The 576,716-nt window shown below is 46.7% G+C and overlaps 2 protein-coding genes across 6 annotated transcripts in view; one reads left to right on the top strand and one right to left on the bottom strand.

The window, feature by feature from the left end:
- The window catches only part of ATAD2B (ATPase family AAA domain containing 2B), a 165,942-nt gene extending 73,358 nt beyond the window's left edge, over positions 1-92,584 (top strand). For 3 of the 4 annotated variants that reach the window (XM_082642078.1, XM_082642075.1, XM_082642077.1), the window contains exons 14-28: positions 5,409-5,568; positions 10,128-10,218; positions 16,013-16,324; positions 18,881-19,016; positions 26,914-27,100; positions 38,398-38,583; positions 49,255-49,390; positions 51,440-51,636; positions 55,372-55,531; positions 76,024-76,146; positions 79,026-79,163; positions 82,602-83,285; positions 85,860-85,987; positions 86,297-86,425; positions 89,181-92,584. In XM_082642078.1, the coding sequence (XP_082498204.1) occupies positions 5,409-5,568; positions 10,128-10,218; positions 16,013-16,324; positions 18,881-19,016; positions 26,914-27,100; positions 38,398-38,583; positions 49,255-49,390; positions 51,440-51,636; positions 55,372-55,531; positions 76,024-76,146; positions 79,026-79,163; positions 82,602-83,285; positions 85,860-85,987; positions 86,297-86,425; positions 89,181-89,222 (2,809 nt within the window). In that variant the 3' untranslated portion in view covers positions 89,223-92,584. The remainder of the gene's footprint in view (positions 1-5,408; positions 5,569-10,127; positions 10,219-16,012; positions 16,325-18,880; positions 19,017-26,913; positions 27,101-38,397; positions 38,584-49,254; positions 49,391-51,439; positions 51,637-55,371; positions 55,532-76,023; positions 76,147-79,025; positions 79,164-82,601; positions 83,286-85,859; positions 85,988-86,296; positions 86,426-89,180) is intronic. The other variant, XM_082642076.1, reaches the window with a different exon arrangement.
- A 21,232-nt stretch (positions 92,585-113,816) lies between these two features.
- Positions 113,817-425,711, bottom strand: KLHL29 (kelch like family member 29). Of its 2 annotated transcripts, XM_082642211.1 has the most exons (14): positions 425,410-425,711; positions 341,304-341,411; positions 256,013-256,345; positions 181,549-181,690; positions 178,202-178,714; positions 138,422-138,560; positions 129,200-129,402; positions 127,794-128,053; positions 124,951-125,149; positions 124,626-124,808; positions 124,240-124,420; positions 118,682-118,875; positions 118,174-118,318; positions 113,817-116,122 (listed from the first exon to the last, which is right to left on the bottom strand). In XM_082642211.1, exons 3-14 carry the CDS (start codon positions 256,295-256,297, stop codon positions 115,939-115,941), a joined length of 2,628 nt encoding a protein of 875 aa, XP_082498337.1. In that variant the 5' UTR covers positions 256,298-256,345; positions 341,304-341,411; positions 425,410-425,711; the 3' UTR covers positions 113,817-115,938. The 2 variants fall into 2 exon arrangements, with proteins under 2 accessions (XP_082498337.1, XP_082498338.1); XM_082642212.1 differs by lacking the exon at positions 425,410-425,711 and having other exon boundaries at positions 256,013-256,342; positions 341,304-341,372.
- Positions 425,712-576,716: the final 151,005 nt, after the last annotated feature.

Genomic DNA, 576,716 nt, shown 5'->3' with positions numbered 1-576,716 from the left:
GTATGTCTGTATGTGTACCACAATTTGTTTAATTCCTCTGATAGAGATTTGGTTTGCTTCTATTTTTGGCTGTTATGATAATGCTGCTGTGAACATTTGCATACACATTTTCATGGGACCATATGTTTTCATTTCTGTTGGGTAAATACCTTAGAGAGAAATGGCTGAATCCTATGGTAAATGTTTGTTTAAACTGATACTACTTTCCAAAGTGGTTCACCATTTTGTTTTTAACTGTAATGTATGAGGATTTGGGATGCTTCTCATTCTTCCCAGCATTTCGTATTTTTACTCTCTTTAACTGTTGCTATTCTAATGAGTGTGTAGCAGTGGATTAATTTTCATTTTTCTGATGACTAATAATATTGAGCATCTTTGCATGCACTTATTGCTCATTTACATATTTTCTTTTGTGAAATGTCTGTTATATTATTTTACCCTTTAAAAAAAAAGAAATCATATTGCATGTCTCATTGTAGTGTAAGATTTTTTTTATGTGCTCTTAAAACAAGCCCTTTGTCAGGTCTATGTTTTGAAAAGTTTTCTACTAATCTGGCTTGCCTTTTTTTTTTTTTTTTGTGCGGTACGTGGGCCTCTCACTGTTGTGGCCTCTCCCATTGCGGAGCACAGGCTCCGGATGCGCAGGCTCAGCGGCCATGGCTCATGGGCCCAGCCGCTCCGCGGCATGTGGGATCTTCCCGGACAGGGGCACGAACCCGTGTCCCCTGTATTGGCAGGCGGACTCTCAACCACTGCGCCACCAGGGAAGCCCTTGCCTTTTTCTTAAATATGACTTTTTGAAAATCAAAACGTTTTAGTATTGATGAAGCCCATTATGTAAATTTTTTTGGTATATATTTTTCTGTCTTGAGAATAATTTCCTAAACCAATTTGTCAACAATTCTGTATTTTCTTCTAAAATATTAGTAGTTTTGGCCCTTAAATTTTGGTCAGTGATTCGTTTTAAAGTTAACATTCATATGTCAGCATAAGGTAAGGGTTTGAGTTAATTTTTATAGCTAGTGCAAGGTATGGACTGAAGTTTACTTTTTCCATATTTTTTTTCCAATTGTTCCAGGGCCATTTAATGAAAAGGTTACCTTGTCTCCATTGAATTACTTGGCATCTTTGTCAGAAATTGACCATCAATTTGTCTATTCCTAGACTTGTTAGTTGGTTCCATTGATCTTTAGGTTTATCCTTGTATCATTGACTTGATTACTTGGTAGATTTCTATTGATTTTTATTAGTATAAGTCCCCAACCTTGTTCTTTGTAATTTTTAAAAAAATCTTTTTTAAAGAGCAGTTTTAGGTTTACGGCATAATTGAGAGGAAGGTACAGAGATTATTCCATTTACGCTGTGCCCGCACTGATGCACAGCCTCCCTCATTATCAACATCTTTCATCAGAGAGGGTACATTTATTACAATTGAGGAACCTACATTGACACATCATAATCATACAAAGTCTGTAGTCACTCTGGGTGTTTTGCATTTTATGAGTTTGGACAAATGTATAATAACATGCATATGTCATTATAGTATCATACAGAGTATTTTCATTGTCCTAAAAATCCTCTGTGCTCTACCAACTCATCCCTCCTTTCCCTCCCCACCCCACCCCCTCAGTCCCTGGCACTAATGATTTTTTACTATCTACCCTCGCCCTTTCCGTAATGCTATGTAGTTGTAATCATCCAGCATGTAATCTTTCAGGTTAGCTTCTTTCATTTAGCAATATGCATTTAGCAATATGCATTGTGACTTTTCTTGGCTTATTGTTTGTTTGTTTGTTTCTTCTGTTTGCTTTAGGTTTCTCTTTTTCTCGATGATTCAGATGGAATTTTAGACTTTGATTGAAACTTTTTTCTTTTCTAATATAGGCATTGAAAGCTATAAATTTCTTTTTAAGCACTGCTTTAGCTGCATCCCAGTTTTTGACCTCTTATATAATCAGTGGCCTATAGTTCAAAATCATTTCCAATTCCTCTTGTCATTTCTTCTTTGACACAATGAATATTTAGAAGTGTGTTGTTTAGTGTACAAGTTGTGTTTTTTATCTTATTGTTTCTAATTTAATTTTTTAATTGAGGTATAATTAACATAAAACACTGTATTAGTTTCTCTAATTTAATTTTATTGTGGTCAGAAACGATAACTCTTAAAGTCATTTTAAATTCACTGCAGTTTTCTTTATGTCCCAGGTATTGTCTGTGTTGTGAATTTGTATTCTGCTGTTTGTGGTATAATATTCTCTATATATATCAAGTAAGACAGGGTTATAATAATGTTATGCAGGATCTTTTGTGTTTTTACTGATTTTTTTGTCTAGTTATTTTATGAACATTAGAGAGATGTGGTAAAATTTCCAACTATGATTGTAGAAATTTCTCTTTAATTCTGCCAGTTTCATTTATTTTGAAGTTTTGTTTTGGGTGCAAACACATTTATTATTTTGGAGGTCTTTATTTTGAAGTTGCCTTCTTATTATGAAATGCCCTTCTTTATCTTTGTTAATACTTTTTGTTTTGAAATCTATTTTCATTAGAATCTAATGAAATGATTATCTAATGATTAGATAATGATTAAGCTAATCTAGACCTCTGATGTTTTTTGCTTGGTACATTTTTTTCCCATTAACTTACTACCTACCTTTCAGTGTCTTAATATTTAGAGTATTACTTTTGTGGATAATACATAGTTGGGTCTTGTTTTCCTAACTGAACAATCTCTTCATTTTAATTTGAAAGTTTAATCCATCAACGTTTATGTAATCATTGACACAAATGAATTGGGGAATACCATTTCATGTTTGTTTTCTATTTATGTGTGTTTTCTGCTTGATTTTCTAAAGAGAATATTTGGAGATATTTTAGAAACTCCTTTTTATCTTACTACTGATTTTTTTTTAATTAGTTAATTTATTTTTATTTTTGGCTGCGTTGGGTCTTTGTTGCTGCGTGCAGGCTTTCTCTCGTTAGGGTGAGCGGGGGCTACTCTTCGTTGCGCTGCGCGGGCTTCTCGTTGCGGTGGCTTCTCTTGTTGCGGAGGACGAGCTCTAGGCGTGCAGTCTTCAGTAGTTGCGGCTTGCGGGCTCTAGAGCGCAGGCTCAGTAGTTGTGGTGCATGGGCTTAGCTGCTCCCTGGCATGTGGGATCTTCCCAGACCAGGGATCGAACCTGTGTTCCCTGCATTGGCAGGCAGATTCTTATCCAGTGTACCACCAGGGAAGCCCTACTACTGATTTTTTTTTTTTTTTTGCGGTATGCGGGCCTCTCACTGTTGTGGCCTCTCCTGTTGCGGAGCACAGGCTCCGGACGCACAGGCTCAGCGGCCATGGCTCACGGGCCCAGCCGCTCCGTGGCATGTGGGATCTTCCCGGACCGGGGCGCGAACCCGTGTCCCCTGCATTGGCAGGCGAACTCTCAACCACTGCGCCACCAGGGAAGCCCCCTACTACTGATTTTTTTAAAGCTCTTTTATTGAGGTATAATTGATACAGAATACTATATATACTCATTGATATACTTAAAGAGTACACTTGGTAATTTTAACATGTATTTACTTGTGAAACTGTAACTATCAATACATATAAGGATACATATAAGAGAGGTTCCAAATGGTGGGGAAAAGGGATGCAAAAGTTTAGTCACAAATGTTCACAGCAGTGTTATTCATAATAGCCATAACATGGAAATAACCCAAATGTCCATTAGCTGATGAATGGTTAAATAAAATGTGGTATATCCACATGGTAGAATATCATTCAGCCTCAAAAAGGAATGAAATTCTGACACATGCTACATTATATATGTAACATTGGTGAACCTCACATACTTTATGCTAGTGGAAACAAAACCAGACACAAAAGATCACATATTGTACTGTTTCATTTATGTAAAATGTCCAAAATAGTCAAATTCATAAAATGGTATAAAAGTGTATCAAGTAAATACTAACAGAAAGCTACTGTTGCTATATTAGACAAAAGAGACTGACAGAAAGCATTATTATACATAAAAAGAGGATCAATTTACAATGATAAAATCTTCAATTTATTAAAAGATGTAATAGTTTAAAATTTATAATTCCCTAATTACTACATTTCAAACTGTATAAAACAAAAATTGACAGAACTGCAAAGAGTCAAATTGATAATCATTGTGAGAGATCTCATGTACCTCTCAGTAATTAATAGACAAATGAGAATAAAATAAATTCTCTACAGATTATTTGAACAACTATATTATATTAATCTGATCTTGTGGGCATACTTATCTAAGGCAAATATAGAATGAACACTGTTTTCAAACAAACACAGCATTTATAAAAATTGACCATATATTGTGCCTTAAATCGCAGCTAATTTCTAAAGTTTAGTAATATATAAAATACAAGAAAATGACAAAAAGATAAGCAGAGAATTTTATGTTTTTTTATCAAGAACTATTGTCCTAACTCTAAGTAGTCTATGGTATTAGTAAAATAAAAAATTATAGCTAACTATATATGAACTGCAAACAGAGATATGCAGAAATCAGGAAATTAGAAAGTCACTTCTTTGAAAAAAATAAAATTGACCAACCTGTTGCACAATTGGCCATGATAAAAAAAAGACACTGATAAAGCAATATTTAGGAATACAAAATATGATGTTATTTTAGATTCTGTAAACATTAAAGGTTAAGAGGATGAAGGCCTAAGCTTAAGAGGTAAAAGTATAAAACTTTTAGGAAAAATCCTATGGGAACATCTTCATAACCTGTATGAATGTTCACAGCTTTTTTGGTAATAGCCAAAAACTGGAAACAGTCTAAATGTCCATCAACATGTGAATCAACAAATTGGGATCCATGCATAAAATGGAATATTGCTTAGCAATGAGAAGGAATAAACTATTGTTAAACCAACAATGTGGTGAATTTCAAAATAATCATGCTGAGGGAAAGAATCCAGAAAAAAAAAGTACTTATTGTGTGATCCCATGTATATAAAATTTTAGGTAATGGAAGCTAATCTATAGTGACAGAACTCAGATCAGTGGTTGCCAGGGGATTGGGTCAAAGAAGAGCAGTGGGGAATGGATTTTGAAGGGCATGAGGAGGAGCATGATGGATATTACTTTTTTTCATTGTGGTGATAGTTTCCCATACTTCAAAACTTAGCAGTGTGTATACTTTAAATATATTCAGTGTACTGTATGTCGGTTATATCTGCAGAAGACTCCAACCTGTTGAGAGTGACACGAGAAAGTTAAATGGAACTTAGTTTTACTTGTGAACCTGGATATAAAAATCCATGTTTTTAGTCTTTAAGCCTGATGAAAGGTAGTATAAGCAGCAATCTTTGCAGCTTTTTCTCTCTTCCCTTTTTACAATTTAAGCGTCGGTCTGGAACTTTTGTTACAGCTCTATCGTATCGACCCTCCTCGCTCTTATGGATGGATTAGACAACAGGGGCGAGATTGTTGTTATTGGTGCTACAAACAGACTTGATTCTATAGATCCTGCTCTCAGGAGACCCGGCCGTTTTGACAGGGAATTTCTTTTCAACCTTCCTGATCACAAGGTAAGAGTTCTTGATATATTAAGATTTATTTGTGACTCAATTATGAAATATATGTATATGTATACATATACTTTGAAAGTGGTATTTTATGAGTTGTCGTTTTCAAAATTTTGTGCTTGTTGGATATCTTAGTTACTACTTAAAAAATGCTGGTAATGATTGAATAATTTAATCATTTTGTTAACAGTTATCAGAAGGTTCATGATTTTTAGGAAATAAGGGTATGATTTTGAGGTTATTATAGATGCTTGCTTTTTTCTTTAGCTCTCCACATTGTATTAATTATCTTGTATGACAGGTTATATGTCTCTTGTTCACCAAAGTAGCTTTGTTCCCATAAAAATAACGTTTTTAGAGTAATGGGGGCTTTATGAATAAGAGCCCAATATGCAAATTCTCATAGAAAGAGCTATGACATCTTATTTCATTAAAAGCAGCAAATGCTATTCATTATAGTGTAGTTTTAAAAAGAACATAATAGAAAAAATAAGAACATAATTAAAGCAGGGCAATGTGTAGTCATTGACTATGTAAAATGTTATTTAATATGTTATACAAAGTTCTTTTTTCCTATTTTTACTTGGCAATTTTTTGGTTAGTCTGACCAGTTTAATCATTGACTGTCATCTTCACTGCACATTTATATTTGAGAGGGAGGGACATATTCAGGGAAGATTCTGTATTTGACAATGCTTTGCATGTATTAAACATATCAAGCCTAATTAGAACCTTTATAACACATACCTATATAAATATAACCAAAAGAGAGCAGAGAAGATACTACATATGAATATATTTATACACACACACGCACACTCGAGCACTTGCTGTTATATGGTTTTGATTTTGGATCTCTGTAAAATGCCTTGTTTATGTACATAGATGTGAGAAGCTTAGTGATTAGTACAGTACAGTAGACTATAGGGAAATGAAGGCAATGGCTCTGCTGTATAGAGCAGTCTGTGTAGACCAGTCTCTACCTCAGTTCGACAGTCTGAACAGCCACTGTATCTGTCTCAGTTTTGGATTGACGATCCAACTTATAGGCTTTTTTTTGGCACCAAGTTTATTTAGCTTTGTCAGGATAGGAAACATAGTGTATACAGCATCATTTTTGTTACCCAAGTGAGCTTCTAGGGCTGTACCAGTGCATAGAGGTATGCTTAGTTATAGGAGACAAGACTGAAGTAGTCTACTTCAGCATGGGGAAGCATCAGCTATCTCGTTTGGGACATCTTACAACAGTTCAAGCACATCTTTTAGGCTCTACCAGATGGGGAATGTGCTTATTAGCTCTAAGAGACACAGCCAGTGTTCATTTCAGCACAGGAAAGCCATTACCTTGATTTTCCAATTATCTTCTCTATTGTCCTAGTCATGTAGGCCTCAAAGTCCATATGCCAACCATAGTCCTCACAATTCAGATATAGTCCACACAAATCAGAGATTTAACAGTAAACGAGGTCTAGAACAGTACTGTCCAGTTGAATTTTCTGTGATGATGGAAATGTTCTGTGGCTTACTATATTGTATAAGTATGGATCTGGAACATAGTTTTCCATGTTAATTTTAACTTTCTAAGTTTCAAGAAAACAGTGCTTGAGACCTAAACCTAAGATCATTTTTCTTGGCCTGGGTCTGTGGAAAAAAACTAGACTGGCTGTTCACCTTTTTTTCCTTAGGTAGTATTTAAGGTCATGAGACTAGATGATACAATTCCTCTGTCTTAAGAAGCAGTCAGTAAGATAAGAGGAAAACTAGGAGAGTGGGATTCTGGAAGCCAAGTGAAGAAACTGTATCAATGGGGAAGGTATAATTAACTGTGTCAGATGTTGCTAAATTAAGTCACATGACAGAAGATTGGCGATTTATTTAGCATTATGTAGGTCATTGGTGAAACCTGATGGGAACAATTTCAATTAGTGGTGGGTGCAAAAAACTTGACTTGAATATGGTTAGTTTAAGAGAATAGGAGGGAAGGAATTGGAGACAGTGAATGGAGATAAATTTTTCAAAGTGTTTTGCTGTAATAAGAAGCAAAGGATTGAGGTGAGATGTTGAGCAAATTGGGGACAAGAGAAGGTGTTTTGTTATTTTTAAGATAGGAGAAATATCCAGTAGGGAAGGAAGTTTTGGTGATGAAATTGAGAAAGGAGAATTATCTTCTTGCCTTGATAGGCGAGAAGGGGGATTGGATTTAATATATGAGTGACGAGAATGACTTTATTTTTTATTTTAAATTTATTTATTTATTTATGTGTCTGTGCTGGGTCTTAGTTGCGGCACGTGGGATCTAGTTACCTGACCAGGGATCAAACCTGGGTCCCCTGCCCTGGGAGCGTGGAGTCTTAGACCTGGACCACCAGGGAAGTCCCGAGAATCACTATAGTTAGGAATTTGATAGTTCATCTGTTATAATAGGCAGAAGACAGAATATTGCGGGTACACATGCTGACAGGTGGACAGAGTTGGTATGGGGTATCTTTGGAAGTTTTCTTCTGATTGCTTCAGTTTTCTCAGTGGATTAGGAAGCAAGTTCTGAACGAGAGGCTGAGCATGAAGACAGAGAAGCTATGAAGTAGTCTGCTGGAAGATAGCCTCATGAATAGAATAGAGAAGGGTTAAGGGCAGTCATAAGGCTCCATTTTGGGTCGTTAATTTAAATTGATACCAGTCAGTGTCTAATATTAGCATGCAGTTTGGGAAGTGGAATATCATGACTCTTGCTATTTGAGCAAGTGAAAGTAAAAAGCAAACAACAAAAAAACTAAAAGTAAGTCTTGGTGCCAAATTTTAATAATTTTGTTAACTCTTTATTACCATAAAATAGCACGTACCTTCTTTATGCAGTAATGCTTTATTTCTTTTGTTTACCATCAGCAGCAGTATGATTATTGTTATAAATGTTATATGTATATTCATGAATCCTAGAGAATGAGTGACCTGAGTTTGCTTTTGACTCTTAATAATAGAGGAAGCTACTTTCTATTAGGAGAAACCATATGATTTACTTTTCTGTATGCCATATAGAGTAAATTGTAATGAAACATTTCTTGATTTAAATAATTTCTTCTATTTCTTGTTTTTATGATAAAGAAAGGGGACTCTTTATATAGAAAAAGAGAAAGGCACTTAAATGTCTCAGAGACCTGACAGTAACTTTTGACTTTAGGTAATTAATTTCATTTCCTCTAAATCTTTACTTATTTTGTAAAATGAAGGGATACAGATAGATCTTTTTTGAGATATCTTCCAGCTTAGATTTTTTTTTTTTTTTTTGCCGTGTTTCTGATTCTCTAAGGGTCTTGAATGAGTGGCGCCCCTTCTGCTAATGAAGTCTATATAGATTCTTAATGTCATCTTCTAGACTATATAAGCTCTCAGAATTATATTTTTTGGGGGCCTTGATTTTATATTTTTTTAGTATCTGTTCAGGCATATATTTCAAGTCGAAAGAAAATATTTGTTACATCATTGATTTATTTTTGGTAGCTGAACGCCTAACTTAGAACTTGGAATTGAAGCAATAGCTGTTGATTTCAGATTTTGTCAACTTTTTGAGCAAGGTTTATCTTGACAACTTTCAAGTTCTTTTTGTTTTTGTGCTAGACCCCAAATTCCTCACCAAGGCAATAATATTATCATCTTGGTTATAATTTGCCTTTTCATAGTCTCAAGAAACTCAAGTAGCAGTGTTGAGGAAACAAGTATACTCAATTTTAGAAAGCATTGTCTTTCCCTTGAAAGAAGGCAAATGTGAAAAAAAAATTCTGATGTGACTTTTCAGGTGATTATGGACTCATACTTCAGTGTTTCTTTTTTACTGTGGGAGAAAAAGAAATTTCATTTAATTTGGGACCAAGATGTTAAAATTTTGATTGTGCTATACAGTTAGATTTAAGGTAAAGAATGCTATTTTGAAAGATAAAAATCAAGGTAAAATTGTTTAAACCTTTGTTTTACAGTGAATTCAATTAATATTTATGGAGATTACCTTGTTATATATTAAATGTGAAAGCATTAAGTAACTTAACAAGATGATAATGTTTATTATATTTCTTTACTTACTTGAAAACTTCTTCAACTTAAAACTTTAATGACACTTTATGCATATTAGAACCAAAAGGCCTGTGAAATCTCAATATAAGGTTTGTTTAAAAGTTATGATTATTATAACACATTAAAGTTTTTTTGTTTACATGTTTTCAAGTGGTTAAAATGACATGGAGGAAAGTGAAATTTAGTTTTGAGTTCTAGTCCTATATCAGTCACGTAGTCATATGTGCCGCTAGTCAAGTTCCTTTACCTCTCAGGATGTTAATTATCTTAGTTTGTGAAACAAAGATCTCTGCTACATAGCTCACAGGGTTATTATGGGAATCAGAGTTGATGTGGATGCCAAGCTGTTTATGTTTCTTTTAAAATAAACAGTTGCTTTTCTGGGATATGGTTAGTTGATAAATTTGTTCCATCTAACACATTTTGGGGTTGATGATATTTTATTTATTTGTACTTTTTTCCTTAGGCAAGATTTTATTTATCTGTGCTTTTCTTCTTAGGCAAGAAAACACATTTTACAGATCCATACCAGGGACTGGAATCCAAAATTGTCAGATGCTTTTTTAGGTGAATTGGCTGAAAAATGTGTTGGTGAGTGCTACTGTTTGAATTTTTTGATTGTCATTGTTTGTTCTGATCAGCCTCCCTTTCCCCGTATGTTTGGAATGTGAATGAGTATAGTTGTGTTTTTGTGCAGTAGTTGGCTTTGCCTTTAAATGTAAGCATTTCACTTGAAGTTTGAACACTTCTAAATTAGAATTTTAGCTGCCATTAGGTGTTTTGATTATCAAAGCTCAGTGGTCATATGCCTTTCATTGAGTGCTGGATTTCCAGTATTACTACGGTGTCTCCTTTTAGGAATTGTTCCCTTTCAGAAGTTTTACTAAGAAAAATAAGCTTAAACGAGAGGTGAAGGTCCATGTACAGGGCAGGACTGTAGTCTTTTACTTCACAGATTACATGATGGACTCATCCTCATGCCGGTGGTTTAGAAAGAAGTTGAGTGAGAGGAGTCTTCAAAGAAAATACTTAATGACATCTGCTAGTATTTCCCCAAATGTAAAACTCTTCAACTTAATGTTAAGTTATTCACAAAGTAGAAGATCTCCTACAGAGTGAACAAACACTACTGTCCTAAAAGGATATGGTGAGAGTGTTTTATGTACATACATGATCATACATAGGAGATGGAATTCAGAGGTTTTAGAATTCAGGGTTTTGGCTCTAATTAGGTCTGAAATAAAAATGAATGTGGTATTAAGCAGCTGAATATACACACAGGTATTTTTCCTTCATTCTTTTTCTGTCTTTTGTCTATTTTCCTCTCATTCTCTCAAAAATATAAATTAAAAAATCTCTCCATGAACTTTTTTTAAGCATTATGAAGAAGTCCCCCTAATAAGTCCACTAACAATCAGCAGTCTACTTGGGAAAACTTTAAAGTTACCAAAATCAAAAAGAACAACGTAGTTAAAAAATCATTGTGGTCCACCATCAAATAATTAAAACTTAAATAGAACATTAGTCCATTCAGTTAGCTACATCCGAATTATCCTCTTCATCCACAGGGACCTCCATCTCCGAAGCAGCATACCTCAGCTTTTGAACCACAAAGACCTCGACATCTTCTGGTGAGGAGAAAACGTAAATCTCTCCAGCACTACTCCAGTTTAAGCTTTGCCTGGTATAAGAGAGCATGCGCCAAACCCACTTCATGTAAATTTGGCTTGACCTTTGCAAAGCCTTGTGCTGCTTTATGGGAGAGGGTGGTATTTGGTACAAAATCCAGTCTTTGCCCTTTTTAAAATTTGACCCCTTTTATTTCCTGTTACTTTTATGATATTATTGTGTTAGAGTACAGATCAGAATGGGAAATATTTGTAGATTCATCTGTGAATTTGTCACAGAATGATCCTTAACTGAAATAAGCAGAAGTCTTCAAATAATTTTGGAAATTCCCTAAGAGTAATTTTAAAATTACTTTTTTACCCTATCTACCATCTGAAATATTATATACTCTAATTCTTCATCTTAAATATTAGACTCTCAGTTTCCTTTTTCATTTCGAAAGGCCACGCCTCCTCATTTTACCAAGTTATTTATTTTAGCTTTTAGTCAGTTTCTTAAGTTAAAAAAAATTTAAGACATACTTTTTTATAGGACTAAAAAATTTCTCTTGCCTTTTTTTTTGGGGTGGCATTGCTGGTTTAGAATCTGCTTATATATACTCTATTTTCTTCCTGGAGAGTGACATAAAAATCCTTTATAATTAACTGACTTCTGATTTTGATTATGACGTTTATTTCATTTAAGAAACCAGTTCACTTAAAAAAAAAAGAAAATGCAGGTCTTCAAACAGAAACAGAATAGCAATAAATTTTTAATTCATTATGAGCTTAGCACTTATGTATCCCAAAGATGTTTTAACATGTATGGGTTCAGATGAATGAAATTTATGCCTAACAAAAGAGTATGCAGTCTTAATGAACGACTGCAAAGATAGTTGACCTGTTATTAGAGGTTATGGATTTGGTAACTTTTACCTTGAAATGAATTCCCAAGTACTTGGAGGTTTACATGCATAATAGGTGTGATTTTTAGTAGTCTTCAAATAATTTGGTATCCAGAACATGTGCACAAATAGTAGGAGCTTAAGGTTAATGAAGAACTTCAATCTAATCATATTTCTCTATTCATTTTCACTAAGAGGGCCAAAACAGTGAAAGGGTATCTGTCAATGTGGCATCTTAGCTTGTGGACCTTCATTGTTTGGTATTTTACTTAAAAAGTAACTTCATAAAATTTTATTACCTTTCTCTAGTTTATAACCTCTTTGAATAGCTTGTATTTTCATTCTTTCAGACAAATTTCCATCTTAATAGCAATATTCAGGAATGCATTTTCTTTGGAATCTAGCTATGTGTGTTCATCAGACTATTAGAGTTGTAATGGCAGAACTAGTATAGTTATGGAATTCTTATGGAAGGGATATTGATATTTAACATCAACTTTTAACTCTCAAAAGGCTGTATTTCAGTATTTCTAGAATAGTCATAGCGTCTATTTTTCTAAACCGGGACCCTTTTGAGAGTGAAAAAATACGCTGTTAATTATGACAAGGCAACTGGCCTAAACCAGGACATGTGGTCACCCTTAATATAGCCTATTTAGCCATGGCTATGATGTACCTTTAATTCTGTTTTAGAGTCTAGTAAGGAAAGTGTATTATTAATTCAGTAGTTCTCAATTTTTTGTGTGTATCAGTATCACTTGTAAAGTTTTCTCAAAATACACATTTATGGTATTAAACCACCACTTAGTGATTCTGATTCACTAAGTTTGTTGGGAATCTATTTTTGATTCATTTTCATTGTTTATTCAGATGACTAGTCAAGGTTGACAATCACAGATATAAACTAGTAATTCTCATTCACAAACAAATGTAAAGAAGATAAATCCTGTCATTTATAGTCTGTTGGTTATGATAATCCATGAGAAAATTTACTTCTTTATTTTTTTCAAGGATTAGTTTATAACTAATGATGAAATTCAAACTTTCAAGCAAAAATTAGGATTTTTTTAAAAACAAAAAAGAGATTATAAGCCACACAGCAGTTCTCAAAGGGCATTCTATGACTTAGATTTGTAATTGTGAGCTGACAGCTTGCCAGCACTTAAAAGATTTTAGCGATGGATTGGTGATGATATTAACAAATGTGATTTTTTGATATTGTTAATAAAATGTGTCAATATACAAAACATCTATTTGACTCAGTGAAGAAAGTTTACTTCTTCAAGTGGAATCTATTATTGTTGATAAGCTTTAAAATTATCTTTAATAAATTAAGAAAAAATGAACAATACATTGCTATTTATATTATTATGTCAAACATAAATGTTATGGGCAACATTTATTACATAAAATACCTTTTTGTGGCTTTTTTCTGTTCTGCATTGTTTTTGAATGTTTTCTCTTTTTTAATTTAGGTTTTTGCACTTAAAAATAGGGTCATATAGTATGTTCACTAAGTGTATATGTATATACTTTTTTTTTTTTTTTTTTTTGCGGTACGCGGGCCTCTCACTGTTGTGGCCTCTCTCGTTGCGGAGCACAGGCTCCGGATGCGCAGGCTCAGCGGCCATGGCTCACGTGCCCAGCCGCTCCACGGCATGTGGGATCTTCCCGGACCAGGGCACGAACCCATGTCCCCTGCATCGGCAGGTGGACTCTCAACCACTGCGCCACCAGGGAAGCCCATAAGTGTATATACTTTTAAAGAGGAAAAAAGAAATGTGGTTTATATTTTTTTGAAGACAGTAGTTTATTCTTTACTTCCTCTGAAATGGATTATTTAGTTAACTGTTTATAACTGAGCTGGTGTTCTACAGTTATTTTGTTGAACTAATGTAACAGATATGTATAGAACAGGAAAAGATACTTTTTGTCAGGTTCATTCATTGAGAAATAGAAAATAAAATGAGAGACATGGTAAACTTGGTTATTCTGAAGAATTATTTGGGAGATTGATTGCTGTCATGGGACAGTGTTAATGCTTAATCTGCTTATAGTTTTCTGAATTAAATTCTCATAGGTCATATTAAGTTTTCCCCTACCTCTGAATAAATGTTTATGAATATAGTACTTCATAATTTTCATTGAAATTTTTAGTTACAGTGAGTAAGTTGGTTTAATAATAAAAGAATTTAGATTTCTTAGAAAAAGAAAAGCCTAATAGATATGATTCATCCCCCTCTTTTTTGTAATACATGGTAACCTAATAGTTTTACGTTACCAAACTATAACCTTGGAGTTACTCTTTTCTTTTTTCATTCATTCTTTCACTCAAGAAATATTTTTTGGATATCTACTGAATGCCAGGCCAGGCATCGTTCTTGGTAGTTGAGATACATTTAGCGAACAAAACAAACAAATACCCCTATTCTTACAGAGGTCACATTCTAGTTGGGGAACGCAGACAGTAAACATAATAGGTAAATGATAAGGTGGTAAGTGCTGTGGAAAAAGGAGAGCAGGGTGAGGAGTTTTCTGTTGTGTATAGGGCTTGTTTAACGTGATCATTTGCCTTACTGAGGGATATAGGGATAGAATTTATTATAGATGTGTGAGTCAGTTTGATTTATATGGTTTTGTTCCTTAATGTTCTTTTTCTGCCAGTTAGTCTGGTACTATTTCTTCTCTGCTCATAGTTTTCCTTTGTAATCACCATTTTAATTTCAGTATTTAAGTGTTCTACAAGGTCATTGTGAGATATAAAAAGATAAATAAATCTGATACCACTCTTTGAAGAGCTTAGGGACTAATGTTCTGTAACTAGTTCGGGTGGTTCCCGCTGCTGGCATAACTGATAAAGGTGGCCAAATGCAGGTTTAATTGTCAGTATAAAAAAACACCATGACTAGTTTGAGGTTTTCTTCCCATTTGTGGTAAAGACCTAACAGTTCATATGTTTTTCTATGTATTTGTCGCTCAAATGAATGAAATGATTTCAGAGCACTGGTGGCTTGATCTGTTGTTTAACTACATGATCAGTTAAATATGGGTAATGGATGATACCTCATATCTCTGTAGCCCTTTGAACTAGGTTATCAATCATTTTAAACTAAATATATATATAAAAAGGAAGATAATATAGAAATTTAATGGATTCTCATTCCCTGTAATACCTTTGGAACTATCAGAGATGATCATAACTTTAAAGTATAGTTTTGGGGGTAATAAGATATTAACCTGCTTGTGGGTTGCACTCAGAGTTAGTAGTAGAATAGCTCTGATTTTGAAGTTTCCGCTTATGTATACTACTTTGTACTGCTCCATTATATGTATTTGGAAATTAGTAATATTAGGAAAATTTGTAGAAAACTCTAATGTCATGAGGACTAAACTAATGATTGGAAATATTGATGAAGGATTGATATAAAACTATTTTTTTAAACCTTTCCTGAAGAAAGATATACATTATAATCAGTGGTTTTGGCACAAAATATATGACTTGTTTTCTTTTAATATCATTAGTTCATGTGTTTGTTAATTAAAATATTCAAAACATTTTTAGTCTTAATGAGTAAACAGTTTTATTAGGTGACTTTATTTAATTAATTAATTTATTTATTTTTACAACTTTATTGGAGTATAATTGCTTTACAATGGTGTGTTAGTTTCTGCTTTATAACAAAGTGAATCAGTTATACATCTGTTCCCATATCTATTAGGTGACTTTAAATGGTCATTTTTCATTTTGCTAGTGAAATTGCACATGATTGATTTAGTATTTTATTTTAGATAAAGATGTGCATATTTGCAAAATAGAGTTGATACTTGGAAAAATGGACTTACCTTTGTTATCCTTTTCCTTTTGTGCATTAGGCTATTGCGGAGCTGATATCAAGGCCCTGTGCACTGAAGCTGCCCTGATTGCCCTGCGGAGGCGTTATCCTCAGATCTATGCTAGCAGTCATAAACTGCAGCTAGATGTTTCCTCAATAGTGCTCAACGCCCAAGATTTTTACCACGCAATGCAGAATATTGTGCCTGCTTCCCAGCGCGCTGTCATGTCTTCGGGACATGCACTATCCCCCATCATAAAACCACTGCTGGAAAGAAGCTTCAACAACATCCTGGCAGTCTTGCAAAAAGTGTTTCCTCATGCTGAAATTAGCCAGAGTGACAAGAAAGAAGGTAGTATAAATTACCTTTTCATATTGTTAAAATGAAACAAGTACAGGCATAAGTAAATAAATTCTGAGTTTTCTTATAAGGTTATTTATGTGTTACTCTTTTGTATTTGCCATGAATATAGGAAATGTATCCATTTCATTGGCCACTGTTTATTCTAGGCCTAGCATATTGTCTAGCATACAGTAGTTGCCTAGTCATTGTCCATAAAAAGAATGAATGGATGTTTGTTCTGTTTGTTCACTCTTGGGACATTCTGATTATCTTAATGTAGGAGTGTTGCCATCTTTAGAAAAGTTGGCTATGATAGTATTGGCTTACATTTCTTTTATTATTATAAAGCCCTTACATAAATTGTCATTTATTAATCCTCATAACAATCCTGGGGGTAGGTACTCTTACTCTATCAAAAATGAAGATGTTCACTTATATAGGGTCACTCAGTAAGTTCTAGGTCTTGCTCAAACCCAGGGAGCCTGACTCCAGAGCCCATGCTCTTAACCATGTTGCTATAATGTCCCTCTGGATTCAACTCATCATACTATTGTTATTGGCACAGCACTCTGCAGTGTGCTGCGCTAATGGAGTGTAAATTACTAGTAGGGCAGTAAATTAGAACCTGATGATAGAAGGTCTTGAGTTCTGGCCTCAAGATTGTAGTTTGGATTTGAGATAAAAACAGAAAGCTACTTTTAAAAATGTTACTTATGTACAGGAAAGCTCTAGGTTCCTGTGCTAATCAAAGTAAAAGCCCATGAACTTAGAAGAGACAGTAATTTAAAAAAATTCTCCTAATTTTCTTTGTTTAACATGTAGTCTGCACTGTATAAAAAATTGTCCAATGAATTATGTTAATGGTAAAACTGTTATATATAGTAAAAATCATCGATATTCAATGAATTTTGCTTGTCATACATATATTTTTCAGAAACTTTTTTTTAGGGTAGATTCTCATGAAATATCACATCGATTACTTGATTTCTTAAATTTGTCAAATGAGGAGGAGAACAAATAATACGTATGAGCCAGCTACTCTGCCATGAATTGTACATTTCTTATCTCTGATTTTCAAAACTGAGGATATATATCTTTTCCCAAATTTTTTTAATTTTTAAAAGACTATGTCACCTTTAGAAGGTCATAAAAATCTTACCTTCTCTTCTGAGAGATTGTAACTTCTTTACTTGCATTTGAGAATTTTTTTATGGCATTATTATCTGTGTTTTCTTACCATTTTTTCCCCATAAGTATAAAGTATGCTTTAGTTTCATTATTTTTCTTCACATACCAGTGGAGGAAAGAAACAAAATCTTCTCTGATTATTAATAATTGTTTTTTAGTTATTTAGATATATTATTCTGGATTGTTTTGGTCTTTAATATTTTTCTTAGACAAGTATCCTTTCCTTATATATGAAATTATCAATCACAGGGTCCTCAATTATTTTCTGATTAACTTTTACAATATTAGTTTTGTTAAATACTTGGCTTTAAAAAGCCATTGAAATCTGTGTCTGCCAGCACAATTCAGTATCTCATTTTAGAAAGCATGCCTATTTTTTTTCTTTGTTTTTTTGGGGAAGGGTATGATTTCTGTCAATCTTAATTTCCTCCCATTTCTCCTACACATGTAGCATTGCTTTTTGTTGAATGAATTGACACTTTTGTTAGGTATGTATGAATTATGACTATTAACACTTTAGGTTGTAGTCCAGATAAATTTTTAAGTGTGGCACTTTCAGTTGGAATTTTAGTTCCCGTTAGTCCATCGAACAATAACTTAAGACCCAATGTTACTTGAATGAGTACATTTTTTTTTTTTTTTTTTTTTTTTTTTTTTTGCGGTACGCGGGCCTCTCACTGTTGTGGCCTCTCCCGTTGCGGAGCACAGGCTCCGGACGCACAGGCTCAGCGGCCATGGCTCACAGGCCTAGCCGCTCCGCGACATGTGGGATCTTCCCGGACTGGGGCACGAACCCTTGTCCCCTGAATCGGCAGGCGGACTCAACCACTGCGCCACCAGGGAAGCCCTACATTTTTTAAGATTGTTTTTTTTCCCACTGAATTCCCGAGTCCCTTCTTAACTAAGACTAGATTTTCCTTGAAATATGTGTGTGTGTGCCATGTGAAAAAATAAAGGTCAGTTTGTTCCTTGTTGCTTTTGTAAGAACTGGGCCATACTTCAATTACTCTATTAATTAAACCATCTTATTTATATTAGATGTACTGGTTTTGGTCAAAATTAACTTAGAAATTTTTAGTAAGTAGGTGAGTATTTTATGAGAGTGCCATTTCTTTTCCAGAGTTCTTGTAGTCTCCCAAAATGCATCTCATAACACTTAAGTAGTCTGTAAAGGTGAAAGAACTACATTGGTTCCATTTATAAATTATTCAGAATACTGTAGTTTGTCAATTTCCTTGGACAATCTGTGTTATTTGATGGATATCTTATTAGTTTTTGCCACTTGATTTTTAAACCAGTTTTTCTTAGCTCTGGTAGCACATTAATATTAAAGGACTTTTTAATCCTCATAATCTTTGTGATTTTTTTTTAAAACAGATATAGAAACTCTGATTTTAGATGATAGTGAAGATGAGAATGCTTTATCAATTTTCGAGACCAGTTGTCACTCAGGATCACCAAAGAAACAGTCATCAGCTGCTGCTGTACATAAACCTTACCTTCATTTTACAATGTAAGCAATTTATATCATTGATTTCAATTTATATTGAAATTTCTTTCAATTTAGAGTGATTTTTACTACTTTATAGTTAGAATTACCGTATATTTTTACTTATGGTTGTAACCTGGAAGACTTTGTTTTTCTGTTGTTTGGACAAAATTCTGGAAAACTTTACTGTGTCTATGTTTTTGTGTGGTAATAAATTAGTTTATTGGTCAACTCAAGATATTTTTTCCTGAAATGATTGTGGGATATTTTTTTTTTTTAAGTAGGGTAGAAGGAAGGGTTGCCTTCAGAAAGTAAACCCATGTCCCCAATTTTATTGCTTTTTATTTGAACTAAAGTGGACAGAAATGAAATATTTACCATGATCTAGAATATTTTGATTGTAATAAGTTTCATATGATAATTTAGGACTCTAAGGGTACTAAAGAGGTTTTGAATTAGAAATTGCTCAGTAACTAAACAAATAACTTTCTGATTCTCCAAAACCTCATTAGTTTACACTTTCCTAATTTAGATTTTATGTTTTTTCTATTTACATTTACCTTTGTCTATATTAAAGCAGCTTTTGCTGTGCACTTCAATGGGTAAACAATTTTAGTGTGAATGTAATTTTAAATTAAGAGACTAAATAGTTTTCAAATACTAACAGGGTCATCACTTGCATTTACATAATTATCATGATAGTTAAAGAACCATAATGCTGCAGTCAAGTAGGTCTAATAGGACTTTTATTAGAAGACACTGGATTGTGTATACTTTTTTTTTTTTGCGGTACACGGGCCTCTCACTGTTGTGGCCTCTCCCGTTGCGGAGCACAGGCTCCGGACGCGCAGGCTCAGCAGCCATGGCTCACGGGCCCAGCCGCTCCGCAGCATGTGGGATCTTCCCGGACCGGGGCACGAACCCGTGTCCCCTGAATCGGCAGGCGGACTCTCAACCACTGCGCCACTAGGGAAGCCCTGTGTATACTTTTAAGTAATTTTTCTTTAGAGATATTTTGAACAAATTTAAGTCTTTAATCGAAGTTTTTCCCATGTAGATTTTGGTGAAATGTTAATTTGATTATTTGCATTGATAACCCTTCCTTGTTTTTTAGTTTTTGAAATGAGACTAAATTACTTTAATTTACTCTTTAACAGCAAGCTCTTCTATTAGAAACTTTTTTCTTCACTCCAGAGCCTTTCTTTTATGCCCTCTGGGAAGTTTTCTTAAACTGTTTCAGTAATTTTACAGATCTGTTTATTAATGGCTAAGGGAAAACCAAATAATCATTTTTTTCTGACTTTCACCTGGCTAGCCTGTGTGCCATGTGTGTGCTGTTTGTTTTGACAATTTTAGTTATTTGAATTGAAATACATAGTAGGAGCTAAGAAACTATCAATTTTTAAATTTTACATTAAGAACATTCTGTTACTGATTTAATGTATATCAGTGGTATGGCTTATTTTGGTTGGCTTAGCCTTTCTCAAGGAATTGGTTTAATTTTAACCTCTTTTACATACGCTTTTCTAGTTCATTGCTTTGACTTTGATTTAATAGTGAGACAGCTATATCCTAGAATGTGCTGTTTTTTAAAGATGTTTTGATAAATTACTTTATTTATTCACTCATACTGCCTTTTTTTTTTTTTTTTTTTTTTTACCCTGTGCCAGGCATTGTACTAGGTGCTCAAAGTATGAATAAGATATAACATAGTTCTTACTCTGGAAGAGTTCTTGTTCTTGGGGGTGACAAACATTGTGATATGGCTAAAGTGTTATGAAAGCAGAACTAAGAAGCTTCCACAGGGAAGTCCAGGAATGCTTCACAGAAAAAATGGTGACATTTGCTATCCTTTTGAGTATGAAGGTATAGGAGTTAGCATTTGTTGCTCATTACAAACTAGACATGTGGTAGGTATATAAAACTGGGGCTTCGTATATGTTAATACATATAGGCCTCTCAACAGTCATTAGCATTTGTGGTATCATCATTTTATAGATGAGAAAACTGAGATACAAAGAAGTTAAGTAAATTGCCCATGATCATGCTGCTAGTAGGGGGCAGACTTGGTACTGTTTGTTTCCTGGGATCATATTCTTTCTCTTGTACTGTGTGGTTTCCAAATTGATTTCTGAGCTTAACAGGTAGATAGGGTTTTTTAGGGTAGGTTGGATGATATGATTTTTCACACTTTCCAAGAAGCATTTACTTTAGAACATACGCCTTTAATGAGGACTACACATGTATTTTGTTGTTGTTGATTTGGTTTGGTTTGGCTTTTTTGTTCGAGCAACATGTGTTAGCATGCCAGATTAATACAAAAAAGATTCTGGACAAGTAGAAAGCATGACTTTAATGCTGGTGTCAGTAGCACTAGCTTGGGCATTGATGGTGGGTTTCTTTTTCTGGGAATAGTTCCCGAAAACAGTGTTTCAACCTTTTATTTAGATTTAAGATGAAATAGAAGTCAAGCTATTTAAGGCCTGTCAATCTGGTAGAGAACCCTTATGATGGAAAATAAGTTTTCTTTCTTATTGTATATTACCATAAGGGGATTAGAAACAGAACTTTTTAAGGTTTTCCAAATGAAAACAGCTTTGTTTTTTCTGATTAGAAAGATGATATACTCTGTAGAAAATTCAAGTAAAAAAGAAGAGCATAAAGAAGAAAGTAAAAATTAAAGCCCAAGCACCTGAAGGTAATATGTGTTAACATTTTGGTGACCACACTTCCATATTCTCTCTATCCATATAGACAGACCCATATATTATCTTATATAAATTATATTCTCCTGTAAGGTTGTTAATGTAACTTGCTTTTCCCCCCCCACTATGTTGGGAATGTTATTTCATGTCAGTATATGTTTAATGTCATTCTTTTAAAATAGCTGCATAGTATTTTTTTTGGATGTTTCATAATTTATATAACCTTATTGATAAAAATTGAAATTTCTAGTTTTCCTCATTTATAAGCAGTGCTGTGATAGACATCTTTCTAAGTATACATCTTCATAACATTTTCTGATTCAGACCTTAAGGTAGATTTTAAAAACTGATTGCTGTGTCAAAGTGTATATACATTTCAAAATCTGATAGAGATTGTTAAATTGCCTTCCAGAAAGGTTGTACCAGTTTACATTTCATCACTAATGTATGAGAGGGTTATTTTTTCTATTCCCTTGTCATTTCTGAGCACTGTTCATCTTTTAAAATCTTTGCCAACTAGATAGATGAAAATAATATCTTCTTATTTATTTGAATCGTTTGCACTTTCATATATTCATTCACTCATACAGATATTTTGTCAAAGTGCCCGTCATGTGCCAGATGTTGTCCTAGGTAACTGGAATATGTCAGTGAACCAAATATACTAGGATCCCTGCCCTTATTCAGCTTACATTTTAGATGGAGACAGCCAATAAAACAATCAGTGTGATAGATAAAATGTTAGAAGATAAGTACTATGGGAAAAAATGTAGAGAACACTAAGAAATAAGGGAATCTTTGGGAGTGGGATGAATTGCAGAATATCCCTGGATATACATTTTGGCATATATTTGGCGTACTTGCCAAATTTAATTTCAGAAAATTGTACTTTTTTCCATTCTCACTATTCATGAGAATACCAATTTTCCCATCATCTATTTGCTAATAATGGTATTCTAATATTTATCAATCTAACAGATAAATGATGTTTCTCAGTATTTTCATTTGTTTTCATTATTTTTCATCTTTGTTAGTAACTACCAAATCTTTCTCAATCACTCTTGAGCTTTAAACTTTGTCCAGTTGCCTATCACCCTTTGTTGTGTCACAGATCTTTTGGTATATGCTGACTTGTGTCTTTCCTTCTCTTCCCATGAGTCCTATGAGCTACCATCCATTCAGTTTGTCCCAACTAGAATTGGACATCATTCTCAACTCTTTCCTCTTTCTTCCCTTCTATATCTAGTAAATGACCAAGTCCTATGGATTTTTCTTACTAAGTAAGTCTAATTCCAAGCTCTTCCTTCTACCTCCTCTGACACTGTTCTTGTCTATACTGTTATTAACATCTCATGCCTGGGTTATTATAGCAAACTCCTAACTGGTCATCTTTCCTATTGTTTTGCCTTCTTTCAAAACCGTTTCCTATACTGACATGCTGAGTTACAGTTGTCATCCAAAGACATGTGTATGCTTATGTCACTTCCCCTGCTTAAGCATCTTAATGCTTCCTCATTGTCTTCAGTGTACATTCCAACTTTTAATGTGGTTTACAGAACCCTTCATAGCCCTTCACAGTCTGATTCTCCTTCCCCCTTCCACTCCCTTACCCCAGTATCTTTACCTTTACATTACCCTAAAACCTTAAAAGAAGCTGGCTGTAATGAACTATATCCTCTACCCCAAAGGGCCAAGAGGTTTTTTTTAGCCTCTGGTCCTTTGTACATCCTGTTTTTATTTCTTGAAATTCATCCTTTCTGCCTTCTATCTGTTGGGTTTGTGCTTTCATAACACTTTTTCAGGAAAGCCATTTATGAGTCTCTGATAGCACCCTGTACTTAAAGAGTGCTGCTTATTAATCACACTGAAATATAGTAATTTACTTCCTTTTTCCAATAAATGCACTGAGTTATGAGCTCTATGATAACAGTGGTATTGTTGGATAGCACGGGCCAAGGCATTCAACCTAGGAAGCATTCTAAAATTGTTAAATGAATGAACATTTTTTAAGAAGTTATTTATTTCTATCTTCTTCTTGAATTGTCTACATTCTTTGTATAAGAAGGTATTTTTTGGTAAAATACTGTCATACAAGCTCTTTATGCATTAAAGAACCAATCCCGTTAATGGCAAATTTAATTATTTGTCTCATATGAGTGTTTGCCGTTTGGTTCAGATTGTAATTTTTGAGTAACAAAAGTTCTTAGATTTTTATGAATTAAAAATACATGAATCTTTTGTTTTTCTTTGTTTCTGTGTTAGAATTCATTTTGTTTTGTGAAATGAGGATCTGAATCCTCCCTATTTTTTAATAGATTTATTTATTTAATTAAGTAATTTATTTTTTGGCTGCATTGGGTCTTCGTTGCTCTGCGCAGGCTTTCTCTAGTTGCGGCAAGCAGGGGCTACTCTTCATTTTGGTGCAAGGGCTTCTCATTGTGATGGCTTCTCTTGTTGTGGAGCACAGGCTCTAGGCACGCAGGCTTCAGGAGTTCTGGCATGCAGGCTTCAGTAGTTGTGGCTCTAGAGCGCAGGCTCAGTAGTTGTGGCACACGGGCTTAGTTGCTCCGTGGCATGTGGGATCTTCCCGGACCAAGGATCGAACCCATGTCCCCTGCATTGGCAGGCGGATTCTTAACCACTGCGCCGCCAGGGAAGCCCCCTCCCTATTTTAAAACAATATTTGTGTTATAATTCATCTCTGTTCCATTTATTTTTATGCTTATTATCTTATATAAAATTCTTTCAATTACTATGATTTGTTTCCTGGGCTGCTATTTTCCACTGATCTGTGTTTCTTTTCTTTGGTGTATTCTTCATTCTATTATTCTGTTCTGTAATATGTATCAGTATAAAGTAGGGTGCATCTTAACTTTGTGTTTTAGAACCTGGGCTTTGCAGTTATATGGACACCCAGTTGTATAATCTTATACCTAACCTCTGTTAGCCTTGGGTTCTTTATCTATTTAGTAAGAGGAAACTTATGTATTTCATAGAATTGTTAAGAAAATTAAACAAGAAGTGTGTATGAAGTGCTAGTTACTAAAACAGGTTTAAATGTTCTGAAATTGGAGCTAGCACACTAATCCAAAATTTTCTTGATGTTCTTTTTCTTTAATTAAAAAAATATTTATTTATTTGGCTGCATCGGGTCTTAGTTGAGGCATGCAGGATCTTTAGTTGCGGCATGCGGGATCTTTTAGTTGTGGCATGCAAACTCTTAGTTGCGGCATGTGAGGTCTAGTTCCTGACCAGGGATGGAACCCAGCCCTCCTGCATTGGGAGTGTGGAGTCTTAGCCACTGGACCACCAGGGAAGTCCCCTTGATGTTCTTACTTGATTATTTTTTTCAGATAATGTTGCAAATAAGTTTTAATTCTCCCCCCCCCGCCCCCCCGCTCAAATCTTTTTTGGGATTTTGATTTGCATTTTTAAAATCTATAAAATAAAATACTATAAACCAACCATATGTATATAGTTAACTATAGCTAGGTATAAATGCATAGGAAGAATTGACATCTATATTCAGGCTCATGATGTATTCTATATAGTTTCATACCTCTCTCGTTAAGATTATTTAATATTGTTTATCATTTGTATTTTTGCAGTTGTGAATAGAATCTTCTTTCCTTTTTTATATTGGTTATTGATGGTGTTTAGGAAAATCTTTTGGTTTTTCTATTTCCATCTTCAGTCTTGTTATTTTGCTGGTAGACTATGGCAGTCATTAGTTGATTCTCTTGGATTTTCTAGTGTATAATCATATTCTTTACAAGTAACAGTGTTTGTTCAATTTCTTTCCATTAGTTCCATTTTTAAATTTGCTTTATCTTATTGCATTGCTTAGAATTTCCTGCATTATCTATAGTGATATTAGATAAACTTTTTTCATTTATCTTTTTTTTTTTTTTTTTTTTTTTTTGCGGTACGCGGGGCTCTCTTTCACTGTTGTGGCCTCTTCCGTTGCGGAGCACAGGCTCCAGACGCGCAGGCCCAGCGGCCACGGCTCACGGGCCCAGCCGCTCCGCGGCACGCGGTATCCTCCCAGACCGGGGCACGAACCCGCGTCCCCTGCACCGGCAGGCGAACTCTCAACCACTGCGCCACCAGGGAAGCCCCTCATTTATCTTTTTAATGGTGCTGTAGAATCTTGAAAATACTAATTGAGTTTGTTTTAATATGTTATCCTAAATTTGCCTTCTCTGGTGTAGGGCTTTAGATGTTGTATATTAGGATAAGAACCGTTAGGTTTTTTTGGCCTAGAAACAAAATTGCTGCCACTGAAGGAGTCCTACTTTTTTTTTTTACAGTTTTTTTTAAAAACTGTGGTAAAATGTAAAATAGATAGCTAGTGGGAAGCAGCCGCATAACACAGGGGGAGATCAGCTCGGGGCTTTGTGACCACCTAGAGGGGTGGGATAGGGAGGGTGGGAGGGAGGGAGACGCAAGAGGGAAGAGATATGGGGATATATGTATATGTATAACTGATTCATTTTGTTATAAAGCAGAAATTAACACACCATTGTAAAGCAATTATACTCCAATAAAGATGTTAAAAAAAACTGTGATAAAATATGTATAAAATTTACCATTTTAACCATTAAAAAAAAGAAATCCTACGGTTTTTTTTATTTTTATTTTTTTGCGGTACGCGGGCCTCTCACTGTTGTGGCCTCTCCCGTTGCGGAGCACAGGCTCCGGACGCGCAGGCTCAGCGGCCATGGCTCCACAGACCCAGCCGCTCCGTGGCATGTGGGATCTTCCCTCACCGGGGCATGAACCCTTGTCCCCTGCATCGGCAGGCGGACTCTCAACCACTGCGCCACCAGGGAAGCCCCCTACATTTTGAGTAATCTTTAGATGTACCTCTTTGTTGGAGAATTGGAATTCTTAACATTTGACCTGGGATAACTAAATCATACTTACTGTCTGAAGCATTTTCCAAGTTAATATATGTGGTATGATAGGATGAACTTTCTTTTAGGATGGATTTTTATACTTTTATGTCTTGGTATTAATATGGCCAGAGAGATCAATATTTTAAAACTGTAATTATTGAAAAAATGCTTTGCTGTACTCAAAAAGATGAGAGAGGTAAACAAAAGTTCTATTAATTTGGCATTACATTATTTTATGTAAATATTTTCCTAATATTTTATTTTGGTCTTCAGAGTGTATGGTTTTGAAATCATTATTATGTCTTATGTGTATTGCAGGTCACCATATCATCAGCCAACCTCTTACAGGCCAAGACTATTGCTGTCTGGAGAACGAGGCTCAGGTCAAACTTCTCACCTTGCTCCAGCACTTTTGCACACTCTAGAAAAATTCTCTGTGCACAGACTAGATCTCCCAGCACTTTATTCAGTTAGTGCCAAAACACCTGAAGAATCATGTGCACAGGTAGGTTTGTACTGTATCAAAGTGCTTCCTGCTTTCTTATTGTTTATATCTTAGTAGTGATTATAGATAAAATTTTTTCAAAGAACAGTAATATGAATATTAACTTTTTGTTGGTTATTCATTAACATTCTAATATTAAGGCAGAGGATCCTGTTGATTTTTTAAAGTGAGCTCATTGTTTTTCCCATGATACTTCTTTCTTCTCTGAAATTTTAATAATCCAATTTCTTGTATTAAAGGTTCATTTCATTAAACAGTGTAGAAAGGGAGCTTCTTTTTGCCTTGTCTGACCCTTTTTTCAGGGCCTCTTTAGACTTCTGTCTTTAGATCTCTTTAGACAGCCTTATTGTAGTAAGGGAAATGATACCGACTTTGAGAATGCCAGGGTTTAAAATTAATATAGAAAAGTGATAGCAATTTTAAAATTATATATTTTGTATCAAAAATCAAGTGTGTTTGATATTTGATTTTCAACTACTTTATATTTGCTAGCTTGTGAAGCAAAATTATAGTGGGGCTGTTTATATTTCTTGATGTTTTAATATATAACTGTGAATTTATTATAAGTGTGTCATGTTGGAACTAGGGGCTAAGGGAATAAGTTTTTGAACCAAGAGACCATGTCTTCACCATTCCTGTGTCTCTGACACAGTGCCCAGCTCATAGTAAGTACTCATTAAGTGTTTGAATGTCACTTTCTACTTTGATATTTAGCCTACTTTTAGAGATTAGATGGCTGGAGTAGTAACACTTAAGAGCACTGCACACAGTTTTGTTGTTTTTTCAGTTATAGTTCATAAATATTTAATACATAAACTATCTAATTGAAAACCATTCTGTACCTTGTAGCATGAAATAGATTTTTTTAAACAGTTCATAGTGTCATAGTTTTATTTCTCTTTTATTTACAATTCTTTGGGTATGAACATCCTAGCAGTACTTCACTTCTTCTAAAGCCCTATTTAAAGGTTTTTTTCCCAAAACCCATGGCCTGCCTTAAAAACTATATACCAGTAATTTTCTCCAAGTTTTATACATTTAATTTATCCTGGCTGTGAGTGTTTTCCAATAATGTTGATTTATATGTTTGCTCGTATTTTTCCTTTTTAGTGAGACAAAATTATTGCAGCTTTTATGCAAGTAAGAGAATTACTTGGTACCATTATAAAATAAATCCAGGGGATTTACTAGGAAGATATAAATTAGCAAGGTTGACTTCAGAGGAGAGAGTATCTAAATAGACAGTAGTTGTGGAAGAAGAATTGAGTGTCAAAAAGCACTAAATCCAAATAGTTTCACAGGTGAATTCTCTTAATCTTAAAGGATAAGATTATTTTGATGCCAGTTAAACTTTTCCAAAGCATAGAAAAAGAAGGAAAGATGTGAAATCAAAAAAAAGAGTGATGCTGGGCCTCCCTGGTGGCGCAGTGGTTGAGAGTCCGCCTGCCGATGCAGGGGATACGGGTTCGTGCCCCGGTCTGGGAGGATCCCATGTGCCGCGGAGCGGCTGGGCCCGTGAGCCATGGCTGCTAAGCCTGTGCGTCCGGAGCCTGTGCTCCGCAACGGGAGAGGCCACAACAGTGAGAGGCCCGCGTACAGAAAAAAAAAAAAAAAAAAAAAAAAAAAAAGAGTGATGCTAAACCTTTGAAAGAAATGCAAAGAAAATTGTAATCTAATCTCACTTAGACAGTGGTCATAAAGTAAATATTACAAATGGAATCTAGTAGCACATTGAAAGAGTAATATACCATCACTAAGGCATGCAAAATTGATTCAGTTACATGTGAGATATATAAATATTGGAATGAACACACTGGAGTTGTAAATATTTGCCTATGTTATGATTGTAGTATTAACTGAAAACCTGTTAGGGCCAATAAGAGAATTCTGTAAGGCAGACAATTTCAAAGTTAATGTTATAAAATCAATAGTTTTCTTTTATACAAACAATAACAAGTTAGAAATATGGTTGACCCTTGAACAATGCAGGTTTGAACTGCACGGGTCCACTTATACATGGTTATTCTTCAGCAGAAAATACAGTACTACAAGGTCCATGGTTGGTTGAACCTGTGAATGCAGAGAACCTGCAAATCTAGAGGGCCTGACTGTAAATTATACACAGATTAACCCCTGCCTTGTTCAAGGGTCAACTGTGTAATGGAAGAAGTGGTCCCACTTAAAATAGCAACTAGGGCTTCCCTGGTGGCGCAGTGGTTGAGAGTCCGCCTGCCGATGCAGGGGACGTGGGTTCGTGCCCCAGTCCGGGAAGATCCCCACATGCCGCGGAGCGGCTGGGCCCGTGAGCGATGGCCGCTGAGCCTGCGCTTCCGGATCCTGTGCTCCGCAACGGGAGAGGCCACAACAGTGAGAGGCCCGCGTACTGCAAAAATAAATAAATAAATAAAATAGCAACTAAGTTTACCTAGGAATTAACTTAAGCAATTAATTTGCATGCTGAAAAGTCACTTGAGGACAGTTGAATAAGTGAAAGACACACCTTGTTTTTTTTGTTGTTGTTTTGTTTTGTTTTTGCGGTATGCGGGCCTCTCACTGTTGGGGCCTCTCCCGTTGCGGAGCACAGGCTCCGGACGCGCAGGCTCAGCGGCCATGGCTCACGGGCCCAGCCGCTCCGCGGCATGTGGGATCTTCCCGGACCGGGGCACGAACCCGCGTCACCTGCATCGGCAGGCGGACTCTCAAGCACCGCGCCACCAGGGAAGCCCCCACACCTTGTTTTTAATTACTGTAACTCAGAGTGTAGACTCCAGTCATATTGCACAGCTTAAAATCTCAGCTCCTTGTGTATTGGTTGTGGCCTTGGACAAGTTGCTTAACCTGTTTGAGCCTTAATTTTCTCGTCTATGAAATGAAGTTAATGATACCACATAAGATCACTGTGATTATTAAAACAAGCTCATCCAATAGTCTTGGCCTACAGTCCTCAACAACGACAGCTGCCATCATGTTTATCACTACTGCTGCAGCTCCTTTCACAACTAATGGCTGGTAAGACTCAACATTGGATAGCTATGAGTTCTTTTCTAAATTCATCTATAAATGAAGTACAATTATAATTATAATTATAATCCCTCCAAATTTAAGAGGAAATGTTTAAAAAAGGCTTTTCGTTTCCTCTAGGAAATAAATATGGGCATAGCAAGGAGAATTCTGGAGAAAAAAGTGTAATGAGGAATCCCTACCAGATGTTTACACATGTAATAGAACTGTGGTAATAAAGTATTTGTACCTGTGCAGGGATAGACAAGACAATGGAACAGAAGTGAGAAATCATGCTGAGGCCTGTGTAGAAATAGAATTTAGTATCTGATGATGTTGAGTATATGATAATGATGATGACATTTGATATCATAGAATAGATGGATTATTTAATAAATAGTCTTAGAAAACTGGCTGGCTCTATGAAGGGAATAAGAAAAAACAAAACTGGATTTCGTACCTTTTTCTTTAGCCCCAAAATAAATTCTAGATTGTCAGTGGAACTATAAAAGTGTTAGGATAATTCACAAGGTCAGTATATTACCTTGGACATGAGAAAGTATTTAATTTCAAAGCAATGAACGGAAGCCAGGAAACATAAAGATAAGAACAAATTTGACTTTATAAAATTTTAAATTACACATGACAAGAAACTTTCTTTAAATAAGATTAATAGACATAGCCTGGTAAAAATCTGTATTTGCAACACATGTCAAGGACAAGTTTCCTTACTATACAAAGATATATTAAAATCAGGAAGAAGAAAGAATAACAACCTAATAAAAGAACTGGCAAAATAGGAGCATGACATTTATAGGGAGAAAAAAGTAGCAAAAGCAACCAATAAAAATTTGAAAAGATTCTTTACCTTACTTATAAGTGAAAAAAAAAAAGAAGCATATTAAAGCAGTAAGATGCTATTTTCAAACAACTATCAGGCTTGTAAAAATGAAAAGCTTGATAAACCTAATATTGGAGATATGGGTGCTCATACTTGGTTAGTGGAAATGTAAATTTATTGATTGATTTTGGAGTGTAGTTTGGAACTATCTTTTAAACTTTCAAGTATCTTTTGACCCAGGAATTTTACATTAAAAAACATTTCCTAAGGGAAAAAAAATGTCATGAAGAACCTAGGGGTAAGACAGAAATAAAGACACAGACATACTAGAGAATGGACTTGAGGATATGGGGAGGGGGAAGGGTAAGCTGGGACAAAGTGAGAGAGTGGCATGGACATATATACACTACCAAATGTAAAATAGATAGCTAGTGGGAAGCAGCCGCATAGCATAGGGAGACCAACTTGGGGCTTTGTGACCACCTAGAGGGGTGGGATAGGGAGGGTGGGAGGGAGGGAGACGCAAGAGGGAAGAGATATGGGAACATATGTATATGTATAACTGATTCACTTTGTTATAAAGCAGAAAGTAACACACCATTGTAAAGCAATTATGCTCCAATAAAGATGTAAAAAAAAAAAAGAAAAAAGAAATAAACGCTTGTTGTTCAAAAAAAAATTTCCTAAAGATATATTAGCTATAAGTATTCACTGCTGAATGTACAAGGTTATTCATCAAAGCATTGTGTGTAGAATTACCAAACAAAATAAGACAAAAAGAAACAAACTAAATGTCCTTTTTATGGTGGACTGGCTAAAATATAGTAACAAAGGAATACTAGGAAGTTGTTAACAAGAATGAGGTAGATTTACATAGGCTGATATGGAAAGGTGAAGGAGGTACTAGTGAAAAAGCAAGTTGTAAATCTAAGTATGATCTTCTTCGTGTAAAAAAAAACTTAAAAATATATATTCATTTTTATATATAAGTAGAAATTTTATCCAAGAATACCCCCCCAAAAATGTTAATAATCGTTGTTTTGGCTTGGGGGAAGGAATTTGGAGGATTTGGGGAATGGATAAACTTTGTCATTTTAGTTTACCCTCTGCTCTATGGTTTAGAATTTTTTGTTTCCTTTTACATGTATACTTGACAGTATCAAACAAACTGAAAGATAAAATCACTTTGAAAGAGGAACGTTCTGTCTATAGTTGTTCCTTATGGCTAATGTGTGTGTGTATTCACAAACACAATACTGGCTTAATGTTAGGTAAGGAAATATGAAGCACTGTAGTAAACTATATGTTGATCTTATTGGAATCCTGGGATTTTTTTTTTCCTCTGAATCCTACTTGGCATCATTGGGCTAAATTTGAATTCTGACTGCATGTTCTTTGGTCTCTTTCACGTATCTTGGCTTTTACTACTTTTCTGTCATGTTGGTGAGGATGGTGGAGAGAAATGTCACTTGGTGGTGGAAAGCAACAAAAACCCTCCATTTTATTGTTTTGGTTGTGTTACATTGCATCTAGTATGTCAAGACATCTCATCTTCTCTGCTTTCACCTATGAGCTTCTGGGTTGGAAGTAGGGCTTATTCTTAAGTGACCACCACCTGGATGTCTAATCTAACCAGGCACTGAGACAGAATTTTGTAGTCATGGTAGCTGAAGCTCAGACTTTCTCTGAACACTGACCAGAGACCATGTAAACTGTCACGGCTAATCCCTGATTGTTTGTATTTTAAGTGCATATTTAAAATTATTTATTATAATATAATATAACATAATACTGTCTTTTCTGGAAAATTCTTCAAAAAGAGGCTATTATATAATGAAACTGAGGAATTTTTTCTTAATTTGTAGAGATTGGCAAGCCTGGGTATAAGTAGGTATAAAAGTCCTAGGGAAGAGAGCGCATAAGTCAGGTGCTGAAATGCTGGAAAAATAAAAAACCCCTTCTTTCTATCCTTCTGTTCTGTATTCCCTTTCTTTTCTTCCCTTTTGCTTTACTTCTCTTTGTAGCTAGTCCTTCTATAGGTAGAATCCTCTCTAAATAGATGTGGAATATAAGGGTTTGGTCTGTGGCAAGTTATTCTTCTGTGATTTTCTTTTCCCCTGCCTCTAAAATATGTGATATAAATTAAGTTGGGTATTTAATAGTGTAACATGAACACGAAAGGTAGTTTTAAAGGAAAGAAGTCTTAAATCACCTTTAAAGATGTGTATTTATGTGTGTGATAAGATGGAAAGGGGAGAAGGGCCCTACTTCATATTTCTTTATACCATGGGGACCGTGTTTAAGTCTATGCCATTCTTTAAAACATCCACACACAAGCACATATATGACAAAACTTCTGTTTCTTCTTCTGAATGCCCCAGCTAATATTATGCCCCAGTAATACTATCAGTTGCATGAAAAATGGTAGAGGAGTTAGTGACTGCTGTAGGGTTTTCTCGTTGTTTCTTTCCTACTTTCTTTTTGGTTTAAATGTTTATTTAGTTATTTGACTGCGCCGGGTCTTTAACTGTGGCACGCGGGATCTTTGTTGCTGTGTGTGGGATCTTTTAGTTGTGGCATGCGAACTCTTAAGTTGCGGCATGTGGGATCTAGTTCCCTGACCAGGGGTTGAACCCGGGCCCCCTGCATTGGGAGCGTGGAGTCTTAGCCACTGGACCACCAGGGAAGTCCCTCATTGTTTCTTAAAATTTAATGAGCATGAGAATCTCCTGGGGGTGCTTATTAAAATTTCTGATTCCCTGGCTCCACACCCAGAGATTCTGATTCATGAAATTTGGGATAAGCCCAGAAATCTGCACTTCAAACATGCATCCCAGTTGTTACTATTCTAGGTTTTCAGTAAACCACACTTTGAAATATAGTACTTTAGCTGATCACTGGACAGTAGTTCGAAATTTATAACTGAAACAATTGCCAGAGTTCATAAAGTAGCTCTGTGTGTGTATGTGTGTGAGCATGTGTGTATGTATGTTACTGAGCATTTCATAGTCTTCCAAAGGCTCTGGAAGGAGAATGGAAACTGATGTAGCCTGCAAGATTTTTGGTTGTCCCAGTAAGTTCACAAGTAATTATTGAACCCTACAACAAGGTCAGAGATGTTAGTATCTGTAGTAAAAGACTTACTGTATTAATACTCTTAAAAAAAGAAAAATAACAACAACTATGAGTCCCCTTACTGACATTTTCATATGTATTCTTTTCTCTCTTGTATTAGTTCTACTGCTGATTTAGGAAAAAAGGGATTGATGAGTGTGTTACATTTAATCTTTTCATTAATGCAGAGGTATGATCGAATTGATGAATTTAAATATTAGGTCTGTTCAAAGCTTTGGAGTTTGGGTACTATATGGTGTTACGAGTAATTTCACATGGTCAGTAAGGAATTTTGGGGGGTGAAAATTTTAGTATTTTTTGCTCCCTAGAAAGAAATTGTATCTGGAAATTCTCAGGGGAAATCTCTTTTGGTTATGTGGCATTAAGGAATTAATATACTTACCTATGTGTATACTTTGGATGCTCTTGTGTTTGTGAAAAAGGATTTCTGGGTTTCTCCATAACAGTCTGTGTATACTTTGGATACTCTTGTGTTTGTGCACGTGGGTACACATCTGTGTTTTACCATAGCACATTTTTTTTGGAATTGTAAACAAATTAAATTATCCTGGCCCAAATTGTATCACATTTACTGAAATTATTGACGTTTTTAGCAACGAAAATATCAGGAAAGGAATGTGGGTGTTTTTAATTTTCAAGAAATGTTGATTTGTATTAAATCCATTGTTCAGCAACTCTAGTATAGTTGTGTTTTATAACAGGCTGATTTTATATGCTTGTAAAGAAATTGAGCTTTTTATTTCTTGAATCCTGAATCTTCAGATCCCAGACAGTGCCTTCTTTTCACAGAGATGCTCCGTAAATCTTAGGTCAATAGAACCTAAATGGAGTAAGTGACAAATATAATAAAGTTATCAGTAATGGAGACATATTATTTATTTTAACAGTTTTGATAGCATGGTTTAAGGAATTAAACTTATTTAAATAGTGCTTTTTAGTTTTTATAAAAATTGAGAACAAATTTAGCCCCGAAGATTTTTCTTTTACCTGTGTTTTATAATTTTAGTACTGTAACGTGACCAAGACAAATTCTGGAAATTTATTGATGACAAAAAGTTGTTTTTCTCATATAGCCCCTTTTAGGAAAGTGAAAGCTGTACTGGCTTGGAGGTTTCTGCTTCATGTACCTCTGTATTTAAAATTATTCCAGTTTTCAGTTTTTAATGAAAATGGCTTGTTATGGGCTGTATATTCTTCATTTTTTAAAGATACAGTGAATTTTCACGCACTGAACATTTTAATTTGGCATCTAGCGTACTGATTTGAAATTTAGCTTTTGAGATAAGGACCCTTATAAATATAGGTGCAGTTTATATTGTTAGTGCTTCCTTGCATGGATACTTCTAATTTCAGTGGCCTGATTTTTGCCTTTCATATCATTAATATTCAGAGAAAGTAGTTTTTGATATTTTTTAAATAAAGAAACTTAAAAAAAGTTATATAAGGGACTATGATGTCTGGGACAAGAAGAGGCCAGAAATATATTGCTTAAAGAATCAAAATGAACATTCACATACACTGGTGTACGTTCATTTTATTTGTGCAAGAGTGCTGGTCATGTCAGAGGTATTTTGAAACGGTTGGTTCAGTAATTTGGCCTACTGTCTTTTTTTCTCTATAACAGTTTTTCTGTTTTCTACTACACCTTGCACATCCACCAATCCAAGACACCCTGTAGGTGAGTATTTTTCTAGTTATCAAATGGCATCACTTGTTCCCAAGACAGTTGCCGCTTCACTAAAACTTTATTTTTCTACTATGAGATATCTGGTTAATTGATTTCACAGAGTGTATCTTATTCCATAACTTCAAAAATTACCAGCAAACTGGTGAGGAGCCGATTTTACATTATAGAAAAATCACAATAGGTTTAAACTTTTTTCTGAATTTTTAAGTACTATTCTCAGACTTTATTCTTTTTGAAATTTCATTTCAAAAACAGGAGAATTAGGACAGCTTGGCTATTTAAAGAGAATATGAAAGTTTATTTTAATATTCTGAGATAACATGGGGTAAGGAATTAAAAAAGGAAACTTGTTTTAGTAGTATTTTAAAATTTTTCTGGAAATTAAGGATGTTTTCCCTTTAAAGGCTTCAGAGAAAATTTTGAAAATATTCCCTGGCTATTGGTATTGCATATAGTTAGATTAATTCTCAGTCCATGTAATTATATATTCATGGACCAGAAAGGTAGAGCCTTTTTATTTTTCTATATTTGTCTTAGACTTTTTTCCTGGTTGTTTTTTTTCCCCTCTAGGTTTTCAAATATAATTTCAAAAAGTTACTTATAAAGATACTTTCCTAAAGTCTTTGGAAATAAAAAGATTACTAGAGTATCATTATCATGTTCAGTTTGCTAATTTTGAGAGGTTTGGATGAGAAAAGGAAAGAAATAGAAAAAAAAAACCTTATGTATCTAGTTCAGCCTTGCAGATAAGTTTAAAACACCTACAGTATTGCATTGTTTAACTTCTGGCTCTGTAAAGTTTTTTATTTATTATCACTTAACCTTCTGTTGCTTTGCCCATACTCTGATATTTGCTAGCAGCTAGATGTTCTCAACACATGTAGAAAACCTAACCTACAAATACTAGACTGCAAGGCAGTATTTCACTTTTTAAAAAAGGCATGTTGTCTCATCTCTCCCTGGGCATGTGGTAACTTGCATGGCTGAATTAGGGTAGGTAGTTTTGTGAGGTTTCTCAGTAAGCTGTGTAGTTTGTTAGTCTTTTTCATATAATCACCTTTCTCTCCCTGCTGACTTTCCCTAGTTTTATCAGCAACAGGTGTTGGTCAGTGTCTTCCACATACCATGCCTGATTTGGGTGGCATGTAATAAAAAAAAATTTTTTTTTTTTTGGAATCAAATGCCTCTCTTGCCTTTGTGCTCCTGTGTGGTTCCTTCCTTTTGCCAATATTTATGCTTGTTTTTCTCTTATGAATCTTCTACATGAACTTTGGAAAACAGTAATCCTTGGATTTTCAAGATCCAGGATAAGAGGGTGCGTGTTTGCAGAAAAGGTCAAAATTTGAGAGTCCTGAAGGAGTTGTACTGTACAACTGTTCTGGATTGGTGGATATGCAAATATTAAAGGAAGGGAAGGAGCAAATGTTACTTTTGATGTGAGTGATCATAACATCTACATTTCCGATTTGGGGGAAATTTTATTTGAGTTTCTTTCATCTGGCTTATTATTAAATTGGCAGTACATTTTATTTTACACAGGCGATTTAAAGCTATATAAAATATAGTATTTAAAAAATTCATGCAAGTGGTAGGCTTACTCATTAAAGAAAAACAATCCTTTTGAATTTTAGGAATATTTCTGATAATCCTAATCATTTAAATTATTTGATTCTTATTTCTGTATCTTGTACATTATATAGGTTAATTGAAATGTGTTTAAGAGAAAATAGTAGAGAATTTTAGAAGTAGAGTTCTCAAATTAAATTGAAGAAAGATAGTCATTTTTAACTTTTTCTTACGCTCGTTAAAAGTATTTAAGAGATGTCATAATAATCTGTGAGAATTTGTTGATGGGCTGTTGAGCTGTTGTTGACTTTTATGTAAAGGTCAGTAGTTCTGTTTGACAACTTATTAATAGCCAACCTGGTCTTTACTGGCATGTGTTGGCAGATTGTGACTGAAGCTATGGTTAAGACTCTTTAACACCTGAGGGAACTTTATTTTCTATTTTCTGAAGTGGGAGTATCTCATAGCTTTTAGCTAATTTATTTATTGTTCTTTAGAGATTAAGGATATTTTGTGACTATTTTATAGAAGATTGAATTAAGGTAATGGGAAGTAAACAAGTGGTTCAGCAGGTAGTTCATTAATTTTAAGCTCTAGGGTGGTACATCTTGGTTAAAATATTTATTTAATTCATATGTTGAGTGATTTTAGCCAATGTGCACAAACATGTAAGCTATGTCTCTTTTTCTTCTTTGTGCTTCCTGATAATCACTCTTAAGTGGGTGACATATAGGTACATGCTTATCTCTTTATTTGCAGCATATTTTATAGTGGTGTTTTGCTTTATTTATATGATAGATAGGTGGAACAATTTGATGCCTTTATACTATTAATATATACTGAATAGGAATAATAAAATAACAAAAAAATACTCCTTTTCGTAGGTGGGGTAAGGGTAGATAGAAGCTGTATGTATGGCTTGTGCATCGTATCTTGAACAGCTTAAATACTGGGGCTGAAAGTAATTATAGTAACAGGCCTGACAAATTTAATGTATTTGGGGGTTACTGTGTAGACTTTAGAATAATATCTATTTGAATTTTTAATGCCAGTTCTTTCCTTAATTAGATTTTTCGTGAAGCTCGAAGAACAGTACCTAGTATTGTTTACATGCCTCACATTGGTGATTGGTGGGAAGCTGTCAGTGAAACTGTGAGAGCAACTTTTCTGACTTTGCTACAAGATATACCATCATTTTCACCCATATTTTTATTGTCTACCTCTGAAACCATGTACAGTGAACTGCCTGAAGAGGTAAGAACTCATTAAATATTTATCTTTTCTTATTATATGGTTTTAAAATACTTGACCTTGTAAATTTGACACATTTTAGTTATTATAAAATCAGTACTGTCAAGGTTCATGCCTTGGTTGTACCACTTATTAGCCATGTGACTTAAGTTAGTTAACATTTTAAGTTTCAGTTTCTGTTTTTTGGTATGTATTTTGATATATTTCTCAGTGTTGTGAATTTTGAGATAATTCATGCTTAGACCGGACCTCGACATATATAGTACCTACTGAGAAGATCTTAGCTGTATCATCATCGATGCCATTATAATTATCCTTCTCATTCTTATCATCTGTTAGATTATTTGGTGAGATTTGACCTTTCAGCTCTTTCATTGGTAGCATCACGTTAAGCTGAAGATTATTATGACTGTGCATATTTTTCAAATCTGATATTTAGCGTTTGAATTCACATCCAACTCAATAGTAGAGTATAAGATAAAAATCACAGTTGTTTCAGAAAAAAATTAATAGATCAACTCATGTGAATGAAATTGATTTTTAAGAAATTATTTTAACATTCTGAGCTTACTGTGTTTTGAAATAATCTCCTTTTGAAATGCTTAGAAATATTTTGCCCAGGCAACACAGTTCTTTTTAAAAATTTACATGTTTCAAATGCTATAATATAAATCTTGATTACGTAGAATTTTATGATTCAGATTTTTTTTTCAAGTTCTTTTGTTCTGTTTTAGCTCTTATTATCTATCTTGTTGCTAAACTGGATTTGTACAACTTACTACTCCTGTAAGAAAATTATATTAAATGTAGACTAGTTCATTTTTTGTTATTCAGAATCTGATATTATTTGGAGACCATTAATCAAAATATTTTTTATCACAGGGAGCAATAAAGTTTAGTGGAAAGATGTATGTAGTAAGAGTCAGAAAAACCTTGGTATTGACTTACTTGTCTTTTGATTTTGGATAAATATTTGAACCTAGAGTAGCTTCAGTTTCCTCACCTATAAAACGTGGATAATAACAGACAGGCTTGTTGGTGTGAGACAATATATGTGAGTTTATTTTGGAAGCTACAGAGCTATAATATGTTTGGTATTATATTAGTATTATAAAGTAAGAATGCACTCAAAATTGATTTAGGAGAGTGGACTGAACCTGGACATAACCTAGGAGCCACTTTTAAAAATTAGATCTCACTGTCAACTACTTTTATTATAATTTTATAAAAAATAAAGAAAATTGGGATAATTAAGGGCTCTAGTTAGGAATATATACTTACCTGAAGTTTCCTTATATTGTTTGAAAAATTTGTAAATAAAAGTCTTACTGAACCTGTCTTGATACACAGCAATTTTAATTTTGCCTATTCTTGTTGTCTATTTGCATATGTGATTTTATTGTTGGTTTAGTTTTTTAAAAAACTAACATTACATCTATATATTATCAATGTTGCTATATTGTTATAATTTTTAGTGGATTCAAAAAGCCTACGGGTGAGTAGGCTTTTTTCATTATTTGTTTACCAATAACCTTAATTAATAGCTAAAATATTAAAAATTTACTAGCATTGAATCCTGAAATTTCAGCCCCCCCCCCTTTGTCTTCTGTATTCTTTGCCCTTATTATAGCAAATAGCTACTAAAGCTATCATGGATATTCACATTTGTGGGTGAAGATTATGGGGTTTTTCTTAGACTACTGATTACATAACATTTTATACAAATTGTCCTTAGGAAAGCCTCCTCTACCCCCAAAGCTTTCATTTTAATTTCAGCTTTGCCATTAGTATATTGCTTTGTTTAAGTCACAGACTGAAAAAGTAGTGAATAATACTTAGCACGTACTGATAAATATTTGGTAAATGAATGAAAAATATGGAGAGTTGCAGACTGAGTAACTAGGTTAGCAAGGTGCCAGATCTATGGAAGAAAACATGAAGTAGACAGTGGGTAGCAAAAACCAAGTGATTCTAAAAGAAAGAAATAGCCAGTTACTATAGTGTATTTAAGAAAATACAATGGTAAGTTAAAATAGCAGTGAGATACAGATTTTAACCTATGAAATAGGCCAAAAAAAAAATTGGATAAACTCTCTCCAGGACAGTTCATAATAACAGATTTAAATACATCTATTCATTTTAGCGTAGCAATACCATTTATAGGTAAGTAGTTTTTCATAGATAAAAAAGATACAACACAGACAACACAGGAAGTATCGTAGCCTTTCTTCATGGACAAACACAAAGATACAGCACAGGCAACACAAAAATACAAGAGTATTTATCATAGCCTTTCTTCATCAATTGGAAACTAAATGTCCTAGAGTACGGGATTGATTATAGTGGATTCCTTCCATGAAATACAACGAGACCATTAAAAATATTGATGTAGAAGACATTTAATGTCATGAAAAGATGTTTGACTGTATTGCTAGAAATTGCAGATATTAAATCAATATAGCATTACCTGGGTTTATATAGAAATAATTATATATTAGTGACATAGTCATATATGAAAAACTATGTGTAACTTAATAGAAATGTTAATAGTAATTATCTCTGGGTCTTAAGATTATAGTTATTTTTGTTATCTGTTTTCTAAATCTTCTGTAATAAGTGCTGCTGTTCTCATCAGAAAATGAACTCAGAGATGAAAAGAAAAGGTTCTCTACTCAGTTTTTAAAAACAACACCAAACAAAAAAAATTAGTCATCATGGGACTAATATTAGGGATACAAAAATGTTTTCTTTTTGTGGGACAGAGTGACAATCTCATCTTTTGGAGCCCTTTTAAAATTCTCTTGTAAATGTGTCTTTGTATAGCTCTCTCTTTTTAATCCCAAAGTAAGATAGTGCATCGGGATATTGAGAAAAACATTAGAACTTCTATTCATTTTTATTTTTCATATTATCTTAAAAACGTGTGTATATGTTTCATAATAGAAATAGTAATGTTAGCAGAATAGTACATTTAAGTAAGTATGTATATACTGGAGGGAGTTTTTTTTTAAATTAATTAATTAATTAACTTTTGGCTGCATTGGGTCTTCATTGCTGCACGCCAGCTTTTCTCTAGTTGCAGAGAACGGGGGCTACTCTTCTTTGCGGTGCACGGTCTTCTCATTGCGGTGGCTTCTCTTGTTGTGGAGCATGGGCTGTAGGTGCTTGGGCTTCAATAGTTGTGATGCACAGGCTTAGTTGCTCCGCGGCGTGTGGAATCTTCCTGGAGCAGGGCTCAAACCCGTGTCCCCTGCATTGGCAGGTGGATTCTTAACCACTGCGCTACCAGGGAAGTCCTTTTTTTTTTTTTTTTTTAAGTATCATTTATTGAGTTTGATATGCACAAGTGTCGTCTGGAGGTAGTATTTTCAAATTTTTTTACTGATGAGGTGTTTCATCAAAAAAAAAAACCAACCCATTGGAAATCATTGTTCTAGACCAGCTGTTATCAAAGTGTGATCCAAGGACCCTTGTGGGCCCTACAAGACTTTCAGAGGTTTGTCACATTCCTCTTTTTTGTATTTTGCAACTGTTTATCTTCTTGAATATGGGTTTTTTTCATGTATACCAATCAGAGCAACATTACTGTAACAGATTGAATGCAGAGGCAGAAAATGAGAATCCAGTTGTTTCTTTGCCCCTTGGAGGGAGGAGGTGCTGGGGGGACTACTTTGCATTGCGGTTGCGTGGGCTTCTCGTTGAGGTGGCTTCTCTTGCTTCGGAGCACGGGCTCTAGGCGCGCAAGCTTCAGAAGTTGTGGCTCCTGGGCTCTAGAGCGTAGGGTCAATAGTTGTGGCGCGCGGCCTTAGTTGCTCCCCCGCATGTGGGATCTTCCCTGACCAGGGCTTGAACCCGTGTCCCCTGCACTGGCAGGCGGATTCTTAACCACTGCGCCACCAGGGAAGCCCTTATTACTGTTTTAAATTAACACACAAGAAAGGTCAAAAGGACCTAGAGATTGTCATACTGAGTGAAGTAAGTCAGACAGAGAAAGACAAATCCCCATATGATATCGCTTATATGTTGGATCTTAAAAAATGGTACAAATGAACTTATTTACAAAACAGAAATAGAGTCACAGATGTAGAAAACAAACATGGTTACCAGGGAGGAAAGTGGGGAGGGAAAGGGCGCACACAGTGGAATTGCTTAGTAAATGTTTGTTGCATGAAAAAAGAAACTGTTGAATCATCACAAAGGCTTTAAGTAACTCCTGCCTAGCCTCACGCGTCTTTTTTTTTTTTTTTTTTTTGCAAAATTCTAGTGTAAGTAAATTTACTTCTGTGGACCCTGAAGACCTTTTCTGAGAATAGTTGGAGAATTTTAGTTGCTATATATGAGAATTGCAAGTTATTTCTCTTCAGGAGAATTAGAAAAAAGAGGTTGAGCATAGTAAAGAGACTTTTAAACAAGGAAACAGATAAAAGAAATATTTGCAGGAAGGAAAGCAGACTTTGGAATTGCACTTAAATTTCTGAAGAGATTCACAGTATGTACTTTGGCATTAAATTATGGGCAGGCTCAGAATGGTATAATTCAATATATTAGAAGTGAATTTTAAAGAAGTATCTCCTCAGCTACACTGATGAAAGTAAAGATTACGTACATTATTTTGTCTTCTCAGTATTTCATGTCATTTTGTGTCTCTCAGTTTATGGTAGGACCTGGGAGGTAAAAATTAGTAACTTAAGTAGAAACATCAAGTAGGGACATTGAAAACTCAGATAAATGAGCATGTATACAAGAGAAATATCTTAGTATTAATTTTTTGGTTGTAAAACAATTTTATGATTTCTTAAAATTTAAGAGGAAGGTGATCCTCCCAAGTTTTTTTTTTAATTAAAAAAGGTATAGTAAATGAACATGAATTATTACTATTTTAAGGTATGTTAAATACTAATGTTTATTTTTACTTGATGGATTGTTTACCTGTTTTGTTTTAAGGAAAGCAAACTTTATTTATGAAAACTATTGTAGATTCATTTCTGACCTCATTTTCCACACCTTTTCTCTTTGAGATTTTGAGGGGTTTTTTTTGTTTTTTTGTTTTTGTTTTTTGATTTTGAGTTTTAAACCATGAATTTTGCCCATTACAGAGGTCACATGGACACTACCTCCAAAACTGGGGGCTAACAAGTCTAACATTTTAATAAATGAGGTAAAACAAATATATTTGCTAATGAAAGAATTGCTGCTATTTATGCAACTATGTGCCAGGCACTGTGTAGGTTAATCATATATATTATCTAACATATGTTCTTAAACTGTTCCGTGAGAAAAGTATTACTTTCCCATTTGACAGATGAAGAAACTGAGGCCAACAGGGGTAAAGTAACTCGCCTAGGGTCTTACAGCTAGTGGCAGAGCAAGGATTTGAACCCAGGTTTGTCTGATTCCAAAGGCTATGCACTTATAATGCCCTGTACTCTCTAAAACTACAGAGAGACAGTTTTTGCATATTGTGATGATTAGGCTGATGAGTGGTTAGGGAAATGGAGTTTTGTATTCATCAAGTTAAGATCATTGTTCATTCATCGAAAATGTATTGCCTATTCTGTGCAATGTAATATAATTTATTTAAGAGAGTGTCTGTTTTCTTCACTCTTCCATTCACAGTGTCTAACTGCCTAACACAGTTTCTACACACACACACACACACACACACACAATACTCACACATAGATGCATGTATACACGTACATATTTCTAGTACAGTATCTTCATTGAATGAAATAAAATAGGCGAAAATTCAGATAGCCACTGTTCTCCAAGAATTTAAAGTTTAGAGGGAAGGGAGACCTGGAAAAAACAATATAGTAGGAGAAGTGCTATAATAGTAGAATATATAAAAGCATGATCCATAAAAGAAAAAATTGATATGGTAAACTTTGTCAAAATTAAAACCTTTTATTCTTTAAAAGACACCATCAAGAAAATGAAAAAAAAACAACAAATCACGGACTGGGAGAAAATATTTCAAATATATCAAATCACATATCTGGTAAAACTTATATCCAGAATGTATTAAAACTCTTTCAGCATAATAATAAGACTAAGTCAAATGATTTTCGATAAGTGTGAATACCATTCATCAGGAAAAACATGGTCCTTTCAACAAATGGTGCTGGAAAACTGGATGTTCACATACAAAAGAAATGAAGTTCGACTTTTTTCTTACACAGTATGCAAAAATTAACTCCAAATGGATTGAAGAACTAAACATAAGACCTAAAACTATAGGGACTTCCCTGGTGGCGCAGTGGTTAAGAATCCGCCTGCCAATGCAGGGGACACAGGTTCGAGCCCAGGTCTGGGAAGATCCCACGTGCCACGGCGCAACTAAGCCCACGAGCCACAACTACAGAGCCCGTGTGCCACAACTACTGGAGCCCATGTTCCTAGAGCCCATGCTCCACAACAAGAGAAGCCACCGCAATGAGAAGCCTGCGCACCACAACAAAGAGTAGCCCCCACTCGCTGCAACTGGAGAAAACCCACGCACAGCAACGAAGACCCAGCACAGCCAAAAAGAAATAAATTAATTAATAAAAAAAAAAAGAAGACCTAAAACTATAAAACCCTTAGGAAAAAACATAGGGGAAAAGCTCCATGACATTGGATTCGGCAATGATTTCTTGGATGAGACACCAAAAGTACAGGTAACAGAAAAAATAGATAAATTGGACTTCATCAAAAATAAAACTATTAATAGATTGAAAAGACAATACACTGAAGGGGAGAAAATATTTGCAAATCATATATCTGATAAGGGGTTGATACCCAGAGTGTATAAAGAACTACAACTCAGCAACAGAGAAAACCCCAAACAGCTAGTTCAAAAATGGGCAAAGTACTTAAATAGATTTTCTCCAAAGATGATACTCAAATGGCAATAAAGCACATGAAAAGATGCTGAACATCACTAATCATTATGGAAATACAAATCAAAGCCACAATTAGATACCACTTTATACCCAATAGGATGGCTACTGTCATAAAAACAGAAAATAACAAGTGTTGGTTAGGATGTGAGGGAATTGGATCCCTTCTGCATTGCTGATGGACATATAAAATTGTGCAGCCTCTGTTGAAAATAAATGGTTTGGTGTGGTGATTTCTTAAAGAATTAAACAAAATTACCATATGATCCAGCAATTGTACTTCTGGTTATATACCCAAAAGAAGTGAAAGCAGGGATTCAAACAGATGTTTGTATACCCATGTTCTTAGCAGCATTACTCACAGTAGCCAAAAGGTAGAAAGCAACAGATGAATGGATAAACATAATGTGGCATATACATACAGTGTAACATTATTTAGCTTTAAAAAAGAAGGAAATTTTGACACATTCTACAACAGGAGTAACTACAGCATGGGTAAATCTTAGGACATTATACTAAGTGAAATAAGCCAGTCACAACAGGACAAATATTGTATGATTCCTCTTATACAGGGTTCCTAGAGTAGTCAGATTCGTAGAGATAGAAAGTAGATGGTGGTTGACAGGACCTGGGGAAAGGGAGAGTGTATGGAGTTAATGTTTAATGGGTAGAGTTTCAGTTGGGGAGGATGAAAAAGGTTTGAAGGTAGATAGGTAGTGATGACTGCACAACCATGGGAATACACTTAATGCAACAGGCTGTACAATTTAAAAATGTTAAAATGGCAGATTTTTTTAATGACCATTTTACCACAAATTTAAAAAGAAAACTACAATTTAAAAATGGGCTAAAGAGTTGAATAGGCATTTTGCCAAAAAGTATATATATTCTTAGGGTAATAAACATGAGAAAAGATTCTCAATATCATTAGTCATTCAGGAATGAGATACCACTGCACACCCAACTAGGATAGCTATCATCACAAAGACAGCAGCGCCAAGTGTTGACAAGAATGTAGGAAACTTGAATCCTTGTGTATTGCTGGTGGAATTGTAAGATGGTATAGCCACTCTGGAAAAGTTAGCAGTTCTTAAGGTGTTAGACATAAACTTATGATACGACTCAGCATTTCCACTCCTAGGTAGCTACTCCAGAGAAATATAAACGTACGTTCACACAAAAACTTGTACGCCAGTGTTCCTACTAGTATTATTCATCATGGTGGAAATAACCCAAGTATTTATTAATTGGTGATTGGCAAAACAAAATGTCGTGTATATATACATAGAGTGAAATGTGATTCAGCAGTAAGTGGAGTGAACTACTGATACGTTCTCCAGTGTGGGTGAGCCTCAGTATATTATGCTAAAAGTGAGAGAAACTAGACACAAAAGACTACCAATTCTATGATATGCAATTTCTAGAAGAGACACATTTCTGGACACAGAAACCAAATCATTGGTTGTCAGCTGGGAGTGTAAGTGTGGATGGACTGCAAATGGCCACAAGGGAACTTTTTGGAGGTAATGGAAATATTCTAAAACTGACCTGTGATGGTTGCACAGCTGAATCTAAAAATTATTGAACTTAAAAAAAGTTTAATGAGAGGTAGTAGAAGGTATGTCTAAGTTTATCTGGGAAAGTCAGGGAAAGCATCACCCAGAAAGCACTGGCTTGAGTGGAGAGTTAAAAAAAAAAAAAAAAAAAAAAAACAGTTTAGGAAAGAGTGAATAGCATCTATAAAGACTGTTGTGAACCAGTGTGAAAGAGAACATGATTCGTTCAGGGAATTATGTGAGGTTTGTCTTGTTGCAGTATGAAGTTTGAGGCTGGGAATGTCAGAAGATAGGAGTGAATTTAAAGAAAAACAAGCTGTTGGTAATAATCAGGAAGGCTGATATCAGGGGGATTATTGTAGACTTGCTCTTGGTATGCTTTTACATTTACCAGGTTCAACACAATGTTGAAAAATGATCAGAAGGAGGAATATTAAAAACTGAAATTAAATGTTTTACTACCCTTAAACAGAATCCTGGTACTTCTAGGGTATTGCGTTCTGTTTATTTTTCAAGACCCAGTTAATGTTAGCATTTTCTGCTATATCTTATCTAATGCCTCTTCACCCATGCCCCTTGCAGGGTCTCCTCTGTTTCACTACCTCTGTTATAACACTTCTGGCATGGTATCATAATGCTTTCTTAGGAGACTGAAGAGACTTGACAGCAGGAAGTAAGCCTATTTTCATCAGGTTTTTAACTGCAGTGTTTGGCATGATATTTGACACATGGTGGATGTTCAGTGGTAAATTTGCTTGCCAGAACTTTCAAGGGAAGGCCAGCAAAGTATAGCTCGAAGAATTGGAGGTGTTTTTACATGAAGGTAGTCTTCAAAGAAAATATCGGAAGGTCACAAGGTGAAATTTTATGTAAACTCTTTAAGGATTTGGCTTTGGGTTGATGTAAATAATTTCCCATCTAAATATTGAATTCTGATGGCTCCTTTTCATTGTCTCTTCTCTGTCTTAGGATCTTAGAGTTAGAAAAGACCTTTAGAGCTTATATAATCTAGTCTTCTCTTTTTATTCACTTTGTGACCTCCAGCCAGTTACTTAAACCTTTCCAAGCCTAGGTTTTTTCATCTGTAAAATGAGGGACTCCCTATGTACCTCATTGTTACAAAGATAGATTAAAATAATATTTAAGTAATTCTTCATTTCACAGTCTGCAATTCAGTAAGTGGCTAGACATAACAAATTGAACAGACTATCCAAAGTTTACCAGAAATATGTACCTATATTCGGGCTAGAATCTGATGTTTTAAGTTTTAATCCAGTATTTCCACACTGTCATGGTCGGTACTTCTTTCCATATTAGTGACCTTTTCCCTTCTTTATTTGCAGTTTCCAATTTGATGTGGGCTGGGTAACAAAATCACAAGCTTTATTCATTCAGTATATGCTTATTAAGCATTGCTAGGTACCAGGCATGGTGGTAGGTGTAGGAAAACAGATGAGTTCTGTTCTCAGGGAGTTTAGTATCTTGAAGTAGGAAACAGACCTTCTAGGAAAACATATGAATTTAAAAAAGTGTATCGACAAATGTGGATGTTGTAAAGAAGATTTAAACAGCATATCTTGCAAGGGGGACATCTGGGGTCAGAGTCTTTATAGAGCAGGTGAACAAAGGAGAGGTGGCAATCACTAACTGGAAGGAGTTGAGGGATATGAGCATGACTGGCTTAATTTTGCTTTTTGGGAGTTTTGCATGGAAGGCGGTGTCATTGTGGAGCATTCTTTGGTCAGATCGAAGGTATAGTTTTTCTGCAATGAAATCAGGATTCCAGAGGATACAGTGGAATAGACTTAGTAGGGAAAGAGCCCAGGAAGGGAAGTTAGTGGATAGGAAGCACACAGAAACAGCTTAAGATAAGGCAATGTTGTTAGCATCCTCCCAGCTCTCTATTGTAAATAGGTTGTAGATAATTACTTTTCAGCTCTTATGCAACAGCTCTTTGAGATTGTTGCCATCTGATTATTACAATCAATTATCCTTTTTTATATTATAGTATAACTTATTATACTTGAGCAACTGGATCATTCTTTCATTCTTGTTTATTCCATGAGGTTGAACCTCTCAACAGCATAGCCCAAGAGTAGGTTAACCTTAACCGCACATGAATGTTCAATGAACATTGAAAATGGTACCGAAGTTGAAGAAATTATAATTTGGTATAATATGTAAGCTTTTAATTCTCTAAATATTTAATGTCTTTGTGTGTGTGTGTATGTGTGTAGGTTAAATGTATCTTTAGAATACAGTACGAAGAGGTCTTGTATATTCAAAGGCCTATTGAAGAGGACAGAAGAAAGTTTTTCCAAGAACTGATTCTCAATCAGGCCTCAATGGCTCCACCACGAAGGAAACACACTGGTAAAGTTCCTAAAGCCTTTAGGAAAATGGGTGGGTTGGAGTTAAGAGATACCCTATCTTGGAGTCATCTTTTTTAAAAACCCATTTCTTTGTGGAAATGAAGACAATTTTTCAGGTTTTGTTTAACTTTAGATGAACACATGTGGAAGTGGCCATTGTGTTTACCTGACTTGAGGAGATTGGGAAGTACAGCCTCATTGTTAAAGCTTTACTAATGAGTGACTGTTTATGAAGTAGTCTCCTTATCACTTCAATCCAGATGCTCTGGTAGATTTCACATTCTGAGGCTCAAAAAGTCATAGAAAAAGTCTCTGGTTCTGCTGTGTTTTAGTCACTTTAAGTACTAAGGACTCGAGCTATCAGGTTATGAACAACAGGTGCTGTGCTGATTGCTTTCTGGGCCAGGGTAGTTTTGTTGGGCCAAGAACTGGTTAGAACATTTGCCTTTTCTGGTTTATTTTACTTATTGATTGATTTTTCAAATATTTATTGAGCACCTATTATGTTAGATATATTATGCTAGGCACTGGAAATCTATCATGGCTTTCTTTAAGCATTAGAGTGTTCTTGGATTTAGGCCTAATAGCATTAAGAGGGGCCTCAAAATTAGATTTTCAGTCCCCTGACTTAAGTAAGGACTGCATGCTAAGTCATTCAAAAGAGAGTTTCTTTTCCTAATACGAAAGGTGCAAAAAGATAAGATCCCCTTGCTTAATCTTTCATCCTCTTCTAGAAAATAGCACTCCTGTTTGTTAAAAAAAATTTTAAGCCTCTTTCTTTTTGTTCTGCTTTTTATGTTTCTCGTAGCTGTTCTTATAGGATATTAAATACATTTCCCATCCCTGCCAACTCGTTGCTTTTTCATACTTCTTTGTTTTCCAGTGGTTATATTATCCAATACTTTGTTTTTCAGTGGCTGTATTATCCAATACTTTAATAATTTTATTGTCCTTTAGTGGCTCCTTTTCACATTTTCTCAGTGCTTTTAAGATGAACATCTATCAAATGACTATAGCTGTGGGGTTTTCCCCACAGAAACTTTGGAATATTCAACATGGAAGTTATACCTTCTGATTATTGGTTGTTGCCTTCTGTTAATCTAAATAACAGCATTTAAAATATTTCATTATTAAAATGATTCATTTTAATAAAGTATCTTGCATGTTCCTAGACATATTTTAGTCCCATAGATCTGAATTTTCTATGTAAAGGCTGAACATAATTCTTTTTCTTTTTGAGTTGCTCCTGTGGACTTTCATTTTTCATCTTAGGGGCTATTTAGAAATTGGCGAGAATACTTAGGATTTTAATCCTGAGCTTCAGTGTGATATCAGGAAAATCTTTTAAGGAATTAGAGAGCATTATGGTTAGGCAAGTTAATACTTTACCTTCTAGGAAGATGTTCTGTTTGTTTTACAGTAGATAGTGAATACCATAGATTTTATATATCACACTTAAGCCTGGCTTTTCCATCTTCTTCATGTCTTTGGGATTCTTTTTTTAGTTACTACTTTTTTTTTTTCCCACTCCCTGCAGGTGCCGTTTACTATCCCAGCTGTGTTGTAGTAAGAATATGAGGGTAGGAGACTTGTCTAAAATTAGAAGTCTTTGGGAATGGGAAGGATCAAAGAATTATTCTTTGCCCGTTTAAATTTCATGCATATAAGGCAACCTCATTTTGAGAAACAGTCTTTAAATAAGGTTGACTTCAGCAAATCAGTATACAAGTACTTCACCTGAAGATATTTATGTTGATCCGAAATCTTTTTCTTAAAGTTGTATGTAAATAATATCTCAGAATCAAATTATTTAAAATCATATCATTTGTGCTTTAAAGACGTCCTGTTGTAAGTTATTTTATAAAAGTAAAGCTATTCCCTAATGTACTTTCGGTTTCCATTTAAATTTTTACTTGCTGAATTCACATGGTTCACATGTATTTGGAATTCTCCTTTTCTTAAAAAAACATTTTGAGAGAGTGCCAGAAAAGTAATTGAGGTCCTGACCCTGCCATGTTGGAATCTTAACATTTTCTTCTACTTTCTTTAGGTCTTTGTGCTATGGAAGTTCTTCCACTTGCACTACCTTCTCCACCTCGTCAGTTATCAGAATCAGAAAAAATTCGGATGGAGGACCAGGAGGAAAATACTTTAAGAGAGTTGCGGTTGTTTCTCAGGGATGTAACCAAGAGGCTGGCCACAGATAAACGCTTTAACATCTTCAGCAAACCGGTGGATATTGAAGAGGTCTTGTTTCAGTAGTGTGCAAACAGTGAAGTTGAACTGGCTAAAAGAAAAAAATGTTGACATCTTTTTTTGGAAGGAAAAAAACAAAGGCATGGATGAATATTACCCCTAGCCTGTAAAATTTTAATCCATGTGATAACTACCAATGTCATCAGCAAACATCTGGTGACTTTTGGATGAAATTAATGACAATTTGTATATGTCCTCTTGATTAGTATTGATCTTTGTGATCTCCTACTCTTCAATTTAAGAAGAGGATTAAAAGTTACTTTAGTGAAATGTCCATACTAGACTATTTTTATTCCAGGATAAATCCTGCTTTCCAAAAGAATATTGGTATTAACCAATCAATACCAATTAAAATTGGCATTTCCCAAATTGGGTATACCTTACTGAAAGAGGTAGCTAAGAAACCTAAAATTTGTCTTTCATATTTTGGAAATGTCTGTGACTAAGATGCTGTATGAGGTTATAAGCACAGCCTATTATTTTTCTCTCCAAGAATTTTCTCTGCTCCGAGTGGAAAATTTCTCACTTTCTATGTGTATTGTTTTGTGTCCTTGTGGGAGCATGGTTTGTGATGATGAGAAAAGAAATTTTCCATTTGGAATCTACTATAATACTGTAGAATAAATTTTATTTTGTTTTATCCTGGGATAATATAGTGTGTGGATGCACATAATGCAGTCTTTACTGGCATTCTTCTTATAGTTCAGACTCCATGTTTGAACAGCTTTGGTGTTTTTAGTTTTAATTTTTTTCTTCATCTTTTTTTAAATTTGAATTATGGAGTGATGCAGAGTTTAATGTTGTGTCCTCATTGTGAAATCTGTACTCTTGGATCAGAACAGATTCCTTTGGAATCATTACCTCATCTATGCCTGTGAGCTAGCATTATGTTTTTTCCCCTTGGAAAACCTGAAAATATCTATTCCCCCCATCTCCCCCTTTTGGGAATAAAGGGACTGTGTTTAATTTTATTTGTATATTTATCCACAATACATAGTTTTAGCCATTTGATCCTTTCAGCAACCCCACAAGGTCATTATTATGTTGCAGTTGAAGAAACTGAGGCTTATTGGCAAGTGACACAGCCAACACTCAATGTTTCTTAAAATTCGAAGTCCACATTCTTTATATCACGGCTGTCAATCTTTTTCTAGTGGAAGAACAGGACTTGCCTATTTGCTCTTGCAATTAATACATATTTTATATTCGTGAAGCATATTTTTTCCCTCGTGGTATTTTCAGAAAGTCTTAAAACTATCAGCCCACTTTAAAGATTGTTATAAATGTTTATTTTTATTTCAAATTGGGTATGGGAACTCTGACACTTAATTGATAAGGACTTGCCCCCAAGTCAGCCTCCTATGCTGGGAGTGAACCAGTTTTGCCTTTGTCCAGGAAAGCTTTTTCTGTCTAACCAGAAGAGATTGTCACATTTCAAATGCCATCTGTGATAGATTGAAAGTTTTATAAATGATGGTAAGGCAGTGGAAGGGGATAGAAGATGTTGGTCAGTTAAAACGTTAATTTTAGGGTGATGTTTTTCTTTTTCCTTTTTTTTTTTTTTTTTTTTTTTTTTTTTGCGGTATGCGGGCCTCTCACTGTTGTGGCCTCTCCCGTTGCGGAGCACAGGCTCCGGACGTGCAGCCTCAGCGGCCATGGCTCACGGGCCCAGCCGCTCCGCAGCATGTGGGATCTTCCCGGACCGGGGCACGGACCCATGTCCCCTGCATCGGTAGGCGGACTCCCAACCACTGCGCCACCAGGGAAGCCCTTCCTTTTTTTTTTTTTTTTCCTTAGGTTCATTTTGCTACTGCTTCTTTGTTTACTTTTAAGGCTGAAAACTTAGGGGTCTCTGGGACAGATAGAGGAAACTAAGATAACATTTTGATAACCTAAAACACAAAAACTTGTATTAAAATAATGAATTTGAAATGTCTAAAAACTTTATCAAATTCCAAAGCAAGTTGCAGAGGAAACAAAAGTTTAGAAAATAAGCGTTGAATTTAAATAAGCATAGGTGCTAAAATTTTATGGTCTTTAGTAATATAAATTTTTATAGTGCAAAAGTTTATTAAATGTTTTCCACGTGTACACAATACATGTCAATTGTCAGAGCCAAGGATCCAACTCATACCTTCTGGACTGTTCCTTGTTGAGTATAGCTCCACTATCTCCCCTATAAGGAGATTGGCTGGCTTTTTAGCTCCTAGAGAATGAAAAATAAATTAAAACATGCACACACATCTACCTAAAAATTAAAAAACATATAAATAATATGTATGTGTATATATATGCATATGTTTTTGTATATGCATATATGTGTATTTATTCATATGAATATATATTCAATATGTAAATTTTAAAAAAGGCATCAGTGGACTGCACTGGTGGTCCAGTGGTTAAGGCTCCACGCTCCCAATGCAGGGGGCATGAGTTTGATCCCTGGCTGGGGAAGATCCCACATGCCGAGGCCAAAAAAAAAATCCCAAAAAGCATCAGTGCCATCTGCAATGGAGAAAACTAGCCTTTAGTTTCATAGAACAGAAATTACCCTATTCCCAGAATTTGGTCCCGGACTAATTGGACATTTCTAAGACTGTGTTTATGTCAGACCTAATTACTTGATTTGAGATTTGCATTAAGGAAGACAATACAGTCATACACACCTTGGAGATATTGTGGGTTCAGTTCTAGACCACTGCAGTAAAGTGAATATTGCAATAAAGTGAGTCACACGAATTCTTTGGTTTCCCAGTGTATATAAAGTTATGTGTACACTGTACTGTAGTCTTCTTTAAGTATGCAATGGCATTATGTCTACAAAAAATGTACATACCTTAATTAAAAAATACTTTATTGCTAAAAATGCTAACCATCATCTGACAACACAGGGTTGCCACAAACCTTCAGTTTCCAAAAAAATGCAATATCTGCAAAGCGCAGTAAAGGCAAGTGCAATAAAACAAGGTATACCTGTGGATATATAGGTTGGAAGAGCTTTCTTATTGGTCAAATGATACAAAACATACAATTTATTGGGCAGTCATGACCAATATCTCTATTTTGGGTTATCTCCCAGAAAATCACACTGAGGAAAATGTATTTTTTGCTGGTAGATTTGTTTATATTTAGGGACAAGGCCAGTAAACTTTTTCTAGTCATGAAAGCAATACTTACTTTTGTTATACAGTTGACTCAAAATGTTTGTAATGAATCCAAAGGAGCAGAAAACTCTTTCCATGAAACGATTCATCCTGGAAAACTGAAAAAGATAATTTTTTTGTTTAGAGATTTTAAAGAGATTTACCCGAGAACATCTCTAATAATAAGAAAAAAAAAATGTTTCTTTTTATTTTCCTTAAAAAATTTTTTTCTTGAGGTAACATTTATTGATGCTTGCTGGGTATTTTTACCAATACATTTTCTTCTCAGGTGTGTCCAAAGGATTTAAAAAAAAAAAAAAAGCTGACACAGTTTGTTTCATATTTCAAGATGAGAAACTTTTCAGAGTTGATTTAGATGTGACTTGAAACTGAAGCTTTTCATGGAAAGTATGACATAGTATCTTTAGTGGCATAAATTGTTCTATAATTTTATCCTTATCTATAATTATTTCCTAGATATCTAGATTTAATTTTAAAATAACTGTATGGTTTTGTTTTGTGTTTTTATGAGTAGATTATATGAAATATCAGAAGTAATTTTCATTAAAATATCCTGTTTTAGGTTTCAGATTATCTTGAAGTAATCAAGGAACCAATGGATTTATCAACAGTAATCACTAAAATTGATAAGCATAATTACCTGACTGCTAAGGATTTCCTGAAAGATATTGACCTCATCTGTAGCAATGCTTTAGAGTACAATCCAGATAAGGACCCAGGAGGTAAGGATGCACTGGGCAAGGCTGACTTTGGTGATCAATGAGAAGATAGTTTAAAATTTAAATAAAGCTTGACTATATTTCAGGTAGATAAATTAATCTTAATGACATATTACTGTATTTAGAAACTTCTTGATGAGGAACTAATAATATACTTAAATATTTAATTATTAAATTCATTTGTTAAATTACTAAATAATATATTTAAATTAGAGGATTTTATTCTTTTTTAAAAATTTTATTGATGTATAGTTGATTTACAATGTTGTGTTTAATTTCTGCTGTACAGCAAAATGACTCAGTTATACATATATATATATATATTCTTTTTCGTATTCTTTTCCATTATGGTTTATCACGAGGTGTTGAATGTAGTTCCCTGTGCTATACAGTAGGACCTTGTTGTTTATCCATCCTATATATAATATTTGCTAATTCATTTATTAAATTATTAGATAATATATTTAGATTAGAGGATTTTATTATTCTAAGTATTGTGTTCAGGGTTTAGTTTCTTGATTTACCTTTCACTTTTTATGCTTAGATTCTTATTTTTTTCAGGTAAAATGGAAAACTGAACAGTTGAGAATTTAAGATTTATTTATTTAGTCAACATCACCAGTGCTGATAGACACTGGTAATTTCGAATTTGTGGAAACTTATTGTGGATAAGTTTACTTATCAAAAGACCCCCTTTAGGTAGATAGACGTTATTTGTTCTATAGACTGCATGTATTTTTATATAATTTTATTATTTTACTCTTAATCCCACCCTGTACTCAAATCTGTAGTCCCAACTCTGTTAATGCCCTCCAGGGGAGACCGCCAGGAATAATCTGTAGTTAAACAAGATGAATTTATTGATACATTATAATAAAGGAGAATGTATATCATGGGGAGCCATATAGGATTTGAGCTAGCATTAAGTGATTTTGGGGAGGGTTTAAGGAAGTAGGGCTTTGCAGTGGATTAGATGGTCTTAGGAAGTGGGAATAATTTGGGGACTAGGTATTTTAAGAACCTGGAAGGCAAGAAGAATGGAGCCAGGATAAAGTTGTGATTGGTAAAGAAGGGGCAGTCATTCATCTTACCCAGGATAGGATTATATTTGGTTATTTTTGTGGTTAGGAAAGTGTTCATACTTTTGTCTGTGTTCAGACATGATTATGGAGTGGTCTTGTTTTTAGCTTGATCCATCATGGTCACAGAGTGGTGTTCTGTAAAATGTGTTTATGTTTTTTTTTATTTTTCATTTTTAAAAATTATTTTATTTATTTTGCTGTGTCGCGTCTTAATTGCAGCACACAGGATCTTCGTTGCGTTGTGCAGGCTTCTCTCTAGTTGTGGCACATGGGCTCCAGAGTGTGCGGACTCAGTAGTTGCGGCGCGTGGGATTAGTTGCCCTAAGGCATGTGGGATCTCAGTACCCCGACCAGGGATGGAACCTGTTTCCCCTGCATTGGAAGGCAGATTCTTAACCCCTGGACCACCAGGGAAGTCCCTAAAATTGTTTTTATGTTTCATATGAATACACCAAGGCCTGGCTGATAGTGCCAGGCCCTTTCCCAGCTGGGAGGGGTCATTACTCTTTTTCTCACTCTGTTGAGAATTCTGTTTCTTCAACAGATGATATACAAGTAAGATGCTTTTTATTTTTAAAAAATTAACGCAAACTTCCAGTTATCTAAAGATATTCAGAATACAGTTTCTGCTTTATGTTTGTATTTATGGGCAGTGGTTCTTAACTCAGGCCACCTGTTAGAATGACCTGGATTTCTCATTTCTACATGAAGTTAAGTATTTCTTGTCTTAGTTTAGACCACAGTAAATTGCATACTTTAATTCCAAGTTAAGAGGCAGAATAAACTTTTATATAGCTACTCTTGGTTTCTAACAGTTTTTAACCTTTGTATCAGGACATATATATCTTATTGTTGTTTAGGTTTTTGTTTTTGTTTTTTTTTACTTTTCACTGTATATCATAGAAAAATTTATGAGGATAAAAACGAAGAAAATTAAAGCAACCTATAATCATGTTACCTGGTGTTTTCTCTCTTTCTCTTTCCCTCTCTCCCTCCCTCCCTCTCTCTCTGCCACACACACACATACACAGATATTATATATGAAATACATGTATGAATAATATTTTTACTAAAATGAAAATATAACTTTTGTAAACATTTTCATTCATGTAATGTTTTGTGAAAAGGTTATGAGTTAATGTATTTTTACCACATAATTTTTATCATGTGGATGTAATATAGTAGCTACTACCCTATTGTTGGACATATTAGATTTTTTAGCTTTTTTCTCTATTATAACACTGATGAATATGGCATAAATTTTATGTATATCCTTAATTATTTCCTAAAGATATATTCCTTAGAGTGAAATTTCTGGATCAAAGATTGTATAATAATCTCTTTTAAGGCTTTTAAACTGTGTTGTTAAAACTTTCTCACAATTTAAAAAATCTTCTAGCAGCATCAGGGTCACTTGTTAACCAATATAGCAGTTTTGTGTGACTGAGAGAATCTCCTTTTCAGTGTAGATGGCATCTGCAACAGGGCCACAGTTTGGCTAGTAAAGAATGGGCTGGCTGTCAGTCTCCTTTGATTCCCTTGCTGTGTTCTTGGTGAAGGTACAGTTGCACAAGTGTCTGTATAGTGGCCTTGAGCAGTGTGTGAGAGTACTCGAGTGCCTACACTCCCATCCTGTTAGTGTTTCAAGACATAGAGGTTACTGAAACTGTGCAGTAGGTAAGGAGAGCCTGGGCTTTGGATGTACACCTAGGCTTCAGTCCCAGTTTTATTTCCTAGTTCTTTAACTTGATCAAGTTAAGTCCTCTAAATTTTAGTTCCCTTAACTGCAAATAGGGATAATTATAGTACTTTTGTCACTGGGTAGTTGTAAGGATTAGATGAGAAAATGTATTAGGTTAAACCTTATGAAATTGCCATTTTCATGTGGTTCAACTTGAATATGTTAGGCCCTTAGCATAGTGCCTGAGATGTGAGAAGTATTCCATAAAGATTAGTCATTCATATATTTATTCTTGTTGTCATTATTATTTAAATTATGCTTTAATTTGTTATAAATTGTTTCCTTAGTGGGTACCTACATATTTGCTTTAGAATGACCCTTTGTACTTTGTGCTTATTAGTATATTCCCTGGACCACATTTAAAATTTAATCCTATTTTGGAACAAATCTAGGGACTGATAGTGAAAAATGAATTTGAGCGGTTAGAAAAAGCCAGTAGAAAGGATCAATCCAGATTCTCCCCCCACCCCACCCTGTGTAACTTAATTATAACCACATTGAAATAATATTGCTTTTATGAAAGAAGCAATGATTTCTGGTGCATAATAACCTTTTACTACAGAATGCAGTTGTATAATCAAAGAATATGGCTCTATCTCACAGTTAGAGTTGACATGATACACTTGTAACTTTATTTCTTTAGTGTTTTAGATGCAAAAAGTGTCATATAATTCAAAAGCATGATTTCGGCTCTGTTCAGATTTTTTCATATCTTCAGTCAAGAGCCCTTTTTTTCTTCTTAGCAACAGAACAACTTGTTATGTATTAGGAAAATAACCTCAGGGTCTGTTGTGTAGCAAGTGGAAATTACATGAATGTTGTATTACTTTTACAAGCTCCCAGGAGTATTTGAAAGCTTACAGTGTTCTGTTTTGCAGAACACTTGGCCATTTGGGGAAAAAAACTAGCATGTACATAGAAGACAAAAGCCAGCATTCTGGAAGCTGTACATGTTACCTAAGTGTTTACCCAGATTCTCCCTTGAGGATAAAGTGGACAAAAGTTAAATATGTTAGCCAGAAGAATTTTAGTTTGTAGGTTCTAAATGTGACTAGTATCAGATATTTGATCCTAATTATTATCTTTTAAATATGTGATATATTTTATGTTTAACTGCTCCCCATTCTTTGTCTTGTACCACATGCCCCCTCTAGCCCTCAAGTGCATTCACATACATACCCTCATTTAACTAATTTTGATGAAATTTCAGGCCTAGTCTTGTAGTATTCTCAAAATTTTCTGTTTTGTACCAGTTGTTTAGGAATAAAGCTCACAGATTCACCCCAGCTTTTGGAGCCCTCTATGGGCTATGCTTCAGTCAAACTCATTCATATTTTCTATTAGTATTTGTAAGTATCATGTGCTGTTACTGAGCTGAGTGCTTAGAGTACTGTGACAGTCCTTGCCTCTTGAGATGGAGATATTCAGATCAGTAATACATATTGAATAATTACTGTGTGAAATACATTATGCTATATGTTACAGTATTAATTTGCTAGGACTTCCTTAACAAAATACCACAGACTGTGTGGCTTAAACTACAGAAATTGATTTACCCATAGTTCTGGAGGCTAAAAGTCCAAAATCAAGGTGTTGGCAGATTTGGTTTCTTCTGAAGCCTCTTTGTTTTCGGAGGCTGCCTTCTTGCTGTGTCCTTACGTGGTCTTTTCTTTGTGTCCATGCACCCCTGGTGTCTCTTGTGTGTGTCCAAATTTCCTCTCCTTATAAGTACACAAGTCAGATTAGATTAGGGCCTGCTCTTATGACCTTCTTTTACCTTGATTACTTCTTTAAAGTCTCTACTCCAAATACAGTAACATTCTGAGATATTGGGGGTTATAGTCTCAACATATGAATTTTGGGGAAGAACACAGTTCAGCCCATAACAGTTAATAAATAAGCTGCAGTCCTTCCTATCTAGAAACTCACTGTTTTATAGGAGTGACAAATATCTAACTATTGGTAATTGTAATAGATTATTAAGGTGTAGAGGTAGCATAGAGGTGGCAGTTTTGAATTTTGTCTTGAGGCAGCAGCAGACGATTGTAATGCAGTTTCATAAGTTGTGTATTAGATACATGTGCAGTGTGAGTAGAGCACAGAGGAGAAGACACTGGAGATGAACAAGATTAAAAAGGGCATTCATCTTAGGCTGAGAAAAGTAGTGTACAAAGGTATTAAAAAAAAAGAGAATATGGCTGGAAAGTAGAGTGTCTGTGGAGGAATAGTGAGAAATTCACTCACTTCTCCACTCACTGAATCTCCATTTACTGAGCATCCATTTATGAAATATTTTCTGTGTGTAAATTGTGTTCAGTGCTGGAGATACGCACCTCTGGCCTGAGAGATGCCTAAAGGCTTCTTAGCGGGGAGTCCTGCAGATAAATAAATGTCATACTAAGTTCCCTATCTTCATTTGATCCTGTGTAAGGATTCCAGAGTTAATTCTCTAGATGATAAGGGGCCACTGGGTGGTTTTGAGACAGAAAGTGATTTGATTTGATTTGCATTTAAGAGTATAGTATTATAGGCAGTATCAAAGGTCAAGGGAATGATGAGATGGAGGTTGGAAGACCAATTAAGATTCACTTGTGGGGAATTCCCTGGCAGTCCAGTGGTTAGGACTCAGCGTGTTCACTGCTGGGGCCCAGGTTCAATCCCTGATCAGGGAACTAAGCTCCCACAAGCTGCGTGGCGTGGCCAAAAAAAAAAAAAAAGATTCACTTGCTATGGCAGCATAGATTGAACATAGGGGGCTTAGTGACCAACCAGTTATGTATGACTGACAGAAATCTAGAATGACATCTGAGTTTTTGTGGTCTGGGTGTTAGGAATCTGACAAGTAAACCAATGGAGGAACATGTTTATGGGCAGTATGCTAAGTTTAATTTTGGATGTGTTAATGTAAGTTACCTCTGGTACACCCAGATAAAATGCAGACATTGTATAGTAGTTGTATATGGGGGTTCAGAGATAGAAGTTTGAGTAAGAGACCTGGTTGGAGTCATAAGTGTATAAGGGTGAATGAGATCACATAGTCAGCATACAGAATGAAAAGAGAGGGGAGCCTAGAAGGAACCCTCCTCAAGGGAATATGGGTCCCAATTCTCAATTTAAGTCTCAGTCTCACTGTTGGTACTTCCAGTACGTTTGTTAAATGTGTTGCCTCTGCTGAGAGTGTGTACATTTGTTCGTTCTTTTTTCTTGTTTTCATTCTTTCTTTTTAAATCAATTTTGTTGAGATGTAAGTTGTATACAAGAAAACCTAGTACATCATTTTTAAAACCATGCTTATCTTTTAAAGTCCCACTTATCCTTCAAGGAATATTAAATGCTATGCACATGAAATTTTTTTCTGATTTCCTTCCAGTTACACGTAATCCCTTCGTCTTGGAATCATAACACTATGTAACTTTTCTGAGACACTTATTCCTTTCTTTTTTTCCTGGAGTGATTACTTATTTACATGTCCTTATCCTGTATTTGAGACTCTAAGCTGATTGAGAACAGGATCTGTATAGACATCTTGTATGGAGCATATTCTTAATAAATGTGACCAGTGAGTAAATTTTATGAATTGTCCTCTTCTTAGATACTAACTGAAGTAGTCTCAGAGTACATAGAAATTATAAAATGGAGACATAATAACATAATGCAGATATGAACTAGTAAATACAGTAAAATTTCTTATTTATGAAATGATTTAGGATGAAAAATCATCCCATAAAAAATCAGTTTTAAAAAAATATTATTAATCTTTCTTAATAATTTTGTTGAAAAAAACCCAGCTAATATAGTTCTGTTCACCAAAATACAAAAGAAACATAGACACATTGAAATAATTGTTACCTTCATAAAAGTAATGATTGTATTAATTTTATTAATACCAATTTATTCTAATAGCCATTACTTTTTATTTATTTTTATTTTTTTTCCTTTTTGCGGTACGCGGGCTTCTCATTGTTGTGGCCTCTCCCGTTGCGGAGCACAGACTCCGGACGCGCAGGCTCAGCGGCCATGGCTCACGGGCCTAGCCGCTCCGCGGCATGTGGGATCTTCCTGGTCCGGGGCACGAACCCGTGTGCCCTGCATCAGCAGGCGGACTCTCAACCACTGCGCCACCAGGGAAGCCCCATTACTTTTTATTGAAGGCAAAACTAGGTGGTAATATCTTTATTTTATAGATATAAGGAGATTGGGTCTCAGAGAGGTTATGTAATTTGTGTACAAACCCACAAATATTATATGGCACAACTGAATGGATTGTGATCTGTCTTAACTTCAAAGCGAGTATATATGGGGTTTTTCTGCTACGCTTATGTTACTTTTAAATTTCATGGATTTAGAGAATCTTAAGATTTTAACGTATGAGACAAAATAAAAGAACTGGTGGTAAATATGTAGCTATTATTCATGTATAATTTTAAAGCAAGGAATTTAAGTCTGGTGGCCATGAGAGGGTCTCTGAACAACTACATACAAAATTGTGTACATGTATACTTTTCCACCTTTATCACAAGCTTATAAGATTCAGGATGACTCCCCTACCCCTCAAAAAGATGAAGATCCAAGATATGGACATATCTTTTAATTTTAATCTGTGAGCTTACAGTTCTATGCTATGTATAAACTTAGACACTGTTCTAAGTTAAGAATGATTAAAAAGAATTGTAATGATAGGCATATTTAAAAAGCATTACCTTGTCAGATGCAGATGCTATTCATTTATTTATTTAGGCGGCTCTGTGTGGCTTGTGGGACCTCATTTCCCTGACCAGGGGTTGAACCTGGGCCCTAAACAGTGAAAGTATGGAGTCATAACCACTGGAACGCCAGGGAATTCCCACAGATGCTCTTTATTGTTTATTTATTTTTTTTCAAAAAAACTTCTTGTTATTAATTTTTTTTTTGGCTGTGTCGGGTGTTTGTTGCGGAGCACGGACTTTCTCTAGTTGCGGCGAGCGGGGGCTACTCTTCGTTGCAGTGCACAGGCTTCTCATTGCGGTGGCTTCTCTCTTGTTGTGGAGCATGGGCTCTAGGTGCGTGGGCTTCAGTAGTTGTGGCACGTGGGCTTAGTTGCTCCGTGGCATGTGTGATCTTCCCAGACCAGGATCCAACCCTGTGTCCCCTGCATTGGCAGGCGGATTCTTAACCACTTTGCCACCAGAGAAGTCCCCACAGATGCTCTTTAGAATAAATTCCTTGTCCTTCAGATCAGTGGGAAATTTTTATGGAATTCTTTTCTTAATTAATTAATTCATTTATTCTTCTCCCCCCTTAAATTGGGGATGGAATGTGGGTGGGAAGCATGTGTTTAGAAAAAAACAAAAAGAAAGATCACTGGGTTATTTTAGAGTACAATGTGCTAGATACATGACCTTTATATTTAATTTTACCTCTTTTTTAGCTTTTTTCAAGCTGAAATGGAAAGCCAGTGGCAGAAAGTTGCTTGGGCTACAAATATCAGCTTGAAAGCATAGCTCCTTCTAAGGATATTCATTGTAGTTTTTAGTTTGTAGTGGTTAAAATTTGAAGGAACTTTAAAGTTCCAACAATAGAGCAATAATTTTGAAAAATTAAGGTTCATCTTTCTTTGGATTGTTACATAACCATTAAAATTTGGTTTTCAAAGAATGTTTTAAAATATCAGGAAACTTCTGATTCTGGCCAAGATGGAGTAAAAGGGACTGAATTTCTCCTTCTGCCTGAAACAATGGAGAAAAAAACCTGAACAAAATATTTGAAAAAACAATTTTGAAGACATTGGATATCAGGAAACGATGGAAATGATCTCTGAAGGATGGGAAACTAACAAGTTGAGCACTACAGTGGCCTGGATAGCTTCCAGACTGTGGTACGGGAAGGAAGAAGCCAGGCAGAGCCTGGAAGTCTCCCTGAATTGCTGGGAATGTAAGGAGGCCAAAGTGGATCAAGTTCTCAGGGCAGGGTACCAGGAAGGAGAAAGCTGCACAGAGAGAGCACTCTGGAGATCTGCAGAAGAGCCTCCTCCAGTCTTTAGCTGAATACTGATCAGCACATATGTGTGAGGAAACTACCTGAGGCCGGAGAAAAAGAGGGAATATTCCTTGATGTTTATATAGGGCTAGCAGTAGTGTAGCGAATAGTTAGAGGTGATAAGCCAACAAGGAGAAAAACTGAATCATAAAACTGTACACAATCCAAAAGAAGTGAGAAAAAAGAGGAAAAAGGGAACAGAGAATGTGGGACAAGTAGAAAGTAAATAGCAAGCATATTAATAATCACATAAATTATATTAAAAGCAAATGATCCCCTAAACCAGGGGTCAACAAACTATAGTCAAACTGACTGCCTGGTTTTGTAAATGAAGTTTTTATAGTTGGAACACAGGCATGCCCATTTGTTTACATGTTGTCTAAGGCTGCTTTTATGCTACAGGGGCGGCTTTGAATACTTGCCAGAGACCTTATGGCTTAAGAAGCCTAAGATATTTACTCTCTGGCCTTATACAGAAAAGCTTGCTGATAGCTGGCTTGAACATCACAAATATAGGCAGAGAGTGTATTTTGGATAAAAAAGCAAGACCCAACCATATGCTCCCTACAAGAAACCCACTTGATGAGACTGATACTGTACCTACTGCACTAATGAGGTTCCTTTACAAGAAACCCACTTTCTTGTTTGTTTATTTAAGGTTATTAAAAAAAAACCTTTTTCATTCATTCATTTTCCTCCCATATACTTTTTAAAAACTTGAGGCATAGCTGATTTATAGTATTATACAACTAATGAGTCAAAATTCTTATAGATTATACTCCATTTAAAGTTATATAAAATATTGGCTATATTCCCTTTGCTGTACATTATATCCTGTAGCATACTTGTTTTATACATAGTAGTTTGTACCTCTTAATCCCCTACCCTTACCTTGTCTCTCCCCCTTCCCTCTCTTCACTGGTAACCACTAGTTCTCTATATCTGTGAGTCTGTCTCTGGTTTGTTACATTCATTTGTTTGTTTTATTTTTTAGATTTGACATATAACTGATAACATACAGTATTTGTCTTTCTCTGACTCATTTCACTAAACATAATACCCTACAGGTCTATCCATATTGTCATAAATTGCAAAATTTCATTTTTTTAATGGCTGAGTAGTCCATATATATATATATATATATATTCCATGTGTGTGTGTATGTGTATATATATATGTATGTATATATATATATATCATCTTCCTTATCCATTCATCTGTTGATGGACACTTATGTTGCTTCTGTATCTTGGCTATTGTAAATAATGCTGCTATTAACATTGGGGTGCATATAGCTTTTTGAATTAGTTTTTTTTTTTTTTTTTTACAAGAAACCCACTTTTTTTTTTTTTTTGCAGTACGTGGGCCTCTCACTGTTGTGGCCTCTCCCGTTGCAGAGCACAGGCTCTGGACGTGCAGGCCCAGCGGTCATGGCTCACGGGCCCAGCCGCTCCGTGGCATGTGGGATCCTCCCGGACCGGGGCACGAACCCGTGTCCCCTGCATCAGCAGGCGGACTCTCAACCACTGCGCCACCAGGGAAGCCCCCCACTTTAAATATAAAGCTACAAATAGATTAAAAGCATGAAATACCATAATCATACCAAGTTGGAGTGATTATATAAATATCAAAGTTGATTTCAGGCCAAAGATACCTGGGTTAAAGAAGATTATTTCATAGTTATCAAGTACACATAATAATTCTAAATATTTATTGCTTCTGAAACAGCTTTAAAATTCGTGAAGCAAAAATTGATAGAACTACAAGGAAGAATAGAGAAATTCGTAATTTCTTGGAGACTTAAATATCCCTCTCTTAAAACTAGATAAGGCTAGTACACAGAAAGTCAGTAAAGATATAGAAGACTTGAACGACCCTATCCATCAACTTTATCTAAGTGATATTTATAGAACACTTTTCCCAATGGCAACATATATACACATTATTTTCAAGTGCACTGGAATGTTCACCAAGATAGAACATATTCTGGGCCACAGAATGAGTCTTATTAAATATAAAAGGATTCAAGTCATACAAAGTATGTTCTTTGACCATAGTGGAATTAAATTAGAAATCAATAACAAAAGGTTATTTGGAAAAGATATTTGGAAACTAAATACCACGCTTCTAAATAACTCCATGGATCAAGGAAGAAATCAAAAGAGAAGTTTAAAAATTATTAAAGTGGATAAAATGAAAATATAAAAACTTACAAGGTACAGCTAATGCATTACTTAGGTGGAAATTTATAGCACTAAATACTTAAATTAGAAAAGAAGAAAAGTCTCAAATCACTGACCTGAGCTCCCAACTTGAGAAACTAGGAAACAGAGAGCAAATGAAACCCAAAGTAAGCAAAAGAAAGGAAATAATAAAGATTTGAGCAGATCAATAAAATAGTAAACAGGAAAAAAAATTGAGAAAACCAAGGAAACCCAAAGCTGGTTCTTTTAGAAGATTGGTAATTGATAAATCTCTAGTGGGGCTGGTCAGGATAACGAGAAGTCACAAATTACCATTAACAAGAATGAAGGAGGTAACATTACTACATATTCTGCAGATATTAAGAGAACAGTAAGGGAACATTATGAACACCTTTATGCCAATACATTTGACAACTTCGGTAAATTGGATAAATTTGTTGAAAGACAAAAAAAAAGCTCATGAAAGAAGAAATGTATAATGTGAATAGGTAATTCTTTTTCTATTAAAGAAATTGAACTAACAGTTAAAAACATTCCCATTAAGAAAGCTTCAGGCCTGGATGCCTTCACTGGTTAATTTTACTGAACATTTAGGGAAAAAAATAATACCAGTTCTACACAAACTTTTCCAGAAAATTGAAGTGGAGAGAATTCTTTCCAACCTAGTCTATAAAGTTAACATTACTCTGAAAAAGATATTACAAGGGGAAAAAAGAAAAAAGACCAAATAAACTATAGACCCGTATCCCTCATGAACATAAACAAAATTTTGGCAAGTTACATCCAATATGTTAAAAAGATAATACCTTGTGATTAAGTAGGGTTTATTCCTGCTTGAATATGCAAGGAATGCAAGATAGGTTTAAAATTTGAAAACCAATCGATGTAAGTCACTGTATTAACAGACTAAGAAATGATTATCTCAGTCAGTGCACAAAAACATTTGACAAATCCAGTAGGTATTCCTGAGTACAAAGTGTAAGCAAACGAGGAGTAGAAAGGACCATCCTCAGTCTGATTAAGGATATCTACAAATAGCCTACAGTTCACATCATACTTAATGACAGAAGACTAAATTCTTCCCCTTAAGATCAAGAACATGGCAAAGATGTCCACTTTTACCACTTCTACCCAACATTATACTGAAGCTTCCAGCAAGTGCAGTAAGGTAAGAAAAAGAAATAAGAGGCATCTAGTTTGGGAATGAAGAAGTAAAACTATCTTCATTTGTAGACAACATGATGTCTACATAGAAAATCCTATGGAATTTGCAAAGACACTGTTAGAACTAGCAAGTGTGTTTAGTGAGGTTGCAGGATACAAGATCAATATACAAAACTCAGTTGTATTTATGGAAATACAATACTAGCCCCAAACAATAGCAAATTGAAATTTTAAATTACTATTTACATTAACATGAAAAAACATGAGATGTTGATAAATCTGACAAAAGACAGGCAAGACCTATACATTGAAAACTACAAAGCATTGCTGAGAAAAATTAAAGAGAACCTAAATAGACTGAGAGATATATTGTGTTCATGGATTGGGAGACTCAACGTTGTGAAGATGTCAGTTCTCAAATTGAACCACCTCATTTGGAATTCCAGAAGGCATTTTATAGAAGTGGACAAGGTGATTCTAAAATTCATATGAAAATGGAAAGGATCTAAAATAGTCAAAACAGCTTTGTAAAGTAAAAACAGAGTTGGAGGACTTAAAGTTAGGGTAATCAAGACATAAATTTAGGGTAATCTAGACAGTGTAATATTGGCATAAAGAATGACAAATAGAGGGCTTCCCTGGTGACGCAGTGGTTGAGAGTCCGCCTGCCGATGCAGGGGACACGGGTTCATGCCCTAGTCTGGGAAGATCCCACATGCCGCGGAGCTGCTAGGTCCGTGAGCCATGGCCGCTGAGCCTGCGCGTCCGGAGCTTGTGCTCCGCAACGGGAGAGGCCACAACAGTAAGAGGCCCACGGACCGCAAAAAAAAAAAAAGAATGACAAATAGAGCAATGGACTAATATGGAGTCCTGAAAGGGACCCACACATATAGAGTCAGTGGCATTTTGACAAAGGTATAAAGTCAGTGCAGTGGAGAAAGTAGTCTTTTCAACAAACAGTGCTAGAACAATTGGATATAAGTATGCAAAAAAAAGACCTCTTATCTATATAAAGAATCTCAATGGATAATATACCTTAAATATAAAAGCTATCTTGTATCCAGACTATTAAAAGAATTCTCAGAATTTAATAATAAGGGACTTCCCTGGTGGCACAGTGGTTAAGAATCTGCCTGCCAATGCAGGGTATACGGGTTCGAGCCCTGGTCTGGGAACATCCCACATGCCGTGGAGCAACTAAGCCCAAGCGCCACAACTACTGAGCCTGCACTCCAGAGCCTGCAAGCCACAACTACTGAAGCCTGCACGCCTAGAGCCCATGCTCTGCAACGAGAGAAGCCACCGCAGTGCGAAGCCCGCGCACTGCAATGAAGAGTAGCCCCCGCTTGCTGCAACTAGAGAAAGCTGACGTGAAGCAACGAAGACCAAACGCAGCCAAAAATAAATAAATAAGTTTATTTTAAAAATTTAATAATAAGAAAACAACCCAATTAAAATAATAGGTATAAGATTTGAAGACACTTCACCAAAGATGATATACAGAGGGAAAATAAGAACATGAAGATATACTCAACTTCATTAATCTTTAACAAAATGCAAATCAAAAGCATAATGACATACCACTAAACACCTATAAGAATGTCTAAAATTAAAAAGACTGATCATACCAAGTGTTGACACTTGGAACTGGAATATAGGAATATAAAATGGTACAACTTTGAAAAAGCTTGGCAGTTTTAAGATTGTTAAACATACATACACCCATTGTTGAGCTAGCCATTCCACTCTTAAATATTAACTCAAGGGAAATGAAAGCATATGTCCATATAAAGACTTGTTTATGAATATTTGTGTAACACTGTTTATAATTGCCAAAACCCAGAACCATCCCTAATGTCCCATCAACATGTGAATGGATAAATTGTGTTATATCCAATAGTGGAGTACTACTCAGCAATAAAAAGGAATGGAGTGTTGATGCATACAATGCAATAGGTTTTTTTAAAAAATTAATTTTTTATTGAAGTGTAGTTGCTATACAATATTATATAAAACAATAGGTATTAATGTCAAAATAATTATGGCAAGTAAAAGAATCCAGACAAAAAAAGAATATATACTTTATAACCCATTTATATATGTATTTATAAATATGTTAGAATTATATATACATTAATATATAGAGATATATATGCGATTCAATATATATTATAGTGTACATAATTATAGAAAATATGAAGTAATCTATGGTAACAGTAAACAAACAGATCTGTGGTTCCCTGGGAATGGAGGGTTGTGTAAAGAGTGAAAGGAAGGATGACAGAGGGGCACAAGGAGACTTTTGGTGATGGTGGATATATTCATTATCTTGATATAATGATGATGTTATGGATTTGTACTTATGTCAAAGCATATCACAATGTATACTTCAAATATGTGCAGTTTATTATATGTCTCTTATGCCATAATCTTTTTTCTTTTTTTTAAGGCTTAGGGAAGTACAAAATTTTAAATAATAAATACAGATTACACATTGTGGCTTTTGGTCATAAATTGTCTAGATCTATATTCATTTGCCTACATGATATCTCCACTTGGATTTTTTTTTTGAATTATATTTTACTTATTTTTTTATACAGCAAGTTCTTCTTAGTCATCAATTTAATACACATCAGTGTATACATGTCAATCCCAATCTCCCAATTAATCACACCACCACCCCCACCCGCTGCCGCTTTCCCCGCTTAGTGTCCATACGTTTGTTCTCTACATCTGTGTCTCAATTTCTGTCCTGCAAACTGGTTCATCTGTACCATTTTTCTAGGTTCCACATGTATGCGTTAATATATGATATTTGTTTTTCTCTTTCTGACTTACTTCACTCTGTATGACAGACTCTAGGTCCATCCACGTCTCAACAAATGACCCAGTTTTGTTCCTTTTTATGGCTGAGTAATATTCAATTGTATATATGTACCACATCATCTTTATCCATTCGTCTGTCTATGGGCATTTAAATTGCTTCCATGACCTGGCTATTGTAAATAGTGCTGCAGTGAACATTGGGGTGCATGTGTCTTTTTGAATTATGGTTTTCTCAGGGTATATGCCCAGTAGTGGGATTGCTGGGTCATATGGTAATTATATTTTTTAGTTTTTTAAGGAACCTCCATACTGTTCTCCATAGTGGCTGTATCAATTTACATTCCCACCAACAGTGCAGGAGGGTTCCCATTTCTCCACACCCTCTCCAGCATTTGTTGTTTGTAGATTTTCTGATGATGCCCATTCTGACTGGTGTGAGGTGATACCTCATTGTAGTTTTGATTTGCATTTCTCTAATAATTAGTGATGTTGAGCAGCTTTTCGTGTGCTTGTTGGCCATATGTATGTCTTCTTTGGAGAAATGTCTATTTAGGTATTCTGCCCATTTTTGGATTGGGTTGTTTGTTTTCTTAATATTGAGCTGCATGAGCTGTTTATATATTTTGGAGATTAATCCTTTGTCCGTTGATTCGTTTGCAAATATTTTCTCTCATTCTGAGGGTTGTCTTTTTGTCTTGTTTATGGTTTCCTTTGCTGTGCAAAAGCTTTGAAGTTTCATTAGATCCCATTTGTTTATTTTTGTTTTTATTTCCATTACTCTAGGAGGTGGATCAAAAAAGATCTTGCTGTGATTTATGTCAAAGAGTGTTCTTCCTATGTTTTCCTCTAAGAGTTTTATAGTATCCAGTCTTACATTTAGGTCTCTAATCCATTTTGAGTTTATTTTTGTGTATGGTGTTAGGGAGTGTTCTAATTTCATTCTTTTACATGTAGGGATCCAGTTTTCCCAGCACCACTTATTGAAGAGACTGTGTTTTCTCCATTTTATATCCTTGCCTCCTTTGTCATAGATTAGTTGACCATAGGTGCCTGGGTTTATCTCTGGGCTTTCTATCTTGTTCCTATGATCTATGTTTCTGTTTTTGTGCCAGTACCGTATTGTCTTGATTATTGTAGCTTTGTATATAGTCTGAAGTCAGGGAGTCTGATTCCTCCAGCTCCCTTTTTTCCCCTCAAGATTGCTTGGGCTATTTGGGGTCTTTTGTGTCTCGATACACATTTTAAGATTTTTTGTTCTAGTTCTGTGAAAAATGCCATTGGTAATTTGATCAGGATTGCATTGAATCTGTAGATAGCTTTGGGTAGTATAGTCATTTTCACAACATTGATTCTTCCGGTCCAAGAACATGGTATATCGCTCCATCTGTTTGTATCATCTTTAATTTCCTTCATCAGTGTCTTACAGTTTTCTGCATACAGGTCTTTTGTCTCCCTAGATAGGTTTATTCCTAGGTATTTTATTCGTTTTGTTGCAGTGGTAAATGGGAGTGTTTCCTTAATTTCTCTTTCAGATTTTTCATCATTAGTTTATAGGAATGCAAGAGACTTCTGTGCATTAATTTTGTATCCTGCAACTTTACCAACTTCATTGATTAGCTCTAGTAGTTTTCTGGTGGCATCTTTAGGATTCTCTATCTATGGTTATTTGTCATTTTTCCCTTGCTGCTTTCAATAATTTTTCTTTGTCTTTAATTTTTGCCAATTTGATTACTATGTGTCTTGGCATGTTTCTCCTTGAGTTTATCCTGTATGGGACTCGCTGCGCTTCCTGGACTTGGGTGGCTGTTTCCTTTCCCATGTTAAGGAAGTTTTCGACTATAATATCTTCAAATATTTTCGCTGGTCCTTTCTCTCTCTCTTCTCCTTCTGGGACCCCTATAATGCGAATGTTGTTGCATTTAATGTTGGCGCAGAGGTCTCTTAGGCTGTCTTCATTTCTTTTCATTCTTTTTTCTTTATTCTGTTCTGCAGCGGTGAATTCCACCATTCTGTCTTCCAGGTCACTTATCCGTTCTTCTGCCTCAGTTATTCTGCTGTTGATTCCTTCTAGTGTAATTTTCATTTCAGTTATTGTATTGTTCATCTCTGTTTCTTTGTTCTTTAATTCTTCTAGGTCTTTGTTAAACATTTCTTGCATCTTCTCAATCTTTGCCTCCATTCTTTTTCCGAGGTCCTGGATCATCTTCACTACCATTATTCTGAATTCTTTTTCTGGAAGGTTGCCTATCTCCACTCCATTTAGTAGTTTTTCTGGGGTTTTATCTTGTTCCTTCATCTTGTACATAGCCCTCTGCCTTTTCATCTTGTCTGTCTTTCTGTGAGTGTGGTTTTTGTTCCACAGGCTGCAGGATTATAGTTCTTCTTGCTTCTTCTGTCTGCCCTCTGGTGGATGAGGCTATCTAAGAGGCTTGTGCAAGTTTCCTGATGGGAGGGACTGGTGGTGGGTAGAGCTGACTGTTGCTCTAGTGGGCAGAGCTCAGTAAAACTTTAATCTGCTTGACTGCTGATGGCTGGGACTGGGTTCCCTCCCTGTTGGTTGTTTGGCCTGAGGCGACCCAACACTGGAGCCTACCTGGGCTCTTTGTTGGGGCTAATGGCGGACTCTGGGAGGGCTCACGCCAAGGAGTTCTTCCCAGAACTTCTGCTGCCAGTGTCCTTGTCCCCACGGTGAGCCACAGCCACCCCCTGCCTCTGCAGGAGACCCTACAACACTAGCAGGTAGGTCTGGTTCAGTCTCCCCTGGGGTCACGCTTCCTTCCCCTGGGTCCCGATGCGCACACTACTTTGTGTGTGTGCTCCAAGAGTGGAGTCTCTGTTTCCCCCAGTCCTGTCGAAGTCCTGCAATCAAATCCCGCTGGCCTTCAAAGTCTGATTCTCTAGGAATTCCTCCTCCCGTTGCTGGACCCCGAGTTTGGGAACCTGACATGGGGCTCAGAACCTTCACTCCAGTGGGTGGACTTCTGTGGTATAAGTGTTCTCCAGTCTGTGAGTCACCCACCCAGCAGTTATGGGATTTGATTTTACTGTGATTGCACCCCTCCTACCGTCTCACTGTGGCTTCTCCCTTGTCTTTGGATGTGGGGTATCTTTTTTGGTGAGTTCCAGTGTCTTCCTGTCAATGATTGTCCAGCAGCTAGTTGTGATTCTGGTGTTCTCACAAGAGGGAGTGAGAGCATGTCCTTCCACTCTGCCATCTTGGCTCAGGCTCTCTTAGATATTTTTTAGTCATGTCAAAACTAAACTCTTTAAACTAGCACAAATCTCTAACTTCTTTTCCTACTTCCTTTCTAATTATACTCTAGGATTTTTTTTTTAATTTTTATTTTTGTAAGCAGTACTTCCATCCTCCCATTTTTCATGCAGGAAGCTAGGGAATCTTCCCTGATGCTTATCTCATCCCCTGCTTTACCACCAAGTTGTGTCACTGAGAACACATTTCAAAGCTGTAGTCTTCCTTTCCTTCACTACCACCACCATTACCTGGTTCAGTTCTCTCTTCTCTTTTCACTAAAAAGAGCCTTCCGATTATACTCCCTGGTTTTATGCCTGACCCTCTCAATCCAGTCTCTAGGGAACAGCCAGAGAGATCTTTCAAAGATGAGCATTTAAATCATGTAATTTCTCTGCTTGGACGTTTTCAATGACTTTTCATTGCTCTTGGGATAAGATCTAAAATCCTTTGAATTTGGTCAGATTCCCGTTTGCCTCTTGCTTATTGTGTTGTAATCACATAGGCTACCTTTCAGTTTCTTAAATTTCCAAGTTTTTTTTTTTTTTTTTTTTTTTTTGCGGTTCGCGGGCCTCTCACTGTTGTGGCCTCTCCCATTGCGGAGCACAGGCTCCGGACGTGCAGGCTCAGCAGCCATGGCTCACGGGCCCAGCTGCTCCACAGCATGTGGGATCTTCCTGGACCAGGGCACGAACCCGCGTCCCCTACATTGGCAGGCGGACTCTCAACCACTGCGCCACCAGGGAAGCCCTCCAAGATCTTTTTACTCCAGAACCTTCTCACATGGTATTTTCTGAACCTGCACTGGTTTTTCCCTTTGTCAGTGGCTACCCCAATGCATGCTTTAAGTCTCAGCTTAAATGCCACTAATTCAGAGAAGTCTTTCCTGACTTGCCCATTCAAAATTGGTATCCACACCAGTATCCTGTAGGTTTTCATCATAGCTGTTACAGGTTTTTTGGGGGGTGAGGGAGGGGTAGGAGGAGGTGTTTATATGTGTATATGAGATTATTTGGTAAAATACCTCTTTCCTATACTATTCTGAAAAGCTCCTTGAAAGTGGAGACCTGTCTGTTTTGTTCACTACTGTGTAGCCATCACCTGACTTACTTCCTGGTACAATTGACAATATTTATTGAGTGAAAATTTAGAGAAAATACATTGGAAGGAAATATACCAGTGGGTTGCTTTTTGAGTGCTGCGTGTTTGTTTTTATAAGATTTCTACAGTGAACTATTAGACTTTCTAATAAGAAAAGTTATAAATAAAATACATCTTTATACTTTTTGTCTTTACTAGAGATGAAAAAGCAGATGTTATTTTGTGACTTAGATGCTAGTGCTAAATTCTGTTACAAATTAAGTGACCTTGATATATTAACTTGACTTTTAATATCTTGGAGTTGCACAGCTCTAGGGAGCACTGTTTATGCATATTGTTAGTTAATGAGGACTTCTCTGTTAGTGTAAAGCAGAGACTCTTCTTTTAGTAGCAATTTTAGATATAATTTACCTAGAACAGAGTATGCACTTCTCTCCTAGGTCTACCTGCAATTTATGTCATCTTGCATTCTTATCTTAGAGTGCCTTATTGTATTTGTCTGTTTCTGTCACAATTTTTTAATCAGTCACCCTTAATTTAGCATAGTTTTGACCAGTTCTGTCTCGTGGAGAAAACTATGTAAGGTTTTCTGAAATCTCAGTATCTATCCATGGTAGCTCTGGTGCTGGACATACGGTGAATATCCTGTAAATCTTTTAAAAATTTTTATTGAATGTCATACATTTTTGAAAAATATAAAATAAAGCCATATCTTTGAGGTAATGATTTGTTAAGTAGGCTTAGTACTTTGAAGTTCTAAAAGTATAGTTCTCAGCGGATTGTCAACTTGATTGAGTAGCCTATTATATTTATTTTTTGCTCATCATTTAAATGAGCTTGCTTCTTAGCTAGAAATGCTTTTCAGGTTTTTTAATTAATTATTTTGATAAAGCCTTTTTAAAAAAATTTTTGTTGGCTGAGTTGAGTCTGTGGCTGTGCGTGGGCTTTTTCTAGTTGTGGCGAGCAGGGGGCTGCTCTTCGTTGAGGTGCCCAGGCTTCTCATTGCAGTCACAGTTTTATTTAAATGTTTGTGTTCCTTTTCTTTTTAAGATGCCCTTTGTTCATGTTATTTCACTTATATGTATAATAAATGTATTCCAACTTTTTAACAGATAAAATAATTAGGCACAGGGCTTGTACCCTGAAGGACACTGCGCATGCCATCATTGCAGCTGAATTGGATCCAGAATTTAATAAACTCTGTGAAGAAATTAAGGAAGCAAGAACAAAAAGAGGTAAGTTATAGAAATGAACTTGCTACTGAAGAGTAAGAGGTCATTGAATGTCATTGAATGGTGTTTCTTTACAGTTGCTGGTATTATGAAAATGTATTTTGAGGCCCATCCTTAATTTCTGATACGAAAATGTGTCATGTAAATTCTCAAAGATGTTTTAAAATTTTACTTTCTATAACAGTTTTAGTGCAGATTACAGAAATAAAGTACTTCTTAGTGAAATTTCTTTTGCAGGCATATATCTTTAATTATGGATTTCTGTTCTTAAAGGATTTAGGTAGGCTTTCATATTTGAAGAGGGTTTATTTTCATCAGTTTATATCTAATACCGATACTTAAAAACTTTTTTTAGGAATACTTTTTTTTATAAACCTATTGGAATTTATGTGCAATTTTGTTAGTATAAACACAGAATTAGCAGATGTGTTTTGTTCATTCTATATATAATCCTGTCCTTGAGGAACTCACACTTTAGTAGGAGAGAGTAAGTGTAAAACAAATCGAGTATAGTGTGGCATATGCACTGATTGAAGCATGTTCATAGCACAGAGGAGAGACGTCCTGGTAGGAAACCCAGCATTTTGATCAGAGTTTGGAGAATGAATATAGAAGTGCTGTCTCTAGTGAAGTAGTGGAAGGGAGGCAGTGACGGAGAAGGAGGAGGTATTGTAAGCACAGCACACTACGTATACAGGCGCAGAGACGTGAAATAACGTGGTGTATCGGAAAAACTGCAAACTGTTTGGTATTGCTAAAGATGTACAGAATGGTGGGAAACAGAGCTCGGAAGGTGAGCTGGGTCCAGGACACTGAAGTTGTGAAGACGCTTTTCTTCTGCCTTAGAGAGGCCTTCCCTGGCCACCTAATCTTATTAGGCTCTGGTCACCATAGCACTTGGCATTTTGTTACTGTTGTTGTCTCTCTCCTCCTTATTTAGAATATAAGTGCTGTGAATGTCTTATTCATAGCTCTACTGCAGTCCCTAGAACTATCTCTGGTATACAACAGGCTTTTTATAAATATTTGAATGAATCAATGTCATGCTAAGGAGCTTGGACTTTATCCTGTAGGTCTATGTTTTTTAAAATGTGTTTGTGTTTATTACCCACATCAGCTTAGAACTACTGAATTAGATTCTCTGAGAATAGTAAGGCCGAGAAATCTGCGCTTCAGCAAACTCAAGTGGTTTTTATGTACACTAAAGTTTGAGAACAATTGCCATAGTCAGTAGGATTCATAGAAGTATTTGACACAGTGGAATGGCTTGGTAAATTGCTCTGGCAGCAGGAAAATAGCAAGGTCTCAATGTGGCTGGGTAGGAGGATGAGAGACCAGTTAAAAAGCTGTTGGAGCCAGTTTTGAAAACATTTTTGCAGTTTCTAAAAAGTTAAGCATAATATTTACCATACGACCCAGCGATTCTACTCCTAGGGATCTACCCAAGAGAGGTGAAAACATATGTCCATATAAAGACTTGCACCTGAATGTTCATGGCAGTATTCACAACAATTAAAAACTGGAAACAACCCAAATGTCCGTCAACTGATGAATGGGTAAACAAAACAGGGTATATTGTACAGTGACGTACTGCTCAGCTATAAAAAGGAATAAGATACTGATACATGGTACAGCATGGATGAACTTTATAAATGTTATGCTAAGTGAAAGAAGGCAGTCACAAGAGAACACATATTGCATGATTCCATTTATATGAAATGCTCACAAAAGGCAAGTCTATAGCGACAAAAAGTGGACTAGTGGTTGCCTGGAACAGTTACCTAAATTGGATTGCTGTGGTGATTGCACAGCTCTGTAAATTCACTAAAAATCACTGAATCGTACGCTTAAAATGAGTGATTTTTATGTTGTGTAAATTGTACCTCAATAAAGCTTTTGGTGGGGGGAGGGCTGTTGGAGTAGTCCAGAGTTTTAATTAGTGAAGTGGGAATGAAGGTAGGATTAACATGAGAGAGATGCAGCTGCAGGGGTGGAGGGCATTGTGAAGGAAAGGAAGAGGCAAAATTGGCTGCCATGTTACTGGTTTAATGACGTAAGTAGATGCTAACACCACCAGTAGAGAGAGGGAATGTATAAGGACAGGGTTTTTTGGTGGGAAAAGAGAAAGCAGTTATCTTTAATTCGACCCATCTCTAGGATATCCAGCTGGTGATACTAAGTAGGCAACTGATATGAATCAGAAGCTCAAGAGAGTTTTGGACTACAGGTGTAATTTGGGAATAATTATATAATGCCAGTAGGAGCTGAAGGCATGAATATTTGTGGTGGAAGGTGTAGATTAAAGTGAGAAGAAAAGGGATTCCAGAGACACAGCCCTTAGAGACGTTTAAGGAAGGCAACATGTAAGGATGGCATAGAAGAAAGAAGTCTAGTAAAGAGAATTGAGATGGAATGGTTATTTTTATGAAGGTCAGTGCACGAAAACCAAACTTATGCAGTGTGGTGTGACAGCCAGCTGATGTCAGATGGAAACAGTTCATATGAATGGGGTTCAGTGGCCCAATATATGCTTATACTTTCTAAGATGGCAGAAATCATGACTTTTAGACTATATATAATCTTACTGCCTCACAGTCATAAAAATGTGAAATGTATCCCTCTGCAAAGTACAATGAATAAACACAGGGCCCTTTGGGGATTAAGTGTAAACAAGCATGGCCTGCCATTTTATTTTTATGATTTTATATGATTTTATATCTAGTTTCCCATCTTAAAAGATACTATTTCATCCGAATTACAAACTGTCCAAGTATAATTAATGACTTTAAAATTCAGTTTTGTATTTCAGACTTTTTTTTTAACCTTGTTGGTTTATGTAGCTGGGAATATTTAAATAGGTATCGCTTATCTTCTGCTTGCAGGCTTATCGGTAACAACAGAACAAATAAATCCTCACGGTACTGGAGCTCGAAAGACGGAAACTAGAGTTGAAGAGGCATTTCGGCACAAACAAAGAAATCCAATGGATATCTGGCACAGCTCTGCAAATAAATGTGCATGTGAGTATTTGAGATCATGTTATCCAGTAGTGGGAACAGCTGCGAATGAGGCAGATGTGTTAGGAATTGGGCACATACACCAAAGGGCTGCTAAGAGCTTGTGGGGTAAAATGCTGAATCAGAATACATTTCTTTAACCTTATTTGCTTTTCTCCTATCTCCATTCAGTGCTTGCTGTTGTAATTGAACTAGATTTGAATATCTTCAGTTTTCAACTTTGGTTTTTAGATAGAGATGTGGAGCCAGTAGATTTTTTTTATCCATCCCGCCTCCAACCCCTTGCTGTATGTTATGCAGAATGTTCTTGTTATGGTGGGAAATGGAAACTCCGGCTTAGGAGAGTGACTGAATTGACAGCACGAAGTTGATTTTTCTGAGAAAAATCTGTGTAGCCTTCTTTAACTGGTTTTGTTTAAGTCAGATGTATTTAGAGGGGGATAATTCAGTGTTCTGGGTTCTCCTCACTTTTCCATTCATGGTGATCTGTAAAATTTCTAAAAGACAAATGTTAATAAACACAGCATCTTCCTAACGTAATCTTTATGTTTCAATAAAGATAGCCATCTTTGGAAGATATACGCTGTTCTTCTGATATAAAGGTGGTAATTCTACTCCAACTGTCAGTAAAGATGGCCATAATAAGTTCTTTCACCAGTGGCACTGAATTTGAATGAATGAACCAGACTCAGTTTTTTTAATCTTGTTCTCTTTGTGATAAGTGGCACTCATGTGTGAGTTTGAAGGACTTAATGGTGCATTTAGTTCCATGAAACTGATTAAGCTTTTTATCCTAGTTGTACCTTGGATCGTGACCTGGATTCTGTGACACAGCACTCTAATTTAAACCTTGAAACCCCTACATTCTCTACAACTGATAAAAATATTTACTAACTAAAACACATTGAATATTGGCTTCAAGCAGTTTTAATTTCCTTTAAGTATTAAAATATTATTGTAATCTACAAATGTGAGTCCTGTTTTCTCTTACCAGTAGATGGCATATGTGACTCATCATTTGTCTGTTTTACATTAAATTATTTAAATCATATGTCTAAATCTCCCTTTGGAAGAGTTGCTTTTCTAAGGTCTTAGTTTTGGAAACAAACTCAGAGATGTTATAAAACTTGATTTTAAAGATTGTGCCTCTAAATGGGCTTTTCACACAAAGCACCCTTGTAAAAGGAAGTGGGTATATTAAAGATTAGTCCTGTAAATATATACTACCACATGCCAGGTGCTGTGGGGATAGAGCAGTGACTAAAACAAAAATCCCTATTCTTGTGACACGTATATAACCAATTCCTCTTATTTTACCAAAATCATACTAAGCATTAGAAGTGATTATAAAAGGACGGGGAAAATATCTCTAGTTTGACCTCTCCGCAGATAAGAACATTTTCTTTTTCTTAGCTGGGATGAAAGCATTAGAAATAAGCTTACTTCAGAAGGGCTCCTAACCTTTGCTTAGGGTATGAGTACATTTTAAGGAATTGAGCTGGCTCCTGATCAAGCAGGGTCCAGCCTCTTGCTCTAGTGCTCCATGGCTTAGTGAGGAAGGAAAAAGGGAACCTCTTGTACCTTTGGTTATTGGAGAATAAGCAAGGACACAATGTCAGGAGTGACTTGTCAGGTAGTAAAACCTAACAGTTCTACATTTTAGAGAAAGGGCAAGCTGAATACTTTTCTTACACTTTTAATGTGGACTGGATTAGTTTTTCATGTAAGTAATGGAATGCTTATGAATTCCTATCACTTATAGCCTGTGCTTTTAAAAGTAGACTAATATAGAAATTTCGTCTCCAATTACACTATAACTGTAAATCGTAAAAATAGAAATTAATAGGGGATAAAGGAATGGAGAGATGATGGTAATGATAGTACAGTTTTGAAGGCAAAATAAATTTTGAGCCAAGTGACTAAATAACTTGAATTTTGCAAATGATTTTAGAAACCTTTAGTAGATTTATTCTTAGATGAGAAAGAAGAGTGATAGTTATGACAAAATTTGTCAACACTTGTGAATACCTTGGTGTCTTTACAGAGACTCAGTAAGGATTAAAGATGAAAGGATGGGAAAAGTATGTAAACACACTATATACTGTTGATAGATCACAAGTTCATATTAAGTGCTGGAGTAAAGAAGTGAGGGTTGTCTTAAGACCACATTCCCCTCTATTTGTCTTTCAAAAGCAGTTTTTAAACTGTGTATTAAACAATCTACACTTAGTGCTCTCATATTTGTATTTTCTTTTTAAAATGTCTTTGCCCAGGAAGCTTTCAACATTGACATATTAAAAATATATATTATCTCTTTTAAAATTAAGCCAGATTTGACATTACATTTATAGCCTCGGAAAAAAATTAATTATTTTTACTCTGATGGCTTTCAACAAACTAATATTTAGAATTTGGTGTTTGATACCAGAAGTGATAGGGTCTCTAGCTTAAGTAGTTTGCTTTAATAACTTTGTATTTAAATTTCTTTGTGAAAATGTCCCACATTGCAAAATAAAAGTTAACTTTTTATTTAAGGGACAATGGGATTGACTTGCATAACCAGCTACCTTTGATACATACATGGGAAATTAAAGATTCCTGGGTCCATCATTACCTGGAAGTACCAGCTATCTACTCATAAAAGCTCATGACAGTTTCTAGCATCTAAGAGTATAGTCCCTACAACTTTTGTAGGTCTCCCGTTTCACATAACTGACCAAATATTTATTTTCATTGTTTGTTAATGTTGTTGCTGCCTTGATAGCAGAGGGCTTAATTTTTCTACATATTTTCAAATAACAACTTTGCAAGAAATTGATCCTGATAGGTGAACCATTTGTGGTAGATGTCTAACAGCTGGCTAACCACATTGTCTGTATAACCTTCCTAGGGCTTCTATTTCTTCTGGAAGGAGAGGCAGTAGAGATTGCTTTGTAGGGACACCTGTAACTATTCTCTCTTCATATACTGGATCATACTTTAATTTCCTTTCATGGTTTAGAAGCTTTTGGGTGATCTTGCTGACAAAGCACTCATCTTCCTGGTGGAAGTCCAGGGCTATAGCCCCAAACCTTCCAGGCAGGTTGGTAGTGTGGTCATTCCCTAAATGTGTGTATAGTACGCTTGGCCCCTGGATGTTAGGAATTAGGAACAGCTATAAAGCAGAATCCAGGGCAGTGGTAAAAAGTGAGTGCTGAGTGAACTCATACAGGAAATAAATTTAAATTTCTTTCATTCTTCAGAGTTCATCCCTGACTTCATATCCATTTTACTTGTAGTTTGTGAGGATTAGTCAGCATGGATGTCAAGAGCTAAGTAGTTTTTGTCTGTGTGTTACGCTAGTATGGGTTTACTTTTGTTTGGGTCTTATTTAATAAACATTTGTAAAACAAGCATTGCATTCCAAGTTCTACATATCTTTTTCCCTTCTTTGTAAAATAGTTCGAGTTCGGAGAAAATCAAGGCGGCGATCACAGTGGGGTAAAGGAATTATTAAGAAAAGGAAAGTCAATAATTTAAAAAAAGATGAAGAGGACACCAAATTTGCTGACTATGAGAATCATATGGAGGACAGGAAATTGCTAGAAAATGGAGAGTTTGAGGTAAGCACTGACTGCCATGAAGAAAATGGAGAAGAGACTGGAGACTTATCTATGACCAATGATGAATCATCATGTGACATCATGGACATGGACCAGGGGCGGAGGCTTAACAACGGAGCCGGCACAAAAGAGAACTTTGCATCTACTGAAGAGGAAAGTTCCAATGAGTCTCTACTCGTCAACAGCAGCAGTTCTCTAAATCCAGAACAGACATCTAGGAAAGAATCTTTCCTTAAAGGAAGCTGTCTAAATGGTGAGGCCTCCACTGACAGTTTTGAAGGAATACCACTTCTGGAGTGTCAGAATGGCAAAGCTGAAGTAGTTTCTTTCTGTGGTAGTGGAGACAAATGTAATTCTGAACAAAAGAATCTTCTGGAGGACCAGTCAAAAGAAAAACCAGAAGCTTCAAATGAAAATCATGGAGATGATCCTGAGAAACTAGAGGCAGTGGAATATAGCAATAATGAGAAGTTCGAACCTGGCCCTGATGTGGAGGTTAAAGATGCAGAACTGGATAAAGAAGGTAGAGCTAATGTTTTAAAATTTTTCCTAAAGGTTTTAACTCCAGAGTTAATTAAGTGCATATTTTATCTGGTCCCCAGTAGCAATAGTTGATAAATAATTATACCCCTTTGAGAATCTTTTGCAGTTTTCACCCCTTTCCCTAGAAAAGTGTACACACACATAATAAATTCTGGTGAATGTTTCAGAGGGTTTGTGGTCCAGAATGCATTGCTTACCTGGCTGCTTCCTCTTCTGCCTCCCACCTGATTATCATCCCTGTCATAATGGATTTATGACTAAAAGCTGAGTAGATCCACAAGTGTTAAGAAGATGGATTTCTAACAGAAGGATTATTGGGGTGGGGTGGGGGTGGGGGTGGGTGAGAAGACTTGGATACTGTAGCAGTATGGTATAGTATGGTCATATAAACCCACATTAAATTACCACTCCTGTTCATTATAATCATGTGACTCTGAGCTAGTTGCTTATATTCTCCAACCCTGTGTCTTTTATCTTCTAAATTAAACTTCAGAATGGTGTCACTGCAGGGATTATATGTCATGTATATTAATCGCCTCCCCTGGTACCTGGCACATACTAAGGTATATTCATGCCAGGCAGTCACTGTTAGTTGAATCTGAGGGATGTTTAGTCTAGGAGACTCTTATCTATACGACCAGTGGTGGAAGAAAGCAGCAGAATCCTCACTGTCAAAGTTACTTTATTCTCGCAGAGTCAGAGCACTCTGCCCACTGCTGACTTGCTTTGGAGATATGATTCTTTGAAGAAGCAGCAGAAAGGGGGAGTTGAGGGTTTCTGGCCCCACTTTGTTGTTTATCATTATTCTTTAGCCCATAGTGAGATGGGGTGATTTAGAGATCCACTCTGCTCAGTGTACTGAATTTCCTTCCCGAATAAGCACTCTTCTTATACCAGGTTATCTTGAAATTGTATCATGCTCTCTAAATTGTGTGGAGGGTATAGTGTTAGCCTGGGATTTGGGCTATGTGAGAAAAGTTTTTTAATGCCAGTTTTTTTAGCCCTCCAGTAGAATTAGAGAGTAGGATGGTATTATTCAAAGTCTTAGAATTATTTTAATGGATAAAGAGAGAGGTACGGTTCTTAAATGCTGCCTGTTCAGAATTTTTCTTTTTCTCCAATATTTAATAATAGAAAGCAATTTTAAGAGCATGATTTATCCTGGGCTATCATATAGACAGAACTTTAAAAAATGTGTTGAAGCTAGAGTTACGTAATGAACGGGACAGAGCAGGGAAAAGGGAGAGATTCCTGTTAGGAGGCAGAATGGGTGGGGAGGAGAAGTTCTTTTTAACGCTCGTTCACTATGAGATTTTAGTAAGCTTGCAGAAAAGGTTTAAATGAATATTATGTTCAACTGGTGATCTAAAAGCTTTAAAGATACTTGTTGTGTAAAAGCTTTACCTGAAGCTTTCATTTGTAACTGTCAGGGCAATGTAACCTCGTGTAGTGGTTCCTAATTCAGGTTCTTGGGCCTCTAGAAGTCCATGGATGTGATAATGAGGATCCGTATGGTCTTAACAAAACTCCTAGCATATATTAATTGAACTATAAATAAAGGCTTTCACTCTAAAGGCTTTCTGAAATATAAAATTTCTCTGGTATATCAGGGTATATATTTTTGAAGGCAACATTTTGGTTCATTTATTATTTCTCTATATAGCAGGCACTGAGGAAAAGGAATTGTTTAAAGACTTGCGACTAAGAGAACTAATGCAGGAGGGAGGAGGAAGGGTCTCCTTAGTGGCCCTGAGCATGGGCCACGTCCTGTATAAAGTTCTGAAACAGTCCACGTTTGTCCTTGTGTTCCTCCCCCCTCGGCCTCCTCTAAGAGTGCTCCTGCTTAGGGAGCGTAAGGCTTGATGGTCTACCTGCCCTCCCTACCCATCAGGGTGCCTGGCGCTGTCAAGTTATACTCCACGACCTCACAGTTTCTGTTTTTTCAGTGTGGCTGGTCTCAGCAAGATGTTGGGAGGAAAGTAATTAGATTATACTAATTCACTCTAAGGTAGTAGGAAAGGACACTAGACCTTTTGCATTTTTAATGGGTTTATATTTTTAAGAGAAAATTTTGTGTAACACAGGCAGTATAACAGAGAAAAGTAAGACGTTTCAGGCAATGTTGAAGAAAGTGTTTTTGCATTGGGAGGCAAATATGAGTCAGGTTGTCCTCACTTTGTGTTAGTATCTGCTTTTCTAGGTTGCTTCCTTTCTTCTAGTTCTGAGAGCTCCAAATTTTAAAATGATTATCATACAGAGAATGAAGACAGTTTATAAGTTACTGCTTAGAGCTGAAGATTACTCTTATCTTCCTTTTAGGGGATATGTTTGTTAAGATGATATTCTGGTATGACTTGGCTTTCATAGTTGTGGTCTAGTTCTCTTTAATCTGGGTTGCTTAGTCTTACCCCCCTCAAAAAATCATTTATTATTTAAAGAATTACACCCTTATTCCAAAAGGATTTGTGGTGGGTAAAAGAATGTATAATTGTTTGTCTGATTTTTCTTAACTTTTATTTGCTGCAGTGCTTTTTTTCCCCCCCTCCAATTGTAGGTGCTTCTAAAGTAAAGAAATATCGTAAGTTAATTTTAGAGCAGGCAAAAACAACAAGCCTGGAACTGGTTCCAGAAGAGCCATCTGAGCCTGTGCCACCTCTTATAGTTGATCATGAGAGATTGAAGGTAAGCTTAGCTCTTCCCAGGCAGTTTTAAATGAATGGAAATAAAGCTAGTTTTGATAATCTTTTGCTTTAACCTAGGAATATAGGTACTTTAGGGCTTCTAATGAAAAAGAGTTGTGTGTGTTTTGAGGGGTTTAGAAATACGAGAATGTTCTTGGTAATAAACTAAGCCCTGGAATCTTCTAAACTCAGGTGTCACTATTACACCGTAGCATGTGGTGTCTGTTGCCTAGCATTTGCGTGGAACCGTTTCAGTTTGAACAATGAAATCAAATTTCATTTTATTCCTTTTTCTTTTAATTTTTCTTAGAAATTGCTTGATTTGTTGGTAGATAAAAGCAACAATCTGGCAGTTGATCAACTTGAGAGATTATATTCTCTTCTTAGTCAGTGCATCTACCGTCACCGTAAAGATTATGACAAATCACAACTTGTAGAGGTGAGTGCTTATTAGTTCATCTGTGGAATAAACAAATATGTGCTTTTACTTGTCCCAAAGAAAAGAGGAGAAAAAAAAGGTTATTTTAGTCTAAATCTTTCACCAAGTAACTGAAGAGTGGTTTGAAGATTTAAGATTAGAAGAATCATTAAGAGTTACAAAAATATACTCTTGGTACCATTTTGTCTCAGAACAGAAGTAATCTGGGATTCTTTGTGTATCAAAACACAGAGGTTCATGGTTGGCAAATACACAGATTAGCATGTCACAGTTCTCCCCTCCCTTACTTATCACTGACTTGACGGATTAAGCATATCACTTTGGCCTATTGAATGTGAGCATGGCCTCACAGTCCATGTTACCACTGCTCCCTAGGCAGCCACTACTGGTTAAAAGGAGTTGGCATGGGCCATGAGACTTACTGGCCACCCCATTAATGATTGGAAGAGAGCTTAAAAGTCATCTCATTTAATCAGATCTAGTCCTGTGAAATAACCACATGAAGGAGTGGTTGTTCTTGTGCTTAGACACCTTAGAGGTGAACCATTCGCTTTCTGGACAACTCTGGGCCATAAAGTTTTTTATAAATACGAGCTTTTATCTCTATTCATATAATTTACATGATTAAGTCACACTTCTTTTTGAGGTCATCTGAGCAAATAAAATGTATAAGACAAAAGTCTCTGCTCTCAAGAAGTATTTCTAGTATGTTAAAGATTTATGTGTAAAGGATGTGATTATTTTGCATGTGTAATAAAGAATATAAGCATACCTTGCTTTATTGCACTGTGCAGATATTGCATTCTTTGCAAATTGAAGGTTTGTGGCAACACCGCCATTTTCCAGCAGCATTTGCTCACTTCGTGCTTCTGTGTTAACGTTTTGGTAATTCTTGCAATATTTCAAACATTTTCATTATTGTACTTGTTATGGTGATCTGTGATTAGTGATCTTTTTTTAAAATAAATTTATTTATTTATTTATTTACTTACTTACTTATTTATGGCTGTGTTGGTTCTTTGTTGCTGCACGCGGGCTTTCTGTAGTTGCGGTGAGCGGGGGCTACTCTTCTTTGCGGTGCACGGGCTTCTCATTGCGGTGGCCTCTCTTGTTGCAGAGCACGGGTTCTAGGCGTGCGGGCTTCAGTAATTGTGGCCCGCGGGCTCTAGAGCGCAGGCTCAGTAGTTGTGGCGCACGGGCTTAGTTGCTCTGCGGCATGTGGGATCTTCCCGGACCAGGGCTCGAACCCATGTCCCCTGCATTGACAGGTGGATTCTTAACCACTGTGCCACCAGGGAAGTCCCTGTGATTAGTGATCTTTGATGTTATTGCAAAAAGATTATGACTCGCTGAAGGCCCAGATGGTGGTTAGCATTGTTTAAAGAAATTTTCTAAAGCATTTTTAAAATTAAGGTGTGTACATTGTTCTTTAGACATAATGCATTACACAGTATAGTGTAAACATAACTTTTATATGCGCCGGGAAGCTAAATAATTTGTATGATTTACTTCATTTGCTTTCATCTGGAACGTAACTTCTCCGGGGTATGCCTGTATTGGACTTGAATCAAAGCAAGAGAGCATTTAAAAGTTACTTTGTAATCACATTTTTATGAGTCACATTTTTACGAATCTATACTGACCTTATACAATATATAGATATAACAGAAATAAAAAATCACCCATATCCCACCATCTAGAGGAAACTAATCAGCATTAATCTTTTAGAGTATCTTCCATCCTTTAAAAATGTCTAGATGTACATAATCTGTATAAAAGTGTGAATATATATTTAAAAATTGGGATAGTATTGGATACTGTATTTTATAACAGAACTTTTCTCCTACTCAGTAACATGATGAAACATTTAGCAGAAGTAATTTTGATTGGTCATTTATAAGAACTTTTTGATGAGATGATAATCTGTTAGTATGGCCTGTTAGTTCTGTAGAGAGGTAGGATATAATTTCTTTGGAGGTGTTTAAAGATGGAAGGGAAAACCAAATGTCTTAGATGTATTTGACATTTGCCCATCTGAATGTAATGTGTGGGGGTAGAGTTCTTTTTAAAAATTCTAGAACTTCTTTGTTTACGTGCTTGACATTTGATTAGCGTGAATGGATTGAATACTCTTCAGCAGTTGAAACATCTTGCAGTATGGGTCTTGGAACCCTGTAATCTAGGGGTCTCATTTAGGAGAGAAGGAATCTATAGTAGAATCACCAGTGAGTGGCATTCCTGGTGTGGATGGCATCGACTCTTTCTGGCTTTTTTTTTTTTTTTTAATTTCATCTCTGATTGAAGTGAGTAGCACTGGGAGCAGGGTGCGTTCTACTTTGGGTACAAGTTTTATTATACTGAGTACCTTCATTGTGCTTTGGGAGTCAGTTGAATATAATGAGTCAGGAAGGGTGCAGGCTCTGGAGTGAGGCCACCGGTATTCAAATCCTGACTCTGCTGTGTTTAGCTGGCAGATTACTTATACATGTGAATTTCTTAGTAAAGTATCTGGCACAATAAGTAGTCATTGTTGGCTAGCATCATCCTCAGTAGCCTAAATGTCAACTAGGAGGCATCTGGAAGTGTCTAGGGCAGATAGTCTTACACAGTAGCTCTGGTACTGTTATCAGGAATATATTTAAAGCTTAACTTTGTATCTAAACTTCTTTATCTAGAGAGTTAATTTGAAGTGAACTTTTCTGTAATGCTTTTGTCTTTCCCTTAGTAGATAATGTGTACTTTTCCCCCCTTATAGGAGATGGAAAGAACAGTTCATATGTTCGAGACATTCCTGTGAACCTTCCAAGAAGAGTGGTGTGTCCTCTCCACTCTGCTCCCGCCAGAGCAGTCTTCTGAGCCATTCAACTTCAAGTTGCACCAATTACGGGCGGAGCCCCGGTGTGAAGCGCTCTCTCACTCGTTCTTTCTCTCTGTTGAATTTGGTGCTATCGTCTCAGGTACCTGAAACCAACCAGCCTACAAGAACCAAACAGAACTTCGGAAACATGTTGTATTTTCCACACATAAAAAATACAACCCCACGGATTGGAGATTTTGGTGCTACAGACACTGCTCTCACTTCGGCCCCTCTTTTTGTGCACTCTGTTTTGGAGACCTGTCTTAGGGGGCAGACCAGCAAAACACGAGGAAACTGGATGGGGCAGTTCTAAGTGTGTTGAATTGTTTAAACAGTGGGCAACCTGTACCCCCCCCTCCGCCCCCCCTTTTATCATATTTGTTTTTATTTTTTCTTCTGGGTAATGGACTGAAGCCTGTTTTAAAGTTGGCTATGGTATATTCTGGTGGGAAACTGAAGAAACTGGATAAAATTAGATTAGGCTCTTTAGAACTGCCTTTAATGTGCCTTTTTATTCGAGAAAGATAAGGCTAAACACAAGGATGGGCTTACTTGTAGCAAATGAATTAGAATGTTTTCTTTGGTCACAACCCTGAAAATAAGTTTTGATACTCTGTATCATTAAGAGGCAACCAGTGTTTTGGTATAAAATGCCTATCTGGTTTTCAAAACTCGATCAAGGCAGTGGTTGAGCCACATAATATACTAAAATGGTAAGTTTTCCTGTATGGTCCGTTTCTGTTTAAGAAACATATAATCAACAACAACAACAAAAAATTCACAGCCCATCAAAAAACACACACCCTATTTGGTATGGATGACAATGATGGTCAGAAAATAGAGTGACGTTCTGTTTTCTTCTGTCAATGGCAGTTTAATAGTTGTTCATGTTTGAGTTCCCCGAGAAGAATGATTTTCATGTATAATAAATTGTTACAGTTTTGATTTAAAGCCAGGACTTGCCAAATGGACAGAAAAGAGGAATTTGTCAGAAGCTCCATAAAATTCATTTTCTATATGCATAGTTGCAAGTGAGTTCTGGTATGGTCCTTGAATAACAGTATTAATGTTTAAATCCCTTATCATAAGCTTACCTTCACAACTATTCATTTTGATTGGAACCTGTTTTGGATCTTGTTAAGCGATTTCTGTGACTTGTACTTATCTAAAATTAATTATGGGTACTAGTTTTACAAAAACTTTCTACAAATTCAGAGACACAGTCTAGGCAGTTGCAAAGAGACAAAGGGAGTGCAGTGACATTTTTTATCAGATGATTTTTAAACAAAAAAGTAGAAAATTTTGACAAGTTTTCTTGATATCTTCATTCATTATAGCTGTTAGCTGCAGGTGTGTCTTTACAATATATGCAACACATGTAGTTGGGGTTTTAATTAGAGCAAACGGTCTTGGACTGCTGCAGAGATAATGAGCTACCTCAGCTTTTTGTATTTTAGTTACCAACAGTGTCTACAGAGTTCTGTATTCACTTTGCCACCGTTTACATGCTGAAGCTAAGGTACTTGTCTCCTCGTCTCTGGCTTTGTAGGGTGCTGGATGCCAGCGCAGAAAGCACACTTTGGCCAAGGCTACTGCAGTAATCTGAAGTGCTTCTTTGCATTTACATTAACATTTTATGCCTTCTAATTCTAGTTTAATTTTTAAATAATGCCACTTGTTTTCTTTATACCTAGGAAGTTTTCAAAATATTCAGTTAGTCATATATAATTCAAGATACTACCCATGTAGACACACTGTATTTTAAGGTGGGCAAGTGCGATTAACGAGGAACCAATTTTAAGGGGGAGGTGATTTGAAACCTCTAATTTGATTATTGGGAGGATTTTCATGCTTACTTTAGTATTTATTACCATCATACCAGTTCAAGCTATTTTACAGTCTAATACATTAGCATTTTGTATTTTGATGGAAATTGTTACAGAATTTAAAGATTTGATGAAATAAGATGTAGCAGATTTTTTGTAGCAAGTTTCTGGTAAAAGGGTTTTTTGCAAGTCTCAGGTTCTTGCTGCACTATTTTTCTTTAAATATTTATTCCAGTTACTCTAATTCAGAAGCATTCTGTTCAAGTAACAGCAGCACTTGTGAATGGGAAAAAAAATGCACATGTTCTTAGTAGTTTACTAAATTTGTGCAGGTTAATTAAGATTTTAGCCATCAGTGAGTTTGACAAGGGAAATTTATTTCTGTTTAGCATTAAAATGCTTCCACAAGATCAAGTTTTTAAATTTTAACCTTGATATAGATGGAGAAATAGGAGGCAACCTCAGTATGATAGGAACTGCCACTTTGAACAGTTTAGGTCTTAAAGAGAAAGCCAATCTAATGCCAAGGGGAGAAAAATGAGCTGAAATTGTACCAACTCCTCTGGCCCCTTCCCCCCCCCCACACTCTACCAGTTTTTCTTATTTTACAGATATCTGGTGGTTCTATAGTTTAAAGCAGCTTGTGAAATTATCCAAGTGGACTCAATTTTGTTTACCTTTCTGTAAGTTCTTAATTTTTGCCATATAGCATTGGCAAAAATATGTACAAATTGACCTCTGTTCTTATGTCCTGTTGTGAGCATTATAAATGATAAGCTCCTGTGTAAAACCTTGCTCTCAGATCACTAAAGTATGTGTCACAGCACAGCCCAACAATAGTTAATGCTCAGCTGTGGGGACCATAGGAGCCTTTCGAAGATGATGGAACCGCACTAGGGTTGAAACTGATGGCTGTGGAGTTAATTGTGTTTTTGAGCTTGAATCTCACCTGTGATTAATTATTTTTTTTAATGTCCTTTCATGACTTGATTTTTCTCATATGCCAATGTATTTGTAGGTTTACTGGATTTTATTTTTAGGGAGTGGGGTGGTAGTATCTTCCCATTTTTTGATTAAGTTGGTTCAGCTATGGTGCTATTCAGTAGGTATCTTCAGTGTCAGGTCCCGTAGCTGAAAGCCATTGTTATTATAATTATTATTTGTAATCACATTGTAAGCTTGAATTTGGACTTGTACCTACATCTTTTGTATTTTGTACATTTGGTTATTTAGACTTTGGGAGTCCTCTTTGGTTTCAGTCATGTATGTCTACTTTGCAGATTAAGTACACTTCATCAACTATGGTCTGTTTTGGGTTTGTAGTTTAATTTAGAATTGTGTTAAGTTGATATTTTGCATTTGACTTCATTTTACATTAGTTGGAAATAAATTATTTAATTTTTGAATTCTGGAATTTTGAACATTTACTGTAATTTGTAATATAACTGCTGTGAAATACTTGAATAAAGATGACAAGAAAAACATGTCTTTCTTTAGCTTAATTATGATTACTGTTGGCTGCGGATGCAATGCTACTTTTCTAGCTGAACTCATTATTTTGTAGCTAGGGCGTATTGATGTTTATTAATTAAGCATGCCAAAAATCTTGTTATATGATTCTTCTAGATTTTAGTAGCCCTCAGTATTTTTTATCTAAAAGTTTTTCTGTTGAGAAAGTGTGGCTTTAACTTCAGTTGAATATTGTCTAAAAGTCGTTGTATAGCAGCAAATGGATTACTTCTGAAATTTGTTTTTCTAATTGGAAGACTATGCTACAATAGATGATCAGGTAGTATGGTTCACTTAATCTATAGTGTTTTCTCTTTAATCGGGTAGTTATCAGTGTATTTTGAACAATACATAGAATTTAAATGTGGAGAGAGATTTCATACCAGAATTTTGAGGGGCTTGTTGCTTTAAGTGAATAGAATGTTCTTGGCTTTAGATTGCCCATGTTTCTGCTGTCTGCCATGAGACACCTTTTCATGTCCCAAGATTAGTATACTAATCTTCCTCTATATAAATCTTTAATTTTCTTTTTCCTTTTTTTTCACAGTAAAAAGGAACTGTTTGAATTTGAGTAAGACTTTGTTTTTCTTGGTTTTGCAGATTGTATAATTTTTACTTTTTTTTTTTAATATTCATTCATTTACCTATCTATTTTTGGCTGCATTGGGTCCCAGCAGCAGCACACAGGATCCCTTGTTGAAGCGCACGGGCTTCTCTCTGGTTGTGGTACCTGGGCTCCAGAGCACGTGGGCTCTGTAATTGTGGCATGTGGGCTCAGTAGTTGTGGTGCATGGGCCTAGCTGCCCCGCGGCATGTGGGATCCCAGTTCCCCGACCAGGGATCAAACCCACGTCCCCCACATTGGAAGGCGGACTCTCAACCACTGGACCACCAGAGAAGTCCCTAATTTTTACTTTTGATTGTCTATATCAAAAGACTGGTAATGATAAACCTGGGAATCAGACTTTTTTAAACCTTTATCTGGGGCTTCCCTCGTGGCGCAGTGGTTAAGAATCCGCCTGCCAATGCAGGGGACATGGGTTCGAGCCCTGGTCCGGGAAGATCCCACATGCCGCAGAGCAGCTAAGCCCTTGCACCACAACTACTGAGCCTGTGCTCTAGAGCCCGTGAGCCACAACTACTGAGCCTGCGTGCCACAACTACCAAAGCCCGCGCAACTACAGCCCGTGCTCCGCAACAAGAGAAGCCACCGCAGTGAGAAGCCCATGCAGCACAGCAAAGAGTAGCCCCTGCTCGCTGCAACTAGAGAAAGCCTGTGTGCAGCAACGAAGACCCAACACAGCCAAAAATACATACATACATACATAAATGTGTTAAAAAAATAAAGCTTTATCTGAATGCTTAGAGAGTTTATAACGGCATTTGAGTCTCAGTTAAGTTTTGAGGGCTCCAAGGATGAAGCTGGGTTTATGTATCCAGTTTTAGTTTCCATCGGACTCAAAACTACAGTAAAGTGAGAGACTAATATTTAAGTACCTACTTCAGTTTATCCCTATGCCCAAACACCTGAAAAGTTACCTCTTGGCTATTTTTTAAAATACAAATTGCCTCTCTTACCCGCACAATCGTATGTCTGTTGTGTCCTAGGCACTATGCTAGACATATGTGATACACAAGTGACATATTCTCTATCCTTAAGGAGCTTATAGTCTGCTAGGGGCGGTTGGTACAAATACTAGTAGTAATTATTCAGTGGGTTAAGGGCTGTAATAGAAGGAACACAGTGTTGTTCAGAGTTCTAAGAAGGGAACCAGTTAATTCTGTTTAGGAATGGAGGCAATGAGGGAAGCCTTCTGGGGGAGCTGGCATTTTATTTTCCCTTTGCCTCTACCTGGCTTTTCTATAGTCTAGTCCCACTTTACCAAAACTTTTTCTTAGTTTCTTGTGACCCTTCATATTATATCGTATCACTTTCACCACCTGGAGTATCTTTATCTGTTGAAATGTTGCTCATATTTCAGGAGTGGGCCTAGATTCTACACCAATAAATCTCCTGTACGGTATCATTCATCCTCAGAACTTAGCTGTATTCTATACTGTGTAACATAGTAAATTACTAGTGTTATGTAAATCTTAGTAATTTATTCACGTGGGAAAGGGGATACAAAAGAAGTATTATATTTTATATTCCTTGTAGGAATTTAAAACAATGCTGGACATACAGAAAATGCGTAATTCTTTTTGGTTTAATTGACGTAGAAAGCTGAAACTTACCTAAATCATCCTTTCATAGATTCAACAAATACACAGTAAGTGCCTACTGTATGCCAGGCACTGTTGCAGAAGTTGGAAATAAAGCAGCAAAAACAAACAAAAAGTCCCTGTCTTCGTGGAGCTTAAGTTCTTTTAGATATAATGTGCCATGTTTCTGTTAGGGTTGATAAGGGTTCAGACTATTTTTTTAAGTGTTCTTTCTTTAAGCATTGCATGAAGCATTTTGTTAAAAATTTGCCAAGAACTCTCCTTTTTCCTTTTTGCTTTTCTTATATTTTCCATCTTATGAATAAAACCATGTCCATCAAGTATCCAAATCCTGTCATCCTAAATTTTATCCTCTTTACGGTGCATCTCATTCTAATCATGCAGCATGTTCTGTTGATTTTTTTCTCCCTCTAAACTTGTCAAATATCCATCACCCCTTCTCCATCTTCATTGCAGCTGACTTAGTTTGGGCACTAATCCTTTAGTTTGGACTAGTGTAAAAGTCATCAATTTGAGGGAAAGTAAACATGGGCAAGACATTGTGTCTATCTTCAATGAGATTGTTACAACATATTTATATCACATTTACTAGGTGGCAGGGACTGTTCTGAGTATTTCACAAATAGAGATAGAAACTGTTTAATCCTATGAGAACCTTATGAGGTAAGTTATTATGATCCTCATTGTACAGGCCAGGAAACTGAGACATAAAGTAATTCGCCCAAGGTCACACAGCCAGGATTCAAATGCAGGCAGTCTGGCTGCAGAGTTGATGCTCTGAGTCACTATGCCTGACCTCTTGTATGGGTAGACGGACACACAAACATCATTTCAGTATAACGTGGCGCGTGCTAACAGTTGAGTTCTGCATAAGGTACTGTAGGTGTACAGAGGGGGAGCGTGTAGCCCAACCTCAGAGAAGCCTTCCTGAGAAAGCTGATGCCTGAGCTGAGGCATCGGGCTAGGAAAGGCCTTCCAGGCAGAAGGAGCAAGAGAAGCACAGATTGAGAAGGGAAATAGCATGACAGCTGCAGGGGAAAGTACGAGCAGTTGCGAGTCACCACAGGTCAAAATTTATTTAACAAATTAAGTTGAGCAACTGCCACTTGCCAAGCACAGTTCTTGGCATTAGAGTTACAGCTGAGGACAGGACAGCAAGGTCCTGCTTCTCTTGGAGCTTACAGTTCAGTGGGCAAAGAGTAAACAAGATGTTATCTAGTAGTGGCCAATGCCTGGGTGACAGTATGTCTACTGGCATCACCCTGTAGTAGGAACAGCAAACATCTGCGTGTTACGTACTATTTTAAGAATTAACCATTTAATTATCACAGCAATTATATGAGGTGAGAACTGTCACTGGTTCCGCTAAACAGAAGGGGAAACTGAAATAACGAGTTGGTTAAGCAACTTGCCCGAGGTTACACAGCTAATGAGTGTTAGCTGGGGTTCTGTCTTGTGTCGCTTCAGAGCTTGGATTCTTATCTATCATTAAGGGGAAAGAGAAATTCACTTGCCCTTATTCAAGTTTTTCTCCCCTATGAATAAACATTTCTTAAACTACAAAATACTACAGAGAATAATATAGTGTGCATATATTCCCACCATCCAGAATTAAATGCTAACAGTTTGTCATAATTGATTTTGTTCTTTTTTTAAAGAAAAACAAATTCTGGATAAGGTTCAAGTTCCCTTTCTACTCCTCCCCAGTCCCATTCCTTTACTCTCTTCCCCAGAGGGAGCCACTCTGATGCCTTTAATGAATATCTTTCTTGTCTGTGTTTTTAATTTATTATTTGAGAAGGTAATAGTATGGGTGCTGAAGCCAGACTGAGTTTGAATCCTAAGTATGTCCATTCTTGGCTGTGTGACATTCTGCAAGTTATTTCACCTGTCTGCACATCAGTCTATTTGTAACATGGAGAATATCATGATAGCACTAAGCTCATGATGGTTATTGTGAGGATTATGTATTTGAGTCAACATATGTAAAGCACTTGGAACAGTACCAGGCACATAGTAAATGTTCAATAATTCTGTCATTACTGCTCTGATTATACAAATATTATATTTGTATGTACCCATAAAAATGGTTTCTTTTTTTTTTTTTTTTTTTTTTTGCGGTACGCGGGCCTCTCACCGTCGCGGCCTCTCCCGTTGCGGAGCACAGGCTCCGGACGCGCAGGCTCAGCAGCCATGGCTCACGGGCCCAGCCACTCCGCGGCATGTGGGATCTTCCCGGACCGGGACACGAACCCGCGTCCCCTGCATCGGCAGGCGGACTCTCAACCACTGCACCACCAGGGAAGCCCCAAGGTTTTGTTTTTTTTTTAATGTATGTAAATGGAATTATTTTACATCTTGCTTTAAAATTTATTTTTAAATTGGAAATGCAGATATGTAGTTTAAAGAATAAAGTAGGTCTAGAAGCCTTGTTATACAAACCAGCAATCCCCTGATTTTCCCTCCTCCCCACAGGGAAAGTCTCCCCAGAGCCAATTGTTTTCAGCACCTGAAACTAATTATTTGGTGTGCATCTCTGTATTTCTACATAATATTCTTATATGGGTGCTTTTTTATTTTCCAGTTTTTGCTGTTACCTTTTGATTTCCCACCCTGGAAGGGGACAGTCACACCTGCCACCAACATACACCCACATTTCTTGTTTTCCTATCCTCCCAGCTGGTTATCATTTTCATTAGATCATTATTCAGTATTTACATTATTGTAACTATGTAAAAACTATTGACAGCTGAGCTATTTCGTATATTATTTTCCTTTCCTGTACACTTCTTGGTTAATAAGTCTTTGTTATTATTTGCCTAGTTTCTATGTATTAACCACAACTGGTCTGCAAATCCATCCCCGGTAGTCCAACTCTCTTTTTGGTATCTTCAAACAAATAAGGTATTGCTAGTGTTTCATCTGCTTGAGAAAATGTCTCCTGGAGCATTCTAACCTTTTCCAAATTTGCATTGGCATGTACCAAGGTCTTGCATAGCCATTTTCTTGGGACCTTATTCACTACCACCCTTTGCCTTTCTCTTCTTATTGTCATTTGTATCCTGTGTTGCTGTTGAGAAGTCCAGTGTTATTCTGATCCTTGACTCATTTTCCTGATATTGTTTTCCTTTCCCAAAGCTTTTAGAATCTTCACTCTTTCCCTAATGTTCTGGAATTTCACAGACATGTCTGGGTAGGTGTCTGTGGGCTAGAAATCTATGGGCCTCTCTACTCTGCAAACTCATGTCCTCATGTTCTGAGAAATTTTCCCGAGTTATTTCTTCATAATTTGCTCAGCTTTGTTTTCTTTGTTCTCCATTTCTAGAACTACTGTTACTCAGATATTGGCCTGCCTAGACTGTTCTCTAAATTCTGTAATTTCCTTTTAGGTTTTTATTTCTATATTTAATTTTTTTTTACAGCTATTTTGTTCCCTTGATTTTTTTAAAGTATCATTTTGTTCTTGTTTCATGGATGCAAAATCAGCTCATCTCTCTGAGGATATTAATAACTACTTTTTCTTCCTTAGTTTTTCTTCTACCTGCATAGACTCTTTCCTCCAAGTTGCTTTTCTTCTTTGTTTTAGCCCGTTTAGTATTGCAGCCTTTTTTCAAGTGTTTCGTAATTCTTTGCTATCTGTTCCTATTTAAGAGTGGGAGACTAAAAAGCCACTTTCAGGACATAGGGAAAGTCTCTCCAGATAGAAGTGTAACAGCCTTCTCTGGGAAATACCATTAGCCCAACAGGAAAAAAGCTAAAGATAATAACATTTGGGGTTCCTTTATGAAACCATCTAGCCAGAGCACCTGCCGGAGTTGTATGGATTAGAAATAATAAATACAAAGTTGGATAAATGTAGGCTACTTTAATATTCTCTATTCTTTCAAGAACTGACCCTGAAACTGTGGTTTTGTTGGTTATCCCAACAGAAGTCTCTTAGAAGGAATGCCTTCGTTTTTAGGTTACTTTTACAAATCATTTTGAGATTTTTGAATAATCATTTGTACTCCATTTGTTTGCTCCCATCTTTGCCCTCCTAACCTCATTTTCCTTTCATTAGGCCAGTGTATTAGCTACAAGAAATCAGAGGGAATTAAAGTGTTCTATGGAAGATTTTGCACTGGGGGCTTTTCCCCCCTTCAGGAGCAACAGTTATCTTCAGAGTGAGTGCTAGGAGGTGATGGAGTCAGGCTTTTTCCTTTTCTTTGACTTCTATTAACACCAACTGTTTTCCTGACAGCACCTCTTTTTCCAGAATCAGAAATGATTGGTCTGTGTAGGACCATTTGGGCTAATAGTCCTACCTTTTTTTTTTTTTTTTTTTTGCGGTATGCGGGCCTCTCACTCTTGTGGCCTCTCCCGCTGCAGAGCGCAGGCTCAGCGGCCATGGCTCATGGGACCAGCCGCTCCGCACCATGTGGGATCTTCCCGGACCGGGGCACGAACCCGTGTCCCCTGCATCGGCAGGCGGACTCTCAACCACTGCGCCACCAGGGAAGCCCCTAGTCCTACCATTTGATGAATGGCTAATGTGGCAGCTCTGAAAGGTCACACACTAAAAGTCATGACACCCTGATTTTCTTACTGGAATTTTTATTTCTTTCTGAAATGCCGGCTATCTAGAACTCTTTCGGGTCAGTGTTTTGATTAACAGAAGAAGCCTAGCCTCAGGGAAAGAAGTCCCATATTAGCTAACCCTCTCCTCTTCATCCCTGATGAGTTTCAAGCCAAGAAAGATGAAAGAAGCCTGGACTGGAGAAAAAAAGGTGAGAAAAGCAGAAAAACGTATAGTGTTTTTCTTACATATGTGATGTCTTTTACAAGTTAAACAAAAAGTTATCTTGGCCTTTCCCCAACTAGCCATTTACTGGAGATAAGGAATTTAGGATGTGACGATCCCATCCAGGTATCCATTACAGCAGTGTGTTTAATATCACACAACATTGTGGATTAATCACTAGTGAGTTGCTAACAAAGTTTTGAATTTAATAGGCCAACATTTTTTGGGGTTGTAATGGTTTTGGGAGGTAAGGATCAAAAAGTCAGTTTGGAAGACTGTGAGTAGACTTGTTTAGAATTAAAGCTATATATATGTATATGGAAGTATAGTGGAAGATAAAGTTGTGTGTGTATACTGGAAGATAAAGCTGTGTGTGTTGTTTGGGGTCTTGTTATGGAGGACTAGGCTTAAGATATTTGTACTTTATCATGTGACAATCCTTGAACATTTTTGAACAACACCATGGCATGTTGAAAATGGAACTTTAGAAATATTAATTTGACAGATACATACAAAATAGAAAATTTCTTTCTTCAAGATAGGTTGACTGCCTGTCATATGCCAAGTGAGTGCTAGACACGGGAGTTAAAAAGCTAGGTAAAACAGTCCCTGCCCTTGGAAATAAATATTCAGTAGAAGATGACATAGTAAGAGAAAAAAATGTTTTAAATTAGGTAAGTGCAATGATAATGGTTTAGCTTAGGTGCCATTGGAGCAGAGAGGAAGGGAACTCAACTCACCTAGGAATTCACAGGAGGTTCTTCAGGTGGATATGATATTTTAATAGCATCTCAAAAAGTGAAGGAATATATGCAGTAAAAAACTGGGGGAGAACATTCCAGGAAGAGGGAACAGTATAACAAATGTATAGAGACAGAGGCAAACATGTTAAGTTCAGGCAACTATGGGCACTTCTAGTTTGCTCTTTCCAAAGCAAAGTAAAGAAAAAAATAGTATTAGAGGTTACCAAGGACTTTATATGCCTTTCTTGTATTCCAGGTAAGGGATGCTGCAGGCCTGGACTTGGGAAGTTGAGAAAGGGACAGTTTGCAGCAAATGTAGAGTGATTGTATTTTGGGGATGAGGATAAAAGAGGAGCCTGGAATTGCTCTTAGGTTTCGGCCTGGGTAAGCAGATAGATAAGTAATGCCATTAGCTGAGAATGAACAGGAGAGAATAGCAAATCTGGGGTGAATGCAGTATTGGACATTTTGACATCCAGGTCCAGCAGACATTTAGATAAATACATCTGAAGCTTGGGAGAGTTCAGAGATGGAGACTTTTGGGGTTAGCTGCCATAAGTGTTATTCAAACTGTGAATGTGAATCAGACCACTTAGGTGGTGCTTCAAAGCAGAATGAAAATGGTACATAGAGGAACAAAAATGTATAAACAGCACGAGAGGATGTCTCTTACAAAGGAGACTGATCATACCTTCTCAGAAGCAGCACTACCAAAAGAGTGGTGTCACCAAACTCAAGGAGAAAATGTTATATTTAAAATGGACAACAGTATCAAATGCTCCAGTGGAGACTAATGAAATATATACTAAAACATTGCCAGTAGATATGACAGTTTGGTAATCTTTGTTGTTTTTAGGAAAAAGGGAAGGAGTGAGAGCATAACTAGAGGTACACAGGGTTGAGGAAAGGATTTTGATAAAAGTGAAAAAGTTTGAGCATGTTATACACTGAAGGAATGGAGATGATGGTAGCGGTGGTGGAGGTAGCTAACATTTATTGAAAAGGTGCTGGATTCCGGGTCCTCTTCTGAGGCCTTTACACCTGTTAACTCATTTACTCTTCACATCAACCCTATGAAATAGATACTGTTTTCCTTATTTCACTGATGAGGAGAGTTAATCACAGAGATTGTTACTGATACATGACTGACAGCTAGTAAAGAGCAGAAAGAGAATTTGAACCCTGGGATTCTGACACAATAGCCCAGTTACTTACCATTATCCTGTATTGCCTCAATAGAAAGGTGGAGGTCGAAGATTTGGAAGAGGTGATAATTAAGGGTTCAAGATTTCAGAAAAGATGGGGGGGGACAAAATCAGAAACATAGGTGTCAGTGTTGGTCTTGAATAAGAGTAAGGATTTTTTATTCCTGAAGACCAGAAACTGTGGGTACAGATGGACGTGGTAAGTTTGGGGACTGGATAGGATATTGCGAAGCTTAGGAAATTAATACCTGATGGTGTCAAACTTTTCCTATCAAATATTTATGTATGTATTGAATTTATACCTTTTTATTATAAAACATAACAGATATGGAAAATTGCTTAAAACAAATGTGTAGCTTATACATAAACTGTTATAAGATGTAACCACCACCCAGGTAAAGAAAATAACACTTTGTCAGCCAAGCCAGAAGCTTTCCATATGCTCCATTCCAATTAAAACCCTCTTTTTCTCCCCAAATGTAACCACTATTCTAACATTTATGATAATGATGTTTTTGCCTTCCTTATAGTTTTGTCACCTGTGTGTATTTCTAGACATTTAAGTTTTTCCTGCCTTTTTTTCCTTTCGTCTTTAAAATATCTTAATCTACATTTAAGTTTTTCCTGCCTTTTTTTCCCTTTTGTCTTTAAAATATCTTAGTCTACATATTCCTCCTTCTTCTCTTTTTTCCTTGTCATTAGTTTGTTGAAGAAACCAGTTTTGACCTGTTGAATTTCCCAGAGTCTGGATTTTGCTGATTGAATCCCTTTGGTGAAGCTAACATGTTTGTTTGTCCTCTGTATTTCCCATAAATTGGTGCTTGGATCTAGAGTTGTGCTGTCCGATATGGTAGCCACTAGCCACATGTGGCTATTGGGCGCTTGAAATGTGGCTAGTCCAAACTGAGATATACTATAAGTGTAAAATGCACACCTATTTTAAAGACTAATTTCAAAAATAATATGAAAATATCATTGTTTTTATATTGATTGTATATTTTAATGATAGTACCTTGGATATATTAAGTTAAATTTATTAAAACATAATTTCTATCTAGTTCTTTTTTCTCTTGTAATGTGGTTATTTGAAAACACATGTGTGGGACTTCCCTGGTGGTCCAGTGGTTGGGACTCCACGCTTCCACTGCAGGAGGTGTGGGTTCAATCCCCGGCTGGGGAACTAGGATCCTGCATACCACATGGCGCAGCCAAAACAAACAGCACATGTGGCTTGCACTGTGTTTCTATTGGATAGCACTAATCTAGAGGCCTAATCAGATTCTGGTTTTGTTTTATTATTTTGTGCGAGACTACTTTATAAGTGATGATGAGTGTGTTCTTCTGCTTGGAGGCACATAGTACCTGGTTGTCGTTCTCTTTGTGATGTTAGCAGTAATCGATACTCAATGCCTAGGCACCTTAATTCATCAGAGTTTGCAAATGGTGAGTTCTAATGAAATCACTCCTTACTAATTTATTATTGCCTTGTCTATTAGCCGGTTATTCAGTAGTGCAAATCATATAGGAAAGGTAGGATTAATGTTTGATTCTTTTAAAAAATTTTTTATTTATTTGGTTTCACCGGGTCTTAGTTGAGGCAGGCGGGCTCCTTAGTTGCAGCTCGCTGGCTCCTTAGTTGCGGCAGGTGGGCTCCTTAGTTGTGGCATGTGATTTAGTTGCGGCATGCATGTGGGATCTAAGTTCCCTGACCAGGGATTGAACCCGTGTCCCCTGCATTGGCAGGCGGACTCTCAACCACTGCGCCACGAGGGAAGCCCCCTCTAAATTCTTAATTAAATAAAAAGGTAGTTAGATAAGTTAGCCCATACTACCAAAAAACCTCAAACCTACTAAGTAGAGTTCAAATTCTGTTTATAGTGCTTTTTGTCTTTAGTCTGAGGGCATATAGTCTAAATACTCTGTTCAAAAGTTACTTCGGTTAATCTTCTCTACGCCCATCCTCTCTGGTTGTGTTATTCTTGGAAATATAGTTAGGTTCTTTTGTTTTTTGGTTTGTGTTCAGTTTTAATGTCCCTCTTATTCTTGTTGTTTATGTGTTTTAGTATGTAAAACATTAACATATTTACAAAAATCATGACTGTGCAAAATAATTAGATCCAGAGAAGTATCACTGCTCCTATCCCTTCCACTATGGAAGGTAAACAACCTCATTAGTTTCTCTTTATCTGTCTGCTGTTTCTTTTGCTAAAATAAAGTTACATGTATATTTTCTTATTTTCCCCCTTTATTCTTACACAGAAGGGACTTGTTCTAGATATTCCTTTCCACATTGCTTTTTTAAAAAAACAATAGACTTTTGTGTGTGTGCAGTTTTAGGTTTAGAGAAAAATTAAGTGTAAAGTACAGAGTTCCCTTATATCCCCTTACCTACACACCCCCCCATTTAACCATTATTAACATCTTGTATTACTGGGGTACATTTGTTACAATTTATGAGCAAATATAGATACATTATTATTAACTAAAGCCCATAGTTTACATTAGGGCTCACTCTTTGTATTGTACTTTCTATGAGTTTTGACAGATGTATAACGACATGTATCCATCATTGCAGTATCATTAAGACTAACTTCACTGCCCTAAAAGCCTCTTGTGCTCCACCTGTCCATTCCCTGCTCTCTGCCCAGACAACCACTGATATTTGGAGTGATATGCTTTGAAGATGGAGGAAGGAGCCCTGAGCCAAGGAATGCAGGCAGCCTCCAGAAGCTGAAAAAGGGAAGGAAAAAAGATTTTTTTCTAGAGCTCCAGGAAGGAACACAGATCTGTTGACACCTTAATTTTGGCTCATAAGACCCATTTAGACTTCTGACCTCCAGAACCATAAAATAATAGATTTGTGTTGTCCTAAGCCACTAACCTGTAGTAATTCTTTATAGCAGCAATAGGAAACTAATATAGCTCCCTATATGCACCATGCAGGGGCCGGCTGGACTAGCAGGACGTGGGGGTGGTCTCTGCTATAGTTCAGATCTCACAGCCTTTGCTCCACTGATCCTGGTCAGTTCTATGCATGTGCAACTCAGAATCTCATACAGTCATTTAAAGGGCTTCATTCTCCATTCTCTACTCTTTGTGATCTTCTCCCTCACTGTCAGGTTCCCCAGAGCCCCCTTTTCTGCTTATCTGGATAGAAAGAGAAAAAATATCACTGTCACTGCTGCCACGAGGAGGCTGATTCATTACTGAGGCTTACCTGGGTTTGGGTCTGGAGGATGTAGAGAGACCATTTTTCTTCTGAGATTCTGGCTTCCCTAGTGTAAGCTGGGGGATATAGGTGATAAAAGGCAAACCAGGGAACTCATGTGGGTCATTGTTTGAGTTTTGAATTTCCCATTGAGTTCACATGCTTTGTTTATTTTTCAGAGCCCTTAGCAATTAATTATTTTGTTTTATGTGGACTTGTAAACAGTGGGAGAGAGACAGTGGAGTATGCTTACTCAGTCTTAACCAGAACCAGGAATGTCTTCATTTCTTTGTTACTTTAAAAAAATTTCCTGGGCTTCCCTGGTGGCGCAGTGGGTTGAGAATCTGCCTGCCAATTCAGGGGACACGGGTTCGATCCCTGGTCTGGGAAGATCCCACATGCCGCGGAGCAACTAACCCCATGAGCCACAACTACTGAGCCAGCGCACTAGAGCCCACGAGCCACAACTACTGAAGCCCGTGTGCCTAGAGCCCATGCTCTGCAACAAGAGAAGCACTGCAATGAGAAGCCTGAGCACCGCAACAAAGAGTAGCTTCTGCTCACCACAACTAGAGAAAAGCCCGCATGCAACAACGAAGACCCAACGCACCAAAAATATATAAATTTATTTAAAAAAAATTTCCTGCCTTTTCTTCCCTTTTGTTTGTCTTAAGGCATTATCTATTTTTTTTTTAATTGGCTCATGTTCTTTCTACTTTAGTGTACATTTCTAACATGATTTTTTTTCTTTCTGAGTTACTTCACATCCTTTGTAAGTTTTTCTAATTTTGGTTTACATTGTTCTTTCATTCTTCTATTATTTTTTTGTCCTTTTGCTTGTTTTGAAATAGTAGGTTATAGTTTTCATGTATTTTGTAGGAGGGCCTTTATTGCCTGTAGGGTAGCTTTCTCCTTTTAAAGTTTTTTCTTGTAGTATATTTATGTGGGATTTTCCCTCAATCCACACAAAGGTTCCTCATTTTTTATATGAAATTACTTTCCTTGAACTTTTACAAGGAAGCCTGAATTTTATGGCTCTAGAGCTCTCTCTTCTGTTATTTCTGTGAAATCTGCTTACTTTGTTCCCCTCCCCTATTTTATCTGGATTTCTCTTTTGTCCCTGTGCTGTTCATTTTAGATTCTGTCCCTAGTAGTTTTGTCTTAGTATGGGGCTTGGACCTGAAATGGGGCTTTGGCTGATTCGTTTTGAGAATTTTCGCAAGGCTAGTAGTTCCCACAGAGCACTTACCCTCACCTGAGAACTAGAGGGTGCAAACTCCTCTCAATATCAGGAGCTCTCGTCAGTGCCCCACCCTCACTCCCCGCCTGAGTACCTGGGCGGGTTCTTACTTTCCTTAGATGCCAGTGCCTCTCCTCTGCTTTCGTCCTCACACATGTACCACAGTCTCATAGGTGTCAGCGGCTTGACCCCACTCACTTGGGATTTGGAGCTCTGGAGATTCCTTGTTACTTAGTTTTGTTTTAGAGGCTATCCAGGAGTCTTTGAATGTTTCACCCTCGTTTCTCTGTTTGTTTGTTTATTTATTTTTGGCTGCATTGGGTGTTCGTTGCCGCACGTGGGCTTTCTCTAGTTGCTATGAGCAGGGGCTACTCTTCGTTGCGCGGTCTTCTCATTGCGGTGGCTTCTCTTGCTGCGGAGCACGGGCTCTAGGTGCAGGGGCTTCAGTAGCTGTGGCTCAAAGGCTCTAGAACACAGGCTCAGTTGTTGTGGCTCACGGGCTTAGTTGCTCCGCGGCATGTGGGATCTTCCCGGATCAGGGATCGAACCTGTGTCCCCTGCATTGGCAGGTGGATTCTCAACCACTGCACCACCAGGGAAGCCCCAGTTTCTCTGTTTGTAATGGTCAATTCAGGAAGATTTAAAAAACTGTATTGTCACTTGCCATCCTCCTCCGCATTAGTTTTTTCGATGTAAAGTTGTGCTCTTCTGCTAAGAGTGAGGGGTTCTAAGTAAGAAATTTAAGGGGGAGAAGTGAAGGTTTAGAAGTCACTGATGGAACGAGGAAAGGGAGCTCTCCAGGGACAGATGGGAATAAGTTGAGGGCACAGGTGAGTGTGGGCGCCATGTATTAGTAGTGCTGCCAGCCTTTGTGAATGTGGGTTTTTCCCCCTTGTAGGTGTCACCCCGAATGAAGCCTCAGAGGAGGCTGATAGTTGGATTAGGACTATAATTAGGCTTGTTGGTCCAACTGAAGGACCAGAACGTTAGGGGGATGAGGTAACTTTTGGGAGAGGAATTCCATTCCTGGGTAAGAATGGAAATGAAACCAAAGTGGGGTTACTAAATTGGGAGACAACGGAAAGGATCTAAGGACTGAATGTCTGAAATGAAACTAAAGAGCAAATACAGTGGGGGGAGGAGTCGTGAATGTGTTGGATGGAGACTCTTATCAGAGCACAGAGTTTAAGATTTCTTAGGTTAAAAAAAAAAAAGACTTCTTAGGTAGAACAGGTTTTTTTTTTAAAAAAAGGTCTAGTGTCAGGTGCAGTTTAATATGTTTGATCCATAGTAAGTTATTAAATGCTCTCAAATTTCCAGTTTCTGAACAAATGGTAAATCAGTAAGCATTACTCCAAAATCGTATGTTGTCACAGTAGCTGAAGAGCCATCAGTAAAACCACAGGTTTAAGAAACTTTGGTGCTTTTAATTAAAAAAACACATGAATAGCCTGAGTCATATGTCTATGGCTATCAATGTAGAGTACAGAGCTTTTCTAATGTCTCATTATGGCAAAAAAGCAAAATTAATTTTGATATGAGATAGCATTATTTCTAAACACTGTGTAGAGTTACTTTGCTTATAGCTTAAATTTCCTTGGGAAAGTGTTGGAAATAATAACAAATTTCTATTTTAGCATTTTAATAAGTGCAAAGTATTTTAACAAGCCTTTGCAAACAGAATGTCCTTTTAAAAAGAAATGTGACAATCCACAAGTAACATTATACTTAAAATGTTACTGAAATAAAAGTTATTTGTGGTGGGAAGTCTCAAATTACTTCACATATTTAAAGGAAACATCAGTAAGCTGTCAGTTGTGTAGTTTACCATGGTTTAATAAGGAAATTTCCTTAATAAGATTGTTTTAAATGGAGTTTGTAGCAAAGAAAGGAGTAATTGCCTATCACACTGTAAAAAATCAGTTTCACATCTTTGGAATGTTTTTTTTACACTTAATTTCCACATTGTTTGAACTTAAACATATATCCACAGAAACAAAAAAGCAAAAGATCATCAAAAAGCTCTTTGTTTCTGAGACATGCTCAAGGTTTTATAGCTGGAATTAGATGAAACTTTGTCTCACTATTAACACAAATGTTAATCTAAACAGATATTAGATAGAAAATTTTTATGTTTTAATATGTTTTAATGAGAATATTGGAACTAATGTGAAAGTTTTGAATTTTAAATATTGATGGGACAAATGATGAATGTCTTTGTTCTCATCTGCAGCTGACTTGTTGAGAAGACTGTCATGTTGTTCAAGATTAATAAGATACAAAATGCCCAAGAGTCTTTTCCAGAAATTGTCAGGTCACACTTTTGCAACTATCATTAGATGTGTGGGTTGGATATTTTAGTTGTGTAGAATGGTTATTGTGTGATTATTTCCATTTTTTCAGTGTTTTTACATTGCAGTGTAAGAGATGCTAAAGTCTTTTTGGAACTTAGAAAATTGCAGTGAAACATATTTTGCTGTATTCAGGAAAAGTATTTTGTTCATATCAAAGAATACCGATCTCATTTCTTCTGCTACCATATAAAAATGTATCAATTTTTCTTAGAAATATTTTGACAATTTTAAACCAGAATTTGCTTCAGAATACTTCCCAATATTACCTTTACTTTCTGATATGCTTCTTTCGAAGATGAAAGACAGAATGTATTGACTCCAGAATCCCATGTAACTATTTGAGCTTGTGTCATAATTTAGTAAAGAAAAAAGTTTTCTAGATTTGAGAGGTGGGGGACAATTTGTGGCTAAATAAGCTTGGAAAACCCTGCCTTGTGTATCCACTTCAGTAAAATTGTAATGACTGTTACTGTGTTTGTTTGTTTTTTGTTTAATATTGGAGTATGGCCGATTACAATGTTGTGATAGTTTCAGGTGCACAGCAAAGTGACTCAGCCATACGTATACATGTATCTATTCTCCCCCAGTGGTACTGTGTTCTTGACACAGAAGTTCTGTCATAAAGAAACCTGTTTAACTTTGTTAAACCCAGCATTTCCCAAATTTATTTAATCTCAGACCCTTGTACATGATTGTTTATAGCTGCATTATTAATGGTTAAAATGAGGAAGGAACCCAAATGCTGATCAATTGGTGAATGGTTAAACAAAATGTATCCATTTATATACCCCTTCAATGGAATATTATTTGGCCATAAAAAAGGAATGTAATACTAGTACCTACTACAACATGGGTGAATCTTGAGAACACGATGGTAAGTGAAAGAAGCCAGAAATAAAAGAACACATATCGTGTGATTCAATTTATATGAAACGTCCATAATAGGCAAATCCATAGAAACAGAAAGTAGATTTGTGGTTGCCATGTGCTGGGGGTGGGGGAAATAGAGAGTGATTACTAATGGATACAGGTTTCTCTTTTTTTGGAACAGAGAAAAGTTTATTGCAGGGCCATGCAAGGAGACAGGTGGCTTGTGCCACCAAAACCCTGAACTCCCAGGTTTCTTTCTGAGATGATAAAAATGTTCTGCAATTAAATAGTGGTGATGGTTGCTCAACTCTGTGAATATTCTAAAAACCACTGAATTATATACATTAAAATGGTGCACTTTATCATATGTGAATTATATGTTAATAAAGCTGTTATTTTAAAAACACCTATAAAAAGAAGATATAATAGCAACAACTAAGGAGAAATAAGGGCTAAAAATAGGGCAGTAGTAACAGAGAGGTACCAGAGAATGTAGGGAGTGAACTGAAGAGCTTCAAGGACTTATTTTTACCACCAGGGATGCAAAGTCGACAGGCCTGATGGGTCCGATGTTGCCTAGGTTTGCGCTAGCGGTGGCTAGCTTCTCCGAGAATGACGGAAATCTATACACACGGTAAATAGAAACCCTTTAACAAAAACTATTGTTTCTTTAGTCATCTGTAGATAACAGGGATGGCTAAAGCAGTGCACAAAATTGTGGCCTTGCCTTTATGTTTTTCATAACTCAAAACATTTTTCATGCTGCCAATAGAATCTGGCTGTCACTACTCATCGGGGTGAGGTGCCCTGTGGGGGAAGATAAGAGGACATGACCCCTGCCTGCAGAGAATGTAGTCTTATTGACCTAGTTTGATCCACTCAAAGGCTGTGCTCACCTTTCATGAGGAAAGACACCCAGGTGACTTGCCAAGTGTTTCATAGAGGGCAGCAGAGCACATGGATTATAAATTTGGGAAGATAAACACAGATTTTTGGATTGTCTAATTTTTGCCATCATGTGGAAAAGGCAGACTTCTTGGAGTTGGGGCCTCACTTTAGTCAGCTCTTTGACCTTCTACCTCCGTGGGTGGCAAGGTCATGGTATGCCCTTTGGGACTGAGGATGGTGCAGCCAGTGTTAATGCTGTTCTCCCCTTTCCTTCACTCTCCCTGACCAGGTGTATGGTCAGCAAGAAGGTAAGGAACTCCTTAAGACTTCACAGCAGAAGGAGTTTCAAATGAGGCAGAAAAGATATCTTAGTCAGAGGCCTCTTTCTTTCCCCCAAACCCAAGTTTCCTGTGTAAAGCCAAGCCTTCAATGGAAGAAGCCAGTGTGTTATTGAGACTCTAACCAGATATTTCAAAAATTGCTTCTAAAGAGGACTGTATCTAACACAGAGCTGAATGTCTCTTATATTCACAGAATTCTCTGTTTTCTTAATACAGGTTTCTGAGGTAGCTTGGGGAGGAGGAAGGAGCCTTAGTCTTGGAGCCATAAGAGCTACACAGTTCCAGGCAGCCTTGAAGAGACTGTATGATGTAGCGCAGCCTCTCTGGAGGCCCACTGAGCAGGGTTTTGAATACTGATGTGCCTTAGACGGACTCTGCTTCACGTCTGGAAGCTGTGGTCTCACCTGTGCAGCAGGGATACCATCCTCTGCAGGATTGTGATGAGCATCAAATGTGATAGTGCATGGAGAACACCTGGGGCATAACTATTACTGCACAAATCACTTAACTTTCTTGATATTGTTTCCTCTTAAAGAGCGAAGATGATGCCCTATGCCTTTTAGGGTAGCTGAGAGGATAAAATGGGATAATGTATGCAATTATGTTATATGTTATTGAGGTTTAATTAGAAAAGGACTTCACAAGGATCTTGGTAACCTATTGCAGAGTTTTGCACTAACACATGTATCCTTTTGTTGAGCTAGAATTTTTTCTTCTTTATTATTGTCTTTTTCATCTTTCTTGACCTTCCAAGAACACAGAGAAGTGGTGGTATTCATTGGTTTCATGCAAATCTTCACGCACTGAAAGATATAATCCATTCACCCCTAGCCTTTAGGTTTTAAAAAAAAGTCTTGATTATTACTGGAAATCTATTTTCTTGTTCAAAATTCTTTGTTACATTATTCTGAACCCTTTTAACTTCTCCATTGATTATAGTGTCCAAGATAGGAATTGATCTTTGAGAACTTCTCAGACTAAAATATAGGAGAAAGATTACTTTCTGTCCTTCATTCCCCATTAAAAAAAAAATATATATATATATATATATCTGTTTCTTTATTATAAAAGTAATGTCATCACTTTATATACATTTTGGAGAAGAGAGAAAGAAAATTGCCCACAATTCCATCAGTTCAATTAATAGTAGTTTTATGACTGTACATCTGGTCATTTTAATATACATATTTTACATATCTTTGTGTGTGTATATATATAGCTTATATATCATTATATACATATCTTACATAACCACAATCATATACAAATATGAATCTTCCTTTTCCCCCCCTTCTAATGTTTTCTATATTGCTGCATGTCTTTAGTACCTGTCTAGTAGAATTATGAGGATTCAGTGCTTTAAGTGCTTAGCATGGTGTCTGGCAATAGTTAGTGCCACTGTGGGAGCTAGTTGTTATATGACTTTTTCCATAGTTTGCATTATTTCCTGATGGACGCCCAGAAGTGGATTTACTGGGTCAGGTACTCTTTAGGCTCTTGATACATGGCACCTGCCACATTGCTTTCTGAGACCCATTTCAGTTTACAGAGCCCTTGGTGCTACTCAGGAGTCTCACTGCTCTTCATCAGCGCCCCTCACCCCGCCCTTTATTTTTAGCTTTGAGAAGCTCATTTAGTTAGGTAAAGATGTTACCTAATTATTTAAGTTTCATTATTTAATAATTATCAATGTTGAACTTTTTGTTGTATGTTTCCTCTTTGCAGTGTCTGTTCATGACTTATTTAACAGTTGGAATCCCTTAACAGTTTCTAATTGAATTACATGGCCTTTTTAATAAAGATATTAATCTTTTGTCATATGGACTGCAAATAGTTTTCCTGTTTTTTTCTTATTTTAGCATTGAGTTTTGTTTTTTTTTTTTAAAGTTCTCACACAGACACACACAATGTGATCTGTCTCCTGTTTGTGGCTGTCACAATGAATTTCCTCACCATCCATGCCAGGTCTGATGGTAGTGCCTTGAGTCCAACAAGAGAGACGCTCCCCATGGTTACATGGGTGCCAAATAACAGCGAACACACATGCCTTCTACGGTAAGTACACAGACTCTTCATAGACCCCAGAGAACATATTTCCTTTGATTTAGGCAAATAGAGTAGAGAAAGAAGGAGGTAACAAAACTATTGCTTGGTTTTTTTGTTGTTTTTTTTCCCGATTGAATTTATTTATTTATTTATTTTTGGCGGCGTTGGGTCTTCATTGCTGCGTGCGGGCTTTTCTCTAGTTGCGTCGAGCAGGAGCTACTCTTCGTTGCGGTGCACGGGCCTCTCATTGCCATGGCTTCTCTTTGTTGTGGAACACGGGCTCTAGGCGCGTGGGCTTCAGTAGTTGTGGCACGCAGGCTCAGTAGTTGTGGCTCGCGGAGTCTAGAGCGCAGGCTCAGTAGTTGTGGTGCATGGGCTTAGTTGCCCCGCGGCATGTGGGATCTTCCTGGACCAGGGCTCGAACCCGTGTCCCCTGAATTGGCAGGTGGATTCTTAACCACTGTGCCACCAGGAAGTCCAATTGCTTGGTTTTTATGATTTTAGCTTATAATTCAGCTTATAATTTTAGCTCTTCGTGATTGAAATCTTCTAGACATTCTCCATCCTTTCCTCTAGGACTGGTGTCTTGAAGGTACCAGTGCAGATATTTTTGGCAAGTGTGTGGTCCACTCATCATAAGGCCTCAGCTGAGTTCTCTGAGAACTCCCAGTCCCACCCACCCCAACCTACCTTCTTCCGATTTTTTTCTTGCAAGGAGATACTAGGTCTTGGTGACATTTGGGGATTAAGGGTGTGGGGCTCTTCCCTTGGGTAAAATGCTGGTAAGTCTACCTTCTCCTACTAATCCGTTAAATCTAACGTCCTTCCATGCAAGAGAGGGAGCAATCCCGTCTGGTGTTCTACGCTTTTGCCCTGGGCTTTGCGTGGGTATTCTTAGGAGAGCAAAGCCGGTCTATACAACAGGTTAGAGAACAGCCTCAGGCGGGACTGAAGAAGGCAGGGAGGCCCCCCGACTGGATTCTAGAATGGCAGTCACAACTTGTTCTTCCTGAAGGGAGGGTGTTGCGTCTCTTCTCAGGCTGATGGCGTGGAGTTGCCATGTGGATTTGTTACAGTTCTCCAGGACAGCCTCTGGCACAGGAAGCAGACCAGGGGGAAGCTAAGTTTTTGACGCTTTCAGTTGCACAAGTGTAATAAGAGCACTTAAACTGAAGGGAGACCCTCAGAGTCGATACCAGAGTGTTTGCGAGTCCCTTTCAGCTTTGACCTTTAATTGCCCTTTATTCTTGCCTTTCAGCCCTGTACATTCATTCCCTCGCTGAGGAGTCCTATGCTTTATGATCACCAAGATGTGCATTCAAGTCTGTAACAGAGCCCAGACAGCTGATGGGAGAGGTGGCACAGGCCTGCACTGGGGTTTCTCATCTCGGTGGCAAGGACAGTGGCACACAGAGGCATTACATTGGCTTCCGAGTCTAGATCTATAAATATATTTATTATAACAAGAACTTAACAATAAACATATACTATGTACAATACCGTTACAGAGAACCCTGTTTTATAGCATTCACAGAAATAGCCAGTTTTGCTCCAGTGTGATAACTGAGGAGAGAACAGGATTTCAGTGTCGTCCGTGTTGAGTCTTGCTGACCGCTAGCACCTCCTTTGGAGGTAGACGCCCACCAACGCTGACATCGCCCTGCCCCAGGCAGTTAGACACTTGTGCTCCAGTTCTTGGGTTCACACTTGCACCCTGTTTGACATAAATACTTTAAATGACATACAACGTATGTAGTTTTGTGCTTATTACTTTTTAAAAGAATAAATAATATTAAAAACTGCATAACGAAGCTCGGTATCTTGTCCAAGTGGGAGCCACACTTGTACTGCTAGAAGTTGATGCCCGACGTTGGGACTTTGTGTCATCAAATACTGAAAGATGGAGAGCGTGTCCTGTCCTTTTCTCCTTATGAGTGGCTTTTATGCTGAAATGACGGCAAGTCGACTTACCAGGTATAAAAATGGTAAATGCGTATTTGGTACCAACTTCAGCTAAACAGCACAGCAGTGGCGGCTGCCTCCTTCGTGCCCTGGAATGGAAACTGGTCACCACGTGAGGTTTGAGGGTCTGAGGACTAGAGGGAAGGCCTTTCTCTGTGAGCCACGGGGTGGCCTCCCTCCTGGCTCCCCTTGCTTGGGTTAAGATGCTACTAGAAGAGTGATTCTGCTCTTACCCCTCAGGCCTTGGCTGTCACGGCTCGTCTGAGAAGGCTGTCCCCATCCTGAGAGCTCTTTGTGGCAGGTGCCTTAATATATAGCTATAAATATCAAAAATAGTCTCCTGTGCTTTGTAGACATGTATTCTCCCTCCTTCCCTTCCAACCTGGCCTGGGTCCTCAGCTTTACCTCATGGAGGGAGCTGAACTGGTATCACGAGCCAGAACTGGTTTCCTTCAGGAACAGAGTTGTCTCTCTGTGACAATGCTTCCACGAGGCACGGCTTTTACGGGGCTGTCTGGGAGTTACTTTTTCTAAAAATAAAACGGGGGCATTCACCCCCACCCAGGAGAGATCCTCTATTCTGAACATAGAAAAATTAGAGCAAATGCCCCACTCTGGCACTACCTACAAAGAGCTTTGGGAATTCCCGCGTTATCCCTCTCGTGGCTGCCTCCTTCTCTCGGTACTTAAAAATAGCCTTTTGTTTATCAAGAAAATGCCTTGGAAATCTAAATAATTCATATGGGATAAGAGAAAGCTAGCACAATCACCTTGTCCTTCTCCAGCAAAAACATGGTAGAAAACCCTGTGAAGCGACAGACGGTTCTCCCTAGCTGTCCCCACGGCTGCCGCCGCTCCAGTCACATCGGGCTCCGCAAAGAGCCTGGACTTATCTTCGACCCAGTGGGGACCAGCAGCCTCCTAGGCCTCGGGCCCCATACATAGTATTGTCCCTTGTTTTCCCTCGGCCACTGAAAGCGTAGATTGGTTAAAAAACAAAAGTAGGAATCAAAGTGATAAGGACACTTTGATCTTATTCCAAGAGAGCCTGACGCCTAATATTGTCAGAGGATAACTGATCTATGGTTGGCTGGGGATCAAGCTTGCCCTGCAGGAAGGAGAAAACGGCTTCTCTCTCCCAGTTGAAAAATATGTGAAACTATTGCACCAGGCAGAGTGAGCGCCTCCGTTCAGAGCAAGTGCCTCTGCAGGAGCCCCAAGGCCCAGCTCGCTCGCTCGCTCACGGTTCCTGCTGCTCCGAGGCTACTCCCTCATTTTCCCCAAAGGCGAGGATGATCTCCTACATTCAATGTAGACGGTATTCAAAATGTGTAGCGTAGTGAGTTCCTTGATTGTGTGGGTCGGCCTCTTATTGGTGTTGCTGAAAGTTGATCTTTGTGAGTAGCCTTGGCCTCACCAGACGTGTCTGTCCACAGTCTCGGCGTGGGCTTTCCGCTGACGTCAGCCGCTTTGAATATATTTCTTTATCACGACGCAGCCGTGTCTGAACACGGGGCAGGGCATGTGGGGGAGGAGGGCCCACGTGTTGGTTGCAGGCTCGTAGGCTTCCATGTTGCCCAGGGCAGGCCCCTCACTGCTCACGATGCCTCCAGTTGCATAAATCTTCCCATCGAGTACCACAGCACTGTCGGAGAAAGCGAGGAGAGACTTAGCCACTGGATTTCCACCTGGGACCTGGAGATAGATTCCCGGCACCCTGTCCTGTCGCAGGCTGCCTCTCCCCTTTTGCAAAAGTCATGTGGGGCCATGCTGCTCTTCTTTGCCCTCTGACCTCAGCGGGGATAAGAAAAAACACCTTTCCTCCAGGACCAATCAGGACGTCATGCTATACTACCCTCCAAGCTGTGGGCGACACTGATGCATACTGGGTGTCCCAGGACCTGCCCATCTGACTCAAGTCGGCTGGGAGATGAGCAGCCTCTGTGTACAGGTGCTCGGCTCAGTTCACTGGGTCTCTATGGAGCATCTTTTTGGTGTTGCTGGGACAGAGCCTTCCTACCACTCAAATCCAGCTGGGAACATGACGTGCCGGAATGATAGCAGACAGGGTAATACGGAGCTAAGTTGTAACTGAGCATCAGCCACTCCACTGGGAGTTTCACCCTTGCCCAGGTGCTCAGTCAGAACTTCCTGCTGTGACTCCTTCACACGTGTGACCTGATACTGCCGCCCGCCCGTGGCTGCAAGGGCCCGGTGTGCTCTCTGCAGCGTCACGACGGTGGCCCGGCACCTTCCCTGTGCCACACTCACGGGCTTGGTCAAGCAGTCTCGGGCGGCTCTCTGCTCCTCTGTGCTTACTATCTCACTGCATCCCAGCTACCCCTTTACACGGATGCCAAACCTATGCTTCCAGCCCCGAGTTCTCTCTCATTTCCGCTAATGGCCATTTCTTCTTGGCTGTCCCCTGAAATTGAACAGAAACCCTTCCAAAGTCTCCACCATTTCTGAAAATCTGAGCCTCGACAGAACATGTGTATCTAGACGTCCTCCCAGACACTGAAGCCCCCAGCTGTCTCTCTCGCAGCTCCATGCCATCTGGGCCCCTCACACTTCTCCCCTTGTGGCATATCCTTTCCCTGCTTCTCTTGCAAGACCCAGCTTAAATCTCCCCTCAGGCATCGTCTCTCCGTGCCCACACTCCGGCTGTCTTGATCACTGGACAGTATTCTCAGAGTTGCCCTGCACACAGCCACCATGTGGGATATGTGACATGAAAGTAGGGCTCGAGAACTGTAGCATCTTCATACTAATAGGAACTTAGCACTCATCTAGTCCAAGGGCGTGTTTCATAGGTAGAACTTCCCCAGAGAGGGGAAGTTATTTGCCCAAGGTCACGTAAGATGTCAGTGGTAGACTGTAGCTTTCCTAGCTGTGCCACACAAACAGCAGCCACTCAATAAATGCTTCATGCTCTTGCCACACCGAGGATTCAGTGGTCACCTCTGCACAGATACAAGATGTCTTCAGGAAGGCTCTGTTATGGAAATGCTGCAAATGGGGTCTCTGTGGGTCCCATGTTTTCCCTAGTTCCTCTTAGCCCAGGAAAGGGTGGGGCTAGAAGAGCAGGGCGTGTGTCTCACTGCCCAGGGTGGTTAATTTTTCTGGGCCAGAGCGCCCTGGGAACCAGGCCACACTCCAACCTCTACCTCTCTCTTCCTGGGGGGCTGGTCTGGGTGTGTTTCTGCCCAGTCAGCTGCGGGACTCCAGGGCAGCTGTGCCTTGTGCCTCACTGGGTCCAGCTCCAAAGAGCCGTCAGGATCATGCGTGCCATCAGGGCACTCCCCCAAAAGCCACCTGTCCCGTGTAGGGTATCACACAGCTCTGGCCTGTTGCTGCCTCTCGTCTGTGACCGGGCAGGTGGTCCTGGGGGGAAGTTGACCTCATAGCACCATCCTCACCTCTCACTGAGAGAAGGTGTGGCCTTAAGGACCTGGGCCGGTGTCTGTAGGAAGCCCTTCCTGTGCAGCTTGGAGGCGGGGTCAGCTGGAGCCACAGGGTCAATGCTTTTGGGGCGCTTCACACTCTGCATGAACACCCACACCCGCGGCTGGCGGAGGCTGGTGCTGCTCTGGGCCCAGGCACCGCCTTGGGCATCGGATGGCGGCCAGTCATCATGAACCAACCCGTCAGCTGTCCCTTCCCCCGCCCTCCTCCTCCCTGGCCCAGCCTCCTCACCTGCAGAACTGGCGAGAGTGATTCATGTTGGGACCCGCCTTAATGTTCCCTTTGTCGGGGTCATAGATAGTGGTGGCTCTGGCATAAGCCCCACCCAGGATGAAAACGAAGCCATTGAGGGTGACGGCGGGAGCGTACTTGTTGTCTGCAAGGAGAGCGGAGCAGGCAGGCAGGTCAGGGCCCTCTGCCGGGCCCCCTCCCCTCCTCCATCCCAGCAGGCCCTGCAGGGGACGGGAGCTGCAAAGACCTCCAACATCACTGGTTGGCCCGAGAACAAGGCTGGGGCCAGGAGACACCTGGCATGGACCAGCTTGTCCTTTGTCCAGGTAGTGGGAGCTCCAGCTGCACCTGAGCTGGGGCCTCCCCTCCCCTCCCACCCCCGTGGACTTGGGTGTGCAGAACGCTTGGGCTCAGCCCGCTCTCTGGGTTTGGGAATATTGACACCAACTAAAGCGATGAGGTGGGGCCACTGTCCTGATCCTGGGCCGAGGAGACAGCTGGTTCTCACCAATCATCGGGGACTCGATGAAGCTCCATGTGTTGGTCTGTGGAACGTAAGACTGGAGGACGCCGGCAGCTCGGCCCGCCTCATTCACGCCCCCAAACACGTAGATCTTGCCTCCACACACTGTGGCTGCTGCCGAGTGCACTGCCTTGGGCAGAGGGGCCACCGCCTCCCATTGGTTGGTGATGGTGTCATACCTGTTAGAGAGGAGAAGAGCCAGAATCAGAGATGGGCCTCATGCAGGGCAGGGGCCTCAACAAGACAGCAGACACAGGGAGCCCCCCGACCCACTTCCTGCCCTCGGTGTAGCCCGAGATCACACAGTGGAGGGCACTTGGGATGAATCACTCAAGGCCACCCAGGATCTAGCCAAAACCGGCCCTCTCAGCCTCCCTCTTGAACCTCAGGGGGGCTCTTGTCTGTCTGTGGAAACCTCTCTCAGCTCCCCAGCTTCTGGGCCTCTTCAGCCCTGTCTGTCCAGCTCAGTCCTACTCTTTCATTCAGCAGCCCGGCACTAGGCATCTCCTACATACCCAGCCCATGGGCTGGAAACTGGGGAAATAGTGGCCTGGACCAAGGAAGGAGGTGGGAACAGAAGGAGAGGTAAACTGATGAGGTTTAGCATGAATTGATGTCTCATTTCAGGGAGTCGCTGAGGACGCCTCAGGGTCTCTGGCTTGGGAAACTGGACAGAGGGGACACTACTCATGGGACAGGGAATCGAGGTTGGGAGAGTTTTGGGGAGGAGGATGATTTTGGTTTTATTCATGGGAAGTTTAAAGTATCTGTGGGTAACAAATTGGGGATGTGCAGGGGCAGTTGGTATTTAGGTCTGGATTCAATATTCAGCTTTGGGATCATGGGCACATAGATGGAAACTGAAGACGAGGTAGTTCACAGAGAGCGTGTGGGGTGAGGACGGGCTGAGGACACTGGGGAGATGCCGGCCTGTATGAGGGGAGCTGAGAGGAGTCAAGAGGAGTGGTGATGTGACAAGAGGCAAAGCTGCAGCACGGAGGATGTGACAGGAGGTCAGGAAGTCCCCAACAGGTCACTGGTGGTCATGTCAAGGGCACCATATGTGGAACGGGAGGTGCAGGGCTATTTGTGTATGGAGGAGGGAGCGGGAAGCCAGGCAGTGGAGCTGGCTGGTGGAGACGTCTCTTGGATGAAACTTCGCTGGGGAGACGGACAGAGAAGGTGGGACTTAGAAAGGACTATGGAGCTAAGAGGGGGTTTGCTGATAAATGTTTAACAACCAGCTCTCCAGGGAAGAAAGTTCTGGTGTGTAGCATTTGCTGATTTCTGTAATGTAAATCCTCTCATCATGGCTGATTTCAAGCTACCAATGGGGCATCACTGAATGTGGGGTTGGGAAGAGATGCCCAGTAGTGCCCCTGGATACAGAATCTCCCCCACATACAGATGCAGTGGACACATACAACCTCCAGAACATAGGCAGTAGTAAAATGTAGTAAAACAGTGATGAGTTTTGAGTATGGATTACCTTTGTTTTTAAATAATTTAATTCTAAGTTTATATGACTTAATTTTTAATAATCTCTGTAGCTAACAACTGACTTGAAGAGTTCCTGAAGATTTAACAGTGGGCTCTAATGAACCAGTATGAACCAGCTCCAGCACAGCATGGGTTTTATTTTAATTTGCCGGGGGGAGTTTTAATTGTGTTTACATGCTGATAGCAAGGAGCCCAAGTGGATAAGGAAGGATGAACTATATATGAGAGAGAGGGGAGAGCTGATGATGGGAGGCTCCTGGTAGCTGGATGCAAATTGGATCCAGAGTAGACAGGGAAGTGGTGGCCATTTAGGCATGAGAGAGGAAGGCAAGGATGGCATGAGCATAAGGACATATGCAGGAGTGGTGGCAGGAAAAAGAGAGAGTTCTTGATTGATGGCTCCATTTTCTCTGTGAAGCAGGAGTCAAGTACTGGAGGAGGCTGTGGGGTAAGAGCCTTGAGGAGAGAGGTGAAGATGGGAGACGCACGCTCTTGAGAGTGGGAGAAACGGCTGACAAGGGAAACACAAAAAGTGCCCTGCGCCATGAGGATCCAGTAGAGGTTGGAGGACTTCATATACAGTGGGGCCAATCTACAAGACTGTGGGATTTTCTCCACCAGCAATCAGCCTGCAGAGGGCAGGCGTGGAGATGGCAAAGGGTAGGATTGAACAGGCTTGACCAGATCTCTAGGATCTGTGGTGCAGGACAAAGTGGCAAAGTCAGAAGATGAAGTGATGGAACATGAGTTCCAGGCAGGGCAGGGAAAACGTGAGAACAGACACAGCTGATGGCAAGGGTAGACTTGGCACTAAGCAAATGGGCCACTGAACCGGGATCTTTGAGGTCTTTCTTAGTGGGGCAGCTGTGTTTCTCAGTTGTTCCCTGAGAGCCACCCTCACAAGCATTCACTCTGGATCTTCCATCTACGTCTCACCACACTGTTCACTGCTCTTTTGTGGGTTCTGGACCCAAGGCGGGGCCTCCACCGTGGGCTTGCTGCATCACCACACTTGGGATTCTCCCAGCGCACCTTTCCCGGGAAGCACACGGGGCCCACTTTTCCTCATGAGCCTCCTTGGGGCATGAGTCATTGCATGGTCACAGCTCGGTGACCCAGGAAGATGGTCTCTCCTAGCTGGTGCCCCTGGCTGTGAGACGTCCAGCTCTGTGCTTGCACAGACTCAGGATTTGAGAAGAAGCTCAAGTACCTGAAAGGGGAGCAGGGGCTGATTCAACTAAGCCCCAAACGAATGATACGTGGCTAATAGGCAATGGAATAAGTGCCTTTTTGGACAGTATCAGAAGTTCAGATATCTGTTTTTTAAGCCGATGTGGCAGAGATCCAAAGAGCTGCAGAAGGAGCTGGGAGACAGTGGAAGATTATGTGGCTGTTAGTCTTCAGGTTTTCGGTATAATGGCACATTCTGCCAAACGTGAATTTCTTGTTATTCCAGGTGGCTGATTGCCAAGCCACAAGCCCTCCCGTCAGCTCAATCTGTCAGCTTCCTGCTTGAGAAGGATATGCTAATGACATGCAAATGACCCCGCGGAGTGCTGCGCTCTGCTATCATTTATCCAGTAACCACAGCTACTGCAATATATTGCTATAAAGTATTAGACCCAGTTATTTATATAATGATATAATACAGGTTTGTCTATTATACTGTTGTTTTAAACTATAATTATATAACCTTGCTCTAGTCCTGCAATACAGTAAGGTAATTATAATGCACCATACATCCTATTCACTATCAATATAAGAGCAATTTGTACCATTAATGCTTCCTGGGGAACAAAGTGTCCTCGTGTCTGTCCCCATTCCCCCGACCTTCCTGTCACCCTGAATTCTCATCATTGCCACTGTGTGGCACAGAAATTGACTTGACCAAAGGGGGTCTAGCTATGCTCCTTGGGAAGCAGTGGGCACCTCTTCCATGTAGCCTCCACCCAAGAGTCTTCAGGTCTGTGTCCTGTCCATACAAGGACGGCTGACAGATCCCAGTGGACTAGAGAAGGCCTCAGGGCACTGTGTCCTTGACTGCTCCTCCATCTCCTGGGGTTCCCAGGGTGGTCTTGCTCACTCCGTGCCCCAGCTGATGTTTTGCAGTGGAACAAAGGCCTAGCCAGCTGCTGGGGCAGGCTGGTACAGGCTGATCCTGGGCATTGGCGAACTGCTCCTGGGCCCAACAGGAGTGGAGTTTGTTCCCCTTCTTTGTGCATTTGATCCTTGAACAAATCCCTGTATTTATCAACAAGTTTGCAAAATGAGTAATCAGCATCTTAGGAGATTAAAAATAGCGGACAAGAGCAAGACAGGATGACAGGTCTAGCTCAGTTTACTCCTACATAGAAAATGTCTCGTTTTCGTTTGTTCATAGTGGATCACAAACGAGTGGAACCTGGTGCTTCTGGAAAGCTTGGAGAGTGATGGGTGTGCAGTGGGTCCCACCGAAGGCATCGGCATCAGGGCTGAACCAGGTTCAACAGCAGTATTAATATCTTCATAATCACACGGGGATTCCCCATTATCTTCAAATCAATATGACAATTAAACGTTGTTACTGAGCCCTCTCTGAGCTCCACTTGGGGGAGTTAAAAGCCCACAGTGAAAATCCAGAGCCTGTCTCACTCTGAAACCATCTTTGCCGTAACATTTATCAAGCGTCCAATTAGCCAGCGAGGGAAAAATACAAACTGAGGGGTTTGTGTGGCTCTACAGGCGAGAAGCCGTCACACGGGAAGATGTGCTTTTCATGGCAGCTGATGACGGGGGCCGGGGTGGGGGGGCCAGGGTGCGGGAAGAATGTGGGAAAAGGGCTCCGGTGACCTTAGCCGTGACCCCCTGGGTTGGAATTTGGGGCCAGTTCAGCCTAACTTGTCACTCTCTGCGGCACTAGATTCTCCAAAAGCAGGACTGCCCTGCAGTTTCCCGCATCCTGCTGCTGACTCACAAAGCTGTCTGAGCTCTTTCTGCAGTTTCTCTCCAAGGTGTCCGTTCTCTGCATGATCCATTTCCCCACAGTCTCAAAGGAAAAGACTGTTTCCACCCAGAGAAGCGCCCCCCTCCAGCCTCTTCCCCTCCTGCCTACACATGATCCCTCCACTAGGTGCGGGCAGCTTTAAAGGGCCGAGGTGAGGAAGCCAGCCTGGAGCTTCCAGCAGAGGGCAGGCTTTATACACACGACTTACATTCTCTTCTAGAGAATTCTAGAGGGTTGGCCAGGCCTGTGTGCAGTGACCCTTCTCTGGGTTACATGCAGATTTCCTTGGATGTGTGGGAGGCAGGGAGGAAGGGAGCTCCCTCGTGTGTCACCTCCACTTGGCAGGAATATGAAGGCACAGCCACTGGCGCGGTGCACATTTGGACCATTGGTTCCAGCTTAGTCCCAGCCAGTCACTGGGCTGCTGCTTCCGGTCCCAGTAAGTTCCCTAACTGCCTGGTCAGGGCATCCAAGCCCATCCTGTGTTTTTGCACCATTGGCTCTCATGCCTCCAGCTTGTCAGGACCCCTGAATGGGACAAGAGTGTCCCGTCTCGGTGGCTGGGCAGTTGTTACCCTTCTTGCTTCTACTCCACCATCAGGACTTCCCTGGTGGCGCAGTGGTTAAGAATCTGCCTGCCAATGCAGGGGACCAGGGGTTCGATCCCTGGCCTGAGAAGATCCCACATGCTGCAGAGCAACTAAGCCTGTGCACCACAACTACTGAGCCTGAGCTCTAGAGCCCGTGAGCCACAACTACTGAGACCATGAGCCACAACTACTGAAGCCCCCGTGCCTAGAGCTTGTGCTCCACAGCAAAAGAAGCCACCGCAATGAGAAGCCCGCGCACCGCAACAAAGAGTAGCCCACGCTCGCCTCAACTAGAGAAAGCCCGCGCAGCAACAAAGACCCAACGCAGCCAAAAAAAAAAAAAAAAAAAAAAAAAAAAGTCCAGTCTCCGGTGGGTCTTAACTGGGTGGGGTTTGGGCAGGAGGAGTGATGTGCTTTTAGCTCTCAGCGGATATCAGAGGATGCCCCTGTCGTGACTGTGGTCTCCTTACCTCTCCACGTGGTCCACGTTGCCTGCCACGCCAAGTCCCCCAAGGGTGTAAATCTTCCCATCATAGACAAGGCTATTGTGCCGACAGCGGGGGACCGTCATCCTGGAGACGAGGTTCCAGTTATCGAGCAGGGACATGTAGCACCAGACATCGGCCAGCGTCACCCCTGATTCCATCCCACCTGTGGGCAGTATGGGAGGTCCAGAGAGTGGGCAGGGAGTGAGGAAGGGCCCCAGGCTGGGCAGGCGCAGCCCCGGGGGCAGGAGGAGAGGGCTTCCCCTGCAAAGTAGACACTTGTGGCCTTGGCCTTCCTTAACCCTGGTGTGGGGAGAGGCCCCATGGGGAAGTCTGTGCCCGGTCCCCAGCCCAGCCCCGAGGGGCCTCACCTGAAAGGTAGATGTTGTCCCCGGCACTGACTACGCTGAAGAACTCGCGGTCATAGAAAGGCAGTGAGGCCAGGGGGTACCACTTGTTGTTCTGCGGGTTCCAGCAGGTGACGGCCACCAGCGAGCGCTGGGTCATCCCCACCATCTGACGGCCCCCAACCAAAACGATGACCTCGGCCACACCTGCAGGGACACGGATGGGCACCCTTGGGATAACCTGACATCGTGTCAGCATCTGTGCCTGGCGCCTCCTTGGGGGACCACCCAGAGTTGGGCTGACGGCGTGGCACCTGCCTCTGGGGGCTCGGGGCATATCCCACCGTACCTGCTGAGAGGCGGGGCCGCGTTCGGGGCGTCTGCATCTCCTGGCGGGCGTGTGGCAGCATGTGGTAGCGTTTGGCCTCGTTGACCAGGTCCCGACACGCTTCTGACGACTTGATCAGCTCCTCGTTGTCCACCACATTGAGCAGGTAGCTGGGGTGGATGAAGGGGAGGCGGACCACAGCCAGGAGCTCCGCCGAGTACTGCGGGGTCAAGGGGGCATGGGGTCTCCTTAGGTCATAAGGTGGCGCCACCTCTTGTGAGGCGCATTGAGAAGGAAGCAGGGGGAGGTGTGGGACTGGGCAAAGGGGGTCATTCGAGTGCGCATTTGGCTTGGGAGTGTCGACACTGCTCACCCCAGCCCAGGCAGAGCTGACGGGCGCTCCCGGCAACAAGAGGCGAGGAGGGATGGAAGGGGGAGGTCTGGCGTGCTGTGGCTGACCCTGGGGTGGGCCACCCATCGGTCTCTGGAGCACCTTCTCCCTGCCTCCACCCAGGTCGTGGGCCTCTGCTTCACACCAGGCTGCCGGGGACTGAAATGAGGATCCTGATCCTTGACGAGGTGGGGCAGGAACTCAGGAGGGGGTGGGAGGGCCCAGGAGAGCTGATGGTGATCATCGAGCTTGCGAGTCATAACCATCAGAACCTGTGCCTCCCCATCACCGGCAACCGCCTCACCTGCATTAAAGGCTTTTCATGGACCGATGTGAATATCCCTCTTGTCTGGCAAACTCTTTGCTCATCACTCTATTTTAGTTTCATCCAACAACTAATTGGTGACCACTCTTTGCCGCGCATTGAGTGTACTGTTGGGGGTGCAAAGACCAATAAGACCTGGTCCCTGACCTCCACGTGTACACAGTTTAAGGGTGGGGAGGGGATCCATCACATAAAAGGACTCTTCCCACAGCAAGAGTCTAGTTAGGGGTTGTGGGAGTGCAGGAGAGAAGGCTCCCCAGAGTGGGTGCCATCTGAGCCTGGTGTGGAAGGATTGCCAACTTTTCCAGGCCTAAGGCGGAGCGGGGGTGGGGGGGTGGGGGGAGGGGGAGGGGAGGAGGAGGGATTCAAAGCACACGCAGAGGCGTCAGAGTGTGAAAGAGAGTGTTGCATTTGGGGGATTCTATGGAGTTGGATGCAGAGGGCTTCTGCTGGGCGTTGGGCAGCAGACAGGGAGAAATGAGACTGGAGAGGTCAGCTAGGCACTGGCCTCCGCTGACCTCCTGCCTTGTTTGCCAAGGGCTGTGTAGTGTTTCTTGCAGAGTGGATGGGAGCACTCATGAGGGGTTTTACTTTATTTATTTTTATTTTTTAAAGTTTTATTAAAAAGTTTTTTGGGGGCCGTGCCACGTGGCATGTGGGATCTTAGTTCCTGGACCGGGGATCGAACCCGTGCCCTCTGCAGTGAAAGCGCCGAGTCTTAACTGCTGGACTGCCAGGGAATTCCCTCATGAAGGGTTTTAAACAGAGAAATTACAGGACCAAACATGCTCCTAGGAAGACCACGAGGCTGCAGGGTGGGAATGAATTTGGAAGGAGGAGACTGAAGGCAGGGAAACCTCTCAGGAGACGACTGCAGTCATCCTGGTGAGATCAGGGGCCTTGAATGGGGAGAGAGAGAAGCTGGCTCTCGTAAGAGGAGGTACAAGTGGCAGTGGTGTGTGGCCAAGTGGAGGTGGAAGGTGTGGGAGGACTCTCAACGTCTGCCATGGGTCATGGGCAGAAGTGAAATAAGGAACACAACAAGATGTGCAGGTCTGGGGGTTTATGAATTAGAGGGGCTTGGGGGACACGGGCTGGAGGTGTCCAGTAGACAATCAAAGGCAGGGGTCTGGGCTGGAGACAGATTCGGGCATTGTGGTGGACGGTGGTGGTCATTATTACAGCCACCCAACCTGACTTCCTTCCTCTGAAAATGAATCTTGCCCTGTCCCCGCCTGATCAGTCAGAGGACCGCCTTCTCCTGGGCCCAGTGGCTGCGGCAGAGGTGGAGAGCCATGTCTGCACCCTGTATCCACTAGGGCTGTATCCATCCTGTATCCCTCCCTCCCTCCCTCATGCCTCTTCTTGTTCCACACGCAACAAAGTAGCCCCTGTCACGTGTCACTCAGCTGCCTCAGCTCATTCTGGGCTCCCGTCCTCCCATTTGCTGCTCTCTGGGGGGGACTCTGAGCTCTCCTGGGAGCTACCTGTGTGTCTGCACTAACTGCCAGGGGCTTCTCACACGTTAGAACCAAGGTAATTCCATTCTAAGCAAGGCTGTCGGCCGGAGATCCTGCCGGGCTGTGCTTGATTTCCTGTAACTCAGGGGCCCTCCTGGGGACCCTGCCCTCTTTTCCTTCCGCCCTGGGCTCCGGCTCTGATTTCTTCAGCTGTCTCCCCTGAGGGACTCGCCCTCCCTCCCATCAGGCGAGCAGTGGTTTCCACTTGGTCCGGGTGCTTTCCACCCTCTCAACAGCCAGAGCACAGGTGGGGCTCCTCCTGCTGGGTCCGAGCTCACAGGAGCCCAGGGCACCCTGGCTCAGGCACACACTTCTCTCCCTGCAGGGCCCTGGTGCTGCCCACCTGGCCCTGAGGCCTCTCGGTTGGCTTGGGTCTCCTTCAGGTGTAATGCCAGCCCTAGAGAACCCTCTAGTGCCTGATTTCTCATTTCTCATCCCCCTTCACCTCTCTGCACCCACGGGAGCTGGTCCAGCCTCCCTACCCGGGCCTGCTGGCTCTCAGAGGCTCCCACCGCTGGTCAGACCAAGCAGCCCCGCCTCCTCTAGTTTCCCGGCCCCTTGCTCCAGACACCATCCCTGTACTGTGAGGGAGAAGGTGCAAGCCGGGTGGGGGTGGGGCGGGCCCTACCTGCGCACGGGACACAGGGTCCTTCTTGATCCACTTGATGACGGTCTCGTACACTAGCTCTTCGGCCTTGGTGTTGAGGCTGTCGTTGGCGATGTAGGCGATGAAGTCATCCTTGGAGATGTTTAGGATCTCCTCCTGGGTCGCCACCTCGGGGAAGATCTGCAGCGCAAAGGCCTTGGCCATGTGGTAGAGTTCGCTGCACTGCATGGCCTCGGCCATGGCCAGCACCCCCAGGCAGTTGCTGGCCGTCAGCTGCTTCTCTGGGGGCAAGAGCACAGGACGGGACCACTGACTGCAGGGCCCTGGAAGGGGTCACCACCGCTCCCAGCGCCTGTCACTCCGGATCCCTCTCTGAGCTCATGTCTTTGTGACCTGCCTTCAGCATTCAGCGTCACCACAAGCCCGTCTCCTGTGTTCCTGGGTCTTCAGATCCATTTTCTGGCTTTTTCTCTGCCCTGTCTCATGCTCACTTCCCTGGAGCCTCCCTCTGCTCCTGCAGGTCCCAGCAGAAGGGCCGAGACTGAGGTATGGAGTGTCAGTGCCAGGCTCGGACCTTTTTCAGTACCTGTGAGTGAAAGAGGCCTGGGCTTGGGGGGTCACACTGAGGCTTATGGTGTCTGCCATAATTGTGACAGGCACGTCTGGGGTCACAGCCTTCTACTTTAGAAGCAGCAGTAACTCACTTTATAAGCCCACCCACCACCTCCCATGGATCTCGGCCTCACCCAACCTGACTTCCAGACCTGGGGTCAGTCTGGCCAGAGCTCCTGAGATCCGACTAATGGTTATTCTAGTCTAGACGTGTCTGGGTCCCAGGAGGCCCATCACTTTGGTGGGCCCAACTCAGGAGCTGTGGTTCCTGACTCTTCTAGATGGCTCATTCCCCCGAGGTCACGTCTCAGGCCCCTGGCCATCCCCACCTGGCCTGCTCCCATCCCCACCTCTCTCACTCCACACTCAGGCTGGTTCTGGGGACTCCTGTCTCTGCCCCTCCCTCTCCTGCTCTCACCAAACTGGGCAGCTCCAAACTGTAAAGTGAGTGTGTTCTCTGGGTTGGGTCTAATAGAAGCAACTTTGTTCAGTGTTTAGAGAACAGGGCTGTGAGGCCAGGGCATAGGCTCCCCATGAACAGACCATTCACACGGGCTTCTCAGTCCATTTGTCCTCACAAGGCTGCCCGGGGTCCCGGTGTGGCCTTTCCGGCCCTCAGAGGAGCAATGCAGAGAACGTCTCTGTCCACTGGTGAGCAGAGGCCTTTGTGCACAGTTACCCGAATTATCACCTTAAAACTGCTGTGGAATCCAGCTACACCCTGAGGCGGTCTGGCTGGGCACGCACAGCCCTTCCCTCTCAATCCTTGCTGTTTCTGAACTGTTTGCACATCAGCAATGTTCCCTGCGGCTCACCGAGAAAGGACACGCAGACTTTGCAGAAGGTGTGGAACTGGAACTTGCTGGCTGCCTCTAGCAGGGTCTTGGCGTTGGCCGAGTCGATGACCAGGGAGCCCGTGTAGACAAACTCCAGCAACAGCTCAAGGACGTCAGCCTGCAGGTTGGACAGGACGAGCTCCAGCTTCTCCCGGCCGCACTGGCTGCCGTCTTGCACTGACCTAGGCACAGAGACCAGGGTGTCCTTACCTGCCGCCCTGCGGCCATGGCGCCGCTTCCTCACAGGGCTACGTCTCCCTGCACACCTCGGTCACGCCCTTCATTTTAGGACTCAAGGGACACAGCAATGACACACCTGAACCTAGCGACCTTACACGGGATCTGAAAGAGAAGAGTCTGACCAGAGACGCCCAGAAGAACAGAAAACCCTGCTTATCACTACTCGGCATGTCCATGCAAAAAAAGATGCAAATCAAAAAGCATGAGCTGTGGATGGGGACGAGGACCAGGACTGGCCTCAAAGGGAAACAATACGGTTCGGCTCCACTGCTGGCCCTGGCGTCTCCGCCAAACAAAACGTGGCCAGCCGGGCCGCGGGGCCCGTCTGCCTCCAGTGGGAGAGTCTCCAGCGTGACTGAGGCTCCCAAACCTCTGTGATCACAGCCAATCCCTTGATTGCCCCGAAGACTGAGGGCCCCAAGCCGTCCCGGAACCCCGACTCCAACCCCACCTCTTTCCAAAAACATATTGTTTCCTTTTAGGCATGGAAAGGAAGCCCTTCATGACATTGCTTGGAAACTGAGGACGAGACGAGATAGACGGACAGAATGGTTAGAGCCAGGAGGAGGGGAGGGGGAACAACCAAGGACTTCCGCCACAGACAGCCAGCAGCCATGACCTCGGACCTGGCCCGGGGCGGGGCCTCCTGCCACATGGAACACGGGGTCAGAGGTCAGAGTGGCCTGCGTGTAGAGTGTGCATCGGGCTTGTGAACTGGGGGGAGCAGGGGAGGGACACAGATATATAAATATGTTTATATCTGGTGTCTACAGAAATACAAAACCATTGCAAAGGCTCCTAAGGCCTGGCAGCCGCGCCCTAAAGCTGGACCTGGAAGGAAACAGATAAGATGAAGCAAAAATAACACCAATCGAGAAGTGACCAAGAGAAGAAACACCCAGAGAGTTAAGAGGGAGGCAGGGTTCTCAGAGGCGATCGGCTTGGCACGCGGTCTCGGCCGCTCTGACCTGTCCTGCTTCCCGCACTGAGCCTGGTCCTGCCCGGGGGGCTGGGTTCAGCCACGTGCTGGTAAATGACCTCTGTGTTCCTGGCCCTGCTTCCCCACCCTGTCCTGAGGAGGCCAGGGGCCGAGACTCTTGTGACTGGTCCCTTGGGTGCACCTGCGGCTGGCAGTGGGGGTGTGCAGGTGTCTGGTGAGCAGGCTGGCCCCAGAGAGAGGCCGACTCCCGTGTAAGCAGGGAGTTAGGGGACCTGGGTGCCCCAGCTTTGCCACCGACAGGCGGGCAGCCTTGGTCCCTCTGGCCCTCAGGCTCCTTATCTGCAAAACAGAGGACTGAACTGGATGAGGTCCAAAGTCCCATAGAGTTCACGTGACAGAGGCTGGAAAACACCTTCTGGGAGACTCTGCTCTACATGACAGAACCTGAAACGCCACCGTCTGAGCAACATTCTCTCTGGTTAGGCACTGGCCTCCCACGACCTTTACAATACAAATATGACCTGGCAGGGAACAGGTGAAGCAGTGAGCCTGCATCTAGGCCCCCCTCCCAGGGGTGCCACTCTGCACCTCCACGTAAGATGGCTCATCTGACCAGGGCCCTGAAGGCTTCATTCTGCCTCGAGCCCTGGGCAGGCCCAGAAAGCTGAGCAGAAAGGTACAGGCTAAACAGAGGGTCTGAGCAGAGCCCCTTCTCAAACCCATAGATGTACACAGTGTGTGTGGGTTTTAAAGTGTCTTAACACACCCAGTGTTCCGCTGTCAGGATGGAGTCCCATGCTTGGGTGACTTTGTTAAGTATAAAAATGGTTTATTATGTGATCACTTGAAACCACAGACATTCTCCACACCCCAGGCCTCCGGGGCCATCTGGTCAACCTCTCACTCGACTCTGCCTTCCTTCCTACCTGCCACTCTCTGGCCTCCACACCCTCACCCCCACGCCCTTCCTGCTCTGCAGGGGTCACGCTGGGCCACAGCCAGGGCAGGGCTGATGAGGCCAAAGTAGGGCCGCCCCCCTTCTCCCAAGGCTCGCAGCCACTGCTGCCTCCCCCTCTGGCCAGCCCTCCAGTCTCCCCACGAGTCCTCAGCACAAAATCAGTGAAGCGCTGAGGTGGGACTTTAGGATGTGCACACGCACGTGCACACACACGCACTGAAACGCATGTGACTTGTGACCCTGAGAACCAAGGAACAACCCTGTGAGGAGGGGTGTTGAGTAGATGGAAGGCCAGTGGAGCCCCCGGCCCCGAGTGATAGGTCTGATGGGACCTGCATGGCTGCACTTGTGGGGAGATGTTGTCTTGCCCAGCGTCTGAGCCAGGGAGAGGGTCCTGGGGACAAGGTGATGCTCGCATGGCTAGGAGCCAAGGGGTTGCTTGGGGAGGCTCACGGGATGTCAACCATTGCAGGTGCTGTCCAGGGTTGAAGAGGACCGCTGCTCCTGTGATGCTCAGCTGAGGTTCTGCTCCTCCAGACCCCCCACTTCCCATGGGGGCAACCTGTGGAGAGGAGGGGGCCGCTGGGCAACCTGTGGGGAGTGGCTGGAGGCCCCTGGGGCCAGATGCCAGACACTGTGAGCTGACTGACCATTCCTCTCGGAATGAGGAACTCTTGGGGATGGGATGGAGACTTTGTCACGTGACTGAGTTCAAGATCTGGAGGAAGAGAGGCCCCCGACAGTGAGGCCTTGTGCCCCTCCCCTGCACAGGCATGTTTACGGTCCACAGAGGCATTCTTGTGTGGCCGGACAGCTGTGGGGGCAGAGGGAGGCCAGTGGCCACTCTCCAACCCTGACCATCAGACTGGCTTGGGACGGGACCTCTGTGCTCCTTAGACCTCTTCCCTCTGAGCAAGGACCCCCTGGGAGGTATCGCCCTTGATGGGTGGCCCTGGTCACCAGTGGGGAGTTGTGTCCTACCCAGATAACCATTCTGTCCCTGTGCTGAGCTGGCTTTGGGGGTCTGAGCATCCCATTTCTCTCAGCCCCATGGAGTATCTGGGGAGCTGCTGGGCAATCGGGGTCATGATATGACCTTGGAGAAGGGGGAGCAGGGCAGGATCGGGCAGCCCTAGCCTTATCAGGGTGGGGCTATGGACCTGACAATTGGGGGTCGGAGCATGGGAGTGAGGGTCAGGCTGGAGCTGCCCAGTCCACACAGGGCCCCCAGGTTCTATCAGAAGACTAAAACTTCCTGGGGTCACCTTCTCTCAAGATGGGGTGTGTCTCTAGGGTGTGGGACACAGCCTCTGCTTGGCAGGCCTAAGTCTGTGGATGTGCTGGGAATGCCTTAGCCCCAATATTAGGATGTTTGCGACCCCACCATGAACAATTCACTCACGTGGGATAAGAACTGCCTTCTCCAGAATTCAGGACAGAGTGCCTCATCTACCCCTCGCATACCTCAGTGATCAGATGCTTTCATTTTGCAAGCTGGACCTGGAACTGTTGGGGCAGTGGTGGGTGGGGACAGTCATGGAGCAGGGATGAACGTGGATGGTACGCTGCTCTGCTCAGGAGGGTGACCCCACCCTCCTGACGTGATGCCCACCCTGCCCCAAGGAGAGGGACTCAACCGTGTCATCAGCTCCAGGGCACGAACACAAGCACACACCAGACTCATTGTGTCTGAGGACTTTCCTGGCAATAAGTCTGGCTCATGTCATTCTGTCAGCATTAGAGATGTGTGACTATCTGCTCTTCTAGTCACACTGCTCTATTCTCCCAGAAAAGGGGGCTGACTGCCTCCCACAAATGCCCGGCGTCTCGGGGAAGGAGGGCAAAGGCATATGGCTTGACTACTGCGTTAACGTCTGTTGGGCTCCCCTACATCCCGGGTCTGTGCCATTCAATTAGAGAGATCCTTTTAGCTTCCTCTGGAGAGGGAGCTGGCGTGAGAAGCCCAGAGTCTACACATGGGGCTTGTGAAAATCAACCTGCACAAAATCAGTTTGTCCATCTGTTTTCATTTACTATGAAAAGAGGATATAGTTCAAACACGTCGGTGGCTCCAACAGGCTTAGCGAGATGAGGGTTTCCGCTGGAAGGTAGAATGCCAGGTCTCTGTCCCATCTGGTGGGACCAGGGGGCAGTGCTCCTCTGGGGCTGGACATTTCCTCCCACACTCTCGGCAGGGAGGGCAGTCCCGTCCCCTCTGATGGGGCCTGCAGCCCACCCAGCCAGTGAGGGCAGCCAGTGCCCCTTGTGGCACCAACCATCCCCCAGAGCTCCTTGGCTCCTGGGGGACAAGTGAAGGGACTTCTCCTCCATGAGCCCAAAGAGAAAGTCCAGGGCAGACCTAGGTCCTGCTTGCTGGGGTTGAGAAGTGACTCTTGTGACTTGGGGGCTGCATCCCCAGGACCCCACTAGGTCTAGTCTGCTCAAACCTATCCTCCTTCCTTCCTGAAACCTGGAAGGAGGCTCAGCCCACAGTCTTCTCCTCCACTCAGTCCTCCTGGGGTTCCCCCTCCAGCCGGGATGCAGGTGAGGCCTGGTTGTTACGCAGCACTAGCCTTCACATTATCCAAAGACAGAGCTGCAGCTCCTTTTCCTGCCGAGTTTTCGCCTGATTCACAGGGACTCAGATGGGGCAACAGATGGATGATGGGGCAGCCCAGCTGTCTCAGCCTGGGCTTTGCTTTGAGCTTCCCCATGGCCTCATGCGCTCTTCTCCTGGCCTCCTTGAGCCCCTTCCAGCCCTCACTCCAGGGGACCCGGCCCCTCCTGGGTGTGAGGGAGAGGTCCTGCCACTTAGGTGCCTGTCTCGGGGGGGATTGTGTCTTCTCTTGGGCAGATCCTGTGGCCAGTTTACAAGTGTTTCTAATAGATACACACACGTGCACAAGTACACACACACACTCTGCGTCCCTTTTCCTTGCATATCTGTCTACACTGTCAACACTGAGATTTTATTTCCCTTCCTTACAAACTTTGTGCAAAAACAAAAAGTGCAGTTTTGTTCTTCCCTGGGTTAGCAAATGGATGATGGTAAGAGCATGAGCTTTGGAGTCAGACCTCAGTTCAAATCCCAGATCTACTGTTTACCTACAATTCTCTTGCCTCCAGCCCTTTCCCTGTAGAATGGGGGTACTAATGGCACCTGCCCCTAAGGGTCAGTGGGAGGGTTTGCAGGATGACATTAGACATCTCAGCAAGTCTCCCTGTGGGCTGGGTCTTGCCCTTGTCAGAGGAAGAAGACGAGTTTGAAACTAAATAAGGGAAGACGAAGGGCAAGAAGCTGTTGCAGCCTCAGCAAAAGTATGAGCACAGGTGAAGGAGGAACAGGTGGACACAGTGGATGTCGGCCTGGAGCCTGGAGAATGGGGCTCTGGGCAGGAAGTCTGCACGGCCACGGGGCTGGTGGGGTGGGGGTGCTGATGGGGCGCTGATGGGCCGAAGGGGAATCAGAGGCTGGTCCAGAGGGCACTCTGAGACCCGGCTCTCCCACTCACGGTCCAAGTGTCATCCTTAGGAATTGCAAGTCTGACCATGACACCCCAGGCTTAAAACAGAGCCCCATGACCCGACTCCACCCTCCCACGCCGCCTCATTCCCTCTGTATTCACCTCGTACTTGGAGTTGCAGGGACACCAGGTCACTCCCGCTGCCTTCACCCCCTGCTGTCCTGAGGCCCTGCCCTCACCTGCCTGGCCAATTCCCCTCTGGGTTCAAAATCCAAGCCAGATGCCACCTCTTCCCAGGGACCGTCCCTGAATGCCCCTCCCGCTGTGGAGTCAGGCACTCGGCCTGGGAGCTCCAAACCTCCACTGCTACCCTCATCCTGCTCTCCCAGTCACACTGCTTTTCACTTTCTCCCCCACCAGACCATGGGCTCCCTGAGGGCAGAGACCCACCTCATCCAGTGATTCTCACAAGACCTGTACCTGGGAGGGGCTCCTGCTTGTTTGCTGGGAGAAGAGTAGGGAATGACTGGGCTCCCTACGTCTGGCCTGTGGCTCCAGGTGAGGCCATCCACACTGGGGCTGGGGCTGGGGCTGGGACAGGGTCCTCAATGGGGCCAAAGCGGTGAGTGCATCACCCGCCCCAGGCTAGATGTGGGAGGGAGTCCAGTCGGAGCCTCGAGACCTGGGGGTCCCAGGACGGCAGAGGTTGGGCCCCCCACCCCTGACAGTGCTCACCTAGGCCCTCACGAAGGTAAGGACCAGCGTGTCATGTACCATAGATCGTCCCCACACCCTCTGCCTGTGTTAGTGCAGCTGCCTGAGAGGGTAGACCCTGCCTGGGGCTCGGCGGGCAGGGCCCCATCTCCCCTGCTGGGCCATTTGGGCCACCGCACATTAAGTCTCCAGGGTCACAGGTTTGGAGCTTCCACAGTCTCGAGGAGACTGAAATGACGTGCAACATCAGCTGCTCCCCGATCACTAAGAATGTGAAATTCTTGAGGATTTTACACGGCTGGAATGGAAATCACCTTCCGGAAGAGAGTCTGCTTTCCTCCCCATGGAAGGAATCTGTTTGTAGCTATCGGCAGAGATGGTGACGTGTGCTCATGGTTAGCACGAGAGAAGTAAAATTTAAATTGGCTGCAAATTAAACTTGTGATTTTGAACTGAAGGGGCACCTTGGGGCTCTGCTATGGCCACCTCTCCCGCTGAGTGACCCTCCTGTACGCTGAAGACACAGCCCTGTCTCTGCAGACCTCAGACCTCTCTGGGTTCGGATCCATCCGTCTGGCTGCCTACCAGGTGTCTCTACTTGGGTATCTTCAGGCTGCTAAAACACGACATGCCAAACACTCAATGCATCACCTCCCCCTAGCTCTCCCCTGACCTTGGTCCATGGACCTGCCTGTCTGTGACTTCGCCCTTCTCATGTCCCCGTGCTTGCACTTGGGAAGCCCTGCCCATCTCCTCACTGTCAACCTGGGATGTCAGAGCAGGAAGGAAACCTGGACATCATTTGAACCAACCTCCTCTATTACAGATGAGAAAACCCGAGGCCTGAGGGAGAGGACGTGACTTGCCTGGGGTCATAGGATGAGTGGCAGAGTCAGATGTAGAACCCAGGTCTCCCAGCTCCCAAGAGGCTGCCCTCTCTCCTCCGGCGACTGCCTCTCAGCCCCTGTACCCCTCTTTTCCCGTTAGGGTTACTGAGGCACATCCTGCAGTTCTCCTACCTGAAGGTGGGCACCCCCACTCCACTTACCCTGACGGCCTCCACACCCTCAGACTGAGCCCAGGGCCCTAGCCTGGAGGTCAGGGCCTGTCTGCCCATCCCAACCTAGCTCAACCTACCTCTGAGAAGGCCATCTCCCCATCCCCACTGCTCATGACTCTCTCTGTCCTCAATTTTTTATTCCAGGCAACCCATCCCTGCCTGGAATATTCTAAAACATTCCAGAATATTCCTTGCATTCCAGAACATTCCCCACAACCCATCCTTTGCCTGGAATGCTCTTCCTCCTTCTTTTTGGTCTGTCCAAGAAGCGTTCACTACTTTGGGTTCCCAGCTAGTGGTATCTCTTCTCTGTTGTGTGCAAGGCTTTGGTTTACATGTTAGGTCTCTGAAGCCAGTCAAAGATCTCCTGTGCTCTCTTGCCCACATCTTTCTAGCCCAGGGCCGGGCCATCGCTCAGTACCAGCCAGTCCCTGCATCCTGCCACCTCTGTGCTCTCCAACTGATCTGGATCAGGGACCAAGGCCTAAGATGCCACATCTACAATCCAGTGGCCAGTTGCTGGTCACCGTCGGTTGAGAATTTGCCACGAGTGGCAGCACAAAGCCCTCCCTTGGCCTGAAGAAGCCACTGCCCGTGCCCCTTCACCCCAGAGCTCATGCCCCTGACCCCTGTGCTCGGACAGAGAGAACCCAAGCACTGGGGCTGGGACACCCGAGCTGTCCGTGAGACTGGAAGTCACAAAGAGCCTGCCCGTTCCTGCGTGGCTGGGGCCAGCGTGGCTCGGCGGGGCTCGCACGCCGGGCAGCTCAGCTCTAAGTGAAAGGACACAACAGATTGGAAAGGAGATGCCAGCCAGTGTGCCATCCTGAAACAAAACACAGTCACTCTGGGGTTAGTTGGCAAGTCCAAACACAGCATTGGGAAGCAAGCAGAGGTCCTGTCCTCCCACTCTGAGCACAGTCCCGGCTCAGCGTCTGCCCCGGAGAGGCTGCAAGGCAAAATGAGCAGCGGCATTAATCTGCTGATGGGTGAGAGAAACAGGAGCGTTACCCTGGGCCGGCCCCCTCGGCTGCTCTCCCTCACTAAGGCGCTAGAAGGTGGCCCCTAACGTCTTTGCAAGGGTATGAAGCAGACAAATTAAAAAATCAACATAATGGAAAAAAAAAAAAAAGAGATGCTCATGCACCATTAAGACTCATTCAGGTAGAAATAGGCAGGGCAGAGGGCAGAAGGGGAGGGGGGCGACGGCTGAGAGAGACCGTGTTTAGGACACACCTGGTCTGTGCTCAGATCGCGCTGGTTTGAGGCTCCGAGTACAAGTATCAAGACATGCAGCGTGAATGAGGCTTTAGCTACGAGTCAATTCTCCCCGACTCTGGCTGGGGAAAAGCGACCCCTTGGGTGCCTCGTGCTCCTCGGTGGGGGATGGTCTGGTCGATGTGCTTTCCTGGCATTAAGTTCACTATCGACAGCAGTGACGATGGTGCTGGGGACACATGCTGGCCCAGTGGGGGCAGCGTGCAAGTGGTCCCTTAAAGTGGAGTCTGCAGTCCTCCTAATCTCAGGGAGGGCTTGTGAGCCACTGAGAAAGCAGGATCCTCGCGGGGTGGGGCAGGGTGTTGTCTACTGCTGGCAGAGGCCCCTGGAGACCAGCAAAACTGTGTGGGACGGGCCGGGGAAAGTGGCTGCTCTGAGGCTGTGTGTGAGAGGGCACTGGGGGGGAGGAGGGGAAGGAGGAGAGATGGCTACTGGCTCTGTGACAGGGAGTCACGCTTCAGGAACCTGCAAGAGAGGGGAGGAGAAAAGCGACACAAAAGCGTCCTACAAAGGAACAGACCCGACCACAGCTGGAAGGAAGGCAAACCTTTGAATCAGGTCCTTGAAATACAAGCTGCAGGAAGCTAGAACATTTTGGTGGACTTCAAACTCTCTGCCTTCAACAACAATTTTCAGGTCTGTAAACGCTTTCGCTCTGCGCTGCTGGTTCAATTCCTTCAACATTTCTGCAGAACAGAGAAGACAGACAGGGCCAGGTTCCCATTAAGAGTTTTTTTTTTTTTTTTTTTTTTAATTAAAATTTTTTTTCAAGAAGTAGAGAAATAGGAGAATACTTGACACTGTTTCTTGGCAAGACTGGCTCAACACACTGACAGTCAAAAGAAGTCACAAACATAATGCGTAAACAAGCAGCAACTGGGAGGGGCTACATAACCAAAGGAATAACGACTTTCAAAAGCAAATAAACAAATACAGAAAAACGAAACAAACGAAAAAAAAAAAAACCCCAAAAACCAAACCCAGAAATTGAAAGTCTGGGAGAAAAGATTCCCATACTGACAACCGGAAACAGAGAGAATACATCATCACAAACAACTAAAAACTGTAATTTAACTATGCAACAAGTTCTCCAAATGCCAATGAGTGCTGATGTATTTGATACCAAGTAAAGCATGGCATTGTGATGTAAGATGGGCTGGATATGGTTCAAAGGAATAAAAACCACAAAACCTGCAAAAACAGCATCCCTTATGTTAGACACTCACAGTCATGGCTGGGGCGAGCTTCTTGGGGAGGGACCCCCGAGAAAGGAGGGGTGGAGTGGGGGCCTGACGAGCACTTCCCTTTCGCACTTCCGGGACAGATACAGGGTTGGGGGTGTAGGAGGGGAAGCAAGCAAGGGGCAGGGATAGTCTGCACCTCCTCCCACTTCCTGGGTCATCTCAGGAGCCCCACCCTTCACCTGGGTCTTCAGCACAGAGGAGCCTGGCTTGCAGCCCCAGGAGGCCCCAGGAAGTGACCTCAGGGGACTTCCCACCCTGATGCACACCTACCTTTGCCTGGTGGCTTGGCCACCTGGGGCCAGCACAGAGAATGCCCCAGGTCCATGGGCTCCAAAACTGGGTATGTCAGAAGCTTCTCCCAGACCCACATCAAGGCTCAGAATGGGGAAGGAGGAGAGCCTGACAGCTGCCCTGCTCAGTTTATATAAACTCCTTCACTTGCAAAGTTAAGGCCTTCAGATGAGCAATGCTCCCAACAGCCGCGCCCTGCCGGCCTGTCCCCCCACCCCACGGGCCCATGGACAGAGCCTGCCCTTTGTAGTGCTGGTCGCCGGACATCAGAGGTCCAGATTCTTGGGCCAGAATGACCTAGACTGTTCATCAGGTGAATGGGAGAGGGTGGTCTGCAGAACTGAGCCCCACCCTCTGAGTCCCCCACCAGCACCTCAAGCCCTCCGAGTGGGTGCTTGCTGCACCCTGGCTGGTGTCCCGGAATTACCCTCCAGTGTGCCCTGCTCCAGCCTGACCAGTCATCTCTGTCCTCTTGGGCCAGCATTGGGTGCCTGCCAAGATGCCCTGCTGAGCCCAGCTCCTCCTCTGACACTATGACTGTGGACAAGCCCTGGTACTTCCTGAGCCTCTGTTTCTATGTCTGTAAAATGGGGATGGAGGCTCCCATTCCATTCCCAGCGCTGGGTGAAGATCAGATGCTCAGGCCCGGGGATGGCCAAGGGCTTGTGGGCTTTGAGGTCAGCCAGGCCCTTCTTTAAGAGGACATGCTGGGCTCTAGCTCTGCTGAAGACCAAGGAAGATGGTGGGAAGGGGGCGCCCTGGAGCACACCCCACATGGGGGACTGAGGTGGTCGGGCAATGCTGAATCACTGTCCCCACCAACCCCACATCAGGCTGAGCTGGAGTTGCTGCAGGGCACATGCAGGGGTGTGTGTGTCTTGCGGGGGCATTGGCTGGGGTCTCTAAAGGCTCCCCGTGGAGCCTGGAGCAAGGGAAACCAGCAGGACCCAAAGCACCAGTGGAGGGCGTGGAGGGCACCTGTGGGGTAGATACGGGGGAACAGACTCAAGGGCTGGGGGAGAGACAGAGATGTGATGGGTGGACAGGAGGGGTCAGATCCCAAGAGCCTTGTGAGGGGGCTCGAGCTTAATGCTATGGGCACCAGGGAGTCACCAGGGATTCTGTGCAGGCGGGTGACAAGGGTAGACTCTGGCAGCTATGGCAGAGGCAGGATCGGGGGCAGGAAAGCACCCTGTGGAGAGCTGGGCCTCAGAGCCAGGCCTGAGGGAGAACCTGATCTCTGCCTCCTATCAGTTGTGTGACCTTGGGAAAGTAACCCAGCATCCCCAAAGCCTCAGTTTCCCGCTCTGGTGAAGGTTAAAGGAGCTAGCCCGCGGTAAGCTGTTAGCCGCGGGCCCAGCACATAGTAAACACTCAACGGTGGTAATTTTCATGTTTTTGTTGATGATGGTGATCACTCTGCAATCCAAGTGAGACGTGACAAAGGCCTGAACTACAACGGTGACGGAGGGACAGAGAAAGACAAGTATTTAGGCTGTGGATGCCATGGCCATCCGTCCTGGAGGGACCGTGGCGGGGTTGGGAGGTGTGTGAGGACCATGTCCGGGCTTCTGGGGGGGACATCGGGAAGGGAGGGGGTGATGAGTTGAGTTGTGGGCCTAGGGTTAGGGCCGTGGGATGCCTGGGGAGAGGTGGCAGTGGGGACGTGTAGCACATTGCCGGGGTGGATCCCACACAGGAAGGGCCTGCAGGGTCAGGCTGGGTTAAGGCTGAACTGCTGCGCTCACACATCAGCTCCAAAAAGAGCCACCAACTGAATTCATTCCCAAACCATGAGCCAGATGGATGATGTCATGTTTTTGAGTGAAATCCCTTGGGGGGAAACAGAGTTCTGGGCTGGAATTCCTGATTCTTGTTCCAGCTTTGCCACTAATTGGCTGGGTGACCCTGGGCAACTTGCTCCAGCTTTTGGTGCTCAATTCCCTCAAGCACCCACGGGCACCTGCTCTGGTGGCCCCAGTTGTCAGGCTGCACTGAGTGATGAATGCAGCCCCACATGCCTCCTGAGTTAACCGTGCTCAGGGGACCGGGGTAACACAGCGCCACACAGGACGCCACCCCTTCTGGGCCCAGAGCATTCTGATTGTTTTGGAAGATTTTATTTCAAATGAAGTTTCCAGCAATGATTATATCTGTGGCCCCAGAGCCAGCCTCAACGCCTGCTGCCCTGGGAATTCTGGGCCGGATCTGAGAGGTGGTGCTTGGAGATCCAGGTCATCATAACTGTGGGCTCTTTCTACTCTCATTTTGTGGAAATCTGGATTTAATAGCTCGGCAAGATTACTCAGTTTCAGAAGAATTTTTCAATTTATGAAAGGGCTCACCAGGGGATTCCTTTTCACAGCAGGGCCCCAAGTACATTCAAAGTATTGATCAGCTGGCACGTGCCTACTGTTGCCCCCTGAGTGCCCAGCTGGAGAGCTGGTATTTCGGGACATTACGACCGAGTATCCATGGGAGGAAACCAGTATTGGCTCCGGGCACAAACTGCCCTCCTGCCCACCCCATATTGGCAAGGACAACTCCTTAATGTCTGAGGGGCTTGGAGGCCTGTGGGTTCCTGGGGAAGCCTTTGGACAAGCCACGCCAGTGCCCAGGTTAGATAGTCTGCAAGCCTCAGGGCAGAGCCTGGCAGGGGCTGCGTCTTCAGAGTGGACTCCAGCCGCACGCATCCCAGCACCCTGCAGAATTTGGCTGCCTTGGGCTTGTGAAGGAGGAGAAGTCTTGACCTCAATGTCCCTCCCTATTGGCTGGCATCAGGGAATTGTTTTCTGGTCTTCCCTACTTTCAGTGGGACCCCACACCCTTGCCTTGCCCACCCAAGTGGCTGCCCTGTGCCCTTTGCTTAGCCCCTCCTTGGGGAACTCCCCTGACTCAGACCATCTGGCAGAAAGCTCACACCCACCAGTTTACTAGGCTTCTCACTGACCCCTCCCCACCCAGTCCTGCCTCTTTTACCACGTAGAAATCTCTGCATCGATTCTCCACCAGCGCTGCCATCCCTCACTTGAGTCATTGCAGCCGCCTCTAAGGCCGTCTCCCTGTTTCTGGCCTGTTCCCCTCCAAGCTCTCTCCATACATCAGCCTGACGATCAACCTCTGCTTTTTTTTTTTTTTTTTTTAAATATTTATTTATCTGGCTGCGCCTGGTCTTAGTTGTGGCATGCGGGATCTAGCTCCCTGACCAGGGATCGAACCCGGACCCCCTGCACTGGGAGCGCAGAGTCTTAACCACTGGACCACCAGGGAAGTTCCCATCAGCCCCTGCTTAAATAAACTTTGCAAGGCTGGGTAGTGGGAACAAGGCCCTCTGTGATGCCTCCCCCAACAATGCCCAGCCCCTCCCCTCCCCGGTGGGCCCTTCACTCCCCACTGAAGCCTCACTGCACCCCAGGCACGTCCCCCTCCATCTTTCACTCACCTCTCTGCCCCTCTGCCCAGATCTTTCTTCCTCCCTGCTTCTCCTGGCTAATTACCATTTTATCTTGCAACACCAGTTAAAGTATTATTTTGTCCCAGACCTCTTTGCCTCTTTCCCCTTTTCCTGACAGATCCCCTTGCCCTCCGCCCACCTCGGCGTCCTGTGCTTACTTATTTAGAGCATACTATGTAATTATTTATTTATATGGATGTCTCCTGCACTATTTTCTTTTTCTTTTTATCTTCAACAATTAGTGCAGGTCCTGGAGTATATATATAGTTGGTACGGTAAATTGCAAAAATTCTTTGCAGCCCCTCCCATCATCAAAGTGTGGAGTTATTTGCCCCACCCTTTGGATCTTGACCGGCCCTATGACTTGTTTTGGACCCTAAAACATGGTTGAAAGGACACTGTGAGTCTGAGCCACAGCCTCAAGAAGCTTTTGCTCATTTTCTCGGGACGCCTGGCACCACCACCATATAATCATGCCTGGGCTAGTCTGTTGGAGGATGAGAGACCACGTGGAGCAGAGGTAAGCCCTCACAGATGAGCCGCTTACACCAGCCAGACCCCCACCAATATCAGCTGAGCCTGACCCAGATCAGCTGAGCCCAACCCAAACTGCATAATCTAAATAAGTGGTTGTTGTTTTAAGCCACTAAACCTTAGAACTGTTTGTTACGCTGCAAGAGCTAACTGATATCAAAGGCATGAACAGATGATGAACTCAAGTGCTCAGAGAACTTCCTCTGTGTCATTCTCTCCCTTGCTGGTGCAGTTTGAAGTTAATTCTTTTTGTTGTTATTGTAAAATTACCATCCTAACCATTTTTAAGTTCAGTAGTGTTAAATACGTTTACACTGCTGTGCAATCAATCTCTAGAACTCTTCATCTTGCAAAATTGAAACTCTGTACCCATTAAAGAACAACTTCCCATTCCCCTCTTTCCCCACGACCTGGCAATGACCATTCTACTTTCTGTCTCTCAACTCGACTACCCTAGGTATCTCATATAAGTGGAATCATACAGTATTTGTCTTTTTGTGACTGGCTTATTTCACTTAGCATAATGTCCTCAGGGTTCATCCATGTTGTATCATATGTGAAAATTTCCATCCTTTTAAAAGTTGAATACTATTCCATTGTATGTATTGATCACATTTTGCTTATCCATTCATTTGTCAGTGGGCACCTGGGTTGCTTCCCCCTTTGAGCTCTTGTGAAGAGTGCTGCTATGAGGCTAATTCTTAACCTCACACAGACATCTCTAAACACCCCGTCTCAAACTCCATTATATGTGGTTAGGGTAAACCAGCTCTGTGGATCCAGCAGCAAGTGGCATCAGAGGGAAAGGAGACACTAGGAAGGGTCTGCCCGGGGCTGGATGCTTTGCTTAGAGGAGAATGAGGCCGCAAACAGAACCAACACTGGAGATGAAGTTGCAGCCAAACTTCTGCATATTTTTCACCAAACGACACAAGTTATTTGTAAGAGACTAATGGGCTCGTTCCAGCTGGACCAGAAGGGCTGTCTGAGGTGGTAATAAAGAGGAAGAAATGTCAAATATTAAAAGGCAACGAATTTCAGTGACTTTGCAGCAGAGTCCATTAAATCAGAGCCCCGAGAAAGGTTGTGCGGCCAAATAATTTTTTTTCAGAGCTCAAGTAAGAACCCAGCTAGGTGATAAACGCACCCGACTCCACTGGTATTTATGACACCTATTTGATAAAGGACCCGAAAAAATTATAAACTCAGAGCAGTTGTGAAATATACTGAGAGAGCACAGCGAAGACTCTCATGCACACCCAGAGGATAATTCATTCGGGACCAGGAGCCTGACATGTGTCGACACCGTGGGGACAAATGATGGCTTTACGCAAACAGAGCCTCCTGCTGCTTCTGCCATAGCCGGTCAGGGAGCGGCCAGGCTGCCAAGCCGGATGCTGCCTTTCCTCCTCTTCCCTCTCCCACCCATCAGATATACACACTTCCCCTTTCTCCGCTTCCAAAGAAGTACTGGGCTCAGAATCAGCCTTGAGAGCCAGCTGGGCTCCAGCTTCCTGGTAAGATGGAATAAAGCCCCCCGTGGGCTGCACGCCCAGCCTGAGTCGGAGGGATGGGCCTTCTACTGGGAAGTCACCCAGTCCCAGTCCCACCAACCTGCGGGCAAACCCTCCCAGGAAACGGGGTTCTCTAGAGCAGGGAAGCGTGAAAGACTCAGGCTTCTTGCCTGACTTAGCATTTTAGTAAGGCGACCTTCTGCTTGTCCTGCTGTCCGAATGGAAATTTCTGCCATTTATCTGAAAGGGAACAAAAGCCCTAAGAACAGTTGCCACCTCTCAGCAGCCTGCCTTTTCCATGTCGTCCAATGCTGGGTGACAGACCTATTTCTCAAGCACCAAAGGTCCTTTCTCTTCCTACAGTCCCCGCCCCAGGGCTGCCTACCAGCGGGTGCTCACTAAGCATTTGCTCGGCAGAATGAAGTTTACATTTCAGTTGGAACATTCTTATGCCCTCCAAGATGATATAAAAATCATTAAAAATTTTCCCCTTCAGTTTTTTTGAAACCCACCTAAAGCTAACAGAAACATCCCCCTCTCTTCCTCTGTCTCTTAGAGTCAAGGACTGAGCAGAGGCAGCTGCCAGCCTGCGCATGGGGGCAGCATGACCCAGAGACCTAGATCAAGCCACAGAACCACCATGACTGCCTCACCTACAGGCCCACCCAGGCAAGGAATGCCTGATCCCTCATTCCTAAACTCCTACCCAGTGGCTCCCAGAGCCTTCTAGGACCTGTTTGTAACCTTTGTTTATAGCTTCACTTCTATTCATGTCCCCACACACCCCTCAGCCCTTTCTCTAAGTTCATGCCCTCTATAACCTGTTCCTTCACTTTGGTTGTTTCTCTCTGCCCCTTTGGCCAACTTTCCCCCAACACTTTTTTCTTAGGGTCTCATCCATCCCCTAAGCCTCAGCTTAAATTCCATCCTATAAGAATTCTGACCGAGTTCCTGGATCACAGACCTCTCCTGTGGTCCCACGAGACTTTGTTGGTGTCTCAATTGCAGTAGAGATCCCTGGCTGCCTAATTTCAGAGGAATGTCTGTCTGTCTGTCTCCTTTCTAGGCTGTGATCTCCTGGAGGGCTTTCTTCTCTGCCCCCACCGCCCCCCTCCCCACTGGACACCTGACACCATGTTTTCCACAAAAAGTTCCCTTCTGATTGGAATTCAGGGTGTGTTACAGACCAGATGCAGACATGTTCTGGGTGGTAAGAATAACTTCCCCAAAACATGATCCAAAAGAACCATTTGAAATGTCACACTTGTGTGGAATCAGCCGGAAAGAATGCAAAAATCAAGCCCCTTCTAACTTCAGGAGACACCAGTGTTAATAATAACGATGATGACCCCACCCTTCATATGGCATCTATGGCTGCTAAAGCATGGTTACATTGATTAGATCCTCCTTGGGGAGGGATTTATCTATTCTGTTCAGTGCCAATGGCTTTGAAGAGCCTAAAAAGCCCTCCTGGGAAAGACTGACCACCCCACCAGCTCTGCTGAGCAGAGGTGCAGCCTGGAGCCCTCAAGGCAACTCTTCAGAACAGGGGGCTTCACACGCAGTGGTCAGAGAGAGGTGGTCTTCTCAACTTTCCAGGTTCCCAGCTGCCTGGATGGTAAGACCTGCCCACATGTAAGCCAATAACTGGCCACCTTCACTGACAGCACTTGCTTTGTGACCTTGGGGTAGGAGGCAAAGGGAATGGTATTTTGTTTGGGGAGGGATGGGGGAGGCTGGGGGCAGAGTGTTAGGACCCCAGCACCAGCCTTGAGGAGCCTGGCCAGAGGGTGGTCACTGCAGAAGTGGGGGCAGACCTTTGGCTGAGCAGGAAGGCCACTGGGCAAACCCTGAGGCTATAGTTGGAGGGAAGTGCCTGGTTAGGTCAACACTGGCAGCTGTTAGTCCTTCCTGCCCCAGTAAAGAAGGTTCTGCCTGGCTCCTTCTCCTGCTTTGAGGTTGGAAGCTGAGGGGGTGACGGGAATACTCTGAGCAGGAGAGGGTGAAAATGTCATGGTGGGAGGGGGTCAGAGAGATCTCGGGAAAAGGCCAGGGCTTAGGAAGCTTGGGTGAGAAATGAGGTCAAGACCAGTGTTCAGAGAGCTCTGCAAGGAGCTGAGACTCCAGGGTGACACGCTGGAGGGGGAGGGCTGACATGCAGTGAATTAAGCATCCAGGTGGTTCAGGTCAGGATGCTGAAGGTGGGGTTCACAAGGGCCTGGTGGGAGGCCAAGGCAGATGAGCTGGGAGCAGCCAAGTGGTCAAGGATTTTGGAGGGAAGGTGACCCCCTTTAGGGGCTAGAACTTGGTTAGAACTCCCTCAGGGAGGCGGGTGCCCACAGGGGCCTTGGTCCTCAGGATCAGGGGAGGACGAGACTGGGTCTAGCAGCAGGGACAGAGTTGAAATTGATGTCTGGGGTGGAGGTGAGGAGCACCCCACTCCCTCTGTGCTCTCATAATGCTCTGTGCCTCTGTGAACTGTGTTCTGTCTATAGTATATTTAGAGACACTGTTTCTTCTCCACCAGAGCGTAGATTCTTGGAAGCCGGGGCTGGTTCTTGGCTACAGGGACTAGAGTCAAGAGGCCAGGACAGATAGTTGGGGCCAAGTGAGAGAACCAAGTTCAGCACCTCGGAGAGCTCTAAGTGTCCAGGGGTCAGGGCAGAAAGCAGGGAGGGCTTTAGAGAGGTTAGGGGTGCCCTGGAGGAGGAGACCAAGTCCACAGCTGAATGAGGCTGAGGTGTGGACATCCCCTTTCAGAGGCAGACTCTGGGAACTTCAGATACCTTGTGTCTGTCCCACTCATTTATCCATCAAACGGGTGTTGTCTCCTGTGTGCTGGTCACTGGGTGGGGCCCCAGGGACACACGTGAATGCACATGTTCAGAGACCTGGGGAGCTCACTGTTTAACGGGGGACACACTAAGTCACTGTGATGCCGGGAGAGAAGTTTTAGTGGGGCAAACACCGGGCAGAAGAGCAGCAGGGGAGGGGGCTGGCTCTGCTCCATGGGGGCTTCCACGGGGCTGGCGATGGTTAAGGGAACACTGGAAAGATAAGTAGGAGTGGACCAGGTGGGCTGGAGGGGCAAGGTGTGAACCACACGGATGTACGTGTGTATTTGAGTGAGTAGTGTGTATAAGTATGTGGGCAGGAACGTATGGCATGTGTGAGCACGTGATGTGTGTATGAGCATGCATGTACGCATGCATGTATGTATATAAGCACATGTGTGTACGAATATGTGTGTTTGAGCATGCGGTGTGAGAGACAAGCCCATATCAGGCTGTGAAAGAAACAAACCCTCCCGAGGTCTTTATCCCACAGGAGACTGGGTGCCATGGGTGAATTTGATGAGAGGGAGCGAGAGAGTCAGTTTTGTCTCCTGCACTCCAAAAGGCTGCTCAGAATCAACCGTGAGTGGTCTCACACCCCACACCGGGGCCCACATCCTCACACTGCACCCGCCCCCGTCGCCCCCCGCCTTTTGCACACCATCAGGCATTCCCTTCTTCCCGATGGCCACTCTGTTCTTCCAACCCATTCTGATGCCCTCCTCTGAATTTCCCAGGTACACAGTCAACCAGCTGAAGCACATTTGTCAGGTACCTTCAAGGTGCAGGGCACAGGGCTGCGAGCTGGGGTCGGGGGTGGGAGTTGCAGGGGAGCCGGGTTGTAGATGAGCCAGACCATCCCGTCCCAGGGGAGAGTGAAGCTCAGTGGGGACACAAGGCGCCCATGGTGAGAAGCTGGATGGCAGCCAGCGGGGGTGCTGAAGTCCTCCTGAGGAGGGAGAGATGGGTGGCCTGGGGATGACCAGGAAGAGCAGGGGGTGTCGGGTGATGGCTAGCTATGTCACCATGGAGAGCCAAAGGCACACGAGGAGAGGTATTATTCTTAATTTAGCTCACAGTCTAACACAGGTTTACTGAGGACCTACTATGTGCCAGGCCCTGGACTATGAAGACGAAACCAGTTTCCATCCTCAAGGAGCTCACAGTCTGATGGGGGAGGTAGACGCTGCAGTGAACATAGGTGAGTTTGGTTGCTTGATGTTGGAACCCCTTTTCTACTGGGGAGAACCCCAAGATGCATGGGGAACTGGGCCTTGTCCCTGTGGGAGTGGAGTGGAGTGGGGGCGGCTCCCTGGCAGCTGGCATGTAGCCAGGAGACCTGGGCTCAGCTGGTCTGATGCTCGTGCCCTGGACTTGGAGGTTCCAGGGAGGAGTGCAGGGCCAGCGGCGATGGTGACCATGGTGACTGGCGGAGTCAGTGGCTCGGTGGCACTTGAGCACCGGCGGGGGAGCTGCTGCCAGTGCAGAGTCCCAAGCAGACAGGCCCTGCTGGGGACGGGTCTGTGCTGCCTCCGTTTCTGCCCCAACTCCCAGCCCAACTCCTTAGCCTCAAATAAAGATCTGCTCGGCCGAATTCTGTCAGAGCTGTGGACTGGGGTTGGCGTCCCAGGACCCGAGTGGGACAGACATGCATGCACCCATGTTACACTGTGTTGTATGCAGCGTGATGAATGCCCCTTTAGCAGAGCTGCCGAGGGCGTGGGGGGAGCACAGGGTACAAGTGGGTGAGGGGAAGTCTGTCTGTGCAGAGGCCTGGAGCCCTATGACAGGCTGGATAAGCTGTGCTTAGAACCTATAGACTGTAGGCCTGGGAGGGAAATTTAGAAAAGCCGTCCCAGTTGCCTGGGGCACAGAGGGGTGGGATAGATGACTGGAGGTGGTGAGACCCTGCCCCTAGGGGTTGCTGCTATTGGGCAGGTGAGCGGTGAGGGTGAGGCCTGGTCTAGAGCCTGGAGGATGGTGGAGGGGGCTCTGAGGTCTAGGGGGAAGCAGAACCACAGGGCTTTGAGAGTCCATGTAGGGCTGGGGCCGAGGGGAGGATTTCTGGCCACTGTTCCTGACTTCGGAGCTCTAGGGTCCCCTACCTCCAGTAAGGCCTGGAGCATGGTGTTCAGAAACCAGGGGCTGGTTGCTGCTTCTGTTCCTTCTGCATCGTTGGATGAGCCCCTCAAACAGATGGTCTCCAGGCCTTGCCTCTGGGGCTGCTGGGACAGAGGCCCTCCTGGGTCTCCATCCGTGCTCACCCCTCCTGAGGGCCTGGGCAGGGTCAGGTCTGGGGCAACACATCGCCTCTGATGAGGAGCCATCAGCCTTTGTGCTATCCTGCGCTCTGCTACCACCATGTTACAGCTTTCTGTCTTACCTTTCATTATCTTAGGGGCAAGACATCAGATTTCTGAATACATGTGAGAACCTGTAGCTGGGACCCACCAGAGAATTTGAATAAAGAGGTGTCAGTCCTGCGTGTACCCCCAGAGAGGTATGAACTCAGAGCTCAACTAAGCCGTCGGGGAGCAGACGGCGGCGGCTACCACATCCTCCAGCACAGCCCAGCCTCCAGCAGAGAAGATGTGACTCCAGGGGCTCAGTCTAAAAAATGTGCCACCTGGTTTCTTCACCTGGGGCAAACGTGGAGCGTGCTGCCTACCCTCCATTCCTGGCCAGCAGGCAGCCCAGGGCAGGGGGAGCCCACAGGGGGCCCTGCTTCCCTCCTTCACTGCCCTGGATTCCCAGAGGGGCCTGGGCTCTTTACCTGGACTGGCCACCCTGACGGCCCCATCCTCTTTCACCCAGAGGCCCTGCTGACCTGCCTTCCACCAGGCTCCTGGGAAGCCTGGGTGAGACAGCTGTCTGTGTGGGTGAGCAAAGGGGCTGGGCGGGGGAGAGGCGAGCGAGGGGCCCCAGAGCTTCTGCACCCAACACTGCAGACCCCAGAGGAGGGCGTGCTTTGGAAACAGAAGAGCAACAAGGACCCAGGTGAGGAAATGAAACCTCAAATAAGCGATGTGGAGCCCAACAACCAGACACAGTCCCAAAGCCTAAATTCATGGGCTATATCCCGTGGAACCTTGCTCTGTTGCCAGCTTCCTGAAGGGAGTCCCTCAAAGGCTCCGGCCAGCTGGGCTTTGGGACAGTCAGCCCCCTGCCCGAGGAAGGGGCGGGACGGCACAGAGAGGGGGCGGGACGAGGTGCTGCGGAGGATGGGGGACCAGACAGGAGAGAGAGACAAGGAGCGGGGCACTCCTGGCCCTCCCCCACGGTTCCAGCAAATCAATCAGTCGTTTAAAAGGATTTGTGAGAATTAGTGAACCGGAGCTGGGAGTACAATCAGCTCAGTTACCCAGGTAAAGAAGGAAATGAAACGGAGACCCCAGATGCCAGGGCCTAATGGCAGCTCAGAGCTCTGTGAATCACACCGCAGGAGAAGAGAATTCACAGGCCGAGAGGACTTGGGCTGAGGAGGCAGCGCAGGAGCGTACGTGCGTGTGTGCGTGTGTGCGTGCGTGCGTGTGTGCGTGCGTGCACTTGGCGGGGATGGGGACCCCTCTCTGCCGCACTTGTCCCTCTATATTCCTCTCGGAGGGGGTGTCTCTCCGTGGCCGTCTGCCCCTGGGTCTCCATCCGTGCTCACCCCTCCTGAGGGCCTGGGCAGGGTCAGGTCTGGGGCAACACATCGCCTCCTGGCATTTCAGGGGAGGTGAAAGCCTAGGCGATATTTCAATTTTCCTGCAGCTGATGGTCTTTAATCGCCACCATCATTCTAGGAAAATTAGAAAATTAGCATAAATGAAGAAAGTGGGGCTGTGCCCCCCAGGAGATCAGGGGTCAGCTGCAGGGCCAGAGGGCCAGGTCTGCCTTAGCGTGCCGGGGCCAGCCCCGGAGTCACACCTGAGAGACACCATGGCCACCGGGGAGCAGTCAGCCCCGGCCCTGCCTCGGGCACCCACTCTTGGTGCCCCGTCTACCAGCCAGGTATCCTGCACTCCTGCCTGTCACACTGGCCGTGGAGTCCTGGGTGCACGCAGCCCGTGGACGAGGCACCCCAGGCCTGGTCCCCGGAAAGGTCTCCGGGTGGGCTCTCTTGACAGCCCCTTCGACCCCGCCTCCTGCCTCCAGCTCAGGCTTCTCCCCTGCCAGGCCCTCCCTCTTCGGTATGTGATCTTCGCCTGATGAATTCTGTCTCTGGTTAGACTGTGAGCTCTGGTGCCTTTCATTCCCTGCATCCCCAGAGCCCGGTGCAGCCTCTGGAACCCACAGGACTGGGTCCCGGGGTCGCTCACACATGCTGAGCTCCCGGTGGCGACATACGCAGCCAAGACCCTGATGCAGCAAGACAGTCCTGTCTGGGCACACGTGCAGGCCGTGCTCCTGGACCTTCTGGGTTGACTTCCCTGACACAGGACCTTTCACACTGTTCTCATGATTTCAGCTGAGCTGTTGGCTTTAATGATACCCCTCTCTGCCCGGTCACTTCCCCACAGGTATTTAGCCTGACAGTCTAGTTTTCTTGAGGAGCTGAACCTATTAGACTCTATAATAAAGCCAGAGTACTGTTTTTACAAACTCTCCTTGGAAGTAATTACCCAAGAGAAGCAGTCCTGCGCAGACAGGGCCGGGCCTGTGTCTCGGCTGCAGTCCCGGGTTCTGGTGTACCCCTGCTCCGGGCGGGCTGGACACAGGGGGTGGGCACCCTGGGCACCTGCCACTGTGCTCAGAGGCTGACTGAAGGTGGGCACGAGGGGCGGCTCCACCCCCTGCCTGGCACAAACGCTGAGAAGCCCAGCCTAGCCCGGTCTCCTGCATGGGCTGTGTCCAGCAGGAATCAACCTACAGGAATGGAGTGTGTCTGTGTGCAGGCGGGGAGGAGACCAAGGCGACTCCGCTGTTCCACTTTCTGCCCTCGAGAGCCTTCTTGGCACGAGGTGCAGCTGTGCACTCACAGGGGGGATGACGGCCGTGACGGGTAGTGAATGGCGTGGTAGGGACTTGAACGGGCAGCTCCCAGCTGCTGTTTGGACAGGCGGCTCCCTTCCCTTCATCGGGTCCTCTTCCTCTGCAGGACCCGTCTACCCATCCCACGAGACCAGGTTCAGATGCCGTCTTCTGTCCCACCACACTGGGCTCACTACAGAGCCAAGGTTATTTTCTCATCTCTCAAGCCCTTGGACTGTGGGTGCCCACAGACGGGACCCCAGTGGGGGGACTGGGAGGGGCAGGGAGGGTGTTTGCTGATGGAGTGAATGGCTTTGACCAAAAGGGAAAGAAAGCAGAGTCCTGCGGGATTCGAGGGTTTGAGACTTTGCAGCCTGGCCGCGTGGAGGGCTCCTGACCAGCTGGGTCTCCAGTTCCCAGGAATGACACAGAACCTGATGGAGAATCCTCCTAGGCTCCAGCAGTAGCCTCCCGTTCGGGCCCAGGGATGGGGAAGGTGATGCTGGTCCTGACCTGGGAGTTGTCCTGCCATCTGTGGGCCTGGAGCTTCTACAACTCTCCTGTAGGGATCTGGGCTGGTTCCTTCTTGGGGTGAACGTTGCCTTGGGTGGGTGGAGATGAGGGGGAATCCATGGGGTAGGAGGGTCTGGGTGGGAACCTACAGCCCCGGGCCCAGGGAGAAGCATCCAGGCCCTGGGGCAGGCTGGAAAGAAGGCTCTCCCCAGCACAGCTGACCTGGACTTGGGCAGGTCTGCAAATCAAGCTGTAGAGCTCCCCGAGGCCTTGGGAACGACCGCATGTGTCCTAGCAAAGGTGGATCCAGGGCTGGCTGGAGTGGGCTGGCTGCCCCCAGAAGCTGCTCCCTCAGCTCCCATCTTCTCCCCTCTACCTCCTGGAGGTTTTGAAACCAGCACTTCTCTCCTTCCTCAGGCTCTGCAGGCCAAGGTATGGCTGTGCCTGTCCCCTGTTAGCAAGACCTATGTTGTCTACCCTGAGCAGCTCTCTTAATGGGATACGTCTGCACAGAGAGGAGCTTCCTCTTTCTCTGACAGTTGCTGCAGAGGAGAACGTAATAGATTTTGACCACTGCTCCAAAAAGCTCCCACTGCTAAGAAAAGCTCTCAAAAGCAGAGCCTGGATCTGCCTAGCCTCTCTACCCCAGTGCCTGGCATAGCTTCTGGCTCCGAACAGGTTTCAGGTAAGGTCTGAATAAGTGATTGAGGGAATGAATGAATAGTTGCTGGATCAGACAAGGTGTCACAGAATCGGACGCCCTGAGCTGGGTCTTGAATGGATAGGATTTGAGCCAACAAATCCTGAGTCCTTCCATGGAGGAAGTGTGGCCCCCAGAGTGCACGGCACAAGCAAAGGCACCGAAGCAGCAAAGCCCATGGAGGTACCACGGACTCTACGGAGTCTGGGGCAGCGGGCTGGTGGACGGACAGAGCAATGGCATCAAGCCGGGAGAGCGAGAAGCCGCAGAACCCTGGGAACAACTGCGCCGAGTACGGTAGGCGTTTCCAGATCTCCAGCATCTTTCTTCCCCCAGCAGCACCCACCAGGGAAAGAAAACCCTGCGATCCCCAGCACTTGGCTCTCTCCCAGCCTGGAGAGAGGGCGGAGGGAGGCGAGCAGGGCCACGTGGACACGCTCTCGAGCGCACTCTCTCCCTTGCCAGCACCCACTCCGCAGGCATCTGAGCAGTGACGGACCATCTGCCTGGAAGTCATCTAGAAGAAGAAAGGACCGTGCACGTCAGCCAGAACAGACCCAGGCCCACCCTGGAGCACTCGCTATTCCTAGGGGTGGATCGGAGGCCCAGGTGGTCCAGGGTGACTTGGGTGGCAAGGCCAGAAGGAGCGGGCAGGTCTCCAGGTGCTCTGGTTCTGCATGGTGACACTGCACAGAGATGGTAATGACGATGAAGGGCATGGCGACCTTTCACTAAAAGCCCATGTGTGCTGAGATGGCTCTTCACACACGACGCTGCTCTTAAGTTTCGAGTGTCTTTTACATATGAGGGAGGCGAGGTGAGGTGCCCGGTGTCTCCCACTGGAAGCTGAGGCGGGTTTGATCTGACACGGGCCTGCCCTGCCTAAGGCATCAGTTCTCAACCTTGGCCTGTGCATCGAAGAACTCATCTGGAAGCTTCAAAAAAAATATACGGATGCCTGGGCCCCACCCCCGCAGTGCGTTGCGGGTGATCTAGGCACCAGGATTTTTAAAAAGCTCCCCAGGAAATTTTAATGTGTAGCAAAGTTGAAAACTTCTGGTCTCCTGCCCCAGTGCTGTTGTTTCTGCTTTTTTGTTCTCATTACTGAAATCTCCAGAGCTCAACGAAATTTAGTGAAAAAAATAAAATAAAAATAAGGAACGACAGTTCGAAGAGCCAGGAATTTATGCAAATGAATGCAAATAAACACACACTTCCATACATATGTTTATGCAAATATTCTTGTGGTCCTTGCAAATCACTCACCCGCCTGCAAGCAGCTGTCTGTGATTTTTTGGTGAGAACCCCGGGCAGGGTGCTCCGGTTAGTGACAGGTGGTATCACAACCTCCCAGAGCAGATATCTCTATTAGCAAACTCACCCTAGAAGTCCTCCACGCATAGAGCCCAGCTTTGTGCACCAAAACCCCGTCCCCAACTCGCTCAGGCCTCAGGGCTCACTGAAGGCCACAGACCAGGAGGGCTCAGGAGCAGTTGCCTGGTGGGTACCTCAAGGCCACCAGTGCCGTGGGCAGAGAGAGTGGGGGCCTGATAGCCGCTGGAGGACAGCTCTGATCACCGAGGGCCGGGCCGGTCTAGGTGCACTGTGCCAGTCTAGGTGGGCTGGCCTGTGGCTGGGCACTCCACTCCGCCCTGTCAGTGGGTGCCCCATGTGTGCTGTCTGCCCAACTGGTCCTACAGCTCATTCGCATCAACCCAGTGGGAGACACTGGACTTCAGAAGACAACTTGCCCGGTCAAGATGAGAGACTGGCACCGTTCACCCTCATCCCCTCAACGGACGCTGACTGTGCCTCCAGCACTGGTTTGCAACCGCTTCTCCCAGGCCTTGTCAAACAGTTATGGCCTCTGTAACTTCAGTCTCCCTTGTTTTGCTGCCTCAAGGATGAGCCAGTTCTGCACCCTGCTGGCCTCTGGCTCTGTTCCCTGAGAAGGACTAAGAGCCACTGAAACCTCAGTGCTTCCTTCCTGCAGGCTCAGCACTTGTCAGGGTGTCCTCCCTAAGCTGGGCACACTCCGCCAGTGGCTGCCTGGGGTAGAGCCTCCTTCCTGCAGGCTCAGCACTCATGAGGGTGTCCTCCTTAAGCTGGGCACACTCCGCCAGTGGCTGCCTGGGGTAGAGGGAGTTCCCCAAGACCAGGCCCTGTACTTTGGGGTACCAGCTCAGCCTGCTATGCACAGCCCTGGAAAGGTCACATCCAATTTCTTATTTCTCTCGCTGCTGAATCCAGGGGGTGGAGGCCATAGCCATTTGGGAGGCTTTGGGGAGGCAGAATGTGAGCTCTGTGAGCGTTTTGTTTGTGATGCATGGTAGGCGCTCACTACATTTTTGTTGGCTGAGGGGACACATGAGCCTTTCCCCTACAACACCCATGCCTGACGATCTTCCCAGTTGTCTTTGTGACTTGTGCATGACTTGGGATGGGGGAGGTGTGGCCTGTCCCCATGAGGGTGCTCACCACTGGGAGGGCAGCTGTAGACAGTGCCCCTCATGGACCCAGTGCACAGCCCGGGTCAGGAAAAGCCTCCCGAGTTGAAAGGCCAATTCACCTGAGCACAGTTCTCACTTCGGGTGGTGCTGGTGGTAGGGAGTTGGCAGAGGGGTGTCAATCCTTCCAGGCCGTGATGGAAACCCAGTGACTGGTGTTCCGGTGGGGTGCCAGAAGTCCATTCAGGTATGATTCTGTCTTAACACAGAGCTCTTACGACGACCTCCCCAGCAAGGACAAAAGCCTCTGAGCCTCTGGTGACAACCTACCCACCAAACTCTTATGTGCCCTGGGAGTCCAGTGCAGTGAAGAGAAGTCTGCCAGGCTGTGTTGGGAGACAGAGCTCAGCCTTCCGCTCATCCTCCCTCCACTTGCTGCCCTCAGGGGTCACTCTTAGCTCTTGTTGGTCCAACTATCCAAGAGAAAAAAGAGCTTTCACACTTGGGAAAATCTTTGCTAGAGTACCAGCTGGCTTCAGCTCAGCTCCCAGCCTCTGCGGAGTTGCTGCCTGGGCACCTGAGAGACCCCCCCTACCCCACCCGCCACCCCCATCGGAGAGCACTATCTCCCCACTGCCTGCTTCACTCTTGCTGGCTTGAACTGAGCTTGTAAAGGGCGATTTTATTCTTTAATTATTCCGGGCTAACCCTTCACCTCCTCAGCTTTTCTGGGCTGTTAGGGAGATTCCCTGTGGTTCCAGTCACTCAGTGGCTGTGTGATAAGGGACAAAGGAGATAAAGCCACCTCCTTTGGAGGAAATGGGGGGAGATTAGCCCCGGAGCCTCCATGGCTGGTTGGCTGTGGGCCTGGCCAATGAGACTGGGTCTGTTCCATGGCAGGCTGTTGTCTTGAGGGACCAGCCTTCACCCATACGCTGACCCTAGGGCAGGCCAGCCATGGCTTCCCTCCTCTCTGTTGAAAACTGGCTGGAATGGTCAGAGGTGAAGGGAGGGCAAACAGCATAAATTTCTGTGGACAACCTGATCCACCAAGCTGACAGCCAACTAAACCAAGAATGTCAGGAAGCATCCGTTCCCTTCTCTTGGCTCTCTCAGTACAGATGTGCTGTGGGATCATCTCACTCAGGTCCCAGGGACCCAGCGTGAGTCATCCAGAGTCTAGAGTTAAGACGGTAGAACCGGTCCAGAGCCCAGGACCTAGAGCAAACTGAGAATTTACATCTAGAGCCCAGAGCTTAAAATCTAGAGCTTCAAGCCCCAGCCAGAGCCCAAAGTTTAACACAGAGGCTAGATGATTACCAATTTAAAAACCTGAAGTTCAGACAACTGGACCCAGTTCTGAGAACCCTCCCAGCACCAGTGTGCTAGAAAGCTCCCTTCGCTGTCTCCAGCCCTCTGATTGACACCTGACAGTGTGTGGAGAATTAATTATGGTCAGAGCTTTTCAACATGCAATAAAAAGCCTTTTAAACCATTCCGATGGGAGGTGATTAACTCTATTAAGTGGCATTATGGATCTTCCTATCTGTTGCTTTCATAAACATAGTTGTAGACGGAATGTTTTATTATGGGCATAAAAAATGTCCCACATTACAATGCATAAGCACATATTGATGTTATATTTCTTCACTGTGCTGCACGCCCCAATCCCCAACCATTCCGAAAAGAAACTACAGTTCTTAATAATTTATGCTCCAAGTTTTAACCAGGATTATCAATGGCAGCTTTTGAGCTTTCTCTTTTGGCAACACAATAGATCATAGTAAAAATGCACCGACAAGCGATGTGTCCGTTTGATTTTTTCCACCTGAATCAGCAGCCCAAACTCCAGACACAGCAGTTTAGGGCAAGCAGCACACTGAAGAATTTAAGTCTAAGCATTTAATCTGTTCTTTCCATAAATTTCTGCTGCTTGTGCTTTATAATGATTCTACCAGAGGAAGTTTATTTATATCGCAGATTTTCAGCATCAGCACATTGAGAACACAACGGCGATCGCTCAGTCAATAGCTTACAGCCATGTATAATATCACTCCGGAAATCAAAAGCCCATTTGAAGAAAAGAAGCCTCAGATTAAAGTCACTTGAAGACATCAATAACTTGGAACTCGCTAAAGAGAAGTTATAAATATCCAGCCGGCGCATATGCAAATAGGCGTTTGCAGACGCCCGTCCGCCCCGCGCGCCCGGGAACCTCCCGTGGTCCCTCCCTCCCCGGAGGCACGTGAGGGGGCGGGCCCGTCTACGTCACTGGGGGCGGGCTCTCCCCTCTCCCCTCTCCCCTCTCCCCTCTCCCCTCTCCCCTCTCCCCTCTCCCCTCTCCCCTCTCCCCTCTCCTCCCCTCTCCCCTCTCCCCTCTCCCCTCTCCCGGAGGCCGCGCGCCCAAGTCCGGGCGCGGGCACCTGCACCCCAGTCAGAGCGACCGGCTAGGTCTGGGTGTTGTGCTGGGCTTCACGGCCGGCGAGGAGTAGGAACCCAACCTTAAAACCCAAAGCTAGCGCCTTTCTGGTTGTTTACCACGTGTCAGATACTGGGTCTGGAGGCACTTTACATCTGCCGCCCTCAGCCATCTTACTGATTCCTTAAGTCATATATACCCAACGGCCACCCCGCCCCCATCGGCTTCATCTTGTTGAGGGGAGGGGAGGAAGCACCCGCGCTTTGAAAAGCCCCCTGCGTGCATGCTTCCTGCTACCCCGCTGAGATGCACGGATTACATGATCGCTTTTTATTCTCCCAGCAACTCTATGGCTGAAGGTCCCCATTTCACAGATGAGAAAAAGGGGGTTCAGAGAGAGTCCCTGGCCACTGAGTGGCAGAAGCAAGATTTGAATCAAACTCTGCTTAATTCGAAGCCCCGCATTTATAATTTTAAGTTGCTATAGTTCATTGTTTCCTGCTTGCCCTAGCTGCCTTTCTCAGGGCAGGGCAAGGGCAGGGCAGGGCCTGCCCAGGGGCCTAGAGAGATTTAGGGTCATTTGGGAAGGTGAGGCTCAGGGTCCAAGGAGCACCATAAACGGTCATGCTGTAGACAAAGGAGGGGGATGTGGGCGATGGAGGCTGGGTAGAGCTGGCTGGGGAGGCAAGCTGGAGGGCTGGCTGGTGGGCCTACTGGGCAAGATCCTTGCGAGGGGCCCTGGGGCGGGATGGGAAGGGCCAAGGCGAAGCCCAGGCCTTGGATCTGGAATCAGCTGGGGGCCTGGGCTCTGGACTTGAGGTGGTGAGGGGACCTCAGACCTTCAGGAAGGGAAGGAAGGCAGAATGGACCCATTGGGAGGGGCCGGGACCCCAGGTGGTGCTGGTGAACTCAATGGCCACAGACCAGAGGCTGCACTACCCCCAGGTAACCCTAGAAATGGCCAAGGCCTACATGGCCAAAGCCCCTGAGAGCACAACCACCCCTCAGGAGAAAGAGGAGCTCTGCTCATTGCCCAGGAGCGTGACGTGGTCCTGCACAAGGCAAGGCTCCCTCAGAGAGTGAGTTACCTATGGGCAGTGGGCCATAATAAGATAATAAGGTTAAACCCTGCAAAAGTGGACAAGAGAAAATGTGACAAAGGGCAGAGCATTTGAATTAAGTTCTATAAAATCATAGAAGGTGACTGAAAAAGGACAACTTTCTTCAGGATGACTTCTGCCTTAAAGACACCCTAACTCTGGAGCCACCTCGCTGCCTTCACTCAAGCTGTCCCGTCCCCCCGGATCCCCACCCTGTCCACAGCACTGCGGTAAGGTTTATGCTTCAAAACTGGGAGCGTAATCGATCACTTTCAGCTACACTCATTCATTCTTTCACTCATTCTATTCACTTGTACGTTCAACAAATATTTATTGAGCACCTACCATGTTCCAGGCACTGGGGCTACAGCAATGAATGAAACAGACCCAAAGCCCTTCCCCCACGGAACACAGATCCTAGAGGATCTTTGCTGACCTCTCTGTCCCTCCTTCTCCAGGGCTGGTGTGGGTCAGCGGGCTCTTGAGAGCTGGGCAGCACAGCCAGGCCGACAGGCATCCTCACTCATGTATCTGGCTGCAGTTGGTCCCAGAGCTCCCAGCAAATGGCTTTTCTGAGCCTCAAGCTGCACTGACTCATCATCTCTCTGCCCTTCTTCCTAGCCTGCTGGGGAGGTTGTTTCTTTGGAGATCCTTCCAGGCCAAAGGTCAGTGTGTGTGTGGGGTCTCTACTCCCAGATGGGGAAGACCACATCCTTCCAGATAAATGACCTAGTCCTGGGATGGGGATTATACACCCATGTTCCCCTCTCCCCCTGCTCAAGTGCCAGGAGGACTCCAAGCCCAGCCACAACTAGAACCTGGCAGGGTGGAGGACTGACCCTCTGATGAACGCAGTCGGAGGCCTTGCACACGTGTGCAGGTGCGTCCGTACAGGTGAAGCCTTCTCAGGAGAGTCTCCTGGATGTATAGAACATTCAGAGCTTGGGCTTCTCTCCTTCCTATTGACTGACCAGGGCAGAGGCTGGCTGGATGCCCCTGATCAACCGCCAACTCTCATTCCAGCCCTAATACTACCTGCCCCCAGGGGAGGAGCTGGATTCCCAGGGGGCTGGAGCCTCAAGGGTTGAGGGCTGGGGGACAGTAACCCGAGATCCTCTCCCCTTTTTGGCTGCAGGAACCAGCTCTTGTTGGGACGGAATGCTCCACTTTCCTGGAATCCTCTGCCCTTCTGGGAACTCTTGGGCAGGCACATACATGCTCTGTTTCCTATAGTTCCTCAGGAGGGCCCTCTGATTTCTGTTTAGCAGCCACAGGGGTTCTGGGGATGGTTGCCTGGAAACCCTGCTGAGACCACACCTGACTTTCCCCAAGGAGGATAAGCTGCCTCAGCTCGGGTGGAGGCCCTGGCATGAATCTGAAGAGACAGGGCCAGTGCCGGCTGCGGCAGCAGGCGGCAGGAGCTGGGGCTGACCAGAGCCACACCTGGGGTGGCTGGAGGGGGCAGTAGCCTCCAGTGATGGGTGAGGGAGCTAAGTGAGAAGTGAGGACCACCGAAGGGTTTTGACTAGGGCAGGGCCTGCTCAGACGGGCACTTTAGAGATGCTCTAACTGTGGAGTCGAGGGTGGCAGTGAGGGGGCAGGCCTGGGGCCGGGGGGAGAGGAGGAGGCCGCATGGCCACCCAGGGAGCCCTGAGGGACGGGCGACAGAGCAGAGCGGGGGCGGTAAACCGACCACACTGAGGCTCACAGGGTGGGCAGGAGGGCCTGGATGACGGACAGGGTGTGGAGGGTCGGGTGGGCTGAGGTTGAAAGGCCCTGGTGAAGAACGGCCGACAGGCCTGACGTCCTCCTGGAGGTTTGGGGCTCCTCAGCCCTGAGCACAGCTTGGGCCCACATCTGGGCACCTCCTTGGGTCTGGCTGCATGGCAACCTGCCTCAGCTACTGTAGGGTCTGCGTGTTCCTGAACCTCTGAGACTCTGCATCCAGCTCCTCATCTCTCACACGGGGAGGCAGAGATTCAGTGCGGGGGTGGGGGGAGGACGGGGGAGACTGGACTAGGCTGGACTATGCTGGAAGCCAGGCCCCTTCTGTGTTGTTCCAGAAAACACACACTTGCCGGGCATCCTCGTGGCCAGATCCAGAATTAGGTGCCGAGGATATAACAGTGCATATGGGGCAAAGGGCAAGGCTCTGGGGCCAGACAGTCTGGGTTTCCATCCCAGCTCTGTCCCTGAGCAGTTGGGTAAACATGGGGAAATTACTTCATGTTTCTAAGCCCAGCTTTCCTCATCTGTAAATAAGTCATAACAGCACCCACTTCAGAGGCTGCTGTAAGAATTAAATGCGTCAACAGGAGTAATATGCCCAGAAGTGCACCTTCTAAGGGTGACGGGAGGTAATACCCTCTGTAAGTTCCTAACAGGCTGCTCACGTTGCACACGGCACACCTCCAGGGGGTGCCATTCACCTAGCATCGTCATAGATGTCTTTAGTTATTGTGACAGTTTTCTGGTAGGTGGCAGGCAAGGGTCTTGAGAAAAGGGTATCTTTAAAAATTTCACATAAAGTTGCTAAATCTAAAGTCACTCACAGTCGAGTGGGGAAGACAGACATGAAAATAGACCATCAAGATGCGCGCTGGTGAGCCGGGCAAGTGAAGTGTGCGCGTGCCGGGGTTAACTGAGGAGAGGGTCTGGTGGTCCTGAGCTCCTCTGTTTCTGGCTGAGGCTGGTGCCTCAGAGTTCTGACTTGAAGGCTCGGGTGTTGTAGGAACCCCAGCCTCATGGGAGGCCTGAGGCTGAGGACAGCCTCGCTCCCAGGTCCTCCGACCGTCCTGTCCAGAATTTACTGCCACAGGTGAGGCCACGAGGCTGAGGCTTCAGCTCTGAGAGGCCCAACTCCCTATCCTCGGCCTCAGATTGTAAATGTTCCTCTCCGTCCGCCTTCAGTTCTGATGTGGGAAAGCCAGGCCAACACAAAATAAATAACCAGAGACCTCTGCACACCAGGCTCCCTTGGCTCCGCGGTGATTCCTGACTAGCTCATAATTCACCTCCTACATCCCACAGCAAGGCTGGCCCACAGCTCCTGAGGTGGGCCTCCCACCTGGCCCACCTCCCCTGCTGTCAGCCCAGGCAAAACCAAGTCCCTAGCCTCTATCTGTAGAGAGGACATGTGGCCTGGGCTGAGGACACCCCCCCCCTTTGCTGCCGCCCCTCTAATCAGCCATCAGTGGAGGTCAGACCCTGTCACCCCCAGACTTAGCAACTTGTGCTGATGGAGCATCTTCCCTGGTGACCAGGGGTGAGGGGTGATTTCTGAAAGGGAGGGGCCTTCCTCACAGACCCTTGAAGCTGAGGCTGGGGTTTGGCTCCGGTGGCACAGGCTGTCGAGCCCTGGAAGACCGAGACCCTTACCCCCGTGCTGGCCTTTGTCGGGGAGTGTGGGACCCTTGACGGGAGTGAGCAGGGTAGGGGAGGAAGGGTGAGGGGAGGAGAGGCCAAGTGTGAAGGCCAGAGGAAGGGAGATCTGTGGGCCCTGGTTCCAATGGTGGTGCCACCTCTACAAACCTCCACAGGCTCCTCCTGGCCTTTACCTCAGAGGTCTGATGATCCCTGAGGGCTTTTGTCCGGCAGCTGAGAGGCCAGGGAAGAAAATGCATCTTCAGCCTCTTGGCTTCTGCACCTGCCAGAGCCTGGAAACCTCCAGAAGCAGGACACCCAGGTGACCAAGCAGCTCAGGTGAGCTGATCCGGCCAGTGTGGAGCCCGTCCCCACCTCAGTGCTCCAGGGGAGCCTGGGCTCTGGGGAAAAGGAGATGCCAGCCAGGCCTGCAGCTGTGTCCTCGAGACCCCACAGAGTCCCCAGCTCGCTCCCAGAGAGGGCCAGTGCATTTTTCCGGCTCTGCTGAACTCCTTCAAAGATATCAGCACATGGTTAATCTTCCTTCTGTTCAGAAATGCAGGGTAATTTGCTCAAGTGGGGATTTCTGCATATTTATACTAATGTCTGTGTTTAAAGCTTATGAGACAGAGAATTGCTGAGAGATGTCCATTAGCAATATATACAGACTGCAATTATTTCTTTATGGTGTGTGGTTTGACTGCAGAATATTTTATTTCAATGGAAGTAGCAGGCTTTGCCTACTGTGTTTTCTTATGTGCCCAAAGAAATCAGTAAGAACAAAAAAGAAAAGAAAAGAGGCAAGAATAAAAGGAGTGTGACCTTTTAGGATTCTGGGAGGCTTGAATATGCTATTCCAGGAACTGCCTGCGTCCTTGGAATCTAAATGCGTGCACCCAAGTGCGGGGAATTCAGTGCATTTAAGAACGTGCATGAGAACCTTCCCCAGGATGGAGGCAAAGCTCTCAATTCATTCACCCTGGATGAGCCGGGGGCGGTGGGGGGTGGTGGTGGGAGGCGCCCTGTCAGAGACAAGCAGGAAGGGAACAAGGGGTGTCCTCAAAGGACCCCACTTCTGACCTCCAGCTCCTTTCCTCCATGTCCACCTCATGGACAGAAGCTAAGAAGGAAAGCAGGTTTTGATTTGAAACAAAATAAGCCTCAAGCTGGAGGTTCACAGACCAAGGCTTTCTGGAATCTGCTTGGAATCTGGTAGAAACCAGCTTTTTCCTGGGGTGGGGAGGAGGGAGGAAGGAGCAGGACTGTTCAGAACCAATGAGCTGAAATTTCCAGCATGTAGGCCAGGAGGGAAGAGCCTTGTTGGGGAGTTTCGGTTAGTGGGGGCCCAGCCGGGGAGAGTGTGGCCGGGAGGCCGGGGAACCCCTCCTCTGCAGCAGCCCCACCTGGTGCTCACCCAGCTCCACTGCAGCGCCCACCCGGCCTCTCCTGTGACTTTTCCATGTCGGTGCCCAAGAGCTTAAGGCAGACAAGCGCCCAGCAGGCCTCATAGACAGATCGGACCCCCGTGTGCCCTGCAAGAACGCCTCAATTACCAGCCACTGGGAGGGAATCATTGAGCCTAAGGTGGTTCCCAAGATGCAGAAACGGATGCTGTCCTAAAGGGCTTTTTGGATAAGAAAGGCTGGACAAGCCAGGGTGGATGGATGCAGACGGATGATTTCTGGTTCTGTGCAGCAGCAAACCGGTGTTGGCTTTTTCTTGCCTCCTCCTGGGGCCCCAGGGCCTCTCGGCCCTCCTCTTCTGCCCTCACACCTCTCTGTCCTCCCAGCCGGCCCTCGGCACAGCCGGAGCATCTGGGCAGCACCAGCGGGGCCGCTGGCCGCCTCCTTCCCGTGGCGCCCTCCATCTCCTGGCCTCCCCAAAGCCAGCTTTTATCTGCCGCCTCGACTTACCCTCGGTGGGGAGGCACCATTCTTTTCTGGCCTCAAAATAGTTCCCTGAAGTCAGTGTTGACTTCTCACTGCCTTCTTGCATAGAAATCTTTTCCAAGAGGCGCCGGGGTCCAGAAGAGGGACAGATGGTCCCTTTCTTTTTATAACACGGCCAGTCTTTTGAAGTGAAGAGCTATAAACACAAGTTTTGCCTTCAGCAGATGTTCTGTGGGCACAACAAGTATCACTTTGTACTCTTCAGCAACTGTGAGCGGTGTTAGCTGGGGAGGCGACTGAAATTGGGCAGAGCATCGGTATGTATTCAGGGGCCCAGGGGCCATGGAGTGACGGGCCCCATTCGGTCTGAGCCAGAACTTGTCTTTCTGCTCAGCCAGTTACAGGTCTGTACTTCCTGGAAATGGTGTCTGCTCACCTTCCCTGAGCCCAAGGACCACCCAGCCCAAGACCCACCTGTGCAGTGGCTGTTTTTAAAGGGGTGGCCCTCTACCTGTGCTCTGTGCAGCTCTCCACACTAATCCTAAGGCTGGGTCTAAAGGGTTTAAACGCTGTGGGCCAGGGCGGATGCTCTTCAAGAGATCCACGGTTCAGTTTGATCACTTTCTCCCTTGAGCCATTTACCATACGTTGTCCAGTCCCGGTGGCTGTATTGGGGTGATTCAGGCAAGAATGGTCGGTCAGACCTATCTGTTGAGCTCCCAAGGAGGTGAAGGCTGTGCTAGATGTCGGTGGGAAGCCAATTCCCAGAGCTCTACCCTGGTGGCTCCCTCGTCCACTGGTGACTGACATATGAGGTGTCAGTAACCACTTCTAAATGGATGTGCTGCTATTTGGTGGACTTCAAAAATGTCGTTCATTTAAAAGGGCATAAGCTCAATTAATAGACCTCATTAACTTCAAGGATGTATCATCTTTGCACGGAATTGTCTCTTTCATAGGATGACGGGCTCCATTAACTTTATTGCGCTGGTTATACTTTGTATAACGTGTGGGAGATGTAGCGACAGGAAGGGATCTGCTTGACTCTCAAGCTCCAGCGGCTTCTGTGGTGGCCAGTGAATGTCTTCGGCTTCCTGAAAGGGCCCGATAATTAACTTTGGGAATTAGGTCCAGCCATCCAGTCACCCATCCATCCACACGACACTTTTGGGGATGAGGAACGAACCCAAGAATCATCAATTTATACTGAGAAATATCAGATGCATGACTCTCGGGGACATAAGACAGCCACTGTGGGAGTTGCCCATCCTTAACCCAAACATGCCTAGTGACAATATAGGCTGCAACCGGAGGCTTCAAGCTGTGGTGTGGTGGAAAGGGGTGGGCATCAGAGGCACGCAGTTCTGATATGACTCCCTTCCCATTCTACCACTTATACTTGGGCCTTGATTATATACCCAGGCCTTGATTTTCCACCTATGAATTTGCCTCACAGGACAGCTGCAAGGATTACATAAATACAGAGTGAATAGATGATGAAAATGAAACATCCACTCCCCACTCTGTGCCCCTCTGCAAGGCTGCATCTACCAGCGTTGCCCAGCAGCCCCCCTGGAATGGCAGAGACCACGCAGCAGCGCCAGCCTTACAGCCCGGGTTGGTGTCATTACTGCAAACACCCAGGGGGAGGCCACAAGCCTACTCATTCCCTGCCTTCTGGGACGAATGACATTAAGTTAGGAATGCTGGAGTCACTGCCCACACCAAAAAACCTTGCCTCATAAATAACTGTTGGTTAGTCTAAGAAGGTAATGAATGTCTCTGTATAGAAGAAAGACCGAAAATATAGGAATTATTTTTGGATCAATGAGAATTTCTGAAAGCTGCCTGTTCAAATGGCCAGATGGTCTAAGAGCCTTCAGAATCACCACATGGCAGTCCCTAAACTTAGGGACCTGTGAGGTCCTTGGCAACAGGTTCTGGGGTTTGAGCAAGAGTAAGGCATCCTGGGCATGTGAACTGGGCCACTGTTTTGGTTCTCGAAGGTGCTCTGGACTCTAATGGACAAGTGTGGCTGACTGCTAAAGGCGTTCATGCTTCTAGGAAGGAGCTGGGCTCTTTAAATGGGCCTCAACTTACTGAAATAACCACAGTGTATCAGCAGTTTTGAAAGCCCCCAAGCTAAAAAACAACAAAAACCACCTAATATTTGTAGAGACCTGGAGGGTGGGACTCTGCTCAGGGGAGCACTAAGCAGGCATTTCCAGGACAAGCCCCCAGCCATGGGGGTGATGGGGTGAGGGCCCGGAGCCCGAGTTACAGAGCTTCCCCCTGTCATGCTTCTCTCTCCTTGCTGGACAGCATCTCCTCCCCGTCACTCCCAGGGCCAACATGGACCTTGCCCCTGTGGTGCCATTATGACGTGGCCCCCCTTTAAGTGTGTGGGTGTCTTGTTCCTCCTCTTCCTCCCATTCAGGCCTGGTGGAGCTGCCCGTGAGCACAGCATTCCTGTGGCCCGTGCCGCTTTGATCACAGTGGCCTGGCAGTGTGTGTCCCCTGGGCAGGGCCTGGAGAGGCATGGTGATCAGGCCAAGTGCAGCCAAGGCAGACACTGGGCCTGTCTCTATGTGGTGTTCAGTCTGCAGGGAGAGAGAAGCTTCTAGGAAGAAGAACTCCTAGCAGCAGATGATCCTAGGGGATGGGGGAGGTTTCACAGGGAATTTGCTAGAGGCAGTTTTTTGCGATACCTCAGTGACACCTCTGAACCTCAGTTTCCCCACTTGTAACATGAGGGGGGCAGGTCTCTAAATGAGCTTTAAGGTAATGGCCTACTCTGAAATTCACTATCGTGGTGGAGGAGGGAGGGGAGGGGTGGAAGGGAGGGTATGGAGTTGTTGGGAGAGCACAGCTGGGAGGTGGGGCTGCGGTGGGCTGGGCTGAGATACATCTAACACCTAGGCACCAAAGGAAATAAGTTTGAAAACTCGGTGGAAAGGTTAGCTTGCGGCTGTGGCCAAGACTGGGGGCAAAAGGGTGCAGGAATAAAGGGGTGTTCAGAGGAATGACCAACAATCCCGAGCCTGGTGAGAAAGAGGAGGGACGAGACCCCAAAAGACCAGTGGAGTGGACAGTGGGACTTTGGTGAGATTTTTTTCTTTTCTCTTAATTTGGAAGTTGGAGTGTGTGTGTGTGCCTGTGTGTGTATGAGTGTGTGTTTTATACAAATAAGTCATGATCATTACAGAAATGTTAGACTATCTGCAGTGTGATGCTCAGGACCAAGGGGGTGACTGTCCCCTGTCGCCTGGTGTCCCTTTAAGAGGCCCTTTGACAAGCTGGAGCATGACCAGGGAGGACCCCAGCATGGTAAAGGACTGAAGGACCCATAGGATGAACTGCTGAGGTCACTGGAGATATTTGTAGAAAAGGAAATTCTGCCACCATCACAAATCTGAAGGGCTGTCATGTAGAACAGGGGCCAGCTTTGCTCTGAGGGCCCCAGAGGGTAGGACCATGGAAATTACAGGAAGACAGCTCTTGATCATTTAACAGAATAAACTATCTAGCTGTGGGTGGCCGCTGCTTAGTCCCCAGTGGTGGAGGGCAGATTCCTGCTTCCACTAGATGGCTCTGAGATCCCTCCCAGCATGGAGGTTCTATGGAATTAAAAAGTTAACCCCAAATGTGGATGATTCTAATAATGGAAAATAGAGACAGTGCTCACTTAACAGGGAATAGGTGAGCAGCTTGAAGTTAAACTGGTAAAAATGATGATAGTAAGCTTATGAAAAGGTTCAGATAACTATAAACCATAGAAAATATCCATAGTTACATTGTAACTATCTAGTAACTGTGCTGTGGTAAGGGGCTACCCTTTCCATTTGCCAACAAGACTGACACATAGCCTGTTACAGACTGAATTGTGTCCCCCACACCCAAATTGCTATGTTGAAGGCCTAATCCCCAATGTGACTGTATTTAGAGATAAGGCCTTTAAGGAGGTAATGAAGGTTAAATGAGGGCACAGGGATGGGACTCATCCATTACAACCTTATAAGAAGAGATTCCAGGAGCCCACGCACACAGGAAAGGCCACATGCATACACAGTGAGAAGATGGCCATCTACAAGCCGAGGAGAGAGGCCTCACCGGAAACTAACCTGCTGGCACCCTGACCTTGGACTTTCAGCCTTCAGAACTGTGAGAAAATTAATTTCTGTTGTTTAAGCCAGCCAGTCTGCAGTATTCGGTTATGGCAGCCTGAGCTGAGTAATATATAGCCCATGAAATTGGTCCTGCAAAAGGTGGTAAAAAACTAATATGTATTTGCCTGGGACATGTGTAGACCTGGGTCTGAGACACTGAGCCAATGCAACATTGAGAGGTCTCTCGGGAGAAGGGAGGAAAAGGCATTGAGAGGCCAGTGGGCAAAACCAGACAGTTCACAGAGCTGTGCTTGGTCATCCAAAAGGCTGCAGGGAGACCTAGAAAGTGAAGAAGAACATTTTCTTGGTGCTGCACCGAAAACGCTTGGGCTTCCCTCTAAGATGTATATCTTTAAAGAGAGGTACACTGAGAAAACAGGCAATGACAACAATTTCAATCGATGGCAACTTTTTGGCCATTGTTTTCGTCAAGCAATTTACACAATGCTGTGTGTTCCTTACCTACTGTGCTTGTATTATTTTTACCTTTTACATTTTTAGAATAGTAAGTGTGCTCCTGAATGGAACGCAGTTTCAACCGAATGGTCTGAGTCAGGTTTGGGCCACGGTGTCCTGGTTTGGTGTCCTGTTACCTCCCCATCCCTCAGGGACAGGAGCAGATGTGTCACACATGCCCAGCTCTCCTCCTCTCCAAACTCATCCCCAGCCTCGAAAACTGAAAAGCCCTAGGGGTCAGCCCAACGGGACATGACTTTCCTAGCAAGACGGCACATGCTGGCTGTTTGAATAGTGATCAGGCAACAGGAAACTTGCCATTTATGTCTGTTATGATAGGAGAGAGAAAGGTTTATACCAAGACTTCCTGGACCCTGGGTGTGCACCGATTCCCCAGTTGGGGGTTAATGGCCCCCAAGCGCTTCCTTCCCAGATGAAAGCCCCTGAAGACCAAGGGGTCTTCACCTTGTAAGACCAGAATGGCCTTGGGGACTGAGGAAATGGACTCTCGCCCAAGATCCCGGATCCTTACAGCGCCATCACTGACGGGGGTGTGGGGGGGGCTAAAGAGAACAGCCAGGCAGCCCAAGGAAAGCCCAGGCTGTCTGGACTTTATATGTCAAGGGTTCAGAGAATGGACTTCGCAGGCATAAATCAGTATAAACCACAAGCTCAACCTGTCTCCGATCAGGATGAGCCCCGAGAACCATTTGAATAGAAGCGTGTGCGTGTAACTCTATGGTAGAGAAGTCACGAGTCTGGGTCCCTGGCACTTATCTCAAACATCCTTCCTAAGGTCTTGCATTTGCAGCACTACCTGCCTCCTGCCTGTCTCCTCCGCATCATTCTAACTGCCTCTAGGGGCCCGGTCCACACTGGCCTCTCTTTTCCAGCCCCTTAGCTCTTATTACTGCTCCCTGCCCAACGGCCCCCTCCAGTGGAGTTCGGGCTCCTCCAGGGAGACCTCCATCCCTCCCAGCGCTCGGCGTGGTGTCTGGAACACTGCGGGCGTCACCACAGGGCCTCACCTTCAGTAGGAGCTGAGATCTGTACGGGGCATGCAGCTGGCACCCTGCCTCACACCTTTTGCCTGGAGAAGCCAAGTGTGGACTCTGCACACAGTAGGTGCCTAATACTACACATCAGTTGCTCAATAAATGCCTGGTGGTGCAGCACGGAGGGCGGTAACATGGCTCAAGCCTGTCAGTGGCTTCTGACTGTCAGTGGTCTAGAACTTCGTGGTCATCCCTGCTGGTGTCTGCTTGGGCCACCACTCCTGAGAGAACACAGGGCTTGGGACCAGGGCTGCTGGCTTCCTGCTGTGGGTCAGCACCATTTCCTGAAACCTCTGGAAAGGAAATGTTCCCTCCCTTTGCTCCCATTTGAAGAGCCCCCTCATTGCAGTCAGCATCTGGACTCCTCTGGCCCTGCCTGTCAGACAGTTAGGGCCGGAGTGGGATTTCTGACCTGGAAGTTGCTCAGCGGAGATTTGGGGCTGAAAGCCCCTGTGCCCCGCCCAGCTCAGTGGGGAGAGGGGACAGGGAGCCTCTCTCTGCCTGAGCCCTGTTGAGCAGTGGGGTCCGGAGAGGGACATACACAGGCTGGGGCTCACGGGCCACTTCCTGCTCCAGGCATGACACGATCTCTGGGTGGTCTAGCCGCTTTGCTGCATCTTTCCGCTTGCCTGGTTCATTCATTGTCAAATGATCTGTTAACAAAACCGTTAAGCCCTGGATAACCCTCCAATTAATGATGAACAAACCCCTCGAGGACAGAGCCCTGTGAAGGGAAGGAGAGCCTTCCAAGGCAGGCTGGGGGCAGGGACCATCCACGCGAGGAAGGAAGACCTCGTGTAGATGGACTTTCAAATTCCATAGGCTCCGGGACACCTATTTCCTCGGGGAGAGTGTGTGTGTTGGCTTAGGGGCTGGAAAGGGGAAAGTTAGGGTGATGGTGGAACTGAGGGTTTGGTTCCAGATCTGTGTTGAGTGTTACGTCAGCCAGATCTGGGAGATTATTTTGAACAATGTTGCTTTAAAAATAACAGAGATCCTGAGCCACAGGGGCTTCAGACAGTATTCACCACCCCCCAAACCCCAGGATCCAGGATTCTTTAGAATTTACAATAATGGTAGTAATAACAATAGCTAACATTATGGTGAGCACACTATGTGCCAGGCACTGTGTTAAGACTTTACATACATTATTAAATCCTTAAAGCACATCTAAGAAGATGGCACTATTATTATCTCTATGTATGGATAACTTAGAGGCTTAGCGATACCAGGTTTCTAGCCAAGTTCATTGGGTTAGTGGGTAGTGGAGTTTCAATTCTACCCAAGCAGTCTGGTGCAGAACCTGGGCTCCTGGCCCCTTTTCCATGCTTCCAGCCACATGCTCCTAACCCCCTCTTCACCTGCAGCCTTGGTTGGTTGGTCTGCATGAGTGACCTAATTCTATTTGTCCCATCTATGGATATGGCCATGGAGGAGGACCCCTGCAATATCCTTGGCACCCCAATATCAAGCTGAATGTCAAAGGATGCTGAGAGCCCCTGTGGGTAGTTAGGAGGAGCCCTCCCCAGACAAATAGCTCCTGGAATTAGGAGGAAGTTCCCAGCAATGGGCTGGTTCCTTCTGGCTGTGATGGTGATGGTGGAGGATTGTAAAATGTTGTGATGAGAGAAGGCAATTTTCTTTTGTACAAAGTGGACCTCCGGGAACTAGGTATTTCGAACATCATGAGGTTAATGCAATCTCCTAAGACTCTGGAAGGCAAACTGGTTTTTGGCTTTTTCACATTACCCTGGGCCCCTAAAGGGCCATGGACACTGAAAGATGGTTCTGGTACCAGGAATGCAAATAATCATAGCAAATACTTTTATAGTAATTACAAAGTACTAGGCATTCTTCTAAGGGCTTTATGTCCAATAACTCGCTTAATCCTCACAACAGTAAGAAGCAGATTCTATTGTTATCCCCTTGATATAGATGAGGAAACTGAAGCAGAGTTTTAGATCCCATATGCTCAGGGGTAAGTATTTTGGTGGAGGTGCTTGGCTACAGGAGGAACTTTGAAATAGATGGACTTCTGTTCCCAGAAGCATGGGACAGGTACTGGGGGGTGACCATGAAGCTGCAGAATGAAGTCTCACACGGACTTTTCTATATGCCCGGACCCTCAAGTACTAACCTGCTTTCACCACACAAAGGGAGGAGGTGGCCGGAGAGAAGTCACGGAACCTCGCTGGATAATTCCCAGCCCAGTGCCCTGTGCCTTCATTCCCAAACTCTTCTTGAGCATCCTTTAGTGCCAGGCACTGGCTTGGATACTGGGGGTGGAATGGAATGGAGTCTGTGCCTGCCCGCAACCCAGGGGCTCGCAGTCTAGTTGGGAGAATGGGCCAGGCAAACTGTATTGCAGGCGCTCAGCCAAGGCCCAGAACACAGCTGGACAGGAGAGAACCCAGGCTGTGGAGTGGCTACAGAGCAGCCTGCAAGCAGGAGGGTAAGAGCTGAAGTGGGGTGGCAGGCAGGAGCCGGATCCTGAAGCACCATGTCAAGGGCTGGGCTCTGTCCTGAGAGCAGTGGGGCTGTTGGAGTCATTCACCAGGGAGTGACCGGACCAAATCTGTGTTTTGGAAAGATCACTCTGGCTGCATCATGGACTCTGGATGGGAGGGGTTGTACTATAGGTCTGGTGATGCAGGCCTGGAGTGATGGCGGCCTGAAAGGAGGCGTGGGGTGGGGATGGAAAGGAGAGGACAATCCAGGGAGGCAGAAGCAAAGGTGTTTCCAGACTCACTGCATACGGGCATGAGGACAACCACAGGCTTTGACTCTGGACTCCTGCCTGGATTCATGGTGTCATTTCTGAGACAGAGACACAGGGAGAGCTCTGTGGCAAGATGATTTCAGTCTGGACATTTTGTGTCTCTGGGCGAACTAGGTGTGGGCAAACAGCGTTATCATGCATCCCCAGCTTCTTCCAGAATGTTTATTGAGGGAGCAGTGTGCCCTGGCATGTCAGAGCTGGTGCAGGGAGAGGTGAGATCTGTGCTGGGTGCCAGGGCTGGTGGGGAGCAGTCCTGAATCCCCCAGCCAGGAAGGTGACTCATCCCACTCCCTTTTAGGGATGGGGACAAGGCCTTCGCATTAAGCAGCTTGACCAGTGGCTGCCAGCCCTGTGAACAAACTTGGGCTTCTTCCATCTCCTCTGCACTGGGGAGGGGCCCCTGCTTTCTGCCCCTCCACCAGCTTCTCTCTCTGCTGAACTCCCCGGACCTGGGGCTTGTGTTGGCAGGAATAACTGCTTTGATGTCAAGTGGGTATAGTGCCATGTATGGTCAAGCCCACGATCTCATTCAATGCTCCTCTATGCCCGATGATGGTGGTACTGTCATCATATTTTCAAGATGATGAAAGGAAGGCTCAGAGAGGTCAGAAGACTTGCCCCAGTCACACAGCTGTTCACTCTGTCTCAAAGTATCTTTACCAGATCCTGTCTTTACCACTTGTGGAGGCCAGGGCAGCTGCTGTCCAAGCAGAAGGTGGCATGAGGACAGACAGAGTTCCGCAGGGTGGAGGTCCAGGGGCAAGGGTGGGATAGGAGGAAATGCAAAACCCACTGGGAGGGGCTACACACACCCCACCGCATGACTCCCCAGCCCTGAGAATCCTCGTGGTCCCTCACCCTGGGCCTGTGAAATCTAAAGTCAAAAGAGACAAGCCTCTTCACTTCTGGTCAACTTGGACTTTGCTTTTCGGTCCTGAAGCAAGAGGGAGCAGGTGCATCCTGGCTTCTCTCTCCCTGACATGCAGGTGAAAATATAATAGCCTTTCTGCAGCTCACCACTAGGCCTAGTGTCTGGGGCTTGAGAGGGTCTCTGGCCACCCTCCTGGCCACCAAAAATCCTTTGTGGAAGAAGGTAGGGGCTAGAAAGAATGACATCAACAGCCTGCACCTCTGCTGTGACACACACAGCTGGGCTCATGTGGTACCAGTGCAGTGACACTGGACTTCGACGGCTCACGAGGTCTGACACTGGCCACCAGCTCCGCCCGTGGATTAGCTCAGGGGTTCCAACGCAACAAGACCAACGGCTCAGGTATTTTGTAACAGGATTCAAGCGGAACTAAATCTTTGTTCCCCTCTTATTACTTTGTACACATAAAATCTATTTTAATCAGCTTTTAACATATAATCTAAAAAAAAAAGAAAGGAAATCCTACAGATTCCTCCCACACCCCCAAACTGTTCTTAGAGAAAGAAAGGTTTATCTTGTAAGTTTCTTAAGAAAAATCTGTATGTGCTCATTGTATTGAAATAACACTCATTACAGCGAGCTGCATGCAAGCCGGCTTCTCTAGTCAAAGGTGAGAGACAATTGCTTGACCTATTGCAAATCAAAAAGCATTTCCACACCACCTTTATTTTTCAACTGGTTAAGTTTTAAATGAAAGCCCCAGCGCCCTTTCTTGGTAAGGCAGACTAACAGAGCCCCAACTGAAATTTCAGCTCAGTCAATGGGAAGATAATTACAAGAAACAAAATGTGAAGTTTAAAATCAGGGCACTAATGAAGTCTAAAAATACCAGGGGCCCATCCTTCTGGCTGGCAAGACCTTTTCTTCATGGAGGGGATCTCTTCATAATTACTCAGCCCCGCGAGAGGCCAGGTTGTCATGTCAAACAATAGTACGAAAAATCACGGGACTTTAATGAGCTAGATCTCAAGGAGTTCTATGGTGGATCTTATTATAATGCTGGGCAAGCTTTCAAACAGAGAACAGGGGAAAAGGAAAGTTCTTTTTTTTTTTAAGTAGAGCTCTGACTAGTGTTGATGCTCTCACGCAGGGCCTCCTGGTTCCCATCGGAGCCAGCTGCCCGTCATTTAGGAGTGTGAAATCAATTGGGCTTCGGAGATGTAAAATCCCTAGGGGCAAAATTAAAAGTGACCCAAATCCAAACCCACGTGGTCTTGTCAGGAAGATGAGTCTCACATAGCAAGTTTCAAAGGTTTGGTTTCAAAATTCAGGTTTCTTATTTAAAAAAATATGCAGTTGTTTGACATTAGATCTGACAGACAAATTATAGCTTTAGCAATAAAGGCTTTTAAGATTAGAAATGAAAGGAGAAATTACCTAAAAAAAAAAAAAAGAAAAAGAAAAAACCCACCCAGGCTTGAGTTGAGAGGCATTTGTGTGTGCATGCTTCATTGTCTTTCTTCACCGCAAATATAAGGGGATAAATCAGCTGATGAGGGCCATAAGTAGAGAAGCAAGTTCAATGTAATTTCGGGGGAAACAACCAGCTCACCGGAAACCTATGAAAATCAGCATGATGGATGGGTCACTGGGTCACCGGCTGGAGCTGGGGGAATCTAGCTAGGTCACCGGAAGGCGGGGCTGTGAACACTTTCTAGGTCCACACCATCCCTGGCCCTCACCTGGTGCTGAATATACACCATAGGGGCTGGAAGAGCACACCCCACCAGGGGCCCCCTCTTTACACCCCTCCTGTGTGTGTGGGCTCAGGCCCGCGATAGAGGATGGTTCATGCCGTCTGATGATGTTACAGGTGCGGCTCTGTAAGGGCCTGCAGGCCCAGCGCCAACAGGGGCGCAGCAGGGACCTGCCTCTACCACCTATATCTTCTTGATCTTAGGGACCCAGATGCTTAACAGCGATCAGATGTGCCGACGCCTGGCAGCTTCCAGGAGGTGGATGCCAGCTCTGTGCTAAGCCCTAAACCAGGGAGCAGCCCCGGCTGGGCCAGTTACCTTTTTACACAGAACAACTCCTTTTCCTAGGTGCATGCCTGACATTGGCAAGTAAGCAAGACCTTTGCTCAGTCCTAGGAGGCCCCCTGGGATGGGATGGGGAGAGGGAGGCCCACCCAGTGCCTCAGGCTTTGGCACAGCCTTAGGAGCAGGCGGGACACCTAGTGCCCAGTGTGTCAGAGTTGGTGGCATATAAACTGGGAGTGAGTTTTTGTTTAAAGGGAGAGGGAGCCTAGCCAAAACAATTCAAACAAACAAAAAAAATCAATTCAGTCAATTAAAAAAAAAAAGATCTTAAAGCAAGAGTTTACCAAAATATAGATGTAATTTTCTATAATTTTGTCATTTAAAACTAGTGTTGATTTCCAAAACAAAGGCAGTCAGGGGCACAACCAGATTGGAAATTAAACCCAACAGAGATCTAGACATGGCTTTGGTGGCATTGGGACGCTTGACAAGGCCTGGAAGTTGCTTGAAGGGATAAAGGTAGAGATCAGGCTGGATGAGCATGGCTGGTTGGAGTCCATGCTCTGCTAAGACTCTGCTTTGCAGGTGTCCCCACCCCCCAACTCTGCCATCTCAAGTGGTTGTAAGTAGGGAGGCTGAGAAGTCACGCCCGAGATCCACACCTCCTAGACCATCCTCCCCTTTCAAAGGAGGCCTGGATGCCCAGCAGGGCAGACCACCTGTTAAGTATCCTCTTGCCCGCACCCAGATCCAGGGCTCGCTGGCCCCCCTCTCCAGTCAGCAGGAGGAGAGGCCCAGCTGACTGGACCTGGAGGGGATAGACAAGCCTGGGGCAGATAAGCCCCACCAGCCTCAGCTGCGGCCCCCAGCCCTCCCACTCCCTTCCTCATTCCAGCTGGCCAGGTCCCTTAGACAGTCGTCAGGAGTGAGGCTGGTTTGCTGACGCCCTTTGCACTGACCCTCCGGCCGGCGCCCAAACTAAAACCACATCCTGGTGTCCTCCCTCCCCTGGCTCTGTTCTCGAATATCTGCCTTGGAGCTCCCCTGAATGACAACTGCCCTGGGCTCGGCGAAGAGGGGTTAAATGAAGGCCAAGGCTGGAGGTGCTCTTTCTTGGGGCCTCATAGAGCCACCCATGGGACCTCACAGAGCCAACATTCAGCTGGCTCAGGATGGTCTGGGCGTGGCTCCTGGGCCTCAACTCATGCCCCTGAGCTGCTCTCACCCGACGGCACGGCAGTAGATGTTTTCCGGAGTGGGGACGGGGAACACAGACAGTTCATGTTCTGACTGTCCTCGTGAGTGGAAATGGAGAAGGCCCCCAAAGGGACTGTTCTAAGGGAGCCCTAAGAGGACCCGAGGATGCCTGTCCATTCTGCACATGGCCTGGCCTTGGGTCAGAGGGGGAGGACGGCCCAGGGCTCGGGCTGAAGGCGGAAGGCCCTGGACTTTGCAGGCTCTTCCCTCCCCTCCGCTCCCTACGCACTCACGTTTCCCCGCCTTCCTTGTCCTGCCCTCCACCTTCCCCTCCGCCTCCTTGGTCTGAGGCCAGGCTGCCCTTGGCAGGGAGCCTGGATGAAACCAGTGAGAGACTGCTGGACAGCACGGAAGCCAGGAACCAGACTCCTGTCTGCACCGTGGCAGTGACCATACAGGGAAGCACAGGTGCGGGCACGCAGGAGCGTGTGGGCAGCAGGACTTACCTTTGGGGTGCCCGGGGTCGGTGAACTCATACTTCCCCACGCCAATGGTCCGTAGCATCTGCAGCCCGTGGGCCGAGTCTGACGTGGGGGGCCCATTGGTGGTAGGGGCACCGCTGGGGAGAGTGGCAGACGGCTGGGCCGGCGGTGGTGGAGGCAGCAGGGGCCCTGCCATGTGGCCATTGCCCACAGTGGTGGGTCCTGGGCGGGCCACCTGCCCGACGCCGGGCAGCGTGGAAACAGCCAGGGGCTGCGGGCTGGCATACAGGGCCTGGGCGGGCATGTTGACCACCACACTGCTCAGTGGCTGAGAGGGCGGCTGTGGGAGTGAGTAGTGGCCTGGCATCAGCGGGAGCTGGGGCCCCACGTGGGGAGGCAGTGAAGGGGTCACCCCAATGACCGGCGCCTGGACGTTCACAGCTGGGCTGAAGGTGGGAGGCTGGGCCACTCCGTAGGAGTGTGCGATCAGGGCAGACTGGCTCCCGGCGGCCACTGTGGTCACCCACGGCCCTGTGCCTGCAAGGGAGATGGAAGAAATGTCACCCGCCAGTTACATCTTCACTCAACAAACACCGACTGCCCCCGGCCCTGGGCTGAGTGCCGGCGTCACAGAGGTGAACAAGAGGCCTGTGTCCGGGAGCTCACGGACTAAGAATCCGTGGTTACAGTGGCACAAAATAAGTGCTTTAGGAGTAGATAAACATGGCTGTGGGGTCTCAGAGTGGGGAGCATAACCTGCCAGGGAGAGGCTGAGAAGCAGCAAAATACAGAGGAGAAAGTGGAGACCTTCCAAGAGACCTGGTTTCACATCTGGCTCTGCCACTTACTACCTAAGAGCCTTAGGCAGGTCGCTTATCATCTTTGAGACTCATTCTTTCTATCTGTCAAATGGAACTAGCAACACCCACCTCATAGGTCTCCCGGGAAGAACTGAATGATGAAGATGTATTTGACAAAAACTCCCCAAATTAGCAGAATGTCTGGCATGCGTTACATGTTCCATAGATGTGGGTGTTTTTCCTTCCTTTCTGGAGGAGCGCTGTCTGAGAAAGGTGGGGAGAAATCTGGATTGTGAAGATAGTACGTGTTTGCTGGGCAAAAGGAGAGGGCCAAAGCCTGGAGCCCTGCAAAGGTTCTGTGGGGCAGGAAGGGAGAGCCAGGGGTGGGGGCAGTGGGGGGCTGCGGGCCGGAGCTTCTCTCACGGCCTTGCTGGGGGCCAGGGTTTGTCCTAAGCAACCTCTGCATGGCCAGCCCTGGGGGAGACAAGAGAAGTCCATATTGGCTGAACAAAGGGGTCAGTCACACCTCCTGAGACCCCAGTTTAAGATGCAAAGCCAGCTGTGCCCAGATCAGGCAGAGCATGGCCCTCTGAGCTCAGCTGACATGGAGGTGACCCAAGTGGGCTTGTGAGTGAAGCTGGAAGATACTGTGACCGGGAAGGTCAATCTGGGTCACCTCTGATGAATAAGTCTGGGTCTAGGACTCTGTCTTCTGAAGGCCACCTTGGTTGTCATGATGCCTGGAGCGGGGGCAGAGTCTGAGGAAGGAGAGTGGGAACCAAGGGGTACTCAGGGCCACCAGCTCCAGAGGCTAGAAGGTGGGGCCTGGAGCTCTCTCACAGAAGTACAATTTCGAGGCAGGGCAGGAGCCAAGATGGTGGGGTGACTCCCTAACCACCGGTGGGTACTGTCTGTGAGGAGTTGGTGGACAGCCAGGCTTGGCTTGGCATTTTAGTCCCGGGTGTGCCCTCACTAGCTGAGGGACCTTAGGGCAAAGCCTTCCCCGAGTAGTTTCCTCATCTGCAGTGGGACAATAATGCCAACTTCGTAGTGTTGCTGTGAGCAGTGAGATGACACACAGAACAAGGCACATAATAAACGTGCCACAGATAGTTTTGGTTTCGATTATGAGAGAGGCTGGAGAAAACTAGAAGCCTACAAATGTCCGTGAAGCAGTGCCAGCAAAATTATAGAACTGGCTGCTAAGGGGGATTGTCCCCAAGCCTGAAGAATAGGAGGTGGCATCAGTGTGAGCTAGCCTGGTGTCTTAAGCACAAGGCATGCCACCTGAAGCTCAGTCCTCTGCAGGATTGGCCAGGGAGCCTGGAAAAATGCATTAGAACTTCAGAGTACAGCTGGCGAGCTCTCAGAGAGCTCTGAGGTGAACATAGAGAGAGGTAGGGCCACAGAGGTGATTGATTCGTGAGCCAGGGAATGGCCCAGAGGATGCTGGAGACATAAAGGGAGGTCTCTAGTGATACACTCACCATTTTTTATCAATGATTTGGATGACAATATGGAAGACATATGACCAAGTCTGCAGGAGACATCATATTGGGAAGGTTGGGTAAAGGTCAGTAATAAAAGCAGGCACCTAAAAGATGCTGAGTCATACAGGAAGATATTGACAAGGTCTTGCCCTTGGGTCCCCACACCCAGCTGCTTAAGCCAGATTGTGAGGAGATGGACAGGGGTCAGAGTAGCCACCTTGACAGTCTTGGGGTCTTACTGTTGAGACAGCATGCGATGTGGCTACCAGCAGAGCAGAAGTGATGGGAGGCTGCATTGATCAAGGTAGAAGGGCTGAATGAAGGAGGTGCTACAGACCACTCGTGGGTTGTTTGTTTTGGGTTCTGGGCACTGAAGGATGCAGGAAGAGGAACAATTCCCAAGAAGGTAAAGGGACTGGAAGCCACGGGCTTGAGGGTATGGCTGAAGTCTTGGGGTGTTCGTCCTGCAGAAGACTTGGAGAGGGGATGAGCAGGGGTCTTCAGTTATCTGTAGGGCTGTGGTGTGGATGGCCAAGCCCACGTGTTCTATGTATCCCAAGGGGAGGTCTGGGATCCAAAGGAGATAGCAGGGAGGGTTTTTGTTATGGTCAGAGCCGTGTAAGAAGGCCTCCGGTGCTGTAGAAGGTGGTAAACCCCCAGTCCCCGGGGCGGGGGAGCTTCTCAGTTCTTATGTAACTGTTGGCAAGGCAAGACCTCACTGGAACGGGTGATTTTGGAAATTTATGAATCAGAGTACTGAGGTTTAGGAATGACTAACTATTCAAAATAACTCGAAGCAGATTCAGAGTCACTCCTATGATGTCACTCTCACTCCCTGTCCTTCCCACTATTTTCTTGAGAAAGGGGTAGAGACACAGCTACTGCCCAGGGAATGATACACAGTCATGCCCCACTGCCCCACCCCCGTCCCCCTGCCCCCAGTGCAGCCTGAGTTCTGGGCTGCTGCAGGCCGTGGGTCAGGACCTGCTGAGCAGCTGGGGCACCCAAGAGGTCTCAGACGCTTCTCCCCCTCCCCTCCAGCTCCCAGTGTAGGTGGCTGTGTCTGCCCTGTAGTACACACCTGGATTGTCGCTCTCCCTCATCTGTTTGGAGGGCGGCTCATCAGTGTCCCAAGGCGTGGACTGATTGATGGGCGTCTGCCCCCACCGGATGCTGGTCGTGAGTCCCTGGGACTGATTGTCTGCTTTGGAGATGCCGGGGGCCTGGGGAGAAGCAGAGCAGGAGGGTGAGCACAGCCTGGCCACGGTCCTGCCCTGGCGCCCATCCCCCACAGTGCTCCTGCTGCCTGAGCCACGGGGCCAGAGGCAGAGACCTGGCCCTGCACCCAGTACCACGGGAGAATTGCAGGGCGTTTTGGTGCAGCAGCAGCAGCCGTGGCCTCGGCTAGAATCCTGCCTCCAGGGACACCCAACCTAACCCGGTGCCTCCTCCACCACCCACTCTCCCTGAGCCATCAAAATGGAACGAGCACTCTGTGCTATGAGAAATGACACCCCCCTAGTCCTTGGGTCATTAATAAGCTGCAACAATATGCGCAGGCATGTGCTGAGCACCAACTGTATACTCAGCCCAGGCCCAATACCACCATGTGCCCAGCCCTTTGACATGTGAGACGACGGCTCTCCAAAGCATTACTGTCGGGCCCCATCCTGCTTCCACACCAGCCGCTGAGGCCCCAGACTTCCCACTCCACAGAGGAGGCGTGGGAGGGGGTGGACTGGGGCCCCTGGGAGGACAGCGCAGGTCCTGCTGCGGGGCTGGAAGGCAGGGAGCATCTTCACTGGGACCTTCGGCTCCTCCCTGCAGGAAGCAGGCAGGCTCTCTGCTCCAGGATCTCACTTGCTCATTTAGATATTCAATGAGAAAACAAACCTCAGGGCGAAAACAAACATTAGGACAGCACTGGTCTCCCTGAGCTACCACCTTACCATGGAATATTATATAGGCAATAAAAATCATGTTTACTGGGCTTCCCTGGTGGCACAGTGGTTAAGAATCCGCCTGCCAATGCAGGGGACACGGGTTCGAGCCCTGGTCTGGGAAGATCCCACATCACGCGGAGCAACTAAGCCCGTGCGCCACAACTACTGATCCTGTGTGCCTAGAGCCCATGCTCCGCAACAAGGGAAGCCACCGCAGTGAGAAGCCCGCGTACCGCAAAGAAGAGTAACCCCCGCTCACCGCAACTAGAGAAAAACCTGTGCGCAGCAACGAAGACCCAACGCAGCCAAAAGTAAAATAAATAAATTAATTTAAAAAATGTCTTTGGAGATTAAGACTTGTTTAAAGAAAAAAATCATGTTTACTAGAAATTCCTAATGAGGTGGCAAAATGCTTACGCTATAATGTTAAATGAGAAAAGCAGGACATAAAATGACATGCATATAAACTTATCATGTAAAATAATATGTGTAGAAAGGAAAAATCCCAAAATATTAGCAGGGATGTCATTCTTGGGTGAAGGGATTAAGGGAAACTTTTATTCTTTTTGTCTATACTTCTCTGTATTTGCCAAATTTTCTACTGTGGCCATTACCATTATTTATAACTTTATAATATTTATAATAAGCAAAAAAAAAAAAAAAAAATCCCCAAAACACATTGGAGGGCCTGGTACTGGGATAACTGGGATGTGAGGGGGTGAGAGTCTCAAGAGAGATGGTTCCAGGAGCAGTGACCACAGCTTGCAGGAGTGTAGCCAGAGCCCAACCAGGTTTGGGGACAGTCACAGAAGGGCAAAGGAGCCTCCAGGGTCATCTGCAGGCCTCTCTCAGGTGAGGCCACAGTGCTCTTGCCTCCTGTTGGAAGCTAAGTCAGTGACCCAGCTGGTGGGGGGCAGCGCCCCTTTCTGGGCATCTCTGAGCAGCAGGATTCTCCTTACCGGGCTGGCTGGAGAGTACTGGCAGGCGGGAGGGGGTATGGACTTACTGGGGCTTTGATGCCTTACGCAGATGACAAACAGTGCCTGCATCAGGGCCTGCTGGGAGAAGCAGGAGCACATCCTATTAGGACCATAAGCTGTGCTGAGCTAATTGCATTAGGCTGTACTTTATCTCCGGCCTGCATTTCAGACGCTTCGCTTCTGTGAACAGCGCAGGAAACAAAGGAAAAGAGTCAATCTCCTGAGGAAAGAACAATTCTGCGGACAAGCTTCCTTATCAGAGGCCTCTGCCCTGCTTCCGTCTGTGGGACAGATGAGACAGGGTAGGCGGGGAGGCTGGGGATTTAGCCACACTCACCAACAGTCTTAGGGAACTTAGGAAACAAAAGCGTGGCTTGTACAGCGTTCTCTAAATAGACAGCTTTCCAGGGTGCCCTGCCTGCAGCCCCCTCTGTATTCCCAGGCCCTTGGGGAGCTGGTGGGTCAGAGGTGCAGAGGTCGCTTTTCCCACAATAAGAGGCATCCGGGGGAAAGAAGCCAGTGTGATGTCCCATTCGGGGCCCTGTTTTGGGGTGAAGTTTGAATGGGGAGACCCTGGCCTCCTTATCCCTTCTGCTAGTAGGGGGTGCTGCAGCCCCCTCTCTGCAGCCTGGAATTCCCGGAGGCCTCCCAGGCCAGAGGCAGGTTTGGTTTTCTGGGTCCTCCTGCAGTTGCCCTTTGTCCTGGCTGAATCAGCACCCAGGCCTGGTAACCTGACAGGGTGGGGAAGGGCTCCGTGAACTTGGAGGCCCTGGGCCTGGTCCTTAGAGCCGCCGCTGCCACCAGAAGGGGTGGTCTGGGTCTCCTGCTTGAGAGCAGGTAATTAGACTCTAAAACTTCAGGCGTTTGGGGTTTTGCCCTAAAATTGGAGGAGTTTCTGAACTTGAAAAACTACACGCTTTTCCTCAGGCCCTTGATTCTAAAACACTCCTGCCAGCTCGCTCACTTGCGCCTTTGCTGGTCAGGGGGTTTGCTCTTCAGTAAACTGGGCCCCTGCTCTGTGGCCGGCCCTGCCCAAACTGGGCCCCCTGGGCTGGGGACGGGCAGTCACTGAGACTCAGCCCCGCCCTCGAGGGGCTTCTCCCAGCTATGAGTCACACGCCAGAAGGAAGCTGGGGGTGCAGGGGGCCCAGGGGGTACTGGGGCGGGCCCAGGGCTCCGGGGTGATTGAGCTGTGGCTACAACAGGCCTGCTGTCTGCCTGTGTCTTTCATGACTATGACAAGCGAGTTCTTATGTACAAGAAAGAGGTTCTGCTGTGAGAAGGAAAACAGCCTATTTTTTTTTTTCATTAGGAAAGATAAATAAGGACTCATTCTATTTGGCACTAGCAACTTCTGAAGCTATGAGCAACTTGCAGTTCAGGACTTTTTATTCATTGTATTGAAAAAAAGAAATGAACATTCCTTCCTTCACTCCCTCCAGAAAAAACATGGACACGGGTTGTGTGCTTCGCCGAGGCGCCTGGACGCCCAGGTGGTGAGGAATGTTGCAGCTGGTGATGTGAGTCAGCTCGGCCTGACCAGAGCCCTGTTCTGCAAATGGGTTCCAGGCCCAAGGTAAACTCGAGGTTCCCAGGTTCTGGAGGCTTCTAGGGGACCGTGTGTGGGTTTACGCCTCCAGTTGGTTTTTTTAGTTTTTTTTTTTTTTGCAGTATGCGGGCCTCTCACTGCTGTGGCCTCTCCCGTTGCGGAGCACAGGCTCCGGATGTGCAGGCTCAGCGGCCATGGCTCACAGGCCCAGCCGCTCTGCGACATGTGGGATCTTCCCGGACCGGGGCACGAACCCGCGTCCCCTGCATCGGCAGATGGACTCTCAACCACTACGCCACCAGGGAAGCCCATGCCTCCAGCTTTGAACTTGGCTCCTACTAAACCTTTCCACCTTGGTTCAGGGTCCCCAGAGGTCCACAATTCCACCAAAGGCTCTCCAGGCCACCCACCCCAGCCCAAATGCTAGGCCTCCCCGAGTTTCAGGGGGCTGCCAACTCAAGAATGTACAGACACCAACCAGGAGAACAGCCTGGGCCGGCGGGGAGGAGGGCAGGGCTGAGGGAGCCTCCCCTCGCCCCCTCCCACTGCCATCACAGAGGACATCACTGAAGCCACAAAGACATCTGGCCTTTCCCCAGTGTTCTGGCCTTGCTTCTGCTCCAGTGACATGATGGCCCTCGGCACAGAGAGGCAGCCGAAGAGAGCCCTCCTCCTGCCCGGCACCTCCAAGCAGCCCTATCTGCCCATCATCGGCCCAAGCAGGCTTCTCTCTGCTTCCCTTTAATGAGATGCTAATGGGATGCATCATTAACGCAGCAGCTTTTAAACCCCAAGCTCTTGTAAATTTTCAAAGGTCACATTTTTATGGCGGCTGACAGCATCCTGCTTCTTTCAACGGCTGAAGAACACTAAGGACCCCGATCCTTTATAGATGAAGCTCTCTGTGAGGGGCGCCATGGGCTGAAGCGCCTGCTGGCTGGGGGGCTGGGAAGCTCCACCTGTGACAAGCCCCCTGAGGCCCCTGGGTTGTGCTCTATCAGCGTGGGGAGAGCCAGTTACACGTCGCCTACAGAGCGGCACTGGGGACCCTGCTCCACTTAGGAGTTGGCATGCGGGTCCGCAGGTGGTGCACGGTGCAAAGATGCCTGTGCACCCATGAAGCTGTGACAGCCCGGAAGGGCTGCTTTTGCTAATTTGTCCATCCACAGGGAGCCCTTTTTTCTACTTTGCACAAGGGTGCCATATAGGCCAGCAGCATCCCAGGTGGTCAGGGAAATTCGAAAGATGAGGGGATGGGACTCCCCGGGGCCTTGCCATGCCTCGCTTGTTCTCACCCCTTGCCCTGCACGCATGAGGACCACAGCCTCGGAACACTGCCTTTCAGGGTCGGTACTGACCTCTACTGGTGGGTGGGCTCCATGATGGCAGGGACCCGCACGGCAGGACCTGACCCAGCTCCTGCCGGCCTGGTGTAGGTGCCCAGGGAAGGCGAGGTCTCCGAGTTACAGTGTTGGCCAACAGTAGGAGTGTCCATCACTGTTGGTTCACGAGTGCATGAATGCATGGCCTACACTTCAGGAGAGGGCATGATGGGAGTAACAGAACAGAGATGTGGAATCGCTTAGTGCACCTGGGAAGCCTGATACAATGTGTTCCTCTCACTGGGGAGATGACGTTTCCAGACCGTGGAGGCCTCGTGTGCTGGGACCCCCAACACCATTGCCCTGAATGCTGCTGGAGGCTGCCTGGAGACCTAATGCCCCAATCTGCTGACCCCTCGCCCAGTGCCCGAGCATAGTCGGAGATGTGGGATGCTGAGGTTGACTCCTGCCTCGATGGGGCTGGTGGAAAAACCAGAACTCAGCTTCTTCCACTGTTCACCTAAGGACGTCAGAAGGGAGTGAATCAATGGAGGCTGGAAGTTAGGGAGAGCTGACATTGGACCACAAAAGCTGGGCAGGGTTCAACAAGGCAGATGATTCTGGCCAAGGTCGCCACCAAAGGGCCCCACAGCAGCTGGTGCATTTGCAGCCTAGATACAGTGGACAGAGCCAGGCTCCAGGGTCCACTTCTGGGGCTCGCGGGGGCCTCCTCTCGGGGGAGTGACAGATGACAGTGCCAGCATCCAAGTCCTTCTCCTGCCCATGAACCTGCCTCCACAGATTGGAACCTGCAAGTCTTGACACTCTTGTCACTCACGTGGTGTGACAGTGTTAGCAGGGACTGCCATCTGCTGAGCATTCCTGAGTACAGCTGCCCTTTCCCTCACCGCAGTGAGCCCCTTCTCCCAAGGGAGCCCAGAGTCCCCCAGCCCTCACCTCGCTTTAATCGATCAGACAATACTCCCATGCTCACTCTGGGCCAGAAGTACCCCTGGACACCAAGGCACACCCCAGCCCGGTGGGGGGTTGGGAAATGGCCTGTGATGAAAAGAGAAGCAGCAGGGAGGACAGTAGTGGGAAGCCTGGAGCTGACTACACTCTGAGCTTCACCTGCAGCCTGATTTTTTATCTCGCCGCTTCCCGTGATTCCCACCTAATTTGGGAAAGACAAGCTTTGGTGAGATATCTCCACAACCCCTGGCTCTGGATTCTGAGAGCCCCTTCTGCCGAGGGACTGCTGATATGGCCTGAGCCCTGCAGTGGACCTCTGGCAATGTTTTTCCTGACTGCCTGGCACCTTTTGAACACCCCCATCTTGCCCCCATCTTGAGGTGGAAGCCAGAACACGTACTCTGCCAGCTTCCCTTGTGGCTGGAGCACAGGCGTGTGCCCGCCCGCTCAGACACACAGGGGTGAGGTTTCGGTCTGGGGGTCGGGCAGTGTGAGGAAGCCAGCACAGCTCCGAGTCCACGCTCTGCAGAGGCTGGTAGCAGAGGCACACGGATTTGGGAGCACGAGGATGATGCTGGCTCTGGTGTCCTGGGCCCAGCATCCGTGGTGAACGCTCTCATCTCCTTTTTCTTCTTACTCTGAAGCATTCTCAGGGCTCCTCTTGCAGGTTCCCACAGGGCTCCTAGCAGACATGAAAGCTCAGGCATGTCTGACCACCAAACCCTGGGTTGCCCTGGGAATCAGCTCCTGGAGGCTGCCAACTCCAGGACTGAGCATAACTGGGCAGCCTGCTCCCTGAAAAGAGTGGATGTTTCACTTCCTTTTCAGCATCCCTCTTCCTACAAGGCACTTAGGGGCTTCATGGTGCTCAGGTCCAACTGTGGGGACTGACAGAGGCCAGTTTTTGGTAAACTTATTCAGACTGGGGTGTTGGGAACCTCCCAGGGGCCCTCACACTACAAAGGTGAAAGCCCAGGAAAGCATTTCTTACTTAAAGGAATGGTGTTGTAATGGTGGAAATTCAGGATGGGGGTAAGGGAGAGATATTTTGGTGTCTGAGGTTTTTAGATTACAGCTCCGAGATTTATACATAGATGTCTGGCTTTCTAGGACTTGCAGGTTATCCATGAGAGCATGGCTTCCAAGATCACACAGGTAGAGCATTGACCACCTCTATGGCAGGGGCCCTCTGACTTGTGTGAGTGCACATAAGAAGATTCCGGGGGGCAGGGTGTTAAGAATTCAGGCTTCAGGACCCCACCTTCAGAGCTTCTGATTCAGTAGGTCTGGACGGGGACCCCAAAATGTGGCTCCTTAACAGGCCTACCAGGTGATGCAGTCTATGGACCTCACTCTGGTGGGGGTAAGGACAGTCTTGACATTCAAGTTCTCAGACCCCTGTGCCCCAGTGTGGGGAACCTAGGGGCTGAGGCTGCTGGGCAGGTCCTGATCGGGACAGACTGTTTGGTCCTGCTCATGTGGCTCATGGGAGCCAGACAGGTGACACCGTCTTCTTGGACTCCTGTTCCCAGCGTAGGTTCTAGGGGTCAGAAAAATGTGTTGACAGACACCAAAGCTGTAAGTCTGTGACCTCTGGGAAGAGCAAATGACATTTATGGGTCTCTCAGGTCTCATTTCATGATTGCTACCGAACTACAAACAAGAAAATAATCGCAGTTAAATCCCCACTTGGGGCTGGAGGAGGCTCTCCTGAGCCCCTCCTGCCCTCATTAAACAGGCTGCCCACTCTGGACCCCTGAACCCAGGCCGCGCCCCCAGCACTCCCTTCGGAGCAGCGCCATAATGCGCTCTAGAGCCCGATGAAATTTCTAATAATACTAACCAATGATGTGTTAAATTGAGACACTTCTGGCTCGCATTCTGGAAACTGCACGATGGTTTAAACGACCAGTGCTTACCTTTCTCTTTCAATTTGCTGCTAAATTACTGCTTTCGGAGCAACTTACAGAAAAGTAATTCTTTATTTAAATTTTAATTTCAAACTTGTCATTTTAAATATATATTCAGATTCCAATCATATTATGGAATATGATGATGTCTCCGGAGGGCAAGTGTTCCTGTCAGGAGCTGGGTGGGGGCAGAGGATGTGATGGGAGGAGGGGTAAGGGAGCAGAGAAAGCAGGTCTCCACTCCAGGGGGCAGTGTGGCGAGCGACACCATGTGCTAGGGTGGGAGACAGCACTGCAGAGGCCAGTGGTCAGCCTCTAACCTGGCCCTGCGATCCCAGGCAAATACTTTAAGTTGAAACCACCAAGCACTTCCTGTGCCCTCTTTCTCTTACTGAATCACCATGAGGACCCAACAAACCCCAGCCATAAATGGATTCAGGCACAGGTGAGGTGGGGCTGCCCAGCTTGCCCCCATCCTTATGGCTCACGTTTATTGAGTGCCCTCTACATGCCAGGCATGGGCAGGATGTGATTTCTTTCCCTGAGGAAATCTGTGTTCTCACCTTCATTTTACAGGAGAGAGTAAGAAGGCCCAGAGAACTTCAATGACAGCTAGAGCCTGCCAGGCTTGGGGTGCTAACCGAGGCCTGTTCTATCCTAAGACCCTCAGAAATGCTCTGTGATGGCTGGAATGTTCCCAGGCCACCCCTGCTGGGGTTGGCAACTCCATAAATGCGCATAGTCCTATCAAGCCCGTGCCCACACTACCCTTTTGGGGTTGTGTAACCCCTTTTGGGGTTACACTTAGAATCCCTGGTCACAGGAGTACCAGCCATGGCTTCTCCTTCTCCCATCGTGTCCAGCCCAAGTGGGCCTCCTGCTCTGACCCCGACAGCACGCTGGGGTTGGGGAGCCAGATCCACTGGTCCTTCCATCATCTCTCCCACTCCCTCAGACCCCCAGACTCTAACCCACCACTGATATGTCCCACCAACCCCTGCCAGTGAGGTCTTGGCTGTCTCCAATGGGGCCAGTTCTTCAGTCTCAGACCAGGGCAGCACAGACTGACGTCTCCACCCTTCTCCAAAGCCAGCAATGCACTCCCACCCTTCACGTCCCCTCTCTCCCCCTCTGATCAGCCCCTTCCCCTTGGCTTTCCATCACAGGAGCTGAAAAATCCTTGTTCGACCACTTTACCTGTCATTCCAGCATCCACCTACCTTCCCTGTCCCCCCTCCACCTTTTGTGGTCACCCCCTCCATGGGATTCAGGACACCTGGTACCCACTCCTGTTACCCCTCAGCTTTCACTGTTTAACTCTTCCCACCCCTGCTCTTCAGTGAAATCACCCCCCTTAAATGGACAGTCATCTCCTATTGCCAAGCCCAGTAGCATTTCCCCAGGCTCTGATCCCTGACGCCAGCTTCCTCCTCCTTCCTACTCGAAACTCTTCCCTTCAGTTTCGGTACCAATGCTTTTTCTGGTTGTTGTGTTGTTCACTGGCCTCTTCTCTTGCTGGTTCTCCAGCATGGATGTGTTCCAGGGCTCACGCCAGTGTCGCTCTGGCTCTGGCCCCTGCTCTTAGGTCCATCTGGGCCCTATCTTCTTTCATAATTATTTTTCTGATATGAAACATCTGTGTGGTAGCCATCATCTCTGGTAGAACCCAGCTTCCTATAGTATTCTGGAAGTATGTTTGCTATTCCCCGTTCCAACCTCAAAGTCTATACCTTGGAAACATTTTTGCGGAAAGATCAGCTCAGATGGCCTCCCTTGCAAATGTAAGGCAACTGCGGCCGGGGCTGGTTTTTGCGCCGTGCTCCCTCGCGTGCCCTGTCCAGGCCCCCCAGCCCCTTCCCCCAGACCCCCTCCCAGTGACGGGCCTCACGGACAAAAGAAATGATAAATCTGGTGGAACCTTACAACTCAAAGCTTTCAACTTTCCTCTAACCATGTTGAACGGAAAACTTCTTAGTCCATTTCCAAGTAACTTTTCATCCATTACAAAACCCCACGAAATTTTCAAAGGGGCTTTGAAATAAGATCACCTAGAAAAAAAAAGCCCATCACAAACGAAAGTCTTTGAAAAGAAAGAGGCCTTCCCTGAGCTTCAGCTCTCCTCTGATATCAGTTTCCCTTTCATTCTGCTGAAAGGTGCAGGGCAGGCCTGGCCCTCAGCAGACGCCTGTGATGTGAGGAAGCCAGTGGCCCAGACGGATGGGTGGGCACGGGGACGAGAGTGAGGGACACCTGTTCGCAGCGCTGGGCCAGGCCTTTCGTCGCCCCCTTCAATTGGCCCTCACGCCCCCCTCCGACAGCTGTGTTCCTTGGAACCTGCCCGGTCTGCTCAGAGGCCCAGCTGGCCTGCTTGTTCCCGCTCAGCTCCACACCGGTGAGAGCGCAGCCCCCCAGCCGGAACACAGCGACCCATCTTCATTCTTGTCGCCAGAGTGGGCGGGAAGGTAGGTGAGGCAGGGGCGGCCCTGCTCTGATCTGTGATGGACGTTTCCCAGATGCTGGCCCTGCAGGCGACGACTCTGGGGCCACCCCTCGACCTCCCAGCCTCAGAGCCTGTGACCCGCTCGTCCTCCCCGGGGGTTGGCTCCAGAATCACAGGCGCACATCACACAGCAGCCACGTCAGGAGCCTCTGTTATCTTCAGATCTGAAATCCTCAGTGAGTCTGGCGAGGAAAAGTCCTCTGCACAGGGCAGCTGAGCTGAGAGCGGGTGCGGGGACACGCGCGGGTCTGTTGCTGACCCGGCCTGGCCCTCAGACGCCTGTACTCTGAGCGCCCGATATTAATTTGGGACCAGGCCTTCCTGGAGTTGGCTCTGAACCACCCAAGACGAGGGAAGCAGCGGGCTCTCAAGAACGGCTTGGCCAGGGGCTAGCCTGGCCCCTCTGCACCCCAAGGCCCTCCCAGCCCCTCCCCAGAGAGCATTCTCGGACAAACTGTGCTTTCCTTATATGGAGGACCCACTGGAGCCAGAAAGGACCCCAAGAATGAGCACTAGCTGACTGTCTGCGGCTCCTCTGGGGTCCTTTCTTCAACAAACACCTGACACTCCTATTCAAATCTGCCGTCCACCTTTTGAGTCGTGGGTCTGGATGGAGTACTCCTTGTTTGTCGTTACAGACAAAGGCTCGCTGGCGAGAGGGGACAGTTCTGACTTCTGAGCCCTCTGCCTTGTGACTCTCTGGGCAGAAGTCGACTGAGAGCTCGACTCTCACGCCTGGTAAGACGGTCCTGACACAGGCATCTTCGGCGACCTCGTTAGAAGCCTAATAAGAGAGAGGATTGTGGCAGGGCCACCCCGAGGCCAGGCAGGACAAAGAAACAAACAACATAGCACCGATGTCGCCACAAGGCGGCTCCTCAGACGGGGTGGCGCAGCTGAAGGAGCTGTTTTACTGCCAGGTCTTCAAGACTTATGGAAGCAAGTCAGTGCCCGAGTGTGCGTCTCAGCACTGGAGCCTGGATTCCAAGGCAGTATAGGGCTGGGAGCCCGGTGGGTTGACCAGCTCTGTAGTGGAATCTTCCAGAATGCTTGAAGAGGCACTCAGTGGACATCTTCCCGCTGCCTGGTGCTTTCTCTTTGCTATCTCCTGCCCAGGCTCTCTGTGAGAGCGGTGCATGACCAGGCAGTGTCCTGAGGGAGGGGTGTGCCCTCTGGCCGTGGTCCAGCTCAGCTGCGGTAGTTCAGGACTGAGGCCATTCAAGTGATTTTTTTTTTTTTTAAGGGAAATGGCATCATTCAGTTCTACTCCATTGTTTCAGGCTTCAGAAAGCTTGCCGGGGCACACAGATTCTACCTAAACTCTTTGGAGGTCCAGGTGCGAAAGGGAAAGTGGTGAAATCCTTAAGAGGTGGTGGAAGGGCGGGAGAGACAGGGAAGCAGCCCCTCTTGGCGTAGACAGACAGCTAGGCTTCTCCAGGGGGGTGACGTGGGAGGAGGAGTGGGCTTCTGGGTGACCAGAGCAGGGTAACGCTCTGGCCCTGCCCTGCAAGAGGATGCGGCAGGCAGTGTACCAACCCCTGGGGCCACTGGGTTGGACCCACCATGGAGACGGCCTGAGAGGCTTTCTGCCTGCGGCTGCTTGCTGTGGATCCCGGGTCACGGAGAGGGTCCCAGACAAACCCCATCCACTGGCACCCCTTCCCCAGCAGACTACCTGGGCCAATGCTCCCTTCCTTTCACCTCCTTGCAGGGCTGCCTGGATACCACAACTCCATCCATGTGGTGCTGGGGCCCATTGACTCAGATGCACCATTCATTCACTCATTCATTCACCCACACTTACTGAGAAGCTATCGTGTGGTTGAGACAACAATAGATAGCCTCTGGCTTCGGAGAGTGCACAGGCTATAGGAGAAATCATAATTATAACAGCTAATATCTGTCAACCCTTTAGATGTGCCAGTTTACAACACTCAAGTCCCAAGAGTTCTCTGAGTCCCAGAAGAGTGTGTCCACCTCCATTCTTCACTGTATTAGCTTGGGTCGCCGTAACGAAATACCATAGATTGGGTGACACAACAACAGAAATTCTCACAGTTCTGGAGGCTGGAAGTCCGAGGTCAGGGTGCCAGCATGACAAGGTTCTGCTGAGGGCTCTGTTCCTGGCTTGTAGCCGGCCACCTTCTTGCTCTGTTCTCACATGGCACAGAGAAAGTTCTAGCCTCTTCCTGTTCTTATAAGGACAATAGTCTCATTATGGGGGCCCCCATCCTCATGATTTCATCTAAACCAAATAATCTCCCAAAGGCCCCATCTTTTTTTTTTTTTTTTTTGACGTATGTGGGCCTCTCACCGTTGTGGGTTCTCCCATTGCGGAGCACAGGCTCCGGACGCGCAGGCCCAGCGGCCATGGCTCACAGGCCCAGCCGCTCCGCGGCATGTGGGATCTTCCCAGACCAGGGCACGAACCCGTGTCCCCTGCATCGGCAGGCGAACTCTCAACCACCGCGCCACCAGGGAAGCCCAAAGGCCCCATCTTTAAAGACCACTTCAGTGGGGGTCAGGAACTCAACCCTATGAATTCGGGGAGAACACAGTTCAGTCCCTTGTACCCACATAGCATGCATGCTGTGGATGCTGAGAAAATGCTTGCCTAGTTGAGTTGAGCTCTATCTGCCTGTTGCTTCTCTGCCCGACTCTGTCCATCAGACTCCAGGGGTGTTTAATGGAGGGCCACCCACAGGCCTGACCAGCGTTCCCTTGGTCCTCCCACCAGCCTGAGCTCTAATTTTCCGGTGGTTTGCTTTCTCCTCTCACAACATAATCTCCCTGATCTCTGGTCTTTCCCGAATGCTGTTGAAAGCCTTGTTGTATTTATCTCCGGAGAATCCGCCATGCCCCTATGCAATTTTCCATTGTCATGGTTCATTTTAATTTCCTGTAAGGCTGTTGGCCACTCTCGTGTTCAGAAATAGCTTGTTCCACTTAATAAAAGTGCTTAAATACGCAGACATGAGACGATTCCTTTGCTCGCCCCTAAACATCACAGTAAGTGGAGTGAGATGCATGCCCTGCCTCGTGCAGTGAGGCTGAGCCCAGGCCAGGTGGCTTCCCAGGAAGAAGGAGCTCGGAATCAAAGGTACAAGGGCAGAAGCAGGATCCCAAAACTTCTCGTGGAAACCCAGCCAGCCTGGGTGGCCACCCCCGGAATCGTCCAGCTGACGGCACAGGGTTTCCTGAACTGCCTCCCATCTCCATAATGATCAGAGCTCTGGCCCCGCAGGTGGGAGGTCTGGGTTCGAGGCTGGCACCACCTCGAACTTGCCTTGTGACCTGGCACAAGTCAATTTACGTCTCAGAGCCCCTACCTCTTCATCTAGAAAACTGGCCTGGTAATCCTCCTTCCAAAGACTGATTTCAGTGAGGAGTAGAAATCCCCCATTTCCAGGGCTTATCACAGAACCTGGGGCAAAGCAGGGGGCTCAGCAATGGCAGCTATTATTGCTATTGGGGGAACCCAAGAATGCAAGAAGGATGCCGTGCTCAAGGCATCTGTCTTCCACATCCATTTTCTCTGGGTTGCTGGAGCCAGAGAATCCCCCCAGGCTATGGATTATCGAGAAAGGACAAAGGAGAGGAAAGCAGGCTGGATTGTGAGTCACATGCCACATCTACCGAAGCCTAGCCATTTGGCCATAAGACCAAAGCCAGGGTATTACAGGCTCTGGAGGCAGCTGGTCTGACTTGCAGGTCAAGGTCTCAGAGCTGTGCTGGGCTTGTAGACCCAGATAGCCAGGGGCAGGGTCCCAGGACACCTTTCTTTGGCTTAAATAACAGCAATGAGGAACCAAGTGTCTAGGGTGACTGGTGCATGAGAACAGGAAGGGAGAGGCACAGGCACTGACTTAAAATCCCCGATAGAACGGCAGCTGGATGTTCACGTGGGTGCACAAGTGTGCACACACACGCACTTGCCTACCTACACACACGCCTTCCACATTCCCCCACAGACACCGCCCCCCCCCGCCCCGCCCGCCAAACCCCAGCCTGCTTGGGCAGCCGGGAGACTCCAGCCCTCCACAGGGCAGGTGATGCTGGCAGACACCCCCGGCCTGCCCCACGGAATCATTTTTCTCCGCCGGCTCTGAAGCACAGAGTCCCCCATGGCCACTTTGAGCTTCCCTCCCAGACACTTTTTCCTAAATCAGTTTCCAATCTGACTCATTTCAGTTTTAAAACAAGAAAACATCAACAAACACGAGGAAGGGAAACAGATGGTAACAATTACAGGAGGGAGAAAACAGCCCGTTCCCTCTACGAGGGGCAGGCAAACAGATTGGTCTCAGACAGTGCATCATCCCCAGGCCATAGCTGGGTAAACCTGGGCGCAGGGCTCCAGGGCCCATCCCCACTGCAGGGCACAGGCCAGAACTGCAGGGGCCGCAAAGGCCTCCAGGCACCACTGGGCGGGCCCACCGGAACCTGGCAACAGCTAGTTCTCCAGGGAGGGAGGGATAGACGTTCCAGCACATTCCAGGCAGCCTCACTACCTCTGACGCCCTGTCTGAGGCCTGACGTCTGTGTGGGATGGCTTTCTCCCCTGTACACTGGGCCCGCTGGGACAGCAGAAGCCTGTCTTACCTTCCAGACTGTGAGCTCCTCAGGGAAGCCTGGGGTTTCTCACGGTTGGGGGTAGTTAGAGCTGGGTGGGCTCATTCAAATGCAAGTCCAGCCTCTTACAAGTGAGGTGAGCTGGGGGCAAAGCTAATGGGCCTCTCCATGCACTCCTTTCCTCACCCTTAACACTGAGGTGAGTCTAAACCTACACCATAGGATTACGAATTAATAAGTGCAAAGGACTTAGACCCATGCCTAGCACACAAGGGCGCTGTGTGTGGGTGCTGTCTTGTTGGTATCACCCATGTGGACAGCCGGCTTCTTGTCTGGCACTCAGATTGCATTGGAAAGGCCTGCAGGGCTGAGGGATGAGGAGGCGGGCCTGAAGTTGGGTCCTGAAAGATGGGGGCTTTCCAGGCAGGGGAAGCCAACACTGCAGTTAGGGCTGAGAGGATCAGCCCACATTGGAGTGGGGTTTCCAAGGGTCTGGGAGCAGACGGCTAGGTCCAGGGTCCTGAGCTGGAGTTCGCCTTCCTCCCTCTTCTGGGACCAGCATTTGTCCATCCTTTATGGTTCGAGTAGGACAAGGACTCTGCCCTCCGGCAGATCAGACTGGCAGAGAGACAGGCAAGGAAATGGGTCCAACCTGGAGAGATCAAGTGCTGTGACAGAGAGGGGCACCTACCCCAGCCGTGTGTGTCCAGGAAAGCTGCCTGGAGGAGGGGGCTGAGTCCTGAGCCAGAGGCGGAGGGGCGTGTTGGGGGTGAAAACAGGGGGTGATGTGCTATTCTGGGCACAGGGGACACGATGCTTTTGGAGTCAGAACATAAGGTCGTCCAGAGTTGGGAGTTCGGATCCCTGTTCTTTCATTTCCGAAGTCCCCCAGGCAAGGATGGAATGTTTCTGAGCCTCAGGTTCTCCACCTGCACAAGGAGAATGATATAGTCCCCTCCTTCCCAGGCCTGAGGAGGGGTCTGTGTAAGGATGTACAGCGGAAGTGCCCGGTTGGCTCCTGGCACGGTGCGGTGCTCACCGCAAGGGGCCGCTGTTTTGGCCTCATTTGCACACACAAATTTGCACGCGGGATAAACACTCCCTAGCGCAGCAGTAACTGCACTCGTCACGCGCGGCTGTGCACTGAATGTGTGAATCCCCCCAGAGTTCAGATCCTAACCCCCATGTGACAGCATTAGGAGGCGGGCCTTTGGGAGGAGATTGGGTCATGGAGGTGGAGCCCTCGTGAGAGGGACCAGCACCCTTAGAGGACGATGAGAGCGCCTGCTCCCTCCCCTGCTCTCCGCTGTGTGAGGACACATGGGGCAGTCGGACTCCTGAAGAGGGTCCTCACCAGACCCTGATGGTGTAGGCATCCTGATCTCAGCCTTCCAGCCTCCAGAACTGTGAGAAATAAATGTCTGTTGTTTATAAGGCACCCAGGTTATAGTATTTCGTGACGGCAGCCTGAGCTAAGACACACGTGAACCGCCCACAGTTCACACACAAGGGTACAAAGAGACAGCAGCTGGCACGCACTGATGCCCCGAATCTCCCCCTTTGTCCCGACACGTGCTCCCACCTCCCCCAGCCTGCTGGACTCTGCTGAGCCTCTAGCCCTTGGGGATGTACGGTGGCCGCCCCTATGCCAGGGCCCTGGATACCAAGAGCTGCATTTAACCATCACAGAGTGACATCATTCTGGGCTCATTCTGTTAGGCAGAAGGAGGCTGTGGAAGTTTCAGGATGAAGGGAAGGAGGGCAGGACTTTACCCCTTTCCCGTCCCCTCCCGGGGCCTGTCACTCACAAACGTGCATCAGGCAGCTTGTCTGGTGAGCACTCCCCAGGTGCACGGAGGCAACTTTCTGCTGCACACGTTTTTGGCGGCGCCTTCTGTTTTTTTTTTTTTTTTTTTTTTTTTTTTTGTGGTACGCGGGCCTCTCACTGTTGTGGCCTCTCCGTTGCGAAGCACAGGCTCCGGACGTGCAGGCTCAGCAGCCATGGCCCACGGGCCCAGCAGCTCCGCGGCATGTGGGATCTTCCCGGACCGGGGCACGAACCCGTGTCCCCTGAATCGGCAGGCGGACTCTCAACCACTGCGCCACCAGGGAAGCCCGCGCCTTCTGTTTTAAGATGTATGAATGCTCCCCTTGTTGTCCTGGGGGCTCAGCATTTTCACATTCTCTCCAGGCTGCCCATTTCCCAGCCTGGAGGAGTCGTTCCCGGCAGCACCGGGGCCCAGCAGGCTCCTCTCCTCCCAGATGCTCCAGACACGCACGGCCTTTCCCAAGCTTCCCCAGGAGGGCAGCAGCCAGGGAGTCGGGAGGCCTGGGGTCTGGGTAGCCTGGCCTAGACCCTTCTCCCCTCTGGGTCTCACTGGAAAAATGGGCAGTTGGCAATCAGCAGCGTCTGAGCCTGGAGGCCTCTTCCATGCTCTCCCCTGGGCCGCCTCACTCAGGTGGGCTGAGGGGGCGCCTGGGGCTCTGGGTTGCAGAGCCAGTGCCTCAGCCACTGCTGCTCCTGCTGGGAGAGGCCTGAGACCACCGACCCGACTGCTTTGTAGGACCAGCTTCCTTCACAGGCAAATGCTGGTTCTTCCCCTCCAGGGGACTGGGACTTGGAGCACTCTGGTCCCTCCTCCAAGGCTGTCCCTGCAGTGGACAGGCTGAGCACCACTTAAGACAACATCCCAGTAGCTCCCTGAACGCGGATGCCATGATCAGGACCAGGCTTGCCCATGGGGTGGTTCTCATGCATGGCATACATTGACCTCTAGGTCCATCTCGGTGGGCTTGGCCTTCTCTCTTTAACTGTTGGTGTTTCTTGGGGTTCTTTAACGTTCTTCTCATTATCACCTGGTTGCCAAATCTTTGCCACCTTTAAATTCCACATCCCACATATTCAAATGCCTCCTGCACACCTCCACTGTGTGTTCCACCTGTACCTCCAACGCAGTGCGTCCCCTTGGATTCCCATCTCTGCTTCCCCAGCCCAGACCTGCCGTCTCTGCTGTGTGCTCGGTCCCAGAGCTGGTTCCCCTATGCACTGTGGTCAAGGCAGGAACAGGGACTCAGCTTTCACAGCCCGGTCCCTGTCCCTACACTCTCCACCCACCAGCAGCTTTGCCGAAGCTCGCCTCAATATTTCTGTAGCAGCCCTGTCCCCCTGCCCCCCGCTTCCGCCTTCCACCTGGCCTTCCGGTCACTGTGGGGTCTGCCCTACCCTGATCCTTGTGTTGCGGGTATTTTTCTAAAATGTAAATATGACCACATCCCCCCTCCCTCTAAAACCCTGAAGTCTTGAAGTCTAAGGGGTCAAGTCCAAACTCCCCGATGTAGTTCCCAAAGCCCCCCTGGTGTCCTGGGTGCCATCTCTCGCCACGCGTACCCTGGCACTTTGCTGCTTCCTGTCTCCATGCCTTGGCTCAAACCCTCCCCTCTGTGTGTCCAGTGGGCTCCCCGTCATCAAGCCTCACTCCATCTCACCCTTGAAGACTCAGCTTGGGCATCCTCTCCTTGGAGAAGCCTCCCCTGAACAGCCTCCTTCCCCAGCCAGGCCACATGCATCACCTGGGGTCTTCTAACACCCTCTCTACCCCTCCCCGTCACGGGCATGGAGCCCCCATGTGCTCCTGGATTGTAATTCCTATTTGCTTATCTGTTCCCCAATAGACCATGAATTCTTGGAAGTCAAGACTCTGCCTGATCGCTAGGATAGGGTCCAGCACATAGTAGGTCCTCAGTAAAGATTTGAGGGGTGAATGAAGGCTTAATGAGGAAGCTTCCCCATGATGTTCGAGAGGGTGGGGTGGAGAGGGTCTGCATTTATGCAGTTGCTGGCTTCACCAAGGCCCCAGAAATGCCTCCATCTGTCTCTTCCTGGTATGATTCCAGGGCACAGTGAGTTTCGAGTCCTTCCTAATCAAGCTGTCAAGAGGGAGTCCTGACACCAGGCAGTGATTTTTTGCCGAAGGGGAGGCAGCTTCCCCTCTGCATCCTGCGTCCCGGCAGTCACTTCCTATTTGTAGATCATAATCTCTTCTGTCATCACGGACCATGGCCCACTTCTGGGCCCCTGGGACCAAGTTTTCTAAAACCAGTGTTAGGATTCTTGTCATAGGGATGCTTGGATTTCAAGAAGAGCCACAGCCAAGGCCTGCAGGAGTGGACCCATTTCCCAGATCCATTTCTCCCACGCCCCAGTCACGGTGAGGCCCCAGACCCCTCTTAGTGCACCCACTACCCTCAAAATATCCCACTGGCCCAGGCCGGGACCAGGCACTTACACTGCAAGAGGAGTGAGCCCCAGCTCTCAGCTCAGCCCTGGAGATGTCCCTAGGTGAGACATAGTAGACTCAGAGCCTCACCTGTGGTGAGGACAATCACAGACCCGTTATTTTAAAGCATGCCATTCACACCTTCCTTTCCCTTCTAGCAGGGGTGAGCAGAGCGGCAGTCACTGAGTCCAGGGGGCCAAGGACCAGGGGCTCTGGTTGGAACTGGCCTCCTGCAATAGAGAGGCCAAGGAGCTGCAGCTGCTGTAGGTGTGTCTGAACAGCCTCAGGTCTGGTCCAGGGCCAGTGAGGTCAGAGCAGAGACCTGCGAGCACATGGGGTGTGGCCGAGCTACTGCATGTATGTGGCTGTGCAGTGCCCTTCTCTGCCCACTAAGCCATGTGCCTGGGGCAAAGGGTCGTGTCTGCCTGGAAGGGTGTCTGGGATGGTTAATTTTATGTGTCAACTTGGTTGGGCCATGGTGCCCAGATATGTGGTCATACATTATTCTGGATGTTCCTGTGAGGGTGTTTTTAGACGAGATTAACATTTATCATTTTTTCATAGAGTGTCAAGGAAGTAACTAACATGGTATAGTTCATGAGGTAGCAAGTAAATTCTTAACACAGTTGGCCCAGGGTTTCATTTGGTAAGTCTATGTCCTGACCTTACGGCTATGAAATTCCAAGTTTGTGCTTGAATAGACGACTAGAAGAATAAGAATGAAATGACCAACAGTATGTACCATTTAAACTTTTATTAATAAAGCAGAAAACTAAACTAACATCCCCCCCCAAAAAAATCATTTAAATCAGCAGACTTTGAGTAAGCAGATCGTCCCTCTCTAATGTAGGTGGGCCTCTTCCAATCAGCTGAAGGAACAAAAGACAGCCCTCCCTGAACAAAAGGGAATTCTGCCAGCAGACAGCCTTTGGACTTGAACTGCAGCATCGACTTTTCCCTGGGTCTCCAGCCTGATGGCCTTCCCTGCAGATTTTGGACTTTCAGCCTCCATAATCTCATGAGCCAGTTCCTTAACATAAATATTCACTATATATATACACAGCCTATTGGTTTCTCTAAGAACTCTGACTAGTAAAGCACCTTTATTGAAATTGCATAAAGGCGCCACAAGGTCTGTGCGAGGGAGATCTGCCATTGGTACAGGGAATTCACTGCATCTCCAGTGAAGGCCTGGCCACGCCCTGGCCTGAAGGGTCCTCCTGGTGGGAGGGCCCCCTGTGATGTTCTTACAGGGAAGAATCACTGCTGCATCCCAGGCTGTGACTTTCCAAGGCAGGTAGCCCAGCAGGCCCCCCTAAGCTTTCAAAAAATGCAAACCTGGCCATGCCACTCCTGCTTCAAAATCCTCAGGGCCCTTCCACTGTCCTCAGGTCAGAGTTTGAGCCGGCTATGCTGCTGACGAATCCTTCCAGGACCAGGCCCCAGTCTGGTCTCCAGCCTCATGCTTCACCACGCTCCTCACACACTCTTGCATCCTCTCTCTTGGTCCCCAGTCTTTCTCTTTCTTGTCTCTCTGGCTTTGCATTTACAGTCCTCCCTGGAGTTCTCTGCCACCACCTCTTTGTTCGCCTAAGTGGAACTCAAACTTCAGCACAGGCATTACCTCCTCCAGGAAGCCTTCCCTGACCACTCCGTGTGCCAGACTGTCTCTTCCTCCAATGAGCTGTGATGGGGCTCAGGACTGTTGACCTTGGGATTCATCACAGAGTATTGCCTGCTTCCTCCTCCAGGTCGTGAGTTCCTTGAGGGCCTGGGCTGGGACATAGCTGGCATAATAAATGTTTGTTGAATGAATGAATGAGGGTACAAATGAAATAGTTACTTCATAGGGCTGCTCTTGGATTTTTCCCAGTTAGAACATTTCAGTGGATCACTCAGACTTATTTTTGCACCATTTTCGTGGACGGGATGATGTTATTTGCTGAGACTCCAAATCTTGTGGGTATTAATATAACTAGTGAGAAATGCTGATGATCTAAATAGGAAAATGATAACAAAATTTCATTGAGCACTAACTTTATTAAGTACAGAACCAAATTCTTTACTTCATAATCTAATCTATTCCTCATAACCAGGTTCACAGGTGAGCCTCAGAGAGGTTACTTAACTTGCTCAAAGTTACACAGCTAACAAAGTAGAGTTGAGACGTGAAGCTGGGTCTGATTAGAAAACCTGTGTGCTATAAAGCCTGGCAGTATTTTCATTCTTGGTAATAGTGCCTGGGTGGGCAGTAGAATCTGGACCATCTGGGGCCCCCACCCCATATGGACCCCATAAACGAACCCCCAGGCCACAGTGGACCATAGGGTGTGGGTGCCAGGTGATACCCAGTCTCTCAGGCAGGACGCTTAGTTCCTCTCAGTTTCCAGTCCAGGGTCTGAGCCCTGTGGCCTCTCCCTGCCCCTCCCACCAGCCCCAGGGCCCTGTTACCTGGGCAAAAACAGAGGCTGTGCAGGTAGAAAAGAGTCAGGACCTCTCTGTGGCCGAGGGCCACCTGGGGAGATGCAGTTAGAGAGAGGACAGCTGCCTGAGGGTGCTAGAGGGTTTTCAGTTTTCCTACCAAAGCAGTTCTGAGGAGGTGGGAGGGACTCTTCCATGGACCTGGGTCTCAATCACAGTAAAAGGGTGTCAAGAGCATGTGGATAATGTGAGCTTTTATTTCCCAGAGTTTAGGAGGACGGTACCCACCCCTGGGAGGCCAGGCGGGCTGGGAGTGGGGGACGTGGAGCTGGGCTTGGGTATCAGGCCAACTCTGCTTGAATCCTTTGCTCTTCCAAGGGGCATTTTGGGTGGGAGGAGCCGGGAGGCGCCAGGTGACACAGGCAGGTGAGGCCATTTCCCTCCCCCTCGTGTTGCTTTCTCCTCATTTCTATTCATGGCCTCTGATATTCTCAGCAGAGAGGTGTGGCCAGAGAGCTTTCTGGGGCCACTGGCCACATACTGAACACTTTGGGGATTCAATGACCCTTTTCTCTCATACTGGACACAACTGATATGGTCAGGTTATGAATTCAGGAAAGATTGTAATATTTCAGTCCCTGCTTTATTAATGCCATGTGTATTAGTCAATCAACGTTGTCCAGAGAAACAGAGCCAATAGGAGATGGATTAATTAATAGGGACATACATGTGGTTTTGGAGGCCTAGAAGTCCCGAGATCTGCAGTTGGCAAGCTGGAGACCCAGGGGAACCAATGCTATAAGTTCTGGTCCAAAAGCTGGCAGGCTCGAGGCCTAAGAAGAGCTGATGTTTCAGTTTGAGTCTGGAGGCAGGAAAAAAAACCTATGTCCCAGCTCAAGTGGTCAGTCAGGGGGAGTTCCCTCTTATTTGTGGGAGGGTCAGCCTTTCTGTTCTGTTCGGACATTCAACTCATTAGATGAGGCCCACTCACATTAGGGAGGGTCATCTGCTTTACTCACGCCACTGATTCAAATGTTAATCTTACCCAGAAATAGCCTCACAGACACAGCTAGAATAACAGTTGGCTAAATATCTTGCCCCCCAATCCCTCCCTGGCCAAGTCAAGCTGACACATAAAATTTACCCTTTACTACAACTTCCACAGTGATATCACTTCTTGTTGCAATTTTTATATGAATCTGTCCTCTGGGCTGGGAGAGTCCAGGCAGCAAAAAAAAAAAAAAAAAAAAAAAAAGCCAAAACAATAAGAATGCGGAGCAGGGCTTGAGAATTCCTTCCATGATTACGGAACTTTTCCTCCGGCTCTCCCTTCCCAGTAAATACTGCCCATTCCCAGGAGAGGCAGGGTCTGTCTGCCTCTTCTCCATCCCCCTGCAAATAAAAGGAATAATGCCACTTCCCAGCCACATCTACTCCCACATCTCAGCATATGCCCCACCTTGCTCGCTTCCGAACTGTTCGAACTATAACGGGCAGTGTCTTTTGTGCTTCCAGCACCCTTGGTACGTCTCCCCGCCCAGCCTTCCCGAGCTGCTGCTTTATGCATTACCCACGACATCAAAAATGTTCCACTGGTGGTTTCAAGATTCCTAAAAAATAGATTCAAAACATCTTTAATACTCTCTGAAGAAGCAATATGTCACAGAAAAAGCTGTAACCTTTAGTTCTGCTGATATTAGCCAGACTGAAGGCTGATTAGAAGGTAACTGTTGCCTCTTCTTATTCTGCATGGCTGCTGCTAGGGTGCATTGTCGCCCGTTCCCCCACCATTTGAGCTCCCAAGAAAGGAAGCTGCTGAATATCCAAGTGTTTGCCTAATGCCCTTTTATATAACCTGAAAAAGAGTCACAGGACTTGAAGGTGATATTTTCCGAGAAACAGCCTTCCCCTATTAACACAACATGCCTGAAAATAAGACTGACCCAGCGCAAAAACAAGTCCTGCATGGAATGTATTTTCCCTCCTTTTTTTCCCATTACAGAGCCACGAGCATGGAGCTGCGGCTGAGCCTTGCCAAGGCCAGCTGGGCCCAGGGAAAGCTAAATGAATTGATACATATGCGAGCTTCACGATGACCAAAATCCAGCAAGGAACTCCCTTACCCCGAGAGCACGAGGGGCAGGCGTGGGGTGGACGTGAGGCCCACGGAGGCCTCCCTGCCGGGTAACTCCCAAGAGGGTCTGTGGCAGGTGCCACTGCCTTGCCTGAGAAGGGTGCAGCCGGGAAATCAGAGACTTGGATTTGCCCGCTTATTTACTTTCGTTTCTTTCTGAAGGTTAATGTTATGGGCAATCAACGCGGGCGGAGGGGAGGAGACGGAAGGCAGAAACATGGAAACCCTTCAGACCAGTGAAAGGTTTCGTTTACCTTTGGTAAATAAAAGTGTGCTCCTATTTTCACAAGGATATTTCTGTTTCACCAGCTTAGGATTCAAACTGGGCTGGGCAAACATACTGTGATATGGTCACAGCCCTAACCCAGAGAGGAAGCTCTGAAATGGGAGGCAGAAACCAAATGTAGGGGATCCCCCTGTGGTGCTCTCTTAGCTTTGGGAGTCCTGACAGCTTCTGGCCACGGAAGATCTGGTGTGGTCTCTGGCCACCTGCCTTCGTCTGAGCGGGGCTCCATCATGAGGGACAGTGAGGACAGTGCCAGAGCATCCCATACTTGGGGCAAACCCCAGACCCAGCTCTCATGCGCGCCGTGTCCTGGACAGGTCACCAGGCTTCTCCAAACCTGTTTCCTGATCTGTAAAAAGGGGATGGTATCAACCTTTCAATTCATGGGGTGGGTGAGAATGATAGGTGGCCAAACCCACAGCCCGGGGCCTGGCATGGATTCAGCCCCTCCAAAATGATAGCTTTTATTCTTCTCATTATTCCAGAAAATGTCTTTGTGAATTGTTTGCTTGGTGATTGAAACTACGTCTCTTTTTAATAAAATCTTGATTGAAAAACGGCCCGGAGGCACCTCTATTTTCTTTATTTAGCGGAACAGGGAGTGTGGGGAGAACAAAGTTCAGATACTTGGCAAATCTCTCACTCTGGCGCTCATTGCCACGTCTTGTTTCTCCTCCTTTCATCTTTCCTTCTTTCTCCCAATTTAAGAAAGATTAGTTTAGGTAAAATGAGAGTGGTGAGGCTCCACCAAACTCCATAGCCTTCCTGACACAGAATTAAAGAAGATGATGAAGCCAGGCTGGGTGTGAGCTTTCTGCAGGGCTCCATAGAGGAAGACAAGCTGGGTCAGAAAAGAAAGGCTCCACAGGGCTGCCTGGGGAGGAGGGTCAGTGGGGGAGCCTGGTGGGACGGCAGGGTGGGAGGTGTAACCTCCGGATGTGCTACCAGCGGGGAGGTGTGGACAGGAGCACAGAGGTCCACTCTCCCTACTGGGACCCACAAGCCCATCGAGGTCATTCTCATGAGCCCCGAGGGGACTGACCTTGGGATCCCTCATGAGGAAGAATCAAGGTCACCAGTCCTGGCAGACCAGAGGCCACAGTGAAGCGGTTCCCAAATAGAAGCAGAGGCGGGTCCTGCGGTACCCGGAGCAGGGGCGGGAATGTTTGTTGACAGGGGACAGAAATGACCTTGTGCTGAACCAGGGGGATGGTGACGTCACTCTGCTGAAGGCCAGTGCAGCTGAACCAGACTGACTCGGCCACTTCATTTAAACACAAAACCCTCAGTGCCAGCTGCGTCCATGCAGTGACCCCAAAAGCATGTAATCATCCGGCTGTAAATGAGAGCATGCCGGTGCCCGTGGGTGTGAAGCCACCAAGACTGGAATAATGGGTTTTCTCCCAGGAGGAGCCGGAGCTGGGGTGGGGGCCACGCAAGGTGCAGCATCAGCAACATTCCTTCCCACCACGCCTGCTGCAGTTGTGCAGATGCACTCAGGCTGCCCGGGCACTCAGCCCACACCCGCCCACCGATAGATGAAGCTTGGTCCCACAGAGCCTGGGACCTCCTCCCTCGAACGACGCCCCTTTCAGCAAGGTAGCTCTCAGAGCAGAACACAGTAGACTGAGGCCCCTGAGCACATGGGCTCCCGGCCTTGGGGCACGAGTGTGACCTTCCCGGAAAGCTCTCAATGGCTCTGAAATCAAAGGCAGGGGTGGGGAAAGGGGTAGGTATCAGGATGCTGAAAACATACCAGCTGCAAGCATGAAGCATCACGAAAAAATACTTGGACTTTTTTGCTAATTTTATTAAGGCATAATAGGATTTCAAACCATGCTCAACTTTTGTGCAAAGCCCAAGGATATGGGAAGAGCCAGGACTGATGCTCTGGTGGCCACCTGGACCCACAGTGGTTTCCAAAGCACCGGAGAACCCTCTCAGCAGTTGTAACTCTGCTCTGGGGTGTGGTGAAGGGACCATGCCCTGGGGGTCAGAAGACCCGGGCAGCTTCCCCCAGGGACCTCGACTGATTATGTTTTCAGAGCCTTGGTCTTTCCAACTATAAAATGGGATAATAATACCAGCCTCATTCAGTCATTCATTTGCCAAATATTTAACTCCTGCCTCAGGCCAGCATTGTTCTAGGTACCTGGGAGACACAAATGGAAAACAAAAAAAACCTGACAAGGACCCCATTCCCACCCTCATGGGTCTAGAGACAAAAATAAAGCAAGATGATTAAATACACAATACTTTACCAGGTAGTGATGAGTGTTCTTAAGAAAAATGAAGCAGGGTAGAACTTCAGAGTAATGAATGCTGTGTTGGGTTAGCTCAGTTTTGCTCCATCCAGGTCCACCCCCACTTCTCTGCCTTGCTGTGTGTTGGGGAGGATGACCTCTGAGGAGTGCATCCCTGGGCTGCCTTGCCCTCTGGCTCCCAGGTGGGTTTGGCTGGTGGAAGTATCCGCAGGAGATGGGAGGGCAGGGAGAGGTCGGGGTATTTACTCTGGCTCACTCCTTTGGGCTGAGGTTGGTGGTGGCTACATTCTTCTACTAAAGGCCACAGCTCCGGGCATGGCCCCCTCCTACAGTTATGCTCCCCTCTGTGTTCTGATACCACACTCTCCTTCCTAGCCTCTTCAGGCCTAAGGACGGTACCAGCTTCCTGCTGTGCTCACACCGGGGATGCTTCACCGTCCCTAACCTGAAGCACACCTCTGTAAGCAGCCCTTCATTAAGCAGTCTCCAACTGCCCTCTTGGAGTGTGCCATCTGTTTCTTGTCCAGAGCCTGCCAGCACAGGTGTGACTTCAGATAGATTGGTCAGGGGAGGACTTCCTGATGAAAGGCCATTTGGGCTGAGCACTGGGCCTTCATCTGCAGACCCCTGGACTCAGGGCAGTGTTCAAGTGGGTGCACCCTCAGCGTGTGAGAAGGTCAGGAAAGAACCCCGGGAGGCTGAGGCACAATGAGCAAGACGGAGGGGTGGGAGGTGAGGGTGGAGGAGCAGGCAGGGGTCAAATCTATAATCGAGGGGAGGAGTCTGGGTTTTTCTTCCGAGTGAGGTAGGGAACCATTGGAAGCTTTGGAGCAGGGTAATGACGTGATCAGATTTATGTTTTAAAAGAATCTCCCCGAGCCCTCCTACACTGTTGATAGAAATGTAAATTGGTGCAGCCACTATGGAGAACAGTATGAAGGTACCTCAAAAAACTAAAAATAGAGTTGTCATATGATCTGGCAATCCCACTCCTGGCCATATATCCGGACAAATCTATAATTCAAAAAGATACATGCACCCCTATGTTCATAGCAGCACTATTTACAATAGCCAAGACATGGAAGCAACCTAAATGTCCATCAATAGATGAATGAATAAAGAAGATGTGGTACGTATATACAATGGAATACTACTTAGCCATAAAAAAGAATGAAATACACTACCATGTGTACAATAGATAGCTAGTGGGAGGGAACCTCCAGTATAGCACAGGGAGCTCAACTCAGTGCTCTGTGATGACCTAGATGGGTGGGATGGGGGTGGGTGGGTGGGAGGGAGGTAAAAGAGGGAGGAGATATATGTATACATATAGCTGATTCACTTTGTTGCACAGCAGAAACTGACACAACATTGTAAAGCAATTATACTTCAAACAAACAAACAAAAGAATGAAATAATACCATTTACATGGATGGACCTAAAGATTACCATACTAAGTGAAGTAAGTCAGAAAGAGGAACGACAAATACCATATGATATCACTTATATGTGGCATCCAGAATATGACACAAATGAACTTATCTACAAAACAGAAACAGACTCACAGACACAGAGAACAGACTTGCAGTTGCCAAGGGGGAGGAGGGTACAGGAGGGATGGTTTGGGAGTTTGGGATTAGCAGATGCAAACTATGATATATAGAATGGATAAACAACAAGGTCCTACTGTATAGCCCAGGGTACTATATTCAATATCCTGTAATAAGCCATAATGGAAAAGAACTAAAAGAAAGAATCTCCCTGGCTGTTACGTGGAGAACTGACTGTGGGTGGGAAGAGTGGAATCAGGAAGACCACTTAGGAGGCAATACCAGCAGCCCAGCTAGAAAGAAGGTGGACAAGGTGGTGCAGGGAAGGCGTGGGATGCAGTTGGATTTGGGATCGCTACTGAAAGTAGAACCAAACAGATTTCCTGGGCTGCGGGGCTTGACCAAGACTCTGTGCTTTCTGACTTGAGTGACAGGGATGGAGGGCTCTTGTGGTGCACAGACTGGGGAGTGTCAGTGATCACACTGTGAACTGTAGAAGGCTTGCCAGTGCTCAGGGGCTAGAACCTCATCCAACCTCAGACTCCTGAGCAGGGCTCTTCTCTTCTTCCTTGAGGGGAAGACTTGCCTTGGGAGATGGGAACAAAGGCCACCCGAGAGCCTCAGCCTGGTTAGAAAGATGAGACTCGCATGCAGCAAGCGCAGAGGTCAGTAGGAGACCTTGAGTGACATGCGAGAAACTGAACAGGGTGGACCACATGTCCCTGAGGGTTGGAGCCTGCAGAGGAGGCCCAGTGGGGAGGGGAAATCTGAACTGGGCCTGGGAGGCTGGATGGGGAAGGAAGAGAGAGCTTCTCCTCTGCCTTCCTTGGACTGGAGGCTGGGGCTGGACACTGGTCCCCTTGGCGTGACCAGGATGATGGCAAGACTTGCAGAGGAGGATGGTGGGGTTCCTGAGTCTGCCCTGGAAAGGGCTACAGGACTGCCACCGGCAGCAATGGGAAGTGCCTGAGGGAAGTGGTGAGGGTCCTCGCTTGTCCTCTGGGCCCAGAAATACGGACAGGGTGGGAGGAAGAGCGGGGACCCCTGGAGGTGGCTGCTCTGGAAGCTGGGTCACCAGCAGAGCCTGGTTCCAATTCAATCGGAGGGTCAAGTGAGCATCTGTGCAAAGATTGAGTTTACAAAGGAGCAAAATTTCATAAGAGTTTTCCCATCTGTCAAATGATATAATAACACCTACCCCCGCCCCCCACCCCCCAGCCCTCCCGCCAAGCCTTGCTAGGATGAGATAAAGCAGCAATCCCAACCTTTTTGGCACCAGGGACTGGTTTTGTGGAAGACTATTTTTCCACAGACGGCGCGGGGGGGGATGTTTCAGGCGGTAATGCGAGCGACGGGGAGCGATGGGGAGCGGCCAGTGAAGCTTCTGTCGCTTGCCCACTGTTCATCTCCTGCTGTGTGGCCCAGTCCCCAACAGGCCTCCGTGCCCCGGGGGTTGGGGACCCCTGAGATAAAGTACCTGAGAAGGCCCGGCGCATTGCAGATCTCCAGTGCATGTTCCAGACACTGGGTTTAGTGCCTTCCCTGAAAAGATGGCTGACAAGACGCAGAGGAAGGCTGAGCTGTGAAAGGGGGTCAAGATCCAGAGACCAAGGGAGACTGGAGGGGCTAAGCAGACACAGACAGGAAGAAGTAACTTGAGGCCTTGAATGGAATTTTGGAAGACGTTGGCTCCATGGTGTTGATGGAGCCAGCTGGCCAGGCTCTGTAAGGAGCAGCAGCCCCTGATTCCTGTCAGTCCGGGGCCGGCCCCATGCTCCCCTGTGGGGACAGTACAGCCCACGTCTTCTCCCCTCTCCCAGTTCCCTCTGCTCCTGTCCTGCGGGGCCCGGGCTGCTTCCCGGCCAGGCAGCATGTGCATCCTCAGGCCCCGAGCCTCTTCTTCCCTCCGGTGTTTGAGTCACGCTCTTATGTCCTTCTGGTCTCTGTTCAAACGCCACTTCAGTGAGGTCTTTCCTGACCCCATTATTTAAAATGGCACGCCCAACATTCCATACTTATTCTTCTCCGTGGCGCTTATACATATTGTCTGTGCTTCAAAAGAATGTGTATTCCCTAGTTTCTGTGCATGATATTCTATACCTGTCCGTTAAGACATGCTTACTAGTTGCATCCTCAAATTTTCTATACCCTCACTTTTGTTTTGTTCAGAGAATGTGTTTAGAGAATGTATTAAAAATCTCTCACTGTGGTTGTGGATTTTTCTATTTTTTTCCTTGTATTTCTATCAATTTTTGCCTCATACACTTTGAGGCTATATTCTTATGTGCATGCAATTATTGTACCTTCCTGGTGAACAGAGGTTTGTTTTTTAAAAAAAAATAATTATGAGATGTCCTTTAACTCTATTCTTAACTCTAAATGCACTGCTTTTTGTCTAAAAGTCTAATTAGTTTGATATTGATGTAGCTACACTTGCTTTTCACATGGAATCTTTTTTTCCCGTCTTTTTACTTTTAATCTTTCTATATCTTTTATCCTTGAATGTGTTTTTTATAAACGGCATAGAGTCAATTTTCAAAAATCAGTTTGAAAATCTTTTTCTTTTGGTTGAAACATATATATTTGATGAACTTACTGATGTATTTAGGTATAAATTTATCACTTTATGAAATGCTTTCTATTGGTCTCACTTGTCCTACATTCCCCTTTCTTTTTTTCCTTTGCTTTCTTTCAGATTAAATATTTTGCATTGTTTCATTGTAATATCCATAGATGTTACTACCTGTATCCTTCACTTATTGACGTCTAAAGTTGATATTTATACTCTTTTCCTTGTCAATTCAAGGGCCTTAAAATAGTTTAACTCCATTTACCATCCCCTCTCCCTTCCCTATGCCATTTTTGCATCTATTTTTTTCTTTCTCTGTGTTAAGCTCCATATGAGAGTATTTTTATTATTTTATAAGCTAATATCCATTTAGACATACACTTTTACATTTTTTTTTATTGCTTTTCATTCCTTCCTGAAATGCCAACCTTTCATCTTGAATTAATTTCCTTCTGTCTGAAGAATATACTTAAGTATTTCCTTTAGTGTGGGTTTTCTGGTGTTGAATTATCTCAGCTTTGGTTTGTCTGCACATTAAAAAAATCTCATTTTTGGGGCTTCCCTGGTGGCGCAGTGGTTGAGAATCTGCCTGCCAATGCAGGGGATGTGGGTTCGAGCCCTGGTCTGGGAGGATCCCACATGCCGTGGAGCAACTGGGCCTGTGGGCCACAACTACCGAGCCTGCGCGTCTGGAGCCTGTGCTCCACAACAAGAGAGGCCGCGACAGTGAGAGGCCCACGCACCGCGATGAAGAGTGGCCCCAGCTTGCCACAACTAGAGAAAGCCCTCCCACAGAAACGAAGACCCAACACAGCCAAAAATAAATAAATAAAAATTTTTTAAAATCTCATTTTTGTTCTTGAAGGGTATTGTCACTGGGTATAAAATTCTAAGCTGACAGTTTCTTTCAGCACTTAAAGGATATTTCCATTGTCTTCTGACTTCCAAAATTATGTGTTTAATTTTTGTACCTTTGAAAGTAATCTTTTTCCCCTGCTTTTTGGATTTGTCTTTGTCATTAGTTTTCAGCAGTTTTAACATGAATGCCTCAGTGTGAACTTTTTATTTATCCTGCTTGGAGTTTGTAGTGCTTCTTGAATCTGTGACTTGATGTCTTTTGAAAGTTTAGGGATGTTCTCTGCCATTATCTCTTGAAATACTGCTTCTGACCCATTTTCTCTGAACTTTCTTTGGAATTCCAATCATACATATCTTAGACATTTTCACTGAAACTTCAATGTCCTTACCTTATTACTTTTTGGGGGGTATTTTTTTCTCTTGTCTCTCTCTACTTAATGCTGGTTATCTTTTCTAACCAATCTTTCAGTTCATATTCCTTCCTTTGGTTGCATCTGTTAAACTCACTATTGAGTCCTTAATTTTGGGTATTATGCATATATGTACATTTGGTTCTTTTAAAAAATACAGTTTCTCATTCTCTGCTGAAAACTCCAATTTTGTCTTTTAACATCTTGATCATGATAAGGTATAATTATTTTAAAGTTTGTGTCTGTTTCTGTAAACTCTAATATAACTGGAGCCCCTGTGGGTCTCAGTTTCTATTTTTTCTTGTTTCTACTGATGTTTGTTCATATTGTCTTCTTGTGTCTCCTTGTCCAGGGGATGAGGGCTCTCCACTGCTTCTGGCACCAAGTGAGCCCCGAGGGACTATCTGATGTATTTGTCACACCAACATTCATCTGCTTACCCCATCCTCCCTACCTGAGTAACATACCTCCCACTGCCAAGTCACTGACTATAGTAGTAGGGACCATGGACTCTGAAATCAAACCGGGGTCTGGATTCAAGTCCAAACAGGAGTCTGGTTCACAGTTGCCACTCAGATTAGTGGTGTGCACAATCTTGGGCCAATTATTTATCTTCTTTGTGTTTCAGTTTCTTCACCTATAAAATGGTGATAATAAACTCTGCTTCACAGGTTTTGTTTAAAGCTTATATCAAATAAACATGTAAAGCACTTACTATAGGGTCTGATGAATAGTAAGAACTAATTAAATACTTATCATTGTTATTTTTATCAGCTGTCCCCACTGTTATTACCGATATCCAGGCCACCATCATCATGAATTTCTGCATCTGGTGGTCCTGCTTCCTGTCTCATCACCCCACAGTGCAGCCAGCATGAACATTCTGAAGTGCACACCTGATCACTATTCTGATAAACCCTTCCGTGGCTCCCCACTGCCCTCAGGATATGGTCCAAACTGACCTCTCCGACTCAGGTCTGATTGCCACCCCTGTCCAAAATTCAGTCCTCTGAGTTACCAAGCTCTTTTTTTTTTTTTTTTAGTCATTGGGGCTCTCCAGGGAGCTCTCTCTTCTCCAGGGGCCAACTTTCCCCTGGATATCTCCAACTCATTCCATAGGTCTCAGTTTAGACAAAATACCCACAGGGAAAGCTCCCCCATAGCGTGAAGTACCTACAACTGGCCATTGCCAGCCATACCACACTTAACTGTAATAGACACACACCTGTCTGTAGCCACCCCAGACCACAAGAGTGGGGGCTATTCCAGTTACCATTGCATTCCCAGCATCCAGCACTCTTCCTGGCATACACTTAATACATATTTGCCAGATGAATGAGTGACTAACTGATCACCATCAAGGGAACCGGTTAACAGAATCACAGACAAAATAGAACCCTGTGACCAACCTCAACTCCCAGCTGAAAAATCCAGCTCTCACACAAACCTCCTTGTAATTATTCTATTCCTGTTCTTAGTGCAAGGCTTGCTAAAAGCCCATAGATATGTTGTTTCCTAATTGCTTATCTGCCCCTTAATCACATAGTAGTTTTATTATTATTATCATTATCGTTATTATTACTGGTGACAAATAAAACAGAGCATAAAAGAACTTCCAGAAAAAAACAATGGCGTGATTTAGAATTTTTAATTAATATGAGTTGAGGTTTGTATTGAGTGCTCTGTGTGAGAATGGATAATCCTCAGTACCTCCCCCAACGGGTTTGGTATCTCAATGCTCCATATGGTAATTTACATGCTGAGGGGCCCACGTCACTTAGAAAACCATCAGTTCTCCAGTTATCTTGTTCCTATCAGCATCGCTTTCTCAAATGAATGCATTTCAATTAAAGGAAGGATTTACCAGAGGACATGTGAGGTGTGTATTTTGTGAATTATAGCTCTAACTTTGAATAAACACAAAACAACAAACATATTCTGAGCTCCTATGATATCCCAGGGATTGAAGATAAGACAAAGAGAAAGAAGGCTGGGCTCTACCTCCAAGGAGACTGCAGTCTTGTCGGGGAAGAAGGATGTATACAGAACCAAAACATTCAATGTGATTCGGGGCAATAGCGGAGCAATCATCACAGGGTGTATGGGAGCTCCTGGTACAGACAATAAGCTATAGATATGTTCAGGAGAAAACGAAATAAAAGACTAAGACTTCACTTACGCATATACTGCCATTTTCATGTTTCCAGACACAGTTTTACTCCCTTCTGTATGTGGTAACACCTTCCAAATTATTTCTGGGCATTGCCTTTTTCTCTCTCATCAGACCAGGAACAGAAATGGATATTACTATCTGTGGACACCAAAAGGTGACATTTTTGGCCAGTTACTGATAAGCTCTAGGCTGGAGCCTCACTGCCCCTCCCTCCCCATCCTGGGTCAGTTCAAGGGCCCTGAGAAAGAGGGGTGTGTGAGAATCTAAACTGACTAAATGATAAACTGGAGAATGGCAGTTCACGTTACGACAGAGCCTTGCTCATCGAAGAAACAAAGTTAAGAAAGAAGTATCAAGTCTATATATATTCAGATATAATTCTATTTCAGATATTCAATTAAAAACCACATTCCCTGGGCCTCCCTGGTGGCGCAGTGGTTGAGAGTCCGCCTGCCGATGCAGGGGATACGGGTTCGTGCCCCGGTCTGGGAGGATCCCATGTGCCGCGGAGCGGCTGGGCCCGTGGGCCATGGCCGCTGGGCCTGCGCATCCGGAGCCTGTGCTCCGCGGCGGGAGAGGCCACAACAGTGAGAGGCCCGCGTACCGCAAAAAGAAAAAAAAAAAAAAAAAAAAAAAAAAAACCACATTCCCGGGCTTCCCTGGTGGCGCAGTGGTTGAGAGTGCTTTCCTAAAACCTCACTTTCTCTCTGGGGGCAGGGATCACTGTCCTGACTTATGACCTCACCCCAGATTGCCCACTACCAAGCGGGGCACAGAGGGCCACTCACTCCACAGTCAGTGTCTCATCTGCCAATTGGCAAGAGTTGTGATGTTGTTTCCTGAGAAGTCAGGGGGTCAGTGAGCTGCAGAATCGCTGGCTAATGCAAGTTGGCCTGGGATGGCAGACCCTCCCGTGTCCTGATGTCTCTGAGCCAATGGGGTGCCGTCCCCAGGGCCCAGGTTCACATAGCACCTGAGATCCAGCCTTACACCCCTCCAGGAATCTCCTCTGGAGAGAGGACCTGAGTTTACACCAACATTTTCTCTTAGAACAGTTGCCTGGCGCTGTCCCTTGGCTGGGAGGGACAGTCACTTGCTTATATGCCATGGCCACGGCTTTCCTGACCTCCTAGTGGCCTCCCAAAGGTGCTCCACTGACCTCACCCAGGACCCTGGGCAGGTGGGGTGGACATACGGACTCAGGGTCAGCCTTGGGACTGACCAGGACAGAATATCTCCAGAAGGCCTCTGCGCGGCTTCTGTAGCCAGCACTGTTACTAAGAAAAGCCCAGGGAGAGAGGGTAACACAACACGCAGGCCTGGGACAGACCTGAGGTGGGAGGAGGGGCGGATGACTCAGGGGACGCTCCGGAAGGCACAGGGATGGCGTCATGTCTAACCGACCAGCATGCTATCCCTTTGCTTGTTAGGGTGAGGAGGCCCTGCGCTCTGGTTGTCTCCAAATCCTGCAGAAACCAGGCATGCTCCAGAGGGGCCCTAGAGAGTAGACATCCTGTGCTTGTCAAAGGTGCTGAGGACCAGAGACACACCCGGGACCCCTTGCTGCTGTCCCCTGCCCCTGGGTGAGTGGGTTTCTCCAGGGCTGTGATTGTCATGGCCACTGGACTCTGCTCTGCCCCCCCCCAACCCCGTCTCAGCCTGGCCATTTGTGCTCCTCTGAATCCAGAGCCCCACGGGCTTCCTTCTCTGGTAACACTGAAGCAGCAGCTCTTAACTGAGCCCCACGTGTGCCTGATGCCGGGGAGGCTAGGTTGTGTATCTGGCGTGGCCCATGAGAAGTTGGGACATAAACAAATGACACGCTAGGATATAGGGTAGAAATCCCTGAAGACAACATAAAAAAGTCATCAGGCAAGACCAGTTTGGGCAGTGCAGTGGGCTAGCCTGAGAACCTAAAAGGCAAAAATGCACTATGTAGTGGGGAGGCTGTTATGGACTGAATGTTTGTGTCCCTCCCTTAATTCATATGTTGAAATCCTAACCCCCAATGTGATGGTATTAGGAGGTGGGGAGTTTGGGAGATAATTAGGTCCTGAGGGGAAACCCTCATGAATAGGGTTAATGCCCTCATAAAAGAGACCCCAGGGAGCCCTCTTCCTGCCATGTGAAGATACAACAAGAAGTTGGCAGTCTGTAAGCTGGAAGACAGCCCTCGTCAGAACCCCACCAAGCTGGCATCCTGATCTTGGACTTTCAGTTCCCAGAACTATGAGAAATAAACTTCTCTCGTTTATAAGCCACCCAGGCTATGGTGTATTTGTTATAGCAACTAGAACTGAGTAAGACAGAGGTGCAGTCTTGTTTTTCACTGGGCATCTCGGAGCTAAGGGTACATCCTCTCCCACTCCAGTGGTTTTGCCTAAAGGAATTTGCTCTTACTCCAGGGCTGTAGAAGCTGGAAGGAAACCACAATGAAAAAGGGAACTGATAGCTCTCACAGAGCCTGGCTCGGTCCTGAATTCCCACCCTGAGGATTGAGGTGGTCCCTAAAGGGTCTGCCCTTTTCTGAGGGCATCATTCACAAGCACAGCATGGTTTAATAAGATCCCAGACCTGCCAGTGCTTTCCTGTGGCAAACCACTGAGAGCGGAGTCCTGAAAATATATGCCTGTTCCAGTGTGGAATTCTGCTTCCTTAGAGCCACAGAAATTACTTCACCTCATTTAACTTCCATTAGCAAATTATTAATCTAAATTCACACACCTAGAGTGAAATCACTGAACTCAAACATTTTACTCTCAAGGACGCTTTCCTCCCAACCAAAGCCCATTTAAAACGTATGTGAATTTTAGCAGCCCAGCAAATCTTGCTTCCCCTCTTGCTGAGCCTCTCAATAGCTCTTGCAGGCATTTATAAGTCCTTCTCCCCTTTTGAATGATGCTTTTTGTCTAGTTTTCGAGCATGTGAATATTTATGGGTTGGTACAGTACAGTGGAGTGGTCAGGAGCCCGGACTTGTGGGTCAGACAGATCCAGATTTAAATTCCAAACAGTTTGAACATTAGCTAACTGCAGATTAACTTCCCTAAGCCTCAGTTTTATTATCTGTAAAATGGGAACAATGGTAGTTATGTCATAGGGTTGTTTGAGACTTCAATGAGATGATGCAGAGTGTTCAGTGCAGCGTCAGATACACTGCAGGCAAGCAGTGATGATGGCTATCATTGTGGCTGTTGTTATTCTTAGCTAAACACAGGTGGACAGCGCCAAAGGTGGCCTCTTCTGTTCTCTGACTCAGGGACAAGAACTTGATCAGTGGCCCAGAGCAGACTCTGGCAGGGAGGGTTCTGTGTGAGCCAGGTCTTTTCCCATCTCCCAGCCTGACGGATCCCACTTCTTCCTTGAGCTCCATTCTTTCTGACTGGAATCTCCCATCCAGAGAACATTCCATTTAAGAAGGTCTCATCCAGGAGTCAGTGGAGGCAATGCAATCAAAGGGGCAAAACTGTAAAAGCTGAGCTGGTGGAGGAACAATGCTCCCTGCACAGGAAGGCCTGGGAGCCCTGCCAGGTAAGCGTGGATGTCCGCTTGGGATCCTGGGACAAAGATACTCATTAGACAAGAGATCGGAGCCACAAACACCCAGTGCCCAGGTTGGAAGACCAAGGTCTTTCCGCCTCGGTAGTGGGTCTTTAAGCTTCTAACCCTTTCACTCGTTCTCCACTCCATGTTTTAACAATAATGCTATTTAATATGGGCCAGTGTGAATAACTTTATCCTTCCCTTAGATCTATGCCTATAAAAGGATGCTGTGTTGTCCAGAGTGCCCATAATTCATTATGCTGAATTCCCTTCCATCTGGAGACACATACAGTTGTTGAAAAGCTGTCACTATAACCTATTGTCACTGCAACCTTTTATGAACCAGCCTACATTTTTATGTCAAAAATTTATCTTAATGGCCTCACAGCTCTTACCTCCAATTATTTCGGTGTCACCAACCTCCAGCCTGGGCTGTGTTCCCGCTAATATGTGGGAACTAATTTCCTCTTTGCTCCTACCCTGGTCCCACACTGGAAACCTTGTGGATAATGTGGCATAGCCCCTCAAGTGGCATATATATATGTTCACTGCAGAATGTGAGGGAGGGCCAGGACCTTTGGGGGACACCTTAAGGAAGGCAGTGGAAGGCTGTGGCTGAACCCAGAGGAGCTCTATGTAACCAACATGCAGAAGGAAGCACAGAGGAAGGACCTGGCACCAGTGGCGCCTTGCAAAGAGGCTGGGCTCATTTTTCTCCTTTGTTTTAAAATTACAAACAGTAATACACACATTCTCTGTTCACACAACAGAAAATGCTAGAGGAAAAAAAATCATGGGTACTATTAAGGGTGAGTACCAGTAGCCTCATTTAGAATGCTTCTTGTTCTTACTTTTCCAAAAGACATATGTGTATATGTACATGTATACATGTGTAGATATATGAATATTTCTATATGTAAATATATATTTTCTATATTAAATGTATATAAGATATTATATATGTTATATAAATTAAAATATTTACAGCTACTTCACTACTGTAGGAGTCAATGATAATTGAAAAGGTAGCTAAAGAAACCAACATTTCCTTCCCTGTCTTCTAATGATTTCTGATGGGAAAAGCCCTGGCTTCCTCATTCGGAGAGCTCCTTAACATTTTCTACAACTACCTGTGGCATATTCAGGGGTACTGTCCCCACTTAATAGGTGAGGAAATAGGGACCAAGACACACTAAGAGATTTAGGTGAGGCGGGGGGCACACCTGGGCCTCGAACCCAGGGCTTGAAGCTCAGCCAGTGTCCTCACCACCAGCTTCAGACGATTCTGCACAATGCTCCTTTCTCCTCACTCTTGTCTGACATCAAGAAACTGAAACATTCTCTCCTTCTCTTGCCCCTGCCTGACCCAGTGTAGCTGCTTAAGTCATAAACGCTTCTTCAGTAGGAAAGAATGCTGGGATAGGAATGTGGGGCTTCCTGTGACCCTTCCCCGGGCAAGCTGGCCTGAGCGCTGGCAGCTCCTAAAGGGCTGCACTCCAGGCCTGGCTCTCCCATGCCCACCCCTCTCCCCCAGCCTTCTCAGTCTGAAGAAGGTCACCCCTGGGATCTGGCAGGCACAAGCCCTGCAGTTCTGTATTCTCAAGCCTAATTTCAATATGGCCATTTTGAGCTATCAGTCTCCCCGTGGCCCTGCTGGAAGGAGGACAGCCCAGGGACCCAGCATGATGAAGACTCCCCATCACAGGCAAAGCGCACTGCAGCCCAGGCCTCTGCCAAAGCCTCCCCCTGGGCCACCGTGGGGTTGTAGGCAGGCACTCTGGGAATTTTCTCTGTTGCAGACCCTGCTGTGCTTGTGAGTTTTTGATCTGCCCTTGGAGAGGGGTGATCAGTTCTTTCTGTGACTGTGTAGTGATAGTTCCCACACACCATCCGTGGTTGCAGGGGGAGCTGGCATCAGGGAACGTGGGTGCAACCAGGACTGGGCTGTGTGTGCCCGTGCGCAGCCCACGCGCGAGTGTGCACGTATGTATGCAAACAGTACGATGAACGCCACCAGAATTTTCATTTTTGCTTGAGGCAAACACAGGGATGTTAAACTCTTACACACTGTCTTGGAGTCAGGTGAGCCTGAGTTCAAAATCTTGGAAGTTTACTTACTTTGCAAATAACCTTGGCAAAGGAGATTCCCACACCTCAGTTTCTTCATCTTAAAGTGGGGATGATAATACCTGCCTTACAGGATATGATGCAAAACATGTGCAAGGCACTTACTGATGCCTGGCAGGCAGTAAAATTCAATAAATGCCAACCACCATCACCATTGTTTTTATTACCAAACTCCCATGCCCTCAGCCTGGTTATTATTGTCCTCGTGATGTGACGCCATGTCCCCCACACCCTGCAGAGCTGCCCAGCTGCCTTTCTGACACCTCCAAGTCCTGTAGAACCAAGTGTTCCCCATATTGGAAAGGAGCCTTACTCCTGGCACCAGGCCCAGAGGAAGACAGGGCCCATCCCTTGACACCCAGGGGAGGAGAAACCCTCCCAGCACGAGGGCCCAGGGCTCTGGGGCAGGGTGGGGAAAGGACCTAGAGGATACACCTCCATGGAAGCCCCCGTCTCTTTTCTTTAGACGAACCTGCCAGGGCTCCCCATGTCCTGCCCTGGATTGGTGACGTGTCAGGGCCAGAGAAGGCCTTACAGATGCTGGTTTTAGAGATGGGTGAAGGGGCTTACAGCAAGTCTGTAGCACAGCCTGGAGGAGGTCCAGGGCTTTGAATCTCAATTCTAGGACTGTTTCCCTCCTTCAGATCAAGCCCAACTCTCATCCAGGCATTTGTGGCTCCTTCCCCCTTTCCCTTATGCAGCCTCCTTCTCCCGTCCTCTGCAGGGTAGTGTCTGCTCCTGCCAGGCTGGTTTCTTCTGAGCCATCCTGCTGCCCCTTGGCCTGTCCATCCCAGTGTCTGCCACCCAAACACATCGGGCCCAGCCTCCTTCAGGACGGCCGCCGTGTCTGCTGCAGCCAGGAGCCTAAATACAAGTGGCCCTTATCTTGTTCCCTGACCGCCTCTTTGCCTAGCTCTCCCTGTGCAGCCAGAATGAGGGCAAGTGCTGAGCTGAGCTGAGCTGAGCTGAGCAGACCAAGCAATACCCCCCTGAGGCCGTGTGACCTCAGGCAGTCTCCTCAGTCTCCATGCTTCAATCTCCTCCTTTATAAAATAGGGGAAATGCTAAACAAACGCCTAATTGCACACTTTTAAAAAGGAAGACTGCCTCCAACTGTCTTTTTAATGTGCGGGCCTGGATTTCAGGGGAAGCCCATCTAACAAAAACGGACTCCACACCCTCGCCCCAGTATAATGCAGCAAGCAATCCGGCTCTGAAAGCTATTTTATTTCCCTTTTCAGAGGGAAGAGCCTTCGCCATTAGCTCTATTTGATTCTAAATGCAGCCCTGAGACTTTCTGAGTCCCCAGGCACCTATCTGGCTGGTACCAATCCAGAAGTACCACTTACGTTAGTGCCATGAGTAAGAGGGAAGAAAATCTGAAAAATGGGTAAAGGGTGCACCGGGCATTTCCTATTTATTTATGTCCTCCTGGGTCTGAGACGGAGGAAAGAATTTCACCATTCTGGGTAAGAGATGGCTTTGTCCTGGTATCGAAGTCTTCCTATGTCCCTCGTTTAGAGGGAGATGCTCACAGGGGAGGGATTAAAGATGAGCTAAGGAGGTATATTCCTGCTCCGGCAGGGGACTTCCCCCAGCACACTGAATCCCCGCCAACGCAATCTCATCTTCTGTTATGGAGAAGGATCACTCATTGTGAGCTCTATTTTCTGCTTAAACGTAGGCCACGTTGTGTGCAAGGACAGTGTGGCATGGCCCCTGATTAATCACGCCGCGCGTAGCAGTGACTCTGTTCCGGGCTGACATGAATGCGGTTACTAAGTGGGCTCCTTCCTCTCCCCGGGGACATAGCCACCAGGGCACAAAGACCTCTGCCTGGAGACTGAGTCTCGCAGGGGCTGCTTTGTAGCTGGAGCCTGGATGAGAACTCAAGAAACCCCCTGCAGAATGAAGCTGGCGTCATTTAAATTTAATATGTTTTTAACCTGCTAATAACCCTAAGGGATGGGGATGCAGCTGGCTGGCTGGGTCAGAGCAGAGGGCACTGACCGCCCAGGGAGGGCACCAGGGTGGGAGGCGACTGCCCTGCCCTGCTCCGGCTGGTGGGCGAGGGCTTCTTACTGCATGTAGCACAGCTCAAACCACCAAAGGGCGCAGCTTCTCCATGGCAACCCCAAACAACCTATTCATTCCAGAGGCTATGCTGGCAGCAAAAGTGGACCTGGTGCCATGGCATGGTGTCCTTGTGACAGATAATGTGAAAATCGTTCCTGATTGACCATCGGCTGCCTTCTGGGAAGGCTTCCGAGAATGAAGCCAGCCGAGGGACAGCCAGAGACGGCCTTGGAGAGGCAAGGGAGAGTGATTTACACACAAGGCACCATGGCTTATGGATGGGAGATGCTTTTCGCATTGGGGAACTCATCATTTACTGACTCGGCCGCCTCCCTGAAAGAGAGAGGGTCAAGGTGGAAAGAAGAGGTGGCGGGGATGGGAGAGACCCTGGGGAGGGGCTTCCACAAGATTCAGCGACTCTAGGGTATCCAGAGGGATAATCCTGGCTGTGTGTTGGGGACACGGCCTCTAGGCAAGACTGGGGGCCTCTGCCCCCTAGACAATCAGGATGCTTCTCCCGCTCTGCTAGGAGGCACACATTCACTCCCGCGGCCCGGCCAGCGGCCACTGTCCCCCACCCATCCTGCCTGCTTCTTCCTTCTCTGTGTCCCTGCTCCCACCCATGCTGGCCACAGCCTCCGTCTGCCTCTGCCAGGGCCTGGGTCCTGATGCCTGTCCTTGTAGGAGGGAGGGAGAGGGGCTCAGCCTTGGGTCAGACACATGCGGATCTGAACCTGTGGCCTGGATTTGAGTGGCTGCGGGTAAGTTAGCTAATGTGAAGGCACCTCAGTTTTATTATCTGTATAGTAGACATATAACGCTGGCCTGGGAAGGGTTTTGTGGGGCCCTAATGGGTAAAACATGTAAACGCAAGTGACACCGTGTGAGAGAAGGGGTTCATTTCCCCTCCCCCAATTCCTCCCTCTCCACGCCCCACTGCCGTCTTCCCTCCCAGGCTGGTGGCAGCGGGTCCCTCTTTCTGGGCACCTGCACAAGATGACCAAACTTGGGAAAAGTGATCACCAAAGGAGACGCTGCCGAGAAAGTCCATCCGGATGTTCCGAATGTTCTGTCTCTGTTGTGGTAAACGATGACTTTAATTTACAAAGCAGACGAATACTAAATCTTCATGAAATTAAAAACTATATTATTTATGTGAGCGGAAACTGTTCTGTAGCTAGCAGCGATCCGGCTTTGTAGGAGGAACACTAAAATAATTAAAACCACTCGTGCTTCAGTAATAAATAATGATAATAAATAAATGTCCTGACCTTAAGCGAAAATATAAAATTAAAACCCATTTGGTATGTAAATTCATTCAGGATGCTAGCGAGTCTCCCAGCCTAAGACGGTGTGGGATGGAAGAAGCGTTCACTACATGAATTTTGAAAGGAAAATCAAAGAACAACAGAGTTGTGTGTGTATCGACTCATTATTCTCCTTTAATTCCATCTAATGCTGTGTGGAGCCTTGAGGCTGGGACATTAATTTCCTGCTTTTTCTGTTTCACCAATTCCTCATGGAGACCAGGAGAAAGAATTTCAATCCTCAAGGCTGAACTCAGGGGAGGCCAGAAAATTGCAGGAGGGGTGGAAAACTGAATCTCGGAAAGGCAATTTTTAACGTGTTTACAGAAAGGCGATGAAAAGGGTCAGCACAGAATGGCACCGGGGCTGCCTGGGGGTGCATGCCCGAGTGTTTGGGGCACACATCTTCCGGGGGGGAATGAAACGCCCCTGTTCCTGGGTTCAGGTGGGAAGCATTGCAAGGCCTGGAGAAGCTGGGCAGGAAGACTGTGGACAGCCTCTGACTTAGGAAAATGCCGATCAGTTCCAGATTGTGCACCTACCCCCCTTGACAGCCCAGCGCCTGGCTTTACCATGAAACTGCTGCTCCATCCATGAAGCCTGCGGCTCCCTGGGCTCCCAAATAAGGCCAGCCCAGGAAACTGCAGGGCAACGTGCCAGGCAGAAACTTTCAACCACTGCTGTATAACAAACCTAGAGACACCCTTTGCATTTTTGTCCCACCTCCAAGGCCTGTCACACCCAGCCTCTCATTTTAGGCTCCTAACTACCCAGTGAGGTAGGCAGCACAGGGATGGTTATTCAGAGTGACAGGCAGGGAAGGCGAGGCATAAAAGCTCGCAGGAAGTGGCAACAGGGAAAGGGGCAGAACCCTGCTCCAGGCTGGGGTTCTTGTGTAGCTGGGGACCTCTCAGTGGGGAGGGAGGAGATGGAAAGGAAGGCTCACTGGACCTGCCTGGTAAACAGGACTCTGGTCCTGACTCCACACCCCCTGAGGGGTCACTGCTGCCCCAAAGGAGTGGCGGAGAGGCCGTCCCATGGGACAGAGGGACCCGCACAGCCTGCTATCCAAGGGGACCCAGAATCACCAGCATCCTGCGAGATGGGGCCTCAGAGGGAGTGAAAGCCCTGTGGAACTATTCAGAGCAGACAGCCCTGTTCACTCTTCTGATACGACACACAGTTCCTGGTGGAAAAGGAGGGGAAAATCCAACCCAAGTCCTTCAGTGTCTGAATGGCTCCAAACCATCCAGGCTTTATAAACAAAACACTGGGATAGGGGCTTCCCTGGTGGCGCAGTGGTTGAGAATCTGCCTGCCAATGCAGGGGACACGGGTTCGAGCCCTGGTCTGGGAAGATCCCACATGCCGCGGAGCAACTAGGCCCATGAGCCACAATTACTGAGCCTGCGCGTCTGGAGCCTGTGCTCTGCAACAGGAGAGGTCGCGATAGTGAGAGGCCCGCGCACCGCGATGAAGAGTGGCCCCCGCTTGCCACAACTAGAGAACGCCCTCGCACAGAAACAAAGACCCAACACAGCCATAAATAAATAAATAAAATTAAAAACAAAACAAAAAACCCCACTGGGATAAATGACAGATTTACTCTACTTTTTTTTTTTTTTTTTTTTTTTGCGGTACGTGGGCCTCTCACTGTTGTGGCCTCTCCCGTTGCGGAGCACAGGCTCCGGACGCACAGGCTCAGCGGCCATGGCTCACGGGCCCAGCCGCTCCGCGGCACGTGGGATCCTCCCGGACCGGGGCACGAACCCGTGTCCCCTGCATTGGCGGGCGGACTCTCAATCACTGCGCCACCAGGGAAGCCCTTTCTCTACTTTTGAATCTCATTAGAAATCACCGAACTGTCAACAAGCCACCAGACCAGGTACCCTGATAACTGAGAGGCTCTCCATCCCTGCCAAGTACACCTGGGGGCCTGGGGGAGACCCTCCCTCCCACGGGACATGTGTGGCCCACTCCAATTCAACCAGGGCATTCAAGATCCCCTCCAGATCCTGCTTGCTAACTTCTGTGTGACTCCATGATGGACACAAAGACAAAGAAAGCCACAGCACTTGAGCAGAGAAGGTCCCTGAGAGAAGCAGTGGGGTAGCGGGGAAAATAGCCTTTTAAAAATCTTACAAAAACCAAATGGTGAAAATTTCCTTAAAAAAAGCTTCCTGGTCAGGTATGAAGTTCTGGACCAGTGTGCCAGCAGGGCAGGGCCGCTGGCTTACTTGCAGAAAGTCAGGGAGGCTCCCACACAAAGCCCTTTGGGGGCCAGAAGATGGTCCCTTTCTCCCCAAAGATTCGTGCAGAATCTTGTGTTCTTGGCTGTCCCCGAGAAACAGCAAGGTCACCTCGAGCCCTCTGTTCTTCCTTCTTTTCTGGGCAGATAAGCTACATCCCTGGCATGTCCACTCTGGAAAGGGGATTGATTATTCCTGCTAAAATGTCTATTTTAGCAAAGCAAAGGCTGACCTTAGGGCACACCTGGGCTGCAGCCAGCCTGGCAGGGCCCTGAACAGATCTCCGTGCTCCTTAAGAGGGGGCCCTGTCGCCATGTGGAACCTGAGCCGCTTCCTGGGGGGCTTACCTACCAGCCCCTGCCCTGCTCCCCCAGGTCAGAACGTGCCTGTGCACCTGCCCTATAGCACCCATGATAGCTCCCGGGGGGCTGAGTTCAGAGACACTGGGCTCAGCTTCCAGGACTTCTGGGTCTTTGGGTCAAAGTGACCTGGAGCTTCGGGTGGGCAGCATGGGGCTCAGTGTGGGAATCAATTCTCTGGGACTAAAGGACCCCACCCCTCCATTCCTGCTCCCCTCTGTCCCTAGATCTGCCATCAGGCAGCCTAATGCCCCGGGCTCCTAACACCCTCCCGAGCTCCTGGCCGTGTCTCTTTGCGAAGCCATGGCTGCCACATGCCAGGTGGGACTACTGTCCCTGATGAGGATGGGACCCTCTCCCCAGGGGCCACTCTAACGCCTCTCCTTCCGCAGCAGTGAGTGAGCACCAGCTGCCTCAAGAGGTGCTCAAGAAAAGCCCACTCACCAGCCCAACGGTTCCTGCACACCTGCAGTGTGCCCAGCCCAGTGGGCCCAGGACAGCTCTGAGGCTAGAGTGGCCAGGTGCTGAAAGAGGAAGTTGGGGGACAGTCAAGGGTCCTCATTTCTCCATCTGACCCTTACTAAGGACCTCTGTGTGTCAGACTCAGGAGAGAGAGAGGAGGGGAAGGTCAGTCCCACTTTCAGGGGTGGCAGAGGTTGGCCAGGAAGACTCAGGGCAGGAACGATAGGGCCAGGTTTTGGGAGATGAGGGAACGCTCCCCAGGTGGGAGGGGTGATGGGGGCGCTTCAGGAAGAGGAAGGCGTGAGGGCAAAGGCTGGGATGAACCTGCACTGAGAACCCGCCGCTCCCCTCGCAGGTGGCCACCCAGCAGGTGGGGTGGAGGGTGCGGATCGGCAGCTGGGGCTGGAGCCCAACGAGGAGGCAGTTTTACCCTGGGAGAGGGTGAGGGTGAGGGGACATGCTGGGGGGCAGGGGTGGGATGCTGGGAGGCCATTTGGAGGCCTGTGACCCAGGGGAGTCTGGGTTAGGGGCTTGACTGGCACCATGGCCTTGGGGATGGAGAGGAGGGGACGGATGACAGGGATAATTTAACAAGGAGGTTGATGGTGATTAGTCATGGGTTGTCGGGGGAAGGGTGAGGAAGGAGTCAGGGATGATACTGGGCTGGACATGGGGGTGTGAGTCCGGAAGCCCAGCTGGGGGCTGAGAGCTGGAGGGCTGCAGGAAGTGAGGCTGAGGTGTCCACGGGCACCCGAGGCTTGGTCCAGAAAGCAGCTGGCTGTATGGACAGCGAACCCAGAGAGAGGGCTGGCCTGGAGATGGGAGGGCATGCGGGGCCTTCGGAGCTGTGTCCTGGCTCTGATCTAGTCCTGTCAGTCCCCTCCCTCACGAGGTGGCCAGAGGGGTCCGGTCCAAATGCCCCGCGGGTGGCGGTCTCTCACATGTTCCCTGCACAGGCCAGGTGCACCTCCACTTTTTCATCCCTCTCGGCCCACCCTCCCGCCGTGGCTCCCCGCCCACCTTCTTCAGGTCTTTGCTCAAAGGTCACCTAAACAGGATTTTAAAATGGCAGCATACCTCCCTCTCCACCCTGGCACTCTCTGACTTATTTCTCTGTTTTATTTCTCTGGAGCACTTTTCACCATCTGACATTTACTTATTCATTTGATGATCTGTCTCCATCCATTAGCATGTAAGCTCCATGAAGGCAGGGATGTTTGTTTTGATTAGGCACACAATAGGTGCTAAATAAATATTTGTTTATTAGTGAGTGAATGAATAAGTTAGTCTCCACTGGGTGGCCTCACTCCCAACACCACTGAATCAAGGATGCTTTGATTTGCCGCTAACTCAGGGCACCCTCCTAGCCTAGCTCCGGGTCTGGGAATTGAAGGCGTCAGGTCCTAGAAGGGCTACTTGGGACCCTCTTTCTAGGCAGCCTGGACTTCGGATGCTGCCCTGCAGTGTAGGGATGGAAAGTGGCCTCCCTGTGGGTGGTGATCTTAGCACGCTCTTGGCCACCCTTGGGCCTCACATAAGTCTGGAGAGGAATGCTGAGCTTGGGCAGGATGCCTGGAGTTGGATGGAATTTATTGCTCCAAAGGCTCCCTGAGTTTTAAGATCTTGAACATCAACCCACATATTTTGGCGGTGGCAGATGCAAAAAATAAAACCCCAAACCTACAGGAAACAATCTGGGGAGAGCTGGAGGGGGAGCGTGAAATGGACAAAACATATGGGCCAAAGCCTGAACAGAGAAGGCAGAAGAGCCAGCCCAGCCTAGGGCCTTTGAGAAAATTTAGAACGCTGCTTGGGAAGGCAGAAAACTCCGGAAGGTGATCTTCCTTCAAGACTGCATCCTTCACTGGTACCAAGGAAGGTAAATTATAAGAGGAATCAAACAGAAAAGGTGACAAGAGGCAGGAGGGGCCTGGGGGCCAGGAGGCCCAGCCATACAGTCAGCTCTGCCATAGATGCTGTGCCACCTTGGTCAAGTCCCTCCCCTCCCCAGGCCTCTATTTTTGTTTGTAAAGTGAGAGGTTTGAACACTGGGCCTTCTGGCTCTGCTAGCTGCTCCATTTCTTGGTATTCTAGCAGCCTCCTTCAAAACAGCCAGCTGGGCTATTCCAGAATGCCAGCTGTGTTCCCTTGCAAGTTATCACAATATAGCAGGACCCAGAATGGAAGTCCACAGTTGTTCAGTGCCCAGCTTGTGCAGCTGTACATGGCAGCCTCATCTGTCCTGAACCGCCGACACTAGCACCCATTTTAAAGTGTGTCAAGCCCCAATATTTGGGAAGGCTCCTCTGAGAACTTCTCTGGGAAATGAGAGTACTGGATTTGGCTTCTGGGCTGTGTAGCATACAGATGACTGCTGGGCTGGCCCTGCTTTCCTGAAGTCAAATTTTCCTCTGAAGCAAAAAAAAAAAGCTCGTTTCCCTGTAGGTCTCAAATGTGCCTTCTGTCTGCTGACCCTTGAGCTGTGTCCAGGCGGGGTTTTAGGAGTTCCTCACTGGACTCCTGCACCAAGGCTGCTCAGAACTGGGTTCCCGCTTCAAGTGAACTGGGTCGCCACTGCCACGTTCCCCATCTCTGTCTGCAGTAGCACAGAGTGGAGCCGAGCTGAGGGCGGTGGGTGGGTGGGATTCCAGAGTCACCCCGCAAGGCCCACAGCTCCAGGGCTGCCCCACTGGCACAGGGCCTCACCTCTGCCACGCCACGCCCAGGCTGCCCTGTTAATAGCCCAGCTGCAAGCGTGCTGCCTCCTGAGTTTCCATCTCACTTGTACTAGGTCTGGCTGTCCCAGTGGAGACGGCTTCCTTGCAAAACAAACAGCAGAATCAATATTCCCTTCACTAGCGGGGGTGTAGGGTCTTCAGATGGCAGGTCGGACCCTCTCTCCATTCCTGCTGCTTGGGTCCAAAGAGAGGAGCACACAGGCCGCCCACCAGGCCCTTTTCTGCCTCAATTCAGCGATTTGATTACATTCAATTAACAGACATTTATGGAGCACCTTCAACGTGTCAAACCCACTGGGTGTGAGGGCGATAAGGATGAATGAGAGGGCCCTGGGCCAGGAGGAGCACGCATGTCGCAGGAGACAGACCCCTGCACGGAGGGTTAGGGTGGGTGCGTAAGTGGGGAGGACGGTTCGAGGCCGGGAGGACCAGCGTCTGAACTCATCCATCCTGGGGCACAGTCGGTGCCAGACGCGAGGCGAACTGGACCCGGCAGGCCTCCCAGCGTGCACGGGCTGAGCGTGCAGAGGCTGACTCCTCGGCCCTTGTTGAGGCAGCTCCCCAGACCTCACCAGGCCTCATGGGGAGCTCTGGGTGAGGCAGATCCTCCCGGGGATGGAGGGGCTCCATTCCTCTCTGCATCCTCCAGTCCACCAGCCGCGACAGCCAGGAATAACCTCGGCTTCCACCCTCTGTGCAGAGAAAGTCCTGGGAAAGCTTGTTAAAAGGGCACATCTAGGCTCCAGCCCCAGGGATTCAGCATCAATAAACTTTGGTTGATGGGCTTCCCTGGTGGCGCAGTGGTTGAGAGTCCGCCTGCCGATGAGGGGGATGCGGGTTCGTGCCCCGGTCTGGGAGGATCCCACATGCCGCGGAGCGGCTGGGCCTGTGGGTTATGGCCGCTGGGCCTGCGCGTCCGGAGCCTGTGCTCCACAACGGGAGAGACCACAACAGTGAGAGGCCCACATACCGCAAAAACAACAACAACAACAACTTTGGTTGAGGGAGGGGTGGTGTCTGGGAATCTGCCTGATAATCGCACCTCAGGGACTGGCCGTGGGCTCCGTGAGCGGGGGCCAGGGGGTTCTCTCCCGCTTAGCCCCTGCCACCCCCTCCCCCTCCCCCACTCCAACACACACCGCCTGGGGTCAGTCAGCATGTGATGAATGAAATGTTGTAGGATGATCCTCCCAGGGTGACAGGGGGTACAGAGCTGACCCCAGGCCTCCTGACCTCTAGGGCTCATTTCTCCACACCACTAATCTGCACGTCCAGCCCTGGCTCCGGGAAAACTTCCCTCGTGTTCTACCTGGGGGACCTTTCCCAGCTCTGCCCTTACAGTCCTCAACCTCAGTGGAGCCTGCGTGTGGGAGTATGTGTATGAGTGTGGACCATGTGTGTGTTTTATCAGAATCCTGGGTCCAAGAAGCATCCAGATTCCACATGCTGCAAAGATTTGAACACAACCCACCCTCCTTCCCTCACTTGTTGTTCCTCGGGTATCTGATGGGAACGGGGAGGGTGGGTGATGGGAACAATGGCCCCCAGACCTACAGTCAGCCATGCTCTCCCTTGAGGGTTCTTTGATGTCTGTGTGTTGTTTAACCTGCTGGCCAGCTGGCCTGTCCTGACCCCCAGCTGGGCTCCACTCTGGGCAGGGTCCAAGTCGGACACATCCCCGAGGTGCCCAGTGCAGAGCCCCACTGAGGACTGGGCTCTGGCTGGCACCTCGAGGGCCCTCAGCAAACATCTCTGCTGACTGGTCACCAGGCGTCAGGCTGCCCCACGCCGGCGGGCGCTGAGCATGGTGACTGGTCTCACAGACAGTGTGCGCTTGGCATGGATGCAGGGGGGAGCCTCGTGGGCGGAGGCCTGTCAGGAATTTGGGAGTCGGAGTGTTCCTGCATTTCAGGGGCGTGGAGACACTCGGCATACATGGTATCATTTTGTTCACAAGTGGGGGTCTGTGTGACCACTAGCAAAGGACAGAGGCCGTTGCTCCATCTCTCTGAAAAACAGCTCCATGACGACAGCCTCTATCACCAGAGAACCCCAGCAGGACTGGTCACGAGTATCACCCAGAGGTACCACTGTCACTGTGTGCAGGAAGAAACCACCTAGACGGGGAGCCAGACCCGCCTGTGGCAGAAGCACGTGTCTCCAGGGCCCAGGTGGAGAGGCAAGTGTGGGTGGGGAGCACCCCGTGGCGCCCCGGCCTGGCAGCTGGCGGGAGGCGGGTGGTTGAAGCTGGTGAGCGGTGCTGAGACCCCATGTCTCTGCCTCCTTGGTCTGCTCCCCGGCGGGCGGGTGTGCTTTCCCACTTGGCGAAGGCAGAGGCCCGGGCCTCCTGTGGCCTCTTACCAACTCAGCCTCCCTCCCAAGACCCACTTGGCATCCCGCTCTGTGCCAGGCTAGGCGGAGGGGAGGCCAGAAGGAGGGGCAGGCCCGGCCACCGGGTCCCCACAGAGGGGACAGGACAAGCCGGAAGTGCGTGGTGGGGACTAGGACATCCAGCACCACCTGAGGTCTCTGGGGAGAGTGACCGGAGGTGGGGGGGTGCCCAGGTGGGGTTGGAGGACGGGGGAGGGCTGGGACGAGGGGCTTTGCAGAAACAAACCACCACAGAAGGACAGGCTGGAAGACACCAGAAGAATGTTACAACGGCGCCAACACATGGGCTGTTCCTTCTCTAGCCCCTACATTTTCGGGTAAGAAAAACGAAACCACTTTCCCTGCCCTCGTGTCTGGATTCAGTGTGGCGTCAGAATGAGAAAGACCACTCGGACTTTAGACCCGGGACACAGAACCGCTCAGCAGGCATGTTTCAGGATAATAAAGGCGACGAGTGGAGAAGTGGTGCTTCCTTCCCCCAAAGCTCCGATTAAACGCTGGAATATGGGTGACACGTACGTGGAGGAGGACCCGGCACAGTCAGAATTCTGCCAGCAAACATTCTAAAATATTCATGAAACACAGGACCAGGCCTGACTGTTAACACTGCAATGGTTCCCTCCAATGGAGTGACAAATGGGCGCCAAGCACTGTCATCTGTTCCTCTGATCTTTCCAGGTCCCACCAGAGAGCGGAGGGGGAACTCGGCGGCGGCCCGGGGAGGCTGCAGAGGAGGGGGCCGGAGCCGTGCTCTCCTGGTGGCTTACTTTTCCATGTAAGAGGGTGAGAGAACAGCACATTTCTTTGGACTCGGAGGCAAAATAATAGATCCTCCAAGTCTTACTCCATCAGAAGTGATTAGTGGGGGGCCCTGGGGATTCCACTACACCACAGTAACCTCCTTTGTGAAAGGAGCATTGTTATACACACAAATCTCAGCGCACGGCACAGGCAAAAAGCAAAATGTCTAAAAAAAGTAATTGGTCTTCGAAAGAAAATAAGGAAAAAAAGAATAAAATGAACTCCTGGCTTCCTTGGTTAAGAGCTTCTTCAGAGCTTCGAGACACGCTGAGCAGGAACCACAGTGCAAAACTGCCGCAATTTAACAGGGCATCTAATTAAAAGGAGTGACATGAAAGGCCTTTTCTTCCTACTCTGGGTTTTGCTTCTTTCTGTGCAGGGTTCAAAAGTCTGACAAGTGGAGGACAAAGAGTTATGTCCCCAAACAATAAAAAGCAGCATATCGGCTACCGAATTACTGGTTTTTATATCCTTCTGTCTAACAAATGTTGCCGAGGCTTACTATGTGCTAGCTGCTATGCCAGGCGCCGAGGTCACAGAGAGCAGCTAGACGCTGACGGCGCCCGGGGGCGCAGGAGAGAGTTTAGACCACTGAATGCGCTCCGGGGTGTGCTAAGGCAGTGCAGCACGCGGCCTCCGGGAGGGGAGGGGCACCCAGGCACAAGGCCCTTCTCCCCCCACCGTGTCGGCAGGGTGGACATTCTGTGAGGCCGTCCTACTACCTTATCCTTACTTTAAAAAAGTAGTGCGTTCAGGGAGCGGGGGGATGGGGAGTGGCTGCGGAATGGGCCTGGGTTTCCTTCAGGGGTGATGCAAATGTTCCGGAGCTGGATACTTACGATGGCTGCAAAACCTCGTGACTGTATTGAATGCTGCTGAATTGTGTGCGCTTGAAAATGGTGGATTTTATGTTGATGTATATTTGAGCACAATTTTTGAAAAGTAACGTTTTCTGAGGTCAAATTCAATTTAAGCTCTGTTTACAACTTCAAGGGTGACTGGGCAATCCGTGAGATGGGGCAGGGCGGGGTGTGGGCACCCTAGACAACTTGCATCCTGCACAGTCCTGGCTCCCGGCTGGGCTTAAACATCCGAGACGGGAGGACCCATCAGGCCACATCACAGCCGCCCTCCGAAAGGCCACCGAGAAACTGCTCCCAACAGCATATTCTCCCGGAGCTTTGCCAGGTCTAACTGTAATCTCTCTCCTGTGGAGAGAGATTGTCAGACTTTTGAACCCTGCACAGAAAGAAGCAAAGCCCAGGGTAGGAAGACAAGGCCCTTCATGTCACTCCTTTTAATTAGATGCCCTGTTAAATTGCAGCAGTTTTGCACTGTGGTTCCTGCTCAGCGTGTCTAGAAGCTCTTAACCAAGGAAGACAAGTAAAGTGCGACTTGTCCTCCTGAGAAGAGTCGGTCAGTGCTTAGAAGTCCCCTTCTGGGAGGGTGGCTGGTCGCTTGGGCACAGCCTCTTTCCTGTCACCCCTCGCTGCCTCCCGACTCTGCCCTCCTGTCTCCAGTTAGGAGTGGTCCCCTCCTCTCGGTGAAGGCATTCACCGAGCCATAGGTCTGGGAGGCCACCAGGGGTGTGGGTGGTGCCAGGTGCGGGGGGGGAGAGAGGGAAGATGTGGAAATGCAGCTTCCTCAGGTTGGACAGAGACCCCAAACCAGATCCTTCCCTTGGATTTGAACTAACCACTCAGCATTAAACTTGTCACCTGTCTCCCCTCTTCTTGTGACTGTGCAAATATCTCTTTCACCTTCGTGCAGCCGGCAGTCCATCTGTTAACATGCTGGCCAGACCGGAGCCTGGTGGCATACAACTGACCCAGAAGTAGGTATAATCCTCTCTTCTAAATGTGCTTAATACCACTGATAATCCTGTCACATAAGTCTCCCGGTGAGCAGTGAGCTGCAGCCATCGCCAGAGTCCAAGAATCTTTCAGTAACGGATTCCATCTCCTGGAATCTATCTCCTTTTTTATACCGATTTCAGCTGCCATGTTGCTGAGAGCTTGGGAGAAACGTCCTGATCTTTTTTTTTTTTTTTTTTTTTTTTTGCGGTCCGCGGGCCTCTCACTGTTGTGGCCTCTCCCCTTGCGGAGCACAGGCTCTGGACACGCAGGCTCAGCAGCCATGGCTCACGGGCACAGCCGCTCCGCGGCCTGTGGGATCTTCCCGGACCGGGGCACGAACCCGTGTCCCCTGCATTGGCAGGCGGACTCTCAACCACTGCGCCACCAGGGAAGCCCAAAACGTCCTGATCTTTAACAGCCCCGTTTTTTGGAGCAGTCTCTGGCAGACGAGGCGAACGGAGCCCATCCATTCATTTGTTTGGCCTTCCTGAGGAACCCTGCCGTCCCTCTGCGCATCTGTGCCCACTGACGGCCATTTCCTACAGTGGGGTCTGGCACCACCGTCTACATCTTCCACTTAATCTCTTTGTTAGAGGCCAAGTATAACTTCCCACACCAAGTGGTATTGCCCTTGACTTTCTCTGTCCCCCACGGTCATCCCCCAGCCTCCGTGCCTCCAGCACTGCCCGTTTGGAATTGCAGTGTCACCAAAGGCTTGGAGGGACGTGATTAGCTGAAATGGTTCAGATGTTCCTCCGAAGAAATTAAACCTGAGTCCGTTAAATCACTTCCCAGACATAAGGTACCAGTGTGAACACCACAGGGCAGAGCCACTGCTTCCCAAACGTAGATTCTCTACTCCCAGAGTTCCTGCCACCCTAACCTCCAGAGGGCAAAGCTCTGCTTCCAGTCCCCGAGGGGTTGAAGAATAAATATCCTTGGAGCAGCCGTGACGCCTGCCCCACTACGGGCTTTGGGCTGCCAGCAACAGCTGGGTTGTAATCTAATTTTATACCCAGATTCATGGGAACAGCTGGAGAAAAGACACAGAACACGCCCGCTAGGCTGATGATCTGGGGATCTCTTGCCTTCTGAAACAGGCCCATAAGCCACAGCTTGCATTTGGGTCTAAGCAGGTAAATGGGTTTGGAGAGGTCTTCTGCCCAAGGAGGTCCCACCTTGGATTATCTGGATTATAGCACCTTCTTGTAGTTTTGTAAAATGATCTGCTAGAAATAACAGGGTCCAAGTGCCACCTTTGAAGATGAGGAGCGGCCGAGACCATGGCTCCGGCAAATTCTTCTCCTTTCAATTACAATGAGATAAAGAGGAGCAGAGATGGCAGCAAAGAGAATTTTCTTCTGAACTAAAGTTGGTAACAAGAGGGGAGCGGTTAGTGCTTGGAGCTTTTATTTGACTTGTGTAGTTTTTTGATTTAAAGAATTTCCTTGATGGCTCTTTGAGCTTGATCTTGCAGAGGAATAACCAGCAGAGCCTGTCCATTCCCATTTTCTTACTCCAGCTAAACAAGAGACCCGACGCAGGCTCACTTTACATGGAGGCCACAGTGAAAGTCTCGCCCCGCACTCACACATCCGTACCTATTTTGTAGACACCAACACACGTCAATGTGCCCCGTTGCCTGCAGATTCCGAGGGGACGCTGCCCTAGGTTGTGAGGGGGAGGAGGACCCGAGCAGCTCACTTTAATTGCCCTTTGAAAGTTTTCCAAATTGGGGCCCATATGTTACAGACAGCAGGCGGGTGGTAAGTAGAAAGCTTATCGAAACATTTTTTGACATCGAGGAGAAAGGTGTGATGGTGTTTCATTTCAGCTTGGCGGAGAGGAGGTCAGTAGGCCATCCTGCTCCGGGATTAAACTCTGAGCATCAAGGGCAAACTTCGCAAAGAACCCAGCCCCCCGCTCAGGTGGGCTTTCTTTAAGGAGATCTGGGGAAGAGGGACTTGCATGCAGTGTAGTAGTTTCCTAGGGCAGCCGCAACAAATTGCCACAAGCTGAGTGGTTTAAATGACAGAAATGCATTCTTTCTCAGTTCTGGAGGCCGGAAGTCTAAAATCACGGGTTTGGCAGGCCACTCTCTTTCTGAAGGCTCTAAGGGAGAATGCTTTTTCATCTCTTCCAGCTTCTGCTGGCCGCGGGCATTCCTTGGTTTGTAGCAGCATCACTCCAGTCTCCGCCTGTCTTCACACGGTCATCCCCTCCGAGTGTCAAAGCTCCCTTTCCTTTCTCTCAAAATGATACTCATTGCTAAATTTAGAGCCCACCCCGATCCAGGATGACCTTGTCTTGAGAACTTTACCTTAACTACATCTATAAAGACTCTATTTCCAAATACCCCACATTCGGAGGTTCTGGGTGGACATACAATTTGGGGGGCTACTATTCAACCCACTTCACAGACAGGGCCCTGAAATTAAAGTCCTGTCTTTCTAACTCTGCTTTCTCATTGATTCAAATGCTGTACAGATGAGATGGGTCTTTTTCGGAGGAGGCCTGTTCTTAACATATAGCTCAAATCCCTACCTGGTGGGGCTGGGAAATCTCAGCCGGTTCACAAGTGAGCATAGCACAGGTTTGGGGCACCAAGCCCAGATCCCCCAGCTGTGTTCTCAGCTCACAAAACAGATGGCTGACTGGCGTCCCGAGAAGCTCCCTGTGGGGCAGGCCCAGCTCAGGCAGCCGGTGAAAGCCACTGCCGGTCCCCAGGAAGCCCCCAAGTCACCACCCTGAGATGGAGGCACCATGGGGCCTTCTCACCCTCCGCTCTCCACCACCGCTCCTGGCTCAGGGCTGGTGCTTAGAAATGTTAAATAACAACAGTAATAATAACACATCTGAGTGTGACGCTTTAACAGCCAATCTCTCACTTTCCTACTTTATTCCTGAGATTTTAAGAACCGCGCCCTTCCTGGGTGCATCGCAAAACATCAGGGTGCATTTATATTAAAAAATGAAACTAATTAAAATGTTTGAAAAACGTAAACCACGCCACCATAAAACAGCAGCAGCCCTATTTTTCCAGTCAAAAAAGATTTTTCTTCCTCGTTTTGTGGCCCGCCCCGGTGAGCAGACTGCAGGAGATGGGAGCCTGGAGGCGGTGGTGCTACTTCTGAGTGAGGCCTCTGGTTCCCTGACTCTGGCTGGGCGTCTGAGGGAAGCAAGGCCGGGGCAGCGGCCAGAGGGCTGGACTCGGACAGGAGGGGCTGTGGGACAAGCTACCCTTTAGGTCATGAGAACTCAATCCACTTAATGAGTGCTTGTGTCTTGGGAGGGTTTTTCAAAGGCGAACACCAGTGCTTCAACACACGGTAATGCTGTCGGCCCCTCAGCGCTGAGCTAGGCAGGGGTGGCTGCAGGGGGACGCTGATGGGCTGTCACTGCCTGTGACTGGCATGTCCTTCACCACAAACGGGATGCCCCGACGGGAGGGACACTGCCTTCACAAAAGTCCATACCAAACGGTTGGGCCACAGCACCATCTCAGTAAACAAAGTGGGCACATTTGCTGAATGACTGCAGGAGGGAGAATTCCAGCAATGTCCCCCATGTGGGAAGGCAGGCAGGCCGGATGCTGGGGGCCAGGAGAGGACCAAGCACAGACACTAAAAGGCCAGAGTTTCACTCACGCTGCCCCACGAGGCAAGAGGTGTCTGGTTCCCTCTGAAGAACATGGGAGAAACCAGCAAGACGTCAGTGTTTAAATGCTCACACTTTGTATTTTCTCAGATGAGAGTCCATTTCTCTAAACATTTTAGCCCCCAGGAATTTCTCTGTAAAACTAAACTCGTATCTTACACACTGTTACTACCACCTCCAGCATTTCCTGAGCAGTTCCTGTTTGCCCAGTGATGGGCAAGATTTTTTTTTACCTGGAATTTCCCAAATTCATACACAACTCCTGTAAGGTAGTATTGTTGCTGTCCCCACTTTACAGATGAGGAAAATGAGGCTATAGATTGGTTAAGCAACTTACCCATGATATGAGCCCAAGGCTGCCTATCTTTAAGTTTAAGGCTTGTGCTCTTTCCAGTTTGTGTTTTTCCTCACTTGGTCCTACAGGCCCACATGCTTGCCTTGGCCGAGCTCACCTGCATCAGAGTTGGGGCTTGTAGCTGATGCTGGGTTGAAATGTGGGACACGAGACAGGTGGAGGTGCAGACGTGAGAGACGGGGCTTGGTGAGGTGAGTGGAGGTAGGGTCACCAAGGGCCTTAAGCCACTTTATCTTCAGGGCCAGTTTGGGGTAACTACACTCTTATTTGTTTATTTATTTACGCTGTGCCTCGTGGCTCGCGGGATCTTAGTTCCCCAAACAGGGCCCGGCCCGGGGAAGTGAAAGCACTGGGTCCTAACCACTGGACTGCCAGGGAATTCCTGGTAATTGCACTTTTAAAAGCAGAGGTGTGACAAGATCAGATGTGCAGTGGTGGCACAAATGGATGAGAGGGAGTGGGCAGACTGGAGGCAGGTACGTGGGCAGGGAGGCTGTCTCTGCTCCCCAGGTGAGATCTGATGTGGCCTGGACTACGGCAGGGGAAGTGGAAACTGAGGGAAATGAGTGGACTTGAGAAGCATCTGAAGGCGGGCCTGATGGGCAGTGATGGGGAAGCTGAGGAGAGGTGATGGGGATGGGGATGGAGACGTGATGGGATGGAGATGGCAGGGGAGAGTCCCAGTAGCTTACACAGCTGCGGAAGTGGTGGACTTGGCCCTGAGCCAGGAGTTCCAGAGGTAGGAACCAGTTTGAGGCTGAGGAGGTGGGGTTTAATTCTGGGCATTTTATATTTAAGGCTCCTGGCAGATATCTAAGGGCAGACATCCAGGGAAAAGGACTGAGAGTCAGAGGCATGAGCTTTGAAGTAAGAAAGGTCTGAGTTCAAATCCCATTTCTAGCACTTACGAGCAAGTTGCCCAGGCTCTGAAACTCCATCTCCTCGTGTGTAAAATGGGGATAATGGTGGGCCCACATGGAGTTGTTGTAAGAACGGAGGCAAAACATGTCAAGCTCTTGGCATGGTGCCTGGACCTCCATAAATGGTTTAAAAAACAAAAGAACAATCACCACCACAACAAAAACGCAACTGTCACCACAACCACCCACAAACAGAGAGTGGGTTGGAGCCCAGGACCGTTCAGGGCACAGGGTTCTGGATTTGAGATCATCAAATGCAGGAGACGATTTTTCATTTCATGGAAGCACAGTAATTGCTTTGTAAAATGCCCTGCTTTGGGACCCCTTGAATCAGTGAGGAGCTAGTGTATTTCAAAACGCATTGATTTATTTGTAGCTGTTGACTACAATCATGGAGATGCCACGTGAAGAACTAGAGGCAGTCATGGCACTTCTCTGAAATGAGAATCTATGACCGTGGAAAGGTGGAACACGATTTTCAAAAGTGCACAACTATTTTTTTTGTAAAACGAGCGAATTTCCACGACTACACCTTCTTCAAACAATTCAAGTTAATAATTCAACACCTATTTACTGAGCACACAGCAGGCCAGTGTGAGGTGTTAGCAATGCAAAACCTAAGAAGACAGGATCTTTTCTCTCAAGGACCCGCATTCTAGAGGGAGAGAAACAGAGAAGGGAGGCCACACAATGAAGATCATGGTCATAATAACAGATCACGCCTACAGGGTGTGTAATAGACACCAGACACTTGCATTACTAATTCATCTAAACTCCTCCACAACCCAATGAAGTAGATTGTATTATTATCCCTTTCAATAGAAGGGGAAACCAGGCTCTGAGAGGGTAAGTAACTTGCTAAAAGTCACACAGCTAGAAAGCAGAAGAGTCGGGATTCGAACTCAGGCAGTTTGAAACTGGAGTCTGGGCTGCTTATCCCGTCACTGTGCTGGCACAGAGGTGTGTCAAGTACTTCTGTATCCGGTGTGCTTATACATCGGGCGTCCCGACTAGGATTGATTCATGTGGTTGGCTAACCAACTGACCATTTCACGCTCCATGTGAAAAACCTTCTGGCCCTGACTGCCTCTTTCATTGCACATCCACCTCCTCTCTCTAGTCGCCCCCAGGCACTCCATCCAACAGACGTCAAAGTTGAAATCCTGAAACAACACCACTAATGATAAAGGGGTGTCGCTCATTTACCAGTGACCAGCTGCTTCAGAACTGCCCACAAACTTAGCAGTGGTCACAGGAGAATTTCTTCAGCCCCCAGAGTCCCTATATGGGGCAGGGTCAGCTATGGAGGGGCTTCTGAACAAAGCCAGAGACACGGGATGAATGTCTACCAGCTCTGCCCAGCTCTGCACTTGGGGCAAGTGCTCGGGGCTTCCTCCCCTACTCTCCTTTCAGGTTTTTCTTGGGGGCAGCCACTCCACTGCTCCAAGCCAAGTTCTTGGTTTTGATAGCAAATGATCGAACCTGGCATTAGCCAGGAAGCCCCATTTATCTCTCACAGGGCCATGTGGAGACACCAGGGGTGGCACAGCCAGCAGGTGATGGATCTTTCGGGATGGCAGAGCAGGACTGAGAGGCCCACGGGAGATGGGTGTTGCTGGCCAGGGCTTACTCCACCAGGGCTGAAGTGACCGATGCTTGACTGGCTGCCTGACCCTGGATGTATGGGTGTTCAGATCTCTGCCACTAAGACAGCCAGAGGCGGGCATGAGATGGGGTAGGAAGGCTGCTGCTGACTCAGTGATGCCACCAGAGCCCACCTGGGCCCCGGCTGCCAAGCCAGAGTTCCAGGGACTGGAGGAAAGGGACAGAGAATATCTAGACTCTGGAAGATTTTGCTAGAAAAACCCAGTGTCTAGTGTTGGATGTGGCAGTTATGGATTTCTGCTGGGAGGAAGAGTCTTTTCAGAAGTGTAATTCTCCTTTCGTGGTGCCTTCAGACCAGCCACATGCAAACTTTCCCCATAGCTGTGTGAGCTGTCAGATTAAGGCGGCCCCATCAGCCTGGGGAGGGAACGGCTGGGATCTCAAAAATGGATAAACCCAAATTCTGAGCACTAGTTTCTTCCTCAATTATTTACAAGGAACGCGATGTGGTGGAATGGAATCTAATTCATAACGCCTCATTAATGCCTTTGTAACACAATATTCACAGTATTCCCTTCTAATCTCAGCAGATAACAAGTTGCTACTATCGAATTCCTGTTAATATGAATTATGGGTACAATATATTTTGCCCAATATACTCTCCTCAGCCTAATATTGTGAGCGAATAAAAAATCACGCCCTCAGCATGTTCCTGACTCATGAGGCGATGGCAGCGGGGCGTCTGTCTGCTCGTGGCTGCAGTGGAGGTGCCCATGCGGAGCGGTCGGCGGGCCAGGCCCCAGCGCTCGGCCGGGCGCTCGAGGCTCCCCGACCCCTCTCCTCCCTTTCCAGGATCACAGTCGCCATCGGAACCGGGCTGTCCCCGCCCCACGACAGGCCTGGTCTCCTCATCACGGCAGCATCACGAGGAGGCGGGAAGCTGGACGGCGGCGGGCTTGCAGTGTAAGCCTGAACGCTGCCCACCTTGCTGAGTTATATAATGAGGATGATCACAGCCCCCGCCTTGTACGTCGCTGTGGGGATGCAGTGGGTTAACGTGGGCGAATACACTTAGAACCCTGGCCGGCCCATAGAGAGCGCTCAATAAACATCAGCGACCCCAAGGACATGTCTACGGCCCTGGCTGGCCAGCATTCCTGAGTTGCTTCCTAGGATGGCCTCTGAGTGTACGAGGGAAGGTGCACGCTTGTGCCAGGGAGGTCCGTGTGTCTAGCGTGGAGAGCACCCTCGCTGCCGGCGAGATTTATAACCGCTGCTGAACACAGCACAGCGGAGCCTTCACCTGCAGCCCCAGGTCTTCGGGTGCTGGAGAAAATGACCACAAATACACCCTCCATGGCTCCAGCATCCCCCAGGGCCTTCCTTCTCCAGGGCCTGGCCTTTCTGCTGTGCTTGGCAGTCACCTGCTGCAGCTGGGGGCCCGGCATCTTCCCAAGGCAGCAAGGCTGCCGTGTGAGGCAGGACAGGGCTCCTCCGTGACACCAGCCCCGCCATCACCCAGGCCGCCCTCCCGCCCTTTCCTCAGGGGTTCTTCCCTACATTTTAATCAAGCCCATGTCGGTCTGTTTTAAGTGCTGCCATCATTTGATTGGTCTCCATTCTAGCCACCATGATTGGCAGTCCCATTTCTCTTAATAAAGGAAGTTCCATGATGAGTCAGCTCTGCCTGGATTTACACAGATATTTCCTCTCTCTCTTTTGACCGCGGGGCATTTATTTATTTTTACTTTTTTTCACTGTGGTCCAGTATATATGACATCAAATTGGCCATTTTCGCCATTTTTTTTTTTTTTTTTTTTTTTTTTTGCGGTACGCGGGCCTCTCACCGTTGCGGCCTCTCCCGTCGCGGAGCACAGGCTCCGGACGCGCAGGCTCAGCGGCCATGGCTCACGGGCCCAGCCGCTCCGCGGCATGTGGGATCCTCCCGGACCGGGGCACGAACCCGTGTCCCCTGCATCGGCAGGCGGACTCTCAACCACTGCGCCACCAGGGAAGCCCTCGCCATTTTTAAGTATACAATTCAGTGGCATTCATGACATTCAAAATGCTGTGCAACCGTCCCAACTAATCCAATACTTTTTCGTGACCCCAAACAGAAACTGTAGCCATTAAACAATAACCCTCCATCCTCCACTCAGCCCCTGGTAACTTCCAATCTACTTTCTGTCTCTGTGAATTAGAGCATTTATGTTTATAAAGCACTTTTGCTTTGCTATTTCATGTGGACCTCACAACAGTCCAGTGAAGTGGGCCCTGTTGTGTCCAGCTTATAGGTAAGGAAGCTGAGTCTTGGAGAGCTTAAGTGTCCGGCCTTGAATGCCATCTCCCGACCCCAGCCTGGGGTTTTTTCCCCCCATTCTCGGGAGAAATGCCTCCCAGAAAGAGGACAGTAACAAACAGTTACCTTTTCCTGCTTCTTTCTGTTCCTCAAAGCAGTGCTGAGCTTACAGGGAAGGCAGCCACAAGTCATGGTTGCTTCAATCCTGCCTGATATTAAGGGTCAGCCCATGATTCTGTGGCATCTCCAGTGCTTAGCCTAGGTTTAAATCCAGGGGAACGCTTGAGAGAGCCACAAGACAGAGCGCCCCCTTGAGTGCAGGTATTGCTCCAAGCCCATCCAGCAATACCTGAGGGCAGTTGTGATGATCTAGACTGGCCTTCTGGGATGGAACAAGCCAAAGCAGTCTGAACGTAGCCACAAACGTGGACACCAGCCACGCACTGTGTTGTGGACCAAAACAAGAAACCCTGAGAAAGAGAGAGAAGTTGTGGCCTTGTGGCTCAGTGGTCCCCCAAGATCCTGCATCTGAGCAGTGTCTACACCTCCCACATGGCCGGGCTGTTAAGAGAAGGAGGTCGGGCCGTCACATCTGGGAGGTGTGGGGCTGGACGACGGAATCCTACACTTGCTTTGGGCCTGATACTTGTAGTTGTTTCAAACGCCTATGAGCTCAGCTGCTTCACTGGGGAGCCCGTACTGTCTCTTTAGAAGATGCCGCTAACACCTGGGGAAGATGTTAATGGGAAGATGTTCAGCCAGTCGCTCGTTCAACAGATTTCACTGAGGACTGTCTGGGTGGGGCCTGTCCGAGCTAGATGCCTGGATTCTGGAGCTGAACTGCCCCGGGGTGAGTCCCAGCCCTGCTGAGTGATTGTGGGTAAGTCACCTGGTCTTTCTCATTCTAAGCGGTGGTTGTCATAACGACCTCAGAGGGCTATGATGAGGATTTAAAAAGTTAATGTTGGGCTTCCCTGGTGGCACAGTGGTTGAGAGTCCGCCTGCCGATGCAGGGGACACGGGTTCGTGCCCCGGTCCGGGAAGATCCCATATGCCGCGGAGCGGCTGGGCCCGTGAGCCATGGGCGCTGAGCCTGCACGTCCAGAGCCTGTGCTCCGCAACGGGAGAGGCCACAACAGTGAAAGGCCCGCATACCGCAAAAAAAAGTTAATGTTGAGCAGTGCCTTGAACAAAGTAATGACTACACAAGCGCCTTAAATGAAATAAACAAATGAGAAGCCTACAGAGAATTACAGGCAAATGGGAGAAAAATCCCAAGGAGATACTAATAGTTGAGAGATAATGTTGTGATCCCATGACTCCAGATGTTTTGGGAGAGATGGGAAGAGGCTCAGGACCTAGGGCAAAGGTCTCGATGTGGAAAATCTGTGCTGCCAGTGTGGCTTTGGTAGCTGCACACAGGTCCCGAGAGTGAGCCCATGAGGGCTTCAATCTGGCTCACATGCAGGCTCCATCTTCATCCTCATCATAGGCATCCACAGAAATTACTCTTTTTTGAAGACTCATCGACCACGTAGATAGGTGTAGGTAAAGATGACGTCAAAGGCATTCATCCTCCCTACCCCAACAGTAGGTGCTAAATACATGAATAAATATTCATATGCATAAATTCATTCATTCTGTCCTCAAACACTTACTGAGAAACTTTATATGCTTGGTATCACATGTGCCTTATTGTTATGGAGTTCACACCCTCGAAGGAGACATATTAATAAATGGATAAGTACCATATATTATAGTTATTTACAGGGACATAAAGAAAAGTGTCATGGGGGCTTCCCTGGTGGCGCAGTGGTTGAGAGTCCGCCTGCCGATGCAGGGGACACGGGTTCGTGCCCCGGTCTGGGAGGATCCCACATGCCGCGGAGCGGCTGGGCCCGTGAGCCATGGCCGCTGAGCCTGCGCATCCGGAGTCTGTGCTCCGCAACGGGAGAGGCCACAACAGTGAGAGGCCCGTGCACCGCGAAACAAAAAAAAAAAAAAAAAAAAGAAATGTGTCATGGGAGAAAAAGAAATAATAGCATTTTGAGGTGTTAACATTTAGGGTGTCGGTTGTAGGATGAGCAGGAATATTTCTGGGCAGGCAAGAGAGGGAATGAAAATTCTGGTAAGAGGAAGTAGCAAGTGCAGAGGTCCTGGGGTATGAGAGCACCTCTCATGTTTGGGGATTGTGGCTGAAGTGGGTGATAGGGGTGAAGCCCTCAAATGACCCGTGGCTCAGGCACTCCAGTGTGTTGGTGGATTTCCCTTGGACAGAAACATGGTCCCGTGAAGTGTGAGGGTCATAAGCTACGCCCTGGAGTTGGCATTCAGGGAAACAATAGAGAGCAGAATCCTTGTACACAGCAGTGAGCTGAAATAAACGAATAATAGGTAGACGGTGCTCACAAAGGCTGCTGCAGCCATTTTTAGCAAGTCAGTGTGCCAGGTGAGGTCTGGGAGATGGAAGAAGGCATCCAGCTTGGGAGCTGTCTATGCAGTGGAGGCAGTTTTAAAAATCATTTCTTTAAATACAACCAGTAAATGCATTATCTCAGGTAACAGAAGCCCAGAGGAAGGTAGGGGTGTAGCATTAGGGCTCTAGTTCCATATTTCTGGAATTCTCTTGTTTTTTCTATTCCTTGTGTGTTGGCTTCATCCTGAGGCTTGTAGCATGATGATTATAGCAGTTCAAGGCATCATGTCCAGACATGACAGTGTCCAGAGGAAGAAGGATTTCTTCTTTCTTGTGACTCTTCCTTAGAAGCAAGAAAACCTTTCCCAAAGTCCCCAGATAGGATTATCCTCATGTTCCACTGGCCAGAATTGAGGACCCTTCCTAAACCAATGATGGGGAAGGGGAAGGGGATTATCATGCCTGTTTTTTTTTTTTTTACATCTTTATTGGAGTATAATTGCTTTACAATGGTGTGTTAGTTTCTGCTTTATAACAAAGTGAATCAGTTATACATATACATATATCCCCATATCTCCTCCCTCTTGCGTCTTCCTCCCACCCTCCCTATCCCACCCCTCTAGGTGGTCACAGAGCACCGAGCTGATCTCCCTGTGCTATGTGGCTGCTTCCCAGGAGCTATCTATTTTACATTTGGTAGTGTATATATGTCCATGCCACTCTCTCACTTCGTACCAGCTTACCCTTCACCCTCCCTGTGTCCTCAAGTCCATTCTCTACATCTCCACGCCTGGGTTTGAATAATCATAATCCCAGTGGGGACTAGGGCTCACTTCCCCTAAGCTTGGGAGGTGATGGACACCTGAACAGAACTGAGGCTGGGTAGACAGCCAGCAACGCCCAGGACAGACCTCGAAGGTTGCTTTGTCAAGCCTGGAGTGGTTCTCCAGCTTCTGCATGCCCCCAGTGAGGGCTACCTGACTCACTTGCAGGCTTGGCCATTCTACTTCCCTATTCCTACCTCCTATCCCCTAGCCTGATGGCTTTAGGGCCACTTCTCACTTGGTGAAGGAATTCTTTAAGGAGTAGGTCAAGAGTCTGTATCATATTCAATGCCAGTCTGGCGCCGAGTTGAGCAGGGCAAGAAGCTCTATACTTGCTGGCATCCCAGGGAGGGGCCATGGGGAAACTCTTGTGACCTTCCAGGAGCAAGAGAGGACAGCAAGCTTGATTGCCCGGGCCTCCGGAGCAGGTCTGGCAAGAAAAGGCTCATGTGGTGACAGAAGAGTGTTTTTCTTAAGGGACCATGGCAGGCATCAGCCGGCAGTTTAAGTCAAGAGAGGGACGTGCTGAATACTGGCCTTCTGTGATCGGAGTGGGCACCTTGCTTCTTTCCCAGCTCCCAGGACTCCTGTCATGGTGCCAGAGGGTCCAAAGTATTCACCCATCTTCTCCATGAAGCATAAGGAGAGGAGAGACTGGGAAGGCAGGACCCCTACCCTGACCAAAAGGAAGGGCATGTGGAAGCCGTCTCTGAATGCATATTGAGGCTCTGCTGAGTTCTCACGGCTATTTATTTGCCAGAGGAAAATGAGGTTTCCTGCCTACGGGTTCTAAAGATGCAGATTCCCAATGCAAATGAATACGCCTGGACCAGTGGACATGGCAGCAGAGCTGCACAGAGAGTTCTCCTAAGCCTTCATTTTAGGGCAGCGAATGCGGTGTTGAAACATCGATAATCTGCTACTTTCCAACAGTGTAGCTCTGCAGGGACTCCACCAGGACTCTTCTCAGTGGCATGATGTTTTGGGAGGACTAAAGCCAGTGTGGCCGCCTGTGTCATGACAGTGAATAAAACAGGGATAGGGTCTGTCTGGGTTTGGAGGAAATTCTCTCTGAAATGAAACTAAATCTGTAGATGCTGATGGTGAACAAATGATACCGAGGGGCATTCAACTCTCCTTTTTATGTTTGTTTCCCTGAGTTATTTTTAGTATTACAGACAGTTTCCAGTTAAAAATGGGTTGGGCTCTGAAAGTTCATTTGTAATTTGGCTGTTTAGATTTTGGAACATACTTTCCCTATAAAAAAACAATGCTATAAACAGTGATGAGATTCCCAGGCTAGTTCTCCAAAGCCTATTTAACCCATAATGTAGCTGAAATACTGTCCTTCTGCAATGAAAAAAAAATTGTTTAATTGCAACATGAGTAATTAAATGAAACAGGGAAAACCATTAAAACTGAATAAGTAGATTTATGTTCATCTTGAATGATGCTGTTTGCAGAAAACCTAATTTAATTTAAGAAGAGGTCTTTCCAAGGGCTTTTTGGGGAATGGCACGGGATTTATCCTCTTAAGGAGAAAGAGCCAGGACTCTGTCTGATCTGCAGCTACTGAATATTTGCATCCTATAACTGGCTCCCTTTCTTGATTTTAGGCTCATCAGAAATTCTTCCGGTCTAAATTTCTTTTCTTGTGTGGATTCTCACAGGGAGAGTGTCACTGTGCAAAGTCCATGAAAGTGGTCTCCTTGGTGTGGATTTTTGATTCTGAATCAGTAGGTTAGCATCTGTCCTTGTGAATGTCCCGGGAACAGCAGTGTCCCAGTCCCACCAACTCTGGGGCAGTGACGGGATCAAGCGTTGGAGCCTTTAGGACTAAGGTCCAAGTCCTGGCTAGTATCCTACAAGGTTCCCTGGGGGCCAGCTGCACTGCCTTCTCCCCGGCAACACAATCCTCGCCAGGTGTCTCCTTTCAGACCTCCCTAGGCAGCTCTTGGTGTGGATGGCATGTGTGTCATCCAGGTGTGTATAAGTCACAACTGTCCCCTGTTGAATCTGTCTACCAGGCCATGTAGATTGATTGACTGATCAGATTGATCTTATTCCTTCTGTTTGAGGCACGCGAGCTTTGGCCGGAAGCTAGAGGGTGAATAACTGTGTTTAAACAAGTGTGCTGGCATCACTGGGGGGCATATGGCAAAAATGAATATGGAAGCACTTGTGCATATGGAAGCACAAGAGCTTCCCATCCTTGCATGCCTGCCCCTTTGCACCGTGGTGTAGCACCTTCTAGCCAGAGGCAGGGTTTTTTGTTTTGCCCACTCCTTGAATCTGGCTTGGGCATGTGACTGCTTTGGCCAATAGGATTTTAGCAAATGTGCCTCAAGCAGAGGCTAGAAAGGCACTTGTGCACCAAGCCTTGCCCTCTTGCTGCTCCCGGAGGCCTGAGACCCTCATGTGAACACGCCTGCGACAGCTGTGTGGAGGATGACAGCCCACACAAAGAACAGAGACATCTTGGCTGACAGTCCACTAAGCACAGATGTGTGAGTGAGGCCATCCTAGATCATCCACCAGCCACTAGCCACAGTTCAACTGACCACAGACAAAGGAGAGAGCCCAGCAGGGATCAGCCGAGCCCGCCCAGCCCAGAACTGGCAACCAGCCCACAGAACTGGGATGGTTTTAAGCCACTAAATTTTGGGGTGCTTGTTATGCAGCAAAAGCTAACTTATATACCCTACTGGCTCCAGTCAAGCACATCTTTTCACAACCTTCCTTTGGAATTCACAGCTACCTTTCATCCAGACTATGGCTCATCCCTTACAAACATGGGAATTTATATAATCTTCTCCCCTCTTTTTGCCCCCTTAATCAGAAATCCAAGAAATCAAGCCACTCAGGTTTACCCTCCCCAAACTGTAGGCTTTGACATGGATGCTTGGTCAATCATGACATTTTTCAATTTTGCATATACTTTGTGACCAATGGATGGGTTTTAAGTCAATGAAGATACAACCCAAACTGTGGCTGCCACTTAGAGTGCAGGTCAAACCCATTAGCTGGGGCTTCCCTGGTGGCGCAGCGGTTGAGAGTCCACCTGCTGATGCAGGGGACACGGGTTCGTGCCCCAGTCCGGGAAGATCCCACATGCTGTGGAGTGGCTGGGCCCGTGAGCCATGGGCGCTGAGCCTGCGCGTCCGGAGCCTGTGCTCCACAATGGGAGAGGCCACAACAGTGAGAGGCCCGCGTACCGCAAAAAAAAAAAAAAAAACCCATTAGCTGGGTACGAACATGCACAAGTTGTCTTATGATGCATTATCAGTGCCTGATAATGTATCACACGGGAGATCACAAATTCTCATTCATGGGGCAAGAAAGAGCCTTCTAGAGAGAAGCACGCACAGTCTGGAAATGCGCTACAAAAGGGACTTGAGTGATTTTCCCAACTGAGCCCACTCAGTAGCCTTTGGTTTTCAATGTGAATACAAGAGGAAAGAGAGGTCTGCTTCTCACTTTGTGCAAAAGCTGCCTTTATCCATTCTTGGACCCCCCAGAATCACAGGAAAGGGGGGACCCCACTGCATGGGGCCTTGTGGTCATTCACATGATTCTCCATAGAAACCCCAGATCATCTCCCCCAAGAGGAACAATTCTCCAAAGAATTTAGGATGCACGAGGAAGATGTTGTCTCCAGGGTCGTTGCTATGATGACAGACATTCCCCTTGAAAGCCCCAAATGCCCATAAATGTCAAAAATCTGGGTGTTTGGTGCTCTGAGGATGGAGCCTGCAGATTCCATGGCCCCTTTCGGTTTTCCCTGGGCCTGTGACACGGGCTAAGTTTCTCTCTTCCCGGCTCAGATTTATTGTCTTCCCGGCCCAGATTTATTTTCAAGGGCTTAGCTTCGGGGAACGATGGGAATGTTTCAGCTCCCATCAGGGAATGAGTGCTCCTGACCACAAGGAGAAAAAGCCCCCAATACATTTCACAGACATCAGCGAGGATTCTGCAAAGTCCATTCTTTCGAGAACAAAATTGCATTTTATGAAGCCGTCCCTTTTCTGTTTCATCTGTCAAGCAGGTTTGCTGAGAATAATTTAAATTTCATGCAGCAGCAACTGCAGGGCAGCGGTGCTTCCTTTCCATCCCATAAACAGGCCTGGCTGCCGAATCTCATTTCTGCTTCTCAGCAGCACCCTCCCCCTGGAGCCATGACTGCCTGGAGCCCAGAGTGCCGGGGTCAGGGGTAGGGGTGGGAACATCCAATGAGCTTCCCTTTAGCCTACTGGCTCCACCCAACAGGTGGACTGGTCTCCCCCAAATGTATGGATATTTGTTCGGACCCAGTCTCTGATTTACCTTTTTAAAATTAACTTTTATTGAGTGTTGAACAAGTGAGGTACTGTTCTATGCTTTTCTACACATATTAATGTAACCGATCCTCACAACATTTCCATGAGAAACATACTATTATCATTCCCATCTTATAGACAAAGAAACTGAGGTTTAGAGACTTACTCAGCTCCTACATGGCAGAGGTAAGATTCAAACCCAGTTCTGTTTGACTCAAGGGCTTGAAGCTCTCACCAGCTGTGCCATGTTGAATCGACATAATCTTTGGCCTAAATTTTTCTGCGTATAACACAAGATGTATATATATATATATATATATATATATATATATATGTATATATATACCCATTTTCTTGCCAAAATTTAGCGTTTGCTGCCAGCTAGGTGGCTGAGAGGATGGGAAAAGTTACTATAACAATGCTGCAGTATTGGTTACCATGGTGAATGCACTATGCCAGGCAGCCTGGGGTGGGGAAAGGAGCCAGTCCAGGCTGGTTCTTTCTCACTCTCTGGGTGACCTCTGCAAGTCTTTCTTTCTCCAGGTCTCAGCCTTCTTTTTTTTTTTTTTTTTCTTTTTTTAAACATTAGGTTCTGTTTTCTTTCTTTTTAAAAATTAGTTAATTAATTAATTAATTAGTTTTATTTTTGGCTGTGTTGGGTCTTCATTGCTGCATGCGGGCTTTCTCTAGTTGCGGCGAGTGGGGGCTACTCTTCGTTGCGGTGCGTGGACTTCTCATTGCGGTGGCTTCTCTTGTTGTGGAGCACGGGCTCTAGGCGCATGGGCTTCAGTAGTTGTGGTACGTGGGCTCAGGAGTTGTGGCTCACGGGCTCTAGAGCACAGACTCAGTAGTTGTGGCGCATGGGCTTAGTTGCCCCGCAGCACGTAGGAATCTTCCTGGACCAGGGCTCAAACCCGTGTCCCCTGCCTTGGCAGGCGGATTCTTAACCACTGTGCCACCAGGGAAGACCCAAATCTTACTCTTCTGATCTACAGAATAGAGGGGCTGGGTGGCACGGTTATTCTACTCCTCCTGGGCTCTGGGAATTTGTGTCCTAGAGGATCAAGAGCTGATCTAGGCCTCAGGGAAGCAGTTTATTGGTCTGAGCAATGACAGAGTGTGTGTGGTGTGTGTGTGTATGTGTGTGGGTGCATCTGGCCAGGCCCTCCTCATGGCTCATTAGCCCAGGAGTCTGTGCTCGTCCAATTGGCCTTTTGGCCTTTCATCTAAAACATGCAAGATATCCTCAGGCCCCGGAAAAAGGAAGAAGCCAAAAGATCAACTCAGGCCTGAAGGCAGCAGTGACAGAAAGCCTTGTCATCACTTGCCTCACTAGCTGCTGGGAGCAGAGCCAGCCCCCCGCCCTGGAGACGCCCGCAGCCCCCAGAGCATGTGACACTCAGCCTGCTCCACGCCCAGCCTACTGGGGATGCTAAGGCCTGACAGTGTTGACACTTGTTACCTTGTTGCGGACCTTTCCCTGAGTCCTCACGGGTGGCTCAGGCTCACATGGGACACTAGACTCTTCAATGGGGAAGCCAGGCCAGTACATTCAAGCAGCCTTTACTACACGCGGGGCAGCAGGAACACACAAAAGGGAACACACAGCCCTGCTCCTGGCTTCCATGCAGCTCGCTGTCTCCCCCAGTCTTCCACCAGAGGGGGGCCTTGGCCCTGTGTAGATACTGGGCTTTCTAGGAGGAAAGGGCCCAAGGCTGACAAAGGCTTTAACACACCTCCCCTCCGTCATCTATCACCAGGTGGTGCTGACTCAGTTTCAGTTTGAGGCCCACTAGATGCCCTCTTCCCTCCAGCCCATCTTGCTGCCGTGTCACCTTGGTCATGTCACGAGGTCAGCTTGAGGCCTAACCACTCACAAACCCAATTCCTCTCCCTGCCTGCTTGGGGCCTAGCTCCTGTTTCTTATCTGAAGACTTACGTTTTCCTCTTGGTGAGGCCAGCAATGATCACCTTTCCTTACAGGGACATGGCCTTGTCCCATAGGCCTCCTCTGGGTGACTGTGACAATGGTGACGACGATAGCACCTCTGTAGGACTTACTGTTTGCCGGGCTTGGCTCTGTTCTGAGCACTTTACATGAGTTTTAACTCACACAATCCTCACATCAGCTCTGACGGCTGGTACTACCACCTACTCCCGTGTTACACAAGTGAGGCCCAGAGAGGTTCAGTAAGTCATCCAGGGTCACTCAGCAAGCACGAGATAGAATGGCATTCAAATCTAGGCAGTCTGGCTCCAAAGTCTGTCCTTATCCACTCCATGAAGCTGCCTCTGTCCACAACCTCAATGGGAGTGACATTCTCAAGTCATTTGTCCAGGCCACAGATTCATTATATTCTGGCCCGTAAGCTCCCTGAGGAGCCTGCCCTTGGCTGCTCAAAAGACGCAACTTGTTGACCAGGGAAACCGCAGATACCTCCGTCTGGCCGGCCTGTTGCTTGATGTGGTCCTCGTGTAGGGTTAGACAAATAGGCTGGGGACAGGCATCTGGGGGGGTCGGCAGCTAGGCCAGAAGGGAAGAAAGACACCACGGCCCAAGGTCAACCACGGTGCCCTGGATGGAAGACACTGCTGCCTGCGGCCCTCCCAGCCCCCACACACCCAGTTCTCCTGAGCACCCCGAAGAATCCAGGGCGCAATCAGGCACCTCTGCTTGACGGGACAAGCCCCTGCAGGTGTGAAACTGGGCTGGAGGTGGCTATGGGGGCAGGTGTGCTGAGGAGCTGGCTGTCCTCACAGGCATGAACTTTCAGCCCCTGTCCCCTCCCAGCCGCTCAGCTCAGTCCTTGCCCAGCTGTTGTTTTCTGTCTGACGCTGGGTTCCTTTCCTCCCATGTGCTGTGGTTTGGAGCCCAGCCAGTTAGAGAGGATGACTATTGAGCTGCTTGGGAGCAAAGCAGGAGCTGCGTGGGCAGGGCGGGGGCCCTCGCCGAGAGGCCTCGCCACTTCCCTCGCTTGGCGGGGCCCAAACCCCTGAGGCACAGCCTGACGCCGTCCCTAAAAAGGCCTCCATCCTTGAGAGGGCAGAAACCATCAAGTGGGCTCCCAGGTCCAGCTCCTCTCTCTCCACCTGGAGCCCCCAGCAGTCAGCTCAGAGGCTGCCATCCTCCAGATGGCCAACAGCTGGCCTAGCTGAGCGGCTGCCAGATGTGGCCAGCGGGGCAGCCGGCCGGGTCCACTGGACAGAGGTCAACGCCTCGGAGCAGTGCTGGGGGCTGGCGCCTGGGAAGGAGTGTGTTTGGCTGGTCGGGGGTATCAGGCCCAAATCACCCTCCATCTCCTCTCCCCTTCCCTCCCCACCTCAGTGGGGCGGCGTTTCCATAACAGGAAAATAAAATCAATGAGGCACTGCAGAGGATGTCAGCGCACTCCGAGCTGGCCTCCAATAGCTCCATTGTCTCGGCCTCCGCCGGGAGCACTCGCAGTTATTAATGGGAAGCGGGGCTGAAAGGGAGTTTTGAAAATCGCCAAGACAAAGGCGCGGCACACCTGGAGCACGACTTTCCAATACCACGGCCGCCTCACAATGGCTGGGGCCGGGGCTCCCCGACCTTTAACTTCTCCCGCAACTTTTATGAAAGCAGAAAAGACAAGACTAGACAAACACACACACACACACACACACACGCACGCTGGCCCTGAGATGCTGAGATCGCCCCTAGGAGGCGGCTCTGAATGGCTGGCAGAGGCAAAGTGGCCTGCAGAGCCCCTGCCGGCCCAGGAGACAGGACGGCAATGAAAGGGCTTCCTGCCACCGCCTGGGTCCCCTTGTCCCTTCAGGGGCTCTGAGCGGCGTGAGGGGGCCCAGCTCATCCGGAAGCTAAGCAGGAGCCTTGGCGACATTTTCATTTTGATATCGCGGTTGGTAAAACAGACTGCTTTCTGCTGTCATTCCCCGGGCTGTAGCCGCCTCCAGAAGAGGGGGAATGACCTGGAACTAACACCCCTGAGGCCTGGGTCCCCGAGGAGGGTCCACCTTGGACCTGCTCCCACAGACTCGGTGCGCCTCCATATACTCAACTGCAAGGCGGGTGACAAAGGTACTGATGTCATGGGGTTGTCTGAGGCTTGGAGGAGACAGTGATGTGAGTGTTCTCAGTACTAACACTGGTTAATAAGTAGCAGATTTATGACCATTTGGAACCGACTGCTGCTCAGGATCTTCTTCCAAACCCAAGTAACCGGTGCCCCAGGGGGCTTGCCTGGTTTACAGGCACCTAGTTAGGAAACCTGTATTGCCAACTGGGAGTTTCATGGTCATTTCACTGGTTAAATACCCTTCATCAACATGGCAGAGGACAACGCGGGGCCTCAGCCGCCTGCTCGTCTTCCCATGTTAGTCACAGAGAGAGGCTTCATGGAAAATAAAACCACGCGCACTTTAACTTAAATAGGTGCCCGGCGCAGCTCCAGGGCTGCCCACACTCTGGAGCAGGCAGCGTCCAGGGAACGGGCTGCGGAGCTGTCCCAGGGCTGTGGGGGAAGCAGGCCCCTCTGCCCGGCTGCTGCTCACAGCGGACGCCAGGCAGGTCTTACCTTGGTGGTGACGGCAGAGGCAGAGCTGGCCACGAGGCTGGGGGTGGCCTCGCTGCTGCCGGTGGTGCGGGGCGCGGGGGCCGTGGCGGGCGTGGGCAGCCGGGAGGGCACCCCGGGTAGCGGCAGGAGGCCGGGCCGGGCGCTGAGGCTGCTGGCTGTGCCGCCACCGGCCCCGGTGGCGGGACTGCAGATGCTGGTGGTCCCATGCGTCCCGTTGGCGCTCCACTCGCGGCGATCCCAGCCCACCCGGTAATCTCTTTCGAAGCGGCTATGGTGCCGGGACATCTCGGTGGGCCGCGGCTGCTCCTCACGTGGAAACAGAGGCCGGACCTGCTGGCACAGAGTGGAGAGGAGGGAGATTTAGACCAACGGCAGCCCTGCCAGGACCCGAGGAGGACAGCACTGGCTTTCAGCATCCATTAAGCGCCTTCTCTATGCGCAAAGAAAGGGCTCTCAAGCGTTAGCTCATTCCATATTCACAGCAAGCCCACAAAGCATGGATCATTAGCCCCATCACAGACGAGGAATAAATGACTTGTCCGGGATCACATGGCGAAAGTATAGTCAACGAGATTTGAACCCAGTCACAGTTTAAAGTAATCCTTTCTGGTCTGGAGCATCACGTTGCCCTGGACGATGCATATCTGCACCTTCTAATGATGGCTTGGGATTTTATCCCTCCATCCCCACTGGGAAAACAAGATCCCGTGGAGGCCCCAGGCTGCGTTTTCCTCAACCCTATGATGGGGTGAGAGTCTACAGTCTACAGTCTACGTCTGTAGACTCACTTTGTGGTGAACAAGGCCCTTGACATAGATCTCATTTGATCCTTGGAGTGGCCTGTGACGTGGCAGGGTCGTCCCCACTTTATGCACCAGGCAACTCATTCAGAATAAGTGATTCCCTCGAGGTCAGAAAACTAGATGAGAAAGTGGCCGGGATCTCCAGCCTCCAGACCGTGGCTCAGTATACGACTCAAGTCTGAGAAGGTGTTAAGCCTCCGGGACTTGAGAGTTTTCTTTCATAACCTACAAACCCATTGCTGGCACCAGAGACCCCCGTGCTCCCCGGCCTCTGTCAACCAGACCATCTCCCACACAACTTTCCCGAATATCCGAACATTAGGCCCTCAGTGTTGTCATGGAGACCTAGACACACCAGATACTCCGAGGGCCTCCTGCATCATCGGGGATCATATTTTGCTCAGCACGACAGTGACGTGCCTGGCTCCCTGCCAGCCACCCTCAGTCAGGAAGGATGTAAACATACAGGAGAGGCTGTCTCAGTCGGAGAGGCCTCAGCGAGGCAGAGGGGAGAACATAGGCAGTGCCGGGGCACCGATGAGGGTGAGTGTGGGGTCTGCCTGCACATCACATCCCCAGCCCTGCCCCGGCTCAAGCACAAGGGATGTGGTCATCTATGACTCTTTTCCTCTCTCCACCCACTTCCTGTCTGGGGTGTGAGCTCCTGGAGGTCAGGGACAGGACAGCTCCTGCATCACTTTTCTATCGCACCAGTCCAGCTCAGCCTGGGGACTCCGGAATTGTTGGCTAGTAAACTGACCAGTTTATTTTTAAAATTTGTGTTAAGCCTGATCCTAGTCTGGTCTTGGCACGTCCAGAACTAGTGGCCAACTTCTAGTGCCACAGAGCCAGAGCCAGGGTCAGCCCAACCCAGGTTGTGGCTGGCGGGGCCCTGGCAGCCACTGTCCCTTCCCTCGGCACTGTCCCCTCTTGCTGGGCACATGACCCCGAGGCCTGGGCTCAGCCTGCAGGCCTACCTGAAGCAGAGCTGACCGTAACCTCTTAAGCTGGATGGTGGGTTCACTGTTTATTTCATCACTATGCTTCACGGCTTACACAATGCCACAAAAATTGTTTTTTCATCTATTCAATATTAATATCATAAAAATAAAAATAAATATACCTTTGATCACCCTCACAAACTTTTCCAAGCCAGGTTCTCGGGAGAGATGTCTACACTTGGCTCTGGTCACCTTCCCTCCTCCAGGTCACACTGCAACCTGCTCCCATGTGGCTCTCGCTCTGGCCACTCCTTGGGGGTTGTTCTCATCGAGGTCAAGAAGGACCTGCTCGTTCCATTCAATGGGACATTGGTGGCCGTGTCTTCCTTGAACCCCCCTCCACTTGGAGTGGTTGATGTCCTTCTGGAAAGCTCCTCTCTGCGGTTTCTGTGACATCGTGCTCTCTCACTTTTTCTCCTTTCTCTGCTACTCCTTCTCGGTCTGCATTGCAGGCTCCTCTTTCTCAGCGCTTCCTGCAGGGCCCCTACTCCCTCCCCTTTGCTCACCCATCACGCTCTCCCTGGATGACCCCATTCAGCTCTCACCTCTTTACTGACGACTCCCAAGGCCACGTTTCCAGCTCCCTCCCTCTCCTTGCACCACACCCACCATCCTACTGCCTGAAGGTACCTAAACCTTGTAGTCCCTAAATAAACTCATTGTTCTTTGCCCAAACGCGCATTCTCAGGAATTCCCTCTCTCTGAGAAAGCCGTGTCCCCATGTCCATCCCCATATTTCACAGCGGGGTCTTTGCGTCTGTTGCTCTAGTTGTTTTTCAGATCTGCCCCCCTCCATCTGCACATCCATCCCAAATCGTGTCTCCCACACGGATTATCCCATCGGTCCTCTGCCCCCAGCTGCACCCTTCTTGTCCATCCTCCACCAACTGCCCTTATGGCTTTTTTTTTTTAACATCTTTATTGGAGTATAATTGCTTTACAATGGTGTGTTAGTTTCTGCTTTATAACAAAGTGAATCAGTTATACATATACATATATCCCCATGTCTCCTCCCTCTTGTGTCTCTCTCCCACCCTCCCTATCCCACCCCTCTAGGTGGTCACAAAGCACTGAGCTGATCTCCCTGTGCCATGCGGCTACTTCCCACTAGCTATCTGTTTTACATTTGGTAGTGTATATATGTCCATGCCACTCTCTCACTTCGTCCCAGCTTACCCTTGCCCTTATGGCTTTTTAAAGCACAGGTCTGGTCACCATCCTCTCCTCTCCTGCTTTAAACCCTATCCTTCAGAATACAGTCCAGACTCCTCAGGGTGGCCCAGAGGACACTTGAGCATCTGGGTTGCCTCACTTTTCTAGCATCACTGTTCACTCTTCCCACCCCAGAGGCGATGCCCGGCCATACCAAACGCTGTAGCTTCTGAGGGCATCGCACCCTCTCTCACCTCGGGGACAAGTCCCCCCGGCTCCTCTGCCAGAACTGGCTTCCCCCTCCCCCTGGCTAAGTCCTGTGTGTCAGTTATGACCCAACTCAGGCACTGACTCTTCTCAGAGGTTGCACTGACCTTCACCCCCGCCCCAGGTCAAGTGAGAGGCACTCCTTTGTCTCCCTGAACATCTGTACCCACCATCATCCCAGCATCCATGGATGGCTGTTGTACGTTTACTACCTTGAGAGTAAACTCCAGGCTTATTGTCTCTGTAATCTTAGCACCTAGCAGACTCTGGCATAGAAGGGTGTTCACGAAATGTTTGCTGAATGAACAAACACGTGTTTATTCCTTCTTAATTGCTCAATGTTTCAGGAAGGGACAAACACATTTGTGTAAAGGGAGAACCTCAGACACAAACATCTTGAGTCTTCCAGCTGGAAATTCTGTGTAGGCACTGGAGTTAGGAAATGTCCTACCTTTCTAGGAAATCAGAACTGGAGTCTCTAAGGACAGCTCTGAAAGGAGAATCTACATGTCCAGGGTCAGCTGGACCACAGAGCTTAGACTCTGGTCTCCTGAGATTCACCTGCCTAGGCAGGGCTCTGGTTAATTACCAGTCCCCCCAGGGGCGCCTGCTTCCCTAGGCTGGATCCTAAGTGGGGCAGAGATGATGCTCAAAGTTCAAAACACTGTGTCCTCTTTCTGCTCACCCAGAAGACCCGTCCAGCTTCCCTTGTAGTTGGGTTGGGATCATGCATCTGAATTCAGGCAGACAGAATAAGTGGGGAGGGGCCCTTTAAAAACATCCTGTATGATCCTGTGGTTCTCTCTCCTTGCCGTGGCAACCTCAGAGGCCACACTTCCCAGCTGGTGCAGCGATCTGACGGGAGAGGGTTGTTCCCTCAGCGCTGGACTTGGAATGATTGGGACATAAATCTTTATCGTGTTAAGGCACTGAGATTGGCAGTTTGTTACCTAAAAGTCTAGTCTAGCCTGGTTGATACACGAAATCAGCCCCTACATTCCTACAAAACAACACAACCTCACATATTGTCAAGGAACCATCTCCTTCCAGCTGGTGAGGATGGAGATGAGGAGGGCTGGCATTCAGGTGGCCAGCAACCCTGCGCCCCTGAGACGCGCCCACAGGTGGCAGAGTGTGCTTGGGATCAGGTCAAAGGGGCCCCCTTGGCTCCAAGGACACCACTGATGCCGATCGTACCTCTCAGCTCGCTGCCTTGGGCTGGGCCGCCTGCTGGACCCCATGGTGGTTCCCTCTTCCTCACAGCCCTGGTGTGAGGCAGGAAAGCTGGCCCAGCAGCTGCACCTCCGGGGATCCCCACCCCGCTGCTCAGCTCTTCAAGTCTCCTGAAAACGCCAGAGAGGAGATGGAAACTCAGGCAGCTGGAGGCCACACAATCTGGTCTCAGCCTCATTAAGTGTATCCAAAATAAAGGTCGACTATTTGCATGGCAGGTTTGGGTTCAACTTCATCCCTCAGTTTAATTTCCCCTTTCAAATGGTACGAAAGGAGAGTGCTGCCTGGTGTACCCTGGTGAGACGGCAGAGTGCCAGCACCAGAGGTGGCCGTGTCAGTACTTCCTGCTGGGCTGTGGGGAGAGAGGCATCAGGAAGTGCTCCCTGGGGTGGGAGGAGGCCCCCAGCACACGAGGCATCTCAGACGAGACTGGTCAAGCAATTACAGACAAAACATGTAGAAATGCTTCCTTGTCATGGCGTGTACCTGGTAGGCGGCCTACGAACTGGCAGAGCCTGGCTCGGGGCCCGGCACTGAGAGAGGAGGGTGTCTGGCTGCAGCCATTCCCGAGCGTGTGGGGCTGTTTACCAGGAACCAGGGCTCACACCTGGGTGGGGTTAGTGTGTGGCCCGCACCTCTTCAATTCCATGCACATGTGTGAAGAAAGAGCTCTAGGGTCTAGAAAATCCTATATTCGTGGGTGGAGGCAGGTCAGGCCGAGGTCCAGGGTACAGATGTTTCGGGGCAGGTCCTGGGTTAAATCTGAAAAGTCGCCCAGAGGTGGGAGTTTTGCGTGTGAGACTTGGCTCTGGCCTCTGGGATCCTGAGTGGCAAAACTGTTTCTCCACCACGAGTGCTGTCCTTTGCACCGTCCCAGGGATGCTGGGCTGACAGAGAGGAGGGGACACCCCTAGGGCGGGGGAACCCCATTTTTCCTTGCCTGAAGCCACAAGTCTCCCAGTCCCTAAAATGCACGCACCTCCACCATCTCACTTGGTGGTCCCCTGTGCAGACACGTGGGTTTCCACTTTTCAGAGCCCGACCCGGATCCAGAGAGGCTGAGCCTGGGCCCAGTGCACCACTCGGGAAGCCGGTCCCAGCCCCTGGTTCCCAGTCCCTTCCCTCTGTACACACCTCTCCTCCCCCCAGGGAGAGGGAGGGGAGAAGAGGCCCTGCCTACAGAAGCACAGCAAATGGGAAGAGTGGGATGAACGCCACCCTGGGATGCTCCTGATGGGCTGCTGTGAATGCACAACCAATGTTCCTGCACCACCCGTCCCCCACCCCCCGCCCTGCCCCCGTCTCCCCGTTCAGAGCCTCAACACACATGGGCACGCCCTGAGCCTAAGGACAGAGTCCCCCCAGCACCCCAGAAATGCAGCAGGGCCACACTAACCAGCTCCAGGGAGAATCACGGCCGTCAAGCCCAACTACCTCAAAGCTGAGATGATCCCTTGGAAGCGTTACAGAGGCCACCCTGGTGTGCCCAGTAGCACCTCCGTGCCCCGTGAGGAAGGCCTTCTTTGTCCAGCGCTCCTCTCCAGGAGAGAGTGGAGGGTCTGTTCTGGCCGCCTCCAATCCTGGGGGATGAGGTGCCAGCTCCCGTGACGGCTCACCTGCTCACCAGAAAGGGTGTGTGCTCCCCCGGGAGGGGCCTTGCCCTGGGACCTCCACACACAAGCTTCACCCTTGGGCTTTCCTTCCATCCGGAGTGAATGGAAGTTGGAAGCCGGCTTCCCTGCCTACTGGGCACTGGGGACAATTCCTCAGTGTGGCCAGTACCACTAGAGCACCAGGTGTGTAGGGACACAGGAGGGACCACCCGGTCCCCAGGCTCTTTCGATTCCCTTGGAGGAGTCGGCCGGGTTGCTAACTGGGATGAAAACCCAATGACAAAACTGCCCCAGCCCCTGACTTCCAGCTCTTACTCCAAACCTCCGCCCACTGCCTGTCCCTGGAACCCTTATCTCCCTGCCTCTCTCCTTCTCTGTGCTCCTGATGCCCAGATAGAAAGCATGTCCGGGGCCTCCACTGTGCACCCATCCTCCCTTGTCTTAGTTTTGCTGCAGCTGCTGAAAAGGAGTAATTCCACCTGTCTGGAATTTGATCCAAATTTTAGGTGTTGTTTATTTTATTTTTACATTTTCTATGCTGTGGTTAGGTTACCTCTATAATGATAGAAAAGTTAATGTCTCTACTTCGGAGCTGTACAAGAAATAGTCTGGTACTATGGAGCCAACCGTATGCGTCCTTCCCCGCTGGGAAATACGGGCTCCACCCCAGTCGGTGCCCGGTTTAAGGTCCAGTTCAGACTCTGGAAAACATGCATAGAGCTGAACGCTTCCATGCTCCATGCTCCTGTCCGACCCCGAGAGCTGGGCAGGCCCCTTGGTGTCCGGCGCCTCTCTGGCCCTGTGCACAGGCTGGCCATCGAGATGTTGCGTTCCGAGGCCTCTCTGCAAAGGGGTCCACACTCCTCGTTCTGTTCGGGGAAGCCATACCTAACTATCTGCCTGAGTCCAAGTGCTGGGCCTGGCCCCTCTGGTCTGCCAGCTCAGCCCTCAGTGACCACTCCAGGACTCAACCCGGGACCCCTGGGCAGTGGAAAGAGAGCCGGGTAGAGAGTCAAGAGGGTTAAGTTTGACCCCCCAGCACCACCCCTTACTAGCCCCAGGAACTCGGGGATGCTGCAGGTTATTCATCTGGAAAGCGGGGATGGACAGCGCTACCTGCCCCCAGGGCCTCTGTGAGGACCAGACTGTAAATCCTGTGGGCCCTCTGCACACGGGGAAAAGCCCTGTCACTGGGTAATGAGCAGGTCTGAGTTACAGGGCAGAAAAGGATAGGCCTGCAACTCCAAGGCCAACAGCAGCCTGGCAAGTTTCTGGGATGAGGACAAAGGAGGCTGTGAACTACGAAGCTGTGTGGGTCTGTGTCTCACAGACTCCCCGAGACCCCCTGTGCTGGCGGGGTGGCCAGGACCTTGCGGGGTGCTCCGTCACCCGGGGCCACTGGGAGACAACACACTGGGGTGGAAGGCAGGTCATCCTCAGCTGAACATCTGTGACCTAGGGGATCTCCTACTGCAAACCCTACAGCCTGCTTTGATGGATGGGCTTCTACCTGAAGCTCAGGGGTGCCATGATGGACCCAAGTCCAGGGCCCGAGGATGGCCTGGAGGAGGGCAACCAGCGGACACCAGGCTCAGCCCTATTGCCTGGGCTGTATCTCTGTAATTCAGTCTCATGTACACTTGCTGGATACCAGGTCAGCATCCTGCCCCACAGACTTGCCTCAACATGAATAATGCATGAATAAATAATTAAGTACTGTGACTGTCACAGTCCTTTCCTTTGTATTGTCCATGTGGGGCTGGGGCCCAGGGGCCACTGGCCGGGAGCCCATGACACTCCTGAGGCCCCGTGCTCGAGGACCAGCATGCTGTGCATCCCTGAACTCGCTGCAGGACGCGCTCCGCGCCCTCACTATTGACATGCCCCGTGTGCACACGCTGTGCCAGGGATCACAGGTGACCAATGACCCTTCCCTCCTTCCTATCATTAAGGCACGCGGAGGAGTGGGCGCTGGCTGTAAGGACCTGAAGGCGTGATTAATCCACAGGCCAGTGAGGAGCCCACACTGCCTCCAGACAGGGGGCTGAGGGATGAGCCACGGCTCGTCCGGCCCCGTAGGAAAACGTGTGATTGCCTCATCTGGGGGAGACACACCGCCCAGTTGGCTGGAACAGTCGGTGTCCATCTTTCTTATTTTCGTTTCCCTCTCTGCATCTTTTAGCCTTTCTTCTGGAGCAAGATAATCAACAGCAGCCAGAACACCGTCTTGGCAAATGCAATACAAAGGAATTCTACAGGTGCTTCTGGAGAAGCCGGCTTGGCCCTGACTTGGCACAGATGTCAGCAGGAGCTGGGGGCACCCCTCGGAAATGCCTCCCAGCTTCCTGGGGCTGCCTCGGCTCCCACCGACCCCCGTCCCCACCGAGACCCCACTGACTTAGACGACTTGATTCTGGCTGAGGCTCGGGGGTGGGCCTGCTCCAGCCCCTCCTGCAGGAGGTGTCCTCTGACCAGCCCTCTCTTCTCTGAGCTCCAGCCAACGACCCAGCGATGGGCTGGCACGTTCCACCACCCAAGTGAATGTCACTCCTCAAGGGTGTGCTCCCTAAAGACAGGACCCCCCTCTGTTTTCTCCATGGAGCTGACCGGGCACAGTCTGGGCACCCGGGCACGGGACACAGGAAATGCTCCCAGATCAAAGTGGCAAGCCTCTTCCAGCTCGGAACACACTCTGAGGCAAGAGAGGCGCCCAGGGTGAAAAAAGCAAGGAGGCCACCCTCTCAGGTCTGGCCCTGAAAGCGCGGCCTCCTTACAGATTTCCTCATCTGTCTTATCCAGTCCAGTTCCCGCTCCTGGGGGGAGGTATTCCTCAGCGGGCAGCAGGTGTTCAGCACCTCCAAGTGGATATAAAATGTTCAGGTAGTGGGGGCCACGTGTAGGTGCCAGACTGGACCCAGGGCCCTGTTTCAAATCCTTTGGACCAGCTCAGAAGCCAAGGAAGCTCTGGAACAGTCACAGGCTGACACCAGCCTCTTCCTGTTCTCAGCCAGAGGAGTGACCTAGGTGTGGTTTTATTGTTAGCGCCTCTCCTTAAATACCAAGGCCCCAGTGAACTGAGCACAGCCATTGCTGTCATATTTCACCCCTGCTCTGAAAGGGCCTTTCCCTTCCACCTGCTTTGGGCATCCAGGAGGGACTACTGTCCTCCTGTGAATACCACCCGCCCCCGCCCCCCGCCCAGCCGTCACTGGTCACTCACTCAGCAGGGTAAGTGTGAAGGTTTCCCAGTCCAGGTGCCAGGCTGCGGTAGCTCATCCCAGCCCCGCTGCTTAGCTGCTGGCAGTTTCCGCCAAGACCTGCTGCAGCACCAGGGTCTGGACCCAACCAAGCAGCTTCTACCAGGCCCGCCAGCCTGGGGGGAGAAGGGAGTCAGGGATGTGATAGCCCAGATTAGAAACCAGGGCAGTGACACCTGACCTCCGATTCTCTTCCTCAGGGGGCATCAATCTCTGTTACAGAGGGCTTGAGGGTGTCATCTTTACCTTTAAAGGAAGACAGGGAACCTGCTTCCTCCACCACCAGCTAAACCTGCGTGTATTTCCTAGGTCTTGGCTCATCCAAAGCTTTGGGGGGGACACAAGCCAGCAGACCCCAGACCAGTGAATGGACTGGCTCAGGGGAGGGCAGTGAGGGAGCCCCTGCATTAAAGGTCCCATGGTGGTCACGGCAACAACAGCATGACCTTGTAGGGCCACAGTGCTTACCCTTCACAAGGGTCTTCAAAAGTACCACATCATTTCCTTCTCACAACATCCCAATGCTGTAGGCAGGGATGTGTTGACACTGGCTTTTATAAGTCGGGGAGATGAAGAGGAGAGGATGAAGACGAGATAGTGGCCTAAGCACCCCCTGACCAAGTGCAGTCTGTGGATCTGCAGCATTGGCACACCTGGGGGCTTGTTAGACTGCAGAATCCCAGGCCCAGCCTCAGCACTCCTGAGCTGAAATCTGCGGTTTTCACAAGATCCCCCGGGAGGACCTGAATGCAGGTAGAGCCTGAGACACACCAGCCTAAGATCCGTGCATGAGCAGGGCCAGAGTTGGCCCTAGGACCCCGGCACTCTGACGCTCCTACAGTGCTCGCCCCTGCACTGTGGTCCTCGGAAGGCCCCGGCGGGCAGAGGTATTTTGGAGAAAATCCACATTCCATAATTGCAGGGCTTAATACATGACCTAAAAAAGACAAATGTCTCAAAATGCTTTTCTGATGATAGGTTTCCAGAAAAATGCCACCAATTCCTTTTCTGGGCCCAATTTCTAACGCAAAAAGCAATCTCCCTGCCTCGGAAAGGTGGTATCCAGTGCCTGTGTCAGAGGAACAATATTAAAAGCCCAAGCCTCCCACTGCTGTCCCTTTCCGTGTGCACCTTTACTTTGAGACGCTCTGGCTGTGGGTTTTGACGCAGTAATTTCTTTTTTTCAGAAACGCACACAGGATTCAGAGCCTTTTCTCGGGGGACTAACTGACTAGGCATTTGTGCTGTTGCTACTGGTATAAATCATTATAATGGTGATAATGAAAAATAAAAAAGATATTGGAAATGACAGTTGGCAGCATAATATCAGCATAAACTGAGGGAAGAAGGGAGTTGTGTCGTAAACATCAGGATCGATGAGGCAGCTCTGGCGGGCGGGTATGGTTCGATGGCACAGAGGACAATTATCCAGAGTTACCATGACGAGGAACCATCTTTGCTCCTTCTGACTCCCTGTTCTCGGTGGCTTCACAGAGAAGGGAAACACTAGAGCCTGGAGCCTGCTTTCCCACGGTCCTGCAAACACACGGTTGCAGAACTGGGAGCTAGACTTTGCAGTTACTTCCCCTCTCCAAGCAGGCCTCCTGCCGTCTCACAGGCTGCCTCTGGCACGCCTGATTATTCCAAATCTTGCAGAATCGACTAATTCAACAAGATGCCTCTTCACAGCAAATGCTGTTCATCAGTGACCCAAGCTGATGGATGAATCCTACTCGGTGCCTGGAGCCAGACCTAGCAGCAAGAGTTGCGAAAAAGAAAGACGAATACTCGCTCTCTATTTGGCTGCCAGAAATGCTCTTGCAATTTGCTCTCTTCTAGACAAGGGTCTATTCAAAAGTCTATTTGGAAACATTAGGGAACGGCCGTCACATGGCTGGCAGATCATACTGCCTGTGACAGGATATTATCTTCCTTGGGAGAGACTCAACGGCTTTTTTAATTTCACTGAGTAAGTAGTGTCTGGGCTGATGGCCGCAGAATTGCCCCAAGGGCTGGGGACATTAAAATCCCTGTCCGGAGTGAATGCAGAACCAACAGCCACTTCAGCAGCGAGATTTGTGGCACCTTCACCAGCGCTGGCGTGAGCACGCTGCTCCCTCTTCTCATCTCTGGGGGCTCCTGCTTGCCCAGAACCCCTTCCTGGGAAATTAAGAGGTAGCCTGGGTTTCCCTGGTGGCACAGTGGTTGAGAGTCCGCCTGCCGATGCAGGGGACACGGGTTCGTGCCCCGGTCCGGGAGGATCCCACATGCCGCGGAGCGGCTGGGCCCGTGAGCCATGGCCACTGAGCCTGCGCGTCCGGAGCCTGTGCTCCGCAGCAGGAGAAGGCACAGCAGTGAGAGGCCCGCGTACCGCAAAAAAAAAAAAAAAAAAAGAGGTAGCCTGCTTCCTTTTCTGGGGCTCCACTTTCACGAGTCAGGACTCTGCCCCCTTTTCCCTCCCAAGCAACCCCTTAGGCATATGCTCTTGATTAATACACGTTCTTCCCTTTCCTTGTCAAGTCGTATCCAATTTACTGACCACCTCTTGCCTTCATTATGCCTGGCTCTGTGCAAGATCCTGAAAGCAGGCAAGGAGGCGGCAAGGTTCTGGCTTTCGTGGAAAGTAGCACTGTCAAGAGGAAAGCACACAGTAAGGATACAGAAAAGCATGAGCACCCGTGGGCTCAGGGGAGGGAGTGGTTGGTCTGGGCTGGAGCCCAGGGTAGCTCAGCTTCCTGGAGCTTCATTCATTTCAGAGAACAGACTGTATTTGAGCTAGGACAGTGTGAGGGTGAGCATGTGGGAGAGGAAATAAATGCCAAGGATGGAAGTCTCAGCTTTGCCCGCCATGCATCCGGCCCACTGAGCTCATCCCAGACGTGGGCTATAACACCCTCTCCCAGAGAGAGAGGTCCCTAAAAAGGCTTTGCTTCTGCTTTGGGAGCTGAGGGCCCACACTGCTCACTGGGGCTTCCTCCATGATCAACAGGGGAGGGGAGGAGTGTTTTGGGCCCCTTGGGAGAGGCTTTTGTCCCCTGGTTCTGGCTGCTGACACTTTGCTTTGGCCACTCTCCTGCTCACCTCTCTCAAGGGCCTGGCTTATCTCAGACCTCAGAGCCTCCTCTACCTTCGTTTTGGGAGCTGCTGCCCTATCTTGTTGTACTTGCTTCAGCTTTTCACTGTCTTTATTCTATGTCTGTATTTTTAATTAAATTAAATTAAAAACAAACAAACAAAAAACCCCAAACAACTACCCAGACCAGAGGGCAGCCTGTTTCGAGGTCGTGTGTTTCACCACCACCCAAGCATGCAAACGAGGCAGCCTCTGTTGACAAGTTCACATCTCCAGTGCAGAGCTGGCTGTTTGAACAGCTTGTGTGCAGTAATTGAGACATAGATTTTTGTTGCTTTTCTGTTTATTTTTAGATTAACCAAGCAGGGACACTTGGCTTCTAGGCTGCCACTTACACCCTGTCGGGCACCCTGGGACCGCTGGCCCCATGCCCACCAGCTGCAAGGACCACCATATTCCCTCTGGGTTCCCCCTGCCCTGGGTTTGTTCTGCTTCTAACTCTGTGTTTGACCTTCACCGTGACCCTCAGGGCTCACGGCAGGGAAGCTGATGAATGCAGGCTGACCGCTGGCTGTTCCCTAACCCCCAAGTCCCTGAAGACTGTATCCCCACAATGCTGGACTCTCACAGCCACTCTGTGGTCAGACACTCCCTTGGACAACAGTGTTACCCGAGGCACAGAGCATTAGGGCAGAGATGGAACTGGGATCCAGACCTGCCATTCCCAGGGCAAGGGGGCTCCAACGAAGGAAAGGCCACAGGGCTCAGAGAAGATTCTCCCAGGGTTAGTTTTCTATTTGGGCCACTTAATTTATGTTTGCATTCACCTGGATAAGTGAGTTAGGCTACGATGATAAATAGCCAATCTCAGTAGCTTAACTACAATTGTGTGCTTTTCACTCATGCTACCCGCTCACCACTGGTCACCTGGGGTCATCCTTCTTTAGGACCCAGGCTGAGAGAGCGCCCCTCACCTGGGCTCTGCTGGCCATGGTGGCAGAGGAAAAGAGGGTTTGGGGAATCCCACACACTGGCTCTTAAAGCTGTCCCTTGAAAGGGACATGCGTCCTTCCTGCTCTCATGTCATTGGCCAAAGCAAGCCACGTGGCCATGTCTAACTTCAAGCAGGTGGAGGAGTGCAACCCTACCATCTGCCTAGAAGAAGAAACAGTTATGGGGAAAAGACAGAGATGAAAGTGTGTGTGTGTGTGTATGTGTGTGTGTATAGAGTGCCCAGCCTGGGCTAAGTTCTCCTCCTCTGAACCCTACAGCATCCCTGAATCCCTCTATCTCACCAGGAGCCACATTTGCTTGACACGCTACGATTTTTTTTTTTTTTTTTTTTTGCGGCACACGGGCCTCTCACTGTTGTGGCCTCTCCCGTTGCGGAGCACAGGCTCCGGATGCGCAGGCTTAGTGGCCATGGTTCACGGGCCCAGCCGCTCCGCGGCATGTGGGATCTTCCCGGACCGGGGCACGAACCTGTGTCCCCTGCATTGGCAGGAGGATTCTCAACCACAGCGCCACCAGGGAAGCCCGACACGCTACGATTTTTGTCTTCTCATCCCACAAGGCTGGCAGCTCCCTGAGCGCAGAGCCTGCCTCCTCATCTCACTGCCCCAGTGCCCCCCACCCACGCTGGGCATAATGGAGGGGCTCACTGATGTTTACTGGGCTGAACTGTCCCCAGGGCTGCAGCATGAGCAAAAAGGCCAAGACATGTACAAGGGTCCTGAGACCACTTTCTTCTCCCAGTGGTGTATCTCCACCTCTGCATGGCTTGAGGCCTTATTCTGTGCCACCTCTTCCCAGAAGCCTTCCTGGACCATTCAGGCAGCAGGGATAGCTGCTCCAGGTCTCCCCCCCGCCCATCCCTGCACTCAACACTGTTCTTCTTACAGATCCTGTGAAATGATAATCGTGTAACGGGCTTATTAAACAGGTTGAACTCAGCGGGATATCATTAGCAAACAGATTTCTTTTTCTCCTACTACTTCCCTTCAAATCTACCCTGTTGGACCCAAACTGCTTTTTTTGGGGGGTCACTTTTGGGTGCTCCTTCTATTGTTATTACTGCTGCTGCTGGTACTTCTACTACTGAGAGCTGGTGCTTACTGAGCATCTACTGTGTGCCTGGCATTGTACTGAGGGCTGTCCACGCATCAGTCCTTTTAGTCCTCAGAACAAACCTATGAGGGGGGTACTTATAATGTTTAACTGAAGCACGGAGAGGTTCAAGTAGCCTGTGTGGTCACACACCTAGTCATTGGCAAGGTCAGCTCTAAAAACAACCTCATCCTCAGCTTCTCCTTAGCTAAGTCCAATCTTTAATCGGAACTTTGATCTCATAGCCAGTTCAAAGTTTCTCCCCTTGGCCCAGCCCCCAATGACCCAGGCTCAGCATCCTGTAATGGGGGTGGGGTGGGTGGGATGTGACACTCTCCGGGTGCTGCCTCTTTGTCACTCACTAACTGCTGCTTCTGGCTTCCCCAGAGTGCCCAGGAGGGAGGCTGAGAGGACAAAGGCAAGGTGTGACCAGAGCACTACAAGCCTGCGGAGATGGCCTCTGGGTGGTGGAGACCCAGTGGGCACTGTTGTGAGTTCTTTTGCCAGAGCTGCCCAGATAGTCTGGCTGTGTTCAGTGTGCTCCCTGAAGGGCTCTGACAGCTCACTCCCTGCTGGGCTGTCCTCCTGGGTGGGCTCTCCCAAGACGGCTCAAATCTGACTCCCTTGTGCATTGTCCACTCTGGAAACATGACCGGGACGTTACCTTGCCCGGCCACCTCTGGTCTTGCAGAGTCAGGCACAGTGCGGGTGTCTGGTTACATCCTCCCAAACGCTCCAGTCTCAGGGCGGCACCAGGTCCCGCGGAGGAAAGGCTTGGGTTGATGGCTGGTGGGGGGGGTACATCCCCAGGAGGGGAGGGAAAAACCTCAGCACCCCTCCCTAGGATAACGCTCTTCTCAGGAAGGATATTCCCTGTAGTCATCACAAGGTTTTTTAAATTTGGGGGCTGGGGGAGGTTAGGGGGGGTCCTGGGGCTACCTAGCTCCCCCCCATTTTTTTTTTTTTTTTGCGGTACACGGGCCTCTCACTGTTGTGGCCTCTCCCGTTGCGGAGCACAGGCTCTGGACGCGCAGGCTCAGCCGCCATGGCTGACGGGCCCAGCCGCTCAGCGGCACGTGGGATCTTCCCGGACCGGGGCACGAACCCGTGTCCCCTGCATCAGCAGGCGGACTCTCAACCACTGCACCACCAGGGAAGCCCCCTAGCTCCCCTTTTAACGTGGGGTTCCTGAGCACATTTCATGCTCAACCTTGTGCCTCATCTGAGACTCCAGGACAACAGGAATGGTCACATCAAACATCCTGCAATAGCTGATTCAGTCCTCCTCCAGCTCAGTTCTGGTCTCCAAAAGGAAGCCTTCCTGATGATGCCAGGTTACTCTGCTGCTTTACCCTTTGGCCCCGCTCTCTGCCAGCCCTTGTTCTGCAGGGTCCCATGTGCCTGGTCACATACTAAGCTCTGAAAACACTCAGCATCGGGCACTCCCCATCGGCTGCCTGGCTGGAAACCCTACTTACACCCATCCTACTTTACCCTCAGTCACATTTGTGCAGACGCCGGCTCTACGGGGGCTCAGTCCCAGGGTCTACTGAGGGCAAAGGAGTGGGCATCCTGAGGACAAGTGGGGATGACAGGGTCTGGGCCACTGAATGGGTGCTGCAGAGCTTAGCTGTCTGTGGGCCAGATCTCAGCTGCAGAGGCCCCTGGAGAGGGAGTGAGATGACCATCTGTTCCCGGCTCCGCCCAGCCCAGTCTGCAGGCACAAGCAGTCCATTAACAGAGGGCTGGCCTGTAGTGGCACCCAGAGCAGGGCTGATACCCCACTGTCTGGGGTTCAACAAAGAATGCTGCAGAGGTCTGGGCTTGGATGGGGAGGAAGTGGGGGGAGTCCCTGCCTGAGGCTGGGGGGACTCTGGTGTCAGATACCAGCCTGGCACCACCAGCATGGACTTCTGCGGCCAGAATAAAAGCAGCTCAGTATAGCTCAAGCCAGAGAAAACGACTGACCTGGCATGCACTCCCTGGCTGTCCAGAAAATGACCTGTCCCCAGCAGCAGCGTGCTCACCCCACAGCCTCCAGGGCTGCCCACCCACGGGAAGTACCTGGTGACTCTCACCGTGAAGCAGAGACACAGGTGCCAACACCCCCTGTGCCTGCATGGGCATCACTTTCTACACCCCTGAGCCCTTGCTGGCATCGGCCTCCTGATCAGGGGACCCCCTCTGTTGTGCTGACCCTTCCTCACCCGGCTGCAAGGAGACAGCGGAGAGGAGAGGCAAGGAGCATTTATCGAGCACCTGCAGCATGCCTTCACTCTGCAAGCCCCTTAAGTGAGTCCTAGCCCTGCGTCTGTTTTATAGAGGGGGAACCATCGCCGAGATTAGGTGGCTTGTTCAGGGCCACAAACGGAGGACGTGGTGGTGCCACGAAGAGAGCTCTTGTATTTGTGCTCTTTCCACACCCCCTCTGGGCCTCACTTCTGGACTCAAGCTCCCTGCCAGCCTGGCCCTGCAGATCCTTTGCCTCCAACTCACAATGCTTCTTATATGTCCACCCGCCTTGATTGATGGCTTTGAGTTAGCTCCTGACCCCACCACTTCTCCCCATCTCCATCCTGGCCACCCTGGTCTGAGCCGCCATCGTCTCTCACCTGGGTTTCTGCCAGAGCCTCTTAGCTCAGCTGCCTCCTTCATCTCCTACCCTCACTCAGCGTATTCTCCACACAGCAGCCTGAGTGATCCTGATAAAGCCTGAGTCAGACCATCTTTTTCTCCTGCTCAAGTCCCTGTAATCGCCTGCATCTCACCCTGAGAAAAAGCCAAACCCTTACAAGGTCTGTGAAGCCTGGGGCCCACTTCCCTCTCTTACTTTATCTCCCCCACCCCAACTACCGACAGCTCTGCTCTAGCACACTGGCCTCCTTGCTGCTCTTCCAGCACCTTAGGCCCCTCCTACCCCAGGATCTTTGCACATGCTACTCCTCCTCCACCTGCCCCCACTGCCCCACTCTTCCCGTTAGCCCCAGGGCTAGGGATCTGCTTTCCTTTAGGTCTCTTCTTAAATGTTACCTTCTCGGTGAGACTTTCTCTAACCAACTTATTTTAAAATGCCAAGTTCTTTTCCTGTTTCATTTTTTGGTAGCTCTTATTGCCTTCTTTTAGACTACATAATTTACTTAGATTTCTCTGTCTCCTTCACAATGGAATGTAAGTTCTATAAAGGCAGTGCTTACAGATATTGATTCATTTAATCCACATAACAATCAGCTATTACGATGGCCATCTCCCTTTTCCAGATGAGGAAGCGGGGGCACAGACAGGCCAAGCACTTTGCCCAAGGTCACCCAGCTAGAAAGTGGCACAGCCAGGATTCAAACCCAGGCAGTGTGGCTCTCAGCCACCATGCCCTCCGACCACCAGTTCTATTCACTGCTGGATCATGGCTCAGACAGTGCCTGGCCCCTTGCAGGCACTCAGTAAAGAATGAATGAATGAGTGAATGCTGCAATTCCATGTCAGCGTGGCTCCCATAGGCAGAGAAATCCCAGATGGGGGACTTCCGTTGTCCCCTCTTATGCTTCCCCACCCACCAGGCCGCCCACACCTGTTGGTGGGCTATGTCAGTCAAGGTCAGTGAAGAAATGAATCTGCCCTGATCTTAAAGTGGGAACCACTTCTGCCTGTGGCCGCCGGGAAGGGACAGGTCAGGCTGGTGTTGGACAAATCCTCTTCCTTAGAACTGTGGTCAAGACCCATATATCCCACTCCTCTCCCCTGTCCAGTGCCCTCCACAGGGTCCTGGAGAGCTTGCTGGGGTCACATCATGAGTGCGGGGTAGGTAGACTGGATGGGCTCCTGGCCCCAAGCATCTTCTCATAATGCACCGGCTCCAGGAGCCCTGAGAGGGAACAGCCAGTGCTCCCTTGGGGGCAGGCACATCCAAGAAGCAATTCCTTCGAGGAAAATTACTCAGGCAGCCATTTATTAAAACACAACTGCTCCTTTCGGCAGTGAAATACCAAATAGCTTTGAAGCTCCAGCCGTCCCCGAAACCGATGAAGCAGGCTTCTAGGCACTATCTGACTTTTAATCTGCCTGCTCTTTCCCCATCTGGAAGGTCTAATGAAATGTTACACTGCGAGGAAACAAGGAAATAAGCAGCTTCAGAGGTGAGGGACATGTACTTAATTTCTTGCCTTGGTCTGCCATTTGCATAAACCTCAAGTGAATAACTGGTAGAGGAAAGAGAAGAAAAATAACAATATCTCCACATCTCCGGGGCCAGGCCCTGTGCTGGGAGAGCCACAGCATCTTACATTTAACCCTCACGGGCAACCCGGGGAGGAACGTCTTATTGTTGTCTCTCTGGAAGAGGCCACTGGTACTCCCCATGTCTGTGTCCCCCTCTTTCTTGGGGTCCACAGTGGGACAACACACCCCAGTCCCGCATGATTCTAGCTGGGGCCGTGGGAGTGATTTGGGTCCCCCACAGCCCTACGTGGTTGTGAGCAGGGCTGCCTCCTTCTCCCTCTCATCCCCTGTCCTTGGCAGGGCAGGACGAGGACCAGGTGTCAGAGACACACCGTGGAAGGAGCCTTGGTTCCTGTCAGGGTCACGGAGCAGAGCTCCTTCCTGGAGGCCCAGCCCCACTGTGGCCAAGAGAGAAAGAAGCTTCTACTGAATAACGCCACTACGATTTTGGGGTTGTTTATTTCGGCAATCAGCCTGCCCGAGTGCAATCTTAACTCCACAGGTGAGGAAACAGAGGCTCAGAGAGTTGAAAGTGACTTTCCCGAGGTCCCCAAGAGCCTGGATCCAGCCAAGCAGGAGCTATAAACTAGGAGCATTAAATAGACCTGGTTGCTCCCCCAGGTGTCCCCAGTGAGAGCCCCAGGCAGCTACTCTGAGCCCATCTTCCAAGTTCAACTCCCAGTTCCGAGGCTGAATCCCTGAGGATCCAGGCAGGAGACTGTCCCTGTGGGATGGTCCCTACCCTGCCTCACCCTGGGGAGAGAAGGCAGGAAGGAAAGAGGCCATACCCTGGCTTCCTGAGGACTCTCTTCTTCCAAATGCCTGGGCAGCCCTGTGCACAGCACATGCTTTGTAGGAAAGGTCAACTCCAGAAAGCAAGACTCAGCAAATCTTCGAATAGCCAAACCCTGAGAGCGGGCCGCCCCATCAGAGCGCAAGTGCCTCATGGAAACAGAAGGAGATCAGGTTGGCGGGGGGGGGGGGCACCTCCCCTGCAGACCTGGTTACAGCCGTTGGGCCCTGCCGTCTGCAGCAGCGTCTCTGGGTGTGCACGCCTCCAGGTGGGTGGCTCTATTGAGGCTGAAATACTTCCTCTAGAAGCCTAGCGAATTTTTGTTCCTTAATGAACACGTGCACAGAAAAAGATGCGATTGAAGGATGGAAAAAGAACGAACAAACCAGGGAAGAAATATGACCGTTGACTTCAGAGAGGCTATTTTAAACCAGAGATTAAAGGGATGGAAATTAAAACAGAGCAAAACAAAACACTGCTCGGCCCTGGTTGCCTGACTGAGCCATTTAGGCTTCTTAGTGCTGCTTCCCAAGGCCACCAGCATGGCGACATTGTTGACAACACATGGCCCACACCCCAACCACTCCCAGGAGTGCTAATTACTTCCCAGGATTAATTCTTCAGTTTACTAGACAGTGCCTGCAGCCGTGCCAGAAACAAGGGCTTCTGGATGGAAGACACACCTACTGTTTCCCGGGAGCTGGACTTTGGGCCAAAACCCACACATCCTTTTGCACAAGAAGAAGGCACCAGCTCTGCTGCTGTCTGCCGGGAGTATCCATTATGTGGATTTTTTTGGCTTGGACTTTCTTAAAAAAACTTGTTGTATAGGAAAACCTCTTTTTCCCAGGTAGGGGAAAATTCAGTTCTTCCCTACTGTGGGTCTTTATCCTGTGGGTCTCCTGTTCTTTTACATAGAACACTTATTTCTGACACTTCCGGTCACCAAATGTGTGGGGATTTCCCCCCCACCTAACAAGCAAGTCTCCAACAGCAGCCAGGTGTCCTACAATTCAACTCACTTCTGACACTATCTACCTGGAGACAGCCTCAGTTCCCACAGGTCAAGGGCTCCATCCTACAAGACTGACCTCCCACCCCCAGTTCAGATGCCAATTGCAAGTCCAGGTTGTCACCTGTGCTTCTGACTGACCAACAATGGATGGAGTTTCCCATGACCTCCTCCTCGGGTTTGATCAATTTTTTAGAGCAGCCCACAGAACTCAGGGAAACACTCACTTACGCTCACCACTTTATTAAAGGATATGATAAAGGCTATAGATGAACAGCCAGATGCAGAGACACACAGGGCGAGGTCTGCGAGGGTCTGGAGGGCAGGAGCTTCTATCCCCATGGAGCTGGGGTGCATCCTCCTCCCGGTGTGGGTGTGTTCACCCACCTGGAAGCTCCCCAAATCCTGTATTATTGGGATTTTATGGAAGCTTCATCATGTAAGCATGGCCAATTATTAAGTCCATCTTCAGCTTTTCTCCCTTCTCAAGAGAATGAAGGGTGGGGCTAAAAGTTCCAAGCTTCTAATCATGGCTTGGTCTTTCCAGTGACCAGCCTTCATCCAGGGGCCATCTGGGAGCCCACCCAGAGTTGCCCCTCTAGAACAAAAGACACTCCTATCACCCAGGAAATTACACGGGTTTCAGGAGCCCTGTGTCAGGAACAGAGGTCAACGACCAGTATTAGAACAAGAGATGTTCCTGGTGTTCTTATCTCTTGGGAAATTACAAGGGTTTCAGGAGCCCTGTGTCAGAAATTGGGGGCAGAGACCAATATATATTTTATATTATCTCACACATGTTTTCAATTGTGAGGGGCTTGCCTAAGGATGGTGAATGCATAGTGTCTTCGACCAGGAACCCTGGGAGAGTTGCTGCCTCAGACAGCGGAATAACACTGCATGACTGGCCAGCTCCTGTCTTACTGTCCCTCTAAAACAAAAGACGCACAGAGCCGCTGCCAGACACGCAGCCCACTAGTCAGCCCTGGTCGGCACTCAGTACTCTGCCAGGGCTGTGAGGGGTGCAGAGATGCTCTCAAGAAGCCCCCCGTCTGGCAGGGCTGGACCAATCCTCAAGGGGATCTTAGACCAGCAGACAGGAAGCGGTGCTTCTGCTGGGCATGAGTGTGAGTCCCTTGAGTTCTGGGACCTGGTTCTCTCCTCGTGCCTCCTCCACAGTGTTAGCTAAGCATGTGTGTATCCATCCTTCCATCCATTCAGTCATTCCTGCACTCACCCACCCACCCATCCACCCCTTGATTTCTTTACCTATCCATGAATGTATCAACTCTTTGTTGAGCATCTGTTTAGATGCTTCTCCAGGCATCAGGAAGATGACTGTCAAATGGAGACCGTGAGAAAGGTTCTGAGCAGAATTGAGTAGTGAAATCTGTTGTTGTCTGATATCCAGTCCTTGTCTTCATGTGGTAATAGAAGATTTTCCATGTGGAGCCCATTAAATATGGCTTGGGTGTTCTGACCCACCATTGGGGTCAGCACGTGACCAGGCCAGGCAAATCAGTGTATTCTATCCTCCTGGCCATAATTGCTGATTCAGGGTCCATGGCCCATACAGACCCAGATATTTTAGATCTGTTATGTGAACTCAGAAATCAAGGGTCTCTCTTCCCTTGGGATCATGAACAGTACGGACATTGTGAGCTGGAACAGCTCCTGGCCATCTTCCCCGGGCGTGGGGAGGAAGCAATGCGCACAGAAGAGAATGAGCCAGCCACACAGAGAAGCAGAGATTAGAGCCTGAAAAGAGTTCTGATATTACATGAACTCCTGGGTGTAGCTATGACGGGAGCTGTTGCTGAAATTTTCAGTTACAAGAGCATTCCCTTTTTTGTTTAAATTAGTTTGAGTTGTGTGCCTGTCTGCTGCGGTCAAAGGAGTTCTAATGTATTCTTAAACATTCTCAGAAGGACTAGGCACTGTGCTGCTTAAGACGAGGTTTGGGATGTAAGGAAATTTCTTTGTGACTCTTTGGGAGGATTCAGAGAGAAGGAGAGGGAAGGAAAGATGCTAAAAATGAAAGAACGGTGTGGACCAGCACCGTCCAACAGAATTTTCTGCAACGATGGAAATATTCTGCAATCTGTGTTATCCAATATGGTAGCCACTAGCCACATGTGGCTACTGAGTACTCAAAAATTGGCTAATATGATTGAGGAACTGAATTTTAAATTTTATTTAACTTTAATTTAAATAGTGCATCTGGCTAGTGGCTACTGTATTGAATAGTGCGGGTGTGGACAGAGGCCTCTGAGGAGAAAGCGTGAGGAAGAGGAAGCACCTCTGAAGGACTGGGGGAAGATATGAGGGGGACAGATTGGAGGTGGAAAACCGGAAACAGGGATGCAAATGGCCCAGGGGGGGATAGATGAGGGTCTGAGCTGCCGCAGAGGAGACAGGGAGGAGCCAGAAGTGAGAAGTTACAAAGGGGGAAGACGCCAAAGCCAACTCCCAGGACTGGGGTGATGGCGAGAGCATTCATTGACATGAGGAATGCAGAAGAGGATGGAGGTTTGCCAGGGAAGGTGAGGATTTGGGTTTGGGGTGTGTGGACTCTAAGGTGGGAGGACATCAGGCTGAAGGTCGTTTAATCCGAAGTTGGAGGCTGGAGACACAAGCTTTTGGAGTCATTAGGGCTTAGGGAGTAATTGGTCAGATTGTAGAAAGATTAAACATCTAGCAAGGCTAGAATTGTGGAGAATACGCCCATTAAGAGGTCAGAAAAAGAGAGAAAAAGGAAAAGAGATCTGGGACGTAACCAGAAGGAGGTAGAATAAGGGTGATGTAGCACCATCCACATTCACCAGGATTATCAGTGAAAAGTCTTATTTTTCTTACATGCAGACATAGTTTTGAGCTAAATGAAATCGAGTCCTTTAAATCCTGAATAAGAGCAACATATTTTAGCCATTGTAAAGACAAAATATTCTGAAATACACTGTATACTTCCCAATATGCTGAACAGAATTGAACGTAACAGGGACACTGGGCTGTTAAACCGCATCATGCTTAGGACTGAAGGACCCTCGTAGGACCCAGTGTCCCCACACTCACTGGTCCAGACTGTGGTGTTTCCTAACTGTTCATGTCGAATTCCAGAGTTTTGCAGCTGCTTCATCTCTGATTAGCTTCTAGCAAACATTCCTTGCTTCTGTTATCTTTCCAACCCCTCTTCCTTAGTCCTGCCAGATTGGGAATTTGCAACATTTGCTTTGAATTTTGAATCTAGGTAATCAATCTTATAGTCAATTTGTGTTTTTTAAAGAATAGTTCTCAATTAAACCCCAATGGGTGGATGATGAAAAAAAAGAGTAAGATTTGGGTACACAAACTTGGTGATCTCTACTTGTTTTGTTAGCCTTTCAGAGCTGCTTTCTGGCCTTTTCTCAATCTAGGCTCTGGGTAGGTTTCCAGATAAGAGAGAATTGGTGGAAAAAGCCGAGGCCCTGACAAACTCCACTGAGAACCTCTTATTCTGATGGAGATCCACGGCACACACTGTCACATCATCCATAAATGTGGAGGACAGACACTACACAGGAGAGTTAGTCAAGCTGCAGCCCAGGCAACTCACAAAGTGATATATCTCGCAAAGTGTCCCTGCTCACGACCAGAGACCATCTTTCACGCTTTACTCACACAAAGCCACAGGCACACACCTCCCAGTGTCTGGAATGTACTTTTTAGGCGTGATTCCAGCTTCCTACAGGCCAGAGAGCACCAGGGATCTGGGAGCAAGGAGCTAACAAAAGGTGACACACAACCTACTTGTTGGGGGTCTAGGCCAAAAGCTTTTAGATTTTGTGGTAAAAAATAATAAATCAGGGCTTCCCTGGTGGCGCAATGGTTGAGAGTCCGCCTGCCGATGCAGGGGACATGGGTTCGTGCCCCGGTCTAGGAAGATCCCACATGCCGCGGAGCGGCTGGGCCCGTGAGCCATGGCCGCTGAGCCTGTGTGTCCGGAGCCTGTGCTCCGCGACCGGAGAGGCCACAACAGTGAGAGGCCCGTGTACTAAAAAAAAAAAAAAAAAAAAAAAAAATAATAATAATAATAATAAATCAGAACAGGAATGGAGCCAAGCAGGTATGATGGAGAATTAGGAATTCCAGCTCTGCACCCAAACCACTGGCCTCCCTGCCAGTGAAGCTGGCCGCAAGCATCTTTGTTTCCCCCAGTGTGTTCCTAGGGCCAGCAGTGCCCGCATCACTTGAGAACGTGTTAGAAATGCAGAATCCTCACCCCAGCCTACGGAATCAGAATCTGCATTTTAACAAATCCTCAGGAGTGCTGGGTGCACACTGAGAGTGCTGCCTTCCCCAGCTCAGAATACATTTAGGTGATCAAAGAACTGTATTAGGGGGCTTCCCTGGTGGCGCAGTGGTTGAGAGTCCACCTGCCGATGCAGGGGACGTGGGTTCGTGCTCCAGTCCAGGAAGATCCCACATGCCGTGGAGTGGCTGGGCCCGTGAGCCGTGGCCGCTGAGCCTGCGCGTCTGGAGCCTGTGCTCCGCAACAGGAGAGGCCACGGCAGTGAGAAGCCCGCGTACCGCAAAAAAAAAAAAAAAAAAAAAGAACTGTATTAGGAATCAGGGGAAACCTGGGTCCTAGCCTCAGTTCTGCCACTTATTGGTGGTGTGAATTTGCATAAGCCCTTTCTCCTTGCTGGCCTCTGTTTTCCCAAATGCTAACTGGGGTCCAGCCCAATGGGCTCAGCCTTGCACCTGTTTTCTAACTGGCAAAGTGAGGTCTGTAGGTACCCGTGGGGCCAACAGAGCCACTGTGCTTTACAGACAAGAGCAGCCTTCGTCCCCACGGATAATTCTCATGGGATATCAGAAGTGTTTCTTACTGTCATGAAGCCTATGGCATAAATCCTGACATCTTCTGGACACGTTCTGAAGCTTCCAGCAGCCCAAAATACCAAACCAAAGTAGCACCATTAGAATTCAGCCCTGGGGACGTCCCCGGTGGTTCAGTGGTTAAGACTCTGCACTTCCAATGCAGGGGGCACGGGTTGGATACCTGGTCGGGGAACTGAGATCCCGCATGCCATGTGGAGCAGCCAAGAAAAAAAAAAAAAGAATTCGGCCCTTCCCCCCTCATCAGGAGTGTATGAAGGTGCTGGGCTGGCCTGAGGTCTTCCTCTCCAGCTCCCGTTCAACATGCAGCTTCTTGGAGGCAGCCAAGCCCTAAAATGCCTAGAATCCCAGCCAAGAGGCGATGGACCATCCCTTCGCAAATACCCAGATGGGGCGTCCTGCTTCCCTTAGTCCCTGTAGTTCTGTACTCTGTGCTCTAAATTCTGCCAACAAATGAATCCTGGTATATTTTATAGTTAAAACAATTCTGCGTTCCAAGCACTAATGCAGCTGACATAATACTGGTCATGAGTGCTTAAACAGACGCCTCCTCTTGATCTGCTATAGGGGTGTGTGTGTGTGTGTGTGTGTGCGCGTGCGTGCATGCGTGTGTGTGTTCAATTGTGTTACATCTAAAGCATCATGGAGTCCATGTTTCTGCCCACGGCAGGAATCTAGAGCTCAAAGCCAACTGAGAAGTTACTCTTTCTTCCTAAAGGACTTGAAACGCCCTTCTCTTCAGAGGCATGACGGAGGGGACAAAGAGGGGAAAGCAGACCCCTCCCCCCAAGTCCACAGAGTGTCCGGTGAGGCTGCCGGCTGCCCATGGGTCCAGGTGCCCATGGACGGCACCCACAGGGAACTCGGAACACATGCAGAAGCAGATTGCAGGAAGGTGATCACTGGAGGGGGCTGGTGTGAAGTGGGAGCAACACACACTCATCCAGGCTCTGCAGAGAACAGGAACTTAACAGACGAAAGGGGATGCTAGGCAGGTTCAGAACAGTCCTTTCCACCATCCCTGGTGTATGTGCATGTGTGCGCGTGCGTGTGTGTGTGTGTATGTGGAGTGTTTTGGTTCCCACTAAATCAGGCAGGAGGAGAGACTCAAAGTTTGTCTCAATGTCGCTGTCCTTGTTTACCACGTGTGGTATGTATTTATTCATATCCATCTGAGGGTAGACAGTATATGGTTTCTCTCCACCGAATGGGCTCAGGCAATTTTTTTGGGGGGGCGGGGCTCAGGCATTTTTTTTTTTTGCTGTACGCGGGCCTCTCACTGTTGTGGCCTCTCCCGTTGCGGAGCACAGGCTCCGGACGCACAGGCTCAGCGGCCATGGCTCACGGGCCCAGCCGCTCCGCGGCATATGGGATCCTCCCAGACCGGGGCACGAACCCGTATCCCCTGCATCGGCAGGCGGACTCTCAACCACTGCGCCACCAGGGAGGCCCTAGGCATTTTTGATGGATCCTCCCTTTGTTCCCTTCAAGGCCTGAACACAACATACTCTTATGGAGAGAGATCAGGACTCAACATTCCGGGCTTGTTTGGCAAACAGAAAGGTCAGCAGCCCTTGCCGAACGCTGCTGTGCCCAGACGGTCTCTCCTCTAAGCACGCAAATTGTTAGCACTGAGTTTGAGGTGGTGATGGGTGCAGCGTTACGACATTCAAGGGACAAATCCAATCTGGTCCCCCAGGCAGAGGTGGGACAGTCAGCCTCCTTAAGTCCTCAGCCATGTGGCTGTTTGAGGGCCCAGCTCCCTGCTGTGACAAGTGCTGTGTGTCACTCCGCATTACAGACCAAGAACGAACCCATCCTGACAGCCAGGCTCCTTGCACAGAGTGTGCTCTAATTTCTGCAGCTTGGGGTCCCCGGGTCTTGAGGACCAGGTCACCCCAATTATAATGCTTGGAGTTTCTGGAGTGATGGAGGAAAATTCACCCTCAGCTGTCAGGTTGAGGCCAAGCATTGCTTGAGAGAGTCAACAAGAGGAAATCAAGTTAATCCAGTGGTGTGAGTGCGTCTGTCTCGACAAAAAGGACCCCAGCATTCAGGAAGGATGCTTGTTACTCTGAAAGGGTGTGCACTTGGATTTTAAGAAAGGGGTAGGCATCAGATGGCCTCTGTTTTCTTCTGCTTTGTAGAAACCCAATCCTTAGCCAAGCATCACCTCTGGAATATGAGATGTCAAAATTTATGGGGGTCAGAAGGCAGGCATAGGCCTTGGATTGTTGCTGTTCTTTTTCTTAAAAGATTTTTTTTTTGATTGTACCGGATATAAAAGTGATCATTTTTAAAAACATTTTACTTTTATTTATTTAGGCTGCGCTGGGTCTTAGTTGTGGCACGCGGGGTCTTTTAGTTGCAGCGTGCAGACTTAGTTGCGACATGCACACGGGATCAAGTTCCCCGACCAGGGACGGAACCCGGCTCCCCTGCATTGGGAGCGTGGAGACTTACCCACTGGACCACCAGGGAAGTCCCTAAAACTGACCATTTTAAGCATATATCTCCATGGCATTAAGTACATTCACAATGTTGTATAGCCATCACCACTGTCCATCTCCAGAACTTTTTCACCTACTCCAGCTAAAACTCTGTACCCATTAAACTCTTAACTCCCCATTCTCCACTCTCTCCAGCCTCTAATAACTTCCTGTCTCTATGAATTTAGCTACTCTAGGTCCTTCCTATAAGTGGAATCCTGCAATATTTGTCCTCTGGGGTCTGGTTTATTTCATTTAGCATAATGCCTTCAACGTTCATCTACATTGCAGCATATACCCATGGATGTAGTAGTTCCTGCCCTTTAGAGGCTGAATACTATTCCTCTGTGTGTATGCACCACATTTTGTTTATCCATTCATCCATCCGTGGACACTTAGGTTGCTTTCACCTTTTGGCTATTGTGAACAACACAGCTACAAAACATGGGTGCAAATATCCGTTGGAGGGGCCTTCAGCGTTTACAATAATGTTAACTCCTCTCCCATCTGATGAGAGGTGGACTCTAGCTCAGGGTTGAGCGAGGCTGCAAAGCTGAGAGCTAGCGCTTGGCTGTTCTTTAGCGGCAGGCTCGGGGTGAGGTCCAGGGGGGAGGGTGGGGAGGTACCCCTGCACCGAGGCTGAGCTCAGGACTGAAAGGATTACAATCCCACAGACGCAGAAGCTGCTCTGTCCCTCTGTTCCTTTCCTCCCAGAGCAATCCTGGGACATCCTAGCTTTAGCCACACGCCTCAATGCCACCTCATCCACAGTGGGACGGGAAAACACAAAGACCAGAACAGGGCCCTCCACTTGGCCTGTCTGGCTGGGTTGCATTTTTTAAAAAACTAACTAATTTGATGGAGGTAAAATTTCCATGAAGTAACTGCTCAGATGTTAAGTGTACAGTTTGAGAAGCTCTGACAAATGTATGCATCCTCACAATCACCAGCCCAATCAAGATACAGACTGTTCCATCAGCCCAGAAAGTTCCTTTGTGCCAAACTGCAAGTTAGCAGCTTCTTGTAGAGCCAAATTGCTGCAGCATCAAAAGGGTTAGGGGACTTAGAAGAAGCCTGTGGGGGGGGGGGTTCTAGGCTGTGAAACCCCAGGTGTCCACGGCTCTGTGTCACCACAAAAAGCACTTTCTTTTCCTTTCTAATTTTGCAGTTCAGAGCTACCCACAGTAGTCTGGCAAGGGATATTTTGAACCATTGGAGCCCAAAGTAGACTGTGGGACCTCAGTGTGACTCAACAATTCAAAACCCATTCACTCCACAAGCATGTCCTGAGCACCCGCTCTTTGCCCTGCCTGGGTTGAGTGCGACCGTGGCAGGCCAGGGGTAGGAATGGCCCCAACGAGCAGGAGGGGAGACACTGAGCAGAATGGAAAGAATGATATCCGGGCGGGAATACACGTTTGCATCTTGGGATGCCACAAAGGCATCCGGTATTCTGGCTGAGGCCAACGAGGAAGGCTTTTTGGAATCAGGGGCACGCAGGCTAGCCTTTTCAAGGATGCACAGCTTTTGAACAAAAGGCAAGAAAGAGAAGAAGATTCCAGCCTGGGAAGATATTACGTGTCAACAAGGGCACTGACACATAAGAACTATCATGTACGATGTAATTTATTATTCTGTACTAAGCATGGGGCTCAGTGTTTCACATTCATGATTTTGCTTAACAAAAATGAAAGAATAATGATGAAGGGTACCTTACGAGGAAAGTTCTATCAGGTGCAGTGTGGCTGAGTGGCTGCCCAGGTTCACAAAGCATTGCACCTGGATTCCACCCCAGGTCTGGATGTTTCCAAAGCCTTTGTTGTTCTGCTCTTTACGGTTACACGAAATACACGAAAACCGAAGCACCGCCTGCCGCACGCACAGAGGGGAAACAGGAAAGGAACCAGTGTTGCTTTGAAGGGCTTTCCAAAGACTGGGGACTTGGGTGGCTCCTCACTTGGTTCGAATTTCAATTGACATGGTGGCAGCAATATTACAGTCACAACGAGGGCTCTGTAAACTCTGCATTATGCACACATATATCTCTGGGTTTTTTAATGCCATAGGAAAATCTCATTTACTTAAAACAGTGGGGGCTAATTAGCAATATTATTTTTTCCTAAGAGCAGTCTTATTTATACACAATGGCCCAAAGCAGGCTCACAAAGGTTGCAAGCACAGCTGGCCTGTAACTAGCACTGGCTGTCCAGGAACGGGCCTTCTAGAGCGTGTGATGGCAGGAGGAAACTCTGTTCTCTTCAGTACTGTGGATGCCCCCGTTCTTGTTATACTGTTAGTCCCTGGGGTGGGGGGAGGTGGTCCTCAAAGTATTACAAACATCATTTCTCTTCCCTTTACCCTGAATGCCCCACCCCATCTGGAGCTGCCATGGGGGGAGTTTTCCGGGAGCTCCCGGGTCTTCCTGGCTTTTCTCCGTGGGCTAGGTCAAGGCTCCCGAGAGGCCGCACAGAAGCTGCGGCCACAACCTGGAGCTCTTTGCTTTGTATCCGAAGCTGAGCTCCCAGGAGAGGCTCATGAATTCTCTGACACCAAATGCTGCCAGCCCTGAGTCCTGCTGGGCAGGAGCTGCAAGTCTCCTCAGCGCCCAAGCCCAGCGTACCCTCCCAGTGGGTGTGACGGCAGCCTCGGAGGGTGGGGGAGGCTCAGGCTGCTGAAGTGCATCTCATTTCTCAACTGTTTAGAAGGATGCTCCCAGAAACGCACGGTCCCTGGATGCACAGCCCGCATTAAACCCGCAGCCCCGGGGGCAGCCAGGTCATGAGGCACAGCTTACTTGTGCACACGCAGATCTTCGTGTACGTGCACACACACACACTCAACCTACACACGTACACACATGGTTTCTTCACCGCCTCTGGACAGCCAGGGCTGCCATATGTGCACACCACGCCCCATCCTCCCCAAGTATCTCCAGACCACTTTACGTGCATGGAGGGACCAAGAACCACCGTCAAAAGGAGGAGCCCCCGGCTGGCAGAAAGCCTCTTGAGCTCCCCAAAGACCAGGTCACGCTGCCCCCCGTCCTCCTCTTTGAGCTTGGGGTCTCTGAGTTGCAGAGACAGGGAGGGAGCTCTCCCCTGGGTCCCTGGGGCTCCTCCCTGCTGGCCAAGCTCCTGCTCTCTGCCACGTGCACACACAGCTGCAGGGCTGCATCCTTTCTCCACGAAAGTCCATCTCTCTCCAGTCGGTAGCCTGCAGCCAGGCCAGTACCCGCCTTCTCCCCGAACGCTCCTGGATTTGCAGAGGCCCGCAGCGGCCAATGAACAACCTCCCTGCCCTGCCCCTTTCCCTGGTGCAGAGGGTGGGGTGGGTGACCCTGGGGACACATCCCCTCCTGCCTGACACACATTCTGATCCCCAAACCACAGGTCTCCTCCCCGAGGCTGTACCACAGCTTGTAAGCTCATCACTCTCATGGCTCAGTCTTGGAAGAAGTGTTTGAGCCTCGAAAGCAAGCACAGTTTAGGTTTTGACATAAGAGCCAGCCAAAGTCTAACCTGGGCCGTGTGGATCCCGTGACGGTCTACTCGAAGGGGCCTCGCTCTTGACCCAGGAGCAGGAAGCCGGGCACGGGGCAGAGGGTGTGTGGCCCCCTCCACACGCTTCACCAGCTCCCACCAGCCTCCATCCTGCTGCAAGCGAAGCACATTGCCAGCGAGAGTATTTTTTCTCCTTGCCAGTGAGCTGTTGCTGTCTGTGTATTCCAAGAGGAGGCCATTACAGGGAGTTAATAGAGTTTTAAAAATTTGTTTCTAAATTTTATAATGCAATTCATCAAATTCAGCAACGGAGCACAGCATTCATGTTTAGACCAGGCAGCATATGTCAAACTGGCCCCAGCCTTCCCCTACCCTCCCTCCCAACCCCAAAATGAGGAAAGGCTTAACCCTTTAGGGTAACTGCCAGGCATGGCCCCAAATGGCGTGGGAAGAAAGGCGGCAGAGTGGGTTCTAGTCTGTGAGGGTCATTCTGGAATTGGCCTATGGAAAGGCTAGGGACTTACTTGAGGTGCTCTGGGCACCTTTCATGGTCAAGCGTGCTCGAGGCTGCCCGCGGCCTTGGTCGCCTGGCTGAGGTGGCCAACTGGGGTCACCGTGACTTGCTTCTTTCAGACACGCGTCTGTTACAGGGCCAGGTGTCAGTGAGAATGGGGCAACACTCAGGGCACGGACATGGAAAGCAAACGGTGAAGTCTGCTGGTGAAGACAAATGGGAGCTCATTTCTGCTATTTTTCACCCTGAAGGGTTTCCTTTAGGGATGTGTTCGGCTGAACTTAGGATCATTATTGTAACTAGGGACCTGTTGCTGCTGAATTGGAACTAAGTGAGATTTAAGGGACCACGGTTTTGCGAAGAACATATTGGATATCAGGACTTGCAGCAGATCTGTATCATGAACGGCAGTCAGTCTTGTCTTTTTTTTTTTTTTTTGCGGTACACAGGCCTCTCACTGTTGTGGCCTCTCCCGTTGCGGAGCACAGGCTCCGGATGCACAGGCTCAGCGGCCATGGCTCACGGGCCCAGCCGCTCCACGGCATGTGGGATCCTCCTGGACTGGGGCACGAACCCGCGTCCCCTGCAGCGGCAGGCGGACTCTCAACCACTGCGCCACCAGGGAAGCCCAGTCTTGTCTTTTCTTAAGCGTTAATAAGTTACTTCGGTCCTAGGGAAAATTCCAGAATAGACGTTGCCAGCAAGTGAAATCCTGTTGGTCCCAGAGCCGACTGCAATAAAACAGCTGCCTCCTGCGGTCCCGACAGCAGGACCTTCAGCTTGTGGAGGCCACAAAGTCCCACAAGGGAGTGGAGGGTCCCCTTGCCCAGCACAGCCTGGCGGTGGGTGGGAGGTGGGGGCATAACTGTCAGAGCACAGCACAGGCCTGGTCCTGGCGCTGGTTGGCTTCTGAAACCTGCCTGTTCTCAGTTAACAGAACTCACAGGGTGGCTATACCCTGGTCCCAGCTCTCTGGGCACAGGTCAGCAGTGGCCACCAGGTGGCAACAACTTGCGGTCACTACTGATTGGTGACCCTGCCTGTGCTGGTGCCAAGGACGAGGCTTCAGGCGGCTTCCGCTGAGTCCCAGAAACCATCCTCCTCCACCTCTCTGAGCATCCAGGTACCAACCTGAGCTTTGTACCTCTTGAAAGGAACAGACTGCAAGTAGAAAGCTAACCCTTCTTGGAAGCCACACCCAAACATCCTATACTTACTTCTCAACTCTTGGGTGACTTTCGCCCAATATTTTGTGCCCTTCCAGCTGGAGCCTCCGCGTTCCCATTCTACATAGCTTCAGACATCCTGCTTCTGATTTCACACGAATCGAGATGCCAAGGTGGGGCGGTGCCAGAACCCTGCATGGCCTTGGCTCTCCTGAGCAGATTCGGAAGCAGATGCTGAGGACTGGGCACAGATGGGATACGGGACTGGGGTGGAGCTGGGCTTGGCAGCCGGCGGGGGCAGGAGGTGGGCTGGGATGGGGGAAGAGCATCTTGAGGTGAGGGAAATCTTTTTGCATTCAAGGGCCTGACGGCTTCCAACTTGCTACTTATTGCATTGACAAATATTCCACACGATTGGAGAACTATTTTCCCAAACAAAATGCTGGTATTCATTGGGAGGCGCGGGTTGTGCAGTGTGAACAATTCACTTTCGTTAAGTACCATATGGCCGCTGGTAGGAAAACGCTAACATGTTTCAACAGTACAGCTGGGGTAGGGTTCCTTTATTCACCGTGCAGATGGCTCTAATTGACATCTCTCCTAAAACAGGTCTCCAGCATTTCTGCAGGATCATTAGAGTAATTAGTTATTAAATACCATCACCACTTTTAGAGAGAGGGTCTGATCCCTGGCAACATTCCACCGTGATGGAACTGACAGGTCCCGGCGGAGGACCAGCCATGGGAGGGCCAATGGGAAGGGCAGGAAGGGTATGTTAGCTCCTCCTCCTCAGTGGCAAGGCCAGGGAAGGACAAAGACGTCGTTAATGCCGCAACAGCCCCTGGAGACAATTCGGGCAACCAAAGAGTTCTGGACCAGTGTTCTAGAGCCAGGCTCATCTCTTCTTTAGCTTGTGACCATACAGCGTCAATCACTCAGCCTCAGTTTGTTCTTCCCTTAAGTGGGGCACTGCACTAGGGATCACACCGGGTCTGGGGGAAAGAGAGGGGTCCCAGGAATGCATGTGCACCTAGGAGTTGTTCCAAAGAGTAAATACATGTATCCAGAGGGCAATACGGATGGAGGAAATAGCCTTCACTCTGAGCTCTTTCCCCATTGATTGAGGGTTAACAGTATGACATTATTAGTTTAATTTCACAGTCTAATCAGTTTCCTGCATTACTGATCAAAGGACTTGGAGCGATTGTAGTTTTGTAAAACTCTCGGCTAAGGGAATAAGGCTAGGAGGCTCTTAAGCTCAGGAACCATGAGAGGGAGTGCTGGCCTCGGCACACAGTTCACCTAAGAGGGACCATTCAATCCACAGGTAAACTGTCCTCTCACTACTGAACCACGTGGAGGATCAGAGTGTCCAGACTCCACACAGGCTGCTACCCAGCATCAGGAATGGAGAGCAGCCTCGGAAAAAGCCCTTCTCCCAGGCAATGCTGGAGCCCAAATCCACCCCGAATGCCATTCTGAGCCCCCAGCCAGCCTGGGGCTTCATTGTTAAACACCCTCCGTCAGCAGGGCCCCATCTGTGTGATGGAATTTTTTTATTTTTTTGTCACTTTTTCAAATCAGAATAGAAACAATTTTTAGTCTATAATTATCATTTCTTTTCTCAACAGACAAATGTTTCCTTTTAAATTGTAGGGCAGAAAAAGCAAAGAACAATATTTTAAACCGAAAAGAAAGACTAAAATTAATTTCCTCTTTACAGAAAAATAAAATACAACAGCTCTAAGAAGCCAGGTTTTTCTCTTCCCAAAAGAGCAAAGAAAGCAACAGTGTATTCCCTGCCAGCACTAATGCCCATTTTTAAGAGGCAAGTCCTCGAGGGACGGTGGTGATGGGGTCTGCAGACCTGTCTCTGGGGTCAGGCCTTGGATCTGATCTCCTGGGGGAGGCTGGACTCCTCCTGACATCTGAGCTCACTTGGGATGAACCATCTGAAGCCCCCTAGTTCAGGGAGCCAGCTCGAGATGGAGGATCCCAGGAGTCAGGGTCAAGGCTTGGGGTCTACCAGTTGGCCCTCAGTTTCCTCATCTCTGAAATGGGATTTTACATTTTACATTTACATCTTACAAGCTTGTTGGAAGGATCCTTTGGGCCAAGTGCTTTGTGACTCTGAAGCATTGAACAAATCCTGCTGCATTCACCATGTAGTGAAGAGTAACCAGAATCACTGTTAAGAAAGCAAGCCCCGCTCAGATGCTTTCTCTGCCGGCGAGCTCCTCTGCCCACCTGGAAAAGCCAGTGCCCCCCATCCCGGCTCTCACGCTTGGCCAGCATGTAGTAGGAGAGCTACGGGCAGGTGTGCGTTTACTGAGTGCACCCTCAGTGCCAGGTTCGGACGGAGGAGAAGCAGGCTGCGTTTCAGATGCTGAAAGCAGTTCAGTGTGGCCGGGACAGAGCCTGCTCAGGCAAGGCAGTGTGAGTTTCCTCCAGCTGAGGAGGGTCAAAGTTTGCCTAGACCACGCTAAGGAGTTTGGTCCTCAGAATCGGCCAACAGATGGTGAAGACGGCTCAACCCTCTGGGCCCAGGGCCACTCCCATGCCCACCCTCCAGCCTCCTCAGCAGGGAAGGAGGCACGACCCACGTCCACAGATACTCTCTCCCAGTTCAGTGTGGTCACGGCTGACCCCACTCTCACTCCCCAGCGTAAACCCCTTCAGGGGCTCGCCATCACCCAGGGCTGTGCTGGTGAAGGTTTAACAGCCGTCTGTGATGGCGATGAGGGATAAGACAAACAAACCAAACCAGCTAGACCCTGACTCCTAGCGTTTGCCAGTCTCTGTTGTATACACATTCCCACTTCGATTTCAAGCTACCAACAGAGTGTCAACGAGGACCGAGCCGGGACGAGCTGTCAACGCTGGGCTCTTAGGAGCCACCAAGCCAGCCCCAGCTTACCGCAGCCTCGGGACTTGCGAACGGGGTGTGGAGGGCGGGGCCGCAAAGATGCTGCCCCAAGGATGCTGCTGCTGCTGCTGCTCTGTGACCGGGAAGACGCCACGTCATCCTGGCAGCAGGGATCGAAGCTAGCCAGCACCCTGCCACACTCCCCTGCCCCTCCCCGCTCTGACCCCCGGCGGCTTTGACCCCTCAGAAAACATCCAGACGCCTCACCTGGTATCCAAGGCTTTTCACGCCGGGCACCACCTCGTGGGCTTTCCAGGCTCTTGTCCTGTCCCTGTAGAGCCCCCTGCTCCAGCCTCACTGTCTCCTCGAGGTTCCCATCACAACTTGGATGAGCCTGCCCACAAGTTTTCCTCTGCTTGGCACACCTGCCCTCCTGTATTCCCTGATCAAACCTCGCCCATCCTTCAAGGCTGAGCTCTTCTTCTGAACGCCCCCAGCTCCCTGCATCTGTTGGCAATGAACCCCAGGGTGCACACAGCGAGCCCCTGCCTGACAGCACGCACTGTACGGCTGCTCAGTGGATCCACGCTCCTCATGATGGGCTCCCGAGTCAAAGTTCTTCCTGACCTGACTTTACTTTCGGACCTTTGAAAACTCCCTCTCAAGGAAGCAGAGGAGGCCAAGCATTAGTGCCCAGTGTCCATGCTTCCAGCGACAAAACGACTATGGGCCCAAAGACTCACTTGCCGTGGCCGGGCGAGGCGGGAGAGATGACTGGGTTGATCGGGAAGGAGCTTGGTGGCTGCCCTGGCCACAGTGAGACTCTCATGGCAGAATAGGCAGGGCCTGTGGCAGAGACACAGGATCCCTATAATGACCCCAAACAGGTGGAAAAAGCAACTGGGTGTCCTGCACACCTGATAGCTTTCTAAAAATAGCCGGTGGGCCCTGGCTCTGCAGGCTCGCCTCTGGGTAGGGGCAGGGTCTGGAGCTGGTGGCTATTTGATCACTAAGTTTCAGAGGAGAGAGGCAGGTCCTGGCTGGTTCTGTACCTTACCGTCCCCGGCCAGGCTGAAGCTGAGCCTCAGCCAGACACGCAAGCTCGGGACTGGGGTCCTGGGCCTGGCCCATCACCTCCCCCTCAGTTCTGCCCCACTGCCTGGGGGAAGGAACTGTTTCTTGTCTGAGGATCATGTGGAAGAGGAAGGGAGACAGGCCGGAGCAGATGCCAGCAGGCTCTGGGCACTATTTCTTCTTGGCCAAGTGACCCGGGTACAGAGAGATTCTCCTCAAACCAAGGCACTGACAGCATCGCACAGAAATGTCATGGTCCGAAGCCATGTGGCGTAGGAGGAAGCAAGAACAGAAGAAAGGAATTCTCCAGGCCGAGCCCCAGAGGTCTCCTCTGCCCTTCTGTGGGGTCAGGCTCAGGGACAAGCAGTGGGCAGTGGAACAAAGGGAGAGCCCTTTTCTTTGGGGCACAGGCCTTTGGCAGCTCCCGTGACCCCGTCTCCTCTGGTCCTCTCCTCCCTCCTCCGTGTCTAGACGGAATACTTAGCTCCTGGCAACCTGACGTCGTGCATTTGGCCTCCGGTCCCCAAGGCCAGCCCTGTGGCTGCACCCGGGCGCTCCGCTGGCTCAGGGAAACCTTTTAAAAACAAATCTCACAAAAGCATCTAAAAAAGAGTGGATACATGTATATGTATAACTGATTCACTTTGCTGTGCAGCAGAAACTAACACAACATTGTAAATCAACTATACTCCAATGAAAATTAATTGAAAAAATCCCACCCATTAAAAGTAACTGTATTCTTGGGGGCCCGAATGTCAGCACACTTTGGAGATCACCACGTCACCCAGCTGAGCACCAATCTGAGAAGGTTTAAGTAAAAAATTATAGGGAGTAAAATGACTTCCAGGTAAGATCTCTAGCGAATATACATTGTGTCCCCCCCGGCCCCTCCCACACTTGGAATATGCCGTTTCTAATTCTTTTGCTGAGAGGCAAGGAAACTGGGAGGCTTGCATCTTCCTGGAACATTTTCATTCCGAGGGTACTCCTCTCCTTGTGAAGTCCTTCAGATACTCTTGACTCTTAAGCACGGTTTTCTTACTGGGTCTTGGGAGGGACACACGGCATTGCTTATTCTGAAAAAGCTGGCAAGGCCAGCAGAGGAATGGAACACACAGAACCAGAGAGACTCCCGACACTGCCCGGCCCCCAGCCCCTGTCCCAGCTGAAGACCGCAAACGCCGGGCGGGCACACGTTTCCCCTCACTCTCCAGGCCGAGATCATGTTGCTGAAATGTGATGCTTGGCCCTCTGACCTGCCAGCTGCGCGGCCACCCTGGCACTAGGGCCCCGTGAGCTCCCACCTGTGAGCCGCGAATGTCTATCACCGTGACTCGGCAGCTGCGGCCCCGCTGTGCCCCGCGGCACCTCTTATGCATCTAGGGCGGTGCAGCCTCTCCTGCTTCCTCGGCCCCTCTGAGCACCAGCTTCTGCAGGGAGCCCAGGCGGACCTGGCTGGCACCTGTGCCACTGTGGTGTCATCTGCCCTCCCAGCTGGCCTGGGGCTCAGTGGAGTGGAAAGAGATGCAGATGAGGAGCTGGGCACTTGGTTTGGGGGGGCGCTGCCGCTCCCTCGCATGGCACACGGGATGGGGAGCAGGTCACAAGCTACCTCCCCTCTCTGGCATGTGCTTCCTTCCCTGTTAAATGCGAAGACTCAGGGCAACTCCACCTACCTCACGGAAGTGTCACCGGGAAGAAAAGAAATGCCAGCTGGGGAAGGACTTTGGAAGAGTGCTAGTAAAAAAGTTCACTATCATTCCAGAGTAGGGCTGAAGGTGTCCAGGCAAACTCCCAGGCAAGCCTTCCTCTGTGAATCGTCTCTTCACAAGATGAGTACTGACTTCAAGGTTCCTGTTCCCTCTTTGCTAATAGGAATTGCAGAATCGTTGCCAAGTCCAAGTCGTACAAACAGCAAATAATCACTTGGATGAGAAGCCTGTTGAAACGGGTCTTTGCTGGGGAAGAGGTCGGCTGGCAGCTTGGCCCATAAATCAGGGCTCCCTGCTCAGCTCCTTGGCTCTCGCAAGGAGATGGACTCAGCTACACTCTGATGTTTCACAGCTCTCACTATGTACCCTGCACACAGTAGGGATTTTGACAATGTTCGTTGAACTGATGACTGCAGAGGCAGCCGGAAGTGTGAGAGGGCAAAGCCCTGTCCACTCAAATTGGAGACCCACTCCATCACGCGAGGCAAGGGGACAAATCCTAGTCAGACAGGATCTGAGGCTGTAACGGGCAGGGCAGTTCATTCTGCAGCCTTCACTGAGAGGGATTTCGGGGGGCAGGGGGGCTGAGGGAGGTTGGCATGAACATACTTACTGTATTATGTTGCAGCAGTGATAAGACTAAAAGTTCAGGATTTTCTTAATGAGACTCCTGTATTCACTGGTTTTCCTTATCAGCCCTGGCAAGAACCACAGTTTAGCATTTACGTCCTCTGCTTTAGAATGGAAGAAGGATCATAGGGGGATTCGGAAACTCACTCTGGAGAATAACTATATGCATCCTTTTTGCTCTCCCAGTGGAATGCGGGTTCTCTGGCCCCCGCCCTGCCCCAGATGCGCTGTGCTGTTACCCACCCGATCCAGGCGGCAAGCTTTTCCACTTTGGAGTTTGCTGAATGGAACGCAAATTGGGGCTGCGGAGGGAACCAGTGGAAGTTAGAATGCCAGGCAGCTCGAAGTGCCTCTGCCCTCCCTCTCCTGCCCCAGGCTTGGGAAGCCATCCCCGTTCCCCGCCAAGTGTCCGTAACCACCCCCGAGGGGCAGGTGCACAGGTTCTAACACTCTGCAGAGACATTTCTAACACGTGCCATGGGATCAGCTCTTTGAGGGCTGCAATCAGGGCAACAGCAAAGTCAAGGCCGTACCACAAGTCCTCACACCGATGTGGCACTTGCTGCCTCTGTGGGGTGGTGCAGGCACAGCAGCACACCCATTTCACAGATGTGCAGCCTGGTCCTTAGAGATGGTAGATGCCTTGGCACCACCTAGAGAGAGCTAACACTGGAGTCAGGAATAGAAGCGGGGTGTCCGGACTTAGGGCTGGGGTTAGAGGAGACCAAACCCCCTTCCCAGGGCCTGAGCCTCGGTTCCTCCTCTTGTACCCCAGGACCTTGGATCCCCTGGGGGCAACCAGCCCACTCTGTAGGGAAACCTGAAAGGCTTGCCTCACCTTTCCATCCCACCCACTTGGATGACTATCCAACCCTGCAAAAAAGCTTTTTTTTTTTTTTTTTCTGATCAGATTTCAAAAAGGTGAAAGTTCTCCAGTCTGCCCAGAAATCAGGAAGAGCCATCCTTCCTTTATTCTAAACATAGCCACAAGTCAAGAAGCAGTTGGAGCCTTAGAACAAGCAAACCAGATGGCATCGTACTGCAGAAGCTCCTTGTTCATGGGCAAGTCCCAGCATCCTTGTTTGTAGCCTATGAATGCTTCCTTTGCACATAATTCTAACAAGCAGATCCACATCAGGTGAGCGGGTGTTATTGCCTCAGGCAAGACAAGGACCAGAGCAAGTTTAAAGGCTGAGAATGAGAGGAGCGGCAGAAAGACTGTGGTGAGCAGGGGCACAACCTCACAAGCGCAGCAGCCTTGAGTCATTTAGTTCAGGGACAAACCTCCTAACTGCCTCCACGGGCCCGGACCCTGAAGCATCATGGCATCACTGCGTAATAAACAATACTCTTAAGGCAGCAGGCTTTGGAATCCAGCAGAGCCTTGTGTCCTGGCTCTGACATTTATCATCTGCGTGTCCTTGAGCACTTGGCTCAAACTCTTGGAGCCTCTGCTTCCTCCTAGGCAATGGGGACACAGGGAGCTCCCACTCTCAGCTGCGGGGAGGCGGCTACTGTCAGCTGCTTAGGGGACAGTGCCTGGGGCACGCGGAGAATGTGCCCTGACATCCAACATGCTGCAGGAGAGGGGGGCGTGTGAGCCATCCCTTCGGAAGGATTTACCCAAGATTAAGATTAAGGTTAAGATAAAAGAAAGTGAGGGCTTTCCTAGGGGTAAAAGTGGCAGGGAGAAGACCCAGAGGAGAGCGGGAGGGAGCGTGGGTGGGCATGAAGGCAGGCCCTGCCCCCGCTGCAACCGCCCCATCACCTACAGAACACCTAGGGGCGCCAGGCCCTGGATAAGGTGCTTGACCGGTTACTTGATTCCATCCTCCCAGCTGGGCTGTACCTCTTACAAAACTCCATTTTACAGACGAAGGATCTTACACAGAAGTGAGGACACGTTCCTGGGGTTACATAGCTTGTCAGTGGGGTTCAAATACAGGTTTATCTGAGTCCAAAGCCAGTTTCTTTCTCAAGCCCTACACGGCACAGGGAGGAAGCATGGGCTTCGCAGAAAGTCCACGGGGGGAGGCATTTGCAAGCACCAGGGAAGAGGTGGAGGGAGAGAGGGGCAACCGCTGGGCCTGAGCCGACTGCCCAGCTGGCCCCGATGCCAGCAAACGGGCCACAAGGGCAGGCAGCACGGACAGCTTCAGTGCACCAGGGAGAAGGCCTGACCCTGAAACCCCCCGAGAAGTCTGAGTGTCAGTCCTGCCTGAGGGGAAGCAAGTCCACCTGGAAACTTCCAACACACCAACCTCTCACCTCCAAGGCTGCCCTATAAGAGCCCCTTCCCTTCCTCCTGCAGGTAGGGCCAGCCAGGAGGCCTTGGGACCACAGCCTTCTCCAGGGGTCCCTCTGGATTGCCAAAAGGAGGGTCCTCTGGGGGAGCCCCCTGCATCAGCCACCTCCCCCACTACCCCCCATACACACCCCCGCCCCAGGCTCCTTGCCCCAGATGGCCGGCAGGGAACAGGACAGAGGACACAGGAACCCTCCGTCATAAACCTTCCTAATTCTCATCACCTGATTTGTGCATCCAGAAAAGAAACATACCTACAAAGAAAATGCTGGCGTGAGGGAGAGGGGTCTTTGTAAAATGCGGGCAGTAATCAGACTTTGTATCCAGAGAGAAACGACAATTGTGAAAACCCTGTGTGCGGCCTGAACTCTGGTTTATGATAATGTAACATTTCCAGCAATAATATTCGGGGAAGAAAGAGAGATGAAAATGAACTGAACTTTATTTGGGGATCTCATTACTGTGGGTATGGTTCCTTTCACTAAAATACAGTAATGTCTATAATGAGGATTCGTGTTGTCCTAAGGAAAAAATGTGTGAAAAAGTGACCTTCAAGCATGGGAAAACGTTTATATGCTGTAATACAGAAGCTTGTTTCCCCTTAAAGAGTGGGGGTATGTAAATAGCTCCCTGAAAGAAAAGACTTGTGTAATTAATCACCAGCATCTACCCTTTCCAGGGCATTCTGGCGGTCTCAAGGTCTCCGGACCGGACCGGGAAATAGGAGTCAGGGTAGTGGCCTGGCCTTGACCTCCAGCAAGGGGTGGGGGGTATGCCAGTGAGTGCACTCCTTGGATTCCAGCACAAGCAAACAGGCGTGCTTTGTCCTCTCTCTTCCTATCCCCCACATCCAAGGCTTTGTTTTGGTTTTAAGTATTCAATGAATCAGAGAAGGGCAGACTGAAAGGGTCCCGCAGCCTCTTCTCCCTCTAGCCCTCCCATTGCACAGATTAGGAAACTGAGGTCTTGGGAGGCACAGGCATTTGCCCTGGATCCCAGGAAACTGCAGAGGACAAGCTTGAGAAAATTACCACAGTGGACATCCCTACCCAGTACCCCATTTCCAGGGGGATTTGGCCCTGCCTGGGCTGGCATGTGTTTGACCAAGGGCTTCACTCTCCCCTGGAGTGGCCGCTGATCCTCTTCAATGAGATGCAGAGGCCTTCAGCTCTATCCTGCTCTTCCTGTGTCTCCCTTACCTGGCTACTGTCCCAGGTGGGTGATACTGAGAGGTGGATTATGCTGACACCCCCTCTGCTCAGCCCTCAGGCTGGGTGACACCCTGGTCCTGTCATGGGGCTGGCCTGGTGCTGAGCAGCTGTCCAGAGGCCATGGTACATTGGCCATCAGGGAGTTAACAGAAACCACAGAAGGCATATTCTGGGGCTAAGCTAGCAGGTGGGAATGCCCTGGGTTGCGGGGGAAGGAGAAGAGGCGGGGATGGTGGGGGAGAGCGGTCAGGTGTCAGGGGCCCTGGGGATCTCAAAGACTGAGGAGGTGAGAGCAGGAGCTGGCTGCAAAAAGTGTGCTGGATGGAGGGCTGGAGTGGATGGACCAGGCCTGACAGCAGAGGAGAAGCAGGACACAAGGTCTGCTGACCCGGGGGAAGAGGCACACCCCCCAAGCCTTCCCCGTCCTACCCCCACCCCCGGCCTGGCGACTGCAGCTCCTCCCATAACCTCTGAGCACAGGCGGCTATGGAGCCTCTAAACAACCCTGGGCCCTGAAAGTGCATCCAGGGCACTGTGTACAGGACCTCTGAGATGAGCTCCCTGTCCACACGCTGCCTGGTGGCAGTGTCCCTCGCTAGGCTCACAGACCAGGCCTTTCCCTGCGCCCAGGAGTCACTCATTAAAAGAAAACATTGCTCTGGGAGCTCAACGGGGATGGGGCACTTTGACTGCCTCCTGACCTGCCCTTAGAGTTTCAGCTCCACACACCATCCAGAGTCAGTCTCTAGGGGGACTGTCACTGGATTCATGATCTGGGGGCAGAAGAAGGGAGGGGAACAGCTGTGGGTGGGTGGGCCAGAGCTGGGAGTGACTGTGGAGGGCAGGCTGTGCCCAGGGCCCAGAACCAAAGATATGGCTTGGGTGGGCAGCTCTGGCTGGGAGTGACAGCTGGTCGGGGGCTAGGAGGTGTCCCAGGCTCTGGCTCAGGCCAGAGGGTGCCAAGGTGTGGGACACAGCACTCCAGGAGGGCTGCACTGGGGGCTGGGTTTGGGGGAGCCCACTCTGGGATGGAGCCGACGCAGAGGCAGTGGAATCCCATTAGGAGAGAAACGGAAACCAGGAGAGTCCAATATCCACTCTATGTCTGCATGTGGAAAAGAAGTGAGAAGAACTTGGAAAGGCTGATAATTTCACATTTTATATATATTGAGTTTTTAAAAAAATTTCTGCCAATCTGCTCATACTGCTAAGTTTAAAGAAAAAAGAAGTCTGCAGATGGCAGGCCCCTGGGCCAGAGGAGAGAGACTAAGTAAGAAAGGGTCCTACTCATGCTGGCCCTTGAACACAGGGGCACGGGAAGCACAGCCAGCTCACTGTGCATGCCTCTTCCCTGCGGGCCTTGTAGCCTCAGCTCCACGAGGCAGCTGAGACGGGACAGGCAGAGGCACAGCGGTCACCAGCCCGCCCCAGCTCACTCTGCCTCTGGTTCCCTAAGCCTTAACGTCCACTCTCCTAAGAGTCATAGGTTTGGATGCCCATGGGTCAGGAGGACCTGGTTCCAGCCCAGACCTCGGGGGTATTGGGGTTCTGTACCTTAATTCCTCCTCAGACTCCCCAGGGCCCAGCCCAGGCCCAGACCAGGGTCCCCGTGAATTTGGTGATTGGCCAGCTGGCCTCAGGGTCCACTTCTCAGGCCCTGGCTTGTAAGCAGTTCAGATTCCAAAAAGTCTGTTGGGGAGTCAGCTGTTCGCAACTCAGATTGTATCAGTACTTCCCTGCAGAGTCAAAGCCATCAATGGTCATGGGCCCATCTGTCTCCATCAAAGAGGCCAATATCATAATCCAGCTTGCTGAGCAGTGGCATCAGAACCTAAATCTGTCCCTGGGGGGTGTGCAGGGTGGGTGGGAGGAGGATCCACTTTGTTTCTTGGTGCTGGCAGTGAGTTTGGCCAACTTAGCATTCGTGTGTGTGTGTGTGTTTAAGTGAACTAAGGGGAGACTTGTTGAAATCAACAAATCTGGAACCTGTGACACTTGATAAATGCGATTGCCGGGCTGCACACAGGGTGCCGTGTGAACAGCTGCTCCCATTTGGCTGCTCCCACAGCCCCAGAAGCGAGTGTCTCCCGGAAGTGGGGCCCTGCCTTGGCTTCTCTTCCCACTTCCTCTATGGCTCTGCTGGCCAGGGCAGGAGGGATCCATATGTTACCCTGAAGCTCGGGTCCTGGAGCCTCAGAGTTATGCTAAGTGAAATAAGTCAGACAGAGAAAGACAAATACTTTATGCTATCACCTATATGTGGAATCTAAAGAATGCAACGAACTAGTGAATATAACAAAAAAGAAGCAGACTCATAGATACAGAGAACAAACTAATGGTTACCAGTGGGGAATGAGGAGGGGGCGGGGCGATCAAGGGGTAGAGGATTGAGAAGTACAAACTATTAGGTCTAAAGTCAGCTACAAGAGTACATTGTACAACATGGGGGATATAGCCAACATTTTATAAGCACTATGAATGGAGTATAACCATTAAAAACTGTGAATCACTATGTTGTACACCTGTAACTTGTATAATATCGTACAGCAGCTATACTTCATTAATAATAAAAATATTATTAATTAAAATCATTAAGGGTGATGGGGGTCCCTGCTGTCCAGCTCCGTGTTTATTAAGGCCAGGGCTTGGGCAATCAGAGCAGAGCTCATAGCCTGAGAATTGCAACTGATCACTTACCTCTTCAAGAAAGCATGCTTGACTAGTCGCATCCTTTGTGGGGCATAAATATCAGTCCCTATGTGAGGCCAGGCCTCTTCCGAGCTGGCTCGCTGCTGGAGCCTCCCTGAGGGATACCTGCTCTGTGCTCAGATACTGCTGGGGCTGGAACTCCTCAGCCTGAGTCCTTGTCCACAGTGAGTGCTCAGGTCCTCAGCGGGACAGGCTGGACTGGCGCCTGACCCACGGGCTGTGTGCAAGGACCTGGTCCCCGACTGTGAAGGGGTGTGGATTTTTGGGAGAGCCGTCTATGAACTTGCTGCAGCATGTAGTCGTGTACTGTCAGGGCTTAAATGAGCTCTCTGCCCTCCACGTGTTCTTTGAGCTTTAGTGCAAGTTCCATGTAGAACCACGTTTATGGAACCCCCTTCTATGCGCTGGGCGCTGGGGATGTTAAGACAGACAACAGTGTTTCTGCGGTTGTAAGAGTTATCACAGGGGAAAACACCCCAAGGCCCACAGGTATGGCTGGAAAAGGCTTCCTAGAGGAGATGGTGCCTGAGCCATCTCCGAAGGGGAGAAACCAGGTGAGGAATGGGAGGTGGACGTTTTAGGCAGAGAAAACTGCCTTAGCAATGAGAACAGAGGCAGGAAGCTGCATGGTGTGTTGAGAACTGAGAGGGGCTTGAGGAGCAGAACAGGTGACGGGAAGGGAGGAGGTGAGGCAGGGGGCAGAGACCAAGGCACAGCCCCAAACACCAACCACGTCCTACAGTGCTGGGGGACTGATGGGGGCTCTCGTTGAGAACAGCTAAGGGCCCACCCGAGGGCCGTGATAGTCCGTATGGGGAAGAGGGACAATGTGGAGAAACAGTCAGGGGGCGATTGTGGTAACTGCTTTGGCAATGGACTGGCTGTTGAGTTCATTCATGAGAGCCCTCTGGGTGCTGAGCTAGCGCTGGGGTGGAAGGGAGGAGAGGGGTCTGGGATGAACCCCAGTTTTCAGGTTTGAAAGCCTGGAGGCTGGTGGTGAAATTCTACTGCGATTGAGAATACTGGAGGAGGAATGAGTTCAGGGAAGACTTTGATGGAAGCGGAGGAACGTGAAGGCTGGGCGGGTTCTACCCGGGTGCGGTGAGCAGGATGGAGCCTTCCAGGTGGGGGAGCCAACAGATCAAACGCAGTGCGGACAGATGGAGCGTGGTCCACTTCAACAAGGAAGAAACTTGACCCTCTTCCCAGATGTCTGAGTTCTGAGGGAGAGAGCATCCCCACCGCACCCCAGACACGGCCTCTCTTCCCAACAGCACCTCAAAGAAATCAAGCGACATCAGCGATTCACAGATCCGCTGCGTATCTTGTGTGTCAAGATCCGGGCTCCGTGACCAAGTAGATTCTTTTCCAATTTTGCAGACAGAGGCACCAAGAAGTCCGCCAGCGTCTGTCTTTGGACCCCCGCTGTCGGCCCTCACTGATGAAGCTGAGTGGGCACTTGTCAGGATGGGCGAGACTGAGTGAAGAAACCTGCAGGGACGTCTGAGGCAATTTCCAGAGGAAACCATCTGCCCAGCTTCCTGCAGGGCTGCGGCCGCCTGCCCACCCCCTGCTCCACTCCCGGGGCCACGTGAGAGCTCTCTGATCCAGGGCACCATAGCTTCGAGGCCCCCTGCTGCTTGTCCCCCTCCACTCAGGTCTCTGAAGGAGCCTGGAGGCTTCCAGGAACGGGAAAAGTGGGAAGCTCGGTGCACCCACAGCTCCTCAGGTGAAAAACAGGTGATTGCATTTCACGCTCCTCCGAGGCTCCCCAAACCCACTCCTTAGCAGCATAATTACAGATGTTTCCCTCCTTACAAACCCTTCCTACGCACTGCATAAAGGAATACAATATCTGGCTGTCCAAATTACAAGAGACCATAATGCACAAAAGCAATAAACACAGGTTCTAACAGCAATCAGATACCACTTATCGTAAACAATGGTTTTTGTGATTTATTGCATTTGAAGCAGGTTCAGTATCACTCCTTAGAAGATTTGGTTATTCTTGTTTTCAAGCAGAGTTGCCGGCAGCCAGCTGATGTCAGAAAAAATTGCTCAAGCGCAGCAGATTTTTAAAATAGGGCCAGTGTGGTGTTAAAATAATAATAATAGAAGAATTGGGGTGGCTGTAGGCTGATGCAAAAGTTTGAAGACAGGGCCATTTGGGCTTTGCAGGCTCCCTCGCCAAAGCCCATGCATCCTCAGTGGGTCCTGCCTTCTTACTTCCTGGGGCCCAGCACTTCTGATTCCTCCCGCTGTACTGTCCCCTGAGAGACGTGAGAGGGAGGAGGAGACTAGTAACCAGAGTGGGACAAAGGACAGTCTGGATGGACACTTCAAGCTGTTCAACTTCCCTGCTCAGGCCTCAGTTAGCGCTGGTGGTCGGATATTGGGAGAGCGCAGGAAAGTCAAGTTCCAGCAGCGCAGCTGAGGCAAGAGGTCTGCAGTGATGATCCCAAAGGACACTGGCCCGATGCTGGCAGGAGTGGTCCTTCCTCTCCTGGACACTGTCCTGTTTGCTCTGCAGGGAGGGGGCTGTGGACACTGTCAGGGACGGAGGCCAGCAGCAGGGGACGAGCTAAGAAAGCAAGGAGGATGCCCAGACTGCAGCAGGAGTTTTCCACCTGGCTTCGGAGACATCTTAGCATTCTGTGTGGGATTTTCAGGGGCTCCAGAAGGAGGGCACCCCACTTTAACCAGGGAGCTCTGCTTTTATGGGTCATCTCTAGTGCATTTCCAAAAGATTGTTTGCACACAAAAAAACTGGATTAGAGAATTAATCCACACATAGGAGTTAGTGAGTCCTGACACTTTGACCTTTTCCCCTTCTCCTCGAATTCAACATTTCACCATGATTTTAAAGTACAGGCATGGGGAAGGACTCGCTCCAGACAGTGTCACAGGGAGCCCCTTGCAGAAGTATTGTGCTCGCAGTCGGGAGTGGCGGCGTTGCCCTCTGCCCTCATGGGCACCGTCACAGGTGGAGCCCGCTAAGGGTGAGTCACAGAGGACTGCAGTGGGCCACCTTGGCCACATCACAGCCCCGTGCATGGGGACTGGGTTCTAGGGGAACCCGGGGCAGAGTAAATAGTGTGCATCAGGGCCACTGCCTCACAGGAAGCAGAGCCCCCAGTGCATGAACAGAACAGTCCTCTGAACAGGCTGCTCGTTCCCAGAATCTTCAGGAACTGGAAGATTAACCAACACACAGCTACTTTGGGACTGAAGGCGTACGTGCACGCATGTGTATACACACACGTGCACACACGGCCCATGGCCCTGCCCCTTGTAGGATAGCCAAGACCTGCACAAATGGCTGAGGCTTCTTTTCAGTCTGGGGTGGGGGCGAAGCTCTCTTGCCTCAGCTTGGAGCAGAGAGCAGAGAAATCACTGAGCTATAGAGATCATGATAAGGAAATGGATTTGTTAGTGACTAGCCAGTCCCTAGAGAACAACCATGATATCTTGTTTGAAGTAAATCTCAGAACATCGCTGGTCCAGGTGGAAAAAAATATATTGATCGCTAACGTTTATTGCATACTTATATTCCAGGCGCTCTTCAAAACTCCTTTCATAATTAAGCTACTTAATGCTCACCACACAACTGTGCCAGAGGTATTATTATTCTCCCTGTCATGCAGATGAGGAACCCGAGGCACAGAGAAGGAGGGTGACCTGCCAGGTGACCCATCCAGTAAGTGTGAACACTGTTCCAGGCCCACAGGAGTCACTGTGCTTCCTGTCATTTCCAGGCCTGACATATTTCTTTCCATGTGGTCTCCTGTCACGTGTTCGCTGGCCGGGATAAGTATACATACAGGAAGATAGGTGGGATGAATGTCACTTAAAGCAATGATATTAACACCCGCCCGCTGGAGTCAGAAGCACCAAGCCATCCCGTCTGTTGTTCACCGGCTGAGTGACGCCACCACCCACAAACCTCCATCCAGAGAGAGGAAGCCATCCCAGCCACAAACCACACAGAACGCCCCAAACCTTGAAGTCAGCAGCCCTCTGCTGAGCACTGATGTGTCAGGCACAGCTATCACAATCCAAGACAGCAAACAGGAATTCCAGAAAAAAACCCAAATTTGCTTTTTGATAAAGCCAAAAGTGAGACACAGCTCAAAATCTCGAGGGGCTTGAGAAGGCACCTCTCACCAGCCCCATGCCTGCCTGGCCTTGGGATTCAACCACAGCACCTCTCCCAGAAGACAGGAGTCACCCTTCCCCTGCAGCTGCTCTCATCACTGTCATACCAGACACTCACTAAGCTCTGCTCTCCAGGGCCAGATGCCACCCAGCTCACGCCACTTTCTCCGAGAGGGTATGACTGTCCTCCCCGCCGTCCAGAAAAGCCCGGCATTATCACCTGAAAGGCCTGGCTGGTGACAGACCGGGGCCGTGTGGGCAGACCCTCGGCAAGGTGATGTGTCTGCTTGTACAGGCCTCTGTCTGGGAGATGGGAAGACTGGCAGCATAGCCTGTGGAAGCTCTGCTCATGGGGACAGCTCACTGTCATCCCCCGTCACCATGCCTGGGGTGGCCCCAGACAGCAGCCCATATAAAGCTCAGGTGCTAACAGCCGGGGCTGAGCTAAGGGAGGGGCTCCTGGGACACCAGCCCCAGGAACTACAGTAAACTCTGTGCGCCAGACGAGGGGGTGGTCTGCACCCAAACCCCAGCAGACACGGTGGACACCAGTCATGCTTCTTGGTAAAAACTCCTCCTCCTTCTGGACATCTTGTGTGTTTCTCAATTCATCCTTTGCCACGATGACTAGAAATAAGCCTTTCTGCAGGCAAGATTTAAACGAGCTCTCCTCTCATGGGGCACATGGCCTCACACTGAATAAAGGGTCTTTAGAATGAGCTCAGATCCACCCTCTTCTCATTTCCTTCTCTCCTTGATCCTGTTTTCTCCCTGGGGTAGGGGGTATGCAGCCCGTGTGATGAACACAGCTGGGACTATAATCTTGGGGAGGAATGGAATGAAAATCATTTTTGGAATATAAATCAAATAGGATTTCAGTTGAAGTTATTTAAAAGAAATTAATTGACTTGTACTCGCCACAATACGCTGATAAGAGTTCATTGCCAGGCCCATCAGGAGTAATGAAAAAACAGTTAATAAAATTCAGCTGTCAAAAAGCAGCCTGCGCTGGGCTTTCCAGGGACGGCCCACAGGCCCCGGGTCGCAGTGGGTGGAGCCTACCGGTTTGCCGGGGCCAAGCGCAGGCTTTGCTGTATTTTCCTCTCGTGTGGGATAATTCGAGTTTTAATACTATAAGATTCTCAGGGCTGAGACATTTTCCCCAAGCTGCTTTGTATTTCTATACATCCCTGTGCATATTCTAAATCACAACCCAAGGAAGGATGTGGGCTAGATAATATTTTTTGCATTCAGTCATTCATTTTCTTTTTTCCATTTGCAAGGCCTTCTAAAGAGCTATTTCTCCTTCCCCTTATTGACTATACATGACCTTAAGAAGGAGGGAGAGGCAATGTTTAATTAAAGACAACTTCGGCTCCTCTCTGCCACCCTCTCCCAAAACCATGGACGAGAATAAGTTATGAACTTAAAAAAAAAAAAACCACACGCACGCCAAGATGAAGAAAGGTGAAATCTCCACACTGCAGCTCAGTGTGAGACCTTGGACTTGGTGGCCGGCCCATCGCCCCACACTGCACTTCCCTGCCCACGTGGGTGTGATTTGCCATTCTCATCAAAGACATGAGTCCTTGCAATGCAGCGGCAGAAACTGCCTGTGTCCCCAGGACTCCACAAACCACAGTCATCCCGGACACCCAGAGCAGCTCCTTCTTGCCCTGGGCTCCTCTCTCAATTATTTTCATTGTATTTTATAGTGGTTACCACAGGCCAAGCGCCATTCTAGACATGTCCCAAACAGCGATTCCTTTAATCCTCATGGAAGCCCTACAAGGAGGTGCTTTCCGCGCACTGAATTGGGTTCCCCTCAAATTCATGAGTTGAAGCCCTAACCCCCAATGTGATATGTTTGGAGGTGGGGCCTTTGGTAGGTGATTATGTTTAGATGCGGTCATGAGGTTAGAGACTCATGGAGTGAGCCGATGGCATTAGTGTCCTTATAAGAGACACCAGACAGCCATGTGAGGCTGCCATGTGAGGACAAAGTGAAAAGGCTGCCATCTTTGAGCCAAGAAGAGAGATCTCGTCATGCTGGCACCTTGATCTTGGACTTCCAGCCTCCAGAACTGTGAGAAAATCAATTGTTCTTGCTTAACCATTCAGTCTATGGTATTTTGTTATGGAAGCCTGAGCTAACACAGGAGGTACCATTTTTATCATCCTTATTTTATTTTATTTTATTTTTATTTATTTATTTTTTTTGCAGTATGCGGGCCTCTCACTGTTGTGGCCTCTCCCGTTGTGGAGCACAGGCTCCGGACGCGCGGGCTCAGCGGCCATGGCTCACGGGCCCAGCCGCTCCGCGGCGTGTGGGATCTTCCCGGACCGGGGCACGAACCCACTTCCCCTGCATCGGCAGGCGGACTCTCAACCACTGCGCCACCAGGGAAGCCCCCTATTTTATAGATAAAGGAACAAAGGCACAGAGACCTTAAGTAATTTGCCCAAGGTCACACAGTAAGTGACAGAGCCAGCCCTGGAACCAGCAGTCTAGCTGGTGTCTCTGCTTCTACCACTACATGGAAGCTGCCTTTTGCTGTGCTAGGCTGCGATTTATGTTAAATGGTCCCACAAAAAAGTCATTGTCACTGGGAACTGGCTTGCAGAGTTGCTTGTATTAAACCACGGGCCACGGGAGCCCAGGGTGGGAATCCCAAATGTGGTCAGGCTCGAGGAATCTGCTCAGAACAGACCCATGAGCACCTTATCAAGGCTGTGGGTTTTTATCTGCAAAATGGAGAGGCCTGCAGCAGGGATGCTGTGGCAGACTGTAATCTCATGCCCTTCTAGAACCTGGAGGCTCCTCCATCACGAACCTACCCCACTCCCTCCTCTGGAGTCCAGGCGGACTTGTGATTCCCTTGTAACCGACAGAATGGAGCAGAAGTGACAGGGCAAGCCTTCTGAGGCTAAGTCATCAAGGGATATACCCCTTTCCCCCAGCCCCGACCTTCCATGTAAGAAATCCACCCTCCTGGGCCACCACACTGTGAGAGGAGAGGTCATACACAGACGCTCCGGAGGACAGCCCCAGCAGAGGCCCATGGGCAGCCAGCCTCCACACTAGCCACGTGAAAGAAGATGTCTCTGGATGATTCCAGGGCCCGCAGTGGAGTCGCCCAGCCTGTGAGTGTTCCCAGCCAAGGTCACACTCTCCCTGCCATGCCCTGTCTGAAGTCCTGACCCACAGACTCTGTGAGCATGACAAAACACTTGTTTACACCTCGAGGTCTGGGGGTGGTTACACAGCAACAGTGGCCCGAACAGATGCCAGGTCACACCGCCTCTCTGCTTCCTGCCATTCCCCGCTCCCACCCCATGCTCAGCATCAGGCCACAGGGGCTCAGTCCAGACCCCTGCTGGGGAGCTGAGAGTAGGGGCCTGACAGACCAGTGGACAGATGGACAGACAGCACCACAGGAGCATACCTGCTGCTCTGGGTGGATTTTCAAAGGCCAAGCCTGCGAGAGGTGGCTTCTCAGAGCTGCTCACAGCGATGCGCAGTTTGGGTCCTCAGTCTGGGCTTTTCGAATTAAGAGATGGGCGAAGTCACATGCAGAGCAAATGCTGAAAACTTAGGCTTAAAAATGCAACCTCTTCCCAGAGGCTCCACAAAGTCAGAAAGCTGAGTCCCTGGTGATATCAGATCCCCAAAGTGAGCTGTTCCTGTGGCTGTCCTTAAAGGGTGGGGAACAGGAAAGGAAGGACGCATGTCCTGCCGTCACACTGCTCCGGACCCGGGCCGGCACCGAGCCCAGTCACGGTGGAGGTAAGGAACCTGCCATCCCATTATCCGGCAGGTCAGAGCATACAAACAGGCCTCTGAAAGACACACTTCTCCCTCACGGGTTATTTCTTCCTCACGGTAAGCATTCTGCAAGCCTTGGCTATTTCCCTGCCCCTTAGGTTGTAGGATTCTGACATCTGTGGTGCTCACAGGCCTGGATCCTGAACCAAGAAGTCTGGGACCACGTGCACGGGAGCGCTTGTGTGTGCAGACAGCTGGCCCTCCTGTGCAGCCACGCCCAGAAAGGTCACCTTCACAACTTGGCTCAGAACCCCAGGGTTGGCCCCATGCTGGCTCCAGTCATGGCTTGTATAAAAAGAATCTAAAGGATTTGAGTGTGGAAGCTTCTCTGACATAAACTCAGCAACCTCCCTTCCCTGAACCCCGATCTGGGGCTCCCATGCGGCTCTTGAAGAGAGAGACTCTGGCCCCTCCCCGCAGGTGTGGGAGGTACAGTACACATCGGGGCCAGAGGCAGAGAGTGGGCCTCGAGGGAGCTCTGCCTCCGGCTCGCCTGCCCCTGAGGGTCCTTTGAAGAGTCGATGCTCAGGTCTGAGCTCTGGGTGCGATGATGGCATCCGCTCTTTGGCTGAACCCAGGAAAGGAGTTGCTGGTGGTTCCTGAAGGAGATGCAGATGCTGGGGGGGCCAGATGGTCCAGTGAAGTGATACTCTGTGTCTTGCTTCCCTGTTGCTCTCCCATGGCCCTTGGTGAAGCCCCTTTACATGTTCTAGTACGATCGCAGTGGCCACAGAGAAGGGAATGGCCCCGAACACCCACACTCAGGCCAGGGTGGCATAAAGGGAGCAGGTAGCTGGAGTCCTTGTCCGACAAGGGGGTGGAGCAAACAACATTGATCAGAGCCGCCTGCAGGACAGGTGACTCAGGGGATGAGGGTGGGGCTGAAGGACCCTGTCGTGCCCCTCCCGCCGGGACAATCTCCAGCATCACATTGGAGGGTCTGCGGGTCATTTTACTAAGAGAGGCAGCACTGTGACAAAGGCACCCAGGGGGATGCGGCTACACTGAATGTGCGGCCGGAAGGTCAGGACGTGTGCCTTCCCAGTCCTTCCAGCGCACGAGGAGAAGCAGCTCCGTCTTCTAACGAACGACCTGTTAACAAAGGCAGCTGCCCAGCCTGTTGGAAAATGAAGCACCAGAGGCAGGAGAAGACTGCAAATCATGCTCACCTGGAATACGTCTGGACAATGCCCGCCACTCCCAGGGAAATCTGCCTGTTTTCTCATCATTGTCTCGAAAGAGGAGATGAAAGGATGGCGGGGATTCACCGCGCACAGGGCTCCCACGGCTTTAGAGGGCAGGGCCAGGCTGAGTCATGATGCCGTTCCTCCTAACTGAGCCGGCCCCGTGGTCGCCGCCTGGCTGGGCTGCACGAGGAGGGGAAGCCGACCTAATTAGCTTGGCCGGGAGCTGCCTGGCCTAGGCGGTGACAGACGGAACGTCCTCATCAGAGATCCCAGGCTGAGAGGCTGTTCCCAAACTGGGTCAGGAGTCCTTGGCTGCCCATCCTCCAGGGAAAGGCTGGGAGGTGCTCGTCATGCAGATCCAGCAGCAAATACCAGCCCCAGCGCCCTGACCTCTCTTCCGGCGCGTGCACTCACAAGTCTACAGCCGTCTAGCGGGGCGTGTGTGCCACCCTTGAAAAGGCTCCTTCCCCGTCACCCAAGGTGCCTGTTCTCTGGATCTGTCTGTAGGAGGTTCTTGGGGGTGTTGGGTGGAAATTCCTTTCTGGACGATGAGGCCCAGGGTAACAAACCCAAGCTGGGGTTTTGAGAGCCTGTTTGGGGTGCAGGGTGAGACAGGACAGGCAGGGTGGCACCAAAGCCAGCGTCTGCCATCTTGAGAGTCACCCAGACAACCCGACTGAACGTCCTCAGGAAGAGTCAGAGGGACGAGGCAGTGTGGACAAGGACGGCCAGGAGGGTGGGCTCTGGACGGAGGGGAGGCTCCACTCCGGGCCTCACGCTTCTCCTCATCCACCCAGGAGGGAGCATCCCCCGCACACAGCATGCACCCACGTGTGGGGAAAGCATTCACTGGGGCGGGGGGACCCTCAGGGACTGACCTGCCAGGACGAGGCTGGTGTCCTGATACCCTGAATCCTGGCTCTGAACTCCAGTTCTCCCCTCGGTGCCTGGGACTCAGTGTCTCCACTTGCAAACAATGGTGAACGGCACTTACACCTTGAAGGGTGAGAACTGTTCAAGTGTAGTGTATAAAGGCCAGCGGGCCAGAAGACTAAGCATTCTAGCCGAGGGGAGGAGCTCCATTAAGGGTGTTTGTTCCCTGTGGGAAGATTAAAGGCAGAAGGGCCTTCAGGAAATGACTGCCTCTGGGGGGCAGGTTGGCAGATCAAAGCCACCCTGTGCCCCTGGAGGTTTGAGTTAGCCACCTGGGTGGAGACAAGGTCACCGAGACCATCAGGGAAGCTGGGGTTTGGGGGGAGGGATGGGGGCGCACCCACTGGCCAGGGCTTCAGGCCACAGGCCGGGACCCTCAGGGACACTGCTGCCCAGCTGGCCCAAGGGTACGTGTTGCCCCAAGGGCAGGCCTCCCCCAGGGAGCGCCAGAACTACAGGCTGAATCCCAGCCCAGCCTGCACTAGAACCAGATGAAATTCAGAGTCCAGCCCCTTACGACCCAACTAAGGCCTGTCCCTCCTCTAGTTCCAGCTGCAACAGGAGCTGTGACCCCCTTTCAAGGAAGTCCCTGAGCCAGGCTCAGGGAAAGCTGGGCCTCTGCCCCCAGACCTCTCCTCCCCGGCCCCGGCCCCCAGATGGAAACCCTAGGAACTTCCCTGGGGCTCCAGAGGGCATGGCTAGCCAAGCTCGCCTTTGCTGCCCACTGGAACACAGAGCTGAGTCCCTGCCTGTGGCCACAGGCTTTTCACAGCTGGGGCTGGAGAGGACTGAAGCAGCCCCTGCTCCTCATGGATGGTGGAGGCTCCTACAAAACAAAGTGAAGGGGCTTTGTGGCCACGGGCCTCCGAAGCCCCTTCGGCTGCCTTCATTGTGGATAACTAAGGCTGCACCATTTGAGCATGGCTGGCGGAGCTGCTGGGTGCTGGTGATGATGCACAGAGTTTGCACAAACCATAGCCATCGGTGGGACAGCACTAACTTCTATAACGTCCTCTGTATTTTCTGGGCTGAGTCTCTAGAACCTGCTAAATATTCACCAGTCTAATTGGCAGTGATCATGGCAAATATGTAAGTTACCGGTGATATCAAAGAAGTTACAGAGCCACAGAGCGTCAGGCTGGAAGTGACCTTTTAGTCCAACCCTCACTCGAATGGGGCAGCTGAGGCACAGGCCAGAAAATGATTTGTCAACAGTCAGAGTGACAACAGAGGCAGAGTGAGGACCAGGCTAGAGCCCCTGTATCCCAGTCCAGGGCTGTGCCCTGCGTTCCCCCTCAAGGGAGCACCGCCAGTTCTGCTCCACCTTCACCTGCTGCACTCCCATGCATCTTAATTATTCACATCTTTAATTCTCATGCCTTGGGGTAATTTTGCAAAGGGCACGACTGAGACATTCAAACAAAGCACATACGTTCGTTCTCAGGTTAGTTTTCCTGATTTAAATCCTTATGATTAAAGAGGAAAATACAATTATAGGTAAGAGAAGAAAAAAAAAAAGAAAAATAATTTTTCTAAGCTTGGTCACCCCCAAAACACCTGAATCCTGATGGGGTTTTAATAATCAAACCAAAGAGGTCCAGCGCAGAGGGCTGCAGGGGAGAGACCTGACCTCGAAGGGGCATGAACCACGCCGCAGCCTGGCTATTTGTTCACTTTTGTCTTGCAAGCCGGCATTCTGGCTACTTCTATCTAGAAGTGTCCACGGTGCCTAGCAGAGTCTGATGATGACTCACCAGAAGAGCAAGGGTGGGGGGTGGTTGGGAACCCAGCACAGTCCCCATAAGAATGTGGAATAGGGGCTTCCCTGGTGGCGCAGTGGTTGAGAGTCTGCCTGCCAATGCAGGGGACACGGGCTCGAGCCCTGGTCTGGGAAGATCCCACATGCCGCGGAGCAACTAGCCCCGTGAGCCACAATTACTGAGCCTGCGCGTCTGGAGCCTGTGCTCCGCAACAAGAGAGGCCATGATGGTGAGAGGCCCACGCACCGCAATGAGGAGTGGCCCCCACTTGCCTCAACTAGAGAAAGCCCTCGCACAGAAATGAAGACCCAACACAGCCATAAATAAGTTAAAAAAAAGAATGTGGAGTGGCCATCAGCATCATGGGAATAAGACTCACGTTGCATCTGGGAATTCCCTGGCGGTCCAGTGGTTAGGACTCTGAGCTTTCAACTGCCAAGGGCGCGGGTTCAATTCCTGGTCGGGGAACTAAGATCCCGCATGCCACATGGCGGGGCCAAAAAAAAAAAAAAAAGACACACACTACATCTAAAGAGGCAGCGAAGTGGCCAGAATGGTGGCCTGACCACCTGAGGCTAGTGACAAGAGCCGGAAAGGCTGAACACAGATGGGGAACCCACCTGGCAGACAGGTGGGTTTGCAGGAATTTTATTTCGTGAGGGTCAGAGGGAGGAAGGGGCACAGAAGCCAGAGCCACCTCTAGCCTCTGCCAGGTCCCATGGGAGTCACCCCCTGCTCAGGAGCCAGAGAGTCTGGGGCCAAAAAAAAAAAAAAAAAAAAAAGGAGTGGTGGGCGTGGGGGAAGCTACTGAAATACCCGACTCCTTCCCCAAAGAGCCGCCCACCAGCGAGCCTCCCAGCTACACAGCAATGTCTCAGGAACACACTGTTCTCTTTGTTGGGGCAGAAATCTGCTCGCTGCTGATTATGCAGCCCGATGAGTAGGCCCCTCCCTCTCTCCGTCTAATCTGGAGTCGTCCTGCTCAGCAGGCACAATTGCATGCAAGCGATCCCAGAAAAAGCACAGAATGAATTTTCTTGCCATCCGCATTGTTCTGCAGGTATTGCGAATGTCTGAGATTCCAGGTATGGAGTCGTGCAGAGACAACCTCTGCAACCAGGGGCACTGCAACCTCTGAAGAATGTCTCCCTGGGCTGGTTACGGTAGGGCACACCGTGTGCCCAGGAGCCAGCAACTGACATTCCTCCGAGAAAGGAGCCCTTTTCAGTTTCAAAATGCAAGTGATGTTTTAAATTGAAACATCAGATGAAAATACTTGGGAAAAACAAACCCTTCAGTGGCTGCTTCTGGAGTAGGGAGGTTGACTGGGAAGGGGCACAAAGAACTTTCTGATGGAAGTGTGCCTTTGGTTGATGAGGATGTGGGTTACTTGGACGTCTGCATGTGTCAGTCAGTGCATAGCCGATTGAACTGTACACCCAAGATCTAGGCATTTCCTTGTTTAGAGTTACACTAAACCATTATTTAGAGAGGAACTTCGGGCCGGGGTGATAGTGGTAAGGAACTCCAGATCAATGAGTTTTCCAGATAAAAATGGTAACAGTTTAAAAATCAAAAATATTTTTAGCTTTGCAATTTTGAAAGAAAAGGAACATGCTGCAAAGTTCTAAAACTTAGAAATCAAAGAACACCAAGTTATTTAGACTCTTGCTGACACAAGCGCTTCAACCTGAGCACCAGCGATCGGGCTGAAGGAAAATGGAACGCAGGGTGTGACCCCAAAGCTTTCTCTGTCCACTCCGCAGTGCCGTCTCCACGGCATCTTAAATCCACCTCCCGTGCCTGTGACCTCTTTCCCCGCCACCAGCAGTTGCTACAGTGCCTCTCAATTAGGTTCAGTTCAACTTGTAACAGCCCCTAGCCCTCCCTGGAGAAGCTCACGGTCTAGCAGAGAATGGACCCAAGATCCCAACCTGCACCAGAAGGGAAGCTGGCTACGCGTCCACGCTGGGCAGAGCTGGAGATTTTGAACTTAACTCTGGTCCGTCAGCCACTCTGAGTCTCAGAGCTGTGCCTGCATCTCGCATCGCTGAGATGACCCAGTTTATCACAACACTGACACCCCCAAACTACTGCAGGAAGCAATTTCAGCTAATCAAGGCGCTCATCAGCTCTCCAGACTGGGCCACTCCTTTTCCAGACAGCACACACAGGCCGGGAGGCGCTCCGCGGCGGACAAGCAGATGCTGTTTCCACTTTTGTTCCCGTTAAACAGTAGCACAATCATGATTTATAAAAATATTCAAATCTTGAAAAGCATGTCAAAGTGCAACCTCGTCAACTGCACTCGAAAAAGTGACTCACTCATTCCATGCGCATGATTTGAAATCTGATTTTTTAAACTAGCCTCAAAGAGATGTGGAAATGGGGAAAGTAATCAGGTTTTAAAACTCTTTTCTAGGAAATAGTTAATTATGTTCCCAAGCTCAAAATACATTAGTTATTCTATAAACCTAGAAATCAACTTCCAAAGCTCCAAACAGGTTTCTAAATCGGAGGAAATGTGTTCAAAGTGGCTTCAGAGTCACAGTTGAGTAGGCATCACATAAAAATCATGTCACCGCTGTCAGAATCCTGTCTGTTTCTACACCTTTCTGCTCTGGGAGGAGATGGGGAAGGTCAGGGGGCATTTCTAGGTAGTAAGGGCAGAGTTTTTCCCTAACACTGGTCCCGATTGCTTGAGTCACAAACCAGGATCTAATAAAAGGACACCTGGTGGTTTGTAAATTCAAAGGTTTAAACATAGCAAGTATATACCCAAAGAATTGCAAATTATAATAATACAATTTTCTCTGTGGCTTCCCATTTACCTATTTCTTCTCCCACCACCACATCTTTGTGCCAGCTGTTGAAGACCCCCTGCACTCTTTCCAGACATCTGAAGTCCGCTACTCATTTCAAGCCTCAGCTTCAGTTTCTCCTGGACTCCCTGTTTTCTGCACACGGGTGTCCGGCATGACCACACCACCCTGTGTCCTTCTGAACACTGTCTGAACATCTTGCTCCTTTCCACCCCGAACTGTGCTGGAAAGAGTCTCTGCTTTAGGGCAGAGACGATCTCACTCACTGTTCCCTTGCTGGGGGACAGCACAGGGCCTGCCATACAGTCGGCATCAATACATATTTGTGGGTTAAAGGAGAGTCCTGTATAAATTAATTACTCTCACAATACTAAACCCAAAGCAAATGCACTTCAACTATGGAGGCTTCTACCCTAGGAAGTAATCATCTGTTCCCACCCTTCTCAGCCAGTGGACAAAGCTCTATTTCTAGCAATGGAGCCTCAAAGAGTAAGGTTTTAGAATCCTAAGCGGTCCAGGGAGAAAAGATGTGTCATAAACACAATGAGATTGCTGAGCTATTTCCCTCGCCCCTCCATTATTTCCTGAGACCACACCAGGGATCTGGAAAATTCTGGATCTCCAAGTCCTGTTCCACTCAACCCCCTCCTCCCCCAAAACTTGTTTCCTCTGGGGGTGGGGGTGGGTAAGCACAGACCAGGGGCTGGCTCCACGTCCCCCAGATCTGACTTGCTCCAGCTGTCCCCTTTCTCCTCAGCATCCTTGTCCAACTCTGGGAAGTGAGATTGCTGAAATCAGGTGGGGATTCTGATGCCTCCATCAGTTACCCCAGGGCCAGGGCACTTCACCAGATCATCGAAAATCCAGCTGCTGCTTGGGCCTGACAATCGTGGAGCAAGAAAATAAATATCTATCCAGGCATTCCTAACTTACACCCAAAGAAGGCAGGCACTTTCAGTGGAATGTTGATCAAATTGCTCCCATCTGCCCATTTTCTGTATGCGGTGGCAGCCAGCCCCTTGATTCCCTCTCCAATCTCCCCCCAGAAAAGTGAGAGATGTGGGCAACTCTAACGGGTCCCCACCACCCTGGGCAGGAGGGAATGCCCAGCAGTCAGAAATCAAATGGTAAGTGGGAACCTGCGTACAACTTCAGTGAATTTGCTGAAAATCCAAAAATAATGAAGCCTTGCAAACCCATTTCCTTTGACAGAAGAAACTTCATGCAGCAAGAAAGAAAGGGCTTTGGGAAAACCTATAGGATCTTCTCCTGTGCCTAATACAATTTGAACCACGAAAGGAAACCTCAGCCACAGGGACCTCTGTTAAGTGTTCAGCCCGTTCAGGTTTTCAGGGTAATTTCTCTCTGACAGCTGTTTGCTCTGCCACTTTGAGGCACAGAAAGGGACAAAATCAAAGATCTTCTGGAGTCTTGGGAGGCATGGGGCAGCCTCACTCAGGCTCTGCCTTGGGTCTTCTAGGGTCGTGTTGCTGATACTGTGGCCGCTAGTCAATGTGGTTATTTCAATTAAAATTAATTTTATTTGAATAGATTAAACAATTCAGTCCCCCAGTCACATGAACCACATTCTAAATACTCAACAGTACTAGATAGCACAGTATAGACTATCTCTATGACTGCAGAAGATTCTGGGCAGTGGGCAGTACTGTTCCAGGGAGTCCCTGCCCCGATCTTTCTGAATTTCCTAATGCAGGCGCCAAGCAAGACAACAGTGGCATGGCTGGGTGGTGGCTACAGCAGGATCAAGTTCACTTCTAGTCTGCTCGCTCCCTTTCCCTCCAGCCCCTCCTGACCCTGCCCAGAGGGGCTTCTCCCCACTCAGAGGCCTGTAGCTCCCGGCTTTGCAGAGCACGCTGAGGCCCCAGGCAGCAGTCTCCTGCCTGGCTGGGCATTTGCTCCGATTTGCCGTATCCACCTGGATGTCAAAGCACCTCACTGGCACTCCAGCCCCCGGCCCACTTGGCCAAGCGAGGGACGGAAGAACAGAGTCTACGTGGGGGTCTCAGAGAAAGGAGACTGACTACAGCCTCTCAAACCCCAGACTTCCAGACTGTCAGGGGGATCCTTGCCTGCTTTCCAGATGATGACTTTTACGTTAAAACAAACAACAACAGCAACAAACACTATCATGCCCAGCATTTGAGTTTGAGAACTCACGGGATCTTGCTTTCACGGCCAGTGTATAAAATCCTAGGATCCTGGCCTGAAATCCGGAGTCAACCATTCCCACAGTCCATCTTTGTGCCCCTGGACATTCTCTGCTCAGTGCTCACGTCACTCAGGATTCTTTTTCAGAATGGCATCCACATGGCTGGCTTCCCTTGACTTCAGTGCTGAGGAAACGGCCCCTGGCCCGCACACCTCTGACCGCAGTCAAGCTCAGGTCACCCGCACATGCGCACCAGCCTCAGCCCAGCCTTCTCTCTCCACCCAGCTGGCATTTCGCTCTTCTCCATAGACCTCAAGACTGTATTGTTTTAGGATCCAGCGGAAGATGCTCGGGGCTAACACACCTTCCCCGACTCCTCCGGCCGTCCGCTTCCCTTCTCTGAGATGCCTACAGTACCTTCCCGCCTGGCCCTATCTCTCCGGGCAGAGGTGAGTTCTGGTCTCTTTCTGCCACCTCTGCTCATCCTGGCTGAGTCATTGCTGCACCGTCCCCGACACAGGCCTGTGTAACTAACATGTTTTTGGGGCGGTTAGGATCGGGGGAGCATGTGCACATGTGCACTGCCTGAGGTGCTGAGCACGGCTCTACCCTAGGAAACAATCGGAAGGAGTAATAGAGAGAAAAGAGGAAGGAGAGAGATGTAAATGGACAGCAGCCGCCGGAGAGGCAAAACCATGGAGAGATTGCCAGGGAGGAAAAAAAGAGAGATTTACTTTAATCCTGTTTTCAAAGTAAATTGTAGCTGCCAAGAAAAAAACCAACCTGCCCCAAATATGTGAGGACCGGAGGGAGTCAGTAATTTCATACCAAGAGAAACAGCAAGGCCGGGTGGAGGTGGCTGTGATTGGACATTAAGTCATTCTCAGAGGGCTCAGGGTTTTGTTTTGTTTTGTTTTGTTTCCTACCCTATGGAAAACTCGTGGTTCTTAGACAGTGGCAGAACAAATAGAACCGTGACTTATGTTTCTCAATTTACAGAGCTGATTTCATGGGCTTTCTACAGGAATATGATATTTCTGACCATCGCAATTCTTCTTGACGCTGGAGTGTTTGGAGGGCAGATGTCCCATATGCCACGCTCTTTGATTTGTTTCTAGGGCCTTCCAGGTATGTGAGAAACTCTCATAGGAATGCAAATTGATGGCGACTACGGATGCAGAAGTCTGAGCTCCTGAGTCTGCCTGCTGTAAATAACCTTCCCCCTGCACGGCCATGGAAGCCATCAGAAGAAAGGGAGATGCCAGAGAAATCAGCAGAGGAGAGCGAGCTCCTGCCTTGTCACCCTCCTTGGATTCCACAGGACAGTGGAACCTCTGGCCACTCCTGCTGGGCTGGAAGCCACTGAGTTCTTGCTTCCTGGCCAGGTCCCCGCTGAAGGATGGAGCTGCTGCTGTCACAAACTGGGGGACCCCTGGGGAGAGGTCCTTGCCCTCTGGATGGTGACAAGGCAGTGGTGGGAGGAGAGGGGTGTTCTCCTTGCAGACACCTTTCCAAATTTAAGGGGTGTTGGAAAGCACTGTGGAGAAAGCAGGTCATGTCAGTGGTCTGGTACTATCCTAGCTCTTGAGTTCAGACGTGGGATCATGTGTGTTCATTGTACTGTCAGGTCACAAAAGTTATCGAAATGTTGCATGTACTATTTTGAATCTATCTTATCACATCAAAAATCGTATGTGGTACTCAGGGATGTCCAATATCTCTGGATGCAAAGTGAAATCTCTAAGACAAGCCTGGCTCTGAGAATGGCTGCTATCAAACCATCTTTGCAGGTAAGCAAAGCCCTCTCTGGGACCGAGAGTGGCCCTCACTGGCCCTCTGAGACCTGGCAGTGCCACCCAGGCTGTGTGAAGGACACAGGCGGCCACGCAGAAAGGTAACGCACCTGAGGTCAGGTGACCGGCTGCAGCTTGGGCTGGGGGAGGAGTGGGGGCCAGCCGATGCAGCAGCGGCTCCAGGATTCGGTTTATAAGTAAAAACAAGCAGTGGAGGAAGAACAGCTGGTATTGAGTCTGGCGCTAGGATTAGTCTGCAACGCTAATCACCAGAAGTGGAAAAAATTAGGAGGTCCTGCCTGCCAAGGAGGTTTTCAAACACACGCATGTGCTGCAGTTGCGGTGGGATTAGATTCTCCCAGCGCCAGAGAGCCCGGTGCCCGCAGCCAGGACCAGAGCCCGTTCCTGGGCACCACACCCCAGAGCCTGGCTCTGAAAGGACTCGAGAAGGTCCGGTCCCCTCTCTGGGGCTGTGAGTACAGAAGGGATACTTTGGAGAAGTCCAGCCCTCTAAGCTCCTCTGTGATGCCCTGGAGAGAGGCTGGGACCAATGGGCAGTGAGAGAGATGGAATGTCCCTGATCCCAGTGGATGCAGCAGAGTTGACCATTATACTAGCTGCCACTGAGAAGATTATGAGCATCCTACAGGCTGAAGTGGGGTGATGTTCAGGACATACACAAAAACCAGGGGAAAACCCGGACACCTGAAATTGCTTCAAACACCTGTGGAGCAATATTATCATGTGCCCTGGGCCAGGGGGTGCAATGATCTGGACGCAACTCACCAACAAGCATGGTAAGGGGGTAGGGGGAGGGACAATATAGGGGCAGGGCGTTAAGAGGTACAAACTCTTAGGTATACAATAAGCTACAAGGATATATTGTACAACATGGGGAATATGGCCAATGTTTTATAATAACTATAAATGGAGTGTAACCTTTAAAACTTGTGAACCACTATATTGTACACCTCGCTTATATAATATTATTGTATATCAACAACAACAAAAAAGCATTGTGAGGGGGTGACTGGGGGGCACCCTGTGACCTCCTACCACCTCTTCCACTGCCCTCAGGGCTCCCTACCACCCCCTAGAATGCCACTACAGGAAGGCTTCCAGTAGCCCCTCACATCTTGGTACAGTTTCCTTTAAAAATGGGCTTTCCTTCAAACAGAGAACTGAGGCAGCACTAAAGTGCCAGGTACTTGGGGCTGGGGGTGAGAAGAGAAGAAGAGATTAGCCCAGCAAGATGCAACAAAGACTTCGAAACTGCCATGGACTGAATTGTGTCCCTCCCAAATCCATATGTTAAAGCCCTAACCTCCAATGTGACTGTATTTGGAAATAGAAGTTTTATGGAATTAAAGTTAAATGAGGTCCTGATGCATTAAGATTAGTGTCCTTACAAGAAGAGACACCAGAGGAGGCTTAAGTTCTCTACCCCCACCTCTCTCTGCCATGTGAGGACACAGCAAAATGGTGGCCATCTGCAAGCCAGGAGGAGAGCCCTCACCAGACCCTATGATGGCACTCTGATCTTGGACATCCAGCCTCCAGAACGGTGAGACACAAAGTTTCTGTTGTTTAAGGCACTCAGTCTTTGGTATTTTGTTGTGGCAGCCAGAGCTAATACAGAAACTAAATTCATGCAAAGCAAGGCCCATATGAGATGCAGGAGAGACACCCTGATGGCAATGAGTAGTGGACACAGGACCAAAAGTGAAAGAGAAAAGTAGGCGACAGGTCACTAGAATCCACCCTGGACTAGATGGGAACTGAGGGAGTCTTTAGTGGTCTTCAACCTCAGGGTCATGATGAGGGGTCACTCACACCATCTCCAGCCCAGTATGAGGGGTCACTCACACCATTGCCAGCCCAGGATCAGGAGTCACTCCTACTATATGGCTGGCCCAGGGTGAGGGGTCACTCACACCAGTGCCAGGCCCTTAGGCTGAAACAAACCCTGTTCTCAGAACTCTCTGGAGAAGACTCAGTAGCCTTCCGCCCCTCCAGTCCTGTATCTTGGAAGTGTGCCCTGTGACAAAGCACGTGTCTTTGTAGCAGCGTGGATTGGTTTTGTTTCAATTTGGACTGCGCAGAGCTGAAAAAGATGCTCAGGCCAGTGGTGTGCCTGTTCCTGAGAAACTTCTTGTTACGATAACAGGAAAGCATTTCTGGAGAAGCTGCCGGTACAGCTTCTCCCCGATATCCTTCCCACGTCCCCCAGCAACCCCAAACCCTCACTTTGGTGTTGCTATTTGTTTCTACAAAATGTGGAGCTTTTCAAAAGACATTCAATTTTCTTTGTTGCTATTCAGTTGCCATAGTCAATTAAAATCTATCAATGCCCCGGAATAAATTTGTGCTAGGTGAAGAAAGAGCCTCAGTGCAATCTCCCGACATGATCTCTATTACCTTATGTTACTTTAATAGCTAGAGTAATAGTTTGTTATTAATGGAATTAAGCAATTTAGTTCAAGCTTCCCAGAGGTCTTATAAGACAACTATTATAATTTGTATTCTCAGATTTTCCATTGAGTAGATGCCATGTGTTTTACATTACTGGCTAATGTTTCGAGAGATAGCAGTAGTATATTTAATATCTGGCTTTGTTTAATGATTCTAAGCCTCTTTCAACGTAGGTAAGTGCTGCTGGAATTCTGAACAGTTTAAAAGTCTACATTGTACAGATAATTATCTCAAATATTATTCAGCCCCATTTCAATTTGTACTTTGACTTTGTCACCCATCCATCCTAAAGATTTGAGCCAAATGTGTTTTTGCATCTTTCGCACTGAAAACAGTCTCCTGTCCCTATGGAGAAAACCAGGAAACGAGCTTCTAGTGAGCACACGTCTCAGACACACACGTACATGCAAACACACATACACATACGGTACTCACACCAGTTTAGCATATTTATTCATATAAATGTGAATATGCTCATATTTAATCAAAGATTAAAAAAAATTTTGATGGTTGCAAAACCTGTTTTTAGAAGGAATAAATGTATTCACTGCATTATGAAACAGCTTGAGAAAACAAGATCTTACAATGTACACCATCTCTGTGTTTAAATAGTTTCATTTCTATTCATGAGTTCCCTGATTAGATACATGGAAAATATCCTCAGGAGAATATGAATAATTCTGACAAATTAATAGCCGATTTTTTTTTTAAAGAATGAAAATAGGTGTAAGCACCTCATCTTCATTAGATAAAGCTGCTATCCGGGGTGCGCGAAAATCGTGGCCCGCCTGGCCGCGGCACAAATCCCTGGCAAACAGCAAGCAATGAAAGAAAAGGCGAGGGGCCTCCAGGGAACTGAGTAGAAAAGGGCAGCGCTAGTTGCAAGAACAGGTTGGGGCAAACACCCAGCTGGCCAGGAGTGTGGAGTGTTCCACTTTATGTCATTCCTGTGAGGTAGGCAGGGCAGAGGTGACACAGCCATGGGATTTTAGAGCAGGAAAAGACCTCAGAAATTGTCCAGACTCATCCAACTGCCCGTTACAGGAATACCTCGGAGATTTTTCGGGTTTGGTTCCATACCACCGCAATAAAGTGAATATCTCAATAAAGCGAGTCACACAGGTTTTCTGGTTTCCCAGTGCATATAAGAATTATGTTTACGCTATACTGTAGCCTAGTAAGTGTGCAATAGCAGTACGTCTAAAAAACCAGCTGTATACCTTAATTCCAAAATGCTTTACTGCTAAAAAATGCTATCATCTGAGCCTTCAGGGGGTCGTAATCTTTTTGCAAGTCATGTCAAAGATCACGGATGACAGATCACCATAACAAATATAATAATCACGACAAAGTTTGAAATATTGAGAGAATGACCAAAATGTGACTCAGAGACACGAAGTGAGCAGTGCTGTTGGAAAAATGGTGCCGATAGACTTGCTCGACGCAGGGCTGCCACAAGCCTTCAGTTTGTAAAAAATATAGTATCTGTGAAGCTCCATAAAGCAAAGCGCAATAACATGAGGTCTGCCTGAACACCTTAGACTATTTCCATTGTTGCAGGAGATGGAGGGAGGAAAGTGATCCACCCAAGACAACACAACCATCACGCAGAGAGGCAGGACCTGAATTCTGGCTTTTGGGCTCAGAGTCCAGGGCTTTTTCTGCTAGGCTGTGTGGAAATTAAGTCATACCCATCAGACACTTGATGCCTGCATGGTGCTGGAGCCCGTGGTGGGCAGTGAGGGCACCGTGGTGAGTGAACGTAGCTCCTGTCTTCCAGGAGCTGACAGCCCCAAGTGGGAGACGAGGGAAGAGTGAACACACTGCGAGGACGCAGCCAATGCTGAGGAAGGGGTGCTGCTGTATGCGAGAAAGACTGGCCCACATCTCGGCTCTCTCGCTTCCTCGCCCTTGACCTTGACCACGTTACCTAATGTGTTTGAGCCTCAACAGACTCATCTGTGAAAATGGCAATAATAATAATACCTGCTTGACAGGATTACTGCAAGGCACTCAAAAGTAGACATTCTAGGACCAAAGAGAACACACCCACACCAGCTCATGTGAAAGGGAGGACTCCTGCAAGACCGTGGTGAGGTTTCAGAGGGAGCCAGCAGGTGGGCAGAAACAGGAAGAGCTTCAGGGACCAGCCACGATGAGCTCCATCTCTTGTTCAAGGTTCTGCTTCTCCTAGGCCATCATCTTCCTTTTCCTTTCCTTCCCTATCACTGCCTTTGAGACTGAACCTTGATAGGCACAGAGCTCCAGAATAATTGCTCTTGTGTTGCATCTGTATTACCATTCAGCTGAAGTGCCCAGCCCCAAATGGAACTCTCTCTGGTTCTCTGGAGAGAGATCCTATTGGTCTAGTGAATTTTTAAAAGTCAGGAGCCATCAGCCCTACGTTGCGGGCCAGCCGATGGAAGGGCACCCTTGAAATCAGGACTCTGCCCCTCATCCAGTAAACTAGAGGGGTGGGGTTGCATGACCTGCTATCAGCAGCAGGGGTTGTGGGTGGGTGCAGATGTTTCCAGAAGCTGGAGTGGGCAAGGCAGGCAGCCCCAAACTTGTCTGATACAGAAGGCCCTCAAAGGTTCGTTTCTTTTCCTGCACTCAAAGTACAAACAACATGATAAAGAGAGAATGGCTGGTTCTGCCTTGGGAGGAGGCCTAGGTGGGCAAGTCCAGACAGGGTGACGGGAATGGCATTCCAGGTAGAGGAAAAGGCATGGAAAAGGCACCGTGGTATAAAGTACAGAGTGTGATCATGGGTCGTGCTGTCAGCACGGGGATGGGGATGTTCCAAAGGCAGATGTCTGGACCTTATCCTACCTGGACGGGGGGAACTGGCAGTGTGGTTTGCACCCTGGAGGATCATTCTGGAGGCCAGTGTGCAGAAACCGGAAGGGGGCAAAGAGGGGGAGGGGGAGAAATGAGGCGGGAGACCACGGTGGTCCTGCAGGTTACAAGTGGTGAGCACCTGCTGAACCAAGTCAAGAGCAGCAGGGATGGAGGAGAGGGATGGGTGGGGAGAGGTTAGGAGACAGAGCTTAGCTCCAGGGCTTGGGGATGGGGAGTGATGGAGGAGAGGGCTGGGGGCACGCCCACACTTCTGACTTGGGGACGGGGTAGATGGCGTGGCCATTCCCAGAGGAGTGGGCTGGAAAAAAGATGACGAGTTCTGTGAGGTCTTGTGGCACCTGGGGATCATCCTGGGGAGAGCAGGGGGACATGTTATACAGACCCTGGGGATGGGTCTGGGAGATACTGGTGTATAGTTGAGGGACAGGAGATCAATAGCACCTAGAAGGCTGGAGGACAGTGATAAGGGCTTCACACTGCTTGGATGGGGAAGAGAGAGGCAGAGTGAGAGGGTCAGGAGTGGAGCTGAAGGCCCAGCTGGGTGGGACGCTGGCATGAGTGGGAGCCGCCAGCCCTGTGATGTCATCGACATCCCCCATCGCCTTCAATCACCGGCCCTTCCGAAGAAGAGCCCTGGTCCACGTAGGGCCCTGCCACCACTTTCCCAGAGGACCTGGGCCTCACCTCCACCTTCTCCTGAGCAGGAGTAAAGAGTCACTGGAGAAACTCCTTCTGAAACCCCAAGCCCACATGTCCCTGCGCTGAAGGTCTTGAGCTCTGGGCCAAGAACAGCAGCGCTAGAGGCTGCGGTGGTCCACACACCCACCCACTTGCAGAAGGGTGGGAGCTCTTAGGGGGTTCAGGGAGAGAGAGGGGCTTTTCTGGCCCATCAGAGGGTCCTCGGTCCTATTAGGAGCAGTGAACTTTGCAGAGTATCAGGGAGAGCTGCTGGTCTCCCCCACAGCCTCCTGACAAAAAAGGGCAGTGATCTTCACCTTAGAATCGAATGTGAAGGAAGGCGGGGAAGGGCGCAGCCTGGCTTCCTAGACCGGCACAGCTGGTAACTGGACTGGGCCCAGGATGCCTTCGCCACCCTCCAGAGGCCCCTGTAACCCAGCTGCTGGCATGGGGGGTTTTGGCCGAGAGCCCATCCATTTAACCAGCCCTCGGGGTGGGTGATGCATTAATATTGAACGACTACCACTCTGTTTACTTTTACGAGCCCTAAGTTCCCATAAATCCAAGTCAGAATCAATCTTCTTCTATGGAAGATATTAATGGCAATTCCATTATTTAAATCCAATCAATGCTTTTTTTTTTTTGGTCCCTTTGTACTGAGGCAGAGTAGTCTGGAGGGGGCTTTTGACCGGCCAATGGGAAAAAAAACAAAAGTCAAATGGCCTTGCTCACATCTCAGAACTGCCGTTAGATAACTGCTTAGGAAAAAAGGATTCAGTTTCCCTCCATTTATCCGACAGAATCGGAAGGTTTTAATTCCACTGGCCTAGGAAAAATAAAAATTCTTCTCTCGCATTCACTGCATCCTGCCTGAGTGCTGTCAGGGACACTCAGCATCACTGCTTTTTTTACTTTTTTTTGCGGTACGCGGGCCTCTCACTGTTGTGGCCTCTCCCGTTGCGGAGCACAGGCTCCGGACGCGCAGGCTCAGCGGCCATGGCTCACGGGCCCAGCCGCTCCGCGGCATGTGGGATCTTCCCGGACCGGGGCACGAACCCATGTCCCCTGCATCGGCAGGCGGACTCTCAACCACTGCGCCACCAGGGAAGCCCGTCACTGCTTTTTAAACTCAGAACTTAGCTGCAATCTACTGCTTTCCAATCAAATTTAATTTTTTTTTTTTTAACTATGAACCCATCTCTTCTAGGAACTGTCTTCAATGGACTACAAAATAGCTAAAAGAAGTGGGGGTTATTTGTTCCCAGAAGTAAAAAGGCACAAAAACGAGACAGAAACCTAGAGGTCTAGGAGATCACAAGGCCAACAGACCCCCCTCCAGGATGCTCTTGCCCATGGGGGCTTCTCCCACCTGTATGCTCACTGAAAAGTGGAGGACCGTGTGAGGGTGTGGAACTCCAGCCTCACCACCAGCAGAGGCAGGCTGGAAAAAAATCTGCTTAATATAGAACTGTAACTAAGATTAACATAAATAATATAATAATACAAATATAACTAAGAGGACGATGTTTTCAAACCCAAACCAGGGACCTGGACGGGAGGAGAACCCTCCTGGTATCCGCCTGAAGGCCTGTCCTCTTCTTCCTGGCTAACTCCCTCCCTCCTCTGGGATTTAACGTGGGTGGGTGTCACCTCCTTCTGGAGGCTCCCCCAGCTCCCTGGCCAGATTCCATCCTTGCACTTTTCACCGCGTGGTGCTGATCCATTCGCTCGCCCACCTCTCCCCTGGTTCACTCAGCAGCCTCAGGGGCCACGTCAGTGTTGTGCCCGAAGCAGGGGCTCTGCCCCCGCCAGGCCCTCTGCCTCCAGGGATGGAGCCTCGTCTCATGCCTCAGTGTGCAAGCTGTCCTCTCAGAGGCTCCTCTCGGGAGGGATTCAGCAGTGCAGGCTTCTGAGAACGCTTCCTTGTGGCAGGAGGTAGGACTTCTGGCTCACCCTGCTTTAGGAGGCAGCTGGGGACTAGCTGTTCCCCATTTCCATTCAAAACAAAACAAAGGAAAATGCGCTTAAATTGCAGCAAGGGAGATTTAGGTCAGATAGAAGAAAAGCCTGTAGGAGCCACCTCAGTGGGGACTGTGGGAGCTGATGGAATTTCCTGCCCCGGAGACCTGAGGCAGAGGCTCTAGTGTCAGGGCTGAGCCATCCCCAGGGCTCGCTGGAGGAGGAGAAGGACGGGGCAGGCCTAGCAGGTCCCCCTCCACGTGTGTCACTTAGCAGCCCCACAGCACGCCCTCACTGAGAACACAAGGACAAATTACATGGGAGCACACACGTAATAGAGCATCGTTTCTTGGGGGCTGTCGGAGGTTGTACTTGCTATCTGTCAGAGCCCACGGAGATGCCATGCTCTCCGCCTCCCCCTCCCTAAATGACAGTTTTGTTTTCTGTCAATCCGTCCACAAGGGCACGGGGCGCGGGAAGTCTCGTCCTGATGGGCTGGAGGAGCCAGCCTGGATGAAGGAGCTGCTGGGGCCCCCGTGGAGCTGCGCAGCAGGTCTCAGCTTGGAGCTGCCCGCGGGAGAGGAAGTACCAGCCGCACAGAACAAGGCCCTGAACAACAGGGGATGCGCCCCTCCTTTCGGGATAAGCAAGAGGCAGATGTCTCACATTAGTCACCGGGATCCCCAGGTAATTCCCAGTAGGAGGCCAAGGTCAGGGGCACGGCCAAGCCTGGAGGCAAATCTGTGACCCACCTGTGACAAACGTTTGAGACCTCCTAGGGGTGTTTTCATGGAGACAGCATGCCCTGCACACTTGTTTGTCTCCCTCCTGCTTTTGATTTGCATTGTCTCACAGTCTCCTTTTAAGTCACCTTCAATCCTTTCTGAACTCAGTGAGGTGAAAACAGGCAGAACCGAAAGCTTCCTGCTTTTCTCTGGCTGGGCCCTGGGCAGCCAGCTCCCACCCCATCAGGCCTCCCGGGAGAGAGGGTTGCAGACCCCCTTCCCTACCCATAGGTGCCAGGCCAGAGCCGTTGATTCTGGCGACCCCACAGTGGGGAATTGCAGCCAGTCTGCCAAGAGCCCTCCAAGGCCCGTGAGAGAGGCTCGGTCAGTTCATAGCACCTGTGTGCTGACACGGGACTGGGGCAAAGAGGGGACTGACAGGGTGGTCTGTCAGAGCATCACTGTGCCCGGGACGGCGGCTGTGCCACCCTTGTCTGCCCTCCTTGGCTTGTGAGACTCGGCCCCATGCTGAACAACATGCTGAGATCATCAGCCAAAGGCAGGTGATGCCCAAGGGTGATCTTCCCCCACTTCTGGATGTAAAGTTGTACAGGAAGGGGCCTGGGGATGTAGGTCAGTGTGGGAGCCTGACCGGCAGGACAGGAGCAGTGTCTCCTCAGGGAAGTCTTCTCCAAGGAGATGGGAAGTTTCCGCCTGATGCAAGCTGTTCTGGAACGCAGCAAGGGACCACTTCTCCTGGCCTTTGTGTCCTCCAGTCCTGACCACCCTGCTGTCCACAGTAGGAGAGGTGAGAAGGCTACAAGGGGCCTCTCCCAGGGCTGGTTACCACAGTTATTGAGAAATGAGCATGCATGGGACCGCTGTGGCTTCCCACACTACACGGCCTGGCCCAGAGGTCTGTGCAACATTCCAGATGTGTGACATGTCCAGGGCCCAGCATCCAGCAACTCTACCCTGTTCCTCACAGCTCCCAACTCAGGGTGGCTCTGGTGGCCTGAGAAGTGTAACCAAGACCGTTCATGACTGCAGGCCCTGGGGACGCTGGTTGTGGGGGTGCTGATGTGTCCTTGTGTGCCCTGACCCAGGAGAAGCCAAGAATGGGCAGTGGGAGAGATTGCACCTCTTTTTCTTTGGGGTCTCTCCCTGACTGGGGGCCCCTGGGCAGGACTTTGAAGTAGTCCTGCAAATGTAGGGTGAGCAGCTGGCCTTGCTGGTAGGGCGACAGTATGGGCAGGAGAGGAACAGCTCTTGGCAGGGCTCACCCACTCCTAAAGACCAGTCCATACAGCCAGGTTCACACCATCTGGGCACAGAGCTCCTCCCCCAGGATGGGGAAGCATGGCCCGAAGGCTGTGTTCCTGATAAGGAGAAGTGTACCAGGCCAGTGAGAAGATGGGAAGTTCAGATGGAAGACATGCCCTCCTACTCCCTCCCCCGGTGGCTTTGGTTTGGCCTCTAAACACCACTCATGAGTCTAATTATACACTAACTAGTCAGCCAGCCAGTGAGGCTGGGGTCTGCAGTCTCTATGAAACACCTCCTGGGCCCCCCGCTTGGTGAGGGAGACCAGCAGGGGAACACAGGCTTCCAGGGCTCCCAGTTTAGCTGGGAGGGCACAGGTCACACGGACATCAAGGCCAGACAAGGGATGAGAGGTTAAAACTCACAGTAGGAGGGGGTGGGACAGGCGGGCTCAGAGCCAGAGCTGATCTGAGTCCCAGACTGCTCGTGCTCTGACCCTGGGTAAGTTATTTAGCTTCTGGGAACCTCCGTTTACTTCTCTGTAAAGGGGGACAATAATAGTACTCATGTCCGTCCATAGGGTTGTTGGGAGGATTCCAGGAGAAAGTACATGGAAACCATCCAGCACAGCCCTTGGCCCTTGGTCAGCACTCAATACTTGTCCTTGTTATTCCAGAGACTAAACCCTGCTGAACCAGGGGAGGGGGTGGGGAGGGAGGGCTTCAGAAAGGCCAGGCCCGAGTCCGGCTCATCAGCAGGACACCGGAGGCGGGGAGGGAGCTGCGTCACCACGGCTGCACGTGCCTCTGCCAAGCCTCATTCTAAATGGATTATTGTTTATTGGCGGCTTATCCCATCTCTGGGGTTATGAATTATTTACCAGATGATGACCTCAAAACTGTTAATGACAGATGCCCCAAGGACAAGCTGACGTACCTTCTGAAGCCACAGTGCTAATTGTGGAGTCCCCGAAGCCCCCATGTGGCCACATCCAGAGTGTCACTCCTAGGGACATTGCCTGACTGGCCCCTGGGTATCAATCATGAATCCAACCCCCTCATGACGCAGACAAAGAAACTGAGATCCAGAGAGGAGCAGGGACATGCCTCCCGGTCCCAAAGCCGGCCAGTGGCAGCCCTCGATGGGGCAGGCCTCAGTGCTCTGAGGGTCATTTGTCTGCTGTTCGGGTTTAGGCTGCTGGGGCAGCTGTGGGCTGAGCAGGAGTTCAAGTCCTCTGTGATGGGTGCTGGGAGATCCCCCACCAGATGCGAGGAGGAGGGGCCCCAGGACCCTCTGCCGTTGTCCCTGGAGAATCAGTTTGCAGCCCAGCGGCTGTTTGGGATCCCTGTGGTCTGAGGAGGGCCACCTCCCTGGGAGCAGAGGTCCCCTGCTGACTGGATGTATTCAGCAAGCAAAGGCCACAGGGTGACCGGCGTGGGGCGGAAGTAGGGGGCGGGCATTTGGTCCTGAAGAAAGTATGAATTAAGTCGGCTGGGGTCCCAGCCCTTAGGATAATAACCGCAAACCCTCGTATTAAGCTATGTTTTGTGCACTCTTCTAGGTGTTGTATTATATGAACTATTTAATCCTTTCAACCGCCCCACGAGGCAGGTATATCTATAATCTCTATTTTGCAGGTGAAGAAACTGAGGCACGAGGAGTTTCAGTAACGTGTCAGAAGTCACTCAGCTGGTGTGGGCGGGGCTGGGATGAGGACCCAGGCGGTCTTGTTCCATCATCTGTGCCCTTGACCCCTACACTACACTGCTTACTACACGTTCCCCAAATGAATGAATGAACAAATGAATGAATGCTGTGAGGTCCCTTTGAATATGGTACCTCTTTTCCAAAGTGTTTTAAATGTTAAATTGAGCATACTGAGACCCTGGGTTCCAGCAGGGGCTGGGAGCCTGTCTTCCTCTGGGACTGGGGACTGAGCTTGGAACAGCAGAAAGGAGAGCTCTGGCCTGGGGTGCTGGTGCCCCAGGGGCCGTGGCCTTGGAAGGGCTGGGTCGGTGCATTGCCCTCACTGCCCTGAGGTGGGCAGCTGTGAGCTGCTCTCATGGGCGTGGCAGGACCCTGAGTCCACGCAGGTGAGACAGGTTAAATGAGATGCTTCTGAGCGAGGCACCCATGCCACTCACTCCTTCCATAACTGTGCCAGAGCCTTCTTTGTGTCAGGCTGTGGGGAGGGACCCAGTGACCAAGACACTGTCCCTGCCCTCAGGGGACTCCCAGCTGTCTCCCAAGGCAGACAAGAAAACAGCCAGGTGCCCGGTGAGAGGGTTCTGTGACACAAGGGAAGCAGGGGGCTGAGGGACCCAGGAGCACCGCCACAGGCCGTGTGAGGTGACCTCCTATGATCGGTTCCTATACAGTGTTGTATGTGCTCAGCTCTGAGCTCACAGTGGTCCGGGGATGAGCCTTGAGCACACTGGACAGTGAAAGGACTGCACTTGACCCCCAAAGAACCAAATGGGTGCCGGGGAGAGTAATAGTATCAGGAAATCAGAGAAGAGAGACAATTCCCAGCGTGGGTGGCCTGGGAGCACTTTGCCAGGAGATGGGCAGGGACGGGAGAGGCACCCCTGGGAGATGCAGGCTTCGCAGGACAGGTGCTCAGAGGCTCGATGCACACAAGCAGGGGCAGTTAGGAGCACAGGGTCTGTCTGGAGGGGAGCAGAGGCCGTGTGTGAGTGCGAGGGGCATGCATGGGGGCCGGGGTGGAGGTCAGGGGAGGTGAGTTTGGCTAGCTGGTACGGGGTCAGATTTACTCCGCCCGATTCACAGAGCCAGTGGTGCAGCTCTGTGCTCACGTGTGCAAGACGCAGAGCACTGACTGCATGTTAGAAAAAGCCCCGAACTGGTGCTAAAGAAGCAATCGCACTGTGTCTTCGGGGCTGGAGAAGCAGGATGCCTCCTGTACGTGCTAATGGGAGGGCGAGGCTGTCTGGCTGGCTGCTGGGGGCTGCCTCGTGCACATCCGTGAGCACGGCACTGATCTGAGAAGGGACCCTGGATAGAGCCTCTCCGTGTCCGGACTCTCACTTCCCACTTTCGGCACCTGCCTGTGTACCTGGAGGAGGGGGGTAGGTTAATTGTCACCTCCTGTGCTGTTACCAGGTCACTTTGTAAAAGCAGAAATATATATGCTTTTAATGATTTTCTGTTGCTGTTGCTACCTCACAAACCAGATGCTTTTATCTAAATGAGTTGCTACAAATCAAAAGAAGGGCCCGTGAGGGTTGCTAGGCTGCATCTGTCTTACACAGGGAAGCTCTAGCTCTGTGAATGAGAATTAAGTCTCCCCCATCCTTTTAGCATCCAGTTCTCTTACAAGTAAGAGTGAGAACATGCACCGGCAGCTGTAATGAATGTGCCTCCGAGTGGCCTGGATGAGAGGATGCAGTGAGTGAGTGGTCTCCAGCCTGCAATGGTAATTCCATTCGCTGTTCAACTTGGTGTAGGTGGGGGATGCCTGGGCCTGGCTGACTGTGGTCTTTGGGCCTCTTGGGTCACTGTGGGTGGGAGGAAGGAAGGAAGATGTGATTCTTCCAGTTTTTTTCCTGGGTGGGGGTGGGACTACACTGAGGCCCAGAGGATGCTCATTCAATGCTGGGCTTGACACATAGTAGGTGCTCAACTAATGTTTGTGGAAGGCAGGCAGATGCAGACTGACACTCGCTCAGAGGTCTTAGGCTTCAATCTAAGGAGTAGCAGTTGATGTGGAGGCAGGAGGGGCTCTGGATTAGGAACCAGGAGACAAGGACTCTAGTTCCCACTCTGCTTTGATTGGCTGTGTGACCCTGGGCAAGACACTGGCCCTCTCTGGGCCTCAGCTTGTTTTGCTCAGTATAATCAATGGCAACAATAATCCTTCTCTATCTACCTCCTAGGGTCTCCCTTATGACCAAGTAGATGAAGTTATGTGAAAACACTTTGCAAACTGAAAGCACTGGGTCATGGGAAGAGGTAAAGTAAGTCCTACGGTCTTAGTCTTGGACGTTCTAACAAAGTGAGGCTGGGGCAGTGTCTGCCCTGAGCACGAGGCTGCCAAAGAGTCTCTGGGGCTCAGGGAGTCTATGGGGAGCTTGGCTCTGAGACTGCTCTCTGGCCAGTGCTCCGTGAGCCTTCAGCTCTGCTTCCATTATCTGCGAGCGTGGCTTCTGGAGGCTTAGCATGGCACTCAATGCCCATCACAGCCGAGACCCAATTACCTTTTCAGCCACATCTCCCAACTCTTAGGTCTCCCTTAGCACTTATGCTCTGGGCTCTCCTGTCCCTTTATACCTTCAGGCCTTTGCGCAGCTGTTTCTATTGCCTGAAACACTGCCTACGTGCGTGTGTGCACTGACACACACACACACACACACACACACACATTTCCAGCTTGAAGTTACCTCTTCTTGGAAGCCTGTGGTTTTGATCAAACTAGTTGCTGAATACTCTCATGGCCTCAAATGTGTGCTCTGGGTCAGGGATTTTGTCTCATATGGTCACTGCTGTACCCCCAGTACCCGGAATACAGCCTGGCATAGAGCAGGTGCTTAAGAAATATTTGTTGACTGAATGAGTTCTTCCATAGCACATTGTATAAATTCCTATTGTTGTATTGATCACATCTTATTGTCAGAATGTATTTACTTGCTGGTCTCCCCACTGGACTGCCAGCTCCTTGAGGACAGGCTTTTGTCTGACCTCTCTGGATCCTGGACCTAGAACAATATACAGTGTGGCTGCCAGTAAGTGCTTCAGTGAATGAATGGATGAAGGAATGAGTTTTACCGTGTGCTGGGTATTCTTCTTACAGCCCCAATGCTTCTGGCTCTATCTGTCATGTTGCAAGAGAGAGAGAGAATTTATGATTAGCAGACAAAAGCTGAAAAGCTCTGAATGACCTGTGAGTATATGAAACTATCAATAAGAGCCAGCAGCTCACAAATTCAGGAGCATCCATACACAGTCACTGGACAGATGTGTGCATGGTGCTCTCCCAGGGCAGGACTCTGGCAGGGCCACTACCAGCCTATTCAGCATTTTTGTGCAAGTTAGAAAGAGGTGCCCCTCTCTCTGAGCCCTCATAGGCACAGCAAAGCTTGCAGAGCACAGGCTGGGTGTCAACTCCCAGGTGCCCTCGGGCCAGGTGCCCTCCTGTAGGGCACAAACCCACAACTGTTCCCATCAGCCCTGGTGTCTGGGGCAGGTGCAAAGTAAGGAAGGAGACAGGTCACTTGGAAATCAAACTTGGCCACAAAAATAAACTCTGAGGTTTGCAGATAAGCTATTTCTAGCCCAGGTGCCAAACAAGGTTTTGCAGCTAGAGTGAAGTGCTGTGTGCGCCCCGCCCCCATTAGCCAAGGGGAAGCACCCTCCCTGTGCATATGCTGCTTCCAACAACTCGACTCCAGAAATGGGGGATCCACCCCTGGGGCATCGCCTACCTTTGGCTGATGATCTCAGCATGTTGTTCAGCATGGGGCCGAGTCTCACAGGCCAAGGAGGGCAGGCAAGGGTGGCACAGCCGCCGTCCCGGGCACAGTGATGCTCTGACAGACCACCCTGTCGGTCCCCTCTTTGCTCCAGTCCCGTGTCAGCACACAGGTGCTGTGAACTGACCGAGCCTCTCTCACGGGCCTTGGAGGGCTCTTGGCAGACTGGCTGCAATTCCCCACTGTGGGGTCGCCAGAATCAACGGCTCTGGCCTGGCACCTATGGGTAGGGAAGGGGGTCTGCAACCCTCTCTCCCGGGAGGCCTGATGGGGTGGGAGCTGGCTGCCCAGGGCCCAGCCAGAGAAAAGCAGGAAGCTTTCGGTTCTGCCTGTTTTCACCTCACTGAGTTCAGAAAGGATTGAAGGTGACTTAAAAGGAGACTGTGAGACAATGCAAATCAAAAGCAGGAGGGAGACAAACAAGTGTGCAGGGCATGCTGTCTCCATGAAAACACCCCTAGGAGGTCTCAAACGTTTGTCACAGGTGGATCACAGATTTGCCTCCAGGCTTGGCCGTGCCCCTGACCTTGGCCTCCTACTGGGAATTACCTGGGGAGTGTCACAGAAATACTAATGCCTGGGTCCCAGCCATAAAGATTTTGATCTAACTGATCTGGTGTGTAGCCTGGATATCAGAATTTTAAAAATTTCCCTAGGTGATCTTAATATGCAGCCAGGGTTGAGAGCTACTGTTTAGACTTAGAAGAGGCAAACAAGGAGCTGATCTGTTACGACATGATCCAACATGAGATACTGTGATGATGGCTTGGGAGGAGATGCCTATGCTGAAATCAGAGGCACTGATTTCAGGTCCCAGCAAAGGAGTCACAGTGACAGGATGGACATTAACTGCCACAAAATCCTAAATGTGACCATATCTACATGCTCCATAGGAAAATAAGATCTTCTAACAGCCCGTAGGGTTCATGTAAAATCATTTTGGGGTGGGGTGAGATGAACAGGGTTGACAGAGTGCTATTGCCATGGTACCCAGCTTTCAGAAGCCTTGACCCAGGGGGTAGATTTTAGAATAGCTGAAAGAGTAGATAAATTACATATCATACAGCAATTTTGTTTTGCCAAATCTCCATAACCTCCATCCCAAATCCTCAGGGCTTAGAACCCAGGAATTTGGTAACACCTTTGAGTTGAGAGTATTGGTTAAAGCTTTAAGATACAGAGATGCCCATCCTCATGAGAACAATGCAATTAGAAGGTCTGGGGTAAGAACCCAGGCATCTGTATTTTTTAAATCTCTCCAGGTGACTGCAGTGTTCTCTGAGGCCTGAGCACTGCTGGCCCAGGTAATGTCATTTTACCTCTGAACCTGTCTACCTTCTCCTGGGAGCTAGGAAGGTCAGTGGGTGGGTGGTTATTCTACATTTAAAGCAGAGGAGATGGAGGCTCAGAAAGCTGTATGGGGCTTGCCTGGCATTAGTGGTGGATTTGGGATGAGAGCCCAGTGGCCCGTCTCTCAGTCCAGCGTCCCTTTTACCACACTGCCTGTGAGGTCATCTGTCCTGCAGTCCTGTGACCTCTGAACTGAATAAGATCATCTGATCTCATGATGGGGAGATAAAAGAATGGTCCCAGGGCTTCCCTGGTGGCGCAGTGGTTGAGAGTCCACCTGCCGATGCAGGGGACACGGGTTCGTGCCCTGGTCCGGGAAGATCCCACATGCCGCAAAGCGGCTGGGCCCGTGAGCCATGGCCGCTAAGCCTGCGCGTCCGGAGCCTGTGCTCTGCAACGGGAGAGGCCACAACAGTGAGAGGCCCCCGTACCGAAGAAAAAAAAAAAAAAAAAGAATGGTCCCTGTCCTCCAGAAGCTCATGGTCCAGGAAAGAGGATGAGAGGCTCAAGACAAAGGAGACAGAGGTTCACAGCCTAGGGAGAGGCGAGGGTTGAGGTATCCCTAAAGGCTTCAGAGCAATGAGGTGGCTTCTTTTGGCCAGGTCAAGTCTGAGATGCAATCAGACCGGTGGGTAATGGATTCTCAGAACTATGGAGAAGTGGTCAGGACCTTAGGACAGAGGTGCTTCCTGAGGATCAAGCCCTGCGGACCGCTGAGGCAGAGGAAGCAGAGGCATTGCTGAGAGACAGTAAAGCTGAGGGAAACCCGGTAGCACAAACACCTTCATTTACAGGCAGAAGCAGGAAGAGGGGCTGGAGCGGCCAGAAAGACAGAGAGATGCAGCCCACCCAAGCCGAGGGTGGGAGGCTCCATGTCTACATGAAACTAGTACGGAGGTCTTTTGCTGATCCTGAGGAGGACAGGGTTGGCTGGAGGTCTTGAGGACAGTGGGGAAGGCAGGGAACAGCTGCGAGGACCGGAAAGGGAATGGACCAGTGATGCGTGAAGGATGCCTGGGCAGCACTGAGGGTTTGGCTAAGGCTCTGCTGAAGGATCTGTGCCCAAGCCCCCTGGCGTGATTACATGGCCCCCTCAGACATCGGAGGGCCCAGAGGCCCAGGGAAGGTAGGGGCTGCGGAAGTTACCAGGGCGGGCCAGGACAGGCAGCAAGAACCAAGGACAAGTGGGTGACAGCTTGGATGTGCTGGCGAAAGCGGCACTAAAATGCCAGCCCACAGGGCCATCCTCAGGGTGGAAGCCAAAGGGGGATCAGAAAGAGAAGGAAGGAGGAGGGGCCGGGGGTCCAAGGAAGCAAGGCTGTGAAGAGCGAGGGAGTGCAGAAAGGCGCAGGATGTGTGTGGTCAGCAAGGGCACCTTTGGGATGGCTTTGCCGGGTGAAGCTGCTGTGAGTGCAGAAGTCCAGGGCACAGCACAAGGTGTCCTCTAATGGCACAGCTCCAGGTCCCATTAGTTCTGGAGACATTTGTAACGTCCTCCCAGGATGCAGGGCACCCAGGGGGACTAGGGGCCTGGAGAGGCAGCACTGAGACAGTCCCAGGATGAAGGCTTGGGGATGCTGCACAGGGGCATCCCCCGCACCCATGGGGCTCGGCACTGGCCCTTCATCACCTCTGAGCCTAGGTGCCTGTTAATGCCATTCTTGGCTCAGTCTTCAGTTCTGCACGAACCAGGTCCTCAGCTTACCCCTTAACTCTTCAGCCCCACCCTGGCCACGGTCGCACACTGCAGTGCCGGCATCAGATTTCCCTCCTGCTGGCTGGTCCTGGTACCATGCTCTTGGTTACACAGAGGATGCTCATCAAGCCACGGACAAGCAGAGAGCAGCCCTCCATGCTCTGCATCTGAGCAGATCCCGCTTTGTAGCAGGATTCATGGAGCCCAGTGACCTGGCCCAATTTCCACAGGAAAGTGATAGCTCTTCCACTGGTTACCAGGGGTCAAAGCAGGCCGTGGAAGCTTCCTATCTTCTTGGGAATCTGTGGGAGTCCTGCACGTGAGGGAAGCATATAACCCAGCTCCAGGCCATATGCTATGGTGGTGCTCCCAGGAAAGGCTGTGGGTGTGTGTGCGGTGAGTATTTATTGAAAGCCTTGGCAGGCACTGGGTGGGGTGGTGGAAGGGAGCACGGAGAGAATCAATGATTATCCTCCAGGGACTGGCCAGGAGGTAGGGAAGACCGCCATGAGTTCACAGTGAGAAGACCAGTCTGGTGGGCACAGAGATTTAAGGCCCACAAGGGGTGTATCCTATCAGATATGCCTGGTGAGATAACCTTCAAGTCCCTCCCGATCCTAAAATACATGCTTCTCAAAGGTTGGGATGAACAAGAGCCATGTGTCACCCTGCATCAGAGGCAGGGAATAGAAGACCCCAAAATAAAGGCCATTAGACCCATTGCCCTGGGTCTCTCTACCCACTTCACCTCAGCCACACTCACACTCACACTCTAAAACTTGAAGGCGTATTCTTGGAAAGCTGACTTCTGTGAAGAGCATCTCCTGAATCTTTTCTCGGACACTTAACTCCACCTTTGCCCCCTCCAAGAGCTGAGAATTCCACGGTCACCAAATCCAAGCTTAACTGTCTAGTTTTCCAACTCCCCTCCTCTGGCCCGACAATCACAGAAGCAAAGCATTCCCTAGTGTCCAGGACGAGTAGCCGGACAGCTGGCCAGCCAGTCAGTGATGTCCTTAGGAGCATGCCAACAGCCTAACAACTCTCAAGGTCAGGAGCCCATCTGTCCCCACTGGCCGCCCCTACTGACTGCTGGGTGGCAGCAGGCTGGATGCGCATGGATGTTTCTTCTATTTCGGTAGCTGATTCAGGCCCAGCCTGGAGCCTCCTCATGCCTCCTGCTGACAACCCAGTCTGCCTGCAACTCAGGATCCCTTCCCTTTGTGCGAGGGCTCTGGGAGTGCAGCGCATCCCCAACTCCATTGTCTCTGAGTCCAAAGAGAAAGCTCTCTGACCAGCAGACAATCAGGACATGGCAGGAACCTTGTTGGTCAGCTGCTGAGACCCCTGCTGTGGAAGGAAGCTGGAGTCCAGGCTACAGGCTGGCCCCAGGCAGAGCCCCTGAGGCTCCTGGTCAGAGGGCACCAGGGCATAGGCCTGCTGAGAACGCAGCATCTGAGCTCGCCCAGCACCAGCCCTAGGAGTGATGTAGAGGTGGCTTTGGCCCATGGACTTCTAAAGGCTCAAGTGCCATCAAGACATGCTAGCCTGGGCCAGCTCAGCTTCAAGTGTCCTGAATCCCAGGGCCTACACCTCCAACTCCCACCTTCATTCCAGGCCCAGCTCTCTGATTTGTTTCATCACACTCTGCCCTCACAGGGTTAGGCCATGTTCCCCCCACCTCTCCTGGCTGCCTGGTCTTCCTGATCTAGGTTCCTGAATCAGAATTTTAAGGCTGACCTCTATAAATTTAATCCAAGGAAATAATCAAATGACTATGCAAAGACATATATGCAAAAATGTTTGTTATAGTACTGTCTGTAAGAGTGAAATATTAAAAATACACTAGATCTCCATTATTAAGGCACTGGTTAAGTAAACTGTGTGGCTTATTATAACCATACAATATGAAGCCTTTAAAAATGCTACAGAATTGTATTTACTGACATAAAAAGGTACCTGCAACATATTGTGAAGTCAAAATAATGGATTACCAACTAGTACATACAGTGTGACCTCATCTGTGTTGTGCATGTGTGCGTGTACACTTTATGTATATGCTTAGGAAAATAGCCTGGAAAAGGACACTAAAATGGTTATTTCTCAGGATTATAATTATAAGTAATTTATATAATTTTAGGTGCTATCTTTTAAAATATTTTTACATTGAACAAATAATATATTATTATTTGTTTTAATATTAATAATATCAATAATATTTTAATGATATTTAATAATACTATTATAATAACAAGAAAAGTTAAATTACAAAAGAAGAATTGCCGTTTTTAAGGAGCTAAGTAGTCACCTAGCTGCTGGCCACCCCCAGATCCAACCTCCTGGAGGACCAGAGTCCCAAGTGAATGAATAAGAGTGACAGCCATGCTCGTGTGTTGATTCCAGAAGGGTGGGGCCCAGGTGGCTTAGCTTGGCTCTGGTTACCAGTTAATCCCATGTCTATGGTAAAAATCTCACTGACCAAAAGGGTGAGAGGACCAGCTACATTTACCTTACTTCCCCGAGGAAATCAGTGGTAGAGAAGATGACTTTCTGATTTCCAGGCGAGCTGACCTACCTTGCACCGTCCGTCTCTGGCAAGCTCAGGATTCGTCCCCAGGATGCAAAATCCTCGATGGCCACCAACACTTAGCACAGCGTGAGCATCACCAGGAGGCCAGGCCGTCTAAAAAGAGACAGAAGAGTGGGGGTGGGGTGGGGAAAAGGTATCATCTTTTGCAAAAAGATCTCTTTGGAATTCCAGCATCTTAGATGGTCCCCAACTTAAGTGGAAGCTTGTCCCTATCTTGGATTTCCTGGTGTGGATGATCTCACACAGGCCATGCCCAAACTCTGCCCCGGCACACCAAGATAAGGGGATTCGAGTGGGCAGCAGAGAACCCCAAGGGGCAGACGCTAGATCTCACCCCTCCATCCCCCAAACACAGAAAACCCTAATCCCCATGGTAGATCCATGAACACTCAATAAGAGAGAGAATAATGGCATTCCCTTCCATCTAATCCAAACCAAGAAATTCCAGAGATGGGGAAAAATAAGAAATGTAAGTCTTCTTTCATGCTGAAAAGAGCACAGGACACAAACTCTAGAACTACAAAAGCACATCACTACTTTTAGATAATGGACAAGAAGACCTTGAGGAGGCAAAGGATGGGTTCCCTGGAGAGAAGGTTTTTAAAAAAATATATGGATTTACTACCTCGTAGAGAGAGGCTATAGGATATGGGGAGGCAGGGCTATCCCTAGTTCCCTCTTTCAAATATAATATACGTGAAAGCCATCTTCACGACAGGAAATGGCATCCTCCACTGCAAAAAACGCATGACTGTCATTACCTGGGAATCGGTATCTCTTTCTAAACTGAATATATCATTACCAATTGATTTTCCCTTTTCCTCTTAGCACTCCAGAGTCCCGGATAGCAGGGAGAAATCTTTAATGTGATATGAAGGATGTGGACAGGTAAATAAGTTATTGTAAACTAATTCCATCTTATGACGAGCTTCTCTCTGACGATGCAACGGGTCTTTCTCGGAGCCTCTCAACTCAAGCTTTTTCAGCTGCTGCTGACAGACACACACGGGCCATATCAAATAGCCATTTTAAAGCTGAAGGTGGCAAAAATATTATTTTTCCCAAGGATAGCGTGTTCCCTTTACGATTAAGAAATAACCTCAGTGGGGAAGCAAAGTAAGCCAAGGTCACCATTTAATTTTGATACCAAAGTCGTGAGTACATTTCCTCTACCAAGCTTATGTGAAGCAGACAGTTAAATCGATCTTTTTGGCCACAAAATATTGACAGTACTGGTGATAATAAACGATCGATGTATTTCTGGGAAAGAGCCTCGGCAGATATGTGTCGGTGAATAGAGAGGTCTAGGGGACAGTGGTCAGTCCTTTTTTAGATTCTTGAGGATCTCATTCATTTAATTACCCATTCATTCATTCAATACATATTAAGGGCATCCCCCTTGTGTGTCAGGCAGTGTCTAGGCTCTGGGAATACAAGTGAACAAAACAGGAAGAAAAATTCCTGCCCTCATAGAGCTCATCTTCTAGTGGATGGAAACACAGAACAAACAATAACCTTAAGAAATAAGTACACATTGTACAATATATTAGAAGGTTGTCGGGACTATTTATCAGAGAAGCAGCAGAGCAGAAGATGACTGTGGGAGATTGTGGTGCAGTTTAGAGGGGGGGGGTCAGGGTACTAAGCCTCACAAGAGGATGGCATTCGAGCACACTGGAAGGTGATACGGGCCTGGGCTGTGCAGGTGTCCGGGGAGAGCATTCAGGGCAGAGGGAAGAGCCAGTGCAAATGCCCCGGGGGGAGCGTGATTGCTGTGTTCCTGGATCCGCAGCTGTGGCTGGACACGGGAGACAATAGGACACTAAGCTGGAGAGGTGAGAATTCAGTTAGCATTGGGGCCTTGCAGGCCACTGTAAAGGCTACTAACTAATTGAGAGCCCAAGACCCTGGCCAGCAAGCCTTAGAAAGAGCTCTCCCTCTCTGAGACAGACCTCTTGGTTGCCAATGTCAGGTTAATCCACTTCCCTTTTCTGCAACCCAGATGGCTCGGCTCTCTGGGTTGTGCCAGACGAATACAGCACAGTCCAGACAGGAGGGGGGTGGGGAGTGCAGGGGGGCAGCCACCAGCGCTGTCTAAAGTGTTCTGATGACAATGGCCTCGTCCTTCCTCCTCTGTGGTCTCCACAGGCCACTTCTAGAGGAGATAGCTGAAACAAAGTTCCGAACAAAAATAACCCACATGCAAAGCTGAGTTCTCTGGTCCTGTTCCCTAATGTGCTTATGCAAAGATCCTAATGTGAGCTGACGTGTGAGACATCACAGGCTGTGCTGGGCATCTTCTGTTCGCTCCTCCAGGTCGGCTTTCCATCCGGTTCTGTGTCCTGAGAGGCTCACCCGGCCGGCAGAGAGGGTGTCACTCCAGCTCTGAGACCCTGCAACTTCCAGTTACGTTCAGTCAATGCAGACACCAGCAGGAGACCAGGGATTGGGGTGGGGCTGGGTGTTTATTCCCAATTTCCTGCCTCCTTGCTTGTCTTCATGGGATGGCTGTGACTCTCTACTGAAGGTCGCGGCTCTGGTTGGTGTTGGGTTCCATACAGTTAGTTCTCTCTCTGCCACCTTTGTGAACAGTCCTTTCAGTTAACTCTCTTCAAATTACACATTTGAATGTGTCTGTTTCCTGTCAAGACCCTAATGAATACATTCTCAGAGATGGTTAGAAGCAGGACTTTGGAATCAGACATCCGAATTAGAATTCTAACATGGCCCTTAGTTTTGTGACATCGGCTAAATTATTTAATTTCTATGAACTCTTGTTTCCCATTATTAATGTATCAGAGAAACTGGTACATAATTATCATCCTCAGCAAAAGCATCAGCATCAGCATCTCACTACTGCCATCATCCACTCATAGTCCCAGGGCAAGTCACACCTCCTTCACGACATCTCTGCCCACCTCAACCAGATGCTCCTTCCTTGAGGGGTTTCTAGCTGTTCTTAGCTCATATTTGCTATTAGTTTATGCCTCAGTAATTTCATCTCTTTCCTCTTCTTGCTCTGCTTTCTCCCACCCAACCTCTACTCCTTGTATTCAAATCCTGAGCATCCTGAGAACAGACATTATCTTAATATTTGAATCTCTGGCCCATAACACCCATCACATGGGGGTGTACAGAGACCCTTCATTCAGTACCTTTTCTTCTTGGGAGGCCTATAAGCTACATCCATCAACCGAAACACATTCTGCTCTAATGAGATGCATGGTATTTTAAGTGATTTTAAAATAAATGACTAGAAACTGATTTCTAGTAATAATTTCATTCCCATGATAACACTGTAAAACCTTAAGTTTCCAAAGATCATGGCCTGGGAAAATGAATCTCAGGAAAGAATCCGAGAAATCACAGGGAGGTAGGTGTGGTTTTCCAACGCCAGGGGAGATGAAGGTACTGGAGCTGACCTTTGACATCTCTGGTCAAACTGACCCTTTCTCTTCCACTAATCTCATCATCAAAGGGCAGCTTCCAGGCTTAAGGAAAATAAAATTTAAAAAGCCAAAGGCTGAGGGACTTTTTTTACTTTAGTTTAAAAAATACCATAGGTAGTAAGTCAATGCCTGTGAAATTGGTCTTAAGTCCTTCACCTTCTCAAGGCCTTTAAGAGATGCTAATTGAATTTGACACAGCATAAAGGCCCATATGAAAGCAGGACACATGAATAGGCTGTTTGGGTTACATAACTGCCTAAATGCTGGGAGATCCTCAGAATTAAACTCAAAGAAATTTTTGAGATCCATTCTAACTTAGATTTACAAATAAAGATGGTTCCTGACATGAACCAAATTGATAGCCAAGAGAATAATAAACAAGGGCCCCAGGATTTTTTTTACTTCCCTATAAAAGATATCAATTTTTTGGAGAGAAACTGCCTTAAGAGAGGAAAAACCAATTAGGGAGTCTCCCGTTTGATGCAGGATCAGAGAGCAGCCCTGCCTGGGTCTCGACCATGTTACCCAATTATGATTCCAGCACCCGGGTAGCTCACTACCCCTCAGCCAACTAGGAAACAAGGATTCTGTCTTCCTTGGAAGGAAGAAAAAAAGCAAAGGAACTGGAGGCTGTAAACTATAGCAAGGAAACCCGCTCCCACAGCCACCCTCCTGCCAGCCCAGGTGCAGGACTCTCTGGCACCCCTGGCACAGGCTTGGATGTCTGCTCTGAACGTATCCTGCAAGGGGAACTCTCATTCACATTCTCCTTCTTTTAAGAAGAGAGAAAACCAGGCCATCCATTAATAACATCAACCATGGGTTCACCAAAGCTTGCAGGCATGTTGCCAACCCCGAAATAAACACTGTCTCTGAGGTTTATCCATCAGGTTCTCGACAGTTCACGGACCAAGGGGTCCAGAAGGCACTGCTTTTAAAAGGGGAGAATTAAGATGCAAAGACGGAGCACAAGCTGGTTACGAGAGCCCACCCAGCACAACGCTCAGGCTTCTTCCTTCCATTAAGGAGCCAGAATTGGCCACTGATGAGATCCATTACATATTCTCCACGATAGGGATGCACCACCTGGCAAGCTTTTCTTTTTTTTTTTTTTTGCTGTACGTGGGCCTCTTACTGTTGTGGCCTCTCCCGTCACGGAGCACAGGCTCTGGACGTGCAGGCTCAGCGGCCATGGTTCACGGGCCCAGCCGCTCCACAGCATGTGGGATCTTCCAGGACTGGGGCACGAACCCATGTCCCCTGCATTAGCAGGCAGACTCTCAACCACTGCACCACCAGGGAAGCCCTGGCAAGCTTTTCTATGGGCATGTGTTCTTCAAAGAAAGATAGGATCTTCAGAGGCCATGACTCCTGACTGAGGGAATAATAATAATATTTTCATAACGTCTGATGTTGACAAAGCCTAGTCGTTCACAGTTTCTCATTTACCTTTCTAACAAGCTTGTGAATACTTTACAATGAGTATTCCCATTTTATAGACGAGGAAACTGAGGCTCATGGACAATAAGATTTACCTAAAGTCACATAGCAAGTGAAAGTGGGAGGGAGCTGGAAGTGGAGCTCTGGATTTGTGCCTCCATCCCACGTCTCTGCTCTGGATTTCGGCCCCCTCGTTCCTGGGATCCCAATCAGCGAGGAGCTTAGCACTGTTCTGTGTTTTCTCTGCAGTCACCACCCTGGGCTGAATAAAAGCACGGGTGTCGGTGGACGTCCGCATTCCAGTGAGGTCCTGGTGAGTCCAAACTAACCCTACAACCCGACTGGCTGTCCTCCCCACCACCACTGCCCACTTCTCGGCAGCTCGCAGATGCCCCGGAGGTGGTCAGGTTCCCAAGTGACCCCCTGACCCTGAGCAGAGCCTCTCACAGCAGAGAAGCCCAGATGGCCCCAGCCCCTACTGCAGACCTCTGTCGGCAGGGCCGCAGCTCACCCAGGTTCTCTTTTTTTTTTTTTTTGCGATACACGGGCCTCTCACTGTTGTGGCCTCTCCCATTGCGGAGCACAGGCTCCGGACGCGCAGGCTCAGCGCCCATGTCTCACGGGCCCAGCCACTCTGCGGCATGTGGGATCTTCCCCGACTGGGGCACGAGCCCGTGTCCCCTGCATCGGCAGGCGGACTCTCAACCACTGCGCCACCAGGGAAGCCCCACCCAGGTTCTTCGTTCCTGTTAACTCGGTGTTTCCCAACACCGTTTTCATCATCACCCCCCACCCCAAGAGAAAAATTACGTGAAATTCTTTCCAGCGAGAGAAATTCAATTCTAAGGAGTAGGGTTCTGATGGGTAGGGTGGAGCTTTGGTGGGTCAAAACCACGGCACTGAGGTTTTCTTGCAGCTTCCCTGCTCCACCAATCCATGTCCCCCCCGCCTGCCTGAGACTGCGTGCCTTCGGGACCGACCTTCCTCCACAGCTGCTACTGCCGGACCCTCATCTCGGGGCCCACGGCACTGCTCGGAGCAGTTCTCCCCAGTCTCTGCTATGGCTGCCTGGGGCGAGGCCTCCCCATCTCTCACCTGGCTCACAGCCCTGCTACTGCTAAGGGGCGGTGCTCAGCCCCAGAATGGGTCAAGTCACTCCTTGGCCAGAGTCCCTCTATGGCAGGGGCCCCAAGAACCCCGGCCAGTCTGGACTCTTCCCAGTGCCCTGCCATGTCCAGCCTCCTGCCCCGGACAGCCCCAGCTCTCCTGCACTTCTGTGATCAGACACACACCTGCTCTTGCTTCCTGGACCTCCTCCCGCTGCCTTCACCCCTTCTCCTCCTGAAAACTCCTCTCCAGAAGTTTTTCTGCACTCTCCGGAGTACAGACACTCCTGGGCGAATCCCTGGAGAATATCAAGATAAGAACACAGTGTCACCAAAGAAGGCTTCACAATGGCCCATCTCCTGGTTCCGCTCGGCTGGCCTGGGCGAGGAGAATGGGGAGAGAAGCACGACGGGGTGCCTGTGGCCTGACTGGATCCTAAGTTTTGCCACGACAGGGCTCTGCCAGAAACCTAGGCTGAAAGGTTTCAGAAAAAAAAGGTTGCAAATCAGTTCCCCCAACACAAACTCTTTTCTTTCTTTCTTTTCTTTTCTTTCTTTTTTTTTTTTTTTTTTTTTTGCGGTACGCGGGCCTCTCACTGTTGTGGCCTCTCCCGTTGCGGAGCACAGGCTCCGGACGCGCAGGCTCAGTGGCCATGGCTCACCGACGGGCCCAGCCGCTCCGCGGCATGTGGGATCTTCCCGGACCGGGGCATGAACCCGTGTCCCCTGCATCGGCAGGCGGACTCTCAACCACTGCGCCACCAGGGAAGCCTACAAACTCTTTTCTTGTTGCAAGGCAGACCCACTTCAATTAAACTAGGAATCCACCAACTCAGCCCCACCACTCAGAGCCCCCCACAAATTTACAGAGGCTTTCCCGTCACTGGATCCAGGACTGGGAAGACCTTGCATTTCCTGAGGGCTGCAGGCTGGAGAGAGGGACAGAGGCTCCAGCAAATCTGTTACACCCACTCGCCCACGGCGGCAGGAAGATGTGGGCAGGGCGTGCAGCACCTGGCACGTAGTAGATGCTCAGTAAGGCTCTGCCGAAGGAAGGAAACCACCTCCAAGACTCAACTCACTTTCTACAATTTTGCCTCGAACATTTGGACATTCACACCACAGCTGCATGATTGGAATACAAACCAGTTAAAAAAAAAAAAATCAGACACTGCTTCCAGATTTCGCTCTTATAAACAGGCCTGCATCCTCCCTTTAAATTGTAATAATTCCTTCCCAGATGTTGCTTCTCCTTCAGACCCGTAAATTTAAGCTTTTAATGATGATGCTGCACATTTGCCTGGTGCCACGGGCTCTTTGGAGTGTTTCTGCATCTTCTTTCCCTCATTAGACGGCCACGCGGACCCCAGGAGAGGCAGGACAGGGGCCGGCATCCCTATTTCACCGACAGGAAGGCCAGCTGTTGACGCTGCGGAGCTGGATTGCTGTGGGTACGGGGGTCGCTCTCCTTCCTGGTGCCGAGAGCCACGGTACCTTCCTCTCCAGTGCCGTCCAGGTGGCCATGTGGGTGGGGTATCTGTGGAGTCTCCACCCCCAAGACCATGCTGCCCACTTAAAACTCTGACTCAGATGTGAACAAGTCTCTTCCCTTGGTTGTCCCTGCACTCCTGGGGCCAGGCTATAACATTTGGACAAGACTTATCTAGGGTCTTGGGGAGTAAAACAGAACAATACGCCAGGAGGGGTGAGAGCAGTGGAAGGAGGAAGTAGAACGTGGCCTGATAAGCTGGCGAGCCAGCTGGTCTCCAGTAGGTTCCATCCTGGCTCCATGGGGCAACCCCCATCTTAGCATTGAGCACACTGGAATTCACAGCCAGGCAAGAGCCCACCTCAAGTCTGGACCCACAAGTAGAGCCCAGAGAGACTAGGACTTCCCTCTTCCCTCCCCCCTTCCCCATTCCAATTTCTTCTCTGAGGCTGTCCCTTTCCTGGTGACAGACCCTGGGGCTGTTTGCCTTGATTCTTAAGGGGAGCCTTTGACCTGTGTCCCAGGCACTCAGTTAGCTACCACATCGGTCCTCTGTGGGGCCCACAGCTGTACATGTCAGGGGGTGGGAGACAGCCGTGGGGACAGGAAAGACAACTACCAAACAAGATCATGGATCCAGCGTCTGCTCACTGTCAGGGTCTGGACCGAGCCAGGTCCGGCTGATACCTCAGCTGCCAGGGCTCAGGGTTGCTCGGCATCCCATGCCCCTGTGGTCCTTGGCCTCTTGACAGCTTTAGAGAGAAGTGAGGGGGAAAATGCGGCTTCACAGAGTAAAACAAGGTGGGCTTTTAGACTCGGTGGGTTTTTGGTCTCGCCAGGGAGTTGCAGAGAGGTTTGGGAACCCCTCCTCCCAAGTCTGAACCTTGCAGCCTCGCTCCATGGCACAATCAGAGCTTCACCTTGGATTTTCATCTTAGTCCCTGACACACCTGGGTGGTGGTCAAGAGCATGGAAGATTGATAATCCTAGAGACCTGGGTCTAAATCTCTAAGTTTAATGGCAGACCCTCCATGCCGCTCCCACCCCTGCCTCAGTCTCCTCCTCTGTACAATGGGGATGGTATTTCTGAACATCCATGTTTGTTCTGAGAGTTAAATGTTTGGGTGTAAGAAAGGCACTTGACATAGCCCATGGCACATACTAACTGGTGGCTGTGACATTATTATTATAGCCTGCCACCTGAAGCACAGAATAGGTATCCCTGAAGTACCTACGGTGCCATGGGGAAGGTGGGGGCCTTCTTTCCCACCGCCTCTCCACAGAAGTGAGCACGCAGAGGACAAATGAATGGGGAGGGATCTTCCTTGGAGGCTAGTTGACCAATGGGCTGACCGTGTGTGTAGTTGTCCTGGGTCTATCCGACACTGGTCAGTTACCACTTCCTGCCCCCTGCAGCTAATCTCCCTGAATTTCCCTCAAGAGGACACTTTCAGCCTTTAACAGCCCCTCCCTTCCTCCTCCCCAGCAACTGCTAAACTCCAGGCCTGAGGGCAGATGCTTTCATGGCTTCTACCTCTCTCCTCTGAATCCAAGCCATAGGGCCAGCGACTGAAAACCCCTTCCCAGCCCCAAGTGGGTCTGAGAGGCATTACTTCCTCACCCAGTAGAAAACTATTTTATTTGAATAGATCTGAGGCTGTTTCTCAGAGAGAAAAAAAAATTGTGAAAGAAAAGTCTTTGGAGATTACAGTACTTTTTACCCAGATACGATGAGTTATCCATTTAAAAATAAACCACAGACAGGCAAGTTTCTCCATACCCAGGCAGAAAGCAGTCATTACCAGGAATTTCTGTAATGTAAGTTCTCTGCTTTTCTTGGCCAATATAGAAACAGCCTAGGAACTGAAAATAGAATTAGAAGCTAATTCTGTTTTCCTGGTCTCTACCAAAGTATGCAGGCAAGTGGCTTGATCACACCAGAGCTTCACGTTCCATCTGAAAAAACATGGAACCACGGGCTCACCAACCTCACGGCAATTCTGCAAACTAACCCAGCACCCAAGGAGTCCGGCCAGAGCCCACAGCAGTCAATACGAATGCACCAAATCACTGGGCCACAGTCTGGCATGGCTTGATGTCCAGATACGGGCAGGAAACCAAAGGCAAGACCAGTGAGTGACAAGCTCAAGGTCACACAGCTGATTAGCAGGAGAGCTGGGACCACAAAGCCGGCTTCCAAACACTCTGGCCGCTGCCCTTTCCCACCCACTCATCTCTCTCCTGAAGATTCCAGGAAAGTCCCCTAGAAAGGTTAAGCAACTTACCCCAACCCAGTTTTCCTTCCTGCAGAAAGTCCCCCTGTCTTCTCTCTCCTTTCCAGTGAGCAGTAAATCATATATTCCCTGCTGCATTACTTTTCAAGCTCGATGTTTCTAAATCCAAAGACATCTATAAATAATACATACTCATTTATATGTACATTTAAAAGATTAAAAAAAAAAGCCATAACAAAGATACCTGTAGATTCTCCTGAATACTAATGGGCTACTTAAAACACAGTGGAAGCAAATGGCTAATGAACACAGGTACCCTCATACATGAACTTCCCTCCACTCCACCTCGGGCCCATACCCAGCGGGGGAGCCTCTGTTCTGAACCCACTCATTCACTGCTTCTCTCCCACGGTCACATTTAGCCATCTGCTGCTTCTTTTATATGTGGGACTGTGTAGTTTTTTTTTTTCCTCTTCAGTTTTATATGAAACATTTAGCAATGAAGTAGCAAATAAAAATACTACATATCATCTAGAATTCATATAAAATTGTGGTTGGCTTTAACGCATCTAAAGGTTGATAAAAAGAAACACATAGATGTTTCTTAATGGCTTGTTTATATTTTATTACATACGATACACATCTCACTCCATTGAGAAAATTTAGAACTTGATGTGGTTCTCTCTGTCACAAGCAGGCATGGCAAAGATTACCACATCTAGAGACCATTTCTCCCTTGGAACACATGGTACTCGCCTTGCAATTACCCCAGCAGACAGAAATGGCTCAAATAATCCTATAGCGCTCACATAAATCTTTGGAAGGAGGGGTTTTTCCCCCCCAGTGTTGTCTGGCTACCCCATCCTCCACCCTGCAGGGCATCTCTGCTCTTCACTCCAGACTGAGGATGTGGCTGGAGCACCATCATCTCTCAGACAGACATTCAGGTCAGCTAGGAGCTGGCAAAGTTGGTGTCGACTCCATCACACGCCCACGTGCAGAAACAGGGGAGGTTGCAAGGCTGTAGACAGCGAGGGCTACGTTAACTATGCTGGTGGAGCTGAAGGTGGTCAGAGGAAGCAGAGCTCCTGGGTGCAGGAAGCTCCATGCCAGGCCCTAATCTAGGTCCTGGAGGATGAGCACATCTGAAAGATCAACCTGAAGACATTCAGAAGGACAGGCATCTTAGTGTGAGTTCCCCTCCGAAGTGGCCCCTGAAACACTGATTTGGATGTAAGTGGGGTTTTTTGTTTGTTTGTTTGTTTTTTAAAGAGTAGACCCAAGGAAGCACCATGAGGAAGCAGGGATGTGAGAAAGGAGACAGAGAAAAGTCAGTCGAGGAAGCATTAACCAGTGGGTTCCCGCTTGGGCAACTGGGGGCTTATTCCTACTGGGGATGCTCTGAGAGGCTGGGTAGAGCATATCTTAAAGTTGTCCCACCAAGAGATGAGGAAGGCAGCTGGGGTATTTATTCATGACCTCCCACCTCTCACTGGCTGACAAGTGCTTTGGCGTATCAATCCCCCCAGCACTTCCAGCCTGCCCCATGAATGGGCTGGGCACTCCCACACAGAGAAAGGCAGGAAGCAAGAACTGTCAGCAGGCGATCGATCCCCAGGCTGGGGAATGGGCGTGGCATCAACAACCTCTGAGAGCGCAGGTAAGCTGGAGGGCTCATCAGCTGCCGTGTACTTCCGGGGACTGTAGCCTCAGCACCTGTTCAGGTGCCTTGGTCTCTGGGAGCCTCCCCTTCTGAGTGAGAGGGAGACACACACTGGTTGCCACAGCAGAGGACCTTGAGGTTGCTCATCCCCACAGCCCATGCTGTGTCAAATGTGTTCGTAATGGGATCATCTGCTATCTGTCAGCCATGGAGCAACCACGTATGAAAAAGAACATCGGGGAGCAAATCAAGTGATCTGTCTGCAAGCAGCCTGTTTAGATGAGGAAGGGTTGCCATGGACAAATCTATTAAAATTATACATAAATTTCTAAGAGCGCATAGATTCATGCTCTGATACTAATTATGGGCATTTAAAATACAACCCGGATTAAATCATCTTGTCTCACTTGAATGGGGTAAAAATAATCAAGAGAAGAGGGAGAAATAAATTATACCCATCACCTTCCTGACCAAAAAAGAGTTCAGAGTTTTCGTTTGTCAGGATGATGATGCCTTAAAACTCTAAGACTTCTGTGTGCTGCCAGGTTAAAGGACAGAGGGATCCGAAGAGGCCTCTGGGTGCTCTCCAAATCGGAAGGGAGAGCGGGGGTTGGGGGGGAGCCAGGTGTACCTCTGTTGGGAAGCAGAACCCACCCAGACAAGGACTGAGGCAAGTGGTTTATCTGGAGAGTGATGCCAGAAAGCTCAGGCAGGTGAGTGGGGAGGCGAGACCGGTAAGTGAAGGAGACCGACAGAGATTGCCCTAAATACGCAGGTCTCCACTGTGTGCACCTGGGCCAATGTCCCTGGGGACCTCTGGGGGGCAGAGAGGGACATGTCTCAGTGTTGTCCCACCTGAGACGTGAGGAAGCTGGAGTATCTGCCGCCAATTCCCATTTCTCATCGGCTGAGAGCTCCTGTCAGTGAACTAACTCGTAGGCACTTCAGGTCTGACCCTAGAGGCCAGCAAAGGCTCAGGGGTTCCCGGCTGGGGAGGACTCCGGGAAAATGAGCCTCCAACATGTGCAAACATACTGTGCTGGAAACTCATAACCTCTGATTACTTGGATGGAATTCAATTTGCCACTTTCAAAAGTCTAACAAAAACAGACCCCCCCACCCCCATGTAATCATTGAATAATATTATAATCATTCTGCATGGAAATTGCATTCTTTCCCTGATGTAAGCATAGGCTTTGAACCTCTCAGGGCTTCACCCACTACATTATTTTTCAGAGTATGAAGTAGCAGGTTCCAATTATCGGAAAAAAATGTGGAACAGTCACAGCACAATACATAGTATAATCCAGACAGAATACACATTCTCCAGGACAGGCACCTTGATTAGCGCCTGTGACTGTTAAACACATTTCAGGCAATACAGTGATAATGGACATTAATAGTAGCAATAGTGCCGAGGTGCCAGAATATAATGATTTCTGATTATATTACCATTTCCTTTTGCGGAGCACAGTGCATATTTCCAAACGACTCTATGCTCATTAAACTACACAAAAGCCCAGTGACAGGTCGGCAGAAAGGTGGCCAGAAGGGGCTCGCAGTTATGTACTGGTGTTTGGGAAGTGGGGAGAGATGGCGGCCAGAGTTCTTGGTGGGGCAGCAGACCCAGCACCTTTTTCTGTGATCTGGATCCATCAGACATGCCTGCCTACGTTGACAGACATCAACTACTGAACAGCCAGCAAAGAAATGCTCCTACGTGCAATGTCATAAGCTGATGGGTGTTAAAGGAGAATCTGATCAATTATAATTTTTTGTCTATGCCCAAATATATGACCATCTTTCCCCTGCATCTCCTGTTATCCCTCAGAAAAAAGGGTGTTCCATAATGGAAAAGAATATACAAAAGAATGTATATATATGTACAGTCACTTTGCTGTACAGCAGAAATTAATACAACATTGTAAATCAACTACACTACAATAAAAAGGGTGTTGCCTTAAATTCAATATATCCAATATCCAATTTGATGGATTCTAGGTCAATAAAAAGTCTCGCCTTGTAGTGCACTCTCCCACCTGATTTAGTTAACACAGATGCAGTAATTACTCTTGGGATTATGACTTCATTATTTCAGTGTCTGGATGTCATTGTAAACAAGACTTTTAAAAGTCACTTTAAAAAGAAACCCAGCAATGGTTAATTGCTGCAAGAGATCATGAAGAGCCACCTATAAGGCAAGTGAAAAACAAAACAAAACATAACTGCCTCAATGTATGGGAACTGGGACCTGTGGCTTGGGATACAATTTTAAAGGAAGACATAATCCATGGATTCAAAAAGTGCTGTCTCTGCTGTCTCTTGAAAACGCGGATGGAAGTGAGGCTCACAGCTCTGGAAAACTGTCAGAGGACTCAGAAAGCTGCTCTAGGGATAAAAAAATACACTGGGAACAAAACACACTCTGCAGTTGAAACTGCACCTGACAGGTTTGGATAGAGACGCATGAAGTATAAGTGGGAGAAAGCACTATTTAAAAATTGACAGTTTAGATATCTTGTAATTTTAAAGATGTGTAACTAAAGTAATTAATTACATTTTTTTTTTTTTTTTTTTTTGCGGTACGCGGGCCTCTCACTGTTGTGGCCTCTCCCGTTGCGGAGCACAGGCTCCGGACGCGCAGGCTCAGCGGCCATGGCTCACGGGCCCAGCCGCTCCGCGGCATGTGGGATCTTCCCGGACCGGGGCACGAACCCGTGTCCCCTGCATCGGCAGGCGGACTCTCAACCACTGCCCTGGCAAAGGCTAAATTTAGTCTACAAATCAAACCCACTTAGGGACACGAGAAGGTCTTTAGTGCAACAGTCCCTTCAGGGGGCGGATGGGAAAACTGAAGCCTGGAGAATTTTCTGACCTATCACAGAATCCTTAAAGGAAGAAGTAAAATGAGAAGAAAACCTGAAAATAAGAACGTGACTTTTAAAAAACTGCACTGGAGTTGATTGACAATATTGTCTTAGTTTCAGGTGTACAGCAAAGTGATTCAGTTATATATATACATATATTTCAGATTTTTCATTATAGGTTATTACAAGATATTGAATATACTTCCCTGTGCTCTACAGTAACTCTTCGTTGCTCATCTGTTTTATATATAATAGTGTGTATCTGTTAATTCCATACGCCTAATTTATCCCTCTTCCTCCTCCCCTTTGCTACAGTAACAGTTTGCTTTCTATGTCTCTGAGTCTGTTTCTGTTTTGTAAATAGCATTTTTTTATTTGTAGTGATTTTTAGATTCCACATATAAGTGATACTACATAACATTTGTCTTTCTCTGTCTGACTTACTTTACTCCGTATGATACTCTTAGGTATGAAAATCTCTAGGGCCATCCATGTTGCTGCAAATGGCAATATTTCATTCTCTTTAATGGCTGAGTAGTATTCCATTTTATATATATATATATATATATATATATATATATATATATATATATATATATATATATATATATGCCACATCTTCTTTATCCATTCATCTGTCAATGGACACTTAGGTTGCTTCCGTGTCTTGGCTATTGTAAATAGTGCTGCTATGAACATTGGGGTGCACGTATCTTTTCGAATTAGAGTTTTTGTCTTTTCCAGATATGTGTCCAGGAGTGGGACTGCTGGATCATATGGTAGCTCTATTTTTGGTTTTTAAGGAACCTCCATACTGTTTCCTGTAGTGACTGCACACATTTACATTCCCACCACCAGTGCAAGAGGAGAACATGGCTTCTTGCACGGACACCCCACGTGACAGCAGCTGGGCCTAGGCTCTGCATCTCTCAGGTGGGAACACTTTGGGGCTGTGAACTCCCTGGTCATAAGCCAACCTCAAAGAATCCCCTGGTAGCGGGTTATTTGCTGCACTGACACCTGCCTTCTGTTCTGGAGGGTATTCTTTCTGGATCCCAGACCAGTTGGCATTTCCTCTGCCCTGCCAGAATGTTGCCACTGCTTTAAAAGAATGAAGTCACATTTATTTAAAAGCATATGTAAATATGAAAACGCACCTCCAGTCTTCTCTCTAAATGGGAGGGGCCCTGCTAACATGTGCCAGGCGGGAGTCCTCTGGTCCCACCTCTGTCCACACCCTTGACCTCCCTGAGCAGCAAAATCCTCTCCTCCCCTCTATCTGGGGTGCAGTCCCTTCCACCTGCAAGCCCAGCCTCCAGCTCTTTCTGTCTGTCAGTCATGGGCCAGGGGTTGTCACACTTGACCATCCCTCCTAATTGGAGGAGGAGCCACTGTAATTAAAACCCAGGAAAGCAGGATCTGTGCTGGCTAATGATATAGCTTTGGGCCCTGAGACCTACTTTAAATTTTATTAGTCATGCAAATCCACCTACCCCCCACACCCAGCAAAAATAGAGGCGAAAAGGTGCATTTGATAGTGAGGTGGGGTGTCCTGATAGGGGAGTTCCATGAGGTTACTGGGGTCCACTTAATAGTCTCAGGCAGCAAAGAGTGAATTTGATTTCCCAGAAGCATGTGTTTCTCTTTCCATGGGGGCATTTCAGCTACAAAGTCTCTGAAAAATTAAGAGCTACATGAGAACTCCTAATCAGGAAGAATTAAACTGGCTACCTTAAGGCCACACTTTTCAAAGCTGCAGGCATGGAATTTTTGGAGCAGCTGCAGGGAGGGCTGGAACATATGAATTATGAACTGACACCCTGTGGACTCTGCAGTCTGGTTCCAGAGCCCAAACCCAACTTGGGAGACCGGAAGAACCACAGGCTATCTCACGCTTGTGCACGAGCCCAGGGTCAGTCAAGGGCTGGCTCTCGCATTCACAAGCTTCTTGACCCCTCTGCCTCAGTCTCCTAAGCTGTATAATGGGAAGAAGACCACTTCCGCATAGGGCTGCCAGGAGATTAAATGAGGTAATTCAAGAAAGTACTCAGGGGCCTCCCTGGTGGCGCAGTGGTTGAGAGTCCGCCTGCCGATGCAGGGGATGCGGGTTCGTGCCCCGGTCTGGGAGGATCCCATATGCCGCGGAGCGGCTGGGCCCGTGAGCCATGGCCGCTGGGCCTGCGCGTCCGGAGCCTGTGCTCCGCAACGGGAGAGGCCACAACAGTGAGAGGCCCGCATACCGCAAAAAGAAAAAAAAAAAAAAAAAAAAAAAAAAAAAAAAGAAAGTACTCAGAAACCTATTGATACACAGTAGGTTCTTAATAAATGTTAACGGTTATTGTTTGCTCTTGTCTGCCACCAGAATGATCTTCCTAAGACACAAATCTGGTTTCCTCTCATTGGAAACCCTTGAGTGGCTTCCCACTGAATAGACAAAATCCAAAATACTTTATATCAGTGGCCTCAGCCCTACTCTAGCGACTTCAGCCTTACTGGCCATGGGGCCCCCACCCTGCACTATTGGAAGTTTCTGAGTGGGCATCTTGCCCCCTCATTTCTGTCCCTCATCTCCTGCCTGGCCAGCTCCACAGTGGTGCCTAAGTGGTCAACCTCAGAACTCCTGCAGTTACCATTTACTGAGGCACTTTTCACTCTATTCACGTTTTGGGGGGCTGCCCTGTGCTCTGCAGGATGTTTAGCAGCATCCCTGGCCTCCACCTACTAGATGCCAGTAGCATCCCTAGTTTCCCCCTCACACCCCCTGCCCCCAAGTTATGACAACAAAATATATCTCCAGACATTGCCTGGTGTCCCCCAGGAAAAGGAAGGGGATAAAATTATCCCTGGTTGATAAGCATTGCACTAAACTATAAGTCCCTTGAACACACAGGCTATAACTTATTCATTTCTCTATCAGTGGGACCTAGTCCAGTACTTGACAAACAGTAAGTGCTCAGTAAATGCCCGTTGAAAAGGAAAGAAGGAAGTAAAATGAATTCAATGCTCGTAACAGTAAATATCTCTGCCAAGGATGAGATAAACATGTTGGATCAAATAATGAATAAATGAATGAGATGGATACAAGTTTGGTAAGTGACTATATACACAGAAGACATGTTGAACAAATAAGTCGTTCTCATCATTTAACATCTTATAGAAAAATTTCAGTTCCCCCCACTCCCATCCCCTTCCGGCTTCCCCTCTACCTGTCCTACTCAGCTCCTCTGCATCCCAGCAGAACTTCTTCATGGGTTGCCTGGGTCTCCTGTCTACTAACTCACCTCCCATTCCTTCCTCAGCTCACTCCTCAGCCCGTCACTCCACCTCAAGTTCTCTTGCTAAGGTCACCAACGATATACTTGTGGGTAAATCCCATGGAAGGTTTCCATTCTTCATCCTGTTTGCCATCCCAGAAGCCTTCCACACTGATGATTGTTCCTTGAAAGCAGGGATGATAATCATGATATAAACAACTGGCATGGCACGGGCACCAACCAATCACAGGGGATGCACTGATCAGTCAGAATGGTCGCTGGGCATCATCAGTCAGTCCCACTGTGCTGTGTGTACAAGCTGAACATGAGCCTTGCTTAAACACCTCCTTCCCAATCTCGTACTTTTTCCCCTACTCCCTTGGTTGCTATCTCAGTCTATTTTGCAGGAACACTCCTCTCTCTCTGGCTATTAAATATCAGAGTTCCTTGAGGATTTTCTCTAACATCTCTTCCCTTTGCTTTACTCTCTTCTCTTGCCCCAACTTGTCTAATCCATGCTCAGGGCGTCGATTACCCTCCATATGCTGATGATTCCCTAAAACATATGATCTCCAGCCCCTACCTTTCCTCTGAGCTCCAGATCTGTACATCTCACCTGCTTATCCAACATCTCTAATTTGATGTCTCAATGGCAACTCAACGTGCCAGGCCCCTTCCTCTGACCCAAACAAAACAAAACATGAGGGACTTCCCCAGTGCTCTGGTCTCAGCAGACAGACAGCACCGTTAACCATCTGACTGTACAAATCTGACACCTAGGAGCCTCTCCCTCCATCCCCACACCATCAACACCCCTTCTGAAATCTTTATCTTCATCTACTTCTCTTTACCCCCATTGCCACTTCTCTCTCTTGCAACGGTCCTTTCACTGGGTTCCCCTGAATCTTCACTTGCTTTTCTCCGATCTGTTCTCATGTTGCAGCCAAAGAGGTTTTTCTCAAAATGCAAACCTGATCCTGTTCCTCCCCCGCTTTAAGCACCCCCCACCCAGGGCTGTGCATGGACTGATTACTACTTCCCATCCTGCCTCATCTTACCCCTCCTCTCTGCCCTCTTCTACACTCCTCCACACTGGCCTTTTTTCAGTTTCCAGAATGTTCCATACTCCTGTCACAGGGCCTTTCCACGCACTGTTTCCTCTCTCTCTTCACCTGGTTAATGCTGATTCAGAGCCCAACTCAGGCATCAACTCTTGAGGGAAGCCTGACTTGACCTGAGACTACATCACACCCCCATTTCTAGAGCTATGAGAGCTTCTCTCTCCTTCAAGCACCCGTGTTCTAATTATAATTTATGTTTGCGATTATATGATTAATTCCTGTCTTCCTGGCCTAGAGTGTAAGCTCCATACAGACAGAGACCATGTCTACTTTTGTTTAACTCTGTGTTTCCAGTCCGGGGGCGGGGCAGCTAACTGTGGCCTCTGGGCCAATCTAGCCCAATGCCTGTCAATAAAGTTGTACTGGAAAAAAGCTACACCCATGGGCTTATGTATTGCTTACGGTTGCTTTGGCCTTACAAGAGTTGGGTAGCTGCAACAGAGACAACGTGGCCCTCAAAGCCTAAAATATTTACTCTACAGAAAAAGTCTGCCATCCCCTGCTCTAGGCTGGAGCACTAGGGCCTAGCAGAAAGCAGACATTCAATACAAATTCACCAAATGAACAGTAAACAGGCAAGGAATAAATAAGTTCCTAAAAGATGCCTTGTTATCTGCTGAGGGACTGAAATAAGCCCTCTCTAGGGCAATGCTGGCCACTGCAGGCCTGCATTAGAGTAATGAGGGCAATTATTAATGAGCTGACCCGCCCCCTCTTTTCCCCGGGGTGGGGATCCTTGAATTTTCTTTGGATTCCCAGCCGACTGGTCACCACAGGCAAGGAGGGGGCCATTCATCTGACTATGGGGCCCTTGTTTCCGGTGCTTCAGAGACAGGGGTACTCTTACTGGCTACCCCATGCCTGCTGGATCCTGTCAAAATCCTGTGACAGCCCTAAAGGAAGAAGAGGGAATTTCCGAGCCACCCTACTTCAGGGACACTGGGGGGATTCCATGGGTCCAAAGAAGTCTCAACCACACAGTGGGGGTCCTGGGCGGGGAAGGAGCCCAGAACACAGCAAAACCCCTAAACGGAACGAGTAACCCCTGGCTGTCCCTCCCTCCTGTTTGCTAAACCTGCGGGAGCCTGCAGCTCAGTGCAGCCACCACCCAGAGTAAAAGATCGCCTTCACTACCTCAGCCCCCAAAGACCTCGCCATTCCTTGTTCAGAGCTCATTCTGAGTTCAGCCTTTTGTCAAACATCGTCCTATAATGGTCGCTGTATCCCTTTCTCTCTACCCTGCACTATGGCAGAGCAGGGCCTGCTTTACCCTCCTCCTGCCTCTGTCACCACCCCTGCCAGCTCCAACCCCCGGATCAGGAAGCACAAAGCACACAGGTGGGTCTCAGCAAACACCTGGGAAAGGCCAACAGGCCTTGGAACACGCTGGATCCCAGCTGCACTGCCCCCCACACCTGAGATGCTGATGGTCACCACTCAGCTCCCTTCCGCCCAGGCCCGCTTCTTCCGTGGCGAGTGTGACCTGCAGTGACCTTGCCTCCTGCCTCCCTGCGTCCAGTGCTGGCTAAGTTGGGCCCTGTTAGCACATTTCAAACCAGCCTGGGTACATCCAGCGGCCAGCCCTGGAGGTTCCTGGACTACCATGCAGGCTTCTTCTGGAGCTGCCATCCTGGTGGGGGAAGACTCCAGAATTCTAATACTCATAAATAAGTTGTAGAAAATTCCCAAAGCAGTGATAAAGCTGCATCCAGGCTGAAGCGTTAAATGTGGCAGGAACAGAAAACGCAACGTGAACATTACATCCAAGCACAAATAGCCAGAAACCCGCAGAGCTGGCGTGGGAGAATGTTTCCGGCTCTTCCCTCGTGGGTGCTAGACGCAGGCACCACGTGGCTTTACTAGAGAAAGAGTTTCAGATTTACTGTTCAGATGTTTTGTTAAGATCCGTGGAAAAGAGAAGGAACACTCCTGCACAAAGCCCCAGTCACTGCTCCAAGGATTCTAGAACGCCCTCCTGCCTGCATCTTCCCACTGCATCTTCCTGGGTCCCTGGCACAGCCCTAGGAGCACTGGGCCACCAGGGGGACCCTGCTGGGGGTCCCGCAGAGGCGGCTTCCACTCAGCCCTGCCCCTGCCCCTGCCCCATTGCGTCAGGAGCCTGGGGTCTCCTCTGCCTTGGCTTTTCCACTTACAAAAATGGAGGGGATGCTGGCTCTTGTCATCACACTGGAATCTGCTCAGAAGTGAAATCCTTTGAAATAGGCTTGGTGGCTGTCTCAGTCAGCTATGGCTGCCATGACAAAATACCACAGATGGGGTGGCTTAAACAGCAGAAATTAGTTTTCTCACAGTTCTGGAGGCTGGAAGTCCAAGGTCAAGGTGCAGCAGCTCTGGTTTCTCCTGAGGCCTATCGTCCTGGCTTGCAGATGGCAGCCTTCTCGCTGTGTCCTCACGCAGTCTCTCTTCTGTGTGTGCACACATCCCTGGTGTGTCTCTATGAGTCTAAAGTTCCTCTTTTTCTAAGGACACCAGTCAGATTGGATTAGGGTCCATCCATATGACTCCCTTAACTTTAATTGCATCTTTAAATGTCCTATCTTCAAATACAGTCACATTCGGAGGTCCTGAGGGTTAGGGCTTTGACATATCAATTTTGGGGAGACATAATTCAGTGTATAACAGGGGCTAACAAATGATCCAAAGAGCATGCTTGGCCATGTCACAGTAGAATTAAGGGAAGCAGGAGACCATCCCTCCACGGACGCTTCACCCAATGACGCACCCAATGGCAAACTTGTCTGCCCTCAGAGGAAGTTCTTGAGCAGAAAGATGAATACAATTCATAACCAAAGCTATCTTACATTCACTGGATTTCTATTTATTTATTTGGTTTTAATAAAAACCTTCCCTGAAAACAGATAGGCAAATCAGTGATGATGAAAATGATGATAGTAACAGTAGACCAACCAACAACTAATCAAACTAAGCAAAGCTACAAACACTTTTAAGTTAAAATAGGTTAAGTTGACAAGCCTTGTTTTCGACCTGAACTGTAACTCTGAATTACACGGCACTTATAAAATATATATTTAGTTAATTCTTTTACAGACTGTTGTAAAACGGTCATGAAAGGCCAGACTTCACAGAAGTGGTCTAACTTTAGGAGTGAAACAAAACGCTGTTGCTGATTATTTAAGGGACTAAAGGCAACAACTTTACCGAAAGGAGCAGACCTGAGAAGCGTCTGTTCTGGAGGCATCAAAGGTCTTAAGAAATTCACAGTACGTTTACCTCCAGACACTACAAACTGATTGCACATGGGGTGTGGGCTTGAGAAAGAAAACAGGGCTTCCCTGGTGGCGCAGTGGTTGAGAATCCGCCTGCCGGTGCAGGGGACACGGGTTCGGGCCCTGGTCCGGGAAGATCTCACGTGCTGCGGAGCAACTAGGCCCGTGAGCCACAACTACTGAGCCTGCGCGTCTGGAGCCTGTGCTCCGCAACAAGAGAGACCGCGATAGCGAGAGGCCCGCGCACCGCGATGAAGAGTGGCCCCCGCTTGCCACAACTGGAGAAAGCCCTCGCACAGAAACGAAGACCCAACACAGCCAAAAATAAATAAATTAATTAATTAATAAGAAAAAAATAAATGAGCCCCCACCTTCTGCTTCTATAAGTTGTCAAACTCAGCATAAAACCCTTAGTTCTTTTTAAGTGCCAGGCTTTGTGGAATGTGATACCAAGAGGCAGGCAGCCTGGCTGTTTCTTCCACCCCCTATACCTGGCAGTTGGCATAGTGTCTGGTGGGCAGCAGGCACCAAGAAACAGTGGTCGTATGGAATTAAAAAAGCACACTCGTTGTGGAAGAGATCTGGGAAAGAGGGAGGATTGTAGAAAAATGCAAGAATAGAGGGACAGCAAAAATCAGAGACACTGAGCAGAGCATCCTAACAATCATAAGAGACAGTGCAAATGAAATAAGTAAATAATTATTCAGTTGTCTGATATGATTAGAAAAGGGAACAGAAAAAGCGGAATAAATAACTGCTTTAAAATGTATAATCTGCATCTTTTCAAAAATAAGCCCAGGATTTTGTAAAGAATGTTTATCAAAGTTATACAAAACATCAAGACTGTACATTTTACAGACCAATTGAAAATCTGGGGGTTTAAATAAAATCCATCCCACTAAGCATAAAAATAGTTATTTTTAAAACAATTACTATATGAAATAAAGAATAAACACACTAGGTTACTCTTTTACAAAGCTCACTGTACACTATAATCCAGTGAGTCTCCACCGCTATGTGAATGGGAGGGGAGGGGAGGAGGAGGGAGAGTCTGATACATGAGACCGCAGTCAGAGCATAAAGGGCCTGGCCGTGCAGTTAAGGATTTTGTACTTTCTCCTCCGGCAAGGGGGAGCCAACAGAGGTTTTAAAAGAATTGGCTCCATCAAATTTGTATTTTCAAAAGGTGACTCACCGGTTAAAAGCCCCTAATGAAAAGAGTAGCCATCAGCTGAAACAAATACAAAACAATTAGGCACTGAACAGGCCCTTCAAAGCAGACATGTTCTCCTAATTTGCTATCTTCATTGGCCAGTACATGGCAAGTGGGCCTTTGGTCCCATGTTTAGGGTTCACTGCCCTGGTTTCAAGTGCTGTAAAATCCCCGTGACATACATCTTCTCCCCAAATGTCATTCTAAGACATCTTCCTTCTTAAAGAGTAAATGCAGGTCAAGTAAAGAGTACAGGAGTTTGCCCATTGTAAGAGCGAGCCTGAATTTTCTTTGACAAAAAAAAAAAACCCCAAATACCAAGTCCCTCTTATTTTATGATCTTCTTTTTCTAAACATTCATATAAGCTGACCTTTTCAAGGCATCGCCTGGAACTGAAAACATGCTGGTAATAAATCACGTTTCTCTGGCTTAAACGAAGCAGTGTCTTTGTCATGAGTCAGGAGTGGTTTCCATTCCTCGAGATGCTCAGAGAACTGGGCTGTCAGGACGCGGCAGGGCCTCTGGTTCCAGGGGAAATGCCCCCACCACTCTCGGTGAGGATGTGCGTGAGAGAGAGAGAGAGAGAGAGAGAGAGTGTGTGTGTGTGCGTGCGTGTGTGTGTGTGTGTGTGTGTGTGTGTGAAAGGCACTACTTCTGAATTTCCCATCTTCAAATCCTCCAAAGTGGGCTTCCCTGGTGGCGCAGTGGTTGAGAGTCCGCCTGCCGATGCAGGGGACACGGGTTCGTGCCCCGGTCCGGGAAGATCCCACATGCCACGGAGCAGCTGGGACCGTGAGCCATGGCCGCTGAGCCTGCGCGTCCGGAGCCTGTGCTCCACAATGGGAGAGGCCACAACAGTGAGAGGCCCGAGTATCGCAAAAAAAAAAAAAAAAAAAAGTCCTCCAAAGTGTTTTCCTGGGAACTGTTAGTAGAGAGTAACCAGGGGTCATGGACACCTTTGGCAGCCTGGTGAAAAGCCTGTGGACCCCTTTTCAGAATAATGCTTTTGAATACATAAAATAAAGCACATAGGATGATAAAAGAAACCAGTTACACTTAAGTATAGTTATCAAAATATTAAAAAACAAAATGTTCATGTAGTAAATGCCCTTCTTTATTAATGCATTAAATAATGAAGTCTAGCATCATCTTTAAAACTACCGTAATTTCAAAGTAGTGACGAATATAAATGATATTTTGAGGCATGTGTAATAAGGAGGAATATATTAATATCTGTGATTCTTACAGGTGACAAAACCACATACTACTGTGGTTTGTCGCCTACATCCGTGAATCGAGGGAGTGCCAGCTTTCACTGGGAAAATAAAGCCACATATTCCCCCTATTTACACTCACAGACGTCCTGCACTAGACCAAGTGTGGAAAACAGTTGGCCCACAAACGTGCCCCACAATGCTCTAAGGTGGGGACGCTACTTCCCAGCCCAATTTAATCTAGAGCATCTCTCTCTTTTTTTTTTTTAAAGATGATGTTGGGGGTAGGAGTTTATTAATTAATTAATTTATTTTTGCTGTGTTGGGTCTTCGTTTCTGTGCGAGGGCTTTCTCTAGTTGTGGCAAGCGGAGGCCACTCTTCATCGCAGTGCGCGGGCCTCTCACTATCGCGGCCTCTCTCGTTGCGGAGCACAGACTCCAGACGCGCAGGCTCAGTAGTTGTGGCTCACGGGCCTAGTTGCTCCGCGGCATGTGGGATCCTCCCAGACCAGGGCTCGAACCCATGTCCCCTGCATTAGCAGGCAGATTCTCAACCACTGCACCACCAGGGAAGCCCTAGAGCATCTCTTGACCTTTGTGGGGATGCTAACGCTTGAACTCTGTGGGACTGTTGTGCAGATTTAATAAGTTCCTTCCCTTATTTTTGAATGTTAAGAAAGAAGCAACCAATGCGAGAGATTAGGAGTGAGTGCACCCAAGGCCTGGACCTATACCCCCTGGAGACTTGGGCCCCTGCGACACGCTCCTGACCTCAAAAGGATGCTTATGAGACCCTGGTGGGAAAACGGGGCCACATGCTTTGCCCACCATGAAGGATGGTTCAAAACAGAAAGAAGAAAGACTGAACTTTGAAAATGATGTTGTTATTCTGTGTTTTCAGATGTGGCCAGTACGGCAGGAGTCCTGGTTCCACTGCTACTAGCTGTGGGACATTTGAGGTTGTGTTTCTTTTCTGTGCCCCCATTTCCTTATTGGCAAATGAGCATCTCTTCTTCATAGAGTTTTGTAAAGGTGAGATGAAATAATGCTACGATGTTTAGAGCAGGGCCTGGCACACAGTAGGTACTCAGTAAATGCTAGCCACTATATTATTTACTACAGCTCCATCTCAGGCCATGACGATGCCTTGGTTACGACACCAAATGCTTTCTCCTTCATCCTCTGAGTGTCTGAAATAAAGCAAAGGCCTAGAATAGAGCGTGGGTTCTTTTCCCAGAGTTCTCACATGGCAGGGAGGAAACTTTTATTTTCAATAGTATTTCTGAAAAGTCTCAATATGGGAGATGCCGTATAAGCAAACAAAATCCTCAAGCTTCAGAGAAATCCTGCCTCTCAGCCCTACGTTGGCCACTGCTGCATTTTCCTGTCATCTTATACAGCACAGGTGGTTCTGGGGGCAAAAGACACTGCTGGATAGACATGAGGGCTAAGCCATGGGGGTGGGCAAGTGTTTGCAAGACAATTTCCAGAGACACCGGATGGTCACGTCAACAAGAGAACGTTATGCGCATAGATAAGAAACATTTAAAAACTTTTACTTTTACTTATTTTATTTTACGAAACACAGACTCCTATAAAAGGAGACAACACAGTTCTTGTTCTTTAGAAGTTTACAGGCTCTCAGGGGAGACATGGAAAAGACATAAAAACTCACAAAGAAACCACAGGCCCAGTGTAAATGGGGTGGTGACACAGAAATGCTGCTCTAGCATCCTGGGGTGGGGGAATCTGTTTTCTCAGAGTCTCCTCAACAGAGTTCACTTGGTCTCATAAAATTCTACCCACCTGGAGATGGAAAGACGAATACTCCAGAAGGAAGTCACTAAGGATCTCAGGCTTGAGGCATAGATTTCCCTTTATTTTACCCTGTGATCTTTCTAAGGGTGTTTGTGTCATTTTATGGCTAATAACACTAACATTAACGTATTACTGCACACGGGCAAGTAGGAGCAAAGGCAGAGCGGCCCCTTTCAACCAGGGCTGTGATTATACTTATCCTCTTTCAACTGCAGAGTAGAAATACTGAGGATACAAAGAGGAGACCCTCCAGGTGACATTCCCAGAACTATTTTGAACCTCAGAGCCTGAAGAGGGGCCACCAGACTGCCTTGGGAAGAGGTGGTGGTGTGCAGGAGGCTCAACACATGGGTGAAGACTTGCAAGGCACACACAGGGTTACCCGGTCCCTGGGACACAGGTGCAGCCCCTGTGGGGAGAGCTGTGCAGACTGCAGTAGATGTTTGCTGAGGGAATGCAAACAGAGAGGCAAGCCCCCCAAACAGAGCTAGAAAGGTCTTCAGGGACAATCAGGACAAGAAAGATGGTAAAAACTCACATTTCCTGAAGCTTGTGTCCCAGGCACAGCTCAAAGCTTTTATGTGCGTTAACACTGGAGCACTCTGCATATTAAGATGGGGAAACCGAAGCTCAGAGAGGTCAAGCCATTTGCCTAAACCCACACAGCCTGAGGGCTGTGGAGTCAGGATTCAAACCTACTCATCTGCCTTCAAAGGCAAAACTTGAAAAAATTTACCTTGTTTAAACTAAGTGAAAGAATCCAGTGACAAAACACTACATATTATATGACTCCATTCATTTGATATGACCAGAATAAGGAAATCTATAGAGACAGAAACTAGATTCGTGGTTGCCAGGGGTTGGGGGAAGGGCGGGGGAACGGGGAATGACTGCTAATGGGTGTGGGTTTCTCTCTGAGGTGATGGTTGCACCTATCTGTGAATATATACTAAAAAACATTGAATTATACACCTTAAATGGGTGAATTGCACGGGATGTGAGTTATATCTCAATAAAGCTGTTAATTTTTTTTTTTACTTAGTTAAAATTAATTTTTTGAGAAGCAAACCAAGGAATATACAACTCTGCTTTCAACTGGGGGCCTGGGGAGACAACTAAGGGAAATGGATCCAGATGAAAAACTGGAAGGAATGCCTGTTTTCCTTAGAGTCTTCCAATATCAGAGCTGCTCCCTGACCCTCAGGTCCGGGCCTGGGGCAGCCCCTCCTGCTCTGCAGGGAAAGGGGGACCGAAGGGTCCGGCTGCACAGGGACCTCAGTCTCTGCTGTGTCCTCACAGAACAGCCACCGGGCAGCATTGTCAGGCTATTAAATATGGATTAAGAAAACGTAAGATCTGCCTGCCGAAATCTAAGCCACGGAAAAACAACCCTGACCCTTCACATGATCCTGCTGCGCGGCAGAGTGGCCAGCGTGACCTGGGAAATCTTGGGAGAGATGTGCGTCTCACTGAGAAGCCAGATGAAAGCCGAGGAAAAGGCCGGCGCTTGGTTCATGATTACCTCGCTCGTGTTCTCCCCACTTGTGTTCTGAATCGCAGAATTGTTTTCCCTGGTACTTGTCACATTGAGGACATGAGCCTTTTAATTGGCGAGCGAGCAGACATGTCGCTTTAGATGTCAAGAGGCCGTTTTTGTTGAGCAGCGGCTTGGTTAAGCGGAGGCCCTGAGTTAAGGGCTGTGTCTCCGAGTCAGCCGGTCAGTCTGGCCTGAGCACAGAACCGAACGAGCCAAAAGGACAGGCAATTTAGTTTATGCAGGACATTGCCGGACAACCCCTGGGGGCTGAATTCTGGATTAGATTGGAGGCTGTGGGCTTCCAGAAGGCTTGGCCCTCCATGCCTCCCCTGGAAAGCCTATAAGCAGTGCTTTCTATGGCACCAGGTACATGGGCTTGTCTGAGAGGTTAAATATTGTGCCTAAGGTTGATAGCCCCAACTGATGGCCTCCCTGAATCCATACCCTTTGCCCTGGAACTCTGTAGTACCCTTTCTGCCATGACCCTGAGCATGGCCATGGGACTTAGTTTGGAAAAGTACACGTGCATTTCCACTTTCTCACTTCTCAAGAACTGCTATAAGAACATGCTGGAAGATGAGAGACCACCCTACTCAGCTAGAGATCTGTCAGCTAAACCCAAGTCTGAGGGAGGCCAGCCAGGATAACAGAGCCACCTCGGTGACCTACAGCTGACCCCAGAGATATGAAGGAACCTGGCTAAGACCAGAAGAACCAGTTATCCTACAGACTAGATAAGCAACGCTAGATATTGATTGTCTTCAGTCACTGAGATTTTGGGTGGCTTGTTGCATAGCACTGTTGGGTCAATAGGTAACTGATTCACCCAGCCAGTACAGGACAGACAGAGATAGCCCAGGGAAGATCATCAATCTCAGCCCCCCCACATTCAGGGTCCAGTGCTAGAGGCCCCCTTTGAGCCATACAGACACATGGACCAGTTGTAGACCAGCAGAAGGAAGAGAGCACAGAGAAGACATGTCATGGTGGGCCAGCCAGGCCAGGCATGAGCTCATGGAGAGGCAGTGGAATTTACAGAGCTTACACTCTGGAGCCAGACAGTTTGGCTTCAAATCCTGGTTGTACCACCTCCTACGCCATCTTTGAGAAGTTAGTTAATGCATGAAACCATAGATTGGCTCAACCAACATCCATTCAAGCTTCCTCCTGTACTTCAAAGTCAAGAAAGCTAAAATGGCCTACTCCCTTGCACCTCCAGGGATCGAGATGTGTTTTAGGTTCTACCAAGCAGATGTGCTTGTATATGATCTGAGAGGCCAAGGAAATGAGGTGGGGGCCATATGGCCATAGATTCTGCTGTTCTCCTGCCAAACAGGGGTGAGGAGACCAGTCACTGTCTTTGTGGGTGTGTTGGAAAGCAGAATACCCACGGAGCAGATACAACTCTGAAGCCAGTGGTCTCGGTGAACCCTCCTGGTCCCCGGCTGGCAGTGAAGGTGGGTGTTTCTGAGGTCCATAGTTCCCCTAGTGGGGTCCTGATTCCCAACCTTCCCACCTGTGGAAGCAGCAGCCCTGGTGGTCCAGTCTGCACTGAGTTGGCAATCATTCCTAGAGGCTGAGCCTAGATCCTGTCCTCCTAATGATTTTGGAAACTCCCAATCCCCTCTGGTAATCTCTACTTAAATAGCCAGAGAGGTTCTGTTTTCTGCCTTCTGAACTGCAATAGATACATTTAATCTCTCTGGGCCTCAGTTTCCTCATCTGTAAAGGGATAGGGATGTTTTATGCCTCAAAGAGTTGTCACAAGGATTTGGCTAGATAATCCATATTAGGCAATTAGAACAGTGCCTGGCATATGGAAAAGCATTTAGTATACGTGCTGCTGAAGCGAGCACGAAAAGCATTTAAAATATTAATATCATTAGATTTCTAGAAACTTGCTGGTATCAGGGCACCCAGCAATGACAAATTATGGGGACTGTGAGACATCCAGTTACATTCTGATTTGAGGACATTTTTCTAGACTTCATGCATGTCTTGTGGATCTTCCAGGGATGAGGAAGCTCTTAGTATACTGATTGGGTTTGGATATTTTCAAAGTCTTGGGTATCATACACTTTCACTCTTCCTGGCGTGGGTCAATTGTCTCCATGAATTACCTTGTCAGTCACATGGAGTGAAATTACAGGCATCTCCAGCCTCTGGTTTTATACAGGTCACAAACCCTTATCCCAAATCCTTGGGACCAGATCTGCTTTGGAATTCAGAATATGAATGCCACATATCTTGGTACTTCCAGGAGGTTTTGGAATAGCACCCAGAATCAGACATATTAATATTCTATAGTAAAAGGTACGGATATTTACATTTACTGGGATAAATAAGGACTCTAAGGGGCCTCATGTCAGTTTAGGCCAGGTTTTGCTGTCAAATGATTTCTTGCTTCCAGAGCTTTTCCTATTTCAGATTTTCAGATAAGGGAAAATGGGTCTTCGCATAAGGAATAATGACATGACAGTGGCCTAAGTACTGAGACTGAGGGGCACGTGGCCAGCCACAAAGGGTCAGCTGGGTCTGAGCCAAGGCAGTCATCAGTGTTCAGCAGCCACGACAGGCTGATGTGCGACTTTTTATATTTGCAAGGATGCTTGACTGAATGCAACAAATGCAGGCACCTCCCAAGCAATGACTCCAGCAAAGCTTTTCAAACATTTAAAAGAACAGGAAGACAAGACACCAAAGGAAGACACGTCTGGAGGGGCAGAGGGCAGTGTCATCCCTTTGGGAAGATGATGAGTGTAGGAGAACACAGGAGGAAGTTGCATGCTTTGACCTAGCAGTTTCCAGTGTTCAGAAACCACTTCGGTGGCAGCTTAATTCTGAGATTTATTTTACCTATAGCTCTGGGCCTCCCCACAGAGCCGTCTTGGGACCACGGCTCCCCTCTCACTGTGTCCTCTGCAGAGCCTGCACCGTGACTGCAGCCATCTTTCTCAGCACCACTGAAGGGCAAGGTCATGTTCTACCCACAGGACCGATGGCACAGGACACTGTGATAAATAAGATAAAACCAGAAGGGAGAGAATGGTATAGTGAATACTCAACAATATCCTTGAATTTCACAGGGTTTTTTTTCTGAGCGCGTCCCTCAATATAGGACCAAGATGAGTCGCTAAAGGGTTGTTCACCAAAAGCAATTTCAGAGGGAGTCCTCACTCTGGGATTCTGAGAAACCTGAGAGAAAGGTGAATGAATTTATGAAGCAGGAAAGCAAGGTCGATTTCATCACCTAAGGTACAAGCAGAGCCCAGGGCTGGGGAGACTGGAGCAAGGGAATTTAAAGGGAGTGAGGCAGCTGAGACTTGCTAGCTGTGGTGTGGTCTCCACACAGGTTCAAAGGGCTGCTGGACCAAAGGAGGAGGATCAGGAAGTGAGGGAGATAGAGACCACATGGTAACAAATGCCATTAGAAAGGTCTGCGTTTGGTCCACCAGGCAATGCAGCTCTCACTCCAGTGCAGACCCACGATGGCAAAGGTGAGTCAGGGTGCAGATGTGTTCAATAAAGTCAAACACGAATGCCTCAAGCTGACTTTAGTCACTAAAAACACTTGTCTGAACCTGTATCAGCCTTTAAAATCCTTCTGCATTTATTCCTCTCCGATCTAAACTGGTAAGATTTAAAGGATGAAAGCTGCTTGACCTGGAAGCAAAGGTGTTTTTCTGCATTAGGTAAACCTGTCAAAGAGAAGTTCCTTTGAAAAGTACAGTAAATCTAGCCTGAAATCAAGGATGGTGCATTGTTTACATATTTCGGCAGCGCAAAACCATCCCTCTTGTGATTCCCTTCCTTCCCTTTGCCTTCGAAAATATATCTCTCTGCTTCAAAACAGTTTGCAAAAATGCATTAAAAAAATATACAGGTAAAATAATGTCAGGAAACCAGGATAAGTACAGGGGAAATAAGATAAAACCAGAAGGGAGAGAATGGTATAGTGAATGCTCAACAATACCCTTGAGTTTCACAGGGTTTTTTTTATTAGCACATCCCTCAATACAGGACCACGACCAGTCGCTAAAGGGTTGTTCACCAAAAGCAATTCCACAGGGACTTCCCTGATGGCACAGTGGTTGAGGATCTGCCTGCCAATGCAGGGGACACGGGTTCGATCTCTGGTCTGGGAAGATCCTACATGCTGCGGAGCAACTAAGCCCGTGCGCCACAACTACTGAGCCTGCGCTCTAGAGCCCACGAACTACGACTACTGAGCCCACGTGCTGCAACTACTGAAGTCCACGTGCTCTGCGGCCCATGTGCTGCAACTCCTGAGCCCACGCGTTGCAACTACTGAAGCCCGCACGCCTAGAGCCCGTGCTCCGCAACAAGAGAAGCCACTGCCATGAGAACCCCGCGCACCACAATGAAGAGTAGCCCCCGCTCACTGCAACTAGAGAAAGCCTGCGCGCAGCAATGAAGACCCAATGCAGCCAAAAATAAAAGAAAAAAAAAAAGAGCAATTCCACAGGGAGTCGACATAGTATAGACTGGTACACGGTACCTAAGTGTCCAGCATGACCAGGGAAGAGCTCTCAGAGCATCCACCCCTGAGGATTAGATGCACTGGCTGTTCCCTAGACTCTCTCTGTAAGTACTGTTGCCCTTAGCAAAGCTGTTGGTACAATTTGGATTGCTGAGAGTCTGCTGTGATGTTTATCAGCTACACAGACCACAGCTACTCCATGCTGAGATTAAGTGGTTAGTCAGGAGCTTTCATCCTCTGGGGTTGGGCTGACCCTGGACAATGGAAGGACGTGACAGAGACACACCGTCTCTCCACCCAGAGGTGGGTCAAGGTGATCTTCACGAACCTCAGGTCTGACAGATCCATGAACAGAATAGAAAACTGGCAAGTAGACCCAAGTATGTGTGGAAATTTGGTATATGATGAAGGTGGCGTCTCAAACCTTTGGGGGAAAGATACATGGCCTTTTGGAAAAACCTAAATTTGAATCCATATCTCGTACTATTCATCGGAATAAACTCTAAATGGATTAAATGATCTAAACGGACAATGGAATTACACGTGAACTAAAAGAAGACATGGGTGAATTCCTCAATAACCTGGGAGAGGAAAAGCCTTTCTAATTTATGACTCAAAATCCAGAGGTAATGCAAGATTGATACATCTGTCTACATAAAAATAAGACAAATGCATGGCAAAATACAATAAGCAGAGTCAAATGACAAAACTCAGAAAGGAAAACACTTGCAAATTTTATCAGAGACAAAGGTCTAATCTCTCTAATATTAAAAAAAAAAAGCTCTGAAAATTGAGAATAAAAAGACCAAACGTCTGACAGAAAAACAAAGGATGTGTACAGTTTACAGAGAGAAAGGGAAATGGCCCTTAGACCTGAAAAAATGCTCAACCTTACTCATAGTAAGATAAATATAAATGAAAACTAAACTGGAATTCCATCTCTTACTCATCATATTGGCAAAAATCCAAAAGTGTGACAAACATTTTGTGGTTAAGGCTGTGGAGACCCAGGCCTTCTCACATATCACTGGGGTAGTGCAAAATGGTCCAACCCCCAGAGAGCAGAATTTAGTGATACCTGGCGAAACTGCATGCGATTATATCTTTTGACCCATTAATCCCACTTGAAGATGTACCTTCTCCTGTGTGAGAAAGCACATGCTAGAAATTACTTATTACGGCATTGCTGGTAAAAGAAAAGATCAGAAACAACCCAACAGCCCGTGGGTAGGGACTGGCTGAATCCACTGAGACGAGGAGGCGCATCACACACAGGGAGAAGGAGGACGGCCCCAGTGGGCTGAGGCGGCGTGGCTTCCAGGTGGTACGAAAAGTGGACAAGACAAGGTGAGGGAGAGCACACTGTGTTACTGGTGTCTACGAAAGAAGGGGAAGTGAGAGTGAATACCAAAAAGACAAGCCAGAAGCTAACAAAAGGGTTCCCTATGTCAGGGGATGTGATGGAAAAGACAGGTGTGGAATCAAGATTTCTGTGAGGTTACCTTATTACACAGTTTTGACTTTTAAACCATGTAAATGTTTTACATTTTCCCAAAAAATTTTAATTTAAGAGGATTAATTTAATTTAAACCTTATAATCCAAATGTCAACAAATGATGCTGTTTATCGAATTGATAACATAATCACACAAAGAATGACCTTGCAACACAGTACTCTGACGTGCTTTCATAATAGGATCTATTCTAAGGTCTAAACAAATATAAAGAGAAACGTCACTCAGCAGTTTTATTGTTAGTAATGATATTGGTCTTACAAGATGAAAACTATTTCACGTGTGTATGTGTATTAGGTACAAAAAAGTAAATATGTTAATGTATAGGATTCAAAAGTTCAGTTTGAGGAGATACAAATATAAATAAAACTAAGAAGAAAAAAAGGCTTGAGTGTTAAATTTGAGTTGAAAATATCAATTTGAACCACACAGCTTGTTAAATAAACATATTTCCTGGCTCTATGCACTAAATGGACTTAGAATGAGCATCCCTAGGGCCTAAGATGGTGGTTTTAAATTCTGCACTAAAAAGAACCAGGGTTCCTCAGGAAAATGGCTGATTCTAGGTCTGGAACAGTGAAAATACAAGGTCTGTCTGGGACATATTGTGCCTAAAATCACAGGGAGGGGCTCATTTCAGCTAATAAATGTAGAAAGAATGATAGAATTAGAAAAAAATCACCATTCTACACCTGAAATAACTGGCTTGGGTAAGGGTCCTTGAGGGATGCAAAAGCCATTAAGCAAAAAGTTACTGGAAACAGTATATTTTCCCAGTGCCAAAATATCTCCCTAAAGATTACCTGCAATTACAGAGGGAAAAACTTACCTCTGCAACGATGTGATCTGATGGTCACCACTTTTAACCCAGTGATTAAACGTTAACTTTACCAATAGGGGTTGCCTGACATTATGTGCCTCTAGGTGTGAGGCCCATGTGGAAGGACACAGCATCATCTATGAAGTTTTCTTGACAAAAGAATCAACAAACCTAAATCCAGTCAAGCCTTGAAACCCAATTTCCAATTTACAGGAAATACAGTGCCTAGAGGAACAAGTCAGACACCACTGGGAGGAAATAACTGGGCAACACTAGGATGTGGGACGTTCCCAACACAACTAGCCTGGTCTCTTCAATAAGTCAATGTCCTGAAAGGAGGAAAAAGGTGTGGGGTGTTTTAGAGTGAGAGATTAGAGATGTCCACATCTCTAATGTATTAGAGATACATAAATGATATGTATGAAAGGATTTTTAAAAAGCTATAAAAGACATACGTTTTGGCCATTGGGGAAATTTGAACATAGACCAAATGTTGGGTAATAGTGGGGAATTATTAATTTTCTTAGCTGTTGATAATAGCCACGTGGTAATGTAGGAGAATGTCCCTATAGTTAGGACACATATGCTAAAGTATTTAGGGATGCAGGGTTGTGATGTCTGAAACTTTCAAATGATTCCACAAAAAACCCCCACCTCTCTCCCTATGTATGTATGTGTGTATATATGTATGTATGTATCTATCAATCTATCAACTATCAATCTATCTATAGATAGATAAGTATGCACACACACATAAATTGAGCAAATATGGCAGAATATTAACAATGATTGAATCTACGTGGTAGGTATCCAGAAATTCATTGTACTAGTCTTTTAACTTTTCTCTATGTTTAAATTTTTCATAATAAAAATTGGGGAAAGGAAAAAGAATATTAGATTAATTCCAACACAAGGTCCTAAAGTGCTGTCCCATTCAGCATGGCAGTAATAATTTTAGCTTGAAATAACTATACAACATAGATAACTAAATGCTCATCTTGACCAAGGAAAATTATGACAAGGCACCATAAAATATTTAACTTTGAGCAAGATAACTTCCTGATGAAAACCCCAGGATATTCTGGTTTGTAAAATTCATCCTGATTTGAAGGGTAAGCTGTTACCTTGGTGAACCCCCAATGAACCAAGGCTCCCAAATTCACTCTGTGTACATCCCTCCCACACTGACTCTGGGCTTCGCCATGTGTATTAGTTACCTATTGCAGTTGTAACAAATTGCCACAAACTTAGTGGCTTAAAAAAACACAAATTTATTACCTTATGGTTCTGGAAGTCAGAAGTCTGAAATGAGTCTCACTGGGCTAAAATCAAGGTCTAAGCAGGGGCTTCTGGAGGCTCTAGGTAGGAATCCATTTCCTTGCCTTTCCAGCTTTGAGAGGCTGCCTGCATTCCTTTGCTCGTGGCCACTTCCTCCATCTTCAAAGCCGACCTCTGTGTTACTCCAAACTCTGCTTCTGTCCTCACATCTTTCTCTCTGACACTAACTCTCCTGCCTCCCTCTTTCATCTACAAGGCCCTTGTGATTAGATTGGGATACCCATATAATCCAGGATAAACTCTCCATCTCAAGATCCCTAACTTTTAATCATATCTGCAAAACCCCATTGCTATGTAAAAGATAACATATTCACAACTTTGGGGGACTAGGATGTGAACATCTTGGGGAGGGATGGTTATGTTGCCTGCCATACCATGTAACTGGTTTTAGCCAATGAGATATGAGCAAGCATGACAGAAGCAGAAGTTTGCTATGTCCTTGCACTGTGGGGTTGTCCTCTGGGAACTTTTACTTTTAAGATACTTCCTCTCAGAACCCAACCACCATGTTATGAAAAACCCATGCTAGCCACATGGGGAGACCACAACTGAGGCTCTGGCTAACAGCCCCAGTTGAGCTCCCATCCATCAGCCAGCTCCATGAGCCATCTTGGAAACACACCTTCCAGCCTCGGTCCAGGCATCCTAGCTGCCATCATTAAGAGCAGAGATGAACTGTCCTGGCTGAGGCCTGCTGAACTGCAGGATCCTGGGCAAATAAATGACTGTTGTTCTTTTAAGCTAAGTTTTGGGGTGGATTTTTGCCCAGCAATATACTGAATATAAACTGAGACAGGATGTTTGCTATAAGCCAGTGAAATACTGGAGACCATATAGCAAAAGTGTTGACTTTGGGTTTAGAATAATTATTCAGCAGCCATCTTCATGATAATAATTAGCAGAGCCTGTCCTTTATTAGGTCCTTTCTGGATCTGTGAAAACAAAACTGTGTCACCCACATAAACGATGGCACCTTTCATCCTAGTCTCTCTAGTAAAAGGGATGCCTCCAACTCATCCAGAAGTGGGATTAAATCATTAAGGACCACATTAAAATGAAGGAGGGCCAGAATGCTGCAGGATTTTTGCAATTGCAACCTGATGTATCAAGAAAACATCCTTAGTCTCATGGCATTAAATGAGATTCTGAGATAAACTGCTGCTCCCAGATGAACTAGACTAGGATGATTGTTGATGTCACCCAAATCTGTTGTTTCACAAGCTGGTTTCCATAGACTTGGCCTACTTACTACACCTTGCCCACACATTCTGCTGAACTAGGGCTTTCAATCAAGCTGGAGACCCAGCTAAACCACAGTGCGGGGGATTGATTTTTCAGAGTCTTGATCTTGTGATGAGATTTTGCTACACCAGGTGGAAACCGGTTACTGTCCAGATTGTGGGAATTTGTGTTTGCAGTTTTATTCCTCTTGGAAAATATGTTTAAAATCATTCATCCTCTGTCCTCTTCCTTCTAGTCTACAATGTTCCTAGCAACTGCAAGAGAATAAACACACCCAGCTTCTCGTCAGAGAGATGGTACCCAAGTCTAAGGCATATTTTTAATTGATAGCGCTGGGCATGAAAACGTTGACCTAGCAAGACATGGGCTTCAGTGGTGGCCCCCCACAGCAAAGAGCACAAATCATTCTCATTTGCTCCATGGCTGCGGAAGCCTGGCTGCATCTCCACAGCATTTTCAAGTCTACACGTAATGAACTTGACCGGAGACGCTGAAAATCGTCAAGGCTCCTCTCCCTGCTTCCCAGAGCTGAATGCACACCTGTGGCTTGTCTCGCTAACGACAAGAGCCACCCAGCAGATCCGCACCTGTGACTCACCTGCTTTTCTCTGTGCAGCACTCGGTGCCCTAGATCCACAGACAATGAGGAAAGGCAGAGAGATTCTGCTCTGGGAGCACAGGCGTCCACAGGGCCGCCGGCAATCGCCAAAAAAGTAACACCACATAGAAGGGAGTAGGAACTGGCTCTGCAGTGTGGCTTTGGAACGCCAGCCTACCAGAGACTGAAAGGTAAACTCCTTTGACAACGGAAAAATAGACAGAAGTCTATCTACCTCCCTTAAATCCACTGGTGTTTACTGAGTACGGACAACATGCTCAGCGCAGTGCCAGGCACTGAGGGTCACACCAAAGGACTACAAAAACGTCCCCAGGTACTTGGCTCACCCTCTGCAGTAAAGCTATGGAGGTGGAAGGAACTGGAAGGAACCAGCCAGTTAACAAGAGAAACAGCCATCAAAATGGCCACATATTTTATTTTAGGAAGAGTTGTAGATTTGAAAAGCTTGGGGCAGATTAGAAATAGGAGCACGGGAGTGCTAAAAGCTCTACAACTGAGAAATGACAGCTGGAAGCAAAGAAGGGAAGAAAGAATGGGGAGGAGGTAATAGATTTTTTTTTTCTTTTTAAGAGGAGACCCCCAGATCTAGCTAAGGACAACAGCCTGGGGCCATTCAGTGCAGGGGCAAAGGGTCCCAAACACCTCAACAGGCCTTGAGGCTTGTGACAATGAGGACAGTTACAACTACTCATAGCAACTGTCCCATCAAACTGTGGTTAAGTTATGTTCTACTTCTTTGCTGAAGAAGGCAGAGGGTGATGTTCAGTGGTCACTGTTTAGAGAGCCTCCTTCCAAAAAGAGTTAACGTAAGTCTGGGCGCTTAAATGAAGAAACTTAGTGGAGTAGAAAGTTGATTTACATGTGGCAACAGCTCATTTCCCAAACTTGGGAGTTGAGCTGACTTCTCCTTGACCTTGTCACCCAAGCTGATTCCCAAGGCCTGACGATTCTGTGCCAAGGCCATTAGGACTGTCCTGGTCAGGACTGTCCTATCCACCTGGGCGGTGTGGCTCCCAGTGGCCTGGAGCTTCTTTCGGATCCAGCCTAGCTTCAGCCTCCACTTGACAGACCCATTTTTCTGGTGATGCCATTAGTCACGTGCACAGAAGGAGACAGACCTCAGGACGGCCTGCAGGAGCACTCAGAATATGACCAGCCTACCTCCCAAGGCCTCACTTTGTGCCCTCGACCTGCACCATGCATTTTCATGTCTACGCCTTTGGTCCTGCGGTTCCCGCACCTCAGAACGCACCTCACCGTTCCGCCAAAGCTGCTGACACGCCTCATTCCAAAGGCCACACTCAAAGGCTGCCCCCTTTTAGGGTGGGTCCCCACTGAATGAATCATTCCCTCCTTACCCCTCCATCACACCCAGTTTCCCCCTCACACTAGCCTCCAGTACCTCGCACTACGGGGTGATGTTTCCATTAGCTCTGTGACATCTTATTTATGGCAACACCTCAGCCAGCCCCAGCCCGGCCCTTGTCCCCACTTCCCAGATCCTCCCTCAGGCAGGTGGGAAGACAGCCCATGTCCACGGACACTCACTCCTCCCACCCTCTCTCCAGGCCTTGAAAGGCACAGCCCACCCAGACCATATGATGGTGGGATGCTTGTGTTCTGCTCACAGCTGGACCCACAGCCAATGGGCCGCGAGGAAGATGAGGATTTAATCACGGTAATGGCTCAGTGCAGCCAGTCTCGCCCCATTAAGGACAACCATTTCCAGAATGTCAAAATCCAGCCCCCTGCAAAGCCACTTCATCTGTCCCACATATTTGTTCTTTTGTGAAGATGTGTATAAAACCCCAGTAACTGGTTCACCAGAAATAGCCTGGGGGAAGGAATCTTAAGCTCTTCCGTTTCTTTCTTTCTTCCTTCCTTTCTAAAAGGCCCGAGCCTGAAATCAGGAGAACATCAGTCCACTCTGGAACTGTAATTTATTGACTGCTTGGTTTTAATTAGGATTGCATTCTTGACTGGTACCTTCACCTGATGAGGGGTTTGGGCAAGGCCTTTCTCTCCCACAGAGAAAACAAAACCATGGTTCTGCACTTTGTCAAAGCACAGAGTTCCTGACTTTGGACCATGCCCCACGGGCCTGGCTTTTTAAAAAGACCACATGCTCGCATGCACCCCACTATACACGCACCCTCAAAGAAGAAGAAAACTTACTGCACTTTAAAGGTAACTTTTTTTATCTTTTAAAAAGATATAATCACTGCTCTGTAAAATCTGACTGGCAATCTGTTCGCCTTTGTGATGTGCCTCCTATAGGACCCTTCTCCTCCCGGTTACTGCAGGGGATGTAGTTTCTTCCCAGTCCCACATCCCACAGGTGCCAGGACACCTGAACAGCACTGCATGGCGACACGTGAGCCTGTGGCCCCCCACCTAACCCCACACTCCTCCTGGGGACAGTCAGGCAGCAAAGTCTTAGAAAAACAGGATCTGGGCAGCATCCTAACAGGTCTCTGGCCTCCATAATTTAGGTGTCCTGGTAACTCTGTAAAGAGATTTCAGTACATACTTTGTAGGCTTTCTAACCCTTCTGGTGGAAACAGACTCAGGCCCGGCACAGATGTCCATCCTGCAGCGGGAAGGCAAATGCTGGTGGGCCTGAGGGTGCTCTGAACCCCACAGAGGGAGCTGGCCAGTTCAGGAGGCCTTCCCTTGGCATCGTCTAGACAGCTCAGGGCACTGACTCTGGAAATCAAAGGGGAGGCTGCACCAGGCTCCTTATGGATGAATCAAGAAGTCTCCTTTGATTCCTCTCTTTCCCTGCTCCTCCCTCCAGGCCCCATCATCATGTCCTGTAGGTTCCAGCTCCAAAATAAATCTCAAATCCTTTCCTGTCTCTCCATGCCCCTGCCACTGCCCTGTCACACTGTTCCCAGAAGGAAATCTACATACTGACTGCAGCCTTTGGGTCCCAAGCGCTCCGGCCCCGCCAACTTCTCCGGCGTCTTCTTAGACCAGTTGTCCCCTGTTCCCTCTGCTCTGCCGCCGTCCCCCTCATCAGCCCCTGAAGCCCCTCCTGCCTCAGCCCCTGTTCATCTTACTCAGACCTGGCTTCTTCTCTTGCAGGTCTTGGCTCAAACACACCTCGTCACAGAGGTCCCCGCTGACCTGCCAGGTCCACACCAGCTCCCACATCTGCTCCCCCTCCATCTCTCCATCACATCACACTGTTGGTTTCGTAGAGCACTTCTCACAATCTGCAGTGATTTGGGGAATTTACTTTTTTTAAAATGAACCACGTCCCTTTTCTAGAAGTGCTAGGGTAGGGATCTTGTGTACCACTGCAGTCCTCGCATGTGACACAATGCTGGCATATACCAGGAGCTTGGTAAATATCTGTTGGAATGAATGAATAAATAAGCTTCACTGTTTAAAAAATACCCAGTGAATTAACTGGAGGTAACTGGGCAATACACAAAGATGTGCATGATGTTCATAGGCAAAGTCGGAAAATAAATAGCCAACAAAAGAGGGTTGTGGGGCTTCCCTGGTGGCGCAGTGGTTGAGAGTCCGCCTGCCGATGCAGGGGACACGGGTTCGTGCCCCGGTCCGGGAAGATCCCACATGCCGCGGAGCGACTGGGTCCGTGAGCCATGGCCACTGAGCCTGCGCGTCCGGAGCCTGTGCTCCGCAACGGGAGAGGCCACAACAGTGAGAGGCCCGCGTACCACAAAAAAAATAAATAAATAAAAATAAAAATAAAAAAGTAAATAAATAAATAATACCCAGTGAATTAACTGGAGGTAACTGGGCAGTACACAAAGGTGTGCGTGATGTTCATAGGGCAAAGTCGGAAAATTAATAGCCAGCAAAAGAGGGTTGTGTAAATCAATGTTTTGGCATTATTAATTACTGAATGCTATTTAACAAGGCTGAATTAGATCTTCAAGCACTGACATGTACAGGTGCCCAAGAAACTCTAAGTGAAGAAAGCACGTAATACTATACATAAGCATGATTTTATTTATGGTAAAAAAAAAGCCCTATAACGCCAAATAGCATGTTTGTAGGTACATAAAAATCTTAAATGACAGCATGAAGAAAGAGAAAGGAAGGATAATCTGGAACTGATACCCGCAGTTTTATATGTGGTTATCTTTGAGGTGGCTGGTATTATGAGGTATTTTCATTCATTTCTTTTTGGTTCATATTTTCTGATTTTTAAGTACTGAGCATATATATTGCTTCTGTAATAAGAAAAACATAAGGGCAAATTTGAAATGAAGAATAGTCTTCCACCATCCCTATTCACGGCAGCCACTGAGGAGCAGCTGCAGGTAGAGGGGCCGAGGGAGCAGGGCCAGCCGAGGGCCTGTCACACAGTCTCCCGAGAGGAGAAGGTGGAGGGGGGGCTGCAGGGAATAATTATCCTTGCCCCATTTTGAGCCTGCTTCAGAGAAAATACACTTGCTACATAATAAAAACATAAGCCTCTAGGCATATTTCCTTCCCACAGAGAAAGACCAGCTGTGGCTTCCTTCCACGTTATTCACTCCATCCTGAGCTCTGCACACAGGTCACAGTTGTAGATGAAGGGCCCATCTGCAAACTCGGGGCACCCGTAAACTCAGCTCTAGCCCCTGGGGAATCAGAAGAGCCGAGGCTGCCTGGGCTCCAGGGGACCCCTTGTACATTTCTGCAATAGGATCCAGGATCCGACGCCTTCTCCAGTGACTACCCACACGGGTGCTAGAGGGCCCTTGGGTGAGATGGTGGCAGTGTCTCCAGGGGCCGCCCCCAGGCTGCTTGGCAGGGTGTGGGGATAGCTGCCATACCCCATCTATCTCAAGTCTGTGTGCTTTGGTGAAGGGATATCTGGGATGTCATTTTTTTTTTTTTTTTTCCGGTACGTGGGCCTCTCACTGTTGTGGCCTCTCCCGTTGCGGAGCACAGGCTCCGGACGCGCAGGCTCAGCGGCCATGGCTCACGGGCCCAGCCGCTCCGCGGCACGTGGGATCTTCCCGGACCGGGGCACGAACCCGTGTCCCCTGCATCGGCAGGTGGACTCTCAACCACTGCGCCACCAGGGAAGCCCCTGGGATGTCATTTTAAACAGTGAATGTAAATCAACTAGAAGGTCAAAAAACAAATCTATAGTTGTCATGAATTAATTCCAAATGGAGTTGATAGGGACAAGTGTGTTAAAAGGCTCTATGTGGCCTGGGACAAGTCTCTTCACCTCTGAGCCTCCGTCTCATCATCTATACAGTGAGGGGGCTGGACCAAGTGTCCACCCAGGGCCTTCCAGGGCTGCCAGTCTGTGCTCCGGTAGCCGAGGATCAACCTCCAGAAGAGACAGAATTCATTCCTAGGTTCTAAAAGAGGCCATCAACCACAGTAACACCCATGTTACTGTGCTCAGCAAGGAAGAGATCCCAAAGGGCTGGTGCAGGCAGGGTGGGCTTCCTGGTGGAGATAAAAGCTGAATGGTGCCTTAAAGAATGGGACAGATTTAGGTAACTGGAAACAGTATTGGGACTGATGTAATGATCCAAGGTACTGTCACTTTTGGACCAGATGGAGGACCCAGAGAGCCCTTCTCAGGGAGGGATAAAACTGTGGTGGTTTTCCCGGGCTCTCAGCTGAAGACATAGTTTGTGAATGCCAGGGCATCAAATAATCAATAGATTTCTTTCAAAGAACATGCACCATACCATGTAGCTGTTAAAACTGATGTCTATGAAGCCAAAGAGCAACATAGGGCAATGCTTTCAGAATGAGTAGGGGAATCAGGACGCAGAAATAGGTCTGCACAGGGAAGCTGTACTGACCAGCATAGTGGTTCTCAAAGTGTGGTTCCTAGGCCAGCAGCGTCAGCATCACCTGGGTGTTTTTTACAAATGCAGAATCTCAGGCCCACACCTACTGAATCAGAAACCCTGGAGGTGGGCCCAGCAACCTGGTGATTTTTAAACAGGCAACACTGGAGAACCACTGTGCTAGAGGAAGGAGGGGAGGTTCTAGGGTCACAAGGCAGGGGTTCAAATCCCAGCCTAGCAGCTAAATATCCTCAGCAACCCACTCAACCTCCAGTCAGTTTTCTCTGCTATAAAATGGGACCCATTAACACCTAATCCAGCCGGAGTGTTGCAAAGATTCAAGTAGTTAATATATGTAAAGTGCCTAGTTCAGTGCCATGTGTGAAAAAAATGTCAAATACACGTTTGAAAAATCACTAGAAGGAAACTTACAAAATGATAGTGGCAGCTGCTGGAGAAGTAGTGTTAGAGGTGATTTCCCTTCCCTGCATCTCCAGTTTCTAAACTTTTGGTGGGGCAGTTATATTAGTTATAAAGCAGGAGAGAAACATTTATACAGTGCGGTGAGAACCCACAATGGGAGCGCTGCTCTACCCTTTGGGGCTGAATGGCGGTTTACATGGCAATTAGCACAGGGCAGCTTCTCCCAGGATGTGTGGCTGCCCAGCCCCACTGCCAGCAACCACGGTTCCCTGGGCTGCACAGAAGGGACTCACGTGGAGAGGACAGACCTTGAGCTCACTGGTGACGGATCAGGATCCAGCTGAGCACGTATGCACATGTGTGTGTCTGTGTGTACATGTGTCCAAGGGCAGGCTTGTGTTGGTGAGAAGCAAACATTCACAATCAGAACTCAGAGGTGCTCATTCCTTCCAAGCCCCCTCCTTGTGCACGTGGGGAAGCTGAGGCCCAGAGAGGAGAAGGCATTTGCCCAGCCAAGGTTACACCCTGAGTTAGCAGGAGTCAGGAAGACAGCCCAGAGCCCAGCCTCACTCCAGCCTGGGCTGAGAGAGGGAGCCCAGAACTTTCCAGGGATTGTCTAGAGAGGTGCCTTAAAGAGAAACAGTGAGGCATTCGGAAAGCGAATACAAGAAGTATTTGGAGGCCCTGCTGGTTCTGCTGGGGGAGCTAAAGCCCTCAGATCACTCCTTCCATCTTGTGAAATCTTGTGAAATTTCAGGGTGTGCTGAGCTGTCATTAGGCTCCCAGGCACGAGAGGAGGGTCCTTCCTCACAACTCAGCCCTACTCTCCTGTTTGACTCGTTTTCAGCCGCTTACACTGAGGATTGATCCCAAGCCAGTCCAGGGAACATAACATGATACGTGTGAGGGGCGTGGGGGGCAGGATGGGATGCCCTTCTTGACCCCCAGATAATATAACCCAGATGCACCCTGGCAATGGTGGCTGCACACAGAGGGTGTGTAGTCATTGTTGTTATGGGCAGGTAAGAGACGAGACACGGACACCCACATAACATGAGACAGCTTAAAGTGGTTACAGAACACAAGGAAGGAGGGATGCAAGTTAGGTAAAACTAGTAAAATCCTATGACCATGTCAGACCCTAAGCATCTCAAAAACATTTCTAGGGGAACGTGCGCCTCAAACCCCCAAACCCCACATGCAGGGGACAGGGAGACACGGCAATGTGTCCCAGAGCCGCTGCTACCCTCCACTTCTGCCCACGCAGAGTCCTAGAGGCTGCCCAGGGTGGCACTGCAAGGCTTCCTGCAGACACAGCCCCAAACTGTTCCCTCTGCATGGCTTGTCGTGGGTGAGGTCATGAGGCAGGTGCTTTGTCATTAATCCAGCCTGCAGCGCTCCGTCTGGGTGTGACATATTTCAACACCAATCAAGAGACAAGCTTGCGAGCATGCTGATGGCACATCAGGGCTCCAAACGGGGACACAGTCTGGTACGCTTGTTAATGGCATTCTCTATTAAACTGGAGCCACCCAGGTATAAAATAGCTGCCCAGGTAGGAATCTCCATGAGCACAGGAAGATGGGCAGACAGCTGATGGGCTCCCAGCACCGTTTTACTTAACCACAACATGCCAGAATATTCCTTCCGAACAGCTTTCTGTGTTTAAAAATATGTCACAGAACTGACATCAAGGACCTCGCTCATGAACCAACAGGATTTTACATTTTTATCTTTAAATATTTCCCAGTTGGTGAATTACCCAAATTTGTCAATAACAGAACCGCAAATGACTATGTTTAGCCAATTGAGTGTGACACCAAAATGCCTGACCGCATGAGCCACCTCTCCTCAAAGCCACTGTAACGTGACTGTATGCAGGCGCGGAACGTCTGCAATTTTGCTGTGATGGTGGAACGCCGCGGCTGAAGGTTGCAAACTCACAGACATGCGTGTGGACACGCAGAACCTGCCACCCTCTGCGCCTCATGCAGAACTCAAAGTTACTGGTAATACCTAGAATGTTTAAAAATGTTATTTCCACCAATATCAACTTTTCATCAGGACACATCATTCAGAGCATGACTTCCTATTGTGATAGACTTTGCTGGTAACTCAGGTTAAAGAAGTCATTCAGTAAAGAGTGATTTCTGGCAGATTAATTCATTTCCTGTGATAACGGCCATATTGTGAAGTTCATCTCCATTTTGGTGTAAACACAGAACGCTGTAAAAATATTCAGCCTAGGATCAACTGGATGTGCTGTCCTTAGAAGAGGCTCTTGCACGATTTTCCTGCTGTGTAATTAGCTGGCGCTTTCTTGTCAAATTTCAGGGGACCCTGAGCTCCGATGAGGTCCTCGGGAAAGAGAGAAGGGATTTCCAGAGGTGCCTCTGGTGGTGGTCAACCGGTCCGTGAAAAGCCAGTCAAGAGGCCTGGGTATCATTAAGTAAATCACAGAATGTCTCAAGTCCGTATCACTCTGCAAAAGAGTGACAGTACTTTTCTGTAGAACAGAAAAAGGCCTTGGACAGAAACGTTCTTTCTGAACGACACATGTGGTCCTTTTACAGGTGAAATTCCACCACCCCTCCTGCGTGCCTCACCCCCATGCCAAACCACACAGCCCCCACTAGAACGTAGAAGCTTCCAGAAGAGCTGTCAGCTGTAACTGGGCCCAGCTGCTCAAAGAGATCTTGGCACAAAGAGCTGGCAACCCCGCCCTCTGCTGCCTGGTCATCGCTCCAAGCGCTGCATTTGGTTCTCGGGCCGCGCCTTCCATGGGATGTGGACAAACTGCAGCCCATTTAGAGATGCGTGACCGAGATGTTAAGAGGATGTGAAACGTCTGTGTGAAGAGCAGGGGAAGAAGACATTATTGCTGCTTTGGCGTTTTTCTGCGGCCACGGGGAGGGTGTGGTCACCATCTGCACCTGTCCTGCAGCAGGCAGGCCAGGTGTGCTCTGGGTGACCCCAAGGGGCAGAAGGAACTGGAGGCAGAGGGAAAGAGCTAGTGGAGCAGGGCCTTCCCTCCGACGGGCTGTGCCTGGAGGGATGCACAGCCATGGGGGCAGCGCGCTCCTGACCCTGGAGGGGACCAGCGGCAGCCGGGAACTCACTTGGCAGGGGAGCCCTTGGGGAGCTCATGAGTCAATGATTCTATAAATAATAGTACCTGGGATTGATACATTTGAAGATGGGCTATGGCAGGTCAACCAACTGGAATAGATACAAATAAATGTTCCCGCAGGATGGGTCACAAAATACCCACAGAGCCCCGAACACAGTAGATGGTTTCTGCTGTTGCCTGAGGTAATCCTCTGCCCTGAACATATGCTTTCTCCCCAGCCGGTGCTGCCTCCCCGAGATCAAGCTGTCCTCCCGCACGAGAGCCTTTCCCCGTGACCCTGAAGCCATCTCCCAGGGCGTGGCAAGGGCCCCATCATCCTGTGATCAGTACCTTTCAAATAACATGTACTTTTTTTTTTTTTTTTTTTTTTTTTTGCGGTACGCGGGCTTCTCACTGTTGTGGCCTCTCCTGTTGCAGAGCACAGGCTCCGGACGCACAGGCTCAGCGGCCATGGCTCACGGGCCCAGCCTCTCCGCGGCATGTGGGATCTTCCCGGACCAGGGCACGAACCCATGTCCCCTGCATCGGCAGGCAAACTCTCAACCACTGCGCCACCAGGGAAGCCCTAACATGTACTTTTGAACTAGACCACTTTTGAAGATTCCCTGGAAGAATGCACACAAGGGATCCTCTTGGGCCATCAGGAGGCTGTGTGCAAGCCTCCTCCCATCTCTGGGCCTCCCTGTGGCCCCCATACAGAAAGAGAACTGGCCTGGGTGACCAATGTCCTGTGGTCCTTCCAGCTCTCACAAATGGTGCAGAGGAAGAAATCCTGCCTCCCTGCTATCCTCCTGCCAAGCCACCCCGACAGCCAGTTCTTGGAAATGATGTCACCTGCACCCTGTCCACCCAGTCTAATCTAAGGCAGGCCGGCAAAGCAGCTTAGCTGGAGATTAGCCTCCAGATGCACCTTCCGGGGCTGCTGTCTGGGGAGACACACACTTCATCCGTGGCTGCAGGAACAGGGTTGGGTCCTGCTGCCCACCTGGGGTTTTGATCTTTGAAGGATGTACTTTTCACTGTGACTCAGTTTCAGGAAACAAGAGGTAAAGGTAACACTGATAAGTGCCCTCCACTCTGACTAGCTTTTGGCATTTGCTGTGGGGACGGTCTCTGGAGGGTGAGAGTGAGAGGGGGTATGTGCCAGAGCCCAAGCAGAAGCTGCACACTGTTCCAGGCGGGCCCGCCTCTCCCTATCCTCACCACCACCGCTCGCCTCTCTTCCCTCTTCCTGCTTGCTACTGGGAGTTCCTGGGTTTTGTGTCTTTAGATTGGCATTTCTAATCCCATTTTTGACTAATGAACTCTATTCACAGTAATCTATAATTTCACAAACCCCCTACAATTAGAAAAAATCACTTTATCATTTTTGCATGGCTTACAGTAAAAAAAGATTTTTAGTTAAATATTTTATAGAGTATATTATTCAAAGATTATATTAAATGAGCATTAAAAGACAATTTTTAACAACGTTCATTATATTTAAGGACACGTTTCAACATTTAACAAGTTATGCACAACATTTCATTTCTTTTAAATTAGTTGTGCAAGGAAGACTGATTTGTTGACAAATAAAACAACAACATTTTGGTTCTGAGACCAACATACATTTAAAACATAACTGAAACTTAATTATATGCATCAGCTTCAAAAATAGATAAAAACTGTATTTTGTGACCTGATCTTTAGAATTCTCACATTTTGAGCTTAAGAAAAATCAACATTATTTTTGTAATGTTCACATGTTATCTAAATAAGATAAAGCAGGATTCAGAGAGAGATTTATAAGTTCTTCAAAATAACACATTGCTGGTAATATTTTTTCCAGTCAATAAAAAGACAAGCTAGGGCTTCCCTGGTGGCACAGTGGTTGAGAGTCCGTCTGCTGATGCAGGGGACACGGGTTCGTGCCCCGGTCTGGGAAGATCCCACATGCCGCAGAGCGGCTGGGCCCGTGAGCCATGGCCGCTGAGCCTGCACGTCCGGAGCCTGTGCTCCACAACGGGAGAGGCCGCAGCAGTGAGAGGCCCACGTACCGCAAAAAAAAAAAAAAAAGACAAGCTGATTAAATTTTCTCTAAATTTTCTGTAGACCCTACCCCATCCTTTTTTTGTCACCTCATTTGAGATACCAAAGACATTTAGAAGACCTATATAAGAACTTGGATCAGATGATCACCACTTACGAATCTGGAAGAAATGACTGAGGCAAATTTGCAGAACTATCATTCTGAGGCTCCTCATTAACTCGGGGTGGTTTAATATAAATGTTCTTTATGTTTTCTGTCTTTGTCACTTTTTATAGCCATACTTTGTCTGTATATGAAACCATATATGACAAATAATAAATACAATTTAAAAGTATATAGCAGTCAACTTGATCCAAAGCGATAAAGCTTTTGGTTACTAAGAAATGAGCACAATTGTCCGATCTTTGCTAGCCATGCATTCTTCCATGATACACACATAGGCACACACGCATGTACACACATACATGAGCACGCTCAGAGGTCCCCAAAGTTCCATTTCAGGGAAAATTACATAAGTAGTCACAGATTTAAAAAATATATGATTTGAAACAAATGCATTTACCACTTTTAGCAACAGTAAGCCCCAAGCACTTGTTCTAGGAGTATTGGTTCTACCCATCCTCAGTTAGAGAAGGAGAAGGGGTGGTGCTTTTATCACGAGAAAAGCAGTGGGAGTGACAAAGACTGTCCTTCAGGGAGCTCTGCATGGAGGGGACAGCAAGTCGGGGCCGTGGGGGTGAAGGTGGACGGCTGGGAAGGAGGTAAGTGAGGAGAGAGGGCTGAGTCAGGAAAGGCACTAGGCGTGGTGAGTGAGAGAGGAGAGTCTGAGCAGTGGTCTTTTTGGGAAACTTCCAGGAGGTCAGAGGCTCCAAATAGGATTTGGAGAACGCACCTTGGGGATGTGACACGTGGCATCCCACACAGCCCTTTTGAGGAAATCTGTAACAAAGCTCTGCCTTATTCTTCAGGGAGAAAGATGCTCTGTTGTTCTTTCATACACATCACTGCTGGAGCCATGGTGGGACATAGCTATGCTTGGGCTACCTTCCTGGGACACTCCAGGATGGAAAAGGAGCTCAGAGGGAGTCCCTGAGCACAAGCCACAGCCCAGGAGAATGAGAAGCTCCAACAGCCCTGCTAGTGAAGATCTCGATGACATTCCCGAGACCCCCCTCCTCCCACTGAGGCTAGGCCTCTCCTGATGGACCCCACCACCAGCCACAGACCCGCCAAGCCAAAGGAGAATCAAACACTCCAGAAATCACCAAGGGAAACACAAGGGAAACATGAGTCCAGAGTTCTTCTTTAGGTTGTTGGGGAATTTCAGAGGCAAAAGCATTGACTCTGCATCTGCTTGAGAAATTCTCAAAGAGGTTTGAATGCAAGGGCCAACAGACCCCTGGAGAGCCCCAAGGAGGGCAGAAGGAGCCCCTTTTGTGAAGGAAAGCGACCCCGGACTCGAGTAGCTGTACACAGGGGGGTCCATCGGTGAGGTGACCACGTAGGGGCAATACCACCTGGGCAGCAGGCCCCAGAAGAGGTCCACCCTCTGCAGCCCACACGGCAGTTTAGGAGGCTCACACGGGCTTTTTAAACATTCGCAGAGAGAAGAGAAACAAGCAGCAGGTGGGTGAAAACCACTTCCCAGGACGTAAGCAGCTTCTCTGGGGACCACCTGTGGACTCAGCCAAAGCCACTAGCTCAGTCGGGGCCGGTGGCTCCAGGCCGAGGCAGTGATGGAGCCCAGCCCTGCCCAGCCCTCTGCAGCCAGCCCGAGGTCCCGACTCTGGACGATGCCAGAAGAGTGTGTCGGTATTACCCGCAGAAGGGCCCCTCATGACCCCCAAACACACCTCCAAGGGACGTTCTCACCGGCCTCTTGCACATCTTTCCATCAGCAGGACTAACCCAGCCCAGGGTGCAGCTTTCTCACATCCTCTCCAGGTCCCCGCCTGCCCCTCGGTACAGGCACCACCGGCCAGGCACTGGGAAGGGTGATGCTCATCAGAGGTCTGTGCTCGCTCCCAGGTGAGCCTGCAGGACCACTGGGAACCCGGCTCCTGTGGCCCCTGGCTGCTGGCCTGGACTCCGGCAGGGGCTCCGGGTCTCAGAGGCCAGCCCCCGGGTTCTGAGAGGCGAATCTGCCAGACCCATTCATAGGCTGCTTCTGTTGAATGACTCGAGTTTTTCATTTTCTAAGAAACAGGGACAAAAACGGCTTGTTGGCATTTTACCGACAGAGGTGTGGGCGAGTGACTGGATCCCTCACAGGCTTGGCGCTGGACGGGAAATCGGAGGCTCCGAGACGGAGCCCAGAGTCACCTGTCAGGACCTAAGGCAGCGCCCCTGCCTGCTGACTGCCTACCTGTGTGTGCACGCGCACACACTCTCACACCCAGACACACACACTCACACATGCAGATGCACTCACATACAGACACACACACTCATACATACATACACACTTACACACACAGACACACTCACATACAGACACACATAGTCCTACACACAGAGACACACACTCACATATACAGACACACGCACTCACACAGAGACAGAGACACACACACAGACACACACACACTCACACATGCACACATACTCACACACTCATCTAAAACTTTCTTCCTAACATTCAGGACAAGCAGAAGGGACTTTGCACCAGAAATCCTGTGTTTCCTCCCTCAAGGAGAAGACATCTAGGCAGAGGACAAAGGAGAGGCAGAGACTGCCAGGAACCTGACCTCCATTCAGCCCCATTCCACAGGTGAGCCCTAAGGGTGCCCTGTCCCGCCCTCTGGGAGCCGACCTGACCGTTTAACCTGGGGGGGAGCAGACACACCATGGGCGATGGACAAACCAGAGATCATCACAAGACAGGCTCCAAGCACTGTCTAGTGTTGTTTAAGGGAAAACAAGGGCTCAGGGGCTCAGAGACGCTGGATCAGGATGGAAAGAACATGGGATGGGAGTCATGGGGTGGAGTCGAGCCTTGGCTGCACCACTGAGCGAATCATAGGACCTTTCTGGGCCTCAGTTTCCCTTCTGTGAAGAGCGAATACAGCTCCCAGAAGGCTGTTGTGAGGACTGAGCTGAGGGAGAAAACATGGCTGAAAGCACTGGGATGGGGCCTGGCCCCCACCTCCACGCGGGCTCTGTCAAGTGGAGAAGAGAAGGAGGGACCCAAAGGGGCCTCTTGCAGGGCCTGCGGTCTATGCTGGGATGTGAAGGTTCAGTAGGGTTTAGGTGGTAGGATGGGTTCTGTACACGCCCTCATGCACCCAGGGTGCTCTTATGACACTTTCTTGCCCAGAGCCCAGCTGAGGGATGTGGCCTCAGCAGGGCCACTCCTGGCAGGACGGTGGACACAGATGGGACTAGAGATGGGCCCTTGACCCAAAGGCAGTCACAGTCTGTCCAGCCGGCGCTCTGCGGAGATGCCCTGGCACGAAGAGCTCTGCCCAGTGGGGCAGCGCCAACTCGCTGAGCCTGCTGGACTCAGTTCCTTTGGAATTCGCACCAGAAAACCCACACGATGCATCAGCTGATCGCAGGAAGGAAAAGAAGAAAGACAGGAAAGGAAAGGCTGGGCCCGAGCAGGCAGCAGTCGCTCTGGGGACAGAGCCCAAGATGAAGATGTGTGGACACCCACGCTGGGAGGAGGACACAGTGGGATGATCCGGCCCTTGGAGCCAGTGGTCTTCAGCCCCCGTGGGGTTCTGACGCCCTTCAGGGAGCCTCCGACCCTTGGAGCCGGAGGGGTGAGAGGCAGCAATAACACGGTCAGTTTGCGGGCAGCAAAGAAAGCGAGGAGACTGGGGGTGGAGGGGCAACCAAAATGCCAGGGGAGTTCCAGCTGGGGACAGCTTTGATAGCTGAGGAGGTGGTATTTGTGTGCTAGAGTGTGGGGAGTCCATGAGGGTCAAGGGGCAGGGTGGGCCGGGGGGCACGGTCAGAGCTGAGGGGGCTCCTCGAGGTCGGCTGGCCCAGGGTGTCCCAGTGGTGGGCCACTGAGACTGGCCCAGTGGAGGCGATGGCTACCATGTGCTGTCATACGGGGCCTCGTCCCTGGCGGGTCACCACTAGTGGCCTGGATCTCTTGTTCCGCCCACGTTCCATGGGTGAACAAACGGGGAAGTGCTGATCTAGCCTCTGTGATGTGTTATGTGTGAGGCCCCTGAGGCTCAGAGAGGAGAAGGCAGCTGTGGGGAGTCACCCAGGCACTGGCAGAGCCGGCTGGGACAGGAGCCCAGTCATGGGATAATAGACTGGCCCCAAGTCCTTTCCACGGAGCCACCGCAACCCTGCTCGAAGGTACCACCTCGGGCACTGAGTGGAAACCGGATTCCTCATTAAGGCCACTGGTGTCCCAAAGACTAATTCCGCTCATCATTTTCAAGGGAAAGGGCAATTAAAAATCTATTCTGAACAGAACAAAGACATATTTTTAGGATGAAACTGAGACGATGTCCTGAAAATAACATAAACCATCGGAGTCCAGAGTGATTAAAAGGAAATAAATTAGCTGTCCTGCTCTAAGGAGTCCCTGCCATGGGCCGTTTCCTGGAGCCGCAGGAAGGATGGCCCGGGGGCTGCCTGGGACACTGCCAACCTCTTCACAGTCATGCCCAGAGCTGGCACAGGAAGCGAGGGTCAGGGGAGGGGGAGGTCACCCTGCCATAGTCACACGGTCACACTGGTGGTAAAGATCCAGCCACAGCCCAGGCCAGGGTCCCCCAGAAAGTGTGGGTGAGCAGACCACCCAGCAGATCATGCTGTGGCCGTCCCCACCCCAACAAGGACTCATCAGGCCAAAGGGAGCACCTAGAAGGACAGGGCTCTTCACCCAGCCTCCACCTTCACTGACTCCAGACACAGCAAAAGTGATGGAAGAGAAATCGAGAAGAAAAAGAGTGACACAGTTCTGAGTTGGTTCCAGGGTAGAGTCAGTATCTGCAGGGTTCAAAATTTCAAGCCACAAAACTGACTTTATGGAATCTCTTCTTTTTGCATGAATAATACTGGCCTGGGACTCTAGAAGCCTGGTTTCTTCCAACTCTACCCATTTAAATTTAGTCAGTAGGACAATTTACTAGTAGTAGTCTACAACCCTAGACTCTAAAAAATACGATGGGGGATGTGACAGGGCAGGAGGCAAAGGCAGAAATGCCTTATTAGGAGAAAAGAAAGCCCATTCATGACACATCTATTCCGTTACACTGAAAAGTACCATCAGGCACCTTCAGTTACCACGTTACAACAAGCCAGACTTCACATGGGTGCTAAGGGACGATCAAAAGGGGATAAATATTTATTAAAGGCATATTATGCATCCAGCACAGTGTGTTATTCTTCCTCTTTTGATCCTCACGACAACCCTGAAGGGGAAGGTATGGTTATCCCAGTTCACAGCTGGAATAGCAGAGATGCAGAGGGTGAAGTTGCTAACAAAATTAGTGAGTGACAATGAAGGTGTCCCTGATGTGACTGTAGCCGCCAAAGTCCAGCTTTGCCTGCCACCCCACACTGCTTACTGTTTAGCACAGGCTGAAGTCTAATCAACAAAGAAAGTTCCTGTGTCAGCAACAGTCCGTGGAGGAGAAAGTGAACATTAACAAATGCCTGATTACTGTAAACTAGCTCAGAAATGCCAGGGCACTAAATCATGTTGAAGGCTAATATTTCCAAACCACAGCACTTCATCTGCTTCCTGCCTTGTCCCCCTACAGGTCACAGTTTGGCTGGAAGGCGCAGGAGGGAGACAGGATCTGCCCTCACACCCAACAGGGGAGTGCCAGCCTCAGGACACGTCCTCCCAAGAGGGTTCCTAAAAGAGCCTGTGCCCACACCATCCCATAGAGGGTGGACAGCCAAGGAGACCCAGGGGGAAGAGATTTGGGGGTGGGGCTGGGGAGAGAGGCTGGGTCCCTTTCAGAAGGTGCCTGTGGGATGTCTAGGGGAGATGATCCTCAGCGAGCTGGTTTTATGGACCTTACGGTCAGCCGTGGGGTCTGTGCTGAAGATGTGGATTTGGGAACCACTGTCTTAGGCAGTTTAGAACATGACTCCAGGAGAATATGTAGAGTGAGGAAAAGAACAAAGATGGAGCCCGGGAGGGTGGGAAGTGAACCTGGCAGGGAGGGTCACTGTGTGCACGGCTGGCAACGTACAGAGACACTGGTGACTCCTGAGAGGTCACAGTGGATGAAACAGCAGCTTCTCCATATTCAGTAAATGCACGGACAGTGGCTGTCTGTGGCATTACTGATGGAGAGTTGGGAATATCCCAAAGGACAGGATGCCATGAACCTCATAGGCAGCAGAGGACTGCGGTCCCTCAGCCCAGGGCTGCAACACTATGGAGCATCTCTTACATTTGCAGGAATAGAGCCTGGACTTCATTCTGGGCTCTGCCACCAACTCACTGGCCAGGTGACCTTGGTCAGTCATTTGCGTTTTGCCAAATGAGGAAACGGAGTTTATGCAGCTGTTGAGGACAACACAACCTGTCCTGTCCATCCGACAAGGGCTAGAGAAGGAGAGGGAGGGACAAAGAGGAAGAAAATGCTCACAGCCCCAAGATACCAAATCCCTGAGTCAGGTGGGGCTTGGGTTGCTCTGGCTGTGTTGCCAGTAGCGGAGCTCTGGGGGGTTAGGGCTTCTGAACCTGGGCTCCATCAGTGTCTGGAACACAGCTTCCTTCCAGCCTACAAGTGTTAGCAGAGAAGAAATAAATGAGGCTACCCAGGGGGTAGGCATGTCCCCAGGCATCTGGTACTGTGACGGTGTACCTCCTACCGGCACGTGCACAGATCCTCAGGTGTCCTGGATTATTTTGGATCTGCCTCTGGAAAGCTGTTCTGGTCAATTTCAACCCAACAGGATTACCAATTCCTTTCTGGCTGCCAATTATGTACTTTTCCATATTTTCTTATTCACTGCTTGCTACAACTCTCAGACGTGAGGATTATGACCTTTGTTGTACATATAAGAAAACGAGGCCTGAGAAATCTGACACCACTCACACGAGCCCTGGGATTTGGACCCAGGCTGTCTGGCACCCAAGTGTGTCATCTAAACCCGTGGTTCCCAGTCTTTTGGGTTTCATGGACTACTAAGCTTCCCAAACATTTGGGGACAAATAATAGGCTGTCAACTTCACATTTTGCCAATTAACAACGTTTTAAATAGCAAACAAACGAATCGCCTTCACCTCACAAAAGAACGAACATTTTTACCAAGTACACGCACAGGCAGACGGGCATGTACACTCCAGGAGGGAAGAGACACAGGAGAGACTCCCGTCATTCTGTGTGGCTCTCAGCTCCTGAACCCCTTCTGAAGGAGACAAAACCCACCTTCCACGGAAGACGCTGAAAATGGCAAACACACCAACCTCTCTTTGTCCACTAGTCACACTCATCGACATCCACTTTTAATCAGAAGCCAGTGAGGCACAGAAGTGGCAATGGTGCAGAATCACTGCGGTAGCAGCACCCACCATTTGGAGCTGGCCGTGTTGGTGGCATAAGCTGGAGGTCTGACCCAGCAGGGCAGCTGTGGGATCCTCACTGGGTCAGACCTGGGCACGGCTGGTTGTCATTCCTGGCTGTGTGGCCTCTGAACCTGCTTCCCCACCCTCCTGGAGACTCTGGGCCTCCTAATATCCTTTTAATAAATCCCTTTTCTTCTTCAATTAGCCAGAATTGGCTTCTGTTGCTTGCTACTTAGACTTTTTTTTTTGAAATTAAGAATTTTATTCAGGACATTTTTGAAATATTGTTTTCAAAGTTTTAATTAAAAATACCACAAAGGGCTTCCCTGGTGGCACAGTGGTTGAGAGTCCGCCTGCCGATGCAGGGGACGCGGGTTCGTGCCCTGGTCTGGGAAGATCCCACGTGCGCGGAGCGGCTGGGCCCGTGAGCCATGGCCACTGAGCCTGCGCGTCCAGAGCCTGTGCTCCGCAACAGTGAGAGGCCCGCGTACCGCAAAAACAAACAAACAAACAAACAAACACAAAAACAACTAGTCACATACAAGATGTCAAAGAGCATATTGCCTATGTTTTCTTCTAGGAGTTTTATGGTTTCATGTCTCACATTTAAGTCTTTAATACTTTAAAAAAAGGGTTTTTTTATTGAACTATAGTTGATTTACAAAGTTGTATTAGTTTCAGGTGTACAGGAAAGTGATTCAGTTATATATATATATATATATTTTTTTTTCCTTCTCAGACTCTCTTCCCTTATAGGTCATTACAAAATATTGAGTATAGTTCCTGTGCTATACAGTAGGTCCTTGTTGGTTACCCACTTTATATATAGCAGTGTATATATGTTAATCTCAACTTCCTAATTTATCCCTCTACTTAGACTCTTGACTGATAGAACACAATCTTAGAATAAAGGACAGCACTTTAAATGGAAAGCACTGAGCTCCATTAAAGGCTCACTATAGTGTCTGTGTTCTTCTCGTTCTATGGCAGACCAGTCTGTGATGGGCACGGGGGGACCTGTAGACAGGAGTTTCGGACTGCACTATTCTGCCAGCCCACCCTTCCTCAAAGGGTTAGACACGAGAACCAGGAGCCCCATAAAGGTCACTCCCTCGCTGAAGCATCACCAGTGTGTCCCCACTGCCCATAGGTAAAGGTTAAAACTGATCTCTCCAGCCAGCCCCATCTCCCTACCTCCTGCTTTCCCTCCAGAGATCCTTCAGCTGAGATGGTTCCCACCCAGCCTGCCCCACGTCTCATCTCTATTCACACTGCTATCCACTCCCGCCCCTTGTTTTCTGCTTTTAAAAGTTCTGCTCAGCTTTCCAGCCCTCCTGCAGCCCAGCTTCCCAGCCCTTGGAGATCTCTCCTCCTCCCACAGTCTTACAGTCTTAGCGTTTCTGTTAATTTCTTGCTTTTTAAAAATTTTCTTTCAAAGAGAGGGCTGGGATGTTGCTTTCTCCCACAGCGTCCCCTCCAGAGCCGCCCACCCTCCAGCTAAGCCTCCCTGCACCCTCCAGGCGGGGAGCTCACCGGCAACTTTGCTCGCGCCTTTGGGATCCACTTTGTCGTCTCTCTCTTGGTGAGACGGAGAACAGCTCATCTTCGCGCTCCTCAGGAGCACCCTTCAAAGACAATTAAGTCCCTCCTCAGCCTCTTTCTTCTGAAATGAAATTATCCCTAATCCTTTACCCTGTCTTCAAGAGCCCTGTTTTCCGGTGCTTTCATGGAGTGGACTCCATCTGACGAACACCACAGCTGGGAGGGCTGAGGAGCTCAGAGGTGGGGTTTGCAGGCATCTAGGAGAGCAGCAGCCTCTTTTCGGATCATTCAAAAAGTGAAATCACCTGGCTGTTTACAGCCTTGGTTCCTTATCTCTTTGGCCGATGCCATCTCACCCCACAGCAGGGCACCCACTCCTCACCTGGAATGCATGAGGAAGGGTGGGAAACCATACAAAGGGAGGGAGGGTAGCTAGGACAAACCCAGGGCCTCGAATGCCAAGTTCAGAGCACTGGATTTCGGTGGAGAGCAGCGGACAATTTAAATAGGGAACTAACGGGAAAATTAGCAAGCATCTAGGGATGAGCATGTACATGCCCATGAATCTGTGCCTTTCCCTGGTAGGTCAATGGTTTCCTTCAAGGTGGGGACCAGGTTATTCTCAATTCTGCCTCCTGCAGTGGTATAAACTCAGTTTGGGCATTGGAAAGGGGCTGGCTTATTTTGGGGGGGAGGGAGGTGGATCTTAATAAGTGAGTGGGTAATTACATGAAATCCAATTAGCAACCTCTCCCCAGTAATGGCAGTCCTGGCTCCGTGGAGTGGAAAGACAATATTGCAACAACCATGTCCATGAGTCTGGGGTGATCGGCCCTTGGCCACAGAGGAAAAGATCACACAGCATGTGGGCACTGCTAGGACAGAAGCAGTAGGCTAGGTGCCACCCAAGTGCCTTCCCTGGCCACGTCCCATGGTTGGCTTCTGCATGGAGATGGCCTCTATGGCCAACTCAGGGGGAATGTGATTCTGCAGATGAATAATTTTTACTCACAAATGATCCCTAACACAGGGTTGAGGAGTTGCCTTGATCTGTTTAGGAGCAAAAGCCTTATAACTCAGCCACACCCTCCAAGTTCATCAGACCCAACACCTGGCAGTTCAGCCACTTCATTACCTGCATCCTGGGTCTCACCTTTCCCCAAATGAAACTGAGAACTGCAGGCATTTTCTTGAAGGCAAACAAGAAAATTGCCCAAAGAACCAAGTAATCTTCAAATGTCAAAAACATCCAGTGCATGAATCACACTTAAGTAAGAGCAAAGTCATTTGGCAAAGTGACAAGCAGTGGTTTACAGCATTAAAGGTGACTTGGAAACGAACAGTCAGAGGCAGAGGGAGAAGGATGTCTGGGCCAGCCCGAACCAGCCATCTCCCCCGACAGGCCCAATACCTGCCCATTTTCCCATTTGTGAAAGGGCACTCGAGCTCTGAGTTTCTGGAGGAGGAGACAAGTCATCCTTGGAGCGTCATGTGGACCCCAGACAGCCTCCAAGACCTGGTAGAAGAGTTCTGCAGCATTGCTTTTGACTCCTGAGCAGAAGAGACCTGGGCAGGTGCTCATGCAGTGGCCCGAGGCTGGTACCCACCACTTTCTCCCTCTACCAAGTGCAGGATGATAATCTTCTGAAAGAAGCTGTGAAATCCTTTCATTCAGTCCCAGCTGCTCAAAAGAGCTTCAGAAATACTTCTAGTCCACAATCATCTCCACTTCCTCTCATTCTCACAGTGTTGTCCCCAGTTCTAGGGGTTGCAGGCCCTCTCTCCCTCAAGACGACGGTCTTCAGGTCCTACAGCCTTTCCCCAGCCTCGGAGGGCAATTCGGATTCAGTGCGCGCAGCTGCATTTCTATGTGCCGGTCAAACTTTGAGTCTGCAGTCCACGGCCTGTGATGCTGACCCCATCTGCCTTATCTCCAAAAAGCTTCTGGACTCCTCACCTTCCTCTGCCCCCTGGTGCTCACAACCAACTGGGCTGGGTGTTTAATAAAGGGCAGATGAGAGCCTGGCCCAGGAATCATAAACACTGCCTGGGACCTAAGTCAGAGCAATGGCAGGGATTCGTTTCTATTCCTTCTGTGAAATTCCTCGACTGTTGACCAGCTCTGAGCAGACCCATGTGTGAGCATCATTTTCCCCAACATTGTTTGCTTACTTCTAGTCTCTTTGTCACATTTTGGTAATTCTTGCAATATTTCAAAGTTTTTTCTTATTATATTTGTTATGGTGAGCTGTGATCACTGATCTTTGATGTTACTATTATAATTGTTTTGGCATTTTTTAACAATCAAGTACTTTGTAATGAAGGTATGTACATTTTTTTTAGACATAATGCTATTGCACACTTAATAGACTACAGTATAGTGTGACATAGCTCTTACATGCACTGGAAAACCAAAGAATTCGTGTTGATTCGCTTTATTGCAGTTTCTCTTTATTGCGATGGTCTGAATTGAACCCACAGTATCTCTGATGATGCCTGGAGTAGGTGTTTCATAAATATTTATTGAACGTACGACTGCATAAGTGATCTTAAATTGAAACAAACAATGTTCTTCTTGGCTCATGTAACAAAATGATCGGGCAAGGTACTTTAAGGCTCATCATTCAGAAACAAGGGACTTCGGGGAGGAAAGGAAGGCTCAGGACAAAAAAGGGAGGGGGCAGGAGAGACCCTGGTTCTATCTTGTTACTCAGAGATTCACCCTGAAGGGCGGGACCTATGAGCCTGGAAGGCAAGCAAGTTCACAGATTGCCGAGATGTGTTTTCTCTGTGTTTATGGCCTTTTTATTAAATCCAGTGTTGACTCAGGCACATGGTGGAGGATACACAGGAAATCTCCTCCATAACTGGGAAAGCACCGTCTCTAGAAGCCAGCACATGGTAGTAGCAGGGGGGCCCAAGTGGCCTAGGTCTGGCTGGCTGGCTTGTCCCTTAGGTCTAAGATTCTTCTTCCTGAATCTAATTCGGATGGTGCCTCCAAATGTACGTCTCTGGTCCCGATCTCTCCTCTGAGCAAGAGCCAGACCCACATGTTTAACTGCTACCACTGCCATGTCTCACGAGGCCCCACACCTGGCCCTAAAAAAACCTCAATCTTCTCCAACACACCTGACCCCCTCCCAGTGTTCCCAACCATCAATACGACCACCATCCATCTGTTCCTCAGACCAGAAATTTTGGTGTCACCCTAGAGACAACCCTCTCCTTTATTCCCCCACATCCCACCCACCACCGAGGCCTCCCACCTCCACCTTTTAAGTGTCTCAAACTCATTTACCTCTGCCCAACTGCACCATCACCTAAGCCCCAGCTGCTGTCATCAATTCTCACCTGGACTCTGGCAACCATCCCCTAACCGAACCCCATATTCTTCCTCAACACTCTTCAGCAGGTTCCCGCATGGCAGCCAGGGCCATCGTTTAAAAAATGCCATTCCCGGGACTTCCCTGGTGGTCCTGTGGTTAAGACTCCGTGCTTCCAATGCAGGGGGTGTGTGTTTGATCCCTGATTGGGGAACTAAGATCCCACATGCTGCATGGCACAGCCAAAAACAAACAAACAAACAAACAAATAATAGTTCCCACCTCTTAAAGACACAGGTATGTCAAGTGTTGTAGGCTGTAAAGTGTTTACCACAGTGCCTGGCATAAGGAAACACCCAATAAATGCAGATATATATATTTAAAAAAAGACAAATATTTATTAACAAAATGCCATTCCCTTGCTTAAGAACCATCGAAGTCAGGCAGTATTCTTGCAATAAAGACAAAGATCCCATATAGGGCCAACAAGATGCAGCCTGCTCTCTCCCTACCTAATTCTCTGGGTTCTTCCTGGACCATACTTGCTCTTGCTTTCTCAGCTCCAGCCTCTCTGGCTTTCCCTCTTCCTGAAAAGTGTCATATTCTCTCCTCTACTGGTTACAGTCCCTCTGTCTCCTCTGCCTGCAATGCATCATCCCCTCCCCAGCTTGACCGCCCTTTAAATCCTGAGGTCGACCATTCCTTTACATCTCAGCTCAGTCATCACCAGCTCCCTGAACCCAACATGCAGCGAGGCTCCAGGTAACAGCCCAGTATGCCTTCTGTCTGAACTCCCTGGTAAATGTCTGTCTCCCCCACTAGACTAGAAGCTCTTTGAGGGAAAGACTCAGGCACATTTCTGCTCACCGTTGAGTTCCAACGCCAGGCACAAAGGCTGGCACACAGAAGGCACGCAGATATTTGCTGAAGCACGAATAATGGGTCTGGGTTTTACTGAGGGAAGATGCATTGCCTTACAGTGTGGCTTCATAGGAGATAGTTACAACATAGAGGACTTGGGGATGGCAACATATTCCTTCAGAGGGAGATTTTCAAGTGGGAGAAAAACAACCTTCTCGAACTGGCATAAAAATCAAAGAGTAAAAGAAGAGTTGTCCAATGGAGGAAACGCACACCATCCGTACATTCACAAGCTGTCTGTGCGGGGATGTGGGGAGATTCCGCCCACACCCCCAGCCATATGCTAGGGAGAAGCCGGGGAGGAGAAACCTTTTCCTTCCCCACAACCGATAGAAAGCCTTAATTTGGAGAAGACAACAATGTAATGAGAGTTCTGCAGACCTGCCGAGAATCAAGTGCCTAGACACTACAGTTGTATCTCTGGCCAGACTTCCTTTTTTTGCTCACTTGGAGGGGTTGTCTGTGTGCTGTGAATGGAGATCTTGAGTGTCCTTCAGGGCTCAACAATGGGACAAGTAGTGTCTGACTGTTTCTTCTTCTTATTTTTTTTTGCGGTACGCGGGCCTCTCACCGCTGTGGCCTCTCCCATTGCGGAGCACAGGCTCCGGACGCGCAGGCTCAGCAGCCATGGCTCACGGGCCCAGCCGCTCCGCGGCATGTGGGATCTTCCCAGACCGGGGCACGAACCCGTGTCCCCTGCATCGGCAGGCGGACTCTCAACCACTGCGCCACCAGGGAAGCCCTCTGACTGTTTCTTTACACTCCAGTTTGTCTGGCTGTGAGTGTACATCTGGGTGAAATTAAACCTAACATCAGTAACAGCAGACTCTACCCAATTGGTCTGAGACGTAGGCCCAAGGCTAACTCCTGCAATGTTCTTTATGACAGGTCCCTCCCACCCCCTCCACGAGGCAGGGCTGTGAACCCCAGACTCCTAGCTGAACATTGAGCCCTTCAGCACGTCAGAGTCACTACAGCTGCCCATCCTTCAGGAGAGGCCTACAAGCATTGCATGCTGAGATGGTACGCACCAAATAAATTCTATTATGGACTCAGGCTTAGTGTCAGAAAGAAATTTTATAGAAATGGTAGATAGGACACAACGAGATGCCATTTTCCTCCAAATTAATACAGATTCTTAAATATGATAATATAAGCTCTTCCAGATACTACTGGTTGTAGATACAATCTTTTGGTAAAATGATCAGCATGTTTGGAAAGCCTTACAAAAGTCCATTAAAAAGCTCAATAACCTGGCAAGATACAAAATAAATACATAAAAATTAACGGCTTTCTCAGTAATAAATAACTCAGAAAAATACAGAGAGATCTCACTCTATCTGTATGTAGCATCTAAGAATGAAATTTCTAAGAACAGTGCAGAGCTCATATGAAAAACACCACAAATATTTACAGAGAGATATGAGAGTAAACTTAAATAAACAGAATACGAGAGAGTAAATGGAATAGCATGTTTTTGAATGAGCAGACTCAATATTGTGGTCAGGATGTCAATTCTTTATAAATCAATTTATAGACATCATCTAATTCATATGATATCATGTAAAAAAAGTCAACAAGAGATTTTTTTAGCATGTTAAAAGTGATTCTAAAGTTCACCTGGGCTATTAGATGTATTGGAGATAGTAGCTAAAAATATTTTGGAAAATAATAACAATGTAGTTGATTTGTATACCAGATTTCAAAACACAATATAAAAGCATCTGTAATTATAATAGTGTGGTATAGCACTAGGTCAGAGAGAGAATGGAACAGAATAAAGAACCTGGAAACATGCCCTAGCTAAAATAAGGACTGAGTATTTAAGAGAAGTAGCATTTCAAACTGGGAGAAAAGAAAGATCATTCAATAAACAGAACTGGAAGGATTACATAACCAGTAAGAAAAAAGTTAAATTCCTACCTTACATCTTACAACAAAACGAGATAACTTAGAACAGGATAAAAATTTGAATCTATAAAATGAAATCATGACACAGGTAGAAGAAAATGTAAATGAACAGATACCTAAAGCCAGGTTAGGAAAGGATTTTCCAGGCATAAAAAACCGAGAGGAAACATCAAAGTGAAAGAGGCTGACAACAAACAAATGGAAGGGTTCTATACAATCAAGAAACCATAAATGGATTTAAAAGACAAATGACAAACTGGGAAAAATATTTCTAACATGACACCAAAAGGTTAATGTTCTCTGATGCATAAAGAGCTCTTATAAATCAATAAGAAAAGATGAATATGAATAGAAGAATAGGCAAAGGACAGGAATGTCAATAAACACAGAAACAAATGCTCTAGCCCACAGGTAATCAAGGGTGTGCAAACTGAGACCATGAAGAGACTGAGATAGTTTTAAAAACTGTAATAGGTAAGCGTTGGGTAAAATAGGTGTTCATGTGCTATTTATGGAAGAGTTAATAGGCGATGTGGAGGTACAGATCAATGTCTTCTGTATGTTCCTACCTCTGATCTGGTAACACCTCTTCTAGGAATTAATTTTAAGGAAATAATCCAAAATGTCTGCAGATATTTATATTCAACACCACCTGATTTCAATGTTATTAATAATAGCAAATCATTCTCTAAATATCCAACAATTAGAAGTTAGATAAAATATGGCACATTCATATAATGGAATATAATGAACTGCAGCCTTTTAAGATGTTTTTGAATGTATAAAGACAATGGAAAATCAATACAAGGTTAAGACAGAAAAAGTAGGAGATAAAATGATATATATTATAGTACAATCCCAATTCTACTCAAAGTGACAAAAAATGGATTCTGAAATGTTAACTGTTTATATCTCTTGGTGATGAGATTAGGCATGGTTTTTCTTTTTGCTAAAATTTTCCATAAAGAACATTATTCTTATAATTAGAAAGTTATATAATTTTAAAAGATCAAAGCTTAAGCTTGGTAATTCTATTTCTAGAACTCTATCCAAAACATTCTCTCCTGTAAATCTCACAACCGCCCCATAATGCTGGTACTAGTATTTCCACGTGACATGTGAGAGACAGAGGCCTGGGTGAATAACGTGATGAGCCTGATGTTAGCCTCGGTCTTGTCAGATCTGTCTGACACCAAAATTATGAAACAAAATGATACACAAGAGGGTTATAATAGGAGAAAAAATGTATACCTGCTGGGTGGAATGTCTGAGTAAACCAGTTTGCAGGCATGACGAAATACCATGTAGGCATTAAGAATTGATGTTTAGGAATCACTTTTAATGATGTGGGAGACTGTTCTAAAGTTTAAAAAAGCAAGATCCAAAATTTCATTTGCAACATGGCCCCATCTATTGTAAAAATGCAAAACAAAAGGAAGACTAGAAGAAAATATGATAAAATATGAAGAAAAGCCATCTGTAGACAATAGGGTTTTAGAGGTTAATACCTACTTCATTTTGCCCTAAAATACTACACAATGGGTGTTACTTTTATTACCAAAAATGTTCCACATTAACTAAAAAAAAATGAACATGCCACCCATTATGATCCTCTTCCTCATACCTATCTATACTTTAAGGCCCAGTTGAAGGCTCACCTCCCCCACGAAGCCCTCCTTGATTTGCCCAGCCCATTCTGCTCTGACCCTTCAAAATATGTCTTTAAAGTTGAGTTTTGACTCCTGGCTTCAGGAACTGTCACATGGATCTCTAAGGGCATCATAGCTCTTGTGCTGAATTCTCTACCAAGTATCCTAGAATCCCTGGGGTAGGAAGCACACCACCACCTTCTGCTTTTGTGTCTTAGGTGTGGCTGTGAGCGGGGCAGGCTTGTGGAACTGATGTCAACAGAGCTGCCATTACTGTACCTTCTGTAGCTTGGGCCTGTCTGGGGACAGGGGAGATGATTACCATGAGCAGGACTAGTCCATGGAAAATGAGAAAACTCAAGAGTATGTAGTGAATTTTCTAAAACACTAAGTTCATTCAACTCTTCCATATTCTGGGATTATATCCTTCCTACCCTTTGGTGTTAAAACATTCAGTTGTTCTTTGAAATGATGGGGTGGAGTAGACGGTAATTTAAAAATGTTATTTAACAAACTAATAACTGGCAACTTCATGTTGCTTCCCCTATTTTCATCATGTTTCATGGTCCGTAAAATACTAAACATTGCAACTAACTTTTCGGAAGAAGGGAGTTTAAAGAATTTATTACATTTGTAATCTAAATAGTACTGGTGCCCATTGAACAAAACTAGAATATTATTTGTTACCATTCAGAGAAGTATTCTTAACTATCCAGTCCCATATAGCTACCCCTTTCCTTTTCCCAATTATTGTCCCTCATAGCATTTAAAATTACCTAGATTATATTCCAGTATTTGTTTTCTCTTTTAATGCTAAGTCTCCCTATGGAGAATGTATGTTCCACGAAGACAAGGTCTGAGCTTGGCTCATTGTTGACACACATAGTAGGTGCTCAATTAGTATTTGTTAAACAAATAAAGGAAGGACCTAGGAGCAGGAAAGGGTAGAGGACTTTGGTCGGAGTCTTAAAATACTAGAAAATCAAATTTAGTACTAAAGTCATTGATGGGTTACATACCTGTTCGGGACCTAATTATAGCTGGGTACTAGCTATACTATAGCATGTGGTATCTTGTATCTGGAGAAAACTCTTGTAAAGGCTTCCTTTAGTGCCCAGTCGTTCTGGGAATAAGACAGCAAAAACAGAGTAAACCCCCTGAGCAGAATTCCTGGCCGGTAGCACTGGCAGGACATACTCAGTGGGAACATACATACAACTCAACTGCAAGCAGCTCTCCATCTCCAGTTGCTGATTAACACTCTCCTTCCCCAAGACCTCTCAGCTTCTCTTTAAAACAAATCGTTTTTTACAGTAGTTGATGAGAAAATGCCCTCTTGTGGGCGTGACAGTGGACCTCCTCGATAGTGTCAAAGATTTCTGAAAACGTGGTTATTGAAGAGAACTCCTTCATTAAGGATTTTTTAAAAAATTTCAAACATCAACCCTTTGTTAAAGTGAACATGCATTTTCTAAAAGGCCATTAAACACTGGATTCACTTCTGCATGTCTACCTCAGCAATGCAAGTTCTGATCATCTTGAACAGCTTCGTCACAAAGATAATTATTCTCCTTTCTAAACTTCTGTATGATCTGCTAATGACTGGGTGGCTTTTTTTTTTTTTTTTTTTTTTAATCATCGCCCAGAATCTGCCTCCTTTCTGCTCCCAGGAAACCATCACCTGAGATTGACAGGCAGCAATTGAAAATAATAAAATTATGTAAGAGTAGCTTGTAATCACCAGCATTTCACAAGCAGCAAAATGCATTTCGCTCTGGCTGAGGAAAAGAAAGTTTCTTCCTCATTTAAAATCTGTATCAGAGGTAAAGCCTTCTATTAAAACACAATTCTTGGTACACTTAGAGCCTCTGGCAGACTGCCAAAGAGACGATCATGGAACTATTGCTGCAGAGAAGCAGGCCGTCAAAGGCCTGGAGGAGCATCCTGAGAAAGGGGCAGAGTCTCCAGAATTCTTGGAGGGTTCTGCTCAGTCGCCCTCACCCCTCTGGCCAGGCTTCTCTGCCAGTGGAAACACATGCATGCACACACATACACACACACACACACACCCCTTTCTAGAGGGGTATGGGGTAGGTAAACATTCAGAAAATCCTTCCCTGTCTTTTGCTCTACACTTACTTACACACACACACACACACACACACACACACACACACACATTTTGGGTTTCTTCTTTCCTTTCTCACTCCTTTTTGTCCTATGTAACTGACATCATCATTATTATTAAATTATAAACCCTGTGGCTCAGGATCTGGTTAATTGCAACCTTTTTGCTGGATGTAATTTACAGGGACAAGCGACCACTTGGGGGCACAGTTATTTGAGAAGGCTGGCACTCAGCTAGCATGCAGCAAGGCAGGCTTTTCAGGTTTGGCATCTGCTTTAGCTTGGTTGTCTCTGAGAGACCCCCAGTCTTGGATCCTGCTGGAGCCCCAGGATGGAACAGAACCCTGAGAGAATTGTTCATTTAAGGTGAGTCTGAGATTCACTGTGAAGAATATTATATATGGGATTATATGAAATTATTTTGTTCCTTCCTCCCTTTAAAAAACTGGTTGTTTAAAAATCTCTTCCACATTGTGGCCTGTCCTTTTCGTGTTTTCATCAGTGTTTGTGTGGGCGTGTACACAAACACAGTGCTCACTATGAAGGTGGCAGGTGGCGAAAATTAACCTTATTAGTATAGTTAAATTTCTTTCCCCTGTTAAATGTTTTTATTCTTTTCCATTATGAAAAATATGCTGATTTTTTTTTAAAAAACCTATTTTTTAAATAGACAAATTTTAAGTAGAATTTTAAAAGGAGAATAATGACTACTGTTAACATTACGGCACATTTTCAGTCTTTCGTTCTATGCTCTTTTTTTTTTTTTTTTACATACTTGACGTCATAGTATATATATAATATGTCCCTGATTTCTTTTCATTAAGCAAGTTTCCTTTTAAAAAACGATTCTCATGATAAACTCATGATAAAGTCACTCTAAAAATTTTGCTCTCAATGCCCAAAGAAGTGTTTTGTATTTTTCCTTGTAGTCTCCTGATCAGGAGAAAGGCAAGGAATGCTCTTCAGGCCACCTCTTTGCCAACCCCACCCCAGTACCCAAACATGTACTCTGAGGACAGATTTTCCCCTGAGACAAACCGGGCTGTGTCAGTGCATCACTGGGCAGAGGGGAGACACAAACCCGGGTCGGGGGAGAAGACAGTGGAGGGGGGGTGCGCACGGGCAACACCCGGGAGCCATTCCAGGCTGCGCTTTCACCAGTGACCCCAAGCCCCGAGGCCTCCAGATGAGCACATGGGTTAGTGTCCTGGGAAGATTCGTGTGTGGTGCGCAGGAAAAATGGAGCAAAGATCATCTTTCGTGGCTCAGATTTGAATGCACAGTCATTTCACATCCTGGTGAAGGGATCCCTTATCTAGTCACACATTTTAGGAAATCATCCCTGCTTGCATGTGACAATAACCAAGGCAGAGAGAGAAAATTCCCTGGGGTTTGCACTCTTTCACCCAGCACGGCTTGAAACAGCACAGGATTCACAGGAGAGGATGCCTCACCCAGACCCGCCGCTCCCACCCCTCCTTGCACACTCGGGATGCTGTTTCCATGCTCTAGGATTTGGGGTTCCAGTCCCAGCTCTGCCTCTCACTGGCACGTCTTAGATGGCATTCCCCTGCTCTGGGGCTCACTTGATCAAACTGTGACACGTGCCCAGCACTGGCCTAGGCTCTTAGAGGAAAATCAACAAAGGAATATAAACGCAAGGTGAGGCAATCAATCCTCCAGAAGCACACGGTCCGCTGGGGACCCCTAAGAAGCGTTTACCTGGAGGACCTGGGTCACAGGCTCATCCCAGAGGAAGCCATGAAGGATGGTCAGGATCTGAACTGGGCAGAGAGATGGACAAGCCTTCTAGAGATGGAAGAGGGGAGGGGGGAGCCAAGGGTGGCCTCAGCCTGGCCAGAGTGGCTCCTCGGCCAGCTGACAGTCCCTCTGTCCCCAGTGTACCTTCCTCCTCTCCAGCCACATCAGGGGCTCAGTTCCCTGTGCCCACGGGTGGGCGGGGACGACTCATCAGGCCCTGGCTTGCTGAGACGGGCTCCATGCCCCATTCCCCTGTCCCAGGAGCATCAGCACCACGGGCTCTGGCCAGGGAGCCGACCACACAGTCGCGGGGCTCACAGGACTCCCAGCTGTGCCACCAACACTTCTCAGAGGTGAATTCAGAGCAATGCATCCTTTAGAAATCACAGTGCAAACCCAAGCTGGCCTTCCCAGCTTACCTCTCACAGGGGAGAGTAGAGTTGTTAGCTGTATTGAGCTTGTGAGCTGGTGGACTGGGACAGGGGTCCGGGGTGTTCAAAAGGAGGCACCCGGATGGAGGGAGGGCGACCATCACCAGCACACCTGCCCTGGGAGGTTCCCCCCCTCAAATGCCCTGCTCCAGGGGGCTTCCCAGCGACCACCACACCCTCCTCGGCCCGTGTTCCACAGCTCTCCACTGGAGGCAACAGTTCCAGTTAGCACCCCGCACTCTCCAAGTCATGCGATGAGGCATGGCCCAGGAATGTGGACACAGGGGAGACAAGGGAACTCAGCTTTCACGCAGATGTACTTTGTGTGCATTCCTGGAAGGCAAGAATGACCTGCCCGTCCCCCCCAACCTTACAGTCCTGTTACGGGCAGTACGTAGGGCAGCAAAGCTATTATTAGTGTCATTATATGAGGTGGCTATGTTCCAAGAGATGAGGTAACTTGCCTAGGATTTCGCCATTTCTAGGTGGCCCTGCTAGGATACTGAGGCCTGACCTCCCTAGCAGCGAAGGCCATGGCTCGTGAGCACAAGGCCTCACTGCTACTTCAGGAGCTGAGATGCTCCCCAGAAATGTGGAAATGGGGGACACGGATCTCAGAGTCAGACTGCAGACTCACTGGAGAATGGGTCACAACAGAGAGGGCAAGGTCACTGTAAGGACAGCTCTTGCAAGAATAGCTCCTGCGCTGCAGTCTCAGACTAAAGGCATTCACTCGGCTGCAGAAAGAACGTGTCAACCAGCTCTGAGGCTGCAAACCAGAGAGGAAGGGGCCGAGCTGGGGAGTGGTCACCCTAGTCCCTACCCCCTACCCCTACCCCCTGGGATCCGGTCAGGTGGCCGCCTGAGCTGGGGAGGTGCAGTCACTGCTCAAGGACACTGACCTTTAAGACCATCCGTCAACTTCCTGTCCCCAGGGCAGAGTCACCAAGCAGCCTCCCGATAAGAGACTCAGCTTCCTGTGTGATGCACCTTCAAGGGAGAAATCTGTCCAGTAGCAACACGAGCATCTGGTCCAGCGGGTGCCGTACTTTTAGTGTCAATCACCCAAATGCCAGGACCTGGAGACTGTTCAACTCCGGGTAAGCTGCCAGTCTCGTAGGAAACCCCCCTGCACTGAGAGCTTATATTACAACGCCAATCTGTGGGGACACTCCCAGGTGGCCAGCTAACCTCCTCACTCGCTGCCAACACTCCCCAAACACTGCAACACTCAGTGTCCACCCACAGGAGAGTGGACACACCGACTCCGGTACACACCACGGAACACTACTTAGCAATAAAGAACGAACTACTGGGGTAAGTGTCAAGATGGATAAGTGGCGCCCGAGGTAGGCTAGTGAAGCCAGAGGGCACCAGAGTACACACCACATGCTTCGGTTCATACAAAGTCACACAGCAGGCAAAGCGCATCTCTGATGACAGACATCAGAAAATGGTCAGGAGAAGAAGAATTGCTTGGAGGGGGCATGTGGGAACTTGCTGGGGTGACGAAAAGGTTTTACATCTTGTTTTGGATGGTGGCTACACAGGTATATACAGTTATCGAAACTCAGTGAACTGAACACTTTAGATCTGTGGATTTTATCGTATTGCTTCATTATACCTCAAATAAAACACATACATACATACAATGCCCAGCGAAGGGCAAGGTACACAGCAGGTGCTCAAATTGATGAACTGTTGAAGTAAATGCCTTTTTTCCCCCTAAGCAAATTGTTTAAAGAATTTATTAGGAGAGCCAGTTTGGAATATGTTTAAAAGTCTTTTTTTTTTATTGTGGTAAAAATATATAACATAAACTTTACCATTTAAACCAGTTAAGTGTACAGTTCAGCAGCATTAAATATAGTCACACTGCTGTGCAAACATTACCACCATCCATTTCCAGAACTTCTTCAGCTTCCCAAATTAAAATCGTACCCACTAAACAACAGTGGGTTGTTTAGTGGGTATGGTTTTAATTCCCCTCTCCCCCAGCCCTTGGCAACCACCATTCTATGTTCTGTCTCTATGAATTTGACAACTCTCGGTGCCTCACAGATGTGGAATCATACAATATTTGTCTTTTTATGACTGGCTTATTTCACTTGGCATAATGCCTTCAAGGTTCACCCATGTTGTAGCATGTGTCAGAATTTCCTTCCTCTTTGTAAGGCTGAGTAATATCCCATCGTATGACTGTATCACATTTTACATATCCATTCACGCATTGATGAACACGTGGGTTGCTTCCACCTTTTGGCTATTGTAAATACTGCTGCTATGAACATGGGTGTGTAAATATCTATTTGAGTCCTTGCTTTCACTTCTTTTGGGTATATACCCAGAAGCAGAATTACAGGATTGTACGATAATTGTATATTTAATTTTTTGAGGAATCTCGATACTGTTTTCCTTAGTGATCACACCATTTTATATTGCTATGAGCAGCACATAAGGGCTCCACTTTCTCCACATCCTCACCAACACTCTTTTTTTTTTTTTGCGGTACGCGGGCCTGTCACTGTTGTGGCCTCTCCCATTGCGGAGCACAGGCTCCGGACGCGCAGGCTCAGTGGCCATGGCTCACGGGCCTAGCTGCTCCGCGGCATGTGGGATCTTCCCGGACCGGGGCACGACCCCGTGTACCCTGCATCGGCACGTGGACTCTCAACCACTGCGCCACCAGGGAAGCTCCCTCACCAACACTTTTTATTTTCTATTTTAAAAAAATAATAGTCATCCTAATGGGTGTGAAATGATATCTCATCATGGTTTTGATTTGCATTTTCCTAATCATTAGTGGTGTTGAGCATCTTTTCATGTGCTTGTCGATGATTGGTATATCTTCTTTGGAGACATGTCCGCTCAAGTCCTTTGCCCATTTTTCACATCGAGCTGTTTGTTTGTTTGTTGTTGAGTTGAAAGTAAATGTTTTATTCGTAACTTTGTGCAGGACTGAGAACCCAGTCTCGCCCTTCCCACCGTCACATGCTCAGTCCCTAGATGTCAATCTCATGTCCCCGTCTCTACCCCCAGTGGTCCCTTGGTCGCACAGAGCACAGGAGCCAAGATTCAGACAGGCAACTGCCTGACCCTTTTCCTAGGACCAAGGAGATTATACCTGGCCTTGGTGTCTAGTCCAGATATCAAAAAAATGTTTCTGAAGACCAGACGTCCTGAGAGGCATACCTGGAATAAAAACAGCTGACAGTTACAGCTCTTGGATTGTGACTTCATAGTTCAGTGAGTACCCACCCCAGCCCTGTGACCTCCCCAGAAGTCCTCACCAACAAAGAGGGCTTTTTGTGCTTTCTGCAGAATCTGGGAGAGAAGTTTTAAATTCCTAGGTGGGAACCTGAGCAGGGTGGTGGCTCTGGAATGCCCTTTTCACTCGGGGATGTGAGGGAGAGAGCATGGGAGAGGCAGGGGCTGTCACCACAGCCCATCTGGAAATGCAGGGCTGGAGCCCTTGCCACAGGATAATGGTTTGTGTGGCTTTATCTTAGCCCGAGCTGCTTTCCTATTAGTCTCCCCACTGCTGCCTGTGACCTTCCCCTCACGTCCCAGTACCCAATCACTGGTGTCTTCCAGGTCACACAACCCACATCCCCTCCCTCCAGGAAGCCCCGTGGGCTTCTACACTGTCAGACCTCTCCCCCAGGGGTGCCAGGGCAGACCCTGTTGGAGACCTGGGGCCAGTGAAAAAAAAAGTCCCTTCAGTTACAAGAGAGGTGGTGAGTTCATGAGGAGGAAATAAGTGACTTCCGTGAAGCATGGTTTCCATGAAAATCATTCTTCTCCTTGGGGGCAAAGGAGGAAATTTTAGATCTTAGTGCCATTTAATTGTGGAAAAAGGCAGTTTTCCCACAGGGCATGAAGCAACCCAGGTACTCCTCTTTTTTTTTTTTTTTTTTTTTTTTCCCCTGTAATGTGTTGCCATAGATCAGTAGATTGAGAAGCTTCAGAGCTGCTACTTGGCACACCTAGGTTTCAGCAAGAAAAAGGTTCCTTTCACAGTTTGAATATTATTCAAGTTTCGATGATTAAAGCTGGTTGGAACAGCATGAAACGAATAGATTACAGCACTCCACTTACAGCAGGCTCTTCGCTAGCAAGATCAGCCAGACACACTTGCTGCACGCAGCCTCCGGGTCTCACTAATCCGGCTTCTGAATGCGGCACTGACACTTCCCAAATTCGGTGGCCCTGGCTTTCGGTTTGGAAAGCCAGAATCAGAGTATGGTCATCTTATAGGTCTTCAGATCAACCAAACAAGCTAGTTCCGTGGCAAAATAGCCTACCCCAAACAAATAAGCTAATTCAATGGCAGAAATAACCTACGCATGGCTCAAGAAGTCAAAACAGTGCAGACTTGCAACAAAATGGCCTCATACGAATGTGGGTATGAGGTTCCTGAGCTAAGACCCTGAAGCTCTCACTCAGCATCAGGGAAGCGACTGGGGATGCACATACACACAGAGCAGACGCCCCTCTTCACAGCCCACCCAACATGGTAATCATTTTCTGGACAGAACGGATCAGGCAGCTCCCCCTGCTGCAGTGAGCGCTGATGGACTGGCCAAAATCCAGTCTGCTTGTTGTCCCAAAGGTGGCAACGTTGGCCTCACTGATGAGGGGTTCTAGATCAGAGCTTTAGAAAATCGCTGCACGTGCTTTGGCAAGACAACTGCATCTAGGCTCCCACGCTGCCCTCTACCCCTATCTGTGGTCAAAGACCAGGTCTGGGGGTTTTATTTGTAGCTCCAATCTGTTAAGAACCGAAATGTGGTCTTAGCATGCACGACTGGACCACAGCTCACACCACACACTGCTCTCTCGGCAACGCACGTGGGAGTGTGACGTGGCCCCAGACTGGTCCACACCTTCAACGAGAGAAGCCCAAGGATCATGCTCTTGGCTGTCAAGGCAGTGCCAAATGCAACAGAAGTTTGTAAATGCTTACTCCCGTTTTATCTTGTCTCAGACTGGTAACTGATTTGCGGTCTGGCAGCATGAGGACCAGGGCTAGAGTAGCATCATTTTCTACTGGCCTGGATAGCCTGGCCAGCAGCAGTGCCCCACCTAGGTGCCCGGGTGGAACTGCGTGGATGCCCGTGGTAGCATTCAGGGTCAGGTTCTTCCCCCGTGGTCTGTCTTTCCGAACTTCACAGGAAACTGCTGGACTAGATCCTCATTGATCTTCTTCCACCTGCTCTCCACATGCCAGGGGCTTCTGAGTTGGCTGGGGGCTCATGGTCGGGGCCACATCTCAGGGCATCTGAACAGTGAGCACCCAACATGTGTAAAGTCCAAGGCCAAAAGACAAAGCTGGTCCTTGCCTTCAAGGAGGTCGTGATTCCCAAAATGAGTCCAGAAATAACCACTTGTTCACATGATTTGGAGTAGAAACCAACCCACCCATACACGTAGACAGCAGTTACAATATGCCTGGTGTTGTTCTAAGCACTGTAAACGGGAAGCCATTTAATCCTTGAATATTTGATTCTCATCCATGTAAGTCAGGGCACCCTAAGAAGCCTTCTGACCACATGGATAAGTAGTCAGTTAGACCTAAGCCTTCAAGATAAACTCAGAATCGAACTTTTGTTCAGTTTACAAATGATGATGGCAGTGAGTTTAAGTGTGAAGGAATTTGAAATCATATTGACGGGTCTCACTTTCAGGTTTATTTCAAGGCTTAAAATAAAATTAGCTGGACCTCAACTTATTATGTCAACTGTGGTAATCAGTGAGCAATGTGGCTAAGTGTGTATATATTGTTATTTAAATAAGCAATTTATATTCTGTATGAAGAGGAATACTGGCTCTCTCCCTTCTTTAGAGGCTGACAGTCGTCTGGAGGCCAGGCTTGTGCATTCCTTTAACCTACCCAGCCACCCGTGTTTGTTGATCTGACCTCAGGCAAATGCTCTGTCTCTCTAGAACTCATCTGCAAAATAGGAATATTGCCACCCACATCACAAGGTGAGCAACAAAAGAGATGCCGCCTGAAAGGAACCGTTCTCTCATTGTACCTGCTCAGTAAACAGTTACTGAGTCTATACTCGTTTAGAAGCTCCAGGAGATGAATATATCATTAAAGTTCCTAAGGAGGCTAAGTTCAGCTGCAGTTTTGATCCGAAAGCAAATGCTTAAAGTTGGAAATTTGAAAAGAGAAGATAAAAGAGAAAGGTAAGATTTTGTTTTGTTTTTTAAAATGCACGTTTCACCTTTCCCCACTACTTCTCAATGTTGCTAAATATCCAAAAGGAAAACAGGGATGATCTGGCAACTGTTAGGTCTCTAATTTGGCCTAAGTTTTTGCTTTTCACAAGACAGACAGTCCTCTTGTCTGTTCATGCTTCATCGGCCCCACCACTGGCCCTGCTTCTAAGAGCTTTGCAGGGATGCCTGAAGAAACAGAAAGCCTCCTGCCTGATTTTACCTTGAGGGGAGAAACAAGCTCGGGAGTAAGGAAGCAGGAGGTGGTGGGGCGGAGCCTCACCCTCACCCAGCATCATTTCCTGTGGGATCGCTCAGTTACAAGTTCAATCAAAGGCACTGTAGCCATGCCTTTCTCCCAGTGCATCTCAAACTGGAGAAGTCATTCCTTGCCTGAGTGAGGGTTAGAAGAGTTAAAACAGGGAGCAAACACATCCTGTGGTGTCCGCCCCAGGTTCTGTTCACATCCTCTCATCCATCTCCAAAACCAACCAACCAACCCGCCCCCCCCCACAAAGAATTCAAATAGGACAGAAATTGGAAGATAAAGTGTTATTGCCCTTTCATAGTGGTCTCTATGATTGCAAGGTGTTTTATTTTCCCTTAAAACAATGCTTTTGTTTTGAAATGCCACAAATTAAAATATCTAACTGGGGACACACCTCACGAGGAAGTGTAATATGAAGGACGGACTAGGACGGACTTTGCGTCGACTCTTACAAGCGCCAAGTAGATTCGAGTTATCACTGGAACGAAGAAGCTCCAAGAAAATTAGTCTTCAAGTCTCAAGTCATAAATCCTAAAAGATTCCATTTAGATTAGTTAGAATTCATCAACAAGCATATTTAATAGATGTATGCCCAAATATAGCATCTAAAATTCCACACAATGAAAAACCATGAAGATACAGCTACACAGCTAACTGAGTGAAAAGGAACTCCAAAAAGTAGCCTTTGATGTCTATTACCTGACACATTCTCTGGGCATAAATTTATCCAGGCAAATAGTTTTACTATCAAGTTTTGTGCCAAGCACTGTGTTAGGCACTGGGATTCAAAAGTGAACACACCCAGATCAGTCTTCAGCGGTCCAGGATGTATCCTTAATCCTCTCTACATCGTTTCTACTCCTTACTTCGCTATTTAGTTATTACACTGGCTCAACATGGAAACAGCTGCCATTCAAACATCTAAAAGTTTTTCTCCTTAGCGTTCCAGGAGATAGAGGAAATGGAAGCAGGTAAGCAAATCCCAAAGTACTGTGAATGTTGGACCTGGTCAATATTCTTATTAAAGTTCACGTTCCCTCTAGTAGAATTATTTTACTTAAAATGTTAATTAGCACAGACAACGCAGTACCTGATGCATAGCGGGCAGCGTGTGGTGGTGCAAATGCATCGAGACCCAGTCTGGAGTCTCACACCCGCCCCACCATACACACCGAAAAGACAAGACAGACTGGTAGTTGACGGATGTGGGTTCAAACCCAGATGTACAATTCATGGCCTTGGGCCAGTTGATTACGTTTCTGAGCCTCATCTTCACTTGCAAAATGTGGATAATCCCTACCTCTCAGCGTTGATACGAGGATTAGAGGTAATGTATGTAAAGCACTAAAATATAGTGGTCAGCCATAACTGGAAGCTATTATTATTATATTATTGGGGCTTGATACAGGTCTGGTGATTGAATAATAGATTAGCTGACCTCTAAAATCCACATCAACTCTAAAATTATGACACTAACAATGGAATTAAAAGTTCATATATCAAATCCACTCAAGGATATTTTTAACTATTGTAATTGTGATGCAAATCTCGTTTCAGGATAAGACCTGCTAACTCACAGAATACAATGTATTTATATACACCCTGGCATATTACGAAAACATGTATGATCAAATTTAACAGGATAGGTGTCTATGCTTTCTGAGATCTCCAGGGGTTGCTGCTGCCTTTTCTATCACAACTACTTGACCGAAGTTCTCCTTTCTAGAGCACTTCTCTAGGCCAAACAGACACTGTGATGCAGGTTTTACCAGAGTTATCTTGGCCACGATTATTCCTTCCATTTTCATAAAAGAAAATGGAGGCATACTGAGATTAAGGATCTTTCCAAGGTCACACAGCTAGTAGGCACCAGGCACTGGCCTTCAACTCTGACACTAAGCCCATGCCTTTACCCACTGTGCCATATCGCTGCGACTCAGGCAAGCCCTAAAAGCAAAACATGAGAGATTGGAGAGACTTGTGAGGAAATGTACCCACAGAAAAGAACAAATGTCAGTCACATCTACTGCATTCTTCCTCTGACTGTATGCTGTTGACTACATGTTCACCATGTCTCTTAAACAGAGGATCAGTGTAACATATCCATGTAAAAAGTGGGAGAATCCAGCAATCCCTCTTCTGGGTATATATGGAAAAGAACTGAAAGCTAGATCTTGAAGAGATATCTGCACACCCATGTTCATAGGCATGCACTGTAAGATTTCCCCTTACATGAGATATCTAAAGTAGTCAAATATATAGAAACAGAAAGTAGAATGGTGGTTGCCAGGGAATGGGGAAGGGGGAAATGGGCAGCTGCTGCTTAATCGGCATAGAGTTTCAGTTTTGCATGATGAGAAAGTTCTGGATATCCACTGCACGTCAATATAAATATCAGCACTCCTGAACTGTACACTTAAAAATGGTAAAGATGAGGGCTGCCCTCGTGGCGCAGTGGTTGAGAGTCCGCCTGCCGATGCAGGGGGACACGGGTTCGTGCCCTGGTCCGGGAGGATCCCACATGCCGCGGAGTGGCTGGGCCCGTGAGCCATGGCCACTGAGCCTGCGTGTCCGGAGTCTGTGCTCCGCAATGGGAAAGGCCACAGCAGTGAGAGGCCCGCGTACCGCCAAAAGAAAAAGATGGTAAAGATGATACATTTTATGTTATGTGTTTCTTTTTACCACAATTTAAAAAAATAAAGTGGCAGAATACATATTTGTATATATGTGTGTATATATACATATTTTATATATAATGTATTTGTATATATGTATGTGTATATATATATAACACACACATATATCCTTAAAAGAGTCAATGATTTAAAAATTTCAAAACTCTAGAAAATAATTACAAAAAATTGACACCTGTGGGGCCAATGACAGCCATCAAATGTTTGGGGAGCTGACCTCTTGGCCCAAACCAGATCACTTGCACAATGCTCAACCATCCCTGTTCTAGTTTCTGAATCATCACCACCTGCTGCAGAGTCAAGAGTCCGAACCATGTGAATTTCATGCAGATATCCTCTCTCATGGGAAATGAGAAGTCTTCCCTTTCCCTCCCTAAAGGTAGAGATGGCCCAAGACAATAAAGTTTATTTCACAAATAATTGTGTTGCTACTTCCAATGATCAACCTACCTCATCTTTTTTTTTTTTTTTTTGCAGTTTCAATTTCCCTGTTTTCAAGTGATTTCCTTAAAGAAAGCAGAGACTACCTTTCTGACCTAGGACTTCAGGAAAGTAAGCGGGTAGCTGTTGTAGGAAGAACCAGAGTTTGCTTTCAGAGTGATCTTGATCTCAGCAGGCAGGTAAAAAATTCTGACACACTTTTCCTTCTTAACCAAAATTATTCAGGCTGTTTTTTTTTTTAGCATGTTAGGAGATGAATCCCGATTTCCTGAGTAATAACAAACGACCATCCTCTGCATAAACTACATTCTTCCAGTTTCTAAACATTTGGGTTTACATGTGATTTATCTGTCTGCAAAGAGATTTCTTTTCTATCTTTCTTTCTTTCTTTCATTTTTTTGCCGCGCCGCTTGCGGGACCTTAATTCCCCCACCAGGGATTGAACCCCGGGCCCCGGCAGTGAGAACACTGAGTCCTAACCACTGGACCACCAGGGAATTCCCTGCAAAGAGATCTCTTATTCTCCAGTCATCCTACATGGTTTCTGCTTTGGTTTAGCCTCACCCACCACAACCAAAGGCTGGATTTCTTATTCATGGTGTTTATTCCTCCCCCTACCCCCAAGTAAGTATTTAGCTGACCGATTACAGAATCACAAGATTGGTTATAATTCCGTTTCTCCATCTGACTTTGAACTTAAGTGCTCCAATTATTTTGCCTGATCCTAATAAGTCAGTAGCGTGCTAATGCTTGCCTTGATATTTCTGAAATATACAGGGTGTGATTAGCATAGGACTGCATCATTAGAAAGCAAAGTTGAAAGCGGGTGAGCAAAATCATCACTCGCATTTAAGCAAAGCTTCCTGTTCAGTGAACTTACAATGTTACAATGATCCTAGAGACACTATATGCTGTGACTAAACGTATATCGTATTCAGAAAAAGCCTCAGATGCTCCACAACCTTCTGTCTTTGGCTACTACTGGATGAGAAAAGATCCTAGGAGGACAGGCTTGTTCCAGCACACAAAGTCCAGAAGTCTGTTTAAGCCAGATATAGCAGAAGACATAAAGAATCCTTGAACCATAACAGGGTAGGAGGGGAAAAAAGGAAGGAAGGAAGGAAAGAAGGAAAGAAGGAAGGAGGGAAGGAAGGGAGAGAGGGAAACCTTTAGTCAATTCTGCTGGGTTGGATTGACATCTCCAGGCCATAAAGTGAGAAAGCTTTAGGGTAAGCCTGCTGGAAGAAAAAAGAAAAACAAACAAAAAACCCCCGTGCACACACACATATCAAATGAGATGCTAAAAAACTACATTAGCATCGGTGGTGTTATTTGAGTCGATTAAAAAAATTTAACCCTTTTATATCTGTGTGCAACCAGGAATAGTGTAAACTTTTGGGACCTAGCAGATAGAGAAAAAAAAGAAAACGCTTTAAACTGGGAATGATTTGCAGCCAAATCAACTGATAAATGAAAGAAAAAAGATGGTACAACTGAAATTGATGCCAAAGATTTATAAGGTTGACTAAGTAAACAAAAATGGAACAGATCACCATGGAAATGCATGAATATTGAAATAGGCAAGATCTGAATACACTAATGATATGCCTCACTTAGACTGACAGGTGTCGATAACAACTGTGACAATCCACACCAACATCCACACTTCTAACATGTTTATTCCTAGAAAACACGGGCTGGATTTAAAGGTTCCTTTTCTTTTAGAAAATAAATTTTCTATTCTTAAAGGGACTAACTCAAGTCTCATCTACTTGAAAAACAAAAAAGGTTTTATCCATTTGCTTTTTGGATATGAAGAGCTGCAGTTAGCAGAAGTCATTCTCTTGGGCTCTACTAGTCTTTGTTCCAATAAACCTCTCACAAAACTGAATTCTCAGTCTTGTTTATCTCCCGCATTGAGTACTTGAAGTATGACCACCACTCATTAGAAGCATAATTAAAAAGACACAACCTAGATTCCTCGCTTCCGTCACATACACATGAAAACCAGTAACCCTTAATCTATTTGTTACCATGACTACCATAGGATATTTTATTTCAGTACAACTCTAGGTATTTCGTTTGGATTGTTGCTTGCAAATGAAAGTTGGAGACCTATAAATTTCTGTTAACTGTGCTAGAAATGGAGAGACTGAACAGAATAAAATGTTTTTCTCAATCATGGACAAATACGGTTTATAAGATGCTTGTGCAGAAAAGTTATTAAAATTGGTTAAATACATCAGCCCATAAACCAATTTAAATGCCATTAAATTCATATAGAGTTTAAGGGCACATGTGCTAGTAATTCCCTGATTTATAGCAGGATGATAAATCAAGTGCAGTCAGAACAACGTACCGGACGGAGACTATATTCACCAGTGGCACACAGCTCCATGCTAGTATAAATGCCTAGAATATGTGACTACTCAAATACATGCATGCCAACCAGCCTTTAAAGTATTCACCTGTGAATTATCCGACGTTTTGGCCAAGAGTCGGGATGAACAATCGATAAAGTTGTTCATCATGCCCTCCCCCCACAAAAAAGAGTGAAAAAGTAGCTCTGCACTCTCCATTGTAATTTTTAAAAACATCACGAATGAGGTGGGCTAATTAAATCTGCTGTCATTCATCCTAAACCGAAATAATTCCTTAAATCTGCCCTCCCAGGGCTGAGTTGGAGATAAGACCGCATGGCAAGAAAAGGAACTCTGTAGTGAGTAGACAGATGACTTTAAAGCGACTGAAATTAGGGTAAATACAGCTGTAACCAGGACAGATCTGTCACTGCAAGAGCAGTCCGAATCCCAGCATATCTCGACTGGTGAGAGGCTGGAGCCTGCAGCAGTGGAGCCTGACTTTCCCTGAGCTGACGAAGTGGAAGTTTCGCGGGCAGTAGCAGATCGGCGTCCTCAGCGGTCCTGTCCCTCCAGCGCCGAGGTCTCGTCTAATGCTGCATAAATACCTGCGTCCACGATTCGCCCCGGGCGCGCCGCGGCGCAAGCACCGTAGGGAGGAGAGCGTTTGCAGAGCGGCAGGGATGGCAAAGGCGGCGGCTCCCTAGGGACCCGCGGGGGGACCCACCAACTGACCGTGTCTACCATTGGGTTCCAGAGCTCAGGAACGACAACTGGCTTCTCAGCTAGCGGACCCAGGCATCCGAGACTCGCGCTTTGGCCCCATCACCGTTGGCTGCAGGCAGGCAGCGCGTCTCCGCCTTCCCCAGCCAACGCAGACCCGACCTGCCCGGGATCTGCCTCGGACCTATCCGGGCTCTCGACTCTGCTCTCCCGGGCGAGCTCTCCCCTCCCTCGGGGCCCAGAGCCCGCACTGCCAAGCGTCCGCACCCGCGCCGCGACCGCATAACCCTCGCGCTCTCGGCTCGCTCCAGGCCACAGAGACCCGGACGTGAGCCCTCTGCCACCTGGCACCTCCCGCGGCAGTCGGGGCGCGCGTCCACACTCCCACATTACACATCTCCCCGTCCACACTATCCCGCACATAAACAACCCCTCCCCACCCAACACCCATCCTAGCCGCTTCACCAGCCCCGTAAGCTCTCCTTTCCGCGCCCCCCCGAAACACGCCGGCACCCACAAGGTGTTAGGGGAAGGCGGGTCACAACTAGGTCTGTACGGGCTTTTCTCCCTGTGGTTTTCACGCTCCTCTACCTCGAAAGTTACTTGGGATTGAGTGAAGAGACCAGGTCCCCAAATGCGGGTCTGAGGACGGGAGGGGTCAGAAACCCCAACCTGGCTTCTTGCTGCACAGAGGCGCGCACCTCCCCAAAGGCCGGACGCGTGGCCGCCCCCAGGGTCCAGCCCTCCGGTGCCCCTTCCTGGCCCCCAGCCCGGCTCGGGCCCTGGGCCACTCAGGGGAGGTGGCTTGGAGAGGGACGCATGCTGTCGGGCCCAGCCGAGGAGCTGCCTCGGCTGGGGGGGTCACACTCGCTTCCAGCGCCCCCTACCACAGCGACATTGGCCTCGGGCAGCCCCTGTGCATACACACCCGGGGGCAGGAAGTTTCCCCCCCCCCGCCTTTTTTCCCCCCTGGAGCAGCGCAGGCGCAAGGGCTCCTGCAGCCTTGCGAGTCCAGACGCGGGAGGCTCCTGCCGCCGCCGCCACCGCGGGAGCCGAGCCCGGCGTTCCGGGTACTCGGGCCCCGCTCCCAAGCCCGGCCCGGCCCCACGCAGCCTCCAGGACCCTGGGGGCCCGGCGCCGCATCCTTGGCGCCCTAGCCTGGCTCTTACCTCCGGCCGCGCGGCTCTGGCCCCGGTCCGACGCGCAGAGAGCCTGGGGTCGCGAGTGGGCGCAGGAGGGCTGATGGATAGGGGACGGCGCCTGCGGGTAGCTGTAGCTGGGGCCGCTCGGGTCCTGGCCGGAAGAAACGGATCCAGGTCCACCTCCTCGCGTTCCTGCTCTCCGCCTTCTCCCCCTTTTCCTTCTCCTCCTCCTCCGCCGCCGCCTCCCGGCAGCCCAGGAAGGATGCCCGAGAGAGGGAAGTCAGTCCTTCTGCCTGTCAGCCTGTGCGGCTACGCGCGGCGCGGCGCGGCTCTCACCGAGGCGGCGGCGGCGGCGGCGGCTCCGGCAGCATCGCCCCCCCCACTCTCCCCGCAGCCGCGGCGGCCGCGGGGCTAGGGTTGGCTCCGGGCTCGGGGCTCGGGCTTCGGGCGGGGGCTGCACTCAGGCGCGGCGGCCGCCGGGACTGCGGGCGGGCCCTGCGGAGCCGGGGCCGGGGCTGGAGCTGCAGCTAGATCCGCGGCGGCGGGGACGGCGGCGGCGCGGGGGCTGGCACGGCCGCGGCGCGGGGACCATGCTCCCTTCTGGCTCGCTCCGCTCCGGGTACCGTCTGCTTTAGCTGCGAGGGAGGCGGGCTGCGGCGTGCAGCCAGGGGCGGGCGGAGCCAATCACGGGCGCCCGAGTGGGCGGGGGCGGAGGGTGGGGGAGGCGGGGCGCCCCCGGCCGGGCACCCAGCGCTGCTCCCGGGGCCCGAGGGATACCCAGCAGCCGCGCGCCGGGCCCGGGCGGAGTGCTCGCGGGTGTGTCCGTCCGTCCGTTCGCCTCCCCCGCCCTCCTGCGGTGGTTCCCGGCTCGGCCCGCTCGGCGGCCGCGCCCGGCAGATGCACGGCGCGTGGCCCCGGCTCCTGGGCCCCGGCCTCCCGGCCCCGCCCGCCCAGGGTTGGCTGACGGGACCGAGGCGAGCTCCCCGTCCTCTCTCAACACCTGAGGAAACTGGCGGAAAAGTTTGAGAACGAAAAGTCCAATCGTCTTTCAGCTTCCGCCCTCCCTATGACACTCCAGCCACGGTAAGGAGCAGGAATTGTCCAAATCTCTGAAGAACCACGGCCAGCCCTGTAAATCCTGGCCACCGACCCTCGACTCTCCTCGGTGTACACGGACTTTCCTGTCTACACTGACCCTCTTGAATCCACAGGACCTCTCTTGTTTAGACAGCCCCTACTCAGGCCACCCCAGCCTTCTATGTCTACACTGACTCCCACCCTGTCTACACTGACTTTCTTAGTTCCATCACTTCCGCGTCTCCACACGCTGTCTACACAGACCCTAACTTCAACCTTGATAGGAAAGGTTTGGCTGGAGGCCCGTGGCAGCCCCAGTGCGGGCTTTCCATTGTGCCAGAACATTTCATTTCAGCACCAGTCTTCCCTTCTTTGGTAGATCTAGATGTGGCTTTTATTCCCTGCCCTCTCCCTCCTCCCCTACCTCCCCCTCATTTGGTTTTGAATTTCAGAGGAAATATATCTTTTTCCCCCATCCCCCATCTCTGGGCTTCAACAAGCCTCCCCCCCTACCCACCCCTCCTCTCCGGCGAAGCCGCTGAGGCCCGAGGCCTGGGTAGAAATTGGGGAGGTGGGTGTGGAAAGGTAGGGAGCTGCTTGCTATTTGGCTTGAACTGGGCGGAGCCAGCCCGGGGCGGGCTCTGCCAGGCTCCGCCCCCCATCTGCCAGGGCAAGGGGAGGGTTCGTTGGTAAATCTCTTTCAGCTTACTCCTGTGATATCTGAATCCAGGCCTCTTCTCTCCTTGGCTGTAAACTCGGTGCAAGGATTGTGCCTTCTTTAATATCTTGTGGGAAGCAGAGTACAGTGTGGCGGCTGATAAATAATAAATAATAATCATCTCCTGAGAGTAGCAGGAGGACCATCAGTGAAAGGGAATGAGAACACCAGGGAAAGGGCCCATTGGTATTAGAGTAACTGCATTTTCTGAAAAAAGAAAAAAAATCGAATGACGTTTTGGTGTGTGAAGGCTGGCGGTGGGGAGAGGACTGAGTAAAGCACTGCAGCGAGGAATCCCCCCTTGATGGTGGCGTCAGCCAGGAGAAGTGGTGTGTCTTTAAGCGAGGGTGCTCGAGGGTGCCTTGAAGGGGGAACAACAACCTGAAGAGGAACGCGAGATGTGGTTTGAATGCCACGGTCTGAACGTGGTATATGAAAAGTGATTGAAGGGTAATGTAGATGGGAGAAAGGAGAAAGAAGGATTACTTGGGGTTTTACAAAAGGACTCAGGTAACACCTCAAGCACTGAATGGAAAGAGAACAGAGGCACAGGTGAGTCAATGTTCATTCATGTTGTAGGAAGCTGTCCTCTGAAATGATCTGCATGGGTCCCCCAACTGTGAGCTTGTGGGATCCACCAGGCTACATTCTGGAGCAGTGGCACACAGGACAGGTGTAGACATTATGGAAATGTGGCTAAGGTTTGCAGGGTTAAGGGATAGGTTAAAATCTGGCAATCTGAGGCACTCATAATGTCTGACGTGATTTTGAATGATCCTCAAATGAAAGCAGGAAATACGCACTCCAGGAATCCTTCCTCAGCTACATCTCTAGGTGAAGGTGTAAGGATTCTCCCAGTTTCCCTGCTGGCATCATCAGGGAAGAGAGATTGTGCTGAATCTGCATCCACCCGGGTGATAACAGGGGCTCTGTTCTAGAGTGCTGCAACACCTTGCCTTCAGGGTTGGATCTTGATAACGGCTCACCGGGGGGTGCCAGCCTGTCAGGAGAATGAGAAAAGCTGTGTGAAGTAGAAGCACAGTGGGCTAGTCTACCCCTCCTCACCCCACCCTTCTTTCTTCCCTAGAGCCTGAATGCAAATAAGGATTTCCAGAGTCTGAAGCTGAGATCTCCCTCTGCAGTGGGGCTCCGCCCAGCTAGGAACTTTTGGGTTTGGACTTAGGAAGGGTCGGCTCTGGTCTAGACATGAACTCCATTTCATCTCAAGTGTCGTTGTTCATGTCAGCTGCTCCTGTTTCCCCAGGCTCTTGGTGACATACAGTGGATCTGCTCTGTGTTGTGTAAGAGATCTCTCTGTGTAGACCTTGCCCGTAGCTGGGATCTGTCCTGGGTTATTCACTGCCCTGCTTTGTGGTATTTGGCATAAGCCCCATGGTTAGCATGGATCTCTTTCTGTGGTAAATGCGGTTTGTTTGGTGTTACACGTGAGAGCTTCTTCAGCCCCGGTCAAAGATTTCTCCATGAAGCACAGGATCAAGCTCTGTAGAATGAGCTTCAAAAGCCAGCCCTCCCTGTCCTGACGAAGATGCCCCAAGTTGGGCTCTGAGATCAGGACTAATGTGTCTGCTCCAAGAAGATGGGTTGTGAAGGAGTGGACTTGTGAGGCCCAGGGAGGTAGACTGGAATGCTGTAGAACATGCATTTCCCACTCAGAGCATAGACCATTATTTGCGCAGTCCATCAGACAAGGACTTTGTGCTGGAAAGGCTACTGCCGTCACCTGGAGAGGCACCAGAGGAAGCCACAGCATTACTGTCTGGGAGTGCCCACTGTGGCTGAGACGGACTTCCCTCCCTGTTTGTATTTATAATAGTAATCACAACAAAACGATCATTTACTCAGTGGCTGCAATGTGCCAACCATTGTACCAGGTATTCTACCCACAATACCTGGTCAATGATCACAGCAACCTGTGGAATTAGTGTTAGCAGCCCCAAGCGCTGAGTCATAGAGAGGGTAGGTGATCTCCTGAAATCACACAGCCAGTAAATGGCAGAGCTGGTATTTGAGTCTGGTTGGTTGGTTCCAAAGCCTTTGTCCTCTTCACCATCCTCAACACACAAATGCAGTTTCTTTTGTCATTAACCCAGTGCTTTTCCCTTGGAGAAGACACAGTGGATGCTGATTTTGCCTCTATCAGCAGCCAGTCCTGGAGTCAGGACTGGAAATCAGTCTTAGGACACAGAGGGCTGATGTAGAAGAGGGAAAAGCATCTCTTTGTTTACTGAATGCACAGGTCACTTGGAAGAGTGGACGCCTCATCAGAAACCCTCAGGTCTGAGAGGACATCTGTTTCCAGGAGCGAAGTGGGTATAAATAGAGCAGGAGCCAGCCTCTCTGCTGGTCTGGTTTCGTGTTTGCTGTTTTGTTTTTCTAACATTCTGCTCCAAAAACCACCCCCATTTGGCATCAAAAAAACATGAATAAATCCTACATAAGTCACTGTCCCTCCAGTGTCTAATCAATCCATAAAAATCTATTTAGCACCTACTGTGTGTCCTGCATTTCAACCCCATGGTGTTGATTAAAGCAGGAAGTAAGAAGTCACAGCTGCTGTATTTTCACTGTGGCCACCTGCTCTGTGGATGTGTGGCAAAGACACATGCTAATCATGCAATCAGCCATTTGCAGAGGACCTCCTGCACGCTCAGGCTTGTGCTGGGTGCTCTCAGGAGTATAGGGAAGGTACAAGGTGCGCTTCTCGCTCTGCTCATTTTTACCCTGCCTGTTCCCCAAAAGGGGCTGAGGCATCCAAATACGATACAGGATTTTCCCCCTCCCCCTTATCTGTGGTTTCAGTTACTTGTGGTCAACCCCGGTTTGAAAATATTAAATGGAAAATTCTAGAAAGAAACAATTCATAGGTTTTCAATTGCATGCCATTCTGAGTAGTGTCATGAAATCTCATGCCATGCTGCCTGCGATGTGAATCATGCCTCTGTCCAGCGTATCCATGCTTTGTACGCTACCTGCCCGTTGGTATAGGAGAAAAGTCAGTGCTTATAGGGTTTGGTACTGTTTGCCGTTTCATGCATCCACTGGGGCTCTTGGGATGGATTCCCTGCAGATAAGGTGGGACTACTGTACTTGGTTCTTGTTCTTGACAGAGGCTAAGGTAACAACAGTTGTTATCAAGAAGCAGAACTGAGTGCTCAGATGTGGGGAAAAGACTCCAAGTGTTGTGGGATGCAGGGGATGAGCTGTAAGAGCGGGGCTGGTCAGGATGGGTGGGTGGGTGTCAGACTGGACCTGAGGAATGAGGAGGTTTTTCCTGGGGGGGCAGAGGGAGCCCAGAGCAGCCAGAGTGGAAGGCAGGGGCCAGGAGGGTAGAGGAGTAGGATTCCTGGACTGGGGGACTCATCCCAGTGTGAGAGTTTCTGAAACACTGCTTGCTGGTAATAGTCATTTCCTTTGGGTGAAAATGAAAATGTGGTTTCCTTCTTTGCCCCGATCAGTGAACTATTAGATTCTAAGATTCAGAGTGAAACCGGTGGTGTCTTTTTTGGCATTTTCAATGGCAGGAATGCAGCAGCCTGTTTTAGTACCAGTTGTTTGCAGGTGGCAGGAGTGCTAATTAGAGCCACTAGCAAATTTCCTGGATGGTTCTGACTCCCAAACCGAAAGGAAACCCGCTCGGGCGACTTAAGAGAGCAGTTTCTACTCTCCCCATCGAAAAAGTGATGCTTCAAACACGGTGGTCAAAGGAATGGGTTTCATAGTTGCTCAATACATATTTATTGGGTGTTGACTTGTTCACAGTGACCAAAATTCCACTTTACTTTTTCGACGTTTAAGAAGGGCCTAATGTTTCTCTATTAGAGAGTGTAAAAAGAAGACCCAGATGACTGGGAGGATAGTTGAAAGGAACATTTTATTTGAGTGTTAGAGGAGTCTTTCGATCATTGAAACAGGTTTTCACTAAAGGGAAAACTCAGGAGACTTTTGAAAGAAGACTGAATCCTCATAGTTCTTTGCATATGTATTTTTTAAGCTGTTTTTAACAGTAAAGAGGTTCCGGCCTGCTGGTTCCCTGTTTGACTCCAGAATCCACTGGTGCCAATGTCTTTTATCTCTCTCGGAGATTTCAGTAGAACTTGGGGCCAGGACCATGTCATTAGTGTGGTCATTTTGGAGCCCTGAATTGGGCCAGAAGCAGAACAATGACCATCCAGGGCAGGCGACTGCCCTGCTCTGTCTCTAGGACAGAGACCCTTGTGCTCTCTGCTCTCTGTCTGGACTCAGGCTGCCCGAGAGAGTGTCACAGTCCCCACAGGCTGTTGGGGGGAACACAGCGGGAGGCAGAGGGACCACCCTGCAGAGCCTTTGGCCACAAATCTCATCTTAACCAGCTGTTTCATGAGCACGGCCAAGTCCAGGACACTGTCTCAGGACTTATTGTTTATTTCCGTATCCCCAAAGCTAGAGGCTGCCTGTCTTGTTCATAAGCAAAAGGCAGCCTGTCCTCCAGGGAGCAAGTTCACTATTCTCCCCAAAGACGGGGGTGTTGGGAATCAAGCTGCAGACACTCTTGGAGTCTGAGATAAATCGCGGTTTGCAGGGTGAAGTATCTAATGGTTTCAGCGATTGGGGGTCTTTTGGAATACGTGTCTCCGTATTTTATCTTCATGTTTACCCCTACTCGAATTCGTGAAGCTGCGTACACTTTATGTGCAGTGTGTCTGGAAGGAGGAATTTGTGAGGACATGCCCGATGGAAACATGACTGTCAACGCGTTGGCCCCGGAGGCTCTGTCCCCAAGAAATCAGAGGTGACAAGGAAGAGAAAAGCAATAGGGCCTGAACTCAGGGTACTTTCTGAATATTTACTAAGGGTCGTAAAAATAGCCTAAGTCGGGGCTTCCCTGGTGGCGCAGTGGTTGGGAGTCCGCCTGCCGATGGAGGGGACGCGGGTTCGTGCCGCGGAGCGGCTGGGCCCGTGGGCCGTAGCCGCTGAGCCTGCACGTCCGGAGCCTGTGCTCCGCCGGCGGGAGGGGCCCCAGTGGTGAGAGACCCGCGTATTGCAAAAAAAAAAAAAAAAAAAAAAGCCTAAGTCTGTGATAAAAATCACCATCTGGTCCAGGTGAATCTTGATATATGAAAATTCAAAATGATAAAACAGAAGGATTTGCTAGTTTACATTACAAAAGGATGCATGAGCTGCCCATAAGTGAAGCTTTCCCCTTTGATATTTAATGTGTGGCTGATTTAGTAGACATTTCGTTCATATACAACTGGTCAGAAACACATTAATTTATTTTTATTTATTTAAGGCTTGTGACCTACCTACTTTCAAGACGTCTTGAGCAATTTACAGGTTAAAACATGGGGCAAAAGGAGACATTTGGGAATGAAATAGAACAGATAGAACCCAAAGGGAGGACATGGGGTTAGAGGCATTAGGCACACAAGATGAATGGGTTCTATGATTAGGATCTCTAAGGGGAAAAGGGGCAAATGCACCAGGTTACCTGATTGTATAAAGAAAGGCGCATTTGTATCAGGTCGTAAAAGATGTCTTGAATAGAAAGCGTTTTAAAAAATCAGAGACTGCTGTAAATGGAAGAATGTAGTATTATTGAGATAAAAGTTTTCTCCTTTAGACTTTGGAGACAAATGCTAATCATGGAAAAGTGTAACACTACAGATCTTTGTGGTAACTTTTTTTTACTACTTCTAAACCTTTGAAAAATATTTACCAGATGATTTCATTTAAAAAAACATTTCAATTCTTTATAGGTTTACTTTTTGCCAATTCAGGAAAAGCGTTGCAAATTGGACATATTTCATTTAGGCGGTTGTGAATTTTCCTAGAAAGCAACAGGTAGGTATCTTCTAGCTTAATGCTAAACCCTTGATAATTTCAGTGTAGCTTCAGATCAGTTTCAAAATTAGCCAGAGAGTTTTGGCTAATGTAAAATTTCATTAGAAATAACCAGAACTTAGCATTAGAATAGCAGGTTTAGAAAAACCTAGGACTTGGAAAGAGAGCAATATTTGGAATCTGAGATGGTTATATACCAATCTGCAGATAAATCCTATTAATGAACTTAAGATTTTAAAAGGGTTGCAGATATCAACTCATCATTATAATCAGGGCTGTTTTTCCTGGGAGTCAAGATTGACATGTGGCAGTAGATGTGTATGTATTGTTCAAAAGCAACAGAGATGTTAGTTGGGGTGACAGTATATAAAATAATGATGTACCGATGATGAATATATCAATAATAGCTGATATTAGTTTAGCACTATGTGCCAGACACTGTTCTGAGCCTTTAATTTTCTTTACATTTTTTTTCTTATATTCCTTACAACAAAGGAGGTGGGAATTGATGAATCCTGAGTCTAAAAATTTTAATGCAGACACACAGAGAGAGGGGCAGATGTTCTTTCATCAGTAGGGAGTGTGATACAATCCATTGGCTAGAGTGGGGATGTGGCTGGCTCATTCTGGACGCACGTCTCAAAATCAGAATGGAAGTCTGATGTCGTGTTGTGCCTTTTCACTACGTAAGCGTATACCAGGTGCCTCACACTGGTAAGCTCTGGGCATCCCCAGCCTTTGGTCATACCATTCATGCCACTGAAATCTGACCTAAAGGACACTGGAAGTTAAGATTAGAATAAGAGAGAAGCCCCCAATTGTATTAGTAATTTCCCCAAACCTTAGTAGCTTATGCAACATTTATTATCTCACCCTGTGCCTGAGGGTTAGGAATCCAGGAACAGTGTTTCTGGGTGGCTCTGGCTCAGGATTTCCCATGAGGCTGTAGTCAGATGTCAGCTGGGGCTACAGTTATCTCAAGATTCCACTGGGACTGGAGGATTTGCTTCCAAGCTCACTTACATGGCTGCGGGCTCGAGGCCTCAGTTCTTTGCCATGTGGGTCTCTCTACAGGGCTGCCTCAAGACATGGTAGCTGGCTTCTCCCTGAGCAGCAAGTGATCTGAGAGAGAGAGGCCAAGACAGAAGCTGTAATGTCTTTTATAACTTAATCTTGGACAAACAACATAGACCAACAGAGGTTTAACGTGAGAAGGGACACAAAGCTGTGGATACTGGGAGGTGGGCTCCTTGGGAGCCATCTTGGAGGCTGACTTCTACAACAGTTGTCTTAGATTCCATGGGTTCAGGGAGGGAAAGAGTGGGCATGGTAGGAGGTGTTCACGGGGTTTCAGGTTTTCAGGCTTCTGAAGGTCCCCAAGAGATCAGGAGACATTACACGAGATTCCGAAAGGGAAGATGGCTCAAGAACTCTTGTTGATAGAATTCTTAATGTGTAGTTGCCAATGCTCTTGAAGAGAAATAGTCAGGTGGGAATGGGTGTTGATGAAACCAGAGTGACCGTGGGAAAGTTCACCTTTGAGTGCAGCTGGAAAAAGGACAGAAAGGGCATAGATGTCGTCGAGTTACACACACCTAATGAGATACAATTAATGAAGGCAGCAAAATGGTCAGGATTACAAAACAGCTTTTCTTATTTGACATGAGCAGAAAATCAAGAAAGGATCTGGTTGGTGATTGTGGTAAGATGTCTAATACTGCGGGTTTCTGTGGCGCAAACACTTACTGAGTGCCACTGTGCTTCATACGATTAGAGCAGGGTGGAGAGTGCCGACAGGGCTCGAAAAGAAAGAGGAGGCCATCTCACATGGGGCCTCGGAGACTCTACACTGAGGATTAATGGGGCAGTGTGCTCAAAGCGGGGTCCTACATCAGGATCACATGGGAGGCTGATTCCTAAGCCTAACCCTACATCCACACCGGCAGACAGTTCACCATAACCATGTTCTCTTCTTCCTGAGCTAGACTACATCTCCCAGCGCCCTTTGCAGTTGGACTACATCTCCCAGCGCCCTTTGCAGTTAGACTGTATTGCCTAGTCTCCTTTTTAGTTAGGTGCGCTCATGTCAATGACATATGAATAGAAGTGATATGTGCCATTGCCAGACCTGACCCATTAAAATCTGCCCTGCATGCTTTCCATGCTCTTTTCCCTGTCTCCATGTTGATGCAGGCAAACATAGGAATCTTAGAAGCCACATGTTAAAGACGGCAGGGCAACAAAACCCAGGAAGCTCTGGGTCTCTGAATGATTGTTTGGAGAGGGCCAACCACTGATCTGGAACACCCATTTTGGGGCTTCAAGAAAACAAGAAATAAAATTCTATTGTGTTTGAGCTGTTTCATTATTTTGGGTTTGTTTGTTTTCGCAGCTAGTGTTACCCTAACTAATACAGCAATCGAGAGGGGAATTCTCTGGAGGATTTGCATTTTTAACAAGCACCTTAGAGGAGTTTGAGAATCCCTGTTGGAGGCGAAGGGAAGCCAGCCACTCATGGGTTTAGAGTAGACCAAGTAACGTGATGCTATTTGCCTTTTAGAATGGCAGCAAAAAAACGGGATTTTACCTCCTTTTTCTTTGCCGAGGAGAACAATCTACTGACTAAAAAGAAAAAGAAAACTGTGGTAAGAGAAAATTGAAGTTCAAGATGAGTAAGGAGATTGTAACAAGCACCAACCTGCTGTAAATGAGCTCAAGTCTCTTGGCCAGGATAAATTACACCCCAGGGAGTAGGGAGACCTCACCACCGGAGCTGTAGAGCCTCTGCTGATAATCTTTAAGGAACACGGAGAGTGGGAAAGAAAATGGAACGCTAGAGATGGGAAAATATAGCTTTTATTAGTAAAGAGGAGAAAAGATTATGTAGACGTCAGAAGTGGGGATATTCTGTTCACCCTCATTAAGTTGATTATTTAAGGCTGATTTGTGAGCATATGAAAAATGGAGAATTCTCTAAAATCCTGTGTGGCTTCTTTAAGAGCAAGCCACAACCAGGAAACTGTATTCCCAGTTTTGTGATAGGCTTTCTAGATTATTATGTCAGGGAATTGTGTTAGCTATGGTAGACGCAAAGCATACCTCAGACTGGTATTTGTCAAGGAATCTCATGATAAATTTGTGTGTAAGATAATTTCAACTGCAGACTAGTATTTGGGTAATACATAGCCAAAGATGCTAATCACTATCAGTGTGAAAGTACATTTCTAGTGAAAGGCCACAGCCATGGTTCCATCTGATGTTTTTATTAGTGATGCAGACGTAAATGACTTAGTTAATCCTGAAATTTTGAGATGATGTGTAGGGAATACATTGGTTGGCATAATAAGGCCCGAAGAATAGGCTCAAATATTAAGCTAAATGTAATGATATGAGATGAAACAGACAAATGATAGGATTGAGCATGTGGGTCCAAACAGTCCCCTGCACAAGTCCAGGGCTAAGAGGCAGCAGCTGCAGTTTGAGAGGCACCAAAGATGTTGTGCAGCTGCCCAAAGCCCTGTACGGACTCAGAGGGTAGCTGTGAAGCCTGTGGGGTTAGCTGAGACCTGTATGCAGTTATCTGAAGGGGTCTCAGGAGCAGAGGGACCCAGGCAGACTTCAAAGGCCAGATGGGAAGATTTCAGGTCCACATGAGCATGAACCCTCTCCAGCCATCTCACAGCTGCCCCAAACAACAGGCTGCTCAGAGATAGGAGCATCTGTCAATGGACATGACCAAGTGGAGAGAGAAAATCCCTTGTTGGGACTTCAAGGAAGGGATGAGGGCATCCCTTGGGTGTTTGGCCACAAAGAAACCATTGGAGTCCCTTCAAATATTAGTAGCTACTATTACTGGCTACCATTTAGTGATAACATGTGCCAGGCACAGTGCTAAAGTAGGCTCCAAAATCCTGTACCAGTTTTTTTTGTTGTTGTTTTGTTGTTGTCTTTTGTTTCTTTTGCTGCTTTAACAAATAACTACAAAATTCATGGCATAAATCAATACAAACGTATTATCATACAGTTCCAGGGGTCAGAAGTCCAAAATCAAGGTGTCTGTAAGGCTCTGTTCCTTCTGGTAGCTCTAGGGGAATGTCCTTTCCTTGCCTTTTCCAGCTTCAAGAGGCTGCCTGCATTCCTTGGCTTTTGGCCCCTTCCTCTGTCTTCAAGGTTAGCAATGTAGCATCTTAAATCTGTCTGTCTTCTCTCTTTCTCTCTGCTTCTGTTATCATATCTGCTCCAACCCTGATCCTGTTACTTCCCTCTCAGAAGGGCTCTTTTGATTATATTGGGTTTGCCCATCTAGATTCATCTCCCCATCTCAAGGTACTTAGTTTAATCACATCTGCAAAGTTCCTTTTGCCATATAAGATACCATATTCACAGGTTTTGGGGACTAGGATGATGACATTTTGGGGAGGGTTGTTACTCTGTCTACTACAAGCCATTTATATATTATCTCATTTAATTTGATCCTTCACTGTCTTGAAGAGTTGGACATTATTTCCACTTAACAAATGGAGAATTGGAGCTGTGGAACAGTTAAGTAACACACTATACCTCCATGAAAACAGGGAGGCTGGGATTCAAGCTGGGTTCTGACTCTAAGAGCTGGGGATCTCACCACTTTGACACTATACTGCGCATGTTTTTATTATTCTCAGAGCCCTTAATTCTCAGCACTAATAATTGCTTTTCTTTAATGGTGTTAAAATAGTGGTGTCATTATTGCAGCTTATTTTTCTGAAATGTTACATAAGTCAGACATTTCTGTCTACCTATGAAATTTAAGTGGCCTCCCCTGCTATATCTCCTTAGCACCTTTAGCGCACAGCTTTTGCCCCTCCTGGATTTTGTCACCTTGGGCCTTCTCAGAAACAGGAGTTTGGAACAGTGTTATTTTCTGAATTCAGATCTGACAGTCTTTGTAGACTAAAGGCTATACAGCTGTAAAAGTTTGTTTTTAACCCAAAGTAACAGAGTTGTCAGGTAGAGTGTAAAAAGATCCCAGAAATGCAGGCTAAAACCATAGTGATTCAGTGAGGCAACAGGAGCAGAATGATGACAATGGCATTTAGGCCCCAGGGCAGATATAAAAGTGGTGGCATCTGGTTGGAGCCCACTTCCCCTGAAACTAGAGCTCAGGCCCTGCTGAGGTGGGCAGTGGAGGAGTCTCCTGTCCCTCTGGGCTGGAACATTTCTTCCAGCATCTGCAAAGCTGAGGGAGAAAGCCAGTGCCTCATTTTACGGATGGGGACCCTGAGGCTTAGAGCTGTGCTCAAGGTCACATGACCAACTCATGGTGGAGACTGGGTCCAAAGTCAAGGGCCCTGGGTTCTAGTCCTGGCTCTGCCACTCACTGCTGCTCTGGGACGATGGGCATGCCAATGAACATGCATGTCTTTTCTCTGGTCACCCTTCCAGCGTGCTGCACCTTGACCATTTGGAACCACAGTGTGTCAGCCTTGCCCACAATCCATCTGCTGCCAGTTCTCATTGTGTTTAGCTGTTCAGGGCTGGGCTCTGGGTCAAAACTGAGCTGGATGTGGGTTGAGCACAGCTTGGCTGGAGAGAGGCCTGAGGCACATGTTGGGGGGATGATCACTGATGACACCAGGCTGTATTTGCCAGCAAGAGATTCCAGAGGGTGCAGGAAGCGGGGGGGGGGATAGAGGCTGTGATCTGACTGTGACGTTGAGCAGTGGCTGGATGGTGGGAGAGGAGGGGAAGGGCCTTGGGTCCACTGGGTTCAGGTCCTGTTCACTTGTTGGGATGTTGTGTGGGATCCAGCTCACCCTCCTGGCAGGTGTTTTCTAGATGGTTCACATGGCATGCCATGGCATGCAAATGCCATGGCAGCTTTCATCAAGCCTATGTTATAAGGTTGGTATTGATTGAGTACCTGAGAGTTTAGAAGGGAAGGAAGCATTTTGAACACTTTGTTTATGCCAGGTACTCAGCTAAAAAGATAGGAACTGCCCTTACTAAGCACCTATTTTGTGCTAGGCACTGGGGTTTTCACTGACTCTGGGTACAAGGAAAATACAACGTAATTCCTGCCCTTGGAGAGGTCAGAGTCCACATGTCTGTGGATACTAACCTTTACTAGACAACATAAGGACTAAACAAGGTGGTAATTAATGAAGATAAAAGGAAGTAGCAGGAGCAGCGAGTGAGGAAGTGCTGGGTTTGGGAGCACCCGGGGTCTGTTTTCCTGCCGGAACTCTGGTGTTAAGGCATGAGAGGTGCTGCTTTTAGAACGTTTCCTAATAGTGGGCTTGATGTCTTAAAAATAACATTCCACTGCTAACTTGTGTCCATTGTTCAGTTTGTGGTGCTAGGACTCTTGGATCTTCTTTTCCCCATGCTTGCATCTCACTTTTGTGTAGTTGCCACCTTTCCCTGGAACACTCCCCTCTCAACACTCAACATTTCTGTGATAAGATTGGGGAAACAGAGAAAATTATTTTTTAAATGTTCAATTGATTTTATTTTTTCCCTTTTTCCCCCAAAACAGCTTTATTGAGTTATAATTCACAGACCGAAACATTTACCCATGTTAACTGTGCAATTTTAGTAAATTTACAGAGATGTGCAAGCATCACCACAACCAATTTTAGAACATTTCTCTCACCAGAGGGAATAATTTAAGGGCACAATACAAGAAATATGGGTTAATTCATAGTACTTGAACATGCATTTCTGAAATTATTGTATGTAAAATCTGTCAGCAAATTTTGCGTTACTTCACAGTATACTTTTGCAAAAAAAGCAAAATGAAGTGGAAGGAAGAATCCCTGTGCTTTAAATCTTAAGAAACCATTATCCATTTTGCAGATCACTTCATTAATAAGCAGATTATTATAAAAGTAATTATTTTAGAGATGGCAGCTGCCGTTAGCTAATACTATATTGTTGTCTACTGGGACTTATACAAAGTCTTTTTAATTTGCTCTTCAAAAATCACTTATACCCACACAACCACTTCAGTCAACGAAATAAATCTAGGTATGGGCAGACCTTAGTTACCATGGCAAAAACGGCTTTACCTTTTTAATTTGTTTCCAGTTGAATTTTCTTTCTTCTCCAGAACTCCCTGATTTGTGGAAGGACTCGTCTAGGGAATCCCACCCCTTTGCAATAGTGGCCACTCTCTGGCAACAAAGGCACCATTCAGTATCCAGCCCTTCAAGGGTGAAGAGTGTGCTGAATAATGGATGCTCCAATGGTTTCCCTTGTAAATCCCCATTTGGGAACAGCCAATAGAAAGTTCAGAAGGTGTTGCTGGCTCCTCTGTTAGGTACGCCATTGCTTATGTGGGCTGGTCCCTCTGATAGGGCTTATTGGTGGAATCAAAGCCCCTTCCTTCTCATCTCACATTCCATCCTCCTCATGCTGTAGATCCATCAGATACAGAGAACTGTTAATTCCCAAGCAGAAGGGGAATCATTTTTCCCCAAAAAAGTATAGGAAAAGCATGATCCTAGGTTGGAAGCCCGTAAAATGCTCTCAAGTTGTATTTGTAAGAGTATAAAGGGGTTAAATATTGTATTGTTGTCTACTATTTATGAGAAAGAGACAGATGCCCAGGAACAAACTTGCATCAGAGACTTATCTAGTATTTATTTGTAAGTTAAAAAAATTAAGTTAGCATACATCCAGTGAAGTGCACAATCTCAAGAATCCTGATAAATTTTTATATAGCGAGCATACTCTGACCAGGGTAAAGAACATTGCCCACACTTCCAAGGCCTCCTGGTACACCCATCCCAGTCATTGCCTCCACAAAGTAATCAACATCTGTCTTTGATGCCACATGAATTGAATCACACAGTATGGATTTTTTTGTATATGACTTTTTTCACACAACATTAGTGTCTGTGAAATTCATCCACATTGTTGCCTGTAGCAGGAGTTCAGCTTTTACATTGTTGTATATAGTATTCCATTGTATGACTACCATGATATGGTCATCTTTCCTACTATTGATGGACACTTGGGTAGCTTCTAGTTTTTAACTGTTTGGAATAGTGTCTTTTTTTAAAAAATAAATTTATTTATTTATTTTTGGCTGTGTTGGGTCTTTGTTTCTGTGCAAGGGCTTTCTCTAGTTGCGGCAAGCGGGGGCCACTCTTCATCGCGGTGCGCAGGCCTTTCACTGTCGTGGCCTCTCTTGTTGTGGGGCACAGGCTCCAGACGCGCAGGCTCAGTAGTTGTGGCTCACGGGCCTAGTTGCTCCGCGGCATGTGGGATATTCCCGGATCAGGGCTTGAAACCGCATCCTCTGCACTGGCAGGCAGACTCTCAACCACTGCGCCACCAGGGAAGCCCAGGAATAGTGTCTTTATAAACATTCCTTACACATCTTTCTGTGCACATAGGTAGGCATTTCTATTGGAGTAGAATTGCCAGATCATGGGAATGCAGTGTTCAGCTTTAGTAGATAGGATAATTAAGACTTTCTAATTCTTCCTGTGTCAATATTTTCAGCTTGTGGTTTTTAAAAAAAGAATTATTAATCTAATTAATCTAAATTGTCAAATTTATTGTCATAACATCTTCTCATTGCCTATTTGATGTTTGTATGAATTCTAGTGATGGCACATTTTTTTAAAAAAGAAAATCACTGAGATTAGTAGTTTGTTCCTTCTTTTTTTCTTGAGCAATCTCTATAGGGATTTGTAAATTTTATTAGTCTTTTCAAAGAACCAGTTTTTGGCTTAGTTGTTATTTCTCTATTCTATTTTATTTTTTCTTATATTTTTATTATTTATTTCCTTTGCCTTAAATATGATGTTCTTTTCTAACTCCTTGAGATAGTCATTAGATCACTGATTTTCTGTTATTCTTTTTTTTTTTTTACTAAAATATACATTTAAGGCTATACATTTTCCCCTTAAGTCTAGTTTAAGCTCTGTGCTACAAGTTTTTAACATGTTGGCTTTTCATTATTATTCAGTTGAGAATATTTTCTGATTCCCATGCAGATTTCTAAGTTCTGATTCGTTTTTTGAATCACAGTTTATTTAGAAGCGTTACTTAGTAATTTTCAAACATTTGAGGATTTTTAAAGTATTTCATATTGATTTCTAGGATTTTTCAGCTCTAGTAAGAGGACATAGTCTGTTTAATTTCAACCCCTTGCACTTTATTGAAATCTGCCGTGTGACTCAGAATACCGTTTATTTTGTCAAATGTCCCCGGAACGCTTGAATATATCGTTAATACTGCTGCTGTTGGGTTCAGTGGTCCGTATATGCCAACAAGGTCAATTTTGTTTATCATGTTGTTCAGATCTTCTTTATCTTTACTGATTTATTTTCTGATTGCTCTATTAGTGGCTGAAAGATGTATTTGAAATATTCAACTATAATACTGGATTTATTTGTTTTTCCTTCTAGTTCTGTCAGTTTTTGCTTTGCATATTTTAGGTCTTAGTTTTGGGGGTGTACAAGTTTCAGATTATTAAATATTCCTGCTGAATTGAATTTTTGCCATTGTGAGATGTTCCACTTTATCTCTGGGAATACTTCTTGCCTTAAGTCTTGCTTTGTTTGATATCAGTATGGCTAAGCCAATATTTTTTTGGTTAGTGTCTTCAGGGCACATTGTTTTATACTCTTTTATGTTTTATACCCTTTATGTGTCTGTCTGTTGTAAGCAACATATAATTGGGTCTTGTATTGTTTTTCCAGTCTGACAATGTTTTAATTTTGATTGGATTATCGAGTCAGCTTACATTTAACAAATTTCTGATTTTTTGGTGATAATTCTATCATCATATTATTTGTTTTATATTAGATCTACCTGATTTTTGTTCTCTTTTCCTCTTCTTCTTTATTTTAATAAAGTGCTTTTTGTTATTGTTTCCTCCCTCTATTAGATTTTAGCTATAAATTCTTTTATTATTTGTTTAGTGTTACCCTAAGGCAGGAGTTGGCATCCTTTTTCTGTAAAAGGTCAGATAGTAAATATTTTAGGTGTTGAGGGACACTTACAGTCTCTGACTCCCCTCTCCCACCTCCTCCCCCTTCCCCTCTTCTTCCTGCTTTTCCTCCTCCCCCCCCTTCTTTTCTTTCTTCTTCAACTATTCTTTAAGAATGCAAAACCATTCTTAGCTCCTAAGCTGTACAGAATGGGCTATGGAACAGATCTGGACATGGGAGATAGTTTGCCAAGCTCTGTTAGAGATTTACCATATGCCTTTACGGAATCTACTTTTTAATAATTTTACTTATTTGTGGACAATAAATGGACCTTACAACATTTTAATTCCATTTACCCAACTTTCTTCTTCCTTTTATGCTATTTCAATCATGTATTTTACTTCTGCATGCATTTGAAATCCCAGAAGACATCATTTTCACTGTTTTAAATAGCCAGTACTCATTTTGATTTGCTCTTAAATTTACCATTTCTGGTGCCCTCTATTGCATTCTGCATTACTATTCTTCCAACTGGGATCATTTTGTCTGAAAAACTTCCTTTAGTATTTCTTTTAGAGTGTGTATCTGTTGACAATACATTTTCTTAATTTTTATTTGCGTGACATTTTTGTCTTAATTTTAAAGGATATTTCTACTGGATAGACTAAGAGTTTTAAACTAACAGTTTTCCCTCTTCTCTCAGCATTTTAGCTTTGTCATTCTACTGTCTTCTGGCTTCTATTGTTTGCGTTGAGTAGGTCTTATTGTTGCTCCTAACGTATCCTTTTTCCTCCTCTGGCTATTTTACGATTTTTCTTTTTGTGTTTTGCTTTTTGAAGCTGTACTATGATGTGCCTTTGTGTCGGTTTCTTTGTTTTTATGTGTTTGATTTTGTTAGAGCTCCTTGAATGGATATATTGATGTCATTCTTGGTCTTTAGTTCTTCAGATACTGAGTCTTCCCCATTTCCTCTCTTGCCCTCCTCTGAGATTCAAATTCCACAGTGATTATTTTCACTGTGTTTCTTATGCTCTTTTCTCTCTTTGTGTAATTATGTACGTATGTGTGTGTTTAGTCTTTTTTTTTCCTGCTTCAATTTGGTTATTTTCTAATTTACTAATTCTCTTTTCTTCTGTGTCTAATCTGCTCTTAAACCTATCTATCACCTATTTATTGAATCCTTAATTTTTGTTATCATATTTTTCAATTCTAGAATTTCTATTTGTTTCTTTTAAAATAGATTGCAGTTTTCTATCTTTTCATGTATTTGTTTGAACATATTAATACTAGGTTGATAAAGTCTTTGATAATTACAGTATCTTTGATAATTATAGTATCTTGTATCTTTCTAAAGTCTTTAGCTTTTTTTAACTTGGCTTTATTTCCTGTCTCATGGAATGCTGGATAATTTTTGATTAAATACTGGATATTGTAAATGGAAATTTGTCAAGGCTCTGGATGATGTTACCTTCCCTTAGAGAGGATATTTTTTCCCTAGCAGGCAGTTAAAGAGTGGGCAAATCACCTTGATCCTGTCAGAAATTGAGATATTTTAAGGCTGGATTTTGGGCTTTGTGAGGGCTAGTCTCTGTCTGGCTTGTCTTTTCTCTTGGTGTATAATCCTTTAGCTGTCTCAACGAAAATCTAGGTTACTTACCAAAACCTCTCCTCCTTGGTGGGCCCCAAATGTCAGTATTTTTTCTTTCTAACACTTTGAGATTGCTGAAACTCTGATGGGTTTCCCAGCCTTTTAGAAGCTGTTTACTGCTTAGTTTCTTGCCTATCACATGGAAAGCTTACGAATGAGAAAATTCCTTGAGAGGAATTCAAATGTGGAGTGCCTGGCTTATTTCTATATGGGACCTTTCTCCAGGATAAGGGTTCCCTATGTTCTGGCTTCCTTGGTAGCTTTGAATTCCAACTTTTGTCTTCTCAGACCAGCAAGGCTGCTGTGGTTCTAGACTTATATTTCTTCTCTGTCTTGATGATGCCCTTTGAGCACTGGCAAATGCCCTGAAGGGAAAACATGAGGGACATTTAGGGTTTACTCACTGCATTTCCCTTTTCTCCAGAATCTTGGCCCCTAAAGTCCTGGCTGCTTTTGTTACTCTCCTATGACTCCAAACAGCTGTTTTCTGCAGTATATTTAGCTTTTATAGTTGCTCTCAGCAGGATGGTTAACCTGATACAAGCTACTCTGTCAAAAACAGAAGCCAACATCTCCAGATATTTATTTTTAAAAGTGGTTTCCAGCACATGTCCTGAGGCCATTGCACATTTAACTCTATCTCCTGCATTACTTTGAGGCATCCCCAACTGAGGGCTGGCAAGGTCTTTTGGCATCTTCAACATCACTGATAATAAATTATTAAGTTCTGTTTAATATAATTTATAATTACTATTTATTAAGTATTTTGAAATTGAGATTAATGTGCTAAGCATGATCATTCTCAATCAGATCACTCAGTTTACCATAATGCTGATTCTCTATATAAATAAATAAAGTTTTCCATCTTTACTTTATAACCACCCTCTTCCCACCCCTCTGGGAACCCTGACCTAAGCTGATGTTCTGAGTCTCTGAGTCTGCTGTTACGTTGCCATATGACCATGGCCAAGCCTCTTTCAACCACGGCCCTCAGCTTCTTCATTTGGAATACAAGGTAGGCGTGGGGAGTGGGATGGGACCAGGCAAGCTCACAGGGTCCTTCGGCTCTGATGGTCAGTCTGTCTTCTATGCCTTGGTTTGGGGAATCCTTGGTGGAACAATTAGACACTCAGACAGCTCTGAGAGATGGATCATCCCTTGGACCACAGAACTTACTCCCTTAGCCAGTCTCATAACTGTGAGGCCAGTTCTCTCTGGGACACGGGGGCTGAATGGACTGGGCTGGGGCTATGTTCCTGGATGGGCAGGCGCCCTGGGCAGTGGGCCTCCCAGTGGGCATTCCAGTATGAATGACAGAATGAGAGACAAATCTTACGCTGCACCCTGGCCCCCCAGCGCTGCATCATTCAACCATCTCAGACAGGAATTTCAGATCTACAGGTGGTTTCCTCTCAAGCTTGTTCAAAATGTCCCCCTCCTGTTTTTTCTGAATATGCAGTATTGTAAGAAATGTCTGAAAAAGACTGACCCCTCCTTTGCCTAGTAATAGTTTAAAAATCTTCACTTTTTTTTTTTTTTTTTTTTTTGCGGTGCGTGGGCCTCTCACTGCTATGGCCTCTCCCGTTGCGGAGCACAGGCTCCGGATGCGCAGGCTCAGCGACCATGGCTCACGGGCCCAGCCGCTCCGCGGCATGTGGGATCTTCCCGGACCGGGGCACGAACCCGTGTCCCCTGCATCAGCAGGCGGGCTCTCAACCACTGCGCCACCAGGGAAGCCCAAGAATCTTCACTTTGGAATCAGTCCCTGAGCTGTACCTGAGCCTGTTTCCTCCCTTCCCCTGCTCAGCTCATGGGACAGTGATGCTGGCTGCTCCTCCAGGCTCCCCTGTGAGCAGGCTTCTGGCTGGGTCTGGCCAATGGCCCTGGAGGAGAACTGAGGGCAAGAAGAAGGGAGAAGCTGGCATATTTCTCTCCTTTTCTCTTTGCCTGGGGTTGATTAAGTCCTTGGCGGAAGCTGCAGGTTCCATGGCCCCAGCTCCTCATGGATGGGCTCACTGTGGTTTTCAGCAGCTCCCAGCTCAGTAACTCTGTGGCTTTTCTTTATCCCTCCAGCTGAAGAGTGGCCGTAGTTTCCACTGCATTCATCTCTAGAGTCCTTTACCATTCACTGTTGTCTTCTCAGCCTCTTTTCTCACGTGGAATACCAATACGTGTTATTACATCCCCTGTGTGTGAATACTAGGAGGGCTGGCGGCTTTCCTGTTTAGATCCCAAGTAACTGAGTTGCTAAAAACTGTACCTCAAGCATCTTTTTCTTTCATGTGTATCTAATTTAAGTGCCACCGAAACACATTCGCCTCCATTTCCTTGATCACCTCCTAAGATAGACAGAATTCATTCATTCACGTCTTCAATAAATATTTAGTGAGACACTACTCAGTACCCTAACCTAGGACTGTGCTCAGGGACACAGTGGTGAACAAAACGGGCAATGTCTCTGGCCTTGCAGCGTTCACAGCTTTGTAGGCAAGATAACCTGAAATCCTTAGAACAGAGTGTGTTGAGAATGAGACCTTATTGTAATGTGCAGACTTAGGAGGTGGACAGAATTGGGCTCAGACCTCAACTCTAGGCTCTATGATGCGGGCAAGGGACTCCCTACGCCTCAGTTTCCTCCTCTTTAAAGGAGCACTCAGTTATTCGGTTCACAGCCACTTTACATGTTCAGTGAGGATGCTGTGCTAATAACTTCATAGGATTGTTTGTGATTAAATGAGTTGCTATTAGAGAAAGAGACAGGCACCCAGGAAACAAACATCAAAGGTTTATTTTTAAAAGCAGCTTCTGGGGAGCACACATTCAGCACTGGTGAGAGTCAGGTCAGAAAGGTGAGGTGAGGATAGAAATGCGATGAGAAGGGGTGAAGTCCGGAACTTGGATGGAGACAGTTGCTGGGAGGAGCACCGAGTCACAAGGTTGGAATTTTGTCCTTGGCGATTTCTGTTGGCAGCCAATGCAGAGCCGCACTGGTCTGCGTACAAGTAGAAGTAGGTCCCTTCTTTCCTCTCTGCTTGGCCAAGATGTCACTGCCTCCGGGAGGGGCTCACTGACTTCTAGTCCAGGCTGGGTCTCCCTGGGCTTTTACTGTCATTGTTGTGATCACGAGCATCATCATCATCTTCTTCTTCGTCACCATCATATCACCCCTAATGCTTGTTGAATGGAATACCCGTCGTGTTCCAGACATTGTGCTATGGCTTCTCGTGGCAGAGTCTTGGTCAATTCCAGTGGTTATTTTCCTCATCATTAAGACTGAAACTTGTTATTTTTGTTATTTCTCCTCATCATTAAGACTGAAACTTCCAGTGGTTTCTAGAGGGGGAAAGAGAGGGGTGTGTGTGTGTGTGTGTGTGTGTGTGTGTGTGTGTGTGTAAATCTGCATGTGCCACAATAATTTAAATTTGAGGCAGGACATTTCAAATCATCAAAGATTCAAAATTAAGCTATGCTGAATATGATTTCAAAATTAATTGTGTTGCAAGCTTTTGAAAGTTTAGATGCCACATAAGTTAGAGGTGCACAGGTGTTGGCGGTAGTCAGAGTTCAAAGGGCCTGGATTTTTTACTTGTTCTTTGTTCTCATCCTCTAGGCTGCACGTGGCAAGTCTCACGGTGGGTCCCTGCAGCTCTGGACCCATTTTCCTGCTGCCTTCTTGGCTCCCCTGTTTGACCTTGGTCTCAGTCCTCCTTGTGGCTCTATCATCTCTTTAGATTCAGATTTAAATGAATCACTTACTTACATTTTACTCACAATTTTTAGTCATTCTACAAACAACATTCTCATAGCATTAAATAATTGCAAAACCTAATAAAAACCAGTCTTAACCTCTGGCATCTCATTAAGAATAGGGCCGCTCCTTTTGCTAAATTGTTGATGATTATTTTGTCTGGTTCTGTTTTGTTTGTGCTGCCCAAGAGAGCAGAGGCATAGATGGGGTCACAGAATGTGGGTTCACACACTCAAAAATTTTTTAACCCCACTTTCCTAAATTTACAGATGAAGAAACTGAAGTCCAAAGAAGGGAGGGGACTTTTCCAAAGTCACACATGAAACTGTGGCCCCTAAGAACCAGAACTCATGCCTCCTGCCTCTTAGTCTAGCACCACCCCTGCAAGATCTGGGCTTTGGGCTCAGGCATTAGTTTATGGATTTTGACGAGCGTATCATCAGTTGAGCAGATCACTAGCTCATCAGGCGAGCATTCCTTCACCCAGCAAGCCTGCAGCCTCAGGATGGACACTGTTGGGTTTGAGAGATGCAGAGTAAACAGGCCCTGCCCTCTGGAAAACTGACGGGCCTCCAGGGATGAGGTTTACATGTAAATGATGAGATGCAGTCTCCTTAAGTGCTTGCTGTGGTCATGCTGCTCACCCATCTTTTTCACATCAGCCCGAGGGGGGCACCTCTTCCAGTTCTGTTCAGTACAGGCAGGTGTTGACGAAGCCTTCCCACGGCCCCGGCACTGAGACAGCCATGAACTCTCGTCCACTATAACGAACAACCTCTCCATCAAAAGGACTCATTTGGTAGGACTGGGAAGTTCACAAGCCGAAGAGAGACAAGGGAAGAAGGCTTAGGCGGGAAGCATTTTATGATTTATGAACGCACAAATGCTGGCATCTCTCTCTCTCTCGAAAAGAAAAAAAAATCCACCTCTAATATTAATAATTATGCCAGCTTTTGTACAGCACTTTGCAGTTGACGACGTGCTTTTGAATCCATTAGCTCATCTTGGTGTGTCTGTGGGAGACGGGAAAGTGGGAGAGCACCGAGGGCTGGCGTCTTTGGGGAATTAGCAGCCTTTGTTTCCCTAGGAGTCTAGCCCGGCAGGTGGGTGGGCACTATCACAGTGGGTGGGTGGGTGGGTGGGTGCTGCAGTTATATTCTTTTTTGTTGTTGTTTTGTTTTGTTTTTTGTTTGTTTTTGTTTTTGTTTTGCGGTACACGGGCCTCTCACTGTTGTGGCCTCTCCCGTTGCAGAGCACAGGCTCCAGATGCGCAGGCTCAGCAGCCATGGCTCACGGGCCCAGCCGCTCTGCGGCATGTGGGATCCTCCCGGACCGGGGCACGAACCCATGTCCCCTGCATCGGCAGGTGGACTCTCAACCACTGCGCCACCAGGGAAGCCCGCTGCCGTTATTCTTGCTCTGAGTGCCCAATCTAGGATGACCCCCTGAGTTGCTATTTCCCCAGGGAAACTTTAGTAAGTCTCTCTGGACCATAAGCGGGAGTCGGTCCGAGTTGTCCTGCCTGGAGCTTCGTTCCTCCTTGAGCTGAATGCTTGGCTCATGCTGGACATCCTTCCCGGCCCTTGCAGGCCACTCTGAGAAAAGCTGGGCTCTGTCCTTGTGTTTGTAGCTGTGGATAGAGTCCTCCTTCAACACAGCTGGACCCCCACTGGGACAAAGTTGCTGCCCCTGATTGGACTTTGCCAAATACCACAGCCCTGAGATTCCTGCTGCCTCGTGTGTCCATGCGTGACAGGCCCTTTAGACGCTGAAGGTGGTGAAGGGGCTGAAATGTAACTGGCACGTATTAATGTGTGCAGGAAAAGGTAGCTTAAAATTTTTTTTTCCGGGGGCTTCCCTGGTGGCACAGTGGTTGAGAATCCGCCTGCCAATGCAGGGGACACGGATTCGAGCCCTGGTCTGGGAAGATCCCACATGCCGCGGAGCAACTGGGCCCGTGAGCCACAACTACTGAGCCTGCGCGTCTGGAGCCTGTGCTCCGCAACAAGAGGCCGCGATAGTGAGAGGCCTGCGCACCGCGATGAAGAGTGGCCCCCGCTCGCCGCAACTAGAGAAAGCCCTCGCACAGACACGAAGACCCGGCACAGCAAAAATAAATAAATTAATTAATAAACTCCTACCCCCAACATCTAAAAAAAAAAAAATTTGTTTTTCCGGAACTAGTTTCAGCTTGCTTTCTTGCTGATGGCAGGAAAGACAGCAATAATAAACACACAAATATCACCACCACCACCACCAAAAGCAGTCTTTAACCTTGACAAGGAAGGTAGCGTTATCTCTTCCAGTTGAAAGAGTGCCCCTCCCCCTGCCCCAGTAAATAAATCAGTTAAAATACATGTTCTCCTTCAGGTCTGTGACTCCCCTCAAGCGGGCTCCTTTTCCCTTCCTCCTCCTGCCAACTTTTCGAGGAGGACGCCTGCGTTCAGGACGTCTTCATGTCTCCTGCTCTGATGGACTTGCCTGGTCCATGCACAGTCCTCCGGCTGACTTGCTTGCCCACTTGTCCTTGGGGTGGCCTCTGGCCTCACCAGCTCCACCACTGAAGCATCCACTGGTGGGGGCGGGGGCTCATGGTCTGTGTTTTCGGCGCAGGCAGAGAGTGGCAGTCGACTCTGGGGGTTGGTGGGAGGGAGCTTCTCGGGTCCTGATGCAACACTCCTAGGACAGCAGGAGACGAGGAAGGGATGCCACCTTGGGCCAGCTGGACCACTCCTCAGGCGCTTCTAATTTCCCACCCTGTACTGTGGTTGCCTAAGAGTTGGTTTTTCTGCAGACACTCTGATTTCCTGAGACGTGCCCTGGGAAGTCAGAAGTAAGCTGCGCATGCTGGGATTTCCCTGCAAACCTGTCTGGCAGCCCTACCAATTTCTCTTCTGCCTCCAGAGATTTCAACAGTTAGAGGGAGCCAGTGATCTCTTCCCTGTACTTTTCGTCTCTCTGTGGGCTCCTCCACCAGCAATGAAGGATGTTCTACTTCACTTTTCGGGTCATTGGGAGCATCTTTATGTCGCACCCTGCCTCTCTGCTCCATGACCTTCTTTGAAGCTTTTTTCCACCTTCACTGGGCAACAAACTGTATTGTCTAGCCTGGAAGAAGGGATGCAGGGAAAACAAAAGAACCTGGACCCGTGAAATTACACTGGGAGTCATTTCCAAAAACATCACAGCACGTTTTAACATCAATATTGCCGTGGATTGCCGAGCCCCTTGGACCTTGTAATTCAGTCACCTACTTTGGATCAAGTCCCTACTGCCCAGCCCTGCCCGGCCAGGCCCTTTCCTCTCTTCATGCGGCCTCGGTGTGAGCGACCCGCAGGTACTTTCCCACCCTCATCTTTTCTTATGGGCCCAGCCTACTTAAGACAGAATTATTTGCCAAAAATTGGGCTGGTAAGTACTCTGAATCGAATTTTGGCAAGTGGATAAGGTTTACTGTCTTGATTTCTGTGTCTCTCTTTACATGCACTCAAACCAGGAATCCAGAAGGTTCACCCTTCAGATATGTTTTTAAATAAAATAATATAACACGTTTTTGTTAATTCGGGGACTAACCTTTCACTAAACAGTTAGAGCCAGAGGTGGTCTTCACCCTGCAATTTGTGTACCGCTTGTGATCTTTTAAAATAAAGATGAGCAGTGGGCAGTAAATGCCACGGCTTCATGAGAATCAGTTAACCTGGGGACCTGGAGCGGGGAGAGGGGTGCTTGTGCTTTATTTTGGGGTAGAACTGCATAATTTGTTAACCTGCTCTCTCTTTCTCCCCACGTATCTCTATGGTTGAAAGCTTGGCAAAGGAGGGCAAGGGCAAAGGGCGTTCTGATAAATTGCATTACAGTGTTTAGCCAGTTTGTCTATGTGTTTGCAGTGAATGTGGAGTCAGGACAGAGTTCAGTGGACCTGTTGCAGGGTTTCAGGTGGGCTCATGGGAGGCAGATGTACCTCCACAGCTCAGGTCAGGTGAAATCTTGCCTGAAGACAGAGCCTTTACTCCTGTCGGCTCTTGCTGGTGCTCAGCCATTGCCCTGCCTGCTGGGTCCCCACCCTTGCCCTCTGCATCCTACCTACGCTGGTCTCCCTGCTGTCCCCCAACCACATCCTCCCTTCCAGCTTTGGAGCTGTGCTTGGACCCTTTCCCTGCACACCCTCTGTCCTCTGAATCCTCTGGGACCCTCCCAGCTTGAGGTCTCCTCCCCTCTGTGCTTGCCTGCCCTGCCCCTGCACGGTGCTGTCTCCCCAGGAACTCCTGCAGGGTTGAGTTCTGCCTTATTTAGCCTTTGGTGCACGCAGACGGGCTTTGCTGTGAACTTTGCATGTGCTGTTGTCTTTGGTTGTCCTGAGACTAGGGCTGGGTTTTCCTCTCCTCTGTTCTGGCATCGTTCACCTTGGGTCTTGGCCCATCGTCACGATTGATAACTGATGACTGGGTGATTGAGGACATCTTTCTTTTCCTCCTGATGCTGGTTCATTTATATCTGAATCACGTTATCATTCAGAAATGATTGGACAAAGCTACATCTGAGCAAATCCATGCTAACTCCTCCTTCCCTAACTTAGACTGTGTCTGCCGCCCACGCTCCCCCCACGGCTGGAGCCCTGGGGCCGGCAGAAGAGTCTGAGTCACCCTCCATTCATAAACAGCAAAAGTTGGAGTTGTCTTTGCCTCTGGAATGGGATTCTTGAGAAGCCTTTTATTTTCACCCAGGTTTTCCTATAAAATCATGAAAACGATGTGTTTGTGTCTCAGAAATACAGAAATACACCAGCGTTTCTCAATGGGCCCAGCGCATATTTTTGATTCAAGGCTGATTTTTCAGAAAAATAAAACTTGGGAATTTTTCTGTAGATTTTTACTGGACAAAACAACGTCTCTCCTATCAGCAGAGTGTTGATGATGATGGTGAAGATGATGAGTGTGCGTGGGCGGGGGTGGTATATGGATGGTCAGAACTGTCTGGGCTTCTCCCCTCCCCTTTGTACCTGAGTGTGGACACACAGAGTCTCCGTTTCTTGTTTTAAGTCCTCGGAGCATCATCCCAGTCTTGTTGCTCGTCAGGAATGGCTGTGCTGTAACATTCCTGCTGCAGCAGTGACCAATTGACGTGCAATCTAACTGCTTGATAGGAGCCTGTTTTCCCATTTTGGGGGCGAGCCACTTGCTGTCCTGAGTCTGGCCGGCTGCCCCAGTCTCCTTTGTTCTCACGTGGTCAGGGGGATAGGCGCGGTTTGCGTATCTGCACACACGCCATCAAACCTGTGATTGACTGCAAGAAAAGTTGCTCAAACTTTTATCTACATGGGACCAAATGGCCAGAATCATCTGTGAGTTTTTTTCCCCCTCTGAACTGACAGAATTGACTTATTGTTTTGGCACCTGGGAGGCAGATATAGAGAAAAGCTTCAAAAGCTTCAGAGATCTCCCCAGGTGATCTCATCCATACCCATGCCTTGAAATGCCACCTCTACTCTGACAGTCCCTAATTTGCATCTCTAGAAAAGCGGCCTAAAGCTCCAGGCTCCTATCCAGTTGACAGCTTGACCTCTCCAGGTGGGAGTTACACAAGCATCTTAAACCAACTGTGTCTCTAACAGAGCTCTTGATATTTCTCCTAACCTGTTTCTTCTCCACTCTTTTCCACCTCAGTAGATGGCACTATCCTTTACCTAGTTCCACAAACCAAAACCTAGGAGCCACCTGTGATGTATCCCTCTTCTTTTTTTTTTTTTGCAGTACGTGGGCCTCTCACTGTTGTGGCCTCTCCCATTGCGGAGCACAGGCTCCGGACGCGCAGGCTCAGCGGCCATGGCTCACGGGCCCAGCCACTCCGTGGCATGTGGGATCTTCCCAAACCGGGGCACGAACCCGTGTCCCCTGCATCGGCAGGCGGGCTCTCAACCACTGCACCACCAGGGAAGCCCCCAAACCCTGTCTTTAGGGAGGACTCTCCTGACCACTCCTGGGAGTATGTTCTCCACGCACTTTGATATTCTCCATCACTACTCCCTCTTAGTTTTATTCCCAGCACTTTGGCTTTGGGGATTACTTAGTTGTCTACTTGTTTAGTGTCTGGTTTCCTCTCTGGGCCGTGAGTTCTGGGAGGGCAGTGCTGTATCTATCTTGTTTACCTGGACTCATAGTATTTGACTTGTAACAAACATTGGTTGAAGAAACACTGAAGACCTGCAGGATAGGGCTAGTAATACAGCTCAGGCACTACCCCACTGGGTTAAAAGAGATCACGGGTATGAAAGTGCTGGGCAAACCAGTTAGTGGTATTGGGGGTGTCAGTAATTAACTGGTACATGGTGTGCAAGCATGGAGCGGGGCGGAATAAGGCTCCATGCTTGATGGAGAACCAAAGAGCAGCTCTGCTCTCCGAATTCTAGGAGAAGAGTGAATGAGGGAGCTGTTTCCGATCCAACAGTGATACCAGTGCGACAGTAATATAATGTACATTTCCTTATACTTCCCTTTTTGCCTTGGCTGTTAAGAAGCTTACAGGTAAATTGAGACTCAATTGTTATGCAAGAATTCGCTCAAAATTTTCTGTCAGAAACAGATAATGTTTTGTGAAAGTCCCTAGCACCCAGTCTGAGACATGGAAGAAGTTCAAAATTAAACAGTAATATGCGAATAGTCTTGGATTTGATCGTAGCTTTGCCATTTTTAGGGTAAACTACCTCATATCCTCTTCGGAGGCAGGGGGAACATCAAACGGTTTTGGTTTTTATTACTAGAAAAATAATATTATTCGTAAGAGCCCAACGTGGAAACAACCCAACTGTCCATCAACTGATAAATGGATACACAACATGTATATATCCATACCATGGACTCTTATTAGGCAATTAAAAGACATGAAGTTCTGACACATGCTACAACATTGATGGTCCTTGAGAGCACTGTGCTACCTGAAAGAAGCCAGTCACTAAAGACCACAAATTGTATGATTCCATTTACATGAAATGTCCAGAATGGGCAGATCCATGGAAACAGAAAGTAGACTGTGGTTGCCTAGGGCTGGGGGATTGGGAGGGGATGAGGAGTGACTGTGAATGGGTGTGGAGTTTCTATTTGGGGTCATGAAAATGGTGGTGGTGATGGATGTACAGCTCTTTGAATAGAGCAAAAATCATTGAATTGCCCTTTTAAGTGGGTGAATTGTATGGTATGTGAATTATACTTCAATAAAGCTACTAACATTGATTAATTAAATTAGAGTAAGAGCACCCCTGGCTCCCTGATGATGTCATGACTGGACAGGCCGATCAGAGTGGGTGTGACTCAAAAGCCAGCTTTGATTGGACACGAATAATAGGTCCTCCATCTCTCTCTCCCTTCTCTCTTCATCCCTTCCTCACTTAAGTCTTTTCTCAGCATTCTTCTGGAGACCCCCACCCAGCGATAAAGTAGACAGGGCCTTCCTCAAGGAGCAGAGCAGGGTGGAGAGGAGGTGTGGGAAGGCTGAGCACAGTCAAGACTGAACGTAACTTCCTCGGCACAGATAGAGTCTCCTGTGGATTCTGGCAAAACAGATCGTCTTTGTGTAGAGGAACATCTTTTGTCACAGCAAATGCTGTTCTCTTTCTTCATTCTTACATGAATTCAACAGACAGTTACTGTGCGTGGTGCTGAGGATACAGAGATGAATAAGAGAGTGCGTCCCCAAGGGGTGGGTGGGGCACGTGACCCAACTGTGGTAGCTCAGCGGGGTAGAGGCTGGGAGGGGGCTCCTGGCGCTGGCGGGGTAGGGGTGGGGCAGGTGGGCCTGCGAAGCTTCTTGCGCCGTCAGCGCTGCTTGGCTTGGCAAAGCAGCCCAGAGACCTTGTAGAGGTCTCAGTTTGGGGCAGGCCACGCAGCTTTCCTGGCCCGTTCCCGGCCTCACCGAGGCAGAGGGCAGGTTGGCGGCCTCACCCCGGGTCAGGGGATCTGCTGCGAACTCCTGGCTGGGAGCGGCTCGAGGCCGGAGGGGCTCCTCCGCTGGGGCACGGACCTTCCTCTGGCCCAGGTGAGGCGGCCCTGCTCCTCAGAGCTGACCGGTTCACCGCTTGCACTCGGGAGACAGGGCAGGAGCGCGGTCCCCAGGGAGTGTATGCACGCGGGAAGGCTCGCCGGCAGACGCGAGGCGCTGTGCGGGAGGTTCGCCGCTAGAGGGAGCGCCGCGTCGTTCTCCGTCACCCGCGCTGGCTCCCGGCGGAAGCCAGGCTGGGCGGCAGCCAGGGCTGGGGCGGGGGGTGGGGGTGGGGGTGGGGGGGCGGTTCCTGGGAAACTCATTCTTTGGCCCTTTCCCATTTAAAGATTTCTCAGGAGCAGCTGGGCTCAACCATCCTTAGTGTTGTTTGTCAGGAATTTGCAGACCCCTTGAGTCCCGGATGCGGCCACAAGCCTCTTGCAAACCCTGGGGCGGCTGCAGCAGGGATTCTGGTAGCTCACAGAAGCTCTCCTTTGCTCCCCGCACCCGAGGACCTGGGAGAAGGCCTCTGTTTGTCCCCCGTGGGCAGTTTGGACTGGCCCTCAGAGCTGCAAAGGGCGGGCCCCTGGGTTCTGGGCAGTGCCTCAGCTCCATGCCACCTGGAAAAAAGTTTAATGCTTCAAAGGAGGGGGAGATGGGGAGCAGGGCTTAGGAAGAAGTGAGGCCGGGTTGGTAGGACAAGTAGCTGGTAGGAAGACCTGGGGACATGGTAAGCTGTCTCCCGATGTCTCAGACGTGGAGCAGTGGAGCCGATGGGCACGGTGGGGAGGGTCAGAGGGGCAGCACCCAAATTTCGCAGGAATGGCTCAGCTGCGGCTTTTTTGGCATGGCCCTTAAGTCAAGAGCAGCAGAAGTTTACTTGTGGATGCCCCTAATTCCTGCCCTGAGGGGCACCCATAGGTTCAGGTCAGGCTGGCCTCCTGTGGTGACAGCTGATGGCTGCCATCTTTGAAGGCAGGGCTGGGACAGGCCGGGGAGTGCAGGGAATAAGCCCTGGTCCTTGGGCACCACCATCATGGCCACTAAGATCTTGGGCCACATCCTCGACCTCTTCTGACCCAGGTCCTGCTGATGGTGCAGGAGGCTTAGGGTCGTTTTCTCCCTCCAGCGTTGACTCCTGGATCTGGTAGACAGACCATCCTTTGCAGCCCCTGGATACAGGCAGCAGGGGTACGAACTGGGGACCGATGTGCTGCAGGAAGCCAGGGCACCATCTGCAGTGGGAGCAGGTCATAGCTGGCTTGCTGAGGCTCCTGTCACTGCCGTGGTTAATGCTGGTGATTACCATGGTTACCCGAGGCTGGAAGCTCTGACAGGCAAAGGCAGAGCAGGAGAAGGATGTCCTCTCCCTGCTCGGAGCCACATGATTGCCTCTGCCTCCCAGGCAGTATTCTCCTGGCAAATATAAGAGCCTGGACCAGGGAAGTCATTCCACCGCTGTTCGGCCGATCCATGCATCATTGATCACCAAACATCAGGGGCCTTTGGGGAGCCCTGTCCTGAGCACATTCAGTGTGAGGGAAGCAGAGGGAGTGTCTGGACCCTGCCCTCGATCTGCTCAGTCTTGGGAGGACAGAGAAAGAGGAAGAAATGGTTTTTGGGTCCCCTGAGAGCTCAGAGTCAGAGGAGGGAAGCAGTTAGAGGAATAGGTGGAGAATTCAGCATAGACTCTTGAGGATACAGCCATGACCTTCTGGGCCTGTGCTTCCAGTGCCAGTTTGAGGCTGTGACTGCACCCTCTCCAAATAGGGCCCTGGCCGGGGAGTCAGGACACCTGCTTTGCCAGTGGTTATGAGCTCCAGCTTCTGCTGGGTCCTGGTTTCTCCATCTGCAAAATGGGGTTAATGATTACTAATCCCCCACCTACTTCAAGTCTGTGGGGAGGAGTTTTTAAATGAATAATTTTGTGCATTGAAATGAGCCAACAGATTTCAAGTCTTTGGAGAAAAGGCCTTATTTATTATTATCATCAACTCACTGAGCAGAAATTCCATTTGTCTCCTTTGCCCCCTCTCCAGTGCTGCATGAACTGAGAGCCATATTACCTCGGTGAGATGACAGGGCTCTGCACAGCCACCCAACTCTTAGCCCTGGGGATTCCTGGGGGACTGGGGAGGCCGGTTAGGGCTTCCTCTGAGCTCTGAGGGGATTCCAGGGCCAAGAGCAGAGCACGAACTTCATGTCCAAACACTACAGCAGAAGTCTGAAGCTTCTCCACCAGGATGCCTAGCCTGGGGTGTGAGAGCTGGGAAAGGAGGAGGCCTGCTCTGAAACTCTTTTTCTTTGGTTCATTATCATTACATGTTGACTTGCAAAATGAGAAAAGAGAGATAAGCAAGAAGAAAGAGAGAGAATGAAGAAAGAAAAGTAAATCACTTAGATTAGTTAAATTCTGATACTCAATTCTGGTAAAGTGTCTAACACAGAAGGTCCCCATAAATATCCAAGGGAATGAATGAACTCAGAAGACTGTGATCTGTCTGATAAATACCTGCTAAAGTTTTAAAAATATAAAGATTGTATTTTTAAAGAAAAAAACCTGATGTGAATTTAGGTTCACTGCTAAATTGCGAGGAAGGTATGGAGGCTTCCCACATACTCCCTGCCCTGCACCTGCACAGCCTCCGCCATAATCACCAGAGGGGGGCATTCGTTACAGCTGATGAACCTACATTGACGCATCATTATCACCCAAAGCCCATGGCTCACATTAGGGTTCACTCTTGGTGTTGTGCATTCTGTGGATTTGGAAACACGTATAATGACATGCACCCCCTCTTACAGTATCATACAGAGTTTCACTGCCCTAAAAATCCCCTGTGTTCTGTCAGACCTTTTTCACCTCTGTTTATATGCACATATAAATATTCTTCCCCTTATAGTAATAAATAATATATTTTTAAAGATAGGATTATACGGTACATATTGATTTAAAACCTGTTTTCTCTCTGAAAAATGTAATGAGGATAAGAAGTTTGAAACACCTCCTTCTCAATAATTTGGGTTTGACCCTTGAAGTCTTTGTGTTATTCAGACAAGACCAGGAGGCTGAAGTAAGGAAGAAGGATACAACGGGACAAAGGACAGAGTACCCCTGAGGCTGGGTGGGAGAGGAAGCAGAGAAAAGCAGGGGCGCTCTCTTTATCTCTGTCCCCCCCGCAAAAGCTGTGCCCGCCTCCAGGTGTGGGTCTCAGTCATTACTTCCTTTTCCAGAGCTCCTGGCTCCTTGGGGGAGGTCACTCACTGCAAACAAGATGCATTCTGGGGAAGATACATCTGTATCTATAGATATCTATATACCTGTATGTATCTAAATATCTCTATTTCTGTCTCTATTTTTTGGGGGGGGTCAGGTGAGCCTTGCCTGGCCTTCCTTGGCTCCTAGCAAATCAGCAGGTGTCTCCTGCATATCTAAGAGCCTTCCTGCACATGGGCTCAGGAGAGAGTCCCAGGTAACTCTAAGCCTCTACTTGTCCACAGAATCTCCTCTGCCTGTTTCATCTACGCTGACAGTGTCTCCTTTATCCCCCCGGGTCAGATTCTTCTGTGTCCTTGCCCACTCAGCTGTGCTCGAAGGGCCCCCTACTTCCTCACTAGTCCTCTGGTCTCTTCCCATCCTATCTGCATGGTCCAGACCCGTGCCGTGACCCACGGGGATGGCTGGTGGAGAAGGTGGAAGCAGTGCTACCCCACTGGGCAGAGCTCCAGCCCACCAAGCAGGGGTCACACAGACATGTTGGTGAGTCTGGCAGAAGCAGCGCACAGAGACCTCTTCCTCCCGGTCAGACAAGACTCCAGGGGTTTCTGGCTGATTGCAGGCAGGCTCCAGCTCATCTGGTTAGGACAGTGCTTTGCATTTCTGTTTCCCAAGGGTGCAGTTTTATACCCCGGTTGCTTATCACCCAGGATCTGTCCCTCAACATTGGGCTGGGTGCTTAGGAAGATGAACCATTTGTTCTAAAAATCATGGTTGCTGAAGGCTCTGCTTTTAAAGTTCTTCTGTCAGATTTTTATACTTTTTCTATCTCAGTTGATGTGCACGAGGGCTCTGCTGTTCACCCATTAGAGTCACATTTCCTCCTGGTCTAGCCTGTGCTGGTGGCACAGAGCTGCAAGGAAAATCTGGCTGTTGGCTGACAGGCTGGACCAAGGGGCCTAAATTTACAAAGAGAAACTCATTTGGGACAGACATCAAGTTCTCCGGCTGGGCCTTCTCTCCACAAAGGACTGCACGGATGCATGTGCATGGATGCACGTGCACGGATGCACACAGATGCACACACTCGGATGTACACACTTGGATGCAAACACTCGGAATGCCAGGGATGCTGCTCAAGATCCACGTCATGTCATGCCCTTTGCTGCTTAAAGCACATCAGTGTCTTCCTCCTGTGCTCAGAATAAACTCTGCTCCCTTCACGGCCACCCAGACCTGCTGACACTCTGCCTGCTCTTTGTGCCCCCTTCGCCACTCACCAGGCCTGGCCACCTGGACTACCTTCACATCTCCATCCTTCATCCTGCAGGGCCGCATCCTGCCCAGTCGGCTTCCAGGGCTCCTCCCTGCCCTATTCCTGTCGGCCTTCTCCCCGGGCTTCAGGATTCACCTCTTTGGAGGGGCCTTCCCTGGCCACCATATCTCATACAGCTTTCCCTTTTCCCTCCTCCCATGATCTATTCTTTATCTTCATAGTATGTATTTCCATTTTCTTAGTTTTTGGTCTCTTTACTTATTTCTTATCTGTCTCTCCAAGTAGCCTCCACGAGAGCCAGAACTACATACATCAGCCTTGTTGACCACAGTATCCCCAGCACCTCGCAGGATGCAGGCTGTATCCTAAGCACTCCATAATTGGTTGACTGATGAATGGTTTAGCAACACATGTAAGACTGTTTTGACTTGAGATGACTTTAAGCTCAACCTGAGGAAGACATATGAGTGGTTCCTGTCTGGTGGATGCTGGCTCAGAATGGGGGAGAGGATCGCCTTGCTCTGCTTATACAAATGTTGTGGTTCTGGAGCTCTGGTTCCCAACATGAGAAGTGCATTCACACATAGCACGTGCCTGGAGGAAACTGTGACTCAAAACCATGGGCTTTGGGCTTCCCTGGTGGCGCAGTGGTTGAGAGTCCGCCTGCCGATGCAGGGGACACGGGTTCGTGCCCCGGTGCGGGAAGATCCCACATGCCACGGAGCGGCTGGGCCCGTGAGCCATGGCCGCTGAGCCTGCGCGTCTGGAGCCTGTGCTCCGCAACGGGAGAGGCCACAACAGTGAGAGGCCCGCGTACCACAAAAAACAAACAAACAAACAAAAAACCATGGGCTTTGAGGGAAAGACACCCAGGGCCTTTCACGTGGAGAAGAGAAGGCTTAGGGGATACCTAAGAGCTGGCCACTGACATCTGAGGCATTGCTATACTGGAGAAGGAGACTCATTTTGTGTGCTTGGAGTGGGTTGCCTTGAAGAAAGTGATCTCCCTGTCCGTGGAGCTGTTACTAGAAACTTCTTGTGAAGATGTAGGGCTAGATGGCATTTAAAGTTGCTTTCAGTCCCAGATCCAAAAATGTCTTTGTTGAACTGCTGCAAACAGCCAGGGGCAGGTAGGAAGAGCAGGCAATTCCTATTTTGCAGGACTGTTGCCTCCCTGAAAAGCAGTTCTCTCTGACCTTGTAAGTCTCTCTCTCTCTCTCTCTCTCTCTCTCTCTCTCTCTCTCTGTGTGTGTGTGTGTGTGTGTGTGTGGTAGAGAGGATTGTTGTTGAACAAATATTCACTCAATATCCCCTCTCTCTTCCTCCTCAGGATGGTGTATGCTTATTTGCCTCACTCACTTCCAGCATGGCCATGTAAGCAGTGCACAGAAGTGGGGGTGTGCCCAGGCCTCAAATGTTTGGGCTTGTCCTCTGGTGCTCCTGCCTTCACCATGAGATGTGTATACCCTGTGTGAGTCACAGTTCCACGATGGAGAGATACATGGAGCAGACCTAACCCAAGCCTAGCTGAGTTCAGCCAACCTGCAGACCCAAGAGTGAAAAGAAAGAAATGTCTCTTGTAAGCCACTGAGATTTGGGGATTATTTGTTACACAGCAGTATCACAGCCAAGCCTAACGAGTGTTCATGTTTTTTTTTAATTGCATGGAACTGCTCCAGTACTCAAGTCTGAGATGCTCACTCTGATGCATATCATCAAGGAATTGAGGTTTAGTGAGCAGTTTTATCCCCCTCCAGACTCCTTTCCATGACCTTTTCCTGGAGTGTGCATCTCCTACATTTATAGGACAATTAACCACATGGAAGAATTTTGCCTCCTCCGCAACAAGCCATTCCACGGGTGCTCAGACCTGCCTGTCCCTGACAAGGGCTGTTCTTGTCGTGGGCAGACCTCACCTTCTTGGGGACAATGATGAGGCTGGATCTCAGAGAGACGGAGGAGCCTCTGAAGCTGCAGCAGCCGGAGCAGAACACACAGCTGCAGAGCCCTCTGGAAAGAACAAAGAAGAGAAGTGGACGTCGCAGACCCGAACCAGGATGTTCTCTGTGATGTCAGGTAAGCTGTGTCTCTCCCTCCAACCTACGCAGCACAGACACGCTGGAAAGTGGCTTTTCAAATGCCTTTGACTCTTATCTCTCTTACATCACCCTCTGAAATGAAATCTCAAACACTTTCGTGGGGTTTGATGTGGAGAACAGTAAGCAGATAGAGGTTCAGGCAGAAACAGAACAGGAGTCAAAAGCCCTGGAGAAAAGCATGAATGGGCTTGGAGAGGACCTATAAAATAGCAGAGACATTTATACGGGTCTCCCCTACCTCAGAACAAAACAATTATGAGATAAGAGAGGCATGGATGGGAGGAAATTTTTTCATTTTTCACGTTGCAGGCTAGAGAGATCCAATAGCCTGTTTATGAAGAACAATAAAGAAGATACATGAACTCAGTAAAGAGGTTGTTACAGATATATCGGGTTGCTTTGAAAGGCCAGGGTTTTCTCCCCCCTTTTGGATAAAACTGTCAGCTAAGTATTAAAAGATTTTTTTGCTTTTGCTTTTTTTTTTTTCCAAAAAGCAATAACTGGCACCAGCAGTTTGTTACAATTGGCAGAAAGAATTATCACTTTTATTTAGGATTTGGAAATGCAATCAAAGAGGGGCAGGTTGGAACGTGAATTAAATGAAGCTTAAACAAGCAAAAAGAAAACTCTCTGCTGGTCTTTTAAACAAACAAACACAAAAATTACAGCTCCTTGTTGTTAATTTGAAGCTATAAAATTTTTGATGCTCACACTTGATAAAATGGTGCCAAAGCAGAATGGTTGCTACTTTTTTTTTTTTTTTTTTTTCTGCGGTACGCGGGCCTCTCACTGCTGTGGCCTCTCCCGTAGAGGAGCACAGGCTCTGGACGTGCAGGCTCAGCAGCCATGGCTCACAGGCCCAGCCGCTCCGCAGCATGTGGGATCCTCCCGGACCGGGGCACGAACCCGTGTCCCCTGCATCGGCAGGTGGACTCTCAACCACTGCACCATCAGGGAAGCCCTGGTTGCTACTTTTGTGTGTGTGTTAAGTCCTGAATGTTCTGATCGTTTTTAAAAGTAAAAAACCCGGGCCTCCCTGGTGGCGCAGTGGTTGAGAGTCCGCCTGCCGATGCAGGGGATACGGGTTCGTGCCCCGGTCTGGGAGGATCCCATATGCCGCGGAGCGGCTGGGCCCGTGAGCCATGGCCGCTGAGCCTGCGCGTCCGGAGCCTGTGCTCCGCAGCGGGAGAGGCCACAGCAGTGAGAGGCCCGCGTACCGCAAAAAAAAAAAAAAAAAAAAAAAGTAAAAAACCCATTGTTTCTGGAAACTGGTGGGATCTGACTAGCTTATTGCCTGGGAAGTCACAGTGAAGATTCATTCTGTTGGCTTTGGAGGAAATTATTCTTCCTAGGACAATTTAAATAGACAAGAAAGCTAGGAGGATTGGTTCTGTTTAGCTGCCTGTTTTCACATTTGTTGTGTTTTGTGATTCCTGAATACCAAATTGCCCCCTGAAGTTATGAAAACATTTCTACCCATGACTTGCCCTCTATTGTGATTTCAATTTTGTGTGACTCATCCTCATACAGAAAGTCTTCATGTTCTCTGGTAACCTGCCTTATCTAGCTCACAGCTCTAAGAATCAGAATAGATGCAAAAAAAAAGATAAAAGAGATGTCACAAAATATTTGCTCTACATCTCAAGCATTTTACCTCCAGGTCTGTGGATTCCTTCAAGGTTATTAAATTCCAGCTAGAGTAGCACTCTTGTTTTTCAAACTCAGATTGAATTAGAAGTGAGGTGAGGTCCTTCTGTGGGCAAGGGCAGTGACCGTCAGCAGTGACAGCAGACAGTCTGGTAATAAGAGCCAGAAAAACTACAAAACAGATGCAAAAATCAAAGAACTCAGCAGTCTGGTTCTACTTAGTAAAGGGGTAAATACTTGCCCAAGTGTGATGTTTAATTTTATGTGTCAACTTGATGGGTCGTGGGATGCCTAGATATTTGGTCAAACACTAATCTGGGTGTGTTCTGGGTGTGTGAGGGTGTTTTGGATGAGATTAACATTTGAGCTGATAGACTGAGTAAAGCAGATCGCCCTCCCCAATGTGGGTGGGTCTCATCCAATCCGATGAAGGCCTGAATAGAACAAAAAGGCTGACCCTCCTGTGACGAAGAAGGAATGCTTTTCTTCCTGATTGTCTTTGAACTGGGACATTGGCCTTCACCTGCCTTTGGACTCAGACTCAGACTGGAACTTACACCATTGGCTCTTCTGGTTCTCAGGCCTTTGAACTTGGAGTGGAACTTTACCATTCACTCCCCTGGGTCTCCAGCTTGTAAATTTGCAGCTCTCAGGACTTCTCAGCCTCCATAATGTCATTAAGCAATTCCTTATAACCTCTTTCTCCATCTATTTATCTATCTATCTATCTATCTATCTATCTATCTATCTATCTATCTCATCCTATTGGTTCTGTTTTTCTGGAGAACCCAGACTAACAGATCAAGCCTTACTTTGGTCTTGGGGCTGCACGTGATGGACTGACGGTGCTCACCTCTGTCATGAAGGGAAGGTACAAGGCTTCTCCTCTTGTCACTTGGGTCTTGGATCAGCTGTCCCCTCCCCTGGACTCTGCCCAGCACTGACAGCTGTGTCTGTTCTGTCTGCTCAGGGCTGTGCCTAACTGGCTGTTTCAGACTTTGAGCACCACTTTTTAGCTTCTAGAATGTGGGCTCTGAGGGACCACAAGTGGCTGGTTCTTTGCTGTCTCCTTGTACCTGCACACAGGGACTTATCATAGATAAACCCTTGTTGGATGAACGAATGTTCTCTATATCCCTTCACAATGGCATTGAGTAGAAATAGTTGAGGAGTTTTTTCAATAGTGAGAATTTTCTAAGAAGTGTTGATGTCCAGAGGGAAAACTCTCGGGTTTGTAAACACCCCTTCCTCCCCGCTCCCCCCATTAGTGTGAAATGGTGCACTTGGGCATGTTCAGTTGTAGTGAAAGATGTGGTTCAAGGGAACAATGCCCGTTGGATCTTATTTCCTCAATGAAACAATGCTACAATAAGGGGTACATTCCTTATTCGTGACTTTTTATAGAAACCCCAAAGTAGATGTTGGCTCGGAATCAGAGCTGCAGTTGAGTCCTGCTTCTTCCGGCGGATGCTTTGTAACTGTGGGCAAGTCCCTTAACCTCTATAGGTCTCAATTTCTTCATCTGCTAAGTAGGAAAAAATACCCACTTCACAGGGCAGTTGTGAGGATTAAACTCAGTAATGTATGTAAAGTACCTTGTGTATTACCTGGCACGTAATACGTGCTCAATACATTTTAATTCCCTTTCTCCCTTCTCCTTTCTCCCATTCAGTCAAGGATTATGATAGATGTGTTTCCCGCACAGTGTAAAGCTTTTTAAAGTGCATATAAATCAATTAAATAGGCCAATGCAATAATTGAACATATAACATTTGCATAAGAGATCCTGGGGAGAGGGACAGATTAGGGGCTTGTGGAAACCTCGAGGAGCTCCCAGGAGGGGGCTGTTCAGATGGGGGATCCGGTACTGTGGCATGTGCACCCTCTGCTCTAACGTCCGTGAGAAGGTGCTGGTGGTGTCCTGTGCTGTGACTTACTTGTGCTTCAGAAGAGTGACCCTGAGGGATCCTGGCTGCTGGGTGGGCCCCCATAGGTAAAGGTAAAATGATCTCAGGAGTCACTGGAATGGCCATCTGACCTGCCTTCTGAATGCAAGGTCTGTGAATTAATCTTCTCAATGAGGGCAGAAGATAAGCCAGGGGACCCAGTTCTAAATTTCTCACCACTTGACTGTTGTGAAGAGAAAGGCACATGTGCAGGCCCCCTTACCCCTCTGGCTGCTTCAGGGCGTGAACCTGGAGGGTAGGACCCTCCAGGCTGTATTTGGAGAACCCCGGGGCCACCGTTATCGCGGGGTGGAATGCCGTGTGCCACAGACAGAGTGGAAGGAGATTGGGAGCTGTAACAGGTGCTCATTCAGTGGCCAGGGAATGGCCTCGAATGTGATTCAGATTCTAGGCAATCTTAAAAAAACTCTAGAGCATCTTTTTCCCTGGAGGAGGGCAGGGCGAATTCTGTTTGCTCACGCACGCTTCCTTGCCTCTCTGTACCTTAGCGGACCCATGTTTTAAAGTGGAATTATAGAGGAATAGAGGGGGAATAGTGGAATAGAGGAGGCGCTGGACGAGCCAACCATAGCGTGAGGTTGTCTCTGCCATCCCTCAAGATCAGGTGCGAGGACTTTCTCTTCCTGAAGCATCCCTGCCCGCTCTATCCTGTGCTCTCCCCAGGGACGAGGTGGGAGCTGTCTTGGGAGGGTAGGAGTCTATCTCTCTGCAGTTTGTGAGTGTTGGGAGATAATTCTCTGGGGGTTTCTTGCATTCCTGCAAGTCTTGTGAGCAGAGGCACTGACGGCCTTTGTTCTAGATTCTGTCTTTGGGGATGTTTGTATAGCACGCAGCCTTGAAAGAAGCAGACAGTGTCTCCCTCCGGGGTGAGGAACAGATGGCAGGTATTTTTACTCACCAGTAAAGACAATATCTCCCTCAGGCAGGTTTATGCCCATTTTAAAAGGTTCAGGTTTCCTAAGCTTGTATTCCGTCAGCTGTGGAGCAAACCCACTGTTGTGTGCAGCATCCTTCTAGGCCCCTCCACGTTGTCCCCATGGGTGGACCAGAGGCACCAATGCAGACGCAATGCTCGTGCTACCTGCTGGACTGTGAGGAATAAAGAACTTTGTTTCTGATCCCAGAGTCTCATGTTTTCTACCCACATCTGTAAAACTGTGGCTAACTTGTGAGCTTGCAAGAGGATCCAATCTGGGACCTTCCACAGCTCTTGGTAGTGAACTCCTCACAGAAGGAGACTCGTTTGTTAAAAAAAAAAAAAAAAAAAAAAAAGGAGGCTAGTGACTGTCCAGGGCTGGGGGCAAGGCTGGATCCGCTCACAGGAGGCCAGTATCATGCCTGGTAACCACCTGGGCAGCAACTTTCTCTCAGTGAACTCTGTCTCTCTGCCACTTTGTCTCCTGGCCTCCCCTGTACCTCCTCCTGTTAGGATTTTCTGCCATCTGTGGGCCTTGTGAGATGACCGGGGGTTTTATCGCCCACCCCTCCCCACCCTTTACCTGGGAATGGATCTCTGGGCCCCAACAAGCCCTGCTGTCCTCTGCTCTCCAAGGAGCAGTTCCTGTCAAGGTTTCTGGACCTAACTCCCTCTCCCCTCCCAGTCTGTCGCTTCCCTTTTTTCTCTCATGCATGTGTGGCCTGGTGCTTCTTCTCTTCCTTCTAATCCAGTCCTTGATGGCCCACTTGCTGGCATGCCTGACTACACCTTTTTTTTTTTTTTTTTTTTTTTTTTTTGGCGGTACGCGGGCCTTTCACTGTTGTGGCCTCTCCCGTTGCGGAGCACAGGCTCCGGACGCTCAGGCTCAGTGGCCATGGCTCACGGGCCCAGCCGCTCCGCGGCATGTGGGATCCTCCCGGACCGGGGCACGAACCCGTGTCCCCTGCATCGGCAGGTGGACTCTCAACCACTGCGCCACCAGGGAAGCCCCTGACTACATCTCTTGTTTAGTAATTTCCCACCCTTGGGGAGAGAAGAATGTTCCAGGGCTGCCAGCCCTCCCTGGGCTCTTCCCAGCCTGCCTCAGTTGCAGTAACATGCTTTACTGGCCTTATAGTGCCCACCAGGCCTGTGCATCCCCTGACCCAGCTCTTCCTTTCCACCAGCCAGTACCTATCACTGTGCCCGGCATCCCTCTGGGATGCAGATGAACAAATAAATGGGACCAGATCCAAAGCATCTGCAGCAGGCAGCTGGCACCGTCCCTCACTATTTCTTCTCTATTTGTACTCACGTCTTTATTCTTCTATGTCGTGCGATAGTACCTTTGTTAATCTGCCCTCCTGTTGAAAAACACTGTTCCTATCATCGTGATCAAGCCAAAAACCAAGTAGCCTTGACTGAGGATGCCTGGCCATGGATCTGGTTATGGTGCTTCTGGCGAGAGCTGGGAGCTCACCTCTCAGGGAAGCGGGGAGGAACAGCAAGGGGACAGGCCCCCGCGGTGACACAGTGAGCGAAGGAGAGGGAGGCTTGAGCCAGGCCCACTGAGCCCTCAGCACTTGTCATTTGTGGGTAGCAGACTGGAAATCCTAGAATTTAGGGTGTCAAGACTTGAAGTGGCCTCGCGTGGATCTCCTCACACCCCTTCAGTGTCTGGAAAGATATTTTGAGGTCCTCCCCTTCCCTGGGCCCTTCTTTGGTCCGTCCAAACGGCAGACGATTGCATTTGCTCATATTTTTTTTCCCCACAAAGAGGCATGCATTTCACCCATTTTAGGTGATAAAAGATTCTCCCTCTCTAAGGATGAATGCAACGGATTAAGGAATGTGAAGAATTTTGGAGGCTTTCAGCCTAGATGATCCTTGGGCCCCTCTTAAGTATTCATCCATCCATCCTTCATTCATTCATTTGACTCAGTGAATATCGCTTAATGAATCTCTATTCTGTGCTGGACTCTGTGCCTGGCCTTGTGGTGAGCACTGTAAACAAAAGCAAACAGAAGAGACATGTCCTCGCTCTCAGGGAACTTGCAAGCTAATAAGGGAGACAAATAAGCCATAAATGCAAACTGTTATCATGCTTTGCAGGAAAAGCGCAGGGCGCCCTGAGAGTGAATCATAGAAGGGCTCTCTTAAATTGGGTGGCCAGTGACAGCCTGGCTGTGGAAGTGACGTTCTTGTAGAGCTCTAGAGAGTGAGTAGAATTAGCTGGGTGATGAGAGGGGGAAAAAGCATTCTGGGCAGAATATAGCGTGCTGGGCACTATAGTGCAGGGATACCGTCAGAGGAGCATAGTGAGTGGAGGAGAGAAAGCAAAAAACGAAAACGTCACATCAACTAACCAAACAGACAGGAGGACCTGAGAAGTGATCTGGGTCTTCCTGTGTGATAGATGTACTGCGTTTCTTGCCCCCTACTTGGCCCCAAGCAGTGGCTCCCCTGGGGGGAGGCCAAGGAGGGCATCAGGGCTGTGAGACTGGACGATGAGAAATCACAGATCGTTTGCCAGGCCCTCAATGACTATGGAGTTCTCATCCCGTCTTACCTATAGTACACGTCTTACCTCTTACCTGTAGTATAGTTTTTGCAAATGCTTTGCCACGGTGGACTCCCCGGACTCAGTTGCTCCTGGCTGAGTGTTCGACTGAGATGCGCCCACCATGGAATCGAGTCTGAATCCTAGCTGCAGAGTTCAGAGGCCAGGACACCTATGACAGAGGGCAGAGGCACCTGTCATGAATATCAGTGGCCATGGCGTGTGATACATGGCAGCTCTCTGTGCCACGGTTGGGAGAAGCTCATCTAACGTTTTTTAACATCTTCCCAATTGAATGCATGGTCTGTGGGTGCCACGAGAATGCTCATCTGTCAGTTTTGACAATATAACAAGAGTGTACAGTATTTATGCTAAAAATAGTCTCTACAAAAGACGAGGCTCCTATGGCAGCACCGATGAAGTCTTATGCTTCTGGCAGACCCCCTCCCTCAGAGGTGATTGACAAAGTAATTTCTGTTGTGCTTTACTAGACCAGAGCACAACATCCACACCAGCAGCCTTTGCAGCCCAATGGCACCAGTCAGGCCTTGTCTCAAAGCCTCCTACACGGGGTGGTCCGCTGACATATCCTGTCTCAGTAGAACATTTTGGGGCTGGTAGAGTCCAGAAACAATGGTGGCTCTTGGGTACTTGAGTCCGCTTTTCTACTCCCTCCATCAGGACCATGGTCATAATAGCTGCCATTTATTGAGGGCCTACTCTGTGCCAGCCCAATGCTGAGTACTTTACTTGAATGATCTCGTGGTTTTCGCATCAAGCCTAAGCTGTGGGTACTAGTAACATCAGAGGAAACTGATGCTTTTCCAGGACTCAGAGGGGAACTAGTCACTCCTGCATGCATCTCGGGGAAAGGGGCAGGGAGGTCTGATTCTGTGAACTGTGGGCTAGATGCTGATTTTTTTTTCATGGTGTCAAATTGAGGAGCAACAGAAGGTGGAGAGGATGTTCTCTAGTGGGAGAGGGACAAACTGAAGAGTTCCAGGTGGTTGTTGCATGTTTTCTGAAAGGCTGTTGAAGGCACCTGCTTTTAAATTTGGCTGCATCACCCCCAAATCTATGCTGTGTGTTTCTGTGTGATGCACAAAGTGGAACAGAGAAGCTGTGGTTTCAGTTTATGTGAGATGAGACCAGCTCAGGCAAGTTGCCTTGGCCCTGAAACTGCAAAGAGTGTAGAGTAGCACACATTAGGTGCTTACTGGTTTGTGGAATTAATTTGAGTCACTGCTTAGGGATGCACCCCTGCCCCTGCACGTGTTTCTGAGGACAGCGTGGCATTCCCATGGTCTCGGTCATGGCATGGCCTTCACAATCTCGCATGGGATGCTTTTAAATGGGTGTTTGTGGCCCAGGATCAGCAGGCACAGGGGAATAGATTCTGTCTTCAGAAGGGACCTGCCTGATTTACTCTGAGGCTGTGGTCACAGATCAGAAGCTAGGAGTTTGAGGCTGGCCTACATTGGCTAAATATTCACTGGTTCTCCAAGCATCTGCAGCTCAGAGTCTCAAGGGAACTGCAGTATCTTTTTTTTTTTTTTTTTTTGCGGTACGCGGGCCTCTCACTGTTGTGGCCTCTCCCGTTGCGGAGCATAGGCTCTGGACGCGCAGGCTCAGCGGCCATGGCTCACAGTAACAGCCGCTCCGTGGCATGTGGGATCCTCCCGGACCGGGGCACGAACCTGTGTCCCCTGCATTGGCAGGCGGACTCTCAACCACTGCACCACCAGGGAAGCCCCTGCAGTATCTTTTTAATGGTGTTCTTGGACAAAAAGAGTAGAAGAGGGGCCTTGTTGCTGGCGGTGGGAAAGTCCAGTTTTCATTTTCCCCCTTCTCCACGCGTGAGCTCGTTTGAGAGAGGAGGAGGGCCAGGCTGGCTTCCTGCAGAGGCCACATCTCCTGCCTTCACCCTACATTTGACTGCTGGCCACAGGTCGCGGCCTGATTGGAACTGACTTTCCCCCAGGCGCTCGGCGCAGGCCTATTAGACTGACAGTCTGTAGTGTATAGGGAGAGGCCCCGAGTCAGCGCTGCTCCCAGGTAAACCTCTCTGTCCCTCGTGGGCTGAATCACAGATGCCCCCTGACACCTGCATGTGCCTGGGTCTGTGCCAGGCTGAGTGGGGGCCTCTTGGAGGGCAGGCCTGAGGCAGAGTACTGCCCAGGATGACCTGGGAATCCAGAGAGGAAGCCTGTCTGGTTCTCGCCAGACCCCAGGGCAAGGTGGAGATGGGCAGGAGGTCAGATGATCTGTACTTGCATCCTGGCCCTGCTGTCAACCAGCTGTTTGGTCCTGAACAAGTCTTTCTGGGCCTCAGTGTCCCCATCTGTAAAACGACAGGATTGAACTCTTAACATTTCTAAGAGTCCTTCTCTCTTTAATATTCTGGTTCCTTCTTATCCCTCAGCCCCTCTTCTGCCCCTGCTCTCGGACCCAGAATGGAATTGATCATCGCATAGACTCTTGTTACTCAAAGCAGCAGCATCATTTGCTGCTGTTAGACGTGCAGGATCTCCGCCCCACCCCAGGCCTACTGAAGCAGAATCTGCATTTTAACAAGACCTCCAGGTGATTTGGATCCACAGTAAAGTTTGCAAAGCCCTGGCATAGACCATTCTCCTCAGGTGTGAGGCTCCAGGCTCCCACAGCCCCTCCAGACCCCGTGGCCATTATTAGCCTTTTAGTGATACACCTGCTCTTGCTGAGGCCTGCAGGGGAGAGTGCCAGGGCTGAGGGTTGACTCCCTCAGTGAGTGTCTTTGCTGAGAATGGCTCACATAGAACCATCCCCCCTTCTTTGGACCCTCACCCTCAGTTATTTGCAGGAAGACTTACAAAATTTCAAATCGAACAATTTAAAAAATCCCTTAGACTATGCCTGAAGAAAGGTAGCTCAACATTTTCCTTATAAACAGACACATATACTCGGAGAGAGAGAGAGAGAGAGAGAGAGAGAGAGAGAGAGAAGTAAGTAGGAAAGCCTTTAAAAAAGAGATTGCCTATATCATGGGTTCTTAACTAGGGTCTTTAGGGTCTGTGGTTGGAGCTTCCGGTGGAGGTTCTGAGCCCCTGAATTAATATATGGAATATGTGTTCATGTGCATTTTCCTGGTGAGAGAGAGGGTCTGTGCTTTTCCAGATTCTCAAATGAGTCTATGACCTAAAAAAGTCAAAGAACCCTTGGTCTCGGTCCAAGTCTGTTTCCTGGGATTTATTGAACGCCTCGCTGTTTGGAGACAAATCAGGGACTAACTGAAGGGTTCTTTATGAAAACAACTTCAGGGCTGCCTGTTAGGCATGACTTGTTTCCCTCTCTCTGCTCTTCTGAATTTCTCTTTGTTCTTCCTATTATCTCTATCAAGGGCTATTTTCAGGGCTGATTGGAAACGGAGAGTGGGTCTGGTGGCACAGCGACAGGAGAGCATGTTTGCCGGAAAAAGCATGGGCTCTAGTTGAGAGCAAAGGCAATTAGCCCTCAGAATTGGACCATATTCCTTCCTTTCCTTTCCTTTTTTTTTTTTCTTTTTTTAAACAAGTGAAACCAGTGAAGCCATTTCTAGAAAATGGCCAAGAGCAGATTCAGAGCTGCAGTTTCCTTGCCTCTGCCCAGATGGATGTTCTGGAACAGGCGCCGTGTCACCGTGCTCTGGACTGAATGGGCTGTTCTGGTCTCGGGCTGATTCTCTATTCATCCTCCGAGGGCTTTGCTGTACCATGGGTGGGGGGCACCTTGGGGGTAAGTCTGTCCCCTGAGGCCAGCCCCACTGGGTAGAAGTGGGTCTGCCACTCTCAACACTGTTTGCCCCCAGCCCCCTGCACCTTTAACCCATGTAGCTGCAGGAATACCACTTGTGACATGGACGCTGCAGCCAGAAGCATTTCCAAGGACCCCCAGCCTGGCTCTTGCTTCCAGTTTCTGATCCCGTGGTGACCTGACCCCTTGTTTCTGGATGCAGATAGCTGGCTCCTGGCTCTTAAAGGCGGAAATTGAGTTTTCTCTCTTTGTGCCATGACTCTATTGAGAATGTGGCACTCATTTCTCCCTACCTTTCCCACCTTTTCAAATCTTCCTGGCCACTTCTAATCACTGGTCCTCTTAACCCAACCCCATTGCCTTGCTAGACCTTGCCCATTGCAAGGGGAGATTTGACCAACACAGGGTCTTTGCTTAGCCAATCAGTTTTCACTTACTACCCTCAGACACACCTGTGATCCCTACCTCTGCATCTTGGCTGACACATTTACCACCTTCCTGACCTTCCTCTTAAATTCTAGTCCTTCCAAATCCTACTTCCCTAACAGTTATAGCATCTCCCATCTGGAATGTATTTATCTAATCTTCTTTGAGGCCGAGATTCTTCTTTTACATACCAGGGGACCCTGCAGCCTATGAACCTCTCATGGATGGGCCAGGGGCTCATTTACTCAGCCTATCCCATCACTGGGCTAGTAGCAATGTCTTTATGTTGAGGTGAGCTCTGCCTTGGGGTCTTCTCTCCACTGGCATGTGTCCTCTGGGATTGCACGGTGGATAGAAGCACAGGCTTTTAGGAGTCAATAGAGTGGAGTTTAAATTTCATCTCTCTCATTTACTGGCTGTGTGACCTCAGGAAAATCACTTAACCTCTCTAAGCATGAGTTTTCTTGTTGCCAACCAGGGTGAATAATACCTATTTCAGTAAGTTGTTGTGAAGATTAAAGATTTTTGAGGCACAGCGGTGGGCGTGCGTTCCGAGAATAGCAGCTCTTGTTGTAATTTTACTTTCTGCCTCCCTTAAACAGTCTCATTTGGCCTTAAATTGCTCTTATTTCATCTCATTTTTCAGGTGTGTGTCTGGTTGACTCAACTAGATGGAGCTCTTGGAGGGCAGGGAGATGTCTTCATCTCCATCCCCAGCCCACTGTGCTCAGCAGGGCTGGGGTGCCCTGTGGACTCATCAGTGGGTGGTTGATTGAGTCAAAGCAATAAGAAAACACCTGCTCCATACGTATTTGCATTAAAGAAAATGTGCAGGTAGTTCCAATTCAACCTCGATTAACCAAGCTTGGTGGATTTGCACCAAATGGGACAGTGATTATTCCCCAGACGGCCTCTTCTTTCCCCACATGGGCCTGAAAAAGCAGAAAAGTAGGGCTCAGTCCCCTGAAGGAGGTGGGGGACACTCCCAGTGCTGTTCTGAAGAGCGTTGCATTCAAAACTGTGGCCTTCATCCACGAGTAAGCCTGGCAGCGGGTGATGGCACTGCCAGTCTGCAATCCAGGGGAGGACTTGGGGATGCAGCAGCTCCCTCCCTGGAATGGGATGGGAGGTACGGGGAGCTTGTCGAGGTAATGCTGGGGGCGGGGTCAGTGGGGAGCATTGCTCACAGCAGCATCTCTGGGCCACAGGGGGTCTCATAGGAAGCAGGTTCAGCGAGCCGAGGGCCTACTGATCAATTCCAGTGGTTAGAGGTGCCTGCCTCCAGCTCCTTTACAGGGTACCATTCTCACCGTGGAACATCTCGAAGGTGACTTCCTGGGCTGTCGAGACACACAGAAAACCAAACTCCAGGGGGAAGCTGCCTGGACCACCCCACTTGTTTTTCTCCAGGCCCCAGGGTGGCTCTAATGCTGGTGATGCCTGATGCCTGTGAGATCCACTGGCACTGGGGTTTAGTAGTGTCTGTCCCCCTGGGAATGAGCTCCCTGCGAGAGGGGAGGCTGTGGTGTTACTGCCGCATGATCAAGGCAGACTGTGGGGAAGAAGAAAGTGTGGAGATGAAGGACTGACTGCTTTGACGAAGCGCGAATCTCTCATAGTTTGCGCCGCCCCTTGCAGTGAGTAGGTTTGTATACAACGAAAACACTTTTAGTTATTTATTTATTTATCTATCGCAAAGGAACTTGGATCAGGGGAACATTAAAGGTGGGGAAGCGAAATGCAGAAAGCAGAGCTCACAGCAAGGCACGACTTTGAGCCAGCAGTGCTCACAAACCAAGGAGGAAAGGGACTCATTAGAAGGTGGTTCTCCCCAGGTTCCTGGATGTGAACCTCCCCTCCTTCTCCCACAGGACTGCCTAGGGGAAGCAGAACTCCAGTGGGGCTACAGTTCTGGGGCTCCCGCCGAATTCATCGGCCTCACGTGTTAATGTGCCTGCCTGGGAAGGGGTCACTCCCCTTCCCAGTGACACTTCAGCCTGGCCTTGGTGGTAGGAGGCTCAGCTCACCACGTAAAGGAGCATCAGCCAAGACTAGAACCCCAGCCAGTTTCTCTCCCTGTAGCCTGGGGTCTCGTTTCAACCCCAGCAGCTCATCTCGTGTCAAAGGAAGCTTATTAAGGTGGAACGTGCAGGAGAAGCCCTCCTCAGAGTGGGCCTGAAGTAACGCGAGTTCGTCCATAAGGACTCCAAGGAGATCAGGTATTGCAAGAGCTCATGCTAAACAGACCAGCACGGGGAAAGACCTGGAGGAAAGCATCCCTGGAGTCTTTCTGAGGAGGAGAGGGCAGGAATGATGACAGGCTTTGGCAGGGGATCCGCCATTTTCTTTCCTTATCCACCGCCAAGTAGAGAACACTCCAAGGAGCTTGCACGGAATAAGCTAGGATGCTAGAAGGAGGGTCTCTGGGTCTCTGAGTTGCTGCTTGAGAAGAGCCACCCACAGAGCAGTGCTGTATGAGGGGGTCCTGAGAAACGAATGTTTACCGTGTGAAGCCACTGGGATTTGGGGGGTGTTTGTGACAATAGGTAGCGTATCCTGCCTGATACAATGGCTAACTGCTTCTGACTTGGCATTAGCCCAGCCTGGGGACAGGATTTATTCAGTCAACAAACATTTTACAGCTGTGGGCTAAGCAGGCAGTGGGGGCAGCCTGACGAGCCTAAGCAGACAGGGACAGAGAGGATTTCAGAGTAAAAGGACAGGGGTGAAGCCCATCAAGCTGACTTAGCACACACCTGGCCCAGGTTCCAGGGAAGAGACATTGACCTTGCTTTGTTCAGCTCTGGGTCTGTACCTGTCAGCTCTGGTGGTAGGGGTGGGTGGTGTGATTAGTCTGGCCAACAGACTTGAGACTTTATACAGTGTCCTTGGAAGATGTCACATCTCACACCCAGCAGGTCACCCTGGCACCTGGGGCCTGGATCACTTGGAAAGCCACTGGAGAGAAATGAGTGAGGCTTCCCCACGTTTTCATGATAAATACAGTTCTTTCACCTCGTGGCTTTTACATGGGCAAAGAGAAGTGTGGATAAGGAGAGAAATGACCTTATACCCTCGGTGTGCTTGGTGGGAAGTGGTGAGGACAGGCAAGGGGAGTGCTCGCAGTGGTCGACCCTATGCCCCTCTGGAGGTAGTGCTGGCAGCAGGCCTGGGAGGCGCTGGCACATCTCCTCTTGAGCCGTCCACCGGCTTCTCCCAGGGCCACCCGGCCATTGCAGCACATGCATCTTTAATTTTTTCAATTAACAACAATTAGAACAAATGGAGCGGAGTTTTAATTATTCATAATTCATTTAGGAATAAAATCTCTGTAAAGTAAAGGAAAGGAAGGGTCATATTACCTGTTCTTAAAAAAAAAAAAAAAAGAGCAGTGAAAGAGGAGGGAAAATCTACTCATATTGACCTGTGTTTTCTCAAGCTTTCCCTTTGGTCTGTGCAAAGGGACAAGAGACAAGAGAGATAAACGGGAGAAAAGCACCTTCTGTGCTGGCAGGTCAGAGGGCTGCCTTTTACCCCCGCTCTGGCCTGGTCACTGGTGCACTGTGTGACCTACAGCCTATCACTGTCCCTTCCTGTGTCCACCTGACCTGTCCTTGCCAAAAGGACTGAGATGAGTAGGGCCACTGGTGCAGTCAGTTTAGATCCTACATATTGACAAGTATCGACAAAGTACCTGCACGGTGTGCACACGCCGTGGATTCCAGTGGGACACCAACAGGACCCCTGCCCACCAAGAGCTTACAGAAAGCCCTCCATAAACATGTGCCTCTGTACAAACATATGTATCTATACATATGCATGGATGCACACGCACCCACATCCAGAATAGTTATGGAATCCTAGGTTGGGAAGGGAAACCAGGACATCTTTGGGGTCTAAATTTTCCAGTCTAAGCGTTTGGGTTCAGAGAAGCATGGCCAGAGCACATACATCAGTCAGAAAAGGCTGCTCCTGAAGTCAGCCTTGAAAGATAGGGCTTAATAAAGGCAGGAAAAAAGGGAGGACATTACAGGTGAGGGATGTGCAAGGGCAAAAGTGCAGAGGTGGGTGGGAATGAGACTGGTCCCAGAGGGCAGAACATCAGTCCATAAAGGGGGTGTGGCTCCACGTTGGGACCTGGGTTCTGATTCCTCCCCTCAGCCTATCCTGCCACTGCTCAGGTTCAGACCAACATCATCTTTTGCCTGGTCTCCTTGATTCCATCATCATCCAAGCATCTCTTTGAAGCATCTATTCTGGGGCAACTCTTTTGCTTAACTCTTTAATGACTCCCCATAATCTCCAGAGTTGAGTCTAAGCATTTGCATAGGGTCAACCAGACTTTCTGTATATCAGCCGTTCGTCCTCCTGCCTGTCATTACTACAGTCACCAGCCGAGCTGAACTCTCCAGACCCAAATCTCCTATTCTTGTACCATTACACATGCTGCTTCCTCTGCTCGGAGGTACCTCCTCCTCATCTCTGTTTGCCGGAAGATCTCACCCATTCTGGAAGACTCATGTTAATGCCCTTTGTCTGTAAGGACTTTTTTTTCTTCCTCTGTGTATTCAATATCCTATATGAATTTGATGCTTGGTAAAGGCTTGCTCACTTGAACTAATTTGAGATTGGCTTAAGAAGGGTGACGAGTGTAGGTAGAGGGTAGCATGAGATTAGGTTGGATTAGGAGGATGACACAATACATCAGGGTTCTTCGTTATATGGGACAGAGCCCCAGATCAATTGCATAAGTCAAAGAGGGGATATAATGGTGCCTGTGATGAACTCACAGAATAGCCGGGGGTTGAGGCAGCCTCGGAACTCTCTCCTCCTTACCCTCTTCTTTCTTCCCTGCTTCTTCTGTGTGAGAGTTTTATTTTCTCAAGCTAGCTGTTCCCCTGAGGTGGAACCAAGGATACAGGTAACTCCAGCTTAGATCCTTATAACCTCACAAGCAGAGAGAAGAGATTTTCTCCACCGAATCTACTTAGAAAAACTTCTCAGAGAAGGCCTCTGACTGGCCCAGCTTGAGGCACATGCCATGCCTGCATCAGTTATGTGGCTGGGATATGGGAAGCTATGACTGCTCAGCTTGGGTCATCTGGCCACCCCTGTCATGAGAGGGAGAAGGTTGTTTTGCCGGAAGAAGACTTTTTGGGTGGTGTAAAGTTTCCTATGGCTGCTGTAACAAATTACTATATAGACACCTGGTGCTTAAAACAACAGAAATTTATTCTCTCACAAGTCTGGTGCCTAAAAGTCTGAAATCAGATCACAGGCATGAAATCAAGGTGTTGACCAAGCCTTGCTCCCTCCAGAGGCTCTATGAGAGAATCGGTTCCTTGCCTCTTCCAGCTTCTGGTGGCTACCAGCATTCCTTGGCTTGTGGCTGCATCACTCTAAAGCCAGCATCTTTAAATCTCTCTCTGCTCCACCTCACATCACCTTTTCCTTTGTGCATGTCAAATCACATCCTCTTATAAGGACACTTGTGATGGCATTTAGGGCCCACCTGGATAGTCCAGGATAATTTCCCCATCTCAAGATTCTCAGCTTAATCACATCTACAAAGACCATTTTTCTATATAAGGTAACACATGCTCCAGGGACTAGGGCCTGATATCTTTTGGGTCATTATTCAGCCCACTATAGTCTGCTGGCTGGGCCCTAAATATTCATATCCATTCCTCATGTGAAATACAGTCACCTCATCCCAGGATCCCCAAAGTCTCAACCCTTTATAGCATCAACTCAAGTCCTAAATCTCATTTAAGTATCATCAGCTCAAAAGTCCCAAGTCTTATGATCTAAATCAGGTATGGCTGATACTCTGGATATGATACATCCTGGGGCAAAATTCTCTATCTGTGGACTTGTGAAATTAGGAGACCAGCTAGCTACTGCCAAGATACAATGGTGAGACAGGGAGGAGATAATAGTTATAGGCATTCTCATTCCAAAAGGGGAGTATATGGAAGGAAGAAAGGAGTCACCGGGGCAAAGCAATTTGAAAATCCAGCAGGGTACATTCCATTAGGTTTCAAGACCACAAATTATAATTTGTGGCTCAACGCTCAGTCCTCAGGGTCCACAGCTCCACACTCTGGACTGTGGCTCTGACCTTGGAGTCATTCTTCCTTTTTCTTTTTTTTTTTTTTTTTTGCGGTACGCGGGCCTCTCACTGTTGTGGCCTCTCCCGCTGCGGAGCACAGGCTCCGGACGCACAGGCTCAGCGGCCATGGCTCACGGGACCAGCCACTCCGCGGCATGTGGGATCTTCCCGGACTGGGGCATGAACCTGTGTCCCCTGTATCGGCAGGCAGACTCTCAACCACTGCGCCACTAGGGAAGCCCCATTCTTCCTTTTTCTTGAAGGGTAACATGTGTTTGCAGCTGTGTGGTTTTATTAGCCTGCTTCCTGCCTGTAAAGTTGGGGGGGGGGAGTGTGTCTGACAGTCTTCCTTTATTTCATCTTGTTCCTATGCCTTTCAGTGCAATCTGGCAGTATTTCTAAGGGTAAGCCATTCTCAAAAACCTTATGAGTCTCCTGTGTATGTCATCACATCATTAAACAAGGGAGTCCTCCACAAAGCTTTCCTAGATAATCCTACCTCTATTCCTGGCTTTGGCTGAGATGGTTAAGGGGATCCATGAATCATATGCCTAATCTCTTCAGTACTAGAAAAAGAAAATTGTCCAGTTATATCCTGAGCCTTTTCTCCAGAGCAGATGGGAACCTAGGAAGACCAAAACAACAACAACGACAACAAAACTGATATAGGCTAGATTGTGGGGCCCTTGAACGCCATGATACACGGTGATGTTTCATGTATAGAAATATCCATACTGTCAGAAGCACCTCAGTTCACCCAGATTATGTAACAGGGCAGCATCCATCAGGATGAGGCAGGTGCGTTTCCCCCAAACACTGTTTCTCCCAAAGGCAGCTCTGTGGAGCGCAGGAATTAAGATTTATTAAGCACTTATGTATCAGGCACTGGGCCATCTGCGTTACTGACAATGTCTTCCCTAGTCCTCACAACAATCCCACCAGGGTTTGTGATTTAGGGAGGTTAGTATAAATCAGGTTTCAAGTCAGTGTTTCTATCAGACCACACCTGCCTCCAGAGGAAGGCAGGGAGAGGGCTGTCCATGGGTTGGTGATGGGCAATCAAGGAGGCCTTTGAAAATTACCTGGGGCCTGCAAAGGACCACGTCCTTACTGTGGATCTTAGTTAGTTTCTGACCAGTGTGTCCAGGTCTGGTTTGACTGGTGGGTAGGGGAGATGGTAGAAGGGGCAGTAGAGATTGAAAAGGTAGCTGAGGACAGAGAAATGCCTTGGAACCAAAGCCAAAGGAGCTGTCCTCAGTGATGGAGGGAGCTGTGGTGACACTGGTCACACACTCAAGGAAGCTCCAGCAAATCTACCCGACACATATTACAGCCACAACCAGTGACCAGTGAAACCAGATGGAGCCAGGGCAAAGTCAGGGACCCCACAGCCCCATTGCCACAGGTGACCGATCCTGTGAGAGGACACCTACCATCCTTCCCATCTCCCCTCCCGACTTGTGTTTCCAGACAAGAGGTGAGAGGAGGGGAGAGAGAGGCTGTACTCTCTCTTCTCACAGTTCTGTAGCCTGTCTTCTCTGGGTTTAAATCAGACGTACCCTGAGGGCTGGACCAGACTTCCAATAACTGAGAGTGACCGGAGAGCAGTGGGATCCACTCAAGATGTCGTTAAATGACAGGGAAGGGTTATGACAGAGCATGATTGAAGGCAGCGATGGAAAAAATAAAGCACTTTTGTGATTATACATCACCGAGTTGAGACGGCTCAATAAACCGTGTACGGTCTGGCTGAAATGCCGCAGCACAGCCATACCAGTTGTTCACGGAGGGCATCTGTTCTCACCAGTTGGCGTTGGACTGGTCAGATATTCTGGATATCACCCACATAATCAGGTGGAATCACAATGGTAGGAAACATTCACCAAGACAGTTACAATCAGAGTGACTACAGGTATAATCAAACAATCCTAATTCTAGGAACAGACAATAATTATGCACAGACGTAGCTTGGAGCCTGGGAAGTCACAGGAAGGATCACAGATACGGTCAGTCCTGGACAGTCCTGGCTCAGAGGCACAGGCACAGTCCAGAGCACGGCTCGGGGCTTGGCCAGTTGTGCCCAGACAGGTCCCACAGTCACGGAAGAACTGCAGGAAGAACAGAGCCTCAGATGCAGACACCCACGGGTGCCGTCTCAGACACAGAAACCAAACTGCCCTCGACTTTCCCTGCCTGATGCTGTTGGGAGATGATATTTCAGAGGAATGAGTGTTTTTATATTCTGGGGAATAACAAAGGAAACCCAGCGCTTTCAGGTTTGCCTCTTGTTCCTGGCTCCCTGGCTTCATCCGATCCACGGGAGGCCGTCACGTTTACTCCAGCAGGTACGGAGGCATGGATATTTCAGAGACAAGTGGTCATGGACGGTAGGCGCTCTACAGAGGGGCAGGGGCGCAGGTGAGACGTGGGGGAGGAGTTCTGTCTGTGGGTATCAGCGCTGTCGGCGCTCATGCGTGTGTGAGCAGGTTCCTGGTGAGTGGGTGATGGAGAGCTCTCAGACAGAAAGCCACTGTGCTCAAGTGGCTTCTCGAAGGAGGCCCTGTCCCTGGCTTTGCTCTTTCTGCGAACAGTGTCCTCAAGTGATATCAGAGCTCACTCAAACCACACGTTTGTCAACAGCGTATGTGGAGGAGTCGTCTCATTGAAGATATTAATAGAGATGAATTGAGCAGAATGTAATGAGAAAGATCTAGACGTGGTGACCAGACAGAGAATATAAGCATGCTTAGCACAGCAAATAATATCATATTGAGCTATTACTAATTTGTAATTCCTTCTTACTTAGATAATAACCTCTGCTCTGGTACAGTTAAGATTCTTCACTTCTGTCTTTTGCTGTCTCCAATCAGCTCTGGATTTTAGAGTTCTGACCTGGAGAAATTCTCTGTTCCTACTTCTGCACTTGCTCAGAGGTCTTTAATGGACTGAATCTTTGTTATTACATTGCTGAGGAGCTGTGCATCCCTTGAGTCCCCTCCACATGGGGTTGCGATCTGCCTTGTTCAGAACTGGACAACGGCTTCTTTGCCTGTTGGCTTGATATTGCCACACTTCACACCTGAAGGCTCTGTGTTCACCAGATAAATGTCTACACATGAATAAGCTATTGATGGAAGTTCAAGCTTACAAAATATTCCTCCTTTGGCAGACAGGGTCATTGTAGCAATTGTTGTGTACACCACTGAATGTCTTCACTAGCAGCCAACACTCAGAGGTTTCCAGTTCAGCCATTCCACTTCCAATATCATCTGGGCTGCACATCCACTGGGGTTTATCTGTGGATCTCTGGCCCCAACTTCTCAGAACCTCTATTACATACTCTTAGGTCATGGCCATGACTTGCAGTGAAATCTAGGGAAATGTATGGAAACTTCTGATTTTCTGGTACATTGGTCAGCTCCTTGATTTCCTAGGGATCCCACAAGGACACTTTTCTCTCTCCAAACTGGTTCTGTAAGTCTAAACTGTGCTCTTTGAACCCAGAGTTCCTCTAGGGAACCAGAGAAACGTTTATCCAGGACAGATGTTTTTGCATGATTCTGAATGCCCGTGAACTGGTAAATGCCCTTGGGGTTGAGGGTTGCCCCTGAAGGTGTGCCTGGGCATTTAAGGTTCTACTGAGAGAGAAGAAAGCCTTTGTTTATGGCCGAGCTCACCAAAGTCTCACCACTATTACCTGTGAACCATGTCTGTGCATTGATGACATGACTGAGAGATACACCTTGGATAAAAAAACCCAGGAACTACAAAACTTGAATGGAACACCTGGGTTACCTTGTCCGTCTTTGGCATCCCCCCCTCCCTCCTCTTGCATCTGGCACAGAACTAGGCAAGGTAGGCAAGGGAGAAGCTTAGTGGTACTTGGAGATCCTGCTTTTCTCTCTGATCATCTCTTATGATGATCTCAATCTCTTTCTCCTCTTGGTTTCCAAGGTGCTCCCTTGAGAAGTGCCCCAGACTATGCAATATTATTTATTATATTGATCACTGGTAACATCCCCCAAAGGCTCAATGTAGAGGGAAGTGACTGGTCCTAATGGCCCAATTAGGTTGATTATCTTCTGGCTCCAGATGTAATGTTTGTGCTGCAGACTCTGCAGCAAAGAAAAGGAGCCTGGCGTGGGGGAGGAGCCAGGATGGGGCATCCAGAGGCCAGAGTGTGGTTCTAGCTCTGCCCCCAGCTCTCTGTGTGACCTTGGGTAGAATTTTCCTCTTCCTTGGTCTCCTCATTCTAAAAACAATAAAGAACATTTATTGAGTCACGGGGCAGTGGGCTAAATGCATTATATGAATCATCTCATTGAAATCTCCCAACAAACCTATGAAGTACATACTATTATCAGACCAAGGTGAGGAAAGTGAGGCTCAGAAAGATTATGTGACTTGACTGACTTCATACCACTGGGAAACCATGGGATGTGTTTGAACTTGAGATGTACGAGTTTAGAGCCAATCCTCTGAAGCCCCCACTCTCCACTCCTCAGCCATCCTGAAGAGACCTGCTCACCTGGTAAGAGAGGTCGCACTTGTTGCAAATCTTCATGCTGTTCCAGCAACTTCTGCCCTCTGCATCAGGTTCGCGAACACGACAGAGGTCCAGCCCATTGGGTTGAGAGTCCACCTAGCCCTTAGAATGTGTTGCTGAATTCAGAATCTGTTGACATTTCTGTTATACTTGTATTTATAGCCCTTTAATGAATATAATATTTATATGTATAAACATTTTTTTATCAGTACTATTTGGTGAGACTAGTCTCCCCCCATCATGCCTCTTGCTTTTCTACCTTTTGTGCTCCTGCCTGCCAGGTGGGTGCTGCCACCTTGGACCAGCCCCCAGAGAGCCTCGCTGGAGCTGAAAGTTGATCCTGTTTGCAGTGGTGACCACTTGACATAAGGAAATGGGTGTTTATGGAGCATCCCTGGAGGCGGTGTGGAAGAAGTTTGGAATAGGGAGGGTGAACATGGGAAGAAGGTGGGAGATGTATTTGAGATTCATTTTGGAGGTAGAATCTCAAAGATTTAATTTTAATTTAATTTTATTTTGTTTCCTCTGGTAGTTTTATGTATTCTATTTTTATTTTTTATTTTTTTTGCATTTTTTATACAAGTTTAAAAGGTTACTTTCTGTTTACAGTTATTACAAAATATTGGCTCTATTCCCTGTGTTGTACAATACATCCTTGAGCCTATGCTACACCGAGTAGTTTGTACCTCCCACTTCCCCACCCTTATACCACCCATCCCCCCCGCCACTGGTAACCACTAGTTTAGAACCTCAGAGGTTTTAGCCAGAAACTTAGTTGCTCTCAGATGCTCAGCTCCGTGCGGGACCCTGCTTATTGAGGGTTCACTTGACTTTGGATTCTGGGTGCCTACATTTCCATCCTGGCCCCCTCTTTCCTTCTCTCCCACCCCATTTGTTGGCTTGAACACCAATCCAGGTGCATCAGAAGCCCAATTCAGGTGCATCAGCTCTGGGACTGTGTTTGTGTTGGAATTTCTGGCACGCTTCATGTTTGCCCTTGCACTTTATCCTGCTATAATATTATCGCCTCTTGAATTCAGCACGCACATTTATCCCAATAAGGGTGGCCTCTCAAACTGTAAGAGAATCCTGAGAGCCCCTGGCGACTGGTGACGGCTGTGACAGTCCCAGATCTGGAGCCCAGGGCTGTGTGGGGGAGAGGGCGGGTGCTTTTTCCCGGTCCTGGAGCCTGGGGGGTCGGACCAAGGGCTGCCAGGTGCGTTCTAATGATTGTTTTCGCTGAAGAATTTTGGACTCAGTGCTATACAATTTTCATCCTTTTTGTAAAATGGATGATAATTTGAGTCTGTCTTGACTGCCGGTTTTGCATTGCTAATATTGGTGGGAGGAGGATTTTTGCCCAAGTTCTCTTAAAATATGAGAATTTCAGTCCAAAATATGTGAATTTTTAATTGCAATCCTGGCAGCCCTGGGTGGGTTTTGTGTGCAGCATCTGTTCCTTCCTCCGTGCTCCTCCTGTAGTCTCTGCCTCACATCCCTTTTCCTTTCAAGCTTTTCCTGGGCTGGGGCTGCCCCCCGGCCCCCCTACGCACGCCCACCCTCAGCAGCCCTGACCCAGCTCTGCCTCCTGCCTGGGGCGGAATCAGCAGCCCAGCGTTACCACTGTTTCCATTACAAATGCTATTTTCCAGGGGCTCTTAACCAAGTTACACATATTTGCTTGGGCTTGGAACCTGGCGTCCTGGGCTGGGTCTCGGCCCTTGCACAGTCTTGTGGTTCTGTGTGAAATCTCATTACTGTCATTTCAGCTATTTTTCCTGGTTGAGAAGCTAGGCCGCGGATGCATTCAGGTACCATTTATTTGTCATGTTTGCATTGCAGGGGCAGCAACTGTTAAAGAAACACCCTCTTCTCTGATCCTGCCCACCCCACTAGTGATCAAACACAAAATGTGCTGGTGGCGTCAGGATGCCTGAAAACGTATGGTTTTCCCAAGCTCCTTAGCTTTACACAGCGACGTGGTCTGACATTTAAAATTAATCTACGTGGTAAAGTTATTAACGTTTGACTGTTGGCCCTGGAATATCCACAGTGACCTCTTCTCCCACACTGGTGTTTGTTTGATAAGGATTCCCAGGCTGTGTCAGAGCTGAGAGGAACACAGTCATACTTGCTGTTTATTATTTCGGATACTGGGGGCTCACCTTGGGACATCGCCAAGCGCTCTGCTCAGATTTCTCTAGGCAGTAGCTGGGGGCGCCAGGAGCCAGCTATCGCAAATGCCAGATAGGCTTCTTCTGCCCAGAGAGACAACGAAGACCCAGAGAGAGGCCAGCTGGAGTTTTAATAGCTGCTGGGGGACCATTGTTCTGGGGTTCGAGTGAACAAACAGAGTCCCATGGTCGTGGGGCGTGAGTTCACACCCACACATTTCTGTGTCCAGGTGGATGTGCTACTGCACATTGTGGCTACTGTCTGACTACCAGCTGGCCAATATCTACCCACAGCGATGAGAGGAAAGACTGGTCCATCTGGCTGTGCCTGTCCACAGCATGGCTTCATGTACACACGTGTTAGCTTCTGGGTGACTTCTTATTGATGGAGTCATAAGACAGACTTAGGGAGCATGTTCACTGACTTTTCTGGCAGAAAAGATAGTCCAGTCAGGACAGGCATTCCAGAAGGTGGAACAGCATGAATAAAGACATGGTGGTAAAAAAAGAGTAGGGGAAATAAATGGCGGGGAAGTGATTTAGTGAGTTCCAGGGTATCTCTATGGGAGCAATTACAAGATGAGGGTGGAGAGTTTTGCAAGAACTGGTTCGCTGAGAACCTGAATACCAGTCTAAGAGGGTAGAGTCTTTGGGGCATTCTGAGTAAGCAGAGGTCATGGTCACAAATGCACTCACTGAGGGTTAATGTGACAGTGGATTGGAGGATGGATGGATGGGGCACTGGAGCCAGCTATGTCCAGGTGACATTCCTGCCTTAAGCTTTCTCCTTCCTTAGTCTCAGAGCTCCTCCACCTGCTGTTTTTCCGGCTTGTCCTTCTTCACCTGCTTAGCCTTATAGACTAGTGTTGTCTCTGATTCTGCCCTCGCATTAACAGCGTTCTTACGCTGCACACCCTCCCTGGCGACCTCACCCGCTCTCACAGCCACAGCGACCATCCATGTGCTGTTGACATGCAGCATCCCATCTCCTGCCCACACTTTGCTCTGTGCACCAGTTCTTGGTACCCAACTGTGCATCTACCTGGCCCACCCCCTTGTGGAGCCTCACTGACAGGGATGCAGGATCCACATCTATGAGCCACCCTGGAGGGTTCAGTATTTTTCTTTTTGACAAACCTACTCTGGTTTTAGAAGATGCCCCATCTTTTCTCCTCCTGTGATGTATCCAGCATGCATGAATTTCCCCCCTTTTTTTTCCTTTTTTTTTGCGTTACACGGGCCTCTCACTGTTGTGGCCTCTCCTGTTGCGGAGCACAGGCTCCGGACACGCAGGCTCAGCGGCCACGGCTCACGGGCCCAGCCGCTCCGTGGCATGTGGGATCCTCCCGGACCGGGGCACAAACCCGTGTCCCCTGCATCGGCAGGCGGACTCTCAACCACTGTGCCACCAGGGAAGCCCTCCCCCTTTTTTGTGGATCCTTAGACTTGATAGCATCTCTTGCATTTCTACCACCATCCCTCTGTTCATACTCTTTATACCTCCCTTGCATGCCATCCTTCCCTTTTATCTCTGCTTTTGCAGAGACATCTTTTTGAGACATTCTCTTTGAGCCTTTGCTTCCAGGGGCTGGGCGGTGTGCATTCAGAGGGAGGCATCCCAGAGGAAGGCAGGGGTGGCATGTGATCCAGCCCTGTCACACTAGCCCCCCTTCCAAGGTCCTTTCTGGGAGCAGAATTTGCAAAGTGCTAGGTGTTGTATTTTGAAGACGGCAACCCCCTTACAGCAGAATCAATGTGAGGCTCCTGAAGATCAGGAGCTGAGTCTTTGTCATCTTAAGTGAGCCCAGAGCCTGAGCATGATCCTCTCTCAGAGCAGACCCAATAATAAATACGTCTTATTTTCTTCCCATCTTTCCTTCCCCCTCTCCTTCTCCCACTACAGCACACAGATTTATTGTGGGATGAATATAATTTACCAGTTTCAAAATGAAGGTTCAGGGAGAAATGGAAGTCTCTGCACTTTTGCAGTTAATGACTGTGTGCACGTGTGTTGGTGTGTGTGTGTGTGTGTGTGTGTGTGTGTGTGTGTGTCCATCTGTGTGTATGTGAAGGAGGGAGAGTAGAAAAGAGGAGCTTTAGGGGTGAGTTTAATGGCCGGGTGGGAGGAGGGAAGCCCGCCCTCCTGCCCTGGACCACAGCAGTCTTCACCATCCAGTTTGTCTCCATCTTTTATACACGTTCCAGCCCTTGGCCCGGGTCTGCGTTTCTGGTCTGTGATCCTAATTCAGCTGTGGTGTTGCCGTTAGGAGGGAGGTGGCTTTGGGAGGGAGCAGGCATTTCCTCTCCCCCTTTCCCCCAAGTCTTTCTTTATTTACAAATGTGTTTTGCTTCTGTTCAGTGACAGGCTATAAGCATTCTCCAGGCGAGGAGGAGTGATTTCCTTGACCCTCCTCCCTCCCTCAGTATCGAGCTATGTAAATGGCAAGGCCCACCCCACTTAAAAAAAATTCGTATATGAGAAAACATTCCTATCCATTTTCATGCTGCTCTGGAAATTGTTCAATCAAAATAGCTTTTAGGCTTTAATACTTAAGGCTTAAAATTCCCCTTATAGGGCTGTGACTGAAGAGTGAAAAATCCCCTTTTATATGAAGATAAAATTATTCAAGTTATTATATAAAATATATAACACTCAAGATATAGATTTATTTATGTACCTACACAGAAACACACAAAAAGGCAGCGAGATCCAAAGTCTACATTTTGTCAGCCATCAGTGGGCTCCACGAGGTATTCTAGCATGTGACTAGGAGAAAGCCTCAGTTTCCATTTTAGACCCTCTCATCAATCTGGTGATGGGTTTAATTTTGAAGTTGCCTTTCAAAATGTGAGCTAGTTTTTATACCGTGCTTGTTTATTTATTTAGGTGGTTATGGCGGTCTGGGGAGTATGGGAAGCCTTGTGAATCCATGCATTTCATAGCCTGACATGGGGATGTGTTGATTAGTTATTTAATATGACTACAGTTCTTTCCCAAGGGAAAAAAAATGCACAAACACAACAAGTAATTGCTATTAATCTTAATTATTATAATAACCTTCCTATAAACAATAACTCTCTGGCTACCCTGTCATGTGTTTATTTCATTACTGACAAGAGAGATCTTTAAACTTTCATGATAAATTAATACTTTTACCATTAGCTTCAGTATGCTGGCCATGGGGAAGAAAAATATTGCTCAGTTTACAAAGCTGTTGAAAAAGTTTTTCTGCTCCAGCTCTTATATTCTAGATTTCTCGTCTTAATACAATGCTTGTTTTTTTATTTCCTTTCTCCAGTCCTCTTCCCAATTTTGATTTTCTCTGTTTAAATGACTTTTGTTTCCTCCTTGCCCAGAATGAATGCATGTGTCTGTTTTGTAACGATGTTTACAAGAATCCTCAAAGGATTTAGTGATTGGTCTCAATGATACAAGTACCTGTATTGTTGATAGATTTTTTTTTCTGCCTCAGGCCACAGTAGATCATGCTTAGCCTTGTCTAAAATAACTAGGCGGATGTGTTTATCTAGCATCTCCAGATTTATTGTCAGCAAACGGAGAGGTTAAGATGCTTGCCCTGAGATACCCTGTGAATGAGTTATAGAAACAGGACCAGAATGTACCTATAAGTGGGTTGCTGAATGCTGGATCCCAAAATATCACCATGACAACCTGTAGGTAAGCAAAGTGGAGTTTATTGCCTACCATGGTAAGAGAGCCTCAGCTTGACAGAGTCTAGTGGCATCTCACTGGGGCACGAGCAAAGGTGGAGTATTTACTGAGAATTTTAAGTCTGGTTTAAGGTGGACCTTTCAATGCAGAGACTTGGTGAGAAGCAGGTAAGAATCATGATTTTATAGTTTAGGATTGGTGAACACAACAGGCGAGGAGTTTGAGAGACGGGTTCAAAGGGTCTTGGGGGATAAATGGCCATTTGATGCTTTCTATTCAAGAGTTGAGTGTTTCAGAAAGTTCCTGGTTTGAACAACTTTTACCTGCCTGAGCAAGATTCCCCTAGAAAAGTGAAGTCATGTTAATGTGGACAGAATCATGTGGATCGTTTGATTCTTAGCATGTGTGTATTTAGTTATTTATGCATTAGTTTTTATTCATCTTTAGATGTTTGTAGATTTTGTACTTGCATCACCATAGGCTACAGTCTGTTTCATATTAGCTGTCAGCATAACAGTGAACCGCCCTCCGCCACCTGCAAGATACCAGACACTCTGAAATAGAAACAGAAATTTCAGCCCCTCTTGACCCTGAGCCATAAAGTCAAATTTGACTTTTGCAGAAATACTTCTCTGTGTGTATGAAAGCTAGAGTTACCCTAGCTGAAATTACTCCTTGAGACCCTGTCTCTCTGGACTTGGAAAAACTCACTAGGGATTCTTGGGCTGAAGCATTTTGTGCTTGGGTATTTCTAACCTTTGAACCAGCGGTCCTCAACCAGTGTGCCCTGGTACCCTAGAAAGGGACTTGTGAACCATTCTAGGCGAGTAGCCAGAATTTTGAGCAGTGCATAAAATGAACTTCTGTAACCACCCACTCTGGTGGGGCTCGAAATGGAATGTTGAGCTGAACGAGATGGGTGACACAGTATAGAGATGATAGAATATATCGCAAGAATGGTAGCATCACAACACATCTGAGCCACAGAGCAATCACATCTTCACTGCCAAATGCAAGTACTTTGCCTCCTTTTACATGTAAAAGAGCAAGTAAATCGATCCACTTAGGCAGTGACACAGTGCTGAAGTGAGTAGAGTGACAATTTGCACAGACTGTAGTCCCTTCAAGTGCACTGACAAAAATACTAACATTTGAAAGTGTGCCATAAACAGAGAAATTAGAGAACACTGCTTCAGATAGTCTGCTAATATATTAGTTAGGGTAACTCTACCTCTTGACATATACTGTCAAAATTTCAAAGGCTTAACACAGTAAAGGTTTATTAACACAATAAAGGTTTATTTCCTCCCTCATGTAACAGTCTACTTTGGATGCTCCTGGTTGGCAGGTGATGTTTCCCCAAATGGTGCTTCAGAGATCCAGATAATTTCCATCTTTAGGCTCTACCACTGCCTAAGACCGCAAAGTCTTCTGCTTCCAGCTGTCAGAAAGGGAAAGAAGAGTGGAGATGAAAACCCCCCAGCTTGAAAGTGATATACATTTCTTCCATGCACATTCTTTTGGGAAGGGTGGGGACACATCTAAATGCAAGGGAGGAGCTGGGAAATGCAGCCCCTGGCCTGACAGCAGCCTCTCAGCGACAGCTCCACACAATGGAAGAGGCAGTATCAGTTGGTAGACAGCTAGTCATCACTGCCACAGTCTGTCCCTGGATAACAAAAGCCTGTGCACACCCTAATTCTCACACTTCAACTGTCCTCACTGCTCCCCAAAGTTAAATTCATGCATCCAGCTCAAATTCCTGGAATTTAAACCATCAGGTGTGGATATGACTCATTATAACCTAGTAACTGATGAACCAAAGACATGCGATCCGCCCCCTCCTTCTACCTACCCGTGTGCATGGTGGAGCAGCACAATAACCTCTCCCATCCACAAGAGAGAGGAATGGAAGACTCAGCAGACACTGGTCCATCGTGAGAACTCCTGCCCAGCTGTGGGGAGGTCCCTTTATGAGCCCTGATTCTGTTTGCGTGAAGGAACTCTTGTTCGCTCTTCCCATGGTTGCCGGCTCCATTCTCTGGAAGGTATTTCCTTGTCCACCATCCTGTATCTGAACACATCTGAAGTGGGCGAGTGTCCCCTCCTTGCTTGCTTCTTCCTGGTGCAAGATGAAGGGGCTTGAGGATTATTTAATAAACACAGGCTTTTTATAAAAGTCCAGGATTATAGTTTCTTTGGCAATACAATTTTGTCAAAAACTTAACAGGCTTCTGATCAACCTGCTTTTTACAGTTGCAGGTGTCCATAACTTCACCCAAAGTTCTTTCCTAGATATAATTATGAAGCCAGCCTTATTTTTGCTCTTCATCCATCTCTCTCTCAGCATGATGGCAGCTATCTTGAGACCATCTCAATCAATAGGCTTGGGTGGGAATCCTTAATCTACTCTTTGCTACAGGATTGAGTCTTCCTTTTAACCAAGAAATCTTAATGGACTTAGTTGCCTAAAGAATTTTTCAGTCTTATCTCTTACTGTTTGGGGGTGTAGCAGGTGGGCCCTATTATCTGGATTCTCTCTATTCCCTTTCATTTTCTGCTTGCAAACCAGCCGATATTCCTCTTGAGTGCATATCTTTTTGTTATGCCTTATAAAATGCAGGGAGGAGCAACCAACACACAGTAACATTCTGGCTCTTTCCAACCATTTCCTCTGAGCCATACTCAGTAGGCACTTGGTCTGCATCCCAAGTAATGATAGGTGACAGTTTTGAATGTTTTGCCATTGCATATCGTGGGTCCCCGACTTTCCAGCCTCTGATCTACAGCTTTACCATCTGCTGCCCCACCACTAAGGGAATGACACATACTTTATATTTTTTGTTTTGCGGCATGCCACTTGTTCTGCTGTCTGACTCTGTGCCAGCTGAGTTGGCTTTTTCCATGACCACTCCTGATCACTCTGGACCACACTTGTCTCTCCCTCCCATGGTTCCTCTGTCTGAACACAAGTTTCTGGGCTCCCTGTGATCTTTCAAATGCTCTTGGCATTTTGTGATGAGTTTCATTTGGTTATTAGCCACAAATTGCAGGTATTTTTTCAATTGATTTTTGCTGCTTACAAAGTGTGTTGTTAATTAACACAATAGCCAAGCTATTGCATTCTGAAAATGAGGGTGGACAAAGACCCTGAATGTGAGCAGTTCATGACTGCCCAGTTCCGACTGGTTGAATTTCCATGGAGGTTGATTGATTTTAACATCAGTCAGGGAAACACATTCATAAGAGGACAGGTTGCAGCAGCCATTCTTATGGTGAAATCAAGGGGTGCACATTTTCTGTGTCATGTAGTACACAATAGCATTAATTTTTTTCTAGGTAAATAATTGAGCATTTCCACTTCAACAGCTAAAATGCCACTGAACATAAAACATTTATATTCTATGGTTGTAGTGGACCACCTTTTGGTAAATTGCATTTAATTAAGGTGTACGGCATGATGTTTTGATATCCATATACATTGTGAAATGATTAGCACAATCAAGCTTATTTTAATACACCCATCACCTCACATAGTTACACTTTTTGTGTGTATGTGGTGAGAAGACTTCAGATCTATTCTCTTAGCAAATGTCAAATGTACAATACGGTATTATTAAAATAGTTACCAGGCTGTACATTAGCTCCCAAAACTTACTCTTCTTATAACTGAAAGTTTGTACCCTTTGCCCAAATTTTTCCTTTTTCCCACTGCACAGCCTCTGGCAACCAGGGCTCTACTTTGCTTCTATGAGTTCAACTTTCAGTGTTTATAGTTAGGCCAGGAGGGTGTTTAGTAAAGTCTAGCTTTATGGTACAACTTCATATGCTGTTGGAGTCCTACTTGGTTTAACCAGCCAATGTCCAGAGTTCGCTGAGAATTTTTGTTGGTGACTAGAGTTATGGAAAGATGGGAAGGTTTGTATTGGTCCGCATAGGCTATACTATGCTGTGGTGATGACCAACCCTCAACTCTAAATGACTTGACCTGAAAAAAGGTATATTTTTCTCTCGTGTCACTGTCTAATGTGGGTTGAGAGGCTCTTCTGGGAGCTCTGCCTCAATTAATGACTAAGGCATCCAGACTTCTTCCATCTTGTCATGCTGCCATTTTCAATCCATGGCCTGCATGGCTGCTGTGGAAGGGGAAGAGAGAGTATGGGCAATTGTTTGGGAGTTTTATGGCCAAGACTGAAAATCTAATATACAATTTCTGCCCACAATCCACATCGCCTGGCCCTGATGTAATTACAAGGAAGTCTGGGAAATGTAGTCTACCCATGGATCTAGGAAGGAGAACTGAGAGTGGTGAACATGTAGCCAGTTTCTGCTTTGGAATCATAATGGTGTCCCTCTAAATGTGATGTGGGGAGAGGGGACGAGGAGGAGGGAACAGAAAGGGGGCAGAGTGGTGTCGAAAGTGGAGTCCACTGGCTGTGGGAGTAATTAGATGTTGAGTGTGATGAAGTATGAGGAAGTGTTTGTGCTGAGCTCCTGGGAGGAAGGGAGAGGACCGCTTTTGCCTGGAGTGGAAAGGAGACCAAAAAGTCGCCAATGTATACAAACCCTCACTCACGTCTCTCTCCTCTGACCCCACCTGTATTTTTTTCACATTGTGAGACATTGGCCTTTCATGCACTGACATCATTTTAAGCCTGCAAAGTGGTGGTCTCAAGGCCATAAGAACGTAGAGATAGGTTCTAACGGCTTGCTGGGCTTGTTTTGCCTGCAGCATGTGTAGGGTTCAGATTTTCCGCTTCCTTTGGGTAAATTAGTACCCCTGTGCAATATTCAAACTCCATTTCAGTTTTCAGAAGGTTCAGTAAAGATGTCAGGTCATCTTTGCTGAGCTTAAGTTTTCTCATATAATTGAGCTATTGAACCAGCATTCACTGATCAAATCCTCCTATGACTGAGAATGAAAAAACGTTTTCTTCTTGACACTATGAATTAATGGTCAATAAAATACATCTTTGTTTATTTTCCAAAGTGAGTGCCTTGTTGCTGCCTGCATAGATCACTCTGCAATGAAAATGGAGCTATTTGGTCATTACTTGGTAAATTTGAGTCTTCCTGGTAGCTAAAAGGATATTTGGCCAATAAGCACATGAAGAGATGCTCCATGTGGTTAATCATCAGGGAACTGCAAATCAAAACCGTAGTGAGATATCATGTCAGACACATTAGGACAGCTATTATAAAAACAACAAGTATTGACGAGCCTGTGGAGAAATTGGTACCCTTGTGCACTGCTGGTGGGAACATAAATGGTATGGAAAATGGTATGGAAATTCCTCAAAAAACTTAAAAATAGAATTACCATATAATCCAGCAATTCTACTTCTGGATATATACCCAAAAAGTTGAAAACAGGTATTTGTACACCCATGTTCATGGTAGTATTATTCACAATAGCTAAAATGTGGAAACAACCCAAGTGTCCATTGAAGATGAATTGATAAACAAAATGTGGCACATACATATGATGGACTATTATTCAGCCTTAAGAAAGAGGGATAGTCTGGCACATGGTTCACCATGGATGAGCCTTGAAGGCATCATGCTAAGCGAAATGAGCCAATCACAAAATAAAAAATACGGTATGATTCCGCAAATGTGAGGTACCTAGGGTTGTCAGATTAATAGAGACAGAAAGTAGAACAGTGGTTGCCAGGGACTGGGGGAGGGGGAAGTGGGGAGTCAGTGTTAATTGGGTACAGGGTTTCAGTTTGATAAGATGAAAAATACTCTGGAGATATAGATGGAGTAGATGGTGATGATTCCATAGCAATGTGAATATACTTAATGTCATTGAACATTAAAATACTCAAAAATAGTCCAAAGTGTACATGTTGTGTTCTATGTACTTTACCACAATTAAAAAATATTTGTACTTATTTTCCATCATCTAACACTTGTGGAGCCAGAGAGGTGGGTCCTGGGTGACGGAGACACCGAGTGAAGATATAGTGCAGCTGTAATCCTTTTTCGGTTGGCACCCACATGTCAAGCTACCTATCTGTAAACAGGGCTCAGCTCTCTTCCGCCTCTATCTGTAGCCATAGATGTGGGCCGACGGAGAAGTGCCAGTGCAATAGCAGTGGATGATAGGATTTGAGACATCTGCTCATGCAGCTTACTTGTGCCCTCTGGCTCTGGTTTTGCCCTGTCCAAATGTACCACTTTGATCTTATTATGGATTGCTGCTGGGCCCACCTGACCTTATGATGGGTCTGACAGAACCAGTCTATGGTGGGTGGCTCTGCTCACATAGTCTTCTGATGCCTCAGGATCAGATTCTATCCCTGCCAGGGCCCAGTATCCCGCCAGAAGCTACTTTTTGAGTGATGTGTAGTTCTCTGGAGCAGATGGTGTGGCCTTGCTCCAGAACTCCAGGGCGCTATGCTGGGATTCCCCTGCTGGACTGTGCTGTAGACATCCCATGGTGTCTTTTCTCTCCACTCTTAACAATCAAGATATATGAAGGTACATGTCAGAACAAAGAGGTAAAAGATATGGGAGTGTTGTCACTTGAGATCAGGACTGGTAGATGAGCGGAGATGCAGAAGGAGATTTCTGTTCTCCCTTTTAAGTGTTAGTTCGATGTGAGTTTTATTTAGACCACGTGCCTGTATTATTTTGATACAAACAAATAAATATTATGATCACTTTTTCCCTGATCTAGACATTCATTTATTCATGCATTCAGGCCAGCCTTTATTCATTTGTTCAGTCATTCAATAAATATTTCTTCAGCTCCTTCCTCCTCTGGGGTAGAAATTGGGCTGGGGCTGGGGAATGGGGGTGGGGGGAGGCAAAGGATCATTGTCTCTTGACTTCATGTAGTTTGAGGCTTAATTGAAGAAGACACAACCCAGGATGCTCAGTGCTATAACAGCACGAGAATGGAGCAAGCAGCTCTGGGGAATTTTCTCTTGGAACCTTCTAGAAGAGTACCCTCACACCCAGCCTTTGTTCAGGCCAACTTAAATATGTAAATCCTACGGTTGGAGGGTCTAGGTGTCTTCCTGGGTCGGTGTCCTGGGAATGTGAGCTGGCAGAACTGAGCTGGGAGTGACTCTGGGGCACTGTCTGGACCTGTCTTCAGATCAGAAGGTTGCGATCTCCTGCTCGCTGTCTGAGCCAGGTATGGGAAAAAGGCCCAGGTAGAAGAGAAACAAGAGGGTGAGAGAGAAGGAAGGGGTGTACTGAGAGGGAGAATGGGAGGGAGACAGATGTCACTGAATAGAGGCCACCACCGAGAGGGAAAAAGGGACTTTTGTTGAGACATTGTTTTCACATACCGTTGAAGTGGTTCCTTTGTTTTTATTTTCTGTCTCGATGGAAATTTTGTTATTTTTACACTGTCACAGAACAAATGGAACTGTGACTTAGAGATCACTATGTATATAGCTGTTTTGATGTGTTTTTGACAGTTCTAACACATTTTCGACAGGCAGTATTTTTTCTCCCCTGGGATATCGGGAGTGGGGGACAGGCTCCCCGGATGTTCTACTTTTGCTCAGGGCTGTGCCCTGGTGTGAAGGCCCCTTGCTGGGGTTTGCAGAAACTTCTGAGAAGCCGGCCCCAGACCTTGGGGAACCCCAAGAGCAAGGACCGGGCTCCTAGGAAAGGGCGAGGCGTGGAGTGAGTTGGAAGCAGTGATGGGTTGGGTAGCATCAGCCTCTCAGTTGAAATCCAAGTCTGACTCTGCAAAGTCACAGTAGTCATGGAAGGAGAGGGAATTAGTGAACTGAGTGGGAGGCGGCAGTGGCAGGGAGCTCGGGGGCCCAGCGCTCTCTGAAGAGCAGTGCGTTGAGGCTGGAACCTCGGCTGTCTGCACAGAGGCGTCCTGAGTATCCTTGGGCCTGGCTTCCCTTGTTTCCTATTGGGATGAACAAGTGTGAGTCCTGGAGCAAGGGTGAGTAGAGGAGGGGGCGATTCTCAGGCAGAAAAGCTTGCCTGTTGAGTGAATGAGTGTGTGAGTGAAGGGGCCGAAGTCAGGCACCAGCCCTCCTCTAGAGAAAAGATTGTCCAATTTGATCTCCACTGGTTTTACATCTCATAGTCTGCGTTCTAAATCCTTCAAGCAGCCTCCTGACCTGTGAGTTGGCCTTTGAAGCCTTGAGATATCTCTCTAAATGCCAGGATCAAATTGGTTTTCCAAGGCGCCTGGAAGGAGAGTCCATCATCAATTGTTGCCAGAAGTGTTCAACCCAGAGGAAACCCAAGCCTGGACCAGTCCATCCTATGAGGTCTTTAGGAGGGATGGGAGGGGGTGGGTGAGAAATGGCTTCCAGGTCTAAAGACTCATTTCTATTGTCCATGATATGAAGTTAATTTTAGTCATCTGTCCTTATGGTCTGGCTCTTATACAGTGGCCATGCTTTGACTTGTGCAAATCATGTTACCCACTGCAAGTGGTTTCGTGGGATTGCTTTACATCCACATAAGACATATACTAGACACCTGTGAAATACCAAGCACTGTGCTTAGGGTTCTACAGGGTTTACACAAGACAGTCAGTTCAGGACATGGGCTAAGACCCCTTCTTCTCCCAAGAGGAGGCATGGAGGGGTCGTTGAGTGTCTAGCTCTAGAGCCAGACGACTTGGCTTCAAGTCCTGGCTCTGACTCTTGCTGGCCATGTGTCCCTGGGAGAGTTACTTACGTCCTCCGTGCCTTGTTTTCCTCAGCGCAAAGAGTCATTTCCCTACCATATGGGGCTTTAATTTTTAAAACTTTTAATTGAAATATAACATACACACAGAAAACTGCACAAATATAAGTGTACAGCAGATTGAATTTTCACAGAGTGAACACACCCATACAACAAGCACCGAGTTCAGGAAACTGAATGTCACCCACACCTCAGAAACCTCCCTCATGCTTCCTCAGAGCAGGAGAGGATACATCTGTCCCCGTCCCAAGGATAACCATCAACCTGACCTCTAACTCCGTAAGTTGGTTAGTTGTGCCTGTTTGTGAACTTTGAGTAGATTGAATCACACAATAGGTGGTCTTTTGTGTTGTTTCCTTTTCCCAATATGTTTGTGAGACTCCTCCATATTATTGTATGTCATTGTACTTATTCACCCCCATTTAATTTGGGGGAGATCTGGTACAGCAGTACTGCGATCGTACATGTCTTTGGTGCACGTAGGCACACACTTCTGTACCTAGGAATGGAATGGCTGGACCATGAGGTGACTGTATATTCAGCATTGGTAGATCCTACTGAGCAGCTTTCCACAGCGGTTGTACAACCTGAAGTGATGGGGATTTTCAGTTGCCCCACGTCCATATCAACACTGGCGATTTTCACGGTAGCTCTGGTGGGTGCGCAGTGGTGCTGCACTGGGGGTACAGTGTGCACATCGCAGTGGGTCTGTTTGAATAATTAGATACATCGTCGATGTAGGTAAGGCCCTTTGCGCCTGCGCAGAGTGAGCACGGGTCATCACGCACCCAGCTTATTAGGTGTTTTGAGGTCAGGGATGTCCCTGAGGAGTCACGGTACCCATTTCCTGATTCCCCCTTCCAGCACGAGCTGCGGTGTCTGGAGCTTGAGGCTGTCAGTGATCACAGCTGGGATTCTCAGAATTGAGTGATTGAGGAGTCTGAGATCCCCAGTGACTGAGTGATGAGCTAGGCGCTTTACTTTCCAGAGTCTCTTAATGACTGGTGCCCCCGGGAGGGATTTCTTTCCTGACTCCCCACCTGGGCAGGGGAGTGTCGGAGCGGGTGTAAGTTAGGATTTCAAGTTTTTTCCTACCAGGAAGCTCCAAGCTTGAGTCAGCATGAAGCACTGGATGTTGAGGTTTATGTCATCAACATCCTGCAACCTAAAGGTGTCCCCTGCCACACAGAGACCAGGGTTGAGAAAGGGCAGGGAGAGGACACTGGGTGTCTTTGGATAAGGTCACCCCTGGGAACTGAAATGGCAGCCTGTTTCCCTGGAGTCCTTCTTCCTCAGATTTTATAGATATCCTTCATCCCTGCATGCAACTGGTGGCCAAGGCTGGTCTCTATTACCTTCTAATTCCTTACATCCATTCTCATAGCCTCTGCCTTGGATCAGGCCAAGATGGCCTTGTGCTTGGACTCTTGGGACAGCCTCCAGCTGCTTCCAGAGAGCTCTTTCCAAGAGAACCCGACTGTATCAGTCTGCTGGGGCTGCCATAACAGAGTACCACAGATTGGGGGGCTTGACCAACAGAAATTTATTTTCTCACAGTTCTGGAGCCTGGGAGTCCACGATCAAGGTGTTGGCAGGGCGAGTTTCTTCTAAGGCCTCTAGTCTTGGCTTGCAGATGGCTGCCTCCTTTCTGTGTCCTCACGTGGTCCTCCTCCTGTGCCTGTCTGTGTCCTAATCTCCTCTTCTTATCGCGACATCAGTCCTATTGGATGTTGGCCCACTCATAAGACTTCACTTTACCCTAATCACCTCTTTAAAGGTCTTATTTCCAAATACAGTCACATTCTGAGGTCCTAGTGGTTAGGACTTCAACATACAAATTTTAGGGGCAGAGGACGCAGTTCAGCCCAAAACACAGACCATGTGACACATGCAGGTTACACCTCCGCAGACATGGTTTTAATTTGGCTCTCTTGCCTTTGCTCATGCTGTTCTCCCAGCTTTAGTTTCTCCCCTTAATCTCCTCTTCTCCAAAGCCTCCAGCTCAGTCCTCACCTCCACCAGGAAGCTTTCCATCCTCGCAGACCGCTCTCCTAGCACGCTTGCCATCTCGTCCACTCGACTGAATGCTGAATCCCAAGTTCCTCCTGTTCTCTGTTGTTTCACAGGGTGTGATACGTCTCCTGCACTTGACTATGTGCTCCTTGAGGATGAAACTCATGACTTTCATTCACCTTTGCATCTGTTTCGTGCCAGGCATGCAGCTGATGATAAGTAATGTTGTCGATTGATTAAAAACTGCCTTCCATAAGCCCTGTGAGGGGCTCCTGACATGCCAAACAAAATGCTTCTTCGGCAGGGATGGTCGAGGTGCTGTCATAGGGAACAGCTTCCGGAGCCTGTGGCAAAGGCGCTTCCCCTTTAAGAGGCAATGACACAGGAACCCGGGAAAGGTTTAAACACGAGTCTGAAATTATTTGCTCAGCTTTGATTTTTATTTTACAAGATGCTGGGACAGTGCTGGGAGCTATTTGCAGAAGGGGTGCATAAGAGAGATGAAGAGAGACTGGGAGTGGATTTACCTAGATGTTGCCTCATAGAAAAATATGTATGCACTGGGCAGGGTCTTTGATTCTGAGGCATGAGGAACTCCAGGTTCTGCCCTGGGCTCACTTGAGGGAGATTTGATTTCTGGTTTCTGCGTTCTTATCCCTCGGCCGGGGATGCACTGAGCTAAGCCACTGTTGAGAATGCCCCCTCCGAGGAGGCAAAGGAAGATCAGCTATTTATAGGCTGAAGTCAGACGTGACCCACCTTTTCAGCCTGTAATTTACAGCATATGATGAGAAAATGAACTTCTATTGCCGCAAGAATGTGAAAGGACAGGAGACTGATTTTTCAGCAGCTCAGGGTTTGGCTTATATACTTATGAAAAGTCTGTGAAAATGGCCACTTTGCTTTGCCAGAAGTCTCTTTTCCTGGTCCACAGTCATTGATACAAAGGGTGCCCCTATCCTGTCTCTCTCAGGGACTGCTGGCAGATTCACAGCTGTGTGGGTGGTGGAGGGAGGGATGTTCTCTACCAGGGACGGGGGAAAAAGAGGGACAGGAAGAAATAAGCAGGTGTGTGGCGTCTTATGATTTATAACAGTGCTCTGGTATTTCAAAGCAGTACGTGCAACATCCAAGAAGTGACCTCACTGGGGGTTGGCTTAGATTGGTCTCTTGACCGTGATCTTGGCTATTGTTTGGGCAAGAGCTCCTGGCCTGAGTCAGAGCCCTTGAGGAAGCTCAGAGATTGATGATAACTTTCCATCCCTCAACGGACTGTATTTCTAGAGCCTTCTAGAGAACATGCAAAATTCAGTGTGTGCTCAACCAAGTAATAAACTTTTATCAAATGTCTATTAGAGGCTAGGCACTGAGCTAGGCGTAGAAGTGAACAGGACACACGTGGTCCCTGCTCTGAATTTAGAGGGAGTCTTCCAGGCCTTCCAGGCCTTCCAGCCTCCATCCACTACCACGCCCTGGCATTCACCAGGGTGCTCACCAAGGAAGCCTGTGGGCTGTACCCGCATCCATGCTGTCTCCTGCACTTAACCCTTGCCTCCTAAACTTGCATTACTGACATAAACCCATGGTGCGAAATAAGGTTGTCAGGGAGACTGTGTGGAATGGAATGAGAAGAGATGAGGAGAGAACCTTGGGAAAACCAGCAGATGAAGTCAACACATAAAGGAAACAGTGAATGAGCAGGAAGAGGAACAAGAATCTAGCATCAGGGAAGGGTATTTATCAGACAGTTTCAAGGAGAGTGTAACCAACAGTTTTAAAAGCAGAACCGTAAGGATTTGGTAATTGGGAGGTCCTAGGTTACTCTTGGGGCCACTCTTTCAGAGGAGGGCTGGGAGTGGAGGCAGTTGGTTGGAGAGTGGATGGGAAGTGAGGAAGTATAGACAGAGAATGTCTAGACAGCGCTCTCTATAAATGTTCATTAGATCAAGTTTTTAATTATGGTATTAAAATCTATACCTTTGTTAATTTTTGTTCTCCTTAATGCATTAATTATTGGGAGAGGTGCTAAAATGTCCCATTGTGATTGCTGATTTGTCAGTTTCACATGGCAATTCTGTCAATCTTTGCTTTGTATATTTTGCAACTATATTCTTAGGTGTGACCAGTGTTAGAATTGATATATCTTCCTGGGGAATAATTTTTTTTATTAATGGGTAGTGAGCATCTTTGTCTCTAATTATGCTTTTCCCCTGAAACTCCATTTTATCAGGCTTCTTTTGGTTGGTATTTATCTGGTATACCTTTTCTCCGCCTTTTAACATGCAATAGCTGTCTTTTGTTTTAAGCATGTTTCTTGTAAACAGCATGTAACTACATTTAGTTTTTCTATCCAGTCTGATAATATGGGTTTTCATGGCTGAGCTTAATTCATTTAATTTCTCGTGATTACTGATATATTTGGATTTATTCTATTCTTTTCCATTGCTATGATTTCTCCTCTCCTTTCCTATGTTCTTTGGATAGACAGCATTTTCTTTATTTTTCCTTATCCCTTGTACTAATTTGAAAGTTGTATATCCTTTTCTCTTTTTTTAATGGTCACTTTAAAAACAATTTTATGTATACCGTACCAAATGAAGTTAATCAACAGCTCAATCATCCTCCTGAGAAATACTAAGAATTTAGGAAGTTTTAACTCTCATCACAACCTTCCATATTACAAGTTTCTTTTGTCCAGTATTTGTAGTTTTATCTTGATTTTTATGATCCCCAAATTAATCATGATTTTTTATCATTTATATTGTTATTGTTTAGGTTTATACACATGCTTACTCATTTCTTGCTCACCATTTCTTTTTACATCTTGCTCCTCTGGTTTCCACTTCCATTTTCCTAATTTTCATCCTTTATATTTGGAGGAAGAAAATTAGTCTTTCAGCAAAAGTCTGTTAGTGGTAAATTCTTTCAGTCTTTACTCTTATTCTTCAGTGATAACTTAGCAGGGTATAGAATTCTAAGTGGTGGGAGTGGGCCTTAATTCTAACCTTTTTTCTCAGGTCTTTGAAAATAATATTCTCTTGTCTCTTGTCTTCTGTTGGGACTGTTAAGATGTTTGCTGATATTCTTTGAAGATAATGTAAACTTTTCATCTGGCACTGTCTCATGACAGTACATTACCCCCACATGCTATTTTTCATTAACCTTCTAAGAACATTACCCTGAATTTTACATGATTGAAAAAATGTTTGACTCTACTTATTGAATTATGGCAGAGTTCTACTGAATTAGTAAAACACAGTTTTACTTATATATTTTTAGATAAAATAAATAAAATTAAGATTCTAATATTTTATTCCTACTCCCTAATAGATCATCTTGTGAATACTGTGTGGTTTTAAGAGTAGAGCATGAACAAAATCATCAATTTTAGGAGGCTTGCTATCATTTTAAGAAGCTTGGCTATAAAGAAAAGGGTGGGAGGGTGGAGTTTATATAGATTTGATTTTCTTAATATAAGAGATAGGCTTGACACTTTGTGATCTGTGAAGAAAGAACCAGAAGAGAGGAGAATCTGAATATATAAATAGAGAAGGGAACACTGGTGAACAGAGATTGTGGAGAGCTTGACAAGGAAGCAGAACTTCTTTTCCTCTGGGATGGGGATTCTGTATTTTCTGCCTTGGATTCTTCAGCTTCCATATCTTTCTTCTGAAGGCAAAGTTCACGCTACTTCCAATCCCCCCACTCTGACCCTGGCCCTGATCATGCTCTTCAATAACTTCTTGTTGCCTAATGAAAAATAGCTAAGCTTCCAAAATGGCATTCAAAGTCCTCTGAGACTTTGCCTTTTCTTAAATTAGAGCATTTCCTGAATGGTCTTATCTCTTACTTCTCCTTTTCACATACTCTGCCTAGTGAAATTCATCTACTTGCTGTTTTCTGAACATGCCCTGCATCTTCTCATCTCTCCATTTTTGGTTTTGAGTCCTTTCACCCTGGCATAGCCCCTTCCCATTTTCACATATATCCAGACATCTCTCTTTCAAGGTCCAATACAAATTTTTTCTCTTCTATGGTTCCTTTTTCTTGATTCCTCCAACTATGAGGAATCTCATTCCTCTATGACCCCGTAGTGCCTTGGGCCCTCCTAGGGGATAATTCTCATGGCCTTTCTTGTATTCTGCTATTGAATACAAGCTCCTTCTATTAGACTAAGAACTTCTGAAGGCAGAAAACATGTCTAATTCACCTCTGTGACCCTCAGTGTACCTCATGCATTAGACATGAATGAATGAGAAAAGGATTTTCATCTACATTGGTATAAAAATTGTTGTCAGGAATTATGAGGACTCTCTCTGCTACCTGGTTGCCCTGCAGGTCTCATGTCTGTGAACTCTAGGGTCAGAATGGGCCTCGTGCTGGGCTTAGCCCTCTTCTATGGAGGGGCCACAGAACTTATTCTGCAAACTTAGGTAGCAGAGAAGGAGTGAGAGATTTAACTGGGAGAACAACCCTGTAGCTTCATTGCAAGAGAGAGGAGCTCCTGACTTTGGTTACTAAGATGACTTGGCCTAGGAGTAAGAACTGACCCAACCGAGGCCCACTCCCACCTTGAGATTTCTGGGAGGATGAATTTGGCCACTGCCCTTTTCTGGGACATCTACAGACACTGGGAAAGAAGGAATGGACTAGAAGATCTCCGAGTGATGTTCTACTCCAGGAGTCTCTGGAGCCTCTCTAGACAGGACCCTTATCTCTCATCTCTCTTTCTTCCCATTGCTTGATTCCTTGACTACGTTTGGCACCTCTTGGATATTCAGAGAGGATCAGCCAATTAATCTGTCCACCTGGTCCCAATGAAGAAAGACCAAGAGGCTGGACATTCATGAGCCTATAATCAGTTTCTAAAGTTTCTCTAACTTCTCCAAATGAGTGACACAAAGGAACAGGTGGAAGCCTGAGATTTTTCCAGAATCTGACAAAGATAAGGAGATATCTTTGCAAAGAAGGCAAGAGCCTCTACTGTCTGGGGCATCACTAAACCCAAGGATGCCTTGTCATCTACCTGTAATTCAAAGCTGACAGCCAGGCAGGAAATTTCTAGGAATTTTGTGAGATCTGATACAGAGTAAGAACTGCAAGAAAGTGTCACACACCCACAGTTTGCCCCATTAAAAGAGAGCACATAACTTCTGCATTTTTCTTTCCAGTGCTCAGCATGGCTCAGCTATTCAAGGGGCCATCAAAGACACTTCCCCCTCTTGACAACCCCATGGCATAGGGTAGGTCCTCGAGAAGGATTTGTGCCTTGGTTGGCTGATACCTCCAACCTTCCTGAATGCTCTCCTTCTCATGAGGAACAGCCAGGGAAGGGGGAGTAAATTTACCTGTATATGCCCACCACATCCTAGGATCCGTGCTGAGGGCTTGATGTGCCTGGTGTTCACGACAGGAAGGTTCACGCCAACCCCCGTCCCCTGGGAGTCCATGATGAGAATGGCAGCATGAAATACACTAAGCTTCTTGCCACACAAATTAAAGGCTTTGTTCTAAGAACAGCAAAGGCCATCGCCTCCTAGAACAACTTCCAGCAGCTTCTCTGTGCCCGGAGTCTGTGTGCAGAGCAAACTGCCCACAGGGGGCAGCGGCCTTGGCTAGGGAAACTTTATATGATTGGTGGGGTGGGGTCAGACCCTCAGCGGCTCGGCGCCCTGCCAGGCCTGCCGAGCAGCCAGCCCTTGGTTGAGAGCAAGGCTAGCCACAGTGCTTGTTTTCTTCTCTTTTTTTCTGAATTGCAAAAATGTGGCTGAATCATGGCTGGGATGGGGAAGAGCAGTCTGGGACCTGAATTCTTGACCGCTTCAGCATGTTGGGGGGTCTGGAGGACAGGCATGGCTAGCCAGTAAGTTCTGGGGACCCATTCTGGCCATTAGGGAGACAATCTCTTACTAACTCTCTCCTGTGTGCCCGAGCAGACCCTGAGCTGTTTGTTGTCCACGTACCAAGATGGTGCCTTCCCCCTAGGATGCCCTGAGTCTAGTGGCGGAGCTGGAGTTACTCAGGGAACTGAGGCAGAATGTGAACAATGTAGTGCAGTGTGTCTCAGCCTTTTCAACATATGTCTCCTGTGGAGAAACATAAATCTTGAAAATTTCTTTAAAGTTTGTGTTTCAAAAGCAATAGAGTAGGTTTTTTTTTTTTTGGTTTCCAAATATGAAATTATAATATTGAATATATTTTAAAAACTACACATGTCCTCCATGAGATGTTTTTCAAACAAATTTTATTGAGGTATAACAAGCATATATAGTATATAGTATATGAATTTTACATATGTATGCATTGGTATGAATACCACCATGGATAGACATGGAGTATTTCCAGCACTCCAAGAAGCTCCCTCAGGCCTCTTCCAAGTCAATCCCCCTACCCCACTCACCCAGAAGTCACCACTCCTCTAATTTCTATCGTGTAGATTAGCTTTGCTTGTTCTTGAACTTCATATAAACGAGTCATACAGTTGTGACTCGTGTCTGGCTACTTTGCCTATATTACATGTTGGTGCATGTGGCAGTGGTTCGTTCTTTTTTATCGCTGGGTAGTATTCCATCATGTGACCCCCCCCCCATGGTTTATGTCTCCATTCTCCTCATTTGAGAATCACCGGTATCGTAGCACAAGGTCTGTCTTTGGAGCCAGACAGACTTAGAGAGTCAACAGCCTCCTTTTTTAACTCTCACGTGACCCAGAGCAAGTCAGTTCACCTGGAGCTTGGGTTTCCTCACTTGTAGAATGGGGGTCGTTATACTTAGGAGCCAGTGTGGGAGAAGCCCCCTGGCACAGCACCAGGCTCATAGCAAGCGTTCTGTGGGTGGCGGCAATGATCACAAAGGCATGTGAGAGTCACCTGTTTGTTGCTGTGCGTGCACGGAAGCCGAAGAACTCCCTTCCTGTTCAGGACTTCAAGGAAGGCTTTAGCCAGGCTCACAAAGTGGGTTGCACTGTAGTCAGAGGTGCCCTGGGAGGCATCATGTGAGCAAAGACACGAGAGGCTGAAAATGCAGGGCGCGTTGGAGGGACCACCCCGAAGAGAATACGAAGAGGTGAAGCTGTGGGGCCTTCACGGCGGAGGGGGTTCCACGGGAGTGAGGAAGAGCACGGAGTCGCAGCACAAGATAGTGTTCAGGGCCGAATGAGAACCCTACTGGCCTGAACTGCTGGAGCCCCGAGGTGGAGAGACTCTGTGTGCTAGAGAGTTCTGGAAAACCATCTGGGAGAAAGTGGGGCTGGAGCTGGCCCTGGAGTGCTGGGTGGAGAAGAGGCGGGAGGCATCGTGTGGCATGGACAGGAAGGCTGTGGAAGTGGGAAAGCTGACAGGATCCGACCCCTGATCCCCACCGCTGCTTCCACTGCCACTCTGACCAGAGTGTTTGGAGCACTCACTATGTGCCAGGCACTGTGTTAAAAAGAACACGGATATTCTCATTTAATCTTCACGTGGTTGAATGAAATAGATCCAATTCTTTTCTCCATGTATAGATGAAGAGACTGAGGTCCAGGGAAGTTAACTAGCAAGGCTGAGGCTCTACAGCCATTTCCTCCGGGGTTATGACCATCCTTTTGGGAGCATGGAGATCTAACACATTGCTTCACATCCCCTGGATGTGTGGACACAGCTGAACTAGCGTCTCTGGTGGTGGCCGTTTATCTCTTTTCAGTGTCTCGGAACTGGGCAACCTCATATTTGGGTGGACAGTTGGTTCCAGTTCTGTTGCCCTAAAGGGCTGTGGCTGTGAGGTTGGGGTGATCCTGAGATATATGTGAGCAATTTCCACATTCTTAGGAGAGATTGAAGCTGGGTGTTTATTCTTCTGTTCTGGTTACTCTGGTCTGACTTGAGGAGAGAATCTGGGACAGGGTGTGTTATGGGCTGAATTGTATCCCCTCCACATTCATGTGTTCAAGTCCTGACCCCCAGAACCTCAGAATGTGACTGTACTTGGAGATATAGAATTTCAAGAGGCAGTTAAATTAAAATGAAGTCATTAGGGTGGGCCCTAATCCAATGCGACTGGTGCCCTTATAAGAAGAGACACACATAGTACAGAGGGAAGACCAGGTGCATATACAGGGAGAAAATGACCATCTACCTGCCGAGGAGAGAGGCCTCAGTAGAAACCAACATTGCTGACACCTTAATCTCAGACGTTCAGACTTCATGACTGTGAAAAAATAAACTTCTGTTGTTTAAGCCCCCTAGTCTGTGGGACGTTGTTATGGCAGCCCTAAGCAGAGTAATACAGGGTGTCATTCAAGTCATCTGAAGCTCAGAGAGGAAAGCTTAATGTTTTAAAAATAACAACACAACCATAATGTTCACCATTGTCAATGTACTTTGCATGTGTAAATATTGAAAGGCCATTTTGTCAGGGATGTGACTTGGGTATAAACAGGACAATATGTTTCTTATCAATAAAGCTGAATTTCTTTAAAAAATCTCCACTGTGACAAAGTCCCAGGGAGTATTCAGTTGTGAGTGCTGCCTAGTGATACTAGTTCATCTATAGATCAACACAAAATAATTGACCTCGATTTACCCACTTACGTTCTGAGGAAGGCCCGTGCCCCTTTCCCCCAGCCGTGGGGATCGGGGCTGAGGAGTGCCGGAAGGGAGCCCCATAACAGGCCTCAGTCTCCTTCTTTCAAACATCCTTTGCTATGAGATGTGTCTAGACTCCAGGGGCAGTCAGAGAGCTCATGGAGGAGATCTATCACAGAGATATATACCCCAGGATGGTCATAAATGTCTCAGCTTGTGATGCGTCTGGGTGAGTTACAGAACCAATGGTTTTGATCGAGTGCCCAGCTCTACTCGATTAGCAGAAGGATAATGAGAATTGAATAGCAAAGGGGGGAAGGAGGGGAGAAAGTAGGGCAGCCTGGTGTGGTGTGGGGAGCCGAAGAGGCCACTCTCTATGCTTCCTGGGTGGGGCCTGACCTCTGCAGGGTCGGGGTGTCCTGGAGAAGGCTTCTCAACACTCATCACCCCTCTCTCTGGTGAGCCTTCCCGCTTCCGAGGCACTGTCACCTGTATCCATCCTAGCTCCTCCTCCCAGCAGCCCGTGGACAGAGAGGCAGGAAAGGGAATGTTCATTTCTCAGGTGAAGCAGCTGGAGCTGGAAGTAGGGAGGGGAGGGGGACCGGAAGCCCCCTGATGTGGGTGGAAGACGGGCGAGGGGTCAGGAGTCAGCCAAGTCAAGCTCTGACTCCCAGTGGGCATTCTAGCTGCTGGGGGCCCCTGGCCTTGGTGCTTTATTTTTTCTCTCTTTCTATTTTCCCTTCTCAACTCCCCCCTCTGTCCTTTTCTCCTGTCCTTCCTCTTTCATCGATGCTCTTGTTGCCTCCTTCTCTTCCTCTCTGGTCTCTTTCTTGTAAAACCCCTTCCCTTTCCTTTTTCTTCCCTCCCCTTTTCCTTTCCCCTGTTCATTCTTTTCTTCTCCTAATTTCCTCCATAACGTGAATAATTAATTACTTCTTTAAATTAACCTGTGTTCGGGTTTGGCATTCAACACACACCAGGTACTGGAGACACACTGAAAAAGAAGAAGCGGTCCTCACAGAGCTGAGGTCCAGAGTAGAAACTGATGATTAAATAAGTCATTGTTATAAGGCGGAGGTCCAATGAATAACTCTCGTCTTTCTCACCCAATTTCTGGGCCAACTGAGAAATAAGATGAAAGGTTAAGGCAGCTGGCAAATCAAAATAGCACTGAAATCCACGGGGAAGCTGCTATTGGAGAATGTAACTCATCTCTTCAGGCATGTGGGCTGCCTGACACTGAGTTACAGAGTTTGCCCAGCTTGGCCACCAGCCAGAGGCCGCCTGGGCCGGGGTAAAGCATCTGGGTAAAATCCAGTGTGGGAGGAGCGGCGGGCAGGGGATGTGCTTGCTGCAGGGAACTTGCTTCCTAGAAGGAGGAGGAGGTGGAGGGCTGGGTCCCCCAGGCTCAGGCTCCTCTTCACCGTCCCCTTTATAGGAATCCGTATAAACTCAGCACAGTGAGTGAGGGGCAGAGAGAGAGGCCAGGAGTGTGATGTTAGTGCAAGCCCACCTCATGCGGAGGAAGACACCCGGAGTAGGGAAGAAGTTCCTCCCCCATCACCTCCGCTCTGCACCACCACTCACAGGAGGGGCGTGTGTGTGTGTATGTGTGTGAGACAGTGCCCACAGGAGGAACCTAACCCAGTACAGGGGCCATGGCAGACCTCACGTGGGAAGTAACGTTTAATCTGAGACTTAAAAGATTGCTACCTACTTCGATGTGATGAAGTGCCAAACGTAATCCAGAACAAATTAAGCAAATTTACTTCTCTCCTTCCTTCTCTAAGCTGCTGCTTTATACTATAAAACTCTGGGGAAGTGTTTCATTCAGTTATTCTGTCAACAAATATATACTTAATGCCTATTCAATGCAAGCCACTTTACCAGGCAGGAGCAATAGAAAGATTAATCGGATGTGGCTTCAGCCCTGCGGGAGGATTCATATTGGTTGCCAACTAAGACATCCTCATAGACAGCAGACATGCGCAATCGGGTCTGGGGTGCTTGTTGCTCGTTGTTGAAACAAAGAGCTCTAAGTGAGCTACCTGAGGGGTTTTTCTGGGTTCAAGTGGAGAAGAAGAAACTTTCTGTGAAAGGGAGGAGGTGGTATTTAAGCCAAGCCTTGAAAGAGCATAGGATACAAACAGTTAGTGCCTTGGCCTTCCAAGTAGAAGGAACAGCCATTGACAAAGGCACAGGGGCAGGTAATCAAAGGATGGATGTTTGTGGGGATCAGCAAGTAGTCCAGTGTGTCCTATATACTATCTGGGAAGAAAGAGGCTGGAAAAATCAACTTGGAAGAAGATGTGGGGATCCAGACTCCTGAAAGTTAGTGTAAGGATCTCTCCAAACTTTGATCAACAGTGGTGCTGATGAAAGTTGCTGAGCAGATATTTAAAATAGATAACCAACAAGGACCTACTGTATAGCACAGGGAACACTGCTCAATACTCTGTAATAACCGAAACAGGAAAAGAATTTGAAAAACAGTAGATACACGTATATGTATAACTGAATCACTTTGCTGTACACCTGAAACTAACACAACATTGTTAATCAACTATGCTCCAATATAAAATAAAATTTTTAAAAAAGCAAAAAAGAAGTTGCTGAGCGGGAGTTGTGACCTGATTCGATGGGCATCTTAGAACAATTGCCTCTCTGGATTGGAGGGCACAGATCCTGGAGACAGTAGGGATGTTGGGTAGCTTTGGACTAGTCCAAGGTAGAAGTTCTGATTGTCAGCAGTGGAAGCGAGGGTGGAGAAGTGGTTAGATCGGAGGGGTTGCCCCATTCTGTGGCCTCCCCAGCAGTGCTCCAAGGCCTGTGAACACAGGAAGAGAAGAAACCAGGAAGGTGCTTACTCATGATGGGATCTGATCAAGGTAGATGAAGAGGAAGCTCATCGCTGTGGAATGCAGGCCCCAGAGGGAGAAAGCTGTGCGATTCCCTCGGGACAGGATCTCAGGCTAAGTCCTGTGTGACTGGGGAGTAGAAGGGGTGGTAAGAGAAGAAGAGACTGGAGTGGGCAGGTTGGTGCTCAGGCCCGTGGGTCCTGTAGGAGCATAAGGGCTTGTGGGTCCTGTAGGAGCATAAGGGCTTGTGAGTCCTGATCTCATCATGTAAAAATTAGGTTCTACCAGAGGCAGAAACAATAAGGAAAGCAAGACCCAGAGAGACAGACTTAAAGACAAACTCATGATCCTGAAGAAGCTGAAGCAGAACAGTGTTCTGAGCCTCTGTGCGCAGGTCTGTCCTCCGGGATGTCCCCGCCCGAGGTGCCAGCATTCCGCCCTTACAGCTTGGATTTCATGACTTTCTTGTTCTCAGAAAGAGAAAGGAGCTTATTAAGTGAAGTGGCTGCCAAGTGTATTTTAAGATGAACAAAGCCTAGATCATTTTTTTCTCACCACATACCATACATAATTGCCTGAAGGGCAGGATTTATTTGGTTTGCATTAAGATTTTTTTCCCTAAGCTTAATTACAGGGTTAAAAAGGCAACTGCAACTTGAAAGAAACAAGCTCCATGGTCATGGAGACCAGCATGACCATTTTGGGTTTGAAACACACTTCCTTTGTGAAGGGAATTAATTGTATGAGAAACTTTGGAGCTTATGTAAAACACATTTTTATGAAAATAAACTTGAACAGTCATTAAAATGAATAGTTGTTTTAAATAAGACTCAAACTGCATGGCGGTGCCAAGGAATTTTAGATGGCTTCTTTATTGGCTTTGTTTTGGGTTCAACTCTGCATTTTCTAAGACAATATCAGGGCCCTGGAGGTAAGTCTTAGCTTATAATTGGGAATCAGATGTATAATTCCAATGATAGATTATTAGGGGAAGTAAGGGAATGAAAAAGCTGGAATAGTATTTAGGTCTAAATAACTTCATGAATAAGTAATTCTATACTGGAGAATCCAACATATCAGCAGGAAGTGTTGCCTGATAGTTTGGCCTCAGACCAATGAACCAATTAATAGACCTCAGCCTTCCAGCTTTGGGACACTCCCTGGGCAACCTATAAATCAGAAATGTGAGAGATGATCCCCACTTTCTCATCTGCAAGCATTGACAAGGACTGTCTCTGGCTTAGAGATCTGTGTAATTCAGGGACAAGTCCAGAGCTGAGCTCTCAGCTGGGCTAATCTATTCTGAAACTTGAGTAGCTTAAACAATGCACTTCTCTGGGGGTTCATCAGAGGTGAGAAAAGTGGCTGTGGACTTGGGTGGCCTGCACGGCTCTGTCTAGAAAGGTCAGAGAGGGTCGGGCTTAGATACCTTTGTGCTTAGTATTCTCTCCTCTCTCTTGGGAAGCTGGAGCTGGAACAACACTGCTCAGCTGTGTGGGCTCAACTCCTGTTCCAGGGCAGATGGGAAAGTGACATCCTTTTTAATTGGTGGGAACTTGAGCTCATGGTCCCCAATCCTTGGAAGAATGCCTCACTGCTTTCCACCCCCCCACCCACACACACATGGTCCCTACCCCACCAAATCACTAGCATTTCTCTTCTCCTTAAAGGCATATTTTCTTCCCTGCACTGAGATCCTTGTAGTTATTTAGACAAAAACCTGCACAAGGGGAAAGAAGGGAGGCTCTTGGAGTTGCAGTTAGGATGTAAGAGAAGAGTGTCCTCCTCCGGTTTTGTATTGAGGTACATAATTCAAATGCTGGACCACTGGCTTCAACTCCAGAGTAGGTCATGACACCATTTTGTATTTCCCACAGGGCTGTTGTGAGTTCTCAGCGATGCGGTGCCTCATCCTATAGAGCAGTACCCTTCCCTACCCACTTTTCCGATTCCCTGTTTCTGGTTCTTACTGGGATTGAACAGAGAGACCCAGTGGCAATCAGAGGCCTCCAAAATGATGGCAATTTGTGTAGTAAAGTGAAAGAGCCCAGGTGGTAACCACCAGGCAGCAGAAAGTTCTCAAGGTGATGATGATGTCTCTCCTGTGACCTCCAGGTGCCAGTCTAAGCTGCTGGAAGGAGGTCTTCCCTTCTGCAGGGGGTACTGGAAGCACTATTACCACTGCTGGCCTCTGGGCACGTTCCTCCACCAATTTGACTCCATCTTCCCACCATGGTGTAGACTGTGGTGTGATGGTCTCAGACACATTGGTCCCATGGCAACTACAACCCGGGCCCCTTGGAACAGTAAAGCTGCTTAAGTGGCTCTCCCCTATCCTTAGGTGTGGGGCTGACCCCACTCCCCACATCCCCACGGTCAACTGAGAGTAAGGACCAGGGGGAGGGACCCAGGGAAATTCAGGGAACATGATAGATTCTTGGGAAGACTTGTCCAATGATTTCTTTTTCTTGATGAAAACACATTCGAACCTAGAAGTTCTGAGGTGCCTTTTGGTCTGGCCCCCAAAAACACGACTGGAAACATGAAAGCTTGACACTTCCCTTCTTTTTCAGCAGCACGGCTCAGTGAATCAATTCAAACCCATTAAGATTTTCAGAATGACAGGAGAAGAAAATCCTTCTGGTGAAAACTCTTAGGATACTGTGACCGAACACCATTTCCTTGGACCTGGACCGTTTTCTCGTTTTGAAAATCCCATCAATTGCAATCCCTTCCTCGAGGCTGAGCATCTGGCTTTTAACTTGCCTATTTTTTGACACAAAAGCCTGTAGCAAAGGCTTGTAGATATATGAATTACATACTTGTTAGTAACACTGTGTTGCCCCATGTTTAAGAGGTAATGCGGAAAGAGTTTTCAATTTTTCTGGGTTTGTAAATCTAAAGAGATAATTATCCTTCAAAAGAATGGGAGCGGCCACCAGGGTCAGGAAACTTGGCATGCAGACGTGGACTCTGCTTCTAACTAGTCTTGTGATCCTTGTTCATAGGATTCTCAAGTGAAATTGTGTGTGTGTGTGTGTGTGTGTGTGTGTGTGTGTATGAAAGATGTCTTAAGCAAACTGTTTTTCTGTGGGAGCACAATTGAATTTTAAAAAAATCTAAATTAAGCACATCTTCTCCAGGAGCACATCTGTTGCACAGAGTGAGGTCCATTCCATCAATACAGTTGCCTGCAGAGCAATGAAGTCATCCCCATCTAATTCCCGAAACCAGAAATGAGGATAACAAGCCAGTATTAAATATTAAAGTTTTTCACATTTTGCTGTTCTCTTCCAGAGAACACAAAGAACACTGACATATTTTTCCAGAGCTCAGGTGGATAGCTAATGGACTGGAGAAGCTTTCAACTCAACCGGAGCGATACATAAAGAGAAAACTTAATTACAGTTAGGATTCAGTGGGTTAGCTGGATAAACAAGTAGCCTCCGTATTTCAAAGCATCTGAGACATTATCGATTTTAAGATGCACCATTATTTTATGTATCTCTGAGGAAAAAAGTACTGCCAATTAAACTATGACCACATTGCTTTATAACTTAGAATTGTAATTTTGTACTTACTGAAAGAGCTCTTTAAGGCTTAAGTAGACATTTGTGCATACAGTAAAATGAGAATATAAGCAGAATACACTGGCTGCAATATTCCTAAAGTGTCTCCACAAGATGGGTTTTTCTGAATGTCTCTCTGACTTAGGATTGCTGCTGTCTGTGGTTCTCTACGCCTCCCTCCCTGACATTAAGAGCAGTGATGATGAGCTTTTCTATCCCACAGCACTACACTATTGATCTGGTGTTTTCTTCCCTAACCCTGACACCCATTTACAAGTTCTAGATCTGGTGCTCCTTTGATCTTACCAGAAGATAAGAACCCAGGACTCATTTTTTTTCTCAAATGGTCCTTAAGTAGCTTGTCAACTGAAAGACTAAGGTTTGCAATTATGTAACCTTGCCACCAGAACAACAGCCGAGTCTGCTCATGTGTGGGCTATGACAATGCCATCACCTCCACCTTGTTCAGCAGTAATTGTAAGATGCCACCACCAACACTATGAGGGCTGCCTGGTAGACTGCTTCCTACTTCCTTCCTCCCTAATCTCAGCCTTTATCTGTAGGATGGTCTCAGGTATACAACTCACCCAATGCAATGCATGAATGAGGATGCCTGATATCCTACACGGCCATGCCCTGTGAGTTTAGGCCATGGAAATGAGAAGCAGAAGAGAGGGCGGAGCATAGATTCTTGCCCTTGTGGACCAGTGACTGCACCCACTGGTAATATGTAGTTCAAGGAAAGATCCAGTTTGAAAAGCTCCTGCTTCTAAAGCCTTAACCAGTACCCTTTCTGTCTTAACATAGTACCTTGTACTGGGCTCTGTCACAGCATGTCTCTGTTTATGTGTCTATCGTGACCCCTTTGAGAGCAGCAACCATATCTATTCATCTTTGTAACCCAGTGCCTCGTGCAATGCCCAGGCCTCAGTAGACTTTGGCTGAATATTTGTCAAAAGGCTGAGGACGGAGAGGATGGGGCAGCAGGTCAGCCAGGTTCAGAGGTGATGAGTTTTGCTGTTTGAGGAGGAGCGTGTGTGACAGGAAGCAGTGGAAAGTCAGAGCATGAGGGGAGGCTGGTGCCAGTCCATAGAGGGCCTGGGGTACCACCAGGAGGAAGCTTACTGGGATGCATAGATCCCAACAAAGGCTATTTCAGAACGCCTAAGTGTACTGGATGCTGAGTCACAGATGACAATTCATGTGGCAAAATGAATGGGTCAGTATTAACCATGTAGCAGGTGAGATTATCCAAATAGAGAACCTGACACACCTGAAACTTCAGTAAAGTAGGTTATTTTTCAATAGCAACATTCATTCATTCATTCAAAGATTCTACTAAGATTAATACAGTGACCATGGGCCAGGCACTGAGGACATGTGGATGAATAATGCATAATTTGTCTTTGGGCATATAAATATGTAAGGCGTGTATAAGATAGAAGCATATTTGGGTTTCAGTGTACTTTATTCAGAGTACTATGGGGGCACAAAGGAGTGTTCATCTTTCCATGGGTGGGTCAAAGAAAATTCCGTGGGGCCAAGATGATTCTTAAAATATTTATGACCAAGACAGAGATAATTGTCCTCTATAGAGGTATTTTCTGCAGAAGACTGGTATCCCTTAAAAAGGTGGTTAATTAAGTTTAGAAATGTTTCATACTCCATTCCCATCTTGGAATTCACAGTGTGCGTTAACATATTAAAGCTCCTTCAGGATCAGTAGTAAAAACAAATAAATGAACAACAAACAAAATGCCAACGTATTTGAGTTGGTTTCATCTACCGTTTTCCCATTGTTAGTTGGCCACTGAACCTTTCTATGGCAGAACACCTTTCCATATCTTAATATCTTAACACCTATTAATATCTCATACTTCTTAATATCTTCACATTATAGTTTAGAAAACATAACTGATGCCTGGTTTGTGTGGGAGCTTATCTGAAAACAATGGGCATTGGATATCCCTTATAATACCATGAATTTCTGCTCTTAGAGTTCTCAGGAAGAACTGATATTTTTGTTATATGTGAGTGAATGCATGTGTTCATAAGCATGGTTTATGTCTTTTGGTATTCAAAATTCTCTTTACAAAGACCAAAAAACTGTATAGTGTCTGCCTCAAAAGCCATATAACTTTGAGTGGGAATAACTACTGTATTGATATCAACCGTTGTTGTGCTACGAAACACAAATGATATTTATGAAATAACTTAGAGACTGGGAAAACGCATACACTTTGGACACTGTCCTTAGTGAGTACTTCTGCTAAGTAGATTAAGGGCTTCTAAGACATTCTGGCTAGTTTCAATGCTTTCTTAGACTTTACTTTTGTATGTAATTTTGGTATCTATGCAGAAATCACTTGTCAAATTACCTGGAGATTTTTTTTCATCTCTGTGGCTGAATATTGTAACGCTCCAGATAAAATGGACCCCTATTGTTATAATGCAAAAGTTCAGTTTGAACTGAGCAATAGAAATAAATGTTCACCAGTAAACTCATTCTGAAGATTCTATTATTCCCTGAAGGTTTGAAATGACTTTGGCTTTTTTTTTTTTTTTTTTTTTTTTTTTTTTTTTTTTTTGCGGTACGTGAGCCTCTCACTGTTGTGGCCTCTCCCGTTGCGGAGCACAGGCTCCGGACGCACAGGCTCAGTGGCCATGGCTCACAGGCCCAGCCGCTCTGCAGCATGTGGGATCCTCCAGGACCGGGGCATGAACCCGTGTCCCCTGCATTGGCAGGCTAACTCTCAACCACTGTGCCACCAGGGAAGCCCCGACTTTGGCTTTTTGATGACCAGTATTCTGCATTGGGACATACCCATCAAACTTGTCTATAAAGTAAAATCTCATATCCCAAACCCGTTTCCAGTTTAACCAGAAATATATTCTGATTAGTAGATCCATAGGCAATGTTCAATTTCTATTTATTGGTTGATTAGCTGAGAACACTAGAATATGGACTTGGTCATCTGTAGTCTTCCAAATGCGCATTCCCCTTCTTTTACCCCAGGAAGCGATTATAGCAGAGTTTAGCAAAGCATTGCAGCCCATGACCAGAAAAACATCACTAGTGGTTGCTCTGTGATTGTTTGAGATGTGGCTTTAGGACTGACACTATTTCCTCTGTGTGTATTTGGGTAAAGAGAAATTTTTCGAGAACTGTTTGGTAAATGAATTTGGTAAATGAATGAATGCATGCATGCATGCCAGGTCACTGTAAATGACATTCAGACTTGAGCTTTTTACACATCAAAGGGCAGATCTGTGGATTTCTGTGGCAGGACAGCACCCTCACCTTGACATACACACTCATCATAAACGTGACCAGATGATATTCAGCGAGTCCACAGGATAGCCAGACTTGAAAAACATTTCCTTTCACCTTCCTTCCAAAGTGTGTTCCCCTCGACAGCCCTCCAGCCAAGCCCCCTCTGCCTGGGAAAAGTGCCAGGAGGGAGGAGTTGGTGAGCAAGGCTTGAAAGGCATCTAAGGGTAATGAGAAAAACACGTCTCACTGCGCACACAGCTCCTTCTGCCTTGGCTTTGCCTGTGTGAGCTCGTGGGAGCAGATGAAAAGCACATTCCTTAAAATCCTGGCCCTTAAAAGGAATGCATCTTGGGCTGAAATGTCAGCTTGGCTGTGCCGGGACTGCAGGACAGTTCTTTTATTGCTGACTTTTTGCCATGGTAGAACCCAGACCCTTCCCTGCACCCTGGGGATGGTTCATAGAAGTGATGAAATTTCAAGCCCTCGCTCAGTCCAACTGTATTGGATTTTTATCACAATACAAAGATTTTACAAATTGCATTTCTATCCTTCCTCTTTGGCTTCCTCCCCCTCATCTCAAAACCATGTCTTATCCGGAACCAGTCGCATTAGATGTCCAAGTGAGCCTTTGCTCTGGACCCTGGGGTCAGCCGAGTCACATCCATTTCTCTCTACCTTTTAAAAACCCAGTCTGAGCCTGCACCTCACTTGCCTGCAGCAGGTTGGGTCAGATTGTGGGTGGCCCGAGGATGAGCTCATCCCCTTGTCTCACTGCCCAGCTCACATCTCATCTTGCTGAACTGTCACTTGCTGAGTTAAATCTGAGTTCCTAAAACATCATTCTTCAGCTATTTTCATCTTGGGAGATTTTAAACATTGCTTCTTCAAATGTATCGCAACTTTGTTTGGAAATTTGGCTTTGCTGACTTCTGACCTTACACTAGGCACCCTGTGATTAATTGGCTGATGTTACTTTAGAATTGACCAGATGTTGCTGCTTCCCTTTCCTTGCATTTGGAAAGACAAACTGTGACTCTTACAGACAAGGGGCTTCTAACTGGCTTTGCTCATCCCTGCCCTGGATTTTCGTAGACAGACTATGTGCCTCTGAGCAAGGGAGAACATTGATCCATCTAGTGAGTTTCTCAAAGAAAGGGCTGATCCAACATTTCTAAAGACAGACGTTCACTGGATAACTACCTTATAAAAGATACTCAAAGGTGGTCTGACAAGACCACTGCCCATAACGTGGGCAGTAGAACTTGTTATTTATCCATTCTATATATAGCAATTTGCATCTGTTTATCCCAAACTCCCAATCCATCCCTCTCCCACCCCCTTCTCCCTTTGAATTTCTTTAGTTTTTCAATAGGAATAGCTCTGTGTCCCTGTCACAGAAGTGGGCTGTCACTTAGCTGTTGACACAGACCAGAGCTCAGGTCCCACTGGGCCTAGGGTGGGAGTGGAAGTGGAAGTGTCAAGATGGTAGGTAAGTTGTCTCTTATAGGGGGTGTTGGAGTCAAAGTTTGACAATTGAGTCTAAATGTGTTGTCCGTCAGTTAGCTCCAAGGAAACCATGGGAGTCAAGGTGCAATGCCTCGTGGGGCTGGGGCATGGGAGAGGGACATCAAGGAAGCAGGACTACTGTAGTGCTCATACCTGAAGGGGCTTTAATTATTTCGAGGCTCAGTTTGCACAGGTGGGCTGACTTATTTAAGGGGACTAGGATGGAGTGAGTCCTGACCTTTCATAAACCTTGCTGGAAATGAGGAAATCCAACATTTTCCATTAATGAGCAGTATGTTTTCCTTCCTCAATGACATGCCAAGTGTTCCAGAATGAATCATTTAAAACACACTTAAACCAGATCCAGAAGATTTTCAAGTAGAGGTGGGAATGCAATACTTTCTTCATAGGATGTACTCAAGGGCCAGGGTCGCTCAAGGGTAGAGACAGTTGAGACCTACATTATAATCCATGAATCCCAGAAGAGTTAGACTCACTAAGAACCCCAAAGTGATGCGAATAAATCTGTATCAAGTTCAAGTGTCAAAATGGTCACCGAAACCAATAGCCTAATCAGAATCACTGAAGAGATGCTGACAAAGTTGTGATTTCTGGGAGGAAAACATGTCTTAGTCAGCCCATCTGTCCTCTGGTCCCATGATCCATGTAACTCTTCCTGGTAACTAATTTGGAGTTTGTGAAGGTTGGAAAATGTACCAGTATAGCTCTTCTGTCCTAATCATGAGTTTTCCATCCATCCATCGTCCATCCACCCACCCATCCATCCATCCATCCATCTATCCCACCCATCCAAATAGCAAACATTCCCTGAACACTTACTCTGTGCCACGTGCTAATCTAGGTGGTGGGGATAAGATCATATAATGGACACTTATTGGTTTCCTCCTCAGGATTTAGTCCCCTCATTTCTTCTTTCAAAAGGAAATTTTCTATGGATGTAGTTTAGAAGGGGTTGCGTCTATCTCCAGCTGTAAGTGTGCGCCTGATTAACTGGGTGGGTGAACCCGATCAATACCACACCATCCTCCCAGCAGCTAGTCACAGTGATTAATTTGGTGAGGGTCCTGTGACCTAATTCTGGTCATCAAAGGTAATCAGGAGTCAACCCAAAGACTTTTGTTTTAGATATCAGGTTATGTGGACCTCTCTCTTCCTCTGGATTAGAACCTGGAAACACATCCAGGGAGAATGAGTAGCCATCTGGTAACAATCAGGGAGACCCTGCTGAGGATAGAGCCAAGGCCAAAACACTTCAGCTGAGAATTTGAGAGTTAGAACTCAGGTCCTGGTCACATCCCTTAAGCCTTTGAATCAAGTTTTGCCTGAAGCCACAATTAATTCTGTTACGGGGGCCAATAAATCCCTTTTAATGTTTAAGCCAGTTTGAGATGAGTCCTATTACTTACAACTAAAAGCATCCCAACAGATGCCTAGGCAGCATTCATGTAGAGGTTAAGAGCTTAGATCCCTGGATAAAAAAAGAGCTTGGACCAGCTGCTTGGGTTTGAATCTCAATTTCACCACCCACTAGCTTCAATGGCCTCTTCATGCCTCATTTTCTTTATCAGTAAAATGGAAATAATATTCCTGCTTCATAGGATTGTTATAAGGATCAAGTTAGAATTTAAAAGCACTCAAAATTGTGCTTGGCACATAGTAAATGCCACGTAATATCTAAAAAACAAAAAGAGTGAATAAAGTAGTGAAAAACACTTGGTGTCTATTCTAGAGAAGCTTAGTTTCCCTTCTGGCTGCTACCTCCGTGGAGAGGTGGCACCAGATAATGGTAACACCAGTCATCACAGGGACTTCTAATCGGAGTAAATAGTTCTCAGCATTTATTATAAGGACTGTTCGAGCAAAATGCAAAGCTTCTCCATCGTTTAAAATCATCACTTAGCTTTATAACTATGTACATGTATAGTATCACTTTCATCATAGTGGAAGCTATCAAGCTCCCTTATAACAATAACACAGTAAATTTGTCACACCACTTTTATGTGTCTTCTAGTTGCTAAGGTGTTGTTTGCATACAACAGCCTATTTCTCTCTCTCATGTTGATCCATTGTGTCTCTATGTGATGAAGACATGATAAATGTGTGCCATGGTCATGCCATGGTAGGTTGTCTATAAAGACAATGCAAAAGATGTCATATCTGTCACAATGACATGGTGTCCCTGACATAATAATTGGTATACTTGTGTGTCACCATGATAGATGGTACCTGTCTGTCACTATGACATGAAGTACCTGTCTGTCAAGATGTTATTATAGTATTTTTCCATCATGATGACATTGAATGTCAGTTGTGGTGACCTGGTATACCTGTCAAATACATGGGCTCATCTGAGTCTCTCCCCCTTCTTATTTCCTAAAACCAATGAGTCACCAAGTCCCATGGCATCACTTCCTAACTATCCCCTAACCTGTCCCCTCCTTTCCATTCCCACTGCTTCTGTTAGAGCTATGGCTCTAGACTCCCAGATTCCAGAAGTGCTCCTAGCGAATCCTTTCTCATCTCTACATCAGACTGATCACTCTAACACAGATGGTTAATGTCAGCCCTTTTCCTAAGATCTAACTAGGCAAAGGCACTTCATGTTTTCCAAATACAACAAATTCTCATATTCTCATTCTAGGTTCTCCAGGATTTGGTTCCAACCAATTTTGTCCCCTAGCTTTATTGAGATATATTTGACATATAACATAGCATACATTTAATATATACAGTGTGATGATTTGATATATGCATATTTTGCAAAGTGATTATCACAAAAAAGTTTGTTAACACATTTATCAGTTCACATAGTAACGGTTTTTATTTGTTTGTTTGTATTTTTGTGGTGAAAACATTGCAACTTAGCAACTTTCAAGTATATAATACAGAATTGTTATCTATCGTTATCGTGCTGTACATTAGATTCCCAGAACTTACTCATATTGTAATTGGAAATTTGTACCCTTTGACCAATACTTTCCCATTTTCCCCATCTCCCAGCCTCTGGCAACCACCAATCTATTTTCTGTTTTTACGGGTTTGGTTTTTTAAGATTCCACATATAAGTGAGATCATCCAGTATTTATCTTTCTTTGTCTGACTTACTTCACTTACCTTGATGCCCTCAAGGTCCATCCATGTTGTTGCAAATGGTAGAATTTCCTATTTTTTTATGATTGAATAATATTCCATTGTATACACACACACACACACACACACACGCTACATTTTCTTTATTCAGTCATGAATCAGTGGTCACTTAGGTTGTCTGTATGTCTTGGCTATTGTGACTAATGCTACAGTGAACATGGGGTGCAGATATTTATTTGAGATAGTTATTTTATTTCCTTCAGCAATATACTCAGAAGTGGAATTGCTGGATCATATGGTAGATCTATTTGAAAATTTTTGAGCAATTTCCATACTCTTTTCTGTAGTGGTTGTAGCAATTTATATTCCCACCAACAATGCATAAGGGTTTCCTTTTCTCAACATCCTTGCCAGTACTTGTTATCTCTTGTCTTTTTGAGAACAGTCATTTTAACAGGTGTGAGGTGATTGATATCTCATTGTGGTTTTGCTTTGCATTTCCCAGATGATTAGAGATGTTGAGGACCTTTTCATGTATCTGTTGGCCATTTGTATGTCTTCTCTGGAAAAATGTTTGTTCAGGTCCTTTGCCCATTTTTAAATTGGGTTGCTTTTTTTTCCCTATTGAATTGTATGAGTTTGCAAATATTTGATTTGCAAATATTTTCTTAGGTATATGATTTGCAAATATTTTCTCCTATTTCATATGTTGCCTTTTCATTTTGTTGATTATTTCTTAGGCTGTGCAGAAGATGTTTAGTGTGATGTGGTTCCACTTGTTTAGTTTTGCTTTTGTTGCTCGTGCTTTGGTGTCATATCCCAAAAAAATCATTGCCAAGACCAATGCCAAGGAGCTTTCCCCCTATGTTTTCTTCCAGGAGTTTTACAGTTTTGAGTCTTACATTTAAATTTTTAATCTCTTTTGAGTTAATTTTTGAGTGATGTAAAATAGGGGTCCAATTTTCTTCTTTTGCACATGAAAATCCAGTTTTCCCAGCATCATTTATTGAAGAGACTATCCTTTATCCACTGAGTATTCTTGGTTCCCTCATCAAATATTAGTTGACTGTATATGCGTGAATTTGTTTCTGAGCTCTTTATTTTGTTCCATCATTCTGTGTGTCTGTTTTTATGCCAGTATCATACTGTTTTGATTAATATGGGTTTGTAGTATACATAGTTCGAAATTAGGAAATGTGATGCCTCCAGCTTTGTTCTTCTTTCACAGGACTGCTTTGGATATTCAGGGTCTTTTGTGGCTCCATATGAATTTTGGGATTGTTTTTTCTATTTCTGTAAAAAATGCCATGGGAATTTTGATAGGGGTTGCATTGAATCTATAGATGGCTTTGGGTAGTATGGACATTTTAACTCTTACAGTCCATGAGAACAGGCTATCTTTCCATTTATTTGTATTTTACTCAGTTTCTTTCATAAATGTTTTATAGTTTTCAATGTTTCAATCTTTTGCCTCCTTGGGTGAACTTATTCCTAAGTATTTTATTGTTTTTGATGGTACTATTGTAAGTGATATTATTTTCTTTAATTCTTTTTCGGATAGTTTGTTGTTAGTATGTAGAAACACAACTGATTTTTGTATGTTGATTTTATATTCTGCACCTGAATTTATTTGTTAGCTCTAACAGTTTTTTGGTAGAGTCTTTAAAGATTTTCTGTATATAGCATCATGTCATCTGCAAACAGAGACAATTTTAATCTTTCCTTTACTATTTGGATGCCTTTTATTTCTTTTTCTTGCCTGATTGCTCTAGCTAGGACTTCTATTACTATTTTGAATAGTAGTGGTAAGAGTGGGCACACTTGTCTTCTTCCTGATCTTAGAGAAAAAGCTTTCAGCCTTTCACTGTTGAGTATGGTGTTAGCTTTGGACTCACCATATATGCCTTTATTATGTGGAAGTATGCTCCTTTTATACCCAGTTTGTTGGGAGTTCTTTTATCATGAAAGGATAATGAATTTTGTAAAATGCTTTTTCTGCATCTGTTGAGACGGTCATGATTTTTATCTTTTATTCTGTTAATGTGGTGTATCACATTTATTGATTTGTATATGTTGAAACATTCTTGCATGCCAGGGTTAAATCCCACTTGAACAGGGTGTATGATCCTTTTAATGTGCTGTTGGATTCTGTTTGCTAGTGTTTTGTTGTTAGTTTTCGCATCTATATTCGTCAGGGATTTGGCTTGTAGTTTTCTTTTCTTGTAATGTCCTTATCTAGCTTTGTTATCAGTGTAATGGTAGCCTTGTAAAATGAGTTTCTGGAGTGTTCCCTCCTGTTCAATTTTTTAAAAGAGTTTGAGAAGGATGGCCATTAATGTTTTATTTTAATGTTGCTCTACTGTTCTCTACCACCTGCTTCTGGCACAGACCTGGTATATAACGGGGATAAGGGTGGTAAATAAATGTTTTGACATGTAAGCTTATAGCTTTCCTAATAGATTAGAGAAAACTTGGTGGATGTATTATTTATTACCCACCTTCATATCCAAATTGGAGTCATAATCTGAACATTTATGAATAGATTAACTACTTGGAAATGGGCACATTTCTGCAGATTTACCTTGATGTATATGTACTAATAGCGGCAAGAACCATTAGTGAATTAATTATTTTTGAATCCAAGTTGCACTTCTACTGCTGAGGTTAATTATTGATTTGTTTTATTCTGTGATTAAAGCCATTAACCATTATTAGCAAATGATGATGTTTATGCATGTTTGAATATCAGCTGGGTTGCATTTCATAGCAGGAGCCCAAGCCGAAATTAGTATTCTCTAAGACTGACATCTAGAATGGTGATACATAGACTTGCTGGAGGTAACCAATGATTTTTTCTTGCGATAGAAGGATAAACAATGCCTGATTGTCTTTGCTAATTATTCTTCCTGAGTGCAGACACTGACCGGAATTTAGTTTTAGTTGAATTTGGCCTCTGTCCATTCTGATTTTGAATAATCAGAAACTTCTGAGCAGGACTTGGAGGGAGGCTAAGTACCCTGGCTTTACTGCCTGAAGATTCTGCTTTTTAACTTTCCTTTACCCAGGAAGTAGAATGGGCTCATTTTCTCCTTGAAATAGCTGGGAATGGAATGTGCAGATCAGCTTGACTTCACTTGGCCACTGCTTCTGCCAATGAGAGGGAGACACTGGCTAGAGTGCTGAGTGGGTCGCATCACCCTAACTGGAGGAGGATTGGCCTGAATATACAGGCACCAGTGCAACCAAGTGGCCAGAACTCTCATTCCTGCAACTGCAAGGGAGGGTGGGAAATGTAGCCTGGCAGCTCTGTCTGGCAAAGGAAGAGAAATAGTTTGGAAAATAACTAGCCAGTGTCTGCTGCAATCTCCTTTGCTTCTTTCTACAGGTGAAACTAACCCATGCTAAGAGGGTTTTCACACCTGGGCCACTTTCTCAGCCCATGATCTCTTTCTTTTTGTTTTTAAACATCTTTTTTGGAGTATAACTGCTTTACAGTGGTGTGTTGGTTTCTGCTTTAGAACAAAGTGAATCAGCTTTACATAAACATATATGCCCATATCTCCTCCCTCTTGCATCTCCCTCCCACCCTCCCTATCCCACCCCTCTAGGTGGTCAGAAAGCACCAAGCTGATCTCCTTGTGCTATGCGGCTGCTTCCCACTAGCTATCTATTTTACGTTTGGTAGTGTATATAAGTCCATGCCACTCTCTCACTTCGTCCCAGCATACCCTTCCCCCTCCCCATGTCCTCAAGTGCATTCTCTACATCTGCGTTTTTATTCCTGTCCTGCCCCTAGGTTCTTCATAACCTTTTTTTTTTTTTAGATTCCATATATATGTGTTAGCATACGGTATTTGTTTTTCTCTTTCTGACTTAGTTCACTCTATATGACAGACTCTAGGTCCATCCACCTCACTACAAATAACTCAATTTCGTTTCTTTTTATGGCTGAGTAATATTCCATTGTATATATGTGCCACATCTTCTTTATCCATTAATCTGTCGATGGACACTTAGGTTGCTTCCATGTCCTGGCTATTGTAAATAGTGCTGCAATGAACATTATGGTACATGACTCTTTTTGAATTATGGTTTTCTCAGGGTATATGCCCAGTAGTGGGATTGCTGGGTCATATGGTAGCTCTATTTTTAGTTTTTTAAGGAACCTCCATACTGTTCTCCATAGTGGCTGTATCAATTTACATTCCCACCAACAGTGCAAGAGGGTTCCCTTTTCTCCACACCCTCTCCAGCATTTATTGTTTGTAGATTTTTTGATGATGGCCATTCTGACTGGTGTGAGGTGATACCTCATGGTAGTTTTGATTTGCATTTCTCTAATGACTAGTGATGTTGAGCATTCTTTCATGTGGTTGTTGGCAATCTGTATATCTTCTTTGGAGAAATGTCTATTTAGGTCTTCTGCCCATTTTTGGATTGGGTTGTTTGTTTTTTTGATATTGAGCTGCTTGTAAATTTTGGAGATTAATCCTTTGTCAGTTGCTTCATTTGCAAATATTTTCTCCCATTCTGAGGGTTGTTTTTTGGTCTTGTTTATGGTTTCCTTTGCTGTGCAAAAGCTTTGAAGTTTCATTAGGTCCCATTTGTTTATTTTTGTTTTTATTTTCATTTCTCTAGGAGGTGGGTCAAAAAGGATCTTGCTGTGATTTATGTCATAGAGTGTTCTGCCTATGTTTTCTTCTAAGAGTTTTATAGTGTCTGGCCTTACATTTAGGTCTTTAATCCATTTTGAGTTTATTTTTGTGTATGGTGTTAGGAAGTGTTCTAATTTCATTCTTTTACATGTAGCTGTCCAGTTTTCCCAGCACCACTTATTGAAGAGGCTGTCTTTTCTCCACTGTATATTCTTGCCTCCTTTATCAAAAGTAAGGTGACCATATGTGCATGGGTTTATCTCTGGTCTTTCTATCCTGTCCCATTGATCTATATTTGTGTTTTTGTTCCAGTACCATACTGTCTTGATTGCTGTACTTTTGTAGTATAGTCTGAAGTCAGGGGGCCTGATTACTCCAGCTCCATTTTTCGTTCTCAAGATTGCTTTGGCTATTCGGGTTCTTTTGTGTTTCCATACAAATTGTGAAATTTTTTGTTCTAGTTCTGTGAAAAATGCCAATGGTAGTTTGATAGGGATTGCATTGAATCTATAGATTGCTTTGGGTAGTATAGTCATTTTCACAATGTTGATTCTTCCAATCCAAGAACATGGTATATATCACCATCTGTTTGTATCATCTTTAATTTCTTTCATCAGTGTCTTATAGTTTTCTGCATACAGGTCTTTTGTCTCCTTTGGTAGGTTCATTCCTAGGTATATTATTCTTTTGTTGCAATGGTAAAAGGGAATGTTTCCTTAATTTCTCTTTCAGATTTTTCATCATTAGTGTATAGGAATGCAAAAGATTTCTGTGCACTAATTTTGTATCCTGCTACTTTACCAAATTCATTGATTAGCTCTAGTAGTTTTCTGGTAGCATCTTTAGTATTTTCTATGTATAGTATCATGTCATCTGCAAACAGTGACAACTTTACTTCTTTTCTGATTTGGATTCCATTTGTTTCTTTTTCTTCTCTGATTACTGTGGCTAAAACTTCCAAAACTATGTTGAATAATAGTGGTGAGAGTGGGCAACTTTGTCTTGTTTCTGATCTTAAAGGAAATGGTTCCAGTTTTTCACCATTGAGAATGATGTTTGCTGTGGGTTTGTTGTATATGGTCTTTATTATGTTGAGGTAGGTTCCCTGTATGCCCACTTTCTGGAGAATTTTTATCATAAGTGGGTGTTGAATTTTGTCAAAAGCTTTTCTGCATCTATTGAGATTACCATATGGCTTTTTTTTTTTTTTTTTTTTTTTTTTTTGTGGTACGCGGGCCTCTCACTGCTGTGGCCTCTCCCGTTGCGGAGCACAGGCTCCGGATGCGCAGGCTCAGCGGCCATGGCTCACGGGCTGAGCCCCTCCACGGCATGTAGGATCTTCCCAGACCGGGGCACGAATCCGTGTCCCCTGCATCGGCTGGCGGACTCTCAACCACTGCGCCACCAGGGAAGCCCCGATCATATGGTTTTTATCCTTCAATTTGTTAATATGGTGTATCACATTGATGGATTTGAGTATATTGAATAATCCTTGCATTCCTTGGATATACCCCACTTGATCATGGTGTAAGATCCTTTTAATGTGCTGTGGGATTCTGTTTGCTAGTATTTTGTTGAGGATTTTTGCATCTATGTTCATCAGTGATATTGGCCTGTAGTTTTCTTTCTTTGTGACATCTTTGTCTGGTTTTGGTATCAGGGTGATGGTGGCCTCGTAGAATGAGTTTGGGAGTGTTCCTCCCTCTGCTATATTTTTTTTTTTTTTTTTTTTTTCTTTTTGCGGTATGCGGGCCTCTCACTGTTGTGGCCTCTCCCGTTGCGGAGCACAGGCTCCGGATGCGCAGGCCCAGCGGCCATGGCTCACGGGCCCAGCCGCTCCGCGGCATATGGGATCCTCCCAGACCGGGGCACGAACCCGTATCCCCTGCATCGGCAGGCGGACTCTCAACCACTGCACCACCAGGGAGGCCCCCCTCTGCTATATTTTGGAAGAGTTTGAGAAGGATAGGTGTTAGCTCTTCTCTAAATGTTTGATAGAATTCGCCTGTGAAGCCATCTGGTCCTGGGCTTTTGTTTGTTGGAAGATTTTTAATCACAGTCTCAATTTCAGTGCTTGTGATTGGTCTGTTTATATTTTCTATTTCTTCCTGGTTCAGTCTCGGAAGGTTGTGCTTTTCTAAGAATGTGTCCATTTCTTCCAGGTTGTCCATTTTATTGGTCTATAGTTGCTTAGTTTAATCTCTCATGATCCTTTGTATTTCTGAAGTGTCAGTTGTTACTTCTTCTTCATTTCTAATTCTATTGATTTGAGTCTTCTCCCTTATTTTCTTGATGAGTCTGGCTAATGTTTTATCAATTTTGTTTATTTTCTCAAAAAACAGCTTTTAGTTTTATTGATCTTTGCTATTGTTTCCTTCATTTCTTTTTCATTTATTTCTGATCTGATCTTTATGATTTCTTTTCTTATGCTAACTTTGGGGGTTTTTTCTTCTTCTTTCTCTAATTGCTTTAGCTGTAAGGTTAGGTTGTTTATTTGAGATGTTTCTTGTTTCTCGAGGTAGGGTTATATTGCTATAAACTTCCCTCTTAGATCTGCTTTTGCTACATCCCATAGGTTTTTGGTCATCGTGTTTTCATTGTCACTTGTTTCTAGGTATTTTTTTATTTCCTCTTTGATTTCTTCAGTGATCTCTTGGTTATTAAGTAGTGTATTGTTTAGACTCCATGTGTTTGTATTTTTTTACAGATTTTTTCCTGTAATTGATATCTAGTCTCATAGCGTTGTGGTCGGAAAACATACTTGATATGATTTCAATTTTCTTAAATTTACCAAGGCTTGATTTGTGACCCAAGATATGATCTATCCTGGAGAATGTTCCATGAGCACTTGAGAAAAATGTGTATTTTGTTGTTTTTGGATGGAATGTCCTATAAATATCAATTAAGTCCATCTTGTTTAATGTATCATTTAAAGCTTGTGTTTCCTTATCTATTTTCATTTTGGATGATCTGTCCATTGGTGAAAGTGAGGTGTTAAATTCCCTCCTATGATTGTGTTACTGTCAATTTCCCCTTTTATGGCTGTTATCAGTTGCCTTATGTTTTGATGTGCTCCTATGTTGGGTGCATAAATATTTACAATTGTTATATCTTCTTCTTGGATTGATCCCATGATCATTACGTAGTGTCCTTCTTTGTCTCTTGTAGTAGTCTTTGTTTTAAAGTCTATTTTTTTCTGATATGAGCATTGCTACTCCAGCTTTCTTTTGATTTCCATTTGCATGGAATATCTTTTTCCATCCCCTCACTTTCAGTCTGTATGTGTCCCTAGGTCTGAAGTGGATCTCTTGTAGACAGCATGTATATGGGTCTTGTTTTTGTATCCATTCAGCCAGTCTATGTCTTTTGGTTGGAGCATTTAATCCATTACATTTAAGGTAGTTATCTATATGTATGTTCCTATTACTATTTTCTTAACTGTTTTGGGTTTGTTATTGTAGGTCTTTTCATTCCTTTGTATTTCCTGCCTAGAAAAGTTCCTTTAGCATTTGTTGTAAAGCTGGTTTGGTGGTGCTGAATTCTTGTATATTTGGCTTGTCTGTAAAGCTTTTGATTTCTCTGCTGAATCTGAATGAGATCCTTGCTGGGTAGAGTAATCTTGGTTGTAGGTTTTTCCCTTTAATCACTTTAAATATGTCCTGCCACTCCCTTCTGTCTTGGGGAGTTTCTGCTGAAAGATCAGCTGTTAACCTTATGGGGATTCCCTTTTATGTTATTTGTTGTTTTTCCCTTGCTGCGTTTAATATTTTTTCTTTGTATTTAATTTTTGATAGTTTGATTAATATGTGTGTTGGCATGTTTCTCCTTGGATTTATCCTGTATGGGACTCTCTGTGCTTCCTGGACTTGACTATTTCCTTTCCCATATTAAGGAAGTTTTCAACTATAATCTCTTCAAATATTTTCTCAGTACTTTTCTTTTTCTCTTCTTCTTTTGGGACCTCTATAATTCAAATGTTGGTTCATTTAATGTTGTCCCAGAGGTCTCTGAGACTGTCCTCAATTCTTTTCATTCTTTTATCTTTATTCTGCTCTGCAGTAGTTATTTCCACTATTTTATCTTCCAGGTCACTTATCCGTTCTTCTCCCTCAGTTATTCTGCTATTGATTCCTTCTAGAGCATTTTTAATTCCATTTATTGTGTTGTTCATCATTGTTTGCTCTTTAGTTCTTCTAGGTCCTTGTTAAACCTTTCTTGTATTTTCTCCATTCTATTTCCAATATTTTGAATCATCTTTACTATCATTACTGTGAATTCTTTTTCAGGTAGACTGCCTATTTCCTCTTCATTTATTTGGTCTGGTGGGTTTTTACCTTGCTCCTTCATCTACTGTGTGTTTCTCTGTCTTTTCATTTTGTTTAACTTACTGTGTTTGGGGTCTCCTTTTTGCAGGCTGTAGGTTCATAGTTCCCATTGTTTTTGGTGTCTGCCCCCAGTGGCTAAGGTTTGTTCAGTGGGTTTTGTAGGCTTCTTGGTGGAGGGGACTAGTGCCTGTGTTCTGGAGGTTGAGGCTGTATCTTATCTTTCTTGTGGGCAGGACCATGTCCAGTGGTGTGTTTTGGGGTGTCTGTGACGTTATTATCATTTTAGGCAGCCTCTTTGCTAATGGGTGGGGTTGTGTTCCTGTCTTGCTAGGTGTTTGGCATAGAGTGTCCAGCAGTGTAGTTTGCTGCTCTTTGAGTGGAGCTGGGTTTTAGCGTTAAGATGGAGATCTCTGGGAGAGCTTTTGTTGTTTGATATTACATGGAGCCGGGAGGTCTCTGGTGGACCAATGTCGAACTCGGCTCTCCCACCTCTGAGACACAGGCCTAATACCCAGCTGGAGAGCCAAGTCCCTGTTCTTCTGTGACATGGCTCAGAAGAAAAAGAGAAAGAAAGAAAGAAAAAATAAAATAAAATAAAGTTATTAAAATAAAAAATAAAAGAAAAATTAAAAATAAGAAAAAAAAGAAAGAAGAGAGCAACCAAACCAAAAACCAAATCCACCAATGATAACAAGCGCTAAAAACTGTACTACAAAACAACAACAACAACAGAAAAACAGACAGAACCCTAGGACAAATGGTAAAAGCAAAGCTATACAGACAAAATCACACAAAGAAGCATACACATACACACTCCCAAAAAGAGAAAAGGGAAAAATATATATATATATCGTTGCTCCCAAAGTCCACCGCCTCAATTTTGGGATGATTCGTTGTCTATTCAGGTATTCCACAGATGAAGGGTACATCAAATTGATTGTGAAGATTTAATCCATTGCTCCTGAGGCTACTGGGAGAGATTTCCCTTTCTCTTCTTTGTTCGCATAGTTCCTGGGGTTCAGCTTTGGATTTGGCCCTGCCTCTGCGTGTAGGTCTCCTGAGTGTGTCTGTTCCCCGCCCAGACAGGACGGGGTTAAAGGAGCAGCTGATTCGGGGGCTCTGGCTCACTTAGGCTAGGAGGAGGGAGGGGTATGGATGCGGGGCGAGCCTGCGGCGGCAGAGGCCGGCGTGACGTTGCACCAGCCTGAGGTACGTCGTGTGTTCTCCCGGGGAAGTTGTCCCTGGATCACGGGACCCTGGCAGTGGAGGGCTGCACAGGCTCCCAGGAAGGGAGGTGTGGATAGTGACCTGTGCGCGCACACAGGCTTCTTGGTGGCCGCAGCAGCAGCCTTAGTATCTCATGCCCGTCTCTGGGGTCCGCGCTGATCGCTGCGGCTCGCGCCGTATCTGGAGTCCATTTAGGCGGTGCTCTGTATCCCTTCTCCTCATGCACCCCGATACAATGGTCTCTTGTCTCTTCTGCAGCTCCAGACTTTCTCCTGGACTCCCTCCGGGCTAGCTGTGGCGCATTAGTCCCTTAAGGCTGTGTTCACGCAGCCAACTCCAGTCCTCTCCCTGAGATCTGACCGAAGCCCGAGCCTCAGCTTCCAGCCCCGCCCGCCCTGGCGGGTGAGCAGACAAGCCTCTCGGGCTGGTGAGTGCTGGTTGGCACCGATCCTCTGTGCGGAAATCTCTCCGCTTTACCCTCCGCACCCCTGTTGCTGTGCTCTCCTCCGCGGCCCCGAAGCTTCCCCCTCCGCCACCCGCAGTCTCTGCCCGCAAAGGGCCTTCCCAGTGTGTGGAAACCTTTCCTCCTTCACAGCTCCCTCCCACTGGTGCAGTTCCCGTCCCTATTCTTTGGTCTCTGTTTTTTCTTTTTTCTTTTACCCTACCCAGGTACGTGGGGAGTTTCTTGCCTTTTGGGAGGTCTGAGTTCTTCTGAAAGCGTTCAGTAGATGTTCTGTAGGAGTTGTTCCATATGTAGATGTATTTCTGATGTATTTGTGGGGAGGAAGGTGATCTCCACGTCTCAATCCTCCGCCATCTTGAAGCTCCCATGGTCTCTTTCTTTGTAGTCACAGGAAGGATGTTCAAGCGCATCCCTTTCTGCATAGTCTTTAGCTGTCTTCAGGCAAAGGCAGAGAAATAGCTTGAGGGCAGAGCCAGCCAGGATCCTGAATTCCTGGAGATCCCAGCAGGATGTGGGGTGCATGTAAACATCTGTTGAGTGATGAGTAGCTCTCTGAATGATTTTAGGTGAACCTAAGGTTCTTGTCATCTGACTTTGACATATATAAATTGTAGAAGACTCGCCCCTTTACCCTTTGCTCAAGCCTTTCTGATTGTTATCTACAGTTCATCTTTCCCAGGGAGATGATTCAATTAAGACAACTCAAAATGAGTCCACTATTCAAAGGTACAGCTGACTGCACTCTGATTAATTTCCTATTCATCAGTCACAGAGATATATGATGGGAATTACCAGGGCAGGCAGAAAAGAGGGCAGGCAGGCTAGTGGGGAAGGGAGATAGAAGAGGCTGGAAGATGAGGGTTTTGGGGGGTACAAAGAAGATGAGAAAAGTGCCAAGAGGCGCGTCCCCAAGAGGAGGAGAAGCCTGGAAGATAGCAAGAGATAGCACACAGTCTTCTAGGAAATATAATTTGATGTCTTAGCATTAGCGTGTCTGACTCTAAAGTTAAATTGAAATTTCTTATGATGTGAAAGGGAAAATAAATTTTAGATGGTAGAAAAGGCTGATGACTCAGAGGCTCAACTGAAGGAATTTTTGGGGCCTTGCATTCCAGCCTCCCCTTGGCTACGTGATCCCAGTATTTGCTTAAAAGCATGAGTGATGGTTCTTCTTATCCAGAGAGGCTGCTACTACCCTGTCAGGGGTTAGAATTGTAGGAAAGACCTCACACGCGCTAATGGTTTCATTACCAAAGATATGCTGAAAACAACCCCATACCCAAGCCCAGAATCCTTACCTGGCCTCAAATCCTTACATCCCAATGTCTACCAAATATCTCACCTGAATGACTAAGGAGCAGCTCCAGCAGAACATGGGAAAAACTGAGCTCTTCCTCTCCTCCCTTCCCCTGTTGCTCCTCCACCTGTGGTTCCTAGCTCAGGGGACCACAATCTGCACTAGCCACACAGTGTCCAGAAATGTGGGCATCCTCTGTGACCCCCTCCTCTCTCTCACCTATTACGTTCCATTGTCCGCCAGCTCTTACAATGTTGCCCTCTTTTTTTTTTTTTTGCGGTATGCGGGCCTCTCACTGTTGTGGCCTCTCCCATTGCAGAGTACAGGCTCTGGATACGCAGGCCCAGCGGCCATGGCTCACAGGCCTGGCTGCTCCGCGGCATGTGGGATCTTCCCAGACCGGGACACGAACCCGCGTCCCCTGCATCGGCAGGCGGACTCTCAACCACTGCGCCACCAGGGAAGCCCTAAGTAAATTTTTTTTTGTTTCCTCTTTTCAGATGCCTAAGGAATTCTCTCAATTTTTTTTTTTAATGTTCAGTAATTTACCAGGGTAGTGTTCATTCTGTCTCAAATTTCCTACAACATGGTCTACTTGGAATGTGCTTTTAATTATGGAGATTTAGCTCTTCCTTCATTTAAGGGAAAGATTTTTTTCCTATTTTATCTTTCATTTATTTTATACCACTTGTTATATCTCTACTTCAGGGATACCAGTTATCCTTTGTTTAGTGTCATCATTGGAAGATATCTATTATCTTGCAATTATTTTAATGCATTTATCCTAAGTACCCAGGCACCAGCTCTCTGCCTGTCTCCCATATTGTGAGCCCTAGGGCCTCTGATAGGAGGCCTTGCAGACCATCCAGAATGATCGGATCCTGCCCAGGCATCACCATATCTGCAGCGGGACCTCTGCCCCCCGCCCATGGGAACCAGCCCAAGCTCTAAGACCAGTTTTTCAGCAGCAATGGCCTCACCATGGGCTTGGCCAGGTTTTCCTTTGTCCCTCAGCCCTTCATTTCAGCTCCCCTTTCCTATAGGTTCTCTTCTCTTTCATGCCAACTCAGATCTCAGAAAAGGATCTGGGATTGACCACCAAGCCCCCTTCTCCTAAGTTGCACTTCTAAGTTTTTAGGTCCCAAACTCTTCCCTGTGTTTGCAGACCTCAGACCAAGCTGTGGGGAGTTGAGGGGTTTTCCCACTGACTGCACCCATGTGTTGGGTCGTCAAACTTACTCATCTTGCCAATTCCTTGCAGCTTATTGGTCTCACATCTCCAGTCTCAACCCCTATGGCCCTGATTCCTGGGAAGCACCTGTCCTTGTCATCCTAGGGGGGGGGACCTCCAGGAGTGCTGCTGTGTTCCCTACCTGCCTACTCTGAAGGGCACCTGGTTCCTCACTCATCAGGGTTTCTTCTCTCAGGCGGTCGGTGCTCTGCAGAAGAGTCCTCTCACTCTCAAATGAGCTGTAAGTTTCTAGTTTATTGGAAACATCTAATATTTGTATGAAACTTGATAAAGTGTTGCATTGTGGGGGAGACACCCACAGAGAGCTTTTCTGTTAGGGTGTAGTTGCTTGTATCACCTTTATGGAAGAAGTGCTCGTTAGCCTAGCTACTTGAAATGCACTTTGCCCACTTCGATTTATTTTAAGGATCATTGAGATTTTAAAATACCTCTTGCAGTGGCTAAAACTTCCAAAACTATGTTGAATAATAGGGGTGAGAGTGGACAACCTTGTCTTGTTCCTGATCTTAGAGGAAATGGTTCCAGTTTTTCACCATTGAGAACGATGTTGGCTGTGGGTTTGTCATGTATGGCCTTTGTTATGTTGAGGTAAGTTCCCTCTATGCCCACTTTCTGGAGGGTTTTTATCATAAAGGGGTGTTGAATTTTGTCGAAAGCTTTTTCTGCACCTATTGAGATGACCATAGAGTTTTTCTCCTTCAATTTGTTAATATGGTTTATCACATCGATTGATTTGAGTATATTGAAGAATCCTTGCATTCTTGGGATAAACTCCACTTGATCATGGTGTATGATCCTTTTAATGTGCTGTTGGATTCTGTTTGCTAGTATTTTGTTGAGGATTTTTTTTTTTTTTACAGTACAATGTATATTTTTTTTATTAGTTTCTGCTTTATAACAAAGTGAATCAGTCATACATATACATCTGTTCCCACATCCCTTCCCTCATGCATCTCCCTCCCTCCCACCCTCCCCATCCCACCCCTCCAGGCGGTCACAAAGCACCAAGCTGATCTCCCTGTGCTCTGCAGCTGCTTCCCACTATCTATCTACCTTACGTTTGGTAGTGTATATATGTCCATGCCTCTCTTTCGCTTTGTCACAGCTTACCCTTCCCCCTCCCCATATCCTCAAGTCCATTCTCAAGTAGGTCTGTGTCTTTATTCCCGTTTTACCCCTAGGTTCTTCATGACATTTTTTTTTTTAATTCCGTATATATGTGTTAGCATACGGTATTTGTCTTTCTCTTTCTGACTTACTTCACTCTGTATGACAGACTCTAGGTCTATCCACCTCATTACAAATAGCTCAGTTTCGTTTCTTTTTATGGCTGAGTAATATTCCATTGTTTATATGTGCCACATCTTCTTTATCCATTCATCCGATGATGGACACTTAGGTTGTTTCCAGCTCTGGGCTATTGTGAATAGAGCTGCAATGAACATTTTGGTACATGTCTCTTTTTGAATTATGGTTTTCTCAGGGTATATGCCTAGTAGTGGGATTGCTGGGTCATATGGTAGTTCTATTTTTAGTTTTTTAAGGAACCTCCATACTGTTCTCCATAGTGGCTGTACCAATTCACATTCCCACCAGCAGTGCAAGAGTGTTCCCTTTTCTCCACACCCTCTCCAGCATTTATTGTTTCTAGATTTCTTGATGATGGCCATTCTGACTGGTGTGAGATGATATCTCATTGTAGTTTTGATTTGCATTTCTCTAATGATTAATGATGTTGAGCATTCTTTCATGTGTTTGTTGGCAGTCTGTATATCTTCTTTGGAGAAATGCCTATTTAAGTCTTCTGCCCATTTTTGGATTGGGTTGTTTGTTTTTTTGCTATTGAGCTGCATGAGCTGTTTATAAATTTTGGAGATTAATCCTTTGTCAGTTGCTTCATTTGCAAATATTTTCTCCCATTCTGAGGGTTGTCTTTTGGTCTTGTTTATGGTTTCCTTTGCTGTGCAAAAGCTTTGAAGTTTCATTAGGTCCCATTTGTTTATCTTTGTTTTTATTTCCATTTCTCTAGGAGTTGGGTCCAAAAGGATCTTGCTGTGATTTATGTCATAGAGTGTTCTACCTATGTTTTCCTCTAAGAGTTTGATAGTTTCTGGCCTTACATTTAGGTCTTTAATCCATTTTGAGCTTATTTTTGTGTATGGTGTTAGGGAATGATCTAATCTCAAACTTTTACATGTCCCTGTCCAGTTTTCCCAGCACCACTTATTGAAGAGGCTGTCCTTTCTCCACTGTACATTCCTGCCTCCTTTATCAAAGATAAGGTGACCATATGTGCATGGGTTTATCTCTGGGCTTTCTATCCTGATCCACTGATCTATCTTTCTGTTTTTATGCCAGTACCACACTGTCTTAATTACTGTAGCTTTGTAGTATAGTCTGAAGTCAGGGAGCCTGATTCCTCCAGCTCCGTTTTTCGTTCTCAAGATTGCTTTGGCTATTCGGGGCCTTTTGTTTTTCCAAACAAATTTTGAGATTTTTTGTTCTAGTTCTGTGAAAAATGCCAGTGGTAGTTTGATAGGGATTGCATTGAATCTGTAGATTGCTTTGGGTAGTACAGTCATTTTCACAATATTGATTCTTCCAATCCAGGAGCATGGTATATCTCTCCATCTATTTGTATCTTCTTTAATTTCTTTCATCAGTGTCTTATAATTTTCTGCATACAGGTCTTTTGTCTCCTTAGGTAGGTTTATTCCTAGATATTTTATTCTTTTTGTTGCAATGGTAAATGGGAGTGTTTTCTTGATTTCATTTTCAGATTTTTCATCATTAGTGCACAGGAATGCCAGAGATTTCTGTACATTAATTTTGTATCCTGCTACTTTACCAAATTCATTGATTAGCTCTAGTAGTTTTCTGGTAGCATCTTTAGGATTCTCTATGTATAGTATCATGTCATCTGCAAACAGTGACAGCTTTACTTCTTCTTTTCCAATTTGGATTCCTTTTATTTCCTTTTCTTCTCTGATTGCTGTGGCTAAAACTTCCAAAACTATGCTGAATAAGAGTGGTGAGAGTGGGCAACCTTGTCTTGTTCCTGATCTTAGTGGAAATGGTTTCAGTTTTTCACCATTGAGGACAATGTTGGCTGTGGGTTTGTCATATATGGCCTTTATTATGTTGAGGAAAGATCCCTCTATGCCTACTTTCTGCAGGGTTTTTATCATAAATGGGTGTTGAATTTTGTCGAAAGCTTTCTCTGCATCTATTGAGATGATCATATGGTTTTTCTCCTTCAACTTGTTAATATGGTGTATCACATTGATTGATTTGCGTATATTGAAGAATCCTTGCATTCCTGGAATAAACCCCACTTGATCATGGTGTATGATCCTTTTAATGTGCTGTTGGATTCTGTTTGCTAGTATTTTGTTGAGGATTTTTGCATCTGTGTTCATCAGTGATATCGGCCTGTAGTTTTCTTTCTTTGTGACACCTTTGTCTGGTTTTGGTATCAGGGTGATGGTGGCCTCGTAGAATGAGTTTGGGAGTGTTTCTCCCTCTTCTATATTTTGGAAGAGTTTCAAAAAGAGTCATGTACCACAATGTTCATTGCAGCTCTATTTACTGTAGCCAGGACATGGAAGCAACCTAAGTGTCCATTGACAGATGAATGGATAAAGAAGATGTGGCACATATATACAATGGAATATTACTCAGCCATAAAAAGACACGAAATTGAGTTATTTGTAGTGAGGTGGATGGACCTAGAGACTGTCATACAGAGTGAAGTAAGTCAGAAAAAGAAAAAGAAATGCTGTATGCTAACACATATATATGGAATCTAAAAAAAAAAGGGTTCTGATGAACCTAGGGGCAGGACAGGAATAAAGACGCAGACGTAGAGAATGGACTTGAGGACATGGTGAGTGGGAAGGGCAAGCTGTGACAAAGTGAGAGAGTGACATGGACATATATACACTACCAAATGTAAAATAGGTAGCTAGTGGGAAGCAGCTGCATGGCACAGGGAGATTAGCTCTGTGCTTTGTGTCCACCCAGAGGGGTGAGATAAGGAAGGTGGGAGGGAGACGCAAGCGGGAGAAGATATGGGGATATATGTATATGTATAGCTGATTCACTTTGTTATAAAGCAGAAACTAACATACCGTTGTAAAGCAATTATACTCCAATAAGGATGTTAAAAAAAAAATCTCTTGCAATAGTTATTTCCAGCGTTGGTTTTATGCACCCAAAGGTAGTAAGATGGGTGGGCTTGGAAAGTCGTATTTCCTTCTCTCCTCAGGCAGAAGTGCTGTCTATTTTAGAGAGCCTTCTGTCCTGCCAGCCTTAGTCACTGGTTTCTTATGCTCACAGCAAACTTTTTTCTTTCTGATTACACCCAACCCCATTGGCCTCATCAGAAAGTGAGCTGTTTACATGCCTATCTCTTCATCCACTTAGCTGATGATATTCATACTGGCACCCAGAATTACATAGGGCCCAGGGAAGGTCCCAGTGTTTACTGAATGTTCAATGCCTTTCTAATCATCAGGGGGGAGAAAGCCCTTTTGAAATGCCCTGGCTGCCACGGACTGGTTATTGCAACCCAATTCCTGGTTTTTTCCCTTCAAAAATAATGCTTTGTTTCTGACCAGTGCTTTTAAAACAAAAATCTCAGCCAGTCTGACCTTCAGACTGAATATTTCCTCATTTATATGGTTGACTTGTTTGAAACACAATACAGAAGTGAATGGAATGCTGATTTTTAAGTAAGGTTCTACTGACCCCAGTTTGAATAATTCTTTCAGCCCATTGGATGACAGAGCCTGGATATTAAGTGTCACTCAAAGGTAACTTGCAAAGCAGATAGGTTATTATTGCTGGTAAATCATAACTTTTCATTCTTAAGCGGTGTCACTTTTAAATTCTTAACCCCAGGGCTTCTCTGGTGGTGCAGTGGTTGAGAGTCCGCCTGCCGATGCAGGGGAAGTGGGTTCGTGCCCCGGTCCGGGAAGATCCCACACGCCGCGGAGCGGCTGGGCCGGTGAGCCATGGCCGCTGAGCCTGCGCGTCTGGAGCCTGTGCTCCGCAACGGGAGAGGCCACAGCAGTGAGAGGCCCGCGTACAGAAAAAAAAAAAAAAGAAAATTCTTAACCCCAATATCATAGCAATGTGTTGCCTTGAATAATAATTGTATTTCTCATAGGACGTTACCAATTTTTTTGGCTGACATTTAAGAGGAGCAGCTTTTTGAGTTTAACCAAAGTATTTCCTTTTGAACTTTAAGGGAGAGCTTCTCTTAAGACTTTGACAAAGAGACATCTCTACCTGAGCCAAAGGTTGTTCACTGTTTACTAGAGTGGACCTTGTCTTGGGTATTAATGAAGAGACTAATGGGAACAAATTGATCTCTTCATAATTTGTCAAGTGAAGTGCGGCTAGCTGAAAATTTCATTATCAGCAGTGTTCTAAGGGAATGTAAAAAAAGAAGTAAGCAAGAGTCAGTTTCATAAAGTTCCCTTTCAGGGTGAGGAGGATTCTTGGTTGTCATTCATCAGAGAACCTACTGCAGTTTCTATGAGGCTGTAATAAATAAAAAAGTGATTTGTGAAGTTACTCTCAACTCCCTTGGAAATGAGGGAGAGCCTCATTCCATTTTCTGAAACTGAAATATGAGTTAAGGAGCAACATTAAGAATTGCTGCTCTAACCATTAAAACTACGATGTAGCCGCCCATTTATCGACATTGAGAGATATTCACGTTATGTTAGTGTAAAAAGTGGGTTACAGGATAGGATATAAAGTATGATCCGATTTTTGTTTTAAAAAAGTATATGTATTTGGATGGGAAAAGTCTGGAAAGACATACTTGCATAATCACAGTAAGAAATAAATAAGGAAAAGGATAAACACACCACCAAAAATGAGCAAAACATATCAACATCTAATTCATAGAAAAGAAATGCAAATACACACAAAAAAGTAAGGATTTTATACTTTATTTGTAATCACAGACACAATTTAAAATGATAATGAGATACCTTTATTTTTGTTGATCAGTTTGGCAAAAATGTTTAAAATAAAGGAATACCCAGTGTTCAGAAGGGAGAAGACAAAAGCCACGCCCATACATTCCTGGTGGTAGCTTATTTTAGCACAAATTTAAAAAAAAAAAGTTTTGTTCACAACTTTATTGAGACATAATTAACACAGAAAACTGCACACAGCACACTGTGCATAGCTTAGGCAAGGACTACTCTATTTAAAGTGTGTGATTTGATAACATTTGACATATGTATATACTCATGAAACTACCACAGCCGTCAAAATAATGAATGTACCCATCACCTTCCACGGTTTCCTGCTGCCCCTCCATGTCCTGCCCTATCCCAGGCATCCACTGAGCTGCTCTCAGTCAACATAGATTGCATTTCCTAGAATTTTATAGAAGTGGAACCATATCCTATGTACCCTCTTTTTTGTTCTGGCTTCTTTCATTCAGCATGATTATTTTGAGATCCATCCATGTACCTATAATTCCTTCCTTTTTATAGCTGAGTAGCATTCCATTATGTGAATATTACCACAGTTTTTTTTTAAAAACTCTGAGTGTTAGGTTCTGTTTTTATCCCAATTTGCAAGAACAGGAAACTGAGTTAGAGAGCTGAATTCACCCAAGGTAACTCAGATAATAAATGATGGAGACAGAATTTGAACCCAGACACCCTTACTCGAGAATTCCACATTCCCAATCACAAACTTTGAAATATCGTTTATATTATTTGGAAATGTCTTAAAGTCTCATCAACAGGGGAATGAGTTAACCATTTTACATTTATGTAATAAAATTTACGCAAGCATTTAAAAATGATCTTGCAGAAGAAAATTTGAAAAAGACTTTAAGGACACATAATAAAATAACACTGGTTATCCCGAGTATTAAGAAATCGTGGGTAATCTTAATTTTCTTCTTTTTTTTCCCCTTCCTTAAAGTTCTCAGATTTCTTGGCTTTGCTCATAAAGAAAAATAAATAAATAAAAAGGATTGCAGCCCCCGGTGCTTGCATGTACATTAGCCATGAATGAGTTCTAAAACTGGACCTTTGGCCTACATTTCTGATGTTTGCAGCTTTCTTTTTCTTTTCCATTCTCACCTTTTCCATCTTTCCAGATTTGACTCTATCCTTTGTGGTTCAGCTCATGTTCAAACTTTCCTGGGATATCTTTTCTGCTTATATCTGCCACCATTTTTCTGCAGCACATAGCAGTCTGAATAGGAGCTTTTAACCAGTCTAACGATTGTCCTTGGGTGGTATGCCTCTCTTCCAAGTCTGATTATGAACTTCTTGAGGGCAGTGCCAGACTCTGCGTGATCCTATTCCCTCTTCTGTGGCCTGGGGCCATGGGGAGCACATCGTGATGATAACATACCTTCATTTGAGCATAGGACCACACAGTGACAAACTGCTTCCTTGGTTGTTGGTTCAGTCATCCCTTTAGCAAACCCTCTGTGGTGGTAGTGGTGGGGATGGGAGGTCTGATAACCTGTGTTTTGCTGGGTAAGCCTCGCTGGGTAAGCAACTTCCTTGAATACCACAACTAGCAAATAGCAGAGCAGGAATGGAAATACACATATCCCTAGATATGCCAGCCATGGTTCTTTCTACTCTTACAAAGGCTGTTGGAATAGTCATGAAGCCTGGATTCCCAACCTGAGCTCTCCTGTTCCACCCTTCTCTTGTCTGATTTCAGCCTCTTGTCCTGGCTGCCTCTGACTGCTTGTTTTCCAGCTTGGAGGTGCACACATGATCCAGCTTGGAGGTGCACACATGATCCAGCTTGGAGGTGCACACATGACCCTGGAGGCCATCAGTGCTTCCGTGGCTTATCTCCCCAGTGGGTTGGAAGAATCTGCTTTTGAAAAATAAGCCTGGCCTCTATTATTGGTTCACTCTTTCCAGGCCCCAGGAAGTGAATTCTTAATTTCCCTCTGCTAACTTGAATGTCCTGGGCCTATTTATTTGGTTTCCAAGCCCAAAGGGATGTGCGTCTCAGGTCTGTGCTTCCCTGGGCAGCGTGAGGCATGCATTTCTCTCCTCAATGAATAAAGAGCTTTTCCGCTGGAAGTTCCTTCCTGAACTCCCCACGGTTAACCCTACACATGTCCAGTGTGGTGCCATTGACCCTGGAATTCATAGATTTTTAGAAGTCTAAGTGGATACTTTTCTGGATCCTGGGAGAAATTGGCCACTTGTTGGGAAAAGAGCTACGTGTCCCCAGTGGTGACCCTGGTAGATCAGGCAGGCTGACAGCAGACAGAATAAGACACTGGGGCCTCAGCCAAAGAGGTGGCTATAGTTTTGGTTCCAGGCCTAGTTTTACTGGCTACTCACCACTTTGCCTTTTGGAGCTCAGCAAGAAGGAGAGCCCACACTCATTCACCTCTTTCTCCTGGAACTTCGACCTCCCTGCTGCATCCTCCCTGGTCTCTGTAACTGCCAACCCATGCTCAGAAGCACCTACCCCCTTATTTTGACTCATCCTGCTTTTTTTTTTTTGGTTTCTTACCACTCCTGACATGGAGTCTCCTCTCCTCTCTTCCTGTGTAGCCTACCTGGCTCTCAAGACTTTGCTCCACTGTTCCCTCAGCTTCACAGGTTCAAGTTCTGCTCTTGGTGGCTTACCTCAAGTTCCTACTTCCTTCAGGAAGCCTTCCTGATAACTCCTACCCCATCAGTCTTTTCCCCTCCAGGGAACTCATCTGGTGGTTATTATACTTGGTTGTCACTTTATCTTGGCACTGCTTCCCTCCCTCATTTCCTCATGGTCAGGCAGCACAGGTCTAAGACTGAGAACGACTCGAGGTCAGGGGTGTTTCTGTGATGCCCCTCAGAGTACACCTGATGATTGATCAATGGCTTGAATTTTTAAGGTGTTGTGGAATCTCTTTAATTATAGCATCTCCTAATACTATAGTTCAGATGAGAGATACGAGAACTCTAATCATGGGGTAGAGAATAAGGTATTCAGGGATTAGTATAGATAGTGCTTAGAGTTCATGGCTATTGCGGAACAGAGGAGGGGAGATTTGAGAATTATCCAGGTTTTGGCTTAAGCAGCTGGGAGTTTAGTGAGGCCATTCATTGGCTCAGAGAATACAGGAAGAGGAGTTGTGTGTGTTGAGCATAAGTGTGTGTGTGCTCTGTTATATGTGTGTGTGTGGAGGGGATTGTGGAGATGATGTGTTCCATTTTGGTCATGTTACACTGGAGGCACTTGCAGCCCCAAACCTCCCTTGGGCCAGGAGTCTTGGACAGAGAGTTGCTCCTCAGTGATTCCAGCTTCTTCTGTGAGTTAGCCAGGAGAAGAAAGAGCCAGAGCAATAAGCAAGCCAAAGTCTTAGTAATGCTGAGAGTCAGGTCAGGAAAATCGATGCATTCTGTGTTCTCTGGCTTCTCGCCGAATCCCCATGCAAGTCACCTTTGACAGGTTGGTCATGGGTTGCTGGCCTCTGATATATAAAAGAATGGCATTTTCCTTGGGACAATCAGCCATATTAGTTTTAATATTATTAAAAGGTGACATATACATGGGGAAATTTGAATTCTTACATGCACCATAAAAAACGTGCCCAAGGACTTTCTTGGTGGCGCAGTGATTAAGAATCCGCCTGCCAATGCAGGGGACACGGGTTCAAGCCCTGCTCCGGGAAGATCCCACATGCCGCGGAGCAACTAAGCCCGTGTGCCACAACTACTGAAGCCCACGTGCCTAGAGCCCGTGCTCCACAACAAGAGAAGCCACTGCAGTGAGAAGCCCGCGCGCTGCAAAGAAGAGTAACCCCCGCTCACCGCAACTAGAGAAAAACCCGCGTGCAGCAACGTAGACCCAATGCAGCCAAAAATAAATAAATAAATGTATAAAAACCAACAAACAAAACGTGTCCAAGAACCTTTATTCTGGTATGTTCTATCTTGGATGAAATATAGTACTTTTAATGAAGAGTTAGTTGAGTTACGATTTCTTTTTTCAGTCTAATGGTTAAAGTTGAAACAACTCAGCAATCATTCCTGTTACCTCCATCTAATTTCATATTGCAGAAGACAGTGTTATCTGGAGGGAAGGCAAATACATAATTCATGTTTAAATTTAATAGGGAATAGAGATTTGAAGATGAAGGGACATTGCCATAGTTTGTGTCTGTAGCAATTCAAGCTTTCTTATGAGCTAGGGCCAGGCATGTCTGAGGACAGGAGGACAGGACACGGGTTCAGCTGGATGACATTCTGCATGACATGATACCATAGGCACTGCTCATGGACCTCAAAGTTTGAGTCCCCGAATTAAAAATGAAACCTCTCTGCTCTCACTCTTGGATTCCTGTGGCACTCTAAATCACCATTCTGGAATTTTTCAGCCCTGTGGGCAAAAAGCCCCCAAGATGGGGAATATAATCTTCAGACATCTTCACAATCCCTTAAAGACAAAAGCCAAAGGCACAAGGGTGTTTATGTCAATCTTCTCTAGATGAGCATAAAGCTATGAACAAGCAAGGTAACCAGCCCCAGGGAACAGAAATCATATTCTGGTTAAGTGACTCCATGGTGTGGTCCAACTGGTAGAGAGAGAAGGCCAAACCCTGGAAGGGTGCCAACTTGCCCTTGGCTAGGGCCTTATTGGGATCACACAGCCTGATGTGGTCACTGCTTTTCAGTAATGTGTGTCCAGAAACCTGAGCCAGGTGGCCAGGTCCTCAGAGGTGAAGACACTAACTATGTGAGCCTGTTGTGTAAGTGGAGACCAGATCATGCATTTACAGTGGAAACACCTAGATGGTGACTAGAATGCTTCAGCTCGTCACTCAGGGCATTTCCATCTCTGGATAGCATTTCTGGAAGGATATCACCCCAAACTGCTGTGTGACCGAGGAATTAGAGCCAAGGGGAGGCTTAATCTGGGCCCTGGTGGAGTCTGATGAACCATTTTCAGCTCACAGAGGAGGCCACATCCCTGGTGGCTAGATGTCCAAGCCCCAGGTGCTGGGCCTCCCTCCCAGGCACTGCTGGACACACATCCTGATCTTTGAGCAGTCATTTCATAGCCCTGGCTCCCTGAGGCTACACCCAGTCATGTCAGTGACCTGTAGCATCTCAGCCTCCACCTAACAAATTGGATCCTGACTTCCTTCTGTGGCTGGCTTAGCTCTTCTCTGGCAAACTGACTTAGTATTATACCCAGAAATTCTCTTTATTTACAAATTTAGGGATAATCTGAACTTTCCCTTCTCTTAAATCATGATTATACAAATCAAGACCATTATGACATGGAAACTGTAGAAACTTGGAAAAAATACAAAACAGATAATAATACCATAAAAAAAGGATACACAGTTTTATGTAACCTCCTCTTATGGCTATAAAAAATGTGTGTGTATGTGGATAAGAAGGACCAGGGATTATGGAGAAATGTAAACTTGATATGATTTGATAGTGGAATTTATGTGTCATAAATTCTCCTGACATTATAAATATGTTTTCATTGTCAATGACAAAATAATGCCTTGACTTTATATGCATGAGCTCCAACCAGCCCTGAGGGAGCAATCAGTCCATTTGGGTCAGAAGAGGCTGGAACTGGCTTCTGGAACCAACTTCTAGCCTCTCCTTGGATTCCAGCCTCTGTGATCAGAATCTGCACTTTTTGCCTAAACACACACCCTGCCTTGCTCAGACCCCACTGAGAGCGTTTCAGGGTTCTCGGGAACTTGGTTTGCAGACTCCAGCGCTGGGTATTCTGATGGGTCTGATGTCAGTGCCTCACCCAGAGATCAGTTGATTTCTATTTCAGACAGATTCTCAGGCTTGAGCTCCTCAAATGAGAGATCATGATGAGGAAGTTGGCTTTCAGCTCCCAGCTCCAAAAAGGAAAAATATGTTTCACTGAGCCCCATCCATGTTTTTGAATCTCTTTTTCTGATGGGCCCTTCTGTTATTCAACACTCTCTGACTTTTCCATTCCTCTCTCCCTAAACAAAGAAATCTTTTGTTTATTTACTCGATCAAGTGAGATAAGGTCAGTGAAAGTGTTCTGTAAAATGTGGAGTGGCTTACCGTGTGGTTTTTCAGTCAGTGTTTAAGTTTTCATGCTCTCCTTGCTGTTTCTCGGTTCTCTGGTTGCTGTTTCTTGTTCACCTGTTGTATTTTTGACTTTAGGAGGGAGTTCCTTATCCCTTAATTGTAATCTACAAAGGTGGTTTTGCTCCTTGTCAGTCAAGTCCCTTGTGTTTATCTCATATCCCTTTTCTCCAATCATTTGTTGATTAAGGGTATTTTTTTCACTGTATTTTTTTAAAGTTTTTGATGATGAATATTCTAGACTCAAAGGGACACATTATAAGTTTCCATTTCCTCCATCTTTTAGGGTTATTTCCAAGATTAAACGGCATGTGATCCAAGTTAGGGGGTTAGTACATGGCCTGGAACCTATAAAAAAAAAAAATGCGGAGTGATGCCCAATATAGAGGGTTACTCGTGGTTATTTTACCAGAACCTATTTTGAAGGCTCTAACAGAGGCCTTAAATTTATAAAAGAGTTAACACTGTAGAACTCTAATATATGTCTGCTCATCAAGGGAGGTGGGAAATGAGTTGGGCAAAGCAGAAAACAGACTCCGTGTTGAAAGATCACTTTGGCGCATTAGAGCTTTGAGCGCGTTGTCGATTATGTGGGTGACTGGCGGTGGGGCGGGTGTGGGAGACCTCCTGGGGAGGTGTCCGGAGAGAAGGACTGAAGCATAAAGGTCTCTTAAACACTCATGCCTTCGTGTCCTCCTATGTCAAATGAGGGGGTTGTCTGGGTGATCTCCGAAGGCACTCCTAGGCGTCATGTTTGTGCTCACAAAAACTTAATTGAGGTATTTGGTTCCCCTGGTCTGACATTTCATCACAGTGAGACACAGTAAGTCACATGTTGCCTTTGTATAATAACCACAACTTAGAGTTGAAAATCAAAGGGAAGTATTGTGTGGTGAGGTGTCTGAGATTTGTGGTTTCTTCTTTCTTGGGAGGTCTGGTTTGTAACAGGAAGGTACACTCTGGGGCCAGTGCCCCCAGCATACAGAGAATTTCATATTCATGCCTGGTGGGCAGGTGGAGAGAAATTACAGCATTTCTGAGAGATGGAAGAGGTTGAACACAAGAACCCGATGTGGTGAACACAGAGCTCGAGTTTCTGCCAGGAGAAAGTTTGGCCTCTCAGGATGCATCTGTTACCTCAACCCATAAAATGATCACAGAAATCTAATTCTAGTACTTTTCATGGGTCTGAGCGTATAATGTCTCCTCACAAAAAAGATGCCCTAGAGGAGAAAAACCAGGATGAGTTACTTTAGTTTTATGCATTGTGGGTCCTCAGCCCAAGAAAGTTGCAGAAGTTGTGGGGTTGGTTAAACTTAAATTGTGGTTAGGAATTACCCACAGATCAGAACATTAACTGATGATTCAAATTCCCTTGTGTCCTGCTGAATGGGGCTTTGATGGATATGGCTGCAGAGTGGTATGTTTCATTGCATGTCATTCTAAGGCCATATCTGGGCCTTATATTTAATGTTATGTAAAATAAAATTATATACAAGCTGATTCCATGTGTCTATAAAGTGTTAGGTAATATCAGTTGGCATGTATATATATATATACACAAATATATATGGTAAGTATAAATACAATAAAATTTGGGAGGAAAAAAAGTTCAAACATGAACCTGCTATAAGCTTTATAGCAGGTTTACAAATTTCTTTGTGCCCCTGTTAACAGCTGTCCTTGACTATTGGAGGGTTGGGTCATTGGCTGAAGCTCCATATCCCCTGTCCCAGGCTCATGTCTGCATATGGCACTGTGGAAGGGCCAGCTGTGGCTGGAGCTGAGATGGTCTGGATAAGGCTCATCTTTCAGAAAGTAAGCTTGACTGCAGGCACCAACATAATGTCTAGACCCCAAATCTCAGCATTGTTCCTGTCTGCTGACAGCATTGCAGTAACAAAAAAGATCAGTTCCATACAAAGATGATTAGTTGAGAACCAGCTATTGACAGCACCTATAGACTATTTCAATGCCAGCCGTAGCCCTTAACCTAAGGAATTTACTGTTTCTGAATTCTGGAGGTTTAGTAAACAGAGTTAGTAGAGAGAAAAGTACAGATGATGGGTCACTGGAGGAAGAAGGGGAGAGAAAGATTAGGGAACAGATGACCAGGAAGCCCAGATCTGCTACTGGGGGGAGGCTGTGGGCATCCATCGTAATTTTGAGAATTTTCCTAAAGCAGAAGATTGAGAATCCAAAGTAGGGAAAGAAGCAAAAATGATGCAGGAGTACAAGTACATTTCTAGTAAAGTAGTATAAATATGTTTGTAATTCAGTCCATTTCTAGGTTTTTAATCTGATTATCCTCTGGGATAGAGCTGGACCATGGTGACCATGAAAGTTTGGTCTCAAGTCTCTGAGGGGTGGGAGCCCCAGCCAAAAAGCCTCAAACTGATACCCAAGGCTTCTGATTCCTTTGAGGGGCTTTTGGGATAGAGCCACAACAGGAGATTTTATCATATAAAAAGATCTTTCGATTTTGTTATTATTTATTTCTAAATAGCCTTGGAAACCCAAGAGTAAAGATCATAAGCATTAACAAAATGCCAGGAAAAAGTAAAAAGAAACATAAAATTCAAACACTTACCAAGCATCTACTGTGCCAGGTACCATGTGCAACATGATTCACTCCTTATAATTATGTATGTGGCATGTATGAGGTATGTTTTATTATCCCCGTTTTATAGATTAGTCATTAATTAGGACAGCAGCCAAAATGGAAAGCCCAGCTAAAAGGGTTGAGAGCTGAACTGTCAAACATGACACGCTGGTTAATGGCAGGTTATTGATGGATATTACCTGGCTGATGGGTCTTCAATAAACTCTTTTTTTGGCGGGGTCTTCGATAAACTTTGCATCGACTTTGGCTCAGAAAAAAGTCTTTGGTGAAAACAAATTTATCTGAGATAAACATCACGATATTATGTTTTAAATCTCATGTATAGGGCCTCCCTGGTGGCGCAGTGGTTGAGAGTCCGCCTGCCGATGCAGGGGATACGGGTTCGTGCCCCGGTCTGGGAGGATCCCATATGCCGCGGAGCGGCTGGGCCCGTGAGCCATGGCCGCTGGGCCTGCGTGTCCGGAGCCTGTGCTCCGCAACGGGAGGGGCCACAACAGTGAGAGGCCCGTATACAGCAAAAAAAAGAAAAAAAAAAAAAAAAAAAAATCTCATGTATAAAAATTCAAATACAGAGTACACGTATAATTTCCCCCTTCTTTTTAGGTCTCTTTGATTTTAAAACTGCTGTAACAATCACAGTCAATTTTAAAGTGTTGATGATAACAATACTGTCCTGGATTTTTATAGAGACATTTTCTTGCAAGGACCTTGAAGTGCTAAAAATGTTGTCATCCATATAGGCAAACCTAGGGAATATCTAATTTAGCAAAAGTCAGTGATAAGTTCTTCTGGTGCCACTCTCCATGTCTTTGAATATAGTAGAACACCCTGGAAATAAGAATGTTTATTCTACAGCAACTGACTGCTGGTAATATGGTTAGTTGGTATAATTCCACTTGTATTTATCTTTTAAATAGCTGCTGGGATTAAAAGAATCCTTTCTGCTTTCTTCCTGTTTCTAAAGTGGTAGGTATTATGCACATTTTAGTGCTTTCTCCAGGTGGGCAAAGGAAACACTGTCTTTAGCTAACTTCATCTTTATGCTGCTGAGCACCCTTTCACAAACAAAACGTGAATTAGAATAAAAATTGGAATCTTAAAGGCTGAAACACACAGTTCCTGCACAAAGGAAAGCAGCAGAAACCGTGAGGTCACGTACGTGAGTGAAGGATGCCGGGAGCAGATACGGGCCTCCCTGGGCTCTGCGGAGCCCACTCACCCATTAATTGCCCAGCCTGGTCAGAAACTCCTGGGAGAAGGCTGAGGATGTCCCATTGTTTTTTTTTCTTTTTTTTTTTTTTTTACAGATTACAAAGCCATTCTGTTTCACTGGGTGATTGGGAACAGTTCAGTCTTTGCGCTTTATTTCGATTTTCAGTGACTTAATTAATGACACTGAACTTTGTCCACCATAGCAGCATTATGTTTAAGAGTCAATCAAATGCCAGACAGTGTCATTAAGTGGAAGAGCACAGATGGCAGTATCTGTGGGAGCTGGAGAGCGGGAGTGAGGCAGCCCCGGCTTCTCAGGGACGTGGGCAGGGCCTGACCTCGGATCCCTGTCCCCACGCCCTCTGCTGCCCAGTTGCTGATGGCCAGTTCCTCACTCTTCCCTACATCAGTGCCGTCCCGTCCCTGGGCCTTCTTCCCGCCCCTCCCACGGATCTAAAGCCTCCCTGTTCTTTAAGTTCCAACTTAGGTCACTCCCCTCACAAAACCGTCTCTTATTCCCTGCTCATTGCTAGCCCCTGATGGTGACAAGAACCCCAACTGTACTTTGGAAATAACTCTTTGTTTCTGTATCTGAGGGTAGAGCTGTTAAGCCTCAGCCCAGGCAGGATCTAAAGGTAGAGACATGTCTGGATTACATTTGAGGATGAGGCTTAATTGCCAAGGTACTGGGGAGCCTGAGGAGAGATAGGGAGGGGCTCATCTCCAGGAAGCTGGCTAGGCTCTACCTTGAGGGGAAGGGTGGGGGGTGCTGGGAGGCCGGTGGACCCCCAGACCATGGAGACAATGGAGACAATGGCGAACGTGCTCAGTTTGCGTGACTGGCTGCACAGCAACCTTGGGCTGAGTGGTGTCCCACACCCGCAGGGATCTTCTCCTTGCCTCTCTATCCCTAATTGCCAAAGGGAAGACCTGCTTGAACTGTGTAAAGGCCTCCGATCCGGGGTGTCTTTTCCAGGTGGAGCTTGGACCCATCAGGGGAGTCATGGCCAAAAGGCATGGAAGGGTGGGGATCTGGTCCTGTAAAATTCCAGAGAATTGGGATACCTGTTTAATTTAGTATTCAAACTGGGACACTTTGGATGTTAATGATTATGCTGGGACCAGAGGTGTAAACCTGGACTGTCCTGGGCAAATTAGGTGGGTGACACCCTGACCCAGAAGCCGCCTTGCATGATGGCCATTCACAGCTTCTGTCTGGCTCCTCTATACTGGGTCACCACAGGTTTAAATGTCACACTGTGCAGAGGGAGAAATGAAGAGAAAGGAACTTGCAAGAGGGTCCTAGAATGGTTGATGGATGCAGATGCAGCCATGAGCTCACACCCATGTCCCAGCTTAGTGATGAGGATCCCATCGGTGACACCCCGAAGCTCTCCTTCAAAGGAGCCTGTTTCAGTGCAGGGAACTCTACTCAATACTCTGTAATGGCCTACATGGGAAAGAATCTAAAAAAGAAAAAGAAAAAAAAAAGAGTGGATATATGTATATGTATAACTGATTCACTTTGCTGTACACCTGAAACTAATACAACAGTGTAAATTAACTATACTCTAATAAAAATTTAAAAAAAAAGGGGGGGGGTGTCTGTTTCCTGGAAGTGCCTGGGCAATGCTGCCTGTCTTGGAGCTAGAGCCAAGGGCACCTTCAAAGACACTGCCCCAAGACAAGGACTCAGAGCTCCTTGGAGCTCTGCTGATTTGTGGACCTGAAGACCTAAACTCATAAATGCGACAGAGGGTCTCTTCCGCTGTCCACTTGCTCGGCCCACAGAATTGTTCTCTGGTCTAAAAGCAGGGCGCTGTCTCTTCTCCTGGGGGGCGGGGGCGGGGTTCCCCATGCTGTTGCCCTGTTTCGCACTGAATTCCAACAACGTGTAGGGCCTTCATGTCATCAGAGTCATTTTCCAAATGAGCAAATTGTGTTTTCTTCTTCGTTGAACCTGATATTTGAGCCAATCTGTGCAGGCAATTTCCTCCTCTTTGTTTTCCTGACCCTGAGCACTCCTGGCCCCACCGTAATTATTGGACTGCGCCCGCTGCTGGGAGCACAGCTCCTGTTCAACAGCAGTAACGATTTCGCTGAACATGAAAAGAAAAAGGCCCCAACTCTGGGATTTTGTCTCCCTTTTAGATGTTGGTTATTTACAAAAAGTCTTCATTTCAGTGTTGAGTTAGCATTTCTGGCGTTGCTTAGGAAGCCACAGCCTGAGCCGTTTCCTCTGCTCTGTCCCCAGAAGAGAGCCAGATGGCTCCCCAGGGGTGTGTGTGGGGACAGCAGCCCTCACTCCATGCATTTACATGGAGACAATGTGGAGTCACTGTCCTGTGGCTGGGGAGGGAACAGAGGAATTCCCATCTTGGAAAGCCCATCTCTTCCTGTGAGAAAGGGAAGGATGTGGTGGAGTAGAAAGGGCCCAGGACTAGGAAAGAATCTCCTGACCTGTTAATCCCACCTTTTGCTCAGGGCCAAATATCTTTTCAGCAGCCTTTCTGTTTTCTATCCATCCATCTGTCCATCTGTCATCTCTCTCTGTTCCACCAAGCCCAAAACATTTATTAAGCACTTAGGCTATTAGTGGCTGTTTTGGGCTGAATTGTGTCCTCCATACAGCTCATAGGTTGACGTCTTAAACCCCTGTAGCTCAGAATCCGACTGTATTTGGAGATAGGGCCTTTAAGGCGGTAATTAAGGTAAAATGAGGTCATATGGTGGACTTTAATCCAATCTAACTGGGGTCCTTATAAGAAGAGGAGATTAGGACAGAGACACACACAGTGGGAGAAGCACGTGAAGACACAGCAAGAAGATGGCCACCTACAAGCCAAGGAGAGAGGCCTCAGAATGAAATCAAACCAAGTCAAACACCTTGATCTTGGACTTCCAGCCTCCAGAACTGTGAAAAAATAAACTTCTGTTGTTTAAGCCCCCCAGTCTGTGGTATTTTGTTCTGGTAGCCCTAGCTGACTGTTACTGTGTCACTTCCAGGTAATGGGGACCCAGTGATGAATAGAGGTTCCTCAAGCTGCTCAGAGCCTAGCAGGGGGCCTCAAACCCTAAAGAAGCACAGGCAGAAAGAGGTAGGTGGGCAACTCCTTGGCTTGCCCTTCCTTTGCATCATCCATCAAACAACACATAGGGGAAAGAAGGGTCTTGCATGAGCCACCAGAGTGGTGGCTGTGGGATGGATCCCAGCAGGACAGTGTGGCCAATGACAGAACCACTATCCTGGTGGCTTCCCAAGACAAAGTAGAGGAACATAAGATGGGACATTCCCAAGGACATGCTTAGGGAGCTAAGTTAATGAAGCAAAGTTGATTATGGTTGTGTGACCCTAGTTTGTACTCATCGTTGCATGAAGCTGGGGCACATTGGTTATATGAACACTGGTCCACATTTTTGACATTAATCACCAAGTGTTTATTAAGCAAAGAGCCTTATGCTTTGAATGGGCTGATTCTGCTGTGGGAGACAGAAGAGGAAGAACCTGAAAAGACCTGGTCCTGCCCTTGAGGACACTACCAGTCATGAGAGAGGAGACTCATCCATGAGAGGATGGGAAGAATGTTCTGGACAATGTGCAAATGCCCGAGTAAGCGGTTCAGACCATGGCCGCTCTATGAGGTCAGAGCCGAGGAAGATCAGTGTGGGCTAGCGCAGTTCATTTAAGTAGCAATTAGTTATAATTAATCAATTATGTGATTGAGTAGCACTTAATTATTTACTGCCTTGTTCAGTTTTCCAACTGCTCACAAGCGTCAGCTTTGTTTCCCCAGCCAGAGCCGAGCTCCCCGAGAACAGGGACAGGCTCCTTCGTTGGTATCAGATGGGGCCAGGGTCAGATTCTCACATCTAAGGACAGTGATCTGAGGAAACAGAAAGCATGGGACCATAACTTCGAGGTCAAAACTTCAAGATATTGCCAAGAAATGACTGTCGAGTGAGTCAGCCTTCAAAACAAACACAGAACAGTGAGGTGCAGATGCAGCTGAGGTGGGCGTGTGGTTCTTCAGCTGCACTTGGGCAGAAGGAGTGCCCCGGGAGGACAGGCCCTTCCGGAATGAATGGTGACAAGTAACGCTCCTGGAAAGTCTCTGGTGTCTGAGGGGTGTTCTCACAGCTTCTCTGGCATGAGGATGTGGGCCCCGTTGATGCTTCCTGAAGAGTCCCAGGCTGACCCTCTGAGCTGACACCCAGCAGGTCCCTCTGGTGCTCTGAGAGTTAGCACCAGGGGCTGGAGAAGGGTCATGCAAGCTCAGATAGAGGACTTGAGCTGATTTCATCACACAGGTTTTTGGTGCTCTAACTGCGTTATTCTTTGGGAGCTGCTGCTTGGAAGCCAGATAGAAAATCAAGAGTAATGCAATGAATGGCTTCTTGAAAATACGTGTAGGGTGTCCCAGGAATTCAGGCTTATGGGAGGCACTGCTAGCCCCAGTGCCATATGGCAGCCAAATGAGTCTGAAGCTCCTTAAAGGACAGATTCCTACAGTTAATGCTTAATGGGATCCTGAGCTCTGTGGGGGAGTCCAAACAGGGCGACCTCCTAAATTCCAGGTTTCCCTGGCTGGCTCAGGTCTGGCTCATTTGCAGACAATGATGGCGCCTCCTCTCCCTCCACGAGGTCAGTGGGTGTTATTACCTGTATTCACAAATGGGGCAGAACACCCTGAGACTTGCAGACTGATTACTTTCATTAACTTTAATTGGATTCTTTCGCACTTGGAAAGAGAAGTGTAACCAGGGTTTAATTGGAAGAGCATCTCAGGCCCAGGGTGATGCAGGATTGTAAACATTAAAAGTGCTAGCAGCTGCATTGGTAGGGAATGCTGAAGTCACTTATGCTGTTTGTAAGAATAGCTCACAGACCTGAGGATGTGAGGAAGCTCTGGGCATGTCAAATTCAGGGATTATTTTTGTGCTCGTCTAGAAAAAAAGAAATGTGAAATCAGAGGTGTGCAGGTGAAATTATAGAAGAGACCAAACACATTCCAACTGTGCCATGTGCCAAAAGAAATCTGCAGATGCTAGGAGCCCTTCAGTGTAGGTCCAGGCTCTGAGCAGGCCTGGGGCAGCCTAGGAACTCTCTAAGGTTGGACTCAACCTTGCTGACCCTTCTCTCAGCTCTGTTGCTTTATGACTATTATGTCCTCTGTCTGGGACATTCCTGTCATTTTCTACATGACAAATTCTCACCCAGCCTTTCAGTTCCGCCTCTTATGTCACAGTCCTGAAGTCTTGGCCAACAGCTCTACAGGATTTAGTTCCTCTGTGCTCTGTGCTTCCACAGAATTTTGTTCATATAAGGAACACGCAGCAACCCAGAGAATAGATAGAGAGCAAGGGAGGGAGAAAGGAGCAGAGAGAACACAGATTCAGGATTCCAAAACTGGTTAAAACACAATTAGTTGGGGGGAAGATTATCTTTTTTTAATTGAAATATAGTTGATTTACAATGCTGTGTTAGTTTCTGGCATACAGCAAAGTGATTCAGTTATATATATATATTTTTTCAGATTATTTTCCATTATAGGTTATTAAGAGATATTGAATATATTTCCCTGTGCTCTACAGTAGGTCCTTTCTGCTTAGCTATATTATGTATGATAGTTTTTAATTTGTTAATGCCATACTCCTAATTTATCCCTCCCACCCTCCCTTTCTCTTTTGGTAGCCATAAGTTTGTTTTCTATGTATGTGAGTCTGTTTCTGTTTTGTATATATATTCATTTATATCATTTTTAAAGATTCCACATATAAGTAATATCATATAATATTTGTCTTTCTCTATCTGACTTCCTTCACTTAGTTTGATAATCTCTAGGTCCATCCACGTTGTTGCAAATGGCAATATTTCATTCTTTTTTATGACTGATATTCCATTGTGTGTGTATATATATATATATGTGTATATATACCACATCTTCTTAAACCAATCATATGTTGATGGGCACTTGGGTTGTTTGCATGTTGAGATGATCTTTTTAAGAAGCTAACTGGGACCTTGGTGTTTAATATACATCTGTTGAACATGAGAATACATAGCTTGATTGGTAGCCCTAGGTAGCCCACCTCTCCATCAGCACCGTGTCACTTAACATCCACTGCTGGCCTTATGGAGGTGGGTGCTGGAGAGGTCAGGCCAACGTTTGGCTAGCAGCCTGCCCTGAGAGAGCCCAGAGAACCATAGAATGGGTTAGTGCCTGAGTTGCCACCTTAGCACTTTGTGCCTTGTCCTGAGCACTGGGCCCGGCACTGAGAGGGCATCAACAACATTTGCCCACCACACCCTGTCTGCCATTCTGTATTCTTTTCTGGACTTCCCTTTCTCAGGACCTGCATCCAGGTTCCTTCTTCAGTCTAGGGTGACAATAACTGTCTCCTGGGGTGTCTTAAGTGTCAGAAGTGCTAACAGTGGCATTGCTGAGCCCCATGAGAAGGTGATAGGGGCCACTAAATCATTTCATGCATTATCTCATTACTGCTTCCTGGTCCAGGAGGTGCTGAGCCTCCTGCACACCCTGGATTAGATTTTCAAAGAAACGTCTCAGCATGTGTTCCCACTTACCCCTCCAGGAGCCTGCTTTCATCTCCTTGCTCTCCAGCCGGCTCCCCCACTGACCTGGGGATGGCTAGGTGGATGCAAGAGGGCTTGACATTCACCTTCCAGGGCGGTGATGAGCTTTCTTTCTGGAGGCCAGTGCTCCTTAAGGGTGAATTGCACACACAGGTCACTGGTGAGGAAGCCGTTTCCCCATAAAGATCTAAAGCTTGTTCTTTGATTTTAAAAATAGCCTTTTCTAATTCACATGAAGACATAAAACATCCTCTCAGAAATTTTATAAAGGGAGTTAACTGTTTCATCAGGACTCAGAACAGCCACTCAGAGAGCAGATCCTAGATAAGAAGTGAGGTCCGGCTCGCTGGGCTGTGGGGAGAGTTGGCACCTGCTGCCCAGCCAGGTCCTGTGGGCACAGAGGCTGGCTCTCTTTGGCCCATTTCAGACTCGTAGGTGAGGAACACTGGCAAATACCACGGTGGGTACTGGCATCCAGGCCTGGTTCCTGGGCCTAATCTAGGACATTACAGCTGGGGATGGAGGACTTGGAACGAGGTCATTTAGTCTGCACTGTTCCAAAGGAAGACCAGGAGCCACACGTGGCTAGTGAGCACATGACGTGTGACTGGTCCAAACGGAGACTCGCTATGTGTAAAACATAAATAGCATATTTCAAAGACTTAGTCCAGAGAAAGAATGGGCAACGTCTGTTGAGTAATATTTCATGTTGATTACATGTTGAGATGATCATATTTTGAATATATTGGGTTAAAGAAAACATACTATTGAAATTACTTTCCCTGTTTCATTTTTCATTTTACTTTTCTTAAGTGTGGCTACTAAAAATTTAAAATCATGCGTGGCTTGCATTCTTTTCCTGTTGGTCAGTGCTGGTCTATGTCCTCTAAGAGCAGTGAAGGTGAGGGTACTTGGGATGGCCTTGAGCTGGCATCAGATGTCAGAAACTGGATGGGGCCAGAGACCTTGAAGACATGGTGCATATTTTGGGGAGATAAATATCTTTTGGTAACTTGTCCTAAAAACAACAGAAGTGAGGTTTCCCTTGGAATATCAATCCCCTTTTCAGATCTAGGACTAGTATAATATGAAGCAGACATTTTCAGACAGAATTGGACTTTCTTTAGACCCTGTTCTGGGAGAGAACCAAGTTGAGTTGATCTTCCTTATTTTGACTACAGTTGCCAAGGTGAGTTTCCCAGGTTGAGATAATCCATTCACAAAAATTCCCAAACCAATTCTTCAACTCTAGCTGGATAATAACCACAAAATGATTAATTGAGGACATGCACACTATGAAATAAGAACTCAGTAGAGCTTATAAGCCAGTTAACCTAAACTTGAGCACATAGAAGTAAATCTATTCACTGTACATTTTTGGGTCTGACTTAGCTTCCAATTTCTTTTTGGGGTGGAATCGATGAATCTCTTGGAAACATCTGACTAGGGCAAATCTCTCCCTCATGGCTCCCGCTTGTTCTTTATCTTTTACTGCCATGGTTTTATTTCTGTATCATGAACACATCTTCTACTGTGTTCCATGTGCTCCATGCTCTGTACTAGTCTGTGCCAGAAAAGTCATTTTAAACTTACTGGTTTCAACGAATATGATTTCTCAGGGATATATGTATCTTTAATTCAAACATTTGAATTAAATATTTTATTATTATATATTTTGTTATATTTTATATAATATATTTTAATATACTTTATTATATTTGAATTAAATATTTTATTACATTGTTCACTCTATAAACTTAGTTGTAATCATACACAGTTCTTTGTATATTTATACTAATGATACATTGGGTTTTTAAATATTTATTTATTTTTTGAATTTTATTTTATTTTTTTATACAGCAGGTTCTTATTAGTTATCCATTTTATACATATTAGTGTATATATGTCAATCCCAACCTCCCAATTCATCCCACCACCACCACCCCCGCCACTTTCCCCCTTGGTGTCCATATGTTTGTTCTCTACATCTGTGTCTCAATTTCTGCCCTGCAAACCAGTTCATCTGTACCATTTTTCTAGGTTCCACATATATGCGTTAATATATGATATTTGTTTTTCTCTTTCTGACTTACTTCATCTGTATGACAGTCTCTAGGTCCATCCACGTCTCTACAAATGACCCAATTTTGTTCCTTTTTATGGCTGAGTATATTCTGTTGTAAATATGTACCACATCTTCTTTATCCATTCATCTGTCGATGGACATTTAGGTTGCTTCCATGAGCTGGCTACTGTAAATAGTGCTGCAACGAACATTGGGGTGCATGTGTCTTTTTGAGTTATGGTTTTCTGTGGGTATATGCCCAGTAGTGGGATTGCTGGGTCATATGGTAATTCTATTTTTAGTTTTTTAAGGAACCTCCATACTGTTCTCCATAGTGGCTGTACCAATTTACATTCCCACCAACAGTGCAAGAGGGTTCCCTTTTCTCCACACCCTCTCCAGTATGTGTTGTTTGTAGATTTCCTGATGATGCCCATTCTAACTGGTGTGAGGTGATAAACCTCGTTGTAGTTTTGATTTGCATTTCTCTAATAATTAGTGATGTTGAGCAGATTTCCATGTGCTTCTTGGCCATCTGTATGTCTTCTGTGGAGAAATGTGTATTTAGGTCTTCTGTCCATTTTTGGATTGGGTTGTTTGTTTTTTAAATATTCAGCTGCATGAGCTGTTTATATATTATGGAGATTAATCCTTTGTCCATTGATTCATTGGCAAATATTTTCTCCCATTCTGAGGGTTATCTTTTCATCTTGTTTGTAGTTTCCTTGGCTTTGCAAAAATTTTTAAGTTTCATTAGGTCCCATTTGTTTATTTTTGTTTTTATTTCCATTACTCTAGAAGGTGGATCAAAAAAGATCTTGCTGTGATTTATGTCAAAGAGTGTTCTTCCTATGTTTTCCTCTAGGAGTTTTATAGTGTCCAGTCTTACATTTAGGTCTCTAATCCATTTTGAGTTTATTTTTGTGTATGGTGTTAGGGAATGTTCTAATTTCATTCTTTTACATGTAGCTGTCCAGTTGTCCCAACACCACTTATTGAAGAGGCTGTCTTTTCTCCATTGTATATCCTTGCCTCCTTTGTCCTAGATTAGTTGACCATAGGTGTGTGGCTTTATCTCTGGTCTGTCTATCCTGTTCCATTGATCTATATTTCTGTTTTTGTGCCAGTACCATACTGTCTTGATTACTGTAGCTATGTAGTATAGTCTGAAATCAGGGAGTCTGATTCCTCCAGCTCCATTTTTTCCCTTCAAGACTGCTTTGACTCTTCAGGGTCTTTTGTGTCTCCATACAAATTTTAAGATTTTTTTGTTCTAGTTCTGTAAAAAATGCCATTGGTAATTTAATAGGGATTGCATTGGATCTGTAGATTGCTTTGGGTAGTATAGACATTTTCACAGTATTGATTCTTCCAATCCAAAAACATGGTATATCTCTCCATCTGTTTGTATCATCTTTAATTTCTTTCATCAGTGTCTTATAATTTTCTGCATAAAGGTCTTTTGTTTCCCTAGGTAGGTTTATTCCTAGGTATTTTATTCCTTTTGTTGCAATGGTGAATGGGGGTGTTTCCTTAATTTCTCTTTCAGATTTTTCATCTTTAGTGTATAGGAATGCAAGAGATTTCTGTGAATTAATTTTGTATCCTGCAACTTTACCAAATTCATTGATTAGCTCTAGTAGTTTTCCGGTGGCATCTTTAGGATTCTCTATGTATAGTATTATGTCATCTGCAAACAGTGACAGCTTTACTTCTTCTTTTCCAATTTGGATTCCTTTTATTTTTTTTCTTCTCTGATTGACATGGCTAGGACTTCCAAAACTATGTTGAATAATAGTGGCGAGAGTGGACATCCTTGTCTTGTTCCTGATCTTAGAAGAAATGCTTTCAGTTTTTCACCATTGAGAATGATGTTTGCTGTAGGTTTGTCATACATGGCCTTTGTTATGTTGAGGTAAGTTCCCTCTATGCCCAGTTTCTGGAGAGTTTTTACCATAAATGGGTGTTGCATTTTGTCAAAAGCTTTTTCTGCATCTATTGAGATGATCATATGGTTTTTTTTGGTTTTTTTTTAATTTATTATTTTTTTAAATTTATTTATTTATTTATTTATTTATTTGTTTATTTTGCTTTATAACAAATTTAATCAGTTATACATATACATATGTTTCCATATCCCCTCCCTTTTGCGTCTCCCTCCCACCCTCCCTATCCCACCCCTCCAGGCGGTCACAAAGCACCGAGCTGATCTCCCTGTGCTATGCGGCTGCTTCCCACTAGCTATCTACCTTACGTTTGGTAGTGTATGTATGTCCATGCCGCTCTTTCACTTTGTCACAGCTTACCCTTCCCCCTCCCCATATCCTCAAGTCCATTCTCTAGTAGGTCTGTGTCTTTATTCCTGTCTTACCCCTATGTTCTTCATGACATTTTTTTTTCTTAAATTCCATATATATGTGTTAGCATACAGTATTTGTCCTTCTCTTTCTGACTTACTTCACTCTGTATGACAGACTCTAGATCTATCCACCTCATTACAAATAGCTCAATTTCGTTTCTTTTTATGGCTGAGTAATATTCCATTGTATATATGTGCCACATCTTCTTTATCCATTCATCCAATGATGGACACTTAGGTTGTTTCCATCTCCAGGCTATTGTAAATAGGGCTGCTATGAACATTTTGGTACATGTCTCTTTTTTTTTTTTTTTTTTCATGAGTGAATATAAATGTTTAATTTCATGCCACTGATGTTTTGTGGGTTTTTATGTAGCATAATTGCAACAATAGATAACTGATACAAGCCAACTAAAAACTGGCACTTGCCATCTACTTCTTTTTTTTTTTTTATTAGTTTCTGCTTTATAACAAAGTGAATCTGTCATACATATACATCTGTTCCCACATCCCTTCCCTCATGCATCTCCCTCCCTCCCACCCTCCCCATCCCACCCCTCCAGGCGGTCACAAAGCACCGAGCTGATCTCCCTGTGCTCTGCGGCTGCTTCCCACTATCTATCTACCCTACGTTTGGTAGTGTACATATGTCCATGCCTCTCTTTCGCTTTGTCACAGCTTACCCTTCCCCCTCCCCATATCCTCAAGTCCATTCTCAAGTAGGTCTGTGTCTTTATTCCCGTTTTACCCCTAGGTTCTTCATGACATTTTTTTTTTTAATTCCGTATATATGTGTTAGCATACGGTATTTGTCTTTCTCTTTCTGACTTACTTCACTCTGTATGACAGACTCTAGGTCTATCCACCTCATTACAAATAGCTCAGTTTCATTTCTTTTTATGGCTGAGTAATATTCCATTGTATATATGTGCCACATCTTCTTTATCCATTCATCCGATGATGGACACTTAGGTTGTTTCCAGCTCCGGGCTATTGTGAATAGAGCTGCGATGAACATTTTGGTACATGTCTCTTTTTGAATTATGGTTTTCTCAGGGTATATGCCCAGTAGTGGGATTGCTGGGTCATATGGTAGTTCTATTTGTAGTTTTTTAAGGAACCTCCATACCGTTCTCCATAGTGGCTGTACCAATTCACATTCCCACCAGCAGTGCAAGAGTGTTCCCTTTTCTCCACACCCTCTCCAGCATTTATTGTTTCTAGATTTCTTGATGATGGCCATTCTGACTGGTGTGAGATGATATCTCATTGTAGTTTTGATTTGCATTTCTCTAATGATTAATGATGTTGAGCATTCTTTCATGTGTTTGTTGGCAGTCTGTATATCTTCTTTGGAGAAATGCCTATTTAAGTCTTCTGCCCATTTTTGGATTGGGTTGTTTGTTTTTTCGCTATTGAGCTGCATGAGCTGTTTATAAATTTTGGAGATTAATCCTTTGTCAGTTGCTTCATTGGCAAATATTTTCTCCCATTCTGAGGGTTGTCTTTTGGTCTTGTTTATGGTTTCCTTTGCTGTGCAAAAGCTTTGAAGTTTCATTAGGTCCCATTTGTTTATCTGTGTTTTTATTTCCATTTCTCTAGGAGTTGGGTCCAAAAGGATCTTGCTGTGATTTATGTCATAGAGTGTTCTTCCTATGTTTTCCTCTAAGAGTTTGATAGTTTCTGGCCTTACATTTAAGTCTTTAATCCATTTTGAGCTTATTTTTGTGTATGGTGTTAGGGAATGATCTAATCTCAAACTTTTACATGTCCCTGTCCAGTTTTCCCAGCACCACTTATTGAAGAGGCTGTCCTTTCTCCACTGTACATTCCTGCCTCCTTTATCAAAGATAAGGTGACCATATGCCCGTGCGTTTAACTCTGGGCTTTCTATCCTGATCCACTGATCTATCTTTCTGTTTTTATGCCAGTACCACACTGTCTTAATTACTGTAGCTTTGTAGTATAGTCTGAAGTCAGGGAGCCTGATTCCTCCAGCTCCGTTTTTCGTTCTCAAGATTGCTTTGGCTATTCGGGGTCTTTTGTTTTTCCAAACAAATTTTGAAATTTTTTGTTCTAGTTCTGTGAAAAATGCCAGTGGTAGTTTGATAGGGATTGCATTGAATCTGTAGATTGCTTTGGGTAGTAGAGTCATTTTCACTATATTGATTCTTCCAATCCAGGAGCATGGTATATCTCTCCATCTATTTGTATCTTCTTTAATTTCTTTCATCAGTGTCTTATAATTTTCTGCATACAGGTCTTTTGTCTCCTTAGGTAGGTTTATTCCTAGATATTTTATTCTTTTTGTTGCAATGGTAAATGGGAGTGTTTTCTTGATTTCATTTTCAGATTTTTCATCATTAGTGTACAGGAATGCCAGAGATTTCTGTACATTAATTTTGTATCCTGCTACTTTACCAAATTCATTGATTAGCTCTAGTAGTTTTCTGGTAGCATCTTTAGGATTCTCTATGTATAGTATCATGTCATCTGCAAACAGTGACAGCTTTACTTCTTCTTTTCCAATTTGGATTCCTTTTATTTCCTTTTCTTCTCTGATTGCTGTGGCTAAAACTTCCAAAACTATGCTGAATAAGAGTGGTGAGAGTGGGCAACCTTGTCTTGTTCCTGATCTTAGTGGAAATGGTTTCAGTTTTTCACCATTGAGGACAATGTTGGCTGTGGGTTTGTCATATATGGCCTTTATTATGTTGAGGAAAGATCCCTCTATGCCTACTTTCTGCAGGGTTTTTATCATAAATGGGTGTTGAATTTTGTCGAAAGCTTTCTCTGCATCTATTGAGATGATCATATGGTTTTTCTCCTTCAACTTGTTAATATGGTGTATCACATTGATTGATTTGCGTATATTGAAGAATCCTTGCATTCCTGGAATAAACCCCACTTGATCATGGTGTATGATCCTTTTAATGTGCTGTTGGATTCTGTTTGCTAGGATTTTGTTGAGGATTTTTGCATCTATGTTCATCAGTGATATTGGCCTGTAGTTTTCTTTCTTTTGACATCCTTGCCTGGTTTTGGTATCAAGGTGATGGTGGCCTCGTAGAATGAGTTTGGGAGTGTTCCTTCCTCTGATATTGTTTGGAAGAGTTTGAGAAGGATGGGTGTTAGCTCTTCTCTAAATGTTTGATAGAATTCGCCTGTGAAGCCATCTGGTCCTGGGCTTTTGTTTGATGGAAGATTTTTAATCACAGTTTCAATTTCAGTGCTTGTGATTGGTCTATTCATATTTTCTATTTCTTCCTGAGTTAGTCTTGGCAGGTTGTGCATTTCTAAGAATGTGTCCATTTCTTCCAGGTTGTCCATTTTATTGGCATAGAGTTGCTTATAGTAATCTCTCATGATCTTTTGTATTTCTGCAGTGTCAGTTGTTACTTCTCCTTTTTCATTTCTAATTCTATTGATTTGAGTCTTCTCCCTTCTTTTCTTGATGAGTCTGGCTAATGGTTTGTCAATTTTGTTTATCTTCTCAAAGAACCAGCTTTTAGTTTGGTTGATCTTTGCTATCGTTTCCTTTATTTCTTTTTCATTTATTTCTGATCTGATCTTTATGATTTCTTTCCTTCTGCTAGCTTTGGGGGTTTTTTGTTCTTCTTTCTCTAATTGCTTTAGGTGCAGGGTCAGGTTGTTTACTCGAAATGTTTCCTGTTTCTTAAGGTGAGATTGTATTGCTATAAACTTCCCCCTTAGAACTGCTTTTGCTGCGTCCCATAAGTTTTGGGTCGTCGTGTCTCCATTGTCATTTGTTTCTAGGTATTTTTTAATTTCCTCTTTGATTTCTTCAGTGATCATTTCGTTATTGAGTAGTGTATTGTTTAGCCTCCATGTGTTTGTATTTTTTACAGATCTTTTCCTGTAATTGATGTCTAGTCTCATAGCATTGTGGTCGGAAAAGATACTTGATACAATTTCAGTTTTCTTAAATTTACCAAGGCTTGATTTGTGACCCAAGATATGATCTATCCTGGAGAATGTTCCATGAGCACTTGAGAAAAATGTGTATTCTGTTGTTTTTGGATGGAATGTCCTATAAATATCAACTAAGTCCATCTTGTTTAATGTATCATTTAAAGCTTGTGTTTCCTTATTTATTTTCATTTTGGATGATCTGTCCATTGGTGAAAGTGGGGTGTTAAAGTTCCCTACTATGATTGTGTTACTGTCGATTTCCCCTTTTATGGCTGTTAGTATTTGCCTTATGTATTGAGGTGCTCCTATGTTGGGTGCATAAATATTTACAATTGTTATATCTTCTTCTTGGATCGATCCCTTTATCATTATGTAGTGTCCTTCTTTGTCTCTTCTAATAGTCTTTATTTTAAAGTCTATTTTGTCTGATATAAGAATTGCTACTCCAGCTTTCTTTTGATTTCCATTTTCATGGAATATCTTTTTCCATCCCCTTACTTTCAATCTGTATGTGTCTCTAGGTCTGAAGTGGGTCTCTTGTAGACAGCATATATATGGGTCTTGTTTTTGTATCCACTCTGTGTCTTTTGGTGGGAGCATTTAGTCCATTTACATTTAAGGTAATTATTGATATGTATGTTCCTATTCCCATTTCCTTAATTGCTTTGGGTTCGTTATTGTAGGTATATTCCTTCTGCTGTGCTTCTTGCCTAGAGAAGTTCCTTTAGCATTTGTTGTAAAGCTGGTTTGGTGGTGCTGAACTCTCTCAGCTTTTGCTTGTCTGTAAAGGTTTTAATTTCTCCATCAAATCTGAATGAGATCCTTGCTGGGTAGAGTAATCTTGGTTGCAGGTTTTTCTCCTTCATCACTTTAATTATGTCCTGCCACTCCCTTCTGGCTTGTAGAGTTTCTGCTGAGAGATCAGCTGTTAACCTGATGGGGATTCCCTTGTGTGTTATTTGTTGTTTTTCCCTTGCTGCTTTTAATATGATTTCTTTGTGTTTAATTTTTGACAGTTTGATTAATATGTGTCTTGGTGTATTTCTCCTTGGATTTATTCTGTATGGGACTCTCTGTGCCTCCTGGACTTGATTAACTATTTCCTTTCCCATATTGGGGAAGTTTTCAACTATAATCTCTTCAAATATTTTCTCAGTCCCTTTCTTTTTCTCTTCTTCTTCTGGAACCCCTAGAATTCGAATGTTGGTGCGTTTAATGTTGTCCCAGAGGTCTCTGAGACTGTCCTCTGTTCTTTTCATTCTTTTTTCTTTATTTTGCTCTGCATCAGTCATTTCCACTATTTTATCTTCCACCTCACTTATCCGTTCTTCTGCCTCAGTTATTCTGCTATTGATCCCATCTAGAGTATTTTTCATTTCATTTATTGTGTTTTTAATCGATGCTTGATTCATCTTTAGTTCTTCTAGGTCCTTGTTAACTGTTTCTTGCATTTTGTCTATTCTATTTCCAAGATTATGGATCTTGGAAATAGAATCTTGGATCAGCTTTACTATCATTATTCTGAATTCTTTTTCAGGTAGACTGCCTATTACCTCTTCATTTGTTAGGTCTGGTAGGTTTTTATCTTGCTCCTTCACCTGCTGTGTGTTTTTCTGTCTTCTCATTTTGCTTATGTTACTGTGTTTGGGGTCTCCTTTTTGCAGGCTGCAGATTCGTAGTTCCCGTTGTTTTTGGTGTCTGACCCCAGTGGCTAAGGATGTTTCAGTAGGTTGTGTAGGCTTCTTGGTGGGGGGGACTAATGCCTGTGTTCTGGTGGTTGAGGCTTGATCTTGTCTTTCTGGTGGACAGGTCCACGTCTGGTGGTGTGTTTTGGGGTGCCTATGGTCTTATTATGTTTTTAGGTAGCCTCTCTGCTAATGGGTGGGGTTGTGTTCCTGCCTTGCTAGTTGCTTGGCATAGGGTGACCGGCACTGTAGCTTGCTTGTCGTTGACTGAAGCTGGGTGCTGGTGTTGAGATGGAGATCTCTGGGAGATTTTCACTGCTTGATATTATGTGGAGCTGGGAGGTCTCTTGTGGACCCGTGTCCTGAAGTTGGCTCTCCCACTTCAGAGGCACAGCACTGACTCCTGGCTGCAGCACCAAGAGCCTTTCATCCACCCGGCTCAGAATAACAGGGAGAAAAAGCAGAAAGAAAGAATTAGTAGAAGAAAGAAAGAGAGAGGGAAAGAAAGGAAGAAGGGAAGAAAGGAAGGAAGGAAGAAAGAAAGAGAGAAAGGAGGGAGGGAGGGAGGAAGGATGGAAAGAAAGAAGGAAAGAAAGGAGGGAGGGAGGGAGGAATAAAAGCAAAAGGAAGAGTGAATGGAAGAAGGGAGGGAGGGAGGGAGGAAGGAAAGAAAGAAAGAAAGACAGGAGGGAGGGAGGGAGGAAGGAAAGAAAAAGAAAGTGGAAAGAAGAAGGGTGGGAGGGAGGGAGGAAAGAAAAAGAAGGAAAGGAGGAGCGGAGGGAGGGAGGGAGGAAGGGAAGGTAGGAAAAAAAGATAGAGCAGGTAACGTAAAATAGAATAAAGTATGAAATATAGTAGCGTTATTAAAATTAGAAAGTAATTATTAAAAAAAAAAACGGACCTATAGAACCCTGGGACATATGGTGGAAGCAAAGCTATACAGAGAGAATCTTACACAGAAGATTACACATACACATTCACAAAAAGAGAGCAGGGGGAAAAATCAAAAATCTTGCTCTCCAAGTCCACCTCCTCAATTTGGGATAATTCGTTGTAAAAAGAGGAAAGGGGCGAGAAGTCTGAAATCTTGCTCTCTAAGTCCACCTCCTTAATTTGGAATAATTCGTTGTATAAAGAGGAAAAGGGGGGACAGTCTTAAATCTTGTCCTCAAAGTCCACTTCCTCAATTTGGGATGATTCGCTGTCCATTTATGCACTCCACAGACGCAGGGCACATCAAATGGACCGTGGAGCTTTAATCCGCTGCCTCCGAGGCTGCACAGAGAGATTTCCCTGTCTCTGCTCTCACAGCTCCCGGGTCTCAGCCTTGGACCTGGCCCCGCCTCTGCGCGTAGGTCGCCGGAGGGCGTCCGTTCTTCGCTCAGACAGGACGGGTTTAAAGGAGCCGCTGATTCGGGGGCTCTGGCTCACTCGCAGAGGGGAGGGAGGGGCGCGCAGTGTGGGGCGGGCCTGCGGCGGCAGAGGCTGGCGTGACGTTGCAGCGGCCCGTGGCGCTCCGTGCGCTTTCCCGGGAAAGCCGTCCCCGGGTCTCGGGACCCCGGCAGTGGCGGGGTGCACAGGCCCCCTGGAAGGCGGGGCGGACAGTGACCCGCGCTCGCACACAGGCCCCGCGGCGGCGGCGGCGGCGGCGGGCGGCGTCGTCGGCGGCGGGCGTCGTCGTCGTCGTCGGGCGGCGGCGGCGGCGGCGGGCGGCGGCGGCGGCGGTGGCCCACGCCCGTCTCCGAGGTCCGCGCCTTACCCGCGGCTCACGCCTGTCTCCGGCGCTTCCCCAAGCAGCCCTCTTAATGCCCTCTCCTCGCGCACCAGGAAACAAAAGGGAAAAAAGTCTCTTGCCTCTTCAGCAGCTCCAGACTTTTTCCCCGGACTCCCTCCGGGCTAGCCGTGGTGCACTAACCCCTTCAGGCTCTCTTCCTGCCGCCAGCCCCAGTCCTCTCCCTGCGCTCTGACTGAAAGCCGATACCCGAGCCTCAGCTCCCAGCCCCCCCGCCACGGCGGCCGAGCAGACAAGCCTCTCGGGCTGGTGAGTGCCTGAGGGCACCGATCCTCTGTGCGGGAATCTCTCCGCTTTGCCCTCCACACCCCTGTTGCTGTGCTCTCCTCCGCTACTCCGAAGCTTTCCCCCTCCGCCACCTGCAGTCTCCGCCCGCGAAGGGGCTTGTAGTGTGTAGAAACCTTCCCTCCTTCACGGCTCCCTCCCACTGGTGCAGGTCCCGTCCCTATCCTATTGTCTCTGTTTATTCTTTTTTTTTCTTTTGCCCTACCCAGGTATGTGGGGAGTTTCTTGCCTTTTGGGGGGTCTGAGGTCTTCTGTCAGCGTCCAGTAGGTGTTCTGTAGGAGTTGTTCCACGTGTAGATGAATTTCTGATGTATCTGTGGGGAGGAAGGTGATCTCTGCGTCTTACTCTTCCGCCATCTTCCTCCGGGCCCGATCATATGGTTTTTATTCTTCAGTTTGTTAATATGGTGTATCACATTGATTGATTTGCATATATTGAAGAATCCTTACATCCCTGGGATAAATCCCACTTGATCATGGTGTATGATCCTTTTAATGTGTTGTTGGATTCTGCTTGCTAGGATTTTGTTGAGGATTTTTGCATCTATGTTCATCAGTGATATTGGCCTGTAGTTTTCTTTTTTTGTAGTATCTTTGTCTGGTTTTGGTATCAGGGTGATGGTGGCCTCATAGAATGAGTTTGGGAGTGTTCCTTCCTCTGCAATTTTTTGGAAGATTTTGAGAAGGATGGGTGTTAGCACTTCTCTAAACGTTTGATAGAATTCACCTGTGAAGTCACTTGGTCCTGGACTTTTGTTGGTTGGACGATTTTAAATCACAGTTTCAATTTCATTACTTGTGATTGATCTGTTCATATTTTCTATTTCTTCCTTGTTTAGTCTTGGAAGGTTATACCTTTCTAAGAATTTGTCCATTTCTTCCAGGTTGTCTATTTTATTGACATAGAGTTGCTTGTAGTAGTCTCTTAGGATGCTTTGTATTTCTATGGTGTCAGTTGTAACTTCTCCTTTTTCATATCTAATTTTATTGATTTAAGTCCTCTCCCTCTTTTTCTTGATGAGTCTGGCTAATGGTGTATCAATTTTGTTTATCTTCTCCAAGAACCAGCTTTTAGTTTTATTGATCTTTGCTTTTGTTTTCTTTGTTTCTATTTCATTTATTTCTGCTCGGATCTTTATGATTTCTTTCCTTCTGCTAACTTTGGGTTTTGTTTGTTCTTCTTTCTCTCTTCTGTTAGGTGTAAGGTTAGATTGTTTGAGATTTTTCTTGTTTCTTGAGGTAGGCTTGTATTGCTATAAACTTCCCTCTTAGAACTGTTTTTGCTGCATCCCATAGGTTCTGGATTGTCGTGTTTTCATTGTCATTTGTCTCTAGGTATTGTTTGATTTCCTCTTTGATTTCTTTAGTGATCTCTTGGTTATGTACTACTGTATTGTTTAGCTTCCATGTGTTTCTGTGTTTTTCCCTGTAATTGACTTCTAATCTCATAACGTTGTGGTCAGAAAAGATGCTTGATATAATTTCAATTTTCTTAAATTTACTGAGGCTTGATTTGTGACCCAAGATGTGATCTATCCTGGAGAATGTTCCATGCACACTTGAGAAGAAAGTGTAATCTGCTGTTTTTGGATGGAATGTCCTATAAATATCAATTAAATCTATTGGCCTATTGTGACATTTAAAGCTTGTGTTTCCTTATTAATTTTCTGTTTGGATGATCTGTCCATTGGTGTAAGTGAGGTGTTAAAGTCCCCCACTATTGTTTTACTGTCTATTTCCTCTTTTATAGCTGTTAGCAGTTGCCTTATATATTGAAGTGCTCCTATGTTGGGTGCATATTTATTTATAATTGTTATATCTTCTTGGATTGATCCCTTGATAATTATGTAGTGTCTTTCCTTGTCTCTTGTAACATTCTTTATTTTAAAGTCTATTTTACCTGATATGAGTATTGCTACTCCAGTGTTCTTTTGATTTCCATTTTCATGGAATGTCTTTTTCCATCCCCTCACTTTCAGTCTGTATGTGACCCTAGGTCTAAAGTGGGTCTCTTGTAGACAGCATATATATAGGTCTTGTTTTTGTATCCATTCAGCGAGCCTGTGTCTTTTGGTTGGAGCATTTAATCCATTCACGTTTAAGGTAATTGTTGATATGTATGTTCCTATTACCATTTTCTTAATTGTTATGGGTTTTTTTTTGTGGGTCCTTTGTGGGTCCTTTTCTTTTCTTGTGTTTCCCACTTAGAGAGGTGCCTTTAGCATTTGTTGTAGAGCTGGTTTGGTGGTGCTCAATTCTCTTAACTTTTGCTTTTGATTTCTAAAGCTTTTGATTTCTCTGTCAAATCTGAATGAGATCTTTGCCAGGTAGAGTAATCTTGGCTGGACGTTCTTCCCTTTCATCACTTCAAATATATCATGCCACTCCTTTCTGGCTTGTAGAGTTTCTGCTAAGAAATCAGCTGTTAACCTTATGGGAGTCCCCTTGTATGTTATTTGTCATTTTTCCCTTGTTACTTTCAATAATTTTTCTTTGTCTTTAATTTTTGTCAGTTTGATTACCATGTGCCTCGGCATGTTTCTCCTTGGGTTTATCCTGCCTGGGACTCTCTGTGCTTCCTGGACTTGGGTGGCTATTTCCTTCCCCATGTTAGGGAAGTTTTCGACTATAATCTCTTCAAATATTTTCTCGGGTCCTTTCTCTCTCTCTTAGGCTGTCTTCACTTCTTTTTCTTTTTCTTTTTTTTTTTGCGGTACACGGGCCTCTCACTGTTGCGGCCTCTCCTGGTGCGGAGCACAGGCTCCGGATGCGCAGGCTCAGCGGCCATGGCTCACGGGCCTAGCCGCTCCGCGGCATGTGGGATCTTCCCAGACCAGGGCACGAACCTGCATCCCCTGCATTGGCAGGTGGACTCTCAACCACTGTGCCACCAGGGAAGCCCTGTCTTCATTTCTTTTCTTTCTTTTTTTTTTATTCTGTTCTGTAGCAGTGAATTCCACCATTCTGACTTCCAGGTCACTTATCCGTTTTTCTGCCTCAGTTATTCTGCTGTTGATTCCTTCTAGTGTATTTTTCATTTCAGTTATTGTATTGTTCATCTCTGTTTGTTTGTTCTTTAATTCTTCTAGGTCTTTGTTAAACATTTCTTGCATCTTCTCGATCTTTGCCTCCATTCTTTTTCCGAGGTCCTGGATCATCTTCACTATCATTATTCTGAATTCTTTTTCTGGAAGGTTGCCTATCTCCACTTCATTTAATTGTTTTTCTGGGGTTTTATCTTGTTCCTTCATCTGGTACAAAGTCCTCTGCCTTTTCATATTGTCTATCTTTCTGTGAATGTGGTTTTCCTTCCATAGGCTGCAGAATTGTAGTTCTTCTTACTTCTGCTGTCTGCCCTCTGAAATTTATTTTTTATTTTTAAAAATTTTTGGCTGCCCTACACAGCTTGCAGGATCTCAGTTCCTCCTCCAGGGATTGAACCCAGGCCACAGCAGTGAAAGCGCCAGGTGCTAACCACTGGACTGCCAGGGAACTCCCTACATTGGTTTTAATAAGGAATATTAGAAACAGTTTAAATGTTCATCAGTAAAGGAACGTTAAAAATGCATTACCAATCCTATGGAATACATCACATAACCATTAAAAAGTAATTAAAAAGTACTGCATTTACATTGCCTGTAATTACCAATAGACTTCATATTGTTTCAGTCAGCTTGCACTTTCTCCTCTTTTCACCTGTTTAATGTTTATAAATTTTTACTTGAAGTTTTTCTTTTTTTAATAAAAACTGTGTATATTCAAAGTATACAACATCATGTTTTCATATACATATACCTTGTGAAATAATTTCTATAGTCAAGCTAATTGACTTGTGAAATAATTTCTATAGTCAAGCTAATTGACATATTCATCACCCCACATAGTTACCTTTTTTTGTGGGTATGGTGAGAACACTTAAGATCTACTCTCCTAGCAAATTTCAAGTATACAATACAATGTTATTAACTATATTCACAGTATTGTACATTAGATCTCTAGAACTATTCATCCTACATAACTGAAACTTTGCATTGTTTGACCAACTTCTCCACATTTCCCCCAATCCCCCTCCCCGCCCTGCCCCTGGTAACCACCATTCTACACTCTGCTTCTATGAATTCAACTTTTTTAGGTTCCACACAGAAGTGAGATAATGCAGAATTTTTCTTTCTATGTCTGGCTTTTTTGACTCAGCATAGTGTCCTCCAGGCTCACGTCCTGTCACAAATGACAGGATTTTCTTCTTTTTTTAAGGCTGAATGTGTGTGTGTGTGTCTGTGTGTGCATCTGTACACACGTATAATATGTATACATGTGTATATATATAAATATATGTGTATATATATAATGGATGCAGTTTCTTTACTCATCTGTTGATGGGTTCTTTGGCTGTTCCATATCTCGGGTATTGTGAATAATGCTGCAGTGAACATGGGGTGCAGATGTCTCTTTGAGATTTCATTTCCTTTGGATATATAACCAGAAGTGGACTTGCTGAATCATATAGTAGTCTGTTTTTAATTTTTTGAGGCACCTCCATATTATTTTCCATAATGACTATACCAATTTACATTCCCGCCAACAGTGC

The sequence above is a fragment of the Mesoplodon mirus genome, assembly GCF_964341445.2.
Source record: "Mesoplodon mirus genome assembly, chromosome: 14".
Lineage (NCBI taxonomy): Eukaryota > Metazoa > Chordata > Mammalia > Artiodactyla > Ziphiidae > Mesoplodon > Mesoplodon mirus.
This window is presented reverse-complemented; position numbering and strand designations above follow the sequence as displayed.

Coding starts and splice junctions, on each gene's coding strand:
- KLHL29 (XM_082642211.1), bottom strand. CDS start 256,297: ATGTCCCGGCACCATAGCCGCTTCGAAAGAGATTACCGGGTGGGCTGG. Junction 181,691..256,012: donor CCTCTGCCGTCACCACCAAG/GTAAGACCTGCC, acceptor GCTTCTCCCCAG/GCCCCCGGCATCTCCAAAGC. Junction 129,403..138,421: donor TTCAAGGACCTGATTCAAAG/GTTTGCCTTCCT, acceptor CTCTGTGCCTAG/GTCAGTGCAAGACGGCAGCC.